This window comes from Peromyscus maniculatus, chromosome 12 (genome assembly GCF_049852395.1).
Source record: "Peromyscus maniculatus bairdii isolate BWxNUB_F1_BW_parent chromosome 12, HU_Pman_BW_mat_3.1, whole genome shotgun sequence".
NCBI lineage: Eukaryota > Metazoa > Chordata > Mammalia > Rodentia > Cricetidae > Peromyscus > Peromyscus maniculatus.
Genome location: NC_134863.1, coordinates 22,134,770 through 22,711,485, shown reverse-complemented (window position 1 = coordinate 22,711,485; position 576,716 = coordinate 22,134,770). Strand labels below are relative to the sequence as shown.

The 576,716-nt window shown below is 46.8% G+C and overlaps 5 protein-coding genes and 1 long non-coding RNA gene across 22 annotated transcripts; 4 read left to right on the top strand and 2 right to left on the bottom strand.

The window, feature by feature from the left end:
* Nucleotides 1-37,531: 37,531 nt before the first annotated feature.
* Nucleotides 37,532-81,760, bottom strand: Bdh1 (3-hydroxybutyrate dehydrogenase 1). 13 transcript variants are annotated; one of them, XM_042259147.2, is made up of 8 exons: nt 81,499-81,760; nt 76,666-76,795; nt 61,531-61,659; nt 51,314-51,386; nt 50,291-50,404; nt 47,952-48,093; nt 41,420-41,572; nt 37,532-39,692 (listed from the first exon to the last, which is right to left on the bottom strand). In XM_042259147.2, exons 3-8 carry the CDS (start codon nt 61,614-61,616, stop codon nt 39,223-39,225), a joined length of 1,038 nt encoding a protein of 345 aa, XP_042115081.2. In that variant the 5' UTR covers nt 61,617-61,659; nt 76,666-76,795; nt 81,499-81,760; the 3' UTR covers nt 37,532-39,222. The 13 variants fall into 13 exon arrangements, with proteins under 13 accessions (XP_042115081.2, XP_076404797.1, XP_076404799.1 ...); XM_076548682.1 differs by having other exon boundaries at nt 50,291-50,401; nt 81,499-81,687; XM_076548684.1 differs by lacking the exon at nt 81,499-81,760 and adding an exon at nt 76,241-76,438 and having other exon boundaries at nt 50,291-50,401; nt 76,666-76,758.
* Nucleotides 81,761-157,348: 75,588 nt separating this feature from the next.
* Nucleotides 157,349-163,047, bottom strand: LOC121821694 (uncharacterized). Its single transcript, XR_013043708.1, has 2 exons — nt 162,084-163,047; nt 157,349-157,935 (listed from the first exon to the last, which is right to left on the bottom strand). It is a non-coding gene; the product is annotated as an uncharacterized LOC121821694 (long non-coding RNA).
* Apod (apolipoprotein D) lies at nt 161,111-179,516 on the top strand. Of its 2 annotated transcripts, none has more exons than XM_076548679.1 (6): nt 161,111-162,291; nt 163,785-164,023; nt 167,251-167,401; nt 174,502-174,623; nt 178,607-178,695; nt 179,060-179,516. In XM_076548679.1, the coding sequence occupies exons 3-6, from the start codon at nt 167,279-167,281 to the stop codon at nt 179,293-179,295; spliced, it is 570 nt and encodes a 189-aa protein (XP_076404794.1). In that variant the 5' UTR covers nt 161,111-162,291; nt 163,785-164,023; nt 167,251-167,278; the 3' UTR covers nt 179,296-179,516. The 2 variants fall into 2 exon arrangements, with proteins under 2 accessions (XP_076404794.1, XP_042115076.2); XM_042259142.2 differs by lacking the exon at nt 161,111-162,291 and adding an exon at nt 162,704-162,860.
* Nucleotides 179,517-198,698: 19,182 nt separating this feature from the next.
* Nucleotides 198,699-228,399, top strand: Ppp1r2 (protein phosphatase 1 regulatory inhibitor subunit 2). The gene is made up of 6 exons (XM_006974486.4): nt 198,699-203,224; nt 213,144-213,251; nt 216,679-216,756; nt 217,327-217,421; nt 224,461-224,631; nt 228,295-228,399. The coding sequence occupies exons 1-6, from the start codon at nt 203,103-203,105 to the stop codon at nt 228,339-228,341; spliced, it is 621 nt and encodes a 206-aa protein (XP_006974548.1). The 5' UTR covers nt 198,699-203,102; the 3' UTR covers nt 228,342-228,399.
* Nucleotides 228,400-279,552: 51,153 nt separating this feature from the next.
* Acap2 (ArfGAP with coiled-coil, ankyrin repeat and PH domains 2) lies at nt 279,553-398,409 on the top strand. Of its 4 annotated transcripts, XM_015993314.3 has the most exons (25): nt 279,564-279,961; nt 324,042-324,099; nt 331,878-331,997; nt 332,753-332,806; nt 346,676-346,734; nt 348,804-348,987; nt 351,995-352,039; nt 355,941-356,036; nt 358,556-358,630; nt 364,012-364,124; nt 369,722-369,742; nt 372,884-372,935; nt 374,861-374,961; nt 376,190-376,295; nt 380,893-381,101; nt 381,437-381,506; nt 382,527-382,618; nt 384,043-384,203; nt 384,618-384,722; nt 385,112-385,204; nt 387,436-387,623; nt 387,915-388,024; nt 390,284-390,394; nt 392,297-392,358; nt 397,764-398,001. In XM_015993314.3, the coding sequence occupies exons 1-25, from the start codon at nt 279,909-279,911 to the stop codon at nt 397,862-397,864; spliced, it is 2,439 nt and encodes an 812-aa protein (XP_015848800.1). In that variant the 5' UTR covers nt 279,564-279,908; the 3' UTR covers nt 397,865-398,001. The 4 variants fall into 4 exon arrangements, with proteins under 4 accessions (XP_006974547.1, XP_015848802.1, XP_015848800.1 ...); XM_015993316.3 differs by lacking the exon at nt 369,722-369,742 and having other exon boundaries at nt 279,559-279,961; nt 397,764-398,409; XM_006974484.4 differs by lacking the exon at nt 384,618-384,722 and having other exon boundaries at nt 397,764-398,409.
* An 8,000-nt stretch (nt 398,410-406,409) lies between these two features.
* Xxylt1 (xyloside xylosyltransferase 1) lies at nt 406,410-553,599 on the top strand. Its single transcript, XM_015993311.3, has 4 exons — nt 406,410-406,990; nt 439,669-439,816; nt 497,108-497,240; nt 551,288-553,599. The coding sequence occupies exons 1-4, from the start codon at nt 406,487-406,489 to the stop codon at nt 551,682-551,684; spliced, it is 1,182 nt and encodes a 393-aa protein (XP_015848797.2). The 5' UTR covers nt 406,410-406,486; the 3' UTR covers nt 551,685-553,599.
* Nucleotides 553,600-576,716: the final 23,117 nt, after the last annotated feature.

Below are 576,716 nucleotides of genomic sequence, written 5' to 3'. Positions count from 1 at the left end.
CTCTCAGTATTAGCGGTTAAGTGACCAGGGCACAAACCCAGCATAACCCTGGACAAATAGGAAGAAAGAAACTCTCACTGTAAGCCATCTTGCCATTCCAATCACATACGGTTTGCTGGCCTCTTCATAAAGATGTCTCAGACCTCAGAACTATCAACCCCCCCTCCTTACCCTTAACACATGCCTCCCCCAGCCTTCCCGACTTCAATACATGTCTTGATTGTCTGCTCTGAAATAAGTAGCTTTGGCTCAAGTCATCTAGACTGGGTCGTGTCTTCCTCCTATCTCCAGAGCCAGCCTGCCAGCAGCATCCTGCTGAATATCACAGGATATCTGCATCCCATGCCTCTTCTTCCACCAGCATCTACTTGAACAACCCAGGTGTTAATATTCTGACCTGCCCCTTGGGGCCACCCTGCGTCCTGACGTAAAAGCCTCATTTTAAGGAAAACTCCACCCTCCACCTCCTCTCTCTCTGCCTCTTTCTTATCTTCTCTTTGTCTCTCTATTATAACAGACCATTCCAAGGATGCAGCGTCTGGATTGTGAATATCCACCCACCGCCATGCCTGCATGGCATGGGTTGCCCGCCAGCCCTCCACTGCATCTGCTTAGCATGCATGCATGTTTCCCTGCATGCGTGGGATACCCTTGGGGTTCCATGCAAGATCTAACACCAGATAGGTCTGTCTACAACTATCCTGGTTCTGTGACCATTTCCCTCATGTCCCAGGCCCCTTCACGATCTGAAGAACCCTTCTCCCCCTGCAACTGTGAGCTGTTCTCCTAGTAAAAACTAAAGCTAGAGCTGGGCAGTGGTGGCGCACGCCTTTAATCCCAGCACTCGGGAGGCAGAGGCAGGTGGATCTCTGTGAGTTCGAGGCCAGCCTGATCTACAGAATGAGTTCCAGGAAAGGCACAAAGCTACACAGAGAAACCCTGTCTCGAAAAAAAAAAGAAAAGAAAAAAAAAGAAAAGAAAGAAAGAAAAAGAAAAACAAAAACAAAAAAACACTAAAGCTAGCTATTTTAGGGTTTCTATTGCTGCGATGAAACACCGTGACCAAAAAGCAAGTTGGGGAGGAAAGGGTTTATTTGGCTTATACTAGCCTATCACCACTGTTCATCACTGAAGAAGTCCGTTCAGGAACTCAAACAGGGCAGGAACCTGGAGGCAGGAGCTGATGCAGAGGCCACGGAGGGGTGCTGCTTACTGACTTGCTCCCCATGGCTTGCTCAGCCTGCTTTCTTAGAACCTAGGACCACCAGCCCAGGGATGGCCCCACCCACCATGGGCTGGGCCCTCCCCCATTGATCACTAATTGAGAAAATGCCTTGCAGCTGCATCTCATGGAGGCATTTCCTCACCGGAGGCTCCTTCCTCTGATGACTCTAGCTTGTGTCCAGTTGGCACACACAACCAGCCGGTGCACCAGCCCTAATGAATTCCTCCAGCACACTTAACCAGAACCTGTCGGTTTCTGCTCTTCATTCATGTCGGTTGTCATTACCTCCCCAGACTACGTGAGTCCTGGGTGGGCAGGCCCTGTCTCGTCTGTGAGTGGTTCAGGGCTCTTGTAATGAAGTACCTGGGAACTAGGTGGCTCCAGACAAGAGACAGTTATTCTCTTACGGTTTTTGAGGCTTGAGGTAAGAAGGCAGAGTGGCTGTAGAGCCTCGCTGTGTCTGAAAGCCTCTAGAGAAGATTTCCTTTCTCAAAGTAGTCCAAGGCCTTGCTTTTTCACATGGCGGTCTCTCTCTCTCTCTCTCTCTCTCTCTCTCTCTCTCTCTCTCTCTCTCTCTCTCCCTCCCTCCCTCCCCCTCTCCCCCTCTCTCCCCCCTTCTTCTCTCCCCCCCACCTCTCTCTGTGTATCTATCTCTCTAGGCCAGGCCTCCATGCATGCTAGGCAGTACTTTTTCACTGAGTTGCATCTCTTCTTGTGCGTGGTCCTGGGAATTGAACTCAGGGCCTCATGCAGAGTAGACAAATGCTCTACTACTGAGCTGCATCCCCAGGCCCCTTCTTCTAAGGAAAAACAATCATACAATAATAGAGCCCCCCCCCCCATTCCAGTGTGACCTCATCTTAACTTGATTTCATTTGCAAAGACCTTACTTCCTACCAAGGAAGAAAATAAAAATGGAGTCGCATAGGGTCAGAGCATCTAAAACGGGGACAAGAGGCCACGGCTGACTCAGGTTTGGGGTGCAACCATACGGGAGCTGACCTTTGAACTGGACTCAATTTCTAGTTCCCTAAAGACTGCGTTCTAACCATCTGCATCAGGAAACCCTTCTCCTAAGCTACCCGGAGACCAAGATTATATTCAGTCCCTTTCTCAAAAGACAGCTCAGATGTAGCCACTGTCAATCAGAACTCCCAAATAACTACCAACCCTTGTGCAATTTTAGAGGGGCTTAAAAATTCCTGCTGCAGTTTTTAGGGATTTTAAAATTTATTTATTCTTCTCCGATTTCATACATACACATGCACTTTAGTCCTTCTCCCCCTCTTTACCCCCCTTCACCCCCCTCCTACCAAACGCCGCCTTCTCCCCAGCAGCTCTCCCTCCTGGTTACGTATTTTTTGGTTTTCTGTACCCGGTTACATTTAATTAGGGTTGCTTCCCTGAGCATGGGTCGGGGGTTATTCACTTGAGCCAGGGCAACTGACCAGTGTCTACACCACTGAGGACTATGACTCCCTCTCTTCCAGAAACCACTGACTACCTGTAGTTCTTCAGGTAGAGATGGGGCCTAAGGAGCCCTTACCCCCACTCATGATGGAGTGCTGATGAGGCCCGCCAGGCAGGATGAAGTGTGCCGATGCCGTCCTTGTGGCTTGCCTCCGGCCCCTCTGAGAAGAGCAGTGTGTGTGTGTGTGTGTGTGTGTGTGTGCGCGCGCGTGTATACAGGAAACTGGAAATCAGCAGCTCTGGGAGTGGCCAGGCCAGTGTGACTCCTCGGCCACTGTAAGGGCCCAGTCACACATGAAGCTTGTGTGAGTCGCATGGTCAACATTCAATTAAGATGGGAACGAATATGCCAAGTGTGGTGATTCATGCTTGTAATCCCAGAATTCAAGAGGCTAAGGCAGGAGGATTGCCAATGGCTGATTCCAGCCAGGGCTATATTGTAATACCCTGTCAAAAAAAAACAAAACAAAATATAAAAACAAAAACTAACAAAGCAAAAACCAAGAGGATGAGTACAAGATAGGAACAATGTTGTTTTGCTTTGTCAAAGGACAAAGAACACAATGTAGCAATCTTAATTGGCTTTATTTTCAATTTTAGAATCTAGCAATATTTTGATTGCATAAAACAAAATCAAGTATTCCAAAATAAGCCAAACTGAGGGAGTTGGCTTTATAGACACAAAATGGCTGAAGAAAACAAAACCAAAATATAGATCGGTCATTTTCCAGGTTGTTTTTTTTTTAATACAGTGAGGACAGGTAGACAGAGAAATATAAAAACAACTGATTTGTGGTAAGTGGCTCTTTAGCGATCCGTGGAAGGACTAAGGTAGAAGAACTTAATTCCTCTGCACTTCCAACTGGCACATTCAGGAAATTGGAGCTCAGTGTGTCCAATCTTGATGTCTCAGGTCAGATAGAAAGCTCAGTGGACTTCATCATGAGTCCATTTTGAGTGTTGGCCTGCTCTGTTGAGGCTGTGCAGGAGACAGTCCAGAGCAACTGCCTCCTATCGTTTAAAACAGCTCTACTGTAATCTAGCCAGGGCTTGAGGACTGTAGTACTGAGGCTGATTCCACAGGGCGATCCCATTAACAAAGCTGAGGTAGTACTGCCTCAGGAGACAGAGGCTGGAGGACTGAATTCAAAGCCAGGCTGGGCTACATAGCCAGATTTGTTTTGAATACGCACACTGGGATGACAGTTTTGAATGATGCTTTTTGAAGCGTACATCAAAGTTGGAAGAGCTGCTTTCAGTCCTGTGGCCTCTTAAGGAGGGCTGGCCTTTAGGGGCGGGACTAAGGCACAAATGGTTCTAAGGCAAAGCAGAGCATCCCGACTCTCACCAGCAGATCTGGGGGGACTCAAATGTAAGGAAGAAGTCTCTCTGGCTGGGATCCGGAGGGCTTCCTGGGGAGAGGAGACACTTTGACCTAGGTCTCGAAGTTCACAGGTGGAAATGCTTTCTGCAAGGAGGGACCAGCTTGAGAAAGGCCGAAGAAATGGCAGGATGGGGTTGGAAAGCAGAAAGGAAGTGGGGAGGTACACGCTCTAAAGGTGACCTGGGAAGATCAACCCGTTCTTGGTAAGGGACCTCCAATGGGAATACACTGATTACATTGGTTGTGGCCCCAGCTTCTGCTCAGCTACCCGATCGCCACATGGCCTCTCCCTGGGCCTCTGGGTCCATTTCCTCATCAATAAAGGGTTTCTCTGAAGACCCCGCTATGACTTGAATATTCCCCAAGTCATGTTGATCAGAGGAGGCCTGAGCTAGGCCATTGCAGTAGCCAGGTGATCCCTGTACCATCTTGGGACTCTCCCCATCACAAGAAGATTCTTAACAGATGTGGCCTCAGGCTCTCCAGTCTCCAAGACTGATGGAAATAAATTCATAAATTACCCAGTAATTTTTATAAATTATCTAAAAAATAATAAACAAGGCTTTGGGTTCTCTGAACCAAGCTGCTTGGTAAGACTTGATCTTCTCTGTTTTACTTAGGGCTGGGGATTGAACCCAGAGCCTAGCATATGCCCAGCAAGTATTCTATCATTGAGCTACTGCCTGAGCCAGAGTTGATCTTAAGAATGTTTTTAAAAATGTTTAAAAGTCAGCTGGGTGGTGGTGGTGGTGGCGGCGGCGGCGGCGGCGGCGGCGGCGGCGGCGGCGGCGGCGGCGGCAGCAGCAGCAGCAGCAGCAGCAGCGGCGCACGCCTTTAGTCCCAGCACTCGGGAGGCAGAGCCAGGTGGATCTCTGTGAGTTTGAGGCCAGCCTGGGCTACAGAGCAAAAGCCAGGACAGGCACCAAAACTACACAGAGAAACTCTCTCAAAACAAAACAAAACAAAAAGTGTTTAAAAGCCACTGATCATCTCAATAAATTATTCCTCTCCAAGAGTGTCTTTGTGTTGCAAGCATGAGAGTCTCTGGTTTGTTTTCCAGATGAAGCATGACTCCTTAGGATCTACCAAGTTGCTGTGCATATTAAGTCTTAATACACCATATTAAGTCTCTTAACCTATGTCCAGTGGAAAAGTCATTTTCATTTCTAGCCTTAGAAGAGAGCACCTGGTGTGGTCTGAAAGAGTCCTGGGAACCACATCAGCAAATCTGACTAGATGTCACCTATAAATACATAGGAATCAATATTAGTTCAATAAATGTTAACTAGCAACATCATGGGACATGACTCCTGCCGCTCTGGCCATGCCCTCCTGGCCTGCTCCACGGCATTTTTGTGAGGATCAAGTGAGAACATACAGTCAAAAAGTCTTTGGCAAACTTTAAAATATGGCAAATGAGTAAATGGTGCTGGGGGAGCAGAGTGTAAGAGGGCAGCTGTGCCGGGTGATTGTGGAGGGGTGCTGCAGGGCGTGAGAGATAACACACACGTCCACCCACCCCAGATAGGAAACCCGTAACAGAACAAAGTACAGATACCACCAGAGTCCACCTTGGTGAACCCATGAGCATTACTGGGGATACTTACAGGAGCAGAAATGACTCATCCCCAAAGGCCATCCCAAGCATGGCTGACAGCTCACAGACACTGGGAACCTGGAGCACACTGCACAGGCTACAGTCAGCTCAGCAGATGGGAGAATGTCCTTTCCAGGTGCCTCGGTTGGTCTACACCTCTTCCAGGCAGCTCTGCGGGTCTTAGTTTCTTCAAGGCAGTGTAGCTGGTCCCTACTTCATCTTTGGAGCTTAGCTTGTCTGAGCTCAGCTTGTCTGAGAGTGACTCTCAGCAGTCTTTACTGTTTACTCTAGGGGAGGGAGGGGCCTAGTGAATCTGGTCAGTTTCAGGAACTTCCTTAAGCTATTATGAGTTGTTCTCTTCCTGTCTTAATGAAACTTTCCTGCAGGATGGAGTGTTTCACTCCCCCCTAGAACATTGTGTTGTTTTACCTCTTTCTAAAATATTTCATCCCAAAATATCCCCCTCTCCTGCTTTTATTTATTTATTTTCCTTTACATCCTGTGTCTCAAGAAGCTTTTCTTCAGGATGGAAGGTTTTAACCCTGGAGGAAACTGCTATACAATGAAGGGCGGTTTGACTATCATCAGGGAGTGGCTTTTCTCTTAAAGCATTTCTTACCTTGGTTGTATGGGGGGGGGGAGGTAGGTTAATAACCAAATAATGAACAAACAAGTATATATGCTGTCCATCTTAGATGTTTCATGTCATCCCAAGCCTGAGCTAACCATGTCAGCCACAAAAGCCATCGAAAGGAAAATTTGTCACGAGACCCAGCAATGGCCTGGTAGAAAGAGTCCTAACCAAGACAGACCCAGAGAAGACAGTCAGAAAGCCTTGTTAGCTTCTAATGTTGGTCAGGTCTCTAAAGTGTCTGTGAGGAAAGAATAGGTTTTTCTAGTTTGGGTTTTCTTCAGGTTACCAGAGTCAAGTTACCATCAGGCCAATGCATAAATGACCAGAAGTCCAGCAAGCATAAATGTCTTCACTGACAGTCCATGCAGCTACTAAATCTTTACCTCCTTAGACCAAACCACAGTCCCTAATGGTTTTGGGGGTCCTATTGTAGGGTAAAAAGTCCAAACTCAATTCCAGAACTTGAAATCCCACCAATCCCCACCCTGGAAATCTCTACCCTGGAAAAGTCCACCCCCCAAAAAACATAAATAAAACATGCCTCTTGCTCAGTTCTCTGCTACTTCTCTCCCAAGCAGAGGCAGCCACCTCCCTGTGTCTTCCCAATAAATCTCTTGTGTGAAGTTTGTTGTGTGGTGTGACTTTGTGGTATTCCTTGGATCCTGACTGCCAGGATACCTTTTCCCTCAGAGCTGTAATGCTTACATCTACTTTGCTGGAGATAACATCTCAAGTGATTCAAACCTGGCTTTCTCACTGAAGGGATTATAACACCAGGAGATGTTTGCTCTGGCTGGACTGCCAGACTGAAATGCCAGACTGAAGCATGCCTTTGCCCAGACACAACCAGGGCTCCTGGGAATCTCCAGGATGGCCTAGAACTAGCAGAGAAGCCGTGAGCTTGGGAGAGGAGGCATCTCAATTTGTATGTCTCTGTCCCAATAGCAAAAGAGCTTGAGATAATCCTTGGAGTTCTTTGTACCTCAGTTTCCCCGCTCCTCCATGAAGGGAAATGAATTAGTATTGCTCCACTGCTCCAGCCATTTTGGAGATTAGGGTGGGGATGACACTTGGGTAAGAGGGATGTGATAGTTTTCGTCACAAACTAGAGTTCCGTAGGAAGGAACCTCAGTTGAGGAGTTGCTTCCATCTTATTGGCCTGTGTGCATGTCTGTGGGGCATTTTCTTCACTAAGGATTGATGTAGCAAGGCTCCACTGACTGTGGACAGTGCCATCCCCGGGCAGGCGGCCCTGGGTTGTGTAAGACAACAAGCTGAGACGGCTGTAGGGTGGAAGCCAGTGGGCAGCAGCCCTCCGTGATTTCTGCTTCAGGAACCTACAGGTTCCTATCCTGACTTCACTCAGTGACGGACTGTGACGTAGACATCTAAGCCTTTCCCATTCCTCACGAAGTTGCTTCTGGTCATGGTGTTTCTCACAGCAGTAGAAAGCAAGGCAAACTAGGAAACAGAGCTGAGAGGACACGGTGGCTCTGTCTAGCAGGTTTGTGTAAGCTAACATGGTCTCTAACGGTGATTCCTTCTTCTGATTACAGAACAAACCTTGAGCTGGGCAGTGGTGGCACACACCTTTAATCCCAGCACTCAAGGAGGCAGAGGCAGGAAGATCTCTGTGAGTTCGAGGCCAGCCTGGTCTACAGAGCAAATTCCAGGAGAGCCAGGACTACACAGAGAAACTCTGTCTCAGAAACAAAACAAAAAGAACAAACCTTGATCACCACTGACTTTAACCTGTGACTCTGAGACTATCCCAACAATGTTCTTCCTGTCTGTCCTGGTGTGGGGCCCTTTGTGAGCTTGTCCTGGTCACTTCAAACCCTCACCCCAATATGGAATGCTCAGGTCCTTAGCTCCTCTAAGAGGCCAGCGAGCGTGTGAATAAAGATTTGTGAGCATGCCTGTGGAGGCTGCGGAGTGAGGCCCGACTCTACACAACCATTGTTCTGATCTTGGCAAGTCTCCTCTCTCTCCATGCCTCCCTTTCCTCCTTCCCAAACATCTATTAAGCATCTTCCATGGGCCACGCAGGCGCCATGCTCAGGTGGGCCTGAGACCACGGCTGCCTGAGTGCTCTCTGCCGTGCCTCTCAAATGTGCCTAACTCCCCAAGAAGGTCATAAAACTCTCGGGGTGTGAGCAAGGATCCAGCAGCACCCCTGGGATAGAAGACACAGTGTCTGGATGTTGGAGAAGGTCACATCACCCAGAGGGCTTTGAGGCTGAGAAGAGGGTCACACCCTACTCTGAGCCCGAACCATCCTTAAAGGGAAGGGCAGCCATGGATTCCCAAGGCTGGCGGAACGTGGAGTCGGGCGGCCCGAGACAACAAAGAAAATAGTTCAGCTGGACTCAGTTCCCTTTATAGTTCCCCCTCACCCTCCAATCCCCCTATTGCCACCTGTAGAATCTACAGGGGAGCTCTGTTGCCTTGGCGACTGGCTAAGCTCACCACTGCCGGGTCTCATGAGCAGCCCAGATCCTGCATCTAATCTTTCTCTGCCTCTGACAGTGTCTGAGCTGGGGCAGACCTCCTCTGCTCTCTCTCGGCCTGTTTCTCAGGCCCTGCCTTATTGATTTGTTGAACCCTACCGATTCACATGCATGCCCTGCTGGATAATCTGTTAAGTTCCATTCTGCGTGTGTCCTATGGAAACTTACACTCGACTCTCCTAGACTCTACTCTCTGGGAGTGGAGGTGATGTCTTACTCCTGAGTCCTACTCAATCACAAACCCCAGCCTAAATGGGTACCCTGCCATCGCCCCTCAGCAAGGATGTAAACCAAATACCTCCTTGGCTTCTCTGACGCTGTTCGGATGGACCAGGGAGCCACCCAAATGCTGTCCCAGTATTCTGTTGATGATGCTTTGGGGTCTGATGGTGTCAATAATGTTTTCTGGACAACAGGTCGTGACCTCCTGAGAGCACTGACCACAGCGAGCAACAGTGAGAGGCACAGTGGCCGGCACTCTGGGGAGAGGCCGTGGGGTGAGGTCTACACCGGCACAGGAGGGAGCTTAGCACGTTCCCCTCCTTCATACCCCGCTTCGCTCCTTTCTCAAACATCGTTTGAGAAAGATCTTCCTTGGACCGTGTATTCCGTTGAGCTTTGGAGTTCAGAAATAATCACTGGGCTGAGAGATTTGTGTTAAAACACCTGCCCTGCAAGAGTAAGATAAGACCCTGAGTTTGGATCCGAGAAGCCATGTAGAAGCCAGGCAGCCACTGCCGCCCACCTGTAACTTGAGCCTTAGGAGGTGGGCACGGCGGACCAACAGGACCAGCTCTGGTTTGAGTGACAGACCCTGCCTTAGTGAATGAGATGAGAGAACAACCAAAGATGATTCCCAACATCAGCCTTGGCCCTCCGCGTTCCGTACACACACACACACGTGTGCCCACACACATGTGAACATGTACACATGCACGTGAAAGTGGAGGAGGGGAAAAGCCAGCGGGGAAGCGGAGCGTGAACCGGAAGCAGTGGTTTCTTCCTGCCTGCCTTCAGCTTCCTTGTCGGTAAAATCGGGGCATTCTAGTCCCAACACTGTGGCTGCTCTGAGGTCGTCTCATCATCTTGGGCCATCTGTCCCCACTGGTTTGGCGTTGGGACAGGCCACAGTCGGCAGGTGACCTGCAGGGAAGGGTTGGTGATAAATGATGAGCTGCACTGAGGGCAGTCTGCACTGGGGCTGCTAGGACTCCAAATGCCCATGCCTTCAGCAACCTTGGCCAGCAAACCACCCCAAAACTGTCAGTTTCTTTCCAGCGTGTCCAAGCGGTCCAAGAGGACCAGATGGAAGACAGATTATGCTCTCTTTCATTTGAGCTGAGCTGGTGTGAAACTGCAGCTTCTCTGATGGGTGGTCCAGCAGTCTGTAGGACCATCTAGTGTCGTCCTTCACTGGACATTAGGACTGTGAGACACATGAGGACACAGGACTGTGTGAGGACAGCTGCCCAGCTCAATCTGGTGCGAGGATTCCTAAGGACCTTGCATTAGGAGACGCTCACGCCTGGCTGGTGACAAATCTCAGGTGTTATTTGAGAATCACACACACACACACACACACACACACACACACACACACACACACTGCTTTCTGCCTCCATCCATCCATCCATCCATCCATCCATCCATCCATCCCTCACTCCCTTTTTTCCTTCCTTGTTACAAGGGATGGAATCTTCCAGCATGTCAGGCAAGGACTCTACCACTGATCTATACCCATCTTTTTTTTTTTTTTTATGATTAACTGCAGACCTTCCATTTTTTCCACTCACACAGCTCCCACCCCGGTCATCCTCCTCTGTTTATCGGCTTGAAACCCAGCAAAGGACACAGAAGATGCCTACGCTATTGGACATATCCAAGATGTCTTCACAATGCAGTGAAGGGTTTCCGGCCTGAGCAAGAACCAGCAGCTTTCAGCCTCTCTCGGAACCATCACAGTTCCCTCCACTCCACTGTGCGGCATCTGTCCTGGTCGATGTTTTCTTTCTCTGCTTAAAATCCCCCCCCCTTCCCCCGCCCCAGTGTTTGGCTCTTTCCTCTACCTACCACTTTTTGCATTCTTTCAAAATTTGGCTTTTCAGGTCCTTGCCTTCCATGTGCAAAATCTGCAGTTGGTCTTGGCCGGTCTAAGCTCCCATGAGCTAGTATTTCTAGTTCCCTGGCCAAGGAAGGCACTTTCCGGGTACAGAGGCTGCCAGAATGCTCACAAAATTGTTCAACTGGAGTATGGCAAGCCAGAGAAGCAGCGCCATGACCAGCACGCCTCCGGGAGGGCTGTGGAGCCACCAGAGTCTTCCGATGAAAACCAGATCTAGAGACTCCCTTCACTAAATGTCACCGCTGCCCACACCCTACTGGCCTTCTCCCGGGGGCTCCCAGGTGAGGGATGGACCATGGAAACAGGCAGGATGGAACTGTCTTTACCCTGGCAACTGGCTACATATCTTCCGTTCAGTGACCACAAGAGGCCACGGGGCTATCTCTGATAGCCTGGTGCTAGTGTGAACAACAGGTTTCGGGCCGTTTGTCTGCTTGCTTTCAGCTTTGAAAGTAGCTCCCATCTTAGCTATTAGGACAGCTTTGGAGTCAGCCCAGAATGACATCAGGCAGTTTCCTCCTGTAGCTGCTGGTTGGACAGAGACTCAGGGTGATATGTTATCCTGAGACATGTGGAAATGTTACAGGAGGCATGGCTGCTGGGGGGTGGGGGTGGGGGCTGCTCACACTGAAAGCCAGGCCTGCCTGCAAGGCAGGAGGGGCGGTTTAGGAGTGATAGGCCCCAGGCCATGACAGACAGCAGATGGGATGAGGCCCGCAGAGACCTGTGTCATTCTGGAGGTGACCTAAGAAGTGCCAAATGCAGACGGAACTGCCAGAGGAGTGCTGGTCTCTCATCTGGTGGGTCTGCAAATGTGTTCCTTTACCATTTTCTCAAAAGAAACCTCTTCTGTTTACTTAGCCGAAATCCAGCCAAGTTTCTGTAAAAAAAAAAAAAAATAAGATGCATTACATCGTTATTGAATTATCAAGCTCTCTCAACATCAACATCAGGACATTATCAAAATACAATCCAGGTGTTCAGCTGAGCGGATCCTCACATGAAGCATTTAAATGAATAAACACATTTCCTCTTCATCTCTGGGATATCAGCTGAGTAGCAAAGCCCAGAATTCCTGGGGGTGAAGTATGAAAGGCCGCACACATACACATCATGCACGCGAAACCTGGCACACAGCAGCATGAAGGAGTACAAGGGGAAGGGGCCGATCCACACTCACCCCTGAGGGCGGTTGACGGGGCTGGGGCTGGTCACTTGGGGCCTGTAGCGTGGGAAGAGAGAATTCAGGGGCCAGAGAGAGAGGGCTTTCGTGAGAACCTATGGGTTCCAGCACCCACAGAAAAGCCAAGTGTGATGGTGCACACCTAAAGTCCAAGCTCTGAGGAGGCGGAAACAAGCTTCCTGGGACTTACTAGCCAGCAGCCTGCCAGCCTAATCGATGACTCCAGGTCCAAGTGAGAGGCACTGTCTCAACAACAATGTGGGAAGCTCCTGAGGTTGACATCTGGTGTGCACATACACAGACACAGACTTCTCTCTCTCTCTCTCTCTCTCTCTCTCTCTCTCTCTCTCTCTCTCTCTCTCTCTCTCATACACAGCAACACACACACACACTCTCTCTCCTCTCTCACATACACAGAAATACACACACACACACTCTCACACACATACACAGAAACACACACACACACACACACACACACACACACACACACACACACACACAGGTTTCAATTCATGCTTTTGGTACAAAGCCCAGGAGCCTTTGGGTGCAGAGACCGTGTCTTTTCATTTTAGATCTGTACTGTTTAACCCAGGGCCTGTGAGGCAGGCAGGTAGTGGTTATAATAACCACGGTTTTGTTGCTATTCTGATCTCTGCTGTGGGGATCCCTGGTGTCACCCACAGACTCCCCAGCATGTGAGACTGTCATAATGAGATTTAAGAAGCTCATAGACATCTTCGACTTGTGGGAAGTGTACCATATCATTGTTCTGGAACTTTTCTTCCTCAGAATTCTATAAGCTGGAATGGCGACTAAGGGACATTATTTCTAATGTTCTAATGATCATGGCTGGCTCAATGAAATACGTATTTCAAAAAGAACTGAAATGAAGTATTCTGATCCATTAAGTATATGGACAGGGTAAAGTGGGCTTTCACAGCCCTGTGTGTTAGTTACTTTTCTTTCGCTGTGATTAAACATCATAACTGAAAGCAACTTATAAGAGAAAACATTTAACTATGCGCATGGCGGCAGGAACATCTGAGAGCTCACATCTGGGTCCACAAGAAAGAGGCAGAAAGCACACTGGGAATAGTGTGGGATTTTGAAACCTCAAAGCCCACCCTGAGTGACACCCCCCAACAAAGCCACACCTCCTAATCCTTCCCAAACAGTTCCACCAATTGGAGATAAACATTCAAATGAGCATATAATGAGCTGGTGTGGGGTACTCTTGTTCAAAATACCACACCCCACGATCCCTATTTCATCCTTCCGCCTTTTTATAACAGACCAAGGGTAGGCCAACTCAACGGGGAAGGAAAGAGTATTCTATGTCAATGAACAAGGGCCTCAGGGAGAGGCCCCTGGGTAAGCTAGCCTTATAACATCCTCTGCCTGCCCACCCCAAACAACTTCTAGCCAGTTTAAAGCAGAATGCGAGGCAGCCAAAGAAGTGCTTGACCTATCTTGAAGGCCAAGAGCTTGAGCACAGCCTAGGAATGGAGCAGTGTTGTGAGAATGCCTGGGGGGCGGGGGGGGGATTGGGTGTGTAGAAGGGGCAGAGGGAGAAAGGGTCAAATCAGAGGGAACTCCAGGCCTTGACTCACATGATCAAAGCTGAAGAGAGCCCAGGGACTCCTCCATTGGCGTAGAAGAGCCAATCACAACCCCTAGCCTTCAATGCTCTGGCTGCTTTAAGAATATAAGTCAGATTGTTGTAAGCTGGTGTTGGGGAAGTGGGTAAGAGTGTTGGCTGTGCAAGCATGGAGATCTGAGTTCGGATCCCCAGCACCCACATAAAAAGCTGGGTGTGACTAGGGCACAACCTTAACTTCCAAGCTGTGGAGGGCAGAGACATGAAGATGGGTCAGCTACTCTAGCTGATGGATGGATGGATGGATGGATGGATGGATGGATGGATGGATGGATGGATGGATGGGTGGATGGGTGGATGGATGGATGGATGGATGGATGGATGGATGGATGGATGGATGGATGAGTGGGTGGATGAGTGGGTGGATGAGTGAGTGGGTGGGTGGGTGGATGGATGGATGGTTGGGTGGATGGGTGGATGGATGAGTGGGTGGGTGGATGGGCAGAAGGACAGATGGATGAATGGATGGATGGATGGATAGGATGGATGGATGGGTGGATGGGTGGGATAAATGGATGGATGGATGGATGGATGGATGGATGGATGGATAGATAGGTGGGTGGGTAGGGTAGATGGATGGATAGGTGAGTGAATGGATGGATGGGTAGACAGTGAATACAAGGTTCAGTGAGATACCTCGTCAACAGAGTCATAGAGCAGGATACCTGAAAGCCTCTGCTGGCCTCCACATGTGCGCCCATGAGCGTACACTACATACATATATACACGGCAAAAATTGTTGTGAACATCCTTCTGGTCTCTGGTGTGTGGATACATTCAGACAAAAATCAGTTGCTACAATAGAAAGCACTCCTCTGCCTGCTCTTCAGGGGCCGTTCTGGATTCGCTCTGTAAGCATTTTTCTCTCCTCCTTTAAAATAGAAGGAATCACTTGGCCACCAATGATTGGTCCCCCAATCCCTCTGTTTTTCTGTGTCTAATGAGGGCTAGTGAGTAACAAAGACCATCCTGGGACAGTTGTTCAGGGGGCGAGGCCACCCTGCTGGGTAGGGAGGGGCCATTGTTCCCTTCCTGCTTCCCATTAGAAAACTAGGAATCGGGCTGGAGAGATGGCTCAAAGGTTAAGAGCACCGACTGCTCTTCCAGAGGTCCTGAGTTCAATTCCCAGCAACCACATGGTGGCTCACAACCATCTGTAATGAGATCTGGCACCCTCCTCTGTATACATAATAAATAAATCTTAAAAAAAAAAAAAGAAAGAAAGAAAGAAAGAAAGAAAGAAAGAAAGAAAGAAAGAAAGAAAGAAAGAAAGAAAGAAAGAAAGAAAACTAGGAATCTTCAAGTTGCCATGCCTCTCACAGGGGGACCAGAGCAGGTCCTGCAGCCTCAGGAGCAGTCTGTGCTCGGCCTATGGCCACTCTCCCTGCACCTTTCATGGGGACGCCTCAGGCAGAATCTTGACTAGATTTCACATGTCGTGAAAAACTCCAGGAGCATGCTCCCATACAGAGAAGCACTAGAACTTCAGGACCCCAGGTTCACCTCTCCCTAACGGGTAGCCTTGCCCCAGTCACAGAACCTACTTCCCATTCTGTAAAATGGGAACAATAAGAGTGCGTTTCCCAATAGGTACCACGAGCATGAGGTGCCTCAGTACAGCAAAGGACATCTTACAGACCCAACCACGGCCACTACTGAGTTAGTACCCCAACATGGGTGTAGGCTCACCACCTCTCCTTCTGCTCAGATTTGGAAGCCCAGGCTGACCAACCAAAGTGAAGTAAAATTTTAGAGATTTATACTTCGATGTAGTTAATGCCCTTGTTAGGTTTGGGGCTGGGGGGCCAACCAGGCTGCACACACCTGCAGCGGCCCCTTTCCTAAAGCTGCTGCAGAGGAAGGGACAGGAAGCGTTTCCCTGGCGCCCCACAGGAGCCTCTATGTGAATCTGGACACTTCTGCAGATCCCCCTGGGGCCTAGACTCCAGGACAGCAACGGACCCCTAATTCTCAGTTTCCCCAAGGAAGTTTGCACACGCCCAGTCCATCAGATTCTAAGACATCAGAAAGCTACCAACGCTGCCACATCCTCTGCCTGGACACTGGGTACACTACCTGTGTCCCTCCTCTCTCATTCCCCCACATCCTCTCAGTCACACTCACCAAGGTTCCTTCTCTTCTCCTGGCAACACAAGACCCCACTCCCCATCCCCCGCCAGCTGGGATTACTAAGTCCCATGACTTAGTAATCACATGACTGAGGAGATCACTGGAGGGTGGGTTCCTATGTCACACTGGCGCCTCCACAGGAGCACTCCACTGAGCACCCACAGAAGAGGGCTCACACTGATGTGAGCTATGGACCACTCATCAACCGTGTGGCATGGAAGCGTCCCCTGTCGCTGTGGCCTATAAGGAAGCACAAACACTCTGCCACATGGGCCTGAGCTTCCCCAGCGTCCCGCGCGCGCCCCCCCCCCCCCCGCCCCCATGCTGTCCGTCTCCGGCATCTCTCTTTTCTTGGAATTAATAGCTTTCTCGATAAATCTTGTATCTCAAAGGACAATCCTCCTCAGTGTCCCCGTCCCCACCCCTTGGACGCTAACCCTTTCAGGCCCCAGGACAATAGCTTGGCACTTAGTTCATTCCATACCTGAGGGACCTTTGGTGAAGCAAGCGTCTTTACCCTCTCAACTGTCTTTGCCAGTCTGAACTATTCCTTCTCTTCGTTTCCTTCTTTCCTTTTCATGTGTGTGGGGTGTGTGTGTGTTGTGCTTGTGTGTGGTGTGTGTGTGGTATGCATGTGGTGTGTGTGTGTGTGTGTGTGTGTGTGTGTGTGGCATGTGTGTAGTGTGTGTGTGTGGTGTGTATGTGGTGTGCCTGTTTATGGTGTGTATGTGGTGTGTGTGTGGTGTGCATGCGTGGTATGTGTGATGTGTGTGTGGTATATGTGATATATGTGTGTGAGGTGTGTGTGATATGTGTATGTGAGGTGTGTTGTGTGTGTGTGGTGTTCATGTGTGTGGTGTGTGTATATGTGTGTGGTATGTGAGTGTGGTGGTAATCTAATTGTACTGAAATATTATTTTGATTGTATGTTAATAAATAAAGTTGTCCGGGGGTCAGAGCTATTAGAGCCATAGCAAGAGTGTGGCGGTGGTGGCACACGCCTTTAATCCCATAAGATCTCTGTGTGTTCAGGGATACAGTCAGCATTGGAGACATACGCCTTTAAGACCTAGGGGGCTGTACATTCAGACAGTGACGAGGCAGTCATGTGTTTGGGTTTACAACCAATGAGAAGGCAGAACAACATACTTTAAAAAAAACGAACCGACAGGAAGTAGGTCTCTTTTCGCGAAGCTGGGACAGCAGGAAGAAGGGTGAGATTTTAGCTCTGAGCTCTGACTTCTCGGCTTTCTCTTTTACATTGTTTCTGTGTTTCTTATTTAATAAGACGGTTGGTTACATCTACATCTGGCGCCCAACGTGGGGCAAGAATCCATTAAAAACTGCTTGGCTTGGCGGCAGGTCCGCTTTCCCGCAAGGGCGGCAGGCGGCCCGCGGCGGTGGCGGTGGCGGCGGCGGCCGGCGGCGATCAGCTTCTTAGTCCGAGCAGCGGCTTCTTAGCCTGGGTCTAGTTCTGCTTGACCTCAGGCTGGACTATCGGTGAGCTGCTTGCTTAAATCCTGCTTGCTTAAAGCCGGTGCTACAAACAACTCAGACCTGCCCTGCCGAACAGGGCTCTGCCTGTAAAGCCAACGCACGTGGTCGGAGCTTAAGGAAGTCAGACCCAAGCCTTGACTCGGCACAAGAGGGAACACGTGGCTGCATTTAAACTTTAGCCAGCTACGCTTTCTTGCTCTCTCTCTCTCTCTCTCTCTCTCTCTCTCTCTCTCTCTCTCTTTCTCTTTGGATTTACACCTGGGACACTAGGTGGCTGCTTTGAAAATCCCCTCGAATTTCTACTGTTCTACACAGATTTGGTAAGTCATAATATATCAGATATTTTAAAGGAAACTATCTAAAAGAGAAATTTTTTCCACATTAAAAAACAAATGGGTTTTATGTGTACATTGGAAGAAAATTGGTTTTTGTTCGAAATTTTAGGCAGTCTAGCAATGGAACAACTATATAATATTAGTATGGGTGGAATTATGCACCTTATCACTATAATAATCCACATTTTAATATTTAAAAAGATAGTCAATTTAAGTGCCAGGATAACAGCTTTAGAAGAACTTGTTAAACCTGTAAAAATTCAGACAGAAGAAATTAACAGTGAAGTTGTTTCAAGTCGGGATCATAAGGTTGCAGAAAGAAAGCCTGTTTTCACACAGTCACCCTTAATTTATCCTGTAACCGTACAGCAGATGCCTGATCAAATGGCTACACAAAATACTTGGGCTCCAATTGAAATGTTGGATTTAAAAAGGTTTAAGGAGGCAATAGTATCTTATGGCATGCATTCCCCATATGTAAAGCAAATGTTAAACACTTGGTCAACATATAATAGGATAGTACCACAGGACTGGCGGGACCTTGCACAAGGTGTTCTGGAACCCAGCCAGAGACTTCAATTTCTGACTTGGTTTAAGGAGGAGGCTAAAAACATAGAAAAACAATGGAGGGATAAAGGAGTACAAGTTTGCCAGGATCAGCTTATGGGCGAAGGCCAATATGCTTCAGCACAAACACAATGTTTATATGATGTCCAAACCCTAATTTTATGTCGAACGGCAGCCTTGAATGCATGGGACAGAGTTGAGGAACCAGGAAAAAAATCTGAGTCATTTACAAAGGTGATGCAAGGCCCAAAAGAGTCTTTTACAGATTTTTTACAAAGACTGGCTTCAGCAGTAAAGAGAATGGTCTCGGATTCAGAAGCCAGTAAGGCAATAATTGAATCTTTGGCCTTTGAGAATGCGAATGCAGCATGCAAAAGAATAATCAGGCCATTAAGGGCAAGATCTGCACCTATGGAAGATTGGATTAGAGAAACAATTAATGTTGAAGCTGATGAGCATGATGATACATGGGTAGGAGAAATAATTTCAAAAGGTTTGAGGAGTGTTAGATGTTTTGGATGTGGAAAGCAAGGACATTTGAAAAGGGACTGTAGACAGGTCATTCCCAGAAACAATGTTTCTTCAAGGAACAATGGCAACAGAATGCCCCTTCCTTCTGGAGTATGCAGAAGGTGTGGTAAGGGAAAACACTGGACCAACGAATGTAGATCAACAAAGGACAGACAGGGTAATCCTTTGCCTCAGTCTTCGGGAAACTCCCAGAGGGGCCTCAGGCAGGCCCCCAGTGCAAATCCAGTTCAAACCTTTCCTGCAGCCATAGAGGAAATGCCTGCTCTGGAGAGCAATTAAATAACCAAATGCCTATTGGAATAAATCATGCTGGTCAGGATGATGAAACAGAGAGAATAGAAAATTCAGGAGAAAACATAAAGAAAATTTTTTGGCAAACTTCTATTAATGAACAAAGACCAAAATTAACAATAAAAATAAATGGTGTTTTGTTGTCTGGTCTGGTAGACACAGGTGCGGACGTTACCATAATTGCACCAGAATTTTGGCATCCAACTTGGCCTCTTCAGGAGGTAAACGTTCAACTGTTAGGAATTGGGACATTATCTCAGGTGAAACAGAGTGCAAGATGGCTCGAATGTATAGGTCCAGAAGGACAGAGAGGAAAATTAAAACCATATGTGGCTAACATAACTATGAACCTGTGGGGTCGAGACTTGTTGCAACAATGGAATACTCAGATTAACATCCCTCCAATCTCAGAAACAAATCATAAACTAGCACATGTTACTGAGAGAAATATTAGAAGATATTGTTCTAATGAGTGGTCACCAGCCATCCATATTATACAAGAACAGGGCACAATAACTGATGATCTTCCAAAGACACCAACAGCTCTACCTTTAAAATGGTTAACAGACAAGCCTGTATGGGTCCAGCAATGGCCTTTAACAACAGAGAAACTCCAGGCTTTAGAAGAGCTGGTAGAAGAACAGTTAAATGCTCAGCATATTGAAGAATCAACCAGCCCTTGGAATTCTCCTGTATTTGTTATTAAAAAGAAATCTGGTAAATGGAGAATGGTAACAGACCTTAGAGCAATTAACAAAGTAATTCAGCCAATGGGTTCTCTACAATCTGGGATGCCTTTGCCTACTCTGTTACCAAAAGGATGGCCTCTCATAGTTATTGATTTAAAAGACTGTTTCTTTTCAATACCCTTACAAGAAAAAGACAGAGAAAGATTTGCTTTTACAGTGCCTACTTATAATAATTCTCAACCGGTTAAAAGATTTCAATGGAGGGTCCTCCCTCAGGGAATGTTGAATAGCCCAACTCTGTGCCAATATTTTGTACAACAGCCATTGGAAGTGATACATAAAAAATTTCCTAAATCTATAATTTATCATTATATGGACGATATTTTACTAGCTGACTCAAATGCAGATACTTTAGAAATAATATTTGAAGAAGTAAAGAAAATTTTGCCTTGCTGGGGATTACAAATTGCTCCTGAAAAGATACAAAGAGGAGATTCTATTAATTATTTAGGATATAAAATAGAGCTACAAAAAATTAGACCCCAAAAGGTGCAAATTCGGAGAGATAGACTACAGACTCTTAATGACTTTCAAAGATTATTTGGAGATATTTCTCATCTACGAACTATTGTTGGGGTAAAAAATGATGAACTGACTAATTTGTTCAGAACCTTAGAAGGTGACAAGGACTTAAATAGTCCAAGAGAATTATCACCTGAAGCTGAGAAAGAATTGGCCTTGGTAGAAAAGAAAGTGCATGAAGGACACGTGGATCGTATTGATCCAAAGCTGGATTGCATTTTGGTTATTTTACCTTCTAGGCGTTCTCCTACTGGAATATTAATGCAGAGGGAAGATATTATATTGGAATGGATATTTTTACCAAATAAACCAAATAAAAAATTAAAAACTTATGTGGAAAAAATCTCTGACTTGATTTACAAAGGAAAACTGAGACTTCGTCAATTAGCAGGCATAGACCCAGCAGAAATTGTCGTACCATTAACTAAGGAGGACATTGAAAAATTATGGACAGAAAGTGAACCTTGGCAAAGAGCTTGCAGTAATTTTTTGGGAGAAATTAACAGCAAATATCCCAAAAGCAATAGAATTGATCTTATAAAGAGAGCTGATTGGATCTTGCCTCGAATTGTACGGCAAAAACCCATATCTGGAGTTCGTACATTTTATACAGATGCCAACAAAGAAGGAAAGGCAGGTTACAAATCAGAAAATTTAAGTAAAGTGGTTCAAAGTCCGTATAATTCAGTTCAAAAATCAGAATTGTATGCTATTCTGTTGGTATTAATGGATTTTTCAGAACCTCTCAACATAGTAACTGACTCTCAGTATGCTGAAAGAGTGGTGTTACATATTGAGACTGCAGAATTTATCCCTGATGCTTCAGAATTAACTTCACTATTTATTCAATTACAAGATACAATCAGGAAAAGGAATCATCCTTTATATATAACTCACATTCGATCCCATACTGGTCTGCCAGGCCCTCTAGCACAAGGCAATGATGAGATTGATAAATTATTGATAGGAAATGTGCTGGAGGCCTCAGAATTTCATAAAAAACATCACGTCAATAGTAAAGGTTTAAAAAAGGATTTTTCCATAACCTGGCAACAAGCCAAAGAAATAGTAAAGAAATGTCCTACTTGTTCCTTCTACAATGAAACGCCATTACCAGCAGGATGTAACCCAAAGGGTACTCAGAGAAATGAAATCTGGCAGATGGATGTGTTTCACTTTGCAGAATTTGGAAAATTGAAATATGTACACCACACTATCGATACTTATTCAGGATTTCAATGGGCAACTGCTTTGAGTTCTGAAAAAGCTGATTCTGTAATCACTTATTTCTAGAAGTTATGGCCATCATGGGTATACCTGCACAAATCAAAACTGACAATGCTCCATCATATGTCTCTGTTAAAATGAAACAGTTTTTTGCTTATTACAATATAAAGCATATTACAGGCATACCACATAATCCTACAGGTCAAGCAGTTATAGAAAGATCAAACAGAACTCTAAAGGATATGCTAAATAAACAGAAATGGGTAACAAAAACCCCCAGAAATAGACTGCATAATGCTCTTCTAACTTTGAATTTTCTGAATGCCAATGAGAAAGGAACAACAGCTGCAGAGAGACATTGGATAATAGAAAAAACTACAGAATTAAATCAGCCTATATACTTTAAGGATGTGCTGACCTCAGAATGGAAACCAGGGTATGTATTACATTGGGGACGTGGTTTTGCTTTTGTTTCTACAGGAGAAGATAAGCTGTGGGTACCATCAAAATTGATAAAGGTTCGATTTGAACAAGAGAGACCTCTTAATTAGAGGAGGTGATAGTTCATCAACCAGCATGAACATCCAATTTAAACTAACTTGTATCAATAAAACATGCCTTTTCATTTAATCAGATAATAACTTGCCAAAAAGGAACATCCCCAAAATTAGTCTTGGGGAAAGGTTTTTGTTTTTATCTTTTAGGAGAATGAAGGTTAAGGAATCTGAAGAACACTGGACAAATGAGACAACTGAAGAAAAGGGACAAATCATCTATCCCAAGAAACAGAGTGAAACGGTGTATGGGTATATATTATCTAAAAAAAAAAAAAAAAAAAAAAAAAAAATTTATGTCTTCCTAAATGTTTGTTTCTGCTTTTCTCTAAAGATTTAACACTATTGGTCTTCTAACAGTCCCAGTTCAATTAAAATTTAAAGCTGACTTTGGAGTTGGAGAATGGCTCTCTCCTTCTTTAAAATCAAGCATGTTGTTAAAAGGTAAATGCAAACTCCCTGTATCATGCCAGAATAAGAGCCATCTTCTGCTATGGTACAGGACAAAAGCCAAATTAATTAAGGGACTATTCTATTACTAATCTCAACTCTTTGATTCTATTCTGATTCTTTAAACTTTTCTTAAAGTACAAATTTTATATCAAAATTTACAAGATTAATATATATATATACATTTTAAACTTTGTTAAGATATGAATGGTCACATAGAGTACTAACTAATTCTAGAAAAAAGGCTAGCTGCATATATATGTTTTTGTGTTCGAGTCTCTTATCAGTTTTCTGCAGGAAATCACGGCCAGGCCTAACATCAACTGAAGTCTCCAGAAAGAAGATGGGGCCCCACAACAACAACAATTCCACGTGGACAATAATAATATCATTAAGCTGACAAACATAATCCACAGATCAGCTTTGAACTACAAGGTGCTCAGAGCAAATTTGAGATGACTAGCTGAGATGATCCAGTCTCAAAGACTACTTGAATAAGGACTTGAGATAAACCCTGAACTTTGGCATTATACACAGACTGAATAATGAAGGATATAGTTACCTCTCCTAGAATTTGACAATTAACCTAAAATTTTTCTTTCAGGATAAAGAAAACTTCGCCCATACCCAGCAGGAAGCAATTTTAAGAATACGACGCCCACATTCCCAAAGAGGTGGTGTGGGGGCGGGTGGTTTTTTGGTCTTTTAATGGGTTTTGGGTCTGGGATAATTTTCAGTATTTAGGGGGGTTGGTTACAAGTTATTGTCAAGGGTTAGGAAAAAGGCTAAGCAAAGGAGATTAGATTTAAGGTTCTTGTTTAAAAAAAAAAAAAGAGAAAGAAAGAAAAGAAAAAGACAATTACTAGTTTTAAATACTTTACATTGGATTGAATTGTTTTATATTGTACACAAATTTGAAATTGATATTGTTAGAAAATGCTATATGTATATTTCTAATTGTATTTATACCATTCATTTAACAATGTAATGCAAATTTTTGATCTTTGAATGTTATTATTATCAACTATTAGGATATAAAGAAATGAAAGCTAGTAGTTAGACATTATCATAGAACTTGTAGTCATATTAGATATGTTTTAAAAATTGAGCAGAGATGTTTTAGACAGGTCATCTTCAAACCCTTCAGAGATCTACAGAATATGGCATTTAAAATGTTTTAATAACTTAGAAAATTTTTCTTTTTTGAGACATGTCGGCTCCTGGCAGTACCAATCTACTTTAGAGAAAATATGGGCATTGAAGAAACTGCATATGGAGTCAACTTTCATTCTGGCAAAAGTTAGCCACTGGACAACAAAGTATCCTCGAATCAACAGGACAAAATGGACAGACAGATCACGAAACAAGGGACTACTGATTCTTGCCAAAACAAGTGTGGTTATGGCTTTATCAAAAGGCATCTTCTGAGGCCAGGACAATATGGCCCCATCCCTGAAGTGGCCTTCGCATCCGGAAAAGGTACGCATCCCTTTTCTTCGAAGGCAGCTTAACAGGCAGAGGGCCGATGGATTCTGTTGTACAATGGAACAGCAGCTGAAAGCTCATGCCTCTCAAAAGTAGACTGGCATTTAATAGAGGGATGTGGAGAAGAAGGGGATGCTGAGATGAAGCCATATATACACAGCCAAGAAGAATGGACAGCTGAATTAAAAAACTGTCAACAATTTCCAGAATTTAAAATCCTGAATCATGACAGGACACTAGTGGAATTCAGGTGTTTCTGGTACGTGGACTGCTCTCACCCAATGTGAGGTTGAACTGTTGACCTTGTGTACATTCTACTTCACAAATGAGTCTGTCAGATACACTAAGCCTATAGGCTGAAGATGATGCCCCAACACTGCGGAGAAACCTCAGGTGACTGCCCAGGCAGCTGGCTGTTTCTGTCAACTCACAAAATTTTTTGGAAGTTGCTTGCATGCACTTCCTGTTTTTATTTTTGTTAGCTAATATTATTCCCTTCTTGGGTCTCTGAGGGAGTTGAAGATTAGTTAGTTATGGTTGAAGATTAGTTAGTTATAGTTGAAAATTAATTAGGATAGAAAGTGTATTAGATACATCTTGGATTTACCAAAATAGGATAGATAATGGAATTATTTTCTCTGATTTGTCAAATACCTGTTTAGGTATTTATTACTTGTATATATTGTATATAGTTATTGTACTTTTATATATAGTTTTTCTTTTGTTAGTTATAACCTTTTGCTTTTTTTCTTTTTATTAAAATAGAAAAGGGGAAATGTGGTGGTAATCTAATTGTACTGAAATATTATTTTGATTGTATGTTAATAAATAAAGTTGTCCGGGGGTCAGAGCTATTAGAGCCATAGCAAGAGTGTGGCGGTGGTGGCACACGCCTTTAATCCCATAAGATCTCTGTGTGTTCAGGGATACAGTCAGCATTGGAGACATATGCCTTTAAGACCTAGGGGGCTGTACATTCAGACAGTGACGAGGCAGTCATGTGTTTGGGTTTACAACCAATGAGAAGGCAGAACAACATACTTTAAAAAAAACGAACCGACAGGAAGTAGGTCTCTTTTCGCGAAGCTGGGACAGCAGGAAGAAGGGTGAGATTTTAGCTCTGAGCTCTGACTTCTCGGCTTTCTCTTTTACATTGTTTCTGTGTTTCTTATTTAATAAGACGGTTGGTTACATCTACATGTGAGTATACATGGAGTGTGTGCTTGGTGTACATGTGTGTGGTATGTATATGTGCCGTGTGGGTGTGAGGTGTGTGCTGTGTGTGTGAGAGATGTGTGTGATGTGTGTGTGTGTGTATGTGTGTGTGAGCCCCCTTCTGTGGGTGCTCCTGTATGTGGAGGCACAAGTGTGACATAGGAAACCATCCTCCGGTGATCTCCAGCCTCAATCATGTGAATTACTAACCTAATGGGACATTCAAGTCAAAGACAAAAAAATCTAAAGTGTCTAGGAGAGGGGTCCAAAGTTAAAATTCACAATCTCTCCCCCAAAACCATCTTCCTCAAATGTCCCCTCTAGATTTGGGGTGATCAGGAGGTGGCACCTCCTTTCCATTTCCAGCCCATCCATAGTCTGAGGCTGGTTGGCCAGACTGGCTCTTCTGCCATGTTGAACTTCTCTTCCTGCAGGCTACAAGCCTCCCCCTGGGGCGGCCAGGCCCCAGTACACTCTCTGTCATCACATCAGCCTGGAGCAAGCAGTCAGGGGTGAAGAGAGGACCCAGAGCCACACCAGCCCACCCCCTCCTCCCCAGCATACTAACAATGTGAAGACCGGGGGACAGAGCTCAGGGGTGTTACTTAATAAGAGTCCCTCCATGGGGAAACGTAAGGAGTAGGCATTGAGAGTTCCTCTAATTCCATCCACGTGGCTGCCCAAGGGACAAACCTCGATCATCTTAGATGTTGTTTCCCCTCATTCTCAAATTCTGCTCATCAATGAGCACTGCCAAGTTCACTTCCTAAATACATTTTGAATCTGCTTTATTGGATCCACTATATGGCTGCTGGTTGTTAGTCTGAGAAAGTATTATTATCTCTCGCTTGGGCTCCTCATTAGCCCTCATCTCCCTGCAGGCTCCAACTCTTCTCACAGTGTTGCTGTTAACAGTTAAAACCTGTGATGTGGGCCCAGGACTCAGCACATGCCTCTCTCCCCAGCACAGTTCCCTTGAAATGCGTGTCAGAAACCACAGCCACTGCCTTCCTCCATTTCTTAGAGGAAATAGCTTCGCCTGCCCCAGAACTCGATCTTGGACTGTTGCATCTCCCCAGAATCCATCTTCCTTCCTTCCCTCTCTCCCCCTCCCCCTCCCCCTCCCTCCCTCCCTCTGTCCCCCTCCCTCTCTCCCTCTCTCCCTCCCTCTCTCCCCCTCCCTCCCCTCCTCCCTCTCTCCCCCTCCCTCCTCCCTCCCTCCTTCTTGACTGCCATTATTCCTCCCTCCCTCCCTCCCTCCCTCCCTCCCTTCCTTCCTTCTCCTCCCTCCCACTTACTCTTGCTCATATTTCATGTTTTAACCTAAACACCAACTTTCCAAGGAGTCCTCTCAGACCCCATCAGTCCCTCTACTAAAGAGTTCAAGAGTTTGTTTTTACATTTTCCTTCATAGTATCTCATAGTATCGACCACAGTTAGTGAGGAGACAGTTGGATCCTTCTTTGACTGGCCCTGGGTTCTGCACCACACTCCAAGCTCAGGGAAGGTGTTTTCCTATTCCTCGGCACCCGGCACACTAACTGGTACACGGTAGTGAACATCTGGTGAATAATTTGTCAATTGAATGAGGGAGAAGAGTATCCAGAGAACAAAATACATTTCCAGCGGATAGTTTGAATGCCAAGTGACCCTTTTCTGGGAAAGCAGAATGGACTGAGGGAGTATGGGCCAGAGCATCAGTGGGTGAGCAGATGAGGGGTGCAGAGAGGGGAGGGTGCGCCTGGGATCGGAGAAGGAGCTAGCAGATCCAGTGGCTGAGTGTGGAAAACACATCGGTAGCATTAGGTGACTAGTGGGTGGAACAGAGAGAGGGTCTCAGATGGGACACACATGCGATCGGAACAACTATAGAGGAGCGGGAAAACGCAGCTCCTGGCATCCACCATACCAGAATTTGCCCACATCTGCCTGAGATGTAGATTCTCTCTGCCTGCTTTATCTATGTGAGTAGATATTTATCATTTTGTGAGATCCAAAATGAGGCTTTAGTTTAGTTTCTGAGGCTTTAGCTTTGGGGAATCTCCATGACATGGAGGTGTCCAGAACTGCCTCTAACTTGTTTCCCAAGCCTGCTGTTCTAACTATTAGTCCTAACACCACCCAATTCTCTCAATAAAATCCTTCCTTCTCTGCTTAAGTCGGCCAGAATTGGTTTCCGCTGTTTATAGCCAAAGGCCAGCTTAATCTGGAGTCAGCACACTCCACATGACCAAGCAGGTGAGTATCAGGCATGTGGGTGCCAGATGTGGGGTGCTGAGCATACAAATACCCAAGGGCGAACGAGACCAGGCTGGACTCCTGGGAATGAAGGTCTCCTTTGACATGAGAAAGGAAGGTGACTGTTTTGGAACTGGAGTTTGCAGATACGTGTGGGTGGAGGCCCCACTAGACGTAAAGCATCCTTTGGTTGGGAATGTGTCATGGAGTCAGAGGCCACCTGATTCACCCCAGCTGAGGGCCTGGGAAAGAGCTGTCACCGGGAAGTCTGAGCAGGTTCATGGCCTCGTGCCTCCGGGTCCTTGTGCTCTTCCTAACGCATTGGCACCCTGGTGATCTGTCTGAGAGCTCTCCCACATCGAGGAGTATACACAAGAGGAAATCACGGGAGTCAGAGTGCGCCCGCCATGCTTCCTGATGCCTCAGTGGGGACGTCAGCGCAGGAAAGACACTCGGGCCATCTTGTCTCCTGTCTTGTGGTCTCTGACACCGATGAGCCACAGGGAAAAACTTGACAGTGTGTTCTCGACCCCCAGAGCTGATCCCTGGGCCTGGGGTGAAGCCCCAGGTTTTCGTCCTTCATCACATCTCACTGAAGAGGAAGAAAGCGAGACTTCAAAAGAAATATTCTCCTAACTGAGGACTCCCGTGCCCTGGCTCCGCCCTCAGCAGAGAGAAGCAGTTACCTGACCAGACATGAATTCAGGCTTCTTGGGTGCCTGCTTCTCTTGAATGTCTGGGCCTCATGGGGGCACAGAGGATATTTCTTTCTCAAGACACAATGTGACTTTTTATATCTGTGCTTTTTTTTTTTTAAATTTTGTTAACTTGACACAAGCTGGAGTCATCTGGAAAGAAACTCAATAGAGAAATTGCCTCAGCCAGACTGGCTTGTGGTCACATGCCTATGGTGCATTTTTTTTTTTAAGTTAATGGTTGATATGGGAGGGCCCAGCCCACTATGGACAGTCCCATCCCTTGGCAATTGGTCCCGGGTGATATAAGAAAGCAGGCTGAGCTGGGTGTATGGTGCACACCTTTAATTCCAGCACTCAGGAGACAGAGGCAGGTGGATCTCTGAGTTTGAGGCCAGCCTGGTCTACAGTGAGAGTTCCAAGACAGCCAGAGCTACATAGTAACACCCTGTCTTGAATAAAAGAAAAGAAAAGGAAAGGAAAAGAAAGGAAAGGAAAGGAAAGGAAAGGAAAGGAAAGAAAAGAAAAGCAGGCTGAGCAAGCCACAAGGAACAAGCCAGTCAACAGTGCTCCTCCACGGCCTCTGATTCAGTTCCAGCCTCCAGCTTCCTGCCTTCAGTTCCTGCCCCGCTTCCTTCAGTGATGGACTGTGATGGGGAGGTGGAAGCAGATGAGCCCTTTTCTTCCCAGGTTACTCTCCGTCATCGGTCATCGTGTTTATTGCACCAACACAAAGCGAACAAACAGGACCAGCACCTTACCAGGGCATTCCTTTCCCGGATCACAAGAGGGCAGCTGCCCGTGGAGAATACTAGAACGAAGGATGGCTATGCCGCTCTTGGCTTGGCCACAGAGGTTGCCATGGCTTTCGCTGGGTATCCGAAGGCAAGGATTCTTGAGTCACTCTCTTCAAAACCTGTGTTCTCACCTGGCTCAAGCCCCTTCACCTTTTTGAGCATGTTCTCTCATCTGTAAAGTGGGGAGAATAATTCCGTGCAGGTCAGCCATGTTGGGCGAGTAGGTGTGGGAGTCGGGGGTGGGGACTTGTTACCCTTGCAAGTGCCTTAAGGGGTTTTCATGGGTGTCAGGACGTGGGAGGCCTGTAAAGGTGATGGGAGAGGATGGCAGAAATGGTCCTAACTCCAGGAGGCGGGAGAGCTCTGAGGAAGGACTTACCCACTGACTGGGGCTGTTACAAGGGAGATGCCTCGCCTTGTGATTCCCTGTCTCCCTCCCTCAGGGGCAGACTGAGGAGAGAAGCCGCCTTAAACCTGACAGAGTTGTGAAGTCATCTGGGCTGGTGGTTTTTAAACAGCTCCTCCTCCTTTTCCTCCCCCCTCCCCCCTCTTCTCCCCCACCCCCCTGCTTCTTTTTAAAGCAGAACCCTTTCTTTAACAAGACCTCAGTCTAAATGAATTCCTTACCAGGTACTTCTGAGCAATTGCAGAAGGGCCACTGATTTATTGTGTGTACCGGCAAACAAAGGTCGAAGAGGAGACAGAAGGGCCAAGACCAAAGTCACACAATCCATCAGTGGTTAAGACAAATGGGACAATGCACTTCAAAGCAGGCCCGGCCCTCCACACCAGGGCACAAAACACTCTGCTCCAGAGACAGGGGTGGTTGCCTCATTTACGGTGCCTTTACACATCCTAAGGACAGGCTCCCTGTGGGGTACAGGTAGGAAATGGGGACAGTTTGTGACATCTCAGCAGGCTTCATTGGAAAAGAGATGTCACGAGGAAATGACTGGGTATTGTCTAGGCAGGAACCCCTCGCTGAAAAACAGAGCAAGTGAAATCAAAGCTCTGGAAGTTCCTCCTGGCTGTGGAGACCTGACGAGGCTCCTCCATGGCTCCCCAGAGCACTGGCAGCCAGATGGTGGCAGCCGCCCAAGGAGAGACTGTCCATCCTCACAGAGGGCTCCAGGTGCTTCCCACCCGTGGGCACAGAGACTTTTGAGGTTTCTGAGTGAGCTTTCTGCCGGGTGCCAGAGCGTTTTTTGCAGTATGCACGAGAGCCGAGATGGACCGAAGTCTTTTTCATCACAGTGCTGGCTAGTTTTCTATCAAAGCGACGCAAGCTAAAGCCATCCAAGTATAGGAAACTTCAGTTAAGAACTGCCTCCATGGCAGAGCCAGGCGGAGCCCTGTGAGTTCAAAGCCAGCCTGGACTACAGAGTGAGTGCCAGGACAGGCTCCAAAGCTACAGAGAAACCCTGCCTCAGAAAAACAAACCAAAAAAAGAAAAAAAAGAAAGAAAGAAAAATGCCTCCATAAAATGGGGCTGTAAGCAAGCCTACAGGGCATTTTCTTAATTAGTGATTGATGTGGGAGGGCCCAGTGGGTGGGGCTATCCCAGGTTGGTGGTCCTGGGTTCTATAAGAAAGCAAGCTGAGCAAGCCATGGGGAGCAAGCCAGTGAGCAGCATCCTTTCACAGCCTCTGTCTGCATCAGTTTCTGCCTCCAGGATGCTGCCCTGTTTGAGTTCCTGTCCTGACTTCCTTCAGTGATGGACTCCAATGTGGAAGTGTAGGCCAAATAAACCCTTTCCTCCCCAGCTTGCTTTTTGGTCATGGTGTTTCATCACAGCAGTAGAAGCCCTAGCTTTTCTGAGGCAGTCACCTCAGCAACCAAGGTCTCACATCAGCCAACGCTGGACAAGCTGAGGACAAGTTTGCCTCCAGTTTGTCTGGCTCCCTGCAACCTGTAGGGTTGACAGGGAGGCTCAAGGGTTGGCAGGCACAGAGGAGCGGGGACAGCCCCTCAGAGCAGGCCTCTGTGGGCTCCCCTGGCTCCTGACCTCAGCTAGTTGCTGTGGAGCCGCTGGGTGGCTGAGCTTCGGCCAGGACAGAGGGCAGGAGGCTGTATCACCCTGGCCCTAAGAGCAAAATACTCTATGCCCCTAATCTCCTTGTCTGTTTTGTTGTTGGTGTTGTTCACCTAGGACGTTTTTTCACCTAGAAAACATGCGGGATTATTTTGGCCAGTCAGTTGTGGTCCTCATAGAGCCCTTAATTTCAAACCCGGGGGGCAGATGACAAGGGACCACCTTCCTTCTGCTCAGAGACGTGAAGGTTTGAGTGAGGATGACTCCCATAGGCGCATAGATTTGAATGCTTGGTGCCTGGTCAGTGGACCTGTTTGGGAAGGATTCGGGGGTGTGGCCTTGTTGGAAGAGGAGTGTCCCAAGAGGTGGGCTCTGACATTTCAAGCACCAGGCCCAGCGTCTCTGCCTGTGGAGGGGTTAAACTCTCCCGCCCTCACAACTGAATTTAGGTTTCAGTTCTCTGAAAAGGGCAAAACATGTCTTTTCCACATAGGGCCATTTATCCACAATGCCCTTGTGTTCAGGGATGAAGCCTGAGCCAGCCTCACAATGTCTCAAGGACAAATCCAGCAGCCCCCTTCTGAGTCCCGTCCAAACTTGACCGAGCTTGTGAAAGTGTGTCCAAAAGTGAAAAGACTGACCCTCAGGCAGCTAAAAGTACACTAATGTAAGTACTGCTTGTTTAACCAATCATATTTAAGACAACCTAAGTGTCCTAAAACTCACCTTAACTGTGCTTAGAAAAAGCCTACAGGAGCTGGAGAGATGGCTCAGCGGTTAAGAGCACTGACTGCTCTTCCAGAGGACCTAGGTTCAATTCCCAGCACCCACAAGGCAGCTCACAACTGTCTCTAACTCCAGTTTTAGGGGACTCTCACACAGACATACACAAAGGTAAGACACCAATGCACATAAAATAAAAATAAATAAATTATTATTATTATTATTTTTAAAAAAGGAGAAGAAGCCTACACGCTCCTCTCAGGGTCGTCACCATTTTGTAGAAGTGAACGACCCCCACATGCATGCTGGACTATTAAATGCTTTTTGTTCTCATGTGCTATTTGAGTCTGGGGTCTTCCTTCAGCATTTCCTTGGACCCTACACCTGATGCCATCAGACCAAAGCTCCCAGCTACTATTCTAGTGCTGTACCTCTCTGCTTCCACCATAATGACCATGGAGGAGCCCTCGACAACTGCGAGAAAGCCTTCAATTGAATGCCTTTTTTTTTTTTTTTTTTTTTTTTTTTTTTTTGTAAGAGTGGCCTTGGTCACGGTGTCTCTTCTCAGCAATAAAACAGTGAGTGAGATAAGAGCCCACACCCTGTCCCTGCCCTGACAAACTCCAGGGGCGCTGAGGGAGTCTCAGAATGGTCTAGAGTATAGGTGCTAAGCTTTTCATGGCTTTTGGGCTGCCGTAGAGCATGAGGTTTCCAGGGCGCAAAGGGGGGAGCAAGGGCTGGGTTTAAATGTCGCCTCCATCCCACCCAAACACACCGCTGGGATCTTTTTTGGTTTGGGTTTGGGTTTTGAGACAGGGTTTCTCTGTGTAGCCCTGGCTGACCTGGAACTCCCTCTGTAGACCAGGCTGGCCTCGAACTCCCGAGTGCTGGGGACTAAAGGCGTGCGCCACCACCGCCCGGCTGCACTGCTCGGTCTCCATGGCAGCAACCATGGCAGCATCTCTTCTTGTCTCCAACCTTCCGTTTTCTAGCTGCGCTTTGGAGTCACCTTGAAGAACTAAGGTCCTGGGCCCACACTACGTACGACTCTAGGTGTTGGCTTATTTCTTTGTGTCTTGTGGTGCTGGGGTGGTTCCCAGGGTCTCCTGTATGCTAGGCAAGTGCTTGACCACTGGGCCACATTGCCCAGCCCTGACTCTGTTATTTTTTTCCCCCGCTTTGTTATTTGAACCAGTTTCCCAGGAGATTCGTATGTAGTTAGTCTTGGAACCAGGGACTGGGTGGCTTTAGAGATCCTACTTCAACTAAACCGTCTTTGGAGAGCTCACCCCACTTCCTCCACCTCTTCCTGGTGTTGCAATTCAAGACTCCCCAGATGTCGGTGCTTCCCTTTTAAAGATGCTGTCTCCCCAAGTTCTAGCCCTTGAGCTGCCAGGCTGGGCCTCTGGAAACCCGGCCTCCCCTGGGGAGCATCTGCAGCTCCGTTTCCCTTCCCCTTCCCAGGTCCTTCCACACACTTGTTTGGCTTGTAGCACCAGGGGTCCTGAGCATCCCATAGTTCTGAAGGTGGTGCAGTCTGTCCGCTCCATCCCCCACCACATCGGCCCATGTGGCTAGGCACGCCTCAGGAATAACATCTCACCCTCCATCGCCTGCGGTCTGCTGACAGGTAGCTCTTAACTCTAGCCCCTTCACCAAGAGGACTGAAGAGATGGGGTGGGGCTTGCTCCTTCACCCCGTCCCGAGAGAGACAATGCCCTCACAGCTCCACACATTTCCTGTTTTCTCACTTAGCCTCATGCTTGCTCTTTGTTTTGCTTTTCTTCCCTGGGTGGGGGTGGGGTCTTGCTTGATAGCCCAGGCTGGCCTTGAACTCCTTCCTGATTACCTTTCTGCTGGGATGGCCGATACACAGCACGGAGCCTGGCTTTCCTTCTTTGTTTTCCTCCTGAGTATGAACGGTCTGACTCAGCTTAGCTTCTGAGATCAGGCGAGATTGGGCACGGTCAGGGTAAGATGGCTGTAGGTCTGTCTTTGTTTCTTCTGGTGGGTCTGGCACCACTTCGGCACCACTTTGGCCAGACACCCTGAACCAAAGCTTTTTGGCAGGACACAGCAAAGGGAGGAAAGAGGCAGCCTTAGAACCAGCCATCCCTTAAGGGCCGGCCCGAGCTGACGCTGAGGAAGGCAGTCCATCTGCTGAACTTCTGAGGAGCCCGGTGCGGATGCTCCAGGAGTTGTAATTAAGCTCACTTCTAATTTGATAAGCGAGACTAGCCTGATGTGGGAGAGAGTAATTAAGTCTCACCGAGAGCAGGACAAAGCATCTCTGGAATTCTCATTCACATTCTCTCTCTCTCTCTCCCCCTCCCTCCATCCTTCTGATGCATGTCCAAGAAAGGGAAGGCAGATGGCCCCGAGCCCCGCCTTAGAATCATTCCGGTCCCCACTCTCTGCCCCCTCACATCGAGGGCATGGTCATTTGAGAATACGCTGGACATGGCAGGTGAATGCGCCACAAGACTGAGAAGGCTGGGCCTCCCTTCCCTTCCTCCTTCTGTGAACTGTGGGCTGGGGAGATGGTTGGATCGAACGCTTCCGCCTGGCCCACCGTTCTGTCACTGAGTTAAGTCTGGCCCGATCTAGAGTCCCAGTGGAGACTAGCAGGGTAGGAAGGAGTCCTGGAGACAGACACTCGAATGCTGGGTTTGCCTTGGCACTTTTTCTAGCTATGACCTCCCATAAATCATATCACCTCCCCCAGGCTCTGGTTTCTTATCTGCGAAATGGGCATAATGTTTCCTCATCATTAGTAACCTGCTTACTGTGGAAGGAGATGAGAGACAACAGTTGTTGAGGGCACGTGCAAGTGAGCAGTTGTGAGCACCTCACCAGAGGTGAAGAGTTGTTGGCCGCCTGAAGGGAACTCAGACAGCCCAGAATGTGTCATCTGGGTACATGAGGGATGGGGTAATCACGGCTGAAATCTCCTGTTCAGATAGCAAGGTGTATGGAAGTCTTGTCAAAAGTGGGACCTGGGCTCTTGAACTTGACTTAGCCACTTCCGAATATCAAGAGGACTGAGATTTAGATTGTTCCGTGGAAGTCTGGGTCAGAGTCAGGTGCCAACGGCGTGAAGTTAGACGGAGGAGGCAGGGTTAACTCAGTGTCGGGATAAATCTTTCTGAACCAAGGAAAGACTTTCCCAGGTCACGAGCCCCCGGCCACCAGCAGAGTTCAAGCTCTGAGGCAGCCTCTTTTAGCCCTTGTCCAAACTATGGTCCCCGGTCCCCAGCCTCGGATACTCACACTGTGCCTCTGAAGCTGTCACTCATGAGTCACCATCCTCAAGTGACTGTGCACACCAGAAAGGCTTTTTTATGCCTGAGGCTGGCTGGGTAATCTCTGCCAGAGTCCCAGAGCCTCCATCTCGCTTTGTTGGAGCTCTTGAAGCAAAACCGATCCTGTCTGTCCAGAGCTCCATGCCCACGCCTCTCAAGTCCCTGGAGGTGTGGGCTCAAGGGTTTCTAGATTCTGTCCTCTGAGATGCCCACTGGGCACAGTATCCGCTCTACAAAGGCACACTGCCTGCAGCAAGGTGGTTGGAGGAGTCACCCCGGGGAGCCACGCTCCGAGTGCCAAGGGAGTGGGGGGGTGGGGGAGCTGGTTTGTGTGGCCGCGCTCTGTGATTACTGTGCATGAGCCTAAAGATTCCTCTCGCGGTTACATAATTGAGGTATTTTTTTCCCCCATCCTTATTTTAGATCCTGGTACCATCTGCCCCGCTCTTCACGCATCGCTGGCTCTGGGCTGGAGGTGAGCTCAGGCTTGGCCGGTCATCTCTGTCCCTCACGTGATGAGGGACTTGGGAAAGCCTGCTACCTTATCTGTAAAATGAGATCTTGACCCCACCCCTGCCTACCTGCCAGGGCAGCTGGGAGGATCAGGTGAGAGGTCGTCTAACTGGCTGGGTAAGTACGTCTGGCGCTGGGCACTGGAGTCCGCTTGTTCACCTGGTTCCCCAGGCTCGCTCACCTGTCCTAGGAGAAGGCTCACAGCTTCGCAAAGCAGGGTGGAAATACAGGAAGTGGACAGACCTCACCACGGGAGGCTCAGGACTTCCTGCCATAGGTGGCGGGGGCACAGCCCTAGCAGCTTGCCACAGGCAGGGCCAGGCTGTCTTGTCACCTGCTCACACGGCCTCTTGTCTTGGCCTTGGGGTGGAATGTTAAGCTCAGCACATGTTGACTTACCAGACAGAAATGTCTTGCAAAATCCTTGTCCACTTCCAGCCGTCGAAGTGCTAGCTGCTGCAGGCCGGGGGTCCCAGCTCAAGTCCTAGGTGCATGCTAAGCCCAACCTGAGTTGCCATTCATACTACTCCCTACACCCCCCCCCCAACTCCTGCCACCCACAGGCTCAAGGGTTTGTTCAAAATGCTTTTCTCCATCTCCACAGTCTATGTGATGGTCGAAGGAATGTATTTGGGGGTTAACTCACAACGGGAATAAAGGAGTTGGTCGTGGAATCCTGGAGGGAAGGGGCACGGTCCAACTCAGTTCTCTCCAGCTCGGCCTTGATCCACACCAGCATCCAAGACCACCAGGTATCGAAGAGAGGGGCGCGCATTCGCGCATGGCGGCCACGCCCAGGGGCGGGTACCTATCAGCGACCTGCAGCCTCACTAGGGGCGGGGCTTCAGGGCGGGGCTCAGACAACCACCCACTACACCCATGGCACTAACTGAGGTTCCAGGGCACAGCCAAAGGTTTTGGCAGCTGGGAGCCAGCACACACTGCTGGACCCTCTCTCCCTGCCTTAAAGGCCGTGGGAGAAGTTGATGAGACAGAGAATGCTCCGCTCCTGGCTACACTGGTCAGCTTGGCGGTTACACAAACACGCCATCCATTGAGGATTAAGCAACAAGATACATGTTCACATAACTCTGGAGCCTGGACGTTCTGTCCCCACCCACTGATGCTGGGTGAGTCACTTTCCCCTTTGGGGCCTCAGTTATGTGACCTATAAAATGGGAACAACCTGTGATCTGCCCACCTCACCTATCTAGTAAAGATCAAAGGTAGCTCCTGTGTCCAAGCAGGCTGCTGGTTCCAACAGGTGAAGGTGAACTGGGAGGTTTGAATCACCACGGAGATTATTTGGAGGAAAGGTACACTGGATTTTTCTTTTCTGAGACAGGGTCTCACTGTGTAATCCAGGCTGGCTTGGAACTCACTACATAGACCAGGCTTATCTTGAACTCATCACAGAGCTCCGCCTGCTTCTGCCTACCAAGTGCTGGGCTTTAAAGAGTGCGCCACCTGCCGGGCGGTGGTGGCGCACGCCTTTAATCCCAGCACTCGGGAGGCAGAGCCAGGTGGATCTCTGTGAGTTCGAGGCCAGCCTGGGCTACCAAGTGAGTTCCAGGAAAGGCGCAAAGCTACACAGAGAAACCCTGTCTCGGAAAAAAAAAAAAAAAAGAGTGTGCCACCATGTCTGGTAGCCTGGGGCTTTTCTGTTACTAGAATAAAGATTAAACTCAGGGCCAGCAAGATATTCAGCATACTCATAAGTAAAATAAAATAAATCCTAACAGCCTGACCAGGAAGTCCTCTTTTGCGGCTTAAGAGTCCGGTGTCGACTCTCTGGCATCCAGTTTAGTGCTGCTCAGGACTCAGTGTGTCACCTCCAATTCCCTTCTAGTTCCCAGTGACGGATGGACGCCCGAGTATAAGTCCAAGCCACTCTCCAAGTGTTACAACCAATCTCTTTATTAAGCACGAAAACAAATTCTCCCAAGATGTAAATATGCCATCTGAAAGGCTCCAGCTGGAGGCAGGTTCTGCAGGACAAAAGCATCTCACTGTTAGGGACCCCCAAGTCATCAGGGGTCCCTCTCTGAGCCCTGAGGCCTTGCCTTCCTCTTCCCTTCCCTCCCTTGCCTTGCCTGAAGACAGAGGCTGGAACAGAGCACCCCGGTTTGAACCCAGAGGGGTCAAAAAGCCCAAAAGGCAGGCTGAATTCGCTCTCCAGTGGGACACAGCTGTTCTAGCCGCCCAGGTTCCCGCACTCCCACTTGGCACTGGGCTCCAGGTTCAGGCCAGACAGCTGCTTAGGAGTGTAGGATCACTGTTTCCCATGGGGCTTTGCTTCTTTCTTTGTTCCCAGGCAGGGTCCAAGTAGGTGGTCAAACCCTGTTGGAAAGAGCTCAAGCTTGTGTGAAGGAAAAATGCCTGTGCAGGCTCTAGCTGAGGAGGCATGGCTCCCTCTAGTGGCAGGTGTAGACTTTGCAACACAAGGCACAAAAGATGGTCTGGATGTGTAAAGCTGGCACTCGAGAGACCCTGCCCAAGGCTTGACGCCACCTGGAACACGCGGTTTGGCTGCAAATACCTAGACCCTGGACAACTGCAGGGACAAGCAGCCTTCAAATTCAGGCCTTCCTTGATTGGTAACACAGACTGCCTAGCAGTGTCTCGGCTTAATTAAAAAGAAGTTCACTGTAGGAAGGAGAGGTGGACCTGAAGTCCTGTGGAGCAGGTGTGTGTGTGTTGGGGGGGGGGGCTGGGGAGGTGACTCGGGGCCCAGCCTTGGCACCACTAATCTGTCTACTGCCCCAAGGATAATAGCACCAAGCCTGTCCAAGGCGAAACCAAACCGCACTCTTTGGCAAAGAGCACCTCCACCCAGATCTAACCCGAGTCTCCAACGAGGGTGGAGAAATCTCAGCTGGCAATCTCTAGAGCCTCACCCTCGGCCAGCTGAGAGTCAGCGGCGGCGGCTGGCCCCCAGTCACACAGTGCCGTGGACGTGCAGAGAACACACAGGCTCACCTGGTGTGACTGTCTCGGAAGACACACTGCTGGTCAGGGGATTCAAGGACTGATGGGTCCCAAGTGTCCTTGGAACCCAACTGTGATGAGTTTTTACAGCCATGCCAGAACACAAGTAAGACACACGCTGGGCACAATGGAAGGGGTGTTTTGTATGCAGATCGCAGGATCTGCAAATGTTTCATGCACACAAGGAAAAAAATAATCTGTTCTTTTTACTCATGAGACTTGCTTAAGGATCAGATGGGATAAATATTTTGAACGGCTGTTTTGGCTTAAAAATGATTTTGGATTCTATTCTAATAATCTGTTTTTAATACAAAGACATTTCCCACAAATCTCTGTATAAAATCAACTTGAGAGAGATAGAAGCACCATGTTGGCCCAGAGGCTTAGGGCCATCCACCTGTGCCCCACATCTGTGAAGGCCCAAGCCATTCACCACGTGAACAAGTAAGGTTAGTGATAAACTAGGTCTTCCTAAGACAGCGGGGAATCCACCCCGGGGTAATCCAAAGGTAACTGTACAAACTCCCTCCCCTCAGCCTTCTCCCTCCCTCCCACCAGATTCCCTGGCAGAGGCCACAGGGACCTCCTTCAGCTCTTCATCGTATGTAGATGGCGTCCGAGATGGCTCCTGGGAAGTGGGTCATGATCTGCATCCGCAGCCACCAGTAGTAGTCCATGGGATGGTAGCGGGTGTAGGGGGTGGCGGCTGTCAGGGCATGTGTGACGGCGTCGATGACAGAGGACGTGTCTGTGGAACCGCTGTTGCAGTAGGTCTCCATCTTGGCGATCTTCTCGTCGAAGTACTTCCTGCCATAGTCTTGGCGGACGACCTCAGGAAGCTCGTCCCACATCTTCTTGGCAATGGCCTGGATGCGCTCGGGGCTGTAGAGGCTGGTGGCGGCGATGAAATTGCCAGGCTCCACCACACTGACCTTCACGCCCAGAGGGTGCATCTCATAGCGTAGGCAGTCGGAGAAAGCCTCGACCCCAAACTTGGTGATGCAGTATGGGGAGCGGGCTGGGTTGGCCATGCGGCCCAGCATGCTGCTGATGTTAACAACACGGCCTGCAGAAGAAGACAGCAAACATCTGCTCAGGTGGCATTGCCCTGTGACATGGTGGCCTGGCAGGGACAGCTTTAGAACCATCCAGAGGCAGGGGGCTTCTTGGACCACCCAGCTAATCAGTATTCCCAAACTTCCTCAAGGACTGTGATGTGTCAGGTTGACTAGGGAAGGGGTGTACCAAGAGGGCGCAGTGGAATAGCCCACACACAGCTAACCTGCCTGGTGATAATACTGTGGGGTGAAAACACACTGGGCGCATGTGAGAAATGGAATGGTGCCGGGCGGTGGTGGCGCACGCCTTTAATCCCAGCACTCGGGAGGCAGAGGCAGGCGGATCTCTGTGAGTTCAAGGCCAGCCTGGCCTACAGAGTGAAATCCAGGACAGGCACCAAAACATCACAGAGAAACCCTGTCTTGAAAATATAAAAAAAAGAAAGAAATGGAATGGCTAGGTCTCTCTGGACCTGTGCGTCCACTCTAAGCAAGGTCTGATGCTGGTCAGGGGAGAAATACAAACAAAAACATCCTTCCCTTCAGGGAGCTTCAAACTCAGCTTCCCCAATTAGATGTGCCAAGAAGCAACGTGGAGAGTCCAGATGAGTACTGGGATAGAGCACAGAAGCCAGAGTGCCCAGGACAAGGCTGGCAAAAGCAAGCCTTGAATACCCCAGAAGAGAGGAGGACCTGTGTTGGCCGGCTTTTCCCAGCACCAGATCCAGAAAGGAGTGGGTTGGGAGGAGCAGGGCCCGGGTTTCCAAAGCTGATTTCAAGGCTGGACATGAAGCGGCATGGCCTGACTCAGGCCTAGAAAGAATGGTGTCTTCAGAAGAATTGTCACAGGCCCAGCCTGGGAATGTAGGGACCCATCACAACTTCTCCCATCCCGGGAGAACTGGGTAGATTCCACTCAACCCAGGCTGACCTGGGTCAGTTGCCTAGGGAGGTGCTCCCAGGAACATACACCCCCTAAGCATGAAGTCACTGAAAGGTTGAAGCCCCTCTTAAAGACTACAGGCTGCACCCCATTCATTCCTATGTTGCCAAGACTTTGGGACAGATCTGAGGATCTGGTACCTTCTGTCACAACGGTTTGCTGTTCCAAGGAGAAGAGTCAGACTGCCTGACTTCATAGATGGCTATTTTATATGCTTTGGGCATTGTGTCTGTTCTTCAAGTTTCTAGGCTTGTTTGAACTGAGTAACACAGTGTCTCATTTTTTAGCTATGGAGCATGCATGCTAACATATGCTTAATATTACACTGTGATATAAGAGCATGTAGACACAGCTGGTGTACGTGTGGTTACTTCTCCAGAATCAGTTCTTAGAGGTTCATAGAGCCTCTATGATCTGTAAGCCCTGAACGCACAGACCACTGAACTACCTTTCTTATATGTGTTTGAGACAGGGTCTCATTATGTATCCCAGGCTGACCTTCACCTCAAGATCTGCCTGCCTCAGTCTCCCGAGTGCTGGGTTTATAGATGTCCACCACCATCCCAGCTCATCTGCTCCACTTCTGAAGGCCACAGACCCCTCCCCTACCTGGCCATGCACTTCTGCCTATCACCATTCCCAAGCCCAGCACCGCTCTGAGACTCAGGAACTCAGCCTCGCTATTATGGACGTTAGCTCTGGCAGGTCTGGTGTTCCCAATCCGAACAAGAATGAAAAGGTTGGGCAGGTACAGTGAGGGGCAGGCCGGGAGAATCGGTCTTCCCAACTCACCTTTGGCTCTTCGGAGAAGTGGGAGGAAGGATTTTGTTGTGCGCACGGTGCCCCAGAGGTTCACTTCGGCCACCTCCTTGTATGTCTCCATGCTGGTGAACTCCACCTCCCCAAATGTTGAGATGCCCGCATTGTTCACCAGGCCCCACATTCCTGGACAAAAGAGGACCCAGCCAGTCACCACGTGTGTTCAAATGCCAACACTAGCCAGCTGCTGTCTACTTGGATCCCTTTCTCCCATGGTCCCCAGCCTCTTGCCCAAGGCTCTCAGGAAACACTTCTAGAGCTGGCCAAGAATGAAAGGGGGGGAGAGAGACCCAGCATCTTGGCTGAACAGAATGTCCCTTTGGTAGAACGTCCCGGCTTCATGGCACTGCTGGCTGAATCAATTCTAGCCCTTCATGACTGAGCCTTGGAGGATCTTCGCCCGTGTCTTGCTTCACCCCAACACTGTACTGGTTGGGTTTTGTCAACTTGACACAACCCTAAACATATCTGGGAAGAGGGAATAGTAACTGAAAAGATGCCTCCATAAGATCGGCTTGTAGGCAGACCTAGAGGGCGTTTTCTTGATTTGGAGGGGCTCAGCCCCCTGCGGGCGATACAATGCCTTGCCAGGTAGTGTGTAAAAAAAGCAAATTGAGCCGGGTGGTGGTGGCGCATGCCTTTAATCCCAGCACTTGGGAGGCAGAGGTAGGCAGATCTCTTTGAGTTCGAGGCCAGCCTGGGCTACAGAGTGAGTTCCAGGAAAGGCGCAAAGCTACACAGAGAAACCCTGTCTCGAAAAACCAAAAAAAAAAAAAAAAGCAAATTGAGCAACCCAGGTAGAGCAAGCTGGTAAGCGGCCCTCCTCCATGGCTTCTGCTTCTGTTCTTGCCTCCGGGCTCCTGCTTTGAGTTCCTGCTCTGACTTCCTTCACAGTGACCAACTGTGATGTGGAAGTTTCTATGCCAAATAAACCCTTTCCCAGTGTGCTTTTGGTCATGGTGTTTACCACAGCAACAGAATAGTAATGAAGCCAGGCACTTCCCTCTCCTCCAAAGGACCACAAGTCTCCACCCTGCACCTATCCATTCAACCAGGCTATTGTTTCTGTCGACCCTCTTGCCAGCAGCCAGGGAAACCTCAGGAATTTTCCAAGCCCAGCTCATAGAAGGACACACAACTTCAAGGTCACCCATGAAGTTATGGGCTCTGCTGCCAAGCCTTGTTCATGGTCGGGCCCCACCCCTCTCCACCTTGGGATTCAACAATTCTCTAGTCTCTCCTGCTCCTGCTCTGAGCCTGCCGCTGTGATGTGCTGGTGGTCACACATTAAGGGACCTTGGCTCAGTAGCCTTTTTGCCAGGGTGTCTCTTCCTGCCCTCTCCTGAGACTGTATTTTGATGCAGCCTCTGAGAAGATGCCTACTCTCACAGCCTGCTGCAGCCGGCTGTTTCGTACGGGACAGCTGGCTTTTGGAGACTCAGACAGACAATGTTGGTTCTGGAATGTTCCTGGAGTTTATTTTGTCGTTAACTATTTTTGCAGCAAGGGAAACCAAAGCCGTCAAGGGAAAAGACAGATTTAAGTCTCATCATTAAGTCGGAGGCAGAGTTGAACCCGAGCCAAGGGAACAGAGCCTGTTTTCCAGGGCTTGTTTGGGGTTCAGTGTTTTGGGGGTGTAAGAAGTGGATGGGTTAGAGCCCCAGCGCAGAGCAGGGTTCTTCCTCTTTGTTGCGGAGATCCTCAGGGTTTGGTCTCCGTATGGCTTAAGCTCCTAGTACTAAAAGCTCTGTGCTCCTTCTCGGGGCTTCAGCAGACATGATGCCTGCACACTGCCTGTGAGAACGAGACTCACTCTCCCAGTGCATCATGGGAATGAGTTTGTGTAAATGACAGAGTAATTGGTCTCCAATTGCTTTCCTTCCGTCTTGCCCAAATTAAAGCTTGGTCAGCTGACCTCTGGTGCCTTCTCCTTCAATTACTGGGAATTAAGGGCATGTATTAAGGAGAGGAAATTGCTGGTTAACTAAGTGTCCAAAGAGCTCTCTCCCGCCCCAGCTGCCTGCTGGGGCTTCTTACCCTCAGCTCTCAGGCTGAAATTGGGACCTTGAGGTAAAACCTACACATCGGAGGCATCCCGGAAACCCTACAGCTCTGAGGTCTGTCTTCTGACTCCCTGAGGCTTCCCTCCTGGAGCCCAACGCCTCTCTAGTGGCCATGGCTAACCCTTAGGCCCAAGCCCGTGCCCCTCTCTACCCACCATGCCAATCCTTCCCTTCCTTTGTAGACCTCTCCCTTGCCCCAGGCAGCCATCCTTCATCTCCGTCTCCATTAGGAACTCAATGCGTGTGCGCTGGCCGATGAATGTCTACAAACACTACATCCCCGCATCCTGGAGAGGCTTCTTTAACCACGCCACCCGATCTTCCTTCCTTCTGCAGCCAGACTTCTGAGAACATCCAACCTCTCCATCCCTTCACGCCACTCTGGACTCCAACCTCCATCTACGGCTCACCATGTTCTCCTTCGGCCTCCAAGAGGCTACCAACTAAGCCCCGCCCCTATCTCTATTCTCTTCTTAGATACCATCTACTAATGGCCCTGGACACCAGCTTTCCCTTGGTGTCAGGGCCACCAAGCACCCCAGCTTTTCTTCTTCCTGCCTCCACCCCTCACAGGCACACCCAGTGTCTCACGCTCAGCCCGACTCTCCTGAATGTTGACACAGTCTCCTCTTCTACTACACATTTGTAGAACTTTCCAGAGGCTTTTCTGATTCCGATGGGACAGTATCACAGGACCTAAAATGTACGCCTGTATGCTCAACCTAAAAGTAAAACAATTATATCTGGCGCTACAGTCCGTTAAAGATGAATTAAACTTGACCGTGAAAGTACCCTGCGGGACGGGCCGGCCAAGTCGGCAAGCAGCAGTCGACCTTGGAGCTCTCCAGAGTCCTCAGCCAGGCAGTGTTCAAAGCCAACTCCAACAGCACCCCCGCCAGCCCAGAAGGCAGCTGCTTCCCTGGAAGGGCCTCAACATTACCTCCATGTCCACACAAGTCCCACGCACCCTTAGGAGGAACGGATCGGATCCACGACTCCTCCTTACGGTCTCTTCCATCTGAGCTGCACGGTCCTAGCTCACCCAGACCACAAGTAACATGCTGAGTCTATTCTGTTAAGAGTTACCATGTTCATCCCCCAACTCCTTCACTTCTTCCCACCCAGTGTGTCACCCAGGGCTGGAAAGATGACCGATGGTCAGAGTGACAGGCACCGGGTCTGGAGGGGCACTTGTTGATGTCACCTCACCCTCAAAACTAAGCCGCACAGCCGACGCTAAGCCAGCCCATAGCTGAGTGAGGCTCACAGAGGCGAAGTCTCTGCTCAGTGTGACCAGGGACGAGGTGAGGGAGACACAGTGTGGACCCAGGACAGAGGACAAGCCTTCACATCTGTGGACCCAGGACCGAGGACAAGCCTTCACGTCTGGCCCCACATAGTTGCTGGTTTCCTTTGCTGTGGCAAGGAGTCAGTTCTGTTTCCTTCTGCATTAACTCAGGTCCTGGTTCGCCTCTCTTCTGTGCCGTCAGTGAAGACCCCGCCTGCCTCCATCTACATCCCCCATCTCTACCCAGGACCCGTAGCCAGGCTAATCGCTCTCCTTCCAGACCCTCCCATTCCTGTGGCTCTCAGATCTGCAATGCAGCACACAAGGCCTTTGCGGACTTCTCCCCGCCCCCACACATCCCACCTCTCTCAGTGTGAGCAGTTCGCTTGCTCCTTTAGAAAGTCTGCCCCTTGCCTGCACAGGGGTGAGGTCTAGACTAGGCAAGGGATGGCTAGAAGTACTTCACCACTTCACAGAAGAGCAAGCTGAGGCTCGTACGGGACCCGTGGCACACTCAAGTCACACTTCTCTGGAGAGGTGAAGACCGGGAGAGTCCAGTCCTCCCCCTCCCAGACCAAGGGATGTGTCCGATGTAACCTATTCCCTGCACACAGCACAAGGCCTTGAGTGGTTTAACTGCTTCTCAGAGGTTTGTTCTGAGGCCACTAGATTGGTGTCCAGTTCCAGGCTCCTCCGGCCAGATCGGAGCCCTCCAGGCACCAAGGATAGTCCCAAACACGCAGCAGGGACTCAGTAAATGCTTACTCATTGATAAGTAATGACTCCGGGGTCAGGCCACACCCACAACCTGTCAACAAGTGTGTGCACGCTTTCCTGGGGTTGGGAGGGCTGGTCACGGCTCCAGATGTCCAGTCCCTCGGAGTCCTACAAAGCAGGGGAGGTGGAGCCAGTGGAAGATGCCTGGACACTATAAGCAGAGAGTCCCCTTCACCTCAGCACCTGAGGTGGCTTCTCAGACTTTGGTGGTGACACTCCCATGGAGCCAGAGTGAAAACCAGCATCAAAATGTGCCCAAGAGAGGAGCACACCTGTCCTTATCCTGTCCAGGTGGGATGTTATACATGACTGCTGAGACGCTCTGGAAGGGCGCCACCTGGAGGTCAGAGCCAGAAGTGGGAGATGTTCCTGATTGACCAGGAAAAGGACCAAAGGACCAGGACTAGAAGGGAGAGCAGAGGGGGTTGGAGGGGGGGGGGTGAGTAACTGCCAGGGAAGAGGTAGATGGGGAGATGGGAAAAAGTGGGGGGAGAGCCGGCATGCAAATGCTACCTCACAAGTTTTATTTTCTGGTTTTTGAACCCGAAAATTCCAACTCATTCCCCCCAAACTGCAGTATGGTTAAAGAGGTAGGTTACAGGGTGGCAGAGCATGGCTGTGGATCCCAATTCCGCCAAGTCGCAAGTCCCACAAGCTGTGATCCCAGGCTGCGTGGGGCTGGAGCCTTCTCACTTCCTAGTCTGTGAAGGCAACGCCCCAGCTGCCCAGGGAGGCCGTGGGGACAAAGGACGACAGGCTATGTGTCTGGTAATCATCCCACTGGGACCCATCCTGCCTTTTCTTAATGGGCCAGGGACACCAACCATCGCTGTTAATTATTAAACAGATGTTCAGTCCACATCTGTTGGGTCCACAACACACAGGCTGCTCCTGGAGAACACCGGGCCCCAGAATGGCCTCTAGGAGGGTGGGGTGGCAGCCCCCAGCTGCTGAGGTGATCCCAGTGACAGGCTCCCTAATGAACAGTCTCTGCCGTAGTTAGCCATGCGGCACAAGCTCTTCTCAGAGATGGCGGCATTTTTCAGCCTGGCAGTTTTGGTCAGCCACACAGCACGGGGCAGGTCACCCAACCCCTGCACTGGACCCCACACCCAGCAGCGGGGAGCTAACGGAGGCAGCCCCCCTTTGCCTGGCCTGCCCAGGGGCTCTAAGACCAACAGCGCAGACTGGCTTTTCCACAGGACCTGCTGTATGGCCCAGCTCCATGCTTCTGAGGTCCGCTTGAATGACACTACCCCCACCCCCCGAGCTGGAGAGCAGACCCCCTCAAACCAAGGTCCTCCACGCAGGCTGACCTGGGAGGGCACGAGATGCTCAGGGAGGCTCTGCAACATCCGATCCTTTGCCCACTGACTCTCCAAACTTTTTACCCCTTCAGCGCTGAGGCGCTCCATCCAGCCTCTGTGACATCTCTCTCCCTCCTCCCTGAGTCCTAGCTGCTTGCACCCCCTCTGGACACTCCCCCAGAGTGCTCCGTGGACACCTCCGTGCCTTCTCGCCCCTCATCTTGCTCTTCTAGCTGGGGACACCAGCTCTGTAGGACAGACACCTCTTGCCTCTTCTTCGTCCCCATGTTCAAGTCAAGTCTGCGAGCTTTCTTCTCTCAGGACCACTAACTAGCAAGCTTCAGCACTGCCGGCGAGCTCCACCGACCACCACGTTCAGGGCTGTGCCACCCACACCCCCCTTTAACCCACTCTCCCCCCACGCTAATGCAGGCTTCCGAGGGACCTCAAGACAGTCCCCGCCCTCTCCAGCACCTTCCACAAAGGCAGCCAATCCCCTGCCTCATTTGCTGCCGCCTCCAGTCTCAACCTTACGATGGGACCATGTGCCACACCCCAGCACACCATGGGGTGCTTCCCATCACTGCTCATGCTCCGCCCTCCTTCTGGCATACCCTCCCCGGCTCTCTTACCACACCACCCATCCCTATCACACCCCCGGCACTGGGCCCAGCCCCCTTTGGCCATGCTGCTCTGCCTCTGTCCATGTCCTGCTCCCTGATGGCGACATCAGTCCACTCACTGAACTGTAAGGTCCTCAGGGACAGAGTGTCCCCCACTCAGCCCCATGCCTGGCCCAGAGTGGGCGTTAAAAGAGCATTAGATGAACCGGCCTGAACTGGTATGTGGATCTGTCACTGCACAGGTTGTAAACTTGCCTCCAGTCGTATTTTAGTGCCCTGTTGCAAAGGTATGTTTAATCGAATCCACTTCCTTAGACTGAGCAGGAGGAAGAGTTTAACCAAAGGGAGAGGAACCTCTTTCCAGGAGGCCAGCAAATGGAGAACAGCGTTGGGCAGGATCCCTAGCACAGCGCCACATCCCAACCCCGAGTCCTACGGCGCCCTTACCCTTCTCAGGGTCCTTCAGGCCGGAGCGGACGGTCTCCACTGCTTTCTCTACCTCCTCACTGATGCAGACATTGAGCTGGATGGTTCTCAGTCGATCACTGTTCAAGCTATCCAGCTCCTTAACCCCAGCATCACCTTTGTCCTGGGGGAGAGAGGGCTGCGGTCACTTCTGGCCTTCCCACCCTGGGCGGGCTCCGTGGGCAGGTGACTTAGGACCCAGCCTAGCGAGGGACTGACTCCAATCCCCTGCAAAGCCTGAGGCTTACACTGACACATGTACGTGAATGTTCACAGTGACGTTATTCAAGATAGCCAAAAGCCAAGCCAATTTTTATAAATATCCTGAATGCATGTTTATTTTTATTTTTATGAAAGTTTTAACAATGCAGTTTGGGGCTGGAAAGATGGCTCAGAAGTTAAGAGTACTTGCTGCTCTTACAGAGGACCTGGGTTCAGTTCCCAGCACCTACACAGTAGTTCACAACCATCTATAACTCCAGTTCCATGGGATCTGACACCCTCTTCTGGCCTCTGGGGGCACCAGGCACACATGTGATATACATACATGCAGGTAAAACACCCATACACATTAAAAAAAACCGTCTAAAGATTTTATATAGTTTATCTAGGGTACAAACGAGCCAAGCACTATAGTATATCCATATCATCAAGTAATAGTCTGCAGAAAAATATGAACTATGACACATGCTACAATATAGATAGCTCTCAAAAACATGCTAAGGCTAGGTGTGTTGGGGCATGCCTTTAACCCCAGGACTTGGAAGGCAGAGACAAATGGATCTTTGTGAGTTCCTGGCCAGCCAGAGCTGCACAGTGAGACTCTTGTCTAAAAACAAACAAAACATTGTGCTATGTGAGAGACGCATAGTAAAAAGACCCAGTAACTTTGGGTCTAATGTGAGAAACTTCCAGAGAAGGCAAGTCTAGGGGGGCTGAAATCAGTGGCTGCCCAGGGCTTGAGGGGTATGGGGCGGGGAGGGGAGGTATAACTGAAAAAGAATCGAAAGGGGGAATATTGAGGCAGGGAAATGTTCTACAAGTGAACTGTGGAGGTTGTATATAACTCTCTGAACTGGGGGACAGTCCCCTCGTTACATCTGGAGTCTCATGTCCTAGTACTTGCCTTCATGTTCCCTAAATGCTGCTTGATGTCCCAAAGCAGCTAGCTACACTTCCAAAACTGCTTGGGTTGTCTGTCAGGTCATCTCTCCCAGTCTCCAAAGAGGACCGCATTCTTTTTTTTTTTTTTTTTTTTTTTGTGATATATATTTTTTATTTTACAATACCATTCAGTTCTACATATCAGCCATGGGTTCCCCTATTCTCCTCCCTCCCACGCCCTCCCCTTACCCCCAGCCCACCCTCCATTCCCACCTCCTCCAGGACAAGTCCTCCCCCGAGGACTGTGATCGACTTGGTAGACTCAGTCCAGGGAGGAGGACCGCATTCTTTAATGTCACCTCCCCTGTCAAGTGAGAGCCAATCTCTTTCTTCTCCACAGTGCCCCCACCTGAACATTCTTGAAAGTGCTAGAGAATGCTTTCATTGTAGTTCTTCGGCTGGTCTGTGCATGGTGTCCTCTTACCACGGGACAGAGAGCTCCCTGGATGTGCTGGCTAGTTGTATGCCAGCTTGACCCAAGCTAGAGTCATCTGAGAGGAGGGAATGCCACCTGAGAAAATGCCTCCAAAAGATCAAGCAAGCCCAGAGGCCATTTTTTAAATTAGTGATAGATGTGGGAAGGCCCAGGCCATTGTGGGTGATATCACTCCTGGGATGGTGGTCCTGGGTTCTATAAGAGAGCAGGCTGAGCAAGCCATGAGGAGCAAGCCAGTAAGCAGCAGCCCTCCATGGCCTCTGCACCAGCTCCTGCCTCCAGGTTCCTGTCCTGTTTGAGTTCCTGCCCTCACTGCCTTCCACAAAGAAGTGTGATATGGAAGTGTGGGGAAAAGAAACCCTTCCTCCCCAGCTCGCTTCTGGTCGTGGCGTTTATCACAGCAATAGTCACCCTAACTAAGATACTGGATCTTATTCCAAGGCATCCAGCAAAGTGGCAGGCCCAACATCATCATTTGACAAGTGAGTAAACGCCAAAGCAATGGATGGATGGACAGATGCATGGGTATATGCATACACCCATGCAAAAAGGTATGTAGAAAAAAAATGAGACTGAAGTGGAAAAGGTGTAGGCTATTTTAGTAACACCTGTTAGAAAAGCATGTGCATACACAGACAGACAGACACACACACACACACACACACACACACACACACACACAGAGTAACTGCTTGGACAATGGTAAATGGCCCAGTCTTACCTTCATTAAGCAGCCAGCAAATACAAGGAAACCTTTTGAGTGTAGATGTTTGGCCAAAGAGAACCCGAATCCCGAGTCACAGCCCGTGATGAGGACAGCTTTGCCGCTAGCCTGCTTTAGAGGATTAGACCTGTGTTAGAACCCAGGACCCTGCGGTAGGGCAGCCAGCCCTCCCCCATCCCTGCGTGCAGTAATATTAGTGCATGCTGGATGGCCGGGCCTCATCCTCCTAGCTGGCTCTCGCTGTCTGGAGAACTACAGGCACCTGGGACTGGGACTCGGAATCAGGAGACCAAGCTCCAGCCTGGACTCTGCCAGCAACAGCACTGCCTGGGGTGACTCCTGCCTTCAGGATCGATAATCACTGTGATGCTCACTGGCTTGTTATCTTCATCGAAGCCGGGCTCACCCAGTGCTTCCTGAGTGCAAGGTACTGGGCATGCACTCTATTCACATCACCCCCCATCCCCAACCATAACCCCATAGATCAGCGGTTCTTAACCTTCCTGACACCTCAACCCTTTAATACAGGTCCTCATGCTGTGCTGACCCCCCAACCATAAAATTACTTTTGTTACCACTTCATAACTGTAGTTTGGCTACTGTTACAAACTGTAATGTAAATATCTGTGTTTTCCCCTGGTCTTAGGCGACCCCCGTGAAAGGATGGTATGACCCCAGTCCCTCCCCAGGGGGTCATGACCCACAGGTTGAGAACTGCTGCCCGATGCAGTGAACGATAGGTCTGTAACACAGACAGTGCTAAGAGACCCCAGAGCCTCACTCTGAACCCCCAGATCTTTGCCTCTCGGCAGACCTCCCACAAGCTCCCTGGCTGGGAGAGGTGGAGTCATCATTACGGCCGCCATATGCATGGGGAGAGGGTCCCCCTACGGATGGAGGGCCTCGGAGAAGGGTTAAGTGACAATGTGGTTCAGAACGTCCTGACCACCGTTCAGAGGGTCTAGTTCAGAGGACTAGGGTCCCCAAAGGGCCCTCCCCGACCCAAGGGCTCCCACTCACCGAATTTGCCTCACTGGCATAAGTCCGGCGGGTGGTTGTGGTGAAGGGGGCTGGGTAAAACCAGAGCGTGTGTCTGTTAAAAAAAAAAAAAACAGAACAGCGAGCCATGAATTCAAGGTACAAGTCCTCTCCAGATCCCACAACACCCCCAGCCACCATCTAGGCTAAGGTAGCACTGATTTTTCTCCCCTCCCCAGGCTCTGGGGACAGCGTGACTGCAGCTTAGAGGCCCCCTTCCCACCAGGAGCCAGGCAGGCGGGCAGGGCACCAGCCTTTACAGCAGCCACCTTGGCTACTGGACAAGAGATGCTTCCCGAGAAGAAAGCTAGCCCGAAGGCTGCTTTTCTTAGGAGGCCATGCCAACACTGCACTGGCCCTTGGCCGACTCCAATAGTACTCATTCTCTGCTTCCCAGGACGGCATGGATGGTGAGCGCTCCAGAGTGATCAGGGTGTGCATATGCTTCCAGAATGCCTTCGGCAGGCTGGTGAGACGCCTTAGGGGGTAAAGGTCATTGCTGCCAACCCGACAGCCTGAGAGTCATCACCAGAGCCCACACGGTGCTGGGAGAGAGGACTGATCGCGGCAAGTCGTCCTCTGACCTCCGTGTGTGTGTGTGTGTGTGTGTGTGTGTGTGTGTGTGTGTGTGTGTGTGTAAAAGTAAAGCCTTCTTTAATTTCATAAGCTCAATGCTGCTTTCCTGACCATTGTTTTTAAACTTTTTATTTGGAGATAATTACAGATATACACACTGTTTAGAAACAGTGCGTAGAGCTGGGCTTGGTGGAGGCAGGCTTGTAATCACAGCTACCTGGGAAGAGAAAGCAGGAGGATCACAGGTTCAAGGCCATCCTGGGCAACTTGGTGAGACCCTGCCTTATCATAAAAGGTAGAAATAGGGCTGTAGATATAGTTCGGTGGCAGAGTGCTTTTCTTTTTCTTTCTTTCTTTAAAGATTTATGTATTTACTATATATACAGTGCTCTGTCTGCCTATATTTCTGCACACCAGAAGAGGGCACCAGATCTCATTACAGATGGTTGTGAGCCACCCTGTGGTTGCTGGGAATTGAACTCAGGACCTCTAGAAGAGCTGCTGATACTCTTAACCTCTGAGCCATCTCTCCAGCCCAGGCAGAGTGCTTTTCTATCACATGCAAAACCCTAGATTTAATCCCCAGTACTAGGGAAAGAGAGGGATGGGGGAGAGGGAGGAGAGAGAAGAAAGGGAGGGGAGAGGAAGAGAGAGGAGAGGGGGAAGGATGGGGAGAGGGAAGAGAAAAGGAAAAAAAATAAGCGGAGAGATGTTGGGTACCCCTTGTCCAGCGTCTACTAATGGTAGCATTTCACAACTGTGCAATGTCACAGCCAGGACACTGACGACGATACAGCGACGATGTGGAACATTCCCATCGCATCTTGCACCTCTCTCTTTACCCTTTCCAGAGCCGCGCCCACCCCACCCCCACCCTCTTCAATCTGTTCTCTATCACAACTATGGCATCAACAACGTTAAGCCAGGCATGGTGGCGTAATCTGTCAGCCTAACACTCAAGGGGGTAGATACGGGAAGACTTCTGGGAGTTCCAGGCCAGCCCAGACCACAAAGCACAATTCTGTCTCAAAAACACAAAACAGTAACCACAAAGAGAACGTGACAAAATGGATCATACAGCACACAGCCTCTGGGTCTGGCTTCCTGCAGTCAGTGTCGCCCTCTGGAAACTCATCCAGATCGTTGGAAACAAGCTTTTCCTTCTGTGTCTGAGTCCCGCTCTCACGTGGGTGATTGCGTAACTATTTGCTGTCTGAAGGTCATCTGGATTGCTTCCTGATTGCATTTTTTTTTTTTTGATGAATAAAGCTGCTATGAAGATTCCTGGGCAGGGTTTTGTATAAAATATTTCTCTTGGATAAACTCCCAGGAGCGGAACCGCTGGGTCATATGGTAGGTGTGTACTTCGTTTGTACAGGAACGGGGAGCTGTTTACAGCTCCAGAGCAGTGGAGCACACTGCATTCCCAGCAGAAATGGATGAGGACCCAGTTTTCCCACAAACTTCCAAGAATTTGATAATATCACTCTTTTTTAAAAATTTTATGCCGGGCGGTGGTGGCGCACGCCTTTAATCCCAGCACTCGGGAGGCAGAGCCAGGCGGATCTCTGTGAGTTCGAGGCCAGCCTGGGCTACCAAGTGAGTTTCAGGAAAGGCGCAAAGCTACACAGAGAAACCCTGTCTCAAAAAAAAAAAAAAAAAAAAATTATTTGTTATTGTTGGCTTTTGAGACAGGGTCTCATGTAGGCCAGGCTAGTACGGAACTTGTAGACTAGACCGATTCAAACTGGCGAGCATCTTCCTGTCTCAGCATCCCAAGTGCTAGGATTACATAGGATATCATGCCTGGCCACTCTTTTTTTTAGCCATGTTCAAAACCATACATGATCATCTCTCTGTGGTTTTAATTTGCATTTCTCTAATAAAAAAATGATGTTGACCATCTCTTCTACGTGTATCTCCTCCCTGTCTCAGGTCAGACAGCTAATAAAAAAAAAACCACAGCATGGGTGACTTACAAACAAGACGGTGGATTGTAAGGGGTGAAAACAGAAGCTCAGGACAAGGTGTTGGCAGACGTAAGAGCCACTTCCTGGATTTTCACTGAGACTTCAGTTGGCAGAAGGGGGTGGGGGGGTCTTAGACCTCTGTCACAAAGGCATTAGCCCACTGATGAAGGCTTCGCTTCTATGACCCAACACCTCCTAAGGCGCGACCTTCTCACACCAGCTGCCATGGTCCCTTTTAACTGTCAACTTGACGGGATTTGGAAACAACCTAGGAGACACAAGCCCTGTCTGTGAGGAATCCCAAAGAGGATTTACTCTGGGTAGGAGAGCTCCCCTCAGAGTGGGCTGCAACTTCCAATGGAGGCCTCATATGCACCAATGTCTGCGGGGCGGGGGGGTGGGGGGGGGGTGGGGTGGGGGGGGTGCCGGCCTGCGCTCTCTTCTCCCCGATGTGTGCACTTGACTGCTCTATCTGACCCCCAGCTTCTTCTGCCTTCCAAAGCAGACTGAAAAACCACTGATGATCAGAGGATCTCCCGGCCTCAGCACTGGTTTGAGACTGCCGGGGCATCTGGCTTAACGGTCTGAGCAGTTACGGGACTCTCGGGCTCTCCGGTGTGTACACAGGCATTGTTGAGACTGGCCGGCATCTGCCATGCAAGCCAATCTACACACCCCTTTCGTATTCCTCTAGAGAAGCAGGTTACACCAGCAGTATGGCAAGCATGACTTCAGCATATGCATTTGCGGGTACGCAAGCGTTCAGACCGTGGTCTGGCATACACATCCTGTGTTTGGTCACATTCTAGGTGGACTCTTCCTTCCTTCACTGCTGAATTTTGAACATAGATGCTCTCGATGCCTTTGCTGCCCACAAAAACACTTCTCTCCCAATCTATACATCCTCCTCTTAGTGTTTGAGACAGTGTCTCACTAGGTAGCCTTACGTGGCTGGGAACTTCCTATGTAAACAAGGCTAGCCTTAAACTCAGAGATCTGCCTGCTTCTTCCTCCCAAGTGGGGATTAAAAGTGAGCACTACCATGCCTGCTCCCCTGTTCTCCTCTTCACAGGGGCTACTTCGAGGGAATGTGTTTCATTTTGATGACGTCTGATCAATCCACTTTTCCTCTTATGGGGCATCTGTGACTCGTTACCTAGACTTAACCTCCTATTTTTTTTTCTAAAAGTTTTCCATTAAAGCTCATGATTCTTTCTGGGTTTATTCTGGCATGAGACAATGTTTAGGTCAAAGGATTTGTTTTGCTTATGACTTTGCAGTGGCCCAGCAGCTCTGTTTGAAATGCTGTCTTCTGAATCACTGTGCCAAAAACCAGCCAAGAAAATCGTGTGGCCAATTTCTGGATGCTCTTATGTGTTTCAATGGCCTATGTGCCCTTACCTTAGTTCTCTTTTTTGAAAAAGAAATTATTATTCTATTTCTTTTGCCTTTCCATGTAAATTTTAGAATAATTTCTATACTACTGGGCTCCACTGTACCCACACATTCATATCCACCTATATCCACATAAACATAGGTATATGCACATATGCACACATACATAACACACACACACACACACACACAAAGCAAACAAGGAAAGTAAATAAAGAACTGTCCTTACATCCCTGGAACAAATACATCTTTTTATATTTTATACTTTAAAAAGATACTGTTGAATTCTACCTGCTAATAACTTAAGAGTATTCATAAAGGATATTGGTCTGGCCAGGCGGTAGTGGCAGATGCCTTTAATCCCAGCACTTGGGAGGCAGAGACAGGCAGATCTCTGAGTTTGAGACCAGCTTGGTCTACAGAGCAAGTTCCAGAACAGCCAGGGCCACACACACACACACACACACACACACACACACACACACACACACACACACACGATATTGGTCTGTAGTCCCTTCTCCCCACTTTCGGTTCTGTCTTTGTCTGGCTTGGAGATTACGCTATTATTAGCTTCATAAAGACACCAGGTAGCTGTTACTGCCCGGTGTCGGGAGACGCTCAGCCCAGCTCCAGGCCTCCACTGCTACTTCCCTGGCTGAGAGACATTGGTGCCTCATTACTGATGGGGATGGATAGAGTCTCCCAGCAACCTCCCATGACTCTTCTCCATCCTCCAAAGCAGACAAGGGTACCTGAGAATGACAGCCCTGGTCTCTACTTGGCTTTCTCTGACTCACTAGGGTCCCCACCTCCCTGACACACCCTGCCTGTGAGGATGAAGTCTAGACTCTGCTGTCTGCTGACCCTTGCTGGCGTACATAGGCTGAGGCCACAGACGTGAGCAGAGCAATCACTGTCTAGCGGCTTTTTGCCTTGCTAGGCTGGTCCTGCAACCGGAGAAAGTGACTTTGGTTGGGATGTTCTGGCTCACTGGTGTTCCCAGGCTGCCAGCTTCGTCAGCTCTAAGTGTGGGATACATAAAACAAGCAGAAACCTCAAGACTGTCATTCCTTTGGCTCGAGGTTCTCGCCTCACCTGCCTTCTCTCCACCCAAACGGTCTAAGATTGCTTTATAGAATATCCAGAGATTTTCACTGTGCTCAGCAGGGGACATGGGTAGGGGGGGAAAAACACATCTCCATCTTTTCAGAAGTGGAAGTTCTGTTTTAAAGTGACTATTGAACCAGCAATGATAAGAAGAGGCCAGCCTGGTCTACAGAGCAAGATCCAGGACATCCAGGGCTGCACAGAGAAACCCTGTCTCAAAAAAAAAAAAAAAAAAGGAGGCCAGTGCAGCAGATAAGCGACTATTTTCTGCATTTGAACTTTGCATATATTACCTATTTAAACTGAAGCAGTAAAATGTATTACCCAGTGGTAGCTTGCTTATCCAAGATGCTTCAGGCCCCAGTACCTAAACCTAGAAAAGGTGTTATTCACCATTCTCAAGGTGGCAGTTCACGAGATAAAAACAAGGTCCACTCGGAAAATCTGCTCTGGTGATGCTCTGTGCTTTATTGAGTTAAGGTCTCATGTACGGATGGTCTCAGGTGAGAACAGCAGGGTCAGTCTAACCAAAGCTAGCTTAAATGATGTCCCCCAAAGAGAAGCACCATGTACCCATGATCCCCAGCGTGACTCTACAAAAACAAACAAAAGAACCAGAAAGGTGCTTCTGGAGGTACTGAACTGTTTATCTTCTTAAGGGTCTTTGGTTCTGCATGACACTTCTAAATATGTGACATTTGATTTTATTTATTTAGTATTAGTGTTAGTAGTGTGTGTGTGTGTGTGCGCGTGCACACGCGCCTGTGTATGTCATGGCACAATCAGTTCTCCCCTCTCTTTACGTGGGTTTCAGGGATCAAACTGAGATCATCAGGCTACCATGGCAAGTACTTTACCCCTGGACCCACCTCACTGGCCCATCCATATGTGACATCTTAAAAAGTAACAGAAAAAGATAAAGGCTTACGTCAGGAATCTGCTGCCAGATTTGTCTGTGACCTCCCGTCCATGCTCACATATATCCAGATGGAAACGTGACCACGGCTGAGAAGTAGGAGACACTGGGCTCCGCCACTCACACCCGACTGTCGGTGGCACGTTTTTACGTGGTTTTCTTTTCCCCACAGCCCCAAGCCCTCTGCACCCAGCCCTGAAAGGTGATTCAATTCACCGCACTACAGAGCGGTGATTCAACCTCTGTCCAGCACGGGACAGCTCCGGCTGGCATGAGTGTCCTGCTGGGCGCTGCCAGGCTCTCAGCCACCTCCCCTCACCACCGCCAGCCACGCCTCTTCTACTCTGACTTCAGTTCTCTCAGGCTTTGCTCCGACCCCCGTGTGGCATCGCTGGCCGAGGGCTGCTTCTCACTGTGGAAGGGCCTTTGCTCATGACCCGTTAAAGCAGAGAATCCCCAGCGTGAGGCAGACGGAAGCACAGCCACTCCATGCCCAGGGCCTGTGGTAGACACTGCTGCTCACCGGAACACCTGCATCCAGAAACTCCGGGCCGCCTAGATGAGACTCTTCAGAGCGGCCAAGGTACCCGTTCTGGCTCTCCCCCTTTCTTACCGGTCAGAGTTCCTAACTACGCTGTTGCTCCTATGGTGAACCAGCCTTGGTAACCAGTAACTCAGCTGTCCTCCGAGGGAGCCGCCAGTCAGTGTAGCGGGCTGAATCTAGTAAGATTAGGTTTAAAATCAAAGGCTACTGGGGCCATTAAGTGGAGTAGATTGTCAGGGGTCCCGGCAGGGGCCATAACCAGCCACTCCTTGGGAAGTTTGCACTTGAATGTGAACTGTGAGATTCTTGCTGAGGCCTAGGACCAATACTGGCTGTGCTGCCTGGGCATCACACTTTAAGAAAGGGACACAGGCCAAGAAAAGACCGCTCAGGAGGGAACCATAGAGATGGAATAAAAGGTGACAAGCAGCCGGGCAGTGGTGGCGCACACCTTTAATCCCAGCACTCGGGAGGCAGAGCCAGGCGGATCTCTGTGAGTTCGAGGCCAGCCTGGGCTACAGAGCAAGATCCAGGATAGGCACCAAAACTAAACTATACAGAGAAATCCTGTCTTGAAAAATCAAAAGTGACAAGCAGATAGGTACTGGATGGCATGGTGTCCCAAGAGAGATGTGACAGTGTGAATACAGAGGTAGACCCAGGAACAAAGGGTGGCATTTACAGGAGAGAGCATTTCCACTCACTATAAAGAAGGTCTGTATATAAAGCTGTCCAAAGACACTAGGCTTGCTGTGGGGGGTGACGACCTTCCCATCAATGGACACATTCAAATGCATCAAGGCTAGAAGGTCACACATCAAGGACACTGGATCACAGGATCACCCTCAGGGATGACTGGAACATGAAACCCTTGGCAACTGAGACTCAAGCAAACTAGTCAGGTCAGTGATTTTTTTCCTACCGACCTTGAGCCTGATTCTTAGCACAGGTTACCCCCTGTCTGTCTCCCTTTGTATCTGCTCTGCCTCTGGGCCTCTACTGATACCCCATGCTGGGGACATGTAATTCATTAATTCATTCTGATTCTGCTCCCCCATCCCCACCATACACACACTGTGCCCTTTGAAATACCAGGTAACTCTTCATTTACCCACATTTCAAAAATGTCCCTGTAGTAGGGAATTTTTCCTCCTCAAATGAACCAGAAGGCAACTAATGCCCCACTTCCCTTTAAAGACAAATCTTTGGTAGAAATAGTTTAATTTCCTTTGGGGTTGTTTTTGATATAAGAAAATTTCAGAAATCTCTAAATGCTGCGTTGGAGACAGGTTTTTCTATTTTTCATTTTATGGGCATGAATGTTTTGTCTGCACATATACATGTGTACCATGTGTGTGCAGTGCCTGCTGAGGCCAGAAGAGGGCGTCAGATCCCCTCCAGCTGGAGCTAGACAGTCATAAGCACCATGTGGCTGCTCTCCCGGGAACATCTGGGTCCTTTGGAAGAGCAGCTAATCCTCTTAATCATTAAGCCAGCTCTCTAGGCCCAGGTTTTTCTATTTTTATGAATCACTTGCTTTAAAAAAAAAGAGGCAGGCAAATGACCGGGCAGTTTCACTCTCCCTCCACAGGGCACTAGTACGGCCTGGAGACTCTGCTGGCCAGTCATTTCTATTGAGTCCAGAGAGAAATGGACCGGAGGGAGGAGCCACAGGACTGAAGGTGCTGGGTCCCTGATGCCTGGAGAATGGGGGTGTCCTGGTCTGCTGGGAACAGGGCATCTAAGAGACAAGAATGTCTAGAAGCCTGTGGTGCAAGCCATTTTCCCTGGTGGCAGGCATGATCTGCTCAGGGAACTCGGCTCTTCCTAAATGTGCAGTGCTTATGCCAGAGAAGAAGGTGAGTTCTCCTTGAGCAAGGGTTGCGCTTACATGCAACAAAGCAGAGGCCACGCAGAGTCTGGACTGCAAACTGGATAAAAGCAGTCATGTAAGACAGGTCATTTGTGCCCGTGCAAACAGTGACCTGGCTCCCGCCAGATTCCCAGGCAACTGCCTGCTGAAGCCATTGGTCACGGAATTTCTGATGTTGTAACATTCAAGGATTTGAACAAATAAGAAGAATGGAGTAAGGGAAAAAAAATGCAGAAAGACACTTCTAAAACCCTTCAGCAGTCAGGATCCATGTCCCCTTCGACTCTGCATGAAGGCGCGTGTTAAGTCCGTCACACACGGGGAGCTGAATGAAGTCCTCTTTGTACCTAAGCCTCTGGCTCTGGACCCCACACACACAGGGTTAAGCAAATGCTGAGAAAATTCTCAAGTCTGTTCTACCTTTTCTTTCTTTCTTTCTTTCTTTCTTTCTTTCTTTCTTTCTTTCTTTCTTTCTTTCTTTCTTTCTTTCTTTCTTTCTCTCTCTCTCTCTCTCTCTCTCTCTCTCTCTTTCTTTCTTTCTTTTTCTTTCTTTCTTAAGGTTTATTTATTTATTTATTTAGTACATATTTATTATGGACACAGTGTTCTGCCTGCAGGCCAGAAGAGGGCACCAGAGCTCATTACAGATGGCTATGACCCACTCACTCCACTGAGTCATCTCTCCAGCCTGACTCAATGCCTGTTCTAAAAAAATGTACTAGCACAGAAGAGACCAAGCGTCTTGCTGTAGGGACTTAGCATTTAACTCGACAATCATTCCACTTCCCTCAAATATAACCAGGGGAAGTTGATCTCGTTTTGTAGCAGCAGAGGCCACGGATTCCCCAGGGAACAGGCAAGATCTGCTGAGCGTGGCCACACACACCTAAACCCAGCACTCACAGGCTACAGTGGGAGGACCCTTGAAGCAAGGAGTTGGAAACCAGCCCGGCCAACCTGGTATGACGGTGCCTCCCAAATACCAAAGATCTGCTCGTTTAGTCTGTGCCTGTTTGATAATCCTTCTACATCACACAAGCAGCTCAGGGATGTCTATTTCCTTAAAGTGTAAATGTAAAAAGACCAAAGAAAAGAGTCACAAGGACACTGGTGGTGTGCTAAGGAGGACACACCTCGATTCTGTACGCTTCCGGCCAAACATACTAATCTGTATTTAACCAAGATACACACACACACACACACACAAACCCAACACTGGGAGAGACATTCTTCAGACGAGCTGGCGAGTGGTCTTCCAGGGTCAAGATGATGACTAAGGTGATGAAGGATTGGGGCTGATGGGACTAAGGAGATACATCCACTAAATGCAATGGTGGTGGCAGGCGCTGATCATGTTCTGTATAAAAGACCCATTCGGTGAAGGCTGGACCAGGTCTGTAGCTTGGTTATCAGCATCATCTCCATGGCAACGCTGATGCTCATCCCTACACTACGACTCTATATGAAGTGAATGGCTAAGGAGGCTGAGTGCAGAGGATCTGGGCGTCCTTTCCTTTTGCAACTTCTATGCAAGTCTAAAAGTATTTCAAACAAAGGGTGTGTGTCTTTATTTCTGCAGCCATTAGGGACCGTGTGGACACCAGGCGAGTGCTCTACCCCCGAGCTACACCCCCCACATGCAAAGTAGGGGGTTACAAAACAGGAAGCTGTTCCTCTATGCCCTGTGAGCCCTGGGAAGGCCCAACTGCCGAGCACTCCACGCTGCCGTCCTGGGGCTGGCAGGTACTGAGGACAGCCAGGAGCCACCTGTGAAAAGTGTGGTCCTCAAGGCCACCTCTTCCTTTTCTTGCTTACCTCGTCCCATTCTCCCGATCACAGACACTTAGAGTTCTTCCTGGGAGCTGTGACAAGGGTCTGGAGAGTCGGGCTGCCAGCATCATGTCAGCAAGCTGTAGGACGAGCTGCTGCTTCCTTCTGGTGGTTCTGAAACACAAAACGCATGCTCAGCCTCTTGCGCTCCGAAGTTTAGTCAGGAATGGCCATTTTCTTCAGGTTATTGAAGTTAATCAACAAGGCTCTGCTCAAGCTAAAGCCTCATGAGAAGGAAAATCGGGAGCCAGGCTGTACCAACAGCTCACAGGACAACCATGGATGAGCGGTCACCTATGTGTGACAGACAACATTGATGTAGACCAGTGACATTCCAGGCAGGCTGTAAAGTCACTCCTGGGGGAACTGACTTGGGGACATGACCAGGGGAAGGGATGGATAACCTTGTGACAAGGTAAGATGGCGTCATCTGTAAACTTCATGCTCAAGAACTGTGCAATTGAGCTTTGTTGTTATTGTTGCTGTTTTTCGAGACAGGATCTCTCTTTGTGTAGTCCTGGCTGTCCTGGAACTCACTCTGTAGAGCAGGCTGTCCTGGAACTCCCAGAAATCCAGCTGCCTCTGACTCCCGAGTGCTGGATTATAGATGTGCACCACCACTGCCCAGAGAGTTTTAATAGTCACACACACACAAAGCACATTTTAAGTGAGCTTATAACTTTGTGTCGGCCCACATTCGTAGCTGTCCTCAGCTGTGTGTGACCTGCAGGCCACAGCTCTGACACAGCCGTTGGGGAGTCCTCTGGGAGAGCAGCAAGTACTCTTAACCACTGAGCCACCCAGCCAGGGCGGGTCTAACTCAGCTAGCCCTGTTCCCTTGTCCAGGTTTCTGAAGCTGGCAAAACATCCATCTGTGGTGATCAGGACACCGGCCTTCACTCACAGTGTGTCCCCATCCTCTGTGGGTGGCTTTTGCACCCCACACCACGAATCACTTGGCTCGGTACTCCACCTCCCTCCACCTCAGCAAACTAGAGGCCCTGGGACTGAATTAAGCAGTAACCCCTAGACCCTAGGGCCTAGAGCATGGAGTCTGGAGCTACAAAATGAGAGGCAAGACTCTTCACCTTAAAACACATACATGGGCTGGAGAGATGGCTCCTTGGTTAACAGCACTGGCTACTCTTCCAGAGGTCCTGAGTTGGATTCCCAGCAACCACCCGTAGTGAGATCTGGTGCCCTCTTCTGGCCTGCAGGCATACATGCAGGCAGAACACTGTATACATAAACAAATCTAAACACACACACACACACACACACACACACACACACCATCCAGGCAGGGTAGTACATGCCTATAATCCTAGCACTTGGGAGGCTGAGGCAGGAGAATTGCAAGTTGGAAGTCAGCCTAGACTATATAGCAAGTTCCCCTCCAGCCTGGGCTATAAGACTGTGGGGCGTTTACCCACCAACCGCACAGCTCCCCAGAGTTTTCTTGAGTGTGAGCAGCAGGAAACATTAGATAGAAGGATTTATTGCAGAGAATCTTGTGGAGATAAACAGATAGAAAATAAAGGATAGCCTCGAGAGGACCTGGAACCTATTCCAATGGGCCCCGACTGTCTCTGGTCCAGGGTTTTTATAGAGATGCCAAGGGGTGGAGCAAAAGACCTCCTCCCCCAGCACAGCCAAGTGCAGGCCATCTCAGACACCTGCACTCAGGCCCGTGGTCCTGATCATCCTCCATGTGGACCTGCTGGGTAAAGCCACGAGGAACCCGAGAACGGGCTCCCACATAAGACTCTGCAATAAACAAACAAACAAACATACATCAACAACTAAACCTGCACACAGAGCAAACAAAAGACCACACATATACCCATTTCAGGTTAAATCAAACTACTGCGTCTAGGTCATATGTCACATGGTGTCACCTGAGGCCTGCCCAGCACCATGATGATTAAATGGCACATACACAAACCAGACCCAGATCAGGCTAGCACAAAGATGGCCGACTAATCAGCCAAAGCGATGCTCCTCACAGGGGCCAGCTGTGGGTATTTAGCTCCTTCAAACTTCAGAAAAGGAAGAGAAGCAGAGGCCTCCTCAGCTTACATTGTTTCCATCAGTAACTGTTGCTCAGCATGTGTGTTAGCGCCCACAGTGACAGCTTCTGGCCAAAGGGCCAGGAGGGGAGGCTGAGAGGACCCACGAGGCTGGAGCCCAGGGGATCTGCTTTTTTCCTGGCCTCTCCTTTGTGCAGCTTGTTAGAATGCCTAGCCACTCCCCCAGCTACATGACCACATGTGTGCTGGCAAGATCTCAGGGCCTTACGTCCTATGTAATCCTATGTAATCCGTGTGCTGCGTGACCACGTCATCTATGCACATGCGTGGCGTAGCTATGCGCATGTATGGGGGGATCTATTAAAGCAGGTTCCGCTTATTCCTTCCCTCTCTTCCTGCACAGTCGTTCCATAGGCCGATGCACATCTTTCCTATTCTCTTCCCCTAATAAACTCTTTAGTGGGTTTTGTTGTACCTCATGGCTTTTCTCAAATGGTAAGCAGCACCACTAATGCATAACATTGCACCACGTAATAACTAACATTGGTACCAAGATGAAGCGGGGCCCTCCCAGCACCCTGCGCCCAGGACCTGTACTGAGGTTTACTCTATCTACGACTGCCCACTTTTCCATTTGCCCAGCCACTGGACTGCTTTGCACAACGCTGGTGGCTTCGATTGGTGATTTTCCCTTTCCGGCCAGCACAAGCAGTCCCCTGGACCCATCCAGTGTCCTTCTGGTGTCCCCAGGATTGTGGAAAGCCCCATTCATGGCCTTCATCAGCTACGGTTGGCCCCCATTGCAGGCTTCAATGTCCAGCCGTTTCCCATGACTGCAGTCTGAGACGTCGTTCTCACTGTCAGGCCCTCATCCTCGGGCTGTCCCCTCAGGCTGTCCCCTCAGGCTCGTACACCCCACCCACATTCTCTCGCTTGATGAAGCATTAAATGACTTGTGCCAATCGCCAATCCTCACTTGATCTCGGGACGCCTGAGATTATAGTCTTGGATCACTTTGTTTTTTTTATTTTTTCTCTCTGCTGTGATCATGGGAAATTAGGCTTCCTCCTCTTAGTCCCAACCCCCCTCTGAGAAATGCCTTTTATATCCCTCAGATAACAATAAAAATTGGCCATCTAATGGCTCCTTGGACCCCGATAAATTATGGGAATTATCTAACTTGTCAGCGAACAGGCAAATGGAAAGAGTTACCTTATATCCAAGGTTTTTTTTTTTTTTTTTAACCTCAGCTCCAACACCTCCCTTCTTGATTCCTTCTCTCCTGCCCACGTGCTCCGATCCTTGCTAATAACCTACTCCCTAAGGAGCGCAGACGAGTTTGGGAGCAGGCTAGGATACATGCGGATGAGGTTCATCAATCTAATGCTGCCCATCCACTTGGGGCTGAGGTGGTTCCCGATCAGGACCCACACTGGGATCATAATACCCCAGGCAGCTCTCTAGCTAGGGATCACTTTATAACCTACCTCCTGGCAGGTCTTCATAAGGCTGCCCTCAAACCAGTAAACTATGAAAAGCTAAAAAAATATAATTCAAGATAAGGAAGAAAATCCATCTCATTTTTTAGAACGGCTTACAAAGGCTCTCTTACAATATATTAGTCCAGATCCTGAGAGCCCAGAGAGCAGACAGCTCCTTATGACCCATTTTGTCTCACAGAGCTTCCCCAACATCAGGGCTAAACTTAAGCATCTGGAGAGAGGACCCCTGACCCCACAGGCAGAAGTCTTAGCTGTGGCATTTAAGGTACCATGGGAGAGATGAGAAAGCCCATTAACAGAACTGCCAAATGCTGGCACACACTATCTGACCAGTTGCCTGAAGGTTTCCAGGTCCCTGTTTTAATGTGGTAGAGAAGGCCACTGGGCTCGTGTGTGCTCTGCCCCACACGGGCCACTTACTGGGCCTTGTCTGAAGTGCCACCAAGAGGGACACTGGTCAGCTGACTGCCCCCATGCACCTCGTGGCATGGGGACATCAAACCAAGACCACCTTCCAGCTGATCTCCGACGCTAAGCGACGGGCGATTGAAGGTGCCATCTCTCACAGGGAACCCAGGGTAGCCATTACAGTATTGGGGTGATCCATTTCCTTCCTTTTGGACAATGGAGCCACTTACTCAGTCCTGAGGGAGTTTTGGGGTCCCACCTCTCCTCGTTTCCTTATTGTTGGGGTAGGGGGACAGCCTTACCTACCTCACCAGACCCCACCACTTAATTGTATTTTCAGGGGTATCCCCCTCACCCACACATTTTAGTTGTGCCAACCTGCCCTGTGCCCCAATGGGAAGAGATTTTCTAGCTAAGGTAGGAGCTTTTATTTTGTTTGCTCCCCACAGTTGCATGACTCCAGACTTGTCAGCTTCAAAACACACTCCTGTCTCTGCTGACCATATCTGCTACATCAGCTTCCCTCTGTGTCTCTGATAACATATTCAAATCTCTAATTACCTACTCAGCTAACTGTTACAGGACCACCATAGAGCCGAAGGCCAAGGACCATCGAGTATACCCAGGCAGTAAGGAGCAGTAACAGTCCAGAGGTATTTACACTCCCAGACTCAAAAGGGTCTGGACTCTGCTAAACTAATAAAGAAAACATGTACCTTGAGGTTTGTCTCAGATAAGGCTTATCTCGGGTGAAAACTAAAAGCATGTTCCAAATTTCTCTCTCTCTCTCTCTCTCTCTCTCTCTCTCTCTCTCTCTCTCTCTCTCTCTCTCTCTCTCTCTCTCACACACACACACACACACACACACACACACACACATACACACACACACTAACCAATAAAATTCTGATAGTAGAGTACTAAACATAATATCATGGCTACCAGCTCAAGAATTACCTTTGGCTGCTTCTTAATATGTTTAAAAATTCTTCCAAGCTCCAGAGCCAGCTTGAATCCACCTGGACAGCACCTTGTCAGACCCAGTCACAGAGCCTGGAGCAGCGGAAGGCGATGGATGATTCCCAAAGCAGTGGGAGCCAAACCACTACCTCAGGATATCTGGCCACCCCAAAATCCCCTTTCCTACCCCCAAAATTTAACTGACACTCACCGAGTCAGCTGGAAGTAGTTTCAGGAGACACGGCACCCCCATTCCCGTTCACCCATCATTTTTATAAAGAACAAAGAGTCTGGAATGTTTGAATTCCTAGTCACTCCCCCAGTTACATGACCGTGTGTGCACTGGCAAGATGCTTAGTCCTCCCAGGGCCTTACGTCCTAAGTAATCCTTCGCTTCGTGATCACGTAATCTATGCACATGCATGACGTAGCTACGTAAACCTGTATGTGCATGTGGGGGGGGGACCTATAAAAGTGGGTTCCATGTATCCCTCCTCCCTCTTCCTGAACGATCATTCCATAGGCCGATGCACATCTTTCCTATTCCCTTCCCCTAATAAACTCTTATAGTGGGTTTTGTTGTACCTCGTGGCTTTTCTCAAATGGTAAACAGCACCACTAATGAATAACATTGCACCATGTAATAAATAACATAACTGGCTATAGCTCGTCACATCTTGTTAATGATAAGATCTCAGCAGGGAGAAATCTCTCTCTAGCACACCCAAATATAACTGACAATCAGACACGAAGCCAGTATATTAGTCAGTTTTCTATGACTACTAATAAGTATCTGATACTGGGTAACTTTATAATGAAAACATGTAAGCCAAGTGGTGGTGGCGCACGCCTTTAATCTCAGCACTCGGGAGGCAGAGGCAGGCAGATCTCTGTGAGTTCGAGGCCAGCCTGGGCTACAGAATGAGTTCCAGGAAAGGTGTAAAGCTACACAGAGAAACTCTGTCTCTAAAACCAAAAAAAAAAAAAAAAAAAAAAAAAAAGAAAAGAAAAAAGAAAACATTATTTTTGGTCTACATTTTATTTCAAAGTTACAGGCACACATCTAGCTACCAACTTCCATCTAGCAGAGTCCCAAGTTGTTATAAGACATGAGACATTGTAAGATCAAAGTCAGTAGAGGAGCTACCTTTCTTTCCTTCCTTCCTTCCTTCCTTCCTTCCTTCCTTCCTTCCTTCCTTCCTTCCTTTCTTCCTTCCTTCCTTCTTTCCTTCCTCCCTCCCTCCCTTCCTTCCTTCCTTCCTTCCTAGACAGGTTCTCACTATGGCGCCTTGACTGGCCTGGAGCTCATGGTGTAGACCAGGCTGGCCTTGAACACATAAAGAGCTCCCTACCTCGATGAATGCTGGGATTAAAGGCATGCCCCACCATACCTGACACACAGACTTTTTATAAAGCCACCAAGATTTAACCAGGGAGCTCCACCCTGATGACATTATCTAATCTGGACCAGCTCCTCTGAAGTCGAAAAATAGTTCACTTAAGAACTGGAAGCCAGGCAGTGGTGGTGCACGCCTTTAATCCCAGCACTTGGGAGGCAGAGCCAGGTGGATCTCTGTGAGTTCGAGGCCAGCCTGGTCTACAGAATGAGATCCAGGATAGGCACCAAAACTTCACAGAGAAACCCTGTCTCAAAAAAAAAAAAAAAAAAAAAAAAGATATGGAGAGACGGTCCAGTGGTTAAGACCACTGGCTGCTCTTTCAGAGGACCCAGATTTGATTCCCAGCACCCACGTGGCACTCACAATCATCTCCAACTCCAGTTTTAAAGGATCCAACAACCCTCTTCTGACCTCTTCGGGCACCAGGCATGCGTGTGGTGCAGAGACATGCGTGCAGGAAAAAACAAAACAAAACAAAACAAACAAACAAAAACCGCCCATACACATAAAGTAAAAAAATAGTTTACTAATTTCCATAGTGAATAAGGACAGCCAGTTAAATTTCTACCCTTTCCAAACTTCACAATTTGAGTTAAGGCTTAAACCGTATCTAGATCGTGGCAGCCTCAGGCCAGTCAGCAAGGCTGTTCAACTTTTAGCTGGTTAAGCATTTAGCTGGTTAAGCATGTGGCTGGTTAAGCTTCAGGCTTTCAAGCAGCAGTTCAGCTGAGATCCATTTGGATGAGGACACAGAGGTTTCCAGTCTAAGGAAACAAGATCAGCTGAGAAACCAGCAAGGTGAGGAAGCTGTGGCTTGTTCTGCTTCTCTGATCCTCCAGCATTCACCCCAATACCTGGCCTCAGATTTGTTCTTATTAATAAGACTCTTTAAGATTCCTGCTACACTATCCTTCTATCTAAATCTCTTATCCCTCACTCCTCAAGAGTATCCTGGGGTAAAATGTGGGAGCCAGTCTCCCATCTGGCCTCCCACATTTAGTAATGAGGAGGAATTAGTCCCCAGGGAGATGTCACTCTCCTGGGGCTGGATGAGCGAAGGTAAGAGAAGTTGTTATAGATCAACCCCACTGCTACATTCTGCCTCATTCAAACCAGCCCCCCCCCACCCATTGTGCTAAGAACAGCAGGGGGCCCTCACCTAAAGGGGAGCACAAACTCAAACTAAACCTCTTTTATCTAAAAGTATCAGTCTCAGGTGTTGTTATGGCAACAGAATTATGCAAAGCCACTCCCCCTTTTTAAGAAGCTCCCAAGCAACACGCAGCATGACCCTGTGGGTCCATTCTCTTTAATGCCCAAGCTGCCCTGATTATTTATTTAATCTCCCTCTATGAGACAAAAATCTCATAAGCTCAGAGGACTTGCCCGTCTTCTTGGCCACTTTCAGGAACCATCAGTGCCCAGGAGAACCAGAGGAGGCAGGCACCAAGCAAGCCTCCAATGAATGAATGGAGATAATTAACCAAGGAGCACCTTGGGGGTAGAAAGGCACCATGTGGCCCATACCGAAGTTCCCATGGCAGGTGCCTGCAGGCGGCCGATGAGCAGAGCCCGACTTGGCCCCCTGTGGAAGACCCAGGCCAGAGCTGGTCTCGTTCTTTACAGGATACCATGTGCTGAACACACACATCTCCACCTCCTCCCACCACAGCTGAAGCCAGGTTGCTGTTCCTGGGTGAATTCAAATGTAGTCTGTAATTAAAGACCTTCACCAGCCCTGGGCTCAATGCCCGGGAAAGAAAATGCCTCTGATATAGTCTCCAAATGGAGGGTTGCTTTCAACTTAGTTTCCTTAGAGTCAGCAAAATGTCAAGTGTTACAGTCAAAATAGTTTAAAGCACATAAAAACCCGGGCCTTTGAGGGGCCCCCAGATGGATCAGGCCCTCTGAGTAGGTGAGACAGTTGATTGGCTTGATCAGTTTGGGAGGCAACTAGGCAGTGGGACCAAGTCCTGTGCTCATTGCATGAGTTGGCTGTTTGAAACCTGGAGCTTATGCAGGGACACTTGGCTCATTCTGGGAGGAAGGGACTGGACCTGCCTGGACTGAGTCTACCAAGTCGATCTCAGTCCTCGGAGGGTGGGGGGGAGGATTTGCCCTGGAGGAGGTGGGAATGGGGGATTAGCTGGGGGTAAGGGGAGGGGTTGGAGGGGGGGGAGAATAGGGGAACCCATGGCTGATATGTAGAACTGAATGGTATTGTAAAATAAAATAAAAATTATTAAAAAACAAACAAACAAAAAAACTCGGGCCTTTGAATTACGCCTGTTTACAACATGGTCTCTCATACACGGAGTGGTAGACATTTACATCTGAAGGCAGGGCCTCATACCAAGCAGGTGCTTTGTGTCCGAGCTAACCCCCCCCCTCCCCCAGCCTGGACCAGGTTTGTGGAGCACAGTGCCATCATGGAATACCTAAGGACTTTCCCCAGTGGCTGTCTTAATGCCTCCGGCTGGATTTCACTCTCTGTAAAAGAACAGGAAGTTCTCTCTCGGATCTGCCTTCAGGCTTGAGAAAACAGAAATGGTTACAGGAAGTAGGTGGTGCCAGAAAAAGGAAGATCTCCTAAGGGCTGGAGGTTCCGCTGGCCTTGAAACTCAGGCGCCACAGTAGAAGGGCACAAGGGTCTGACCCGGAGGGACCAAATCCATAGGATGCTGTCACAAAATAAAGATGCTAGGAAAAAACTTGGGTCTCCTCTCAAGAGCAGCCCCTTGGCGATCAATGCGTAATCTGTGCACAATCCATGGGAAGCCCAAGGTGAACCCCATTTCTCCTCCCATTTCAAAGGAGTCCAGATCAGGAGCCAGGTATGGTAGCACCTTTAATCCCAGCACTCGGGAGACAGAGGCAAGCGGATCTCTGTGAGTTCGAGGCCAGCCTGGTCTACAGAGCAAGTTCCAGACAGCCAAGGCTTCACAAAGAAACCCTGTCTCAAAAAAACAAGAACAAAAACAAAAAAAAAAACAAAAAACAAAACAGAAGAAGAAGAGGAGGAGGAGGGGTACAAATCAGCCTCAAGGGGTGGTGACCTGTGACATGGCCATGAGGAGGGCAGCTAAGCAAGAACAGGTTCTGAAACACATGCATGCAGCCTTGCCGGGCTACTGGGCTAGCCATGTTGCACTGGAAAGCGGGTGTCTCGAAGAGGCCACAACCCACCTGCTTTCCAGCGGGTCAGTAGCTAGGTCTCTCCTCACCCCACCAGGGTAAGTCATCCTCAGAAGAGGAGGGGTATCTGTAGGGCCAGGAACAGTGGAGGCAGACATTCGGCAGGAAAGTACTCAAAGTTCTGGGTAGGATGTGTAGACGGGCCTCCGGCACCCCAACACCGGAGAGGAGAGCCCTGTCCCACAGAGGAGGGCAAGCTGCATCCTCTGCAGGCACCCCGCACGGAAGTACCCAAGACGGCAAACACTGGCAGCCCGTTGCTAAATCTGGCCCCCAAGAGCTTTAACTTGCCTTACATTTTTTGTTATTAGTCGCTTCAGTGCAGTGGTTTGCTGTGTCTTGTTTCATTTTGTTTGGGGTACTGGAGACTGAAGCCAGATCCCCGCACACACTACACACATGCTCTGTCACTGGGCCACAGCCCTCAGCCCAATTTAACATGTTAAAAGTTAACATAATGAGGTAGGGGAGCCATGCTTGGACCCAACAAGAACATTTTGCAAGTTCTATCTTAACACTACCGATGCGCTTTTTTATTTTATTTTATTATTTTTTTTTTCAATTTGCCTGGATAGTACAGGAGTTTGAGTTATAAGATCTGGGACCAGCCGGGCAGTGGTGGCGCATGCCTTTAATCCCAGCACTCGGGAGGCAGAGGCAGGCGAATCTCTATGAGTTCAAGGCCAGTCTGGGCTACAGAGTGAGTTCCAGGAAAGGCGCAAAGCTACACAGAGAAACCCTGTCTCAAAAAACCAAGGGGAAAAAAAAAAAGATCTGGAACCAGAAAGATATAAATATGTTCTGGATATTTTTCTTCTAATTATTTATTAGTTTTGTTTGGTCTGGTCACAGGTAATGAGAGTTTCCCAGAAGTCATGCCAAAGAAGCAGGCAGAGGGAGGCGGATCTCTGTGAGTTCGAGGCCAGCCTGGTCTACAGGGAGAGTTCCAGGACAGCCAGGGTGGTTACACAGAGAAACCCTGTCTGGAAAAACCAAAAAATAAAAAAAGTAAAAACCTTTGTTCAAAAAGACGCCTACCAGTCCTTTGAGAGAGAATCTGGACAGGAACGCCAGAGGGCACACACATTCTCACCATACTTCCGGCACAAACGCAGGCACAACTCATAGCAAATCTCAGTGGAGTCAATAAAGGCAAGGACTTAGCTGCACAGCCCTGTCTGCAGAGACACCTAACGCTGGCACCCCAATCTGCCCAGGAGATGAACTACCGAATGGCGGTCACCGCAGTGTATCTCTTCTGTCAATCCCCTTTTCTCACACTCGCTCCAGCCCACAGGCTTCAGTCTCCACAGCTGGAGCTGCACAGGGAGATGGCCCGTCCCTTGACCCTGATAACTTAGATGGCCCCTAGGAAAGAATGAACTGGAGACATAAGACCTGCTGAGGATAGATAGCCGAAGGAAGGTTCTGCTGAAAGCTATCATTAATTCTTCATCTGCTTTACATTCAGAGAATGCCTTATAATGACAAAGTGACAGATGCCTTCCTTGCTCCATCACCCATTCGTGCTTCCCCAAGAGAAAATGTTACAAGAGATGTCAAAGCCACTATAACGATAATAGCCAGACTAAGAGAATATTCTATGCCCAGGAGAACAAGACTTGCCTGTCAAGGGCAGGACCAACTATTGAGGCTATCCAGGACTCCATTTCCCGTCCGTTATTACCGTATGGTGAGATTTCATAGCTGTGTTATTTATGTACTATCAACACACTAAGGTTTATTTCCAGCTCAGCCTTTGCCCCCAACTCCAGCCTCAGGCATACAACTGTCCCTTTGAAGGTTTTATTGGGTATGCCAAGTTCAACTTGTCCCAAGTGTGCTTATTTCCTGATTTCCTGCACATTCCACAGCGATTTCTCTGTGCCCTTTCCTGCTTCCATTTTTTGCTTTCCTTCTTGGTATCTCACTGCGACCTTCTACACATTATTTTTATTATCTTACCTGCATCTGTGAGTCTTACTCAGCTGTAATCTCTTGGAGTAAGGGGATTCCTAAGCAGTACCCTGCACACCAGAGACTCATAGATCAGTGAATTAAGGTGTTAAGCCAGGCGTGGTGGCCCATGCCTTTAATCCCAGCACAAGGGAGGCGGACTAGTCCTCTTCTCTGATCCGTACCTTTTGGCTTTGTTCTGTGACCCACCTAGTTTAACCAGGGCCGTCTGACTGACCACTGCATTGGAACTGTTCACGGGAGCCTGGTGGGGTCATCGGTGAACACACAATTTTAGCCAATGACTCCCCCTCTCCCTGAACCAATAGCAAATAGTTCAGCTAATCTTCTAATTGCCTATAGCAAAAATCAGTCTCCCAACAGGGACTGTAACCTCAGCTACTCAGGAAGCTGAGGCAGGGGGTCAAAGCCTTCCTGGGCTATATGAAGTCGAAGGTCAGCCGAGGTAACTTAGTGGGACATCATCTCAAAATAACAAAAATCAGGTTGAGGATACAGCTGGGTGGTCAACACCATATCATGCATGAAGCTCTCACTTCAACCCTCCTCACAGGAAAAGCCAGCCAACCAACCACAACCAACCAACCAGCAAAACCTCTCCCTCTCTTTCCCTAGTCTCCCTCTGGACTTCTGTCATTGCAGTGACCCAGTGGGGGTATATTGGAGAGATTTCTGTTCATGACTACTCACAAGCCCTAGCTAACTAACCATAGGTCCCACCTGCACTGTGAGCACCCCACGAACAGGACTCAGGTAGTGAATCGCTGACTTCCAGGTTTCCTCTATAGGATGTGTTGTTTAGAAATCACGAACGACACATGGATGTCTCCATTCAGCTTCCTTGCCTGCTTAGGGTGTGCATGCCTAGTGCTTCAGGACGAATCTGATGTCGAAAGAAAGGCGTCTGCTGCTGCGTCACAAAGGATCCTGGCAAGAGGAAGTCCTCTGCCACTCTTCCAAGTGGGAACCTCTGGTCTAGACAGTGACTCTGCACCTGCTGACTATGGGCCGACTTTGGCTCACTGGCTGGAAAAACATGCGATGGGTGTTATGGCGCCGCCTCCTCCTCCTGGAAGGGGCAGCCACAGGGCTAGGGAAAAGGACGTCGGAGCCCCACCCAGATGCGCGGGCCCACGCAATCTCGGCGCCCTCCAGCATGCAATGGGTACGTTGGAGTCGCGCAGGCGCCTCCTCCTCCACGCCGCACCCGACGTCGCTGTGGACCTCACAGCCAATCCCAGAGCCGCGGTCCCTTCCAGCCGGCAAGAGGGCGGGGACCAAGGGGGCTCGGCCAAAGCCGCGCTCCCATTGGCTGAGGCGGCACCACCTAGACAAAAGCCGCACTGTCCTCCAGACGCTGCGCCGGGGTGGCTTCGGGCCTGGCTCTGCCAGGGCCCCCGCCGCTCTGCCATGCCCAGCAGACCCCCGCGGCGCCGCCACCTTGCCTGGACCTCCTTCTCCCCCTGCACCGGGGCCCATCCGCTCTCTGCTAACACTTGCTCCGCTCGCGCTCAAGCAGCTGGACCCGCGGCCTCACCGCTGTCCAGCATCCTTTCGGAGCGCAGCAGGCTTGGAGGAGGCACTGCCAAAACTCCGAGAACAGAGCCTGGTGGAGGCCACGGGATGACGGGGGGTGGACGTAGGGCAAGGTCGGGAGATGGTTCGGGACCGCGCAGTGCCTACAGCCGAGGCTGGAAGGCTGGATGAGTGGCTTCGATCCAGGCTCGGTCTTAGACTACGCGAAGTGACCTTGGGCCAGTTCCTTCCATTCCTGGGGCCTCGGTTCCCTTCTGTGAAATTGCGCGGGTAGTGAATGATGAGTGCCAAGGGTTTCACCTAGGGGCCACGAGGCCGCGTGATCAACCCTGGGCCTCCCGTTGCGATAATAAAGGACCTTGTTCCTGGAGGCGCGCACGCAGGAAGAGGGAAGCCAGCAGAGGGTGGCGGGTGCAGACCACCGGGGGCCGAGACAGGAAGATCAATCGTTCCATCTCAGATTCCTCTTCGGCCGAAGGGCTGTCTAGAGGACACGATGTCCCTTCCCCACCCGCATTCCAAGGACCCGGCTCAGGGGCCGCGCCGGGCCAACCCAAACCTAGCAAATGGCGCTGGCGTGCAGCACCCCAGTTTCGGCGATGGAGACCCTTCCTCTTACCCCAAAGCGACCCAGCAGGGGGCTCCGCAGCGGGTTGGGCTGGTGGGCTCGTCTCAATCCGGTGCTGTGCAGGTGCTCGGCTTCTGGCTTGGAGTTGGCACCCTGCCCCAGTTTCTCAGGACACTCTCCCGACCCCTAAAAACCGCGGCCTCCTGCTTCTGACACCCGGATGTGCCTTACACACTCCGGTGCGTGCGTTAGAGCTGCGCCGGGCGGGGCCCGACGGCAGACAGCGCGGAGGCGGGGAGAGCTCGGGCGCAGCCTCCTTAGCCCTCCTTAGCCCGGGCTGGCTCTGCTCCAGTCCAGGGTGCCCCTAGTCTCTAGGCACCCCAGAGATAAACGTGCTCTCACCTGTCCATCCCAACCCAAGCCTGGTACAGATCCCTGCAGCCATCTGATTCTTTCCTGGACCCTGGGTGGAGCGGGGAGGCAGAAGGTGCAAGAAGGTTTTCAGCCCCCACCCCACGCCCAAACCAGGGGAGAAAGTGCCGCTCCAGGAAATGAAGAAACCCCCTCAGAGGACAAGACTAGGTCTTTCGTGTGTTTGCTGTCTTTAAAGCTCACCGGAGCTAATGGTTATTTGGTTGACTTTTAAATGCCATTTAACCAAATGACATTGAATTTTTTTCTGCTGTGGTTCCTCAACGTATCGCAGCTTCCCAAGGTTTCACCAATAGGACCCATCTGCGTGTGGTCGGCAGGGATAGATGAACTCTACACACACACACACACACACACACACACACACACACACACACACACACACACACACGACCACGAGACACCCGTTTCCAGGATGAGAAACAAGCCGATGGAGCTATGTTTAGATAAGTTACATAAGGATTGAATACAAAGGGACTAGGAAGGTGAACACCCCAGGGAAGTACCCTGGAGACGGGGGGTGGGGGGGCACGAGGCTTTGAGGAAACCTGCTAGCTCCATCCCTGGATCTTGAGGGCTGGGGCTGTGTTCCATTTTTATGCAACACCCCCCCCACCCCACCCCACACACACCCGCACTCAGAGCACTTGAAGACCGGGAGAATCCTGAAAAAAAAAACAAACAAACCTTGGTTTGCTGTGCCCGTTTCACAGACTCAAACCAGAGTGCTTATTTCAGCGACTCAGAAAGGCGCTCAGTAGATGGTGCAGTAACTCCTAACAGCAAATCCCCATACTATAAATCAGGCGTGGTTGTCCACGCCTTTAATCCCAGCACTCAGGAGAGAGGGGCAGATCCACAGAGTGAGTTACAGGACAGCCAGGGCTACACAGAGAAACGAAACGTAAAAAGAAGAAATAATCATTATAAAGTCCTATAATCATTATAGTATAATGTATCACCAAGTTACACTTTGAGAATTATGTCATGCTGGAAGAGAGTTAATCTTCCCATCTAGGAGAACCGTAGATTCTAACTTGGGGACTTGGGACTCAGAATTATGTATAAAGATTTATAGAAGACTCGATAGTTAGTGACCTCTGTGATGTTACCTCAGACACCCCTAGCAGCTGGCTTCGGAATTTTCCAGTTCAGCTTTGCTGGTGTAACCCCTGAAGCTCCTGCCTCCGCTGTACAGACCTCCTGGCTTCAATGTGTCCCTGTCACGGCACTCTGGGACTCCTGCGGGAACCGAAAGAGCCAACACCTTCTGAGACGTGTCTCTGATCAGTACTACCCCCTTGAGACACAATCTGCCCCTCCTTATCCCCTCAGCAGTACTGAAGTGAGTCTAGTGTACTTCCTGAAATGATAATAATGCCCATGGGGTCAGTGGTAGTGAGCACCGTGACCGACTCAATAGCACATCCTTTCTCACTCCGTCCTCCCCATTTGACTAAACCAGCCTCACCTGTTCCTGGAGATTCATTGTGGAGCTTTGGAATGATCCCCATGGTTGACTTGGTGAGTGTCCTGTTTTGCTGTGGTAACAACATGCAGAGCAATCCTCTTCCCAGAGAGGAACTGCTCTGCCACACATTCTCAGACCACACTCGTGAGTTACAGACCTCAACTACTGGGTTCCAAACCACCGAGAACCCCCAAGATGGTGGTACCCATGGACAGATCACCAGCAAAAGGCTACCTGAGAAGCCTCATCCACCAGGACACCGTCATCTAGTAAGCAGGGCCATCCTGTGCCATCTCTCCTAAGAATTTATAGAAAGGTATGCCTTGAATTCTTGTTAGACTTTATGTGCACAGAGGCCACCTCCATCCCAAGGAAACTGCTTGACACTCAAAGCTGGGATCTAAATTAAACAGGAACACAGTGTGGTTCATCTATCTTGTCTATGAAGTATATTTCCTGTGAGGTTTTCTTCTCCCAACTTTATACACACACACACACACACACACACACACACACACACACACACACACACACACACGACAGGGTCTCATTGTGTGCTCCTGCCTGGCATGGAACAATCTTTGTAGACCAGACTGGCCTTGAACTCACAGAGATCTGTCTGCCTCTGTCTCCCGAGTGCTGGGATGAAAGAAGTGCGCCACCACACCTGGCTCTTCTCCCCCTTTTTAAACATTGTTAAAAAAAAAAAAAAAAAAAAAAAAAAAAAAAGCAAAAACCAAAAAGCCCTCTGTGTAGCAGCAGTAAGCCATGTGATTAGTGAAAACATTCTTTCATCACCCTGTTGACCATATAAAGGAAATTCGCTCCCCAAATAAGCTGTCTGTATACACATCCTCTCCATGCTCTGCTTGGGGTGGGGTTTAGGGGTGGGGGGCCCAGATGAAGAAAACGGTAGCCCCTGGTTCAGGCCTCTTTCAACAGACTGTTCCCAAGCCTGCTAATGAAGAACTGGTTTGTTGGGTTTGAGATTTCACGCCTTCATTTCCCAAATGCCTTGCCCTAGAGGGCATCACTAACAGCTCAGACACAGGTAGGAAATGGTGACTCCCAGGAGAAAGCCGTTGAGTCCGGGAGAGTCAGAAAACACCCAGCGCGGCCCCATCTCAAATCACTCTCTCCCCAGGACAGTTCTGTCTTCCAGTTTGGGAACTGGAGAAAAGGCTTGGCTGTGAGTCTGAACACATGAAACAGAAACTGTGGGAACCAGGTCACTCTAGACAAGACACATGCCAAGATTCCATCTCGGTCCTGCACCTCACTGCCCAGACGCAGGGCCTGCGGCCGGGCTCTTTAGCAGCTGTACATTTCATCTGAACCCCCAGAGGGCGCTGTTGCAAATAACCAACATAGGTTTGGGAGGGGGGAAAAATCTTTGACATTTAGGGGTTATGAGATGTGTAAATGAGCTGAGTCGTCAGGAGTTCATCTCTAAGTCTTCTGAAAGAGGGACAGAGGCATGCAATGGGTGTGGAGTGTGGCGCTCGGGAGAAGTTTCACGGAAGAATAAGCTTCCTGAAAATTTCAGAAAAACTGTGACACCTAAGTCCCCTGCTGAATCGGGATCTCATCATCTGGTACGTCACACTTTGTCCCATGCTGGCCCTTAGTTAATATCCCATGTAGAGACCCACAGAGGTTTCCTAGTGAGAACTTACTCAGGGTCTGAGACTCTGAGCTTGCTTTACCCAGAAGGGCTGCCTAAGGGGATGATTTGACCACAGGCATGGTTACCAGCTGTTTGGAAGGGTCTGCACTTGGCTGTACGGTATGCTCTGATCCAGCAAGGGGGAGGTCTTTTGCCCCCACCCTTGGCATTGTTATAAAAAGCCCTTTTGAAGAGGCAGAAGGGGCCGTCGGGTATTGATCCAGGTACTGGATCCCGAAGCTGTCCTGTGTTTCTGTCTGTCTCCTCTTCGCTATCTTTCTAATATTTTCTTATCCCTCAATCCTCCTCATAGGAACCCTGGAAAAGGTGGGAGCTGGCCTCCCACAATCCCTGCCCTTTGTAGACCTTGCCCGACTCATACTACACCTGGCCCGGTGTGCCCCTGCTCCCTGCTGGTAGTGGAGAGTGCAGCATCTGGTTGGTGTAGACTAAACCCTGTCCTCAACCCCCTCCAAGTCCTGCAGTCTGTGCAAGTCTGTGATGAGATCTGATGGGGCCAGAAAACATCAGTGCCATCTGCTACCCCAGCGCCCCCAGACTTTCTGTTTTGATGCAACTGGGTTTTTCTCTTAAACTGGAGGCCTGGGGAGAAGGCACCAGTGGACAAAAGCCAAAGCCATGGGAACATGAATTCACCACCACCACCACCCCCAACCCACATAAAAAGTCAAATGTGGTTGCACATCTGTAATCCCAGAACTCCTCTATCGAGATGGATGACAGAGCCAGGAGAATTTTCCAGAAGCTCATGGACCAGCTAGGCAGAAATATGCTGCTCAGAAACAGAAACAAAACAGTGACCATGCCTCATGGAGGAGGGCGAGACTCCTGAAAGTTGACCTCTATGTAAGGGTAGAAGTATTCAAATGCCTAGAGAGAGAGAGAGAGAGAGAGAGAGAGAGAGAGAGAGAGAGAGAGAGAGAGAGAGAGAGAGAGAGAGAGACCCTTGGCCGGGCAGTGGTGGCACACACCTTTAATCCTAGCACTCGAGAGGCAGAGCCAGGCAGATCTCTGTGAGTACGAGGTACGAGGCCAGCCTGGTCTACAGGGCGAGATCCAGGACAGACACCAAAACTACACAGAGAAACCCTGTCTCGAGAGACAAAACAAAAAACCAAAACCTTAATCTAAGGAATTTTGTGAGTATCAAGTAGCTTGTTCTACAATTGGCAGTGAAGACAAAAAGCCCGATGAATCTGTTTCTGAATCAAGGTGTGGAATTCAGCAGGTAGTGTGTTGGGGAGCGACTTTGACAGCTGATCCTGATGTGGCTGCTATCAAAGAGAGCTGGGGGGGGGGGGGGGACTTCCCGTCCCAAGGGAGAGCAAACTGTCCCAAGGGAGAGCAAACAGTGTGAGGCTGATGGGTGGAGAGTGGGGGCAGGGAGCAGAGAAGGCAGAATCAAGCAAGGTACACACACACACACATCCACCTCTTTTCTGTCTCAGGTTTGGGCAGCTGGGCTTTTAAAAGGATTTCAGTTGTGGGAACTGAGCCCAGGGCCTTGCGCACATAAGGCAGGTGCCCTCCCACCAAGATACACCCCCAGCCCTCTCCTGTCTCCTGACAGGCGTCTTGTGGAGTGGGGAGGGGGGGGGGGGTGAACAGTCTTCAAATCTAAGCAAGGTTCTTTTGGAGTCATGGAATTTTTTTTTTCTTGAGTGCTAACTCCGGAGCCCAGGCTGGCCTCCAACCAGCGTTCCTTGGTCTTAGTCGTGTGAGTGCTGGGGTTACAGGTGTGTCCCATCGTGCCAGGGCTTTATTGGAATCTTTGAAAAGGCACACGTACAAGCAGATAATACAAACAGTTCCACATCCAGTCCTCTCCCACCACAGCCCAAAAGCAAACGATAACATTCCTTCAGCTCGCAGACACTGAGATCTTAAGCCCTCAGAACGGTGCGGGTTTTGAAAATTCGATAAACCCGTGAGGAGAGCCCGCTTTCAAGACTGCTTAGCATTTTCAATCAACAATAGCACTTAGTGGTTTTTCACCGTCCCAACCACTGTGCCAAGCGCCTCCGGTGCCTCTCACCCCGCCTTGCCACCGTCCTGAAAGCCATCTGGGGTCTTTCCTGTTTTACAGCTGGAAGGAGGATGCTGGGTAGTGAACTCAGGGCCTTGTACATGCTACTACCGACCCCCACCTCAACCCTATAATCCCAATTTATGAGGCATTTGGAGTAGAGACTCCTTCCTCTAGCACGTTCAGGCATGTCTCTGAAGTTGCTTGGTTACGTGGAAGTGCCTTACGGTGATTCTGATAAAGTAGCCAACTTTGGCACTAACTGACCTAACTGACCATATTAACTTTTTTCTTTTGAGACAAGATCTCACTATATAATACAGGCTGCCCTTGAACTCACGATCTTCCTGCTTCCGCCTCTGATTTCAGGAACTCCAGGTGTATACCACTGTACCTGGCCCATAGAAACCTTAAATTATAGTACACAGAACATGGTTCTCAATGCTTAAATCTGATTTAATTTTCTGTACTTCTAAGTCTGTTTTTAAAAAGAATATTGAATAGACTACAGTAAAATTTAAAAGCAAGATACAAATTTATATGTTTAATTAATTTTTTTTTCCTAAATAAGTGCACATTCCTTTCCTTTCTGCGGTTGGCACCAGAGTTAGAACCTGGTTTTTCCATCCATCAAATTGCAAAGCTATGGAGCTTTTCTCTTGGAGCTCTAAGACCTCTTTCTAAAAGCCTGTTTACTTGTCCCAAACCTTGTTCCCCTCCTCTAAGCAGCCCTGAAGGCTCGGGGGTGTTTCTCTTCTTACCTTAGCCAGTGGCCGGGCGGCTGCAGCACTACCAGGACCCGGAGCCCTCTCCAGACAGGGACCAGCTGGATGCCCCAGACTCCTCTAACTTCCCAGCAGGGTCTAATAACTACCCAGGAAAATCTCTTCCAGGCTTAGTGTGTTTCTTTCTGATGCTTTACCTGGGAATGAAAGTTCCCACACAAGTGTGACAGGAAAGCCACCTATTGATAAAATACAGTATTAAGCTTCTGAGTGCCTGCCTGTTTGTCATTGGATGGGCAAAGTTCAGCTTTGGTGCTGTTTGTTTTAAGCTTAAACTGTCTGTGAATTTGACCCTCTGGCAAGCAGAGGATCAAGGGTAGATACTGCCGCTAAGGCATATACTTAAAAAAAATATGGCAAAGGACATCTCTGCTTGGCTCTATCAGAAACTCACCCTTCCAGACAGGCATATGTGGACACAAGTTAGCACAGGAACTAGCCTGAACAGAGTGGAAACCAGCCAGGGTACCCTGAGCATGACCAGGAAACCCAACCCGAGGAAGAGTTTTAAATGTTTCAGGAGCCTTGCACAGCCTGCCTGGAATTCTGAGAATCCCTTGGTTAAACTCAGTGGGAAAGTAAGGTGGATTAAATTAGTGACCCGGGTCGGTCTCTTCAGAAAAGAAGGTTTGGTCACCTCCCCTGGAAAGACCTGAGGCAGCGGACAAGCTTCCTGAGGTCGGAGGGAAGACAGGGCTGGCAGCAGACGATGGTCATTACTGTGACCGGTTGCTAAGTTGTAGCTGTCGTGAGCATTCACTCCTCGTTTCCTCACAACTGTGTTGTGTGTGTATAGAAATGCCTGTGTTCCCTTTCATCCTTTGTCATACTGCAGCATCCATGCGTGGACTTGAGTCAACATGTTCCAAGAGTGCATAGCGCTCTTACGGGGGAACCAGAGTTTCGTTCCCAGCATGCCTGTCTGGTAACTCACAACTGTCTGTAATGCCAGTTTTGGAGGATCTGACGCCCTCTTCCGGCCTCTGAGAGCACTCCCACTCATGTGCCACCCCACCACCCGCCTCTCCCCTACAATTCAAAATAAAAAAAATAGATCCGGGTGTGGGGGTACACACATTTAATCCCAACACTCAGAAGGCAGAGGCAAGTGGATCTCCGTGAGTTCCAGACCAGCCTGGTCTACATAGTGAGACTGCGTCTCAAAAGATCAAAATTTAAATAAATAGGAAGTAAAATCTTAGAAAACTCTGTGTTGATTTTAGTCCCCTGTTAGTTAAGGACTGTTACCAGCTGGCCTCCTCTACAGAGAGGATCTGTTGAGATGTCGCAGACAGGTGATCCAATCCGTAAAATTTCTCCATTGGACTCAGGGTGTAGCTCAGGGGGAGAGGGCTCACCCAGAACATCTGGGGGTGTAGCTCAGAGGGAGAGGGCTCACCCAGAACATCTGGGGGTGTAGCTCAGAGGGAGAGGGCTCACCCAGAACATCTGGGGGTTGAGTTCAATCTCCAGCAATGGAAAAAATAATAATAAAGCTTCTTGCGCCCAGTGAGATGGCTCAGCAGGTAAGGGCGCCTGCCACCAAACATAGCAGACTGAGTTCAGTCCCTGGGATTCACATAGTGAAAGGAGAGACCTGATTCTCGTAAGCTGTTTTGACCTCAGATATGTATATGAGTGCACACACACACACACACACACACACACACACACACACACAAATACATATATAGTAAATGTTTTCAATTTCTCCCCTGTATGGGCCATTTCACATTCAAACCATAATATTGGTGGGGGGGCGGTGGTGGATACATGGGAAGGCCGTTCTTAATACTGCTAGTTTGATGAGTTTTATAGTACCATGTGTGTACACATAGTATATATTTTACATGTTTGGACAGCCCTATGAAAATACCCCCTCGAAGTGATCTGACTCCCCAACTGGACCCTGAGGCAAACGCGAAGCAGATTCTTCTCTGGAACTGTCCCTCCTTTGGAGAGCGGCAGTGAAGGACCTTATCCCGGGGCCTGGAAGAGGGGCCAAAGGTAGGAGAGCTGGGCTCAAGCCAAGCCCGGACGTGGCAGTGCTTACCTTCCACGCCGTCGGTGCCCTGAGGTCACTGACCTCCAGGTTCTCACTGCCGAGGAGGGACAAACACAAGGCCTCGCTGTCCAGCCTGTTCTCTGTGTTCTGACTCCAAAATGTAACTTTCCCTCTCCCCTTTCCGGACACTGCTAAAATTCTAAGCCTGCTTGCCCCAATGCTCTGGATTTTCTCTCCCTCCTTCCCCGTCCGTCCCCCTCCCATTCCTGTCCCTCTCTGTCCTGTCTACCCCCATGAAGCTGTTCACAGGCAGCTCATGTGCATGGTTGAGGCCAGAACAGCTTGTGAGAATCAGTTCTCTCCTTTTGCTACGTGAATCCCAGGGACTGAACTCAGTCTGCTATGTTTGGTGGCAGGCGCCCTTACCTGCTGAGACACATCTCACTGGGCCCAAGAAATGTACTTATTTTTCCATAGCTGGAGATTGAACTCAACCCTCCCACCCTCACCCCTTTCTTTGCCCCTTACTCAGGAGGCCTAACCTCTCTGCCTCTTACCCTGCTGTTTCCACTGTCGAATACCAATAGTGTTGGCCTTGAACTTCTGCTGAGTCCATTTGGAAATTCTTTCATCTGCAAGATCTTTTTTTTTTTTTTAAAGAGATTTATGTATTATGTACACAGTGTTTTGCCTGAAGGCCAGAAGAGGGCACCAGATCTCATTATAGCCAGTTGTGAGCTACCCTGTGGGTGCTGGGAATTGAACTCAGGACCTCTGGAAGAACAGCCAGTGCCCTTAACCACTGAGCCATCCCCGGCCCCTCATCTGCAGGAGAGTCTTGTGTCCTCAGTAGCAGGGCAATGGAGAGGGAGCTATCTTGAGGTTGAGGCCAAGGAGTGCCCGCAGCAGAAAGAGTGGTCGCCTTAGAGCCCAAATGCGGAGGTGACAGGCCACCTAGTGATCTTGAAAAGAAGTTGAGGTGAGTGATAGAGCTTTGTGGTAGAGCACGTGCTTAGCACGCACTTAAAGTTGTTTACGTGTGCATGAGTGTGTGTGTGTGTGTGTGTGTGTGTGTGTGTGTGTGTGTGTGTGTGTATGCCAGAGTACAACCTTAGGTATTGTTCCTCGAGAACGTTCTACCTTGTGTCTCGAGACAGAGTCTCTCACCGACCTGGAACTCACCAGGTGGGCTAGACTGGCTGTCCCGTGATCCCCCAGGTATCCACCTGTCTCTGCCTCCCCATTGCTGAGACGACAGGTGTGCACCGCCCCATTCCGCTTTTTCACATGGTTGCTGGGGTTCTCTCAGGGCATGGAAAGCATGTTACTGACTGATCTGTCTCTGCAGGACCCCCCCCCCCCCACAAAGTTCACATTTACATAAAAGACGGGAGAGGAGCATAATGAGGCCTCAAGCACCTATAACCGAGTCACCAGTCATTAATAATTCGCCACACTTACTTTATACACATTCAGAGCATATGTGTGTGCATGTATGGAGATAGATGCACATTGCTGAATCGGTTGAAGCTAGTTGCAGAAATGACGCATCATTCTCTTCAGATTCCTCTCAGTGAGCATGACTTGCACTCAGTTGGCATGATTCTTCTGTTTCCTCAGTCTAGACTAACGAGTGTATCGCTTTATTAGTTTCGTTTCTGTCATTGACAAAATACCTTACGGAAGCAACTTCAGGCAGGTGGGATCCGCTTTGGCACACAGTTTAGGGGATTTCAGTCCGTCGTGGTGGAGAAGGCCAAGTGGGATCAGCACAGTGGAGTTCATGGAGGTAGGAACATGGCGCCTCCTCCTGTCTTCGTGGGTCAGAAGCAGGGACCTGGGGCTAGAATAGGGTCTGGTGTAACAATGCCTAAGGCTGGCTCCCCAGGAGCTCCCTTCCTCCTGGGCTAGCCCTCAGGAACCAGCACTGCCAGGGATTATAGGGAGGCAGGCAAGGGCCAGGTCACCAGGTGGTGGCTGTTGGGACCATCCTCTTGGGCAGCTCAGAAGGGGGCCTTGGGTAAGAGACAGAGGCAGTCTCTTGAAAAGGCCCCGACTCAGGAGGAGGGTGTCAGCTGTGAGCTGGAAGTGGGCCAGAGCCCAGGCTAGCGGGCAAATTAGGAGGAGAAGCTAGTGGAGACGAGAGAGTCTGAAGAGAAGCTGGGGACCTCTGTCCTGAGTTTTATGTGCCTATGATGGCATCTGTCTCACTATGATGGCAGCTTGACTAGGTGATGGGTGTGTCCTGTTTGTGTGTGTGTGTTTGTTTTGAGACAGGATTTCACATCGCCCGTGCTGGATGTGAACTCACTATGTAGCCCAGGATGACTTTGGACTTCCGTTTTTCCTGATTTTACCCCTCAAATGCTGGATTACGGTGTGCGCCATCATGCTCAGCTAAGTGCGTCCTCAAGATGACAAAACCCCACCAACAATATGTATCTTTGCAGAGGTCGGCCCAGCCAAAGCACCTCTGGGTTACCCCATTTAATATGGTAGCTGGTCACTTCCTGAGTGAAGGTTCTAGGAAGCTCTCCTTGCTTTTTTAAAAAAAATTATTATTACTTATGTACACATGTGTGTATGTCTGTATATGTGCACTTATCTAAGGTTAGGGCCATCCCCGGATGTTGGAGTTACAATTGCTTATAATTCCTGATGTGAGTGCTGGGAATTGAACTCAGGTCCTCGGAAAGAACAAGACAAGTTCTTAACCACTGAGCCATCTCTCCGGCCCCCTCTCCTTGCTCCTTTATCCCTACTGTTTCACCAGGTGCAGCAGTCTGTCTTCAGAGCAGGAGGAATGCGGCTAACCTCTCTCAATGTCTTATTCCCTCTCTCTAGTCTCTTGGTCGGATCTGGGGTGATGAAGGACGCAGAACACAAGCTGAGATCTTAGTAGGTCAGTTAGACAAGAGCCAAGAAAAGTAAGAGGCACTGGGGGTAGTGGGCTAGAAACGGAAGACTACCCGGTTGACTAGCCCAGTCTTCCAGCAGTGGCAGAGCCAGGAGGGCCGTGTGGGAAGATGTAGGCTGGGGTGGTCTCAGACGTTTGCTGACACTCAGGGCATGTCTGGTCATCCCCAGAGGGGTTTCCTGGAATCACTGTCTGTTTGCCTCATGATGGGAGACTGAAGGGCATGAGAAATTTGAAAGCTACACCTGGAAGAAGATCATGTTTTGGCAAGTAGAGGCAGCCTCAGGAGATTGCTGCCCCGAGTACCCACAAAACAGCAAAGCTACACCCATGATCAAGAGGCATCCAGCTGAAAGGCAGAGTCAAGTCATGTCCCAGAGGGTACCAAAGAGAAAGATCACCTCCAGACACTATAGTGATGAGGCCCAAGTTAAGGGAAGAAGTATTAATAAGTCAAAATAACCCTTATTGTAGGTCTTTCATTAATTAGTAACCTAGAATATTTATCATAATTAGCATCAAGCTATTAAAATAATCATGGAGTTCAGTAAGTTGGTTGACTACAAGACAACATTAAAAGCTTATAAAACACAATGGTAAAGAAATCATAATACAACAGTGACAAAAATTATGAAGGATGATGGAAAACATAGGCTTTGCAGATGGCTCTGTCCCCGGCAGCCATGTGCTGTCAGCCATGGTCAACCCCACTGTGTTCCTTCACATTGCAATGTTTTCTTCACGATGTCTGCAGAGTTCCAAAGAGAGCGGAAGGTTTCTGCGCTGAGCTCTGGAGACAAAGGATTTGGTTATAAGAGTTCCTCCTTTCATAGAATTTTTCCAGATTTTTCTGCCAGGGTGGTAACTTCACACACCGTGGGCACTGGTGCCAAGTCCATTTATGGGGAGAAGTAGAAGAATGACAACTTCATCCAGGTCCTGGTGTCTTGGCTATGGAAAATGCTGGACCCAACACAAATGGTTCCTAGTTTTTTCCGTCTACACTGCCAAGCCTGAGTGGTTGAATGGCAAGCCTGGGTCTTTGGGGAAGAAAGGGCAGGAACATTGTGGAAGCCACAAAGCACTTTGGGTCCAGGAACAGAAAGACCAGAAAGAAGGTCACCATTGCTGACCATGGACAGGTCTAATAATTCTGACACGTGTGTGTGTGTGTCAACCAGCAGGCCATTCCTTCAGCAGAGTACCCTCCACCCCATTTGCTCCCAATACCCCATAATATCTGACCTCTCATGGCATTTCTTTAGGGTCTGTATTTCCCTCCAAGTCTATGTGGATTGCAGAGTTAAGTTTATGATTATACATAAAAACTAAATGAAAAAGAAAACATAGAGTTATTATAATGCAAACTATCTTTATTGAGAGACATGATAGATGGATTGAAGAATAAGGTGGTATACAGCCCTAGAAAGGAAGCCAACATTATAAAAGATTTTTTCCCCACCCAATTTATCTACAATTCAGTGCAACTTGGAGAGATAAGGAAGAGAAACTTGACCAGTTGATTCCAAAGGGAAAAAAACAAGCAAAATTAAGCAGGGGTGGAAGAAGAAACAGAGTTTGAGAGCCTAGTGAGGAAATGGTGCACTTCAGGTTCAGTGAGAGACCCTGCCTCAAGGGAATACAGTGGGGAATATTAAAGGAGAAGGATGCCCAACATCCTCCTCTGAGCTCCACTGATACACACTCCCTATACATCCAAGTGTGCACACATGCATACCACTCATACATAACACACACACACACACACACACACACACACACACACACACACACACACACACACACGGAGGCCCCAGGTTTGATCCACAGAACCACACACGTGCACATTTTAAACTTTTATATCAATTCATTGGCTAGGGGAAAACATTTGCAATATGTATAAAAGATAAGGGATAAAAATCCACAGAATTCGAAGTTCCTATATACGAGTGATGAAAAGAAAAGGCATCTTATTGAAAACAGTTGCACATGGGTTAGGGAAATCACAAAAAAGAAAAAAAAATGAGTGGCTAAGAAATATAAGAAAAGTATGCTCAATTACCATGATGAAACATTTTAAAAACACAAACCAACATCTTTTTTCAACCAGATCATTGAAAATTAAAGACCACCGGAGAGAAAACGAAGCGGTGGCGCCCTCCGCTCACACAGGTGGTAAGAGTGAACACTGTAATCACCTTGTAAACTTGGCAGCAAGCACAGTTCTTGTGGGCTCAGCAATTCCATTCTAGGAGTCCAGCCTACAAACATTAACTCTTTAACAATGGTGTGCACAGGTGGCTGTGTGAGGCAACACCATTTAAGAGTAAAAAGCTGAAAGTCACCCAATACTGCAATGCTTAAATTAGGTATAGACCATGCATACCCCTGCCCAACACAGATCCTTTTCTGGGGCCATCATACATGTAGCCCCCAATCCTCTTTGTATGGCTCTTGTCGGAAGCCTGCCTTCCTGGCCCACAGCTGGTGGATTCAGTGTGTCCACTGGTCCCACGGCAGGCCACTCAGAGCCTTTCTAAAAGTTTGCAACTAGAATTGAGATAGAGAGCTGTAGCTAGAGTTTTCCTGCCTTGCCCACATTCAGGACAAATCTTTGTCACCTGCCAGTCCCACAGCCCCTCAGACCCAACCAAGTAAACACAGAGACTTATATTGCTTACAAACTGTATGGCCGTGGCAGGCTTCTTGCTAACTGTTCTTATAGCTTAAATTAACCCATTTCTATAAATCTATACCCTGCCACGTGGCTCGTGGCTTACCGGTGTCTTCACATGCTGCTTATCCTGGTGGTGGCTGGCAGTGACTCCTTCTGCCTTCCTGTTCTCTCAATTCTCCTCTCTGTTAGTCCCGCCTATACTTCCTGCCTAGCCACTGGCCAATCAGTGTTTTATTTATTGACCAATCAGAGCAACACATTTGCCATACAGAACATCCCACAGCAGAGAGCTGTGGTAGTTTGAAAGAAAATGGCCCCGAAAGAGAGCGGCACTATTGGTAGGTGTGACTTTGTTGGAGTAGGTGTAGTCTTATTGGAGGAAATATGTCACTGTGGAGGCAAGCTTTGAGGTCTCATATATGCTCAAGCCATGCCCGGTGTCTGAGACCACTTCCTGTTGCCTGTGAGTCAAGATGGAAGAACTCTCAGCTACCTCTGGAGCACCAAGTCTGCCTGCATGCTGCCTTGCTTCCCGCCAATAATGATAATGGACTAGACCTCTGAACTGTAAGTGAGCAGCCACAGTGATAAATGTTTCCTTTATAAGAGTTGCCAATGGTCATGGTGCCTCTTCACAGCAATAGAAGCCCTAAGACAAGAGCCAATCTAAACATGTGATGTAGGCCCAGAGGCCACGGTTCCTGCCCTGTGGTCCCAACTGACCACAGCTGACCGAGCTGCAGGGAGAGCTCCAGTGGCCGAGGCCGAGAGGCATGGAAGACCTGCAGATAGAGAACGTGGGAATCCCGCCCTGACTCAGTCGTCCCCCCGGGGCCAACCAGCTGCCTTCTCCCTCATCTTTATGCTCAGGTCTCCTTCTTGCCTGAACTTGATCAAGTCGGCATTCGGTCTCAAACAAGTACAGGCTCATAAGACATCCGTTGTGGGGCCCTGGGCAGCCGTTGCCGACTGACGTCAGAAGGGTGTAGGCAAGTCATTGGAGATACGCTTGATGTGGAAACATACCAAGCTACGGAACAGTGGGTGAGGCGTGGCACCGCACTGTGATGATGAACATTGCACTCTTTCATCTTTATGTTTAAAACATTCTCTTTCATTTTGGCAGTGTTGGGGATCAAACCCAGGGCCTCATCTATGCCAGGCAAGTGTTCGCCCACTAATTTAGACCTCTACTTCCAATTTTATTTTCAGTTTGAAGAAAAAAATGGGGGGAGGGGGAGGAGGGATGAGAGGGGGATCTGTGTTTGGTATGTAAAATGAATGAAAAAATTTCTTAAAAAATTTTTTAAAATGGTATAATATCCAAAATTATAAGCTTTTAAACATGAAAAGGATGAGTCATACTAGGTACCAAGCTCCCAGAAGCTAATATTTCTGAATAGGGTGACAGAATATATTATATTATTTATACTTTAGAAAGTATTTTGGGGGCTTGGCCTCAGACATACTAAGCATGTGAATGTGCTGCTGAGATGAACCCCTGGCTCCTCTTCTATTCTTTCAATAAGCTTTTAGTTTGACATAGTTTTATATTTGTAGGAAATTGACAGAGATGGGGGTTGGGGTGTGACTCAGTTGGCATGACGGCCAGCTTCTGTCCCCAAGGCTGCACAAAACCTGGTGTGGTGGCATACCCCTGACACCTGCAGGTGAAGGGGGGAGTATTAGAAGTTCAGGGCTAGCCTTGGCTGCGTAGCAACTTTGAGACCAGCCTGCAATACAAGAGAGCCCCCCTCCCCCTTTTTTTTTTATTGGTTTTTTGAGGCAGGATTTCTCTGGGTAGTTTTGGTTCCTGTCCTGGATCTTGCTCTGTAGACCCAGCTGGCCTCGAACTCACAGAGATCCGACTGTGTTGGGATTAAAGGCATGCGCCACCGCCGCCCAGCCAGGAGACCCTATCCTAACAACCAACCAACCAACCTTAGGAAGGAGGAAAGGAAAGGTGGAGAGAAAAGACAGAAGGTGGCAGAGATGAGTCCCCGTGTGCTCCTTACTCGGCTTCTGCTCATGGTGACATTCTGTATAACCATTCTGTACCTGTCAAAGGCAGGACGCGAACTCTGGCCTGCCACTGGTAACGGAATTCTGGGCACCATTTAGATTCCATCACTTTTTGCTGATAGCCCTGTCCTGTCCCAGGATCCACCACAGGATACCACACTGCCTTTAGTCACCCTGCCTGCCAGAGTCCTCTATCTGGGACAGTTCCTCGGGCTTGCTTTGGTTTTGAAGAATAACATCAAGTATTCTGTGACTGTCCCTCAATTGGCTCTTCTGATGTCCTCAAGACCAAACTGCAACGTCTTCTCCCTCTCCCTCTCCCTCTCCCTCTCCCTCTCCCTCTCCCTCTCCCTCTCCCTCTCCCTCTCCCTCTCCCTCTCCCTCTCCCTCTCCCTCTCCCTCTCCCTCTCCCTCTCCCTCTCCCTCTCCCTCTCCCTCTCTCTCTCTCTCTCTCTCTCTCTCTCTCTCTCTCTCTCTCTCTCTCTCTCTCTCTCTCACCATTTGTTAAGGACGCATCTGCCAGGTGTAGACACTGGGAAGCCCCTCCTCTTTCCTCTCTTCCTCCCTTCTCCCTCCCTTCCTCCCCCCCCCCTTTTTTTTTCAGGGCTGAGGATACAATTCAAGCCCTTGAACATGGGAAAGAACTCTGCTGCCAACCCATACCCCAGCCCAGACGTTCCTGTTTGAAACACTCCTGTTCTGTTCATTGGAAGCAAATCAGTGTCCAGCCGCTTCCAAAGGCGGGGGAGGGGCCTAGGCTCTGCTTCTTGGTGGATTACCTTTTAGTTAAAAATCCCTTTGAGGGCTGGTGAGATGACTTAGTGGGCAAGGATGCTTGCTTCCAAGCCTAGTGACCTGAGTTTGATCCCTGGAACCCATGAAGTGAAAGGGAAAAAACCTTCCAGCTGTCCTCTGACCTCTGTAGTAGAGCTGTGGCGCTCACGCACATGCGCGTGCGTGCACACACACTAAAGTAATTAAAAAGAGATCTGAAGGACTTTTGAAGGCAGGGCTATTGCTCAATACATTTTAAAACCCTAACATTTACATATGCATTCTTTCAACAAATCTGTATTGAGTACCTCGGTGGGGGGTTCTAGCTATTGATCTTAGGTGCTGAAAATAGAAAAAAAAATCATATTTATGAAACACAGACTGTAGCTAGTATTGAATACATAACAGATTGAAAAACAGCCACAGACAAACCAATGCCCTCAAGCCCATAGTTCTAAAGAGCTAAGAAATGGAACCTGAAGTAGAGGTGGGGTGGGCAGAACACAGTCCCGGAGCAGAAGGAGGGCCCGGAGCAGAAGGAGGGCCCGAAGCAGAGAGCAGAGCAATCTGGAGACGTGGCCAGGGCCTCCCCAGTTGGTTTCGGGCTCCTGCCTGAACAGGCAGGCTGGAATTATAGGAAGGGCTTGAGAGCCAACCGGACGGCATCTGAGAAGACAGTCTTAGCAAGCCAGGCACACAGCAGGCACGTTTGTGGATATTTGTTAAATACATCTATGAAATCATGACTACACAGAGTAGATCTGCAGCCCCTGCCCTTCATCACCCTACCATCCTCCATGAGGCAGAGCATGGAGAAGTTTACCACTGGGGGTTAAGACTTCCTTTGGACACTGCTCTGTCCCTGCTGACACCCTCAGGCTCCATTACACTCCCAGCCTGGCGTAGACATTGTGTTAGTTTGAAAGAAAATGGCTTCCCAAGGAAGTGGCCCTATTAGGAGGTGTGGCCTTGTTGGAGGAAGGGTGTCACTGTGGGGGCAGGTTTTAAGAGTTTTTTTTTTTTTTTTTTTTTTTTTTGCTCAAGCTTCTCTCAGTGTGACAGCCAGCTGGCTTCCTGATGCCTCTGAGTCAAGATGTAGGACTCTCAGCTCCACACCAAGTCTGCCTGCTTGCCACCATGTTCCTCGCCATGATGATAATGAGCTGAATGAACCTCTAAACTATAAGCAAGCCCCTTCAATTAACTGTTTTCCTTTATAAGAGTTGCCGTGGTCATGATGTCTCTTCACAGCAATGAAACCCAAACTAAGACAGGTGCACTTTACCCCAAATTTGAATGGAATCTAACAGGGCACAGTTGTCCTGTGAGCAAACCAACTATCTGCTCAGGTCTTAGCCAAAGCCAGAGCTAATGGAAGGGATTTTTCACCCAGGAGCCAACAGGCAGACCTAAGGCAACAGCTTGTGGCCACCCAAGGGACACAATTGATCCTGTGAGTGCTTAGGGTCAAAGCTGGGGCTTTATCAGCTCCAACAGGCTACACTCAACTACCTGCCCCCAGTGAGCCAGTTACAGAGATAAATAACAGTGACAAGCAGCGAAAGATCTCTTCAGAGTGACCACATTGGGAAGAAGGACAATGGAGAGTCAGTGATGCCCTTGTACGAGTCCGCCATCTTTGGGTATTGACTTGAGGTGGAGCTTGAAATAGAGAGCAAGGGATACACATAACTAAGAAGTTCTGAACGAGGTGCGGTCTGTACACATCACCGATCATTGCCGCCGTTCCAAACTGTCTTGTGAGGTGGTCTGACAAGTTGACAGAACAGTGTGAAACCTCTTCCCAGGAAGTATTCGATAGCAACAGAGTGGCTTCACGTCTTGGTGGGGCACAACGACAGTAAACACAACCAAGACACAAAAGAGTGGAGAAAACAGCCAGCAAGGAGAACATGGAAGGCATTTCTAATGCAGTAGTCTCTCAGAAGAAATGAAGTGTGGGGATTTTATTTGGGGGAGGGGCCTCTGCATATTCATGTGAGATGAGACAATGTTGAGAGTACATTCCTGAGCATGGCCAGTTTGTACCCTAAAGTTTTAGCTGAGAACAAAGGGGTTTTAAGGTGTATCAGCTCAGGAAGGTGTCCCTGAAAGTTCCTGTCTTCTTTCGTTACTGTAAGAATGGCCTCCATATTTGAATGCTTAGTCATCAGGGAGTGGCACTGTTTGAAAGGATTAAAAGAGTTAGGAGGCGTGGCCTTGTTGGAGGAAGTGTGTCACTGGGGGCGGGCTCTGGGCTTTCAAAAGCCCGTGCCAGGCCCAGTGTCTCTCTCTGTTCATAGATCAGGATCTAGTTCTCAGCGACTTCTCCAGCATCTGCCTGCATGCCACCATGCTTTCTGCCATGATGATCATGGACTAAACCTCTGAAACTGTAAGCAAGCCCCCAATTAAATGCTTTCTTTTATAAGAGTTGCCTTGGCCATGGTGTCTCTTCACAGCAATAGAAGAGTGTCCAGCATGAGATTTCTATGGAAAATTTTAACTCTTTGAGGACCATTGTTTCTGTAGTCTTATAGCATAAGTAACTGGCTTTAAAATATCTTTTCTCACTTGATGGTAGGACCCTCTTGCTGAAGACGCCACACACTTTGATCACAGAACATGGAGAAATTAAGTTGGCACTAGCCATGAAGCTTCCTCCCTGTTGGCTACATTCATAGTACCGGAAGGTGCCCTGCAAGCTGCTTGGGGTCGGGGAGCCATGAGCAGTATTACAGCTGTGACTACTGTGAGCTACAATAATGATTGGAACGACAAGACTTTCCCATGGATGCAACAGTAGAACTAACATTATCGGGGTCACCAGCTGCCTTCTGATAAGATTCAAGGCCTGCTGCACAGCAGGAAACACACGCTTCATACTGTAAACCTAGCCAAGAACAAGTGATTGGGGAGTTCATAGTCCTCCACCTCAAAGGCAAACCTATTACTGATATTTTGCTGAATGGGCATAGTATCAAAGTGCTGTCTGGATTTTTATCTCTATACCCATAGATTAGTGTAGCTCTCAGACTTCTTCAAAGAAGTTCTTCCACTTGGATGGCAGCTAACACAGAAGCTCTCAGTCGATCAAAGTGTAGGGATAAGAGTCTGTGGAGTATGGCCACACATGGAGCATCTTTACCACATTCCTTCTGTGCAAGGCTCAGGGACCATTTTAGAAGAGGAGGAAGAAAGATCGTAAGAGCCAGAGGACATGAAGTGGGAGGGAGGGGCTGAAGCTGGAGACGTAGAGGAGGGATGGGAGAGGTGAGTATGCTCAAAATACACTGTGTGTATGCATAAAATCCTCAAAGAATAAACAGGAACATCATGTGGAAGCTACCTTCTCTCTGCCGGAGGATGTAGCTCAGTGGGTAGAGTTGGTGCCTAGTATTCACAAACTCCCAAGACCAGCACTGCATAAAACCAGGTGTGGTAGCCGGGTGGTGGTGGTGACGCCTTTAATCCCAGTACTTGGGAGGCAGAGCCAGGCGGATCTCTGTGAGTTCGAGGCCAGCCTGGTCTACAGAGTGAGATCCAGGACAGGCACCAAAACTACACAGGGAAACCCTGTCTTGGAAAACAAACAAAAAAAAAACCAAACAAACGAACAGGTGTGGTGGTACATGCCTGTAATCCCAGCTCAAGGGGTGGAAGCAAGATTAGAAATTCAAGGTCATCCTCAGCTCTATAGTAAGTTTGAGACCAACTTGTGTCACTCCGTGAGACTCTGTCTCACAAACTAATTGAGTAAGTGAAACATCTTCCCTCCCGCTACAACAGTCACGGTACGAGAGGTCCCTGGGGAGAGCCGCTTCGAGAGACTTCCAGGTGCTCAGTCTTTTGAGTTCTTCCCAGTGTTTCTTCTTCCTGAGGTAAACGGGTTAGAAGCCTATGTTCCCTTCTTGCCCTTAGTCCTGAGTGAGACGAGGTATGGAGTGGGAAGAGGGGGGGCTGCGGATCCCTGTCTTCCCGTTCTCTTCCACACTGCTCTGAAGTTCTCTAAGGGAAATGGTTTACCTCCTGCACCTACATCAGACGGACAAGACCCTGAGGATCTCCATCCCCCTCCTTGGGTGCAGGTGACCTGACCTTCTCAGGGTCAAGGAAAACAGCCCCCAGTGGTGTGAGGATTTTACCTTAACTTTTCCCCCTGTGCTTCCAAACTGGTGATAGAGGACAGCATGGCAGGCGTGAGCAATACTGAAGATTGCTTACAGTTATGATTCTCTCTCTCTCTCTCTTTTTTTTTGACCCCAGTCTAGTGCCTCTTCAGGTTCTTAAGATCTGCATACCCAGGGTCTGTTGACAGCAGACTCTAGAAAGGAGCTCAGCATCCCTCCTTCCCAGAAGGTTCCCACGCTCCAGAGAAACTGCAATGAACTAAACTGGCCAGAGGGTGGAGCTCTCCATTAACTGAGAAATAATGAGGTTACATACCGAGCTAATAGCCTAATTAAATATCAGTCAACAGCGTATGCGGAACATTTTAGACACATAATGTATGTTGTTTGGGGGGGGTTGTTCTTTTGGGGGGCCTGCCACCCAGCTCCCAAGTAAATTCACACACGGAGGCTTACTATTACTTATGAATGTCCTTAGCTTGGCTTAGTTTCTTATCATCTTTCCTTATCTTAAATTATCTCGTCTACCTTTTGCCTCTGGACTTTTCCCATTCTCTAACTTCTGTAAATCTTACTCTTACTCCATGGCTTGCTATGTAGCTGGGTAGCTGGCCCCTGATGTCCTCTTCCTTCTCTGGCTCCTAGATTTTTTCCCTCTCTCTCTTCCCAGATTCCTCCCTCTATCTATTCTCTCTGCCTGCCAGCCCTGCCTATCCTTTCTCCTGCCTCGCTATTGGCTGTTCAACTCTTTATTAGACAGATGGTTGTGAGCCACCATGTGGGTGCTGGGAATTGAACTCAGGACCTCTGGAAGAGCAGTTGGTGCTCTTAACCTCTGAGTCATCTCTCCAGCCCTCATATACATTTTTTTAAAAATGGAAGTGTGTACTGCTCTAACAAAGGACCTAAGTCTGGTGCCTGGGGCATCAGATCACCTGGAAATGAGTTACAGATGATGATGAGCTACCATGTGGGTCCAGGGACTGAACCTGGATCCTCTGCAAGAGCAGCAAGTCATCCTAATCAGTGAGTCAGGTCTCCAGTCCCTCCAAGCTAAGTTTTAAAAATCTTTGAATGGTTCGGTTGGTAGAGTGCTTGCCTAGCATGCACAGGGCCCTGAGTTCAACCCCCAGTACCCCATAAAGTAGGCATGTAGTACATGCCTGTAATCCCATTACTCAAGCCCTCAGGGAGGTGGGGCAGGAGGATAAGAAATTCAGCTATGTTCTGAGTTTGAGGCAACCTAAGCTAGAGATCTTGTCAAAAAAGAAAGCAAAAAGAAAGAAAACAGAAGGTCAGGCCTGGAGCTAAGAGGCAAGAGTATGTTCATGTAACTGTCATTAGATAGCAAGGAGAATTGATGGTAAAGAAATGCTTACACACACACACACACACACACACACACACACACACACACACACACACACACACACACACGCGCGCACGTACACACACATACACATATGTACACACATGCACACACACCACAGACAAACATCCACATATGTGTACACCCACACACCACAGGCAAACACACATATGTGTGCACACACATACACATATGTACACACACATACACACATATACACACATACACACAGCCCTTTAAAGTCTTTGAGATACAGGCCAAAAGAATGCTCTGGAAAGGCACAGAAACTTAAAGTTTCAGGTGGGCTGATGACCGCAGGTCTTGTTGGCAGGGCCAGCTGGTAGGAGACTCGGGTCTTTACAGCCCCTTCAGTGAGACGTATCTGCACTTCAACCAAGTCACCTGGTCCCTAGAACCATGCAGTCTGTACCGTTTACCAATGAGCTCTGAGTGCCCTGGAACATTGCTTATGGCACTGTTTGTTTTGAGTTGTCTGGGGGGGGGGTCTCCTATGTAGCCCAGGCTGGCCCTGAACTCTGGGCTCAAGTGATTCTCTGCCTTCCACTTCCAGGTAGCAAGAATTATGGGTATAAACCACCATGCTCAATAGATCATAAATCTCGGTGCAATCGGAAGTCAACTCTGGTCTTCTCTGCACTTCCCAGCTCCTGCCTTACTCTGCACGCTCTTTGGTGGAATCTAGCCCATGCTAGATTTACAGCCAAGGCTTAGTGATCTTAGCTGCCCATTTCTGGGTATCCATGCTCCACCAGCAGAATGTGCTCTTGGCCAAAACTAACCATGGACTTGCCAGCTTATGCTAGGAGCCCTTGGGGAATGCATGACCACCTGCTCTATGTTTCTACCATCTTGGTCTCCAACCGTCCTGCTCTCCTTCTTTGGGGCTCTGCAAATACAAATTCTCTTATTTCATCCAAAATGGAGCTTCACCCAGTCCACAACGATCCATCGCTCACTTGCCAGTCTGTTGGCATGACTTCAAATGCTGATGATATGGCGGAAGGGAACACTCAAAGCCCCTGCTCCCTGCAACCGAAATTCCAGTGAGGGAGACAGAAGTAAACACAATAAACAGAGAAGGTAAGTGCTGCAGCAAATTCTTTACAGTTATCAATTCTGCTGGGCATGGTGGCTCACGCCTTCAATCCCAGCACTCGGGAGGCAGAGACAGGCAGATCTCTGTGAGTTCGAGGCCAGCCTGGGCTACAGAGCGAGTTCCAGGACAGGCTGTAAAGCTACACAGAGAAACCGTGCCTCGAAAAACAAAACAAACAAACAAAAAAACAAAAAAACAAGACATTCTTTAGCAAGAGAATATGAAAGTCCCAATGCAAATGAGGTATAGGTCCTTGGAAAGGGATCGTATAAGTGAATGGAGGAAGCTTCCCTCCATCACCTTCCGGGTAACTCTGCCTCACTCGCTCATAAAGCATCTCATGGAGACAGAACAGCTGGAGGTCAGGATGCATGAGTCAGAGGCCCACAAGAAGCCCCAACGAGGGCAGAGGGAGTGACGGAAGAAAGGAGTCAGAGGTAGACAGGACAAAGTGACTTGGGATGCTGGGATGCGGCTTTACTACTCCCATGTGAGCCGCTGGAGGCTCCTGAGCAGACAGGCGCTGTGATCTGACTTCAGTGGGGGAAGACGCGCTGTTTTGAGAGCAGATGAAGCAAGCCAAAGCTGCAAGCAGCGGGCAGTTAGCAACCAGCTGGAGTGCCTTAGGACACTGATGACGGCGTCATAGCTGTCAATTTTTTTTTTTGGTTTTTCCGAGACAGGGTTTCTCTGTGTAGCTTTGCGCCTTTCCTGGAGCTCACTTGGTAGCCCAGGCTGGCCTCGAACTCACAGAGATCCGCCTGCCTCTGCCTCCCGGGTGCTGGGATTAAAGGCGTGCGCCACCAACGCCCGGCTCATAGCTGTCAATTTTAAGGGCTGTAGTAGAGTTCAGTTTGGACACGTTCATTTGAAATACTAATACATCCACAGGGAGAGAGGTCTAGAGTTCTGTCTGGAAGGGATCTGGTGGGAAGATAGTGTTTTAAAACTGGCTTACATTACCAAGCGAGGGACTAAAGATCTCGGTGAGGTGGAGTCTAGCCTGGCCTACATAGCAAGTTCCAGGCCACCTGAGGCTACTTAGTGAGACTCTATCTCAAAAAACACACAAAAAATTAAAATTAAAATGATCTGTAGGTTACTGGGGGGAGGGTAAATGCAGCAGCACAGACACACCCCATTTCACCTCTCAGTAAAGACACAAGTTGAGATGTCTTAGACGCCTCAGACTTCTGCATCAGATCTTGGTAGGGCTTGAAGACACAGTTCCCCGCCAAAGCTTACACCTGTCGTTGCCTCTTCTGAGCGTACAACCCACCACGGCCAAATCATCTAGTTACCCCTTGACTGCCGGGGGGCCTTGAGTGAGTGTGCCAGCTGCACACACTCAAGAAGATGAATCTGGGCAGAGGTGTGGGTAGAAGCAGACTTGTGGCATTTCTGGAAAAAAAAAAAATTCCAGTGTGCCTAAGACCTAGGGCATGGGTGAGAGGTGGTGTGGTGCTGGCTCTGGATCTCATGGAGCCCCCTCACCTCACGGAGCCCCGTCCCTGTCGGAAGGCCACATCCAGCCAGAGGAGTTACAAATGTGCTTCCAGTAGCCTGGAGCCTGGCCCCAAGGGAGGTCCTAGATATAAGGAAACCTGCATGTTTATGTACTAGTAGTTTCAAATAAATGGAGGAAGGCGCATAGCAATTTGGCTGCAACTCCCCAAATTAAGCCTGGTAGATCCACTTTTAGAAATTCGTCATCTGATTTACTTGTAGAAGTGCCCAGTGCTGGGTGTATAATTATGTTCACTACAACATAGTATTATCAAAAAAAAAAAGGCAGATAATATAAATAGCACCAAATGGCAAACGGGTAATTAACTAAATTATAGTATACTCATGCGGTGAAATATATCTTTGCAGTCATTACGCAGGCTGGTGGGAAGGATCTGTAGTGGACACTTTTAAATAAGACAAGAAAATTAAAGATCTGATATGTGATATGACCAATTGCGTGTCTATATAACCATATGCATCTGTATACATAAGTACTGATGCTCACATTTGCTAAGAATTTTCTAGAAGTGCTCAAAAGAAACCTTTGTGTTATTACTTCTGGTTGATAAGAGGTGACACTGAGGGGCAGTTTTTTTGTTTGTTTTTTACTTTATGCTTCTGTTGGGATTTTGTGGTCAAAGCATTAATCATCCTTATAATTAAAATAACCAAAAAAAAAGTGCTCTAATAACATCCAAGTACATGTACACCTGATAACAACCTACCTCAGGCTGGAGGGATGGCTCAGGGGTTAAGTGCATGTACTGCTCTTCCACAGGAACTAAGTTCGATTCCCAGAACTGACATCAAGGCAGCTCTTACCCAATTATCACTTTGACTCCAGGGGATCCAACACATCTGGCCTCTGTGAGAGCCTTCTTTCGTGTGTGTGCGCACACACACAGTTTAAAGAAATTAATGGAGCTGGAGAGATGGCTCAGTTAGTTAAAAGTACTTACTGTCCCTCCAGAGGACCCGAGTTCAATTCCCAGCACCCACATGTTGGCTCACAAATGTCTCTAACTTCAATTCCAGGGGATCTAACACCCTTTTCTGGCTTCCATGGGTTACCAGGCCCTCACATGGTATACAGACATATAAGCAAAACACCCATGCCCGAAATTTGCAGGCAAATGGATGGAACTAGAAAAAATCATCCTGAGTGAGGTAACCCAAACCCAGAAAGACAGTTATGGTATGTACTCACTCATAGGTGGATTCTAGATATAAAATAAAGAACAATCAGACCACAACCCATAGAACCATAGAGGCTATATATATAGCATGGAGGTCCCTAGGACGACTGTGGCTTATAATAAATTTCAGTTTTACTCAATTATTGAAAAAAAATAGCCAAATGAATGGAAACACATGAACTATGAACCAAAGGCTGAGGGCCCCCAGCTGGATCAGGCCCTCTGAATAGGTGAGACAGTTGATTGGCTTGATCAGTTTGGGAGGCAACTAGGCAGTGGGACCAAGTCCTGTGCCCATTGCATGAGTTGGCTGTTTAAAACCTGGAGCTTATGCAGGGACACTTGGCTTAGTCTGGGAGGAAGGGACTGGACCTCCCTGGACTGAGTCTACCAGGTTGATCACAGTCCTCGGGGGAGGACTTGTCCTGGAGGAGGTGGGAATGGAGGGTAGGCTGGGGGTAAGGGGAGGGGGTGGGAGGGGGGAGAATAGGGGAACCCATGACTGATATGTAGAACTGAATGGCATTGTAAAATAAAATATATATTTAAAAAAAAACCACCCATGCCCATAAAATAAATTTTAAAAAATTAAAAAAAAAAATAGTCGGGTGGTGGTAGTGCATGCCTTTAATCCCAGCACTCAGGAGGCAGAGGCAGGCGGATCTCTGTGAGTTCAAGGCCAGCCTGATCCTATATAATGAGTTCCAGGACAGCCAGGGCTATGCAGACAGGCCCTGTCTCAAAAACAGAAAGAGAAAAAAAACTTCGTTTTGTTTCATTTAAAAAATAAATAAAAGGAACTCAAGATTAAAATATGTCATGTACTGAGGTACAATTTCCTCATGGCTAGTTTGAGGAGGCTCCTAACTGGACAGTGGGGCGTCAGTCCTCCAGACAGCTGGACTCCCACAGGACCGACCCAGGCCTGCGGTCTTTGGGTGGTGGTAGCAGTCCCATGCAGTCCAGGCCCATCCTAGTCTTGTGGATGTAGGCGGTAGATCAGAGGACTTTTCTCTTACCAGGGAAACAACTCAAAGGTCGGGGCTACCCAACCCTGAGTAAATATCAACACCCCCAGTTTCGAGAGCATCCAGAGATGACCTGTGTCCTAGTTTACAGTCTACCACAGCTGGCTCTCGGCTGTCGGTCTGGCAGCTCGCAGACATCGGGGACCAGACGGGGTTAATTTCTGTGTCCCTGGTGCTTGGCACAGCTGCTTGCACATAGGTGATGCTGTGCAAACACTTGTTGGTGTGACTTCAGAGTCTCGTTCCCCGGCCACGGCTCTTGATGGCTTTACTCTTTAGAATTTCGAACACTCCACTTTCTGAAGGTGGTTCACCCTCTCGCAGAACCTGCACTCTGCATCCAGGGAAACCAACCAGAAATAAGAATCTCTTCAGCTGCTTCCTTTTATATATTATTTATTTTTATTCTTGGGTTCTCTCTCTCTCTCTCTCTCTCTCTCTCTCTCTCTCTCTCTCTCTCTCTCTCTCTCTCTCAACGGGGTTTCTCTGTGTAGCCCTAGCTATCTTCAAGCTTACTCTGTAGACCAGGCTGGCCTTGAACTCAGAGATCCACCTGCCTCTGCCTCCCAAGTACTGGGACTAAAGGTGTGCACCACTACTGCCCAGCTGTGTTGCTTTGTTTAAAGTAGGATTTTATTCTAGGAAATTTAGAAAAATCAAGCTTGCTAATAAAAACACGTGTTATGGTTTGATGATCAGCTGTCCCTTACAAGCTCGTGTTTTGAACACTTGGTCTCTGTTTTAGGAGGCTGTGGGAACTTTGGAAGGTGCGTCTAGCTGAAGAGGAATGTCACTGGGGATGGGCCTTTTTTCTTTTTTTCTTTTTTTTCCATTTTTTTGAGACAAGGTTTTTTTGTGTAGCTTTGCACCTTTCCTGGAACTCACTTTGTAGACTAGGCTGGCCTCAAACTCACAGAGATCCGCCTGCCTCTGCCTCCTGAGTGCTGGGATTAAAGGCGTGCGCCACCACTGCTCGGCCTGGGGATGTGTCTTTGAAAGTCACACAGGGTCACCAGTGTGCTCTTCTCTCTGCTTCCTGTCCATCACATTGTGAGCTTCCCTTTAACTCCTTCCTTGCCATGATGGATTGAAGCCTCTGAAACCGTGAGCCAAAATAAACCTTTTCTCCATTCAGTTTTAAATTCTGTATCTTGCCTCAGTGATGCAAAAGCAACTAATTCGGAAAATTTGTATCAGGAGTGAGGATGTGGCTGAGACCAAATCTGACCATGTAGTTCTGAGGCCTTTGGAACTGCTTTGCCAAAAGAAAATGGAGACACAGGTTAGAGAAGGCCTAGAATGTTCTAAGCAGAGCTTACTGGGTAATTCTGGTAGGAGCTTGGAAAAACAGGGTGGCAATTAAAATGTGAACAAGAGGTGTAGGCAGAAGTTTCTGTTCTGCCCATCAATTACCAAATAACTGACACAGAGACTCAATATTAATTACAAATGCTCAGCCAATAGCTCAGGCTTATTACTAGCTAGCTCTTACAACTTAAACCCATTCATATTCATCTATGTGCTACCATGTGGCTCAAGGCCTTACCTGTCCTCCAGCATGTCTTGCTCCCTCTGCGTCTCTTGGCGACTCTACTGACTTCACCCTTCTTCCTCACAGCATTCTCAGTTTGGATGTCCCACCTATACTTCCTGCCTGGCTACCGGCCACTCAGTTCTTAATTAACCAATGACAGTAGTATATATTCACAATGTACAGAAGGATTATACCAGAGCAGGCTGGAGAGATGACTCACCAGTTAGGAGCCTAGGCTGCTCTTCCAGAGGACCAGTTTCCATTCCTAGCCCCCACATGGCAGCTCACAACCATCTGTAACTCCAGTTCCAGGGGATCTGACACCTTCTTCTGACCTCTTCAGGCACCAGGCTTATCATCATGTACAAACATATATGCAGGCACAACACCCACACACGTAAAATAAAATAAAAATAATTTTTAAAGTGTGAACACTAGAAGACAGCTCATGAGGTTTCGTATGGAAACAGGAGTTTCATTGCGAACTGGCCTGGAGGCCATTCATTCATACAACATTATGGCAAAGAATCTGTCTACATTTTGTCTGTGACCTGGAGCATTGTGGGAGGCTGTCTTGATTACTACTCTACTGCTGTGAATAGACACCATGACCAACCAAGGCAACTCTGTGGTAGTATTCTAATTGTACTGAAATGTGATTTTGATCATATGTTAATAAATAAAGTTGCCCGGGGGTCAGAGCTATTAGAGCCATAGAAAAAGCATGGCGGTGGTGGCACACGCCTTTAATCCCATAGATCTCTGTGTGTTCAGGGATACAGCCAGCATTGGAGACATACGCCTTTAAGACCTAGAGGGTTGTACATACAGACAGTGACGAGGCAGTCACGTGTTTGGGTTTACAACCAATGAGAAGGCAGAATGACTTTGAAACGATGGACACACAAGGAAATAGCTCTCTTTCGGGAAGCTGGGACACAGCAGGAGGAAGGGTGAGATTTTAGCTCTGAGCTCTGACCTCTTGGCTTTCTCTTTTACATTGTTTCTGTGTTTCTTATTTAATAAGACAGTTGGTTACATCAACACAACTCTTATACAGAAAACATTTAACTGGGGTCTGGCTTACAGTGTTAGAGGGTGAGTCCATAACCATCATGGCAATGAGAAGACAGGCTTGGTGCTGGAGCAGTGGCTGAGAGCTTTACATCCTGGTCCCCAGGCAACAGGCAGAAAGCAAAAGAGTGGGCCTGGTGAGGGCTGTTGAAACCTCAAAGCCCGCCCCAAATGACACACCTCCACCAACAAGGCCACACCTCCAAATCCTTCCCAAACTGTTCCATTAACTGGGGAGCAAGCATTCAAACATACGAGCCTATGGAAGCCATTTTCGTTCAAATCACCACAGGGCTAAGTTTTAATATAGTAGGTAAGTAATTTGGTGGAGGAAATGTCAAGATCGCAGGGCGTTCAGGCTGTGGCACAGATGCTGTTCATAGCCAGGTTGACCGTAAGAACAAAGGCAGTGGGGGAGGATCTGAAAATGTGAAGTTTGGCTAGAGAAGGTGCAGGCTTAAATCTGTGGAGAGAGAGGGGTTATGATTGTTAAGGAGATTCGTGACATCAAACACAGATGAGCAGGGTCTGGCAAGATGCCTGAGAGGGTAAAAGCGCTTATTGCTCAAGCCTGATGACCTGAGGTCAGTAACCGGATCCCAGAGTGGAAGGAGAAAACTGATGCTGCCAGAATAGCTAACTTCTGACTTCCACACATGAGCCGTGGCATGTGAGCATCTGCGTGCACGCGCACGCACACACACACACACACACACACACACACACACACACACACACGCACACACATATCCACATCCACACACACATAACCACACTTACACACACACACACACATAACCACACACACAAACACATAACCACACACACATACACATAACCACACACATACACAAAACCACACACACATACACACATAACCACACACACACATAACCACACACACAACCACACACACACACATAACCACACACACATACATAAACACATACACACATATGACAGCACACACACACAGCCGCTCAAGGTGATAACGTGGTGATATTTTATTTGTGTACCCCAATACAACTTATCTGGGGATCAGAGGGAAAGCCAGCCACTACATTAAACATAGAGGTCAGGCAGTGGCAGCACATGCCTTTTATCCTAGCATTCAGGAGACAGAGATTCAGCCCGATCTCTATGAGTTCAAGGTCACACTGGGAATAGAGCCAGGTGTGGTGGCACACGCCTTTAATCCCAGTGCTAGTTAACCATAGAGGTCTGGAGGTCTGGACAGGCAGACAGGAAGTGATAGAGCTGGATGGAAAGAAGAAGTGATGAAGCTGGGCAGAGAGAGGAAGTAAGATGGCAGGGCACAGGAAGGTCTATAAGATGTGAGTATATAGGAAGTAGCTCTCTCTAGAGGCTGAGGAGTTGGTAAGGTGAGGTTGGCTTGGCTTGTTCTATTCCTCTGATTTCTCAATTTTCACCTCACTATCTGGCTCTGGGTTTTTGGGTTTTGTTTTTATTAATAAGACTGTATAGCAATCTGTCCTACAGATAACCAAATAAGGACAGAGCCTGGGACTTGTCCAGGTCTTCCCCAAAATGGAAAAGCTGTAACCTTAACCAGCTCCTGACCAGCCCTAGCCAATTAGAGCATACTAATATGATTGCCACTCGAATAAGACAATCACATCTGAGATGACCTCATTGCCCTAGGAACTCCCCTTAGCTGTGCTTAAAAGGAGCCTGCAAGCTTCTCTCAGGGTTGTCACCATTTTGCCTTTGTGTAGGATAGGCAGCCCCAGCATGCTGGCATAATAAACATTCTTGCTGATTGCATACATGGATGGTGGTCTTTTGTGGGACTTCTCCAGTACCCTAACAGTAGATGGTGTCATCCCTGGGCTGGTGGTCCTGGGTTCTATAAGAAAGCAGGCTGAGCAAGCCATGGGGAGCAAGCCAGTGAGCAGCATTCCTCCTTGGCCTCTGCATCAGCTCCTGACTCCAGGTTCCCACCCTGCTTGAGTTCCTGTCCTGATTTCCTTTGATGATGAACGATGTTATGGAAGTGTAAGCCAAACAAACCCTTTGTTCCAAAGTTGTTATGGTCCTGGTGTTTCGTCACAGCAATAGTAATCCTAACTGAGACATGCTCTGCCCTGCACCCCAGGTAACCTTAGGCTCCCCTGCTTCTGAAGGGGTCTGGGCTAAGGGAACTTTATTATAGCTCCCTTTGAAAGTGGCCTGTTTCGGAGCCTTGGATTTATCCCTAATCCTGCTTTCTTGGAAGGCCCGAGAAGCATTTTGGGGATGTAGAACTCTGATGTGTGATCCGTTTTCATTTTGCCGGGTCTGTGCATGAGCTCAATCCAAATAAATAGCCTTCCATATTTGCCAATATTAATAAGCCCCACCTGTGACCATTTCCCCTGCTTAGAAATATGACTGCCACTCTCTCCTAAATGTTCCTGAGGGCCTTCAAAAATCACATGTCCTCTGGGCCCACCTCCCACACATACTTCCTGGTTTCGGCTGGTCCCATATTGAGTATCTACTCTATTGTGCCCAATTTCTCAACCTTTTTATTTCTTCTCTAACAACTGCCAGGGCAATGCAGGCATTTTCATTTCAGGACTAGGCACTGGCTGCCACTTTTGTTAACTAGAAGTTACAGGGGACCCCTGTTTCTAACGAAGCTTCTAAACAGATCTGGCTAAATCAAAACGGAGTGGCCCATGCTAACATGGATACCACCACCCTGAGACTAACTAAGCTTCGAATCCAATCTTCCACACAACCAAGACTGCAGAGATGGCAGCCAGTTTCAGTCACACGATTGCGAATGTTCTTCTGTCTAATTCCTTATGCTAAAGAGGTAACCGGAAACAACCGGACCAGTTTCCTGTGTTGTCTCTGTCCCAGTTTCTTAAACGGAAAGTAGCTTTGAAGTGGCTAGCCTGCAGTTTGGGTTTGGTTTTGGTTTGTTTGTTCTCAGCCTTTCTCTCTGTTAAACCATCCTCTTGGAACTAGAGCCTGCGAGATGGCTCAGTGAGTAATGGTCCGTGCACAAACCTGAGACTCTGAGTTCGAACCCTGAAACCCACATAAAGGTGGAAGGAGAGAACAACCCCAAAGAGGTGTCCTCTAGCTTCCATACGTGTTCTGTGCCACGCATGCGTGTACACACACACACACACACACACACACACACACACACACACACACACACTATTTTCAAAATAAAAAAAATTCTTCTGTTCAGCCCATGCCTTACTCTCTTTTATGGAAGGAGGAGCCACTCCAGGATTGAACAATAAAAGTCAATTACGATCCTAAACCCAGCGGCTGGAGTTGGCTCAACGGTTAAGAGCACTTGTTGCCCTTCCTGAGGGCCTCAGTTTGGTTCTCAGCCCCACAAGATGGCTCAACAATCCACAACTTCAATTCTAGGGGATCCAATGCCTTCTAACTTCCACAGGCACCAGACACACACGTGGTACACCTACAATACATACATAAAATAAGATAAATCTAAAAAAACTTTTTTTTAACTGAAGCAAATGTTAACATTTATTTAGTTCAGTCATTTTTTTATTAAAGTATTTTTTTTCATATAAAAATGTTTTCTAAACTCAGTAGCTGCAATTTTGGCCTTTGATACCATCTCCAGGCTTCTAAATCCCACTACAGAGCTGGCTTCACCTTCCTGAGATCTCTACCGGGGTGCTAGAGTGGTCACCCTGAGGAAGTCCCTCTGAGCCAAGTCTTCACTATCCAGGCCTTCCACGCAGCCTCCTTGATCTAAACCACCAGCTGCATTTGCCAAAGAAGCTCCAGGCTGCATGGTAAGGCAAGGCCTTGTGTTTTCTTTACCACGTGGTCTCCATTTTATTCTCGCTCTTACTTTCCGAGAACTTAACCCATCATCACCCCAGATTTAACAAGCAAGCTTTGTCTCAGGCAGTTGCCTGGGAGATCTGGGTGTGGCTGAGATCCAGTGACAGAGCTGTGTTCCTGACTCTTGCACTGACTGGTGTGTGCTGGGAACAAATCCATCTAGCCTAGAGATGAAAACAGAAAACCAACCTTTGTGGAAAGATACATAGCAAAGGGTTGTGAAAGGTAACAAAAGCTAAACAGACATTTAGTGGGTTCAAAACCAAGCACCCTTTTCCTCCCAAATGACACACATTTTCATTGAAAACAAGTTGGGGACGGAGCTAGGAAACACCTCCAGGCAGCAGAGGAGAATTAAGGGGACTCCAGATACTTATTTGATTTCAAAACCTATGGTCCACTTCTGCTTATCTCACAGTCCATAGTGTTCCAGATTCTGCCAAGAGTGGAGGGCAGGGCAGCTGATAAACCGGTTCTGAACACTGAACCGGCTTTAGAGTTCAGAAGAACCATACTGAAGGAAGAAGAAGCAACCTCAGGCAAAGCGTACTGGCTACCACATCCAGACTTCTCCAAAGTTCCAAATCAATGGCTTTCTTTACTCACAAATTCAGTTCCACACCCTTCTAAAAAGGGTTTGTCACTAAGGAAGAAGGGGCCTTGTCATGGTATAACTGAGTATAAAGGGCTAAAATAAACACAACCAAGAAACAGAGCGAAGAAATGTTTATGACTCGGGCGAGTAATGGACACACTAGAAACAGCTCTATGAGCAGCAGGATCAGAGGGCTTTTGTTGAGGGAACTGTCACATTGTGCCTATAGAAAATTTGGTCACCATATGTAAAGGTGGGCATATCCCTGCACATGCTTTGTTCAAAGTAACACATTACCCCTCCCCACACACAAGAAAAAGAACCAACCAACCAACCAACCAACCAACCAACCAACCAACCAACCAGAAAGAGGGCAATAGGAACTCCTGTGCACAGGGAATCTGGTATAACAAGAAACACAATGTATTCTAGGTCACCTAAAAAGAATGTCACAGTGACCCAGCAGTTTTTGGTTCCTTGAAGGTTTCTCTGGAGGGATTTAAATGGAGGGTAGCCAACTTTGAAGGAATATTGGCAATTTTAAATTCAAAGGGGCAGAAGGCCCCTCCCGACACTGGGAGACCCAGGCAGTTATCCCTAAAAGTGCCCACATAACCGCAGGGACGAAAGCATGCTCCCCATTCCAGGAGGGGAGGAGGCAGATCCTGTGATCACCATGTGTGAAACATTTTTTCAAGTCTTGGTCTTTTCTAGCAAACACTGGATAACTTGAGTTTATGACAAGGGGGTTGAATATCATTATCTCTCCCACCTTATAAGACTTTTATGCAGTTTTAAATATTCTCCTCGCCCAATAAAACTTTTGTTTACACGAAGACCTTGCTGCCTTGTCAGAACTGAAGTGACGAAAGGGGCCCACCTCTTCCTCCTTCCCTTCCATTCCTCTGTGCTGATTCTTTTAAAACTAGTCAACTGAGAAAGACCAACAGTCATTTAAAGTACGGCAACTTGAGTAGGCAAGGTGACTCAGCAGTTAAAGACACTTGCCACCACGCCTGATAGGTACACACACACACACACACACACACACACACACACACACACACACACACACAGACACACACACACACACACACACACACATTAAAATTTTTCTTTTAAGTGTGGCTTAGAGCAGGGGGTGGTATGGAATTTGCCTTCTTGACTAAGGAGAGATGCTCAGGACAGGTGTGTGGTAGGGGTGTCCCTGCATGGAGCCCCAATGTGAAGCTGTGAAGGTGAGACCTGGATTGCCTTGGAGGCCCCAAGATGTTGGAGATGCCAGAGCTGTGGGACACCTGCCGAGGAGAGCTGCTAACAGGAAGGGGAACCAGCCAGGGAGAAAGAAGTGTGTTGCAGTCAACAAAGCTGAATGGAGTTGGAGATCTGAAGAGTGTTTTGTCATCAGATATTGAGATGTAGTTTGGAGTTTGCCCTGTTGCTGGAGGGCTTCTCTCCAGATTCCCCAAGCCCCGCAGTCCCACAATCCACATATAAAATAATCACTCAGACGCTTATATCACTTATAAACTGTATGGCCGTGGTAGGCTTCTTGCTAACTGTTCTTTTATCTTAAATTAACCCATTTCTATAAATCTATACCTTGCCACGTGGCTGGTGGCTTACCAGAGTCTCTACATGCTGTTTGTCCTGGCGGTGGCTGCAGTGTCTCTCCTCAGCCTTCCGCTTCCCAAAATTCTCCTCTCTCCTTTTCCCACCTACTTCCTGCCTGGCAACCTACTTCCTGCCTGGTCACTGGCCATCAGTGTTTTATTTATATATAGAGCAATATCCACAGCACTTCCCCTTTTCTTTTTTTTTTTAAAAGGAAGGTTTTAACTTTAACATGGTAATATTACATATAATAAAACAATTATGGAGCAAGAATTACAGTTACAATATTAAAGAAGATGTCCTATCTATCTTATATTTGTGAGTTTAAAGTTTTATATCTAACTTATCTTTTATCATAACTGAGGAAATTACAACTATCTAGTCTTTAACCACATCAAAGACCTGAGAAGGAACATAATGGTACCTGAGAAATGGTAGATGGATGCAAGCAACTTTCGGGAGTATTGCAAGAGTAGACCAAGACAGCTGGCAGCCAGGACAGTCACCGAATCTATACCTTGCCATGTGGCTGGTGGCTTACCAGCGTCTTCACATGCTGCTTGTCCTGGCGGTGGCTGTAGTGTCTCGCCTCCTTCTTCCTGTTTCCCCAATTCTCCTCTTTGTCCCGCCTATACTTCCTGATGGTCACCGGCCATCAGTGTGTTATTTATAGAGAGTGGTATCCACAGCAGTGAAGTGCATTCAGGTGGATCCTGCCCCACATCAACCGAAGCAGGGATCACTAGGGGCCGGGGACATCCACAACCTCCCCTCAACAGGCAGGCCGTCCAGGTCCCTGAGCTGTGGCAGGGCTAGGCACACACAGGACTCACTCAGCTCTTCAAGAGATTCAAGTGGACGTGATCTAGGCCTGGCCGTCCTGTGGTCGGATCTCAGCCATCTGTGGGGACTGCAACCTCCAGCAGCATGCACTGGGCGCCTCCACTCCACGTAGTTAAAAGGAAGATTTATTTAGTGGATGACTTACAAATGAAAGAATGGATAGGTCGCGGGGGTCTGGGGAAGGCGTATAGCAATCCAGCGGTGTTCTCTGGAGCTCTGCACAATCAATCTCCACCATCCAGGGTCCAGGCGCAGAGAGCGCGCCCCGAGCGAGCGCTTGCCCATCCAGCTCTCAGGTTTCCAGCACCTCCCCTCGCCCCGCCTCGTAGGCGTGACAGTTGCCAGAGTCTCAATGGGGGTTGGAGCTTCCAGATCCAAGCTGGAATGACTACCCACTACATCTCCCCCTTTTTGTCTAAATAAGAAGGTTCTAAACTAATACAAGACTATATACAAAGGAATGGTTATCAAATATTGTCCAGAAATAATGAGGGATAATGACCTAGATAAGATGTAACTACAACCAATGCAAACAATATCAAGCAAGAAACACATTCTAAAATCCAGAGAAGTATAGAGCATAGGTAAACGGCATGTTATAAAGATCATTCAAAGGTGTCCTATCCTAAAGAACCTGAATCTAATACTTAATATGTTCTATCTAAGATATTATATATACTAAGTTGTAACTATAACTGCTAGTCTTCAATCCCATCAAAGACCTGAGAAGGAACATAATGGTACTTGAGAAATGGTAGACGGATGCAAGCAACTTCGGGAGTCTTGCAAGAGTAGACCAAGACAGCTGGCAGCCTGGACAGTCACCTAATGTTTCTCAGCATTGTTGGTGCATTCAAATTGGCTACAGGCCTAGAGTATCTGACAGACCATTTTCAGAAGCAGGATTTCTGAAAGACCATCTTACCCTGTCTTGGCAGAGTACAGTGGTCGCTTTCCTTGTGTCCCGCTTGTCCAGAAAGGACAGCATTGCATTTGTACTGTCAGCCATCAAGGCAAGGGCAGTTCTTTGCCCCGTAGGCCATTTTGTGCCAAAAAGACAAACTTCCAAATGGAAATGTCTTAGAAGCCCAACATTCTCTCGGGATCAATTGGTGCAGCCAGGAGCAATTGTGCCTCACGTCAACAGAATTCTAAGTTATTTAAATGCCATATTCTCTAGGTCTATGAAGTGTTTGAAGATTACCTGTCCATCTGACCTATGTATCTGTAAATCTGGATAACCTAACTAACGTAACTATAGAGATGACAGGCATAGGCGACTATAAATCTATAAATCTTATCTACCGAAATAACCTAAGGACTAAGGCTTCACATAAATAAGGTAAACAGTCTATAAGCAAATGTATGGTGAAGAACGATGACTTCAAAATTGTGACAATACACAAGATATTTATAACAGAGGTAGGAATATATAGTACGATATGCAATATGACAATAATCTTAAATATATATCAATATACCAAATATCCTAACAGAAGTAGAACATATATAAAGTATGACAGATATAAATTTACATTTGTATCAATATAAAAATGTTTCAAATAAGAGTAGAAGTATATGTACATTATAACAAATATAGTTCTGTATTTGTATCAATATACAAATTATCTTAAACAGGAGTATAAAAATAGTTTACATTTGTATCAACATATAAGAATCTGTAAGCCGGGCGGTGGTGGCGCACGCCTTTAATCCCAGCACTCGGGAGGCAGAGGCAGGCGAATCTCTGTGAGTTCGAGGCCAGCCTGGTCTCCAAAGCGAGTTCCAGGAAAGGCGCAAAGCTACACAGAGAAACCCTGTCTCGAAAAACCAAAAAAAAAAAAAAAAAAAAAAAAGAATCTGTAACAGTACAAATTACAGTGCAAATTGTCTAAGGTTGCTATTTTACCAAGTTTGTTTACTAGTATATACAATGATTTACCATCATATCTTATACCTATCCGTTCCATTTCTTCCGCCCCCCCCCTTTTTTTTTTTTTTTTACAATACTGAGTTAATATTTTCTTCCACCCCCAACCCTACAACCGTCATCCATAACCCTGAGAATTATGAAACCTAAGGGAGAAGGGGCGTCGTTTTTTTAGAATTGCTTCCTGCCGTTTAGGGGGTGATGTTATCTCTGTTGGGTACTGTGAGAAAGCTCAGATAGTTAAATCTCAGTTAGACTAACTGTAGGTTCTGCAGCAAGTTTTAGAGTAATGGGTAAGATTGTCTGAAATTCTGGCAAGAAGTGTAGTATGATGATGATTACCATGGCATCATTCTGGATTGGGTAGAGTTGTTGTTGTTGGGGCCCCATCTTCCTTCTTGTGACTTCTGAGATTGCTATTGGGAAAACTTATTTGTTATCAAAAATGGGAGGTTTGGATTTAAAGAGGACATAGCATGTAAGAAAGGATTCTGAGAAATCAAGAGTAAGCATGGAGAGAATTAGAATTAGAAGACAATGGTCCCTTTTATTGGTTTCCTTCTGTCTCACACCAGAGGGCTCTTCTGATGTGGGACTGAAGAATTTCTTAAACTTTTCTTTTAGCAATATGCTTGGGTTTAGAGAAGGAGTGAGCCAATTCCATCTCCAAAGCCAGCTTGGCTATAATTGAATTGGAACCACAACTTTTCTAGATTGATAGAGAGAAAGATGTTAGACAGTGAGATTTTACCATGTGTAGATTGGTACCAATAGATTCTTCCTTTCTGCTGTAAACATCCGGATATCCAAGGCCTTATGAGTTTTGGAAGATGGGTATTTCCATTATCCTGGAAAGACAAAAACAGAACCCTACCCCACCCTTTGATTGTTAAATTTTTCTTACAACTTGTAGAGATGTCACATTGGTGGATGATCTTTTACTTCTCTTCATCAAGGGGTTTTTCCTGTTCGAATCGGATTTTTATTAATTTTGTTGGTATCCATAGCTTTTCTTCTCCTGCAGAAACAAAGGCAAAACCCCTTCCCCAACGTAGAACATATCCAGGTTTCCATTCTGAGGTCAGCACATCCTTGAAATAAACTGGTTGGTTTAGCTCAGGAGTTTTGTCTATCGTCCAATGTCTCTCTGCAGCTGTTGTTCCTTTCTCATTAGCATTGAGAAAATTCAAGGTTAATAAAGCACTATGCAGTCTATTTCTAGGAGTCATTGTTACCTGTTGCTGTTTATTTAGCATATCCTTTAAAGTTCGATTGGATCTCTCTATGACTGCTTGGCCTGTGGGATTGTGTGGTATACCTGTAACATGCTTTATATTATAATAAGCAAAGAACTGTCTCATTTTATTGGAGACATATGCTGGGGCATTGTCTGTCTTAATTTGTACAGGTATTCCCATGATGGCCATAACTTCTAATAGGTGTGTAATCACAGAATCAGCCTTTTCAGAACTCATAGGAGTTGCCCATTGAAATCCTGAATAGGTGTCAATGGTATGATGTACATACTTTAATCTTCCAAATTCTGCAAAATGAAACACATCCATCTGCCAAATTTCATTTCTTTGTATACCTTTTGCATTACTCCCTGCAGGTAATGGAGTTTGGTTATAGATGGAACAAGTAGGACATTTTTTCACAATATCCTTAGCCTGTTGCCAAGTGATGGAGAAATCCTTCTTCAAACCTTTGCTATTTACATGGTGTTTCTTATGACATTCTGAAGCTTCTAGTACATTACCTATTAGTAACTGATCAATCTCATCATTACCTTGTGCTAAAGGTCCTGGTAGACCTGTATGGGATCTGATATGTGTTATATATATAGGATGTTCCCTTTTTCTGATGATTTCCTGCAATTGTATGAATAATGAAGTTAATTCTGTATTATCAGGAATAAATTCAGCAGTTTCAATATGTAAAACAACTCTCTCTGCATATTGAGAGTCAGTGACTATATTGAGGGGTTCTGTGAAGTCCATCAGTACCATAAGAATGGCATACAGTTCTGCCTTTTGTACAGAGCTATATGGACTTTGTACCACTTTACTTAAGTCTCCTGATTTATATCCTGCTTTCCCTGATTTATTTGCATCAGTGTAGAATGTGAGGACTCCAGAAATTGGCTTTTGTCGTACAATGTGAGGAAGGACCCATTCAGTCTTCTTTATGAATTCTATTCTCTTGCTTTTGGGATAGTGGTTGTTAATCTCTCCCAAAAAGTTACTGCAGGCTCTCTGCCAGTATTCATTATCTTTCCATAGTGATGAAATTTCCTCATTAGTTAATGGTACTACAATTTCTGCTGGGTCCATTCCTGTCAACTGACGAAGTCTTAATTTACCCTTTTGAATCAAATCAGAGATCTTTTCTATATAAGTCTTTAATTTCTTATTTGGTTTACGTGGTAGGAATATCCATTCCAATATAATATCTTCCCTCTGCATCAAAATACCTGTTGGGGAATGTCTGGAAGGGAATATGACAAGAATGCATTTAAGTTCTGGATCCACACGATCCACATGTGCTTCTCGAATTGTCTTTTCTACTAGAGCCAATTCCTTCTCAGCTTCGGCTGATAATTCTCTTGGACTATTTAATTCTTTGTCCCCTTCTAGAGTATTAGCCAAATTTTTTAGTCCATCTTTGGGTATTCCCATGATACCCAGTAAGTTGGAAATGCTTCCTAATAACTTTTGAAAATCATTAAGAGTCTTCAATCTATCTCTTCTTAGTTGTACCTTTTGGGGTCTAATTTTTTGTAGCTCTATCTTATATCCTAAGTAATTAATAGAATCTCCTCTTTGTATTTTTTCAGGAGCAATTTGCAGTCCCCAGCGAGGCAAAACTTTTTTTACTTCTTCAAACATGCTTTCTAATGTATCTAACTTTGGATCAGCTAATAGGATATCATCCATATAGTGATAAATTATGGATTGTGGAAACTTTACACGAATTATCTCTAATGGTTTCTGCACAAAGTATTGACACAAAGTAGGGCTGTTTAACATTCCCTGTGGGAGGACCTTCCATTGATATCTCTTGACTGGCTGAGAATTATTATAATTAGGTACTGTGAAGGCAAACTTTTCTCTATCATTTTCCTGTAAGGGTATGGTAAAGAAACAGTCTTTTAAGTCAATAACTATTATAGGCCATTCTTTTGGTAGCATAGAGGGCAAGGGGATCCCAGTCTGTAGGGAGCCCATTGGCTGAATTACTTTATTAATAGCTCTCAGATCTGTCAGCATTCTCCAATTACCAGATTTTTTTTTTAATAACAAATACAGGAGAATTCCAAGGACTGGTAGATTCTTCAATGTGTTGAGCATTTAACTGCTCTTGAACCAGCTGTTCTAAAGCTTGTAGCTTCTCTTTTGTCAAAGGCCATTGTCCAACCCAGACAGGTTTATTAGTTAGCCATTTTAAAGGTAAGGCAGTTGGTACTTCTGAGAGTTCAACAACGGTCGTGCTCTGTTTGTGAACAGCCTGAATGGTTGGTGACTGATTTTTATAGCATGTTATGATATTATTCCTAGAAACATGCATTGGTCTGTATTCCTTTTCTGAAAGTGTAGGAATTTTAATCTGGGTATTCCACTGTTGTAACAGATCTCGGCCCCAAAGATTTACTGCTACATTTGCTACATATGGCTTCAGCCTTCCTCTCTGTCCTTCTGGCCCTATGCATTCAACCCATCTCGAACTCTGTTTTATCTGAGATAGGGTGCCAATCCCTAACAGTTGGACATCTACCTCTTGAAGAGGCCAATTCGGATGCCATGATTTTGGTGTAATTATAGTCATATCTGCACCTGTGTCTACCAGGCCCTCCAGAACCAGGCCATTAATTCGAATTCTAAGCTTTGGTCTTTGTTCATTTATGGAAGTCTGCCAAAATATTTGTTTTACAGTGTTCTTTGTAAACTGTGATCCATCTATCAAAGCTGTTTTATCATCCATTGCAGTATCGGTTTTTACATTAAGCATTGGTTTATTCAGTTGTCCTGGAGAGGAATTTCTTCCACAGTGGCTGGGAATGTTCGTACTACATTTGATTTGGGGGCCTGCAAGAGGCCCCCTGAGGCGTTTCCCGCCAGTAAAGGGTTGCCTCGTATATCTATTTTTGATCTGCACTCATTGGTCCAATGTTGGCCTTTGTCACACCTTCTACATAATCCAGGAGGTGGTTGGGGTCTCCTGTTTAGGCTATTCCTAGAAGGAGTATTACTCCTAGGAGTACCCCACGTACAGTTTTTACTTATATGCCCTGGTGTACCACACTTAAAACATTTGGTAACACGGGGCCTTCTTTCACCTCTGGGATTTGTCTCTCCTATCCAAGCCTCATTACTGTAGTTAAGAGACTGAACACCATTAGTGTACTGAATCCATTCTTCCAAAGGAGCTGATCTGATCTTTAGTGGTGTAAGTATTCTTCTGCATTCTGCATTAGCATTGTCGAATGCCAAGGACTCAGTTAATACTTTTCTTAATTCTTTATCTGATATAGCTTTTGTTATAGCTGTGTTCAGCCTTTGTAAAAAATCAGTGAAAGATTCATGTGGTCCCTGAAATATCTTTGTGTATACCTCAGTTGGTTTTCCAGGTTCTGGAATTTTTTCCCAAGCATTTAGAGCTGCTGTACGGCATAGGGATATTGTATGCTCATCATAAGTGGCTTGTACATTCCTGTCAGCAAAACATCCCTCACCAAGTATTTGATCTTGGGAGATCACAAAACCTCTGAGTTTACCTTGTTGTTCTAAATTTTTTGCCTCTTCTCTCAACCAGCTCTTCCACTGTAGCTGCTGGCTATATTCTAGAACAGCTGAAATTAACTGATGCCAGTCATCTGGGATGATTCTATGTGAGGTAGACCATGAATTTAACATCTGTTTTACGTATGTGGATTGTATCCCATACGTAACTACTGCTTCCTTTATATTTTTAAAGTCCCTTGTTGAAATTGGTTGTAATGTATATGTCATATATGGCTCTGGGTGTGTGTCATCTGCTGGCTTCTCATGGACGATAACAGGATAAGCCATTGTATGAGAGCTGTTTGGAGATGTTACAACCTCTATGGTTTTGACCTTCTGCTTATTAGTTCCCTTGTCATGTTTACTGAGAGTTTCTTCTAGGGCTTGCAAACGAGCACCTAGGGTCTGTTCTAGGGAGTGAACCTCCTCTCGTGCAAGGGACTCCAGATTTCTCATGGAATCATAGACATTTTTATTTTCCTCAGAAGCACATGATTCCATGGACCTTATCTTATCAATTAATGATAATCTTTCTTCCTTATGCAATGTCTGAGTAGCCATAACTTCACTCTGGAGAGTTAGTGTTCTATCCATTAGATATTCATATTTATTATCAATAAAATCAATTTTGGGTACAAGCCTGTTTTGTAAATCCTGATTAGCAGATTCTAGAGAAAGAATCTTTTCCTGTAAGCCTTCATTACTATCTTTTAAAGCAGATTCCAGAAAGAGAATCTTTTTCTGTAAGCCTTCATTGCTATCTTTGAAAGCAGATTCCAGAAAGAGAATCTCTTTCTGTAAGTCTTCCTTGCCATCTCTTAAAGCAGATTCCAGAAAGAGAATCTTCTTCTGTAAGCCCTCACTGCTATCTTTGAAGGCAGATTCCAGAAAGAGACTCTTTCTCTGTAAGCCTTCATTGCTATCTTTGAAAGCAGATTCCAGAAAGAGATTCTTTTTCTGTAAGTCTTCATTGCTATCTTTTAAAGCAGATTCCAGAAAGAGATTCTTTTTCTGTAAGTCTTCATTGCTATCTTTTAAAGCAGATTCCAGAAAGAGAATCCTTTTCTGTAAGCCTTCATTGGTATCTTTGAAAGCAGATTCCAGAAAGAGATTCTTTTTCTGTAAGTCTTCATTGCTATCTTTTAAAGCCTGTATCAGTCCCAATAATGACTCATCTTTGTTCTTATTATTAAAGCAGTGTTTGAACACTGTGTGAATTATTACGATGAATGCCAAAATGGTACAGGCCAAATATGCCTGAGGAAGGTCATATATTTCCAGGAGAATGTCATTCATCATACAGGCAAAAAGGTTTTTAAATTCTTGTGAGGTAATGTTGTCAGCCATATTACAAGAATTACTCAAAATTTGTTAGTCAATTTTAAGATGTAAAATTATCAAGTACTTTTACTTGAAATAAAATGCTGGTTTGCTTATCTTACCTTTCTGTGGTATGGGGGGTGTAGTAGCGCTTTTCAACCAGCAGGCGGTGCTGGTACAGCTCCAAAGCAGGGCCTGCTGGCGACCTTGGCTGGCGGCAGCTGGAGGCAGATGGCGGGATGGCCGGGAGCCGGGTGCGGATACCTCACTCGCAGCGGTTTTTCACTGGTCTCGGGGCTAAGCTAGGGAGCTGAGACCGGACTAGCTGCTCCCCTTTTCGGGAATGGACTGGTTATATGGAACTTTGCAGGCGGGTTTAGGTACCCGCCAGCCGGGGAACAGGCTGAGGGCAGGAGCCGCCCAGACCTTTGGAATTTGACCCACGTGGGCGCCAGATATTGGGGAAAATTATAAAGGCCACTCCACGTAGTTAAAAGGAAGATTTATTTAGTGGATGACTTACAAATGAAAGAATGGATAGGTCGCGGGGGTCTGGGGAAGGCGTATAGCAATCCAGCGGTGTTCTCTGGAGCTCTGCACAATCAATCTCCACCATCCAGGGTCCAGGCGCAGAGAGCGCGCCCCGAGCGAGCGCTTGCCCATCCAGCTCTCAGGTTTCCAGCACCTCCCCTCGCCCCGCCTCGTAGGCGTGACAGTTGCCAGAGTCTCAATGGGGGTTGGAGCTTCCAGATCCAAGCTGGAATGACTACCCACTACATTGCCCAGCTGGTTTTTGGTCTTGCTTTTGTCCAGTATTTCCTCACTATTCTCCCTTTCCTCCATTTTGAAATGGTAATGCATATCCTGTGCCATTATAGGTTGGAATTATGTAATCTGGTTTTTTTATTTTAATTTTATTCAGTTTACAGTTAAGTGCTTGCATGAATCTCAGTAGAGACTTTGAACTTTGGACTTTTAAACATTGTTGAGACTGTGATAGACTATGGAGACTTTTGAAGTTGGACTAAATGCCTTTTGCATTATGTTATGGCTACAAGCCCTGTACTTCCCAATCCTCCTGCCTCTGCCTCTCAAGTGCAGAGACCGCAGGGCCGAACCAAGGTTTTTGACTATTTTTGGTGGGTTTTGAGGAAATGCAAGTCCAACAGCCACACCTGGAAGGAAGACAGAGCCACACCTGGAAGGAAGGCGGAGCCACACCTGGAAGGAAGGTGGAGCCACATCTGGAAGGAAGGCGGAGCCAGGAGAACCGAGTCCTGAGTTTGCTTCTTCCTTCCGGGCCAGGCAGGGCCCTGAGAACAGCCAGAAACTGGGGTCTCAACCCTGCAGAATGATAGACTCACTCTGGCAGGTAGGGCATTTGAATATCTAAGAAGTTTCTGGGCCAGGCAGTGGTAGCACAGGCCTTTAATCCACTCACTCAGGAGGCAGAGGCAGGTGGATCTCGAGGAGTTTGAGGCCAGCCTGGTCTACAGAGAGATCCAGGACAGTGTGGAGAAACCCTGTCTCAGAAAAAAACAAAACAAAACAAAACAACAACAACAACAAAAGAAGTTTCTGGATGAGACTGAGGCTGTTGGCCAGGCCCCACCCTTTAAGATCCCAGGGCCTGGAGAAAAAAAAGCTGCCTTCGGTGTTGGAACTCAACTAGCCCGAAGGCCTGTGTGTAGCTTGATTTTTTCGCCTTGCCCACAGTCAGGACAAATCTCTGTCACCCACCAGTCCCACAGCCGCTCAGACCCAACCAAGTAAACACAGAGACTTATTTTGCTTACAAACTGCATGGCCGTGGCAGGCTTCTTGCTAACTGTGCTTATAGCTTAAATTAGTCCATTTCCATAAATCTATACCTTGCCATGTGGCTGGTGGCCCACCGGCATCTTCACATGCTGCTGGTCATGGCGGCGGCTGCAGTGTCTCTGGTCATGGCGGCGGCTGCAGCGTCTCCTTCTGCCCTTCTGTCCTTTTATTTCTCCTCTCTGTTAGTCCCACCTATCTTTCCTGCCTAGCCACGGCCGATCAGGTTTTATTTATTAACCAATCAGAGCAACTTGACATACAGACCATCCCCCAGCACAGCCAAGTGCAGACCATCTCAAACACCTGCACTCAGGCCCATGGTCCTAATCATCCTCTATACGGACCTGCTGGGTAACGCCACAAAGAACCCAAGAAGGGCTCCCACAGGACATACAGAACATCCCACAGCACCTGTGTCCCTAGAAACAGACTGGGACAAAACCCAGGTGCCCTGTTCTTTCCAGTCAGGAGTGACTCCAACAGCAAAGAGGCTTTGTGGTTTGCTGAAGTAAAACTATGCTAATGACCCTTCACGCCATGACTTCAAATAACCACACTCCTGTGCCATCTGTAAGTACCCTCACTTACTTACCAGGCCAAGGTCACCCGATATGACCAAGAGGAGTGAAACCTGGCTGAGGTTGGAGACTGTGGCATTTTTATTGAGAACAATCAGACTTTTTAATACCTTTATCAGAAACAGTTCATAATGGTAATTGCCAGGATCAATACTGTGGGAGTTGCCAGGATCCAGTGAAGTTTGCAGGGTACACAAGATTATTGTCTAAGACCAATTATTCTGTCAAGTTTCCATGCCCTTACTACTGAGGGAACATACAGAGAGACACAAAGTGACCTGAACGCTTCACTGCCTGAGGGAATGCTTTGGTTTCTCAGGAACTGGAAGGTACATTATGCCCCAGAAGCCATGGACACTAACCTGAAAAACCTATGATGCATGTCTCTCAAGACAGCTAGTCCAGGCCAACCCCATGTTTTCCTGCAAGTCCCCCTTTTTATTTTTTTTGTTTTAAATTTAGGGTATGCAAGTCAATCTTTAAAGCAGACATGGAGCAGCAAATCAGTCTCAAGGCTATAATGTATCCCGGTATATCCATCAAAAAGCTTCCCAATGACATGCCTGTGGATAGTTTAGAAGTCCAATTAGAGACAGAAAATAATGACCAAAAAAAATCTTTGTCAGGTTTTGTGCAGTAATAGAAGAGGGTAATTTATCTAACTTTGAATGATGAACGACTACTATTTAATTATGCAAGACTTGAATATCAATACTCACACTGTCATGTGACCGTCTTTGCCGTGAGGGACAGTATGATTAGCAGTGGAGGCACTCAAGATGTCAGAATCATTGACATAAACAGTTAGCAAAGTGAGGTACGGGTTGGTCAGATACAGGAGCCCACCACGTTGCAGCAGTAACAGATGCATTCTTACGGCCATAGCAAAGCACAATCACACCCTCCCCTGAGATTTCACGCGTCTTTCCCCTAAGTCGCTTCATCTGAGTCATGGTTGGTAGGCAGACTCTGCTCTTCATGGGTCGATGACGACTCTGTTATCCCGTTCTCTTCCTTTTCTTCAGGTGTAGCCTCTGGAGACACTTTGGAAGCCCTTCGTCCACGTTCCACAGGTTGAGTCAGTCTTTCTGGGGTCCACAACGGCTTTTCAGCACCCTGAGGGAAATCACAAACACAGTCTTGGCTCCGGTGAATCCCAGGATCCGGCTCTTCCATTGACCTGACATAAAATCTCTCCAAAGGACCATGACATTGAACTTTTCCAGAGGGGCCTAAAAAACATTCTGCAACAGTGGGGTCATTCTTGCCCAAAATCTGAGAATTTAAAGTATATAGAATAGAAGATAAAATATTGTGAGGAGTAGTCATACTAACTCACAAAAGACTGGCTGAAGGTTATATGGAATGCCTGTGATGTGGATTATATCAGACTGTTGTCAAAATTCCTGAAAAGGCTCAGAAATGTATGTAGGAGCATTGATTTTTTTTTAAAAAAAATATTTTACAAAGGCATAAAATAATAAAAGCCAGTGCTAAGTCATCCAAAGTATTTAATGAAAATTGTATTTTTTTTTCTCACGAGGACCACACATTTAAAGGATTAGTCCAATTTTTATCTTTGTAAACAGATTTTCTAGCATTTTATTATTTTTAGCAGAATATCATCCATATACTGTATTAGTAAAAGCAAGAGGAAATAGCTCTTTAGCTCTTTTTAAAGCACTAGCAACATACTTTTGACACAAAGTTGGACTATTAGTCATTCTTTATCCCTTTTTCCTTGTTGAATGACTGCCAGTAGTTGAGGCATTGTGTGTGTGCCCTTGGAGGGCCACAGCCAGGGTTGAGCCTTGAGCATTATATCAGCACAGAGGCAGATGTAACCACTGATGTCTCTTTTCTTTCGAAAGGGGTGGATAGCAGTCTGGCATGTGGCATTAGCATTCTCATAGGCCAATTGTTTAACCGTAACCATCTCCACCTCCCATCAACCATCAGGCAGTTGACCACCTGCAAATGACAAGGAACAAAATCTTGATATGGCTTGTGGGGCCCCTGTCCAATTTTAGAAAGCTCCTCTGTCTCTTTTCCAGAATCTGATAACTTATGCCATGCCTGTAAAGCCAAAGCATTGATTTGTGCATAAGCCTCAGGAGGATGTATGATTGTTGTTGAACATTACTGTACATGCCTTCTACTGTTAACATTTCAAAAGTTATGGGCACATTATTTTATTGCTTTCAATAGCTTGGTCCTGACAGCTTTCTGAATAATCAGTCTTCCCCAGTAAATATTCACCCCAATAAGACAAGCCTTGGAGAAGATCCTTTAGTCAGAGGGAAGAAAAGTTTCTCCAGAAGTGGAGTCAAGGAGAGACAGCGGGAAGGAGCAGTTGGTCCTGTACTGAGCACAAGCCTGCTGAAGAACCTTAAGTCTCGCTGGGCAGTGGTGGCACACGCCTTTAACTCCAGCGTTCAGGAGGCAGAGGCAGGCGTGAGTTCCAGGCCAGCCTGGTCCTACAGAGTGAGTTAGTTTCACGACGACAACGGTTTCCAAAGCTACAGAAAAGCTCTGTCTCAAAAAAACAAACAAACAAAAAGAATCTTAAGTCTTCAATGAAAGGGGTATATAATTCCTAACTCTTTTGTCCCAGGTTATTAGGATCGGGGGTTCACTCATGGGTGGGGGGAGAATATCCTCTCAGATCTTCTCCGGTCCCCTGGGCTCGATGCACAGCCCACAGCCCCTTGCATCGGAGACCTGTACCCTGACTTAGAAAGAGTTAATTCTCCTATGGGGTGGGGGAGGATGAGAGATAACCTCAGTGAGAGATGAAGTAAAGCGGTGAAAAAAGGTGTCATGCTGTTAGCATTCAGACCCGCCCCTTGGGGACCCACCCAGCATCCTGATGTCATCTTACATAAAGTCCCCTTTAAGAGGAAAAATAAACCCTCCCTTCTTCCTCCTTCCTTCCTCCTTTTTCACACCATGAGGTAATGCACAGCTCCACTTCCCCTCCCTCCCTCCCTCCCTCCCTCCCTCCCTCCCTCCCTCCCTCCCTCCCTCCCTCTCTCTCTCTCTCTCTCTCTCTCTCTCTCTCTCTCTCTCTCTCTCTCTCCTTCTCTCGATTCCCTCCCTATAGCAAGAAATCCAAGGGAGTCTGCTTAAGGGGTATAGAGAGTTTATTCAAACATAAATTGGAGAAAACAACTCACTAAACGGAATAGGCAAATCGTCACAGGGTCCTGGAAGGCTGAGGTCCTGTCCCACGATGCTCCTGCCGCCTGAGTCAACCTGCACCAACCAAGCCCACGAGGGAGAGAGGGGCCGTGTGTGTGTGTGTGTGTGTGTGTGTGTGTGTGTGTGTGTGTGTGTGTGTGTGCCCGTGCCCCTCAGCTTAAGCTAACCCCTCAGCCCCTCGGGACTGGTACTTCAAGGTCATAGGTAGAGCGGGTACCCACTACACTGTCCTCTCCCCCTTTAATAATAAAACTTTCCACATGGATGCCGCGTCTGCATGGCGTCCGTGGGGCACCTTGGATCAAGCTGCCAAGGCCTCTTGAGCTCGGCTTTACAAAACATGCTGTCAGGAACTGCACTTGAAGGGTAGGTTTTTAAGAGCTGAGGAGATTGGAACTGGGGGAGGGGAACATGACAAGGAGGGAAACCCGCAACCTCATCACAGAAAGAGGAGACACTAGATGATATCTCTTCAGGTTCTGATTTTTCTTCTATTCCCAGTGTTAGTTCTGATTTTTCCTGATCACTTTCATTTTTAATTTCGACTGTGCCATTTTTTTTAATCTATTACCGTTTTTATTTCTTCCCAAAGACCAATTGTCCCGTCAAGCTTCCATGTTTCCTTGACTACTAAGGGAACAGACAGAGAAACACCAAGTGGCCTGAACGTTGTACGTTGGTCTTCCAGGAACTGGAGGTGACTTTGTGTCCCAGGAGCCAGGGAGTCTGACCTGCAAAACCTCTGATGCGTGCCTCTCAGGGCAGCTAGGCCAGGCCAAACCCGTGGTTCCCTGGATAGACCCCAAATCTGTCACCATGCCTGCTATGGTCGGAGGCACAGGCTTTTGGATTTTTTCTGCCTCAGCTTCCCACCTCCTCAGCAGGTCTCTGCAGGCAGCAATGGGGGTTCATCAGCACTGAGAATTATACAGAGGTGCCCTGCCCCGGACCAGCTGCCACAGAACCAGGGCCTTACACAGAGGCGACTGTCTGAAGCTGAGCTTCTGGACTAAGCCCTCAGCAAGCATCTTGTGGCCTCTTTTGTCAGCAGCTGGCTGATCCACACCCTCCCCGTCTCTCGGCTTCCTCATCAGTAAACGAGAGGTCTGAATAAGATGAGATGAGGGAAAATGACGACTGACAAGTTGAGTTTTACACTTTTCTTGTCACCTGTACACGAATTATTTCTGTTAGTCCCCGGGAAACAATTTTTACTCAATCCTCATTTTTCTTTTTCTTTCTCTTTCTTTCTTTCTTTCTTTCTTTCTTTCTTTCTTTCTTTCTTTCTTTCTTTCTTTCTTTCTTTCTTTCTTTCTTTCTTTCTTTTTGATTTTTCGAGACAGGGTTTCTCTGTGTAGTTTTGGTGCCTGTCCTGGAACTCACTCTGTAGACCAGGCTGGCCTCGAACTCACAGAGATCCGCCTGGCTCTGCCTCTGAGTACTGGAATTCAAGGCGTGCACCACCACCGCCCGGCTTCAATCTTCATTTTTCACAGGGAAAAAGGAATGGAAAAATCAGTCATTTTAGAGGGTGTGTGTGTGTGTTTGTGTTTGTGTGTGTGTGTGTGTGTGTGTGTGTGTGTGTGTGTGGTTATGTGTGTGTTTATTTCAATGGTCACATAGAGGGATTGGGAGATAATTCAATAAAATGCTTGACTCACAAGCACGAGGTTTTGATCCCCAGAACCCCAGAATCTGTGTAAAAATGTCAGCTCTATGGTACCCTTGAAATTCTAGCACCAGAAAGAGACAGATAGATTCCGGGGCTTGCTGACCAGCCAGCCTAGCATAATTGGTGAGCTGCAGACCAATGAGAGACCCTGTCTCAAAGGAGATGGACAGCATGCCTGAGGATAGCAGAGCTTGCCCTCTGGCCTCCACACATGTGCACCAGCACACACATGAACATGTGCACACACAAACATGCATATACACGAATATATACACATATGCACACACACACACACAAATCTTTTTAATGGTCACTCAGAAACTTCCACAGAAACTATGGCCAGGAACACGGTCTCTTACGTTACTTAGTGTCCCTTATGTAATAGATGAAGTGAAAAATTCCTCCTAAAAGTCAGTGCCTGGTAACTGTCCCCTCGGAAGCTATAATATATGCCATTGTACGAGGCAGAACTAAGTTTCCAACTCTTTACTTTTGTCCTGACTCCCAGGAACCTTGCAGCTAATTACAATCTTACAAAAGACATTTGACGCCAGCAGTGATGGCGCACGCCCTTAGTCCCAACATCAGGAAGCAGAGGTAGGTGGATCTCTTTGAGTTCAAGGCTAGCTCAGTCTACAGAGGAAGTTCTGGGACAACCAGGACTACATTGAGAAACTCTGTCTTGAAAAAACAAAAAGCAAATAAATAAAAAAAGAACTGGGTGGTGGTGATGCACACCTTTGATCCCAGCACTTAGGAGGCAGAGGCTGGTGGATCTCTGTGAGTTTGAGGCCAGCCTGGTCTACAGAGCGAGATCCAGGAAAGGCACAAAGCTACACAGAGAAACCCTGTCTAGAAGGACACCCCTACCCACCCACCCCCACTACCATCGCTTCTCTCCCCCCCCCCCAAAAAAAAAGAATTTCTGGGCTCTTGACAGCATTATCTCTAATCTGTGGCCGCTAAGCTTGTGGAGAGTCCTCTGAACAGAGTGACTGTGCCACCCACACTGAGTGGGACCCCTTTCAGAGGCTAACACCTTAATAAAGACATCAAGGTGGCAGGTGCCAGCTGGGACTGTCCCAGACAAACCCTGCCTGGAATGGAAACAGGTGGCTGAGGCTGCCTCCAAGCAGCGTTTGAGTGGGCCCTGTTGCTGCAGCCGTTTGGAGGGCGCATTAAACGCAGTGACTGCACAGAGCTGGAGCGAGACTGTCATTCCCAGAAAACAGCGGTTGCGAAGAATCTCCACAGTATCTGCAGACCGGGAAAAGGCAGGGGCAAGGCCTCTCCTGTCCTGCATCTGGGACCGCTTCATTTCTCAAAGACCTCATGAGCAGCACTGATGCCATGTCTGGTGGCCAGGTCCCTTATAGAAGGAAGGGTCAAACAACGTCTTAAGAAAGACATTGGGTGGGGGGATCTGGAGAGACAGTTCAGTGGTTAAGAGCACTAGCTATTCTTCCAGAGGTCCTGAGTTCAATTCCCAGCAACCACACGGTGGCTCACAACCATCTGTAATGAGATCTGGCTCCTTCTTCTGGCATGCAGACAGAACACTGTATACTAAATAAATAAATAAAATTTTTTTTTTAAAAAGAAAGGCATTGGTCCATAATCTCAGCACTCAGAGGCTGAGGCAGGGTGTGTGTGTGTGTGTGTGTAGGCATGGTGTGTGTGTGTGTGTGTGTGTGTGTGTGTGTGTAGGCATGGTGTGTGTGTGTGTGTGTGTGTGTGTGTGTGTGTGTATGTGCGTGCATCATTAATTTTAGTCCTGTTGTGCTACATGGCAAGACCCTGCCTCAAAGCGGTGGGAGGTGGCTGAGCTGAGTTCCCAGCACCCGCACTGGGAGGATGGCAGACATCTTTAACCCCAGCTCCACAGGATCCGAGGTGTTCTTCCGGCCACCTCGGGCACTTCAAACTCACGTGTACATACTCAGCACAGACAGATACTTAAAAATTAAATCTTAAAACAAAAACGGTGGTTGTGAGATGGTGTTGCTGAAGATGCCCAGCACGTACAGCTCTGCCCCCAACCTATGGAAGGCAGAATCCACTTTCTCACTTCTCCCTAGCCAGGACCAGCTGAGTCGCCTCGCTCCCACTTCCCAGCAAGACAGATCTCAGAGGACCTCACAGAAGTAGGAAGAGGGGACCACGCTTCTTCCAAGAACCGACACTAGAGGTCGCCCTTCCCCAATATTGACGAAATTCTGCGGCAAGATGTACTCTGTTCAAAAGGCATCCTGGGAGGTGAGCCCTTGGCCCTTCAAAGATGACGGGTGGGAAGTGTCGCTGTGGATCAGATAAGGTGGCAGAGCTGTCCAAGTTCCAAGGACATTCTAAGATTGCTGACGAGAGGCAGCGATGGGCAGGACACAGAGATGGGTCAGTCGTGTCTCTCCTCAACCCCCCTGCCCCTTTCTCCTATACGCCACCTCCGTGGAGAGCATGGGGTGCTGTGGTCTGGGGCAGGGTGGAAAAGACATCCTTTCCATAGTGATGAACTGGGAAGAACAAAGGCAGGCTCTTTAGAGCACCAGTGTGCGCAAAATAGGAAGGCGCTGTGCAGACAGCTGGACCTGCACCCATTTCTCACTAGCCTGACAGTCTCTGCAGAGCAGACAGACGATGTGTTAATGATGCTTAGGGGACTCATGAGAGCCCCAGAGGCTGACGGAACCTGGCTTGTGTGCCAGTTTCTCTCCATTGTGCTGTTCTTGGCTGTACTTTTCTCGTGGAGGCCTGTTTGCCTGTGTAAACACAAGACTGCTTCTAGAAGATAATACTGTAATCTTTAGTTCTCTAGCCAGATGCCATTGTCTGCTGGAAGCCGGTAGGTCTTGTTCTAGCTGAGGGTTACAGGTTAAATGCCCAGTTCAAGTCACTAGGCTTTGTAGAGTAGGAGTCATGCTGTTCACCCTCAGCAGTGTCGCCCAGTTCACATAGGAGAGCTACCAGATTCCCTCAGCAAACCATGCAGGGCTAGAAAAAAAACTGTCACTGAGGGGTAGGGATGCAACTAGACATTGGCCCGGCTGCCGTTTGGGCGGTCAGTGTCCTTTAGAGACTGGTGGATAAAGGTGAGGTCGCTCCCATGACACACTGCTGAGGACTGTTGGGTGGGGTCTTGTGGAAAGTCTCAGGTCATTGTGGGTGTGCCTACCAAAGGGAGTGTGGTACATCAGTCCCTTCTTCTGCTTCCTGGCATATGAAGTGAGCAGTTTCTTTCAGCCACACCACATGCCCAATTGATTACAGATTGATACCTTAAAAAAAAAAAAAAGTGAGCTAAAAGAAGCCTTCCCTCATTTTCAGTTTCAAGCCTGTGGTGGTTTGTAAACGTTCCTTATAGGTTCATATGTTTGTGTGCTCGGTCCTCAGCTAGTGGAACTGTTTGGGGAGGATTAGGAGGCGTGGTCTTATTGGAGGAAGCGTGTCGCTGGGAATGATGGGATTTGGGGTTTCAGAAGCTCATGCCATGCCCAGTCTCTGTCTCTGTCTCTATCTGTCTCTCTCTCTCTCTGTCCACTGCCTGTGGATCAGAATGTAAAGCTCTCAGCTACTGCTCAAACACCATGCCTGTCTGTTTCCTGCCATGATGATCATGCACTAACCCTCTAAAACTGTAAGCAAGCCCCCAATTAAATGCTTTCTTTTGTAAGAGTGGCCATGGTGTCTCCTCACAGTAACGGAACAGTGACTAGGACAGTACCTCGGGTATTTTGTTATAGAAACGGAAACATGACTGGCACAGTCCAACAAAGGGAAGCATTGCTTCTGGTTGTGTGAGCCATCTCCTGGTCCCTTGGGCAGAGTCACCCACTAGCCCTCTTGCCCCTGCCTTTGGGAAGAGAACAGCACCATGTCTGCCTGCATGCTGACATGTCCCACCGTGATGATATCCCCTAAGCCCAGGTAAGAGTATGGTGGATGCTCTAGGAAAAGATCTGCCCATCTTACTATTGAAGAGTGAGCTCTCCACTGAGCTGAGTTTAGCCATGACTTGTTCTCTGGAACACAGGGAGGAGCCTTAGATAGTGCAAGTGGACATTTTGAAACATATTAAAGACATCCGTTTAATTCTTTGAAGGCAACTGATGCAAAGTAGGAGCCTCCCCACCAGGACCGTCTTCCCAGGAGCCCATGGTATCATCATCCTTCCTGGTTCTTACTCAAGAATGATAGCGTTCTTCTAAAGGGAGTGCCCGCCTTCCATAGTGTTCTGTACCTTGGGAGGCTGGAGAGGGGGTATAACAATGTCAGCAAGCTGGCTTTGGGTTCTCCTTGACCTTGAATACAGTCTTTAGTGTCAGGAATAAGACAAAATATTCCTGAGATATCCATGAAGTGTCCTTGCTGGAGGATGTACGCCAGATTCCTTTTATTATCAGAATGTCCCTGAGCCCCAGTCTGCAGCTTAAGGAAGATTCTGACCACACAAACATCACACATTATTTTTGGTCACCCTATTCCTACCTGCTGCTGATTCAGGATCTTGGTGTCCCCACCCGATGTCTCCCCCCACTCTGCTTATTTCTGGGACTCCCCAAAGCTTCGTAGACATGCTCTGTGTCCACTCCCTTGGCCTTCTCTCCATTCTACCACACCAAGGCAGGCCTTCACTGGAGGAAAAGGATACTTAAAATTCTCACTGCAACCTTGGCTTTTCTTTTGCTCTCTACTAGAAGTTTCTCGGGCCTGGGTGAGTTTTCCATTGTCCTCCAGGACCTCTGTTTTCTGGGAGGTTCATTTGATGGTCACATGGTAACTGCTTTGCTCCTGGCTCTTATTTCTTTAAGAGCACCTTGCTTGGGATCACTTCCAGCATCCTGGGACCACTTAGCACCGATCACTGCTACTTTTCAAAAACTCCCTTGCTGTCTTCACAATTATTTTAAAGACATGTATATCAAGCCGAAGGATATGTGACAATTAAGCCTGCAGAGAGAGTTTAGACTTGGTATGGTTGCTGGGAGAAGCACAGCTCACCCCTGTTATTTCCACCCACTGGTCCCAAATAGGATGTGGTATCTCTGGGGTAGGCATGCAGGGATGGAGGTGGTCAGTGTTAACCTAATTTTCCCCCTACACACACACACCTAGGAATCCTTATCTGTTGTCACAGATTGCTCAACCAAGAGACAGCTATCTCTGGTGGTATTTCTCTTCCCCAGAGTGAAAGAGGATGTGTGGGCTGTTCCAGTCGGTGTCTGAGTAGCTCCATTTTTTGGATGTAAGGGGCTTCCCTGGTGGCCTTCTGTTCTTTCTTGCTCTCAGACTGGTCAAGTTGCAAACTTTCATAAGGCCGGATATGGTAGTGCACTGTTGTTGGAGGGCTTCTCTCCAGGTTCCACCAAACCCCACAGTCCCACAATCTACGTATAAAATAATCACTCAGACGCTTAAAATACTTACAAACTGTATGGCCGTGGCAGGCTTCTTGTTAACTGTTCTTATATCTTAAATTAACCCTTTTTTTTTTTTTTGGTTTTTCAAGACAGGGTTTCTCTGTGTAGCTTTTGCGCCTTTCCTGGAGCTCACTTGGTAGCCCAGGCTGGCCTCGAACTCACAGAGATCCGCCTGGCTCTGCCTCCCGAGTGCTGGGATTAAAGGCGTGCGCCACCACCGCCCGGCAAATTAACCCATTTTTATAAATCTATACCTTGCCACGTGGCTGGTGGCTTACATGCTGCTTGTCCTGGCGGTGGCTGCAGTGTCTCCCCCTCCTTCTTCCTGTTTCCCCAATTCTCCTCTCTCTTTGTCCCTCCTATACTTCCTGCCTGGTCACTGGCCATCAGTGTTTTATTTATATAGAGTGATATCCACAGCAGTGCACATCTGTAACCAGTGTTCCTGTGGTGAGATGAGACCACATAGTAAAATGGACCTTATCTTCCTCATCATTCTGATGCAAAGACTGGTCCCAAGTAGCACATTCTAAGCCCTGATGGTGGAGGCAGTGGTCATAGTGACCAGGTAACCATTTAGGAGCTGCCCCTGTGAAGGATTTCCCCATTGTTATCAGTAAACTCTCCCCAGGATCATGGACTACAGTTTTCAGAGGCACCCAGAGAGCCAAGTGACTGATGGGCTCTCGGGCACTCTCAAACCCTGGGTGGGACAGAAGAAAGACATTGGGCACTCAGCACCTACTGTGTGCCCTAGCAGACTTTCTTGAACTGCCAGCCCCCAAATCACGACTTGGAGACTTATTATTAGTTATGAATGCTCAGCCTTAGCTTAGGCTTGTTTCTAGCTAGCTCTTTTTTTTTTAACTTAAATTAACCCATTTCTATTCATCTATGTGCTGCCCCGAGGTTCGTTTACTTCATCTATGTACTGTCCATCCTGCTTTCCTGCTTCCTCTGTGTCTGGCTGGCCCCTGCTGGCAAGTCATCGGCTAGCTGGCTGCCTACCAGCCCTGACTATCTTTCCTCTGTCTAGCTATTGGCCGTTCAGCTTTGTGCCTTAGGCAGGCAAGGTAAAACAGCAACACATCTTTAAATAGTTCAACAAATGAAGCATAAACAAATGCAACACATCTTTACATAGTGAAACAAAGATTCTATTCCACGACGGTGTGCTTGGTGTTTAACTACATTCAACCCTTCTGGAAACACTGAGAAGTAAGCTGATGGTCATGCAGTCCACCACTACAGCCACAGAGGTCTCCAACTAGGCAGCAGTGATAGGTTGGGAAGGCTCTGGCTGGAGTTGTAGCTTGGGCTCTGCCATGTCTAGCCTTATATGATTCAATGCTTTCCAGTCCTCTGAGCCTTGGCTCCTTCATTCCAGGAGTGGGGAGGATGATCAGGACACGTCTTCTTGGCTCCCACGGAAGATCGTATAAAAATCGATCAGAGGCTAGGGAGAGGGCTTAGTCATACAGTACCTGTTGGGCAAGCAAGAGGACCTGAGTCCTAGCACTGAGTGGGAAGACAGGGGTGTCCCTGGAGCTTATCAGCCAGCCAGCCTAGCCGAATAGGAGGACTCCAGGTTCAGTGAGAGGGCCCTTCCAAAAAACCGTGACAGATCAACTGGAAACACCTGATGTCAACATCTGGTCTCCACAGGCAAGCACACACATGTGCACTCATACCAGCACGTGCATGCACACACACAAACACATGTGTATACCACTTATAAGAGAGAGCAAGAGTGCGCCGGGTGGTGGTGGTGGCGGCGGCGGCGGCGGCGGCGCACGCCTTTAATCCCAGCACTCGGGAGGCAGAGCCAGGCGGATCTCTGTGAGTTCGAGGCCAGCCTGGGCTACCAAGTGAGTTCCAGGAAAGGCGCAAAGCTACACAGAGAAACCCTGTCTCGAAAAACCAAAAAAAAAAAAAAAAAAAAAAAAAAAAGAGAGAGAGAGAGAGAGAGAGCAAGAGCAATGGAGAGGGAGGAAGAGAGAGGGGAGAGAGAGGGCGCACATATTCAAATCAGGTGAACATTTTCTCAGTTATGAAGCACTACACAGGTATAAATAATGCCCAGGCTGAAGGAGGAGATCCCTGAAGGGAAGATGCTGTCTTGCCTGTAGTATACAGCCTCTTCATGTCCCACGTCCTGCTTCCTCTCCCAAGTAGCAGGGCAAGCGTCCCATGTGGGGCATTGATAAGTCACTATGGAGGATCAGCATGGACGCCTATTCGTATCCTCTACCCCACCCTTCATTTGCCTTCAGTCTTCACAGTCTCTCAAAGGTAAAGGACACGCCATGTTTCTCTACGGCCTTGGTGCCATTCCATAAGAACATACTGGCGTTTTAGAGACAGAGCCCCCTGGGGAGTCCTCGTTTAAGATGGATAGGGTAACATTAGATGATCACAGGCTTTGCATGAGCCAGATAGCGGAGAAGCAAACATGAGGAGAAGACGCACCCGCTTAGGCATTGCCTGAATAGCTACTGACGCTAGAGCAGCCGTTCTCAACCTTCCCAATGCTGTGACCCTTTGATACAGTTCCTCATGCTGTGGTGGAGGGGAAGTGTGGAGCATGGAGGGAGTGTGAGGGGACTGTGGAGGAGAAGGGGGACCCTCAACTATAACAGGTTCATTTTCTTTCAACCCTGTGGACAAATGTGGAATCAGGGTTGACTGTGCGAGCAGAGAGGATTTCTTAGGGAATCATTTCGCTCAGTGCTTGGTACATATTTGATGTTTCCACAAGTCTCAAAGCTCTTACTTAACAAGGAGAAAACATTCTCTGGAGATACTGCTAACCCGACTCAAAAAATAAATAAATAAAAAAAATAAAAAAAATTAGAAAGCAGCTTAGGAAAGCGGGGTCCTGAGAAGCCGTAACCACGATTCTGCCACGTGGTGGCACCACATACCGCAGGGAGCCCGTGGGTGGAGTAGGCAACCGATGGAGAGCTCTTGCCACAGGAAGTTGGAAGAGCTTTCAGAAGGGCAAGTGAGAACATCCTTGGGACACCTGAAGTAGGGTAGTGTGGTGCCTGGCAAGGAGGTGGGAGCGAGAGCAGCCGATCCAGAGGCGATCATGAGCAGCAGCTCAGCAATTCTTCCAGAGAACTGAACCCAGGTCCTCTGGAGGAGCAGCCAGTGCTCTTAACTGCTGAGCCGTCTCTCCAGGCCCTCTTCTCATGTTCTTAGTAACAGTTTTAAACAGTAATTTTTAATTTGATGAGATAAAACTGATAACTTCTCTTTTATATTTTCTGATTTTTTTTTTTTATGTGTCACAAAGATTTTCTTTTTTTTTTCTTTTTCTTTTTTGGTTTTTTTCGAGACAGGGTTTCTCTGTGTAGCTTTGTGCCTTTCCTGGGACTCACTTGGTAGTCCAGGCTGGCCTCGAACTCACAGAGATTCGCCTGGCTCTGCCTCCTGAGTGCTGGGATTAAAGGCGTGCGCCACCACTGCCCGGCTAAGATTTTCTTAAAGGTATCCTTCTAGACCTTTTAGATCTTGTATTCAGACTTCAAGTGGATTTTTATATGTGGCTTGAGGTTGGGATGAAAGTTCATTATTTGCCGGGTGGATGCTGATAACTTGTTAAGACCGGTAAGAGCTGAGAGTGGGAGCACGGGCTTGCAATCCCAGTACCTAGGGGACCGAGACAGGAGGATTACAAGTTGAATGAAGACCAGCTTGGGGTACATAATCTGATCCTGGTAGGAGGAGGAGGAGGACCATTGGCTATCCTTCCCCCATAGAGTTACCTTAGCACTTTAGTCAAAACTCATCCAGTCACGTACACATGTTTATTTTTCCTCTGATCTACATAGCTATTCTTCATGCTACTAGCATGACTATGGCAGCCTTAAGCGTACCTGGAAGTGAGTATTAACTTTTTATAATTTAAAAAACAAGCCAAAATACAACCTTGCAACCTTTGCATTTTAATTAGTGTTTAGACGATTTATACTTAATATAGTTTTCAATAGAATAAGCCAATACAACAGAACTTTAGAAACTATTTTGTCTAAAAGAGGACGCTAAGAAGTCAGGCATGGGGACACACATGTCATCCCAGCATTCAGTTGACACGTGGGGGATCATGAGCTTAAGGCTAGCCTGTGCTACATAGTAGTGAGTCGCAGGCTGGCTACGCAGTCAGGTCCTGTCTCAAAAACAAATAAATATATAAATAATAAAAAGTGTAGAGATGCAATACAACAAAAAAGTAAGAAGTCAGGAAGAGAGAGCAGAATGGAGAATAGATAAGAAACAAGCGGTTAGAAGATTTAAATAGAAATTAAACCTAGACATACATTTTAAAATATTGTCAGTGGGTAAATAATTGTGGTTGAAAGATTTTTTTTTCTTTAATTACAAATGTTAAAGGTTCAGCTTCCTTGTTTCTGGACTGCAACATCCCTGATGAGAAACCGGTTGTCAACGCTACATTTCCTCTTCTGTATTTTCTGTATTTGCTATGTTTTTTTCCTTTTCTGAACACACGTCTCTATATCTTTAATTTTTATTGGATTATGATGTCCCAAGAAAGTGATTCTTGCTTGTATTAATTCTTCTTCTTCTTCAGGTATTGTTTTTCAGCTTGTTAAATTCTCAGGGGGTTATCTCTTCAAATATTTCTTCTTCCCATTTTATGCCTCATTTTCTTGGGGGACTGGTAACATGCTGAACACCAGTCCTGCCCTAAAGCTCCTGAGGAGGTTTCTGTCTCCCTTCATTCTCTCTGTGCTTTGGTTACGTGACTTCTCTTCATCAACCTCTACACTCGGTGACTGTTCTCTGTGCCCCTGGCTGTCCTGGAACTCACTCTGTAGACCAGACTGGCCTCGAACTTAGAGATCTACCTGTCCCTGCCTCCCAAGTGCTGGGATTAAAGGTGTGTGCCACCACTGCCAGGCATATTCTTATCTGTCTATCTGTCTATCTATCTATCTATCTATCTATCTATCTATCTATCTATCTATCTATCTATCTATCATCTATTATCTTGGTGTTTTGTCTGCATGTATGTCTGTGTGAGGGTGCCGGATTCCCTGGAACTGTAGTTACAGACAGTTGTGAGCTGCCATGTGGGTGCTGGGTATTGAACCTGGGTCCTCTGGAAGAGGAGCCAGTGCTCTTAACTGCTGAGCCATCTCTCCAGTCCAAAATAATTCTGAATTTCTGATATTGTTTTCCATATGAAACATTTCTAATAGAATAACTTCAACAGCGTATTTCTTTGTTTAAATTTTTCTATGCTGTACATTTTTCTAATGTTTGCTTTAAAATAGTAATTATGGTAACATATTAGCTTCCTATAGCCATTACAACAAATCACTAAAAGCTTTAATGGTTTGAAGCAGCATAAAGTCATTATCTTACAGTTCTGGTGATCAGTAATCTGAAATAGGTCTTATGGGGCTAACACTGAAGTGTCTGCAGGGTTAGGGCCCTTTCACTTCGTGGAATAGTTACCAGTGGTCTATAGGAGTTCTCCTCTTCATTTACATATTCCCTTTAATCCGAATTCCATCTCTTGTTCCTGTTTCTTCCCCCTATGTAAGTAATCATTCTAATGTGGTGGTTTTTTTTTTTTTTTGGTTTGTTTTTTTTTTTTTTTTTTTTTTTGGTTTTTCAAGACAGGGTTTCTCTATGTAGCTTTGCACCTTTCCTGGAACTCACTTTGGAGACCAGGCTGGCCTCGAACTCACAGAGATCCGCCTGCCTCTGCCTCCTGAGTGCTGGGATTAAAGCCATGCGCCAACATCGCCTGGCTCTAATGTGTTTTATGTGGTCCTTTTTGTGTTTTTTTTTTTCAAATGTCTTTCGTTGCTTAACATGACACATACTTTAACCATATGAAGAGTATTATGGGTTATATCTCACTCATTTTCCTTCTCCTTTAACTCAGCACTGAGAGCTGAGGTTCAGTTCCCAGCATTCCACAGCTGCCTCTAACTCCAACTCCAGGGCATTGGACACCCTCTTCTGGTCTCCGAGGACACCACCAGCCATGCATATGGAACACATATATACATGCAGGCACTCACCCATACACACAAAATGAAAATAAACAAATCATGCAAAAACCAAAACACATTTGAACTTGGCACTGTGTTTTAAAGGTCCATCCATGCCATTGTTGTTACAACTGACCTCTTGCTTCTGACTGCTACATAGCCCTTCAAGCTGTGTGCCTATTGTAACTCCTCCTTTCTGTCCTCCAGTAACAGATGGCTGAGCACCTCCAACACCAGCAGAAATGCTGCCATGAATTCCCTATGGATGGCCCCCCTGGGGCCTCTGTAAGACGTGCTTTGAGACATACTAGGACCGAAAGCCCTGGATCATATGGTGTACACAATCTCACTAAACCCTTCTTCTCTCCAGAACGGATGCAATGAACTTCCATCGTACCACAGGGCAGGGGGTTTCCTGGGTCCCACAGCCCACATTCAGCATCATTTTGCTTTCTGACGCTGCCTGCCAAACTGGTGAGCTCTTTGCTCTTTTACTGTCCGCTGCTTACTGACGGGTCCGGTCACTTCGCCTTTTATCTGGCTTTTCCCATCTACAATGTCCTCGGTTGAAAACCGTCCCCAGGCCTCCGTTGGATCTTCCCACAGGTATCATTTATCCGTTATCGTCACTGATCACAGTAACCGGCGACTAAGGGTAACTGTCTCCTCCCTGGCCTGCATGGTGCTGTGAGCATGAAGGACCCTGGATTTTAAACAAACACTGCTCTCAGCAAGACTTCTGGTACCGTAGTGTTTGTTTAGTTTTTAATTTCAGTCACAGATAAAACTTGGATATCCCCCTCCTTGGGACCCAGTACTCAAGGTGTGTGGGGCCTGGGGTCCATTCTCCCCTTAAGGTATTTGGAGTCTTCAAAGTTGCTGTCATCCTGTCTTTCTTGGGAAGATAAGATAGATGCAACTCATGAATGGTCTGTGTCAGTGTGGCTGTGACTGTGAACCTGTATGAAATCTGGTCGGACCTGGGAAATCACTGGCCCCAAAGTGGAATCTGGAAAACAAAACCTCATTCAAATACTCTCTCTCTCAGTAACAAACCAAAGACAAACCAAAGGCACAGCTTTCTTCTGTGACCTTTAACCTTTCTATACCACGCTCGAAACTCTCACGCCGGCACCCTTGCTGGGGACCTGCACAAGGTGAGCAGGGTCAGGGATGAGCTGCAGAGCACAAGAGTGAGTTTTTCTAAGGCCAGGCGTGGGATTGCGGTTTGCCTCACGCCTCCCAGTACTTTTCACACCAAATGCCCCAAACTGTCTTTGCAGGCGCGAGTCATCCCTTCCTCCAGGCTTAGGTCAAGTGCGCTTCCATCCTGTGTGTTTCCTGCATTCCGCCTGCCACGGTGCAGTTCGGTCTTCTGAACAGCAGTTTGTTTTTGCTGCACCGTGAGGTCCGTTTGGAAAGGACCCTCCCCTCCCCCCGCCCCACCAGCACCTCAGTTGTACATGTGCGAGAGAAGAGGGGGCTGTCCTGGTTTTAGAGGGAGGGAGGGAGGAAGGAAGGAAGGAAGGAAGGAGGAAGGAGGAAGGAGGAAGGAAGGAAGGAGGAAGGAGGAAGGAGGAAGGAAGGAAGGAAGGAAGGAAGGAAGGAAGGAAGGAAGGAAGGAAGGAAGGAAAGAAGGATGGAGGAAGGAAAGAAGGATGGAGGAAGGAAGGAAGGAAGGAAGGAAAGAAGGAAGTAGAAAGGAAGTAAGGAAGGAAAGAAGGAAGGAGAAAGGAAGGAAGGAGGGAGGGAGGAAGAGAAAAGGGAAGGAGAAAGCAGGAAAAATGAAAAAGAGGAAAGGGAAACAGGACAGCTGTCTGGGATAAAGCACAGTGACCAAAAACAACGTGAGGAGGAAAAGGCTTATTTGGCTTCCACGTCCTGATCACAGTCCCCTGTGGGGGGAAGTCAGGGCAGGAACGTGGGTGGAGGCAGGACCGTGGAGGCAGGAACTCAAGCAGAAACCACGAAGGAGTGCTGCTTATGAGCCTGCTTCCCGTAGTTGCTCAGCCCGCTTCCTTATACCACTCAGGACCACTGCCCAGGGGTGGCACCACCCACAGTGGGCTGGTCCCTTCCACGTTCGTTATTAATCAAGAAAATGTCCCACAGGCTTGGCCATGGGACAACCGGATGGAGGCAATTTCTCCGTTAGTGTTCCCTCTTCCCTAGTGACATTAGCTGTGTCAAGTTGACCAAATGAACCGATACACTGTCCAGCTTTAAAAAAAATTATACAGAACCTAACTATGCAATTGGCCTGAAACTCTCTATGTAGACCAGGCTGGCCTTGAATTCAGAGACCAACCTGCCTCTACCTCCCAAACTCTGAGATTAAAGACGTGTACCACAAGCTGAGTGGCGGCGGCGGCGGCGGCGGCGGTGGAAGTGGCACACGCCTTTAATCCCAGCACTCGGGAGGCAGAGCCAGGTGGATCTTTGTGAGTTCGAGGCCAGCCTGGTCTAAAGAGTGAGATCCAGGACAGTCACCAAAACTACACAGAGAAACCCTGTCTCGAAAACAAAAACAAAAACAAAAACAAAAACAAAAACAAAAAAAGGTGTGCACCACAATGCCTGGCTCCAACCGAAATATTTTAAATGCCACTTATGCCAGAGTCTGAAAATTCAGCCATAAAAATGTCAAAGGCCCTGTGCCCAGTGACCCTGTCATCTCTCCAGCAGACAGGCCAGGCACCAGCTGTAACCCGTGAGCAGAAGGCGGAAGCTCACTGTAAAACAAGCGGTGCTGGAGGGAGCAGAGGCCTGGAGGCCTGGGCTCTGAGCGGGGGTACAGGGCAGGGAGGGAACTGCTGAGGTGTACAATGAAGAAGAATGTTCCAGCAGGGTGGGGATGCTTGGGGGAGGGGTAGTGCTCTAGAGGTGAGGATGCAGGTGGGCAGCGGAAGGCAAAGACCCTGGTGAAAGGGGCTGCTATGACCCTCCCGCAGCCCCAGGGCAGGTTCAGACCTTGACACTGTTGCATACCGCACGCCTGAAGGATGCCGGGAGCAGCCTGTGTGACGTTTACTCACCTCTTTCAAATTCTGCTCTGTGTCATCTTCTCAGGCAGGCCCTGCTCCTTTGGGTGGGATGCTCGCACCCCCTCCCAGGTACTTAATGATGCGTAATCCCCAGCGCGACCGTTTCAAGAGGCAAGGCCTTTAGGAAGTAGCCTGACCGTGGGAAAAGATGGATTGCCTTAGAGAAGAGCTTAAGGAAAGCAGCTAGACCCTCTCCTGCCCTCTGTCCCCTCTGCCAAGTAAGGGCACAGTGGTTGTCCCCCAGGCACCGTTTTGGAAGCAGAGAGCATCCTTGCAATCATACCTGCCAGCACCATGATCTTGGGCTTCTTCGCCTACAGGTCTCAGAGGAATAAATTGCCATTCTTTATCGACTAGCCAGCCTCAGATGTTTTGTTACAGTAGCAAGAGATAGACTAAAACACCTCTCCTGATCACCTGCTAGAAAATTGAAAACTGGGAATGTAGCTCAGTGGTAGCCTGGTATTCATAAACCCCTGGGTTCGAATCCAGGAACAGCAGAAAAAAAAAAAAAAAGGCAAAATTTTAACCCACTTCCAGAGCCAGGCGGATCTCTGTGAGTTCGAGGCCAGCCTGGTCTACCAAGTGAGTTCCAGGAAAGGCGCAAAGCTACACAGAGAAACCCTGTCTCGAAAAACCAAAAAAAAAAAAAAAAAAAAAAGAGAAAAAAAATTTTAACCCACTTCCTTGGCATTTCCCCCCCAGCGTTGCTCACCTTGAACATGAGTTTCTACTATAGCGTTTGGTGATTGAGTGTGGACGAACGGGTACAAGGATGACTTGAAGGGTAGGTGATTAGATGGACAGATGGATGAATGACAGATGAAAAATGACTGTGTGGTAGGCAGATGGAAGGGAGACAGGAAAAGAGGAAGAACGTGGTGGTAAAAATGAGAGCAGAGCACCTAGACAGCAGGTCTGTGGCTGTCGGGGTGTGGGGGCTGCAGCTGTGGCCCCAGGAAGGTGGAAGGGGGTGATAGGTCAGCTCACAGCCATCTGCCTTATTCCTGGAACTGTAGGTAGGTTGGTGCCTTTCCACGAAGGCACTAACATCCATTAAGGGGGCCAGGGAAGGCCATCTCTCTTTCCCTGCACTTCCATTTCCTTCTTAGGAAATGAGAGTGGAAGAAGTCACGTGGGAAATCTAAATGGCCCATCCCGGCAGCCTCCGAGGTCTCCGCAGAGCTGGAGTGATTGCTAGGAGGGAAACTGAAGCATAAAAGCCTTCTCCTGTAAATCCCCTCCAAGTCTCCAAGGATCTAGGTAATCAAGAAAGTTTAAAGTCCACCGTGCACTAAACCTTGAGCTCCAGGCTAAACTGCCCTCAACTCCTGTTGTATGGAGGGGCCAGGTACAGCAGCCAGGCAGGTAGCTCCTGGCCATGACCTGAGCCCACAAGAGAGTCCAGATTACAGGTTTACCTCAGTGCTGGAGATGTGATCTCCAGTGGGTGTTCTGTACTGGGAATGTGGGAAGACTCATCTAGACAGACTTTACTGATGATACTTGGAGTGCTTCCACCCAGGAAAGCCATGGGAGTGAAGAGTCTACCATGCCTCCAGCTGAGAACTTTACTGCATGAACACACACACACACACACACACACACACACACACACACACACACACACAGCTATTTCTCTTTTGTTTGAACCTCTGTTAACTTCTGTTGTCTTCCAATCCCTAACAGGCAACTTCTCTTTTTTTAAATCAGTTAAAGGCCACTAATAGCCAAAATGAATAAATTGGAACATGATCACACCGGAGGCCGTGGCATTTCAGTCTTCACTGACTGTGACCTGATAGAAGAGTCTAGGAATGCCACTGTTAAAGACTGTGCCTTTTGCCTGGGGTCATGTGTGTGAAATCCTTCGTATTTAGAAGCTATGAAATCTTGGGTCCCTAGTCTCCTGCGACCATAAAACCTCTGAGCATGCTTATGCATGGAGGGAGGGGGCCCAGGCAGCCATAATCTTTCAAAATTTCAAACTTGGATTTCTCTTCCTGTGGTTGCCTTACAACCTGTCAGCACAACAGTACGTAGCTAAATGGAATTAAAGAAACCCGAGAAGCTGGGCGTCGGTGGCGCACGCCTTTAATCCCAGCACTCGGGAGACAGAGTCAGGCGGATCTCTGTGAGTTTGAGGCCAGCCTGGTCTACAGAGTGAGTTCCAGGAGAGGCACCAAAACTACACAGAGAAACCCTGTCTTGAAAAACAAACAAACAAAACAAACAAACAACAATAACAAAAAACCTAAGAAGGTGATGGACACAGAGACTAAGAATCAACAATTTATACAGGGCCAGCACCTCTCAGGAGAGGGGCTGAGATGTGTGACTAATGCCAGACCCTAGAATGGGCTTGAAGTCACTGGACCCTTTTATTTTCTCCTCTTCTGAAGGTGGCCACGTTGAATAAATGTCCCCTTTCTGCTTTACCCATCACTTGACTCTTTAATTGACATGGGGATGAGTAGCTGAATCCAGCCTAAGGTGACTACGCCTGACTTTTGCCTTTAAAACTCTGGTAACAGGGCTGGGGAGATGACTCAGTAAGGAAAGTGCTTGCTCTGCAAGCTGAGGACCTGAGTTCAGTCCCCAGGATCCACATGGAAAAGTTGAGCGTGGGGCTGGGGAGATGGCTTAATGGGCCAGAGCTCTTGCTCCCTAGCGCTCATGGGAAAAAGCCAGGCAGTCGTGACTGTGACTGTGATGTAACCCCAGAGCTGTAGGGAGAGAGGGAGGAAATGGTGGAAACAGGAAGGCGGGGCTTCCTGGGCAGTCAGTCCCGCCAAAACCTATGAGCTTCAGGATCATTGAGAGACTTTGTATCAATAAAGGCGGAGTATCACAGAGCAGGACGCCTGACATCCTCCTCTGGCCTCTGCATCTACGTGCGCGTGCACGCACACACACGTGCTCTCATACACATGCTTACACAGCTAAGATGAGTGGCAGGTGTTTGTTTGTAAACCCGACACTGGGGAGGTGGGGACGGACAGATCCGTAGGGTTTGCTGGCCACTCTTGCCTATGCTGTGAGTTCCAGGTCAGTGAGCAGTGAGAAACCCTGTCTCAAAAAAAAAAAAAAAAAAAAAAAAAAAAAAAAGATGAACGGTACCCGAGGAACCCAAGGTTCACCTCTGGCCTCCACACACACATACACTCGCACACTCGCACGCAAGCACGCACGCACGCACGCACATAGAGCAAAACTCTGCCGGGAACACCACCAAGGCCCTCTGGGAAACTCACCCTTTCACTTGACACCTGACTCCTGTCTTAACTGAAGGGTTTCGATGGTGCTCCCTGGGGCTCCCTCTCAGAGAACTCCCTCCTTTCCGTAAGAGCCAGACTGGTGATTTCTATACATTCCCTTTCCACACCAGAACAAAGCATGCCCCGTTCTCACTGAGCGGCTGGCCCTCAGCTCCCTGGGCACAAGCAATCCTCCAGTCTCAGCCTCCTGAGGATATGAGATTACAGGCCTGTGCCCTGGCCCACTTTGCAGAGCCGTGTCTAATTGACTCCCTTCCCCGAGTCCAGATCTCTCAGACTTCTAGCTTCCACCTCCTCTCCCGTCTTCTTTGAAGAGATTCCCCAGGGTGCTCGCCAAAGAGAGGAACATTTCTTTGGAAAACATTACTTCTTAATGGGGCCATTAGATATTCTAATAATTAAGAATGCATGTGGAGAGGAAGGCCCCGCCTGACCAGTACCACTCTCCACCCTACCTCACTAGAACTTTCACATGGCTCCCCTTGTCTGTTCTTTATTATTTTAAGGTGTACATGCATACATGCATGCATGCATGCATGCGTGCGTGTGTTTGTGTGAGCACACGTGTGCTCATTGGAGGCCAGATGTGTCAGATCCCCCTGGAGCCGGAGTTTCAGGTGGGTTGGTCATAAGCTGCTCGGTATGGGTGCTGGTAACTGAACTGGGAGATCCCCAGCAGGAGCAGTGTGTGGCCTTAACCAGTGAGCACAAACCCCATTTGCATTTTAAAATCTGCTTTTTATTTCGGTGTTTATCCACCCGCAGGCTTCTTTTTGGTTTCCATCTGTTCTACCCCTTCGGACTGTGAGCTCCATTCATGGAGAAAACATGCCTACTGTGTTTTCCACGGTGGCCCCGGCGCACAGCAGAGCTCATGCCCCAGAGAGGCATTGTTAAACCGGTCATCGAGTGGGTAGATACAGTAGAATATTCGTGATAAGTGATGTACCATGATGGCCTTGGCTTGCCTTAACTGAAAGACATGGTGCGGCAGGATGAGGCAGGTGATGCTGGATACACAACTGGGTTCTGGGAAGCAGAGCAGAGTGGGAAGAAGCCAAGGGGCGTAAAAAGCATCCTTTATGATAGAAATGATTGCCCACAGCTGGCCGGGGTGGTCTGCATCCAGAGGGGGCAGAGCAGCTTCAGGCCACTGATTCATGCTAACAAACCAGCAGGCTGACGACAATGTCCACCTTGTCCTTGGGGACACCTGACAAAGCCACAAAGCCGGCATCCACTATGGCTTAGAGCATGCATGCATGGATGCGTTGGACCAACTGCAAGGATCACCTCGTCATCTAATCCCTTAGGATGGAAGGAAGCTCCACGAATGTTGTCTGAGTTTTTGCTGGATTCCCAAGATGAATGGTGCCTGGTGCCAAGTAGGTGTTTAATATGACTTTCATGGAATAAATACTGAGGGCTCTTGTCCAAAGTCAGGAAAACCTATATGAGATCATTAGAAGACAGAGTGAAAATGTTTCTTTTGCGCAGTGTCTGGGAAATGAAGTTAGGAGTGATTTTATACATTTAGCACAAAGGAGCTCTGCTGGTTAGTCTTGATTATCAGTTGACTGGACTCAGAATGCCTAGGAGATCAGTAAGCACACCTCTGGTGCCTCTGTGGGGGCATTAGACCATGATGGTTCTAGCCCAGTGAAAGGTTTGATCCACGGATGGAGCCTAAATTTGAATATACTATTAGGAGGGGACAGAACTGTGGGAGGTGGGGCGTGGCTGAAGGAAGTAGGTCTCTAAGAATGCCTCGGAGGACCACATCTTGCCCTGGCTCTTTCCAGTGGTTTCTCTGAATCTGGTCTGTTGTGATATGAGATGCCCCACCACCCCCTCCCAACCATTTCAAACCTCTGAAGCCATGATTGAGACATACCTTTCCACACGGGACAGTTGTTTCTGTAACTTCCTGGGCCATAGCTATGATATGATGAACCCAGGGCTATAAAATGGAACAAAATCAAAACTTATTTCCTTCTCTCATAATATCCCCCCTGGCTATGGAGAGCAGTGTTTTTAGCCATGGAACTTCTAGCTGAGGGAGTAAGAGGAGAGGTCAAGGTTCAAGTTGGAAACCACAAAATGAGATAAATTTTTAGAGGGGCAGGCTCCTGGGACAGCTGGACAGACAAATTACTCCTGGACCAGATGACCACTAGAGCCAGACTGTGTGGTTAGAAGATTCATGTCCTGGAACTCAGTCTCCAGGCTTAGCTAGCTTGGCTGTCCCATGTCTCATGGTGTTTTCTTGAAGGGACATGAAGAAACAGCTGTGGCATTTCTTGCTCATGCTGTTTACCTATCTCTCCATAGTTTTAGGAATAGCTACTGGATTTCTCTAAATTTAGTGGTGAATTTTGGTAAATTTAATACCGTCACTCCATTTGGGACAGTTGCGGGGAGAAGGACACATAGGGAAAGGTTGATTGAAGGGTACAAAGTTGAAGTTAGGAGGAATAGGCTTACACAACCCAGCAGAGAAGTGACGACAATAAGTAATCACGTAATTTATATTTCAAAATTGCCAAAAGGTCACATTTTAAATGTTTTATCCCAAAATTACAATTACATGGGGATAATAGATTTGGTTACTGGCTAATTTAGTTATCTCACATTGTAAACATGTATCAAAATACTATGTTGTACGCTACAAATACATTCGATTATTAGTTAATTTACAATAAACTTCTGAAGACTTGAACTTATCTGATTAGAAGAACCCATTTCAGCATACTCTTTCTTGGCTTCACCCCAATCTCTAACCACATTAAATGGACTAAAGGAAAAGGTTCTTTTTCAAGATATGATTGGATTTTACATGCTTTGGTTCCAGGTCAAAATTGGGTTGGGTAAGGGTTAGGGTTAGGATAGGGTTAAGGCTATGGTTAGGATTAGGTTTAGACTTAGGCTCAGGGTTAGGGTTAGGGGTTAGGGTTTTGGTTAGGATTAGGGGTTAGGGTTAAGTGTTAGGTGTTAGTGTTAGTGTTAGAGTTAGGGATTAGTGTTAGCATTTACGAATAGTGTTAATCTCATCAGACCAATCAGAATACTTGTATCTGATAATTACTTCATTCAATAAAATCATTGGATGTTTTTCAGTTATCCAATGGTCAGCTGGGCTGAGTGCCGGACAAGCCCTTGAGAATACACCATGAAAGAACGCACATTTGAAATTCTTCTTGTATCAAAACAAGCTGTGAAGACAGGATGCAGTTGGAGGTCACTCTCTCTCCTCTGCCTGGACCAGGGTTACTATAGTTCACCAGGAAATTGTCTGGACCCTGAAAAAGCTCCAAATCCTGCCTTGGGGAGCTCATGCTTCTTGGCTTCCTTGCAGCCCCTTTGTGACCAGAAGATGGCTTCACAACCACATGCTGGCCTACACTGCTCCTGTTGTTCCCATCAGAGCACATGGGAGAACCCGTGCTCACCGGTTCCTGGTTCAGGATGAACAGCCTCCTGTGAAGACAGCCCCAGATGCCCGGCCTCCAGGGTGGGGTCCCTCTGCATCCTGAGGTTGAGGACCTGTGGAGACAGCTGCATGCAGAAGCCCCTTCCCCATGCGCTTCCTCATGCACACACTGCCTCTCTGTCTCCCCATGTGTGGTGAGGACACCCATGGAGAAGTGACAACCTGTGAGTCCTGCTGCTTCCCAGGAGTCCCCAGGGCCTGGTAGTGTGGGAGGTAGGGAGGAGCCAGGGGTCTCCTGGCACTGACAGATGCCAGCTGCTGTGTGGGACCCCAGGGGTTTAATGGTGCCCAATGTGGGTGTGACCCTCCCCTAGCTTCCTTTATCATTTCTTCTATTTATTGGGACATACTTGTTAATCAAGGGTTGATTCTGAAAACCGGCAGGTTGGAGGGGGTGTAGGAGAAGTCTCAGGGGAACCTCAGAAAGTCTCAAAATCATTGGCTCATCAGAGAAAGTCACTATCTAAGACTCAGGTTCCAGTTCCATCCCACCATGGCTTTGACACGTACTACCAATGTCGAGACCGTGGCAGCTGCCCAATTAATACCCAGTGAGATGATGGTCTGACCTAAGGCATCGGCACCAGGAAAGAGTGAGTGAATAGAAATTTAGGAGCCTCAATATTTGGAGGTGGATTCTGATGATGTTCTGAGGGTGAAGGAAGATGAACAGAAAGTCAGCATATGGAGGGACAACACCTTCATCACAGGGATGCTTTAAGAAGTAAGTAGCATAGATCCCTGCTAGGTTCTTTTTTTTTTTTTATGATTTATTTATTTATTATCTATACAGTGTTCTGCCTGCACTACAGTCCACAAGAGGGCGCCAGATCTCATTACAGATGGTTGTGAGCCACCATGTGGTTGCTGGGAATTGAACTCAGGACCTCTGGAAGAGCAGCCAGTGCTCTTAACCTCTGAGCCATCTCTCCAGCGCTCCCCCGCCCCACTAGGTTCTTAAACCCCCATCCCCTCTCATTTTCTTTAAAGGCAGGGTAGTTCCGGCTCTACCTGCCCCACCCCATCTTTCTATGACTGTCTTAGGTGTAGTGTGGCCAGGCTCCCCTGGTCCCCATAGAATAGCTGGAAATAAACATGGCCTCTCCAGTACTGCTTAGGGAAAGTCCTGAAAGCCATTATCTCGTGGACAACGTGTTTCTTTCTTCCTCTGACACAAAACTGACAACTCTTTGGGAAATGGAAAAGAGCCTAAATCACAGCTGAGCAGCCGCTATGGGAGAGTGGTGGTCTGCAGAGGCAGCCAGGGCTGTGGCGGCTGAGTCTCCAAGTCCTTGTTGTGGTTCTGACTGTGACATCATGTGAGAGGTCTCTTTTTTTTTTTTCCTAAAACACAGGGAACAAATGGACATCAAATGTCCGCTTCACGAGCAACCTCGTCCCTCCTCAGATACACACAGACTGAGATTTTCCGGGATTGTTCTGAGGTCTGGAGGAGCTGGCAGGAACCAATTGAATGTGGCCTCGTTTCTGATTCTTTGACCTGAACACATCTTCGGTTAGAATTCCTAGCCACTCCCCCAGCTACATGACCGCGTGCGCGCTGGCAAGATGCTTAGCCATCCTAGGGCCTTATGTCCTACGTAATCTGTGTGCTGTGTGATTTTGTAATCTGAGTGCATGTGTGGCGTGGCTAGGTAAGCCCATATGCACATGTGCGGAGGGGGAGGGGGCTATAAAACAGGTTCACTTATTCCTTCCCTCTCTTCCTGCACAGTTGCTCCATAGGCCGATGCACATCTTTCCTATTCCCCTCCCTTAATACACTCTTATAGTGGGTTTTGTCCTACCTCGTGGCTTTTCTCTCCCGGTAAACAGTGCCGCTTAATGAATAACACTGCGCCTCATAATAAATCACATCTTCATGCCCTTGTTTATTCCACAAACACTTACTGAGCTCCTTCACTGTGCAAGTCCCTGTGTTGGAAGTCCCAGGGAGGGAGCAGAAAGGACATCTCAGGGCAACTGAAACCCACTGTGTCTTGTTGGACAAGGCAGCCAACATCTGTGAGCCTCTCCTCTTGGCCACAGCTGCAGTCGTAACCTGCCTACCATCGCCCCCACCAGGTCAACAGAGGTAATGCACGGAAAGTGCATACCTAAGTAGTGTCCAGTGTCCCGCAGGTGGCTGGCCAGTCGGAGACACTGTAACCAGAGTTTTAGGGTAAAAGCCCTGGCTGCTGCAGCTCTAACAGGCTGAAACAGAGAAAATATGACGAGAACAAGAAAGGGGGTTCAGTCAGCGTGCATTTGTAAGAGGAACAGATGAAGGCTTCCCACACTCATCTTCAGGATGCCAATTTGCACGGTAGATTTAAATAGAGGAAGTACTGGGGTAGGGAACCCTAAAAGGTGTGATCCCACTCCTCTTTGTTATGGCTTTGGTGCCGCAAGGTGGTCCCATCTGTCAATTCCTTTATCACACAAAGAGCCCCATCTGGTCAGGAAGTTGGTTTTTATTCTAACACGATCTGATTCCTACAAGATGATCTGCTCCAGGGTGAAGTCTCTCCATCATAGAGGAAGTGGACTGTCCTGCCTGGGAGGCTTTGTTGTTTCTTGGGGATCCAAGGGACACGTCCACGCTTTTGGACAAAGGCGAGTTCTAGATGCCTGCTCAATGCATTTAGAACTCCTCCGGGTGTTTTCTAACTTCACACCTCACTGTCTGACCCTGTGTCCACGTACGGAAATGCCCGAAGGACAGTCATGTAAGTCACCATCTCCACCCCCACCCTCAAGCCTCCTCACCTCCCTCCTCCTTCTCCCCATGCTCATCTCACCATCCCCCTCCCTTCTCAGACTCCTGCTGCCCTTCCTCCTTCTCTGTCTCCTCTCTCTCAAGGTAGGGCACAGCTTCCAGACATCTCAGGCTGTGGCTTACTCCCACCCCTCAGGAGAGATCCCCAAATCCACACATAAACATGAGCATGCCACATCTCTACCCAGATGGTGATAAATTCGAGACCTGAGAAACTGAGTCTCTCCCTCCACGGGCTGGGGCCAGAGTCCACTAGCCAAGGCTCTATCACCTTCCAGCATTGAGAAACTTCCTTTAACTCCTCCACACTCAGAAGGACTTGTGTGAAAAAAAAAAAAAGTTGAGGTTCTAGGGTGTGATGGAGTGAAAAATCATAGATTGTCAGTCAAGTCAACTCTAGGACCCTAAAGATCCTCTGGCAGAGCTCCTACCCTTTCTGTACCAGGGACTTATTTGGCATCGATGATGATGATGATGATGATGATGATGATGATGATGATGATGATGATACAGGATCAAAACTATAGCTCTACCTGTCTTCCAGTGGGGATCATGGGTTTCAGATTATAAATCCAAAATAACAAAACCTTTTGCAGAAATCTCAAGAACATCTCTTAGGTCCTCCTCCCATGTAAGTAAAAGCCAGAACAAGCCTTCTCCCTACTCTTGGACACGTCAGGAACCAGTTGGTTTATTATTTTAGGAAGTTTAGAAAAACAAAACTCATCTTACTGCTTCTACATTGCAAAAGCCTTCACTGGTTTCCACATGGGAAGGTCTGGAGTTACCCGGCTGGCCCTTTGTGTATATTCATGAGGCTGACCTTGCTTCTTGAAGGATTGCAAAACCAGACAAGTGTCATTTCCCATAAGGCATCTGGAAAAGCTCCCAGCCACACTAACTGAACTGAGGATTCAGCCAGCACACCGAGAACGAGCTGCAGGAGTCTCGGCTCTTGGAGCTGATGGAGGGAGGGCAGGGTTGAAGAACCGAATGGACAGGTTCACCTCTGCTGTCATGTAAGTGACCTTCGTCAGGAAATCTGGAACACTCATTTCCCAGTCTGTCCCAGACAACTCAGCCCTTAATGTTTCTTAGGAACTGTGAAGGGCCTGGGTATACAGCTCAGAGGTAGAGCACTTACCTAGCTTGTTGGAAATCCTGGCTTCCATTCAAGAAGGGGTCAGGGAGGTCCAGGGAACAATTGATGTCACCCTTACTCTGCTAAGGAAGGAACAGAAAGTCTGACAGAACTCCATCATGGAGGCAGGGAGCGGGCTCAAGCTCCCACCACTAGCTGAGGAACTGTTGGTATTCGGGAGAGGTCGAGTCAGTTTTCTTTAATGATGTGACCTCTGCTAGGTCGACCACATGCCAGGGCAGGCCCTACTTCCGAGAGTAGTTGGGTGATACAAACTGGACTTGTTGAGGGGAGGGCTCAAAGTTGGGTGGGTGGGATTGTGAGGGTGGAGAAGGTGCATTTGGGAAGAACTGGGGTGATGGGGGTGACTATGAATCAAATGCATTGTAGGACACTCTCAAAGAATTATTAAAATATTTAGAAAAAAAGAAACTGAGCAAACGCATAACCCGAGGGCAATGACTTCCGAGCAGCTGACCTGGCCTCTCTTTCCCTACTGGGGTCACAGAACATGGTTTGATAGAGGAGTTTTAGATTCTCACTTCATGACGTTAGAAAAGTCATGTGAGCGAGCCCCCCCCCCACCTGCTTCTCCATCGTTCACCCCTCTCAAGGGTCAGTAGTCACACCTGCTTTCAGGATGTGACATGCTTAGAGACCACATTCAAAAGGCACTGACCCAGCCCCTGGAATGCAGCGTCCTGTAGTCAAGGGCTATTACTTGAATTAGTTCAAGCCTCATGGGACATGTGTGCGGGCAGGTGGAATCAGCCAAGTGGAGGTGTTCAAAACGGCCATCCATCATGAGGTGCATAGAGAAAACACCGGGCAGAAGCCATGGAGGGAAGGTTTGTTTTCTCTCGTCGTTCTAGAAGCTTCAGTCCATTGAGATGGGAAGGTTTGGTGGAGGAGCTCCGTCTATGGCTCTGAGAACACAGTAGTCAGGGTTCTCTACAGGACCTGACAGAATGAATGAGTTATTAGACTGGATCTTTTCATGGTGGTCTGGGAGTCTGGCAATGGCTGTCCTGGGACAGAAAAGCCAAGAATTCATTAGTTGTTGGGTCCCCGAGACTGGACATCTGGGCAGTCCTAATCTGGTGCTGGAGTCCTGGAGGGCTCCTGGAGAGCTGCTGGTTCCGTTGCAATCCTGAATAAGTTGGATTTAAGACCCATCTCAGCAGGGGGGTGGATGAACTTGCCAGCATGAAGACATGTCCAAAATATCGGGTGGGTCTTCCAGCCTCAAATAATCTGATTTAAAAAAATCCCTCACTGGAGTGCCTGGCAGCTTGGGTCTTGGCTGATTTTAGGTATGGATAAGTTGATAACCAAGGTTAGCCATTACAGGGACCATGAGGCTTTATGTTTTCACATGGGAACAAACCAAGAAGCAGAGAGAGATACAGACTGGGCCCAGTGGCGAATACAGGTGCCCCTTTAGTCTCCTGTAAAACAGGCCCCACCTCCTAAAGGCTCCATGGCCTTCAAATAATATCACAAGCTAGGAATCAAGCATGCAAACCATGAGCCCCTGGGGGACCACTGCAGTTTCTGGGTGTGTCATTTTCCATACATGTTAGTGTATGTTGTTGAATATGTAAATAAATGGATAAAACAATTGGTAGGAAAGCTAGGACCAAAACTCAGGCCTCCGGCCTTTCCAGACAGCTGGATGCGTATTGCTTCTTCATGTGTACCAGATGTTTGTGTCTTAAAGGGAATTAGGAACAGCTTATTCTGGAGCCATTTTGAGTGACCATGGCCCCCAGACCACAGCCTTAGGTCATCGTAAATTCCATGTTCCAATGCGGAAGCAGCTCCAATGATGTTTTTTATAGTGTCACAGGACAAAGAAAGTCATCAATCAAGGCATGTACATGTTTCTTCACTCTTTGTTCTTTACTCTTTTGGGGTCCCTGACACCCAGCTCCCAAATAAATCACACACGGATGCTTATTCTTACTTATGAATGGCCAGCCTTAGCTTGACTTATTTCTAGCCAGCTTTTCTTAACTTAAATTATCCCATCTACCTTTTGCCTGTGGGCTTTTACCTTTCTCTATTTCTGTATATCTTTCTTTCCTTCTTACTCCATTGCTCGCTGTGTAGCTGGGTGGCTGGTCCCTGATGTCCTCCTCTCTTTCTTCTTTTCTTGCTCCTTGATCTCATCTCCCAGATTTCTTCTATATATTCCCTCTGCCTGCCAGCCCCACCTATCCTTTCTCCTGCCTCACTATTGGCCATTCAGCTCTTTATTAGACAATCAGGTGTTTTAGGCAGGCAGAGTAACACAGCTTCACAGAGTTAAACAAATGCAACATAAAAGAATGCAACACATCTTTGCATCATTAAACAAATGTTCCACAGCATAAACAAATGTAACACATCATAAAATAATATTCTACAACAAAGGCAAGTATAAAATACATTGGTGGGTACATACACTGAGATGAGGGGAACTTTTCAATAGGCCCAAGTTGCTATCTGATGATGGGTTGGTGGAAGCTAGTCTGCTGTTAGTAGAACCCAAAAGGTTTCTATTAGTCATAGGACAGTAGTTCAGATACTGAGGTCAGCAGGGAATGGCTGTTCTAAGGGCTAGAACTGGCCCAATGTAAGGTAATAACCTCTGGACCTGCAACTGTCCACCCTCTTCACAGCACTGAGATTCTTTTATATATATACAATTTATTTTTATTTTATGTGCATTGGTGTTTTACTTGTGTGTACATCTGTGAAGGGTGCTGGGTCCCCTGGAACTGAAGTTACAGACAGTTGTGAGCTGCCATGTGGGTGCTGGGAATTGAACCCAGGTCCTCTGGAAGAGCAGTCAGGGCTCTTAACCCCTGAGCCATCTCTCCAGCCCTCAGCACTGAGATTCTAATCATTCTGCAGACACAGCTTCTTTTAAGACCTTTTTTGTTCACACTTGGTATCACTGATGCCAAACTTATCTCAGCTCTTTGCCATAAAGGAAATGACCACAAAAGGTTAGGAGAGGAAAGAGGCATCTGAATAAATCATGAAGTGTATAATGTTATCTAAAGAAAGCATACTACCAAACAAAAGATTGACACCATCAAATGATGCAACATGGATCTGGGAGGCAGAGAACTACGACTTGAATGCACCGAGTCAGGGCAGCCCTGACAGTGAACTACCCTAAGCATGGCAAACACTGGGGCGGATTTTTGTAGGAGATTCACACAGTGGTTATTTTGGAGGCAGATCATTGGCTATGAAGAAATCCTAAATTGTAAACCTGTTTTCATTACTGCATTCACGATTATAATCGATGGAGTAGAGAAACTACCGAACCAGACCTCTGTGCGGGCAGAAAGATTGATTTACTGGGGACCAAACTGCACAGGGCACCTCTTGGGGGAAGGGGTGTTGTGCAGAGAGAAGAGCAAAAAGGCAGAAAACCAAGGAGATTTTATATGACAGTCAGCAGGGTGGGGGTGTGAGTGGACACAGGCTGTCTAGGTTGAACTTGAACTAGGTGCCCTTGCCAGAGGTATTGACATCTTGCGGGGGGGGGGGGGGGGGTTTAAGAAGGGTTCCTGGGTGATAAAGGGGGGTTCCTGGCACACAGAAACCACCTTAGAGGTCTACTTTTTTAGTAACCAGAAATCCTTAGGCTTGATCACCCCATGCCAAGCCTTCAGTGTCCCCGGCCAGAGTCCTTCTGTTTAGGACAATGTCACCAGCTGCCATTTTGGGGGAAGAGGGGCCTTGGACCTGGCAGTAATGAGACCCGAGCCGAGAGATGTTGAAGCAGAGGACACTCACCGGCTTTAACTGTCTGTGAAAGTGTACTGGAACATTCTTCAGTTTAACCACTAGCAGGTATGAGCATCATCTCGCAACTTTCCAACCTCACTTGGAAAAACTTGGCCATTATTTCTTCTTTTTCTTCCTCTCCTCCTCCCCCATCTTCCTCTTCCTTGTAAGACCAGACTATATTTCTCATGCCAATCTTGAACTCTGGGATCCAAGGGATCCTCCTGCCTCAGCTTCCTGAAGAGCTAGGTGTATATCATCATATTTGTCTTGTTCATTTTTTTTTCCCTAAAAACAAGCCCAGCATGTACTGAGAATTACGTCTTTTTAACAAAATCTCAATTGCTTGATTTTTACCAAAAAAGACTCAGGAGCCAGATGCTGGGGTGAAAGCCTGCTAGCTCAGAGAGGCAGAGAAAGCACCCAGCTGACCTTCCTCCTCCTCTGATGTCCCAGAAAAAGACCTTTCTCCTATGCTGTCTCAAAAAAACAAAAACAAAAGAATTCTTCTCAAACTCCTCCCTTCTACTTTCTGTGCGGCTCTCTCTCCATCCTCCTGACTCCCTCTTACCCTCTATGTTTTTTTCTTATTCACTTCCTGTCAACTGGTTGCTTACTCCACCTCTTGACCTATGGTTGACCTTATTTAATCCTGTTTGCAATATTCAAGCAGAAAGCTCTTGGACTAAAGGTGTGTGCTAGGACTGAGCCACACCACAGCTAGAAACAGGTTTTCCCAGTAAATAATGCAATCTCGGGGTTCACAGTGTGATCAAATATCCTGCAACAAAATTTAAGTGTTTTATTACTTATTTTACTGTCTATGCTGTAACACTTAGTATACACTGTGCATATGCCAGGTGCCCCCGTTGGAGGGACGGGACGCACTTTAGGGGCCAGAGGGTGATGCCTGACGCGGTGTGAGGGCACAGTAAGATGTGCTTCGGAAACACAAAGCAGAAAGTGACACTGTGTGGGGCGGGCTGGGATCCAGGAAGACAAAGCAACCTCTCAGACTGGTTTCCACACGAACAGGGCCGCTCTGCCTCCCCTCTAACCGATGAAAGAACGGCCAGTGTAGCCGGACCAACAGGCGGACTCTGGGGCTCGAGAGAACGTCTTACCCACTTTGTTTTGTTTGGTTTTCAAGACAGGGTTTCCCTGTGTAGCTTTGCGCCTTTCCTGGAACTCGTTCTGTAGCCAGTCTGGCCTCGAACTCACAGAGATCCGCCTGCCTCTGCCTCCCGAGTGCTGGGATTAAAGGCGTGGGCCACCGCTGCCCCGCAACTTACCCACTTATTAAGAAATGGAGATATTTTCAGTTGGGAGGCATTCTTTTTGAGAGAGAAGATAGTTCTTTGTTCCTTGCCACAAAGCGTTCACCGAGCACAATTTCATCTTTGTAGCGGAAGCACTCAGGCAGTCACCTGTGAGATGAAAGATTACCCAGCCGGAGAAGTTTTCCTTGGAAACCACAGTCTGTGTCTGTAAAGAAATGTGCTGGGGTGGGAAACCAGCAGGGGAGTGAGGCAGATCCCCATGCTTTAATGTAGAGATGTGCCATGACCTTAACGAAGTGTGTTTCCGAACACCAGGTAGCATGGGTCTGGAGAGTAAGCTTTACACAGAATGGCCTGGAAGAATAAATGATAAGGTAGCAATGCTCAGGTCTGAGCTGTGGGGTTCGGAGGCACTTATGAGGGACTATGAGTTAGACAGATTCCCTGCCTAGGCAGAAAGAGGGCCCTGACTAGGTAATAAAGATGGCCGGATTCTCCCTCAGCCTCCTGACCAGAGACAAAAGCCTGGTGTCTAACATCTCCCATGGCATACTTGCCCAGCCCAAATTGAAGGTGTTGGGGGTTTTAGCCACTGTGAGCCAGATGAAGTCATCTCTAATCCCTAAAACAAACAAACAAACAAACAAACACAAACATAAAAGCCCATTCATTACCAAAGCCAGCACAGAACACAGAACAATGATGATGTTTGTAGCCAAGCTAGCAGAGGTTTGTCCATTCACTGTTCAATGAAATTACTCCCCAAACCAGTTTATTCTGGTTTCCTCTGGGTTTCAAAAGAAAGTGCTCTTCATCTTCGGCTGGGGAGGGACAAGGCTCAGGAAGCCCCCACCCATCCCTGGGGAGCTCTAGGCAGTTAATGGTGGCTGGGGAGAATGAGTAGTGTTCTTCAGTGGTGTAGCCGATGGAAAGTTGCCCTCATTCAAGCGAATAACCTCCCAGCCCTGCTCATGTAGACCGCCCTGATTAAACTCAGTGGAAGAAGAAGGTCAGGAGCAGGAGGGCAGGCAGGAAATAACACTGAAAGCAGGAAGGGACATGAAGGTAAGGAAGGTCTGGTGGGAGTCGGAAGTGGGAAAGGGAGGATAATGCAGGGAGAATATGACCAAAGTACATTACATATTATATATATGGAATTGTGAATGAATATATCTATTGTATATATGGAATTGCGAATGAATATATATGGAATTGCCAATGAATATATATGGAATTGCAAATGAATATATCTATTATATATGGAATTACAAATGAGTATATCTATTATATATATGGAATTGTGAATGAATATATCTATTACATATGAATTGCAAATGAATATATCTATTATATATGGAATTGTGAGTGAATATATATTATATATATGGAATTGTGAATGAATATATATATTATTTATATGGAATTGTGAATGAATGCATTTAAAATTTTTAAATATATATCAAAAAGAATGTGTCTGTTGGCTCTAAAATGTTTAACTATTGGGGGAGAATGGCTCGAGACTGTGTACAGGAGAAAATATTCATTGTGATGACTCAGTTACTTTAGACTAGTACCTTTACCTCCCTTGTTACTGACCCAATGCTCAGGGATAAAGTAGAGAGATACATCGACGATCAACTTACACATTTAGAAAGTTCAGCAGAATTGCTTTGTTGGAAACTTCCAGGTTATCAAAATAAGATTTATGGCTTAGACTGAGCTTCTGCATGAGGCCCGACAAGCTAAACCAAGATGGAGTCGCTTGTGCTCAGGCTCCATGCACCAAGACAAACCAAGCTGCTTATCTGAAGTTCCTAACTTCCCCAGGGGAACCAGAGCCAGGTCAAGAGAGCCTTGGAGAGCGAGAACTAGAGAGAAACAGAATTTTCCCTCCCCACTGCCCCCCACCCCCAAATGGCCAGTTTTAGCTTGAGGAAGTCCCTCAGCTTCAGCTTTCCCAGGGAAAGTGCCGCAGCAGCAGGAGGTTGCAATTCTGCACTGTTAACTGTAGCCTGAAGCATCTCTTGCCTACTCAGGTGAAGCCGCGATCTTATCCCAGAGGAAAGAACTTCAGGATGTCAGTACAAAGCAAAGTCAGAATTTATTAAGCAAGGGGCAGACTTGCAGAGACAGGGTGGGTGGAAAGCAAGACGTGCACCCCGCAGTAGCTACACGTGTGATTTGTAGCTTCTGAAAGTGTATCATCCTAAGGGCGTCACTTATAACTAAGTTTAAGGATCAAGCCAAGTTTTAAAGTTAAGTGAAGAATCATCTGACTTGCTCATTTCTCTTTCTAGAGCATTCCCTTTTGTGAATTTCAAGGTGGTCAATGAGAGCACCTTGTTCAGATTTGTAGATGAGAAAGTGCTAGCAAGACCCAAAGGTCAAAGGTCATGAGGGGAAGACACAGGCCTTGACCTCAAGCATGGCCTATCAGCTGTGTGAATACTTTTTCAAGAGATATTTCTCAGAGAGTGGAGCAGACTTCTTTGCAGGCAGTCTCGCAAGGGTTTGGTCCAGTGTGTTGAAATTTTGTGACTCTCAGCCAGTGAGACCTCAACTGGACTCTTTCTCATGTCTGCTTAATTTCCCCTGTGTGTTTGCCTCAGAAAGTGGCTTTGAAACCGCATCTTTGTGGTATGTTTCTGCTTCTCTCTGCTGTTCTGTGAAGAAAGCTGGCCTCTCTCCCACCCAGCGTCCTGAAACCTTTTCCTATACAGGAGAATTGCAGTGGAAAACCCAGCTGAGGTCTCTGGGCCTGATACAGTTTTGAGTAGAAGGAAGTATTCTTTCTGTGAGGTTGAAGAGAAGCTAATTATGTCAATGACCAGCAATTCCTAAAAAAAAAACAAATAAATAAGATTTCGATGAAAAAGATACAGACTGAGAGGTCAGTGCTTTTCTAGCAAATTAATTCCAACAGAAGCTTCTAGAATATTACCTCTAGCTCTTTTTTTTTTATATCTTTGAATACCCATCAAAGTATAGGGTTAGTATCCATTCAATCAAGTTCCTATGAGCCACTCACTATGTGCTGAGCAGTCATGGGAAGCAGAGCAGAGGCCAGTCAGACATTTGCCTTATACTTGCAGAGCCCATGTATCATCAGAGAAACACGATAAGCAAGAAAAACATGAGCGTGGTTACCGTGTGAGGTGAGGATTTAGTAAGGCCAGCGGCCTGAGTGTGCTGTTTGAAAGATCAGGACGGCATTTCAAAGAAAAGTGGCCTCTGAGCAAGGGCATGGAGGAAGGAAGGGACGGGGACATCGTGGCAGGGGTGTTGCAGCCCTGAGCAAGAAAGAGAATGCCTCATTGTTCCGAGAAAAAACAAAACAAAAAAGACCTCTCAGCCTCTGGTCCGTATTAAGATTCACTGCGGTTCTGGGGCAGTTCCACTGTTTATATAAAGTGTCATGCTATCAGTTTCACTCTTTCGGGGGCAAGTTGGGCTTTTATTTAGGACTCTGAGTCTACTATGGAGGTACTACCTCATCTGTAAGGATGGAGGATGGTCCACCAGCCACAGAAACGAAGAGGTTGTTAGGACGGGAAGCAGGAAGGAAGGGAGGTAGAGTAAGAAGCATGTTCACGTCTGTTCCCATCATAGCCCTGGCTTTCCTCTGCCTGTCTATTCCGGGCTGTTTTCCTCATTTATCTCTCTTTAGTTCAGCGGGTTTCGCCAGCGAAGCCTGCCTTCCTTACCCTACCTGTGATGGAGGAGACTCCATGTGGGGACAGTTCACTCACTGCCCTCTCATTCTGTATCCAGGCAACAGAGGGGCAGCCTTGTGGAGGAGAGAGTGGTGACAGAGGAAGTTGGGCAGGGAACAAGGGCTGCCCAGGACACAGGAGGACATAAAGCACCAATATTCTGCCAGGAAAGAGTTCCCTAGCCATCGTGGACAATATCTGAGTCCTGAGTCTGCCTTGAGCGTCAAGGAAAGGGCCATCCACTTAACACACTAAGCAGCCTGCCCAGAATCACCGGGCCCTCCTCTCTTCCTTCTTCTAGCTGGCTCAGGACTTGAATGTTGCTAAAATTCAAGGCTACTCTGACCAAGTCACTAAAAACTTATTACGAAAGGATAATGCTTCTCTCCTGAAACCTAGAGGTTTCAGTTCTCAGCTGACCAACAGGGGCCTCTCCAACACACACACACACACACACACACACACACACACACACACACAAGAGAGAGGAGGAGAGGAGAGGAGAGGGAGAGGGAGAGGGAGAGGGAAGAGAGGGAGAGGGAGAGGGAGAGGGAGAGGGAGAGAAAGAGAGAGAGAGAGAGAGAGAGAGAGAGAGAGAGAGAGAGAGAGAGCGAGAGAGAGCGCAAATGCAGTAAGGCAGCTTGTTGGAAGACTCAACAGACGGCTTGAATCAGGCAATTAAACTGCCATGGAAAACTCCCCAACGTTCTTTTCTAAACTGGTAACCTGACGCTGGGAGACAGCTTTCCTAGTTACTAAGTGTCCACTAGGTTGAGCCCTGGGCAAGCCCTTGAGAACAGATGCTGGAAACAACACACATTTGAAATTCTTGTATCAAAACAAGCTGTGAGGAGGACAGGATGCAGTTGGAGGTCACTCTCTCTCCTCTGCCTGGACCCGGGTTACCATAGTTCACCAGGAAATTGTTTGGACCCTGAAAAAGCTCCAAATCCTTCCTTGCAGCCCCTTTGTGACCAGAAGATGGCTTCACAACCACATGCTGGGCCACACTGCTCCTGTTGTTCCCATCAGAGCACATGGGAGAACCCGTGCTCACCGGTTCCTGGTTCAGGATGAACAGCCTCCTGTGAAGACAGCCCCAGATGCCCGGCCTCCAGGGTGGGGTCCCTCTGCATCCTGAGGCTGAGGACCTGTGGAGACAGCTGCGTGCAGAAGCCCCTGTCCCATGTGCTTCCTTATGCACACACTGCTTCTCTGTCTCTCCATGTGTGGTGAGGACACCCATGGAGAAGAAGTGATAACCTGTGAGTCCTGCTGCTTCCCAGGAGTCCCCAGGGCCTGGTAGTGTGGAAGGTAGGGAGGAGTCAGGGGTCCCCTGGCACTGACAGATGCCAGCTGCTGTGTGGGACCCCAGGGATGCCCGAAGTGGTATGACCCTCCCATAGCTTCCTGAATCATTTCCGTCTTGCTGGGTCCTGTCTTTTCCGCCAGTAGGAGGAACCATGTCGTGACCACAGGATGCTAACACGGAAGGAGAGTGCAGGTGGGACCAGGTGCAGGAAGAGAGCATTGTGAGGGCCGGTGGCAAGGTGATCACAACGCTTGGCCTGGACCCCTTGTCTTGGTTCACAGCCCTGTGCTCTTTCACGGATGCCACGGGGAAGAGGACGTCTGCGCTTCACTCCTTAGTGGCACAGTTCCCAGATGTGACTAGTAATGACCTCTCAGCACCAGAGATTAGACATGTCCTGCTTAGATGTGACATCATAGGGACCACTATGAGGTCTTAGGTGGTCCGGACAGCGTGTAGGAACCTGTGGACTTGCCCAGTCCCTGAAGCTCTTCCTTCTACTATCCACCCTCACCATCTACAGTAAGATGTGTCTCTAGCACCCTTTGGCTGAAAATTATTATAAAATTATAGATACGCAGGACAGAAAGGTCCTTACAGAGCAGGTAGTCCCCGTCAGTGCTGTGCATTAAACGCAGAGGCCGGGTTGAGTCAGCCTCCATAGCTCTGTCCACAGACCCCTTAGAAGCCTGAAGATCTGAGTACAGAATGTGAATAGTCAGCAGTTAAACTGTGTAATTTAAGCTGGAATGTTCAGCGTGCCTCCTCATTCATTCTCCACCCTGCAGAGGCTTGATTAGAAACTACTGTCCATTCACCAGGTTTCCAAGTCTGTAGCCATCTGGGTGTATCTGGTTTGCGGCAGGCCCTAATGTGACAACCAAAAGACTCCGTTTAAACCATACCCCACTCTCCAGCTCTAAGGCATGCAAGGGAGGTGGATGTGTTGTAACAGGTGTAGAGAGAGGGACTACAGAAGAGACATGGATGCTCTCAATTTTGAGCCCACCAGGTGTAGATTGACACGTCCCTTACATGTCCATTTCTAGTGAAGACCATACTGTCTGTCTCTGCCTCACAATGGAGAAACCGGCACTCACTGCAGTAAGGGTCCACCCTGGGACCTCACGGCAAGCCAACTCTGATCCCCAACCCTGGCCCTGGTACCTGCGTCACATTCCTGGCCAGGACTACATGGGGTGCATTATTCCTGTACTTCAGGAAACGAAATAGTTGATTTTTCATTTACACAAAAATGAAAAATAAATACCAGATGGTTGGAAACAGTGTAAACTCATCTTGCTGGAACTTACAAGGCCATTCGGACCGAAAAGATGTCAAGTTAGAAAATCCACAAAGCAAAAAAGATGTTTTGAATGAAAATGCACTTTGTCTCTCACACACACGCATACACACACACACAGTATCTCATTGTTTCTTCCTCAGGGAGCAGCTGTGAAGGAAATTAAGGAAGCGACAGACACAGCATCCCATCTTTGTGCCTCATACAGAGCTCAGCTTTGAGGCCAGCCTTCCTGAGCTTTGGGGGGTGTGGCATGCATGACCCTCAAAGGGGATGGCCTGATGGGGAGCTTATAAAGTGACTTGGGAGAAGCCAGGCACCAAAACAGGCACCTCACTTGGAGGCTTCTGTGTGGAAACTGTCGTCATCTTAATGAGAAAAGGTAAGTGCGTAGTTGTAACTTTCACTAGGATGAATGAGTTTAAGATAGAGAATGCCTTGACTTCCCATCACCCCCTTTCAGCTCTCCTGGTAAGTATGGACGGAGGGCTTTCACACCAGCTCTGAGGGAGCCATCTTTTCTTCCTCAAGCAAACTTACAAGGTAGGTACTATTGGTACGTTTTCTGGTGACAGGCCGGAGGGTTAGGTAAGCCTGCGCTTGCCCTGATGGCTCCTCCTGTTCCCCACCTTCCCGCTACCCAAAGGAGACCATGGGAAAATTGCCCGTGTGCCAAGACGGCATCGGCAGAATTCCCTAGAGCGATTCAACTGCACCTGATGGTAAGATCAACTGAAAACTGGAACTGATTGTGTGAACAGAGTACGGTACATTTGGACACAAAAACATTTTGTTTAGATACGTGATTTGCTGGGTGTAGTGGGGTAACCTTTAGCCCGCACACGAGGGAAGCAAGCATCACAAACTGTAGGATGGCCTGAGTTACAGAGGACAGCCTGGACTATGTAGAAAAAAAAAAAAAAAGAAAAGAAAAGGGGGGAAAACGCAATTCTTGTTCGATTTGAAGGCTACATGGGTTTGTTTGTTTTTAAGGACTATTTACCCATGGAAATATTTTATTGTAACATGTGAAATCTCAGAATCTATTTCTAGAAGTAAACTCACCAAGACGATCTTCCTGTGATATTAGACAATGGGAAAATATGCACCGTAAACCATGCAACTTTTATCCAGAGCTATACATGCATGCCAATAGCACGCTCTCTCTATCAGTGTTAAGTGAATCCGAACAGAAGGGACATGGAAAATCAGCCTCTCCCTTCTCAAGGGCTTTTGGCTATGGGAAGAAAATTCAAACAACCAGACGGCATCGGCACCTCTGGAAAGCATGTAGTCAACGGGAGTTAGCCTTTTTCTGAATCCTCCCACAGAACTTAAGGGTATGCTTCAGCCCACACGAGAACATCTTGTAACAGGACATTTGTCAGACTTAGACATGGGGCTCACTTGTTATTGCTGCTGCATGGTGACACAGGGCTCCTCGGGTCTCACAGGCAGGCATTCACTGAAAGGCACAAAGTTGGACGCAGAAGGGAACATGACCGAGAGGCTATGAGTGGAGAGCTGGCCCTGTCATTGTCCTGTTCCCTTCCCGGCCTCAGTTTCCTCATCTGCACACCTGGCAGGGGTGGGGTGGGGTGGGCTGGGGTGGGTAGGTATCCTCTAAGGTCCTATCCATTTGGAAACTCAGTAGAGTGTACGTACTATATGCCACATGCAAAGTCCAGTCCTTGGGAAAGCCCATTGACTTAGGCCTCTTGGGTAGAGCTACAAAGATTCCAAGAGCCCCTGAGAAAGGGTGCAAAGTTTTCTGAGTTTAGGTTGGACTTCTACAAACACTCCACCCTCTGAAATGTTAAAACACGGCTGTAGTTTATATAGCAATGGGAAAGGGTGCCTCCAGGACTAAAGATGGTGGTCCCCTCCACAGATCTGCTCAAGAGAACTTCAGCAGCCGCCCCCTCCCCAGCCCGCCCCAGCTGGCAGCTCCCACTCCTTACATAACTGTTCTTTTGAAAACCAGGCAACAAAACCTTCAGAAGAAAAAGCTATTGATTATTAAAGTTATTTGGAGGTTCAGAGACTCGTAATGAAGTGGTTATAATTATTCCTGTTATGACACATCCTTTTCAATGCTTGGATCTGAGAACATTTGGCGTGCATTGACTCAGTCACCTTCATCTCGGAGAGAAAGGCAGCGAGCTGGAAATAGCTCATGTGCAGGGAGAGGCAAGGAGTCACCAAAAGGGTGCAGAGGAAAGAAAAGTCAGGGAAAAGGGGCAGAGAGGAGGCCGAAGTGTCTGTCCATAGCCTGCACTGACGGCCATCACACGCCCTGTCTATCCATGGTCCCTCCCCAGAGTCAGTTGTGACCACCAGCGGACTTCCGTATGGAGCTGACGTTGCTCTCTTCCATATCAGCTGACAGGCCTTCTCTGGTTGAATGCACATCCTCTACAAAAAACACTCTCAGTGGTCAATGAAAACACTTGGGACATAGAATCCTGTTTCTGCCTTTCATAATAACGGTGCTAGTATTTAACTGGGCAAGGCGACACATGTCTTTAATTCCCAGCACTCACAAGGCAGGAAGATCTCTGTGAGTTCAAGACCAGCCAGGTCTACAAAGCAAGTTCCATGACAACCAGGGCTAATAGTGAGATGCTGACTCAAAAATAAATAAGTAAACAATTTTTTTCAAAGCTAATATTTACTGAGCACCTGCTTGGTGTCAGACACTACTATGAATATTCACATTCTCTCTCTCTCTCTCTCTCTCTCTCTCTCTCTCTCTCTCTCTCTCTCTCTCTCCCCAGGGGGTGTGTCTTTTTATGTCATTGGAGCTGGTCTTGGATTGGTGGACTCCACAGTTGTCCCACCCACCCAAGCCTCTCTCGTAGCCCCCTTTCCCACCACACCTGGCTTTATTTTATCCCATTTTATTTTTGCAAAGATTCATGAGCTAGGCATGACTATTAGTCCCACTTGATAAACCAAGAAACAATGGCCTAACTTGCACAGTTACATTCAGTGGGTGGCAGAGGCAGAATTGGAACCCCATCTGAGTAACACTGGGTTCCCCACACGCTGCTCTTGGTCAAGGTTCCTGGGCCAAGCTTGGGTTGATAGGACAGCCCAGCGAAACGTTGGCAAAGATACTGTGTGGGGGTCTGAGGGAGCATTCCCTTATGAATCTCACAGGACACTTTATGTTGTACATGATTTGGATTTGAGCTTGATTTCTTCAAGCTTGGACCTTTCAGGGCACTTCTTTGTCTAGCCCCTGTATACATATTATTTTTGTTCCAGAAACAAATACCTACCGAACCCGACATTTCCAAGATTCTGGGATGGTTCTGAGGCGAATTGGATAGGCGCCCACCCTAGAGAAATATTCAGTGAAGCGTGGGAATGTGTGGGTTCACAGAGGAGGCTAATCCAGCAAGAGATGCTCTAAAAGAGGTGCTCGGTGCTCTGGGGTGATGGACTCACTGTGGCTGGATGGCCAGGCTGGCAGCAGCTGCAGGATGCAGCTCCTCAGTGCTGAGGAGAAAGCCAGCTGAGGGACCAGGCCCGCCCACAAGGACTCTCCATCACTGTGTGTCCTCAGGAGACCCAGACACCTCCAGCTGCATTATTTCTCCCTAGGCCTCTCCTGAAGCCACCCAGACCCAAGATGGTGACCATGCTGTTGCTCCTGGGCACACTGGCAGGCCTCTTCACTGCAGCCGAGGGACAAAGTTTCCATCTTGGGAAATGCCCAACTCCTTCAGTGCAAGAGAATTTTGACGTGCTAAAGGTGTGGTAACTCAAACCTCCCCTTTGTTTTGAGCATGCTGAGAGGTTCATTGTATTCTTTAATCTCCAAAGCAAGTCTTGGGGAAGTGTAGAGGTCTCTGCAGACACAGGCCAGCAGAGTAACAATCCGGGTGAGGCAAGAAGGAAATTCAGTTCAACACGACTTAGTAGCCAGTGTTGATTCAAACTTCAAGAGTCTGACACCAAGCAGTTTATTTTAGTCATATTTAAGTACAGAGCAACTTGGAAACATTTTTTCTTGGTGTAACACAATCCTGTGTGCATAAAGATGCATAACTACATTGAAACGTGCTCAAAGTATATGTCAGGTCTTCTATGAAGATGGGCTCTATACCTAGGCTGCATGTATTATCTTAAGGGACTAGAGGAGGATCTGGTGTAGTCTCCATCATACAGATAGCACAGAAGTCATCTAGTCTATTGGCCACCTCTGGTTCTAGTTATGGAAGCTTGCAGGGTGCCTCTGGTTGTACAGATAGTGCAAAGGTTATCTAGACTACTAATCATCTCTGGTCCTGGTTGAGGGATCTTAGGGGAGTGAGGTATGACTTGGTCCTACAGACAGCACAGGGGTCACCTAGGCTATCAGCCACCTCCATCCCCAGCCTTCTGGGTGGAAAACAGGTTATACGTCTTTTCCTTGAAGAAACAACCCTGGGTGTTTAACATTCTTGGCTTCCCTAATGCTATCTGTAAGCATAAGGACCTTTGTGTTCCCAACAGGCAAGGCACTTACCTTAATTTTGGGGTTTCCCTGAAGCAGTCTCTGAGGCCAGAAAGGGGACAGGGAGAGTCTTTGGTACCTCAGCTTGCCCCCCCAGATGGATGCCAACAGGCCGTAGGAACTCCCATGGCCCTGGCTGGGGAGAGCAGGGGGTGGCAAGCATGAGTTGTCAGTGTATGGGAATTGTCCCCCACCACTGTGGGGAGGTGGGGGTGAGGGTATAATGTGAACAGGGGCACTAACTGTGGCTGTTTCACTACTATGGACCTACAGAAAGAAAAGCTGCGTGTCCTTCTCAAGTGACACAGGTAGTTAGTGCATGCCCACAGGACTCAAAACTAGGCTTCCTGTGGCGTAACTCGAGACAGGACCTAGGAAAGGCCAGAAGTCCCCCAGGGGTCTTTTCTTGTTACCTACAAGACAACTGGCTCCCCATAAACGCTTCTTCTTCCTGGACTGAGGCAGAGGGAGCAGCAGAAAGGGGCAGCTATTAGATGACGGAATTCAGCGGCTCCCACGACGGTGGAAGGCCTGAATTCTAACCGTAAGGCCCTTCTCCTTAAAAGGTTTTGGTTGCTTTTAGGGAGCAGCACACTTGGTTTGAGAAACACTGAAATTATCAGTCACTGGAACTTTGGGGTGAGTGCTGGGAATGTTAGAGGGTGGGCTGGACAGAGCTGGGACGAAAGAGCTTAGGCATTAGAAGGGCGGAATAAGATGGCAGAGAATGCCCACGGTAAGAGAGGAAAAGCCACGCGCTAAGGTCTGCACTGACGTTCTCCATTAAGATTTTAAGGATTCCCTTTAATTGAGTCAACCTGGAAAACCACACACACACACACACACACACACACACACACAAACTTTATGATAATATCCAGGGAATTTGAGTCAAATTTTAGTCTGGGAGTAGAAATTCCAAAATATCCTGGAAATTATAACTGATATCTTCACTTACAGAAGTCCTTTGAGAACTGAAGCGAAATGTTTTTAAAGGATCTTTTAAAAAATGTATGTGTATATGTGTGTGCATCTGTGTGTGAATGTGCATAAGTGTGCAGGTGCCCGTGGAGAGAGAGTTGGATCCCCTGGAGCTGGAGTTACAGGCAGTTGTGAGCTGTCCCATGTGTATGATGGGACTTGAACTCCAGTCCTCTTTAAGAGCAGCAAGTGCTCTTAACTTCAGAGCCATCTCTCCAGCCCCAAAGCAGAATTATTTTAAGGCAACAATTGCATTACGATTGGTTTATATAGCATATTACTGGCGTGTTCAAAAAGGTTTTTATTTCAAGGATTTTTAATATATTCACTGTTATGCAACCATCATTAAATCAATTTTAGAACACTTTCATTATCCTAAGAAGAAAGCCCGACCCCCCTGACAGCCTCTCTAGCTGGATTGCTTAGACTTTTCATCTCCCTGACAAATACCTGAGAGAAACAACTTGAGAGAGGGAAGATCTCTTGTGGCTCCTGGTTTCAGTGTTTTCAGGCTATGGTTCATGTGGCCCACAGGCTTATGGTGAGGCAGAACTTCATCGGATACGTAGTTCAGAAGGCTGCTTAGCTTACGGTGGCCAGTAAGCAGAGAGAGAGAGCAGCCAGACAGCAAACAAGAGCTATCTCTCCCAGGCATGTACTCAGTAACCTGCTTCCCCTAACTAGACCCCTCCCGCTTACCAACTATCAATATTACAAATCGATCAAGGGACTAATCCATTGATTAGGTCAGAGCTCTCAGCATCCAGTCACTTCCTCAAAAGTCCCACCGCTGAGATCTGCTCACATCAGGACCAAAACTCCTACTCTCGAACCTGAGGAGAAGCTTTCCATCCAAACCAGAACAATCCTTTTCTTCCCAACGCTGCCATACCCACACAACCAATACTTTACTTTCTGTCTACGGAATATACAATGCTAGCTTTTTGTGACTGAAGGAGATGTCTTCAAGGTTCACCTGTGTTGCAGCGCGCATCAACACTTCGTTCCTTGTGTTGGCAAATGATGTATGGGGTGATGCTACAGTTTATTTATCCTTATGGCTTGAGTTGTTTTACTTTTTCTGTGATAGAAATGCTGCTGCTGTGGACATTCAGGCTTGGGGACGTTTTTGAAGAGAGGGGCCTATGTTTTCAGTTCTTTGGGGTATATATGAAGTAGAATTGCTGATGTGGTAATCCGTGTTTGGCTTTTTGACAAGCTGTTGGACCGTTTTAGAAGAGTTGCACCATTGTACATCCTCACAAACAGCCTCCAGCACTGATTCCCTTACCTCTTCACCAGCAGCAGTTACCAATGCCTTCTTTTCTTATAGGTGCCGTGGGGGTATTAAGCTGTATCACCTCCGTTTCCTAAGGCCTAATGGTGTTGAGTATCTTTTCATGTACTTATGAGCCATGTGGAAATCTTCCATCCAAATCTTTTGCCCTTAAAAAAAAAAAAAAAAAAAAGCTGGGCATGGTGCACTTGGGAGGCAGAGACAGGCAGATCTCTGAGTTTGAGGCCAGCCTGGTCTACAAAGTGAGTTCTAGGACAGACACGGAGAAACCCTGTCTCGAAACGCGCCCCCCAAAAGTCTTTTAATTCTTGATATCCAAATGCTCTTCCTCTGAGCTGGATGCAAATCTCTTCTGAGATATGTTAAAATTGTTTATCCCATTTGATGGAACATTTCCCTTTATCGATAGGCCCTTTGAAGCATGAGGGTTTTTTTTTTTTTTTAATACTGATAAAGTCCAATTTGTTCATGTTTTTGCTGTTGTTGTTGCTTGTACTTGTGGGGTCAGGCCTACAAACTTAAGTACCTAATTAGTAAGCATCTCATTAGTTCAGTAGGTAGCACTCGGTCCCTAGAGAAGCCTTGCCCAATCCAAGGCTGTAAAGATTTACTCCTGTATGTTCTTCTCAGGGTTTTGTAGTTTAAGCCTTTGATTCATTTTCAGTTACATTGTTGTCATAGAAGTATCCAATTCCATTTGCGAGACTTTTCCAGTATTTGTTAAAAAGACCAATTCTCCATTGATAGTCTTGCTATCCATAGTGAAATACATTGGTGTCATAGAAGTATCCAATTCCATTTGCGTGTCTTTCCAGTCTTTGTTAAAAAGACCAATTCTCCATTGATAGTCTTGCTATCCATAGTGAAATACATTGGTGTCATAGAAGTTTCCAATTCCATTTGCGTGTCTTTCCAGTATTTGTTAAAAAGACCAATTCTCCATTGATAGTCTTGCTATCCATAGTGAAAATCAGTTGACTGTGGAAGTTTTATTTTCAAAACCTCAGTTCTATTCTAGCTATGTCTGCACTTACTCCAATTTTGATTACTACAGATTTGTCATAAGTTTCTAATCAAAATGCAGGAGTCCTTCAACTTTATTCTTCTAACTATTCTTTGCCCCTTGTATTTTCATGAGTTTTATGATCAGCTTGTCCATTTTTGCAGAGAATTTAATTCAATTTAAGAAAATACATAGAGTATTGCCATCTTAACACCCTCTGTTTATGAGCATAAGCTATCTTTCTATTTATGATTTTTTTTGTTTGTTTTTGTTTTTCTAGACAAGATTTTTCTGTGTAGCCCTGGCTATCCTGGAACTCGCTCTGTAGACCAGGCTGGCCTCGAACTCAAAGATCTGCCTGCCTCTGCCTCCCAAGTTCTGGGATTAAAGGTGTGTGCCACCACTGCTGGGCATCTATTTACCTCTTTGTCTTACCAATATTTTGCAGTTTTCAAAATACAAGTTCCTATATTTCTTTAGTTAAATTTATTTCTAAATATTTTCATTCTTTCTATGTTATTATAAATAGAACTTTCTTAATTTCATTGGCAGATTTTTCATCACATGTATAGAAACACTTTTGTATATTGATCTTACATCTTTATTGGTTTGTTTGTTTCGCTGGTTTTTCTGAGGCAAGCTTTCTCTATATCAGTCCTGGCTGTCCTGTAACTTGCTCTGTAGACCAGGCTGGCCTCGAACTCACAGAGATCCACCTGCCTCTGCCTCCGGAGTGCTGGGATTAAAGGCGTGTGCCACCACTGCCTGACAATCTTGCATCTTTTAAATTTGCAGAACTCATTATTTCAATAGTGTGCCTGTGGATTTTTTATTGTTGTTTGTTTGTATTTAAGACTCCTTAGGGAGGCTAGAAATATAGCTCACTTGTACAAAATCAAGTCTGACTACCATTACCAAGTAAATTAAGCTTGGTCACACACATCTCTAGATGAAGGCAAGAGGAACATTCAAAATCACTCAAAAGCAGTTCCCCTGGACTTTGTGTACACAGTAATAGATCATCTACAAATGAAGGTGATTTGGCTTCTTGAGTAGTTAAGGACTGTTAAAGGTATTATAAGATGGAAATGTTTCTGAGGGTGATTATGAAACCTGTCAGCCTTGCTTTTTTGGTACTCCCAGTGAAGGTCAGTAGGGTTGTTTTGTTTTTGTAGGTTTCTGTTGTTGCGGTTTGTGTGTTTGTTTGAGACAGGCTGGCCTTAAACTCTCCATGTATCTGGTGCTGACACTGGATTCCTAATTTCCCACTCAGTGTACCTCCCAGGTTCTGGGATTAGAGGCCTCTGCTAAATTTCAATGTTTTTAACTGACTGTTGGGGCTTGCTAAAGGAGTTCGAAAAGTAGGTCGAAGATGTGGGTGTGCCCTTGTGCAGAGCCACGTGACTGAAGTCACGTGTCATGTGACCGAAGGCTTGTGTCACGTGACTGAAACCATGTCGTCAGTCGTTCTCAGGATGCTTCTGAATGTTCAAAGGTGAATGCATGCTCTACTTGCTCTGTTGAGTGACAGATTTTTAAATTTACAGAACGATCATAATTAATATTTTGACTAGGCAAATATACACAAGCAGTTTGAAATGCTGAATGTGCAAAAGGGAGCTGGGCCCATAGCTCAGTGGTAGCATATCTGTCTAGTATAAAGTCTATGTTCTGTTCCGTCCCCAGAACCACAGAGGGCAGGGGTGGGGAGGACACAACCAACCCAGACCCCAAGGGTCCAAAGGAGCATACGATGACGTTCCCCTTAGTTTCCTCAGTCCCCACCCCCCCAAGGAGCAACTAGTAAAGCCAGCCTATTGTGTACCTTTTTTTAGACAATGTGTACATATACAAGCGAATATGTGTAAGACTCTGGTAGCCAAAATAACAGCTTCCAGAAGTCCATGGCTTGTTTTCTAGCCTGTGAACATCCTACCTCCCATGGGATAAAGGGATTCTACCGAGGTGACCTGAGATGGCCAGACTGGTTATCCAGGTGGACCCAACTTAATCACATAATTTTTTAGAAGCAGAACACCCTTCCTAACTGTGTTAGAGAGGTTTGATGAAGTGAGATCTCGTCAGGGAGGCACAGTGAAGGTCAGCTGAACTTGAATATGGAGGACTTCCAGGTCCAAAAAACAGGCAACCTATATAACATGGAGAAAGCAAAGACGCCCACTCTCTAAGAGCCTCCGGGAGGGGAGGAAGCCCACATCTCAGAGTCTGGCTTACAGAACCACAAGTCAATAAATCTTTGCTGGTTAGAGTTTGTAGCTTGTCACCACCAAAATAGAAACCCCTTACTATAAGCTTTTATTGTTCTACTAAAGGCCGTTTAAATACACCCCACCTCAAACCTGGCTCTTTGATCCTTCTTCTTTAGACACCTGCAAGATAATTGCATATACCTTTTTTAAAGGGGGGTGTTTAAAGTGTCTTCAGATAGATACACCATCTATTATTTCCCCAGCCCCTCACTGGACTGTTTCCTGCCTTTTATTGTGATGGAGATACAACAGATAACCTTATACATACACACTATTTTTTTTTTTTTTTAAGCAGGAGATACAGTCCCAGAAGTTCAATTGCTGGGCTAAAGAGCATGTGCTTTTAGTTTGGCTCAATAGTACCAAGCTGCCCTCTGCAGAGGTTTCAGTAAACCAACACCAAGCGGCCGCTACAGCCAGCATGTCTGATTTACACCCAACTCAAAGATGCCTTGTAGAATTATCAGCTGGTGGAGGTGGAAGGTGTTTTCCAGCCACCAGATAATCCCTTCCTTTCACAGAGGCTGGAATTTCACACAGGCTTTGACCGAAGAGAACTCTGAGGACATAGCTAAATAAAGAGCCCTTGAGGAATAGAATGTGGCATACAACCAGTACCCGCACACCCATTCACTTCTTCTCATTTGAAATACGAGCTTGCCCAGCTGGCTGGGGATGATGCAGCCCCATTTGGCCCGGTTTCCCCTGGAAAGGGCTCTGCTTCTAAGACGACCATGGGAGAGAGCCAGCAGGTCCCCAGAGAGCCCCCGGGGTTTTGCCCTGCTTCTTCTTGTTGTCTGTGCAGTATCTTGGAAGGTGGTATGAAATCGAGAAGATCCCATCGAGCTTTGAGAGAGGGGACTGCAATCAAGCCAACTACTTGCTGATGGAGAATGGCAACATCAAAATGGTAAACCAGGAGAGGAGGTGAGCGAGCGAGGAGTGTCCTCCCGGGACGGCCTTGTTCAGTGCTTAGGGGCAGGGGGGGGGGGGCGGGGGCGCGCTCATCTCCAGACAGGGACCAAGAGAGAAGCCCTTTCTGGCCATTTACTCACCGAGGCCGTCAAGTTTTGTTGAACACTTCTGGGAACGTGCGGCTCATTTTATCGGGTAGCCGTTTATCCCACTTCCAGTCTGCTTCCCCGCTAGGGACCTCCCCACCCTTTTCCCTCGGTTTTCTCTTTTTCCTTCTTTTGAGTCAGGATCTTATGTAGCCCAGGCTGGTCTCCAACTCACTGTGTAGCCGAGGATGTTCTGGAATTTCGGATCCTCCTTGGCGCTGGGATTGCGAGTGTATGCCACCAAGCCTTGTTTGTGCAGTGCTAATGTTACCCCGGGGCCTTTTGTGTGCTGAGAAGCACCCTACCGAAGGAGACGCATCTCCTTTTCTTGCCAAGCCAGCATCAGATACATGTACTCTCCAGCTTATGTCAACAGGATGACTTTTAGAAGTATGGACTTCTATCACTAAGCACACTGGACATTGATATTCAATCTAAAACTCTTCGCTCTGGAGAGCAGACATGAAGAGGCCCAGGATGAGGTCCTTCTTGCTTACCTTCCACCAACAAACGTTACATCACCAACCAATGCATTTAAGGATTTCCTGTGTGCAAGGCACTCCCTCGGCCCCTGAAAATAGATTTATTTAATCCCCATGACATAGCCAAAATAGATACTGTTACAAACCTCATGGATGAGACAATTTAGGTCCAGAGAGGTTAAGCACTTTGTTCAGGGATCATACAACTGACAAATGATGAAGCTTAGGTGTGGACCCAGGAGACGGGACCCAAGAGACCAAGTGTAAAAAAGGCTGGGGGTGAAGGGGTGTTCTTTCTGTTCCTTACAAGATCTGAGGACAGTATTCAACTCCAAGAAAACAACCACCCTCAACCCTCAAGTACCTGGGTCCACAGAGGCTTCCTGTGTCCCCCATACCATCCACTCATTTCCCTGTGGGCCAGAGCCCAGCCAGTGACTCCCACCCTGCGTAAACCAGAGGGAGGAGGGAAGAAAAGAAGGAAGGAAGGAAGGAAGGCAGGCGCTTGAGGGCCCCTGACAGAACTCCAGCTCCTTTTGGAGCCCCAGGGGAGGGCTGCATGAAGGGCTGACGACAGGAATTGCCGGGAATCTCCCGGGAATTTTACAGGCTCTGTATTATTAGTCATCGGCTTCTCCTCACAGTGGAATTCCAGAGAAAAGGTTTATTTGGGCCGTAGTTCAGAAGGTTCCATCTGGAACCAAGGAGCCTTATTCCTTGAGCTTCTGGTGAAGTGGGCACAGCATGATGGGCACATGGGGTAGAAAAAAAACAATTCACCCCAGGAGGGAGGAAAGAGAAACAGGGTCCCACAATCCTCTTTGAAGGCACACCCCCAGTGACGTAAGGAGCTCTTCCCAGTCTCAACTCCACCATAATAGCATCACCCTGGGGACCAAACCTTTACCCGGTCCTTTGGGGGGACATTTATCCAGACCGTAGCAGGCAGGAGAGTTCTAATGACCTCTTTTCTTTATATTTTATTTTAGTTTTTCAAGGCAGGGTTTCTCAGTGTAGCCCTGGCTGTCCTGGAACTCACTCTGTAGACCAGGCTGGCCTCGAACTCAGAGATCCACCTGCCTCTCTGCCTGCTGAGTGCTGAGATAAAAGGTGTGTGCCATCTCCACCTGGCAGTAATGACCTCTTCTGAGTGAAATATCATGTCCCATTAGGTACCAAACCCGTGAAGTCCACACGTAGGGAGCTGGGAGTCTCAGCCTGTGTTCAAGAACTTGGGGCCCAGAAGAGCTGGCCTAGAGCCAGAGGAGTGAAGGGATAAGGCTTTTGCCACTTGGCTGCCCGGTTCTAGATCTTAGGTTAGCTTGTCTGTAGCCAGCAGCAACAGAAGAACCATCCCCGAGGCTGTCTGGGCATCAAAGGAGGTAAGAGGTGTAAAGCTCTTACAGCAGTGCTTGGCATGTGGCAATCATCTGATAAACATGACCTTTTAATGGCTGACCTCCTGCCACTTGAAAACACAGATTGGAGCCAGTGGGACAGGACGGCTCAGCAGGCAAAGGCGCCTGCCACCACGCCGAGTCCCCCACATACCCTCTGACCTCCACACTAGTGTCATGATAGAAGTATGCGCCACAGACATTAAATAAGTGTAACGAAAATAATATTTAAAAGAAAATACAAGTGCATTTTCCCCACGAGCACGTTGCGCCTTTATGACCAGAGACTGGCGTTTGGAGAACTATTCTGGAACAAGACACAAATGGTCGTGGAGAGGAGAAGAGCCTGGTTTGTTGCTAAGTTACCATTTGCAGATGTAAACAAACCGTCTTCTAGGGGAGACAGTAGGGCCTGGTGCCTGGCCCTACATGGTGACAGGCAATGCAGCCAGGAATTAGGAGAGTACCTTTCCCGACCTCCCTTACCTGCAGCTCAGTTTCAGAGCAGCATCCCTGTAAGAGGATTTTTCTGTCCCTCCTGCCAGCTCCCAAATCACGACATGGAGACTTATTATTATGAAAGCTCAGCCGATAGCTTAGGCTTGTTTTTAACTAGCTCTTATATAACTTGAATTAACCCATGTTTTTAGTAATCCACATTCTACCATGTGACTTTTACCTCTCTCCCATTTTGTGTGTCTGACCAGTTCAGCCTCTTGCTGGCTTCTCCGCCCTTCTTCTTCTTCTTCCTGGCATCCTCTGTGCCTAGAAATCCTGCCTAGCTATTGGCTGTTTGGCTTTTCTTTAAACCAGTCTGAGTGATGCATATTCACACTGTGCAAAAAGATTATCCCACAACATGTCCCTCACTGGGAACCATAGCGCTAATCTCCTGACTTCCTCACACATACTTAGCTCTCACAGTTGCCCTGCTTGAGGACTGACAGGCAGGCAGCCCCTTTGCCCTCTCCCGAAGAGGAACAGTCATGTCTAGGCAACCCCCCCCTTCTCTGGCCTCTTCCCCAAGGCTTTGCCCTAGCCTCTGGGTTCATGAGGTCATTGGGAGTTAGTCTGAAATGGGCCAGGACCTTGTGAAGGGTCCGAGTACTTTCCTTGGTTCCGAGACCAGCACATTTAAAATATGCCACTATTTTATATACCACTAAGAAAGAATGGGGACCAATTATAAGATGTGTGTTTTTCCACAATCATGTCTCTGAGAACGGGACTTGTCTCGGGAGCATAATGGCCAGGTCTCCTCCTTGCCTCTGTGACAACCAGCTCTGTTTCAAAATCTCCCATGCTCACTTGGACACTAGCTGAACTGGAGGGGTTTTCAGACCTCAGGCCCCTCAATGGGACAAATCTGTAAGATGTCCCTGCATTTGTCCCCGCAACACAGGGGTGATGGGAAGTGCCTCCAGACCCCTTCCCGCTTTGCATTGTTTTCTGTGATCTAGCTCCTCCTTCCTCCTTTTCTTTTCTTCTTCATCCTCTCCTCTGTAAAGAGATGAGTCTCATAGGGGGTTGTTTCCTCTATTTTCTCATCCCCCTTTATTCCCTCTCTTTGAAGCCTGGGAGCAGGAAGTGCCTGAAAGGCAAATGGCAAACATAAAAAACTAGTGTGGAAATGCAAGAGCCTAGCGTAGACCCCAAACCCCAGGCATTGTCAAAGCAGCTTCTTGTTCACAAATGCCGCCTTCCTCCACTGAATCTCAGACAGTCACAGAAGGAAGAGCAGTGTCCAGAACCAGGTCTCTGCTGACCTTTTAAGACCCTCTCACACCAGACACCACCCAGCTGGCGGCCAGAGCCCTTAGGGCACAAAGCCGCTGGCGGTCAGAGTCCTTAGGGCAAAAAGCTTGACTTTCATTGATTTGGGGTTTTCAATGAGTTGTTTTTCCTTCCTTTCCCGTATCTGTTTTCCTTTCCTTGTTTCTTTTCTCTCTCTTTTTTCTCTCTCGCTGTAGACCAGATGGAACCATGAACCAAGTCGAAGGGGAAGCCAAACACACCAACCTCTCGGAGCCAGCCAAGCTCCTAGTCAAGTTTTTTGAGTGTAAGTATCCACTTCCCTCAGGGAGCATCAGGGACCGGAGATGTGTAGCTAGAAAGCCGGAGCCCTGTGTTCACACGCCTCCGAGTGCTTAATCTCGAGATTAAGAGGTGGCCAGTGACATGGCTCGGTGGATAAAGTGTTTGCCGTATGAGCCTGAGGATCTGAATTTGATCCCTGGAACCCACCTAAAGCTAGAGAGAACTAACTCCACAAGTGTCCTCTGGCCTCTGGAGAAGGGTGGGCTTAATAGCTCTCACACCCCCATGTTTCCCATGTGACGCACCGACTCCGTGGGTCCCCAGAGCCCCGGAGGGGAGGCTTCCCTTGCCCTGGCCCTTCCTCATGCTCCGCCTCTGGTTCTCAGTGACGCCAGCCACACCGTACTGGATCCTGATCACCGATTACGTGAACTACGCTCTGGTCTACTCCTGTACCACCATCATCTGGCTCTTCCACGTGGATTACGTTTGGATCCTGGGAAGAAACCCTTATCTTCCTCCAGAAACAGTAACCTACCTGAAAGATATCCTTATTTCTAACGGAATCGACACCCAAAAGATGACAAGCACTGATCAAACGAACTGCCCTGAATTCCCGTAAAGGGAGGGACAGCCACTCTGGGTTTACTTCTATGCTTTGCGTCCCCGGCTCCACCCCAGCTCCTCACGAAGACAAACCGAGCAACTGTGAGCCAGAGGGAAAGTCTGGCTATAGAAGCCCGTGGAGGGGCCTCAGGGGAAGTTGATCCAAACCCAGCCAGATCCCAAACTGTCACCCCACTGCCGCCGCTGCTAGCCCAGTAATAAACCTTTTGCTGATCAGCTGTGTTCAGAGCGGATTCTGAGTTAGGATTATTGTGGGAGATTCATTAGAAGCAGATGGTGGGAAACCCTTCAGCGGTTATGTTTAGAAAAACAGCTCTGAACTGTCCTAATTTAAAGGATGGCAAAGTCAGAGTCTGCTGACCGATCCAGGGTTCCACTGCACAGCAGATACCCTTCTAGAGGGAATCCTAGGAGGCTTTCATTTCTGTCTGGAGGCTTCCTTGAAGTTAGTTTCTCATCGAGAAGTCTTCAGAGTGGAGCTGAAGAATGAGAGTCCTGGAAGGGTCTATGAGACGAGGAGATTCTGTGAGGGGAAGACAAAGAGATTTTAAAAACGATGCAAAATGTTCTCTTTCATCCCGTTGGTGTTTACTGAGGTCCAGTTGCATTCCAGTCACTGAAAAATCCAGAGTTCCCTGCCCCTCCACCCCAGAAGCTTCAGCCCTGTGAGAGAGACATCAAGATAGAGGGCACCATGGGAAATCTGAGAACATCCCACCCCCTTCAAGACACAGGGTCAAGCTTACACAGTCTGCCTACAAGCCTCGAGGGCATTCCCATGCCCTGGCTCCCCTAGGAAGTCAGGAACCACCTGGTGGTGTGTGTTCTGACCACGTGACTTTTAAAATCAACTGACCTCAGATTTATCACTCTGCAAGTTCACTTGTGTAGAATACATATGGTATGTGTTAATATATACAATTCTCGTTTAATTAAGAAAAAATAAACTCAAAATGTAGCTTCCAATTCACAATTCAAAAAGCCTGAAAACCGCTGAGCAAAAAGATAATAAGGGGTTGAGTGTGGTCAGCTGCTTCCCTCGCACTGCCTGAGGTGTCCTGAGCATGGCACCGCACTGTTCGCCCGAGGCACTTGGCTACTCTAGAATACAGTGATTCCTCGGAGGGCTAAGCTTGCGGTCACCTGCTATTTCGTGATAAAAAACTAAATTATGTAGCCAGTGAGATGGCTCAGCTGGCCAAGGCACCCGCCACCAAGATCACGGACCTGAGTGTGATCCCTGGGACCCCCTTGGTAGGAGGAAAGCGCTAACTCCAGCAAGTTGCTCTCTGACCTCCACACACCCGTTGAGGAATGCACGTGCCTACATACAAACATGCACACACAATAAATAAATGAAAAGTGCCCTGGTAACATCTGCCTGAGTGGGGGAGGAAGGCCAGTAGGAAACACAGAGCAAAATAAAGACGACAGTACTCACTAAGCCCAGCACAGCCATCATTAGCTCTAACCTTCGTCAAGGTATCACCAGTCTCAGTTCAGACACAGTTCAGAGATGATTCTATGACACACTGTCCCTCAACCCTGGAGTGTTTATAAAGCAAACCCCAGTTATCACAGCTCATCACTTGGCCTATAACTACCTAAGTGTACATCTCTGGTGGATATAAGCATGTGTAAAACAAAAATATTGCAAGTTATGGCTTATGTCCTGGAGGTATTCAGAGAATGTAATCTCTACGTAGTTTTAAGAATATTTGACATAATTTAGGTGAAAGGGAAGATGTATGTACAGAAATGTTCATGGTTTTATTTGTGTCAGCCCCAGATGGGAAGCGATGATACTAAGACAGCAAGGGATCCTGGGTTATAGAACAGCTGTTTGATATCAGCCACATGTTCATGAAAATGCGAGAACTACAAAGTCATGTGGGAGTTGCTGCTCTATGTGTGGGGATTTGGGAGGTCCCTGCTGGTGGCCTTGCAGTTCTGCAGGCACAGAGCAAGTAACTACCTCAGTAGCCACACCCAGCCGACCCAAGGGATGTCTACCTGAGCTAGAGGCCACCAGTCTACAGTCTGATCAGCCTAACTAACTGCATGGAAGAGACATGCAGAGATCTGGAGGGAGAGCTCAGTGGTACAGTGTAAGGACCTGGATTCAATTCTCAGCTTCTAAAAATAAATAAGGAAAAACCCGAGAGGTTTGGAATGCTCGAGATCTGTAAGATCTCATAGTTGTCAGTGATGGTTACTGGTGATAGGCAATGGAAGTTATGGGAGTACAGAGCACAGATGCAGGTGTCAGAGCAGACCTTCCGCTCACCCCAGGCTCCTCACAGCAGCTTCAGTTGCCGGTGTTTTTCCATGTCCCAGCTCAATTCCTGTGAAGCTTGGCTGACTTAGTTCCTTAGTTCCTGCCCTTGGATTTCTGCAGGATTAGGTATGTCTGCACACACACACACACACACACACACACACACACACACACACACACACGGTGAGATAGAGCACATACACACACATAGCACACACACACACACACACACACACACACGGCAGGGGTGAGGGGGTAGAGCACATGCACACAGCACACAGACACACACACAGACACAGACACACACACACACACACACACACATACACACACACACACACACTGCCTTACCTTTTATTCTGAGATAATTTGACTTGACTGAGTAAATGTTCCTTGCAACCAAAATAGCCTCAAGACAAAAGAGTTAATAATATAATGTTGCGTGGAAAAAAGAAAGCAGCAGTTTAACTATGTAGTATTTATAGTCACATGAAATAATGGCATTAAATCAAGTACTAAGAGTGAACAAAGAAAATGAAAGCAATTAAGTGTTAGGATGGTAGAATTATGGGTGGTTCTTCTTATTTTTTGTGGCTGCTATTTGTAGCATAAGCTCTAAGATACATACAAACCCTAAGACTTAGTTTTAGTCTAACCTGATCCTCTGGAAAGTATAGTGTCAAAGCCCCAAATGAGCCTCCTCTTCCCAGAACTGCCTCAGACTCGAAGGCCTTCCAGAACTATACTCATGTTCGAAGGTAAGGGCATCATTTGTAAATATAGGGTATGTTATATTTAAAATTTTTCACTTGCTAAAGCAATTACTGTTTACTACCAGTGAGGACCCTTACTCATTTCCAGAAGACATAAAGGGAGATACCAAGTAATTTAGACAGTTTTTATTTCCACTAATTGCCTAAACACTGTTTTCTTTTATGACAGACTTCCTCCCAAAGAAACCATCTTAGCTTGATAATTATGAGTAACTGGAGGCTTCCAGTATTTGTTAAATATGGTCAGTTTTTACTCTAAAATTCAATATTTCGCTGAGTTATGATAGTAAAGTAGACTCAAGAGCTACGTAATGTTTTCCCACAGGAAAGGTGAGGTGAGCTCATTAGAAATGGCCAGGAGCAGGGAGATGGGAAGCCCGGGGTGGGTGGGATGGGGGCTAGCCTTGACTCCTCAGTCCAGCAGATTCGCCAAGGATTTTCCTACAGTATTATGGTATTGGACAATAAGCAAATTGGTGCTGAGAGAATACCTCTAGTTTTGGGGGGGTAAAAAAAATCCCAACATATTTATAAAATGACTGCCTGTAATCCCAGTACTGAGTAGGCCGAGGCAGGTGGATCAGAATATTCAAGGCTAACCTAGGTAGGCTACACAGTGAGACCTTGTCTTGGTAGGCAACATCAAACAACTAAAAGACTAAACTTTTGCATTGCTTTGCATTGTCTTCAAGGCCTTATCCACATATATGGTTTACCAAATCATTGCGCAGTGTGCTGATGTATTTCTTATAGAAGTAAATAACTTTATTCCTGTTATATGTTGTGTTCTATAGATTGCAAACTTTACATTATTCTCTTCCAAGGTTTCCTAGCCTGTTAATAGTAAGTGAAGTATAAAAATGTAAGCCTTCAGCCAACTCTTTTTATTTTTATTTGGTTTTTTTGAAACATGATCTCTCCATGTAGCTTTGGCTGTCCTGGAACTTGCCTTGTAGACCAGGATAGCCCTGAATGTACAGGGATCTGCCTGCCTCCACCATCCAAATACGTGGATTAAAAATGTGTGCCACCACACCTGGCTAAACCAATTTTTTTTAAATGCTTATTTATTTGTGTGTGTGTGTGTGTGTGTGTATGTGTGTGTGTGTGTGTGTGTTGTCTGTGTGTACATGTGTGTGCCTGTGAGTACACATGGGGGCCAGAAGAGGGTATTGGGTGTCCTCTATTATTCACCACTTTATTCCTTTGAGGCAGGGTCTCTCCCTGTGACTGACACTCACAGTTTTTAGCTAGGCTGGCAGTCTGCAGTCATCCTCTTGTCTTTGTCATCCCCAGTACTGGGGTTTCAGTGTGTACATGAAACCGCTAATTGCATGGGTGCCAGGATCTGAACTCAAGTCCTCACGGTTGCACAGGAAAGACTCTTGACAACTGAACAGTCTTCCCCCTTTAAATCCCATCAACCCAACTCTTCGGCATCTTCAATATACCCAAAACCCAGAGATAGCAATGGTTCACCCAGCTCAGAAACCACTGTCAGTAAAGCAAGGTTAAAGGGGGACCTGAACCAGGCGTGGTGGCACACACCTTTAATCTCAAGAGGCAGAGGCCTTCGGATCTCTGTGAGTTCGAGGGCAGCCTAGTCTACAAAGTGAGTTCCAGGACAGCCAGTGCTCCACAGAGAATTGCTATCTCAAAGAAAAAGGCAAGGGGGGTGGGAGGGACTTGAGATAAGAACTGCTAGATGCTAGAGTTCAATGATGTGGTGTAGTCAAAAATGGAAACTTTGCCCGGCCGTGGTGGCGCACACGCCTTTGATCCCAGCACTCGGGAAGCAGAGCCAGGTGGATCTCTGTGAGTTTGAGGCCAGCCTGGTCTACAGAGCGAGATCCAGGAAAGGCACAAAATTACACAGAGAAACCCTGTCTTGAAAAAACAAAACAAAACAACAACAACAACAAAACCAAACCAAAACAAAACAAAAAGAATAGAAACTTTATCCACAAGTATCTTAGGTCAAAAGAAGGGGAACCAGTGAGGTGTTGACCCAACAGTATACCATCAACATTCGTCAAGATGTGCATGCAGTGGGCTTCAAGAAGCATGCTCCTGGGAACATTTCCACAAATACCTAGGGCATCCAGATGCATGCAAACATACCAGGCTCAATGGAGCTAGCTGGGCTAAAAGGAATAATAATAATAATAAAAAAGTCCCATATTATATTCATGTGTGCTTGTCCAGAAAACATAATAAGGATGAAGATTCTCCAAGCAGGCACTATGCATTGATTACACAGCTACCTGTGACCATTCAAAAGAAGTAACCTATTTGTCTAAGTCAGCATGAACTGTCAATTTGGCACAGCCTAGAGTCCTCTGAGAGGAAACTCTCAATTAAGGAACTCCTTAGATCAGATTGGGCTGTGGGTATGTGTGTGTGGTGGGGGGGAGTGTGTCTTGATTATTAATTGGTACAGGAGGACTTGGCGCTCTCGGTGCTCCACAGTTCCCCAGGGAGGCCATCCCAGGCAGTATAAGAGTCCTAGCTAAGTGTGATCCCCGGAATAACCTAGCAGGCCACAACCATCCATGGTCTCTGCTTCAGGTCTGTTTTGAGTTCCTGCCCTGACTTCCTCCATGATGGACTGTGACCTGGAACTGTATGACAAATAAAATCTTTCCTCCCTTGAGATGCTTTGGGTCATAGTGTTTGTCAAAGCAAAAGACTGAAACTAGAACACCACTGATTATCAAATAGCTATTAAATTATGTGTGTGCGTGTATGTGTGCATATGCACACACACACACACACACACACACACACACACGAGAGAGAGAGAGAGAGAGAGAGAGAGACAGAGAGACAGAGAGACAGAGAGACAGAGAGACAGAGAGACAGAGAGAAACAGAGAGACAGAGAGAGAGCATTTTCTATCCTGACTTATACTTCTGTTGTACTGTCTTATGTCCTTTTGGATGTGGGGCATTTCTATAAGGTTCGGTCCAAGCCTGACTCTCGCTATTTTAAAGTTCCCATGAGTAGTTTGTTTTGGTTTGGTTTGATTTGATTTATTTTTGAGACAGGGTCCCACTCTCTAGTCTAGGCTGGTGTAGAACTCATTATGTGACCCATGCTGACTTCAAACTCATGGAAATCCTCCTGTCCTATCCTCCCAAGGGCTGGGGCTGAAGGTGCCACCACACCCTGCTTGTGAGTCTGTTTTTGGACTATATATAAAATATATAATAATAGTTACAGTGTTAATGAGTGGTCTCTTCCAAAACTGTACACTAATGGAAGACCAAAGTGCCCACCCCCCATCAAAAAGAACACACAGAAGGAATGTAAAGACCACATGATTGGATGCTAACTTCTCGCAGTTCCCAGCACTGTGAACTGGTCAGCAGAGAAACATTCCAAACCTCTTACGCAGCCAGCCACCAGCTCCACCTGCTTGCCATCCAAGTCTCCTGCTTCCCACCCCTCCCAGGTCAAAGTCACTGCCAGTGGTCTGAGTCAGCTCCACCTCCACGAGGTGACAGGTGGCCTCAAGCTCCCTGGCCAGCTTGAGCAGAACTGGAAGAAGCAGGTGGCTGGCTACTCCTTTGCCAGGGCGTTATAGCTGTGACTAAGTGGGTGTTTCTTCCTTGCCTGCAGCCGGTGAACAAACCACAGAGTCAGGGAACTTGCCTGCATCCTCTCTCCAAATCGAGGGAGTGGTTGGTAATGCCCGGGACCAACCCATTGCGAGATGCTGTGGGAATCTACCAAACTGAGGCTGACATAATGCATTTTTCTGAGAGGCGTTTTGTCAACAGATGATAATATATGCACTGGAGGTGCCTAGCTGAGTCATTTTTGCACCTACAAATTACTAATAATTACCTTGGTAGGCTGGAAGCTGCGTTGTTGGCATTTTGTTAAGTCTCAGCTTGGATGACAGACACCTCAGGAAGCATCTACCTAAAAGGGGTTGCCCTAGGAACTTTCTAGCACTTCCTCCTTTTGATTTCTTTACCGCTTCTCATAAGCCTTAGTTATCAAATTACTATTCGCTTATATAGTTATTGTTCATGTCTTCTACGGGAACGCAGCTTCCCAAAGCAGCGACCCTACTTTTCTGTACTCTTATAATCTCAGAGCCTTGGACTGAGACACTCGATAAATGTTTATGGGATGAATGAATGAGTGAACAAATGGATGAGTAAATGCAGAGGCTTAAGACATGTCCCATAACCCAGAAAAAAAAATCCATGACAGGAGTGAAAACAGAGCCTACATTTAAAACGGCTACGTCCGTGTGCCTAAGCACATTCGGCTGAGATAGCTTCCCAGTTACTATTTCTGGTTTGTTCTCACCGCCGACCACTGGAAAATCACCAGCTCCCTCCCACTCGCATTCCCTTTCTAACTGGAGAAAGTGAAGCTTAGCCAAAGGCAGTGACTTGAACCAAACTGTGTCGCCCGTCATAGTTTACAACTTGAACTTGGAGCCTGGCTTCTGCTAAAGAAGTGTTTTCCTCGTAGGATGATATGGATTTTCATTTATAAAAAGTAATAGTTCTGGCTAGGCCATGGTGGCACACACCTTTAATCCTAGCACTCAAGAGGCAGAGCCAGATGGATCTCTGTGAGTTCGAGGCCAGCCTGGGCTACAGAGTATGTTCCAGGAAAGGCTCCAAAGCTACATAGAGAAATCCTGTCTCAAAAAAACAAACAAACAAACAAAAAAAGTAGTACTTCTTTTTTTCTTTACCCCACAAACAAAACAATATAATGAAAAGTGATTTGTCTTCATGAGACAAAAACCAACCCTATAGTATAAGGTCAGTGTTATACTTGACAACTCAGGGATCACGACACAGTTTGTTCAAGGAATAACTGCTGAGGAGTGGTTGGTAATGCCCAGGACCAACCCATTGCGAGATGCTGTGGGAATCTACCAAACAGGCTGACAGAATGCATTTTTCTGAGAGGCGTTATGTCAACAGATGATAATATGCCCTGGAAGCATATTATCTCAGGGTCTCTATTGCTGTGATAGATCACCTCGACCAAAAGCAACTTCTGAAACCTGTTTTGAAATCTAAGAGAGAGTCGAGGGAGGTGGCACATGTGTTTAATCCCAGCATTAATCCCAGGGAGGCAGAGGCAGGTGGATCTGAGTTCTAGGCTAGCCTGGTCTACAGAGAGAGTTCCAGGCCAGCCAGAGCTACATAGACATACTTGTATATGAGAAAGGGTGTGGTTCATTGGTGAAAGAAGAAAACTTTTTTTTTTCCTTTCTAACAAATAAAAACCACAAGATATCGTTTTTTTGTCATAATTAATTTCACTGCCTTCTGAGAGGGAAATTGGTGATGGATCATGGCCTCATTCTATGAGATGAATGAGTCATCACAAACAGGGCTGTCTCAGAGACCTGTCCCAGACCTCCAACAAGCCTTTTCATCATCTCCTATCATTCATTTGCTGTAGCTGAAGCCACTATCTCAGCATGTTAAAGACAGTAAATCCCCAGGGTGAGTGCTACTGCTCAGTCTAATCCCAGCACTCAGAGGCTGAGTGGAGGGAATGGGGAATTCTGGGCTGTTCAGGAAGACCTCATCTCAAAACAACCAAACCAAACCAAACCAAACAAAAATACCAACCAAACAAAAACCTAAAACAAGACACAGACTCAACCACTAGGAGGCACCCTAAGAGGTGTGTCAACACAACAATGGCATTACCAAAGCGTTAAAAGCCAAACAGAAGAAATCACAGAGGAAATCAATTAAAATGAAGAATGATGATCATGTAGGAATAACAACAACAACAAAGCAAAGGAAACTAACACAACTTTCTAAACACAGAATCTATAGTACAGTCCAGAAAACACTGCATTAAATTTCTCAGTTCAACACAATCAAATGTGAGGGTTTCTGCCTAAGGAACGATGGTTTTTAGTTTTCTGCTCTGAGAATCGGTTTGACTCACGTTGTCCACAAACCCTGATGCCCATGTTAAGTTGGCAGGAAGGCAGGTAGTTCTTGTTTTTAGAATTATGATGTCCAAAAATAAATCCACGTGTGTGCGGTCAATGCCAAGTTATTTACCTAAATTAGCTAGGGATGTAGCTCGGTGGCAGAGTGCTTTTGTAGCACACACAAGGCCCTAGGTTGGGTCTCCAGCTCTGGGAGGGAACGTCACTTTGGGCCGGGGATATAAATTGATGGTAGAGGACTTACTTGCCCACAGTGTGTGAGGCCTGGGTTCCTTTACCTCAAATGACTTATCTCCTTGATTTTTTTGAATAATAATAGATGTTTTAATACAAATTTGATCTATATGCTAAATGCTTTTTTTCCCAGTAAAGGTAGAGTTTCTTGAGTGTCTTGGATTTTGGAGATGTATTCAGATATCATGCTAATATTTTTAATTTGGGGACTTTGGGGAGAAAAAATAAAATTTATTTCAGTATCTCATTTCTAAATAAAATAATTTTATTTCCAATTTTGTTATTAATTGTTTTTGACAATTTCACAATGCACCATGCACATAATACTTTTTTTTTTTTTTTTTTTTTTTTTTTGGTTTTTCAAGACAGGGTTTCTCTGTGTAGTTTTGGTACCTGTCCTGGATCTCCCTCTGTAGCCCAGGCTGGCCTCAGACTCACAGAGCTCCACCTGGCTCTGCTTCCCAAGTGCTGGGATTAAAGGCGGGTGCCACGGCCGCCCGGCCACACATAATACATTCTATTCACTATCGCTGTCTTCCATTTCCCTATTAACCCTGTCTACCCCCTCCCTCTCTTCTCTACAAATCCCTTTCTTACACACACATTTAGGTAGCAGTTATGTCACCCATGTTATACAAGAGCAGTAAGTCTCCCCACACGCCACTGGGTTTACAAGCTCCCCGGGCATGGGTTGTTAAACAGGCTTACAGTACCCAGGAGGCCGGCTTCAAACTCAATCAAAGGATGATTGGCTGTCCCTCAACCGTCATGGCTGTATTGTACAGGCAGGCACAACTTCCTCTCCAGACTGGTTGTGTAGTTTGTAGGGTTCACAGTTGGGTAAAACCATCCTTGTCTTTACACCCCCCGCCCCCCACCCCCCACCCCCAGTAGCCTTCACAGCACCTTCAAGTATTCTGAAAGCTAATCAGCAAGGAAGAAGTTTCCAGTTCACTCAGTATGCTTTCTCTTTACCTTGAAACAGAGGTGTGTGGTATCTTCAGGAACAGGGTCTTACCCTCTAGTTCTGGTAGGTAAGCAAGAGGACCAACAAGAGTCTGGATTGTTTTGAGGACCCCTGGAGCCTCCTGGGCCAACTCCTACGGAGGTAGCCCATTCCTGTGACTAGACTTAATTCAGTAGCCTATTGCTTCTAGAAGAGGCATTGTCTAGCCATGGAGAGTAACTCCCTTCAATCTTTCTTTTGTGGGTTTTGTTTCTTTGTTTGCTTTGTTTTGTTTTTTCACGACAGGGTTTCTCTGTGTAACAGTCCTGGCTGTCCTGGAACTCGCTTTATAGACCAGGCTGGCCTCGAACTCACAGAAATCCACCTGCCTGTGCCTCCCATTAAATTAAAGGCATGCACCACTATTACCAGGCATCACTTTTGTGTTTTTTATTTGGGCTACAAGATAGTAGATTTCTATATAACTTTTCATATACCCTTTATTTCTGGTTAATCTTCCACCCCTCTTATTCCTACTTCCTTGATTTTTTAAAAAAGATTTATTTATTTATTTATTACTTAATTGTGTGTATGTATGAGTGACTTCTGTGCTGGTGTCTGTGGAGGCCAGCAAGGGGCATCCAAGTCCCTGGAACTGGAGTTACAGCCCATTGCGAGTTGCCCAACATGGGTGCTGGGAATCAAACTCTGGTCCTTTGCAAGAACAGCAAACGCGTTTACTGCTGAGTCTCTGCAGCTTCCTCTCAGTTCTTAACTGCAGACACGGCGGCCTGTCTCTCTTGCTCCATAATATTAAGGCAGGGATTCTGAGACATCTTCGCATTTCTTGCTTCTGGTTCAAAGGAATGGAGTCAACACACAGTTAGATGTGGAACCTCTCCTAAAAGTCATCATTTTACCAGGTGTGGTGGTGCATGCCATTAACCCCAGCATCTGGTAAGCAGAGGCAGAAAGAGCTCTGTGAGTTCAAGGCCAGCCTGGTCTTTATAGTGAATTTCAGGTCAGAGCTGCATGGTAAGACTCTGTCTCAAAAAAAAAAAAAATTCTTTTTTTAAAATGTCCTTTTCTTTGTTGTTGTTGTTGTTTTTAATCTTTTTTTGGACTTTAAAGTAAGGACTTTAAAAAAATATTGTGATCTAAAGCATTTTGTGTCATAGGTCTATTTCAAATGAACTCAGATTTGTAGCATTTTATGAATGGTAGAATTGTTTCATTCTAGTAGCTATTATTTTTCTGTTCTTTATTACTAATCAAATTTCAGGCCAGGTGTGCTGGCACACAGCTATAATCCTGGGGAGGCAGAGTCAAGGAAACTGAGTTTGAGGCTAATCCAGGCTATATAGTGAAACCTGGGTCCAAGAAACAAACTTAGAACCACAAAACCACATGCTGGAATATAATTAAGCCAGTGGTGGCACATACCTTTAATCCCAGCACTCAGGAGGCAGAGGCCGGTGGATCTGTGAGTGCGAGGCTAGCCTTGTCTACAGAGTAAGTTCCAGGACAGCCAGAGCTACACAAAGAAAAAAAAAGTATAATAATTAGTGTTTTTAGCCTTGCGGTGGTGGCACATGCCTTTAATCTCAGCACTTGGGAGGCAGAGCCAGGAGGATCTCTGTGAGTTGGAGACCAGCCTGGTCTACAGAGCAAGATCCAGAACAGGCACCAAACTACACAGAGAACCCTGTGTTGAAAAACAAAAAAAAAAAAACAAAAAAACAAAACAAAACAAAAAAAAAACTGTAAATGCTATAAAATGTAATACTAATTTGTACCAGGTATTATGGAGAACTGAAAATTATTTCAGTCATTTTCAGCTGAGAACCACCCACAGCAATACTTCTCAGTCTCCACTTGACGTTAATATTTCATCCATAGCAACACTCTCTGCTGCCAGCTAAGTGTTCCTTTTCTACCTCAGCATCCAGCGTGGACAACTGTAAACATGCATTATTCTTTTTTTTTTTTTTTCCAGACAGGATTTCTCTGTGTAGCTTTGCGCCTTTCCTGGAACTCACTCTGTAGACCAGGCTGGCCTCGAACTCACAGAGGTCCGCCTGGCTCTGCCTCCCGAGTGCTGGGATTAAAGGCGTGCGCCACCACCGCCCGACGCATTGTTCTTTTTAAAGAGACAGGCGTGCAAAATGTTCATGTCTAATGTCTGTGGAGATTCAGCAATTTTGTCCAGAAAGCAAAATACAAATGCCCCAAATTAATAAAGAAAAAGGGGGGAAAGGAAGAGCTGGAAGGAGGAATGAAAGAGGAAGGGAGGGAGAGAGGGATTGAGTGAAGGAGAGAGAGAGGAAGAGAAAGCTTGAATACCTCGTAGATGCTAAAACAGCAGAGTTTCTGATATACTGCTTTTAGTAGAACTGATCTGGACCTGGCTGGATTTGTTCATTATCTAAAGGAAAAGGCAAACAAGAAAACCAGTGTTGGAGAATATTCTTTTAAGGTGTGTTACTTTTGTTTATATTGCATTTGTTTATCTCTGTGAAGCTATGTTACTCTGCCTGTGTTTAAAAAGCACCTAATGATCTAATAAAGAACTGAACAGCCAATGATGAGGCTGGAGAAAGGATAGGTAGGGCTGGTAGGCAGAAAGAATTAATAGAATGAGAGATACTGGGGGAGAGAGAAGTAGCCTGAGAAGGAGGAGGACATCAGGGGCCAGCCACCCAGCTATACAATAAACCATGGAGTAAGAAATAATGAAAGGCACACAGAAATAAAGAAGGGTAAAAGCCCAAAGGCAAAAGCTGGATGGGATAATTTAAAGTTAAGTAAAGCTGGCTAGCAACAAGCCAAGCTAAGGCTGGGCGTTTATAAGTAAGAATAAGCCTCTGTGTGTGATTTGTTTGGGAGCTGGGTGGCAGGCCCCCCCAAAAGAGAAAAAAACAACAACAACAAACCAACCATTACAATTTAGGATTTGGAAATCACATATGATTAGAAGGCTGTAATCAGGGCAGAACAGGGCATGTGGGATGAGGTGGGCAAGGCTTCATCCAGAAATAGATCCCAAAGTGTATTTAGAAGAGCAGGGAAAAGATTGCCTCAGGAAAGGACTCAAGTATGTGGGAGACAAAGGAAAAGCAGGTGGCCAAGGGTCAGATTGTGAACAGACAGACAGGTGGATGGATAGGTAGGTAGACAGACAGACAGATAGACAGACAGACAGATAGATAAATGATAGATAGGTAGGTGATAGGTAGGTAGGTAGATAAACAGATAGATAGGTGATAGATAATTGATAGATAGATAGATAGATAGATAGATAGATAGATAGATAGATAGATAGATAGATAGATAGATGATAGGTAGGCAGGTTGATAGATAGAGATGGATGGATGGATAAATAGGCAGACAGATATGCTGGGGGATGTCTTTCTGTAAGCTGTGAATATATGTTGTTCCCATTGGTTAATAAATAAGCTGCTTTGGCCTATGGCAAGGCAGCTTAGAGCCAGACAGGAAATCCAAGTAGAGAGACAGGAAGGAGAAAGGTGGAGTCTGGGGAGATGCCAGCACCGCCGGAGAAGCAAGATGTGAAAGTACCAGTAAGCCACGGCCACGTGACAACATATAGATTAGTAGAAATGGGTTGAGTTAAGTTATAAGAGCTAGCTAGCAAGAAGCCTGACCCATAGGCCATACAGTTTGTAAGTAATATAAGCCTCTGTGTGTTTACTTTGGTCCAAGCGGCTGCAGGACGTGATTGGGAGAGATTGGTCCTGACCGTGGGGCTGGGCAGGACCAGAGAAACTTCCGGCTACACAGACAGAATCACCACAGAGCACATCGAGGAGCTCAGGTTTCAGTCTGAAGGTAGAGAGTGGTTAAGGATTTAAATCTTGGGGGAAAAAAAAACTCACTAGGATTTAAAAACCTGAAATACTAATTTATGAATTCACATTGAAAAATTAAAAAAAAAAATCTATTGCTCCTCAGCAAGTTAAGAGTCTATGCCGGGCAGTGGTGGCGCACGCCTTTAATCCCAGCACTTGGGAGGCAGAGGCAGGCGGATTTCTGTGAGTTCGAGGCCAGCCTGGGCTACAGAGTGAGTTCCAGGAAAGGCGCAAAGCTACACAGAGAAACCTTGTCTCGAAAAACCAAAAAAAAAAAAAAAAAAAAAAAAAAAAAAGCGTCTAGTGTCCTGTGGGAAGCAAACACTTGCCCTCGGGGGTGGATGCTTTGAAGAGGAAAGGCTGTTTGGTGTTCAGCAGACCAAGAAGCCACCTCATTCGTCACACATTGAGGAGCCACTCACCACTTGACCAGACATCTCGCCCCCCCCCCACCTCCCCGGAGAAGACAGTTCTGAGCTGATAATATTGAGCAAATGCAGCAGAAATGGATGCAGAAGGGACTGGAAATGATGGGACGTAAGGCTGGGAGGACTCGAGAGGAGGCCAGGACACTGATGTGTTACAGTGTGGAGCGGAAAAAGCAAAGCTGGATCTAGGAGATTTTCAGGAGACAGAGCTATGTGAATTTAGTGATGGGGATCAGGAGTCTAAAATGACCACTTGGGCACTCAAGAATGAGATTCCAAGGAATGCAGGCATTTGGGTGGGGAGGTGGCTAGCTTAGGACCCGGCTCTGGACATAGTTTATTGTTGTTGAACCGAAGGGGCCACCATCTCAGTCACCACTAATTCAGTTGCACGTGTGGCTCTAGATGACATGGCTCCTCAATATACCTGGTGGTTCCCATTTGCCTGCTCTCCACATCCTGTCCAACTGTGAGGGGATGAACAGTGTCCTCCTAAAAGATATATTCCAGCCCTCATCCCCAGCGCCTGTGAATGTGACCTTCCTGGGGTCTTGGTACACTGAAGCAGGTTGAGATGAGGCTATTAGAACAGGCCCTAATTCAGTCTTACTGACGTCCTCACAAAAGGGGAAACACCACATGAAGGCAGAAACACAGGGAGAATTTTACACAACGATAAAGGCAGAGATTACAACAAGGCATGCACCAGTCCAGATGTGACAGGGATCTGTGGTCACCACCAGGAGAAGCTGGGAAGAAACATCAAAGAACTATACCCAGCCAGTCATGGTGACACTCATCAGCACTTGAGGCAGGAAGATTTCCAAAGGTTCAAGGCCAACCTGATCTATATAGTGAGTTCCAGACCAGCTAGGGCTATACAGTAAGACCCTTTTTCAAAAAACAAAAACAAAATAATAATAATAATAAACCATCCAGGAGTGTGGCCCACCTACACTATTGTGGAACAACTGTGATGGGAGCCGGCTGGCAGGACAGAATATTCTGCCTACACTACTGGATTAAAAGCATGGACCTCAGAACATGCATACAGTGTGTGTGTGTGTGTGTGTGTGTGTGTGTGTGTGTGTGTGTGTGTGTGCGCGCGCGCGCGCGCGTGCGTGTGTGTCTGTCTGTCTGTCTGTCTGCCTGTCTGTGTCTGAGTGTGAATGGACATATGCATGTAGGTGCCAGAGGAGGCTAGAAGATGGCATCAGATCCTCTGGAGCTGGAGTTACATGCTATTGCCAGCCACCTGATGAGGGGCTGGGAACTGGATTCTGGTCCTCTGGAAGAACAGCAAGTGCTCTTAGCAACTGAGCCATCTCTCCAGCCCTGGAATTCACTCTTTTGCTGCCTTCTAAATGTTCTCCATCATTCAACCACCCCAGGGTCTCCCAGCAAATCCCCCAAATAAAAGACTAATACTTGGTAGAGGCCTACGTGAATCACACAACCCCATATTTATACAATGGCTACTCTCTGATTGGTTGGTGCCAGCCCATACCACACTTATTACCATATATTCTGCACAGTGTCCCCGTAGAAATAGTCTGGTGTCGAGGAATAGAGCCAGAATGTGTGGCAGAAAGGGCAGAGGAACATGGAGATGCCTGGGGATGATGGTAGAGACAGAGGCTGCAGTCCAAGGTGGGCTGGGGGTGACAGGATGGGACGTCCAGTAAGTGAATCCTGCTTTAGGAGTGAAAGGACTTGTCTACCACCCCACCTGACTCCTAAGAGCTAGCCAGGCTGGCCTAACCGCTCCCCAAGGCAGTTGTCTTAGGAAGTGCTTGGCTGGGTCCCAGAGCCTGGAAAGGTTGAAAAAAGTTCAGTGAATGCAGTGGGGAGCCAGAAACACTTGTGGTTACACTCTGCTTCAAGCTCTCACAGCAGTGATTTAACTGAATTATATTCTAATTCATCAAGAAATGTAATTTCACACTTAAGGATGCTAACTCAATGCTCGGTTCTTCTGAACCATGGCCAATGGAATTGCCACTAACCAGCACAGCTGAACCATGTGTCAAGAATTCAGAACAGAGGCTAAGGACATGTCAGCGAAGTGTCTTCTACATGAGTATGAGGACCTGAGTTTGGATCCCCAGTATCCACATAATTCTTTAACCTAGCACTCCCGTAGTGAGCAAAGACAGGCAGATTCCAGGAGCTCATTGGCCAGCCAGCCTAGCACAATCAATGAGCTCCAGGATCAGTGAGTGGCCATGTCCTAGTTAGGGTTACTACTAGTAACTATTAGTTAGGGTTACTATTGCTATGATGAAACACCATGACCAAAAAACAACTTGGGGAGGAAAAGGTTTATTTAGCTCACATATCCCAAGTCACACAGTCTACTGAGGGAAGCCAAGGCAGGAACCATGGATGCAGAGTCATGGAATGGTGCTGCTTACTGTCTTGTTCCTCCTGGCTTGCTCAACCTGCTTTCTTATAGAACCCAGGACCACCAGCCCAGGGTGGCACCACCCATGATGGGCTGAGCCCTCCCAGGTCAATCATTAATTAAGAAAATGCCCTACAGGCTTGCCTACAAATCTGATCTTATGGAGGAATTTTCTCGATTGAGATTCCCTCCTCTTGGGGGACTTCAGACAGGACAGACCTTGTCTCCAAAGATAAGGTAGAAAGTGATTGAGGAAGACAACTAGTGTCAGCCTCTAACCTCCACAGGCATCATACGTATGTGTACTTACATGTTCATACCTATTGACATGAGCATGAACATATACCATATACCTACACACACATGCACACAAAAAGTTTGCCAGAGTATTAGGGGTGTGACAGGCTTTCACAAGATTAAGGCAAAATTAATGTTGACTATGGGTCTATCTTGGACAGAATTAGGCTCTCAAGTAGGGGATCTGTTGATGACAGATAGCTAGGAGGAATAATCTGATTGCCTCTGAGACGGTAGTACAGGTGCCATGTTATTTCACATGGGTTTCTTTGTCAGGGAAGGTGCTGGATATTAAACCCGGAGCCTTGTGCATGCTGAGCATGCATTCTACTACCAGGAATCACCCTCAGTCTCCTGTGGCCTCAGTTTTCATTCAAGATCCCGGGAAACTTCCAAATATGAGAGACAGAAAGGTCAGTTTTTCTGTGCCCTGGAATGTTCTGGAGATATGAGAAAGATGTATTGGAAGCCATTATGGAGAGGAGCTGTTGAGATCATTCATTCATTTATTCCCCCAATTCCCCTAATACTTATTGAGAACCTCAGTGGCGGACATCACGTTCATGAAGCTCATGAGAGAGATGGACGCCAACAGAACAACGCTAACAAGAAAGATGGAGAAATGCAGACAGTTCCTGGGCGTCTCATGGAGGCAGAACCAACCTGGCTCCAGTGGAGTCGGAAGGAAGTGATCCTTGAATGGGGTAACCCTAGAGTGGGAGCTGGAGACACTATTTCATATAGACTAACAAGTGTGCTCCTTCCCCGAGGAGGTGATGGACAGGGGGCTTCCGTTCTCTTCCTTCTAGGTTTGGAACCCTCTCTATAAGGGCGCATTTGACAGACAGCACAGATCACTCACTTTTGTGTGCCTCTCCTACCTTGGTTTACTACATTTAGAAGTGTCTTTTCTCATGTCAGCTGGGTGGGGGTTTTGTTCTGTGCTCTTTGCTTTGAGAAGTGGGGTCTTACTATGTAAGTCAGGCTGGCCTCGCACTCCCTGGATTAAGCGGGCCTAATACCTCGGTTTCCCTCCTGTTTAGTCCTGCAAGCGCACACTGTCACATCTGGCTCAGTCAAGTGCTATTGAGATTGTTACGTGCTCTATACTGGATTCAAGACCTTCTGTGTTTTGGGGTACACTGGCACCTTTTGAAGGAGAGCACAACCAATGCACAGAACATAGGGAAAGGAAGTGTGCATTAAAAGAAAGGAGTCTGGGATGGTTAAAAACAAACGAGAAAGAGGGAAAAAAAACCAGGAAGTTGGGTGGGTCGGGAGTTGGGGGTGGATCTGGTAGGAGTGGGGTGGGGGGAGAGGGAGGGATGAATATGCTCAAAATACATTGCATAACATTCTCAAAAATTAATAAAACTATTGTTTTAGAGAAGAAGAAAGGAGCCTGGAGAAATGCATGAGGCCGGGTTGGGAGGGCCCATGGAGTTTTGACTTTAGCCCATGTGATAAGCAGCCGTTAAGAAGCTTAGTCCTTGAGCAAACAGAGGAGAGAGGCGCTGGTCGTCCTGACCTTTAACACGTGTATGGGGAAGCAGTTAACTTATAAAAATCCTTTTGTAACCCAGTTTCTTGAAAAAATACAAGAGTAGCATAGAAACAAATGAACCAAGAGGCGGAGCGTCCGGACCTCACAAATGATCAAATAAAAGAATAAAATTACATATTTGAGAAATTTCAAAGCAGGACAAATGCACGCAGCGTGGCTTTCCTTCTATAAACAATGACCACGTGGGCTTCAAAGCATTTAATGACCTCCCTGAATTATTGAGGCCCACATCACATGGATTCTGGGGGTTGCTGTTGTTAATTTTATTGTGTGTGCACACGTGTGCTCTCGTGCACACATCCGTGTGTGTCATAGCACGTATGTGGAGGTCGGAGAAGAGCTTGTGGGAGTCAGTTCTCTCCTTCCACCGTGTGGGTCTCCGGAGTCAACTCAGGCTTGGTGGCAGATGCCTTAACTCACTGGGCCCCTCACCCAGTCCTGTGACTTTCATGAGGAGGTGGGAAGGGTGCCGGGGATGGAACCCAGGGCCTGGTCTGTGTTCAGAACCAGCCCTCCCCCCCACCCCCAGAAACACCCCAGCCTCTGTGTTTGGAGTCATAGTCTACTCCTTATCCCATCATGAGTTTCTAGAATGATAAAATGCAACTGGATCTGGCCAAATTGACGCAAAGAAACTTTGCTTACTTTTTCCAGGAATTTACAAATCAAACCAGTGAACAAGTATGGAACATTTTCAATTACAGAAAAACAAAATCAAGCCAAAAAAAACCAAAAAACAAAAAAAAAAAAACCAAAACAAAACAAAAAACCCCAAAAAACCAGACCAGAGTGATTTCCAGCCAGCACAAGATAAATTCAGTGTTACCAAAACACAGATTCCCATCTCTTGCTAACCACTCCCCAAATCGCACTCCCCAAATCGCCGTGGCTTATTCTTCCTCTTTCCAGTTTTGCTCTCACGGGCCTTGAAGAAGACTGCTTGTCCCGATTCTGGGGACTTGGCTCCTTTTTGAAGGGTCAGGAAGCACCTAGAGATTCCTGAAAGCTGTGTCCTGAAAAGGCCATGTGCTGTGTCCCGGCCACTCCCAAGCTTCTGCAGCGTTCTGTCTTTGAAGGACAGCAAGCAGGGTCTCACAGAAGCACATCAAAGCTATTTTTCAGGCAGAGAGTAATTAATCTTTGTTCTTGGCACCCTTTGGGACTCTGTCTCCCTTTCTAATACTTTTTGTATTTTGATCAGATAATGTTGCCTCTGCAAAAGCTGTGATCTTCTTGCCCAGGGAGGAATTACCTAAAGAGAAAAAGGACACTGTGCTATTCCTGACAAAGAGCCACTACTGATTCAGTAAGTCATAACCTCTGGTATTTTTCAGAGGCTGGGGTGGAGCACTCTTGTGGACCTGAGGTTGATGGCTTAGGCTGTCAGGATGGAACCAGCAGCGACTGGAGCCACTTCCAGCTTTGGAGTTTAGGATTCTGCTCTCAGTGGGAACTCCAGTGCTGTTGACCTTAGCAGTCCATTCCAAGACAGAAAGCCGACCGACTCAGCCACATGCTAAGGGTATTAAAGTTAGAGTTCTTCCCCTCCCATGAACCTGCCTCCGGTCAAGCAACCACCATAAAATCTTCAAACAAGAGCAAAAATGAAGGGCAGACGATCCTGTCCAATGTTTATTTTTTAAATTACATTTCATTTAGTGTGCGTGTGCGTGTGTGTGTGTGTGTGTGTGTGTGTGTGTGTGTGTAGGTCAGAGGACAACTTGTAAGAGTTGTGTCTCTCCTTACCATGTAGGTCCTTGGGGATCAAGCTCAGGTCAGGTTTGGCAGCAGGCACCTTACCGCTGAACTGGCCCTAATTTTTTCTAAAATGGTGTTTGTGATTTGCCTTGAGCTTAAAACAGAAAGAGAATCCAAACTGGGAGATTCCATCTTGTGGCCATCAGGCAGGAGATGAAGCACAGCTACTATCAAATGAGGCACTTGTGCTGTTTGGTCCAGGTGACCTCCAGGAGCCACCTTCACAGGAGGGGCAGGGAGGGAGATCTTCTGGCTACACTGAGGAATAAGCTGAGTCAACTGAAGAACCAAAGCACCCCCATTTCAAGCAAGCCCCTCACCCCAGCCTGAAACAGGCCTGAGTTTCAAGATTCTCAGAGCTGCTGACATAAGTCCCAGGACAAAGTCAGGAGGCTTGAAGAGCCATCTGGTAGCAACTGACTAACCGTAGAATGCCCCAATGCCGGAGATGGTCGAAGTACAAAGTCAGGATGTTTGAAGGACTATCTGGTAACCATTGATTAACTATAGAATGCCCCAATGCCAGAGGTAATCTATGAAGTTTGACAAACAACTGGTTAAAACTACAAAGTAAGATAACACGGAAATTCTGAAAAGCCCCTGAAACTTGAGCCAATCAGAATTGTACCTGTACTTGCACCCCTAAATGACGTAACCTTGTGATTTTTGCCTTTAAAAATTGAGCTCGCAGAGGGGCGGGCACCTCCTCCAGCCTCCGCTGTATCGGGGTGCTTGACTGAGGTCCCTGCCGCGGCTTGAATTGAAATAAACCTCGCTTTTGCATTTTGGTGAGTTCGTGTCTCTGGTGGTCTCTTCGGGAGTCTTGTGCCCAGGGCACAACATCAACCATTCCAAAATACGAAGAAAATATACATGGGTGCTCATCATCTTGTAGCCGAGTTTCCATGCTGTTTTCCGGTTAAGAAACTTGCATCTGTATTCACTTTTAGTGGAATCAAGCATAGAACAGAATAAAGCAAAAGTCTAACTCTGATGAGGGGAGGATTTTCCAAGGCTCCACAGAGAACTCGCCTTCCAGTCCAGTGGCTTTTAGCTTACTGTAATAAAATGCATTATGTCTAGCTGTGGTAGCCCTGTTCATGAAAGGGCTTCCTTTCTCCAAGCCAGGCAATGCTTAATTATGAGCCCGGTCAGTTCAGTTTGGTCAAGCAGGAACAAAGCGAATGACCCAATAATTATGAACGTGAAGAAGTTTCCTGTCTTCTCTCGAAAACAAGATCATCAGTGCTGACCTAGGCTCTGACAGGACAGGAGGGGCCACGAAAGTGCTAGAAGGGGAAGACACAGTATGCTGCTTTCCGGGCTGGAAACACTCTTGGCCCTCCTTGGTTTAGACCCGGCTGACAGGCTCTAACATGAGATCTACTGGGCGATCTCAGTCTAGGAGGGAGGAGGGAAGCAGGAAGCATTGGACTGGGAACAGAGGTGGGCCCCAAGCCAAGGACTGCCGCCGTAGCTTTGCCTCAGAAACCCCGGGACACACTCAGCTCTGTGACCAGCAAAGCCACTTCCCTCCTAACCTTCCTGCACACTTCCTTTCCATTATCTCCATCTGCATCCCTTCCTTTACTGAGGCCTTCCCCTGGCAGGAACTCAGCCGGGGCCAGCCTGGAAAATCTGAACCGTCTCAGGAAACCTGGCGCTGTTGTCAGGAACCGAGTCCGAGAGACAGACAGCAAGCTGCGTATTGTCTCCCGGACGCCAAAGCCGGTCTCATTCTGCCATTATTACTTAAAGGAGAACCCCGCCTCTCCCTCCCCAGCAGACAGAAGTTTCAGGAATCTCCTCTGTCTAGGCTTCCTGAGTCAGAGTTGGGGGCAGGGAGGGAGTTGTGGCTTCTCCAGTGGCTGGATAACCATGTCATGGTATGGGCATCCCCGTGACAAAGTCCCTACAAGACACCTCGTGGTCTCTTAAGGTCCCATGGGGCGGGGTGACCCTGATGAGGTGGCCCTTCCATGTGCCTGGGTCTGCTCTGGCCTGTCACAGGTCAAGGTCTGCTCAGCAGAGAGCAGTGAAAAACAGCTGGATGGTGATGGAGGTGGAGAGTGGAGGAGGTGGGACGCGATGTGTCACACCTGAGAAGCTCTTAGTAACAGCTGTGTACCGGGGGTCCTGAATTCCCAAACTAAGTGCAGGAGACTGGGGTCCCTCTGAGGGCACTGAGAGTTCGAATCCGGGGCAAGGGGCTCCTCTGACTTCTGGCACCCTGCTGCTCCTTGTCTTGTAGAGGCAGCAAGCACTCCAGGCTTCCATTACCCTTCTTACGTTCTTCCTGTCCTACAGACAGGCTGTGTGGAAGCGGCAGTGTTTATGTCTTCTCTCTGTCCATCAGCTTCTCCAACGGTAGAGAGAGGTCAGGTCATTCCAACGTAGGCTTTCTATGATGCCTTAAAAGTGACTATTCTGTGGTTTCATAATAGGTCTCTGAGGACCATTCCAATACTGATATTCCATGATTTTGTAACAGGGAGCTGAAATATTATGAAGGACTAGGTGTGGTGGCACAGGTCTTTAGCACTCAGGAGACAGAGGCAGGTGGATCTCTATAGGTTCGAGACCTGCCTGGTCTACATAGAAAGACCCTGTCTCATTAAAAAAGAAAGAAAGAAAGAAAGAAAAGTATTACAAAGGTTAAACATAAATGGGAGCCAAATCGTTCACAGTCAGCTAACGACTCTTATCTTTGGGGAGTGAGTCACCGTTGAGTCTCAGTTTTCTGGCAACAAACAGAAATAGCAACAAGGCCTCATACGGCGATGGCGATGGGAGAGAGTGCCTGACCGCCCTGCAAATCTGTACAGCAGCCAGACGCAAAACAGACGCTTTGCTGAAGATTTACACACTTGCAGCGCGCTGGCCACTGAGCCCGGCGAGCACCGAGGAGCGGCGGGGCGGGGCGGGGCGGAATGGGGCGGGGCTGGAGGGCTGGCTTTGTCCTCGCCCCGCCCCGCCCTAGATATCGCGAGAGGGCCGGCCGAGCTGGGCTTGGGCGTCCGCGTCGCTCCCGCGCTGGGGCCACTCGTCCGGCCTCCTCCGCGGGCCGCGGTCTGCTGTGCCGGCGGCTGAGGGCCGCCCGCCGCGCGGCGTCGGCTGTGGCGTTTGCGGGCATTGTGTCGTGACGGTGACGCCCGGTAGTGGTTTCCGCGACAGCGGGTGCGGCTGCTTTAGCCCGGCCTGGGCTCCGCGGCCGCCTGGAGGGTCTCTGCAGCGCCCACCCCTTCTCCTCCAGGACCCCACGCCAGCAGCGACCCTGAGCCAACAGCCGGAGCGACCGGCAATGGCGGCCTCGACGGCCTCGCACCGGCCCATCAAGGGAATCCTGAAGAACAAGACCTCTGCGGCTTCCCCGGTGGTGGCCTCGGCCGAACAGCCCCGCCGGACCGTCGAAGAGGAGCTGAGGTGAGAGAGAGCCGGGGAGGCCGGCGGACGGGCGGGCGGGCGGCTGCCGGGAGCCGGCCTCGGCCCTGCTCCTCCGACCGCGGGGTCGGGGCAGGGTCGGGGGGTGGGTGGGGCGGGAGCCGGCAGAGGCTCGGGCGGCGGAGGTGGCGTCTGTCGTGTTTTTATTTGTTAAGTGCAGGTGCGCGTTGTAAACCTGGCTTTTGAACTTGGTGGCCCTGGGGACACTAAAGAAGCAAATTGAAGTTTCAAAGCGTTAGCTCTTAAGCTTTTATGATTCGGTACCCTAAGCCCGAGGTAGCTAAAATTCTGCGGCCGAAGAGTTACTTTCTTGACCCTCAATTTCAGTCTAGGGAGGCTAATGAGATCAAAACAAAATTAAAAAAAAAAAAAAAAGACAACATAAACACAAACCCCACTAAGCATCTATCTTCCCGCATTCGACTTGCCAGTTCCTGGTTTATAATCTCCGCACTAAGTGAAACCAAAAATTTAAAAGTCACTGATGTAGATTTAATGGAAAGTTATTACTGCGAAGTATTTTTGTACCTGAAGTTAGAGTTTTGGTGCTTTCTAGCTTTGGGTCCAGTCCGGCGTATCTAAACTCTGAACTGTTTCAGAGAGAAGCCAGGTAGGATGTTGACGGGAGAGCATTGTGTGTAATAGTAAATACCTGGAAACCACCCAAGGTCCATTAGTGAGAACTGGTGAAATATTAATTATGGTACATTTGTATAATGGATCAATATACCAGCCTGAGAAGAGGTGTTTTGGCTACAGAGGAAACTACCCAGGGTTCAGTGCTCAATGAAAATACTGTTACAGTACAGTGTCTAGGTATAAGGATACCTCTGGGTCAGACAGTAAGGGGGCTTGGATAGTATGAGTTACTAAAAATGTAAGTAAGAACTCTTGCATTCGGAAATAAAGCTTTAGAAAAGTTACTGAAATTTGTAGTAGTAGCGTCCTAAAATGAGGGTGCTGATGAAATCTTAAGACTATTAGAACTAGGGCATTCCTATAATAAGGATCTAATTTAGAATCCTAAGAGTGACTAGCTGGGAACAGATTTAGGGAAGTTCTGTTTCGGATTGTGGCCTGCAGAAACTAGAAAGGGCCTCGGCCTTGCCCCGCAACGCCCCCACCTCCGTTCTTCTGGTTTGACTCTTAGCTTTCTTTCACGTGCAACTCCCAACCTCTGCTTGGAGTGGTTGTAGGTCATTGGAGAAACAGAATGCCCGAAACATAGCAATAGCAAGAAGATCAAGATGTTTAAAAATAGCTACAGAAGGCACTTCCACAGCTTGAATATTAAACAGGAGGGATGGGGTTCTCCTTGACTTTCATATTATCCAGGTGAGCTTTTTTCCAACTACCACGTATCTTTTTTTTCTGCCCGCTTGACTTCCATGCATTCTTAAATGTGATGTACTGTAATCTAGAGCACCGTGCTATAGGTTAGCCTCCCCTGACTCCCATGGTTGCCCGGGATGGATTTACATTCAGATACCCCCCCCCCCCATTCCACTAAATGAGGCTGATTCCATTAGATAAATTGCTTCTTCTGAAAGAGTTCCTGGCAAGGCAGGTCCACTTAAAAGCTAGTTTATAAGCTAGTTGATTGCCTTGACTGTAGTTGTAGCCGTATCTTCAGCAGGCGCTACCAAACTCTAATTCACTGAAGTTTATGATACATAGTTCCAGCTGGTAAAAGATAAGCCTTTTAATAATCACTGTTGGAAGATTATAAAGCAAAAAAAAATTCATAGAACTGTGTTGTCATAATTCACGTAAGCAATAGTAATAGTGTCTCTTAACAGAAATAATAGTGTAATTTGAAACAAACTTTTTATGTTTATGCTTAATTTAATTAAAATCAATACCCCCAGTCTGATATTTAAAAAGAATTAAAACAAGTGGCTCTTGCAATTGTGATATACTTAGAATCCAGAAACATAAAGGTAGCATATCAGTCTAATTGGAAATGTTAGAGCAGTGTATAACACAGATGGCCATCATATTAATGTGGAAACAGCCAGAGATCTAAGTTGATTGCTGTTACTCTAGTAATTTTAATTGTCCCACAGATGCTAAGCATTGTTGCAAGCATTGAGTCTTTGATCCTAAGGAAAATAAGGGATTATGTTCTCTCAAGCCTCTGGTCATAAATTGTCATCATCTGATCATTGCTTAACCTTGTTTTGTGTGTTTCTACTTAAAGACACCTTATTTAATATGTAGTGTTTATTAGCTTTGAATTCATGGCCAGTAGCACTCAAGCCCAGATGAAGTTTATCCATTGTAAGTGACAGCATGGCCTTCTTGGACTTAGGGACACTGGGCAACACTTCACATTCAGGAGCCACTCACCAGCAGAAACAGTGAAGTTCATAGTACTAGGTAGACCACAAAATGCATACTTGTGGCTAGGATGTAGCTCAGTGGTAGAGTGTGCCTCACATATGCAAGACTCTAGGTTTGATCCCCAACATGGAAAGAGAAGGGAAAAGAAGATACACACTTGTATGAAGTATGAGCAAAGCATGTGATGTACATGTATCCAAAGGTCAGTGAAACCCATCCTTTTGTACAGGGAGTTCAGAAATGTATGTTAGTAATTAGAAAAAGCAAAGAGCACTTAAGAATGAGAGCTGAGAGCAGCAAGCAAAGCCTTTCCATATTTGGCCACAGCTGGCAACATGTTCTGTGGACAGTTCAATTTTTTCCTCTTCTGCCGATGTCTGTGAGCATCCGGGAAACCACCTTCAGTATTGTTCAGATTATATAGAGAGGGGTTCCAGTAAGGAAATTCCCAGTTAGAGAGCCTGCAAGTAAGAGGGAAGCCTGCCTTTTGACATGCATGTATCATGTAAAATGTAATTGCTTCATCAGTATCCCTCTCACCTGCCCCCAGTTACTGAACGATATTATTTTATATAGCAGCTAATTACTGAGAGCATAATTCATACTCACATGCATACTATTATAATTCTTAAAGTGAATATAGGGATTGAGGAAGATGGCTTAGTGGGTAAAGCATTTGCTGTGCCAGTGTGAGGACTGACTTTGAATCCCCAGTACCCATGTAAGAGCAGACAGGAGAGCATGCCATCTGTAATTCCGGTGCTTGTGTAGAGAGATGGGGAGCAGAGGAAGGAGAACCCTGGGGTCCCTAGAAGCTTGAGCTTCAGCCAGCCTGGCATACTCTGGGAAAAAAGGGTGCCATCTCAAACAAGGAAGGCCAGGACTGACACCCTGGTTGTCCTCTGACCTTCACACACACACCACCCGTACTCAGCAAGTACAAAGTTTTGTTAAAAGGACAATATATAAGTAAAGTGAGGTTTGTAAATTTTACATTGGGATTTCAGAAATTTGGTAAATTCAACTTTTAAAATAGTCTTTAGTATTTTGATTGTTTTTTTTTTTTTCAGTTCTTTTCAAGACTGATCAAATCATTATTTGGAAATTTGTTTGTTTTTAAATGATTTATTGCATTGTTTTTAAAATAAGATCTCACTATATAAACCCTTGGAATTGCAGTTCTCCTGCCTTAACCCCCAGAGATATAGGATAACAGGTACACACCAACATATCTGACAGGTGTTTTTATTTTCTAGTTCTAATTGAATTAATAACTTATTTCCTGTGAGTGGTGACATTTGTCAAGTATTAGTTAATTAAAAATGGATACACTCCACAGTTCCACATATTTAGGCAAGTTAAGTACAAGCACATTGCAACCTGGTACCACACTGCTCAACTGTTTCGAAAGCCGCTGTCCTCTCCTATGATTGTGGAGTTCCCATAGTTGTTTCAGGATAGTTCGAATGTAGTGCACATTTTACAAAGGCCTAACCTAACATCTAGAGCAAATGTATGCAGTTCATTGAAAACATTGCCCCACTGAGTCTAAGAAACTTTCACCAGAAAAAGAAAAAAAATCCCTGTGATTATAAGATGCTATTCATTGTAAGGTGTATTTTTCAGATATGAGTGAAAGTGTTTGTTTACAGTTATTAAAAGTGTGTTAAATGTTACTATATCCTGTCTTAGGGAGAAATTGTAGTTTTATGCCTAATCTGAATCCTGTCTGCTACTATTCATGGATTTTATTAGTTCTGACTATCAATGAATTATACATTTTTATCTGTACATTAGTATAAGTCTTAGATTAGTTAAAATACTGAGCCCAGGACCTTAGTCCTGTCTTGTTATAGAAATGTAGAATCTGATTTTTATGCCTTTTGGGTTCTTTTACATAGTCTGCTTCAGAGTTTTGCTAGCCAGCTCAATCCAGACTCTATTGTAGATCTGGTAAATTCAACTTGTCAAAATAATGCTTGAGGGAGGGATAATGACCAACACACATAATCTCAGTACTTGGTGGGGGCCATGAGGAATGAGAGTTCAGGGTCATCCTTAGCTACATATCCATTCAAGGCCAGTCTAGGCTATGTGAACCCCCTACTCCCCAAGGTACTGGAATTCCATTGCTATAATTTAAGATACAATTATGTTCTGACATTGTCTTTCTGTCTATTCAGGTATATGGAGTGTTAAAAGTCAAAGCTAATTAAAATTAAAAGGTTGTTTCCTAAAAGTTACCTTTTATTTGCTTCTGCTTGCTTTATTGTTAAGTCCTAGTATAATTTCAGTTATGATAACAGGCTTCAAAATCTTAAATCTTTTCTAAAAATACCACCAACAAAATCAAACAAACAAAAACCTGTTTATTAAAATTTGAAATTGAAGTTTAATACTGGGAAGCAAAACTGGCTTGCCACTCTGAGCAGAGCCAAAAGTATCCAAGAAGCGAGCAGAAACAACAAGTAGTTGTGGGAGGCCTTTGAGATGGCAACATTGGAACTAACAAAGGAAACAAGTGGCTTGAAGAACAGGACAAGATTTCAACAGTCTGCAAACTGGTCACCCAAGGGGAAGGGCACGGAAACCAGCAAGCTTAGCTACCACAGCAGATCTGCCATGTCCTGGTACCCCGGTTTTATCTGGAATTTCTGACAGAAAGTGTCCTATAGTTGAGATGATATTTTAACTGAATCCAGGTTTGTTCCTTGGTTTTTATATTCTGCCACTAACATTAATTCCACTGAAACCTTAGTAATGCTAATTTTCATGCCCATTGTCTCTATTGACAGTTTCTTCATTTGCTTTCTACCTAAGAATTCTTAGCAATTTTGAGCTTGTTTTACAGTCTTAATTTTAGTGCGCCCACCCCTCCTTTAATTTCAAGATAGGCTTTCTTGGATTTGAATTTGAGCATTTCTAAAGATTTTTTTTCCTCCTAATTTTGTACTGAGGAAATGAAGTTTAGTACAGCCTTAAATATATAAGACTTTCAATTCCATTTACAAGAGAACATGATAAATGGAGACAGACAAGAAAAAGTTGGGATTCAGACTTGTTATAAATGTAGGTCAGGTAAATTCAACTTTCATGTGTCATGTGCTTTTGTTAATCTGAAGAACTCGGAGTTGCTGTACAAAGGATGTAAACAATTCATACAAGTAAAGTAAGCATTTGTGTTAGATAATAAGTGATAAGTACAAAACAGCTTTTAAACACTACTTTTTTTGTTTGTTTCGGTTTTTCGAGACAGGGTTTCTCTAGTTTTGGTGCCTGTCCTGGAACTCACTCTGTAGACCAGGCTGGCCTCAAATTCACAGAGATCTGCCTGACTCTGCCTCCCGAGTGCAGGGATTAAAGGGGTGCTCCATCACTGCCTGGCTAAACACTACTTTATACTCAGTAAGTTAGAAAAGTACAAATACCCAGTCTTAGAAATATTTTGGTAATGATTGGTGACATTATAAATGGTCGGGGTTTTTTTATTTGTTGGTTGGTTTTGGGGTTTTTTTTGGCAGCGGGGTGGAGTGGGGGGCGGGGAGGATTGTTTTGTTTTGTTTTGAGACAGGGTTTCTCTGTGTAGCTTTGGCTCTCCTGGAACTCTCTTTTTAAACCAGGTTGGCCTTAAACTCAGATCCACCTGCCACTGCCTCCCAAGTGCTGGGATTAAAAGGCATATGCTGCCACCACCTGACATAAGTGATCTTAAAAAAAAAATTTTTTTTTTAAACTTTTTAGATGCCAAATACCTAGAATTGTGACTATTTAGAAGGCTGACATAGGAGGGTCACTTGAATCTGTCAGTTTAAGACTAATGTGAATAGCACAGTAAGAACCCATCTAAAAGCCAGGGTGGTGGTGGCACACGTATTTAATCCCAGCACTCGAAGGCGGATCTCTGTGAGTTCGAGGCCAGCCTGGGCTACAGAGCAAGATCCAGGACAGGCTCCAAAGCTTGTCTACAAAAACAAAAACAAAACAAACAAACAAAAAGAACCCATCTAAAGAGAAAAAGACTATTTTAGCAAATTATCCTAAAATCATCAGCAAGTAGAATGTATGAAAATATATGTTTTTGTCTGTTGTAAATAAGAAAGTGTTAGATTACGTCTAAATACCTAACAGCTAGCTTGCATCAAATATTACTCAGTTATTAAAGGCAAAAAAAAGCTTATTATTATAACACTATATATAGTTTAAATATATTAGTATATATGTGTTTTAAAATATATATTATACTAATTTGTATTTATATATTATTTAATATATAGAATGAGAAGAAAATGCAAAAATCCAAATTATTAATGGCTTAGGGTACTGAGATTATACTTACTAATTTTATTCTAAAACTTAAGAAATGTAATTTCCTCTTATATTCTATATTTTTCTTTATATCATCCTACAAAACAAATTTACAGGGTGTTGGTATCTCTTCCCTCAGATTAGATACACCCTTTAAATGCCAAATATCCATCTAAATTGTATCTTTCTTTAAAAAAAAATGTGTGAGAGTATTTGTGTGTGAGAGAGAGTGTGTGTGTGAGAGAGAGAGTGCATACCCACGCTTGAGCATGCATGTGCAAATATCACAGTTTCCAGGAGCTCATTCTTGCCTTCCACCTTTCTGAAGTACACGGTCAGTTACTCTTGCTTCTACAGGCTCATTTAGGAGATTCTCCTGTCTGCATCTCTTGTCTTAACGTAATGCTGGGATTACAGATACCTGCCTCTGTCTCTTTACATAGGTTCCGGCATTGAATTCATGTAGCTAGGCTCAAGAGGGCTAGTGTTTTTACCTACTGAACCATTTCCTTGCCTCCTCCTTTCTCTTTCTACCCATGTGGGATGACGTTACATTTAGTTCAGCATTGTTAATGTCATTTAGGAATACCTTGCTTTGTTTTGAGATTAGAAAGCACCCAGCTAAATTGTTAATGTTTTTTTAAAAATACTTTTTAAATATATTTAATCATAATTCACATCCAGAAAACTGTATTAAATGTAAACTTAGATAGAGCTTAAGAAAGTACTGTACAGCCGGGCGGTGGTGGCGCACGCCTTTAATCCCAGCACTTGGGAGGCAGAGACAGGTGGATCTTTGTGAGTTCGAGGCCAGCCTGGTCTACAGAGTGAGATCCAGGAAAGGCGCAAAGCTACACAGAGAAACCCTGTCTCGAAAAAACAAAACAAACAAAAAAAGAAAGAAAGTACTGTACATACCAGCAGTAATCACCACGCAAGCTTTTGATCCCAGCGCTCAGGAGTCAGAAGCAGGCAGATCTTGTGAGTTTGAGGCCAGCCTGGTCCACAGAGCTAGTTCCAGGACAGCTCCCATGAAAAGGACACAGTATAGTGTGTGTCTATTTTCATGGTGTTGAGGTGGAAGTGGGATGGATTCCTTGAGCTTGCTCTTCAAGCGTAAATCAATTATTTTTCATTATTAGTAATCAGAAGCTACTCAATTGTTTTTTGTCTTAAATTTTTATAATTAAATTTATATTAGATTTATTTTTGTTTTTCAAGTGTATGGGTGTTTTGTCTGAATATTTATCTGTGCCACGTGTATGCCTGATGTCTTTGGAGGTCAGAAGAGGGGTTGAATCCCCTGAAACTGAAGTTACAGTTGAGCTACCATGCTAGGAATAGAACCTGGACCCTCTGGAAGAGCAGAAAGTCATCTCTCCAGTCCCTCTGTGTAGCAGGCTTTGTTGGACTGCCAACCACCTCCCAAATAAGACACGGAGACTTATTATCAATTATGAATGCTCAGCCTTATCTTAGGCTTGTTCCACTAGTTCTTTTAACTTAATTTAACCTGTTTTTCTTCATCTACATTTTGCCTCAGGGTTGTTTTTTTTTTTTTTTTTTTTTTTTTTTTTTTTTTTTTTTTAACCTTTCCTTCTGTATGTCCTACTTTTTTCTTGCTTCCTCTGAGACTGGCTAACTGGCCCGGGGCATCTCTTTTTCTCCCTCCTCCTCTCTCTCCTGAGCCTAGATTCCTCTTTCTACTTATTCTCTCTGCCCTCCAGCCCTGCCTATCCCTCTACTGCCTAGCCATTGGCTGTACAGCTTTTTATTAGACTGATGAGGTGCCTTAGGCAGGCAAGGTAAAACAAGTACAATACATCTTTACATAATTATCAAATACAGCATAAACAAATTTAACACACCTGTACATAGTTAAAGTAACATTCCACAACTCTGTCTTAATTCTTTAAAAGTATGTTTCTTTTCACTGTGAGCTTCCTTGGAATGTGTCCATGGACAGACTGGATTATTTGCTTCCTAAGTAAATAATATTTAATGATTTTTAAACAAATTTGTAGGTGGTAGATCTATTTAGCAAAATAAAATTTCTGGAAATGCAGGTTTACCTAGAAATAGAAAGCCAGCGTAATTGCTTCCAAAGTATTTGTTCTTGAACTGGAGATGGCTCAGGGTGAAAGCAGTGGCCATGGAACCCTGACAGCCTGAGTTTCCCAAGTTTCGCCCCTTAAGCCCACATAAAAGATGGAAGGAGTGGAATGGCTTCTTCAGCTTGTCCTCTGACCCCTCACTTTGCCCCCCCCCCCCCCCCCCGTTACATATGCACACAGTAATAATGATACAGTTCTTTTTGTTGTTGTTTTCAAGACAGGGTTTCTCTGTATAGCTCTCGCTGTCCTGGAAATCACTCTGTAGACCAGGCTGGTCTCGAACTCAGAAGATCCTCCTGCCTCTGCCTCCCGAGTGCTGGGATTAAACACGTGTGCCAGATACTCAGCTCCAGCCAAATATTTTTGAAAATTGAGTCCTGTTATAGGACAAGAGTGGATGAAACTGAGCACGAACACAATTGACACTTCCTTTCTAAACTCATTCTCTACTATCTTGTTTTTAGAATTCTCAACCAAAGATTTTAGATTTTAAAATCATAAACATTATTTTTATTTTCTGTGTGTGTTTGCTTCCATGTATGTGTACTGTATGCATTCCCTTGGAGGTTTTCTTTGTTAAAAATTTTAGCCAGGGAGTAGTGCATGCCTTTAATCTCTGCACTTGGGAGGCAGTGGCAGGTAGATCTCTGTGAGTTGGAGGCCAGCCTGGTCTACAGAGTGAGATCCAGGACAGGCACCAAAGCTACACAGAGAAACCCTGTCTTGAAAAACAACAACAACAAAAAAAAAAAAAAAGAAAAAGAAAAAGAAAAAAATTTTATAGCAGGGTATGGTGTCATAAGTCTCTTATTCCAGCAAAGGCAGACAGCTGTCTGTGAGTTGAAGGCCAAACGGCTATACATAGCAAGTTCCAGGTTAGCCACTCCTACATAATGAGACCTTGTATCCAAACGCACATACACTCATGTGTATATATGTGTGGTGTATGTATATAAGCACTTAACTACTCAGATAGGACAGTGAGGAGGCTTTTATTTCAGTTGTTACTTTTTATTTCTGTAGGCCAGTTAAAGACTAAGTATGCCATAGTATAATAGTATTTGGAGTGCCTGATATAAATTATGAAACTTTATTTTTAATATGGACACTAAATGCTTCTTTTTCCTTTTTAATTTCAGTAAAAAGTCCCAGAAGTGGGATGAAATGAACATCCTGGCAACATATCATCCAGCTGACAAAGACTATGGTTTGATGAAAATAGATGAGCCAAACACTCCTTACCACAAGTAATGTGACATAGATATCCTTTCTTTCCTGCTTGTTTCGTTTGCCTTGATACAATTTCTAAATAACAGAAACTGTAAATCTGTTTTAGTTGTTGCCAGAGTGCTAGCTAATGGTCTGCCTGAATACATTTTTGTTAATAATGTGTAACTGCACACTGTTGTTGTAGTAATGAATATTATTGCACCTGGATGGTGGTTGGATGCTAACACACACACATTAGTGAGTGTTGTCTTCTCTTTTCATTACTGTTACTTATGTGGCCCTGGAGCTGGAGAGGTGGTGTGAGCGACTTGATATGAGTACTGAGACTTAATCTCAGGTCCTGGTGAGCAGCAAATGCTTTTGACTGCTGACCCATCTCTCCCTCCAGCACCAAAGTTTGTCCTCTTTGAAAGGAAGATGAGATTGGAGGGTTTTTTGCTCCCCAAGTAGAAATCAGAGGTTTTCTTTGCAAACAAGGGAAAACTACATGGAAGACAGATAGTTTTGTATAAGTCTCAGAATTTTTATTTTTTATTTATTTTGAGATATGATCATACATTATATTTCAGGCTGGCCTGGAATTTACCATATATCTAAAGCTGACATTGAAGTCAGAGTAGTCCTCCTGCATCAGCCTCTTGAATGCTGAGATTACAGGGGGTGAACCACCAGGTCCAGTTAGAATTTTAAAATATAATTGTAAAGTGATATTGTATAGCAGTATCCAAAAAGAGACAAAAATAATGCAATAATAAGCATTATGAGGCAATACAGATTCTAAATAAGTAGGACATTTAATTAAGATTATGGCTTAATCTGTATTGTAAAATAAAGATTTCCAGGAATAAAATATTTTATCAAAGTAAAACCACATAAATCTCTAAGTTGTGTGCTTTTATTCTAACTGTATTGATAGAGTTTCATGTAACCTAGGCTAGCTTTGAACTTGCTATGTAGCCGAGGAAGATTTTGATTTTCTAGTTCTCCTGCCTGTATCCATAGTAGTGGAATTACAGGACTATGCCCAGTTTATGTGTTACCACGGATTAAACTCAGGGCTTTGTGAACGTCAGATAAGAGTTACATCAACAACAACAAAAAATGTTATCTTTTAAATCAACAGGACTCAGGGAGATAGTGTGAAGCTAACAAAAACAGTACGAATACACATAAACATGTTAAAGTCTGTGACAGAAAGAAACAGTGAAACAGAAGATACAGATAATAAAACTAAATAGTAATGAGATTTGAGGAAAGGAGAATGTGGAAGTTTGTGCCCCTTCTCCGCTTAATTACAGGGTATACTTTAAATTATATCTCAAACCCTTTATCAAACCAGACTCCAAAGTCGGGATTTTCTTCCTTCTCAATCAAGCTAGTAGCCACCCCTCACTTTTGTTAATAGAGGATAATTGTCCTAAACTCAGATCAGACATAACTTGGGGGTGTGGGGATAGGGGAGTTGTTTTTTGTTTTTGTTTCCTGTTTCTGGGTAACATTTAAAATGTGATAAATGTGAATGGTAGACGTTTGATGTTGCATTTCATTTTGTTTGTCCTCCCCCATATATCCTTTTGTCGAGCTGCAGAAAGGTAGCTCGGTCACTAACAGGCTTGGTGTTCATCGAGTGCTTAGTTAGCTTTATCAGTTCAGCACTCCGTGTTACCGCTACTTCCATGAGATTGGTTGGGTTGTTTTTTTTGTTTGTTTGTTTGTTTTTTTGTTTTGTTTTGTTTTTTTGGTTTTTCGAGACAGGGTTTCTCTGTGTAGCTTTGCTCCTTTCCTGGAACTCACTTGGTAGACCAGGCTGGCCTCGAACTCACAGAGATCCGCCTGCCTCTGCCTCCCGAGTGCTGGGATTAAAGGCGTACGCCACCAACGCCTGGCTGAGATTGGTTTTTATCTTAGATATGCACAATTCATTTGTAACCTAGAATTTTCTGTTGAACATTGCTATATGTCAACAAAGTATATTTCTTTATCCTACTCTACTTAAATCCTAAATGTTCATGGGTTTATTTTACGTTTCCTTAGATAAATATATAAACCAGCAGGTTTTTATTAATTAGACCTTTAGGGTCTGTGTAAGTTTGCTTTCTCGTTGCTGTGACCAAGTACCTGGCAGAAAAAACTTGAGAGGAAGGATTTCCATATCTCTTGATTCATGGTTTCAAAGAGTCATAGTGTCTGTCCATGGTTGCTTGACCCCATGCACTCTGGCTAGAACATCACAGAGGGAATGTGTGGTAGAGAATTTTAAAAACATTACTGTGTTTTTTGAGAATTCCATATAATGTATTTCGATCATATTCTTTACCCCCCCTTAATTTCTTCCAGATCCTCCCACTTCCCTACTCACCAACTTCATGTTCTTTCTTTAAAAAAAAAAAAAAAAAAAGAACAATGACATCCAGTGACCTTTTTCCTCAACTAGGTCCTACCTCCTACCTTGTACAAATTTCTAATAATGCCATCCTGAATCTTTCAAGGGATTAATCTGTCATTTGATCAGAGCCTTCATGATCTGATATTCTCTGGGAATATAATCACAAACATACCTAGAGCTGTCCTTTACTAATTCCCTGGGCATTTTGTTTTGTTTTTCTCCCTTAGATTCGTTCATATATCAGCTATTCAGTGAGACAGTTGAAGGAATAGGAACAAGCGACAGATGAGCCCACTAAAAATCTCAGAGTAGAAGCTTGTGTGCACTGGGCACTCGTGATTCTGTCACACTGTACAAGAGGGATTAATCCTGCTCTGGAAGCTCTTTGGGAGGTTTTCCACAAAGGAGAGGCCACTTGGCTCTGTTTCTATGCATTTCTTAATCCAGTGAAGTAGGCAGTCAGAATTAACCACCAACAGGATCTGTTTATTTTTCCTAGTCTTACATCTGTGTAGACCATTTCTTCCTTAATGGTGAGATATAAACACAAATTCTAAAATGAGCTCAGCATTTTCAGTGCCTAATGGTAATTCCAGTAATCACAAGTTTAAGACCAGCTGGGCTACACAGCAAGAATGTTCCCTCTCAAAATGCTAAAACCAACAAATGGGTTATTTTGCATTATTTGTCCATTGGCCTCATTGGATAGAAAAATTGACATTTTTTTTTTAGGGTGTTTTTCCCCCCAGATAATTTGAGTCTTCAGTATTTTATGGTTGCTTTGTTCTTTTCTTGTTAAGCTTACTTGATCATTTTTTATTCCTGAGGATTGAACTAGGGCCTTATACCTGTCTGGCAAAGACTACCACTGAGTTATATTCCCAGCCCAGTGCTGTCTCTAACTACATTTATTGAGTAGAAACTATTTTAAAGGTAACAACAAACTTCTAAGCAAGTTATTTTAATTAAATAAAATTGTGTTTTCAAGCTATACAATTTTATTTCATGTATCAGTTTTAATAATGTGCTTATTAATAGAAACATGCTTGTCATCCTAGTATGATAGGTGATGATGAAGATGCCTTTAGCGATTCGGAAGGCAACGAAGTTATGACTCCAGATATCTTAGCTAAGAAGTAAGTACTAAAGCATTTCCTAGAGGGAGTTTTAATTGTGCTAAGTCAAAGACATTTGTTGTGTCCTGCTTGTACATTTGTAAATGAAAGGTTAAGCTTACCTATGTTTGGGGGTTTACTTGACATTGAACCCAGGGCTAAGTGTTAAATACTTGCGGAGTAAGATTCCTGGCCCCTAACTAGATTTTTATAGCAATTATTACAGTCTTGTTTCTTAATTAATATCAATCTAAGCAGGAGGTGGCAAGGTTAGAATGCCTGAACCAGGGGATACTTCCATCTGTTTTTCTCTTGTGGTGATGTTTTTAAACACCCTGACACCCACATGGTAAAGATGTGAGAAAGGCAAAAAAAGTCCCTGTTGTGCACTGATCTCTAACAGCCACTCTGCTGTCCTTGTTGCTTTCCCGTCTCTACATCCATCCTACAACCTCTTGTTTTCTTCATCACTTACAGCTAGAATATTTGTTGACTATTTTGGGTTAATTTCGTGACTCAAGTTGAATGAGACGTTTAAATAGTACAAGAACGTCACAGTTACTAATTTCTTCTCTTCATAATATTGTGTAGATTAGCTGCTGCTGAAGGCTCGGAGCCAAAGTATCGGACTCGGGAACAGGATAGCAGTGGAGAGGAAGATAATGACCTCTCCCCTGAAGAGCGAGGTAGGTTATTCCTTCAGCTGCCTTCAGCATGGTGCTAATAATTTTATTTATTTATTTATCTTTTTATTTTATTTTGTTTTTTGAGACACAGTTTCTCAGTGTAGCCTTGACTGTCCTGGAACTCACTCTGTAGACCAGGCTGGCTTCAAATTCACAGAGATCCACCTGCCTCTGCCTCCTGAGTGCTGGGATTAAAGGTGTGTGCCACCACTGCTCAGCAAAGCTATTAAGTTTTGTTAAAATAAACCTGTTTGAAAGATTGGAAGATTACTTTCATATTTGGGAAGTGGTGGGCAGGGAATAGAAAGCAATAGAAAAAGAATCTGTAATTCAGATTCTACATATGTGAGTTTTTCATATAATAGTTTTCCCCCCTGATTAGAAGAAGTTGGAAGAAATACTACAATTTTTCAAATACTTGCAAATATTCTTTTCTTTGTATTTTTTTAGTGCCCGATAAAAAGAAGGTATTTACTAACTACTTATGAAACTAATGCTTTTAGCGTCATTGAGTATTTGAATGATCTTCAGGTGGATAGATTGCCTTGTTGTGTGTGCCTTTTCTGTTTTAAGATAGTAATGCAGGGCTGGGGATATAGTTCATTTGGGAGAGTGCTTAACTAGCGTGCACAGAGTCCTGAGTTTGAGCCCCGGCATCAAATAAACTGTGTTGTCTGTAATCACAATACTAGAGAGGTAAAGGCAGGAAGATCAAAATAAATAAATAAATAAATAAATAAATAAATAAATAAATAAATAAATAAATAAATAAATAAATACAGTGAAATTGATGCAGAAAACCAAGATGATAAACTATAGAATGAAAATCTGTATAGGTCTCGTGAAGCACAGAGTAGTGATGTCTTAGAAGAGAAGCTGGAGAAGCCCCCATTGCAGAATGGAAGAGGTTCTTGTGCTCCAGACAGAACATGCCTAGTTAAGGCATTACTGCCTTTGTGTGTTTCTGTTTGCATGGAACACTGGTCCGATAAGAATATGTTTTATCTTGCTGTTTTTTTATACTTTTTGAGCCATGTGAATGCATCATCCTTTCAAGATAAAATTGGCCTGGAGAGATGGCTCAGTGTTAAGAGTGTATACTGCTTTTCCAGGGGACCCGAGTTCAGATATCAGCACCCATGTCAGATGGGTTACAACTGCTGTTAACTGCAGCCTTGGGCACACAAATCCAATTTAAAAAATAATTTTTTTTAGTTTTTCAAGACAGGATTTCTCTGTATAACTCTGGCTGTCCTGGAACTCACTCTGTAGACCAGGCTGGCCTCAGACTCAGAGATCCTCCTGCCTGTTAACTAGGATTAAAGGTGTGTGCCACCAACACCTAGCTAAAATATAAATATTTAAAATAATATAAAATACCTAGTTGGCCATTGGTGCCTGCAGGTTCAACACCTGCAGATTTAACCAACGATGATTCAGAAACATTTGAGGGAAGAAAAATGAGCCCATATTGAACAAGGATAGACATGTCTTTCTTGTCATTATTCCCTAACAATATAGCACAGCAACTGTTTACATAGCATTTAACCTAGAATGACTGAACATAGAAAGTATGTGTGAAGGTTATATGCAAATATTATACCATTGTACAGGAAGCATTTGAACATCCATAGATTCTGGTGTCCTTCGGTGTCCAGGATCCAATCCTTCAGGTACTGAGGAACAACTTACACCCATTCTTTCTTTTTGGGGGGGTTGCGGGGCTTCAAGACAGGATTTTTCACCCTGACTGTCCTGGACCTCACTCTGTAGACCAGGCTGGTCTGGCGTGCCACCATCGCCCTGTGTGTCCTGTTCTCTTTGAAAAGAAAATAATCAAAGCTGGAGCTGTGGTTCGCTGGTCGAGCTCTTGGGTAACACCAGTGACGCCTGTTTGGTGGACTCTCAGCGTTAACGCGGATCTGACAGTCAACAGCACCATGGGCCCTTGAAGAGATTTCAAACAAAAATTCTTTCTGGGTTTTTCCATATTATTCTCCCAAAACTTTTATCTATTAAGCATGGGGGTTCTATTAACCTACATTATCAGTCTCATTAAGAGTAATTATCCAGGCCGGGCGTGGTGGCGCACGCCTTTAATCCCAGCACTCGGGAGGCAGAGGCAGGCGGATCTTTGTGAGTTCGAGGCCAGCCTGGGCTACCAAGTGAGCTCCAGGAAAGGCGCAAAGCTACACAGAGAAACCCTGTCTCGAAAAAACCAAAAAAAAAAAAAAAAAAAAAAAAAAAAAAAAAAAAAAAGAAAAAGAAAAAGAGTAATTATCCATCAGTTTGTAATTCCATGAGTCAACCTGCAGGGGGTACCATTTGACCTATTGATATAATTTTATTAAGTGATTTCCTACTGGTGGAATTACTAAATTATAGATGTTTTTCACTGTTAATAATTACATGTCTGAAAAATACTTTGAATTTATAGATCTTTTTGTTTGTTTTTTGAGACAAGGTCTTACCCAGTAGCGTAGTCTGGCCTTGAACTTACAGTAATCCTCTGCCTGGGCCTCTCCAGTACTGGGCTTGTAGCTGACAATAAACACTACTTTTTACACACATATTTGCTATTTTATGTGTATGTGTGGGCACTTGAGCCAGCACATGAGAATGTCAGAAGACAGCTCTCCATCCTGTGGGATCTGGGGCTTGAATTCAGGTCATTAGACTTGGCAGCAAGCACCTTCACCTGCTGAGCCATTTAACCAGCCCAGATATCTTTTTTATTGTTGTTTTGTTTTGTTTTGAAGACAGGATCTCACTAGGTAGCCCTGGCTGTCCTGGAACTCGCTCTTTAGACCAGGCTGGCCTCAAACTCACAGAGATCTGCCTGCCTCTGTCTCCTGAGTGCTGGGATCAAAGTGCACCACTACACTTGACTAGCCCCAGATATTCTTAAGATAAATAAATCTAATGTATAACACAGTAATTCAGATTATTAGCTGTGGAGTCTGAGAAATACAATTTTATGCTCCAAGTCTGATACTTGTTTAAGTTGCCTAATTTCCCAGAGCCTCTAGTTCTTATTTCCTAAATTGGGAAATATTTAAAAAAAATTTTTTTTTAGTTGTGTGTTTGGCAGTATATGCCTATGGTACTAGAGACTCAAGAGGCTAGGGCATGATGATCTATTGAGCCCTTAAGTTCAGGACCAACTTGGGAAATTTAGTAAGACAACCCCCTTCCCCATCTCAAACAAACAAACTTTAAGTTGTTGGTGATTCTTAAATGAAATGAAGTATTTAATGGACTTAACACTGGTCGTTTTATATTCTAGTCAGTAAATAATAACTCTTAATAACGTGAAATACACAAGATAGTCATAAAAGTAGATATAAAAACATAATAGCCTTGTTGAGTTCATATAGTTCATAAGACCTAAATGTGCTTTTATTTTTTGCATTATATTGCTTTGCCTTGTAGAACTGCAAAACTAATATTAATAATCAAATGAGAATTAAGGGATTCAGTCCCCAGTACTGCATAAACTGGCCATGGTGGCATAGGCCTGTAATGCCCAGCTGTAGGGAGGTAGAGGAAAGAGGATCAGAAGCTCAAGGTCATCTTTGCTTCCTCATGTATTTGAGGCCAGCCTGTCAAATAAAGAAAAAAAAAAAATAAAGGATTGAGATCACTTATGTTAGCTTTCTGTGAAGTGAGATTTTATAGATTGTGTGTGCATATGGGTGTCTGGGGAGAATGTCACTCTTCAGGAGCTGACCACCTTATTTTTTGAGAGGATTTCTTACTGGGACTGGGACTCACTAATTAGGCTGAGCCATATGACCAGATTCTGCCTATCATAGCCACCCAGAACTAGGATTACGAATGTGCAACACCATGCCTAGTTTATTTGGGTGCTGGGGATCAACTCCTGCTTCTTTGGTGAACATTTTACCTATTCACGTGACTTCTCAGTTCCTATTTTACAGAGGCTTTTGTTTGTTTTTAATGTGTTTTGCCTATATTTGTGTATGTGCACCATGTAGAAGGCATTGGATCCACTGGAAATGGATTACAGACAGTTGTGAACCACCGTGTGGGCTCTGCAAGAATAGTAAAAACCAAGATATCCCTCCAGCCCTGTACAGATTTTTAAATTATATAACTCAGAATAACAAATTTATTTGACTGTATACAGTTCACAAATAAAAATACTACAATATCAACGCCTAGGAATAGCAACCTAGGAATTAAACCTATAAGCATTATGGAAGCTGAGAGTGGTGGTGAACCTTTAATTCACAGTACTAGGGATAGTCCCAACACTTGGGAGGCAGAAGCAGACTGATCACTATAAGTTCAAGGCCATGCTGGTCCAAATAGAGTTCTAGGCCTGCCAGGGCCACATAATGAGAGACTTTGTCTCAAAAAAACCAGGCCAAGCAAAATAGCACTATGAAACGTTCTCTTACTGGTCACTCGCTGTTAAGACTGTTTGTCTGATATACTTGAGCCCAGAAGTCAATCCCCAGTACTACTGCAGAGGTGGGGGAGGACAATTTTATTTTTAGTGTGAATATGAAAAACTAGGCTACTCATATTCTCTGGATGGTCTGAGAACCATTTCAGGCATTTAAACGTATTACCAGTGCCTACTTAGTATATATGTACATAAAATTACAGAAGTAAAAATATCACAACACATTACTTGCCTTTAATGTTTGATGATCATTATAACTTACATATTTCATCTTTTTAAATATTTTGTGTCTTATAAAGAGTAATGCATTTGTAAAACAGATTTATATTGAGAAAATAATAGAATACACAAAAAACTATATAAATTATATCATAAACAAGTTGACAAAATAGTGAGAAATCAGAAGCCTTTGGCTTAGAGTAGATAATTATATCTCACTACCTTGAAACTAAATTTTTCCAAAGTTGAAATGATCACTGAGTCTGTCCTGGATAAACTTGGATATATGATCATGTTAACAACACAGGAAGTGCAGAAGCAAACTTCCTTAAATGGGATTCAGTTTTGCAAAAGTATATTTTAAAGTCTAGCTAAAAAATGTTAGTAATCTCTGGGTGTCTTGCTTTGTTTTAGTGTGGTCTGAGGATTAAATTAATGAATACTAGGCAAGAAACCTTGCCACCTCTGTCTCCTATTTTGAATGATAAAATTGGAGGTAATTTTCTTTTAAAATTTCTGAGTATGAGCCGGGCGGTGGTGGCTCACACCTTTAATCCCAGCATTCAGGAGGAAGAGGCAGGTGGATCTTTGTAAGTTCGAGGCCAGCCTGGGCTACAGAGCAAGATCCAAGAAAGGCGCAAAGCTACACAGAGAAACCCTGTCTCGAAAACAAAAAAATAAAAAAAATAAATAAAATTTTTGAGTATGTATTACTTTGATGAGTAAAGATGTGGGTGAGTATTAGCTTTGTCTTCACATCATCTGGATACTTAAAGATGTCTAACTGTTCTGGTAAATAAATGCCTGCGTACCTAACCTAGCCACTTAGAAAGCAGAGATAGGACCAATGGGCCTGTGGTTTCCAGATCAATCTGAGCAATGTGGAGATGACCCCCATCTCAAAAGTGGTTTGTTGGTTTGGGGTTTTTTTGGGGTGGTGGTGGTGGTGGTGGTGGTGGTGGTGGTGGTGGTTGTCTTTGAGATACGGTTTCTTTGTGTAGCCCTGGCTGTCCTGAAACTATTCACTCTGTAGATCAAACTAGCCTTGAACTCAGATCTGTCTGCCTCTGCCTCCCGAGTCCTGGGATTAAAGGTGTTATGCCACCACCAACTGGCTCAGAAGTATTTTATAAATAGAGAAAAAGAAATAATGATCTGACAAGATCTTGGTAATAACACTTGGGAGGAATTGGATCATAAGAATTTTGAATATTCTTATTCTGGTGATAGCTGTGCCATTTTGAGATTAAAATCATTGTTAAAGCAAGGATGATGCAATTTTAAGTATTTTCATTAACAGCTTTATTAATTCATTTTAAAGTTACTTTTATGTGTATGAGTATTTGCCTGCATTTTATGTGTACTACATGTGTGTCTGGTGCCCAAAGAGGCCAGGAGAGGGCACTGGCTCCCCTGGAACTGTGAAGTTACTGATGGTGTGAGCGCACATGGTGGGTACTGGGGACTGAACCTGTCCTCTGTAAGAGGGAGCAAATGCTTCTGACCCTGGAGTCATCTCTCCAGCCCCTTGAGCTATTTTTTATATTTGTGTTTCAGTGTATATGTATGCATGTGCGTGCTATAAGATGTTTGACTTTTTATATGGGTGCTTTAGTTCAAATCTTATTTCTTTCTTTTCTTCATGAACAGTTCAGTGAAATTCTGTTAGTAAAATGTGGCAGTTGAGTTGAATTGCCACTAATTATGTTTCCAAAGTCATAGGAGTTTTTTTAAACAGATAAGGACTATAAAAGGATTTTTTGCTTAGTGAAAGTAGAAGTCATAATCAGGTGTGGTGTGTGCCTATTTTATTTGTATTGGTTTGTTTACACATTTTGCTGCTTCTGTGCTCAAGTGTGTGCTTGCTCAAGTGGAGGGCAAAGGACAACCTGCAGGAGATGGTCTTTCCCTTTGCCATGTGGACCAGATGTGCTGCTGTCTTTCCAGCCCTGGTGCAGGCCTATAATAATAGCATTTGGGAGGCCACGAAGAATTAGGAGATGTAGGGCATCCTGGGCTACATAGAGAAACCTTGGGGTTTGTGCATTCTTTGTACTTAGGATTATAGTTTACCTTTTGCCTCCCATTCACCTATTGCTACATAATTTTCTTATGTCTTTAAATTTTCTTCACAGAATTTCTAATGACTTTTCCATTCCTATTCATCAATTGAGGTGTATATTTGAATCATAAAGTAAATATTTTAGATTTTGTGGGCTGTATAGTCTTATTACAAACTATCTAACTCTGCCATTGAGCACACAATTTAAGTGAATATAACTTAAGTTATATTGGGTCTTGCAATAAGACCCATTGACACAATAGGCCTGGACCAGTCCCAAAGTCAAGACCTTCTAAGCTCACAGTGCACTTTTAAATCTTTTCTAGAAAAGAAACGACAGTTTGAAATGAAAAGAAAGCTTCACTACAACGAAGGACTGAATATTAAATTAGCTAGACAGTTAATTTCAAAAGACCTGCATGATGATGAGGACGAAGATGAAGAAATGTCAGAGACTGCAGATGGAGACAGCATGACTATTGAAGAGCCAAATCAAGGTCAGACGCCTTAAAAGTGTCACTCTCGCTGGAACTGTGCTTTTCTGGGCCTAAGAGAGTGGGCTTCCTTTGTCGAAACTTCTGGAAAATTCTTCAGAACGTTTTGCTGATTTACTTTATTGTGTCAGTGTCAGTGTTTCTACAATTTCAATCCTTGGACCAATTTCAAAATAAATTTTATGCATAAAATTAATTTGATAAAACCATATATTATATTTTTTTCTTATTTACTTGGCTTTAAGTAAGGATATTTTGCTTGACTGAAGTCATGTTTAGTTCAACAAGAAAAAATCTCAATTAAAGCTTAAAACTTCTTACCTGTTTTTGTTGTTTCACAGTGTTGAAAATTGAATCCAGAGTCTCAAACATACTTTTAGAACTCATTTAAAGAAAGCAGTTTTTGTTTTGTTTTGTTTTCTGTTGAGTGCTGTTAATGGGTGTTTTATGTGGGTTTTGGAGTTTTGCTTTGGGTGAGATGGTCTTGTCCTGTGACACAGGCTGGCCTTGAAATCACAGCAGTCTTCCGGTCTCAGTCCCCAAGTCCTGGATGACAAACACTAACCCCCATGCCTTGCTCAGAAACCCTGTTTTGATAGAAAAGATTGTTTTGACATTCCTCCAGGTATAAAAAGTGTGTCATCTTTGCAGTGTTGGTATTGATTTACGACATTGACTAGGTTTTATGTTTATCTGTTTTGTTTTGTTTTTTTTTTTTAATTTCCTTTTTTCCCCTTAAGTTTAAATTGAGATAGAGCCAAGAGCTGTGAAGCCCACAAGAACTCCACTCCATCTCCCTTGGCCCCTAAGCACTGGGTCCAGGTGTCCACCATCACATCCAACTTTTCCTTTTTTCTCTTTTTCTTAAGTCTTAGACTACTTTCTGCAGCCTAGCAATTAACAGTCATAGGAAATATATTTTATTTCATTTGTCTTTGAGGTATAGGATGAAACCCAGGGTCTTGTATATATCTACCGCTGAAGTATCCCCAGGCCCTAGTTGTCATCAGTTATGATTCTGTTTGACAAAGGTGAGTCAGGTATGGTAGTGCACCTGTGTCATCCAGCACTACTGCTGGCTCCAGGATTGCTGAGAGGTCAGGCCAGCCTGGGTTATTGAGCATGGCTGGTCTCAGAAGTGCAGTGACCATTCTACCCATTTACTGAAGCTGTGTGTGTATTCACTTCCTTTTCTTCATGCTGAGAAAGAAGCTGGTGAGGTTTTGTGGCAAACTAGGAGTAATTCTGTGATAAGAGATGGTAAGTCATGTCTGGTTATAGTGTCAGCATTACAGTATTTAACTTGAACAAACTTTATCCTAGTAACTGTTACATTTTTCTATTATCAATTTTTAATTGATTAAACATTAGGGGCTGGGGTGTACTTCAGTGGTAGAGCACTCACAAACTTTATATGATGTTTCCTAATTGCCATGAAGTCTTTGTTTCCTGCCCGTTCCATCAACTACTCTGGTAACTTCTCATCAGCTTCATTCAGACATTCACTTTTGCTGTCAGCTCTCAGTGTGTGGTAACAAGTTAGGAATGCTCCTCCTTTGCTGCTGAAATCCTCTACCCAACTCAACACAATAAAGACAAGTCAGTCTCTCTCTCTCTCCTCCCTCCTTCCCTTCCCCCTCTCTCCATAGCTTTTTTTTCTTCAGAAATATTTTTAATTTATTCTTTGAGAATTTTACATGTATTTTGGTCACATCAGCTCCCCAAGTCTTCTAACTCCTCCCAGACTACCTCCAGCCACATCCCCTCCCAACTTCATGTCCTCTCAACCCACTGAACCCAGTTAGTGTTGCCTCCATGTGCATAAGTGTAGGGTCATCTCTTGGAACATGGACATGTGAGAGCCCACATCTCTGAAGAAAGCTGACTCCCCCAGCAGCCATCAACTGCCAGTTACTCCTCTGTTGGGGTGGGGGGTCTTGTGACCCTCCTGCATCCACACTGGAATGTTGACTGGCTTGATGTTGTGCAGGCATCCGCAGCTGCTCGGTGCCTGAGTCTGATGGCCCTGTAGAGTCCAGAAGAGACTATTCACAGCAGTCCTCCCCAGCCTTTAGTTCTGGCCAGTCGTCTTCTGTGTTCCCTGAGCCTTGAGGAGGCAACAAGATGTCCCTTTTAGGGCCAAGCACTCCGTGGTCACTTACTCTCTGTACTTGAACAGTTGTGAGTCTCTGTATTAAGCACTCTCTCCTACATAAGGAGGCTTCTCTGATGAGGGTTGAGGGCTGCACTAACCTGTCTAATGGCTCTTGAGAATTAACTGCTCTTGTTTATCTCTGCTTAGAAGACACTAAACTTCATAGACTATATATGTAGATTATTTTCCCAGGAAAGTATACCAGAATATAAAATTTTGTGTTGGTTCCTGAGTTTTCTGAAGTAGTAACTAAAGTACCCCCTCATAGGAATGTAACTTCATGGCATCGTAGAAGTACACAAGGATGGGGAAAACTGTGGAGTAAGGTTCAGTGAGACAAGGTTCTTCTCTTCTCCTCTTTGGCTCTTAACACTTCTTTTTCTTTTTTTTTTTCTTTTTTAAAGATTTATTTATTTATTTTATATATAGGAGAGGGCACCAGATCTCATTACAGATGGTTGTGAGCCATGTGGTTGCTGGGAATTGAACTCAGGACCTCTGGAAGAGCAGTCAGTGCTCTTAACCTCTGAGCCATCTCTCCAGCCCCCTCTTAACACTTCTTAACCAACCGTTAGAGCCTCCATGTTCTGTGAAACGTACTCTATTTTAAATGTGGGCAGTTGCCTTCATCTTCTGCTCCCTTCTTCTTTTCCCTCTTCTTCCTTTTTTCTTTATCCCTCCATTTATTTCTGTTTCCATAAAGAGAGAACTGTGTAGACTCTGAAGTTACTATTTTATAGTTATCAGGTTATGTGAATTTTTTTAGTATCAGGTAGTTAGTTGGAGCTATAAAACTTAACTTTCTTCCTACGATTACATACCAGTATCTATTCTGAAGCCTATTTGTCCTGCCTCCACATATATTCCTACTTTTATAATATTTAATGGTATGTTTAGATTCTTCCAAATCAGTCTCATTTAGCCTACATGAAACACACCTTACTGAGCTGTTAAAGTTTTTATATTTGCGCCAGGCGGCGGTGGTGGTGCTGCACGCCTTTAATCCCAGCACTCGGGAGGCAGAGCCAGGCGGATCTCTGTGAGATCCAGGACAGGAACCAAAACTACACGGAGAAACCCTGTCTCGAACAACAAAAATAAAAATAAATTTTTTATACTTGTTTATTACCCATGCCAGAGGAAGAGTTTCAAATTGGGTAGTTAATATCAGAATTTGTCATAGTTTTTCTTTGCTTTGATTAAAAACCTGAGGAAACAACCTAAGAGGATTTCAGGGAGGGGCTCACAGTCTGAGTTTTCAGTGCATGTGACCAGACTGTCCCCATGGGCCTCTGGTGAGGCAGAGCACATCACAGTGACCAGGAGCAAGGCGGGCCAGGGCACAGTGTAACTACTGGGATAATGTCCTGCTCCTCTAGCTTAAGCTCGGCCTCTTTTCTAGTACCTCTCAAAGTAGACTCGATCCTTCAGCACATGAGCCTGTAGACAGTTCATATTCAAACCGTAATAGCAAATTATACTGATTTTTTTTTCTCCTTTTATCTTTGCAGGATCTACCACAAGTGACCATCTGCAAAACAAATCACAAAGTTCATAAAAGAAATGTGTTCAGCAACGCAGTCAGTCGTTTGTCCAATACAAACCTTGTTACTATACCACATTGCTTCTTGTTCTCTACAATTCGTGACTTATGTACCAAAATACACACCAGTTACACATTGCCAAGAATTAAGTGATAACCATAGAGACTGATTAGATGGAAAATGCCTAATTAATGGATATATTCTTGTGCCTCATACTTCACCAGAAATACAGTGTAATGTCATTAGTCCAAAACTGCTTTACTTTTGTAAGAACACTGGTTAATTTGTATATGATATTATATAGCTTTTTATGCTTTAGAGATTAAATAATGTCACTGGGGGAAACTAATTTATTTTTGTCACTTCTAGATGAAGGTACCTCTTATAAAATGTTTGAAGGTTAGTTTGATGTTTTTTTCTTCTTTCAATCAAAAGCCTATTGGAACAGTGGGATATATTGGTAGATAAATATTTAGGCAGAAAGATATTTTTTGACATTTATCTTTAGCATGTTTTGGCTAGTTGAGAAGGAGTCTTAAGAGTTACTGTTCATTTTCTGATTGAGACCTTTAAAATTCCTGTTGATTTTCTTTGTTCTCAAAAGGAATGAACTTCTTTTCATCCAAACTGGTTTCCCCCACTCCCAACCTCACTCAAATAAATGACCAGGTTCAAGTTGCACTGACATCTGCTCTGCTTGTTTGGGTGCGCTGGGCAGACTTCAGATGAGGTTTTTATACCGTGTGCTATCCTAGCCGTCCCTTTATTTATGGACCTGTCTTACCCTGCTCTTGTTCCCTGCGCCCTTCTGCCTGTGCACAGACAGTTGTAAAGATTGTATTCTGGGGTGGCAAAGGCTGTTGGGCGTGAGAAACTCTTCTCTCACAGCCTTGTGAGAAGGCTGCGGTGACGAAGTCTCCCTTTGACCCCTGCTAGTTCTAAACATGAAGGAATAGGTGAAGTAGCCATGCCACAGCAGGAAGGACAGCTAAGCAGCCTGGTCTCTCTGTACCTCTCTGACAGCTTGGTCAGGAAATTGCTAATATTAGTTCATTTGACTTTAGACCTTAGAAAACAATTAACTGAGGCTCTTTTGCACGATGAAAGAATTATATGTAATCAGAATTTGATTGTTCCTGAATGTACAGACAGAATTATGCCTGAACATTTTTAAATTTAAAGGTTCTGAGGAGTCCCTGCTTCAAGGGACTACGATAATGCACACTGACAGATGAACTTGGTTCCTCTAACATGGTAGAAATTATTTGGATTTTTTTCCCCTGAAAGGAAAAGTGTAGTTCCTGTGTGTCTTGGTTTAGTGATGATTTCATTTGTAGTCATTTATTTGTATCGCAAGTTTTTGGTAGCACCAAATGAATCTGTTGTATGACAGACTTTTAAAATAACTTCTGTATATTATATATATGAAATGGCTTTTATTGAACAGCTATCTTCCACTTTAAATTTATGGAACTATCATGATGTCAAAATAAAAAAGTGGGAAGAGTCTTTGCTGTTAGAAGAATATGCTTATTTGGAATGTCTTTTTTCTTTTTTTAATGGGATCGAACGAGAGTAGCTCTGAAATGTTAGTACAGTATTCTGACCTAACATTTTAGCTAGTGAACTACTGATGTACACACTAAGAAATGTATACCTCTTCTTTGTAAATTAAGCCTGTTTGTGGGGTGTGGAAATTCAGTCTGTATATATGTATGTGAATATGTTCATGTTCCCAGACCTCTGCTTTTAGTTTGATCTTTTTGTGTTCCTTTCAACTTGTTATTTGTGTGTGTGTGTGTGTGGTGGGTGGTGGGTGGGGGTGTGTCTGCAATGTAAGTCTGTGCACCACTTGCATGCAGTGCCTCTGGGAGCCAAAGGAAGGGGTCTGTCAGATCCCCTGTCACTGGAGTTACAGTTATGGGTGCAGGGAATTGAACCTGGGTCCTCTGGAAGAGCAGCCAGTGCTCTTGATTGCTGAGCCATCCCTCCAGCCTCTCCCTCTTATTGTGTACTTAGAAAGTATCCACCTACTATTTATATCTGTAGAAATGGCCTATTGCACAGTGAAGAAAAGGTGAGAAGGCTTAAACATCTGATTCTTGTTTTCTATAAACTTTCTTAACTTAAAGTCAGATTTCTGGTTTCACAAAGATAATTACTCAGAGGAGTGTGATGATAGGCCTAATATAATAGCATGTCTGTAGGACTTTAGGTGGTCAGATGCAACTAAATAAAACAATGTTTCTCCGGGGACTTAGAGAGATGGGTCACTCAGAGCGCCTGCTATGCGGGCATGAGGACCTGAGTTTGATTTCCCAGCACCCAGAAAGCTGCGTATGGTCGTCCATGTCTAATTCCTTCATCCCTGGAGCATGCTGTCCAGCCAGCCTACCTGAATAAGAGAGCTCCAGGTTCAGTGAGAGACCCTGTCTCAGAAGATAGGATGGAGGGTGATTGAAGGGACACCTAGAATCCATCTGTGGCCTCCGTGAGCATGAACACAAGAGCATGAAGACACACACCACAGAATACTTTGGTCAGATCATTAGTTCTAGTTGACACTGTGCTGGACTGCTGAAAACATGAGTTTTCATAGGCTAAAGATAGTGCTGAAGGGGATGAGTATCCACCTAGTGTGTTTAAAGTTCTGGGTTTGATTCCCCATCACCAGTGCAGTGGGGGGAGGGGCTGGCCTGTAAGATAGCTTTAGCGGGTCAAAAAGCTTTCACATAAGCCATATAACCTGAGTTTTATCCCCAGAACCATGGGTGGAGGAGAGAACCAACTCCCAAAAATTGTCCTCTGACTTCTACACATGTGCCCATGTGCCATGGCATGCAGCCTGCTTGCTGGGTCACAAGAGTGCACATACATGTACTCACTTGCTACTGGGTGTGTAGTTTTGTAAATTTTTTTAAACTTCATTTTTACTTCCTCTGCTTAACACTTTTTTTTAATCACCTCAGTGTAATTGTTAACCATCACAATATCAGTTGGGACAATAGTTTAAAACATGAGCCATATTAGTGTAAATGGATTGTTAATTTAAGAGTAACTCTTCAGTTGAAGGTATAGCAAAATGCTATTTCCCCCTAAACTTTCATTTTTAAATATTTCCTCTTTGTTGGAATGTACTATACATATTTTAATGACAATAATATGAGATTGGCCTGTGTGTAGATTTTGTTTGTTTTTGATACAGGGTTTCTCTGTGTAGCCCTGGGTGTCCTGGAACTTACTCTGTAGACCAAGCCGGCCTCTAATTCTCAGATCTGCCTGCCCAGTGCTGGCATTAAAAGCGTGCACCACCACCACCACCACCACCACCACCACCACCACCGCGCCCACCCGGACTAGATTTTTTTTTCTTTTTAGCCAGCTATCTTGATATCATAGTCCGTTAACCAAGTTTAGTAGATACGAGGGCAGCTCTTGGGTAGTGGTGTAGTTGAGTTTGTTCAGTTGTAAAAATGATACCAGGAGTTGGATATGGCGTTCCTCCCAGCTACTTGGGAGATTGAGGTGGAGGATCACAAGTTCAAGCCTAACCTGGGCAACACAGACTATGTCTCATGAAGAAAAAAAAAAGTTTGAATTTTTTTAAGAACTACCAATTATATGAGAACCTGTTTACTCTTGCCCACCATTGCATTAGGCTCCTTATTTCTTTTCTTTTTTTGGTTTTTCACAATAGGGTTTTTCTGTGTAGCCCTGGCTATCCTCGAACTCACAGAGATCTGCCTGCCTCTGCCTCCTGAGTGCTGGGATTAAAGGCATGTGCCACCACCGCCTGGCTAGGCCCCTTATTTCCAATCCTCAAAACCACAGGACGCAGGCATTCTACCCTTTGCAAGTGAGAAAAATGTTCTCATTAAACTATTCAGTTTCTGACTCTTGTCCCTGCAAAATGGCAGGTTTCAAATCCAGAGCTAACCAAATTTTATGATCTCTGGGATTGCACCTTACCGATAACCTTAGGTCATTGGTGCCAGCTGTCTCCTTTGGGAGGATTGTTTCTCAAGTAGTTTTGAGTGTCTGTTTTTGTTTGGGTCCGTGAGTCTAGATGCTTGTTCGCTTGGGCATGTGTGCATGTGGAGACCAGAGGTCAGTTATGAGAGCCATTCTTCAGGAGCCATCCAGGTTACTGAACTGGATCTCACAGAGAAGGTGTCTTGGCCAGTGAGTCCCAGGGGATTTGCAGGCTCTCTGTTAGTGCTGGCCTTTAATAGTGTATGCCTAGCACACTCGCTCTCTCCGATTCCCTCCCTCCCTTCCTAATATGGGTTCTATAGCTCAAACTCAGGTTCTTGTGATTGCAAGTTAAGTATTTTACCTACTGAGCTATCTCCCTGATTGTTTTTTAAATCTGAAAAACAGAAAATTTCTTTAGTAGGTGTATATCTAGGAATATTTAGGACAGTTGGAAGCATGTATGCATGATGGCTGACATGCCTGAAATGCACTTACTGTTGTTGTAGTCCACATACTTCTTAACCATCCTGGTTCGGATCACTCAGAACCATGGCTTCTTTTTCCATAGAACCAGTATTTTAAATTCAGGTGTCATGTTGGCTTACAAAATTTAACATACAGGGCTGGAGAGATAGCTCAGAGGGTAAAAGCACTGGCTGTTTTTCCAGGGGTCCTCAGTTCAATTTCCAGCAACCACATGGTGGCTCACAACCATCTGTAATGAGATTTGGTGCCCTCTTCTGGCTTGCAGGGATACGTGGAGACAACACTGTACACATAATAAATCTTTTTTAAAAATTAATGTAGCGCTTTTCAAGTGTATTTTACAAAAGCCATACCCTACCATGTCTATCAGGTAACATCCCAAGCAAAGGGCTGGGCTCTGCTGGCTTCATAGAAGATGAAAGTGAACTTCAGAGGAAGGGTGGTTTGCTTCCATGTAGTTTGCCAAATGTAAGACTTTAATTTTCTGTAACTTAGGCAAGAAGAAACTGTAAAGTGAGTTTCTAGGAAGGAAGGGTGGTCACTGGCTGGTTATAGCCATTGTAGTTTATGCTGGGGGACTATGTGCTACTCGCTGGGAAATCGTAAAATGTCCAGGTTCTCGGTGGGTGATGTTCCTAAGCCTGGCTAGTTGGACTTTTAGCTCCCATATTTTAAAATTGTGTTTGACTCATCTTGGTTTTTATTTGAGGCATTATTGGGGGAGGTAATGATGAGACTAGGTAAGTGAGGGTGGATTTGGCAGCTGTTCAGTCATGATTTTGTCACAGCTGCCCAACCTGAGATTATTTTCAGTGTGAGTCTGCCAAGCATTTCAGTTGTTAGCAATGGGAGTTATTGAAATTAGAAAGAGAACTTCTGTAAATTATTATTCCCCTATTTAAATCTTTCTGGATTGATGACAGTGTTGACTAGAAATAGATTGTGCACACTGATTTCTTTTTTTGTATCTTTATGTCACTTGACCTCACCTTTAAGGAAAAACAAAAATCAAAAGCTTTGCGGTATGTTTTGTTTAAATAAAATAGTTCAATGAGAAGTGTGTTACTAGGAAAGAACTAACAAACATGAACGCGTAGTTGCCTTCATTACACTCTGAAGTATTCCTTGCATAAGCAATTGCATAAAAGATTCTCGTGTCTCTCTGTAGAAGGGACACTGAGTTGAAAGCTGAGCACTTTTCCTTTTGCGGTGCACCGTGTCAAGCTAAGTGGAGAACTAAGGGTTTAAGAGTCGCCTTAAAGGTTCTCAAGCTTACGTGTGCATCCCTAGCAAAGGGGCCCTGCCTTGAGCACAAGGGGGTGTGAGCATTCGCTCACTCTTGCAGCCCTCTGAGGCTGCTTTTCCGACTTGGTGGTCATTGTTTGGGGTTTTCTGTTGTTGTTTTGTTAAGACAGTCTCTTAGCCTTAGCTGCCCTAGAGCCTGCTATATAGACCAAGTTGGTCTCACTCATTGAGATCCCCCTGCCTCTGCCTTCTGAGTGCTAGGATTAAAGGCCTGTGCTGCCACACTCCAGCAAGGTGGGTATTTTATAATTAGCAAGGCTGCTACTTAGCAGATTTTCGTGCAGATTTCCTTAAAACTAAATTAAGATATCTTTAGTCACCTACCACAAAATTGTTACTAAGCAAAAGAGAATATTACCATAAAAATCAAAAATTGCAAGTCATTTGTTAGTACCACTGCCTTATATAAAATGTTAGATCTCAGCAGTTAAGGTACATTTTGGATTGTTGCCCATACATTTTCTGTCTCTCTAATCTCTAGGTTGGGTTATTGAGGGCCAGGAGGCTAAGAAGGGGGGGAGGGTGTCTTGGTCAGGGCCACAACATGGAAGTCCATTCTAGTTTAGAACAAACTTCTCTAAGATAATTTGGAGAAACAAGTACCATTCCCCAATGAAATGACTATTTTTCCTGGCAAATTGTAATGTCTAATCAAGTATCAGAAGTTGCCATCCTGCTTTTTCTTTTTTTCTTTTTCTTTTTTCCCTTTTCTTCCCTTCCTGAGACACAGGATTTCTCTGTGTAGCTCTGGCTGTCCAGGAACTCGCTCTGTAGACCAGGCTGTCCTCGAACTCAGAGATCTGCCTGCCTCTGGATTAAAGGTGTGCACTACTACACTGGCTTGTTATCCTACTTTTAATCTAAAAGTATCCAGGGGTGGTGGGGGTGACAGGTGACTGAATTGCAGCGTGAATGGATCTAAAGAAGTACTACAGGTTTTTATTTTTAGTTCTGCGTCTGTGTATGTGCCAGTGAGTACAAGTAGGTGCTCTTGGAGGACGAAGGAGTCTCCTGGAGCTGGAGTGAACAGGCAGTTGTGAGCAGCCCGCAGGTGCTGGGAACTGAACTGGGGTCCTCTACAAGGACAATACAAGCTCCTAACCTCTGAGCTGTGTGTCCAACCTCATTTTTATTCTAAACTTAGAGCTAAACCAGAGTTACGTAGAAGTTTATGTTTTGAAATAGGGCACAGGCATAAAGCTCTGAGGAGAAAGGATTTTAGTTTGGTTTTTCCCTTTTGCTACATTTATTTGGAGGCAGATATCCAGTGCATTGTGAAGATCAGGGAACAATTTGGTTCTCTCCATCATGTGGGCCCTGGGTATCAAACTCAGGTAAGCAGGATTTGGTGGCATACGCTTTACCTGCTGGGTCATTGCACCCAGCCCCCGTTGTGTTCATTTTTGAACAGTCTCACTGTATATAAGTCAGGCTGGCCTCAGACTCACTGTCCTACCTTAGCACCCTAAGATAATAGGGTGTGCATACCGTGGTTTAAAAAAAAAAAAGTTGGTTCTTAGAAAAACATATACACATACATACATAAACATGTAATTACTGTGAGCAAAGGCAAAGTACTACATAAAGTATACTATATAATACATATATATAGTATGTATTCTATAAAAGGCTATATAGAATGGAGAGCTAGGGTATCTGTTGCTTCCATAAGTCATCTACTCCCATCACTGGCACCATGTGTCAAAATGAGCTTTCAGATTATTGACTGCCTTGTCCTTCTGTACCATTGTCCCAAAATTAGTAACTTGGCACTACAATTAATATTCTCAGTCTTGACTCATTTTTCCCTCAAATATGCAAGTGAAATTCATGAGTAAGCCTTAGTAATTCTACTGCCATCATATATCCAGGTTTCTCCTCCCATCTGCTGTGGAGTTCTCAGTCAAGCTGCTGTCATACTTGTCTCCATTCCCATGATAACTTTCTGATTACCCCACTTTCTATTCCTCTAGTCCACAGAGCAGGTATTGCCAAACTTAATCCCTTCATAACTGGTGGAGACTTAAGATTTCACCCCCTCTTATGTGTTCAAGACTCCTGTCCTACTTAGTAATGATTTCAGCTTTTGTCTTTAGTTTCTCTACTTCCCCAAGCGTTCCCTATTTCAGGACCTTTTAAGGTCCCTTGCCTGAAATAGTCTCTATTTCCCCCTAATACTTTGCTTCCTGAGGATTAAATATAACTTTCCCAGAGGGGGACATGCCCTATTACCCACCTCCCACCTAGAAATATCTTTCCTACTGATCTGCTTGGTTGTTGCCTGCCTTCCTTACCAGGTAGAAAGTCCCCCAAAGGCAAGGATTTGATTCCTTTACTTTATTCTTTACTATCCACCGGGTGGTGGCGCACGCCTTTAATCCCAGCACTCGGGAGGCAGAGGCAGGCAGATCTCTGTGAGTTCGAGGCCAGCCTGGTCTCCAAAGCGAGTTCCAGGAAAGGCGCAAAGCTACACAGAGAAACCCTGTCTCAAAAAACCCAAAAAAAGTCAGTCTTTACTGTCCAGGCTGTGTATGACTCAGCTCAGTTAAGTGTCTTGTTCACACAGGACAAGTTAAATGTCGAATGCATGAGATGATACTTGTTTGTGGCTTACATTTCCCTTCCAGTTGCCCTTTCGTTGTTTGATTTTGGAAATGACTGATCAGATTCCCTGACCCTTTACAGGCGGCAACTCGGGTAAAGGGATTACCCTGCTGGTTGCTGGCAGAAGAGACTGGAATCCAGGCACCCAGACTCAAGAGATTGAGCCACTGCGGCCCTGTCTACGCTTGTTGGTTCTAGTTTATTCAGAGGGGAGAAGTAGCAATAATTGCATGACCCTGAAATTCTAGTACTCTAGAAGTAGAAGATCAGAAGTTCAAGGCCAACCTGGATGGCATCACACAGCCCTATTTCAGTAAGAATTGACTCATTCAAGCTAATTCCACCCAGGTAAAATTTCTCAGAACAACTGAGACCTAGAACTAAAACTGGATTGTCAGACATGAGAGAGAATGGCGTTTCTCAGGATTTGCAAGCCAAGGACTGCAGACAACGGCTTTTCTTGTTGACTCTGGTTTATTCTGAGGAGCACTATTTTCTATATGAGATGCAGACTTGATCTCAAGAGCCCGTTGAGATTTCTCAGATGCAAGCGCTGAGGATAGTCACTGGTTTCTATCTGTGGGCTATGTGAATATTTTTCTTGGTGCCATGAGGCTTTTCTTCTGTTTCTTTTGTTTCTGGCTCTTAAAATTGCCACCCTCACACGTGTGTGAAAGATTGTTAGGCACAAGTGACATCCCTTGAATTTTGTTCAGTCTACCTGTCTTTGGAAGGCCCTTAGCACTTTGTAAAATGTGTGTGTGTTGTGTGTATGAGTTTGTGTGTGTCGTACGTGCTTGTAGCTGCACATGCACACATATGCACATGCTTGTGGAGACCAGAGATCTGTGCCAGATGTCTTCCTCAGTTGCTCTCTACCTTTTTATTTTATTTTTAGTCCAGGTCTCTCACTGAGCCTGGCACTTACAGTTCAGCTCAGCTGACCCCCACCATAGTACTGTTGGTACAGCTGCCCAGCTTTTACATGGGTACTGGGGAAATTCTCAGGACTATATAGTCCCAATAGAGCATTCTGGGAAAAACAAAATTAGGCAAGCAGTTCAAGGTTGGTGGTCCCAAGGATTCAGGGAAGGATGAGTTAGTGGTATGTAGAGGATTTCTAGGGCCATGAGATCATGCCGTGTGATTCCGTGGTTGTAGATACATGTTGTTTTGTGTTCCTCCGAAGACCAAGAGACAGCCAATTGTAAACTATGGATTTTGGTGCAGGATTTTGGTAGTAGGCTCAGGTAGTTATTTGTTGGGGGTACAGAGAATGGAAATTGTTTTTTCTATTCAAGTTTGCTGTGGGGCTAACGTCTATTCAAATCATAAGTGCCCCCCCCCCATACTCACTGGTACTCTGGACCACAGAGCTAGAAACAGGTCTTTTCTAAAAGATGCTAGGGGCTGTAGGATGCTCGTTTCTTAGTGTGCGCTGGGATGCCTCTGTCTTTCATGGCATGGTAGCTCATTTCTTTTCAGTGCTGAATATTTCACTGGATGATGGACCATAGTTTATTAATTTATCTGCTAATGGCATCTTGGCTGCTTCCAGGTTTAGATGCTTAGGAATGAAGCTGCTCATAAGCATCTCTGTACAGCATCGTGTGGAGTGTAGGTTTTGACTCCTTTGGGTCAGCGCCAGGGGGCACAGTTACTGGATCTCCCCACCAGCCTGGCATTGGGCATTGCAGTGGCTCCACGTCCTTGCCAGCTTTGGTGTTGGCAGTGTTCTGGATTTTGACTGCTCTGTGGATGTGTAGTGATGTTTCTCAGTTTGTGTTTCTGTGATGACATCCTATGGACCATCTTGTTACATTGTGTTTTTAAGCATGAAGATGTTTAAAAGCATCATCCATATAGGAATTGTTGGTGAGATGAGTGTCTTCATGTTTTTGGCCAATCTTTAAAATCAGAATTTCTTGTTGGTAAGTTTTAAGAATTCTTTATAGATTTTGAGTAACTTGTTTTCCAGATAGGTGTTTTTCTAGATGTATTCTTCTAGTCCACAGTTTGTCTTTAATTCCTCTTGACTGAACTTTGAGAACCATTAGCACAAACACTGACTTTCTCTTTCACCCAGTACCTGAACATAGATAGCATCACATGTATTAATGACTCTGCAGAAACAGTAAAGACAGGAGGTAACAAGTGTTGTGGTGATGTGAAGAAAGGGGACCGTGTACACACTGTTGGTGGGAATGCAAATTAGCATAGCCATTATGGAAAACACTTTCTTTCAAAATTTAAAAAGTAGAACTGCCATGTAATTCAATGGTTCTGTATATCCAAAGGGAATGGGATCAGTATGGTGAAAAAAAAAATGTGCCTCTGGGCCATCGAAATGGCTCAGTAGGTAAAGGGGCTTGCAGCCAGGCCTAACATCCTAGGTTTGAGCCCCAAGACCCATATGATGGAAGGAGAGGACCAACTCCCCCACCTTGTCCTCTGACCTCCACTGGTTCAAGTGGAGGTGGATGCCTATACATACACAAAAGAATAAATGTAAATTAAAAATTAAAAGAGAACCTGCCTTCTGGTGTTCATGATAGCATTTTTCACAATAGTCAAGATATGGATTCAACCCACGGGTCCATGTACAGAAGAATAGATAAAGTGGTGTGTGTATAAAATGGAATACTATTCATTCAGCCTTTTAAAAGAGATCTAGAACTGAGAGTGTAGCTGGAAGTAAAGTATGGGGTCCTGAGTTCTGTCTCCACTACTGGGGTTGGTGGGGGCAACACCATGAATTAACCTGAAGTGTGCTAAGTGAAATAAGCCAAGGCAGACAAATAGTAAGTGATCTCATGTCTATAAAAATGTCAAACAGAGAGTAGGTAGAACGGTGGTTACAAGAACCTGGCATATCAAAGAATACAATGGAATCTTCATCTCCTTCCTTTCCCTCTTTAAAGGTTTTTTGGTACTTTTTTTTTTTTTAAGATCCATATATACAGTGTTCTGCATGTATGTATGCCTGCAGGCCAAAAGAGGGCACCAGCTCTCATTATAGATGGTTGTGAGCCACCATGTGGGTGGGTGCTGGGAATTGAACTCAAGACCTCTGGAAGAGCAGGCAGCGTTCTTAACCCCTGAGCCATCTCTCCAGCCCTTTTTGGTACTTTTATTCTACATATGTGCATAGGTGTACACCACAGCACATGTGTGGAGGTCAGAGGACAACTTAGGGCCATTAGTTCTCTCTATCCATTGTATGGGTCCTTGGGGCTTGAACTCAGGTCATCAGGCTCAGTCACAAGCACCACTACCTGCTAAGCACCTTGTCACCTCCACCCCACCCCCATTTGGAACAGGTTCTGGCTGTTTCCCAGGGTTCCTGGAACAGCAGTTGCATCCCATTCCACCTGGCTTTCATACAGATTTTAATTAGATGGAGGAATATGTTCAGGGGGTCTATTGTACAACATGGCTAACATTTAATAATATTTTGTGTGCTTGAAATTGCCAAGAGATTTTAGGAGTGTTCTCAGTGCACACACAGACACACACACAAAAGATACATGTAGTAATGGCTATATTAATCAGCTTGATTTCACTCCACACTGTATACATATATAAAAATCATGTATATCATAATCATAAATATATATGGTTTTGTTAACTTAACATTTTACTCATTCTTTTAGATTGTCTTCTGGATTTGTTATATAAAAGCAAAGGAATAATAAAAAACACATTGACTTTGCAATTACTTTAAGTAAGATCCTTTGGCATCACTTGGAAGGCAGAGCCAGGCGACTCTCTGTGAGTTTGAGGTCAGCCTGGTCTACAGAGCGAGATCCAGGACAGGCACCAAAACTACACAGAGATACCCTGTCTCGAAAAACCAAAACCAAACAAACAAAGATCCTTTGGTGGGTTTCCAGCCAGAGGATGTACTTAGGCCAGTGCAAGATGTAAATTGGGAACATAGCTCAGACATCAGAGGCTTTCCTGAGGATTGGGTGAAGCAGCTTAACTGCCATAACAGTAGGGCCACTGCAAGTCCTCAGCACACTTCGGATGGCCCAGGCTGGCTGTGACCTTGCTGAGGATGACTTCATTGGCATCGAAGGTAAAAAAAAAGCCAAATTGCAGGGCAAGAGGAAGCGTATAGAATGTGAATACAAAGACTGCAAGGGTGGACAGCTTTTCAAGAAATGCAGTTATAAAAGCCAAGATGGGAACAGTAGATGGGGGGGGGGGGTTTGTACATTTTTAATTATATTTTAGAATACCCTTGGGAAGTGGCTCCTCTACTTTTGTGTGTAGTTATAAAATAGTGTTTAAATATTAATCACCAACAAGAAGCATTTGAAAGGAGACCTATGGAAGTGCCTAATCAATAATCCAGGCCTCCCATCCTCTGAAGTAGCTACTTAGTGAACATCTCATTGAGGCATCGATCGTTTATGCATATTCTTTCATCTAAATGCAGTACCCAAAACATTGTTTTCTATAGAGCGGGCTTATGAGATTTAATATTTTCCATTATTTCCATGTTATTTACCTTCAAAAGATCATCTATTTTTAAACCTTTAATTAGTCTCCAGGCAGATGGCACAATGGCTAAGAAATCTCTCTCAGTCACAGGCTTTGGTGTGTATTATGTTCTTTATTCACACATCTTCACAAGTTCCTGCATTCTAATTTTAGTTGCAGTACAAATTAAAATGTCTACTGTCGTCAAAAAAAAAAAAAAAGCTATTTAGAAAAACATTCAAAATTACCCCCCTTTTTGTTGTTAAGTTTTGGACAGTAAGATGGCAAGGCTCACAGAAAGTGGGTATCCCAGGGCTGCCTCATGGAACATTTGAGCACAGAACTAGACAGCTCAGGCCTAATTTTGGAACACAGCAGTCAAAGCAAACTCGTTCAGAGGCTGTCTGAGAAAAAGCAGGTCTCCAGTTCACATTCTTCTGTTTACCAGTGTGTCCAAAACTCCAGCTTTCCACACCAAACGGTGCCGCCATCCTGTAGAAGAGCGAGGCCCTGACTCCCTGCTGGCATGCTTCGTAACAAGTCCTTGGTGCTCTCCCTTGACCCCACTACCTACTACCCCTGATAAACTGCCAGTCCCTCAAAATCTCACCCCAGAGCCCAGCAAAATGCCCCTGAAGTAAAGATGCCTGCTGCCAAGCTAGCGGCCCTCTCACCTCCACATGCGCACTGTGGCACGTGTACACACACACACCCTTTTTATTTTAGAGTCTCCCGAATCTCCTTGTATGGCTTCTCTGTAGCTCCCCTCCCTCTGAGTGGTCCACCTTCCATTACTCTATCCCTCCATCTCTCCTCTGCTAATCTTTACCATTTATTCCTGGATGGTAATGACCCTGTTAGAGCAGATACGATCCTACAGTCAAACATTCCCAGGTTCAAAGCTCCTGGCTCCCTTAGCCAGCAGGGTACAATAGAAGTCCCTTATGCCCTGGCTCTGGTCCATCTTTCTAGTCCCTTTTTTCTCCTCTCTGTGTGTCCTCTGAGTTATAGAAAGCTCAGCTGTTCTTCTTTTCTCTAGCATAGCCCAAGCCTTCTGTGTCTGAACATCAACCCTCCAACATTCTGGTCTTGTAAGTCAGATTCCACCTCCTACATTCAGCCTTTCCATATGTGAATCTTGGTTCCTTTGAGTTCCTGCTACATTATGCTTATTTCTCCCATTTCATGTCGTTCTGTGCTTTTTGTGTTCCTGCTGTCTCTTTGCTGAGTCTGTCTTATACTCTTAACACATGGAAAGGTAGACAGGCAGTTTTGATATTCTCAAGTTGAGGTATATTCATGATTAAAGCATTAATATGTGGTTCTGATCTATAAATGATGGAGCCTTGTTAGCAGTTTACAACTGCATGTAGAGGGTCAAGAAAAAATTTGCCAAGATTCTTGTGCCTTAGACCTATTTCTGGACTACATGTAAGAAGACATTCTACGAGGCCAGCCTGGTCTACAAAGCGAGTTCCAGGAAAGGTACCAAGCTACATAGAGAAACACTCGCAGAAAAACCATAAAAAAAAAAAAAAAAAAGACATTCTAGGGGCTGGAAAGATGGCCCAGTGGTTAAGGGCACTGGCTGCTCTTACAAAGCACCCAGGGTGCAGAGTACCAAGTACCCATATATCAGTTCACAACCATCTGTAACTCCAGTTCCAGGAGATCTGATAGCCCTCTTCTGGCCTCTGTGGGCACTAGACACACACATGGTGCACAGACATGCATTCAGGCAAAAATACCCATACACATAAAATATTTGGGGGGAAAAAAAGAAGACAACATTGTTCTTCGTTCTCTAGTCTCTAGATCTGGGCTCCAGGCAAAATTGCTGGATTGCCAAGCTATGCAAAGCTGCCTCAGATCCACCAGAAGCACCCATTCAGTTCTATTCCAGCTGAGTGTCTCCTCCTTGGGCAAGGCCTTACAGTATTCAGAGGAGGACAGGGCCAAGTGATACCTGGCTCTTTGCTCCAGGAAGACTGGAGTAGGTTTGGCTTGAAGAACTGACTGCTTCCAAATGCTGGTCAGCAAACACACAATGGTATTTTCTGTTGCTCAGTGACATGTGGGCCCATGGAGATGAAAATGTTCATTTCAGTAGACGTGTGGACTTTTCAGAAAGAAAGGTGTCAGAACACTGTATCTTCACTCAAAATAGCTTTCTGGAGGCACTGAGTGCCTGGATTTAGAAAGGTTAAAAATAAAAAAACAAAACATTTATACATCTTTTCAAACAGTAGTTAAAACAGACTACGCTTTGGGGCTCCGCACAGTAGCTCAGGCCTATAATCTCAGAACTGGGGAGGCAAGAGGATTGCTTACAAGATCCAGGCCAGCCAGAGCTACAGAGTGAGACCCTGCCAAAGAGAGAGAGACCCTGCTTGTCACTAGGACTTTGCACACTGTTCGACATAGTTTCTTTGTAACTCAGAACATCAGTGTGTTGGGTCCTCCATTTGCATGAATTTCTGGGGATTTTTCACCTCCCTTTCTCAAGTGATTGATTGATTGATATTGGAAGGCTTATTTAGCAGTATTTTGTTATCCACATGCATCTTGAGCTGGTTCTGAAGAGAATTTGGTTTTGGCTGGTATTCAATTCAAAGAGAAAAGGCTTGGATGTGGGACACATGCCTTTAATCCCATCACCCAGGAAGCAGAGGCAGGCAGATCTCCAAGTTCAAGGCCAGCCTGGTCTACAGAGTGAGTTCTAGGACAACCAGGGCTATACAGAGAAACGTGTGTCAAAAAAGCCCAAAGAAAACAAACTAACAAAAAAATTCTAAGAGAAGAAATAAGAAAGAAAGGTGAGAAGAGAGTCCGGGCTTTAGAAAGGGTTTGCCTGCTCTGCTTCCTGCTCTTTTTGAACAATTTTATTATTTATTTTATGTGCATTGGTGTTTTGTCTGCATGCATGTCTACAGTTGTGAGCTGCCATGTGGATGCCGGGAATTGAACCCAGGTCCTCTGGAAGAGCAGCCAGTGCTCTTAATCACTGAGCCATCTCCCTAACCCTGATTCTTGCTCTTACACATTAATTTCCTTATATATTCAAATAGCAGCAATAATGCTCTGCTAGCTGGTGTGAGAGAGAAGACATCAGCAAACAGGGAATGGAGTGGATTGCAGGGATGGACACACTCGTGGAGACGGTGGTGACAGAAATGGCCCGCCATGTTACCACATGAGACAGTCTCCAGTGCTGAAACCCTCTTCCATGAAAACACAGTAAAAGTGAAATGTGCATAGGCCCTTTCGAGGGAGCCAGTAGGCATGGGACCCCTTCACTTCTTACCCAAACTCCATGAATTAAGAGTGAAGGGAGAGAAACTTCATCCCTAGGGAAGAGAGGAGGGTCAGTTTGCTCACTTTCCACGTGAGCACCCTGGTGTCTGAAACTCTGGGGAGGCTTTGTTTACTATTTGAATTCCACGACACGACGTAAAACTATTCGTTAGCCTTTTGGTTTAAAGAGCATTGCTCTGAGCCAGGCATGGTGGCACACACCTTTAATCCCAGTACTCCAGAGGGAGAGGCAGGTGAAGGTCTTAGGTCTGAGGCCAGCCTGGGCTACATAGTGAATTCCAGGCCAGCCTGGGCTACATAGTACAAACCGAGGAGGCCTGGAGAGATGTTGCAGTGGTCCTAAGAGCACTTACTCTGCAGAGGGCCTCGGCTCAGTTCCCATCACCCACATGCAGCTCACAAGTGTCCGTAAGTCCAGTTCCAGGGGATCTGATGCTCTCTTCAGACTTCCGTGGGCACCAGGCCCACACTTGGTGCACAGACATACATCCTAGCAAAACACTCTTATACATGAAGTAAATATAAACAAATAAGGGCCCCGAGTGATGGCTCAGTTGGTAAGAGCACCGGCTGCCCTTCCAGGGGATCTGCGTTCAGTTCTGAGCACCCACATGGCAGCTGAAAGAGATAAATAAAAACATTGCTCTTTTCTTTATATTGCTATATAAATTTTACATTTAGAAATGAATTGCATGCTCTGAAATAAGCCCACATTAATGAATTCAGTTCACTGAACATCTCAGTTACTAATAGTAAATGGCTAACACTGAGCACTTTTGTTCCAGAATTTGTCCTAAAGGAGATCTCTCTCTCTCTCTCTCTCTCTCTCTCTCTCTCTCTCTCTCTCTCTCTCTCTCTCTCTCTCTCTCTCTCTCTCTCTCTCTCCCACACACACTCATATATACTCCAAAATAACCGGAATAGAATAGGTTCTATTACCACCACTATTTTACAAACAGGGAAGCTGAACATGTGTAAATAACCTGTCGAGGCCACGCACGGTGAGTAGCAGATCCACTGCTCCAACCCAGAGAGTGGGGTCTGTGATCTTGGCACAGATGGACCATATTACTGCCCAAGTCATCACCGTTACAGCCGCCCATTCTCCATGGCTGCCTGTGTTTGTTCCCACTGTGTTCTCACAGAGAGCACACTCCACCCCTCTGCTTGATGTGCCCACCAGCAGCATCTGCCGGTGCTGCTCCCACCAGGCTTTCTTCTCTCACTTCCTCTCCTCCTCCTCCTCGGCAGTAGAAACACCCGTCTGGGCTGCCCTTTCCTCCAGTTACTGTCTAATCTGCTCCCTCGTTCTATTCACTGTTACCTCCTTGGTCGCTTAATCTCCTGCCTCCTGCTTTGTTTCCCTATGTAGCACATCATCATCATCATCATCGTCATCATCATCATTATTATTTTGAGGGAGGGCTTCATGTAGCCTCACTTGGCCTTGAACTCATCCTGTAGCCAAGGCTGAGCTTGAACTTACGGATCCGTGTCCAGTTTCTGCAGCGCTCTACCAGCCAAGCTGTATCCTATTCTTGAAATGACTTTATTATTAGTTTTTGCCACTTTCTGCGAGGAGGCAAGCCAGGCAGGTGTGTGTGTGTGTGTGTGGAGGGGGTATTTTCCTCATGTGACTAGAGCTAGGCAGCTCGCAGATGTCAATCAGATGAATAAATTTTGCTTTTTTTATTTAGGAATCCAGAAGTAGACAAAACAGTGTTGTATACTTTTTATAGTTGAGCTAGTCTCTGAAAGATGAAATCAATACCTCAAATGTATTGACTAATAGATGGTTGGGACTAAAAAGGAAGTGCAAACCCCTCCCCCTCCCCCCCAGGCCTGGCCTGGTTTGCCTGATGTCATCTGTTTATTTCTTCTTTGCCTTTGGGGCGGTTACAGACTCTCTCCGAAACTGCCCTCTGCTTCAGTCTAGCAGCCAAGCCACAGCGACGATGGATCTTAGAGTTTGGAATGTTTAGATTAGTGTGGCTCTAACTTTTGTTGTTTCACAGCCCAACATGTTCTTATCTATGGCTAAAACCTCGAAATATTTACAAACCCGTCATTTTCTCATTCCCTATGTGGCTAGAATATTTAGCTAGACCCAGATGTTTGCTTCATCTGAATGAATTCATTTTTCAATACGGGATGGAGTTCTGAACGAGTTCATCTTTCTGGGCCTTGGCTTCCTGATTTTTGAGGATACTAATAGTCACCACTTTAGAAGACCGTTCTGATGGGTGAATGAAATTGTGGGAAGCACCTGATACATAAGACGCAACACAGTGGCTCTGAGCTGTCTCTCTCCACAGGTCACCCTAACCATTAACTTCATCAACATCTCTGTTGCCAATAACCATGATGGTAAATTCATACTCTAGCACTCTCGGGGCACGCACCCAAGACCTCATGCATTACTCATTCAGGGTCAACAGCATTTTTTGTCATCACCTGGTCAAGGCCTTGACCCACTCCCACTTGGGGGTACCCTTATCTCTAAACTGATCTCCCCATGAATACGGCTTATCCCCCACAAAGGAGCAATAGTAGACCCCTTAAAACTTAAGTCAGGGAGCTGTGGTCTCAGGTACTGTTAGGCCAAGATGCTGAAGTGGGAAAATCTCAAGTTTGAGGCTAGCCTGGGCTACATAGTTTTTAGCTCAGAAACAAAGATCATTCCTCCTAGTTACAGGCAAAAGACTCAAACCCGGATCCCAAAGGTGCCCATGCCCTCATCTCTGGAAGCTATAAATGTATTCTTATCAGTGTATACTAGATGTCACTTGACCGCTGAGCGTTATCCCGGCCTCTGAGAGTATAACCTCATATAACCGAAGCACTTTACAGATGTGAATGAGAGTCTGGGGGTGGGGAGACTATTCCAGTTCATTCAAGAGGTTCTTCTAAGTGGACGAGCCTTCCTGACTGGTTAGGAGGAACCGTGACTGAGCTCCACTGTGACTACCTCTAAAGATGGAGGGAGGGGACCCCTGGAAACTGAAAAAGCAAGGAGGCAGATCTTCCCCTTGGAGTCCAGAAGAAACACGGCCCTGTCAATGTGCTGATTTTATCTCCGTTAACTTCTGACCTCTAGAACTGGAGAATAAGTCTGTGCTGTTTTAATTCACTAAATCTGTGCTAACAGCAGGAACAAAAAAACTAATGTCCCAGTCTCCTCCAGAGCCCTCCGGTGGCTTGCCGGATCACACCGGCTTTTAAAACTGTGACCTACAGTGCCCCAAGTCCCTGGCTTCATTTTCAGCGTGTTTCCTCTGCTCCAGCCACACTGGCCCCTGGCTGCTTTCCGCACTCTTAGTAGCTTCCACTCAGGCTCTGTGCACTGGCTTCCTCTTCCTGGACTGATTCAGCCCTGGGAATCCCAATGCTTCCCTCGATTCCTGCTGGAATGTCACTTCTATGAGCCTGGTCCCTGCCTTACAATACAAAATAGCCACTTGTGCCTTGTTCTGTGACGTGTCCTGCTCACGGCCCCCCTTGTGACTGCGCCATCATTTAGTTCTCTCTGCCTGCCCCCCCCCCCTTACAATCTCCAAGCTTTTGGAAGCAGAGATCCTGTTTCCTATGCTACTCTATCGCCTTGCATCCTAAGTGCTCAGTAAATAATTTATTAAGGAGACTGAATGGGTGGATGAGAAAGAGAGACGGGAAGAAAGGGAAGAGCATTGTGGGAACACGGGACAGCTTGAGGGAGGGGTGAGAGACCCAGGAGGAAGACCAAAAAAGCCCAAGTGGGACTTAGCTGAGTGAAATGAAGACAGTAACTCACCACAGACGGAGGGAACTGTGTGTGTGAGGCCATTTAAGTGTCCAGAAGGCTGGAGTACACGGGCCAGTATGATGAGGCTGCGACACTATTTTTAAAAGCTGGAGTATGGATGGAAGAGTGACTTCCTGGCCACCAGGGCAGGCTGTGGATCTGGACCGCTGCTTGGGCTCAACCCTGTCTCTGCCCCTCCCATGCTGTGGTCCTTACCTGCCATCTCCGTCAGGTGGGGATGCTAGTGACCCTGAATGAGTAATGCATGAGGTCTTGGGTGCGTGCCCCGAGAGTGCTAGAGTATGAATTTACCATCATGGTTATTGGCAACAGAGATGTTGATGAAGTTAATGGTTAGGGTGACCTGATAGGACCTAAGGGGTTGATTTTGTTTCTTGTTTGTTTTGTTTTGTTTCTCGAGACGGGGTTGCTTTGTGTAGCCCTGGCTGTCCTGAAACAAGGTAGCCCAGGCTGGCCTCGAACTCACAAAGATCTGCCTGCCTCTGCCTCCTGAGTGCTGGGATTAAAGGCGTGCGCCGCCGCCGCCGCCGCCGCCGCCGCCGCCGCCGCCGCCGCCACCACCACCGCCTCTGGTGGTTTTGTTTCTGGTGTGTATGTATCTGTGTGTCTGTATGTGTGTGTGTGTGTGTGTGTGTGTGTGTGTGTGTGTGTGTGTGTGTGTGGTTTTTGTTTGTTTGTTGTTGTCTTAAGTCAGGGTCCTACTACACAGCCCAGGCTGACTTCACACTCATAATCCTGCCTCCAGATCCAAAGTGCTGAGACTCCAGTTTTAAAGGCTTACTAGAGCTTCAGAGTGGAGAATGACAAGGAAGGGAAATAATTGGCGTCTGAAAAGAGCTTTGCAAGGACTGTGAGTTCATCTTTGAATAAAGGATGATTAGTTCCATTTTCAGAAAGTTTCCCTTCATAGCTGGAGGTCTGATGGTGCCGTGTGAAAGAGGACAGCGACCCTTTATGATGTGAATGGTACTTGAAAACCACAGGTTGTGACTCAGTGATGGGCCACAGACCAACTCGATGGGTCAAAACCAGCTTGGCAAGAGCAGTAACAGAAAACAGAGCATGGGGTTTGGAAAGAACGTCCTGTGTCTGGCATCTCTGTCCATCTGCATGCCTGCATTTCTCCTTATATATGCATATATTGCACCTGCTCTCATGGGTCACCAGGATGTGCATTTCTGGCCAGAAGCCGAGGTTTCACAAGTGTCAGAAACACATCTTGGGGGAACCTGTTCTGCTTCTTGTCCTGCAAGCTGGCTGCGTCACCAGAGTCTTTTCCGGGATCTCTGACATTCTTGCCATTCTGTGAAATGACGATGGAGCTGTAGGAAATCTTCCCTACTTGGGCGTTGGGCCAGATGTCTTGCCAGGGCCACGGTGAGTCAAGAGACAGAGACCGATGGCTCCTCGAGGGTTGGCCGTGGGGACGCACCGGCAGAGCACAAGCCTCACAGCACAGGCAGCTGAGGGAGGCAGCTCCAGATTCCAAAGTACTCTGTGTTTCCAGAGCAGGGAGTAGGAGGAAGGATGGGGAGGTGTGAATGGCTTATCTCCATAGTTCCACCCACCCCACCGCCTCGGAGAGTCACGTGGTTGACAAGCTGCCCACCACTCGCTGGCAATGCCCCTCCCTGTCTACCTGGCCCCCTTCAGCTGCCAATCATGGAATCACCTGGGACGCAAAACCTGGGAAGGAGTTGCAAGGTCCCTCAGAAAGGGGAGTTCCCCACGTACTGTAGTCACCTCTGCGGAACTTCCCTTCCCGACCCCAGCATGGAGGGAGGGGGGACTCGGCCTAGTCCTTTGCAGCTTAGTCCCAGTGCCCCACACACCTGTTTATTTAGGATAACACGCCACCGGCACTCGCCTATTTATTTCACTCTGATACATCTTCTAGTTCCCTGAGAAAGGCAAGAGAGCCAAGCCTCGGGATTATGAAGGACCAGAGCCGTTGGTAGCTGGGACCAGAGGAGCCTGCAAATTTGTTATTTGAATCTAGTATTCTCCTTGTTGTGTCTGGTCAAATACCTGCCAGAAACGATTTAAGAGAGGAGGGGTTGATTTTAGCTCATCACTTAAAGTGATGCTGTGTGTGCATCCTGGGTGGGAAAGACGTGACAGAGTGCACAGAGGCGGGAACTCGCTGCAGAGCAGGAGCCCAAAGAGCACTCTGGAACCAGGGCTGGGTCATAACCTTCAAAGCCTACCCTTAGTGCCCTGCTTCCGACAGCCAGGCTTCACCTCTTACAGGTTCCACGGCCTCCCAAAACACAGCCACCAGATAGGGACCAAGTTTTCAAAACATAAGCCTGTAGGGGACATTCCAGGTTGAAGTGATGTGACCACAGGCAACTGGGAGGCATGGAGGTGGCTAGGGTGACTCCTGTACCTCTGGTCATGTTTTCCCTGACAGTTTATCCTGTGTGCTCACTGTTTTCACTAACTGGAAACATCTCCCTTCCCATTGCATCCCAGAGCCCACACATCTGCTCTTCCAGATGTGCAGTTTGGGGCTCAAAGTATTTTGGCAAGTATGCATTTTGGTAATGTCAGCATTTGAAATGTCAGCATTAGACTGTTTTTAACCGAGTACGGGTTCCTGCTTCAGTGTCAAGGCATACACCCCTACCCCCAACACACACCAAAAACAAAGCAGTCAACATAAAGAAAATAGAGTGTGGGGTCTGGAGACGTAGCTCAGTGCGATAGCATTTGCTCAGCAGACATAAAAAGCCTTGCATCCCATCCCCAGCCCCACAAAGGAAAGAAAGTAAATAATTAAATAAATGAATGCATTTGGTGTTGACTCAAAAGAAATACCCAAACATCCCCGTGACCATGCTACAAGGTCTTGTACAAACATGCCCAAGGCCACAGATTCAGCATAAACACTGGGTTTCTGCGGAATTGCAGGCTAGCTGAAGAAGAGTTACTCCAGAAAGTGTTTTCTTCCTTCCTGACAGACAGCTAGGATGTTGACTCAGTTAAGTTGAGTTGAATCATTGCACACATTGTCTTCTCTTTGTCCAAAATGAAAGTGGAAAACAAGCCAAGGGTCTTGATATAACTTTTAACCATTTCTCCGCATCATTGTTTTAAATACTTATTATATTTGATTTTTAATTTTTTTAAATTTGTTTTATCTATTTTTTTGTTTTCTGTTTGAGACAGGGTCTTTCTATGTAGCCCTGGCTATCCTAGAACTCACTATGTAGACCAGGCTGGTCCTGAATTCACACAGATCCATCTGCCTTTGTCTCCTGAGTGAGACACCATACTGAGCCCTATTAACTTTTTTAAAGACTTACTTATTTTAGTTTATGTGTATGAGTGTATAAAAGAATGTCTTTGAAGCTGGGTATGAGGATACACACTTGTAACCTCAGACAGGAGGACCTAGAGATTAGTTCTAGTCTCAAAAAGAAAGAAAGAAAGAGAGAGAGAGAGAGAGAGAGAGAGAGAGAGAGAGAGAGAGAGAGAGGAAGGAATAAAGGAAGGAAGAAAAGAAAGAAAGAAAAGAGAAAGAAAGAAAGAAAGAAAGAAAGAAAGAAAGAAAGAAAGAAAGAAAGAAAGAAAGAAAGAAAGAAAGAAAGAAAGAAAGAAGCCGGGCAGTGGTGATGCACACCTTTAACCCCAGCACTCAGGAGGCAGAGGCAGGCAGATCTCTGAGTTCGAGGCCAGCCTCGTTTACAGAGTGAGTTCCAGGACAGCCAGGGCTACACAGAGAAACCCTATCTTAAAACAAAAACAAACACAAACAAAAAGATTCAGCCACACAGGCACAAATCATAAAGGAAAAAGATATTTTCGTACATCCAAATGAATTACTTCTGGTTACCAAAAGGCAACCAGCTGGAAGAAGATACTTGTGCCATATGTAATTGACAGGAGGTCAACACCTGGGACTTGGAATGGAGCTTAATGGTCGAGCACTTGCCCAGCACATGGGAAGCCCCTAGTCAATCACTGCCATTTCAAAATGACAACAAAACCAAAACAATAGAAAAGGGCTGATATCAAGGACACAGAAGTGTTCTACAAATGGAGAAAAAACCCACAACTGTACCAGGTGTGGTGGTGCACACCTTTGACCCCAGCACTTGGAGGCAGAGCTACGTGGATCTCTGAGTTCAAGACCAGTCTGGTCTACATGGTGAGTTCCAAACTATCCAGGGATACCTACTCTGTTTCAAACAAAACAAAATTTCTAATTTAAGGGGCTGGAGAGGTGGGTCAGCAGTTAAGAGCCTATGGTGTTCTTACAGAGGACCTGGGTTTGGTTGTAAGTACCCACATGGCTGCTCACAACCATCTGTAATTCCAGCTCTAGGGAATCCATCACCCTCTTTTGGCCTCCAAGGGCACCAGACGCGCACATGGTGCACAGGAATACATGCATGCAAAACACTCATACACATAACATACATATACATGTATATATACACATATATATACATACGCAAACACACACATATATGCCCTTTGCTAGTTTTTCTTTTCTTCTTCTCCTCCTCCTCCTCCTCTTCTTCTTTTGATATACAGAGAGAGCACTTCCCTAGCACACATGAAGCCATGGGTTTGATCCCCAGCACCATATAACTGGAGCATGGTAGCATACACCAGTAATTCTAGCACTCCAGAGGTAGAGGCATGGGGACCAGAAGCTTAAGGTCATCCTCAGATATGTAGCAAGTTTGAGGCCAGCCTGAGATTCATAAAGACCCTGTCTGGAAGAAAAGAAGAAAGAAAGAGAGAAAGAAGGGAGGGAGGGAGGGAAGGAGGGAGAGGGAGAGAGAGAGAGAGAGAGAGAGAGAGAGAGAGAGAGAGAGAGAGAGAGAGAGAGCAAACAACTCAAGCCTGAGACCTGAGTGTGGGTCCCCAGCTCACATAAAAAGCAGAACATGGTGGCATGCACCTGTATCCCGGAGTGGGGAGGGCAGAGACAGAAGGCTCCACAGGACTCCAGAACCAGCAGCCTAGCCTCAGGAGTGCCAGGTCCCAGTAAGTGGCCCTGTCTTTAAAAAGTCAATGTAGATGGCTCCTGAGGAAGAATGTCTGAGGTTGGTCTGAGGTTGACCTCTGGTCTCTATGTGCATATGTAACACACACACACACACACACACACACACACACACACACACACACACACACCTGAAAGACAGAAATAGCTATTTCACAGAAGCAACACAAATAACCAACAAGCATTTGGAAAGGTTTTCAATCTCATTGATATTTAAGGAACATACATTCTAAAATCAGTATCTGTGATATATGTTATAAAATGTAAACTCAACACTATGCTTCTTATACACAAGATGGGTGAGAGTTAAGACATCTGACAGCACCAAGCATTAGTGAGCATCTGGAGTGACATAAATTCACAAAGTGTGGATTGAGTGCAGGCTGCTTGCACACTCAGCAAGCAGACAAGCTGCCTTCCTGAGGACATGACCCAGAGATGCTCTTGTAAATGCGCTCAGGAGACGTGGGCCAGAATGCTGACAGTAGAATCGTTTCTGAAGGGAAAACTAAAAATAAAATACATTCAAATAGCAGTGAAGAGTAATGGGAAGAACTCATCTAGGAGTCAATCTCACAAACACGATTTTGACTACAAAGCAGAAAGTTATAGGAGACTGCACGAAGCCCCGGGTCCCTCCTACAAAGTGGAGAAATGGGCAGAAACAAAGGATACACAGATATCTTTTATGCACACGTAAAAGTAAAAACAGGGGCTGGAGGTGTAGCTCAGTGGAGTGTGGGGGTAAGTGAGGGGAGAGGAGAGAAGAAGGAGGAGGAAGAAAAGAGAGAGAAGGAAGGCATCTTCATTGCTTTTCTGTTGCTGTAATGAGACATTATGAACAAGGAAACATAAAAAATAAAGTGTTTGTTTAGGGCCTACAGTGTCAGAGGGTGAGTCCATGACCATCACAGCGGGAGCATGGTGGCAGGCAGGCCAACCTGGTGCTGGAGTAGAAGCTGAGAGCTCGCATCTTGATCTGCAAACATGAGGCAGATAGAAAGACACTGGGCCTGGCCTGGGCTTCGGAAACCTCAAAGCCAGCCCCCAGTGACACCTCCTTCAACAAGGCCACACCTTACTGGGGGATCTCTTTCTGTATGTTGTGAATATGTGTTGCTCTGATTGGTTGACAAAGCTGTTCGACCAATGGTGAGGCAGAATAAGGTTAGACGGGACATTCCAACTGGAGAGAGAGGGGAAGAGGAAAGGAGAGGTGGAGGAGACGCTGCGGGCCGCCACCAGGCGAAGCAAGATGTGAAAGTAAAGTACCAGTAAGCCACGAAGCCACGTGGCAACTTATAGATCAATAGAAATGGGTTAAGTTATAAGAGCTAGCTAGTGAGAAGCTCGAGCCATAGGCCATTCAGGGTGTAAACAGTATAAACCTCTGTGTGTTTACTTGGGACTAAGCAGCTTTGGGACGTGAGTGGGAGAGATGTATCCTGACCATGGACCAGGCAGGACACAGGAAAACTTCTGACTACAATACCTCCTAATCCTTCCCAAACAGTTCCACCAACTGGGGACCAACTATTCAAACCTATGAGCCTATGGGGGCCAATTGAAGTTACAACCCATGAGAGGGCTCAGCAGAAGATGCTTGTCATCCAGCTTGATGGCCAACGTGGTCGAAGGAAAGAACCAACCTCTACAACCTGCCCTCTGGGATTGCAGATGCCAACCATGCCACGACTCCCCCAATGAATAACACGCAATTTTTAAAAATCAAAGAGAAAGGAAGGATGAAGAGAAGACAGTAGTTAGCTCCCAGGGCTTGGTGAGGAGAGGGGATTAAGGAGGAAGTCGTGGAGAGGTTCAACATGTGAGAAGGTTCTACTGTGCAAGCTGGGGGGTGGGGACAAGGCATGCACTACATCACTCCTACACACACACACACACACACACACACACACACACACACAAGCGCTGGGGAGGGACACAGTACATGTGGGAACCGCTAGACCAGTGGTTCTCAATCTTTCTAATGCTGCAACTCTTTAATACAGTTTCTCCCTCATGTTGTGACCGCCCCCCCAACCATAAAAGTATTTCATTACTACTTCACAACTGTAGTTTTGCTCTTGTTCTAAGCCCTAATGTAGCTGGGTGGGAGTGAGGAGCCTGCCTGACTCCATTTTGAAGGCAGGAGCAATTATGCTGTATTTTTAAAAATAAGTTTCTATTTACTGTGAGTAATAGAAAGAGTTGAGTTGCTCTCTGTTTCCTGGAACCTGACCTTCTCCAACCCATGACCTTGATTTGTTTTTGAGAATACCCATACCCTCCCTGACCCCCAACCCCTCCCTAATCACATGGTGGGTGACCACATGATGTCTTTTTTTATATTTCTTTATTGCCCCATTACCTCCCTTCTGTAAAACTACTCATGATTTTACTCCTTAAAAAGGGCCCAAGAGGTGGATTCGGGGCTGCTCTCTTTAACCTGACTTAGGAGGTAGTAGCTGGTCAGCTCTTGGGTGCACCCGAATAAAAATCAAGCTTGCTTCAAAATTGGCTCAAACTGTGGTAGTGGTCTTATTCTTATCCTTGGGATTAACAGTAGTACCACATGGCTTTAATCCCAGCACTCAGGAGACAGAGGCAGGAGGAGCTCTGTGAGTTTGAGGCCAGCCTGGTCTACAGAGTGAGTTCCAGGACAGCCAAGGCTATACAAAGAAACCCTGTCTTAAAAAACCAAAATAAACAAACAAATAAATAAATACCCCCCCAAAACAACAAAATTAATTGTAGTGTAAATATCTGATATGCAAGATATCTGATATGAGACCCCTGTGAAAGGGTCATTCAACCCCTCAAAGGGGCCATGGCCCACAGGTTGAGAGCCGCTGCTCAAAAGGCTAAAAAGGAATGGCAAGAAATCCTAATACATCTATGGCAACCCTAATACATCTATGGCATCTACTTGCAATCAGGCTCTGTCTACACACAGGGCACAAGGACCAGTGTCAGCATCTGCCCTTGAAATTCACAGTTAAGGAGAACAGTGTGGTCAGCGTCTCGGAAGCCTACCCAGGGACATTAGGAGGGCAGATCGGATGCCCGACCCCAGAAGGAAGGCCTCCTGGAGGAGATCCTGAAGTGGTCTGAGGATGAGCAGGGGACATTCTGCTGCAGAGCTGTGTTATGGGAAGCAAACCTGGGCCTCAGACATGGCAGGCGACCACTGCTTGCCAAGTTACACCCTGCAGCCCAGAGGTCAGCTTTTAGAGAGAGAATTTAGGTTGAATGAGGTCACAGGGCGGTGTCCTAATCCTAAATGACTGGTGTCCTTATAAGAGGAGGAAGGGCTGTGCCACAGAGGCATGCGTACAGGAAGGATCACTTGCGGATCCAGCAGAGGCCATTGCAAGCCAAAGGGAGAGGCTCAGGAGAAATCAAGGTTGCCCAAACCTTGATTTTGAACTTCTGTCCTGCAGAATTGGGCAATAATTTCTGTTGTTGAAGCCACGCCATCTGTGTTACTGCCAGCCAATGAACGCCCTTTGAATGCCCTGAATATTCGAGGAGTCCTTCAGGTCACCTCGCCCAGTTTCCTTGACCCTACCAAGCCAGAAGATGGCTATCACTCTCCTTCTCACCCTCTCAGACACAGGGAGAAGCGTTTTCCCTAGATACGTACTTGAGTCATAGACAAGAGCAGCGGCAGCAGCAGCAGCAGCAGCAGCAGCGACAGGATCCCCCTGGGGACAGGATGGGCAGCAGCGGGAGCTGCGTGTCGGTTCCCGAGGCTGTGGCAGTGCTGGCCGGGTTGTGGCATCTGGAGCAGGTGGCAGAGGCACAGCATCCTCAGGAAGAGCTCTGGTCTGTAGTTACAGGCTGTCACTGCCTCCCAGGACCTCAGACCCAGATCTCTACCCTCTGATGATCGTTTGGAGAGCTTTAAACATGTACGTTAATTACATGTTTTACATAAATTAAAATGTACCCTATTTGAAGTTCGAAGTCCGATGGGTTTTGACAAATGTCCACACCTGTATATTTACCACCACAGCCAAGATATAGAACATCTGCATCATCCAAAAATTCCCCTTGTACCCTCTTATAGTCAGTCTTTGCCCACTCTCCCTCTAGACAACCTCTGACATGTTTTTAGTTGCTATAGATTAGTTTTGTGTTTTCTAGAATTTCATAGAAGTTGATCCTCAAGTATGCACTCTTGCTTCTGGCTTCAGCATAACATTTTTGTAATTCATCCATCTTTTTTTTTTTTTTTTTTGGTTTTTCGAGACAGGGTTTCTCTGTGTAGCTTTGCGCCTTTCCTGGAGCTCACTTGGTAGCCCAGGCTGGCCTCGAACTCACAGAGATCCGCCTGACTCTGCCTCCCAAGTGCTGGGATTAAAGGCGTGCGCCACCAACGCCCGGCTGTAATTCATCCATCTTATCCCACTTGATGGCTGAATAACATCCCACTGTGTAGATGTACCACAATTCGTTTATCCCTTTGTGGATGGGGATTTATCTTTCAGCTTTTGTTGTGGTTGTTTGGTACGTCTGCAGGCCACGGCCGCAGAGGGGTGAGGTCTGTTGGTTGGAAGTGGTGGTACAAGAATAAAAGTGGGGTAGTGGGAGAGACAGACCAGACATAACTTCTGTGCACTCTGCCAGGAAAACAGCGGGGAGATAGATACCAAGGTGAGCTCCGGAGTGATGGAGAGATCAACCTTTAAGACAGTTTTTAGTAGCCGAGCAGCAGCTAAGCTGGAGAGTGTGAGCTCAACCCAAGACGATGTTCCTGAAGTTGGAAGGCAGGTGTCAACAAAGAAGAAGCTATCAGGATCTGAAGACCGGTTAGATGGGGCAGTTATGGGTGAGGGAGACTTCTAGAAGAGCAGCTAGAGAGCAGACAGCAGCCAGATCGAGAGAGGAGGAAGTGGACTGACAGTTGTTTCTGGTGTCACAAAAGCAAACAAAGAAGGAAATTGGGGGGTGGGGGGAGACCTTGGAAACTGGGTGCTTTGGAGCTGTGGAGCTGCATTTGAGCAGAGAGGGAATTTCCTTCCGATGTACTGCCAGGAAGGTGTTTTGAGAGGAAGTAGGAACAGACATGTTTGCTCAGTGTGGGCCCCACAGTGAGAGATCCAGAGTCAGTCAGTGTTCAGCCTGGGCCCTGTTACCCTGGGCCTGCTTTCCCACCTCAGTCTCTTGGCTTCCATGCCTTAAACACTGGATGTTTCTTTCAGTTCTGACCTCTAGTTAGCGAGCACCTAGTACGATTAGGCTTCTACCAGGTCCTAAAAGGACCTGTAGCCAGCCCTTGGGTTTCAACTTGGAGGCTGTTCATTCCAGTCTGCTCTGAGTCTCATGCCTAGGCTTTGGCCCTGGAAACTCTGATTCAGTAGGTGAGGCTCTCACATCTGTACGAACACAAAGGAGCAGTGGGTCCATTAAACAATACAGACAGTTCTGTTACACAGTCACAAATGGCAGATGAACAACACATTGTTTCTTCCTTCTTACTTAGTTGTCTCTCTCTTCCTGGCAGACTGGCATCATTAGCTGAGCTCATAATCTGGTGGGTAAACACATACGAGCGCCTGAGTAATGACAGGGATTTGGATGAGGAGGACATCTCTGGGGAGGACTGTCCCTGATTATTCTGTTCTTTCAGTGTTTACTCTGCCCCTAGTAAGTGAAACCCAAGGGCTGGCAATATTCAAGAACTCAATGTAAAAATAGTGTAATGGTGCCGGGTGGTGGTGGCTCACGCCTTTAATCCCAGCACTCGGGAGGCAGAGGCAGGTGGATCTCTGTGAGTTCGAGGCCAGCTGGTTTGCTTTCTTAGATACCCCATGACCACCTTCCCAAGCACGGCCCCTCCCACAGTGGGCTGGGCCTTCACATCAATCAAGAAAACGACCCACAGATTTGTCCTCAGGCAATCTGAGGGAGAATTCTACTTTTTAAACTTACTTTTATTTTATATTCATTGGTGTGCTCCCTGCATGTATGTCTGTGTGAGGGTGTCAGGTCCCCTAGAACTGGAGTTACAGACAGTTGTGAACCGCCATGTGGTTGCTGGGAATTGAACTCAGGACCTCTGGAAGAGCAGAGTGCTCTTAACCTCTGAGCCATCTCTCCAGCCCCATGGAGCTATTTTCTTAACGGAGGTTCTTCTTCCCAGATGACTCTAGTTTGTGCCTAGTTGACAAAACAAATAAACAAACAACAACAAAACCAGCCCGGACACTAGGTAAGTTCTTTACATTGCGGTGCATCTCCAGCCCTTAGTTGTTTTTTTTTTTTGAAACGGGGTCTCATTATAGGGCTCTGGCTGGCTTGGATTCCCTATCTAAGCCAGTTAGCCTTGCTTTCTCAGTCTCCTCGCTTCCGACCTCTCAGTACTGGAATTACTGGCATGGGCCACCACACCCAGCCTTGACTAAGTTGATGGCTAATACTGCCCCCAGAGAAATTCAGAATTTAGGCCAAGAGATAAAACCTGTTTCCTCCGGTTGGCTGGGTAATCTTGGGGATGGCTCTGGCAGAGTCAGACGAACTGTGCAGATGAAGCAAGCGACGGCGGCGACGATGTAGGAAAGGCAGCCAGAAGGGAACACCTAGCCTGGCTTTACAAGTCTTGTTACCCGATCCTCGGGGTCCATGGAAAACCTGCCTTCCCTGTTCTGGATGCTACCCCACCTATCATGCACCTTTTGTTTGGGGGTAACTCATAATGAAACAAACCTTTTCAGGACAGATGAAACCCCTTTATTGGGGATAACTCACAAGAAAACAAAAGTCTTTCCGATGCAGATGCATGATTTAATCTCTCACGTCTTCAAATAAAAATGGCCCGCTGAAGTGCAAGTTGGAAGATGCAGGGCACGAGGGGAGAGTGGACAGCTATTCTCAGAAGAGAATGGAGGGTGTGGCGTTCTGAGTTAGGAGCGGCAGGAAGATCTGCGCTTTCCTCCTAGACAGCTGGGCAACAAGTACGGAAGACGGGAACGTAAATAGGCACGTGGGCTGGGGAGCCACAGAATGCTCCTCACGATGAGTCACGGGTGTCTACAGACCATGAGAGGAGTGAGCCACAGTTCACCGGAGGCTCGAGGAGAATGACAAGTCTGGAGAAAAGCGACTTCCCGGGTGCACCACGGATCTGGCCACAGATCAGAGATACAGCCAGAGCAGCCAGCATCCTGTTCCCAGCGGTGAAAGCAGTGACGGACGGCCGCAGCTCCCACAGCCTAGCGACCCTGCCTGTCTACTCTCTTAAAATACAGCGGAAGAACTGCAGAAATAGCCGGGGTGTGCAGCTCGGTGGTGGAGAGCTCGCCTGGCTCATGCAACACATGAACATCCCGCCCCCCAAACCCCAGCCCCTTCCAGTTTGGTTTCGTTTTCACTGAGTAGAAATGGGCAAAGTTGAAGGAAAATGGACTGAGGCAGAGTTGGGTGTGGGAAATGACCCAGGAAATGAGGCGGAGTGGAGGAAAACAAATCTGGAGGGGCTGAAAGAGAGCACTGGTCGGGGAGGGACGGGGGCGGGGTGGGAAGGGCACCGACTGGGGGAAGAACTTGACACACACGAGGTTGAGCTTCCGCATGGAATGCTTTAGACGCAGCAAGGCATTTAATGGGGACATTTAAGGCCCGTCTGAAGTGCATATTTGGGGACAGGAAGACCTTCTCTTTCTCACCTGCTCATCCAAACCAGAAACGCGGCTTCTTTTTTTTGGCTCCTCCCTTGGACTCAGCATTAGACCCTTCTGATGGTCCTTCCCAATGGCTCTTGATTATCGCTGTATTGGTTGAAAATTGTTTACCTACCACATTTCATCTCTGCCCTGGGAACCCTGTCCCCTCAGCCCACTCGCCTTCAAGCTGGGATCAGACTGAGTGACTCTGCTTGTCTCTTGAGTGGCTTTTACCCAGAAGCAAGGCTCCTGTTTCCCTCTCCAGCTTCCTGTCTTCTTCCCCAAAGGCGAGCACTCTATTTATAGCTCCCGAAGACCATGTGCACCCTCTGCTTCTGAGCTTTAGTCACATAATTCCTGTGACTGAAAGTCCCTGAGGGACCCGCCTTGTCTTCCGCCATTCTTGCTTTTACAGGATTCTTTATATCAGCAGATAAGTGAGCACCCCCATTCCTTTCCCCAGGAGACGTCAGCGTTAATAAAGAAGTAGTCCTGTGTATGATCTGAGCGGAGAACTCACCAAGGCCTGTAAGCTCTGGGGGAAGAAGACTTTATTTCACACAGAAAACCCAGAACTTGAGGCTGGAGAGATGGCTCAGCAGTTAAAAGCATTTGTGGCTCTTCCAGAGGATCGGAGTTCAGTTCCCAGCACCCACATCAGGTGGCCCTCAACCATCTGTCACTCCAGCTCCGGGGGATCCCATGCTTCTGGCTCCCACAGGCACCTGTACTCACGTGCTCATAGTCATGTCCAGGCACACATACCTACACAGACTTTAAAATAGTAAAAAATAAAATTAATTGTAGCTAGAGTTTTCTGGCTTTGCCCACAGTCAGGACAAATCTTTGTCACCCGCCAGTCCCACAGCCGCTCAGACCCAACCAAATAAACACAGAGACTTATATTGCATACAACTGTATGGCCCTGACAGGCTTCTTGCTAACTGTTCTTACAGCTTAAATTAGTCCATTTCCATAAATCTATACCTTGCCACATGGCTGGTGGCTTACCGGCGTCTTCACATGCTGCTGGTCATGGCGGCGGCTGCAGTGTCTCTCTGCCTCAGCCTTCCGCTTCCCAGAATTCTCCTCTCCTTGTCCCACCTACTTCCTGCCTGGCCACTGGCCAATCAGTGTTTTATTTATTGACCAATCAGAGCAATTTGACATACAGACCATCCCACAGCACTTCCCCTTTCTTTTTTTTAAAAGGAAGGTTTTAACTTTTACACATCTCCAAAGTCAGCTTGGTATATTTGGGAATTTGGGCGTAGCTTCTCTTACTACTTCCTGCTGGAGGGGGGCGCTGTATCTTATGGGGACACAAAGAAAATTTTAGGATCATGGAGTAGTCCATGAGACCGTATCGTCTGAGCCAGTTGCCTTGAAACGATTCTGGATGTTGGATCATCTGGGCCATGGTGTCATCAGAGACCTTTCAGGTGGTCTTGGCTGGTCAAACCTGATGTATCTTAATCTGGAACAAATCCATAGCCTCTGGCTTTCTGTGGAAACAAAAGCAGAGCCTCCTTTCCAAAGCAACATATCCTTACATCCAAATTTTGAAGTTAAGGTACCTTTAAAATACACATTTTGGCATAACTCAACAGCTTTTGCAATCAAATGTTTTTCTTCAGTTACGAATATGAAAGAGAACATAATCCAGATTCTCTGTGTGGTAGCCATCTTTATGTGGCTTATGTTTTATATTACCTTGAGCCTATTGCTTTAAACTGCAGCCTTCTAAGCCTGAAACGGCGCTGCGGCTGCTAGCTCCGCCCACTTCAGCTTCCCAACATGGCGGTGGTACCTTTTCCACCAGCTTTGGGAGCCATCCTGGGTCTATGCTTTTATCCAAGCAGTGTGTAGCCCAGAAACCTCTTTTTGTTTTGTACTAGCAAAGGCTAAATCCACCATGCAGCTTAATGTGCCACTTGCAGAGGCCTCATTCCCGCCATACTGCAGATCAAGCTCACACGCTAGGAACCCGCCAGTAGCTCAAACTGGCAGCTGCTGCTCATTTGAGAGAGACAATTAGGAAGCTGTTTTTAGCTCCGTTTTAGAATCTTTTCTCAGGTTTTAGGTGGAAACTCTTGCCCCACGTTGGGCGCCATTTGTAGCTAGAGTTTTCTGGCTTTGCCCACAGTCAGGACAAATCTTTGTCACCCGCCAGTCCCACAGCCGCTCAGACCCAACCAAATAAACACAGAGACTTATATTGCATACAACTGTATGGCCGTGACAGGCTTCTTGCTAACTGTTCTTACAGCTTAAATTAGTCCATTTCCATAAATCTATACCTTGCCACATGGCTGGTGGCTTACCGGCGTCTTCACATGCTGCTGGTCATGGCGGCGGCTGCAGTGTCTCTCTGCCTCAGCCTTCCGCTTCCCAGAATTCTCCTCTCCTTGTCCCACCTACTTCCTGCCTGGCCACTGGCCAATCAGTGTTTTATTTATTGACCAATCAGAGCAATTTGACATACAGACCATCCCACAGCAATTAATTCTTTAAAAATCCCCAGAGTGCTGTGCAGTGGTGGTGCACACCTTTAATCCTAGCACTTGGGAGGCAGAGGCAGGTGGATCTCTGTGAGTTCGAGGCCAGCCTGGTCTACAGAGAGAGTTCCAGGACAGCTAGGGCTACACAGAGAAACCCTGTCTCAAAAAACAAAAACAAACGGACACAAACAAACAAAAACCAAAATATCTCCAGAATTTAAGATTAAGTCGGATCCGAGAACACACCTAAGTATGTTATGAAAGGAAAGAAAGAAGGCAGAGATGCCCAAGTTACCTTGGCTGATGGCAGGAGCTGAGGTGGAGCACTGTGAGTCAGGGGCCGAAGTCCTGACCACGGGTGTTTACTAGCTGTTTTACAGATACAGCTGTCAACATTCTCTCAGAGAAACTACCCTGTTCACCTCTCACCTTCAGCCCTAAGCCCTACCCCTATACGAAGGGTTAGTTACATGATCCCATTCTCTCTTGGCTTGCCAGGGACCGGCAACCCTTTGTAGCCTGGTGCTGAAAGGTGAGCCACCCTGCTGGGATTTTTCTCTGGAGATCTGGACATTCAGCAGCAGACTGGAGTGCTGAACACCGCCGGGAGCAAGGGTTGAGAGGCCGTACCAGGAACCAAAACACCTAGAAGTTGCTAAGTGGCCCTGGGACTTATTTTTGTGGCCTGGGCAATGTCTTCTAATAGTTTAAAAGGGCTGTCAACATTTGAAAATGGGGAGTTTTTACATTAAAACCTAGATATTTGGTATCTCATATAAAAGCTGAAGGTCTGATATATTAAACACTGATGCCAGGTGGTGGTATGCACCTTTAATCCCATCACTTGGGAGGCAGAGGCAGGTGGATCTTTGTGTGTTCGAGGCCAGCCTGGTCTACAGAGCTGGTCAGAGATACACAAAGAAACTCTGTTTCAGAAAACCAAAACCAACCCATGAAACAAACAAACAACAACAACAAACCACTGACCAGAGCTGACCATACACAGGGCACATTCTTTCTGTAAACGTCAGCGTCTGCCATCCTGAACTGCTTATATGAAGCCAACTCCATCCATTCACATTACCTGCTGGGTGCCTGTCTGATATCCAGTCTGTGGAGACAGCCAGTAGCAATGATGTATTATATAAAATATAAGTTCAAGGTAAGTACTACCTAAAGAACAGAAAGGAAGGGCCTGTAGAAATGGTTCAGTAGTTAAGGACCCTTGTTGCTCTTGAAGAGGACCAGGTGTCTGTTCTGAGCACCCACATGGGAGCCCAACCATCTGTCACTCGAGTTTCAGAGAATCTGATGCCCTTTTCTGGCCTCCAGTGGTAGCAGATATGGATGTGGTACACATATATACATGCAGGCAAACATGCATACAACACATAACAGAGAGAGAGAGAAAGAGGAGAGAGGGAGGGAGGGAGGGAGGGAGGGAGGGAGGGAGGGAGAGGAAGAGAGAGAGAGAGAGAGAGAGAGAGAGAGAGAGAGAGAGAGAGAGAGAGAGAGAGAGATTGATTCTTATTGGTCTTAATAAAAACCCAGAGCCAGATATCAGGGTAAATGCTGAAAGATCAGTAAAGGAGCCAGCCTCTAGAGAGACTTTCTTACCTCTACCCAATCCTCAGCCTTAAAGGGACTGAGCTCCTTTCTCCCCCCCCACCTTCTTCTCCCCTCCCCCAGCCCTGCTTTATATTTCTTTCTCCACCCAGCCATATCACTTCCTGTCTCAACCTTCCTAGTGCTGGGATTAAAGGCTTGTGTGCCTCCCAAGTACTGGGAGCAAAGACATGAGATCCCAAGTGCTGGGATTAAAGGTGTGTGCCCCCACTGCCTGGCTTCTATGGCTAACTAGTGGCTGGCTTTGCCCTCTGCTCATCAGGCAGGCTTTATTTGTTAGAGCATACACAAAATATCACCACATTCCCCTTTTTGTTTAAAATAAAAAAAGGTTATAACTAACATTAAAAAAAACTTTTATACAATAAGTACAATAACTATATATAATATATAGTCAACAATTACATTGACAATGCCCAGTCCATTAACATTTGACAAATACAGAGAAAATAATTATGTATCCTATCTTGGTGAGTCCAAAAGGTTGTGCCTAATTCACTTTCTATTCTAACTTGTATTACCAAAACTTTTTTTATTGTCTTTCAACCTTATACACTTTACACCTCTTTAGTGAGTTTCTTTTCTGGATCTGGACAAGAATTTATAACTATAAAGTCTTCAACTCCATCAGAGACCTGAGAAGGAAATAATAATACCAGAGTAAGCAGGAAATGCAAGCAAGCAACTTCCAAAAATTGTGAGAAATGACAGAAACAGCTGGCTGCCTGGACAGTCAGTCACCCAAGGTTCCTCTGCAATGTTAAGGCATCCATCTTCGACCTTTAGGCCTAGCTTATCTGACAGACTTTTCTGTGAAGCAGGATTTTCTGAAGGGCTGTCATACCTTGTCTTGGCAAGCATCAGCAGTCTTTTCTTTTGTGTCTGGCTTGCCCATCTTGGACAGCATACTGTCAGTAGTCAAGACAAGGGCACTTTCTTGCCCAGTGGCTAACTTTTGCTACAAAGAGAGAAAACTCCCCAAGGAGTTTTCTGCAATGCCCATCATCTTCTTTGAAGTAGATTGGTACACCAGAAGCAGACATGTCTCATTGTTATTAAAAAAAAAAAAAAAAGAAGTCATATTTTGTATATCTCTGAAGTGTTTGAAAATGACCTGTCTACCTAAAATAGATCTCAGTTTGACCTTGAAACATACCTAACCTGACAAGTTCCATTGTAATAGGTGACTAACTACCAACCTGCATTTGTTTATTATCCTAAATAGTTGGTAATAACAACTTTCAAGGACTAGAAATCTGGATTACATTGTTAAATGAGTTGTATAGGTACAACACCTTGAACAAGTTTAAAAGTGTATATACAGTATGTTCTAATAAAATCAATATCAAATTTGTATCAATATACAAAATTTGTATACAATATACAAAAATCCAAGCCAATGTAAAATATTTAAAACTAGTAGTTGCTTTTTTGGTTTAAAAGTAGATTCAATCATCTACTTTTTTATCTTATCATATCTATATCTTCCCTTTTTCTTTTCAGAGTAAATTCAATAATCTACCCTTTATTTGTCATTTCTATATCTTTTTTTGAGAGTAGATTCAATAATCTACCTTTTTGTTCTATTATATCTGTATCCCCCTTTTTTCTTTTCTTTTTTTTTCAAACAAGAACCCTGAATATAATCTCCTTTGTTCAGCTTTTTTCCTGACCATTACCAATACAACTTGTAACCAACCACCCTAAACAATGACAAATATCCATAACCCATTGAATGACCAAAAACCATCCACCCTACCTCTTGGGATTGTGCGTGTCATGTTCTTAAATTTACTTCCTGCTATCTGGGGGTGATAGCATCTTCAGGAGATTCTGAAAAGAAAAGTTTGGGTTAATTGTCAAGTCTTGGGGAAGGTAGCTGAATTATATGTTGTCCAGTCTCTGCATAATGGGAAAGTGCAGGGCTTGTCTTCAAGTCTTGGTTGAGTAGTCTGTGAGGCTGGACCATCTCAGCTATCCATCTCAAAATTGTCCTGAGCAGTTGGTAGTCCAAAGCCAATCTTTGAGTGGTGTTTGTCAACTTAGTGGCTTTATCATAGTCCATGTGGATTCGTTGTTGTGGGGTCCCATCATCTTTTTGGTGAGTTCAGAGATCATGTTAGGCCAGATTATTCCTTTTCTTGGTAATTTTTCCTAGGTAGTTCTCCTCTCTTCTTTGGATGCTTATTTGTCTGAAGGTCTTTAAATTCTTCAAGATGGTTGAAAATATTTTTCTGAAAAGATAAAAACAAAACCCTTCCCCAGCCCTAACTTTGGGGAGTTTCCCTTTTGGCAAGCTATGTCTGATCAAATGAAAAGCATTTGTTAGTTTTATGGGTTAGTTTAGATTGAATGGCCACACTCTTTGATGAACTATCATCTCTTCTAATCAAAAAGGTCTTTCTTGTTCAAATCTACTCTTTATAGTATTTGCTTTATGGTTTCTTCTGAATTTTTTGTTCTCTCTTCTATAGCTCTTCTATCTTCCAGAGCAGTATGGTTTCTTACAATAGGCATTAGGTTTTTTAATTGCTCTGGGAAAGAGTTTCCTCCACAATGACAAGAAATGACTGAACCAAATTTGACATGGGGTCCTGAGAGAGGCCCCCAAATGCGTTTTGTGATGGCAAAGGGCTACCTTGTCTGTCTGTCCCTTGTTGATCTATATTCATTAGTCCAATACCTGCCTTTGCCACACCTTCTGCATAATCCAGAAGTGAGGGCTGTTCTGTTAGGATTATTTTTAGCAAAAACATTGTTTCTAGGAATACCCTGTTTACAGTCCCTTTTTAGGTGACCTTGTTTACTGCAATTGAAACACTTGACATTTCCATTTTCCTTCAAACCTCTGGGGACTACCTCTCTTATCTAAGCAACATCATGGTTATGAGATTCAATATTGATTGTATCTCTGATCCATTCCTTCAAGAGTACTGATCTTGCCTTAATGGCCCAATTACCCTTTTGCATTTTACATTAGCATTTTCAAAAGCCAGAGGTTCAATTATTATTTGTCTAGCTTCTGAATTTTGTATCATTCAATTTAATGCTGAATTCCATCTTTGTAAGAAATCAGTGAAGGTTTCTTTTGGGCCCTGTATAACTTTAGTAAATGACTCAATTTTCTTTCCTACTTCTTCAGTTCTGTCCCAAGCATTCAAGGCTGCTGCATGGCATAAAGCCAGGGTGTGGTCATCATATAAAGATTGCCTTTCTACATTATCATAATGTTCCTCTCCAAGATGTTGGTCTTGGGAGATTTCCATGCCTATAGCCCTACTTCGTTGTTCAATGGTCTTAGCCTGATCTTTACACTAGTTCCTCCATTGTAATTGGGGACCAGCCTCCAAAACTGCTGTAACCAAAGCTCTCCAAACAAGTTGACCCACGAGTTTAAGATCTGCTTCACCAACAGTGAGTGCATACCATATGAGACTATCCCTTCCTTGAATCTCCTCAAATCTAACATTTGCACAGGAGTCCATTCATCTCTTACACAGTCCGGGGGATATGGATCATTTGGCAGTTCCTGTAAGGTTACTGGATAAATTAAGGTTGGCTGTTTGAAAACCTTACGCTGTTCCTCTCTAACCTTATAATGCAATGCTGAGATTGGTTCTCCTTTAAATTCCTCTGTCTGGGTCTGAGTATCTCTATGATCTGTTTTAACAAGTTTTTTTCTAAATCTTTTATCTTGGCACTCATACTGACCAACAAATAATATTTATAATTGACATTACATAAATCCCATCTAAATTAATTATTCCCTCATTTAATTTCTCCAATTTCAAACCATCCAGCATATTATCATACATAACTCCTCCCATTGTAATAACGTTTCCCATTTTTTAATGTGGGAAAAAAAACTCTGTCTTTCTTCCAACGGAAGAATGGATGAAAAAAATGTGGTACATATACACAATGGGGTACTACTCAGCAGAGAAAAACAATGAAAGCATGAAATTTGCAGGCAAATGGATGGAACTAGAAAAAATCATCCTGAGTGAGGTAACCCAAACCCAGAAAGACAGTCATGGTATGTACTCACTCATTGGTGGATTCTAGATATAAAATAAAGAACAATCAGACCACAACCCATAGAACCATAGAGGCTATATATATATAGCATGGAGGTCCCTAGGACGACTGTGGCATATAATAAATTTCAGTTTTACTCAATTATTAAAAAAAAAATAGCCAAATGAATGGAAACACATGAACTATGAACCAAAGGCTGAGGGGCTCCCAGCTGGATCAGGCCCTCTGAATAGGTGAGACAGTTGATTGGCTTGATCAGTTTGGGAGGCATCTAGGCAGTGGGACCAAGTCCTGTGCTCATTGCATGAGTTGGCTGTCTGAAACCTGGAACTTATGCAGGGACACTTGGCTTAGTCTGGGAGGAAGGGACTGGACCTCCCTGGACTGAGTCTACCAAGTTGATCACAGTCCTCGGGGGAGGACTTGTCCTGGAGGAGGTGGGAATGGAGGGTGGGCTGGGGGTAAGGGGAGGGCGTGGGAGGGGGGAGAATAGGGGAACCCATGGCTGATATGTAGAACTGAATGATATTGTAAAATAAAAAATATATATCACAAAAAAAAGTTGTTTTAGTAAAATATCTTAAAAAAACAATTAAAATGGTTGAAGGATTTATGAAAAAAAAAAAAAACTAATTCCCCCTTTTTAAGACTCCCAACTGACTCACCAAATCTGCTGACGATGACGATTCAGATGACGGTGAAGTGAGGCAGCTACCTAGCGTGGCAGCAGGCCGAGGAGGGGGTCCAGGGAAAGCCACAACCTGCCAGGAGAGGGAAGAAGCCAGAAGAGCCAGCTGTCTGCACAGGGGAACGGGCAAAAGCAGCTTAACTCCTGTGGCTTTTGGAGCCCCAAAGCCTGTGTAGCCTGCTGCAGAGAGGCTACAACAGAAAAAAAAAAAAACAAAATCCCAGATTCCCTCAGAGGGCTGGGGGAAGGAAAGAAAACTCTAGCTGGCCGCATGTAGCTCCAGGCTGAGCCAGTGGCTACAAAGTCACAGGCAAGCAGCTTGTCCGTGAATTTGTGCTCCACGTTGGGCGCCAGATGTAGCACAAATTCTTATTCGTCTTAGTATTAAAAACCCAGAGCCAGATATCAGGGTAAATGCTGAAAGATCAGTAAAGGAGCCAGCCTCTAGAGAGACTTTCTTAACCTCTACCCAATCCTCAACCTGAAAGGGGCTGAGTTCCTTTTTCTCTCTCCTCACCCCCACCTTATCTTCCTTTCTCCACCCAGCCATATTATTTCCTGTCTCAACCTTCCTAGTGCTGGGATTAAAGGCTTGTGTGTCTCCCAAGTACTGAGAGCAAAGACATGAGATCCCAAGTGCTGGGATTAAAGGTGTGTGCCCCCACTGCCTGGCCTCTATGGCTAACTAGTGACTGGCTTTGCCCTCTGATCATCAGGCAGGCTTTATTTGTTAGAGCATACACAAAATATCACCACAGAAAGAGAGGTGGGGTGTGGAGAGAGAGGATACAGATCCTTGGAAAGAGAAAAATAGTCCCCAGACGTACCTGGAGTCTTGTGCTTCCCAGTTCCAGTATCTGACCACAATCCCCTCCATCGTACCCCATCTTCTTTACATAAATAACAATGCAACCAGCTAAGCAAAGGGAGTGAGTCACTAGGGAACTGGAGGCTGACAGCAATGAGGAACGCAAGATGGGGTTATGTTTGGATGACACAGTCTCCAATGGGAAATTCTTGCATGAAGAGGGGATGTAAACTGTAAGTTAACAAGTGTCAGACTCTTGCTGCCAACACATCTGGAACCAGGAACACACCAGGAAAGAGTAAACAACCTCTCCTCAAGCAGGTTCACAGTAAAAAGTTCCTTCAAAGGAAACCAGGGGCATTCTGGGAAAGGAAAGCTACAGTGTTCAGGGTTCTAGAGGGTTGGCAGAGAAAAAGACTGAGGCAGTCTAGATGAATACATTTGGGAAAGGTTTAACGTTTGACTATTTACATCCTTTTATTATTATTGTTTTTGTTATTATCATATTGATTTTTGGGGGAGGGGTACAGGACCTCATAATACAACCCAGGCTATCCTGGGACTCTCTCTGCAGCCCAGGTTGGCCTCAAACTCATGATCCGCCTGCTTCAGGATCCCATGTTCTTGGGTTACAATCATGTACCATCATATTCACCAACTTAAATTTTGGTATCTTGTGGACTGGGCCAGGTGACTAACTTTAATGGTGTCTTAGAAAGAAGAGGGAAAAAACTCCTAAGGAGATGAAATTTGAGCCATGTGCTTTTATTGGTGGTCGTGGTGGTGACGGGTGTGTGAATGCTAGGCAGGTGTCGTACTGCTCTGTCCTCCCCTCTGATACTGCAGAAGCAGTCACAGTGCTAAGCAAATTCTCCAGGGAAGGGCGGGCAGCCTGTAGTTAAGAGTTTGGCATCATGGAGCTTGTGCTTGGTCTGAGTCACCTGGAATGTTATTTTTATATCTCGGGTGTTGGGGAATATTATCTTAAGGTGTGTTACTTTTGTTTATGTTGCATTTGTTTAACTCTGTGCAGCTGTGATACGTTGCCTGTCTAAAATATCTGATGGTCTGATAAAGAACTGAATGACCAATAGCCAGGCAGGAGAAAGGATAGGCAGGGCTGGCAGGCAGAGAGAAGATATAGGGGGATAACTCGGGGACGAAGGAGCAAGAAGAGAAGGAGGAGGACATGAGGGGCCAGCCACCCGGCTACACAGCAAGCCACCCAGTAAGAAACAAAGAAAGATGTACAGGAATAGAGAGAGATAAAAGCCCAGAGGTGAAAGATAAATGGGATAATTTAAAGTTAAGGAAAGCTGGCTAGAAACAAGCCAAGTTAAGGCTGGGCATTCATAAGTAAGAATTCATCTCCATGTGTATTTATTTGGGAGCTGGGTGGCAAGCCCCCCAAAAGACAAAAACAAAGAACACCACTTGGGGGCCTCACTTTCCATTATTATGAGGATAATAATATTGAGTTTCTTTTAATCTCAGCTCTACTGCTCCTACCTTACCCCATTTTTAACGTCTCTTAATTTGGGACATTTCTTACTGTTGATACCTCAAAATGCTGGCATGATCATAGTGCAAAGAAAAAAAAATTGTGACAGTGTTCTCAATAACTGGGCATATGCAAATTTAACCTTGTACAGAAAAAGATGTTCATTTGCTAATTAGCTGAATTATTTGCATTTGTGGTATTGTGCAGTTGAAATCTCTCTCTCTCTCCAACATACAAAAGTAGTGAGTTTCATTGTGACATTTTCATACATGTATCATTTGTTCTTATTCACCTAAACACCACACCTGTTGCCATTCTTCATTCCCCCAATTCTTGACTCCGCTCTGCTCCCAGTTCCTCCTGCTTTCATGTTACATGTTGTCCTAGTTTGGATCTCTGTTGCTGTGATAAACATATGACCAAAAAGCAACTTAGAAAAGGGTTTATTTGGCTTACAGGTACAGGACCACCTGCCTAAGGGTGGCACTGCCCACAATGGGCTGGGTCCTACCACTTCAATATTTAATCAAGAAAATGTCCCACAGATTTGCCTACAGGTCAATCTGACGTAGGTGATTCTTCAATTCACATTCCATCTTTCCAAATGACTCTAGCTTATGTTAACTTGACAAAAAATTTAACCATCACAATTGGCCTCTTGTCAGCTTGACACATAAACACATCACTATGAAACTGTAACCTTTCTTTTCTTGTTTATTCCCAAGATGTCTTTTTTTTTTTTTTGGTTTTTTTGAGACAGGGTTTCTCTGTTCCTGGAACTCACTCTGTAGCCCAGGCTGTCCTCGAACTCACAGAGATCCACCTGGCTCTGCTTCCTGAGTGCTAGGATTAAAGGTGTGTGTCACCACCTCCTGGCCCAAGATGTCATATTAATATTGATATCGTATTAATACAATATAAACACAGTATAACTTTAAAAGTCCCACCATCTTTAAAATAATTCAAACGCTTTAAAAATTTAAAGTCTCTCAACTTTGGTCTTTTGCAAAATAAAAAATAACTTACTTCCACTTTCTTAGTCTAAGTGAGGAGAACAAAGGCACAATTACAATTAAATACAAACAAAACCCAAGTAAAACAACATAAACAGCGAAGTGTCTGATGTCTGGAACTCATCCAAGATCTTCTGGGCTTCAGCGGACTGACTCGGGCAGCTCTGCCTCTCTAACTTTGCCAGCCACAGCACTTGTGGTTTGTCCCGTAAGGTTAGGCTTACTCCACTGCACACTTGTGGATGTCCTTGGTGATCACCCCACCATCCTGACATCTCCAAATCTCTGAGCATCTCCACTACAGCTAAGGTTACACCTCGACCACCGGCCTCCTGGCCTCAGTGCCAAGCTTCAGCTGCTCTCTACCCACCCTTCAATACTGCGGATCTTATGTCTCCAAAATCAGTACCACATAGGAGACCCTTACCTATTATCAAGTTCACCTGCCAGCGTGAGATACTATTATCAAGTTCGGCTGCAAGCGTGAGGTGCCTTGCATCTACCTTGCCTCCTCTGGATCACAGCTGCTGTATGCTGACCCTGAGGAAATACTTCCCAGAAGAAATACTTCCCAGAAGATTTTCGCCTCGGGATGCTAGTTCCTTATTAGGCACAGCTGATTTTTCAGCTCCCCTTAACCAGCATCAGTTGTCCCAGCAGTGCTGGTCTCTTGTAATCACAGCTGATCAGAAACCACAGATTCTTAATTACAATGTATCATATAAACAGTCCTGCTAGGCTCTCTATTTCCCTCTGAAACTCACAGCTCACCTGCATTTTTCTCAACACTACTTATCTTTCAAGGTCCCATAGAATGGCTCATTAAGCTTTGAGCGCTAATGGCTTTTCCATTCCAAAGTTCCATACACTTCCACAATCCTCAGCAAAACAATACGGCCGTGGCTGTCACAGGAAGAGCCCACTCTCTGGAACCCATTTCTGCCCAGCTTGCATTCTGTGCTTGTGATAGAACACCATGACCAAGAGCAACTTAGAGAGGAAAGGGGCCATGCGGCTTACAGGTTGAACCCCACTCCCCCCCCCTCCCCCACCCCTGTTAAAGGAAGCCAAGGCAAGAACCTGGAGGCAGGAACCGAAGCAGAGAGAAGAGAGAACCTTGGCTCACTGGCTTGCCGTCCAGGGCTTGCTCAGCTGGCTTTCTTACACAACCCAGGACCACCTGCTTAGGGGTGGCACCACCCACAGTGGGCTGGACACTCCCACATCAATCATTGGTCAAGAAGATGCCTCACAGACTCACCCATAGGGCAATCTGAAGGAGGCAACTCAACCGACAGCCCCTCTTTCCAGATGCCATTAGCTCGGTTTCAGGAAGCACACACACACACACACACACACACACACACTATATATATATATATAATCTCCAGAAATGACAAGTCTTGACTCACCCCCAGCAGGACTATAGGATTTCAGGTGGTTACACAAAAGTCAGCATTCCTCCAGTACTTGTGAAACAGGTTCCCATCTGTCCACCGTAAGGAATCATTTCCCTCACCTCTGGCAAATAGGGACATGTAGTTCCCCATTGACATACCTGTGGCAGCTGTCAGCATATCAAAGTCCATGCTAGCTTCCAGGCTCCCCCAGCTCCCGTTTACAAGTACCCGTTCTGCATTTCACCACCTGGATGCATTCGTCCAGGTTCCTCTCACCTCCACACCTACCCTAAACTCCCAGGCCTGTTGCAGAAACCTTCGAGGTTTCCGCTTCCTCTGCCATTCTCCCCTCTCTTGCAGATAGCCCTGGCCATGTCCACTCTGCTGCTTTCTCTCTGCTCCGGACTCTTCCAGATGCCTCTGGATATTTTCCCCCTAATCATAGAGTCGCCATTTTTGTGGTTTCTCTACTGTGCCCCCTTCATATACAATATCTAGGAACAGTTACATGAACATATAAAAATTTAAATGTAGATTCTGCCTACGAAAGAAAATACTGTATTTGTCCTTATGAATCTGACTGTTTCATATACCCTGAGTAAGTCTCTGCAGAGTAGGATGTCGAGTCCTTTGGGCATAAGCCAAGGATGTTACAGCTGGGCATATGGTAGATTTATTTTGAGCTTTTTGAGAATTCTCCACACTGATTCCCAGAGTGGCTTGCACAGGTTTGCAAACTCCCCAACGTGAGTCAGAGTTCTCCTTTCTCCATATCCTTCCCTACACTCGTTGTTATTTTGTTGATCTTAGCCATTCCGACTGGGGTAAGATCAAATCTCAAAGTTTATTTTGATTTGCATTTCCCTGATTGCTAAGGCTGATGAATATTTTTTTTTTTGGAATATTTCTTAACCATTTTTATTTCTTCCTTTGAGAATTCTCTGTTCAGAACCATAGTCTACTTTTTTTAAATTGGGGTGTTTGTTTTCTTAATTCTTTGTTTTTTGAGTCCTTCATATGGTCTGGATATTAATCCTCTGTCAGATGCATAGCTGACAGATGGCAAAGATTTGCTCCTATTTGTGGGTTTCCTCGCTACTTGATTTTTTTCCTTAGCTGTGCAAACTTTTTTTTTTTTTTTAGTTTAGTGAAGTCTCCCTCGTCTACACCTATATCATGTAGGCACTGCCTATGTTTTCCTGTAATGGTTTCAGGTTTCACATTGAGGTCCTTGATTCATTTAGAGTTAGTTATTGTATAAGGTGATAGATACAGTCTAGCTTCAGTTTTAATATAGTGATCTCAGGTCCCATCCATTGACAGGCAAATATCATCATTTCCTCCTTACCCTCTATTCATCTGTTCACAGACCTCGAGGCTGGTTCCCTTATCTTGGCTGCATGAAGCAGTGCCTCAGGAAACATGGGTGTGCAGGTCCCTCTGTGGTGTGCTCACGTAGACTCTTTCGTATGTATGCCTTGGAGTGGTATAGGTATATCATATCATTTTATGGTCATATGACAGCTCTAACTTAGTATTTGAGGACCCCCATAATGACTTCTATGGTGAATGCACCAAGTTTACATTCCCACCAGTGGTGTATGAGGCTTCTTCTCTTTCCAGACCCTTAGTAGCATTTGTTCAGTTGGTTTTTCCTTCCTTCCTTCCTTCCTTCCTTCCTTCCTTCCTTCCTTCCTTCCTTCCTTCCTTCCTTCCTTCCTTCCTTTCTTTCTTTCTTTCTTTCTTTCTCTCTCTCTTTCTCCCTCCCTCCTTCCCTCCTTTCTTTCTTTCTTTTTTTTTTTTTTGAGACAGGGTTTCTCTGTGTAGCCTTGGCTGTCCTGGAACTCACTCTGTAGACCAGCCTGGCCTCCATCTCACAAAGATCAGTCTGCCGAGTGCTGGGATTTAAGCTGTGAGCCACCACACCTAGTGTGGTTGGTTTTGTTGATCACCATTCTGACTCCAGTGAAAAGTAATCTCTGTAGCTAGAGTTTTCCTGCCTTGCCCACAGTCAGGACAAATCTCTGTCACCCGCCAGTCCCACAGCCGCTCAGACCCAACCAAGCAAACACAGAGACTTATATTGCTTACAAACTGTATGGCCGTGGCAGGCCTCCTGTTAACTGTTCCTATATCTTAAAGTAACGCATTTCTACAAATCTATACCCTGCCACGCGGCTCGTGGCTTACCAGCATCTTCACATGCTGCTTGTCCTGGCAGTGGCTGGCCGTGTCTCCTTCTGCCTTCCTGTTCTTTTATTTCTCCTCTCTGTTAGTCCCGCCTATACTTCCTGCCTAGCCACGACCAATCAGGTTTTATTTATTGACCAATCAGAGCAACTTGACATACAGACCATCCCCCAGCACAGCCAAGTGCAGACCATATCAGACACCTGCACTCAGGCCCATGGTCCTAATCATCCTCTATGCAAACCTGCTGAGTAACGCCACAAGGAACCCAAGAACGGGCTCCCACAGGACATACATTAACATCCCACAGCAAATCTCAGTGCAGTTTTGATTCGCATTTGCTTGATGACTAAAGCTACTGAGCACTTTTTTTTTCCATTTTATTTCTCCCTTTGAGGAATGTCTATTTGATCCATTATCCTGTGTATTAATAGAACTTAAAAAAATTGTGTTTAATTTTTGGAGGTTTTTTCCCCCTTTAATTAAAATTTACATTTCTTTTTTTTAAAGTGTGTGTGTGTGTGTGTGTGTGTGTGTGTGTGTGTGTGTGTGTTGGGGCTAAAGAGATGGTTCAATGCTTAAGAGCACTTGTTTTTTCAGAGGACCTACATCAAGTTGCCCACAACTGCCTGTAACTCCAGCTTTGGTGAATCTGACACTCTTATTTGGCCATTGAGGATACCAGAACACAGGTGGTATACACTTACAAGACAAGCACACATACATTAAAAAGGAAATACAAATTAGTGTGTGTGTGTGTGTGTGTGTGTGTGTGTGTGTGTGTAATGCACAAGAGTGTGAATAGGGACATGAACTTTGGACAGCATGTGTGCAGGTCAGAGCACACACAGCCTTGGTAACTGGTGCTTTCTTTCCACTATGGGATCCAGGATTCTGTTCAGGTTTAGTGGCAAGAGCCTTTTCCTGTTGAGCCATTCTGCTGACCCTTGAGGTCCCCCCTTATTGTTATAGATTCTAGATATTAATGCTATCATGTATAATTGACAAAAGTATTTCCCATTCTATAAGCTGTCTCTTTGCTGATTTTTTTTTAATTTTTAAAAATAAAAAAATGCCATGTAGAAGCTTTCTGGGGTATGTGTGTGGTACATGCACGTGTCTGTGCTCATGTGTGTGTTCATGCCTGTGTGCTAGAGGTAAATGTTGGATGTCTTCCCATCTGCTCCTCATCGTATATTTGGAGATAAGTTATCACCGAGCCTGGAGCTCCCCAGTTCAGCCTTTCTCCACTCACCAGCCCTAGGATGACAGCACACGCCACCATATTCAGCTTTTCACATGGGTGTTGGGGATCCAAACACAGGTCCTTGTAATTGTGTGTTAAGCAGCTTATGGATATCGCTCCAGACCTACTGTCATTATTTTATATGTAGATGTCCAGGTTCCTCAGCATCGCTTGTTGAAGAGGCTGTGATCATTTTATCCCAGTATGTTTTTGACATCTCTGTCAAAGATTTGGGAGTGTAGGTGTGTGGTTTTCAATCTGGGTCTCGGTGCTGTTCCATTGCTCTGTCTGTCTTGTTTTGTGCCAGTATCACAGGGTTTTTGTTACTATGTCTATGTTTTTTTTGAGACAGGATGTTACTATGTAGCCCAGGCTAGCCTCATACTTCAGATCTTGTGCAGCTGAATTTTAATTTGACCCTCCAAATACCACTTTTAAGGGTCTTGCAACAGGATGATGAAACATTGACACGGTAACTTACTGTATTTGCCATAAATCATCAATGCAATCAAATGTAGCATAAATGGCTAATTCTCAGTAAAATTACAATTCCCGAAAAGATTAGTCTGACCAGTTGATATATTTGAGGGCACTGAAGTTTAACAATCAGTAATTTATAGCTATCAACAGGACTATGTAGATCAAGGAGACCTCTGCCGATCATAGAGATATATAATTCAATTAAAAAAAGAAATAAAACTTCTAATGAAAGAAGAAACATATACAATGCTTGTGTGTTCATTGAAAAGTTTCAGAATTATGCTGGTACTTTCTAAGTGTGGGAAGAGATCAAGGTGTAACTGGAGGTTATGAAAGCTAGCACAACATCACTTTCTAACACAGGCAAATGGTCAAAGGTTATATAGACTTCAGATAGCAAAAGTGAGTCGGCTGAGGCTTGACCTTTGACTGACCTGTAAAGAAGACAGTAATGCAATTATGACAGCCAACAGTTACTGGATTACTGTGTGACACCGTGTCAACTGGACAGTTCTTATCAGATCAGCGCTGGCTGTGTAACGTGGGAAAGCTAGGAGATAAGTCTAGAAGTTGCCTCCAGGTGTTCATAGCCACTGGGTTAAAACATCCAACCTATGCATTTTTACAGATACACCTACACTTTTAAGGGTGATTTGAATATAGTTTAGACATTGTACTTCCAGGAAACGGTCCCTGATGATATGAAAAAGTGTAATATGGAAAGATGCAAGGCGCAATTTCCAAATTATTTAGCGGTGGACCAAAAAAGCGAAAGGTTATCAAAGGTGCCCGCCCTCACGCCTCTCCTGGCCTCAGTTTCTCTAAAATGAAAGGCTTAGTCTAGTCTCTTCCTTGTTATAATCTCTGCTCCCAGACCTCTACAGATTGCTGCCAAAGCTGCGTTAAAGAGTACATCTTCCTTTTAGACCCGAGGGAGGGGTGGGGGGCGGCGGCGGCAGCGGCGGCGGTGGTGGAGGGGGCGGGGGAGAGAGCTAGGCAGGCCACGTGACTTCCTTCCTTCCCAGGGCGCCTGCGTGGCCGGCCTCCTAGCAACCCGTGCATCCCGCCTAACGACACCCGCGCGCCGCGGTTGGCTGTCGCGGCGGCCGTGCACCTCCCGCGGGCGGTGCTGCCGGAAGCCCCTCCCGTGGCCGCGGCTCGGTGGCTGGCTGGCCGCGGCTGTCACTCCGGGGCGTTTTCCCCGGCCGGCTCTCAGCTGGGGCGGAGGAAGAGGCGGCCTGGGCCTGCCGAGCCGTTGCAGTCTCCGCGGCTGCTATGCCCAGGGTGCGCGGCGCCCTCCGCAGCTCCGCGCAGCGCTAGAGGCGGCCGAGCGCTCGCCGACGCCGCCCGGATCCCCGGTGCCTCCGCTCTCCCGCTCCCGCAGCTCCCGCGGCTCCTCCGGCGTCGCCTGCGAGGCCAGGCAGAGGCAAGATGAAGATGACGGTGGATTTCGAGGAGTGTCTGAAGGACTCGCCCCGCTTCAGGTAACCCGCCGTGTCGCCCGGTGCCTCCCGGAGCCGCCTGTCCCGGCGGCGGGGCGTGAGAGCGGGTCTTGGGGAGCGGCCGCTGACCCCGGGATCGCTCGTCCACCCGGGGAGCATTTGCTGGCTGGACCCGCTGTCTGCGGGAGCACCGACTGACCCCGGGAGCACCCACCAGCCCCCCGGCAGCACCCACCGCCCCCGGGTGCATCGTCGGCTCCCGGGTACACCCGCAGATCCGGGGTGCACCGCCGACCCCGGGAACACCAGCCGGCTCCGGGAGCATCGCGGGCCCTCAGTCCGCGCCTTCCCACGGGCCGGGCTGCAGCCTCTCGCCCGCAGTCCGAGGCGTGGCCGAGAGGGGACGTCGCCTCTTCAGCCTTGGCTCGCCGCCGCCTCTCCCGGAGCCCGGGCACCGCCGCATCGCGACCGTCGCGTCCCTCTCTGGCGCTCTTCCTCTCCCCTTCCTTCCGCCGCGCGTCGGCGCCCACCTCCCCACCCCCTCTGCGCGCCAGCTTTCTGGGCATCCTTGCGGGTCACTTAGTTCCTCTTCCCGCTTCTCGGCGGCCCTCGGCCCGGGAGGAGGGGGCAGGGGCCCCCAGGGAAGCGTTGGCGGCGGGTTCGACGGAGGGGCTGGGGAGGGGGGCTTTGAACCACCTATTCTAGCCACCCTTGACCGCCGCGGTCTGCTCTGCTTTCCGTGGAAGCTTTTGGAAGAGGTGCGGGGCCGAGGGGCTAGGCAAGCCAGCATTTCTGTTTTGAGAACGGAAGTAGGAGGGCCCCGAAGATTGCATTTATGTTTCTCTTCCCGCGGCCTGGAGGGCCCTGGATCACAGTCGGATGCTCCCAGTGGATCTGTCACAAAACTGATGTGGTGGCATTTGGATTCACATGGGCTGGCCTGCCTTCCACGTGAGAGGCGGCAGTACTGGGGGGGGGGGGGGTCCAGAATCTGTGCTCTTTCCTTTTGGAGCGTTATAGGAAACTCTGGGTTTGGAGAATGGAGCTGTGCTTTACTGTGAATTGGAGAGGGCTGCCCTTAGGCCTAAATGAGACCTTAAAACTTCGGTTACATTTTTTGAAAGCTTCCTCTGAGCATTGATGTGTGTGTGTGTGTGTGTGTGTGTGTGTGTGTGTGTGTGTGTGTGTGTGTGTGTGTGTGTGTGTGCGCCCACCGAGCTCCCTGCCAAGCGTGCATTGTAAATTCTTGCACCCTCCGGGAACTAACTGTTCTGAGCCTTCTGACTGTTAATTTGGCATCCCATTCTCTCCGAGAAGAGGAAGGAGAAGTGTAGAATGAGGGAACTTAGGGGAAATTTAAGGACACGTTGTCTTTGTGCTTTTCTAGGTGTAAATTTTATTTGAAGCTAGTGCTTGTAAACAAACACAGCCCCGCGCTGGATTTTGTTGATGTTGTTACCATTAGATTTGGACAGTTTTATGTTCTGGTTGACTTGAAGGACCCTGGTGACCCAAATAGATTGTATAAGGGCAGCCTTGGTGGTTAGCTTTCCTGGCTGGGCAGCAAATGAAGTAATTTTAAAATAATACCTTGGAAAGTTTTGCTTATTGTGAAATTTTTGCTTAGGTGATTCAGGTGTGTGTGTGTGTGTGTGTGTGTGTGTGTGTGTGTGTGTGTGTGTGTGTGTGTTTGTGTGTGTGTGTGTGTGTGAAGGCCAGAGACAGTCATTGGGTGTCTTCCTCAGTGGCTTCCCACCTTGTCTTTTGAGACAGTCTGGTACTGAACCGCAGGCCTGCTGATTCGGCTAGACTGGCTGGCCAGCAGTCCCTAGGGATTCTCCCAGCTCTGCCTCCCTGGCGCTCGGATTATAGGTATGGCGGTACACCGTTTTGTTTGTTTTTCTTTAAACATATGTTTTGGGGAATCAAACTCAGTTCCTTAGGCTTGTGTGGCAACCACTTTCTCCACTGAGCCTTCTCCTCAGCGGTCAGCTGTTCATCTTCACAGGAAGTAACCACAGTATTTTTCTTTTTAGAGAATGTAGCTTTGTGTTTCCCTGGTTTCAGAGAAATTTGATTTGGAAAAAAAAAAACCAGGCAAGTTGAGGGAAGTACTTTGGGTAGGCTTCTAGCCTTTGATGTTGGCCACATGTCATGTGACACTTTCTATTTTTAAGGTAACCATTGAATATAAAAGAAGAATTAGAGATACCAGGTTGTTATGGTGTGATATGGTGAACTTTTTTCTTCACCTTGATTGTAATGTTTGCCCTATTTTATGTAGATGGAGATTTCTAAGATTCCTAGCCTCTGGCATTCCAGTTGTTGTCAGCTGCAAACTGGGAAGAGATACAAGGTTCCAAGAGCTCCAGCATCTTGTATTCATTTTGGGGCCCAGATTAGATTTCCAACAGAGAACAATGCCAAGAAGTCGACAGCCCGTTGTCCACATCATAACTGTAGTTTTTCTGTGACTCTGCCGTGGTGTAGATTTGTATCTACATTAGGATATTTCATTAATATTCACATCATGTATGTATTGGATAAAGTTGATTTAAGAGTATATGTGAATTTGGAATGCTATATTGGAACTCATATCAAAACAGAGCATCTGTGAGCTGTGGGAATGGGTCTATATGTCCATCTACTTAGGAAGGTGAGGCAGGAGGATTGTGAATTGGAGGTTAGTCTGGACAGCAAAAGCCCTGTTACCTGGGCTGAGGAGACGGCTCAGTGGGCAGAGCACTGACTGTGATCCTGGGCTGAGGAGATAAAGCACTGACTGTGTGATCATTGGGGATTGTAGTGTGGCTCCACAGCACACTTTAAATGCTGGGCTGGCAATCTCAGTGCTTTGGAGGCAGAGATGGATCCTCTGGAAGAAGTTGGCTAGCTGGATTAACCATCAGGTTAGCTAGACAACTGAATCTGAGAGCTCTGGCATCAACGGAGAGACCCTCCCTGAGAATAAAGTAGAGAATGAGGGAGGAGCATCAACTTCTGGCCTTTATGTGTACATACACATATGTGCATGTGTGCTTGGACACACATACACCAACCCATGTAAATGTGCATACACACATGCACGCCACTCACATATACACTTGCAGACAAAACTCTCTTATTCGCTACTACCAAGGAAATCAGGAGACATTGTGAGGGCTGATCTCTGACTTTAATTATTTGAAAACATTCCCCCCTCCCCCCCTTACTCACATTGGGGCTGGAGAGACAGCTCAACTGTTAAGAGCACTGGCTGCTCTCCAATGGACCTGGGTTTGATTCCTATCACCTACATGTTGGTTCAGAACTGTCTGTAACTCTGGTTCCAGGGATCCAGTGCCCTGTTCTGGTCCTGAGGCATACATGTGGTACACAGAAATACATGCAGGTAAAATACCCATACACATAAAATAAAAATAAAAAAGAATTAAGGGCAGGTGGTGGCAGTGCATGCCTTTAATCTCTTAGCACTTAGGAGGCAGAGGCAGGTGGATCTCTGAGTTTGAGACCAGTCTGATCTACAGAGTGAGTTCCAGGACAGCCAAGAATACACAGACAAACCCTGTCTCGAACAAACAAAACAAAACAAAACAAAAAAATCAGAACAGAAGTTGTGGAGTCTCATATTAAATTTTATACTTTCAGTATTGAATGTATTTTATGTACTTATCTACCACCCAAACCAAAAGCTTATGTTCCAAAATGTAAATTTTAACTGTATAGAAGTTCATTGAGTTTTGTAGACTTCGGGTCCTCTTATTTGGTGTGTGATGCTTTTTATTTATTTGCAGGTTTTTAAATAATAAAATTTATAAAATAAAAATTCTTTCACAAAATGTATCTTTTTGTTTTGTTTTGTTTGTTTGTTTTTCGAGACAGGGTTTCTCTGTGTAGCCCCGGCTGTCCTGGAACTCGATCTGTAGACCAGGCTGGCCTCGAACTCACAGAGATCCACCTCCCTTTGCCTTCCACTGCTCAGTTCACAAAATGGATCTTTTGGCTTTTAAATACGGCCTTTTTGTGTAACTGCCGTGGATGCTACAGACTTGATGCAAAAGTCAGATCTTGTTGAAGAAAAGATGTGCCGCTACTCAAGGTTAAAACATTCATTTTCCTGTTAAGTTGCTGAGGAAATAGGAAGGGTTCTGTTGAGGTAGGGAGAAAAGATGCTGTTGTGACTTTGGATAGTCTGAATACACTCGGTGCTTTCTCTTGCATTCCAGTGCTGGGTATTTTGATTTTTTGCTTAGTAGTTTGGAGGGCACACTTCATTGTATAATTTTGGGTTCTATTTTTAGCTTTTAAAATACCAGTCTAAAAGCTTAAAGGTCAAAATCTTGCTATAAAAATCTGCAAGAATGTAAATGTATCTAAGTGTATCTTTTTTTTTTCAAGAGGGAATATCTGAGAGGCAGAGACATTTTAATTAATATTTACTGAAGTTTGAATTTGTGCCCGAAATTATAAGTAGTTTCTTGTTTGAATTTTCAGAACTCGTAATCCAAATTGTTTCTAGGCTCGGCATGTTGGTGGCACCACTATAATTCCAGTACTCGGTGCCAGAGGCATAAAGAGTGTGAGTTTGAGACTAGCTAGGACTATGTAGTGAGACTTAAAAAAAAAACATCTTTATTTTATGTGTATGGGTGTTTTGTCTGTATGTGTGTCTGTGTGTCACATGTACTCTGTGCTGTCAGAAGAGGGCATTAGATCCCCTGGAACTGTGAGCTGCCATGTGGGTGCTGGGAATCGAACCTGGGTCCTCTGGAAGAGCAGCCAGTGCTCTTAACTGCTGAGCCATCTCTTCCATTCCTCCCAGATGTATTTTGAACATACTTTGGTTCACTTAAGAAGTGAAAACGTTTTTGAGGTAAAAATTGAGAGGCCAAGAATATTGGTGTGGCAGGAGGATCTCAGATTGCAGACCAGCTTGGGCCATACAGTAAGACAAAAGAAGCAACATCAGGATTAATTAACAATTTCCTGTTATGAAATATTTATTATTATCCACTTTATGCATAAGGGTGTTTTCCTGCATGCATGTCTGTGCACCACATGCATGCATGATGCCTGTGGAGGCCAGAAGAAAGTGTTGCATCACCTGCAGCTGGAGTTATACACAGATTTTAGCCACCACACTGGTTGCTGGGAAGAGTGCTCTGGAAGAGCAGTCAGTGCTTTTAACCAACTCTGAACCATTTCTTAAGCTCCTGTGAAGTAATTTTTTCCTCTGAGTAGTGTTCCTATACAAACATAATTACTTCAGTAAGCTTTTAACGTTAGTCTTTGTGTGATCTTTTAGTCTTTTACAGTATCTGTTATGCACCCTCCTGAAGGTTTTTGTTTAGAGATTATAGTTCTGATTTGATTCTTGTTCAGTAAACTAGAATAAAATCTTTTTTGTTTTGTTTTGTTTTGTTTTTTTGAGACAGGGTTTCTCTGTGTAGTCCTGGCTGTCCTGGAACTCACTCTGTAGATTAGGCTGTAAATCTGGTGACAGAGATCCACCTGCCTTTGTCTCCCAAGTACTGGGATTAAAGGTTTGTGCCACCACCACCTGACATAGAACAAATCTTTTAACAGGGTGTTTTGGATGAAGTTTTAATGGGTGAAACACGCAACAAAACAAGGCTGCATACACCTTAGTGCCGTTTGCCGTTAACCTGGTCTTAATCCTGGCTGATTTGCTATTTTATATCCAGTTTTTATAACAGGCAGACTCCTTGACAACCGGTGCCTTATACAGTAGAAATAGAGTGGACAGAAGGATAATGGGAAATGTGCTTTTTAATCTCAGACGTGGTAGAATGAAATTAACACTTTATATACCAAAGCCGTGAACCCTGATGCTCCATATTGCAGTTACTAATTTTTTTCACTCAATTTAATCAACTTAAGTTGACATAAATACATGCAAATTTTTTGGATATACCAGACATCATTCTAGATCCTTTCATAGCTAAAATATTTCATGCAGTAGAATTATTACTATTATTTTTTTTTCAGGCAGAGTCTCACTATGTAGCCCAGACTGAAATTCTCCTGCCTCTATCTCCCATGTGTTGGGATTGTATGTGTGTATTACCCTACCTGACTAAAATTAGGAATCATCTTCATTACAAAAATTAAAAAAAAAAAACACTAGACTTTAATGTTAAAATGTATTAAATATTGAATATTTTGACTTTGCTAATGATGTGGACTTTTAAAATGATGGCTCTGTATGCTAATAAAAATAATTTTAAAAATTGATCCAAGGATTCGGTTATCTGGATGAATCTTGGTCTGGAAAATACTAAATGGGCCAGCGTGATATCCTAGCAGTAAAGGTGTGCGAGTCTGATGACCTGAGCTGGATCCTTGGAACCCATGTAAAGGTGGGAGGAGAGCTGTCTTCTGACTTCCACATGTGTGCCATGGGCACAACCGCCCCCAGTGTGTAAACACAACAGTAAGAACCATAAAATAGAAAATACTAAATGGAAAATTCTAGAAAATATGGACTAGGGCATTTATGCTGTATTTTAAGTTTTTTTGTGTGTTTGTGTGCTGTATGTGTTCATAAAGATATGTGCATATGTGTATGCATTCAAGGCCATGGTGTTGGAACCTTATTAGTTTTTATTAGTATATATTAATTATATGTAATAATGGCTTGTTTCATTACTATCATACATGTACAGTTATCTTGGCCCGTCATCTGTTTTTACCCTTCCGTATCCCCCTTCACTCCTGCTGATCCCCTTTCTTTTCACAGCCGGCTCCTCTCTACCTTCACGTCTTCTTCTGGTGACCCTTAGGGTTGGCCACAGGCACACAGCACCGTAGCCTAGGTTCCACTGCTGAAGAAAGCGTCTCTCCTCCCCCAGCAACCATTAACTGTAACTCAGGGAGTGGTGGGGCCTCGGGAACCCCTCTGTTCTCCGTGACAGTCCCCCTCTTGGGCACATCTTGTGCAGGTCGTCACAGCTGCCCTGCGTTCGCGAGTGGAACACCACACCATGTCCAGAACACCACACCATGTCCAGAAGCCAGCATTCCGTGTTACTCTCTCCTTCCACTGGCTCTGACATTTTTTCTGCTGCTTCCTTGAGCCTTAGTGCGGATGATACAGATGTCTCATTTCTGCAACAGTTACTTGAATTTTCGTCTCTTTGACCAATTATGAATCTCGCCAGTTACCACTGACCTCTGCAAAACCAGACACTTCTTTGAGCAAAGCTGACCGTAGCATTATCTGTAGGCGGCAACATAGTTATTTTGATTGGCAACTTGATGGCCACATTGTGTCCATTTAGCAGACAACAGCAGTAGCTCCTCTCTCAGGGCCCCTGGCATCCCCAGCCACAGGCTTTCCACAGTACCAGATAGACCAGATCTGAGTTCCCTCTTGTTTCCTGGGCTTCAAGTCCGATCAGAAAATGGTAGGTTGCTCCAGGACAGACGCGCTCTTACTGCACACTGGGAGCAGCTTGCTGGCTGGTTTGTGGATTAGTAGACTGTTGAGGACAATCCTCCCTCAGCTTTCTTCTTGCTGGCCAGCACTCTCCAGTCCAGTCAGAGCTTGATTTCTGTTTTGTGACAGGGGTGTGTTCCACCTTATTTATTTATTTTTTTGAGGTGAATCTCTCACTGAACCTGGAGCTCGTGGATTTGGTTAAATTGGCTGGCTGGCTAATGAGGCCCAGGCATTTGCCTGTCTTGGGTTATACGTGCTTGTTGGCACACCCACTTTTCACTTTAGCAGTGGAGATCTGAACTCAGGTCAGCAGGCTTATGCAGCAGGCAGTTTACCAACTGAGCCAGGCCCCCAGGCCTGACAATTCATGTTTTAAAACTTGCCCTTCCAAGCAGTGTGGTGAGAGACCACTCATTGTCCTCCTCCATCCCTTGGGATGTGAGTGCTTCCTTTGCCGGGATATGCTCACCAGGTATGCTACCCACCCATCCGTCACTTACCTGTCTTAGTTATCGGATGGATGGGCGGTATTGGAGTGCTTGTGTTCAGCGCTCGTTATTTTATGTAAAGTGGGCTGGAAGGGCAGAGTCGTGGTGCTGGTGAAGCCAGACATGCCAAAAGGAAGCGGTAAAGTGCTTCGTTTATGTGAAAAGGCAAACGTCCTCCCCGAGGAAAGGAAAAACCGTCGTCCTTGTGCCGAGCTCGCAGTATTACTGTGTGAGTGTGATCTGGCCTCCAGCGTCAACTGTGTGTTGAATGTTTGGTCCCCAGCCAGCAGCGTTGTTTTGGAGGTTATGAAACTTTGGGAATTGGGGCTGGCTGGAAGAAGTAGGTTCCTCAGGTTGTCCTTATGAAAGACCCGGTCACGGTTCCTCCTCCTGGCTTTGCTTCCCATCAACCTACCACAAGGTGAAGCGCTTCCGCTGTGTCTATCACTGTGACAGTAGCATTATCACGGGCATGGGGCTGAGCCACCGTGGATGGACCCTTTGAAACCACGGGCACAAATAAACCCCTCCTCTCTTCCATTGCTTATATAAGAGATTTTAGTCACAGCGATGCGAACCTGACTGATGCAGAATATTGGTACCAGAGAAATAGGGTCGTTGCAGTGACTGCCTCCTGATGTGGTCCAGAAGCCTTTGGGAGCTGGTCCGAGGAGCAGTGTGGAAAAGTTTGGTGAAGTGGGCAAGAGGGGCGTGGGGTGCTGTAAACGGGTGAGTGGGGGGTTGTGCTGAGAGCCAGATCAGAAGGCTGAGAAGAACTGGTTTGTGGATTAGCAGACTGGTTCACTACGGAGTAGACTGTTGAGGGCAATTCTTCCTCAGCTTTCTTCTTGCTGGCCAGCACTCTCCAGTCCAGTCAGAGCTTGATTTCTGTTTTGTGACAGGGTGTGTCACAAAACCCACAGACACAGAAGCCAGGCTCACCAGGCTCCAGGTTGAAGGCAAGGTTCTTTGGGGACTTGGCACGAAGGCCATGGAGGACCCAGTCTGCATTTTGTTCATGGCCGGAGAATATGCGAGGCTGAACTAAAGGCGATGGACTAGTTGATATGGCAGAGCGGATTCTTCAGGCAGGTTAGCGTTCAGCCGTGGCGTAGTTGATGCTGGCTGCTTTTATCCAGGCTAAACTTGATTTACTCACTGTCAAGTGCTTCCTTTAAGGGACAAGGCAGTGAGGGTTGAGAAGGAAGAGCAGAACAGAAAGACTTAAGACACGTGCGGTGTGGTTGGAAGGTTGCTGTGAACACGGTGCTGGGAAGGATGGTTCCTGAAGAGGTTAGGACAGCTGCGAAGCCACCAACCACTCTACACTGGGCTACAGAAAAGAAGCCCCGAGGGCTTCCCGGGAATTGGCTAGGACTTCAACCATGGCAGGCTCTAGGGCGGAAACAATTAACTCATTAAGAACCGTCCACTTGGGATGAGAGCCTTGCCCAGGCACATGGCCTGCAAAGTGCAGCCTAGGGAAGTGTTTTCCTGGGTCTCATTTCACTGTTCTCTGCTGCCCAGGAACTCAGAGGCCAGCGCAGCCAGCGTCCAAGGAGGTACCACTCTAGCTGGTCGTTATCCACGTCATCCTGGTTGGAGGGTCATGGCGACTTCCAACCAGATTTCAGAGGGAAGGCTGGGAGGCCGGGTAGACAATGTGTGGCAGGGTGGGAGTCCACGCAGGCAGATTGTGTGGAGTTGTGAGGGTAAACCCCAAGCTGCAGTGTAGACTCCAGGATGCTGGAGCTAGCAGCATTCTGCACATGTTCTTTTGAGTAATGTGGAACTATTATGACGCTCGGAGGTAAGTGAAGTTAGTTCATTTTACATGAGATGGTCACGAACTCTTGGAAGTCAGGGGCAAAATATTATGCCTGAGCGGGAAATGCCCTCTGGAAGCTTATGTGTTGCATGCTTGGACCCTAGCTGGTGGCAATAAGTTGGGAGGTTGTAGCAACTTTGTGAAGTGGAACCTAGGTAGAGGAAGTATGGGTGTAACTTGGAAGGTTATACCTAGACCCCAGTTCCTTCCTCTTTGCTCTGCTTCCTGCCGCTGAGATGAGCTGATGTGGTGGGCGGAGCTGAAATAAACCCCTCCTCCTTTCGGTGGTTTCACTTAGCTCTTTGATAACAGTACCAAGAGCCATATGAATGAGTCTTCCAGCTCTAACTTACTTTACTCCTGTGAAGTGCTTCGTTAAGTGACAAGGCAGTGGGAACTGCCTGAAACTGTCTGGACTGTAGGCACGGGACTGTGCCCAGCTTACAGAATGCTTCTTAAAATATTTAAAATACCTTTACTCTGAAACTGTGAAGGTAAAAACTCTGTGTGTGTGTGTGTGTGTGTGTGTGTGTGTGTGTGTGTGTTAGTCAGTTCTCTCCTCTCTGTGGGTTCCAGGGATTACATGTTGTTGGTTGTTTTTCATTCTTTGTTCATTGCTCCTTGACTGGCCCCTAGCATCCTCCTCTCCTTGTTCTCTGGCTCCTTCCTCCTCCTCCCAGATTTCTTCTCCCATTTATTTGCTCTGCTCTCCAGCCCCACCTGTCCTTTCTCCTGCCTCACTATTGGCTGTTCAGCTCTTTATTAGATCATCAGGTGTTTTAGACAGGCAAAGTAACACAGCTTCGGAGAGTTAAACACATGCAACATAAAAGAATGCAACACAGCTTTGCATCATTAAAACAAATGTTCCACAGCATAAACAAATGTAACACATCTTAAAATAATATTCTACAACAATTGCACTCACATTTTTAGGTTTAGTGGCAAGCTGCTAATTTACTTGATGAGAAATCTTGCTGGCACTTACTTTGGTTTGTGTTAAGAGTCTCCCTCTGTAGTTCATGCTGGCCAATAGTAATTCTCCTGCCTCAGCCTTTAGTGCTGGGATTACAGATGTGAGCTACCATACCTGGCTAGAAAAAGAATTTTTTGTGAGTTTTGCTTTCACATCTCACCCAGCAGAGGTTCCAGACATTGGGCTGGTGAGGTGGTTGAGCAGGTAAAGGCACTTTCCACCATGCCTCACAACCCGAGTTTGATTTCTGAGAACTGGCTCTCCTGACTTGTCCTTTGCCCTCCATATGAGTACATACACATAAATAAATACACGTAATAAAATTAAAGTTATAGGCATTAACTAGGTGCAGCAAACACCTAGTTCCAATGGGAGGAGGCTTGTGGATGGAACTTGAACAGAGAATGTTTTCTGATGGGTTGCAGAGAGCCAGGCAGACAGTGTTTATTTAACATAGGACCTCAGTGGTAATCCCCGGAAGTGAGTGACACCGAACCATTTGACTGCAATAAGAGACAGGCACACAGATTTAGGTATGTGTTAGGGCTGAAAACGGTAAAAATCACCAGAGAGGCTGCATCTGTTGATGAAGAAACTGTGGACACATTTTCAGTCACGTGGAAGATGCTGGATTAAGGTCCCATCAAAAGCAAGTCTTCAGTGGCGGAGCTAGGCTGCTCGGGAAGAAACGCAATAGACGCCAGTGTCGAGGAGCCTAAATTCTTGGCATTCATTCCTCATATTCATACAGCACTGTTGTGCCGGTCATCTTTGCCGCCCTGGCATGCAGACATTGAAGACCCTCCACCCCACAGGAAGCAGCAGGACTACAGTAGGCACTTTGAGAGAGCACATTCATATAACTTTGAGTGTGTGTGTGTGTGTGTGTGTGTGTGTGTACACCCTGTGCTTGCTTGGTGTCCAACGAAACTGCAGAGGACACCAGATCATCTGGAACTGGAGTTACAGGTGGTTGTGAGCTGCCAAATGGGTCTGCTGCAAGATCAGCAAGTGCTTTTAACTGCCGAACCTTTTCTCTAGCTCCCATATGACTTTTATTATCATGTAGTGTTATGATCATTCTATTTTATTTATTTTTTTTAAGAAAGATTTATTTATTATGTATACAGTATTTGTGTGCATGCATGCCTGCACACCAGAAGAGGGCATCGGATCTCATTACGGATGGTTGTAAGCTGCCATGTGGGTGCTGGGTATTGAACTCAGGCCCTCTGGAAGAGCAGCCAGTGCTCTTAACCTCTGAGCCATCTCTCCAGCCCTCATTCTATTTTATTATTGTTATGCTTCTGTGTCTAATTCATAAATTAGACATGCACGTAGGTGTGCATCGTGGGAAACAATAGAGGACTTGACGAGTTGGGTGCTAGCGGCAATTTTAGAGATCCACTGGGGATTTTGTTTCTCTTTTTCTTTCTTCCTTTCTGTACTGGAGGTTGGATCTAGGACCTCACACAGGCTAGCAAGTGCTTTGCTATTGAGCCATACCCTCAGCTCCAGCACCCAGCTGTACTATCCACTTGGATAACGGAACATAGTAGATTGATAAAATTGCAGGAGAGCAGTAAAGGTCTTTTTAAAAAGGATTATGTAAGCTGGGCACAGCTCCCAGTGCCTATAGGAACAGTTACCAGGAAGGCTGGGCAGGAGGAGCTGTCTGGAATGACGTCACAGGGAAGGAGGCGTGACTGGCAGGCGTACATGTTTGTTTAATGTGTTAAATAAAGGCAGCTGCTGCTGAGAGCACTAGGAGGAGTAATAATGGAATTTAATTGTGTATTTTACAAATTTTGATCAGAGAATATACCCATTTATTTACTCATAGGAAACTAAACTCGACAGGACTCACCGTTTTGGTTTTTGTGGCATTAGCCAGAAGTAGGTGTAAGTAAACAAAACTTTTCCTGTTGACATTTTTTCCTTTTAAAAATGGTTTTTAAATTACAGGTGTTTTGAGTTTACTTTAATTTAGCTTTCTGTTCCATGAGAAACTTTAATAGTGAGCTGAAAATCCATCCCTTTGGGTTTTTCTTTAAAGTGTTTATAATGCAAGGAGACTATGTTTTAGAGGTTGTTTCACGGAGGTGTTGTGTGTGTGTGAGAAAAACACCAGACCTTCCTGCCCTGCTTCTTTGCGTCAGCGTCTTGCTGTGGCCGTGATGAGGTCATGTACCACCATGCCCGGCAAAACCAAACCAAACCAAACAAACAAACCCAAAACGACTTTCTTTGGCAGCACTCTGTAAATGCAACACATCCTTAGCCCTTCTCCCTCCACTTTTTGGAGATAGGGTCTCCCCATGGGGCCCAGGACAACCTTGAACTCAAAATCTTCCTGCCTTTCCCCATCCCCTAACACTGGGATTCTAGGCATTCTTGATGCCATTTTCTTTTTCTTTAAAAAAGGAGTTAGAGTAGTCTAGGCATGGTGGTACATGTGGTAAATCCTAGCACTCAGAAGACAGAGGCAGGTGGATGTCTATGAGTTTGAGGCCAGTCTGGTTCACATAGTGAGTGCCAGGCTAGCCAGGGCTCCATAGTGAGACCCTGTCCCAAACAAGAAACAAAACAAAGCAACAACAAAAGGAAGGAAATAGTAGAAAAGGTTATTAAATATCAGTTAGCTCTCTTTCCCACTTTCCCACTATTACATCTACTGATATTTCTAAATTGTAGCTGTGTTCACAATGTCTGAGCTTAGATAATATGGTGGTTATCACTATTTTTCAATGCTAAAGTATTTTGTTTGGCTAATTAATAAAAATTTCCCTTATATTATTCATTATATATAATATTGTCTAAAATTGACAAATAATAATTGTATGTGTCTTGAGGACACAGTGTACACACACTTATATAAACACACTAAAATTTAATGATCAGATCAGCGTGATTGGCATACCTGGCACCTCAGACATCATTTCTTTGTGTTGGGAACAGTTAAAATCTTCCCTAGTAGGTATTTGAGACATTGTTTCATGTTGTTCACTCCAGTTGTCCTAAAGTGCAGAAGGACATTCCCCGTTACTGGTTAGCTATCCTTTCTCCATCTTGATACATTGTTGCGTTTTAGTAACTGTTTAGGAAATCCAATAGCTTTGAGCTATTGTCCCTGAGCCGCCTGGCAGAATAAATATTTAGAGAAAAAATGTCCATGGACCCATGCTTGTAATCTCTGACCTTGAGAGGGTGAGGCAGGGGCGTTATCTTAAGTTTGAGGTCAACTTTGGCTATATAGCGAGTTCCAGGCCAGCCTGGGCTATCTAGTAAGACCCTGTCTCAAAAGAGCTAACTCACCTCTCCCCCAAACACCCCCAACAACCTCACAAACACTAAAGAAATTTTGGCTTGTAAGTGACTTTTGAAGATTGGCTGGTCTCAGTAACACACGTTTATAATCATAGCACTGGGGAGGTGGAGGCAAGATCAGGATTAAAGTCTATCCTGAGCTACAGGGTAAGTTCCTGCTCACCTCATGCCTGCCCTAGTTTGCTGTTCCGGAGGTGCCGCATTATGCAGTCCCACATCAGTGTGGTAGCGCTGTTGCAAGGAACTGTTGTGAGGCACACTGTTGATTTGGAGAGGCAACATCTTAAAGATTAGTACATACTTGAAATTGCCATCTGGTGAGCTGATGCGCTGTTTAACAAATCAACTGAAAGTGTGTCAAAACAACTCTTATTTTGCTTATGATTCAGGAGTCAGAAGTTTTGGAAAGAGCCTGGCTGGAGGGTTCATCTCTGACTCATCCCTAGCATCCTCTGAGATGGCCGAGGCTGGAAGACGCACTTTAGCATGGCTCCTTCATTTCGTGTGGCTGATGTCCTGGCATTCATGGATCTCTCTGTCCTTTCCACACGACATTTCCTTTGTCTCTTTCCATGTACCTTGGGCTTCTTACTGCGTGCTATTGCTAGTGTAGTTGTATGTTCAAAGTAGTTTACCTCTAAGGGGTAAGACAGTTAAGCGGTGGAGAGTTTTGCCTGGACTAGCCATGTTAATGTTATCACATTCTCCTAAGGTGCCACCCAGCTCAAGGGGGCAGAGAACTGTAGTCACTTTGTGTATGTGTATGTGTGATGTTGGGGACTGAACCTCTGGTCTCATGCATGCCAGGCAAGTGTTTCGCCAGCAGGTTCTGTCTCCAGGCTTCTGTTTCTACTTTTATTTTGAAATAGAGTCTCGTTTGCCCAGACTGGTCTTGAATTTACTCTGTAGCTCAGCAGGTCTTGATCTGTCTCCTGAGTAGCTGGGATTACAGACATGTGCCACCAGGCCCTGCTGGACTCTCCATCTTAACTGGGGGTGGCAAAGTCATGTTGCAGGTGATTGATACTGTTTTCTTGTTGCCACAGCAGAATACCTCAAAAAGTAACTGAAGGACAGAAAGAAGAGGGCTTTATTTCCTCTCACGGTTTGAGAGGACACGGTCTGTCACAGGGGAAAGCTTGGCCGGGGTGCTGGGTGGCTGGTCACATTGCATCTGCAGTCAGGAATCAGAGAGACCAGTGCTGGAATGTCATTGCTCCTTTCCAGCCTCAAGCCACGGTGAGGAAAATTAAAGTGCAGCGAGGTTGCATAAAGCAGGACAGTTAGTTTTGCCGCTTGATATCTCCTTCATGTTTCAGCGTAGCATGTGGCCCTCACTAGAAGGAATTACCATGCCTTTGGACTTGGCTTGCAGCCTCTGCAATGTGAGCCAAACACCTAAAAAACTAAAAAATGAAACTTACCCACACTAAAGGAAGGGGCTTTGCCCATCAAGTTGATGACTTTAAGAGTTCCCAGTATTGACGGGCAGTGGTGGTGCACGCCTTTTATCAAAGCAGCACTCGGGAGGCAGAGGCAGATGGACTTCTGTGGGTTTAAGATCAGACTGGTCTACATAGTGAATTCCGGGACAGCCAGGGCTGTGGAGAGAGACTCTGTTTCAAACCCCGCCCCCTTCCACCTCCCAACAAAATAAAACCAAAACAATAGAGTTCCTGGTACCGCAAAAGGTATCGGGAAACGATTCTCACACGGGAGGAGAGAGTGTGGTTTGACAGAACGTTTTTGAAGGACATACCAGTAAAATACCTCATAATTTAATAAAAAATTATTATTGTTATTTGGAGTATGTGTGTGTGTGTGTGTGTGTGTGTGTGTGTGTGTGTGCACGCACCTGTGGGCACCTGTGCATACACGATGTGTGTGAGCCCTTGTGCCATGTTGTACATTAAGGAGTCAGAGGATGGCGTGTGGGTTTTGGAGGTTGAACTCAGGTCGCCGGGCTTGCATGGTGAAGCACCTTCACCTGCTGAATCATTTTGCTGACTCACAATTTAAAGAACATATATTTGGGGCCTGGAAAGATGGCTTACTGGGTAAAGGTGATTTCCATCAAGCCTGACAAACTTGACGTGATCCCTGGGACCCACGTGGTGGAACGAGAGAGCTACCTCCCATGTAGGCTGCCCTTTGAACATACACAGACATGTACAAATGAATACAGAGGACATACTTGGATTGGTAGTTTTATATTGGGACTACCTTACGAGTAAGAATAGGTGTGGCATGTACAGTTAGTGCAGACAAGGATATTTATGAGAGCATTATTAATCAGGACGGAGGAAAGATAATGCCAGGTCATGTAGAACGTTGGCAAAGCAGAATAGTATTTAGCTGTGAAGGTGGACTAGTGCAGGGCCCCCGACTTGATCCAGTACTGCAGAAAGGAAAAGCAGCAGCAGCAGAAGAGATGGCTGACATGCGTGAAGTTGTCCACGTAGACTAGACCCCTCCTAAAGGCACGTGTTTATTCCTCACACGCTACTGAGGTGTCTGACAGACAGCCTAGTTTACAGACGTGAGACAAAGGACAGATGTGACACACGGGTTTTAATTAAGTGGTAGAGAGTGATTTTGATTTCAGTTTGGCCCTGATTCTGAGTAGAGTCTTACATCAAGACTTGGCCCCTCTGGCCCCTCTGCCTGATGGACATGCAGGGGTCACACAGGACTCCTTTGCAGACTAGCCCGTGCTCAGCTTAATGCCCTTCTGTCCCTATTTTGAAATTCTGAATAATTTTTAATTATTTAATTTTTGTATTATTTCTTGAAAATTATGTCACCCATAATTTTTACCCATGAGCTTAGCTTTAACATTTTAAAAAGTTAAAAAAGAAAACTTATAATCTATGAACACTATATAGAATTTCAGTGTCTGTAAAGCTACATACTTTCTATAGCTACCCTACCCCTGCCTTCTCCTCCTCTCTCTGCCTCCCATCACCATAAGGTTGAGTGCAGTTAGCTCTCTGTATCTGTGGGTTCTATATGTGTCTGTCTGTCTATCTGTTCATCCGTCTATCTATCTATCTATCTATCTATCTATCTATCTATCTATCTATCTATCTATCTATCTATCTCCACAGAGTGAAGATATCTAGAAGAGAGAAAATTGTGTCTGAAATGAGCATTTTTCTTGTCATTGTCCCTAAATAATACATATGACAACTATTTACATATTAAATATTGTAAAACGTGTATCAGGGCCTTGACCATTTACAAAATTGGGAATCCGCATAGCCAGGATGCCTTATGTTTGCTATTTGGTGCTTTGCATTAACCTTACCAGTTTTTGCTCTAAACCATTCATTGTCACAGTGTTTTTCATGAAAGCGTGAGAAGGTGGATTCTATGGAGGATGCACATAATATACGTGAAAAAAAGTAGATTAAATAATAGAATGCATGATATGACGCTTGTAGGTTCAAACATATAACAAAAATCGGAGGGAGAGAGGAATGAGAAAGGCTGATCAGGGGCCACTGTGTCACGGTGAGGGGTGACGTTATTGCGCTGTTGCACAGTAGAGTGACTGAGGACAGTGATGTACTGTTTCAAAAAGTCAGGAAGCATTTTGAATGTTTTCAGGATGGAGAAGGGGCAGATGTGTGAGTTGGATCTGTTTAACCTGATGGAAGCATTGAACTGCAGGCGTGGATCAGAAGAGAACTTGGCACCTCTTTTGTACAGCGCTGCTCCTAGTTTATGGTTTTCTAGCCCCCGCTTTCCAAACTTGGATCCTCATATCAGATCAAGTCGTAGCAGAATCGTCATTCTTGTCGCTTTTCCCGGCTCCAGCATTGGCCTTTGTACTGCCCCCACTCCCAATTCTGTTCTTTCCTTTCCTTTCACTGTTTTCTTGAGGTCTTTTTCTCTCCTTCAGACATGTCTTGCAGGTGTGTTTGGGCTCATTTTTATTGGCATGAACGTAGGAATCATAAGTACTGCTGATTGTCTTGCTGCCACCAAATAGGTTCTGAATCCCAATCCACAGATGCCACCTGGTGTGTGTTGCACAGTTTGGCTAACTTAAATGTTTGTCTCCGTACTGTTGCTGGTGGAGGACACTGGTGACAGTGTGTTCCCTCTGATGTCGCCACTTGGTCACGGACTTCCGGTCTGGTGATCACTGTGTTGTCTGTCGGTGATGGCTGTGAGTTCTGTGTGTCATGTAGCTTTGTGGTAGACTCCTGCCAGCACACAGGAGCCTCTGGTACTCTAGGTACTCTGGTACCCCGCACACCCCAGCCCCAAAGAAAAGACCATTAACATGCATGGAATAAAAAGATACAACCTTGAACAAAATGAGTTGTACAAGTACATTCTGAAACAATATAGGGAAGTTAATCATGAAATGAGTATGAGACAGTAAATTATTTTTTAATATTGTATTTGTTTTACTGGTTAGTTTTTTTTATCAACTTCATATAAACTATAGCTTCATCTGGAAGAAGGAACCTCAATTGACAAATTGCCTCCATCAGATTGGCCTGTGGGCATGCCTGGCATTTTCTTGATGGATGATTGATGTGGGAGGGCCCAGTAGTCCACTGTGGGTGCTGCCACTCAGGGGGCAGGTAGGTAGGTGGTCCTGGGTTGTGTAAGAAAGCAGGCTGAGAAAGCCATGGGAAGCAAGCCATTGAGCATCCTATCTCTGTTTTCTTTGTATCAGTTCCTTGGCTTCCCTGGGTGATGGATGGTACCTGTGAGCCTGGTAAATCCTTACCTCCCCAAGCTGCTTTTGGTGGAGGTGTTTAGCATCACAACAGAGAAGCCAACTACGTGTTTGGGAATAGGGAGGAGATTCTGCTACAGTTTGTTAGAGCTGAAAAGTGATACAAGGACCATATGAAACAAGTATAACAAAGTTCAGATAATTGTGGCAATTAGGTAAGTACAATGTTTTTGTGTCCTTGACTCGTTTTGTAAGGTTACAAAAGACATAACTCTGACACTTCATATTTGATAACAAAAGTTCAACCAGAATGTTGAATTGTATGTGAAGATTTCCCCAAATATTTATTACTTTTTCCAGAGGAATTGTGTGTGTGTGTGTGTGTGTGTGTGTGTGTGTGTGTGTGTGTGTGTGTAGGTTGTCAAGTTGTATATTCTAAAAGTACTTATTCCTAAATATTTGTTATACAAAGAATTCTCAGCAAAAACTATTTGTTTCTGAATCTTTTGAAAAGAAGCCCAACGTCCAAAGTTTTGGAGTAGTTATGCTCTTATAGTATTTATTAAACTCCCCTCAAAACCCATACCCTTTTAAGTATGGCAGAAATCTAGCTATTACAATAGAAAAGTTCTATATGAGTTACAAACCCATTTAGATCAAAATGTCACTCAGAACTGTAGAATGCCATTGTAGAGACCTCTTGCTTGTCAATCAGCCATTGTTTGCAGTGTGTAATCTTTCTGTGATTAGAGCGCAGATGCCTCGGTGCCGCCGCCTTGCTATGATCCCAGCAGATGTAAACAATGGCTTCTCTTTTGATTGGGATCCAGCAGCTGTACTCTGATCATAGGGGCTGGAAATGGTTATTGAAGTAAAACGTGACAGTATTGTAATGGTTTATTTGATCCTAAGAAACATAACACATACTTGGTATCTACCCAGGAACACCCCCCACCCAGTATTAAGAATGTCCTGGTATTCGTTCTTTTATTCATCCATCCATCCATCCATCCATCCATCCATCCATCCATTTATTTATTGTTTTTGAGAAAGGCCTCTGTAGTCCATGATGGCTCAGGACATGAGATCCTCCCGTCTCTGTGTCCTGTGTGCTGGGATTAACCGGCATGTGCCATCACACTTGTCTCTTATTTTTGTTTAATGGGTCACTTGAGAAGTCATCCAGGCAGTCAGATAGGCAGTTCTGAGTCAGTGTGTTTGTCAGAGTCATATGGGAATCTTTTTCCAGAACACTTTGGGTCGATTCAGAGCTACTGAATCAGAGTTTTGGGGTGAACAAGGCTCGGCACAGATAGCACGGAAAAGCTTTGTGGGTCATTCCGATGTCAGCCCCCAAACACTTTGCTCTGTCCATTAACCTAATATTTACAGGAAAAGCATACTTTTCTACCTGCCGTTTATACTCTTTTTCTTATTTTGCCACTGTAGAACAAATATTTTCATTTCTTTTTTGGGGGGTGGGGGTTGAGACAGGGTCTCTCTGTGTAGCTATGGCTGTCCTGGAACTCTCTCTGTAGACCAGGCTACAGATGCTAGGCAGCTCTCTTGTAGCATTGACAGTGATTTGTTGGGTTTCCTCCTTGTTGGGTCCTAGATAGGTGAGTATTGCACAGCTTTGAAGTTTGTCCTATGATTCAGCTCATTTACATGGGGACGCTTTGACGCTTTAGGGTCATGAATTATTTATATGCATTGTTTATTTTTCAAGACAGGGTTTCTCTGTGTTACATACAGCCTTGGCTGTCCTGTAACTTGCTCTATAGACCAGACTGGCCTTGAACTCACAGAAATCCACCTGCCTCTACCTCCTGAGTGCTGGGATTAAAGGCGTCATGAATTATTAATGTTGGCTGTCACTACAGATTCTGTAGGTACTAACAATGTAATAATGTGATGTTATTTTATACCCATATTTATATTTGATATAAATATATATGATATGATATTATGTTTATATTCATAATACAAAGAATTTTATGCCTTCAAATTTGGCATGATATTAGAGTGTTCCTACAAGTTGTAACTTGAGAAAGTTTAGTCATGAAGGAAAAGATTTTGTTGATAGTTCTGTATCCATTTAAAAATGGCATTTATAGTTTAAAAATTAGCAAGCAAGAAAGTAATACCTGGTGCAGATGTGACTTTCCGGGCGAATTCTAGCCAAACATGTAATGACACAGTGATGTCAGTTCTACACAATTCAGAAAGCAGATAAGCCGGGAACCCCTCCCGACTCTTTCTGTAACGGCTGCAACATTCACAGTTACAAGACAGAAAACGACAGTCCTCACAGCTTTGGAAATCACAACTGAAAACATGTAAAAAGGTAGACTGTCCAGTGGGGTTGGCTACAGGAGTGTGAGTTGAGTATGAAGTTCACAGCCCGTTGGTGTGACTGGCCATGTTCGCCAAGAACAGAGTCAGATGATCGTTTCATACGCTCAGGAAAGTGCCTTTGACAGAACCCACTGCTCCCGATGGAGAAGCTCAGGCGGAAGTTTCTAGTACATTAGGAGTAGAAGAAATCTCTAGCCTGATAGAGCGCATCGATGGCAGCCGTACAGCGAGCCGACACCCCCTGGGCAGAATCGAAATGCTTTATCCCTTAGCGAGGAACGAGGTTGGTGTGTGTTCCACTGAATTCAGCATGCTAGAGGTTCTAGCTGGTGCAGGGGGCTGGGAGGAAGAAGAGGGAGGAAGCAGGAGTTGTTGTTAGCAGGTGACATGATCTTATATGTGATAAATTTGATAGAATCTACCAAAAACTGACGACAAACTGAGTTTGTAATAACTAAATTTATGTGTACTGGTATTGAATAGTTAGAAATTGAAATGTAAAAATCTCTTCTTGTGTTTCTCAGCTTTTCGTCACTGTAACAAAATCCCTGAGAAAGACAAGGGGAGACATTCAATTTGGCTTATGGTTTCAGAGGCTCCAGTCTGTGTTGTTCCTGAGTCACAATGAGGTGTAGCATCACATCGGGGCATGAGGAAGGGCAGAGCTGCTCACCTCCTGGTGACTGGGATGTGTGTCCTTGGGGACACGTGCTCTCTGAGCTGCTTCTGTGGTCTAGTCCACACTTCAGGAATGCCATCAGGTTATGAATCTGCCAGTGGATCAATCCAGTCTTGATGAAGTCACATCCGCAAAGCACTGGGGTCCAGCTTTTTTCTTAGGACATTTTGGGTGGAAATTTAAAACGACATTGCAAGCATGAGGTACAAATAGGTAAGACTTGCAAACCCCAGTTAGAAGCATTGCTGAGAAAATTCAGGAGAGATGCACCATGATTGTAAGGGAAAGATGAAATTTTGTTAATGTATCTGTTTTTAAAATTTATTGGTTGGAGAGATGGCTCAGTGGTTAAGAGCACTGGCTGCTCTTCCAGAGGACCTGGGTTCAATTCCCATGACCCACATGATAGGTCACAACTGTCTGTAACTTCAGTTCCAGGGGATTTGACATCCTCACACAGACGTACATGCAGGTAAAACAGCAATGGACATAAAATTAAGGAAACAAAAACAAACTCAGGAAACTCATCAACACCCCCCACAAAGCAGAAACCAAAACCTGAATACATAAGCAAAAGACCAATAAGACAAAAAAAAAAAAAAAAAAAAAAAAGCCCAAAGAGAGCAATATGAGACACGAAGTCTACAAAAATATGATTGAGTTCATTTAGCCAGGTGGTGGTGGCATGCGCCTTTAATTCCATCATTTGGGAGGCAGAGGCAGGTGGAGCTCCAAGTTCAAGGCCAGCCTGGTCTACAGAGTGAGTTCCAGGTCAGCCAGGGCTACACAGAAAAAAAAAAAAAACCTGTCTGTCTGTCTGTCTCTCTCTCTGTGTATCCATGTCAATGTATATGCTGTGTGTGTGTGTGTGTGTGTGTGTGTGTGTGTGTGTGTGTATGCGGTGCCTGTGGAGGCCAGAAGAGGGCATCGAATCCTCTGGAGCTGGAGTTACAGGCAGTTGTGAGCAGCCCAGTGTGGGTGCTGGGAACCAAACTTGGGTCTTCTGGAAGTGCAGAGAGTAATCTCCAGCCCCCAGTGTATCTATTTTCTGAGACTGGGGTATAACTCAGTGCATGAGGCTTGGTCTACAGAATTGAAAAACATATCAGACTTTCCCAAATTGTTGTGTGTATTTCATGTACTCCAACTAAAAATAGTAACTAATGAGTAGGTTCTGAAATTCACCTAGAATAGACAAAAAACTTTGGAAAAAAAGGAACAAAAGAGTGTTTTCTGATTCTAAGACAGTGTAATGCTGTGACAGGGCAGGGGTCAGTGGAGCTGACTGGAGAACAAAACAGTTCAAACTGTCTGTAGAAATGTGACAACTAGTTCTGAGCAAAAATCTTAACTTTGAAAAGTACAGTGAAGATAATGAGAACACTGGGATGTTAGATGTTTGCAAATCATAAATGAAATCAAGAACTTCCAGAATGTATAAAGACTTCTCAAGATTTAAGAATAAGAAAACAATACAATTAAAAACTGAGCAGAAGTTTGGAACAGGACACTTCACTGAAGTTGTAAGAACAGCAGATATGCCTGTGGAAACCGTCGATCAACTTTACTAGCCATCACGGATGTACAGATTAAAACCACCCTAAGAGGAATGACCAAAAATGAAACCAGCCTCCTGTGGCAGGCACGGGGGATACCTAGAACTCAGGGATGCTGTTAGTGGGTGTGGACAGTAGCAAAACCACTTGGGAAAAGCAGTTGACAGTGTCTTGAGAACTTAGAGCCAGACCTGAGGATTTAGCTTTGGTGGAATGGTTGCCCAGCCAGTGGGGGGCCTGCGTTAGAACCCCAGCACGGTCCCACTCAGAGATCTCCACTTAAATATTGCATCCCCTCTCTTCCTAGCTGTTTACCCATGAGAAGAGAAATTATAGATGGATGGTGGGGAGATGGCTTAGTTGGAAAGATGTCTGCCATGGAAGCCTGAGGGCTGGAGTTTGGAGTCCCTGTATCCACACAGAAAGCTGGGTCTAGTAGTGTGAGCCTGCAGTCCCGGTGGGCGGAAACCGGCAGCTCTCTGGAGCTAACCAGCTAGCCCGACTAGTGGATTGGTGAGCCCCAGGTTTAGTGAGAGACTCTGTCTCAAGATAAGGTAGGAGTGGCAGAGGGAGATGCCTGACATACCCATGAAGAAGTACACCTCCCCCAGAATCATATAGCCTGCAGGGATTTTTGTGGGAATGCTCCTAGCAGATTTTTTTTTTTTTTAAATAATAGCTAAAAACTCGAAAGAATGCATGTCTCTGTTGTGTGGTGGATGTATAAACAAATGACTATCTCCAAAATGGAATATGTCACTCAACAATGACAGGACATTGTACTGTCTACACAGTGGATGGATGAATCACAGGATAAATGTGCAGAATGAAAGAACCCCAGCCACAAAGAATGCGTATTACTTTACTTCTTGAGCATTGTGGAAACTTAGATTTGTGTGTCCTGGGCAGGGATGGGAGGCAAAGGTCGCAAAAGGCTTCAGGAGACGTTTGGAGTGTTCTAGTAAGTTCGTGACTCAATTTTGTGGACGTGTGGATGTATCTATGTTTAAAAGCTTACCCAACTGTATACTTTAAACATGTTCAGTTTATGTCAGTTATACCTCAATAAAGCTATTTATTAAAAAGGTTTAAAAACCTTGAAGAACGGTAGACTCTGGCTGCCGTGGCCCTCAGTGGCGAGTGTCTGGTCTGCTTTTCTCTTGCTGGAGGGTATTGGTTGCTTTCAATGGGATGTTTCTTAGCATCCTCGGATGGGACAGTTCCATGGCACAAGCCAGCCTAGGGCAGCTGGTTCGCATCTTCCATAGGAGGCGCTCACCTGGACCCGCAGTTCAGACAGCTCAGCCACTTGTGTCTGGAACCCTCTTTCTGCTGCGTGGACCACTCCAGTCAGATGGTAGTCTAGCTTTCCCATGTAGAAACAACCAACCCACAGAGTGATCTCTGGAGGATGGCTGTCAGCCTGTGAGGTCGTGAAGGGAAGGAACCTGTCCGTGTGCTTTAATTCGGGAATGGTTCTGAAAGTTCTGTGTAAAGAGACGGCCTCACCCCAACTTCCAGCTCATCTTTGAACTTTCCAAACCTGCCCTGTTCTCATCCTTGCTAAAGAACGGTCTGAGGTGAGAGAGAGGTCTGCTGTGTCCTGCTCTGCTAGTTTCATACCAACTGGATGCCAGCTGGAGTCCTTTTAGAAGACGGAACCTCAGCTGAGAAAACGCCATTGCTGCCGGACTGGCCTGGGGGCAAGCCTCTTGACTGATGGTTGATGGTGGAGGGCCCAGCCCACTGTGGGCGGCGCCACCCCTGGGCTGGTGGTCTTGAGTGCTGTAAGAAAGCAGACCGAGCAAGCCATGAGGACCGAGCCACTAAGCAGCATCCTCCATGGCCTCTGCATCAGCTCCTGCCTCCTGGTTCCTGCTCCAGCCTCCCTGGTTGATTGTCTCCTGGCTGTAAGTGAAAGGAGCCCTTCCCTCTAACTGCTCTGTCATGGTGTTCTATCCCAGCAACGGAAACCCTAAGACAGCCGGGAAGCCCCGATCTGCCTCTAGTCCTCAGATCTGCATCTCCTTTGGGGTGATGGCCGTGGTTGGTAGAGATTTCCTTGGAGCCTCAGCTACGGCTGTGGCAGACATTCAGTAAGGTGTAACGTTAATGTGTGGATAGGCCCTTCCCGCCCGAGGTGAAGATTTGTGCTGTATTTGGATCATTACAGTTGTGAGAGCCGCACTTTGGTCTTTTATTTACTACAGTATGGACACGGAATCCTTCCTGACGTGCAGGATTGTAGCCAGTTCCTAGTCTCTAGGAGGCGGCTTCCTGGTCCTGTCACTTTGGTTTTTATTACTCTTTGTCCCCACCCCTCTTTTTAAGTCAGTGCTGTCCGGTTCACCTTAGGGTTCTGTCTTTTCTAAACTTGCAGAGAACTTGAGTCTTAGTAACAACTGTTCTTTATCATCAGAACTTGATTGCTTTCGCCTTCTCCTCCTCTGCTCTGCTCTCTTCTCCCCCCTCCCCCTCCCCTCCCCCCACCTTTCACAATTCCTTAAGTACTTGAGAGGGACTACTTTGTTTTTTTAAATGGAAGAGTTAAAATGCTTATTTTTAGGATGCCTCATAGCTCAGCGATTTTAGGATTCTCAAAACTCCTCTGAGAGAAGCAGGATAGATAACATTTGTAAATGCAGAGGATAAGTAAGTCAGATGTGAAGTGGATGGACCAGAGTGACAGATTCACGACGGAGTCAGAACACAGGCTGTATCAATCCCACTCTGTGTCTGGGCACTGAGCCTTAAGATCTGCTTTTCTACCAAGGAATACCATTGACTTATTACTGGGATTATACTGGCAGATAATGCAGGAGTGAAGATTGTATTAAATCCTGTATTAGATACTTATATTCTTTATATTATGAAGGAGGGAGTTCTCAGTAATACATTCATTAGAAATGACCATATGCCATATTGTCAGTAAACTTATAGGAACCCCAGGCTAACATGTTTCCAATTGTGTGTGTGTATGTGTGTGTGTGTGTGTGCTGTTTTTGAGGGGGACAGGACCTCTCTCTGTAGTCCCGACTGACCTGCAGCTTACTGTGTAGCCCAGGCTGCCCTCAAACTCGCCGAGTTCCAGCAGCCTCTGCCTTCAGAGTGACAGAATTAAAGGCGTGCACCATCACACCCACTGTGCGTGTGCATTTTTAAAGAACACAGGACGCAGAAATGTATCAGTGTATCTTGAACACTGATGTTTTGAAAGGGAGTTGGGAGTGGTTGGTTGTTAAGCTTCTTCACGCCTCACAGTGTGAACAGCCTTCATGTTGTAGTTGCAGAGAAGCCGGTATGGCGGGAGCCAGCTGAGTTAACAATTGCAGGTATTATTTTGATCCCGAGTCCCTGAAAGAGTATCCAAATGCCTTAAAAAGGAGAAGTGCCATAGATTAGCATCGTAACAGAAAAGTCTTCCCAGATGGCTCATCACTGAATACATTTTCATATTGTGATTTCTTCCAGATTTTGGGAGACTCCTTTTAAAGAAGGTTATATTTTTGATATACGATACCTCTTTTTTGAAATACAAGTTTTGGGAAGATGTGCATGTTGACTTGTAAGATAGATTTAGAGTTTGGGAGTTGGGTCAGCAGTCTGTTTTAAGATCGGATGGTGAGAGGAGTGAGATCATTTCCTTTTCACACCTGTCTACAGCTCTCCTCTCCTGGGCTGGTGGCTGTGTAAATAAATCAGTTGCCTGTTGTGCAGACATGGGTTCTGTGTTCTTGGGACATTTATCTTATGGAGTATAGTCAGACAGAGGTGGGTGTATATTCTGACCCTATTCCTGGGTACCTCTTTCAATTTGTGATATTGAGGTCTGATTAAGTATAAGACAAAATGAAGTAATAAAAAAGATCTTTGAGTATGTGTGGGTATAAAATAACATTAGTAAGTTTCCTGTATGTCAGGAGGAAGGAAAATGTAGGGGGAAATCCCACTTAATTAATAACAAAAGATGACAAATAAGCAGAGGCAAAATTAGCATGCAATATTAGCATGCAATATTCCAAAACAGCTAAAAGTTAACTTGTCACAAGGTAGAACATGATCAGGGAATCATACCTGTTTGTGTAAACTCACCACTGTGGAAGTATAAATCCTTCCTGGATTAATTTGTAATAAGTGTAATACCAGTGTTCTAGAGTTTAGATGGAAAACTAAATATGTGAGCAAAAAGTCCTAAAAATTAACACCAGTGAACACAATGTCCCTAAGCAGATTTAAAATGTGTTGTTAAAATAATAGCAGTTAGCAGTGTCCTTAACCAGATTTTAAATGTGGTGTTAAAATAATAGCAGTTAGCAGTGTCCTTAATCAGATTTAAAAAGGGATCAAATTGAATGTGGTGTTAAAGTACAGAACTTGATCACAGAACAGATGAAAGAATTAAAAAACAATCCAGACTAGACAAAATGTCTATAAACTTAGAGAATGTTGAAAATAAATGAAAAGGAAAGGTTGTTACTTGGTAAATATGTGAGAGGCGACTGAGTGGGCTTCATGCATTATTCCAGAATGGGTGTTCGATGGAGTAATGAGTTCTGTGTTGAAATTGAATCTGTGAATAAACTGTATGTCAGAACGCTGTGTCCTTAGAATCAGGATAGTTTTCTAAAGCATGGTACCAAAGGCAAAGCCTTGAAATAGATTTGGCTATATCAAAATATTATCCATTTCCTTAGCAAATGGACTGTGGGAATTTGGAAAATGTGAAAGATTTAAAATTTCCGTATTTTAAAAGTATTTTAAAAAAGTCTTGAAAACTAGGCATAGTGGCTCACACCTTTAATCTTAGCAGAAGGAAGGCAGGCAGATCTATGAGTTCAAGGTCACCCTGGCCTACACAGTGAGGCCCAGGACAGCCAAGAGCTACATAATGATACCCTGTCTCAAAAAACAAAAACAAATACAACAACAACAAAAAGTTGTGTAATTCCAGTTAAATGTCTAAATCTACCAAGACAGAAAACCTGAGGGTGCCTAGGTCTTAGGGAAGCAGGAGCTGAGGGGAAGAAATCCCTGATGGATCTGGGGGTCTTTTTAGGGTTATGAGAATGTTCTAAAATTAGATGGTGGTGGATGATCAACTCTGTGCGTATACTCAAAGTTATTGAATTGTACGTTTTAAATGAGTGTGGAATTTGAATTGTATCTCAATAAAGCATTTAAGTTTTCTTAATTGGAAAAATATCACAGATTATGGACTAATATCATACACAGTTGAAATGTCTGTGACTAGTGAACTAAGGAATGCTTTACTTTTTGTATTAAGTAAACATGCAAATAAAGTCAACATTGAGATGCCATTATTCAAAGTCTTGCATTTGACAGGTGTTGAGAAACTTCTGGGTGTGTGATGGTTTATGATCCCAGCTCTTGTTCCCAGCTAACCAGGAGGTGGAGGTGGGAAGTTTTAGCCTGAACAGGGTAGGGGAGATGGTTTCAAAAGAGTAGGGCTGAGATGTAGGTCGTTGGTAGGTAGAGCACTTCCCCAGCACTGAATAGAAAACGGCGAATCCTGCTTGGGTGGTGGCGCACACCTTTAATCCCAGCACTTGGGAGGCAGAGGCAGGTGGATCTCTGTGAGTTTGAGGCCAGCCTGGTCCCCAGAGTGAGTTCCAGGACAGCAAGGACTACACAGAGAAACCCTGTCTTGGAAAACCAACCAACCAACCAACCAAAAAAAGCCCATCCTGAGTGTCAAAAGTTGGAGACCTTAGCACAGGAGCAAGCCTGTTCTTACGCAGGTGACAGTGTGAATTGACTCATCTGTGTGGAGAAGCTGGAAGGGGGCGGGGCGGCCTGTCACCATGTGAAAAACCCTCGCAGCATCCGCACCCACGACACAGCAGCTCTACAGCAAGAATGTCCTCAAGGGTGTTTCCCTTCGATCTGCTCAGAGTTCCTCCAACTTAGTGTTCAATTTCTGTAGGCCTGAACATCCCAGTGAAGCCTTGGTTCTCAGTACAAACTGCTTTATAGGAATTGGTTTCTTTTTGGCTCTGAGGATCAAATAATCAGAAAGTGCTGTTGAGGTGTAGCCCAGCCGTGGCTGCTTTGCCCCTTTAAGAAGTTGTCTGAAACAGGTGGGTTGAATGCAGTTGTTAGGGAACAGAACACTGAGGCATCATTTCTCATCAGTTCAGCATCTGACACGTCCTCTGAGGACAATGTTAGGTGGAGTTTTGAAAGAAAAAGAAAAGAAAATTGCTCGAAATTGTAATTCTTGCTTTTTGAAGAAAATTTAACCCACTAATCCATCAAGCTAGGATTTAGCCCTCTAGTGTCGAGCAGGGCTCTGCTCCTGTTCTTATGTAAGCTTTTATCTAATAAGAACTATGGAAAGGGAACTTAACATCGCACTAAAGGGACCAATTGAAGTAAAAACCTGGATAACGTGGGCGCAGATGAGAGAGCCCCCGTGCTGTGTGGATAGTGGGGACCCACGGTAAGGAGTATTTAGCAGGGCAAAGGTAGTTGGGAATTACCAAGGTGTAGGCTTCTAGTCTAGAGAACGGTAAGTTCAGAGTTGGCCAAATGTAGGGAGAGTGTAGATGGAGGCGCAGTCGTGAGGACCAGCTCATGGGCTTTTTGAGTCCTGTTGAAGACTGACCTGAAGAGAGCGGAAACCCAAGAAATGGTAAATCTTGGGCAGTCAGGGCTTTCTTTTTTTGGAGACAGTCTCACTGTGTAGCCCAGAATAGTCTTGAATTCATGGTTTTCCCTCCTCTGCCCCTCAGCTGGGGTTACAGGTGTAATCTTATTTGTGCTTTTAAAGAACATGTTGACTGCGGTTGGCCAAGTGGCCTAGGGGACCAATGTACTTGTGGCTGTGCCGATGGCCCACAGGGTGGGAGGAGAGTCAGTGACTCTGTCTTCCTCTGACCTCCGGATGTGCACCATGGTGTGTACACACACATAAATACATGTAAAAAAAAGGGCAAACAAACATGTTGATTGTAGTGTGCTGGCAAAATTAACGGTTTGGGGCCAGGAGAGCCTTTAAAGGCAGTTGCTGAAGGTCAGTGCAGGAAATGGTGGTTAGCACCCGGGAGAAGTAGGCAGGAAGTAGAGAAGAAGACGTGATGTTGTCGTGCATGGGCATCAACACCATGGAGGAGTTCAGGGCTGTCCAGATTTGTGTCTTGAGCATCTGTATGAGAAGACAAGAGAGCAGGTTTGGAAGATGGTGTGTTGGCTGTAAGTTCCGATGCTCTGGGAGGGGGATTTTAGTTCTGCTTTTCTTGCAGGTGAGGAGAATTCCCTTTCACATTTAAAGATTTGCTTTTGCACTTCAGATGGTTTAAGGTTTTTAGCGCCTGCTAAGTCTTTCCTGGAAGAACTGCTCTTTCGTTGGCGATGATTTGTCTTCCACTGTTAAAATAGTGAGAGCTGACGAACTTGATATGTGTTCTTTTAGTTGATCTGTTTTTGTAGTGGTTAGGAATCTCTTCTCTGTTTTCTTTTCCTTTGGGGGCTGGCTTCAAGCTCAGTTGTACCACACTCTCTGCTCTCCTGTCCCCGCCTGCTGAGCCGGGGACTGCAGTCCTGCGCCGCTATACTCCACTCTGGAAGTCTTTTGGGAGGACGGTCCTAACTGCAGAATCTCTTCTCCTGGGGCCATGTAGACTATTCCCTTTTTCTCAGGGAATCGTGGCGTCACTCTCACAGTGTGATAGGCTACAACACGTGCTAACACGACAGGTGTAGAGTGGTATTTTAGGGTTTTAAAATTTGGTTTCTTAACGGACAGTAAGGTAGAACATCTTCCCGTGTTATTGTCACCTCCTTGTTCCTCCCTCTTCTAAGTTGTCTGTTTGGTGGTGGCCTGCTGCGCCTCTCTTGACTTGCTTGTCCTTTTCCCTGTGACTTGTGGACGCATTGTTCAAACGTAATGCTTTGTCAAAGAAAATCTCTCCTCGGGACTGGAGAGATGGCTCAGCCATTAACAGCACTGACTGCTCTTCCAGAGGACCCGGGTTCAATTCCCAGCACCTACATGGCAACTAACAACTGTCTGTAACTCCAAGATCTGATACTCTTACATAGACATACATGCAGGCAAAACACCAATGCTAATAAAATAAAAATAAAATAAATTTAAAAAAGTCTCTCCTCCAAATCTATGTTTTGTATTCATTTTTTCTTTTTTTTTTTGGAGCTGAGGATCGAACCCAGGGCAAGTGCTCTACCACTGAGCTAAATCCCCAACTCTGTATTCATTTTTTATAGTGTCTTTTAACCATAGGATTTCATTTTTCATGGCTTGGAAAAATTAAAATTCTACTGCTTCATAGAAGACATAATTTTTGCATGCCTTATTTTTATAAACAAGTTTTCCTTTCATATATAGAAAACTGTCAAGTGAGTAGTATTAAATGAAGTTCTACGTTTGGAAACATTTAACAATTATAAATGTTGGTGACACAGACATCAGCCGATGGTTCATCTGATGCTCCTTACTCTTGTAAGCAGGGTCTACCTTTGCTGACCGAAGGCAGTGTTTACTTTTTAAATAATGAACTCAATTTCTTTTTGCTAGTTTTTTTTGGTTCACTGAAAAATCAAGCAAAAAGTGCAGGAAATTCCTATATACCCTCTGCTCCAAAAAAACACACCCTGTGCAGAGGCTACATTTGTTAAAATCGATGAACACTTCAATTTCACCCAAAGTACATACTTCAAATCAGCTTCACTAATAGAGTTTAGGCAATTTTATAATGGCTTGCATCTACCACTGTAGAATCATACAGAATATGATTTGATATCTATATCTGTCTGTCTATCTATCTATCTATCTATCTATCTATCTATCTATCTATCTATCTATCTATCTATCTGTCGAGAGAGTTTTGCCATTTTTACTAAGTGAAAAATCCTATTTATACCTCTGCTTTATCTTCTTCCCCAACCCCTGCTTACAGCTGGTCCTTCCACTGTGTCCATCGTTTTACTTTTGTTTTTTGTTTCTGTGTTTTGTTTTTGAGACAGGATTTCCTCTGTGAAACAGTCCTGGCTGTCCTGGAACTCGCTTTGGAGACCAGGCTGGCCTTGAACTCACAGAGATCCCCCTGCCTCTGCCTCCCGTGTGCTGGGATTAAAGGTGTGCGCCACCACCGCCCGGCTTCATAATTTTACCTTTTAAAGGAAACGTTGTTTAGAATCTGAAGTATGCACCCTGCCCTCTTTCAGTTACTAAGGGGCACCACACGTTTGTCTGTGTCTTTTGGGTGATGGTATTGGGGTGTGAACGGAGGGCCTTGCGTGTGCGAGGCAGGGACTCCGAACTCTGTCCTTAGCCCTCTCTTTACTTCGTGTCTTGATAGAGGGTCTCACTGAGTTACTCATTCTGGTCTTGAACTTGCTTTGTAGCCCAAGCAGAATCTGAACTTATGCTCTCGACCTCTGAACTGCTTGAGTAGCTGAGCCACTGCCTGGGTATTCCACACTTTCCCATCCACCTAGTAAAAGACGTGACGGCCGCTTCACTGTTGGGCACTTTGAACAAAGCTGCTAGAGCATCCATATATAGGCCTTTGATGGGGTGGACACGAGCCTTTAGCTCCATGGAGCATGGTCCCAGGGTTGGGTGAGTGTGCTTGATCTCATTAGGAACTGCTAACTGGATTTCCAGGTCTGTCTCCTGTGTTGCCCCAAGCCCTCGCCAGCCTCCGATGCTGCAGAGTTCGGTTTTGATCTCTCTCTGTAAGCATGTTGGAGCGTCTTGTTGGAGTCTCCTGGCTGTTGTTTATCACACACTTGCCGTCTTAGTATCCTCCTCCATGAGCTGCCCCCTCAGGTCTTTTGCTCATTTAAAATTGGACCTATTTTCTCCTTACTGACTTTTAACTGCTTTTTATATTTTGGTTAACATTTCTTTATTAGTCTTTTTCTTTCTTTTCTGCACTAAGGATCGATTGCACACGGCCTTGAGCATGCTAGGCAGTTACTTTACCACTGAACTATATCCCTAGATCAAACAGTCCTTTTCCAAATAAGTTCTTTGTAAATATTTTTTCTCTGACTATGGTTTGTCTTCCTGTTCTCTTGAGAAATATTTACTTTTAAATGAATGACAGGCGTGTTTATTTGTGATCATAGTTTCTAATGAATTGATGAATGTTTTTACATAAGAAATCAAGACTGTGTCTGGACATGATAGTTCACAGCTGCCTGTAAATGTAGTATTTACTATGCAGAAGCAATGATTGCTGCTTTGAAGCAGGCCTGGGCTGTAGGTAAGACCTTGACTCCAGGAAAGTTATTCACCCACTTACCCATCCGTCTCTCTCCATCTTCTTCAGTACGTGGTTTGACCAGTAAGATTTAAACCAGCCAAGAGTCTGTAAAACTTAAGTAGTAGTTCAGATTTTCCTCTGTGAATTATGTTAAACACAAAATATTTAATCTTATGGGTCACAGAAATTCTTGATGTTTCAGCAACACAGTTAATGTGATTGCATGAGGTTGAGAAAAAAAAATTGTGTGTCCGGTCCAGGCTGGCCTCAAACTCCCAATCCTCCAGCCTCAGCCTCCCAAGTGCTGAGATTATACTCATGTGCCACTACACCTGGCTTATTGTCATTTAGTTTCAGGGGCTGCCATAATCTAATTACTATATTTTCTTGGAAACTTTAAAAATACTTAAATCTCACCTTAGAGGTACATTTTTGTACTTCTAAGTGGGCCATCAAATATCAGGCCCACAGTGTTTTCCATTTTGAAAGCTGTTTTGTAATCATTTTAAAACCCACCATGGCTGGAAGTGGCGCACATCTTTAATCCCAGGACCCTGGAGGAGAGGCAGGCGGATCTCTGTGAGTTCTAGGCCAGCCTGGTCTACATAGTTCTGAGATAGCTAGGGCTACACAGAGAAACCCCATCTCAACAAACAAACAAACAACAACAGCAACCACAAAACCTTCAGGTTAACTTGTTCCTCCTGTGACTGTGTGGTTTGTGCATATCTGCTTGGCGGCCCCGGCTCCGTGCGGTTTGTGCACATCTGCTTGGCGGCCCCGGCTCCGTGCGGTTTGTGCACATCTGCGCGGCGGCCCTGGCTCCCTTCACTCTGCTGTGCTGTTTTCTCTTCTGCACCACACAGTGGCTTTTCTTTCTCTGTCAGTTACCTTCACATTCCCCCCTTAACTTTTCCTTTCCCCAGCTTTAGAAAAAATTTTTTTTAAATTTATTTTTGTTTTTGTTTTACGTGCATTGGTGTTTCACTTGCATGTATGTCTGTGTGAGGGTGTCAGAAGGCCTGGAACTGGACAGTTGTGAGCTGCCATGTGGGTGCTGGGAACCGAACCTGGGTCCTCTGGAAGAACAGCCAGTGCTCCTAACCACTGGCCATCTCTCCAGCCCTCCTTCCCCCAGCTTTTAATACCTTACCTTTTTAATGGAGTTTTGCTGTGTAGCTCAGGCTGCCTGGCACCCTGACCCTTCTCTCTCACCGTCCTCATGTTAGGGCTGCAGGCCTGTCCACCAGGCCCTTCTCAAAATTCTGATTTTTAACATCGAAGTGCCCCGGAGGTTAGCCCTCTTTTCGTGATGTGTCGTCTCAAGTCTGTAGGTACTGTCTTTGCGTCTATAATTCTTTTTAAAAATATAATTATTTTTATTTTACGTGCATTGGTGTTTTGTCTGCTTGTGTGTCTGTGTGAGGGTGTCAGAAGGCCTGGAACTGGAGTTACAGACAGTTGTGAGCTGCCATGTGGGTGTTGGGAACCGAACCTGGGTCCTCTGGAGGAGCTGCCAGTGCTCCTAACCACTGAGCCATCTCTCCAGCCCCGTATAATTCTTAACTCACATCTCCATCTTAAACATCTTACCTAAGCTCTGGACTCTGTTTTATCTACCTGTTTGGTCTCACCACTTATATACCGAGGAAGTAATTGGGGATAAATCTAAAACTGAGTTCTAGATCTTCTCTCTGAACTGGTACCACTCAGTTTCCTGGTTTCGTTTGCTTGTAACTCTATCCTTTCTGTTTCTTTAATCAAAGCCTTGTCTCACCCTTGATTATACATTACCCATGCACTTGTGTACACATGCATATACTTGTATGTTACACCCAACTCATCAGGAAATCCTCCTGGCTGAGCTTTCAGGCGATGCCCAGAATCTGGGGAGTTTCATCATGGTGGGTGTTGGTTTGATCAGCCTCTTCTCTGAAGGCTGTGAGTGCTGCAACTTCCAGCTAGGCTTTTGGCTTCCTATTCTGTTTCTTCACACTCTTCTACCCAACAGCCCCACTGAGTCTTGTTGCCTCTTCCCGTTCAGACTGCTGTTGGCCATCAGTCATGCGCATTCCTCTCTCTGGCCTGCAAGGCTCTCAGTGTGACGGGGTTCCCCATTAGCCCTGTGTTCCTTGTTTCTTTCTGTTCCAGCCTCATTGCCTTCCTGCTCTTCCTTAGACACACCAGGGCTGTTGCATTGGTTGGTTTTCTAACAGCCCTTCTTGATGGCTACTACCTCACCCCAGGCCTTTGATCGAGTGCCACTAGATTACTCTGTTTAAAACTGGAGCCCAGGCTGCTTCTTCCACTCTGTGTGCCCCAGTTGATTATCATGCTCGTGGTTTCCTGCCTGAGTTCCCTTAGGATGGTATAGTACGGCAGGGGTCACTGCTGACTTACTGATCCCACTGTAACAAGTGGGCGCTTTCCTTTGCCACCTTCTCCGTGGCATGACATTAACTCCCATGGTGATTAACCTGGCATCGCTCCTGCTGGAATTCACTAACTCCCTGAACAAGAAAGACAGGCTGTTAGGGGAGGAGGAAAACATGCAGATACCTTCCTGAACTAGTATTTGGTTTTATGAGGAGGAAAAAGAAGGTAATCTCATACCTGATTAAAATGTTTCTAGTATTTCTTTAGGTTGGTGCCCTACCAATAATGGATATTTGCCATTGTGCATGATAAACATCACTGGACATAGCTGCCGTCTGCCACGAAGGGGACGTGCCAGGTGTGGCTGTAGAAGTCCCATGCCCGTCCTGGAGAGGAGTGGAGGCCTGGGGACAAAAGCCCCTGTGTCCAGTTCTCCTTCCAGCCCCGTCTGGCTGTGCAGAGTAGAGTAGTCTAGATAATAAACACAAGCTCAGCCTTTATTTTTTTATTTGATTTCTTTTTAATTTCGAGTTGGGATTTATGGAGTGGTTGATGTTTGTGTAATGACCTGCAGATGTGGTCCTACTTACCTGCCAACTGCTTGTGTCTCACTCTGTGTGTTGGCTTGCTTGCGGTTTGGATTGTATTCCTCCCCATCCCCTGTGGTTTTCTGTGGATGATATTGACAGGGGAGGACTTGAGAGGTAAAGAACTATGCTTCATAAATTACAACTGCTTTCTTTTGAAAAATCATTTTTTATTTTGGGGAAGTGACAGGGCATTTTGTAATCTGCATGAAGTACATGATTTCTCCTCCTAAAATGTTGTTGATCAAACAACTTTGAAAAATTCCACCGTTTTTGTATTCCTGTGTTACATGATGTACACAGGGGATCCTCTGAGGGAGAATGATTGTTAATACAGAAAAGACTTTGTAATTTATAAGTTGTTTATTTCATTCATTCATTCATCCATCCATCCATTTGTCTGTTCATAACTAATTCTGTTGAAAGCACAAGCAAGAGCTTGAAGGAAATTTTGCTTGGGAAAAAAAAAAGTCAATTTAGGTTTTGGGTTTGTTTTGAATACTGTTGTAGCAGAACGTTAGATCTTAAAGTAATACAGCAGGTATTATAATACCCAGGCCGATCTTCACCTTTTATGGGTGATGGAATGGAGGCCCAAGAGCTTCACATATTTTATAAGTATTCATATTGGTCGACAGAGTGAAAAGTTGCTTCTCACTTTTAGCTCATTTTCTGTTTGTTTCTCTCCCTCTCTCCCTCTCTCCCTCTCTCCCTCTCTCCCTCTCTCCCTCTCTCCCTCTCTCCCTCTCTCCCTCTCTCCCTCTCTCCCTCTCTCCCTCCCTCCCCCTCTCTCTCTCTCTCTCTCTCTCTCTCTCTCTCTCTCTCTCTCTCTCTCTCTCTCTCTCTTCTCATTTTAGAGTTTCTCACGGAGCCTGCAGGTTTGGTTGGTTCAGTTTGAGGGAATAGGAGTAGTTACAGTCCTAAGATAATGAGGGAAGGCAGACCTTTTAATTCCATTCACTGGGACTTAAAAAAGGTTTCAGAGCAACTTCTATTATTTTGTAGTGTCTAGGGATCAGACTTGTGTGTAGAGCCTTGGCTTGCTTTCGTTCTGACCTCAGTATGTGTTTTCCTATGTTTGCATAGGCTCTGAGGGTTTCTGAATGTCATGCCAGCATGTCATGGTCTTCTGTCTGAGGCTGAAACTGGAAGAGGTTGGGAGACCTTGGCTGTGCACTCAACACTGTCATGAAGATGTTATCACCAGCTGCTCATTTCTGAGGCTGTGCTAAAGTTTTCACAGTCTTCAAAATTGGCCACATGTTCTACATTAGACCTTGTTATCTGTAGTTTGTAGATGAAATGGAAGCATAAATTTAAATTTGTTCATAGAGTTAGTAAGACACAAGTCTGGGTTTATGAAAACTCCGTTCCCCTGCCTCTCAATATAACACCTCACAGAGATCCGGCAGGACGGATCTGGAACTTTATTAGGTACGTAGTGATCATTCATGATATGAATGATTTAATGAGATTTTTCTTTTTTACAGATGGTTGTGAGCCACTATGTTGTTGTTGGGAATCGAACTCAGGACCTCTGGAAGAGCAGCAAATGCTCTTAACCACTGAGCCATCTCCCCAGCGAGAGATTTCTTTTTAAGAAACAGCTTTCCAGCCTTTTTGCTCACTGTCACGGGGAGCTGTGTCTTGCTGTGAGGACTTTGTGTTACTCATTTTGCCATTAGCCAGAGGGCTGCCTTTGGATCAGTGAGCTGTCCTTGATCTGGCCATTGTTCTTTCTTTGCAAAGAATAGTCCAGTATTGCTCAAGCTGGAAAAAGCTGTGGAGCTCAAAGAGGAAGTTGGCTAGGGATGATATTTAACCATGACACACAGCAGTTCTTTTGAGTATAAATGCTTAGTCTGTATATATGTAATTTATTGGAATAGAGCTACTCTATCAAACAAGAACTACAATGTTAGTTTCAAAATCTGTACATTATATGCATGCACATACACATACATGTGCTACTGTTTTTTTATGTGTGGCGTTGGGATCCCATTCAGGGCCTCGCCCATGATTGTGAAGTACCTTATTAATGAGCTGCATTCCAGCCCTGTGCAGTGTTTTGAGTATTTATCATTACTTTATGTTTGATAACTCCTTAGCAAGTAGTCAAGGCTTGGAGTCTTCCATCTGCCTTTAATTGCTGAAGGACATTTGTGTGCTTATTAGTGATCTTGAATATCTTGTTCCTGCATTTTTTTCATTGCATAATTGTGTGACCTAGTTTGACTAATCCATTGAAAGAATATTGCCAAAGTTGAAGTGGAGGGTGGTGTTATTGCTTTGTCTTAAAAAATAGCTTTGTAAAAAAACAAAAACAAAAAACTGTGTTTACTTTTTGTTTAGCCTTCTGTGTTTGGGATGGAAATCCAGGGTCCTGTCTTGCACTTCCTAGCAAACAACACTCGACCCCAGAGCCACAGACCAAGATTGATTGTTTTAAAAAGTGTGAGCATGTGTGTGGGAGCATGTGCATGTGTATGTAGGAGTGTGTGTGTTTGTTCATGTGTGTAGGAGCATAGGCATACACTCGAATTTGTGTGTGTGTGTGTGTGTGTGTAGGCTGGAGGACAGTGTTGGGTATCACCCTCAGAAAAGCTGTTCGCCTCTTTGGAGATAGGCTTTCTCTCTGGCTGGCCAGTGAGTTCCCACACCCGCCTGGCATTTTTTGTTTGTTTGTTTGTTTTTTGTTTTTTTGAGACAGGGTTTCTCTGTGTAGTGTTGGAGCATGTCCTGGATCTTGCTCTGTAGACCAGGCTAGCCTTGAACTCACAGAGATCTGCCTGGCTCTGCCTCCCGAGTTCTGGGATTAAAGGTGTGCGCCACAACCGCCTCTGCCTGGCATTTTTATGTAGGCTTTGGGGATCAAACTCAGGTGTTTATGCTTACAAAGCAACTGCTTTATCAATAAGCTGTCCCCACACACCCCCTATGGAAGAAATGGAGCCTGTTGTTTTGGCCTTTTTAATGACTGGCACTTAAAAAGATGTAATGCTTAGAATGATAAGGCCATATAGATTTGCTTATTATTTTATCAAGTACGTGATTCAGAATGGTTCTTTCACACTAGTGAATAGAAGCAAAAGGAATCAGAGCTCACCTGAGAGCACAGGGTGAGGTGAAGAGAAGCTGCCAGTGTTTGTCACACTGTGACTGATGACAGGGACAGTCTCTTACAGCCCCCTCCCACTCCTTCCCTTCCCTCCTAGATAGATGATAGAATATTTTCTTTAATTTTATCAAATAGAAATAGACTAGATATTGTAACTGTAATTCTTGCTTGGTAATTGTTTTGTTTTATATAATTTTACTATGTTAAAGATTATTGAATCTACATTTAAAGGGCAACAACTTGTTTGAAGTGTTTTACATTGCTATGGATTTTAGTTTATTGATACAAGTTTAAAGTTAATTTTGTTATACTATATATACATTTCTACTCTTGTTTAAGGTATGTTTATGCAACTAATTTAACATTGTAATGTATAATTAAGAAATACAGATTAATAGTCATCTATGATAATCAAACTTATAGTCATGTTAGTTAAGTTTTCTAGGTATACATAGATATGTTTCAATTAGGTAGGTAATCTTCAAACACTTTAAAGACCTACAGAATATGGCATTTAAAATGTTTTAAAAACTTAGACTTTCTGGACAATGAGGCATGTCTGCTCCTGGCAGCACCAATTTACTTCAAAGAGGAAGATGGGCATTGAAGACATTCCATATGGAGTTTTCTTCTTGGCAGAATAGCCATTTGGGCAAGAAACTGTTCTTGCCTGGACTGCTTGACAGTATGTTGTATAAATTGGACATACAGAACCCACAGGAAAATGACCACTAAACTTTGCCTAAACAGGGTGAGATGGTCCTTCAGGTTTCTGCTTCACAGAAGATGCTGCCAGACATTCTGCAGGACACAGAGGAAAGCGACTGATGAACTTTGCCAATAGGCAAAATAATCCTTAAAATTTCCTGCTTCAAAAAAAGTCTGCCAGAGACTTTAGGCCTGTAGGCTGAAGATAGATGCCCCAGTGTTGCAGAGGAACTTTGGGTGACTGTCCAGGCAGCCAGATGTCTTTTGTCATTTCTAGATTTTTGGAAGTTGCTTACAATGCACTTCCTGTTTACTTAGGTAATATTATATCCTTCAGGGTCTTTGATGGAGTTGAAGACTAGATAGTTATAGTTTTCCTTAGTTATGATAAAAGGTAAATTAAATATAAAACTTTAGACTCACAAATATAAGATAGATGATAGAATATTTTCTTTAATTTTATCAAATAGAAATAGACTAGATATTGTAACTGTAATTCTTGCTTGGTAATTGTTTTGTTTTATATAATTTTACTATGTTAAAATTAAGCCCTTCCTTTTGGATTAAACAGAAAAGGGGAAGTGCTGTGGGATGTCTTTCTGGACACTGTGAATATATATTACTCTCATTGGTTGATAAATAAAGCTGTTTGGCCAATGGTGAGGCAGAATAAGTTTAGGCAGTACATCCAAACTGAAGATGGAGATGAGGAAGGATGGAGTCAGGAGAGATGCCAGCTTGCTGCCCAAGAAGCAACAAGATGTCAGCAGACTGGTAATGCCATAGCCGTGTGGTAACATATAGATTAATAGAAATGGGCTAATTTAAGATGAAAGAGCTAGTTAGCAAGAAGCCTGAGCCAAAGGCCATACAGATTGTAATTAATATAAATAAGCCTCTGTGTGTTTACTTGGGACCGAGTGGCTGCGGGACCGGGCAGGACACAGAAAACTTCTGACTACACCCCTCTTCACATATTTATTTAGTATATTTTATTTTAATGGTCTTGTTCTCTTACCCAGCTGATATGGACTCCTGGGCTCTATTTTCTGTCTCACTCTCAGTAGCTGGGACTACAGAACATTCTACCAGCACCCGCCTTAACACTTACTGTGCATTTTATAGATAAATGTGTAGGATTACACAGTGAAGTGAGATTGAATAATATATAAAATCTTATCAATCTGTAAGTATATATTTAGTAAGGACCAGTGATTTAATCAAATCTAACGTTGCTCATTTTAACAAATAATAATGTGAACATTGAGTTAAGGTCAAGGTTAAGATGTAGTGAAGCTCCTGAAAATCAGTTAATGTGCTTGCTCCTGGGATCAGCAGATCTGAGTGGCTGCTCTGCCGGGGGCGGCTCCAGAGAGAAGTGGATAGTGGCAGAGGTGTGCACTGCGTGCTTCAGGGGCTCGGGGACGTTTGTCATGCACCAGAGTGAGAGTCAAGTCCCAAAGGAAGCCACTTGAGGAGTTTTGTTGTCTGAATATAATGCCCCATTTTTGAAAATGCTGAGCCAGGGGCTGGAGAGAGGGCTCAGAGGTTAAGAGCACTGGCTGTTCTTCCAGAGGTCCTGAGTTCAATTCCCAGCACCCACATGGTGGCTCAGAATCATCTGTAGTGAGATCTGGCTCCCTCTTCTGGCCTGCGGGGATACATGCATACAGAACATTGTAGTATACATAATAAAAAAATAAATCTTAAAAAAAAAAAAGAAAAGAAAAGAAAATGCTGAACTAATCCAGGGTTATACCTAGAATGCAAAACCCTCTTTACAATTCCTGTTCTCCAATCCTGGTTCTTCTGCATTATAGTTCAGATTGGTAAATCTGCTTACAGATAATTTTTTATGTGTCTCAACAGTTTTTTGGGGGGAATTACATTATCCTAATTCTGTAACTTTCTTCTGCCTCCGTGAAATAATTTAATCTCATGTACATATTTCCCTTTCAGTAAGATGAACTTCGTTTATTTTGAGGTGAGGGTGTTGCCCACGCTGTCTTAGAACTCCTAGGCTCAAGCTGTCCTCCCACCTCAGCTTCCTGAGTCCTGGGATTCCCGGCATGCATTGCAGCCTCATCTAGGAACTTGCTACCTTACTTAAAAAGAAGACACCATTATTTATCTAGATTTTCCTGATTATTGGGCATCTTAGTTTTCAGTCAATTACAACATTCTTATAGAGATATATTTATTTGCTCTCAGGTGTGAAGTGAGTTTAAATGATGTATAGGTGAAGGAGGAGGATTATATTTTCCAGGCTGACGGAACAATGTGTAGTTTGAACACTTGAAGATAGTGGCCAGCTTGTCGGCCAGGAAGAAGTATTCTGGTTTCTGTGCTGTGGGTATGCCGCCTCCTGTGTTCTTGAAGCATATGCAAGAAGATCTCATTTATAATGGCACATGCTTGCTGAATAACTTGCAGTTTTTTTTTTTTAATTTTGGAGATTTAAAAGCTTTAAAATTGTATGTCCTTAGATGGAGCTGATAAGGTATTTGTTCAAAGGTCACCCAGGGTAGCTATGGAAATAGGAAATAGGGATTAATATCCTGGCTGATTTTGTTTAGTTCATTGCTTGAGAATAGGAAGGTAGTCTCCCATTACTATCCAGTTAAAACAAATTTTGGTTAGTTCCTAAAATAACTGTTGGAGAATGGCTAGGACATCACGTGGATCCATGAGATGGCCTGGGGCTATGGTTGGAGCTCTGTGGAAGAATGTCTGCTTGGCAGGCCTGAGGGCCTGGGCTCCATTGCAGGCACACACACAGAGAGCATGTGGGACTTATGTTCTATTACACACCACTTTTAGTGTAAACTCTTACCCTTACAGCATTTTAATGGCAGCTGTCTAACTTCAAACATTTCCAGTTTTGGAGTGTGGCTTGTGGTGGTCTCAGTCGCTCTCTCTCTGTCATCGAAAGCAGCTGCCTTTCTCTTTACTTTCTTCTTTTTGTACGACCTGACCTCGGCTGAGTTTTCTGTATTAAGACCACACTGACAGAGGAAAATTGACGTTATGAGTTATTTCTCACAGTAGAAGCCTCTGTGATTGGTAGTGCTTGCTCTTTGGTTTCACGTACTTCGCTGTCTACAAGTCAGAGTCAGTTGAAGTTCAACTGTTAAAATGTTTTGCTCTTTTTTTGCAAGTAGGCTTTTGGATGATTTTATTTGATTAGTGTCCTTTCTGTGTTTTCTGTTATCTTGCTTACGTTCTCTTAGTTCATTTTTAAAAACACACAAAACCATTCAGATTACTGTTATTAATTTGAATCATATTAGTGATTAAAAGTGAACTGGCCTGGGGATGGCAAGATGGCTTGGCGTGAAGACCACTTGCTCCTCTTCTGGAGGACCCAGGTTCGGTTCCCCACACGGCATCAGAAACCTCAACTGTCTTAACTCCAGCTTCTGGGGATCTGATAACCTCTGGCCTGTTTGGGCACTTGTGTATTTGTGCGCATACCACACCAGACACCTGTAACTACATGTAATTGAAAATAAATGTTAAAATACGTTAGCCTATTGTATTCTCCTATTGGTTTAAACTATTATCGGTGCCATTGCATGATCATCACATTTACATAAAGGATAATTTTTAACTATTCATATCTATGTCTTCACTTAGAATGAAAAGTTATTTTTCAAGAGTAAAGTATGCCTTTAAAGAAATAAACTAACCTACTTTATATTTAATTCTCCTAGGGCTGCCTTGGAAGAAGTAGAGGGAGATGTGGCAGAGCTGGAACTAAAACTCGATAAGGTAAGCTTTGAAACATATAATTCTTATTTTCCATAATGAACGTTTAGTGCCCACAGTAGGAGTTGGCTTAGTCGGGGTCTTAGTGTGAGCAGGTGCTCTCACCCCATTTGACACCCGAGGGGATGAAGCCAGGGACGTACAGTAGCTTGCTTGTTCAGATAACTGTCAGAACAAGGGCTTGTGTCCACATCAGACTCCAGAAGTCACAGAGCCTCCTTTACATTGTTGGAAGTCTGTTTCTGTCCTCTCCATCAAAAGACCTCATGTATCATTTTTGATACTTAATGGATTTTATGGATAACCTGATGATCCTTGTCGTAAGTTTTGGTGTGCTCGGTTCAAATACAAATACAATTTAAAGTGTTCATTCCATTTTTAACCTAATTCTAGAATGCTTAAAATACTTAATGGTTATATAGTTATATTTTAATGTAAGAGTAAACCTAGGCTGATTCCCATCTTCTCTGTTGTTACTGACAATGGTTTTTGGATGTGTATCCATGAAGTATTATCTGCTTCGTACCAGGCAGAAGCGTTCCAGTGAGAAATACATGGCCTTTGACCCATCTGTTCAGACTTTCCTTCATAACTGCTGTTCGGTGACATCTCTCCAGGTTCCTAGATACAGGCGTATGCATAGGTTATATACCTATCCCGACAATGATTTCCTATTGTACAGTTAAACTGTATTGCTGTGAAAAGCAGTCTTTTCAGACCTTATGGTACATAGGCATCACCTAGGCATCTTTTGTTTGGGTGGTGCAGATCCTGATTCAGTCAATCTTAAACCAAAGAACCTTCGAATCTTAAATGATCAAAACACTGGAATTCGAGAGTCTTTTTTAACCAAAGGGGACTCAGAGAGTGTGGAAATGTAGCAGTGTTTAAAATGTTGCTCCCTGCCCCTTGACTTTCTTCTCAATGAGCCATAGTTATTTTCTGTTTCTCTTGGTTAAGATCTTGACTCATGAAATAAGTATACCTGTCCAGATTCTTAAGCTGTTGTGTTCTTGGGGCTCTGGGTGTTACAGAGTAGATCACGAGGCACAAGGGACGGTGATTTTGGAAGAAGAACTTACAGAGGTGGTGTTCTGTTCACAGATTTCACAACATTGTGCAGGAAAAGTTCTGCTTATGGCAGCGTTGTAAATCATACCAGTGACAAACTGAACTTGCTCCATGGCTCCCTAGTTCATGTTTATTTTGCATATATTGTATCCTACAGTAGTCGAGTTCTGTCTTGTGAATAGTGCTCCAGAGTGGCGGTGTTCATGGTCCAGTTACCCGTTCTGCATGGTGTTCTGGTGTGGGCAGCATCACAGTGCCTCACAGTTGCCGTCCAGATCTGCTCTTCATGTCTACCGCATCTTTTCTTTGGTGTGCTTGGTCCCTGTTGGTGACGTAGACCCCTTTAAACCTCAGCTCAGTTTCCACTGAACTTTGTTTTATTTCTCTTGCATTGCATCATTTCTTGAATGCACTTTCACTTAAACTACTACAGTGTTATAATTTTTATTTTGTAGCAGAGCCTTGAGCTTGCACAGAGTCTGGAGATGCCTAGTTTTGCACGTGGCTCTATCATGTAAGTTACATAGTTTTGGGCAAACTCCTCAGCTTTCTAGGCCTTGGTTTCTTATTTTTCAAACCAGGGAGTGTAAGAGTATTTGTCTCTCCCACAGGTATTGTAAGAATGATATGAGCTAGTTTATCATAGGTAAAGTGCTTAGCCTGGTTCGTGGGCATGCCTGGTGCATGCTGTTTCTTTTTATTTTCTTTCTTGAGTGTGTGGATGTTTTAACAGCATGTTTGTCTGTGTGCCATTTGTGTGCCTAGTGCCCATGGAGTATCCCCTGGACCTGGAGTGACAGCTGCCATGTGGGTGCTGGGAATTGAACTCGGGTCCTCTGGAAGAGCAGCCAGTGCTCTTACCTGCTGTGCCATCCCTCCAGCCCCAACGTGGTGAATTCTAAGTAAACAATGATAGCCACAGCAGACAGCTCCCGGGCGATGTGGGCAGTCTTAACAGCAAACAAACAAAAGACACTCTTCTGGCCTGGCCCTGACTGGGCGCCCACCCCTGTGTTTACCCATTTCTGATCTTCAGTACTGTGCTGCAAAGTTGGATTTATCCTCAGTTAAACATGGGAGAGTGAGAGGAGAGAGAGATTACTTACTCACTAGGCAATGAGTTGTTTGTGCTTCTATCAACTGGCAAATGCCTATGGCACGGTAATCCTTTAGCGAAAACTTGTTGGATGAATGAGTTAGGCTCCCAGCCTGACATTTTAGACCAAGTTGATATTTATGCTTAGGTAAAAACTCTTCTTAGCTTTTCATTACTTAATTATATTTTTATCCATCACTGCCATTTAATAGGCAAATCTCTGCCCTTTCTTTCAACATCACCAAGTCAGCCTTCATCCTGGGCAGCTACAGTGTGGTTCTGGCTGCCAGCGTCCATTCTCCTGTGATGGTGACTTTGTGCTGATTCTGTCACATATGTCTGTGGCCATAGTCTCTGTCTCGGCTGCAGAGTGGTGATAACCCACCGTCTGATGTCTCCATCTCGTTAGTTCTCAGCCTCAGTACCACTCTGTCTTAGGCCCCTGTGCCTCTGGTCTTCTATCCTGCTTTTTTTCCCCCCCAAGACAGGGTTTCTCTGTGTAGCCCTGGCTGCCCTGGAACTCACTCTGTAGATCAGGATGGCCTCAAACTCAGAGAGATCTAGCTGCCTCTGCCTCTGCCTCCCAAGTGCTAGGATTAAAGACATGAGCCAAAATTGCCCAGCTGGCGTAGATTCTTTTAATAAAATGAAATTAATATATTTTTTAAAAAGAGAACTCTTAAGAACCAAATGAGAATGTTAAAGTTGGCATTTTCTACAAGTGTGTAAACCCTAAAATAACTCACTAGTACCTACAGAGTTCACTAGTCCTTACAGAATACAGTTCAAACAGTTGTTGACATTTCAATAGATTCCTAAGAAAATGGTTAAAAGAACCATTGGTACAGCCACATCCGAAACAAAATTTATTACTAATTTTTGACTACAAAAAGGCAACCAACTTCTATATAAAACTATAAACAGCAGCGAAATATAAACATGTCACATAAACATTTGACCCAGCAGCCTTTAATATTAATTAAAAGTCGATGAAAAGTATTTAGTTCAGTACACCCCCCTCCCCCCCAAAAAAACCACAGCTGTCTTTTCCCTGGAATCATTAAGACCAGCACTGCTGTTTATACACCTACAGGATTTTTGGTGATTTAAGTAAATGCATTGCACCTTCTGTGTGAGTGAATTGTATGGTGTGGAGCATCCCCAAAACTTGTGGGTCTATAAACTGCAGGCGCGTCTGCCCACACATTTCTGTTTCTTTTTTTTTTTTAAATAAAGATTTATTTATTTATTATGTATACAGTGTTCTGCCTGCATGTATCCCTGCCCTCCAGAAGAGGGCACCAGATCTCAGTACGGATGGTGGATGATTGTGAGTCACCATGTGGTTTCTGGGAATTAAACTCAGGACCACTGGAAGAGCAGCCAGTGCCCTTAACCACTGAGCCATCTCTCCAGCGCCCACATTTCTGTTTCTTATCCTAATTTTGATCTTAAATACAAACCAATTTTGGAATCAGTAAGATTTTTGACATAGAAAATCTTTGGATTTTTGCATCTGGAAACCCCTTGTGTCTGAGACTGAGAGCCCTGTCTCGTCCCCTCCTTCCCCTCCCTCTGGTCCACCCCACCGACACCTGCCGGTGGGGAATGGTAACACCGCACAAGTGAAGACTTGCAGAACTCAGTCCTACCCACCAGCATCCTGGTCCCTCTAACCAGCCCTGCGGTACCAGTGGCCTACAGCCCTAACCCACCAGCATCCTGGTCCCTCTAACCAGCCCTACGGTACAAGTGACCTACAGCCTGTGAGGTGGGTTCAGGGCTGATCGCAATGAGGAGGAAGAGCCATTCCAGCAAAGCAACTGCCATCTGTTCTCAGAAACAGTGAAAAACTGCGGTGTAGAAAAGAAATCAGCGAACCAAACATAAAACCAACAGCATCCTGCGTCTCCAACCTTGGGCAGTGTTCTTGGTTGTTACCCAGCGTTTTCTGCTTCTATACGAAGTACTTTTCTCTGGTTATCAAAACGCTGTTCTGACTGTTAAGTCATAAACATTGAGAAGATTAGGAAACACCTTGTTCAGTCACCCTGTGACGCACTCACATGCCTGGGAAGCGCAGAGGAATTAGGGATGAGACAGGTTGCTTGCTGTGGGCTGGACACAGGAGTTTTCAGGTAAAAGCCATCAGGAAGAGGAGCAAGAGGGCTATTAATGCTGGGCCCTGGGAGGCCCTGGAAGGTCCTGGGCCTGTTTGGTGAGAACTTAGTACGGAATTGCCCTGGGAAGTTTTAAGAACACCTGACCCGAACACTGCCGTAGGTGCGGCCAGCACAGCACTCCTTCTTAAGTTGCCACGGAGGCGGCCACAGGTGTTCCCTGACCACAGTCTCTACAGCCTCAGTGTCCTGCTCCCTGCACAGTGTCCCTGACCCGTCACAGCCACAGGTGATTGTCGCCAGCTGCTGCTCTGCTTCTGGGGCCATTGCTGCTTCCAGCAGCTGTTCGGCTCTCTCTGGATGGCACCGTTGGTCTGTGTCTCCTGTCATGGTCTGCGAGGTGAGATTCGTGTTTGAAGGCTCTGTCACAGATGTGGTATGCAAACGGTCTTTCATCGCGGTGAACCCTTTTGGGTTCCTCTGAGTCAGGGACACAGATGAATGACTTTCTATTCACCTCACAGCTATATGGCTTAGTCCCTGTGTAGACGTTTTGATGTTCTTTTAGGTGGGCCTGGGTAGCGGAACCTTTTGTATACATTTCACAAACAAATGGCCGATCCACCGAATGGAATTTGCAGACTTCTCCGTCTGCCTTTGTTAGGAAAAGTCGTACCATGTGCCTGGCAGGCAGTTTGCTCCCGATGGGGACCATACATCCCATACCCCGGAGAAGTCACTGGCAGCTGCTGTCTAGCCTGGAGTCTGACTGTCTTTTCACCTCACTCACCTCATCAGTAAATGCTAAGGCTCGAGGGGACCCCAGATCTTTGGATTCTCCTCACTGCTTTTTTTTTTTGTCTTCATCCTAGACATAACACACTTCTGAGGACGGAGTTCATCCAAAAACTGGGTACCAAGAATCTGACCCAGTGACATTATCAACATCCTCCTTTTTGTGGAAATCTGTGCTGTGTACTTGTATTTCAGGACCTCTTCAAATATATCAGAATAAAGGCAATCTATAGCTAACTGAAGAGTTGCTACCCCAGAAACAGAAGTTTATGATCATCGTCCTTAGATATATGCTTTTAGACATACTGATGAAAAACTCCACCAACAATTCAGGCTATTGTGTGTGTGTGTGTGTGTGTGTGTGTGTGTGTGTGTGTGTGTGTGTGTGTGTGTGTGTGTGTGTGTGTGTCTGTTTTCCCAGATAGGGTCACACTATGTAGCCCTGGCTCTCTTGGAACTCACTCTGTAGACCAGGTTGGTCTCGAACTCACTGAGATTCACCTGCCTCTGTCTCCTGAGTGCTGGGTTTAAAGGCATATGCCCCCACTGATCTGCATCAGGCTATTTCATTAATACCTTGAACATAAAGTTCTTCAGATCAGAATAACTGTGATTCAGATACCGGATATTTCTTATAAATGGAATCGTGAGTCATTTAGCCGCCTAAGACTGGCTGCTTTCACTTAAAGTAATGTATGTTGCCAGGCGGTGCACACCTTTAATCCCAGCACTGGGGAGGCAGAGGAAGGTGGATCTTAGAGTTTGAGGCCAGCCTGCTCTACAGAGCGAGTTCCAGGACCAGGACAGCTAGGGCTACACAAAGAAACCCTGTCTCAAAACATCTCCCCACCCCCCAAATGTATGTTTATACTTTTTGATTTTTGAGGCAGCATGTCATTTTGTTGTCTAGGCTGGTTTTGAACTCCCATTGTAATGATTCTCCTGCCTCAGCCTCTGGGGGCTAGTGCTGTAGGCACCATCGTGCCTGGTGGACTTCCCCTTTTCTGAAGCTTAATGATGTCGTCTGCCCCATACCTGGCCTCTAAAGGAAGTGTAGTCTGTTTGGGAAGGCTACTGATTCTTGATTGCCAGCTGCCGTATGTTCCCTGCAGATCGCAGGCCTCCTGTGGCCTCCGCTGTGGCCTCCGCTGTGGCCCTGCGTGGCCGGCTGCTGAGACTGACACATGCCCTTCATTCTGCTTGGTGCGAATGTGTCTCTTTCTTCCTCCTAATCTAGAAACAACCTGTCCCTTTGCAGTAATAAAAGGGTCTCTTTCTGTGCGAACCCTCCACGCCTGGCTCCTCTCCCTTCTTTGCTTCTCTTTGTTTCTTATAAAGCGAAACAGAGGCAAGCAGCAGTCAGGAAGCTTGCTGACAGGGAGGCCGCTCTGCTGAGTAGTTTAAGGCTAAGGTCACCTAGACCCACTGAGATGGCATTAGGATTTGAATTTAAATGGATTGAGCTGAAGATCCTGTTTTAATCATGCTATACTATTAATTACCCTTTCCTTTTATCTTAATTAATTTTGATATTTAATTTGTTGAGTAACATTACCTGCACGGAACAAAATTCAAAGACTAAAGAAGTGTCCTGAGTGAAAGTTGCTTACCGTCTGATCCCTGTGCTAGAGGAATACTCTGACCTAGTTCCTTACGAGTTCTTACAGATACCTTCTAAGCATGCAAAAGAATATACATGTATTTTATTGAAACGTTAGTACTTTTGAAAATCTTATTTTTTTCTTAATCTGTTTTGGATGCTATTAATTTATCGCCTTTTGTAGGACTGTCTTTGTTTGTGGTGCCAGGGGTTGAATTTGAGCCTGTGGCATGCGAGGCGACCTCTACAGCTAAGCTGCACTCCTAACGCTGGCCTTTTCTGTGTTTTTATTATATTGTGGGCACCTATCACACTCATATGTCACGTGGATGAGTTACAATGGAGACATAATGAGGGAGGGAGGGAGGGAGCAGGGAGAGGCTGGTGCAGACTCAGTCTTGAGGCTGTGATCAATGCCTACCTAACACAAGCATTGGAGGAGGAATACTACTTTTTCTAGTAGTTTCCAGTAGAGGCTGATTAATCCTTTCATACATCGGCTCTGATGGGGTGATACTGAGCAGTGTGACTGACTAACTTACAGTACCGGTTTATGTACCTTTACTCCAGTGTACCACAGATAGACACTTTAGTTACATCGTCATCACACGGCTGCCCGCTTACCCTTCTCTTTCTTCTAGGGCATTCTGTGTGTGTGTGTGCGTGTGTGCGCGTACGTGCGTGCGCACGCACTAGGAACTGAACTCAGGGCTTTTCACCTGTGAGGCAAGTGCTCTACCACTGAGCTCCATCCCCCAGCCCTCTTCTAGGAGGATTTAATAAATACTATGGGCTTAAATATTACGGATTTGAATTTGACTTGATAAGAAGAGATGGCATGTTGTTATCACATGGTATCTGGGGCCTAAAAGGTTGATCTTTTTTTTTATTTTTTATTTATTTATTTATTTTTTTGGTACAACTCTTCGTGTGAATTGACCATCTGAGGCAAAGGAAAATTCTTTCAACACTTCCTAGTTCTTGGTGAAGTGGGATTTCTAGTGAGTAGGCTAACTCACGTAGTAAGTGCTAGCACTTGGTTGACTAAGGCACGTCTGCAGTCATTTTCCCTCCTGACTCTGTCTCTCTTCCTTTGCAGCTCGTGAAGCTTTGTATCGCAATGATCGATACCGGCAAAGCCTTTTGTGTGGCAAATAAACAGTTCATGAATGGGATCCGAGACCTGGCACAGTATTCTAGTAATGACGCGGTGGTTGAGGTTGGTATCACTAAAATCACAGGTACACTGATGGGTGTGACAGAACGTTGTATGATTGTGCATCCACCTACCTACTGATGGTTCTAGTGAACTTGACCAGAGCAGGGCTGCCATTCCTTGGAGCCATGCTCCCCAATTCTGTTTTTTGAGGTAGTTGTATATTACAGTTTGATTTGTTGTGTGCATATGGAGCATCACTGCCCTAACCTTGCTTCACAGGATTCAGGTTTGCATTCAGATAGGCGAGCTGACGCAGCCAGTGGTCAGGAGCAGAGACCAGCAGTTGATAGTGTGGTGAGTGGAACATTAGTCTCCTCAGAACAGGACCGAGCTGTGCGCTTGGAGCTGTGGTTTCTGCCCGGCCTACGGTCCCGACTTAGCTTGTATTTCTCACTGTACTCTAGTGCTGCTGATGCTTCTTTCATGATGAAAACTAAATTGTGAAGAAACAGGTATTTTTGGATATTTGGATAGTTGCTTACAGGGGTGCACTATTGATGCTTTCAGACATGTTGTAGATGGGGCAGTACCAATTCTTTGATTTTTCTTGGCCTTAACATGTTCCCACAGGTAGACTTGTGGTAGACATGACCTCTGCAGACCATGTCAGTGAGCCATTGAGATTGTCCTTGGAAGTAAATGTTATTGTTTACAGGATAATTCAATTCTTCTGTCAGAAATGCCAAGAAATATTTTTATGACTAATTTTAGTAGCTCTTAAGTGACTTGATTTCCCTTTGGTTTCTTCCTTACAGACAAGTTTGACCAAGTTTTCTGACAGTCTTCAAGAAATGATAAATTTTCACACAGTAAGTATCATTACGTAGATGATGCCGTGACTGTGGGCACTCTTGAGTGGCAGTCTTTATGAGATGACTAATTTGATGACTTGATTGGGCTTTATACTGGGGTAGAAATAAAAACACTGTATGTGTCTGTGGTGGGGAGGACAGAGTGAATTCGCTTTCTTCATTTTCAATTCTAGTAATGTGAGTTTAGTGAGCATTGCTTGTATGAGCCATGGTTGTTTGCTGGAGCATGTGCAGTTTGCCAATGGCTATACCACTGGAGGAGAAAAATGATGCTCTCCCGTCATAAACTTCATCTCAGAAAAGAATACCCATTAAAGTTGTTATTTCTCCACTTTGAGTTCTCTGTAGTTTTTTTTTTTGGAGGGGGGTTGGGTTAATCTTATTGTGGCTGAAGTTATAGATCAGTGGGGTTTTTTTTTTTTTTTTAGTTGTAGCTAGCCATTTCAAAAATTGGCACATGCATCTCTCTGCCTTAAAAAAAAGATGTTTTATTTCTATTTGTATTTTATGTGAATGAGTGTTTTGCCTACATGTATGTGCATGCCTGGTACCTGCAGAGGTCAGAAGAAGGCATCAGACACCCTGGAACTGGAGCTACAGATGGTTGTGAACCACTGTGTGGGTGCTGGGGATCAAACTGAGTCCTTCGAGAGGCAGCCAGTGCTCTAACCACTGAGCCGTCTCATCGCCCCTGACCCCATCCTGACATAGTAGTCCAGTTCCATAATCTGATTTCTGCAGGCCTAGGAGGTAGTTTGGCTTTAGCGCCTCTCTGGTATCACGGAAGTAGTTGCTTGTTGTGGTGTGGTCTCCAGTGTGCTGTTGTGTGTAGTATACAGTGTGCTGTTGTGTGTGGTCTCCAGTGTGCTATTGTGTGTTGTCTCCAGTGTGTTCAGTGTGCTGTGGTCTCCAGTGTGCTGTTGTGTGTTGTCTCCAGTGTGCTGTTGTGTGTTGTCTCCAGTGTGCTGTTGTATGTGGTCTCCAGTGTGCTGTTGTGTGTTGTCTCCAGTGTGCTGTGGTCTCCAGTGTGCTATTGTGTGTTGTCTCCAGTGTGTTCAGTGTGCTGTGGTCTCCAGTGTGCTGTTGTGTGTTGTCTCCAGTGTGCTGTTGTGTGTGGTATACAGTGTGTTGTTGTGTGTGGTCTCCGTGTGCTGTTGTGTGTGGTATACAGTGTGCTGTTGTGTGTGGTATACAGTGTGTTGTTGTGTGTGGTCTCCAGTGTGCTGTTGTGTGTGGTCTCCAGTGTGCTGTTGTGTGTAGTATACAGTGTGCTGTTGTGTGTGGTCTCTCGTGTGCTGTTGTGTGTTGTCTCCAGTGTGCTGTTGTGTGTTGTTTCCAGTGTGCTGTTGTGTGTGGTCTCCAGTGTGCTGTTGTGTGTTGTCTCCAGTGTGCTGTTGTGTGTGGTCTCCAGTGTGCTGTTGTGTGTGGTCTCCAGTGTGCTGTTGTGTGTAGTATACAGTGTGCTGTTGTGTGTGGTCTCCAGTGTGCTGTTGTGTGTTGTCTCCAGTGTGCTGTTGTGTGTTGTCTCCAGTGTGCTGTTGTGTGTTGTCTCCAGTGTGCTGTTGTATGTGGTCTCCAGTGTGCTCGGTGTGCTGTGGTATCCAGTGTGCTGTTGTGTGTTGTCTCCAGTGTGCTGTTGTGTGTTGTCTCCAGTGTGCTGTTGTGTGTGGTCTCCAGTGTGCTGTTGTGTGTGGTCTCCAGTGTGCTGTTGTGTGTAGTATACAGTGTGCTGTTGTGTGTGGTCTCTAGTGTGCTGTTGTGTGTTGTCTCCAGTGTGCTGTTGTGTGTTGTCTCCAGTGTGCTGTTGTGTGTGGTCTCCAGTGTGCTGTTGTGTGTGGTCTCCAGTGTGCTGTTGTGTGTAGTATACAGTGTGCTGTTGTGTGTGGTCTCCAGTGTGCTGTTGTGTGTTGTCTCCAGTGTGCTGTTGTGTGTTGTCTCCAGTGTGCTGTTGTGTGTTGTCTCCAGTGTGCTGTTGTATGTGGTCTCCAGTGTGCTCGGTGTGCTGTGGTATCCAGTGTGCTGTTGTGTGTTGTCTCCAGTGTGCTGTTGTGTGTTGTCTCCAGTGTGCTGTTGTGTGTGGTCTCCAGTGTGCTGTTGTGTGTGGTCTCCAGTGTGCTGTTGTGTGTAGTATACAGTGTGCTGTTGTGTGTGGTCTCTAGTGTGCTGTTGTGTGTTGTCTCCAGTGTGCTGTTGTGTGTTGTTTCCAGTGTGCTGTTGTGTGTGGTCTCCAGTGTGCTGTTGTGTGTTGTATACAGTGTGCTGTTGTGTGTGGTCTCCAGTGTGCTGTTGTGTGTTGTCTCCAGTGTGCTGTTGTGTGTTGTCTCCAGTGTGCTGTTGTATGTGGTCTCCAGTGTGCTCGGTGTGCTGTGGTATCCAGTGTGCTGTTGTGTGTTGTCTCCAGTGTGCTGTTGTGTGTTGTATACAGTGTGCTGTTGTGTGTGGTCTCCAGTGTGCTGTTGTGTGTTGTATACAGTGTGCTGTTGTGTGTGGTCTCCAGTGTGCTGTTGTGTGTGGTCTCCAGTGTGCTGTTGTGTGTTGTATACAGTGTGCTGTTGTGTGTGGTCTCTAGTGTGCTGTTGTGTGTTGTCTCCAGTGTGCTGTTGTGTGTGGTCTCCAGTGTGCTCGGTGTGCTGTGGTCTCCCGTCTCACGGAAGAACGTTGTTTCTTGTCTTACGTTGCAGAAGCTTAGAGCATGCATATCTATATAGATGTATCTTTTCACCTGTATATCTTTTTGGTATGAAATAGTCACTTGGAGTTGAAGTTTTTGTCACCATTGATTTATTTAATATCTTTTTGAGACAAAAAGATTCAGGTTGAAGGAGATAATTTTGAACTACTGTATTCGTCTTCTGGGTATAATTAATGAAAAGTTGTTCAGTGTGGTGCAGATAGACCTGCTTAGCAGGTCGTATGAAATGAATTATGAAATGCAATAGTGCATGCCATACACCCAGAAGGTGGTAATAGTGTTTGTATGTATGTGCATACAATTCTATGTTGAGATGTTTTAAATAAATTATATTGAAATATAAAAAATTATTTAGTAAAGAAAACAAAATATTAGTTTACTTTAGTCAGTCAAGTGTTGTTTGCATGTATGATTAGAAAGTGGAATTTTCAAAGAAGATTTTGAGATATAAACTCTACTCCTCCTAAGAAGATTTAATATATGTATTTAGTTTCATTTGCTTATGTAACTTTTTCAATAACTGAAAACAAGAAAGAACAAGATTTTATGAGGGAATGCTTGGGTTAGCTCTCATCCCAAGCCAGGTGAAAATACCGAGAAGTAACAGCTGACGTAAAGATCCATTTCCTCCAATAGAATTAATTATCCAGCACGGGTAATGTTGCCGGGGAGTCAGCTGTGTGCGCTGCCACTGCTAGAGAAAGTGGGAGAAATAACAACAAGCGGTGGTCGTGAGCTGTGACTAAAGAAATTCAAAATGGAAACATGGAGGGATGAAGGAATATAGCTTTGCAAAGGAAAACTTCCTCTCTTAACTCTGTTAGCAGAGGAAGTCATAACAACATCAAAATAGAGCTCACAGCCGGAAACCCCAACTCTATCAAGTGGTTTTCAGCTCTTAAGGTTTTTACAAAACATAACCATCGATGTCTTGTGTGGCTGACAGTGTCTGAGGGCATTTGACCAGCACTCCCCATACTGGGCTCCCTAGAAATACACACTCTTGCTTCTGGGGTGGGATGGGAAGTGGCAGCTAGCTTCTGCTCTTGGTTCTGCTGTTGGCTTGTCTGTGGCTAGAGGAGTCGACATGTCTGGTATGAAGACTGGCTGGCATTGGCTCGGTGTCTACACCTCTTCTTTAAAAAAAAAAGATTTATTTATTCATTTTATGTATATGAGTGCTCTGTCTTCATGTAAATCAGAAGAAGGAATCTGATCTCATTATAGATGGTTGTGAGCCACAATGTGGTTGCTGGGAATTGAACTCAGGACCTCTGGAAGAGCAGCCAATGCTCTTAACCGCTGAGCCATCTCTCCAGCCTCCACCTCTTATTTCTTAAAACCAAGGTCTAGAAGTCACATTGCTTCCCCTTCTGCTGCAATCTTCTGATCAAAGCAAGATTCACAGTCAGGCCAAGTTCAAGATAAGAGAATAAAGTCTAACTCTTGGTTGTACAGTGACATGCTTCTGCAGGCATGGGCATGGGAGAATTGTTGGTAGCTTCTGTCTATAAAACTGTCTATCACAGTTTTAAACATCTAATGTGTGACATTTGTATGTATGTAGTAAATTGGTCTTCATTTATTGATTACATCTATATCAAAATTCTTTTTTTTTTTTTTTTTTGGTTTTTCAAGACAGGGTTTCTCTGTAACAAGCGCTGGCTGCTAGAGCTTGCTCTGTAGACCAGGCTGGCCTTGAACTCACAGAGATCTGCCTGCCTCCCAAGTGCTGGGATTAAAGGCGTGCGCCACCAGCAGCTGGAGCTAGCTTCTTGGGTAAGGATGAGAGTTCACGTCTCCTTCCCCCTTGTAGTGCTGGGACCCCATGTGGCTTGGACCTGTGCTGACCTTGTGCATGCTGCCACAGTCTCTGTGGGTTTATGTGTCCATCAGAGATCCTGATTCCTAAATAGTGGTCCCCGGCCCAGCCACATCAGTAGCACTAGCATCACCTGTGAACTTGTTGGTCCTTCAAAGCCTCGGCCCCAACTCTAGATCTGTGTCATCAGAGAAGCCAGCAGTCAGTTAGAAAGTCACTCTTGAAGCCCACTATGGCTCACAGGCCAAATCTAGTTCCTTGCTTTTATTTTTTTTTATTGATTTTTCAGGTCAAGTTTTATTGGAACACAGCTTTATTCATTTTTTTTTTGAGTTTTACATTTATGGCAGGGTTGAATAATTGTGATAGTCAGTGCATATCTCAGGATTAAAACACTCATGTAGAGCCCTTTATAGAGGAAGTGTGCCTTGTGAACCTGTGGCTTGTGAACCTCTTAATTTTTGTCTAATTCTGGGGCTCTGAAACCCATCAAAGAGGCTGCTTTCTGCATTAGTGGGCATCATCTAGTAATTTAGCTGCCTTGGTAAACTCTTGTCAGTGAAGTCAGGTATGAGCCAGGCTGCAAACCAGCCTAATTAAGGTCCGAATCTCTGGTAGTAAGGACTAGGAATCCAGAAGTGTGTGGCTGGTTTGTCTGTCTGTCTGTCTGTCTGTCTGTCTGTCTGTCTGTCTTTCTTTCTTTCCTGTTTTTCTGTAAAGCACCCCTGGTTGTTCTAATCTTCAGTTCAGTGTGGCCATAGAAACTGGCTACCTGGAGATTTTAGTAAATGTAGATTTTGGTCCTTTCTCTTCACCGTTCCCTATCATATCCTTCCCCCTTCTCTCCCCCTACCTTCCTCTTCCCTTTCCTTTTTCCTTTTCCCTTCCTTCCAGACAGGGTCTCAGATAGTCCAGGCTAGCTCAGTGCTCACTGTATATGGAGGCTGCCTTCCACTTGTGAGCTTTCTGATCCTGCCTTCTGCTCACTGCTGGCTTTTAGGTCCTGCTCCTACATGATGGGCAGTGATTCCATTTCTGAGAAGTCTGAGTTGGTGTTGCACTCTCAGCCAGGTCAGGCTGGCCTAGAACTCATGGCCTTTCTGTGTCAGCCTCTCAAATGCTGGAATTTCAGGTGTGTGCCGTCATGCCTAGCCCTCAAATGTTAACCATTTGATTGTAATGCATAACCCAGTAGAGAACCATTGCCTGAAGACAGAGGAAAGGTCTATAGACACAGCTTAGCATGGGCAGAAGATGTAGAAAAAATGAAACAAATACAAGTGTTTGTTACCTGCTGGAAATTGTAATAGTGAATTTTTGTTGTTAATCGAATGGATTTTGAGTCAGCTAGGAGATACTCTGCTGGGCAGTCTGTAAAGACATTTTAGATTTAGCCAAGGAAGGAAGGCACATCCGAGTGCGGGGCTCCTACCCCACGGGCTGAGTGAGGTTCTGGACTAAATAAAGAGACAAAAGCAGATGGCGCACTAGCATTCATCTTTCTCTGCTTTCTGACACAATTGCACCTCACACCCCTGCCACCAGGGGGAGCCACTCATTGCCATATCCTGCTTCCCACCACGAGCAGAGAATAAACCCTTCCTCCCCCAAGTCACCTTAGTCACAGTGATGAGAAGAGTCACTAAGACAGAAAACTAGAAGTGGGACTGGTAGCTGGAGGGTTTTCTGTGTCCCACCAGGTCCATAGTCCCTCAGACCCAAGTAAACACACAGAGGCTTATATTAATTAAAACTGCTCAGCCGTTAGCTCAGGCTTACTACTGACTAGCGCTTACACTTAAACTCAGCCCATGTCTGTTAATCTATAGGTCACCACGTGTTCCATGGCTTTGCCTGTGTGCTGTTACATGCTGCTCCCTGGACAGAGGGCTGGTGTCTCCTGACTTAGCCTTCCTCTTCCCAGAATTCTCCTTGTCTGCTTATCCTGCCTATACTTCCTGCCTGGCTACTGGCCAATCAGCTTTTTATTAAACCAGTGTACAAAAGCATTATTCCACAGCAGGGACTGTTGCAGTGAGGAACCTGATCATGTGATCGGTAGGCTTTAGGACTGGTTTGCAGGAGGGATAGGGGAACACTTAGAACTTGAGGCTAGAGAAGCCACACAAAGCAGAACGTACTGGACCATTGAGAATACTGATCTCAGTGTGGACATTAAAGGCCGTCATAAGATTTCAGAGGGAATCAAGGACTCTTGGGGATTGAGCTAGAAGCCATTCCTATTGTATTCTGGAAAGCCACCTGATTGTCCTGTGCCCATGTCCCGAGACCGAGAGTGAGACCGACTTAAAGAGCAGTGGCCTGACGGGGTTGGAGGAGGACATTTCAAGACAGCGCAGCATCCAGGCTGGGTCATGGCTCCCACTCACTAGTTCACGTTGACGGTGAGATGGAAAGGTATGAAAAACGTGGAGTTTGCTGAGAAGTGTAGCAGATTTAAAGTCCTGGATGAGCAGAGTGTGGAGAAAGCCCTGTGATTGTTACAGAGATTGGCGCAGTTAAGGGGTGTCCTGACACTTTGTACTGGGACAGTAGGTGAAGACCCCACCATTAAAGGCTCCACACAGCCTGTGGAAAGGAGAAAGACAGCTGAGAGCACCCTCGAAGGGCTTCCCTGCTTGAAAACCACCTTCAAGGGAAGTGTCTTGTTTCCCTAAGCTCGGCCACCAAGGTAGCAGAGGTCCAGCTGTGGCAGAGGGTCAGACCACATCTTGAGCTGGAAGCAGAGCTTGCCAGCATTGCCCACACGGTGCTGATTTTGTTGGCACATAAAATCCAAGAATATGGGGTCATAGAGTCTTATGAGGTTCCAGAAAAGCGCTGAGGCAAGGTTGGGTTCCGTGCAAGGAGGTCCTTTCATGGGTGAAATCTAAATTAAAGTGGAGCCCCAGGATGTTGGGGATGCCAGGATCTTGGTACATCAGTAGGAAAGAGTTGCAGGGACCAAGTGGAGCCTACCCAAGAGAACTGGGGGAGCAGGGCTGCCCAAGGCCACTAGACCCCCAAAGATGCCAAGAGCCCTTAATATTGTACATGTAGCTGCAGGATTTTATGTTTCCCCAACTGGATTTTGGTCTGATTTTTCCTTGCTAGGTCCCTATTTCTCCATTTTAGAGCGAGAATACTTTGTCTCATTACATATTGGAAGTAGTTAACTTGTTTATTCATTTTATAATGTCTCAGAGTTAAGACATGCGTTGAGTCCTACGAGAGAAAGTAGGCTTTTGAATAGTGAGTGTTGGAACTGGGAAGTCTGAGGGGACTTGGGAAGTTAGATGAATGCAATTTGTACTGAGATGGCCATGAGCCTTAGGAAGCTGGGGTGGAATGTTTTGGTTAAAAGTGACATGTTTGGTTGTCAAGTCACTCCTCATGATCAGCGTGACCAGATCTAGCGTCATGTTGGAGGGACTCCTTTGGGCATGTCTGTAAGAGTGGTTTAACCAAGGATTGAAGATCCGCCTTGAATGTAGGTGGCCCCATCCCTTGCCCTGGGGTCCAGGAGTAACACAAACGGAAGAGGAGAAACAGAGCTGAGCACCACACTTCAGTCTTTTTCTGCTCCCTGACTGGAGACACAGTGTAACAAACTGTCTCGTGTTCCTGCTGTCACGGCTGTGTCTTAGGACCTTGCCTTTCCTGCTGTGGTGGAGAGGAAATAAATTCTTCTCTCTTTCAGTTGGTTTTATCAGTTATTTCCTCACAACAGTAACAGTACCACAGAACAAGGAACATAACCACTGAGGATCGCAGAAAGAGTCTTCTTGGTTTATTTTAGCTCTTTTCATTACAGGCCTAGTGGGGTCTCACAAAAGATTCGGTGACCCTACAGGGTCAAGAGCCACTACCCTGACGCTTCCTATCGATTCTGCAAAGGACAATAGTGACTTTGTAGTCATCAGGCAGGAGTGGTGTGGTCCCCGGACAATACAAATAAAAAAGACTTTCGAACACTTCGTCTCAGAGTCGGTGATTCCTGTGTGAGTGGCGGGAACGGGAAGCAGGCCTCACGCTGCCTCTGTGGATTTGTAGCCTGTTTCTCTTCTCCTGAAGACTCTCTGAAGTGACTTGGCTACCGTCTGTATGTGCTTCTCAGCGTTCATCTTTTCTTGAGCACAGCAGAGAGAATGTTGTTCTAGCAGGGCCCAGGCACGAATGTGAAATAGCTTGAGCGTGAGCACTGATTTTCAAGTCCTGTATTAGTTTCTGTAGTTTAATGAGATACCGTGACATTTTGTTGGTTATTTGTTGTACACGGTTACTCACAACAATAGTGTGAAATTTCTAGAAATGGAAGTGAGCCTTAGCTTTCTCTTGGTGACTCTTGTAAGTTTAGCATCTGCAAAGAAATGTCTACCTTAGCAAGGTGTAGATTAGTGACCAGGAATTGAGATGAGACTCCAGTTGACTAATTGAGGTGGTTCTTTTGTTTTTCAAGACAGGATTTCTCTGTGTAGTTTTGGTGCCTGTCCTGGAACTCGCTTTGTAGACCAGGCTGGCCTCGAACTCACAGAGATCCACCTGACTCTGCCTCCTGAGTGCTGGGATAAAAGGCGTGCGCCACCACCGCCTGGCTTTCAAGGCGGTTCTGTACACAGCTCAGCGCCAGCAAAGTTCGTCGTTAGGTATGTCTTGACATCAGCAAATAGGAAACAGCTTTGATTCGGTTGCCCATGCATTAGCAGCCTGGTCCTCACTGTAAAGGATGAAATACAGATGTGTAGGCCAGCCAGGTGTGATGGCATATGCCTGTATACCAGCACGTGATGGTGCATGTCTGTGAGGGGAGGCTGAGTCAGGAAGACTGTGTGCTTGAAGGCAGCCTGGGCAACAGACAGAATGGATTTCCAGTCACCCCAAATTACACAGTGAGGTCTTGTTTCAGAAAGATGCAAACAAGTGAGATTAATGAGTTTCTTAAAATACTTTTCCTCCTATTCAAACACATATAAATTTTTATTTTGGGAATGCAGTGTTTTGGAGGATATGGATGATATGTTATAATTTCGAAGTACGTTTTTCCCCTTTGGAATGCCTTTTACAGCTTTGCTGTGGAATAGTATACACATTGCATCATTATAAATTCTGGTAAGCTTTGACACATTTTGTGCCCCCGAGTTTCCTTTTGCTTGTCTGTAATTCCTTCTCTCTTCGTCCAGGCTCCTCATTCCTGGTCAGTCACCGATCTGTAGTCTGTCATAATTGACTAATTTGTTTTCTGCTGTTCTAGTAACTTTCTTAGTTATTTTGAGACTCAGTCATACTGTGTGTGTAATAGTTGGTTTCTTGTTTTTGCTCAGTAACATTGCGTCATGTGAGTAAATCACCATTTGTATACCGACTCATTTCATGACGATGTTATCTACTGCTGTATTGCATGCAATTAACCTCAAACTTAGAGCTTTAGATAACAAACCTCTATTCCTTCATAGTTTTCTGAGTTAGGAGTTTGGGAGAGGTTCACCTGGGTGCCTCTGGCTCAGTGTCTTTCAGGAGACGCTGGCCAAGTATTGGGGCTGCGACCTTAGTCATTTGAAGTTCTCACATGGACTGGTGGGTCCAATGCTAAGGTGTTTTAATCATAAACTTTTTAACCAGAGGCTCCAGTTTTTCACCAAGGACCTTCTTTTCAGGGCTGCAGGAGTGTCCTTATGACATGGAGTCTGTTATTCTCCAAATGGGACTCAAGAACAAGGGCAAAGGAAACATGAGTACCTTTTATTACCTAGTCCCGTATTGCGCTTCTTTCATTACTGTTTGGAAGAAGCAAGAGACAGACATCTTGCACTAAAGGAGAGAAGAACTAGGGTCCGCTTTTGAAGCAAGGATCACCAGTGAATTTGTGGATATTCCAGGTGAACTAGTGTGCCCTTTAAACATAGCTAGCTGGGTGGCCCAGAGGGGTAGTGTTACAATCCAGTTGGAGGCCAGCCTGGCCATCAGATCTATCTCAGGAAAGAAAAAAAATGTGCCCCATGTGGTAGCACACACCTCTAATCCCAGCTCTTGGGAGCCAGTGTTGGAGGCCAACCTGGAATATATAATGAGTTCCAGGACAGCCAGAGCTGCATAGTGATCCTGTCTCGAAAGAAAAAAAAAAAATCTTAAAAAAAATTGTGATCTTATTTCAAGTGTATCACAATGGGCCATTGTATCACTTTTTAGTTTGGGCTATTACGTATACAATTGCTTGTTACATACCTATCTACCTACCTAAACACATACATATGTGTATATCTATGTCTGTAGATAAACATACATTGTGTGTACGTAAATGTCTAGGGATGGCTGAATGGAGGAAAGGAAAAGGAACATGGCTGCTCCTAGGTATGGTGGAGGAGTAGGGTCAGCATAGATCCGTCAGAGCATAGCCAGAGGCAGGGGCGTCAGAGGGTCCAGAGGGGTTGTGACTCTGAGCCAGGGGAGGAGAGGGGGAAGGGGAAGGGAGAGGAGAGACGGAACCCAGGTGCAGCAGCCAGGGGGCACAAGAGGAGTAGATAAAAAGGACCAGCTGACCAGATGGTGGATTATGTGCGGAAGGGCAGCCAGGGCTGGGCTGGAGAAGTTTAGGGTAGGGGGCGGGGTGTGCCAGCCAGGAGGGTCCTGTCACAGGTAGAGACTGAGGGATGCAGAGAGAACCTGGAGGCCAGCTCTGCTTTGATACGTGAAATAGGCACCTTGGCCATTTGTCCCAGCTTTGAAAGCTGACAATGATGTTTCTAGGATGGCGTTATGTGACTTTTTACTACATGCGAAGGAATTGGGTGCTAAGAGAGAAAAAACACAGAAAAGTAATTTCATTTATGAACGTTCATTTTACATATTAAAATTTCTTTTACATATTACATTCACAAAAGCAAGCAAAGCCTTCAAACTTTGGAGGCAGTTTTCCAGAGTTGGTTGCACCTGTCTCCCGCCGCAGCGTGAGAGCCGCAATGGTGTCACGCACCCCTCTGTCAGTGTGTTTATTCTGTTGGATTGCTGGGTATTGCTTCTTGGCCGTCTGCCTAAGATCAGGTATAAATGTGGTGGTTTCAAGTTGCTTTTCCTTAATTTCTTTTTGCTGAAAAGTCCTCTTTTGTACTTTAAAGAAATCTCCTGTGCTTTGCCATTTTTAAATTTACATGTATGAAAACTGATGTCCTGTGGCATCTGGCTTTAGAGGGTTTGACAGTGTGTATGTTTGTGTCTGGGCACTGCAGTCTGTCACACATACACCCCAGCACACCCTTACGTTGCCCTTCCTCACTTCCTGTTAACGTCCATTTCTTTTCCCTTCTCTACTAGGACTTGCTGCTTTCTGTTCCTACAGCTTTGCGTTTTCCTAAATGCCGTCTAAGTTGCAGCTTGTGAGGGGTTGTGATAGGACTTACTTACCTAGCCAGGTGCACTGAGATTCATCTGTTTGTATGCATTTCAAGATGGCCCCTGTATGACTGTCTTGACGTCTTTCCATTTCATGGTGAAGGGCATTTAAGGTGTTCCCGTTTTCGGCAGTTGTGAGTGCAGCTGCTGTAGAAATTTACCGTAGCTGTTGATGTGAGCCTATGTCTTTCCCTTGGGTAGATGGGAAGGAGAGGGACTGCTCGGCGCCATCCAGGCCCAGCTTGACCTTGCAGGATATGGAGGTTTTAATTACAGATTTTTTTTCCCTAAGTCTGCTAATTATTGATTACTGTTTAGTGAGCTTTGGTAGATTCTGTGTTTCAGAAAAAAAAAAAAAGTGCCCCTTTTTCTATTGTGTTACTAGGTTTATAAATGGTCCCCAACCACACACATTATCTTCTTAGTGTCTTCCTGTGCTGAGTCCATACCCTGTCTCCTAAAATCCAAAACTTGTGCCTTTTTATTTCCCTTCTCATTGCTTTGGCTGTGAGATGTGTTCGTACAAGTATTCACCCTTCAGAGCAGAGGAGAAACAGAGATGTAGTGAGCCTACCAGAGCATAGTGGACGAGGCCTCTGTCTAAGAGACCACAGTGGGCTGTTGAACGCATCTCTGGAGCGGCCACCTTGCAGTGTCCATCATACGGTCCCTTCCCTGTGAAGGAGGGCAGTCCCGATCGGCTGCTGTCTCATTCCCAGCAGAGCCTGGGTTTACAGGGCAGCAGCTCCTACTTGGATCTTGTAATTGACTGCATCCAGTCACTCTGACATCCCACCTGCGGTTACACATGCTTTCTCTTTAGGGATGCTTTCTTGAGCAGTCTTGTGGAAATTCCCGCCCCCCCCCCCCCAGTGGGGGCCCCGGTTCCCTTTCTGTTTTCTTGACGTGGCCTTTGCTGTGCACTTAGTTTCATAGTCACAGCCTTGCGTTGGATTCATTGATTGTTCTTTGTCAGTTTTCTTTTTAGCTCCATTTTGATTTCTGTTGTTTTCTTTCTTTTGCTCACATTGAGCTTTATAAGATACAGGTGAAAAAAAAAAACCACATTTGTGGAAGGAAATTGGGCAGACATAGCAAAATTTTAGATTAGAATGATTCACAAGATTTTTTTTGTTGCTGTTTGTGTATTATTTTCCCCCCTGTTCATCTCACTCCGTTTCAAGCTCTGAGATTGAAGTAATTCTGAAAATTATGAAAGTACTTGGAATTTCTTTTTCTTTTCCCCCCATTATTGGCTTTCTTTTCTTTTTCTAACTTTATTTTATGTGCATTGGTGTGAAGGTGTCAGATTCCCTGCAACTGGAGTTACAGACAGTTGTGAGCTGCCATGTGGGTGCTGAGGATTGAACCCGGGTCTTCCTCTGGAAGAACAGCTAGTGCTCTTAACTGCTGAATACTAGTCCCCAGTACTTGGAATTTCTATAGTGAGACCTACCAGTGTTAGGTACAGGGCATCATAACACTGGACAGAATAACTGCGCTGAGACCGAGATTTTGTCTTCTAGTCACAGCTGTCACCGACCCACAAGCCTGTGTAATGCTCACTGGAATTCATACTTCCATTGTCTGTGTTCCCAAGTCTTCCCCAGTGAAGAGCTCGGGTGTCACCAGAGCTCAGCCTGGTTTCGGCTGGGGTGGAGAAAGAGAAATTGTCGTACTGTTGGGTTGTCTTCCAAATTTGAAGTAGAATTAAGGAAACTGTTTTATTTTGGTTTGTTTTTCCCACTAAATTTCTTTTCTGTAGTGAAGAGAAGCAAGTTTTGTTGTTGTTGTTGTTGTTGTTTTGAGACTGGTAGAATCTGGCTTAAAATTAGTTTCAATTTCTTCCATCACTTTCTTTCATAGTCTTCACTAAGGAATAAGGTGTTACTGGAAGTGGTAAGGAGCTTTGATGTTTATGTTTCTGGTTCCTTTCTAATATTGAATGCTATATTTTATCTTCTAGATCCTGTTCGACCAAACGCAGAGATCAATTAAGGCACAGCTTCAGAACTTCGTTAAAGAGTAAGTCAGCTATGGTTCAGAGGGCAGCCAATGCTTGCTGGGGGTGGGTGGGGGTGGTGGTCTGGGGCATGGCTAACGATGCTAAAAGAGAAGGAGATTTTAGGTCGCAAATTTCTGAAGAGACTGGCTTGTTTGCTTTGGGAGACGTGCTTCATTTCTTTTGAGTTTGTGAGGGAATCAGATTCACTTTCCATGTATATTTAAATAGCTCTTCTGGTTAGAGTCCAGAAAGTTTTCTAAACATAGATAAAAATGTAATTTAAAAGCTCCAAGGGTGGTTGACATACTTACTGTATTTGAGGGTAGTTGTCTCATCTCAATGTGGTATTTTCTTTGAAGAGAAGATAATAGATGAGGAAGATCCACAGAAGTGGTACATTGTTATATATTAGAAGAGAGTCATCATGTTTACATAGGAAATAAAATTGAAGTAGAAGTTAAAAAAGTCCAAACTTTTCAAGTGAAGGAAAACGTGTTTTTCACGTTCGTAATTAGTTTTTGACTAGGATTTCCAGCAGAGAGTTTATAAATGTCAGTTAATTGGTTCAATATTTAAAGATATGTAAGGGACATTATACTATACGAATAGTGTCAAATATTGTCTACTGCTCTTTTGAGTAGTTTCGGGCTTGGGTTTTTAGACAGTGCTGTGGGTGGAGTCCCTGCCTTGCATTAGGCCAGCTCTGCGCCTCAGCTCCAGCCCCAGCCTAGGTTAGGATTATCCCACAAAGATGCCTCACAGCTCAGGGCTTTTTCTTTTTATTTAATGTGTACTGGTGTTTTGTGTGTATGTCTGTGTGAGGGTGTCAGATCCCATGGAACTGGAGTTACAGACAGGTGTGAGCTGCCATGTGGGTGCTGGGAATTGAACCTGGGTCCTCTGGAAGAGCAACCAGTGCTCTTAACCGCTAAGCTGCCTCTCCAGCCCCCACAGTTCTGTTTTTCTAATTTTTTCAGAATGCTTTAACATTCAGAAAGTCTTCTTAGATACATAAAAACCTGTGGGGTGTTTTCAATCCATTATATAGTCTTTCTTAGACATATTTTATTATAATTAAAAGTCATTTGTCTTCAGCTTACTTTGTCACACTGTAGTAGTAGTGGAGCAGAGGGGTATTGTGTATCTACCTGAGGCCACTGCACCTTTTCAGACCGTTACATGGCATGTCGAGAGCCTTTACTGGGAATTGAACCCGGCTGGCTCTTTACAAATTGGTCTACATGTGTGTTTAAAGAGTTTATTTTTATGCTTTATGTGTTTTACTAAATGTGTTAATTGTTTCTTCTGCTTCCATTTTTTTGGGGGGCCATTTTGGGGCAGAATCTTGCTCTGTAGCCCAGGCTGGCCTGGGGCCTACAGCCCTCCTTCTATAGCCTTCCGAGAGCTGTGATAGCGGGTACGTTGCCCCGAGGTGGGCTTATGAATGTTGTTTCTTAAAAGCAAAAGTACGTCTTAAAATACTTCTCAGATTCTTAGGATTTATCTGGAAGGTAAATGAATTTTAATCTTTGGGAAAGTCCATTCAAATCTGCATTCCTGCGCACATTCTCCATAGTAAGTCTTACACTGTTGTTTAGAAAACAGTATCATGGTTAAACCATGTGCATGCTTTGAATTTATCTTTAGAAAAATTGACTTTCTGTTCTGTTGCATTAATTCTTATCATTATTTCCGTTTGGAATCCTATAGATGAAAATAATGAAATACTAGCTTACTTTATGAGAATCTCTGTACACAGAATGATGAGTACCTGTAAGCCAAGAATTAGAAATCTACAATGGTCCAAATCTGAAACTTTTGGAGCTCTCAGCTGTGAGTGTTTGATTAAGGTGCAGACTGGAAGTCTGTATAAATATCCCGGAGTCATGGAAGCCCCAGATCTGAACGTCCTTTGTCCAGGCATCTCAGGTCAATGACAACCTGGAGCTGGGGAAGGCTGCGTGCTTCAGTTGGATGAGCTCATGACTGCCAGCGTCTGAGGAAACATAAGCCAAGGAACCGCAGTGTTACAGTCGAAGGTTTATTTTGCCAGAGTTTTGAAGAAAGTTTTGTTTTTTTTTTTTTTTAGAGATCTTAGAAAATTCAAAGATGCCAAGAAACAATTTGAAAAAGTCAGCGAAGAAAAGGAAAACGCACTAGTGAAAAACGCCCAAGTTCAAAGGAACAAGCAGCATGAAGTGGAAGAGGCCACAAACATCCTCACGGCCACGAGGAAGTGCTTCCGGCACATAGCCCTGGACTACGTCCTTCAGGTACGGCCTCGACTCGTGTCTTCCTGAGCGGTTCCCGAGGAGCAGGGCCTTTGAATGATTGTGCTTGGAAGAATAAAGAACGCTTTTCCTTTGAACTTACAATTAAAACATTTAAAATGTTTGTAATTTACTGTTTTTTTGAGGTCGCTTAGCCTCAAACTCACTGTGTAGCCTGGGCTGGCCTCTACTTGATGTCTTCCTGCCTCAGTTTTTAGAGTGCTGGGCTATAGTGGGAAACATGACATTTTATGGAAAACTTTCACCTGTCTTCATATGTGCACACACAGGTATGTAGATATAGATCTTTTGGTTCTGGTTTCTTTCTCTTTTTTTCCTTAGTTGCAATATCCTATACATATTTTATTCTGTAGCATTTCTATTTCAGTATAATTGATATTTGACTACCAGGCATACATTGTTAAGTTTTTACGGGCAACACTGGAAATGTGTATCTGTTTTTTCACTTTTTCAAAACTTTTGTTAGTGCTTCTAAACATAACCCCCAAACAGTAACTTCTCAGGAAACCCACTGTGAGAAAGGCTTTTCTGGGTGAAGCGCCTGCTTCCCCTTGCCTCAGCAGCCCACGTGTGAACCGTATGTTCTTAGTGGCTCCAGCTTCACGAACTGCCGAAGGTTTCTGGAGTTCACTGGCTGCTTTGGAAGATGAAACCCCAGGACCCTTGGGGAGAAAGGCTGTAACAGGGGTTCCACCCGGCACCACCACGAGAGACTGGAAATGTGTATTTATTCATCTTTTTGTATGTATACATTTTGTGAGTGTGCATCTTTGCACACACGTGTGTGCACTTTTAGAGGCCACATGACCACTGCAGATGTCATCCTCCGGAATACTGCCCACCTCCTTTTAGACGGGTCTCTCATTGGCCTGGAGCTCACCAATTAGGCTAGCCTGGCTGTCCAATGAGCACCCTCGATCCTTTTTATCTGTCCATCTTTGGGATTACAAATATTCATTACTGTGCCTGGCATTTTCCACCCTTTCCTCTGAGACAAGGTTTCTCTGTGTAATAGAAGGTTTCTCTGTAGCAGCCCTGGCTATCTTGGATCTCACTCTGTAGACCAGGCTGGCCCGGAACTCACAGAGATCCGCCTGCCTCTGCCTCCTGAGTGCTGGGATTAAAGGCGTGCACCACCACCACCCAGCTCTGTTATTTTCAAACTTAAACATAATAATTGTGTATTTCCTTTGAGTTTGTCTGACAGTACTAAATTAGTCTCCCTGCTCACTCCCTTCTAACTATGAGTATATTTAATTTTTTCTCATGAGAATTCTTGGATCATTTTATTTTGTGGCCAAAGTAGCTGTTTTAGAGAATAATAGGTAACAAATACCCAAAGTGTAAAGTACTTTAGCTCCTGTAAGTATTTGAATTTACCTTTTTCCTTGAGCTTGATTTTTTTTTTTTTTTTCCCAAATAGAGAGGGAAAAACAGTAGCAAAGCAGAAGGCCGAGTCTGAACAGGGACTCCCCTCAGCCTGCGCTCAGCATCTGGGGGTCAGTCTTCTCAGAGCTGAGCAGACTGTGAAACAGACACGCAGAAGAAACCAGTGAGAGGGAAGAAAGTTAGATTGAGGGTCATTTTTGGTCTGTTTTTGTTTTTCAGACTGTGTTTTACAATTCCCTTGTTACATAGACCAAGAGTTCAGTGAAGAAAACATTTGGAAGATGTTCTGTTCTCTTCTGGCGACGTTAACAAAGAGTGAAGGGCCTCTTTGGATCAATGTTTTAGTTAAATAAGCTGGTTTTTTAAACAACGGCAAAACTATTTGTTAGGAATTTCTAGAATTGCAAAAGATCCTGTTAAAGCCTCCCTCCGACCCCCACTATTTAGCCAAGGATAACTTTGAACTCACAATCCTCCTGCCTCTATTCCTGGGGGGGTTATAGACATGCCCCCTGATCCCTGGCTTGGGAAATCCTGGGGATTTGATCCAGGGCTTTGCTCTTGGAGGCAAGTACTCTGCCCAGTGAACTTCAACTCTACCCTGGAAAAATCTCGTAATTTGCTGGCATTTCAATAAGTTGATAATAATTAAAGTACTTAAATCCATTACTTTCCATATATTTATGGAGTGCTTACTGTATTCTCTTTGAGGATTAGAACTGAGAGGAAGGTCCTAATCTCATGGAGCTTATCCCTTAGCTGGGGAAAAGACATAGTAAGAAAACACAGAGTAAGCACTGGGGAGGGCAGAGGCAGGAGGATCTCTGTGAGTTCGAGGCTAGCCTAGTCTACACCGTGAGTTCCAGGACAGCCAGAGCTACATGGTGAAACTCTGTCTAAAAAATACAAAAACAAAACAAAAGTAGTTAAATTTTGTTATCTGTAAGTAGGACTGATGTACTGGATAGCGAGTCCAGTACTGAGTTAGACCTGTGTAAGAAGACTGTGTAGTTGAAGCCCCGGTTAGTAAGAAATAGTCATAAGTCACGAGGGCAGAGCATCCTGCCGTGGAGGCAGAACAGCCGGGACCAAGGCATCTGGGGGACAGCGATGGGCCTGGCAGGGTCTCAGCACAGTGGCCTTTGTCGACACGGTAGGAGGTCGCAGGATGTAATATTTAGATTAGGACATCACTGTGGCACCTGTGTGGGGAAGAGATTACATGGGGTCAAGAAGGGAAAAAGGGGAAGTCCAGAAAAGATAGAGAGTGGTCAATGGTGATAATTGGCACCGAGGCTGTGGGTGAACCTTGATCTTCAAGTAGATGAGGAGGGTGGAGGAAGATGGACATGTCATATGCTCAAATATTAAAAGGTTCCATAACAATGATACTGTAATTTGAAGAACCGGTGTTTCCACTGAGCTCAAATGTGGCTGAGTATTCGTTGGTATGCTTGTCAAAAGATGTTAACGATGGAAAACACAAGCTTTGCTTTCCTTTTGTTCTGGGATCGATCGGACAAGCATGTTTGGAGTCTTGTATTCTGGGTTAGTGTTTAAAGTAATTCATGGGTGATTAATCAAGTTTATCTTCCCTCAGATTAATGTGCTTCAATCAAAGAGGAGATCAGAAATCCTGAAATCAGTAAGATCTTAATGACCCACTGTTATTGTGAAACACTGAGACTGTCTGTGTTTGGGACCCCCCCCCTGCTGTGATGCTCTGTCTAGGCTCTTGGCTCCCTTTGCTCCCCCCCCCTCCCGTTTCTAGTTCCTGTGTCGTCTGCTTCAAGGTACAACTGTTCATGAGTCTGTGTTACTGACATACGGCCTGCTCCACAGAGACAGACTCACCATTGGCTCTCTACTCTGTTATTCTCATGTCATCTTTTATGTAGTCTAGATACCTAATAACTTCTGGGAAGTAGATGGAAGTGGTGGCTGGAACCCGTGAGAATATTTCAGGATTGTTTTGAAACTTATCAGATATGATTGTCACCTTGAATTTTCTTTTACTTGTATTTGCTTTTATTTTTTATTTTTTTGTTCCTTTGTTTTCTTTTTGTTTTTTCAAGACAGGGTTTCTTTGTGTTGTCCTGATGGTCTTGAAACTTGCTCTGTAGACCAGGTTGGCCTCAAACTCACAGAGATCTGCCTGTCTCTGCCTCCCCAGTGCTGGAATCAAAGGCATGTGCCACACTGCCAGGCTGAATTTGCTGTATGCTGTATTTGCTTTAGAAAGTTTCTTTTTAACAGTATTTTTTAAATCTCTTTATTTTATGTGTGTGTGTGTGTGTGTTTTGTACACATGTATTTGTCCTACATTCATGCTGGTGCCATCAGAGATCAGATCAGAAGAGATCAGATCCCTTGGAACTGGAGTTACAGACAGTTGTGAGCTGCCATGTGGGTGCTGGGAATTGAACTCAGGACCTCTGGAAGAACAGCCAGTGCTCTTAACCTCTGAGCCATCTCTCCAGCCCTTGCTTTTAGACACTGTCTACACAATATCTTTCAAAATCACACACTTCTCTATGGTTGTGTGTGGTGTTTAGGTATTTCAAATGTTTGAGCGTGAGGACTTGTACAGTCCTGTGGTTTGGAGAGTTCCCAGACTGACGGCGGGGCTCTTTGCTGTCTGTTCTTCATGTATAGTCACACTGCTTCTGTCTTTGGAGCTTTTGGATGCTGATGGCTGTGAGGTTTTACTTGCTGTTTGACAAGGGACTGAGGAGGCATGCTGTGCATTGTGTGTGAGAACCTTCAGAGTCATTTCTCAGTTTATTTGCAGAAGTTTGGTTCCCAGTTGGTGTTGTTAGACCCTTGTCTCCACCTTGCTCTTCCCTAAAGCTTTGTTTGACTTGAGTGGTAGCTTAGCAGGTAACTGTTGTACTTGGTTCCATACAAGGTGGCTCCCCTCCCCACCCCAGGGTTTCCAGATGGCCAGTCATGGGGACACAGTCCTGTCCTCTCATGGCTTCCGTGGGAAGGCTGGAAATAAAGGGCTGGTTGATAAATACGGTGGGCTTGGCAGCCCTGTGGTCTCTGTTGTACTTACCTGTGTCCTTGTAATGAGGACCAGTCAATGAGTAAATGATAGGGGCGGGGGGCTGTGTTCAGTAAAACTTTATGGATGAACACAGAAGTTTGAATTTCATATAATTTTCACATCACTTTCTTGTGTTTTAAAATTTTTCTCTTTCAGCCATTTAAAAGGTTAAAAATGATTCTTGGCTCATGAGCCATCTAAAAACAGAGGTATAATTTGCAGGTCCAAACTAGCCAGCCTTGAATATACTATGGATTGTCATCCTTAATGGATATTTAAATAATTTTTCATGCTTTTGACATTACAAACATTTAATTGTAGTGATCATCCTAATAAATAATCTGATTACTGCTTTATTTACATTTATAAACAAAGGATTACTTAAATAAAGAGATGCATTTATGTGTTTACTTATTTAAGTGTGTGTGTGTCCATGGTGGATGTGCGGAGGGTCAAGGGACACCTTTGGAAACAGATTCTCCTTTTCTACCATGGGGTGTCGGGTCAGTGGCCATCTTCCCTGAGCCGCCTTGCCATCCCCAGTTCAAGTTCTCAAATCTGGGAAAGGCTTTAAAAAACTCTACAAATGTCAAGGCTTCTGAGCTGTTTTCGCTGATGTGGTGAAAGCAGTCATTTCTCTACCGATGTTTACCAGCCGTGGGCATTGTAGTCCTGCCTCCTTCCTTTCCAGTGGTGTGGGAGACAGAGCACCAGAGTTCCAGGCTGAATTTTGCGTTTCCAGAGTTTGGTCACCTTTTCCCATGTATTTTCCTGGCTACTTACGAGACATATGTGTGTCCTTTTCTCCTATTCTCTCGAATACTTCATTTTTTGTACTTATTTGTGCCATCTTTTATGGATTCACATCACTCATCACTGTGTTTTCCTGTTTTGTTTGTTTGTTTATTTAGTTTTTGGAGACAGGATTTCTCTGTGTAGCTTTGATGTCTGTCCTGGATCTCGCTTTGTAGCCCAGGCTGGCCTCAAACTCACAGAGATCCACCTGGCTCTGCCTCCTGAGTTCTGGGATTAAAGGTGTGCATCACCACCACTGGCCTCATTTATTTATTTTTTTAATATGCTTAGTATTTATTTGGATGTATACGTATATTACATTTTTAAAAATTCTTTTAACTTTTATTGATTCTTTGTGGATCTTACATCATGCACAGTCCCACCCATCTCCCAGTCTCCCACATTCGCCCTCTGCCTCCACAACCTCTCCCCCCAAAAAAACCCAAAATTTAAAGGAAAAATCAAAAAATCAAAACAAACAAACAAACAAAACAAGCAGTTGAAGAGTCTTGTCGAGGAAGCTGTAGTGTGGCCTGGTGTATTTTACATTTTTGTATAATCTTATTAATCCCTCTTTATAATTCAGTGGTTTGAAAAATATTTTCACACAGTTGTATAATCATTACCATTATCTAACACTCTAGTAATTCTTATATGTGAGTTTTTATCGTTAATCTTTGAATTTTATTTAACTAGTTTTTATTTTGAAAACAAAATTTTCTGTAGAGGATTCTTGAGTAACAACACTCTTACGACCTACTTTAGTTTTCAGAATATTAAACAGATATGTGTTCTTGCTAAAAAATAAAGCAGGTCTCAGGAGATCCTTTGTGTACATTTAATTATATATAATTCCTTCCCATGTAAAAACTTAACTAATAAAAATAGGGGTATTTTTTCTTTTGTGGATTAATAAAATACAGAAAAACCTGGGGACCCCCCACCCCATATTTAATGTCAGTTTTGGATCTGTGGGATGATATAAAGAAATTCCCACTGAGGTGGTTCAGCAGATGTAGACATTTGCTGCTGAGTCTGATGATCCGAGTTCAGTGCCAGACTGAGAATTGTTTCCTTTGACCTCCACACTCCCCAGGCATATGTGAAAACGCACACACACACGCACGCACGCACGCACACACGCACGCACGCACGCACGCACGCACGCACCACTCAAAGTTAAATAAATAAGTAATAAATAAATAGCTTTCTAAAGACAGAGGAGTCAGTGTCAGCCCCACTTATATGTATTTTTTGGACAAGTGAGAGTCTTTGCATCTTACTGGGACCTGGTGACCCTGGTGACCCTGGTGACCCTGGTGGGTTAGAGTGTTTGCTACTGTTTATATTTCTTGTCTTTTCATGTCTTTTTTGCTTAGGGAGTTTACTTGAAGGACCACATAGACATCTCAGAATGTACTTAAGGATTTCTAGTAAGACAGTGAAACTATTGAGAATATTATTTAGCTCACCCATGTGAGTTACAGTGTAGCGGCTGTAACTACAGCTGTTAAAACGTCAAACACTGGGTGTTTCTCTTAGAAAAATGTTATTCTCTTTGTATTTGCAAGTATTCATGAAGTTCTCAAGGAAAAAAACTACTCCGTTTTAAGTAGATGTGGTGCTTTGGGTTCTCGTGGAGTGATCGTCAAGCTTTCAGAAGCTTCTAGCAGTGCCTCTGAATCCCTTCTCTCCCCTCCAGATGCTGTCCTTCATGTATGCACATCTGGCCTTCTTCCATCAAGGGTATGACCTGTTCAGTGAGCTTGGGCCCTACATGAAAGACCTTGGAGCACAGGTAAGCTCTCGAACTGGATTTCTCCGTTCTGTACCGTGTGTCGACATTTGTGTTTCTAAAGATATTTAGCATATTGGGAAACTGGGTTCTCATTTACTTAAGGAGTTTGACACTATAGCACATTTACATGTGGGTTAAATACTGAGCAAGAAGTGGTCTTGAAGGGGCATTGCCTGTGTTAATTTTGAACCTGAGGGTGCTGCCTCTGAGACTTAAAATAACACTGCTCTCGGGTGTGGCGCACGGCTGTGACCCCAGCACTTGGGAGGCTGAGGCAGGCCGAGATACAGCCTTGCTGTTTTGTAGTGCAAATAGCAGAATTTAATCCTTTACTTTTTAAATTTGAATAATTGAGTCACTGACCTAATTTGCTTTTAATTAACACATTGCTCTTTTTTATTTTCAAAAAATTATATTGGCTACTTGGGTAATGAAAGTCTTAGAATCCCACGACCATTTATTATTATTTCACAGAGCTGTGTTAAATATGTTTGGAACCTTTTTTCCCCCCTTGGTGGCACTGTGGCTCAAACCTAGGGCCTTGTACATGCTCGGTGTGTGCCTTACCACTGACTGGGCCCAAGTCACTTCAGAGGGTGTTTTTTTTTGTTGTTTTTTTTTTTTTTTTTTTGGTTTTTTGAGACAGGGTTTCTCTGTGTAGCTTTGCGCCTTTCCTGGAGCTCACTTGGTAGCCCAGGCTGGCCTCGAACTCACAGAGATCCGCCTGGCTCTGCCTCCCGAGTGCTGGGATTAAAGGCGTGCGCCACCACCACCCGGCTCAGATGGTGTTTTTTATTGAGTGATGAGCCTTCTTCCTCTTGATTTAATAGTATTACTCTGTAGGTTTTTCTTTCCCAGGGTACTTTCTGAGGTGAGGGATTAAGAAAAATTGAATTTAGGGAAATGGGAGAAAGGTAAGAGTGGAAGGGGAATACCATTCAGTGATCAAAGTGTGTGTGGGAGCGGAGGAGGGAGAGAGGATGGTATTGTGTCCAGAGCATATGCCATGAATTACGTGCATTCTGTTTTTTTGTCTCTTGCACTGGACTGCTGTTCATCTTCCTGACAAATGCACTGTGTATATGTCATTTGAGGCTGGGTTTGTTCGCAATCCAGCCTGAGGGTCCTAGGCCTTCTGTAAAAGAACCTTATTTCTTCTGTGTAAAGTCAGATGCACAGGTTCATGGCCATTTGTGTACGGAGTTAGCCTCATGGCTAAGAGTGACTTATCGGCCTTCGCCACCATTCTCTAACTCCAGCAAACGGAAGGGAGGAAAGGGAAAAGAAAAACACGTTGTCTGCCTAAGGACGTTTCCTAGAAATTGTGTATGTCCATTCTGCGTACATCTAGTGACCTGTGCTCAGTCACTCACCGCAAGGAAACCTGGGAAACACAGCTTTGTTGCCAGAAAAATGACCTGGCAGAATTAGGTGTGGGGTGGTTCCCATTGTTAGGGGAGAGGAGGAAATAGATCCGGGGAACATTTGAGCTTTTATAGTACAGGAGAGGGTCAACATGATGTACAAGCATGTAGCGAAGTCATTGGTCCAGGCCTGGTGGGAGGGTCATACTTTCCTGTGTTCTGGCATTCTTCACATCCCATTGCCTTGCATTAGACCTCGTTTATAAGTATCATGTGAATTGAGTTGTAGTTAGCTAGTAGAAATGATTATTTGTTTTTAGGTACTTATTACTTTCAGTTTTGGGTCCTTCCCCTTCTAAACCAAGGGATTTTTGCAGGCCTTGAAAAACTTGTATTAAGCCACATTTTCCGTAGTGGTCTGTTTAGATGTGGCCAATGATGATAATCTTGTAGTAGCTGAGTAAGTAGGAGATAACAGTTGGAAGTATAGGATTAATATTCCTTTATTATTTTAATTTAACCTTTCAGAGTCAGGCCTTTACAGTGTGTACCAGTCTGGTCTTAACTCCTGGGCTCAAGCAAGCTTACCACTGCATCTCCTCCCACTCCCCCGACCCCCTAGCTGTCTTTGATTTATTTGGCCAGTTACAGATGAGTTTATAACATAAGGAAGACAAGTCGAAAACATGGTGTGTGGCGAGAGATGGGACGTATCTGTTGATGTGAGCTTGTGACCTTTGCCCTACCTAGTTCAGCTGCATCACCTTTTGCTAGTGTTGGAATAAAAACAAATTGTGTTTTTGTGCGGTGCTTTGTTTTGTTTTTATCTTGTCTGCAGCTCCAACATCTTCTAAGTGGGTCAGCAGACACTTTAGGTCAGAGTCATCGTCCTTAAGGATGGGCACACCACTGCAGTGCTCAAGACAAGGCTCCAGCTCGGAAGCCTCCCTAATTAGGATAGGAGCTTTCCCAAAGAGGATTTAATACGAGGGAAATGGGAACTTCTACTTGAATGTGTAGTCAAAAATGCCTTTTTGGGTTAACTTTAATCGGGTGATTTATATTTATCTGCAAAATGACTCGGAATATGGTTTTAAGAAAGGCCTTTGTTTCTCTGAATGTTAAGTCTGTCATTTTCTTCCTTCCTTCCTTTAGTTGGATCGACTGGTTGTGGATGCAGCAAAGGAGAAAAGAGAGATGGAGCAGAAACACTCTACTATCCAGCAGAAGGTACAGGCAGACCAGACTGACTTCCATTCCCGGGAATGGTAGTGTTCGCAGCCACCATGGTTACACAGACCCCTCCAGTTGCTCGTCACAGTAAATCCTCCTTCCTGTGCAAAGTCAAGTGTTGTAGATGTTAATGTGTGCATCTCATGATCTTTCCAGATCAAAACGTTGCAGACTGTGTTCTTGAACCATTTTATAAGTACTTCTAATCTGTCAAGAGCTTGACTAAAGTTACCCTTTGTTGCGATTTTGAATATTATTCGTGGTTTCATTTAAGATACAGACAACCACCTGCCAAAGTGTGTGCTAGAGAGAGGGGGGGGGCGAGGAGGGAAGGGGGCATGTGTGTGTGCTCATCTGTACACATATGTGCATGTGCGGGGGAGGGAGAGGGAGAGAGAATGTGTGTGCTCTCTCCCTCTCCCCCCTCCATGTCTGTCTCTCTCTGTCTCTGACTCTTTGTCTCTCTTGGTTCTAATTTCCCAGCTGCACCTACTCCAGGGCAGCTCAGCACATCCCTTTGGACCCTCACTGCTTGTTCAGTTACCTAGGCCTAGCTAAACTACTTTTGACCGATGTTTTTAAAAATGAGAATTCAATAGTAAATTTGTATTTATTTCTTCATACAAAAGTTGATTGTGTTGTATCTGAAGCATACCTAATAGGACTTTATCTGTGACAGTCTGATGGATTTGTTTAGTGACCCAAGCATAAAAGGCAAATCAGGGATTGAATAGTTACATAAAGTTGTGACAAAGTTCCGTCTGCATGCTCTAAGAAACCTGTTCTCTTGATAATAAGCAATTGGGTCATCCTTGATTCTAGATTACTTAGATTAGATCAAACATAGAAGATGTGAATGGAAAAAAAATGAAGCAAAGTCAGTAGCAAGTATAAGAAAAATTATTAATGGATTATTCATGCTCAAAGGAAAATAACAATTAGAAAAGCAAAGACTTTTCTCGTAGGCCATCTTTAAATCAGCTACTTTCAGTTATCAGAGGATAAGGCTAACTCCGTATTTCCTTTTGTTTAAAGACGTGATCTCTGTGTACTGTCCAGCCTAGCCTCAGGCCTTCCCTCTCTGCCTCCTGTGGCTGCGGTTCCAGGTGTGCGCCGCCATCCCAGCTTCAGCTGAACTGACAGTTAATGTCGCTCTCTTCTGCCGCTCTCTCTTCCCAGAGTCTTGCTGTGTAGTTCAGGCTGGCCTTGAGCTCATGATCCGTCCACCTCAGCCTCCTGAGTACTGGGATCACGGGTGTGCACTACTGTGCCTGCTCGTCTTTGTGTCTGTGGTAGACAACGTGGCATTCTGATGAGGAGCTTGTTTTAATGGTGCTACTGTCAAATGATTGCTAAAAGGGGAATCAATCTTTTTTTGTAAAATGACAAATTATGTTTAGAAATATATGATTATTGATTAAATTGGATATATATATCTTAATATCTTTATCATATACATAGTTCAGTATTATACTGAAGGCCTCAAATTGGTAACTTATCAAATCTGAGACTGTTTGACTTTCAACAATACACAACTGTTTTCCTTTAAGAAAATAATGCTGTTTTTACTCATTGTGAATCCTTTCTCTGCCCCTAAATGCTGACACAGGCTGCATTACAGGTAATAAATGAATAAATGAATGAATGAATGAATGAATAAATAAATAAATAAATAAATAAATAAATAAATAAATATCAAATCGACTAAAATGTAAGGGAAAGCATTTCTGATCTACTTTTTAAGGTGTTTTAACGATGGCATTGATCAGTAGCGATTGTTAGATAGCGATGCTGTGGGTGCCCCGGATGTCCTGCCCATGCCTTTGTGTGTCTTTGATAGATGTGCGCACGAATGGAGTAGAGCTGCTGTACCCGGCAGTGTCATGTGCTCACAGTGGCGAGGATGCTGGCGGGCAGTGCTGAGGTTCCCTCTGCCCTCACTGCACTGTGGAGCTGGATATCACGTGGTGGTTTTCATTTATGCATCGTTAGTGACTGGTGACCTGCACCTTTCGGTCATTTGTGGCCCCTGTTTGTGAATGTCTGTTCTTTTTTCTTCCTTTTCACTGCCGGCCTTCCTAACTGACGGCCAAGTTCTTCTTGTATTCTAGAACCATGTGTTTTAGGTTCTCATGGTGGTCAGCCTTGGGTCTGGTGCTTCTGTCCCATGCTCAGCAGTTCCTATCTCAAGATCATGAATACCTCTCCCACGTAGGCTTGCTTTTCCTGTTTACATCTTTGCTTGGTTTGTTTGTTTCTGTAATGGTGCTGGGGATTGAGCCTCCGGCCTCCTGTAGGATTGGCTGGTAGGTGCTTTGCCCCTGAGCTGTGTGCTCCTCCGCCCTGGCGTTCAGCTCATTAATCCACGTGTACCTGGGTTCTTGGGAGAGTGGGTAGAGAGCTGCTTCCTCCCGTGGATAGAGCGTTGCTCGTGGTGAGTTGATGACCCTCTTCCTCCAGTGCTCAGTGCGGCAGCCTGTGTCACCCCATCCCTCTTCTGTCCGAGGTGCTTTCTGGGCTGTCTGTCCCATCCCCTGGTCATTTTGTCTTAATTGTCACACACATTGTTGTCTCAGCTGTTACAGCTTTATAGTAACTCTTCATGTCTGAGAAAGCAAAGTGCCCATCCCCTGTCTGTGCAGACTGAGGTTTGTATGCATGGAAACCCCAGAGCTTTTGGGGGACCGGTAAGATGAGTGCTTGCCACACAAACCTGGTAGTCTGGTTCAGTCTCTGGAACGGAGTTGTCCTCCGCCCTCCATGAGTGCTGTGACATTTGTTAGTCGTCCCCGCCCCCCAGTAACACACAGCAGTAGTTCATTCTTTTTAAAAAAAAAAAAGGCTTTTGGGATTTTAATTGAGGTTATGTTGGATCTGTGAGATAGGTGTGCTTATTTTATAATGATGTCTACATCACAGTCTTATTCTACCTTCTGTTTAAATTTTCTTTAGTGATTTGCATAAGGTTCTGATTTCCTTACATACCTCTGGTTAAACTTATTCCCAGACAGTTACATTACAAATGTTCCCGTAACTGCTACCTTTAGAAAGCCACTGTTCGTCTCTGTTATATTCGGGTGAGATTGATTGCCCTGTATTGATTTTATACCCAGCCATCTTACTAATGCTGTTCTGTATTGATTTTATACCCAGCCATCTTACTAATGCTGTTCTGTATTGATTTTATACCCAGCCATCTTACTAATGCTGTTCTGTATTGATTTTATACCTAGCCATCTCACTGATGCTCTTGGTACTGGTTTCTCTCTGAATTCTTCTGAGTGTTCTGTGTGCAGTATCCTCTCCCTAAGTAACGACAGGACAGTGTGCTGCTTTCTTTCTTCCCTTCACCTTTTCCGTGCGCTGGTTGACTAGGACCTTTGTGATGGATAGTCTTGAACGGTAGTGGTGATATGGTCCCTCTGCTCTCACTTGTGGGTTCAGTGGGGGAGGCTTTCATCCGCTCCTTTCACTCAGTCTTCTTAGTGGAGCCTTCTGTTTCCTGGGCCCCTCAGGAAAGCGCAGGTTCTCCTGAGAGGCTGAGGTCTTGTTCTGTTGACCTCTGTCTTCCAGTTTTCCTTTTTCCCAGTTGCCTTTGAGTGTTCCTTCCTAACTGTCAGATCATGAATGTGTTTGCAGAGGTTCCAGCAGCAATATCGCATCCGCTACTCCTAGCTCCTTACATATGAAACCTACTGCAGTGTGTCACATCTGAGTACTTTATTAAGGGACATTGATAATAGAAGACTCAAAAAGTAGTTGGGAATACACATTTACAGTGCGTTGCACATCCCAGGAGGTTTTGTTTTATGTTTTAGATTATTACTGCTTTGGTGTTGGGAGTCTAACTTGGCCTTGCCCGACTTGGACAAGCACACTGCCACTGAGCTGTACTCCTGGCCCCATTATTTATGTTCTGAGCATTGTAGTGATTGCTAAGAGCCTCCAGATGCTACAAACAAAACATTTAGTCCTCCCGAGAAACTAAAAGGAAAACCACCATGTGGACAGCTGTACCACCCTCCTGTACCTCAAGGATATAAGGGAAGCACATCGCAGAGACACCTTCACACTTGAGTTAATTGCTGCTGTTGACAGTGGCCAAGATGTGGAGCCACCCAGGTGTCTTCACCAAGCATATGGCTAAAGAAAATGTCACATGTGTGTGCACGTGTGCACACACAGTTTCATTTAGCCTTAAAGAAGAATTAAAACTTTTCATTTTCAGGAAGATGGATAGAAGTCGAAACAGAATAGGCAAGTATCAGAAAGATAAACAAATTTTTTCTTGTATGTGGAATCTAGCCTGATATATTAATACTAAGTCCATGAAATCTACAGATATGAATATGTCATAATTAAACCTATTCTATGCTGATTTAAAATGTAAATGTAAAAACAAAATCTAAAAGCACATGAACCCTGTAAAGACGTTATGAAAGTCAGGGCTGGGAAGACGGCCCATTTGGTAAAGTGCGTGCTGTGTGAGCCTGAGGACCTGTGGTCAGATCCTAGTAACCCTGTAAAAAGCTGGGGTGGGGTGGTGACCCACACTGTAGTACTAGTACTAGAGAACTGGAGTGAGTCTTGCTGAATTAGTGAGCTCCAGGTTCAAAAAGTGAGGTAGAATGCAACAGGAAGATACTGCATGTTGACCCCAGCTTCACACGCATACACATGCATGGGGGAACTTATACACATGTGTAAAATACACGTATGTTGCAAAAGTCAAGCCTATTACTGACTTAATGCACTCTGCTGTGTATGATGGCTGGGGTATATGTGCTTGGGGCAGAGTACTTGTCAGTTGTACTGAGTTCACTTTCAACACCATACATGCAAGAACACATGCATGCACATATGTGCACATGCACATATACAGAGTTAATGTGAATTTTAAAAAATAGATGTACACATAGTTTTAATGAAGGGACTAGTGTTTTCTCTTTTTTCCAAAGAAGAAGTATGTAGAAATATAATGATTCATTTGTAGATTTATGCTTTTTATGCTTAAAATTTGAAAGATACCAAAATTTTTAAAAACTCTTAATTCAACCTATTTCCTTTTCATGTTTTAGCATATTCATGTTAGAAAGCCTTGGGACGATTCTTACTTGCTTCCCCTCAAGGCTGGTTTCTCCCAGCTAAGTGTCATCCACTCTCTGCAGAAGAGTTCTCACGATGGGTAGAGGTCTGGCTTCTGGGGCCGGAGAGCCCAAGTTCGGTTCCCAGCACTCTGAACTGCTAAGACGTTCAAGGCTTATGTCCCGTCCCCTGTTCTTACGTAAGGCTTATGCAAGCATTGTAAAGCTCTTTTCCCTGGATACGTTTCTTTCTCTGGGAACGCAGTTGTCTGAACTCATGTGTGTCTTGTTTAGGACTTCTCCAGTGATGATTCCAAGCTAGAGTATAATGTAGACGCAGCGAATGGCATTGTCATGGAAGGGTATCTCTTCAAGCGGGCCAGCAATGCCTTCAAAACGTGGAACAGGTAACGGACTTCAAACGTTAGTCTTGATTTTAATGTGTTTGCCATTTTCTGCCTCTCCTTGTAATTGGCAACTCTTTTCCCCCAGAACTATCTAAATTCTACAAATTCCTTATTAACTTTCTTTAATACAGTCCACTGAATCCTAAGAGTCAGGTGAAAAGTGAAAACACAGATTTTTTAATTTGAGACTTAAGGCTTAAAGGAGAAAACTAGAATTTTTTAATGCTTGGTCTATAATGACTAAATTCTCATTATATATATATATAATATTATATATATAATATATATTTTTTAAATTAAGAATTTACTTGTAACTGGGTGGTGGCAGCCCATGCCTTTAATCCCAGCACTCAGGAGGCAGAGGCAGGTAGATCTCTGAGTTCAAGGCTACCCTGGTCTACAGAACAAGTTCCAGGACAGCCAGGACTATACAGAGAAACCCTGTCTCAAATACCCCCTCCCAAAGTAAGAATTTACCTGTGGGTCTTAGGCCCAAGTGGTCCTGATCTTTTGTCCTTAGTAATAACACTTAAGTAAGATATGGGAAGTCATGGTAGCCGTTATTTCTTTATTATAACTGTAATGGCTAGCAAAAAAAAAATTGAATTTTTTCTGAATTAAGTTTTTAATGTCTTCAAATGGAATTATACCCAGCTGTCGTGGGGAACACCTATAATCTTACCAAGAGGCAAAGGCAGGAGGATTTTGAGTTCCTGGCCAGCTTGGGTTGCATAGTATGACATTATATCAAAAATTACAAAACAAAAAAGAAAATTTGAAATATTTTACTGTATTAATATGATAAGTGAAATAATTTCACACCTAATAGCATTGATAGGTTGCTTGCCTCAGGGTCATCCTTCTGAATGTAGTGATTGATCTTTTACTCAAGGATGCCTTTTTTCCTTCTTGCTTAAGTCAAAAAAGAACAATTTTATATTAATTGAGGAGTAGTGTTTATGTTCTGGGTAAATGACTTGCTGTTGCAGGCTTGGCTGGAAGGTCTGCTGTATTAGGAACAGGTTGTGCCTTCACCCAGTGACGGAGAAGGTTGCTCCTTAAGATGAGTATGACTAAAATAAGTAGGGTCTCCTCAGTAAGTTCATGAGGTGTACATTTTGTTCATTTAAATGGGAACCTCAATGCTGTATTGAGACGGGTTCTGATGACACTCACTTAGATTTCTTGGTATTGAAGTTCAAAAACATTCAGTGACATTTTTAAATGTCAGTGGTTTATTGAGCATTTCTCTAGTGTTTGATGTTGTAGAAAATCTAAATGGTACATGGTTTTATTTGAAAAAAAATTTCTTCATCTGAGAGTGAATAAATGGGAAAGAATTAAGATATTTAATATTAAGCCTTTGAATATGTAGAACTTTAAAATAAGACATGGGTGCTGGAGGACCAGCTATAGTGATCTGGGTATCCATAATGCTTCTAGTTATTATACAGTGAAAGTGAGAAATTGAAGTTGTTTCGTGAGCTGAAATGTAAAACGTTAGTCCTTTTATGTCCTTGGCAAATTCTGTAGCTAGTGTGGGAAACTAGAAACAACCAGTACATAGTAATTTTATAAGATTATTCAGCCAATGTGGGTTTATAGTGTAATGTTAGAGTTGAAATTTAACCTTCAGATCCACACCTCCTTAAAGCTTAAAAAAAGAAAGCCAAAACACAATAAATCCCTAGAAACATAACCATTATGTTAACAAGAAGAGAAATGGATTTCCTTGGACCACTTCGTGAGAAGTATGATCTCAGACCTCAGGCGAAGCACAGTCAGTCTCAGTGGGGAGTTCCATTGCTGTTCAGAGCAGTAGAATAAAATCAATCAAATGTGGACCTTTTCATTTAATATTATTCATCCTATAAATCACATTAACTGGCATTGATACTAAAACAAAAACTAGATCAAGTATGGAGCAGCTGTAGATCCCCAATGTGGATGTGCTAGGTGTGCAGGATGAGAAGGTATACAGGATGAGAAGGGATGCAGGATGCAAGGTGTGAGGGATGAGAAGGGATGCAGGATGAGAAGGTGTGTAGGATGAGAAGGTATGCAGGATGAGAAGGTATGCAGGATGAGAAGGTGTGCAGGATGAGAAGGGATGCAGGATGAGAAGGTGTGTAGGATGAGAAGGTGTGCAGGATGAGAAGGTGTGTAGGATGAGAAGGTATGCAGGATGAGAAGGTGTGAGGGATGAGAAGGTGTGTAGGATGAGAAGGGATGCAGGATGAGAAGGTATGCAGGATGAGAAGGTGTGCAGGATGAGAAGGGATGCAGGATGAGAAGGTGTGTAGGATGAGAAGGTGTGCGGGATGAGAAGGTGTGCGGGATGAGAAGGTGTGCAGGATGAGAAGGTGTGTAGGATGAGAAGAAGGTGTGCAGGATGAGAAGGGATGCAGGATGAGAAGGTGTGCAGGATGAGAAGGTGTGCAGGATGAGAAGGTGTGAGGGATGAGAAGGTGTGAGGGATGAGAAGGTGTGCAGGATGAGAAGGTGTGCAGGATGAGAAGGGATGCAGGATGAGAAGGTGTGCAGGATAAGAAGCTGTGTAGGATGAGAAGGGATGCAGGATGAGAAGGGATGCAGGATAAGAAGCTGTGTAGGATGAGAAGGGATGCAGGATGAGAAGGTGTGCAGGATGAGAAAGTGTGTCCTCAGGGATGAAGCTGCTGTGGAAAGGGCTGCCCGTGGCCGTTGGAATCAGCAAGGCCATGGAGATTTAGCGAGATGACTGGCGTGAAGAGGGATTTATCTTTCTCATGGTTTTGTAGTCTGGAAGTCACAGACTGGATGGGTCTGTGGAAGGAGCTTGTGTTGAGGAGCTGTGTTCCAGCAGCGGAGCTGTGGCTGAGATCTTGAGACAGGAAGCCAAGTGACCAATTCCTGACAGCACCCGTACTTCAGGAGACCATCACTGATCCCTTGCACAGGCAGTGTTCTCAGTGATGTGGTCACCCAGCACAAGGCCCGGGACAAGGCCCCCACCTCCTATGGATTCCACCATCCTAGGGGTACCACACTGAGCCAGATCTAGTGCAAAACCTTTGGAGGCGGGGGCAGATCATATGCAAAATGAAGCAGAAGGGAATTATATGAACAGGAGAAGAAAGAGCAGTAATGAGGATTATCAAATTTCTAATCTCAGGAAATGCAAATAATTTTCTTTCATCCATGTTTGGTTTAGTGTTTTCCATCTAATTTATTCTAATACATTCTGCTTCTCTGAGTAAGACTATATATTCCTTAATATTAAAAACTTCTCAGAGGCTGGGCGGTGGTGGTGTACACCTTCAATCCCAGCACTCAGGAGGCAGACACAGGCAGATCTCTGTGAGTTCGAGGCCAGCCTGGTCTAAAGAGTTCCAGGATAGCCAGGGCTACACAGAGAAACCTTGTCTCAAAAAACCAAAACCAAAACAAAAAGAATCTACCTCTTCAGATATTAAACTTTTCTACTCACTGCTTAAGTATTTTGTAAAAAATATTGTGTGATTAGTTTCAAGGAAAGTTTCCCTTTCTTCAGCTACCATAGGCACCAATCATACAATGACACATTTGCTCTTACCTATAATTTTATGAAATTATGCCATATTTTCAGTATCAGCTATCAAAGATCTTCATCCTGAGGGATATGTGATTGTGATGAGGAATTTCCCAAATGTTAAAAAATCTCCCTCATGTTTCATAAATTACAATTCTACTTTAAAAGCAGTGTCCAGTCTTATATAATATAATGTAGCATGATAATTATGTTTTGTGTAGGAGAGCAGATGGCAGAAAAACGAAAAGTTCATGTCCTGTATACATTGCCAATCATGTTCCTGCTAGATCCTAGATTTCCTGTCTGTGACATCTGAACATGTAAATTTATTATACCTTAGGTGATCTCACACCTAAGGACTCACCCAACTGAGAATTACCAGTTTTGGGAAAAAACAACTCTGTACTTAACATGGGTTTTTTTTTTTTTTTCCGTTTGTTTTTTTAACTTGTAATTGCTCTTTAAGCAATGCAATGATACTATTTACACAATATTTACTTCATAATAGCAGTTCTAAGTAAATCTAGGGCTGACTGAGCTTAATTAATTCAAGGCCCAGGTGAGAAAAATCACCTGAGCCCAGAAGAGGGCAGCATGACAAGTCTTTTTCTGTCTTACGTGCACGCACACACATGCACACACGCACACGCATGCATGCACACTCATACACATGCACACACGCATGCACACTCTGTCACACATACACGCACACTGTCTGTCTGTCTGTCTGTCTGTCTCTCTCTCTCTCTCACACACACACACACACACACACACACACACACACACACGTACACACACACTCACTCTTTCCCCCTCCCTTTCCTTCTCTCTCTCCCCTCCCTCTCCCCTTCTCATCTGTCTCCTTCACACACTCATACTCTCACATATTATGATTCTATGCAAATGCTGCATTTATCTCAGAGAACTTGAGTATCTACAGATTTGGATATGTGTGACTGGGTCCTAGAACCAAGCACTACACGGACACCAAGGGCTGTTTTGTTTTTCTGGGGGTGCATGTAAGGTCTGCCACAATGCACTTTCTTATTAAGTTATTTTCTTGGTATGGCAGTTTCAATTCAGACTTTAAACACTGGAACCTATGTTTCTGTTTTGTGTCTCACAGTGAATTTGGAAAGGAGGAATAACAAGGAAAATATTTATTAACATAATTCAGCACTAAATTGGAAAGGCCAGTAAAGAAGCAGACTCCTTTGTTGGACCAGAAAATATAACCCAGTGCATAAAATGGATTATACAAAAATTTAAAACCAAATGTTGTATATACTGTTGGTACTGGTAGTACAGATACAATATTTTTATTGGCTTTTTTGTCTTAAAGTAAGAAGTTTATACGTAGACTAAAAATGAGTCTGCTGGGTAGAGTGTGCATACCTGTGGTCCCAGAACCTGGGAGGTGGAGGCAGGAGGATTATGGGTGCAAGGTCAGCCTGGGCTTCACAGCCAAGCCATTTTTGTACCTTCTTACTCCCCTGGAAACAAGAAGAGCCGTATTTTTATGTGGCCTTCGAGTCTGTTATCATTTGGTGAAGACAGGCGTGGGCAGGTGGGAGGTTTATCAGTCACCATTTTATAATGTTTGAAATTCTTAATTAGTAACTCCCCTTTCTTTCCAAGAAATTTTTATTTGCTTAAGGCTTCTGTAGGTCAACATGTGGTGATGTTCCTCTTACCTTCCAAGCACAGCTTATTAAAGTGTGGCTTGATACTACCTGTATTTTCTAGTTGTGACCATAGAGGCAGATAGGCAGAATAGATGTATAAGGTAATAGTAATATAGTAATTCAAATATTTTCAAAGTAGTTCAGTTTCTTAAAGAGTTGAAATTCTACAAAATGCATATATTCTAATACATGAATAAAGCACACGAATACTTTGCGTTGTTAGTTGTTAGCGTAAGCTTGTTTCTTTCATTTTTGTCTCATTTTTGTACCGTGCTGGTCCTTTGCTTATTTGCGCAGTTACGTTTTCTTCCTTTACACCTTTCCCTTTTGTTTTAACCCTGCCCCATTTTTTCACATGACAGGAAAAAGCCCGATCATATCAGGTACCAATTAGCTTCCTGCCCTCCCTTCTCTTATCCGATTTCCTCTGTAGCACGAGAAAGCCTGATTAACCCATGCTCATTTGGATTACTTGCAATGGACAAAAAAAAATCTCTTTATGCTCTAAATTGGAAAGAAAACATAAGTGTTTATTTGAGGAAGAGAATTGTACCTTTTGACTGCTCCTGTCCTCAGTTGATCTGAACTGGAAAGGACAGTGGATGTGCTCACAGTAGGTGCAGCCTGAGTGGTGGGAATGCCCGTGGCTCGTGTCTTTTGACACAAGGTGGAGCAGCGGCTGGGCTGAGTCCTTTGGCAGCAGCTCATGTGTTGAGGGAGTCCATCATCAGGTCGTAGGTTCTCCTTACCACTTTATTCCCGGAGAAGCAACAAACTGAGTTGGAAATGAACCAGTGCCTGAGGCCTTTCAATTGTATTAAATGTGTATCTATCTAGCACCTAAATATGAACTTGTAACTTAATCTAGTTTTAGTTATAAAGCTTCTTCAGATTTGGAACTGTGACTTTTACCAATATTTTTGATATTAAGATCAAGCATGGTAAACTATGTTTGGTTTTTATAAATTTATTTTTCCATTTGACCTAACTTTTGTCATCTGGAAGTGCTCCTTGGTATGTAATAGTACTTATTTTTTAAAAAATAAATGAAATATGTTGGTCTAAATTACACTAAATTCGTTTGAGACAGATACAAAATGTGTCTTACTTCTCTTATACATAAGAAATTAAAAGCTGTCTTCTACTTTGTGCTCTATTTTTTAGTCTTGTAGACTATGACTGTGTTAGCACAGTGCTGTCCAAACCTTGTCTCTTGGCTCTAGTTACATTTTGTAGTACTTTAGAATTTTCTGTACCAAGTGCTCCAAATACTAAGTAGTCGTGTGTGTGTATATAATTCATGCACGAGCTGTTCATCACACTTTCCCTTTCTTGGAGAGAGAACTCAGTCAGTAAAGTGCGTGCCTTGCACATAGGAGGACTCAAGTTTGATCTCTTATTACCCACAGACAAATGCAGGTGTGGTGGTGTGTGCTTAGAATCCCAGCACTGAAGAGGGAGAGAGAGGTAGATCCCTAGGGCTCGATGGCCAGCTGGTCCAGCCCAGTTTGTGACTATCAGAGATCTTGTCTCAAAGGAGTTGGGCAGTGCCCTAAGTACGATCCCCAAGGCTGTCCCTGGACCCCATGTGCATATGCATCTGTGGGCGTGCACACCGAGCACATGCATGCACACCGAGCACATGCATGCACACCAAGCACATGCACCCCCCCCCCCACACACACACGTATATGTTTAGTTACCGTGAGACACCTGGCTGAAGTTCTGGTTGATGTTAGATGTGTTTCTGATCGTAGCAGAAGGAAGATCGTATCAGACAAACACATCTTTGTAATTCATTTTTCCCTGCCTCTGATGGATTATGCTTCCTGTAAGGAAGTAGTAAATGAAGAGAGATTTGTACTGTCTTTTCTAGTATTTTACACAACCTGGTGATGTAAGAATGTCATCCAGAAGCAGATAAATCTCAGGGAAACTGAGCTTCACAACTAGATATGCTCGATAAGGTTAATAGCTGGAGGGAGCAGTCTCCAATGGAACAGAAGCATTTATCTAGTGTATTAGTAGTAGTGTTTCTAGGGAACACTGCCCTAAGATGGTCAGGTTAAAAAAAAATTTTTGAGGACCTCAAGCATGAAAAGTTTGCATTTTTATATGGATGTCTTCCTATTATTTAATAAAACTGTAGTTTTTCTCAAACTGTGTAAGATAACTACTATGATATCCAGCCCATACATTTTTATTAATATAGTTCACCCTCCACAAATGAATTTTAAAAACAACATTTTAATCGGATCCAGAGATTGTCTCCATTGCATGTCATCCCATGCGGCAGGGTGCACCATTTGGTCTGTGTAAGAGTTTCCTCTAACATTTCTAACCGGCTGTCTGTCCCCAAACAAGAGCCTTGGACGTTCTTCCTTTTCTGGTCTGTTGATTTGCATTCAGTGGCACCCCACTTTATTTTATTTAGATGCTTATTTAACAAACTCTCTCTCAATGAAAAAGGTGATGCTTTTTAAGTGGCAAGAAAACCCACCCACCCAGTAAAAGGCCTAAAACCCCAAAGGTGTCTTCGGGGCTCTTTCTCAGCTTTGGAGAAATAACTAAAAATTTAAAAATAGAAATTCAAAACACCTAAATATAATTTCTGGTCATTTGTATTACTGTCAATGAAAAGGTAGAATCTCTATCTGCTAATAGATTAATAACTAATGTTTATATTAAAAAATCATCTCATATAAAACTAATTTAAAAATAACAGCTCAAATACTGTTCACTTTTCATGCTTGGTGAGAAGTTTTGCTTCCTTTATGAATGGCTTTTGATTGTGATTTTTTGTATGTCTTTAGTTTTTTTTATTATTTTAATAAATTAGAATTAGTGCATATGGCCTAGGTTGCCTAGCCATTTTTCTAAAGAGATTGTGAGCAAATTGTTTTCCTAGTAACTTAACAGTAATGAGGCAAGCCATTTAAACAGTTGAGGGGTCATGTATGGTAATAACATTATTTGACTAAGAAGTAAGAATTCTTACTTATATGAAATAAGGTATGATCATCTCCTCTTCGATACACTTCTAATGATTAGTCTCTGTTTTGTTGATCAGATCAAACATTTGCTGAATAGAATTAGCTTCTGAAGGGTTGAAAATAAAGCACCTTTTATCATAGTTTTACTTATATAAACAAACATTTTGTTTGTAGTGTAAGTTTTCTTTATCATAAAAGCAAATATTTGAGGGAAAAGATACTATTTTGAGCACCTCAAAAAAAAAATAACTTAAGTTTGTACTTTTAAAATATTATGGTTTTAGCAGGAAAAAATAAAAGCTTTTGTTAAGATATAAAGTTATGACGTAGAATGAACCTAAATACAGCAAATTTATCTCACTACCCTGTGATTTCTAAGATGCTTATTCTTAGTTTTCAGTAGTTATCTCATATGCCTCAGTTTACGAAAGCAAAGTGGTGCACTTCTCTAAAGACTGTCACCCTCAACAGGTGTCCACTTTCACTTCCCACTGCCCAAGAGCCATCTTTAATCTGTCTGTCTTTATCTAGACGCTGGTTCTCCATACAGAACAACCAGTTGGTTTACCAGAAAAAGTTCAAGGTACGTACTTTGTTAAGCAATACAGTGAAAACTGGTTTCAGTTCTTTATCTCTTTGACTCAGTGAATACTGAAATCCATAAATGTCCGGACATATATAAAATTCTGCAATTACTGTCTATTGGTTTTATGTGTGAGTATGCGTAATGAGTGGGGTGGAAGCTATTAGCCCTGATCCTTAAAAGCAGAGTGATTTGATTGTGAATTCCTTTTAAAAAGACTTATTTTCACTTGTGTGTGCGTGGATGTCTGAGTGCAAGTTTGTGCATGAGACTGCAAGTATCCCCAGAGGCACCAGATTATCTAAGGCAGGGTCTCCCTGTGCAGCCCTGGCTGGCCTGAAATGCACTGTGTAGACCAGGCGGGCCTCCAACTCTCAAAGAGATCCATCTGCCTCTGCCTCCTGAGTGCTGGGATTCAAGGCGCGTGCCACCATGCCCTGAATTATTTCTATTATTTTTAATTATGAGTATGTATGTATCTCTGTACATGTGAGCAGCTGCTCACAGAGACCAGTGGTGTTTGATCTCCCTGGAGAGGGAGTTACAGGTGGTTGTGGGCCAGCTGATGTGGGTGCTGGGAACCCAGTTCTGTCCTCTGGGAGCAGAAAGTACCCTTAATGACTGAGACATTTCTTTTGTCCTCCAGTCACGAATTCTTCTAAACTGCTCGCTCTTTTTGCTTCTTAGAATGTGTGTGGGTATTTTGCCTGTACGAATGTCTCTGTACCATGTATACAGTGCCCACAAAGGCCAGAAAAGGCCTCAAATCCCCTGGAACTGGAGTCACAGATGCTAGGAACCAAACCTGGAAGAGCAGCCAGTGCTCCTAACTCCAGAGACATCTCTCCCCCCCACCCCCGCCTTTTTTAAATAAGGATTTTATTGTTAGTCTTAGTTATGATGTGTCTGTATGTCTCGAGTGTGATTTGGACACTTGAGTGCAATGCCTGTGGAGGTCAGAAGAGGGCATCAGATCCCCTGAATTGGCGTTAAGAGGCAGCTCTGAGCTGCCTGACCCAGACACCTGCCCTGTGCTGGAGCAGCACACGCCTACCCACTGAGCCATCTCTCCAGCTCCAGCTGAAATTTTAATCCCTAGCTTTGAGATGTTTTGTGAACCAAGATTTTACCTTCATTTTATGAAGTCCTTTTGTTAGTTATGTGGCAGGAGCAACCCTGACATCCCATAGTGATATTTTGGGGTTGCAGACAGTTTGTCTTTTAGAACACAGTATCTTCGGACCAATGGTGACATACAGAAAGCTTTAGAATGGCATGTCTGAATGTACGCTCTTAGTAATGTAGATGGGAGCTCTGTGCTTTTACTGCTGTGCTTGTGTGTCTGTTTTCTTGCCTTATTTCAAAGTGAGGGGGTTTATGCATCGGAACGGAGTGCTTGGGTGGCCTGTGAGAATGGCAGACGCTGGAAAGAGAACCATTTGTTAATTGACAGTGTGCTTTTCACTTAGCCTTGGAGTGATAGTCTCTCAACCATAACCGTCAGATACCCACTTGGCCTGTGAGATGGCTGCACTAATTACAGGTTCTTGGGAACTTTGGAGTTAATCCATTGGTGCTTTTTTCTGATTTTTCCTCTCGCATTTTAATTAGGAAATGATAAAATCTTTTTCTTGGAAGAATTTTAAGAAGAATCTTTCAGTTCCTTGTTTCTCATTGGGATATTTAAAATATGATCATTACTTTGGGAAGAAAGTAGCTTTTCTGTGTGTGAGTGGGACCCCAAAGAGTAATGGACGTCAGTCATCAGTGGGGTGGAAGAGGTCCAACAAGGAGATGTTTTTGTTTTTGTTTTTGTTTTTTTGAGTGTTTATTAAGTGCCAGTTGTGGGCCAGTCCTCTCTCGACGCTTGCACTGGTTGTTGTGGTGGTGGCAGGCGGACTCACTGAGCTTACCTCCCGCTGCAGGACAGCCCCACTGTGGTGGTGGAGGACCTCAGGCTCTGCACCGTGAAGCATTGCGAGGACATAGAGCGGCGCTTCTGCTTCGAGGTCGTCTCTCCAACCAAGTAAGGCGCCTGCGAGATTCGAGAAGTGGCTCAGAGATTGTTCCAGATTTGAGAACTCTGATGACTGTCAGTGTAACAGAAGAATTAGTGCTTTAAAAATGAATTCCAGGAGCGATTACAGATGTTATATCCAAGTGTCTATGTAACTTCTCTCCGTGTATCATGTTCTTTAACGTCTTAGAGATGACTTATTCATTTACTTAGTGGGGCTGTGAGCATGTTAGGTGTACACGTCTACTGAGCTCTGTCCTTCCTCTAAACATATGTATGTGCCCCTTATGGAAACATATGGAAACGTGGTACACTTTTTTGTTTGTATCTTGGTGATAGCGAGAATTGAACTCAGGACCTTGAACTTGTCATCCTCCTGTCTCAACCTCTTGAGTAGCTGAGATTACAAGCCTGTGGCGCCAAACCTAGTCCATGTGCAAATTTTTTAGGTATTACGATGAATTGAAAGTGTATGACTTTCAATTTCAATTTGTACCCCACTTAAAAAAAAAAGCAACGTTCTGTTTACATGGTGAGGGAAAAGGAGGGAGGAAGGGAGACAGAGGAATATGAGAGAACACGAACACGCACACACACACACACACACACGCACGCACGCACGCACGCACGCACAGTTTTCCCTCTTTGAGAGGATGTCCGTATGTAGTCTAATCTGACCCACATTGCTCTAATAGCTCAGGCCTGGGACTCAACATTCCCGGCTTCCGTGGTGGGACGGCAGGTGTGTACCACCGTATGTGGCTCATTTATAGTTTTAAGTTTTGGGATAAGTGGTTTGTTTCTAAGAGACAATTTTTTTTTTTTCCGTTTGTACCTTGATTTTGTCACAATCCTACTTTGTCCTAAAGATGGATGAATGTTGAAATCTTCTTTCAACTAAATTTTTTTTTTTTTGCTAAAAATTAGTACTGGGCAGCTAGAGAGATGGCTCACGGGTTAAGAGTACCAGCTGATCTTCCAAAAGACCAGGGTGCACTTTCTAGAACACAGATTGACTCACAGCTGGCTGTGACTGGAGGCCCTGTGGGTCTCACACGCTTTTCTGGCCTTCGAGGATGTCACACACACGGTACACAGACTTATATTCAGGCAAAACACTAATACACATTAATTTTTTTTTTTAATGCACTGAACAGCATAGTGAGACGGAATGAAGTGTGTGGATTTTTCTCCCTTCTGATTTGTTGTCTGACAAAGTGATGCTATTTCCTCGTAGAAGTTGTATGCTCCAGGCCGATTCGGAAAAGCTTCGCCAGGCCTGGATTAAGGCAGTTCAGACCAGCATTGCCACCGCCTACAGAGAGAAGGGCGATGAGGCCGAGGTCAGTAGAGGTGCTGTCCGAACCCTGGGCTGTGCTGTTTAACGCTTTTAAACTTCGCCTGTAACAAGGTGGCGCATCCTTTTTATGGAACATGAGTTCATGTAGTTGAAGTGTTTTAAAATTGTTGGCTCATGTTCCTTTTGTATGTCCTTCATAACCGCCCCCCCTCTCCTACCCACCTTTCCCCTTTCTGTGGCCTCTCTTTTATTCTTCTTTTCTTGACAGATCTAAGACAGGTTGGCTCAGGACTCATGATGTAGCTGGCAGTGACCTTGAACTTGTGATCCTCCTGTTTCTACCTCCTGAGAGCTGGGGTTATAGGCATTTGCTACCACACGTGATTTTAGGCTGTGCTTGGGCTCAAGGTCAGGGCTTTGTGCATGGTTATACGAGCACTCTTCAAACTGAGCTGTATCTCCAGCTCTTACCTATTCTTTTCTTTCAGTATCCAAATATATCTTTAATATTTGAATGTATATCCCAGATTGAAATAAAGTGTTCCCATGTTACTGGGTTTCTCCTAAATATTTTGATGTTTTTCATTAATAATAAAATTCTGTGAGTTTAAAATTTTATTTAGTTTTAAATTAGCACTAAGTAAAATGCAAAGAAGGAAAAACCCATGCTGTCTCTTAGCTGAAAGCTTCCCAAAGAATCAAGTTCTTTGGAGAGGCCATGGATGAAGCCTTGAGAAAGGAAGCTGTTCTTGGGTCTTTGGATGTAGGCTGAGGCATAGACTCGGTGGTAGACAGCTAACAGGGATGGTTCCTAAGCTGTATTTCAAAGGTTATCGTGAGCAGCCTGGGGCTCCCAGGAGTAGACGAGACTAGAGGCTTCCTAAGCAGGCACTGAGGGAACTCCTTATTCTAAGCAGCTGGTCTCAGAGAAGAGATTTCTTCAGTCTAGGGTTTACCTGGACATTGTTGCATACAGACGATGAGAACATTGGCTAAGGGCATGGTGGTGAAGAGAGCCCTCAGTATTGTCTGTTACCTGAATCATCTCTCCGTCATTCTGAACGTGCCGTGTAGTATAGTCACTAACCTGGGATTGTCTTACACGGTCATATTGTAATGTTCCTTTCTTTCTCTTGACCCATCTCTTTCTCCATCCTCAATCAAGAGCTTGAGGATCTGTGGTGGTATTCTAATTGTACTGAAATGTGATTTTGAGTGTATGTTAATAAATAAAGTTGAGAGCTATTAGAGCCATAGACAGAGTGTGGCGGTGGTGGCGCACGCTTTTAATCCCATAGATCTCTGTGTGTTCAGGGATACAGCCAGCATTGGAGACATATGCCTTTAAGATCTGGGGGGGCTGTACATACAGACAGTGACGAGGCAGTCACATGTTTGGGTTTACAACCAATGAGAAGGCAGAATGACTATGAAACGACTTACACACAGGGAAATAGCTCTCCTTTCGGGAAGCTGGGACCACCGCAGGAGGAAGGGTGAGATTTTAGCTCTGAGCTCTGAGCTCTTGGCTTTCTCTTTTACATTGGTTCTGTGTTTCTTATTTAATAAGATGGTTGGTTACATCTACAAGGATCTCCTTCAGTGTTTTCCAGAAAGCGTGGCATTTGTGATCCCATGCTCTCCTGAACAGTGCTTTATGTTGTCTTTACATTTGTTTGGTAGTTTGGCTAGGTATAGAAGTTGTAGGTTGGAAACAGTTACCCTTAAGAAACAACATTCCGGCGGGTTAGTGGTGGCGCACGCCTTTAATCCCAGCACTTGGGAGACAGAGGTAGCCGGATCTCTGTGAGTTCGAGGCCTGCCTGGTCTATAGAGAGAGTTTCAGAGCCAGGAGTACACAGAGAAACCCTTTCTTGGGGAGGGGGTGAGGAGAAACAGCATTACATTGTTTCTTCTGCTCTTTTGTTTTTTAGTTTCAGAATTAATTTTTTTAAATTACTGATTTTTCCTATTTCTTCACTCCAGTTCTCTTTCTGAATTTCTGAATTAACATTCTTTTCTCTTTTTGAATATTGTTAATCAGCTAACATCTATTTAATTTTCAAGACTTCCTTTTTGTTCATTGACTGTTTATGAATCTGTTATTTTGTCCTGACACAATACTAGAACTGTAATTATTAACTTTCACTTCTTAAAAAAAATTCTCATTGTCTAAGTTCCATCCCTAAACAATTAAGTTGTGTTGAAAACCAGGCATATTTATTTTGTTTTTTAGAAACTTTTTTATTCTTTAGAAGTTTGTATACTATAGCAATGTATCTTGATCACATCCACCCACCAGTGCTTCCCTCTAGTCCTCCGTAGAGACCCCCACTTACCTTTCTCTCCCCCTTTGATTTTGTTGTTAACAATTCTCTGAGCTCATTTGGTGCTGCCCATATATCCATGGGTGTGGCTAATGTGTGGCTACCTCCTGAGGCATGAGTGACGTAACAAGAGCCACATCCCCCATCTCCCCTTAGTGGCTATCATGGCCAGGAGCTCCTCTGGTAGGGGTGGGGCCTCATGCCCTCATCCATCATCCATGTGAGAATTTAGATCGGCTTGACTTTGTACAGGTCTTCTGCAGGTAACTATGGTTGCCATGACTTGATGCAATCAGCAACCATGCCATGTCCAGATAGGAGCACCTCACAGTTCTCCTCCCTGTCTGCCACTCTTATGTTATCTCTGCCCTCTCTTCTTCCTGAGCCTTGGATGCTGAGAGGTTTAAACATGAGCCATCCACAGTTGAGCACTCAGAGTTATTTATATTCAGCACTCTGCTCAGTTGTGAGTCTCTGCATTAACCACTACCCTCTGCAAAAAGAAACTTACCTGACCAAATTGAGAGTAACACCAAAGCATTAGTAGCAGCGTAAACATTTAGAGAACAGTTTGACAGTATGACCATTTAGCAGAACAGTAAGGCTAGGTTCCCGCTAAGGCCTATGATCTCCCCGGTCATAGGCTTTTGTCCAGGTGTACAGTACCTGGCATGCAATCCCTCTCGTGAAACAGGCCTCAGAGTCACACGGAAAGCAGTTGGTCGATCTGTAACCATTGTGCCGTTTTGTACCAGTGGGCACATCTTTCCAGCAAGTCGGTGTCGTTAGCATGCAGGTTCCAGTGCTGGGTAAGGCTGTGGATGTCTCTTCCCTCCCCAGCAGCTTCTGGCACTGTGGAAGGCAGCCAGCAAGGGGAGAGTTTCCCGGTCAGTTTGAGGTTGGTCTCTGTGTCTCACGTCCAATGTGAGTGGTGTCTCCAGCAGTAGGGTATTTACCATCTAGGTACTGTGGGCAAGTGAGCAGTGGCCACAGCCTGTGACATTCGGGGTGCCTCTGGGCCTCCCTGACCAAGAACTCTTAGGGAAGGATCCTGAGTCATAAATAAAAAAAAAAATTATTTTTCCTTACATAATCCTGTAGACAGCTAGATTAAGAATTGTTTTATAAGTTTTTCTTGGCTCTTTTATAATGTATCAATGATTGTAAGTTAAGACTACACACTGAACACCTAGTTAAGATTTTGTTGAATATAAGATTCTGGTAAGTTTGGACTGTGTTGAGCAACAGCCACAGTCAGGAATTTTGTTTCGTTTTGTTTTGTTTTGTTTTTCGAGACAAGGTTTCTCTGTGTAGCTTTGGAGCCTGTCCTGGAACTCTGTAGACCAGGCTGGCCTCAAACTCACAGAGATTCACCTGGCTCTGCCTCCCGAGTGCTGGGACTAAAGGCGTGCGCCACCACGGCCCAGCCTAGGGCTGGGATCTTTAAGCCGATACTGGCCTTATTCTCTGAAGACACTGGGAACTCCAAGTGCTGAGCTTGCCTTGTTTGCTCAGCCCTTCCTAATTCTGTGTGTTTCCAGAAAAGACAAAAGTCAAATTCTATTCCCAGTGCTTCTGGGCTAGCACACTGCCTTGTACAGAGTAGAGAGCTTTTGACCCCGGAAGACTTTAGACTATACCTTTAATTACTTAAAAAAGAGCCACATCTTTGAATTTGGTTGATTATTGCTGCATGTAAGCCAACGCTTATTAAATACTCTATTATTGGTGTGACTGTGCACTTAAAAAATTAGCTTTTTGCATATCATGTTTTGTTTTTGGTTCACTACGAAGATGATATATTTTCTACCATTTCACTATATCATAGTTATGAACTGTAGTAATTAAAATAACTTGCTTCTGGTTAACACCTTTGGTGAATGTGGCACCAAATACTTTATTTTTGTTTGCTTTCTTCTTTGAAAAGAGCCTTCCTGTGTAGCTTAGGCTCTCTCTGAGCTTCTGGATACTCCTGCCTCAGCCTCCCAAGTGCTGGATTTTTATTACTGAGTTTTAATAATATTATGTCTCCCACTCTGTCTTTACCTTTCTCTGTGTCCTCATCTCCTGTTCTTTATATGTTCAGTGTCAGTAATCACATAATTGTTAATGTGTACATTTCCCCTTCATTGATGACGCCTATTCATAAGAGCCCCAGTCTTTCTATTCTCCAGTGCCTAGAGTAATGCCTATCCAAATAGATGTTTAATGTATGAGCTAGAAGCTTTTGCTTGTAGTATATAACATGTAGCATGTTCTCACAGTCCTTTACAAAACACATTAAAATTACCAAATGATTCTTAATTCTTTTAGAAGCTGGATAAAAAGTCATCTCCATCAACAGGAAGCCTAGATTCTGGAAATGAGTCAAAAGAGAAGTTACTGAAAGGAGAAAGCGCACTGCAGCGTGTCCAGTGTATCCCTGGCAACAGCAGCTGTTGTGACTGTGGTCTGGCAGACCCACGGTGGGCCAGCATCAACTTGGGCATTACCTTGTGTATTGAGTGCTCTGGGATTCATCGGTAGGTATGCTCACCCAGAGCGGGAGAGTTCCTCTGGGTTAAATACATGTTGTAAATTACTGTGTTTTCTTGTTAGTGGGTCTTTCCAGTTCCCTGATTTAATTAACAGTTTACATTTGCACATTTTATAAAGTGGATAATTTTAGTTAGTAAAGTGCTTTGAGAACTTTGGTTCATCATTCATTATTAACCAGAGGATCCATCCATATTTATATGGGGGAGCCATTTGTGTGTGTGTGTGTGTGTGTGTGTGTGTGTGTGTGTGTGTGTAAATATGCAAATAGTGACTCGATAACTTTTTATTAAAAATAATGCAATCTTTTTTCCCTATGTAGGAGTCTTGGGGTTCATTTTTCGAAAGTACGATCTTTAACTTTAGACACTTGGGAGCCTGAGCTTTTAAAGGTGAGATAAATTTTTACATGAAAATATTTCACAGGTGATTGTAGATCTCCGCTAGCTGGGATGAACTAGCACAGTGAGGAAGTAAAGACAGAGTAGAGAAGTAGATGGACCAGGAGAAAGAAAGTCTAAAAAGGTTTACAGCATTTGACAAGGAGTTAGTGGTGTCTGGTGATAGAACTCAGGTACAGGGTGAGTCCATAAATGATTTCAATGAACTCTTATGTTTGATAGATTTTAATCTTTCTATAAAGTGGGAATGAGGGCACTTTAGAAAGATGTCTAATTTTAATTTTTGTCCTTGCATTGGCCAGTGCTTGCTACACCTTACTATATGGGATACTTTATTGTGAAACTTCTTGCCCAACCACAGGCCTAGGCGCAGTCAGTGGTTATGATAAATAGATAGACACGTGATAAATATGACTTTTGTTTAGAGGTTTATTATTATTTTTAATTATGTGCATGTGTCTGAGCCTGTGTGTGGATGTGTACACCAAGTGCAGGTCCTTGCAGCCACTGTGAGTTCTGAGACCTGAGCTCAGGTCCTCTGCAAGAGCAGTGTAAGCCCTTTAACCACTGAGCCATCTGTCCAGTCCTGTTCTTAAATATAGCTATGTATGTCATAGATCTGGGTGGGTGGGTGGGTGGATGGATGGGTGGGTGGGTGGGTGGATGGATGGATGGGTGGATGGATGGATGGGTGGGTGGATGGGTGGATGGATGAATAGATGGGTGGATGGATGGAAGGATGCATAGATGGATGGATGGATAGAAGGGTAGATGGGTCGATGGTTTCTGTTAGGTACCTGTTATAGGAGTGATAATGTTCTGATAACGAATAGCGAATGGGTAATAATCTCATTCGTTGGCCCATTTTAACTTTACATTTCTTTGTGGAATGAACAATTACAATATATAAAGAGGAATTAGTTAATTGTACCCACTTAAGGACTTTTTAAGTTTAGCTTAATATTAGGACTTTTAATTTATAGCTTGCTTTTTTGTCTTCCTGTGAAATAGCTTATGTGTGAATTGGGAAATGATGTTATAAATCGTGTTTATGAAGCTAAACTGGACAAAATGGGAATAAAGAAACCACAGCCAGGACAAAGGTACAGTTGTGTCAATGTGCTTCTCTCTTCCCTAACCAGAAGTACAACCACAGTTGACATAAAACATTGTGATGGAGTGTGTGGAAGTCACATTATTCCTTCTGTTTAGTCTTTCTTCAGTGTGTTCATCAGACCTCTGTTGTAGCTGTACTCATTAGACCTTTGCACCCCACTGAGCAGTCAATCACCTGTAGTCTTTAAATGACAAGGAACTGTTTAAAAGAAAATCTCTCCATAGAAATGCAAAGGCCTTTTGCCATTAAAGTGGTCCAAAGTTCTGTTAGTGGGGGGCATTGAAGAGGAAGCGTGGTTCAGTCCCAAGCATTAGTTCAGTTCCTTAGCACCTGTGTTATAAGCAGGGCATGGCAGTGCGTGCTTGTAATCCCAGTGCTGGGGAGGCAGAGGTGGGGCACCCCTCGGGCTTGCTGGCCAGCTAATCTCAAGGGACTAGTAAATTCCAGGTTCAACAAAAGACTATGCCTCCAAAAATGAGATAGACAGTGATTGAAGAAGACACCTAATGTTGACCTCTGGGGTCCACGTGCCTGTGTGTGTACACCAGCACACACACATGTGCATACACAAACATGTACATGTTACCCCCCCCCCCCCCATAATCTGTTCGAATGTCTCAAAGATCAGGTTTTTCCTATCTACTCTGAATCATTTTTCATGCTCTGACTTAGTTCAGCAAATGTTGACCACATGCTTGGGTGGCACTGTGAGGGCTTTGGAATCAAAGACGAGAAAGGCAGTTTGGTTGTGAAATCGGAAAGAAAAATTATAGAACAGGCATATTTCATGGTTATATATTAAGCTAACAAGAGAAATGACATTTTCCACTATAAGTCTGGGATGCTGTATTGTTTTATTATAGTTATTAAATTATGACCACCAGTAGTAATTATTCAGGATATGACAGCATCTCCAGTAAAAAGGAATTAATGTTAATTTCTATGTATTTTTTTTATCTTTCTTGGTAATGTTTTAATGTAGAACACAAGGGAGCATGTATACAAATACATGCACACAGAAATTAAGAGGACCACAGAGTGCTGTGTAGCTGTGAGTTTTCAGTGAGCCGTTTATTCCGTCTGACTGTGAAAATAGCTTCTTATTTAGAAGGAAAACATGTTGTAGAATGTTCTATGTTACCTGTTCCAGAGTCACTTAAGAAGCTTTTAGAAGAGGGTGTCAGAGTCCCGGGAGCTGTAGTCACAGGTGGTTGGGGGTGAGTGGGAACCAAACTCAGGTCCCGTTGGGGCAAGCAGCAGGCACCCTTAACTGCCCAGCCATTTCTCCAGCGTTCCCCGCCACCCCATTTACTTTCAAGTGCCATTAGATTCCGTGTCTAGTGGCATTCACTCAGTGTTAGCCGTGCTAAGGGGCTAAATAAAACATCATGGCATTTTTCTGTTTACCAGACAGGAGAAAGAGGCATACATCAGAGCAAAATATGTGGAGAGGAAATTTGTGGATAAATACTCCATGGCATCATCACCTTCTGAGCAGGAGAAAAGGGTTATCTCCAAAAGCTGCGAGGAGCAGAGGCTGAGCCAAGTCAGAGCATCTGTCCACACCGCAGGTATTTATTTACCTTGGATCTTTTCTTAAGCAGAAGTCACTTTTTAAATCTCACAGTTACGGCCATTGTAGGGTTTTTTTGTTTGTTTGTTTGTTTTTTTGTTTTGTTTTTGTTTTTGTTTTTAAATGCTAGAAGCCTGTACACATTCTAAGAGGAAACTGGACCTCTGTGTCTTTAAGACAGTTCAACTGAGATGGCCCCGTGGTTCCCACTCCTAGGTACGGTCTGTACTCTGCGGAGCACAACTGAACAGCGAGGGGAGATGGGATTGTCAGTTGATGATGCTGGAGGCCCCGAGTATCTGACTCACTCCCCGATTTCCTTCCTATGTTCTCCCCACACTTCCCCAGTAACGCTGTTTCCTGCCCCCTTCTCACGGCCTGCTTTGTGCTTTGCTAACTTGCATGTCCCCAGTGGCTGCTGTAAATAGCGACGAGGCCAGGCGGGAGTCTCTGTTCTGTCCTGATGAGCTAGACTCACTCTTCTCCTACTTTGATACTTCTTCAAAACTGCGTAGTAGTAAGTACTGTTGTGGAGCATTCCAAGTCTGTGCCAGTGGTCATTGTGCGGTGTGGCCATTTCTCTAGATGTCGCCCATTGTCTCAGGATCACACATCACCACAGTCATACAGTAAATTAAGCTCCTCACTACTCCCAGCATTCGTGGGGTAATGAGATGTGTTAGAACTCTGAAAACCCCTTTATTTTCAGGCTTTGTGATTGATTTATGTTCCCATAAACTAAATTGCAAAAGGATTAAAATTGCAGTAAGTTTATTATGCTGGTGGTGGCCAAGTTCATGTTTTTTCCGTGTACCAGCTCATTTTACGGTCTTGTTGGTTGTGGGAGACTGCTTTCTAAGTGATGTGAACTTTAATCACTAGCTCTTTTTTAATCCCTTAACACAGTCAAAAGTAACGACAGTGGGATCCAGCAAGGCTCTGATGATGGACGGGAGTCTCTACCTTCCACCGTGTCAGCCAATAGCTTGTATGAGCCTGGTGAGTTTCGATGAAAGTCGGTGTTGATTGGTGCGGTTTGTTGGACCATGCACGTAGCAGATGTCAGTTCTCTTGTGGGTGTGTTTGCATGTGTGTGCTCCCATGAGGGCCGGAGGTTGATGTCTGGTGCTCTCCCTCAGCACTCTCCACTTCCTGGTGGGGATGGGAGGAAGTGTAACTGATGTGTCAGTGTGTGATGTGTGTGCACGTGCTGTGTGCCCATGGAGTGTTGATGTTCCCATTCCTTTGCCTCTATAACTGACCTCTCCTGTCCCATCACAGTCTCAGCCCCTAAACACCACTCTGCTTCCTGTCGCGATAGCAGAAGGGGGCAGTTTTCTAGTTTAGAGAAAGCAGATCATACAGTATGTTCTCTTTTGGGGTTTTTTGGTTCAGCATACTTATCCCAAAAATAGCTACGCCATTATTCTTATCAATTGCTCATTTCTTTTGTATTTCTATTGTGTTCCCCCCAAACTTTTACTAGAAGATTTAAATTTACCTAAAATGAGAATTTTTGAAATATTAACGACATTAGGATCAACCTAAGGATGAAACTCAATGGAAGTAGTTAAATGTGTAGAAATGTCAAAACACAGACTACTGCATTTTCTGCAGCATTGCTAAGTAGAAGAGACAATGTATCTGGGATTAAATTTTACAGCAGGAATTATGAGTTTCCCAGATACACGAAAATGTGCCTACCGGTGAGTTGGTGCCGCAGGGGAAGGCGTGCCTGCCAGGCCTTTCAGCCCGAGTTGAAGCCAGAGGCCCACTTGGTGGGAGCAGGGAACTGACTCCCAAGTTATCTGATGACCGCCACACTCACACCAACCCACCCCCAAAATACAGAACTTTAATGGAATGAAAGTTCTCATAGGTGTTCAGTTTCAAATCTAATCAGTCGTGACTTTAAATTGAGCAGTTTTCTGCTGAGAGTTTTTTCCCTTGTCCCAGACCACCCTTGGATTTTCTGGCATTTGCCTTTTCTCTCTCATGTAGGTATTTCCATATGAACAATTAGGAACTAAGATTTCCTTATAGCAGAGAACATGGAATGTTTGCCTTTCCAAGTCTGGGTTATCTTATTTAATATGTTGTCTAATTCCATTTGTTCTTCCACTTTAGTTTTGGGGACAGCGTCTCTCATTGGATGTGGCGCTCAGTGATTTGGCAGTGAGCTCCAGGGATCTGTCTGTCCTTGCCCCCAAGCACTGCTACTACAGCTCTCAGCCTCTGTGCTGGCTTTTCACCTGGTTCTGGGGACCTGGACTCAGGTCCTTTTCCTTCTCTGGTGAACATTTCACCCAATGGCCATCTTTCCCCTGCTCTAAATGTCAATTCTTGATTAGATCATTTCTTAAGTAGGTGGTTAATCTTTTTAGAAGATACTAAGGGAAAAGCAGTATTGTTTACGGAGAAAGCTATTGTTTCTCTTTATTTTTGGATTCTTTCCCCAGTCGGACATTCATCCAAACTTCATGGTGTGTGCTAGGGATTGTAATCTGCACTGCTAATCCTGTCCCATTCTCCTGGGCTGTACCAGCATCTCCCTCCCTTTTGGATTCTTCTCATCATAATTCCTTTATGCCTACTTCCGTGATTTCAGTGTGTTTAGTCTTGCAGAATTCTCTGGCAAATAAGCATTCTTTAAAAGCATTTGAGTTAGTTATAGTGTAAATTGTGATGATTACATCATCCTAGGAACTAAGTGAGTTTGAACTACTAGTAAATTCTTTAGGAGTCCAGGCTTTTTGGAAGATAGTCAATTTTACCAGTAACTAACATATTCCCTGGATACTGGCAAGGCCACAAAAGCCTAGAATACCATTTGATGTTATTCCATGAGAAGATTGAATGTTTGGAAAATGAATAGTCTGTAAGAAATAGTAATAGCTTAAGAAATAAATGTGAACATCTCATATGCTCCTTGGGGTAGATGAATGATTTCTTATGTCACAATGTTTTCCATTGTGAGTTTAAGAGTTCACTTTCAAAAGTGAAGTAATTGTAGACACTATGAAGGTGTCCTAGCCACTTCTCTGTCCTGAGGTTATCTGTCGTAACTTTAAATTTACAGCGTACTGGCCTTTAATTGTCTTCACTTGGCTGTTCCTGCTGTTCATCCAATAGAACTCTTTCTTCCTGCAAATTCTTTCTGTCTTGCTAAACAGTTTGCCTCCTGTGCTAAGAGCACATTCTTACTAATGTGTTTGTGCTTTGCTTTCCAGAAGGAGAAAGGCAAGAGTCTTCTGTGTTTCTGGACTCGAAACATCTTAATCCAGGACTTCAGCTTTATAGGGCTTCATATGAGAAAAACCTTCCCAAAATGGCTGAGGCTCTGGCTCATGGTGCAGATGTGAACTGGGCTAATTCAGATGAGGACCAAGCGACAGCACTCATCCAGGCTGTTCTGGGGGTATGAATTAATGCATTCAAACTGAACTAGGGGTGTGAATTAATGCATTCAAAAGAGGGGTTAGAAAGTAAAAATTTCTGCGTATCACTTGGTGGTTTCTGATTTTGGGGAGGTGCAGCTGGAAGAGAATCTGATAATGTAAGGGGAGTAGTGTGTTTTGATGGACTTCAGACTGTAAACAATTCTGTGTTAATTAGTTCTTGGAAAAACAAATCTACCTTATTTCTCTGCGGCTCCATACAGATGTGCTCTTTCTCATCCGCATTTGTATATTGTCCTCTTCTCTTTAAGGGCTCTTTGGTGACGTGTGAGTTCCTCTTACAGAATGGTGCTAATGTGAACCAAAGAGACGTCCAAGGGCGGGGCCCGCTGCACCATGCCACTGTCTTAGGACACACAGGGTAAGTAATCGTGCTTAAATATGTAGGTAGCTTTTATCTGAAAAATTACTTTGAAATAATGTTATTTTTTCAGGTGAAGGATATTATGTAGAATTTGTATTAGAGGGCAAAAGTGAAAGATTCTCATTCAGAAGAAAAGCCACAATCAGTGTTCCAGCTGGCTTTCTGTTGTTGGGATAAACAGCATGACCAAAAAGAACTTGGGCGAGAAAAGGGTTTATCTGGCTTACACTTCATGTCACAGTTCATCCTGAGGGAAATCAGAGAAGGGACTTGAATCTGGAGGCAGGAACCGTAGCAGAGACCACAGAGGAACATTGCTCACTGGCTTGCTCCACTTGCTTAAAAAAAATTATGTAAAAAATGTTTATTTTTTAAATTGTGTGTGCGTACATCTGTGTGTGGGTACATGCGTGAGTGCAGTGTCTGAGGAGGTCAATGGTGCCCGGTACCCTTGGAGCTGGAGTTACAGGTGGATGTAATCTGCCTGATGTGGGTGCTGAGAATCGAACTCAGGTCCTGTTCAGGAACAGTGTGTGCTCTTAATTGACAAGCTCTATCGTCAGCCCTCAGCTTGCTTTCTTACACAGTCCAGGCCTACCTACCTATGGAGAGCGTCATCCACAGTGGGCTGGGTCCGTCCACATCCATAGGCAGTCAAGCAGGTCACCGCAGACTGCCTGTGGGCCATCTGACGGGGACCTTTTCAACCAAGATTCCCTCCTTCCACGAGACTAGTTTGTGTCAGTGGACAATAAAAACTAACTAGTATAACTAGTGTACAGATATAAACTAACCCGCATAGCTAGTGTACAGATATGAACTAACCAGCACAACTAGTGTACAGATATGAACTAACCAGCACAACTAGTGTACAGATATGAACTAACCAGCATAACTAGTGTACTGATATAAACTAACCCGCATAGCTAGTGTACTGATATAAACTAACCAGCATAGCTAGTGTACAGATATGAACTAGCTGGTATAACTGGTGTATAGATACAAACTAACCAGCATAGCTAGTGTATCGATATAAACTAACCCGCATAGCTAGTGTACAGATATGAACTAACCAGCATAACTAGTGTACAGATATAAACTAACCAGCATAGCTAGTGTACAGATATAAACTAACCAGCATAACTAGTGTACAGATATAAACTAACCAGCATAGCTAGTGTGCAGATATAAACTAACCAGCATAACTAGTGTACAGATATGAAATATAATGCTCACTTTAATCTTGGCATGTCATTATTGACCAGTTTACTTCCTGCCTCTGTTACTGAAGTTGTGGTATTTTGTCTGTTTCCAGCTGAAGTTCATGTTGTTCATACGCATGTATACATACATTATCTGCACACACTGTCTTGGGAGAACTTCTAACTTTGAGGTTTCTGGGTTTTACTTAAGGTACTTAGTTCAGGCATTAACTAAGTTCTTACTTTGGGTAACTGACGTTGAGGCTGTAAGCAACATACTCAGAACAGTAATGCCATGGAAGGGGACTTCCTGCTAGAAAGTGTTAATGAAGTAAGACGTTGGCTTTCTTCAGACGGTTGGAGTCGTTTCAAATAAGATGTCTCCGAGTTTCTAGTTATTCCTGGAGAAGCAAGAAGCTGACTTTGAGCATATTTTAATTGCATCTTTAATTTCATTAGCACTTATTTTTCTTTATTAGAAGAAATTCAGTTTAGTTACTTAATTATGAAAGCTTTTCTACGTTAAAACGCGGTAGTGTTTGCTTCATCTTTTATATTTGCCTGAATTGTAATAGCTTTTCTCATTTATTTCGTGGACTCCATTTACTCAGTCTTTCTCGTGCTGTTAAAAGTGTGAATTTCTTGAAGTTAAGAATGTGGGGGTGGGGTTACTGCCTGCTTTCTTCTGGTGTGTCATGGTCATCATGGTGTGTACATTGTCTTCGCTTCCTCCATTCCTAGCTAGCGTGGTAGTTCCCCTGTTGTCGGCATCTGTGTATGACTTTGATGATATTTGTTGAAGATAGCGACTGTGATTATATGTCCCACTTTGTTATATAGCACCAGATTATCTAAGATAATGAAAATTATTTGGGACTTGTAAAGATCTCAGTCAGCCTCTATTATTGAAGTCTATTTGTTGAATACTGTAGATGTATTAAGAATTTTCTAATAAAACGTTATTTAAGTTAGGTAGAACTTTTTATTTTGAAGGTGAATATATATGGATGTTTTTCATCTTGGCACTGTCTGAGAAATGCTGTACCCTTAACAGGCAGGTATGTTTATTCCTGAAGCGAGGTGCCAATCAACACGCCACTGATGAGGAGGGGAAGGACCCCTTGAGTATTGCTGTGGAAGCAGCCAATGCCGACATAGTGACCTTGTAAGTGTCTCCTTTGCACTTATTTCCCGTACTACATGTTGTTTGTATAGGTAGCCCTGGCTGTCCTGGAGCTCGCCATGTAGACCAGGCTGGCCTTGAACTCACAGAGCTCTTACTCCCTCTGCCTCCCAAATGCCAGGATTAAAGGCGTGCGCCATCATGCCCAGCTCTGCGGGAGATTTAAAGTCAGTGTTTTGTCTGTGCAGTTCCTTTAGGGACACTGGATGTGGTGAGCGTTTTGAAATGCACAGGTTCATTTGTTGCTCACAGTAACTCTACGAGGACACTATTCTCTATTATCCCCATTTTATAGCTAAGGAAGCCAAACCTCAGGTAATTTGAAAAATGAATAAATGTTAGAGCTAGGACTTGACATCGAGAATTTTTGCTCTAATGCCTGGACTCTTGAGAAACAGAAGCCATGGCTCCCCCAATGCTCTTGCCCTTTAGCACAGTCCCGGGTTGGGATGGGTGGAGCAATGGGTAGTTTATTCTACTACTTTGAGGAGTAGAGGCTTATCATTAAGCTGGAGGGACAGAAGTCTTAATTAAACAAATATTCCTATGGACACTTGATTATTTTGAACACAAAACAGATGTTTTTGAATGTTTGACATATGTTTCCTGTAACCTATTAAAGAATCTGTGGTTTTCAGTTGATTTGCATGGTAGGTCAAAGTAGTGTGCCCACTTTGAAATGTGATATTGTCAACTAGACTTCATTTCATGAAGCTAACGGAGGCAGGCCTTAAATCATGTGACTATTCCATTCTGGGCTAATGGAAGCTGAGACTTGGTGATCCCTCTCCTCTTGAGTAGAAACATGCCTGTTCATGATGCTCTCAGTTCAAAGAAACCTTGTGGCTTCTTTGAGCCCCTCAGCTTCCAGTGAGAATTTTCGGCTGGTCATGCTGCAGCTCTCCCAGCCTCTAACCAATAAAGACACAGGCCATGGAGGAGTTATTGTCACTGTGAAGGCCTCCATCAACTAGCAATCAAGAAAATGCCCTACAAACATGCCCACAGGTCTATCTGATCCAGACAATCCCCAATTTGAGACTTTCCCAGATGATCAAGTTGACCACTGAAGCCAACTGGGAGAGCGCCCTTTCAGAGCATCCACATAGCAAGGGGATGCTTGGGAGCCAGCCTTAGTTCACAGGGTGCCTAGGGAGCAGACGGGAAAGGTCAGTGGCGGATGCTGCCGCTGCCTGATGGAGCGCTCGGAAGAGTGAGCAGCGAGCTCTGGGAAGCTGCAGACGGTGCGGTGGCCTCGGACAAGCAGCACCACAGAGAGGACTCTCAGTGTTGCTTGGTTTTTGTCTTCAGAAAAAGAAGAAATACTTGTTTGCTCAATCCAGTGTTACCTGTCTTCCATTGCCAGGATAAGTAGCCCCCAAAGAATACTCACACTGTATGAGCAGTACGGTAACCTTGGGGACATTTTGGTACTTACTGCCGTGCTTATATATCAAAGCGTATTTCCGTTATTTAGAAGGAACACATTGCTTATAGTTGGGAACTGTCTCGCTCAAGGTAAGCTAGTGAACTATGACAGGCTATTGCTTCCATACCACAGAAGCATTCATTTCATCCAGTTGCTATAGCAGTGAGGCGTCCTCTGAAGCCTGTAGGAGGCAGGCTGTTGGAGGTACAGGCACCTGCTTTAATAGGAAGCCCTGTACTGTCTTTGCTCATGAGAGTGACTCAAGAAGGGATACGGTTATTTTTGTACTGCAGATCGCTGGTCTGATAAAGTGAGTTGGTTTTACTGGACAGATGCTGGTAAGGGAACAATTCTGTAACTCTACCAGCGCATGTACTACCTGTCTATGGAACGAACGCATTTGTTTATAAGTCCTTGTGTTACTTCCTCTAAGAGCTCTTCTTCTTCAATTTTAGGTTACGTTTAGCAAGAATGAATGAAGAAATGCGGGAATCAGAAGGACTTTATGGACAGCCAGGTCAATATTCTACTAATAATCATACTGAAATGCAGTATAAAAAATGCATTCAGGAATTTATCAGTTTACAATTGGAAGATTCCTAGTTCCTTAGCTAACTAATGTGATGTGATAGAGATTTTATGATGTACTTGTAAATTGTGAATTGTTAGCTGCTGTACTGTACCTACTGAATTCTTGGGTGGCTAATCCTGGACCTTTGCACACTCGGACATGTTCCTGTTTCAGTTCACTTTCCTCACTGTGCTAGTCAGCTCTGGCTGCTGACGTCCTTCTCGGCTGTACAGACGTCTTCCATCTGCACCATATGCATTCCAGCTCCGTGAGCACACGCTGGGCAGACTGTGCTGCCGCAGCAGAGAAGCAGTTTCTAAAAGAATTCTTGGGTTTATTTTATTTATTTTATTTTTTCCAGACAGGGTTTCTCTGTGTAGCCTTGGCTGTCCTGGAACTCACTCTGTAGACCAGGCCGGCCCTGAACCCAGAGATCCACCTGCCTCTGCTTTCCGAGTGCTGGGATTAAAGGCGTGCGCCACCACCGCCTGGCTTCAAAAAGAATTCTTGTTAGCTGTCCAGTGAATATAACAAAATGGGTTTCTTTTTGTTATTCAGGGAATTTATATACATTGTGTTCAGGGAAAAAAAATTATGTGTTTTGTATATAAAAAGTTAGTGTGGAAAATACCATGAAAAAGTTTATTGATGAGTTTTATATTCTAACCTAAGAATGAGTTAAAGATTTAAAGTAAAACTTTGCCAGTAAGTTAAAGTCCACAGTGGGTGTAGAATTAGTTGCAAAGGCTGACGTTTATCTGTAGCTCTGCCCCAGGCATTTGTACACTATTTGCTGGGGTAAATAGATGTATTTAGAACAATGTTTGTGAACCTGATGGTGAAGAAGACTTACTAAAAACCTCTTTCCATGTTGACTTCAGTCTTTATCTCGAGTAGTTTTCACTGGTGAGTCATGGTGTGAAGAAAGGACAGAAAGGTGGATCAGATTCTTCTGTGTGATGGATACAGCTTCATGAAAGGAGAGTGCATTCTGGTTCATAAATTTGAGTATAGGAATTACTGATTCATCTGCATATCACTAAACATTTCAGGAACTCATGACTGAAGTACTTACAGACATTCACTTTGCAATGAGCGTATTTGGTTTTATAAAAATTGAATTTATATTATTATTTTTAAAGTGGCCTGGTAAAATCCTCTCTCCTTCCTTGAACTATATTTTGAATTTCTGTACTTTATGTTAATAACTTCAGCCACATACTTGATTTTGGCTATAAGTATATCAGTGTGAGGCCATTATTTTCTCAGAGGACTTACTTACTGTTTATTTTTGGCCTGATGTAATAGGGAAGAAAAAAGGACCTGGATCAGATGCACACTTCTAATCTAGGGTGTTTCGCTTTAATCCTATGGATCACTATGAGTCAGGATGTTCTAAGATGTCAGTGTGCTAATTATGGGTGAGACTCAGCGCTAAGTCTGGATTTCACCCATTTGTTTCAATGGAATGTTAGATCTTAAATGAGTTCTAATTTTGTAACAGATATCTTTAAATGATAGTATTACTAGGCCATTTCTGAGGCCTTTGTGTTTAAGCACTTTAAATAAAAGTTTATCAAAGACACTGAGCTGACATTTGTGAGGTAACAGTGAACTGCAAGATTGTAAGTTAAGGTACATTTGTATTTCCCCGAAATTGTAAAGGTCAGTGTTGAGCCGGCTGCATCTTCTTTAAGATGCTTGCTGTGGTGTCCGCCTGGATGGTGAGTCAGAGGTCAGAGGTCAGAGGTCAGCGGTCCACTTGCTCTGCAGGTGGAAATTTGCAAGGGCGGGACCTTTCTCTTTGCTCCATTCCAGTCCTACCCAGATGGCTTGAGTTTCTTCTTTCACTGTTGTCTTTGTGCAGGTTTATATGTAAATAGAGGAACTTCTAGGTATCAAGAGGAATATCATTTTTTCTCAGTTTCAATGAAAATAGGAAAACAGGTTTCACTTTAAAACTTTTTTTTTTAATTCGCAAATTTTAATTTAGAAGTTAAAAATTAGAATTCTGCCAGCCATGCCAGATTAAAAGTAAGATTGAAAAAACTGTTTGAGAAACATCTTGAAAAGAATTGGATTTTAGACTCGGTGTCAGGGTCCCAAGTTTGACAGTGACTATTTTGTTTGCGGGTTGTGGTGTGTTGGCCCAGCAGCTGCTCTCTGGTGTCGTCCCCGTTCCCCCCCCCCCCCCCCCCAGTCCTGGCAGAGCAGGTCTGCTGGCCCAGGCAACAGCAGCAGCCCTCCCTTTTCCCTCTGCATCTCACTCATTTCCCTGCAGACCGTGCCTGTTCGCTGGCTGGCATCCTAGCAACAGGAAGGAAGCAGCGGCAGAGCGGAGTGGTTGGTGTGTAGGCACACAGCCTGTCAGTCTTTCGATAGTGACAGGTCTGCCAGTTAAAGGACCCAGTAAAACACTTGGCGATCATGGACTCATTTGTAGGAAACCCTGTTTCTAAACTTGTGTCTGTAGTCCTATTTTTCTTGCAAGGAGTATTAAGAGCATACAGCTTCTGAAAGGAAGGTGGGTTCTCTTTTAGCAGCCTTTCAGAGCTCTTAGGTGGCCTGGCTGGGTGAGGGTTAGCACACTTTGCTCTCAGTGGTGAGAAATCAGTTATGTGTTTTCCGGTTCTGGCGCTGGGTCTCATGAAGGCTGACAGATTCTCAGCCAGTGGGCAGTCAGTGCATTAGGGAGCCACTTCTGGTCATGTGAGTGTATGGCTTCTGGGACCCCTCCAGTCATTTGTAGAAGGAAATGTTCCCAACCAGAAGGGGCAGGATGATGCCTACGGTCCTTTGAGAGCGTCCGTTTCAGCAGTGAGTTCACTGAACTCTTTCAGGCATGCTAACTGCTGTTGTGGTAAATATTCTGAATACCAAAAACTAAAGTGAGTTTTAAACTGCCAGTGGAAACACAGCAGTCTATATTTAAAAAATTCAGAATTGTTCAGGCACATAAAAAACTCGAACTTTCTGAATGAGGAAAAGTATGATTAAGTGATTTAAAGAATATGCTTAGCTGTTTTTTGTAGTAAGCTGTTCAGCGTATTAATAGGAAGATGTATCCTGGAACCTGGTTTATGTGTTCTAGTTCAGAGAAGTTAGACTTGCCTTGGGAAAAATTTCAAGTGATTAAAATCTCCTCAAAGTTTAGGTAATGAAGTTCACTCTGTGTCAACGGCTTTAAGTAAGTCGCTGTTGTTGCTTTGGACAGCACATTTTGAGGTCTAAGGAAGGCAGCATATTAGTAGTGCATTATTAATTTTAAAAAATTGAACTTAATGAGTTTTGTGTGTGAAGCTAGAAACTTCCTTTTGTATTGTACGGACTCTTAAATGTTTGCGGTCGGTGAAACCAATGATTACTACAGCACCAACACTCTGCTTCGAGAACACATTAATTCAGTGGGTGAAAGGTCTTTGAATTCGTTTTGCATGGTACAATGGTACTGAAAATGTACTTGTGTAATATGTACTAGGCGATTTAAAATCAAACACTAGAAAACCATAAAGAAAAACAGCTTGTTATACAGAATATGCATTGCTGAATGTAGAAGCCATATCTCGCCATTGTACTTCTGTACACTTGAGAACACTCATCTGGTGCTATCTGTGAATGACTTGGCGTTAGCGTCTGCTAGACCCTTCTCCTGTTTCTTCCTGAATATATAATGTGTGCCTTTTATGTTACTTCTGGTGTTGGATGGTAAAATCAATGTAGTATTTTTGTATTATAATCTGCACTTTACACTTTCTTGGAAAGTAAAATTCTAGACTATCTGAATAGTATTTTAAAAATATTTGTAATGTTTACAATAAATATTTTACATATTTTAATTCAACATCTAAAAAGAGAACAAATTAAACTATTTTGTATGGTTTGTTAATTGTTATTTAATGTTGCGCTCTTCTCTGTTTCTTTGATGTCCTGTAGGATGGCCAAGCACAGGGGTAGTTGTAGTGTGTCATGCTGTAATCGGACGGTCTGCCCAGTTCCAGCAGACCAGCCTTCCGTTTGCTTCCGCTCTAACCTCCAGCCAGCCTGTTCAAATTCTCTTCTCTCTGTATTTTCCCCTCTTAAAGTAGATTGAGTAGGGTTAACTGAGTATTTAATGTCATGATTCAATTCCCCAGATTTTAATAAATTGCTTTTTACATAGACTGTCAAAAGTACTAAATATTAAGAGTACTATAATCTTTTTATTAAATTTCTTATGATTTTAGGTCTTTTTACTAGATTTTTATCTGGCCCCCTCAGTATTTTTCTAATTCTCTAGCTTTAGGTATGACATCTGTGTCCTCTACAACCTTGCTTTGTAAGACTTGAGGAGTTTACTGTACTGTTAACAATACTGTAATAATGAGATTGTTGTAAGATGGGATGCAAGGGGTCTCAGAGGAAATAATGATAAAACCATGTGGTGACAAGAATCATATAAAACAGTATTTTATGCTCAAGTGAGAATAGAATTGTGCCAGGAGCCTCTACTAACATAGTGTTGGCAGGAGTAAGTCATCCTGAAAATGAGATTTCTCCCTTCGAGGGATAAATATGTACGTGTGTGTATATAGTTCCTCGGTAAGGAAAGTTGTGCCCACCTTGCTGTAAAGTCCTTCTCTATAATCTGCGTCTCTGTAACCGAGTGTTGAGTGTACACACATGTTAATTCCTCCAATTGTGAATAGATTCTTGGGTATCCTTTCCCGTTTTGCATAGTGTTCTTGCTCTTAAGTCTACTGACAGTGTGGAGCTCTGGTCTTGTAGTCACTTTCTGGCCTTTTGACTTAGTTTAGTGAGCAGTGGATCAGATACCAATGTTCTAAACCTTAAAGTATATGTGAACTCCTTTGTACAAACAGCAGTTTCAGTGGAAAGCACTTGAAGATGGTGTAGGAAGCTCTTCCTGGCTGTTGACCAGCTTGTCTCCTTAGTAACCTGCATCCACCAGAACCTTAACTAGCATTTGGCTTTAGGCATTCCTTTTCACTTTTACCCACCTGAGTATTTTCTTATCAAATGTGCTGTGTGCTTCATCTCGAGTAACCTCTCCTGCCGTGTGCTAATGGATGTTTCTTCACATTGCTTTCACTGCTCGCCTCTCGCTCCTCCCTAACTCTGAGCTCCCCCCACGGCGCGTCTGGGCTGCTTCTCTCAGGTATAGCTTCCCTTTCTTACGTACTTTTCTGGCGTTGTTTTTAGTTGGCCTTTTCCCTTCCAAAAATGCTCTTGGAACAAACCTTTATTGTAATGTAATGTAATAAATCCTAAAATAGTATGAATAAAAACGGATGTTGTTTTATTTACCTTAGCTGTGTAAATTCTAAAAGTGTCTTTATTTTACTTTTGTGCAGGTGATGAAACTTACCAGGACATCTTTCGTGATTTTTCTCAAATGGCATCAAATAATCCAGAGAAACTCAATCGTTTCCAGCAAGATTCACAGAAGTTCTGAGCCTTTTAAGAGGGGAAACTATGAAATTTGGTGAATTCCTAATGTGTACAACCAAAATCTCACCCCCCCCCTTTTTTTTTTACTGCTTTAATTCTGCTTGATTTTGGTGGACATTGAATTGTTTGGAAAAAATGGTACCCATTCATTGGTATTTTTGAAAATGAAAACAGATCTTTCATAATTGGGAAAGGGAGAAATCCACTATAGTTCTTCTTTTATTTAAGAAGAAAAAAGCCTATTAATGGGTTGTGCTTTTATATAAAGTTGTATCCAGAGCTGGACCATCCTCTCTTAAGTTCTGAGATGCTACACTGTTAGGCCCCTGCACCCTTTGCCATGGGTGGTACACGGTTCCCCCAGGAACATTGAGTCACTATGCCTGCGTCAGGTGGGAACCAGTTTTCTTACCTGTATCAAGGATGTTTCTTTCCTATAGCTTCCCTGATAGATGCATGTGTGTTTTCTGGTAGCTTCGCTGTGGTACCCACGGTATGTGATGTAATTGCGAGGACTAGTGAGGGTGTTCCTCATTTGCTCGGACAGGCCATCGCACTTGCGGACTTGACAGACATGGCTGCTGCACAGTGGACCACACATTAGTCTTTAGACTCATTTCATCTTACGGTGCAGAGGAGCGCTTCCTTTTTCTTCTGTCAATCTCCACAAGACTCCCAGCTTGCTTTTTATTGTTGGATTGGTTTCCTAAAACCTTGACAGATCATCAGTGCAATAAAACGATTTCAGAGGTTGACTATTACAAAATTGGGCTTTCATCAAAACAGGGTGATTTCAAAGATAATGTAGGGCATTTTTATATTTGGAATTTATCCATTTATATATATATATATATATATAAAATTTATATATATATAAAATTTACTGTTACTCCTGGTGGAAGATGTAAGGAAAAAAAAGCTAATTTTTTTCTGTTTATATTAAAATTTACCAGCAATAAATTCCTTTTATTTTTTTCTACATTTATCTTATTTACTATACAACAGTATACATTCTTTTAAATTGTATCCTGTATATAGCTTTAGAATTAAGTAAAATATGTCATTGACCTTTGAGTTCCAAAATTATGAATATGTGATACAGTTTGGTGAGATTCCATCTCTGATTGACATGTCTTGTCAGAGTATGGAATGAATAAGTAATTACCTTATGGGTCATTTCCAGTACTGTTGATGACGTTCAGTCTTTTAGAAATTATTTGTAAGATACTCAGCTTCACAGAAACATTTTTAAATGTATATAAAATTATAGTTAATTAAATAAAAATTTTTAACATTTTCCCCACAGTATGTAGAGCCTTACTTTGATTGAATATAAAATCAGAATCTAAGCAGAAATCATATGGAAATAAATTCACAGCACAGATAAAGGCCCTGTCGTTCAGTCAGATTGCAAGCATGCAAAGCTTAGTAAGTCCCCACACATTAGGGATACAGAGCTATTGTGATTTGTTTCCAGGGAAGTGCAAACTTCCACAGGATGAGAGGAATTTTGTCTCTCCTGTCTCACCTCAAGCTTGCAGACCATCTGGCCTTGTAGGTATTTTGTTAAAGACAGAAGTCTAACTTTAACTGGCGTGTGTTGTAAAATTTATTGTCCTAAAACATGTTGAGGGAGGACCAGGCTACAGAAGGGCAGAAAGTCCGCCATGTTTCCCTCTGCTGGGCTCATTCTCGGTGACTGCTGGAGCGCCCCCCCCCCCTTGTCTGGAGGTGCTGACGGGCTTCCCTGCGGTCCAGCTGCCAGGAGACTGTCCCCCGGGCCTGCCTGCCTCCCCACCTCGTGTCAGAAGTTCTTGGTGTGGTGGTCAGTAGTGTCTGCTGCCCTTTAATGGCTAGTGTTTTTGAAATAAGCCTTAAAGATTCAGTGTATTTGAAATGCCTTAAAGGTTATTGTGGTTCTGAGTATCGTTAGAAAAAGCTACACCTTTTCGTATTGCATGGAGGCTGGCAATGCAAGAATATATTTCTACAGCTTAATTTCCTCAACGTGCTGAGAAATTGAATAGCAGAAAGGAATGGAATAGAGCAAGGCTTTAAATTCATAGTTACAAAGTAGCTTGGCTTTTAGATGAGTTTTGCTATAATAGCTTATGTGGCCTGTTGTGACGCCTTCTGTGCATTAGGAGAGAGGAGTATACGCAATGCCAGTTGCACACTCAGGCTGCTCTTTCTGATTGCTCTGTTTTCTCTCCAGGACAGACATGCTGAAAATAGTGTGATTCTTTATTATTAGTCTGTTCACTCTTTTTCATGCTCTCAGTAATGTCAAAATTGTATTACTGCCAAGAGAAGAATAGGGGTGCTATGAAGATTCAGAAAATGCAGGCGTAACATGGGCATAGATAAAGGTGATTGAGTAGCCGTTCACCAGGCCTCATTGCAACACTTACATGTTTAAGATTTCCAAGATTTCCAATTTATTTTTATTCATTTTTAAAAGTTTCCAGCATTCCAGTGTGCTTGACTAATTGATGCTGGTGTTTGCTGTAGTGGAGTGAACTTTGGTGTTACTGCCCCCAAAGTAATCCAGCTTGCAACTTGTACTTTAGAACGTCATAGGTGCATTTTTGGGGAAAAAAATTATACATTCACATTTTAGAGAATTTAAGTTTGTGATCATGTTAGCAGTATTTAAAAATAAAAATTCCTGCATATTAGATATGATCATAAACCAAGTTGTTTTATTTAAAACTAAACTCGCTACCCACTTGGAATAATTGAACATTCCTAGACCACTCATTCTCAAATTTTTTTGTGTGGTTGCATTTTGACCATGGCTAGAATTTTTTAAAATGAAATCTTATGTCCATAATAACTTCAGTTTATATCCTTCTTGGATCCAGGGCTCCTCACAAGTGAAAGGATGAAACAAAGGGAAACTCTAAAAGCTCCCCTCGTGTGTGTTTCATGACTTAGAGTGTTCTTCACACTACCTTTCCTCACCTGCTGCTTACAGGACTCCTAGATCCTAACCACGAGCATCAGCCTCGTCCGTCCGTGTCTCCATCCGAGCCCACTCCTCTCGTTTTACAGAGAGCGTCACTTCCTTTGCTAGTTGGAGGCCGAGCTGACCCAGGTCTGCCATAGCTTCGAAGCACTTGTATCATGGAAGGATTTGAAATCGCCGTAATGTAAAGCAGCAGCTTTCCCTGTGTTTGATAAGAAACTCCAAATACTCTGGAGAACCTCATGATGAAGTTTGAGGGACTAGATTGGGATTTGAAAGCATCAAATTGTAGAAAAGTCTCCAGATTTTACAATAGCAAACATTAATAAAAGCAAAGTATTATAAAGTTAAACTCACCATTTATTAACTTTTTGATGTTTTCAAATGAAACATAACCATGGAAGGGACTTGGATTCAGTTTGGCTGAGTCCTAACACCTAGAAGGATGATTTTTGTGGGCGTCTTTTCCTGTTTACATAGAGGGGGATCATGTGGACAAAGAGAGATGGAATGAAATACAAATTTTCTTTGCATTGCTGTTCTCACTATCTTATTTTCTAGATTTTTCTCATTCTCCAGTTTTATTTTGGGTTATTAATTTTTAACAGGGAAAGCTTGCTGCAGTATCAAGGTTGTTAGCACCATTTAATACGAAGGCTAAAGGTTAACTTTTGGAAATGACCAGCTCCTTTTTAAATATCTGTTTACGTGCGCTTTGTGATATTTCTGGATCATTCCGGTCATAAAGACTGATCACGTGTACTATTTCTTGCTACCTGTGAAAAGGGTTTTAAGAATGTATAACCAACACTCCATTAGTTTTTATTAGTGTGTAGAAGATTTGTATCTAATTCATGAATGTAGTTTTACTGTAGTTTGTCATTGTAAATGGAGCAAAGTACATTATCTTTATAGTTCTTCTAAAATGTACATTATGTAAGAATTGTAAATATACTTGATTACTTTGTATGCTGAAAATTTACAATAATAAGTCAATAAAAATATCTCACTTCTGGCACAGTTACTTGTATAAATGCCCAGACTTCTTTTGAACTATGTGGTATCCAGGCTAACATCTGTTCTAGTTAAGGTCCAATCTGCTTCTCTGACCTTTCTAAATAATGGTGGTCCATGTTGATGCTGTTCACTGATTACTTCCATTCAGAAATCCGTTTTGATCCTTTAAATATTTCCTTCTCTCTAATTCCAAAGATGCTGCAGCCCCGCTTCATGAGCTAAAGACCACAGAGACTTTTTTGGGCTCTTCCCTGCATCTCCCCATTATAATTGACATGTTTGTTGGGAGTTCCTAATCTTGTTTCCTTTCTGCAAACAACACCCTGCTCCTGTGTGAATGGGACCGAGGGAAGGAGAGCTGAAATGGGGAACTAGATGTGAAGCTCGGCATTGCTTCTCCTTTGACATTTCGTCCAGAGCAGATGCAGACTCTTGAGTGATCTGCCGTCTGAGCCCGTGTCTCATTTTCAGAGCAGTCTAAAGAGAACCCACAGCAAGTGGTTTAAATGAAGGCAAACAGCCTGTGTCTTTCCTTAATTGCAAAAAACAGTATGTCTTTACTGTCCAAATAAAGGGTGAGCAACTGGAAGGGCTGGGTGCTTCTCATCTCAGCACGTTGGGAGTCAGAAGGAGGCAGCGGAGTTGGAGGTAGCATGAGCCTGGCTCCACACAAGCAAACAGTCCGTAACGTCACTCAGATAACAAGACTAAAGTGAAAGAAACGTCATCTACAATTCTGTCACCTTCCCGTGCTGTCCAAAGCGTAATCCACTTTATTTCGTGTGCTTATGTGTTTGTGGGTGTGTGTATGTGCAGGTGCAAGGGGACACATGCATGTGGAGAACAGTGTCCTCGGGCGTCATTCCTCTCAGGCACAGTTCACCCTGTTTATTTGAGGACAGGTCTCGTTGACCTGGGGCTTGTCAGTTAGGCTAGGCCAGATGGCCAGCCCCAAGGGTCTTACCTCTGCCTCCCCAGTGGCAGTGCTGGGATTTCAGGCATGTGCTACCAGACCTGACTTTTTTGACCTGGGTCCTGGTGACCAAACTCAGATCCTCCTGTGCTTGTGTGGCAGCCACTGTATTGTTTAAGCTGTTCCCCAAGTCTGCACGAGTCCCTGTTAATCAAAACCAGACAGCAGCAAGTTCAGTTCTCAGTCGGAGTGCCCCATCTGGAGAGCTCAGGAGCCACAGGTGCCTAGTGACTGCTGCTCTGGACAGGTGGGTTGTGTTATTATATTACATAGATTAAGTTCTTTTTGACTGCTGCTGGGAGGAAGCTGCCACCGTGGTATAGAAGCCCTTCTAGACTTCTGTGTCTTTGTGCACTCGTACGGCTGACAGCATTGCCCTGTGATCTTCTTTGATTCAGATGAGGGGTATCTAAAAACCTTGGTGGGAATTTTCAGAGGTGCCGACGTCATTTCAGTAGTCATGGGCTCGTGGCAGCATTGCTTTTGATTTCATCTCCCACCGACATTTCTCCTTTCTGGATTTTTTTTTTTTCTTTCTGAACCAAATTCAAAACATTTCACCAGCAGATCATTCAGTGTGAGTCTCTGAAGGGGTCTTGGGTAACAATGTATTCCCTCCCTAAATTGCACAGAACTGCCATTTTTCCAGGTGTCTCAAATATGGTTTTCCCAGGTCAGTCCACAAATGTTCACACAATGCAGTTGGCTAAATGTCTCTTAAATTTATAGGTGTTTCTCTACATTAGAAAAATTATCCACATGCAGTTGCTGAATACACCAGTTGTTTGTGTGTTTACTTTTGTTTTTGAAACAGCCTCGAACTTGCTCGACAGACTAGGCTGGCCTTGAAATCAGAGATCTATCCACCTACCTCTGAATATATATCACCTTTAATGACCGCACTATATTACTTGCCTAAGCATTTCATTGACGATTACTCAGTTCCCATCTTTTAATATCATAAATCTAGCTCTTAGAGCTAAATATTCCATCCTGAGGAGGTAGGACCTCAGTCACACAGAACCACAACCATACCAGGCAGCCTGAAGCCTACTCGCTAGCTCTGAACTCACAGGCACTCTGCTGCCTCAGCTTTCCAAGTTGCTGGGATTACAGGCTACCCCTCCACCCCCTGACCTCTTATGGCTAAATATTTTAGTATGTTGTTATTTCCTTAGGATAAATTTCTAGAAGTGAAATGCTGGTCTGACGGGTAAGGATTTTTAAGGCTTGTTCAGTATATTGGATATTTGTTCAGTAGTGGAAATATTTCTATCAAAAAAATAGTATCTAGTGTTCTTTTGAGTCTATTCAGAAAGAAAGATGGTCTAGGTAGTGTACAGGTGGCTGTATAGAATCACTGAGGATGGTTCAAGTCCGTACACTAGATGAAGGTGTTTAGAGACTATAACCCGTGGTCTGAAGTAGATATGGAATGTGCTCTACAGGAAAGACCAGCTGTTTAGTATCTGGTGAGAGATGTGTTTTGGCCAAAGTCAAACTTAATTCTAGAGCTACTGTACATAACAGGAATTTTGTCCACATGGGTATATTACGATACGCCCAAGCACTGGGAAAAGGCAGTATTTTTCAGCAGCTGGCAGGATTTTTTACCTGCCGTTTTCCTGGCTAGAAGGTGTGCTGTATAAGGGGAGGGCCTTGCTTTCTTCAGCGCTGTATCCTGGGTGCGCTTGTGCTCAGGGTCAGCAAGTATGCTAGGTCAGCTTAATAACTCGGTGGCTGCCACGAATCCACTGTTGTGGTTTTTGTCAGCAGTATACTTCAGGGAAGCACAACTTCCAATTTTCCTAGTGGGCATAGAACAAGGCACGATGGGCTACCACTTGCGGAGGAGATATTGTGGCATGTTACGATCTTTTTAGGGTTAAATTCCTCAAATGAAAACGGCTGGTTTGGCGAGTTGAGGTTCATTCAGTATAGCAGACATCAGGCCGTGGAGATTTTGTTCAGAGTATTTGAGTATTTACTGACTTCTTAGGTAAAATTTAAGTTGCTTTATTTCTTTTGCATGAATTAAAGGACTCGATGTCTAAAAGCATTAGTTGAAAAAAATGTAGACTAACTGTCAGAAGGAAAGACTCTGCATTGATGGTATGGGTGGGGACGAAAAAGCACAAACTGCACAATTATGTTATTTAGACATGCAATACTAGAGATTTGGGGTAGTATGTATAAATACCCCAGAAAGTTATGGTTACTAAATTTTTTTATGTCTGTTGGATATTTACACTTATTTTGATACATTTAATGTCTCTGGAATATCATTTATTCCGTGTGAGGCACTTTCAAAAATTTATTGTCTTTCATGTCTGTGGTGGTAGTAATATAAAGCTCTTCACTTTATATCCCAGCATAATCGTTCTCAGAGCAACCAAGTAACTTCTGGGTGTGTAATAGTTTGCAGTGGTACAGCTGGCCTGGACTTCCCATCTCATGTCTCCCAACCCTGGAGACTTTGGAAAACACAGTGCAGAGCTTGATTTATGCTCTGGGAATCCCATGTTTTTGTCACTTGTAAATACCTGTATATCATGGAGTTGTGAGCATCAGATGACTACCAACTGGTCATTTTGCCATCTGGGGTCCCTCGGGCCTATTTCAGATGGTGGGTGCTTTTCAGCTCCAATGGAAGAGGGCGGAGGTGGAAATGACTGATGCTGGCACAGGTGAGGGCCATCCACACGGCCTCATGAGCAGCATGGCCTAAGTGTGGATTTTTCGTGCATTCTCACCTCAGCCTCTTTCCAGCATGCAGAAGTTTACTTCAGAACTATTAGTGTATCGTCAAGTCTTAGAAATTCATTTGAAGCGAATGAATTTTTGTCCTTCTGGTATTGCCTGACTGATTAGGGTTAAAATGGCTACAGGCTAGTTAGGCTACTTCAGTATGCCGCAGTTAAAAAGTTTTCAAAAAACTTTCTGGGACATAACAGGCTTTCTGCTGAGTGTTTGAAGCCTATTAAACAATATCGATGCTCCTCGGGGGCTCTCTGAAGGGACTCTGATGATTGGACAGTGAGGTCCCTCTGCTGGCCACCCATATTCTCTGGGTTATCCCAGAGGTGCGAAGTGGGATGGCGAGGACATTTTCATTAGGGGTGTTGTAAGCCTCTGTGGGAAACAGGAAAGAACTTTCTGGTTTAAATGATTTGGCTGCAACTAGTTTCTTAAAAGGCGGAGGAGGCAGCGAAAGCTTCTAAAAAACAATAAGAGAAAACGTGGAGAGAGCAAAGTTAGCGCTTTTGAGTTCAGCATTTACTTACATAAATCCTACGTTGGGGGTGTTTGTTATTTCAAGACCCAGCCTAGCAGGTAGATCTTTCCCTCCCTAGCCCCCTGAGCCCAGCAGGTAGGGCTAGTCCCCCAGGCCGACCGTAGCTGGCCGATCCCGTCCAGCCTCCAACCTTCAGCCTGCCCGGTCTCAAGCCTGGCAGCCAAAATAGGAAGGGGGCCATCTCGATCCGAATCCCTCGGAACCTAGGACCTAGAGGGGCCGGCGGCGGCCCCGCCTTTCAGGCAACCCAGGCTCGGGATTGGCTGCGGGCAGCGCGGCCCCGCCCCCACCATGGCCGCCGCGGGCTGCCGGGCTCGGGGCCCCGGAGCGCCGGGCTGAGCGGTCCCCGCTGCTGGGCCGCCGGCTCGGGCGCATGGGCCTCCTCCGCGGCGCGTGCGCTCGGGCCATGGCGCGCCTGGGCGCCGTGCGCTCCCACTACTGCGCGCTGCTGCTGGCCGCGGCGCTGGCGGTGTGCGCCTTCTACTACCTGGGCTCGGGCCGGGAGACCTTCTCCAGCGCCACCAAGAGGCTGAAGGAGGCCCGCGCCGGGGCCGCCGCGCCTACGCCGCCGGGCGGGCCGCTCGAGCCGGCCCGGGGCTCGGCGGCGCCGGCCTCGGGCGCCAAGGCCAAGAGCCTGGAGGGCGGCGGCGCGGCGGCGCCGGTGGACTACCACCTGCTGATGATGTTCACCAAGGCGGAGCACAACGCGGCGCTGCAGGCCAAGGCCCGAGTGGCGCTGCGCTCGCTGCTGCGCCTCGCCAAGTTCGAGGCGCACGAGGTGCTCAACCTCCACTTCGTGAGCGAGGAGGCCAGCCGCGAGGTGGCCAAGGCCCTGCTGCGGGAGCTCCTGCCGCCCGCCGCCGGCTTCAAGTGCAAGGTGAGCGGTGGGTGGTGGCCCCGTGTGTGTACTCTGAGCAGTCTTGGGCTCCAGCGAGCGCTGTCCGCTTCCTGCGCCGGCGGTCGGTCCGAGTCCCTCCACCCTGCTGCCCTGCACATGCATGCCCAGCATGCTGGACATCGGGCCTGGGGGCGTGTCCTAGAGCCAGACGGGCTCAGCCCAAGCAGACGTGGACCTGTAGTGTTAGCCAGTCCGCCTCCTGCTTCATTCAGCACCGCTTCATTCACTGGAGAACCAGCCTGCCCCGTTTTGCTAGCTTCACAGCGGTCAGAAGTGCCCTAACAGTCTACATTCCTTTCAGTATTCTTTGGCTTCTGAGGATGGAATTGTTCATTTTGAAGACACCAGTAGTCATCATCCTGAGCTAAGAGTGCTGGACGGGGTTCTTGGGGAAGCCTCTAGAAGTATCGAGGTTAGACTGGAATTTCTCAGTAATATTCAGGGTATTGCAGTCGTTTCGGTTCTTGGTGGAAACCCTCTCGTGTCCTCTCTGTGTCCTTTTCCTTCCTGCCCTTAAGGACACGAACCAGTTAGATAAGCTGCAGGTTCCTCCTCAAGAGGAAGAGAAAGCGCTAAGAGATGCTGATATGGGCCGACCAGCCTGCCTTCCCTGCAGCTGATTTATCACCCGCCTTTGCTTGTTCAGGATTGGGCTCTTGACCTAGTGCGCCCGTTACCCTCATTCATCGACTTTACTTGCCCTGTTTTGACCCAGAGGTTGTGCAGAGGGGGTCCAGAGTCTGACTAGTGGGTAAGGGAGTAGGTGATCTTAAAGGATGGAGCCTGATGTTGGTAGAAGGGCACTGAGGCAAAAACAGCATGCCCTGTTGTGTCTGTGCCCAGCTGGGTGACAATCGGGAGCCGCTGGCAGAACCATGCTGGCTTCAGGGGTGGGTCCATGGCATTTTGGTGTTGACTACGGTGCCATGTTCCCGTTGCTTGGTGAGGCTCTGTTGTCAGCCTGGTTTTCTTTGACTTCACCTCTCTTTCCCAGAAATGTGCCTATGTCCTCATTTATTTTATTTTTGGAGACATTATTTTGTTATGCAGACCAGGCTAGGAGCTGAACTCACAGTCTCCTGAGTGCTGGATTACAGGTGTGCATAGCCCTGGCTGGTCACCTCATGTCCTAACTGTATTGATATTTTTTTAAAAAGATTTATTTATTATGTATACAGTGTTCTGTCTGCACATATCCCCCACAGGGCAGAAGAGGACACCAGATCTCATTACAGATGTTTGTGAGCCACCATGTGGTTGCTGGGAATTGAACTCAGGACCTTTGGAAGAGCAAGCAGTGATCTTAACCTGTGAGCCATCTCTCCAGCTCCCCCCCCCCCTTTTTTTAAGGATCTCACTGGTAGTCCAAACTGACCTGGCTGGCCTCAAACTTGTCTCGATACTCCTGAGTGCTACGCTATTTGTGTGTCACCACACCTGGGTTCCTGACTCCCTTGACGTGGCCTTACACAGCTATCCTTTCTGCCCAGAATGTCCCTTCTTCCCTCTTGGGGAAACTTCCATGCCTGATCCTTCATATCTTCCGTTTCTGCTTCTCCTCGGAGCATTGAAGATGTGTTTTCTGCACTAGACAGATGTGTCCATCAGGATAACTGCTGTGGTCAGGAAAGGGTACCTGGGCTGGATTTCATCCTGTGGGAGGTCTGGGAGCTTCTGGCTGGAGGGGCCCTTGCTTCCCATTTTGACCAGGCGTTCCAGAACCCGTCCTGCCTTACTTACCTGGACTTTCCAGAGCTAACTCAGCATGTCCCTGTCTGATCCTCAGGACTCTGACATGGGAGAAACTTTACTATTTCAGAGAAAAGGCCATAGGGCCCGTCTAGGCATCTCTTGGATTTTGCCAGGTCACCTTGAAGACCAGCACAGTTATGGCCACCTGCTGGGGTAGCAGCTTGGGTCTCTACATTTCCAGATCTGTTCCCTCCCTTCATCCCAGCTGTAGCCTGCTGTGGTCACACACGACTGCCTTCCGGCCTGCGAGCCTAAGCTCACGTCATTCCCAGTGTTGGGGTGCTTTCTCCATTCCGAGTCTTGCCCCTCTTCCAACACCATCAGCTCCTTGGAGGTCTGCAGAGGATGTCTTCACCCTTTCCCTTCTGGTCCTTTCCTGCTGGGCTGTGCCATGTCATGTCACTGTCCCATCACAGGCCCTGCCACACAGGTGGCCTCAAGATCAGGATCCGGCCCTGGAGTCCATATTTCCTGCTCTGGGGGGTGTTTCTTTGCTCTGTGGGGCCCATTGGACAGCCACGAGGCCTCGTGCAAAGCTCGTGGGCTGCTGCAGATGACCTGAAGGGACTGCCACCTTCCCCGTTGAGGTATGAAAGTGTGGGCCAGTGGTTCTAACCCAGTAGTTCTCAACTTGTGGGTCGTGACCCCTTTGAGGGTTCCAACAACCCTTTCACAGGGGTCGCCTAAGACTTGGAAAACATAGATATTTACATTATGATTCATAACAACAAAATTACAGTTATGAAGTAGCAACGAAAATAATTTTATAGGGGGGGAGTCACCACAACCTGAACTGTATTAAAGGGTTGCGGCATTAGGAAGGTTGAGAACCACTGTTCTAAACACAGCAGTAGGCAGGTAAAGGTTTATCAATCTCGGGGTCCCATTGCTCCCATTGCTCACGAGTTCGTATTTTGTGATCCTGTCTCTGTGATAAAAAGTCCCTCTCCCCAAATGCAGGCTTGCTTCACTACCTGTGATCTAATTCTTCCTAGGTTTGGATGCTCCTCACACCACAAGCCATTCATTCCTGCCTGCTCCTCTGCCTGCAGTGTGCTCCAGCTCTGTCCTTCAGGTCTGGAGTGGTAGGCTGGTGCTCTAACGCTGAGCCCTACCCCTAGCCCTGTCCATGAACTTCTTAAGAATGCAGGCCCTGATGTCTCTTAGAAGCCATGTCCCTAGCCTCTCACCATGCTCTCTGTATGTGATTACTTCTTATACAGGGGATTATTTCTTTCAGCATGGATTAGGGGGAAGAAAATCAGAACTTCTCAAACAGGTCATGTGAGCTGGAAGGGATCTTCAGGAACAGGGAAGGAGAAGTAAGAAACTGGCCAAGGCTGCTGGGCAGTGACTGGCCTTGAGGTGGTCCTGAGGGGGCAGAGCATTGGGGCTACTGTTTCTCCCCTTTAAAGGTCACCTTTCTCTTGTAAGACAAGGGTCAGAGGACAGCTTACTCCAGGGGATATTGTGTTGGAACCAGAGGGAGTGGATCCTTGGCACACAGCCTTCCAGAAACAGCCTGGGGCTTGTCCCAGAGAGGACCCTGGGACTCCGTCATGTCCACGAGATATCCTCAAAGCTATAGTGAGCTGGCAAAGGGCTTGTGTCCATGCTCAGAGTTGCCTTCCCAGGCCACCTTCAAGTGATAAACACCGGAAATAGATAGAGAAAATTATTAGTAACTCGGGCTATGTTTTGGTTAATTAAATAGATATTAGGTAAAAATTCACTTAATTTACACAAAATGAGAAAAAATCTCATTTTGACTATCATAGAAAAAAATTTTTAAGAATTTGTTAGCTTTTTATGTTCTTCCTGTGGAAGTATTTGTAACTAAACATCTAGACCTGCCGTGTCCCAGGTACCACCAGTGTAGGAGCTGCTTGGATGGTCCATCTTCTTACTCCTCAAGAGTCACATGTGTTCACTAAAAATCCAGACTGTCCTGGGTGGTGCCTAGAGTGTGCGTTTAGATGGAGAGGTGCAGGCATTCCTGGGGTGAGCCTGATGCTCTCCTGCTGACCTCTCAGAGTCAGCCCAAGCTCCCTGGCCTCCGCGGCCCGCCCCGGGGAGCAGTGCTCCTGTTGACTGACAGCTCTCCCTTCCGGCCCCGCCGCCTCGCCAGTGCGGGGAGTGGTCCTGACGTCACCGTGCCCCTTTACCATATTCCTGTTGAAGCTTCCCGTGCCCCTGGCACATCCAGCATCCTGGACCCCTGGCAGCGGGCCTTGGTTTCTTCCTCCAGCTTATCATCCTAGAGCCTGAAAAGGGGGTGTCCCTGTCTGTGGACCTACTTCTGAGCCCCTTTGTCCCCCTGTCAAATGGAGTCCCTTATTTGTAGAACTTAGGTCAAGACCCTTGCCCCCCTCTCCCCCTTTCTGTATGGGCTCTGTAGCCCATGATGGCCTGGAACTCAAAACCCTGCTGCTTTAGTCTCCTGGTGCTGGGGTTCTAAGTGTGCGCCATCACAGCTGGGTAAGACCAAGCTCTCCCATCAGCTTTCCTTGCTGTATCGGATTCGACAGGGCACACCAGGAAGGTCTGTCAGGAAGCCGGCTTAACCGCACTCGGGCTGGCTTCTCATTTAAGTAGTCTGGAGGGAGGCATTTCTGGCTGGCCTGAGAGCCTCAGCAGATATGAGGTTCCTTCTGGATCACTCTCTCGCCCTCCCCAGGGTAAGCCCCGTGTTCATGCTGCAGGATGGCCGCTGAAGCTTGAACTAGCAAATCTCTGTTGCTTTGTGTTTAGCCCAGTGTTTCTGTGGCTTTGCTCTTGGATCCAGCCTTCTAGTGTGGCCCTCCTCTGCTGTCCTCTTGGAAAAATCAGCACGGTGAACAGACCTGGAAGGCAGCCCCACCCCTGCAGAGTGTGGACCCTCTGGTGCACCGCTCCTTGTAGTCTCCTCCTGCGAGTCGCCAGGCCGTCTGCGCCAGCGTCACCGTGCCTGTTCTGAGCCCCGTTCCAAAGCATCCCTGTCTTTCCTGTCACCGGTGTGTGTCTTTTGTGGCCCATACTTATTTGTCTGACCATCGATTTGGCAGATGTAGAACACTCTGGGCTAGGCACTCTGGCTGGGTCCCTATGAACCAGAACAGCCCCCTCCCCCTCCCTCCACCCCCCAGTTCTCACTCTGGAGTCTTGGAAATGTGCGTGGGATGGACTTTAAACAAATAACCAGGTAAGAGAGAAAGTTTCATGGAGAAAAGCAAAGCAGGACAAGGAGCCAGAATGGGTTCAGGTGTCCAGGGTGGGGACTTGGCTGTCGTGTGGAGATGGCGAGGGAAGGCTCTCTGGTGAGGAGATGTGGAAGCAGAGACAGAAGGGGAGAGGACTGGGAGAGGGTGCTGAGGTGCCAGTGTGCCCGGATGTCTGAGAAAGTAACTGACCCATGGACTTGTTTGTAGCCTTTCTCTCCTGCTAGAATATCCCTAGAAGGCAGGGATGGCCTTACCCTTTTCATCTGTCAGGTTTGGGGAACTCACAAATGACACCCCCATTCCTGAGTCAGAAATGGCCAATGCCCCTTAGCTGGCAACATGAGAGACAGGAGAGCCACTACCCTCCCTGCTTGGATGGGCAGGCAGAGGGGAGGCAGGCCAGGGCAATTGTTTCTTCCAGTCGTCCATGAGCCAAGCATCATCGCTCATCTGCAGTAGGAGCCTGTGGGCCTGATGGAGGAAAGGGGTGTGAGGGGAGCAAGAGGTCCTGTGGTGGCTTCTGCGCCTGAACAGCGAGCTGCAGCCATGCCAGGGCTTTCTTCTCTGTCACCTGTATGGTCTCAGCCCAGTTCCTGGAGTATCCCAGCCTTCTGCCAAGAGGACCAAATCCAAGACATCCTGAAGAGATTGCAGGGATCTCTCTTCAGAGCTCAGCATGTCCTGGGCAGGTGCTCAAGCGTCACTAGGAATGACCAGGGAAATGTGTGGGTGGACTCAGGTATTCCCGGGGCTGTGTTTATAGTCAAAGCAGAACTGCGTGACTCAGGCTGAGGATGGAGGAGCACTTGCCTAGGCGAGGGCCCAGCTCCAGTCCCCAGCACTGAAACAAGCAACCCCCTCAAACTAGAGTGGCTTGAAAGGAGCTCTTGCTTGGACTTGAGAGAAGCCTGAGCATGATGGCCCTGGAGTTGGCAGTCTCTTTGATAAAGCTAATAGCAGACAGGTGACATTGAGGCTGCAGCTGCTGCTTGGGCTTGTCACAGCGGCAGGCACTTCACAGTTAGGACAGTCTGGGAAACAAGTCGGAGAAGTGTGTCCTGAAGTGAGCAGCCCTGAGGCCAGCTGGCATTTAGAGAACGGTCACTTTTTCTCAGATGACTTAGTGGGGACGCTCTTGTGAAAGTACCCAGAGTAGTGTGTGTGCCAAAGTGTGTCTCTCATGGTAGATATTATTATCGTGGAGCTGTAGGGAGGATTTTGTGTAGTGTTGCATCAAGTGTGTGATGGTTAACATTGATGCCAACTTAGGGTTTAGAATCACCATGGAAACACACATCTGGATATGTCTATTAGAGCGTCACAAAAGGTTTACCTGAGCCTGTAAGTCCCACCTTCTCATGAGCTGCCGCCCTGGATTGGATACAAAGAGGAGAGTGAGCTGAGCAGTATGTGTACCTCTCCGCTTCCTGACTGCGGAGGTCATGGGACCAGCTGCCTCCATGCCTCCCCGCCATGCCATGAGCAGAAGTAAACCTGTCCTTCCTTACATCGGTTTTTTCCAAGTATTTGTGATAGCATAAACTAACAAATGCAAAGTGCAATAAACTCCAGATGATTTTCAAGTTGTACCGAAATCCTAAGGCAAAGCTCATACAGATGATGTAATAAATGTGATTTGTAAATTCCGTGCGAGCCATGTACAGATGCAGATGTCCTGGCTTGGATTCTCTGTTAAGCCATTTTCTGAAAGGAGACAGACAGACAGACAGACAGACACACACACACACACACACACACACACACACACACACACACACACACACACACACACGGCCTGGCATAGGCTTTTGAAACCTCAGAGCCCACCCCTAGTGACACATTTCTTCCAGCAAGGCCACGCCTACTCCCAAAGGCCACGCCTCCTAACCCTAACCCTTCTCAAACAGTCCCCCAGCTGGTGACTAAGCATTCAAATATGTGAGCCTATGAGGGCCATTCTCATTCAAACCAGCACAGCTAAATAAGGGATACTGTAGATACATCATCTTAAAGCTAAGCAATTCAACGACCTAATTCCGTACATTTTCATCATCTCAGAAAGAAACCCAGTGCTCATTACCGGTCCCTCCCCTTTCTCCTTCCCTCTTCAGTCTCCAGGAGGGAGTGCTGGTCTGCTGCACTTCCTTATTCGGGCCAGCAGGAGGCTCAGCAGGTGGAAGGCTTGCTGTGCAAACCTGACAGCCTGAGTTTCCTTCCCAGAACCCAGGTAAAGTGTGGAGAGAACCACTTTAGAGACTTGTTCTCTGACCTCCACATGCGCTCCATAGCACCCACGCCCACGCCCACATCCATCACACTCTCCCCTAATCTTCAGAAAGTTAATTATGTACACATCCATGGGTCTGTGTGTGGCTGTGGAGGCCAGAGGGGTTGCGTCTCCCTAGGCTGGAGTTGCAGGTGCTTGTGAGCTGCTCACTGCGCTACTCAGGGCGGGCGGTGGACGGCACAGTCTGGCCCTCTGCCAGGAGTAAGCAGTCCGTGCTCTTAACCACTGGACAGTCTCTCCAGCCCCTAAAGTTATACAAGTTAAACATTCCCAACTTGAATGTTTATTGGAAATGGACTATATAAAATTATTTCCATGTATGGATTGGGGGAGGTTGGCTTTCATGCACCATAACGTTCTTCAGGTCCACAGTGGGACACACCGGTTCTTTGTCCCTTTTGTAATTAGGTAATATTCCATGGTATGGATAATTCCATATTACGTGGTTATCAGTTGATAATGGTTTTAGGTTTCCACTTTGGGCCGTTAGGAATAGGCCTGATGTGAATGTTTTGGGGTAGACATGTTTTAGGTCTCTTGGCTATAACCCAGGAGTAGACTGGCAGGTCTTCAGAACTGCCCCAGGCAGTGTGTGGGGCCTGTTCTCCACACTCTCACATGAACTTGTTTGTGGTTCTGATCTTAGTCACTTGCTGGGTTTGATTTGTTTTTTGCCTTACATTTTCCTAGTGACTAATAGGAGACGATCATGTGCTGATAAGGGCAGTTGTAGAAATGTGTGTGGCAGCGTTACACACTCACTGTGCTAGTTAGTGTTTCCATTAAATACCCGAGGCGGGGAGAGGAAGAAGGGGAGGAGGGAAGCTTCGCTTTGGCTCATGGTCCCAGGGATTTCAGTCCGTGGTTGCTTGCCCTATTGCTGTGGGTCTATGAAGAGATGGAGCTTCGTAGTGTAGAGGTGTGGTGGGGGATGGCTAGGGAGGGAAGGGGCATACAGGGAGAGGAAGAGGGGAAGAGGAAGAAGAGACCGAGACCGAGAGGGGAGACGGTTCAAGGGCACATCCCCAGGGACCTGCTTCTTCCAGCTAGGCCCCACGTCCTACTTTCCCACACCTACCAATAAGACCATCAGTTTATGGATTGTCCATTGGTTAGGTCAGAACCCAAGTGATTGACACACTCGAAGCTGTACCACCTATGAATATTCCATTGTAGGAGGATTTCTTCTTTTCTTTTTCCTTTCTTTCTCCCTCTCCCTCCTCTTCCCCCTGCTCCTTTCTCATGTAGCCCAGGCTGACCTCAAACTCGCTATGTAGTCAGGATGGCCTTGAGCTGATTCTCCTGCCTCTGCCTCCTGAGTGCTGTGTAGCCATTTGTTTGACTGTTGATTGTAATATAAAACTCGGGGACAGATACAAGATAAGAACCTGAGACAATCACCATGTCTGACACACCCGCCAGAAGGAGCCGGAGCAGCCTTCCGGCCCCGCCTCCCCTTCCCTGGGGCCACTATTTCTCCAGTCTGGGGAAACTGATCCATCCTGACCAGCTAAATGCAAACCCTGTCCCTGGAACCGGCACCTGACTAATTGGACAGTGGGCCACAACATAGCTAAGATTCCTGCCACAGTACTGGAATTATATAGACATGGTACTCCCCTGCCCCCTGCCCCCAGCACTTAGAGAAGGCATTTCATATCCAAACCCCCAGCATTCCATTCCTCGTCCCCCAAAGGCTCATTTCTGGCTCACACTGCACATGACTCCATTACCAGGAGTCTCCATAGGCTCGACAGTTCCAGTATTGCTAAAGAAAAATAAAGTTAGTTTCAAAGTCTCCGAGCTTCAAGGCAAACTCTTAGCTCTGAGCCCCTGTAAAGTTTAAAAGCAAGTTACATACTTCCAATACTCAGTGGAGTAGGGCAAACATTTCCACTCTTGAAGGGAGAGCAGGGATGGGACCCCGTGACCCCAAGCCTGCAGGGCAGCATTTCAGGCATGAAGGAGCATTGAAGTACCTGTGAAGTTCTTTTCCCAGCAACCCCCCAGGCCATGGGACATTGCTCCTGGCCTGCCTGTGCTGGCTGTGGCCAGGGGCGTGTTCCCAGTGGCCCACTGCTTCATATGCCCCCTGCTCTAGTCCCCGCCACCCCCCTATAATGACACCAGGTTATGGTCAGGGCCCTGAGATGTGATCACTTGTGTGGGACCAGCTTGCAAACATTTATTTACCGCAGGGACTCTTGAGGAACGAGGGATAAAAGACTTAGATAGAAATAGAGGGGAGAGAAACAGAAAATACAGGATAGCCTCGGGAGGGCCTGGGTCCTTATCCACCCGCCCAGAACTTTATTCCAAAGGTTTGTTTTTTTTTTTTTTTTTTTTTTTTTTTTTTTGGTTTTTCGAGACAGGGTTTCTCTGTGTAGCTTTGCGCCTTTCCTGGAACTCACTTTGGAGACCAGGCTGGCCTCGAACTCACAAAGATCCGCCTGGCTCTGCCTCCCGAGTGCTGGGATTAAAGGCGTGCGCCACCAACGCCCGGCGGTTTGTTTTTTTTTTTATGACAATGCCAGGGGGAGGAGCAAAGTGTACATCTTCCAAGTGTCGACCCCTCCAAGTGCCGGCACTCAGGCCCGTGGTCCAGTCATCCTCTCCATGCAGACCTGCTGGGTAAAGCCACGAGGGAACCCAAATGGGCTCTGACAGTCTTTCCCTAAAGTCCTGCCTCAGAACACGGCTTTGGGGATTGAGCCTTCGACCAGTGAGGTTTAGGGGGCATTTCATATCCAAACCTTGGCTATCCAGATGTATTTTACAAATATAACAACCTCTCAACTACTTTAGCTCTCCCCTTCCTACCTGTAACATCTTTAGAAACCTGGACCATTTAAAGAACATGGTTGCTGGACCTCGCAGTCCTGCGTTACAGCTTCCGTGTGTGCTGCCTCTGGTCTCTTAGATGCTGTATCTACCCGAGGCTAGCAGTCTGCGCCAGGGTCAGTACTGGGGAGCTGTATGCCTTGGGTGGCCCACATCCTTGTCTCCTGCTCGAGATGTGCACTGGAAGGCCGTTGGAGGACTTCGGAGTCTACAGTTTTCTTGGGAGTCTGCGTGAGGAGCCCAGCACAAGCTTCCGAAAGCCTGGGCAGTAGAGGGCCACTGTGTCTAGTTTGCCACTGGAGGGCGCTGCGGTACCGTGTTGGTGCGCTCTGTGTCAGCCTTTGGGTCTCCATGGAGTGGCTTTCACCAGCCCCGCCCCTGGCCTCTAGGCTGGGGGACTAAAGAAGGCCTTTCTGTCCAGTGTAAACGGTTGAGGAGGTTGTTTGAAGGTGCTTAGTGGGCCTCCAGGGCAGCTGGGTCTGGCACCCAGGTAGAGGGAGTGCAGATAGGAAGGTCATGCTCTCCTCGGTCCCGGCTCCGGGGCCAAGCACGGTGCTGCCCAGGTGGCCTTGTTGTGCTCCCATGGGGCGTCCCTGGCCTTGTAGTGCTCCCATGGAGCGTCCCTGGCCTTGTAGTGCTCCCATGGGGCGTCCCCGTTCATTGTTACCCAGGGCTGGATCTGCTTCAGATGTGGGAACTGTGTCTGTGGAGACAGGTGCTGGGCCTGCCTGTAGCCAGAGCATTGGCTGTCAGTGTGTTGGGAATTCCCTGTCTCGGGTTCACCCCAATCCTCCCAGCCCTCCTAACGGAGGGCCCTGGCCGTCGGTGCTGACCCACAGGCCTCCTGCATCCTCATCCTACCTGGGACATCACGGGAATGGGGGTGGGGGTGGGGTGGGGGGACGACACTGTTTCCCACACTTGCTCACTGCACTTCCTGCCTCTAACAGTCTGTCCTGGGTCCTCCAGGGAAATGCTCCAGGGCAAGAGTGTGTACAGGCTCAGAGCCTAGGACTTGGGTTCAAGTCCAGCGTGTGACATTTAAGAGCAGCTGCCCTGGATGTAACACTTCTGAGCCTCCCTCCACTCTTGATTGACTCTCTCAGGAGAAAGCGGAGACAGCACACAGGACCTTCCTGGCATTCAGCGAGGGGATGGCAAATTGGTGGCTGTACTTCTGGCTCCTGGGTAGGTGTGTGGAGAGCAGGGGACTTCCCAGCATTCTAGAAGACATCTCCACTTGGAGGGTGAAGCAGCGAGCTGGCAATAACAGCATGCGCCCAGGTTTACTTCAAGGGGTCCTTGTATTCTTTTGCGTCCCCCACAGTTCCCTAAAGGACAGTGTTTCTTCCTGTTCTGTGTCCCGCCCTCACCCCAGTGCAGTGCTTGTCCTGGAGCAGGAGCTGGGTGCTTTGCTGGGTACTCTTGTTGTATCCATGCCCTCTCCTGTTAGCACTACCCAGGCCTGTGGGTGCTTGGCCTGTGTGATCAGAGAAATGGGGGAGGGGAGGAGGAGGGCACAGACTGTATCCCTGTCATGGACGTAGACATACCTTTGCCTGTGGAAGGACGAGGCTCCCATCCCCTCATCCACCTGGCTGTGGGCACAGGCTCTGCAAGTGTCTGCCCGCCATTGTTCCGGAGTCGGAGTGGTAGAGCTGGAGTGTGTGCACTTGCTGTCTTGAAGGCCGTGTGGCTGGACCTGCTGCACCTGTGAATGTTTAGCTTCTAGGAGGCTCCAGCCAAACCTGTTCCTAGTAAACTAGGTGCTAGGTGATGTTTGCTTTTCCTCTTCCCAATGTCTTGGGTTGTTTTCTTGGTCTGAGTGCTCACACCAGTTATTCATGATACTCTGGAGCATTGGCTAAGTGTAAGCTGTCAGTGGTTTAGAAGGTCATGCATGGCACCAGGAAGACTGGCATTCCCCCATACGTACCCACATACTTTCAGGCATGTTCACAGTCCCAGCTCCTGCCCATCTCAGGTGGCCTTAGGCTTCACACTTTGTGGCTCTTTCAATACTGGGTGCATGAGACAAGGTACCAGATTATCATGGTGGGGTGTGTGTGTGTGTGTGTGTGTGTGTGTGTGTGTGTGTGTGTGTGTGTGTGTGTGTGTGTTGGGGGAGTAACAGCTGAGACCTGCCTGAATGGTCAGCTTCCTGGGGTCCTGGCAAGGATGCAATTCTAGCAGGGATTCACTGGTTGGTACACAGGACACCTGCGCAGGATCAGGCTTTGGTGTCCGAGGCCACCTCTTGTCTGAGGGAGCAGAAGAGAAAGCAGGGATTCCCAGAGTGACTGGGGCTGCCTGTGAGGATGCAGAGGCTGCCTGAGGGAGCAAGGGCCTTTGAGGATGCCATTCATGGTAAATTAGCAAGACACTTGTTCTTCTTGGAGAAAAGTGGGGGAGGCAGGCCGCTAACTCCTCTGCCTGGCAGAGGGGATAGGGAAGGGGAAGGCCAGCCTGGTTGAGGGAGTGTTTGCTGTCTGAGTTGGCAGAATCGCCCAGCAGGAGGGTGCCAGAACAAGGAGAGACAGCCGCATGGACTGTACCCAAGGGTGCCTGGCTTGCATGCAGGTCTGCCTGTGAACTTCTGGAGTGATCACTTCACACCCCTGCAGCTTGGCTCAGGGGCCTCCTCTCCTGGGATCTGTCCAACCCTTTGCTGTCTGTAGTCCTGTCCTCCCCAGGAGGCTGCCTTTTTATTGTGTTATTAGTGTGGGGTCTCACCCACCTCTGACACCCCATACCCATTAGTCCCTTCTCTAACCCCTGGGTACCGAGCCTGGCCTCTTTGCCAACTGCTAGAGGGCGGGGCTGGCTCTTGCATCTGTCTCCATGGAGATGTGAAGACAGGCCTGGTGCAGCATGAGCCTCAGTGCGGGCTGAATGGGCTGCAGAAGTAGATGCAGGCAGGTGGGCAGGGAGGGTGAGCACTGTGAGGTAGCCACAGGAAGTGAAGGGGCTGCTGGGTAGTGGCACACCTCAGACATCCTGTGAGCGCTGTTCCTAGGCATGTGGGATCATGCTGATCAGAGAGGGAGAGACATCAGCTCTCCCATAGGGATTGTCCCACCTGAGATCAACCAGGACGGTGACCGTGTGCTTCAGAGACTTCTTTTTAGGTTTTTGGACCCCACTGCGCCTCCTGTGTCCTTATGAAGAAATCCTGATGCTGTTGGGAGGGAGCTAGGGAGGCTCCTGACCTGCCCAGAGCTCTGCTGGCATCAATGCTTTGGCAGGCCTTCAGCTCCTGCCTTTGACCCAGACACTGGTGGGCAGAGTCTGCCCAGGAACTGCTTACCCTGGGTTCCAGGTCTTTCTCTTCCGGGTTTCATGAATAGGCTTCCCAGTGTGTCTGAGCTTTAGTTCCTCACCTGCCAGTGATGGATTAGTTACTTTTCCATCATAGTAACAAGTACCCCAGATACTCAGTCTATAAAGAGAGGGTTGTTTGCTTGTTTGTTTGTACAGGGAATTGAACCTCGGGCCTCTTGCATCCTAGGCAAGTGCTCTACCATGAGGCTCTATGCCCAGCCCAGCAAGGATTATTTTAGATGACAGGTTTAGCCCTTCTGTCCATGATCACACACAACCAGTTTTTATAGCTCTCCGGTGGGGTGGCAGGTGGCATCAGCAGGGACACAGTGTAGAACCTGGTTCGTTTGGTTGGGAATTGAAAGAAAGGAAGAGGAAAGGACTGGGGGTCCCAGTGCTCCCTTCAAGGACTTAAGAACTCCCACTGTGGGCTTGGAGATGACACATTTGGGAAAATGTTTGCAGGGCAAGCCTGGAGACTTGCACTCACGTAAGAACCAAGGTGTGGTTATTTGACCTTTAACCTTATTCTCGGGAGGCAGGGACAGGAGTATCCCCCAGGCGTGCCTCGACTGCCTGTACACTCATGTGCACACACACAGAACTCCCACTGAGTCTCAGCTCTTCAGAGTTCTAGCATTTTCCCCTTGTGCCACAGGCTGAGCAGCAGGTTGGTCACATGGGCCTCTGGGAGTCCTTTATGCAGATGGTGGTGGAAAGATGGGGACCTTCCAGCCCTGAGTCAGTGTGCAGCTGTCTTACTGGTGGGTCTCAAATGGGCACTAGGAAGTTGCAAGCGCACGTTCTTCTAGAATTTGTTCTGAAAGGAGGCTAGGAGGTGAGGGGAAGAGGCTGTTGTTCAGCTCTTCCGGGAGGGCTCCTGGAACGACCCGCAGAGTCGTCATTGCTGGGAGATTTTGGTGGATTTCCTGGTCTCAGTCCTGAGGAGATGAGGGGTATGGAATCTCCTCAGCTCTCTCTGGGGCTTGTCACCTCTACAAGAATCACAGCAGTCCCACACTGGAATGAGCCCCTGAGGAGCAGGCATCATGCTGGAGCCCACCTTGGGCTTGCTCTCGGTCCACAGAATGCTTGTCTTAGTGTAGAGGTGTTCTCTCTTCAAGAGAAGTGGTCCAGGTGAAGCCCTGGCCCAAGGCAGACTGAGGGCTTGCTCAGAGCCTCCCCCCCCCCCCCCCCCCCCGCCCCCGGCAGTGAGCAGCGGAGCCGGCCCCTGACTTTCTGACACTTGGGCATTTTTATCCTTCCTGAATGGCTGGCTGTTGATCTGAGTGGTTCGTGCTTATCCTTCTGAAGCAGGGGATGCTCTGTGAGATGTGGGGCTCCAGTGGAATGGTGACTGGGGTGCCCTTTCGTATTGCTCACAGGCTTGTACCTGAGACATCGTCCCCTCACTAGCTATCCAGAGTTAGCAGGTAATGTTTGTGTTCCCAGAGCCAGGACTGGACCAGCCCTCATTCCTGCCCCAGCCTGTGGAGCCAGCGGAGCCCCCTCAGTATGTCCTGTGTGCCTGTGCTGTCTGGGGCGCTGCCTCCTGCATCTCCTTGACAGCAGGTCACTGGGGTCTGGGTTGGAGGAAGTCTAGTACCTTCAAGTTACCTATGAGGAAGGAACCAGGAAAGGCCAAGTGGCCTGCGTGAGGTCACTTTTCTATTGCTGTGATAAAAATGCCATGACCAGGTTAACTTAGAAGAGAAAGCATTTGCTGTCTCAGAGGGTCAGACCCTGACGGCAGGGCAAAGGCATGGCTGCAGGGACCGCCACAGCTCCCATCTGGATCAGCAGATAGAAGTGGGGGAGAAGGAGCGCCAGATCGCTTGGGGAGTCACATGGGCCTTTTGAAACCTCAAAGCATGTTCCCACCGGCACAACCCCAACAAGGCTGCCCCTCCTGATCCTTCCCACACAGTTCCACCAGCTGGGGACCAACCGTTCAGACATGAGCCTGTGCGGTCCATTGTCTTCAAGTCCCCCAAATCACGCAGCTGGACAAGGGGGTCTGGGGCTCCATGGACTCCCTGTCTCCCTGCCCACCTTCTCTTTGGTTTGCTGCTGAGCCAGCTCTGGGTGGTGCTTAGCTCTGCATCTTCAGCTTCTGTCCCTGGTGCGATGCGTTTGTTTAGTCTCACTCACCCGCGGCCGTTCTGCAGTCACTTGTGTTTGTGACCTGTGCCTCTAGAGTGGCAGCCTGCCTCAGATACAGGTTCGGCCGTTCTGAAGGGTGCCACTGCCCACTTCCCACTCTGGCCTCTGTGGGACCTGAGCCTGGGGTGGGACAGCCGTGTGGAGTGGGAACCCACTGCCGCCTCCTGCCTGGTCCTGCATGGCACCTGCAGCCCTGTTGATCTGATCCGTGACACCCAGAAGCTCTTCTAGATGCTCCCTTCTCTGATGGTGTGGTGGTTAGCTTTCCTGTCAACACAGTCTAGAACTGCCTGGGAAGGAGTCGCAGGGAGGGATTGCCTAGATTGGCTTGGCCGCTGGGTGTGACTGGGGGGTTGTCTTGATTACAGTAACTGATGGGAAGCACCAACCCACTCTGGGTGGCACTGGTGCCTAGGTTTGGGTCCTGGGCTGTATTAAAATGGAGAAGGAGGGCTGTAGAGATGGCTTCGCAGTTTAGAGCACTTGTCGCTCTTCCAGAGGACCCAGGTTCAGTTCCCAGCACCCACATCAGGATCACCTGTAATTCTAGCTCTGATACCCTCTTCTGGCCTCCATGAGCACTTGCATGCACAGCATTCACACACACAGAAATACATACATGTACAGATTTTAAAAATAGCGTAATCATGGATGTGTTCGTCTCTCTGCTCTTGACCAGAGGAGACATGACTAGCTGTGTGACATTCCTGTCACTGTGACTTCTCTGCTGCGAAGGACTGTGACCTGGAACTGTGAGCTAAAGCAAACACCTTTCTCCTCTGAGTTGGAGTTGGTATTTTATCCAAGCAACAGAAACAAACTGGTACAGAAACTGGTGCTGAGGTGTGATGAGCCCGGCCATGTGGTGGTAAACTTGAACTGTGTGTGTGTGTGTGGGCGGGGAGGGGTGATGCAGAGACATTTGGTACACTGGGCTAGGAAAGCCGCTGGAAGTGAGAAGCAGGGCTTAATGAGCCACTCTGGTGGGCACTTGGAAGGCTGCTGAGAGACAGGGACAGAGGAGGTCCAGCTCCTGAGGCTTCCAAGAGGAGCAGGACTCTGTTGGGAACAGGGGCAGGGGCCATTTGTTTATTTCGGCCAGGAACCTAGCTTCATTTTGCTCACGTCCTGGGACTCTGAGGGAGGTTAAGTTTGAAGATAACGGACTGACTGGTTTGGCAGGATGGTGTTTAGGCTGTCTCTCATGAAGGAGCCGCCAGCCATGGAGGGCTCAGCACCCGTGGCGGAAGCTCCCCACACTGCTGTGGATAGAAGAGTCACACACCAGGTCACCCCGGCTGCGTACAGCTGGGGCCACACGGCAGCATACAGCTGTGGCCGCCGAGGCTAGCCCACCTCTCCAGCTGGTAGCAGAACTTGGCAATGTCCTAAGTGTCATTCACATGGTACTGGTTTTGAGTACCTGAAAAACAGAAGGTTGAGGGGTCGTGGAGAGCAGGGAAGACTAGGAACCAAGCGGCAGGTTCAGTGTGCCTGAGGGGCGGCCCTCAGAGGCCACTTCGTGAGGCTGGGAAGATGAAGCCTTAGCTCTCGTGGAGCCCCCAGGATATGGCGATTCCGGTACTGTGGGACATCTGCTAAGGAGAGCTGCAGCCTGGAGTGGCACCAACTGAGCCTGGGGACTGTGTGCTGGTGGCGGAGCTGGAGGGGGGGAGCGAGCCCTCTGGGGGAACCAGTTATGTTTACAGGCCCCGACGCTGGACTGGGGACGGCAGGGTTTCCTATTTGCACTGAAGTTCCTGTCACTTTGATTTCCCCGGGTGATGGAGCAGAACCCGGGACTGTAGCAAAAACAAACCCTTTCTCTCCCAAGTTGTTTTTTGTCGGGGTGTTTCATCACAGCAGCGGAAACGGAAGCAGGGCTCTCCAGTTCAGACACCGCCCGCCCGCCCTCCTGCATGCCTGTTCCTCTAGAGGTCGTTCTGATGCCGATGCTGCCTCTGCTCTGTCTGTCTGACTGCCACACTAGTGAGAAGCAGAGGTGGGGCGACCTGGGGGGAGGAATCACCTTGGTTTCTCTCCCCCTCCTATGTGGACTCCTGTAGGAGTGGTATGTACTTGCTGAGGACTCTGGTGTTGGCACACATGGACTTGGTTCAGCTTCTGACTGTCCCTCATCCCTCCTGGAGGCAATAAATAGTTATTCTCCTTCTATGAATGGCTTCCTTGGCTACACAAGGGACACAATGATTGAGTAAACAAATGTGTGAAAAGGACCTGTCTTGCCCAGCACTCAGTAGGTGTTTGCCGGGGCCCATAGGCAAGGCTGTCCTGTCTCCTGAGAGGTCTCTGGTCTGCGTCCTGTTCTGGGGGAGCTCTGCTCGTCCCTGGCATGTGCCATCCCATGGCTTTGCTCTTCACATTGCTCGTTGCTTTTCCTCATGGGTTGAGATCTTACAGTAGGTCCCAGACCTAAGCCTGGCTGTGTGGTTTGCCTGCATGGATGCCCGGTCCCCTGTCACGTGCATAGCAGCCCCATGCCACGTCCTTTAGACGTCAGCTTGAGGCTGTGTGATGTGGCTCCAGAGCACTGGAGAAGTTATGGGAGGCAGTGTTCCTTGTTGTAAGGTATACCTAACAAATGGCGGTGTGCAGTGGGGCTTTGCTGTCACTGCTGCCGTGTGTGCCATGGCCAGAGCCCTGGGTCCCTGTCATCTACTAGGGCATGCTGGTGGGGTGCTTGTTGAGAGTTCATGGGGAGTCCTCTGGGTAACACACTGTACAGCCTGGTTACTGTCCACCCCGTGGCCCATCTCTGATGGTGCTTCCTGGATAGAGCTTGTCTTTGGACTCTGGGACGTCCTGGAGAATACTGTCTTCCTCCACCTGTCACAACTGAAAACTCAGCCTGGCTGGGACCTTTGGGCCTCAGCAAAGTATGAATAGTGAAGCGTGAACCTAATTAGTCTTATTAAATAAAAACCCGGAGTCACATATCGAGGGTGCAAGCAGAGCAGCAGCCATCAGAAACTTTTTACCTCTACAAATCCTTAGACTGAATGGGGTGCTGAGATCCTGTCTCAACCCCCCTAGTGTGGGACTAAAGGCCTGCACCACCACCTCCTGGCTCTGTTTCTCTTTTAGACTGATCAATCACGTGTAGCCCAGGGTGACCTTGAACTCCTGATCTTCCTGCTTTCTCCTCCCAAGTACTGGGATTAAAGATGTGTGTCACCACTGCCTGGTCTCTGTGGTTAACTCTATGGTGGCTAGCTCTACCTTCTGATCTTCAGGCAAGCTTTATTTGTTAGATTGCAAACAAAATGTACAACAGGATAGCCAAAAGGTGAGTTAAATTTGGTGAGCAGTCATTGCCAAGGACCTAAAGATATTTGTAGGTTGGTTCTATCTACTCTTTTGTCCTCCAGGCTCACGGAGAATCTTGACTTTGACCAGAAGTACCATCAGTGGAAGTCATTCACTCTCAGGGCTCTCAGAGCTGGAAGACATCTAAGAACAAATGCAAAACAAAATGGTTTCTTTTGTCGAAGTTGGAAGCTCTGCCTTGAGTGTTGGGAAGGGAATCGGAAGTTACTGTTTAACCTCCTGGTTTCTACAGCGGTTGGCATCTAGTCCTCTTGTGTGACACGTGCAGCATCTGGACCTGATTTATGAAACTCCTGAGGGATTTGTTAGAGCCCGGAACTATGAGAGAACAGCTCACTGGCCCATGAGAACGTTCTGCTCTGAGGGCTTGGCCTCAGACCCCAGGGTGAGAGAGGGTTGTGAGAATCCATGAGAAGGTGCAGAGAGAGGGCAGTGGACCCTGGAGAGCCTTCTTGACCTGCCCCGCAGAGGGTATGAAGCTGGACGTCCTGTTCTTGTAGACCATCTTCATTCTCCCAGGTGCCCCTCAGCCCTATCCCTTGCTGGTGTAATTTGGATGTGGTGGGGGACTTTAATCTCAGCTTGTTTCACTTCCGGGACCTGTATGCTATGGTGTAGGCTATGGTGTTTCTGATCATGTTGTCTTGTTTCATCCTTATTGTTCATGGAGTATGTTGTCATCTTTATTTTATAAGCTGTTCTGTGAGTTTCTGACTTTTTGAGACAGTATATCAAGATATATTAGGCTTTAAATGAGGACATCTCCCATAGGCCCAATACATATAGGCGTTCACAGCTCACAGTTTGGTCATTGACCCATCACTGAGGATAGAAGCTCCATCCAGGCGGAGTTCAGTTGTGATGTGGGGGAAATGATGCTCTCAAACATGTTTCCAGATGCTGACATGTCCTGCCATTCCGAAGAAAAACACAGCCATAGGTAAATCCCACCTCTTCCAGCCTCTCCTTGAGGGTCTCCCATCCCAGATGAGAAGTTGGGTGCTTTGTAGAATTTACTTTTACTTTCATTTTCATCTCACATATATGTATACATGATATATACTTATTATGTGTGCTGGTCAGGTTTTTTTTTTTTTTTGTCAACTTGACACAAGTTAGTTATTTGGGAAAAAGGAATTTCAGTAGAGATAATGCCTATCCTATTGGTCTGTAGGCGAGTCAGTGGGGGCATTTTCTTGATTAAATTGATGTGGAAGTGTAGCTGGAAGTTTTCTTGTGTCCCACCTGGGCCCTGTGGTTGGGACAAATCTCTCCCACCTACGACTCGCAGCCGCTTGGACCCAAATAGACACACACAGGCTCATATTAATTTTAACTGCTTAGCCATTAGCTCAGTCTTATTATTGACTAGCCCTTACACTTAAACTCAGCCCATTTCTGTTAATCTATTTGTCGCCACATGTTCTGTGGCTTTACCTTGTGCCATTACATGCTGCTCCCTAGACAGCAGGCTGGAGTCTTCTGGCCCAGACTTCTTCCCAGAATTCTCCTTGTCTGCTTATCCCACCTATATTTCCTGCCTGGCTACTGGCCAATTAGCATTTTCTTTATCAACCAATCAGAGCAACACATTCACAGCATACAGAGTGATATCATCCATCACTTCCCCTTTTCTTCCTATTTAAAAGGAAGGTTTTAACGTCAACATAGTAAAATTACATATAATAGAACAGTGATCAAGCAAGAGTTACAGTTACAATCTAGTCTATTTGTATTTTGTAAAATTAAAGAAAATACTCTATCCTATATTTGTAAGTCTAAAGTTTCATATCTAAGTTATCTTTTATCATAACTAAGGAAAATTATAACTATCTAGTCTTCAACTACATCAAGGACCTCAGAAGGATATAATATTATCTAAGTAAACAGGAAGAGCATTGTGAGCAACTTCCAAAAATCTATAATGACAGAGACACTGACGGCCTGGACAGTCACCCAAAGCTCTTCTGCAATGTTGGGGCATCCATCTTCAGCCCACAGGCCTAGAGTCTCTCAGTCACTTCTCTCTGTGTCCTATAGAATGTCGGGCAGTTTCCTCTGCAAAGCAGGAACCTGAAGGACCATTTTGCCTTGCAAAGTTCAGTGGTCACCTTCCTATGGGTCCTACATGTCTAGTTTATACAACAACTCGGGGGCACTTTTTTGCCCAGTGGCTAACTTTTGCCACAAAAAAAGCAAACTCTATAATGAGTTTCTTCAATGCCCATTATCTTCTCTGAAGTAAATTGGTGCTGCCAGGAGCAGACATGTCTCAATGTCCAGAAAGTCAAAGTTCTTAAAACATTTTAAATGGCATATTCTGTAGGTCTTTGAAGTGTTTGAAGATTACCCACCTAATTGAATTATATCTATGTATACCTAGAAAACTTAACATGACTGTAAGTTTGACTATCATAGAAGACTAATTATTAATATGTATTTCTTAATTATTCATTACAATTTCAAATGAGCAGTACAAACATAATACCTTAAGCAAGAGTAAAAATACATATAGTATAACAAAATTAACTTTAAATTTGCATCAGTAAATTAAAATCTATACCACTGTAAAACGTTTTAAGCAAGTTGCTCTTTAAAATTGGTTCAACAATCCACTCTTTTATCCTATCATATCTATCCTATATTTCCATATCATATCCCCCTTTCTTCTTTTAGAATGTTATTGACTATGACCAATAACAATTTGTGGGCTGGAGCAATGGCTCAGAGGTTAAGAGCACTGGCTGTTTTTCCAGTCCTGAGTTCAATTCCCAGCAACCACATGGTGACTCACAACCATCTGTAATGGGATCTGGTGCCCTCTTCTGGCATGCAGGCAGAACACTGTATACATAATAAATAAATCTTAAAAAAAAAAAAAAAAAAAAAAAAACTGAAAAAAACCAATTTGTAACCAACAACCTAAACAAAGACAAGCATCCATAATCCATTTTTTTGGAATGTGGGCATAGTTTTCTAGGCTAATAGAGGGCGCTGGATTCCTATGGGGGTCCTGAGAAAACTAAGAATTATGGTCAAGTCTTTTTTTTTTTTTTTTTTTTTTTTTTTTTTGGTTTTTCGAGACAGGGTTTCTCTGTGTAGCTTTGTGCCTTTTCCTGGAACTCACAGGGTAGTCCAGGCTGGCCTTGAACTCACAGAGATCCGCCTGCCTCTGCCTCCCGAGTGCTGGGATTAAAGGCGTGTGCCACCACTGCCCGGCTATGGTCAAGTCTTGACTGGAGTAGTCTGAACCAGTTGCCTTGAAACCGTTCTGGATGTTGGATCATCTGGGCCATGGTGTCATCGGAGACCTTTCAGGGTGTTTTGGCTAGTCAAACCATATTAGTCTGGAAGCAATCCACAGGTTCTCATCTTCTGTGGAAACAAAAGCAGAACCTCTTTTCCAAAGCAACATGTCCTTAGACATAGATTTTGAAATCAAGATATCTTTAAAATATACATATTGATTTAATTCAGCAGCTTTTACAATCAAATGTCTTTCTGCAGTTAAAAATCCCAAAGACAACACAATCCAGATCCTCTGTGTATTATCCATCTTTTTAACGTGGCTTATTTTTATTCTACCTTTACTATCTCTTTAAAGACTTTATTTTTTTTAATTATTTCTTTATATAACTGTCTATATTCATTTTCTTCTCTCTCCCAAGCCTATGTACATTTTTACACACACTGCAAACCATTTAAAGTCTTGTTCCATCTGAATCTGCCTTATTGTGAATCTATTGCTTTAAATTGCAGCATTACTAGGACTGAAATGGCAGCTTTGGCTGCTGGCTTCACCCACCTCAGCTTCCCGACATGGTGGTGATACATTTACTGCCAGCTCTGGGAACCAGGCTCACCACCAACTCTGGGAAGCAGTGGGTCTATGCTTCCATCTAGCAGCGTGTAGCCCAGAAACCTTTTTTTTTTTTTTTTTCTGTACTAGCAAAAGCTAAATCTGTCACTGATGCAATGCACTGTGTGGCTTGGAGACGCCACTGTATACTGCGGTGGAAATCTGCCATGCTTCACTCAAGCCCACACACCATTGTGAACCTGTCATACTGTCTGAATCCAGAGGGTTGAGGTGGTAGTGTTACATTGTTGGCCTCCCCTTTAAGGTGTGAGCTGTAAACCCTCCCCTTTAAGATGTGAGCTGTGAACCCTCCCCTTTAAGATGTGAGCTGTGAACCCTCCCTTTTAAGGTGTGAGCTGTGAACCCTCCCCTTTAAGGTGTGAGCTGTGAGCCCTCCCCTTTGAGGTGTGAGCTGTGAACCCTCCCCTTTAAGGTGTGAGCTATGAACCCTCCCCTTTAAGGTGTGAGCTGTGAACCCTCCCCTTTAAGGTGTGAGCTGTGAACCCTCCCCTTTAAGGTGTGAGCTGTGAACCCTCCCCTTTGAGGTGTGAGCTATGAACCCTCCCCTTTGAGGCGTGAGCTGTGAACCCTCCCCTTTGAGGCGTGAGCTGTGAACCCTCCCCTTTGAGGTGTGAGCTGTGAACCCTCCCCTTTGAGGCGTGAGCTGTGAACCCTCCCCTTTGAGGTGTGAGCTGTGAACCCTCCCCTTTCAGGTGTGAGCTGTGAACCCTCCCCTTTGAGGTGTGAGCTGTGAACCCTCCCCTTTGAGGTGTGAGCTGTGAACCCTCCCCTTTGAGGTGTGAGCTGTGAACCCTCCCCTTTGAGGTGTGAGCTGTGAACCCTCCCCTTTCAGGTGTGAGCTGTGAACCCTCCCCTTTGAGGTGTGAGCTGTGAACCCTCCCCTTTGAGGTGTGAGCTGTGAACCCTCCCCTTTGAGGTGTGAGCTGTGAACCCTCCCCTTTGAGGTGTGAGCTGTGAACCCTCCCCTTTGAGGTGTGAGCTGTGAACCCTCCCCTTTAAGGTGTGAGCTGTGAACCCTCCCCTTTGAGGTGTGAGCTGTGAACCCTCCCCTTTGAGGTGTGAGCTGTGAACCCTCCCCTTTAAGATGGGAGCTGTGAACCCTCCCCTTTCAGGTGTGAGCTGTGAACCCTTTTGCTTTGTGTCTCCATAGCTTGTAAATTTATGATCTCACCCAGTTACTGGCTCATCCTTGTCACATAGGATGTCCTAGAGTGAATACATGGTGTGAAACTTCTTGCCTCCCTGAAAAAAATATAAAACTCAGATATTTTCCTTTTTTAGAGAATTTTCCTGAAGACTCTTCTCCTGGTCTGCCTGTGCCATCCTGCCCAACACGACTGTCACGTGATTGCCATCCCTCTTAATCAAGTTCCCTTTTAGATTTTAAGGGAGAACCTTCCTTTCCTTTAAGGTCCCATCATATCGTCTCTGATCGAATGGACTGCCTTTTTTTTTTTTTTTTTTTTTAAAATACTCTCCCATCTGAAGGCCTGATGATGGCTTCTCTGATCACAAGGCTCTCTCCTGGTGAAGCTCATATCTGAAGAGTAACTTCATGCCAGCTCCCTTCCTGAACCGACCACCGAAGTCTGACCACACCAACAATGGCTGGTGTGACACACCGTGTCCATGTCACCCCCTTTGATCTTGTCGTTACATTAGCCACAGGCTGCTAGGAAGGAGCCTTCAGAGACCAGCCGGCCTGGGTGGGGACCTGGCTTGACAGAGGCAGTGATCTAGGGCTCCCCACGACTGCCGTCTCCTCCCTGAACCACAGAGCACCTGTGCTCAGCTAACTGGACTGCTTTCCCAAAGCCTGAGGGATGTGCTCAGAGGCCAGCGGCATTGGCGAAGGCAGATTTATAGTGACAGAGGAAAGCTTGGGGTTGCAGCCAGCCCTGGAGACAAGGGGATGGATTCTGCTCTTCTTGATCGGTGTGCAACCGCATCCATTTTTCTGCTCTCAACAACGTAACAGCCAGTATTGACTGGGGGCTTTGTGTGCCAGGCACTGACAAGGAGCCTGGTTTCTCGGTGAAGGGAAGAAGTAGACAGACAGACAGACAGACAGACAGAGTGTCCTGACCTAGTGGAGCTTACAGTCTGTGGAGAACGAAGATTTAAAGTGACTAAAGCTGTCCACACTGTTACCTGAGAGAAGTGGCGTAGGGTTAGGTTTCATTTCACGACTGTTCGACAGAAAGCAGATGAATGAGCTGTCCAGTATGCAGGCAGGTCAGGAGTGGGCAGGCAGAGGAGCCCCACTGAGAGGTGGTATTGGGCAGAGGGCAGGATCTGAGCTTGCAGCTAGGTGCAGGGTGCTGGCACTGGTCAGCAGCCTATACCCGCTCCTCACATGCAATGGTTTCTGGGCCTCCTTGGCACCGTGGCCATTGGCTCTGGATGCTTTAGTGTTTGACGGTTACCTCCCTGCAGCATGATTTCTAGAGTTGCGTTTGTCTGTGTGTGGCACCAGGCAGAGAGGCTCCGCTGCCACCTTCCTTCTCAAGGTGACTGGGGTCTCTGTACCAGGATCATGTGGGGTGGTATATAAGTGAATTCCCCAGCCTCATCCCAGATCCTGATTCGACTCTCTGGGGTCAGTGCACATGGTTTCTAAGCTAGCCAGGCCCCTGGTGAGAGCCCGTGCCCACTGAAGCTGAAGACTCTTCAGGGCAGCACTCGGAGCTGTCAGCTTCGTTGGAGACATATGGTTCCCTGGTGGTGGTTTGACTTTCAGTTACCCATCATCCCCAAGACCCATCTCTTTTTGGGTTATAGTTCTCCTTGCCCTTGTCAAAAAGGGGGGGAGGTTCTGAGTGTGGGGATAAAACCTGCTAAAAGGTTGGTTCTCTCCCAGGACTTCCTGGGAATGGCCGATGGTGCAGAAGTACGAGGAGAAACGGGTGCGGGGGCAGACAGGTGTGTGTCCTGACTGGACCACACCGTGAGGGCCGGGACAGGGCTCGCACTCTTGAACTGCGAGGGAGGGAAGCAGGCCCTGAGAACAGCTCTTTGAGGTGCCTTTAGAAATTAGATGAGTGGGCTCTGATTCTCTCCAGCCGCCTGCACCTCTGTCAGGCCGAGTTACGTTCATGGAGGAAATCTTGCAGAAGTGGTAAAAGTCACATGGGGGTTCGGGTGTGTGTGTGTGTGTGTGTGTGTGTGTGTGTGTGTGTCACGGTGTGCTTCATTTCTTTTCTCGTAAAATCTATTCACTGTTACCTTCTCCATTTACAGCTAACAAAGGCAGGCCTTGGTTCTCTCCTCCCAGGGGCCTTTGTGTCCAAAGTTAAAGTTATTGGAGAGGGCCGCATATAGCTGTGCGTGACGGACGGTGTTGGGGGACTCGTTAGAGAGTAAAGACGGGGAGGTCAGGGATCTGCTCTCTCCAGCTGTCACTCACACAGCCATCGCTCCCTGGTCCAGGCAGACACACCTCTGATAGGATTTTAGAAATAACTTCTAAGAACCAGGCCCAGTCACCCTGAAGCAGCTCACAGGTCGGATATAAGATTTACCAGACAGCATCCTGACCAGTAGGCGGGACTAGAACAGAGCTGCCATTTTCTTGGGTTTTCCGGGAGCACGTCCTGCGTGGCCGCTGTTGTGTCTTGGGGTGTCAGGGTGTCTCTCCTGTCTGGACTCAGGATTTCTGCCCGTTCCTTTGCTCATTCTTCCTCACAATGTCAGCAGATTCTCAGCATTTACCGAGCCCCTGTGTACGTGATGTGCTTTGCTGACCGGAGCAGGGAACAGCAGACTGACCGACAGGGTCCCCTTCACAGTCCCTGTAGCCTGGCCGGGAGCGGCGGGGTGGGAATAAATGACTGAACATGTAAAAAATGGACGTGTCAGGTGGCGATAGGTGTTCTGGAGAAAACGAGGCTGCTAGTTCTGTGGCCGGAGCAGATTGTGTGCATGTGATGCGAAAATGTGTGTGGTGCATCTGTGTTATTGGGGTGCGGGCTCTTAGCTACATTTTGTGGTGAAGAAGAGATCTCAGCATCATATACTTTGATACCTAAATGAAAAGATCCGAAGGAGGTGGCCTGCAGAGACTCTGAGGTATGCAGGTGCTTGCTCTGTCTGTGGGACTGGAGGAGTTGGTTAGCACATTTTTCTTCCCACGTAGAAATAAGCCAATCAATGAGGTCTGTTTTTTCTTCAGAAAATCATTTTTCCTCCAGCTCTTGTTGGAATCGACTACTGAGCTCTCGAAGATTAGTCATGCATTTGGGGAACTGGCTAGCCCTGGGTGGTGGGTATTGTGGGGACACCAGCCTGTGTTGGGGCCCCCTTCCCCTACCCACAACCCTCAGGGGGAGTCATTCTGTTGTGCTATTCCCCCATTTGTTCTGAAGAGTGTCCCGGAGGATAATGGGGGACCTGCCCTCCCCATCCCATCTCCCGTCTCCCCCCCCCCGCCCCCCCCCCGCCCCCAACATAACCATCTTCACCAGAAACAGTTGTGACTACTTGCGGGTGACCCTCAAAACCAGGCCTTATAAGAGGAGGGAGTGGGGAGGGCCACTGGACTCTTGCCAAGACTCAGCCACTCACTGGCATCCCCCGCCCCCCCAGCTGTAGGTAATTCTGCCCCCGTTGCTCATGGTTTGGGGAAGTGTTAGTCCATTTAGTGTGGAAGGCTGGCTGAAAGGGGGCTCCATTCACGCAGCTGTGGGAAGTCTTCGCACTAGCTCTGGGAGACGCGGCTGCTTTGGGGTCACCCATGCTCCTTTAGGTAGCTGCTCACCGTGTCCTGTCAGGAGGCACAGTGAATGCCTGGTTCAGCAAGCTGGGCTTGGGCGGATCTTCACTTTGGTCTATTGTGGGTGCCCTGCTTGGGGTGAGTAGGCGTTCACATCTCTTCAGGAAAGGTTAACGGTCAGAGGGAAAGCAGCTTCTCTTTGGGAATGTGTCCAGTGCCTGTCACCAGGAAAGACCTACCTGTCTGCTTCATGTCATCCCAGGTGGCCTTCTGGGAAAGGGAAGGCTGTCAGCAGGGACTGGCCGGGAGAAAGATTATTTCCCGCTGTGGAGTCCGTATCCCATAGTGGCTTTTCCTGATCCATTAAGACTCCTTTAGGACAGTGTTTAATGTACCTGGGGTGGGGTTGATTCTCTCTGTCTCTCTGTCTCTGTCTCTCTGTCTCTCTCTGTCTCTCTCTGTCTCTCTCTGTCTCTCTGTCTCTCTCTCTCTCTCTCTCTCTCTCTCTCTCTCTCTCTCTCTCTCTCTCGTGTGTGTGTGTGTGTGTGTGTGTGTGTGTGTGTGAGAGAGAGAGAGAGAGAGAGAGAGAGACAGACAGACAGACAGACAGACAGACATGGGCATATGCACACGTGTGTGTGGGTGTGTGGAAGCCTAGGGTTGGTGTCAGGTATCCCCGTCAGTCAGCTCACCTTACTTTTAGACAGGGTTTCTCACTGAACCTAGACTCACTGATTTGACTGAACTGATGGTCCCAGGGAGCCCCCTTTGTTCAGCAGTACAGCCTGGGCTGGGCCTGGCCCAGGGAAGCTCAGTGGGTAGGCTGAGCATACAGGATGGGATCTGTCACTTCTTCAGCCTGTCTAGGACACTGAAGGGCCGGGTAGCTGCGGTTCCTGCCTACGGTGTCTTGGGTCTGGTATCTGGAGATTCCTGCATGAAAAAGCATTCTAGCTGTGCTGAAAGCGGCGGTGACGTCATCTGTGCTTACCAAGCACCGCTTTGGGCCTTATCAGAGGCCGGGGGAGCGTCTGCCAGGACTCCCGTTCTCTGGACATGTTAGCGTGGTGGAGTATTTTGCCGGGGTAGTCAAGCGCCTAGAGCATTCTGCCATTGACTCTAGGACTGTGATTTACTAGTGATGCCTCCGTCTCTTGAGTCTCTGGAAGAACTGACTCCACATCACCGGAGAGATTCCAGACCAGATTGGGGCCTGTGACGTGGTAATGTTGTGGGATTGTGTTGCCTAGTTTTGTCAACTTAACACAAACCTAGACATACCGGGGAAGAAGGAATCTCCACTGAGGAGTGCCTCCATCCTGTGGACCGGTGGGCATGTCTGCGGGAGAATTTTCATGATTGCTAGTTGATAGGGAGGGCCTGGCCCACTGTGAAATGTGCATGTGAGTCTGGGCTGTGAGAGATGTAGCTGAGCAGCCCAAGGCTAGCAAGCCAGAACGGAGCTTTCGTCTGTGGCTGCTGTTTCAAGCTCCTGTCCTGAGTTCCTGCCCGGCATCTATCCTTGATGGTGGGCTGTGACCTGTAAGATGAAATGAACCCTTTCCTCCCCGAGTCACTTTGGTCACGTGCTCCTCACTGCTACAAGGTGCAGACTAGGGCAGTGTTGTTTGCTTGTCCCCGTGGGTGGCCAGTTCTGGTGATGGCAGAGTCTAGCTGCTGCTGCAGCATCCTCCCCATGCTGGATATGAACCCTCTGGACAGTGGCGACATGCCCGTCATTCCCGCGGGGGATGGTTGCTGTCTCTGCACCAGGCTCGGTTGTGGTATCATTGCTCTTCCCCTAGTTTGTGGATAACCTCCTCCCATGCTGCCTCTGGCTGACTGGCCCTGCCATCTGCCCGCTCTTCTGGCAGCCTCAGGGTTTCCTGGAAACCACGTCTTCCTGTGCCCAGGGCCGGCTCATTACCTACCTCCTGGGCTCGAGCCGAGTCTGGCTCCCAGTGGGTTTGTCAGTCAATAAATGAGTTTTCCTCATTTGAGCTAAGGGCTTGGGATGCTTTAGGTCCTCGGGGAGTGTTTCCAGGAGCTGTGGCCCGGCTCCTCTGGCCCTCTGTGCCAGTGAGAGTGTCTGCTCCTGCCTGGCACAGGATCAGCTGTGGCGGCTGTGCTGGCTTTCAAGGCTGGAAGTGATAAGAATGTGATTTTCTTATGTGGTAGAGTGAGGCCAGACACCCCCTGCCCCGGAACACCATCCTTTCTGAGTCCTTTTCCTAGAGCCCCTACGGTCACAGTGTTTTCTTTATACATACTTCATTCTGAACAACAAGCTCTTGGAGGACTCTTAGTCTAAGAATTCTTTGTCTTTACTGAATTTAGATTTGTGTCTCTTAACGTAATTCATTAAAGATAAAAGGAGGCAAAGGGACTTAACACAGATTAGTCATTATTCCCGGTAGGTAGATGGACGACTGAGTAGTTATTGTTGTGAGATATTGTTAGGAACAAACCCTTGAAGTATCACCGAGAAGAGGAAATTAGTGAGTGGCCACGGTGTCTGATACGGCTGGCTAGAAAGCCGCCTGCCTGGCTGCTGTGCGTGTGGTAAGTCGTGGGCAGGGCCACTTCCAGCAGCTTCTTCAGGAGCTCAGACTGGGCTCCGTCCTGCACACCAGAAGTGGTACACTCTGGGGACTCGGTCAGTGTCCCCGCATTGCTGTTGAGTCATGTGATGGACTTGAGGGAGAAGCTTTTAGGCTGAGTGTGGGTAATGTTCTGTAATTAATAGGGTTTGAAGTTTTCAAATGTGTGTATGTAAATAAAGTGACACAAGTTGCCAGTGGTGACCCGACGTTTGTCGTCTGCCGCCTCCCTGTGAACCACAGGCTTGCACTGGCAGAAGCCGCGTTCTGACCCTCGCTGGCTGACCCACCGCCTTCAGTAGCCAGCACGTGACACCCCCGGTCCCCTAGGCTCTGTGGCAGTTTTTCCTTAGCGCTTGAGGTGGGGCTTTGCAGCCCTCAGCCGGGCACTGGGGCCTGCACTGGACCGACCGGGTGCTCCATGGTGTCCAGGCTGATGCTGTCTGAGGAGGACTGGGCGTTTTGATTCACAGTTGGTGTCTGTGGCTAGCTTCCTGCTGTATGAGTATATCCATGGAATATATTCATTTTCCTTTAAGTAGATTTATTATCTGAAATATTCATTGGAGCGGGCTAAGCAGTCCAGCTCTTGGAACAAATGTACTGCGTCCAGCGTGTCCTTATAAATCTATTAATGCCGATGGGATACAGTCGTTGCCTTGGAAGCTTCAGTGATAGGAGGCTGGTGGGGGGTAAATGGGCTGCGACAGTTCTTTGCCTCTCTGCACTTGGCTGTGGCTGAGGCAGGCCCTGCCCACATCCCGTGTATATTCCCCTAACACACACACACACACACACACACACACACACACACACACACACACACACCCCACAGGCCTGTTCCCGTTCCTTTTCCTCTTTGGTGAATGTGGAGCTGTCTGCTTCTTGAGAGTCCTCTTTCAGCATCTTGCCTGACTCAGCCCCCAGTGATGACTTGGAGGTGTAGGGAGGGTATGCTGGGAAAGCTGCCCATGACTGATGGATAACTGATCTGTGGGGAGAGATTCAGGGGACTGGGCACAGGCTGAGGCAGGCTGCGAGGCTGAGAGGGGAGAGCAGCTGAGCAGCCCTGAGTGGGGAGCTTGTCCCCAGGAACCCTAGTGGTCACCACAAGGGTAAATGTTGCCATCCTGTGTCACCCACGAAGAGCCTGAGGCTCTTGCCCCAGTGTGGTTCCTTCAGGGGGCAAGCCTGTGTCAGCGGCCTGGCCTGAATGTGGCCAGCTGTTAGAGGGCAAGAAACGCTCAGAGCCAGTGAAGCCCCATGTGAAATGGGGTGCAGGAGGAGCCTGGAGCATCATGGGAGGTGAGAAAGCTGGGAGGAGACTGGGAGACGGAGTGCCACACACGGGGTGGGGGTGGGGGCGGAAGAGCAATGGAGGTTTATAAGGACACAGGACATACAGGGGCGGCTGTGAGGGTGGTGGATCAGTTTTGCTCAGTTGTGAGGGGTGGGGGTGGGGGGGCGGCAGCGCTAAGAGCTGCCGCTGTTGCAGGCCTTGCTGGGGATTTGGACCCGAGGCAAGGGAACTTTGGAGGTTTTGAAGCTAAGAAGAGAGATACAAATCTGTGTAACTGGAAAATGACGGAGGTGCAACAGGGGATGTTCTGAGGGGATGAAGTCAACCATGCAGGGAAGCCACAGGGCAGCAGCGCCAGAGGCTACAGGGAGGTGTGGGAGAGAGATGTAATATGGGATTAGAGTTGAGAAATAGCAAGAGCTGGCCTAGCTGAGAGACCAGAGAAAAAGAATGGCCGGAAAAGGAATGAAGGCAAACATCACCTTGGAAGGAAAACATCAAGAAATCTTAACAAAGCTTTTACAGTCAGCTGCAGGATTTAAAGTTGAACGGATCCGACTTTAGGGAGCAAAAAGATGTGATGAACTAAATTGGGTTTCTTGCTGGTCTGAGACAGGGTCCTGTTCTGTAGCACAGGCTGGCCTTGAACTTGGAGTAATCCTTCTGCCTCAGCCTCTTGAGTGCTAGAACTCTTAGGAGTGAGCTGTCATCCTGGCTGAACTAAGCTCAGTCGTGTTTTAAAAGTTGAAAGAGACTGAGCACAGAAGTAAACCTGAACGGAAGGAATACAGTTTAGAGGGAGTAAGAAATCTTAGAATTCTAGACAAAAGCAGAACCACTGGGGGGGGACCAGCGATGCAGGGCTGGGCACATGACCAGAGGCTCCGAAAGCTGGGCAGAGCCTTGGGCAGTGGGGACGGGAAATAGGCATGGAGTCAGCGCTTTGAGAGTGTCTCAGTGCCCTCTCCTGACCTGTCTCCTGATGGCGTGGCCGCTATCCACACCCGGGAGCTGGGCCCCGCCCGCCCTCCCCTGTACAGTTCCTGACCTGTCCCTGTCCTGTCCTCGACAGTGTCCCTGTCATAGCCAGCCCCTGAGCTGCCTGGACCCCCTCGTCATTGCCCTCCCCCACCCCCTTAGCTCCTCAGAGATCTTGGCTCCACCCTGTGTCTGCCTCCTGGGCTCAGGTGTGTTCTGATGTCTAGAACTCAGCCGATTGGCTAACTCTTGGGGTTTTCCTGCTCCCCGCTCCAGGTCATCTTCCATGATGTTGCTGTGCTGACAGACAAGCTCTTCCCCATCGTGGAGGCCATGCAGAAGCACTTCAGTGCTGGCTCGGGGACCTACTACAGCGACTCCATCTTCTTCCTCTCAGTTGCCATGCACCAGATCATGCCCAAAGGTAACCTGACTGCCGGGCACTGGCCCTGGGGTGGCAGACTCTGTATGCACTTCTGGGCTCAGTATGGCTGGTGCCCTGTTTGTGAGGAAGGCAGCGGCTCAGGGCCCTCCTTAGAGCCAGGTGCAGCTCTGTCCACTTGCTAGATCTCCTAGTCCTGTGGATGACACATAAACCCAGACGCTGTCGTCTACCCACAGCTCATGCAGTCACTCAGGTGGACCTGTGATTGACACATAAATTCAGACACTGTCGTTTACCTACAGTTCATACAGTCACTCAAGTGGTCCTGTGATTGACACATAAACCCAGACACTGTCGTCCACCTACAGCTCATACAGTCACTCAAGTGGCAGAGCTAGAGTTTGAAGTCATTCCATCTGATTTCGAGTCCTGCCTCTCCAGATAGCTTTGTCCCTTCCGGTGACCCATGTGAGAGCTCTCTGGGAATGCCCGGGGCAGGTGTAGCTCCTGTTCCCTTAGAGTCCAAGACTGGGTGCTGGCCGCTGCTCTGCCGCCAGCCGTGGACATGACTTTGGCTAAGGCACTTGGTGTTGCTAGGTCTGTTTCCCCACCTGTGACATGAGGGCCTGAACCGGTCAGGGCGCTGCTTCAGCCTACCCTCTCAGATGCCGGGCCTGTAGGGACGCTCCACTGTGGGTCATTCTCTCCCCATCCCACGTCTCTTGACGTGACCCTGGTCCACTCCGAGAAGCTGTCCATCACTAGACCACCGTCTGCCGTGTGCTAGACTTTGGAGTAAGCGTCTGTCTGATCACAGGGTTCTGTGGCTGGGCAGGTGTGCAGCAGGCACCTCAATGGGCCGGAAGTGCCTGGCCAGTGTGCCGTCCTGCAGCTGTGACTGGCTGTGACAACAGAGGACGTCAGGTTAGGAGGAAGCATGCTCTCCTTGCTGAGTCCCCTTCCTCTGTCCACCAGCAGGTCCCTGCGCTCTAGGTCATTTTGTGTTTCGGGGTACCCAGTGTTGGGGAAAATGCAGCTCCTTTGGTTTTCAGGGAAGGGAAGGTGCCTGTTGCCCCAGCTCCCCAGCTACGTGGGAAGGCAGGCGGGCAGTGAACCCCAGAGGATGCTGCTAGTGTCCCTTCCCCTGGCTTTTCAAAGGAGACAGGCAGAGGAGTGCTAAGCCCCGCCCCCAGCTCTGCCGAGGGTCATGTCTACTGCAGAAAGCTGTGGCCGGGGCTTTGCTAGAAACCTGGTGTGGGATGTAGGCCATCTGAGCTCTTCATGGCAGCTCAGGACCTTCAGGCACCTGCAGGAAGTGGAAGGAGCTCTTTGAGCCCAAATTTCTTTAGCCAAATGTTAGCGCGAATCTTTCAGAGATTTCTTCTTGCATATGCCCAAGATCTCCTTTTAGGAAGAGTCACTGGGTGTGACTAAGTCTCTGGTCAGAAAGCCAGTGAGCAGTGCTGAGACTCCTGCGGTGTCTGGGTCGTGTTCTGCCAGGAAGTTGGCTGCTGCAAGAAATGGGGCCATGTTGCCACGGTCTGGGCCAGCTGAGCAGGTTGTCTGGAGTCCCTGTGATGTCTGAAGGGGTGCTGTTTTCAGACGTCGCGAACGCTGTCCTAGGTCGGTTCTTTATTGCTGTTCTTTGTGTTTCTGTGTTCATCATAGACTTTACTGCTGTGCCCTGGCTCATGGCTTTGTTCCTGTGTGACTGCTGTGTTCTGCCATTGTGGTTGTTTAGTTTATTTCTGGGGAAAGTGAGAAGGGGTGTGTGGGGCCTGGGAGGCAGGGGTTAGCCTGTGCTCCCAGAGCCATGTGTTCGGACTTGGTGATTGGAGTTCCCAAGATGCTAGCTAAGTCTCTATGAACTGTCCGCCTACCTGTTGGTTTGTAGCGTAAAGGTCCCCCGCATACCTAGAGAACTGAAAAATATGTGCATTTTCCCCTTGGGCTGGCCTAACGAGGTCCTCGTGTGTACTAGGCAAGTGCTCTACCACTTGCGTTACACCTTTCTCTTCTCTTCCAATTGGAAAGTAAGATTCATTTATAAAATAGCTGAGAAGGATAAGAAAATAGAAAAAGGTTTGTTTTTATACCACATGGTATCAGCATGGCTAATTCCTGCTATTTTCTAATATTTCCCTGAGACAGCATTTTAAAGATTTGGGCGAGATTTGTGGTTAGATTGGGGGTTAGATTTGTGTTCAGGGCCTCTGAGCCTTCTGGATGCGTCCAGATGGAAACGGAGCTTTAGTTCAGCTAGAGCACAAGCAGGCGATGGATGGGTCAGCAAAGCCGTCGGTGGTCACCTCCCCAGGCCGTGTGTAATTCCAGTCTTTGCAGGCTTCCTTCGGTGGCTCTGTAACCAGCTGAGGCTTGGTCCACTGTGTACTTCCCTGTCCTGCTGGCCCACCGCTTACTGCTGGCTTTTTCATAGTAGAAATCAGACCGTGGCAGACGTCCACATGCAGAAGGTGATCTTCTCTCCTTAGGACTGTTTCCACAAGGCTGATGTCTAAGCCAAAGGCGATCCTTCCAAAGGTGGGTGTGTCAGTCCCCAGGTGTGTCAGCCCCCAGTGCCCCAGGTGTGCGGCTCGGCAGCTGTGCGGACTCCAGTCAGCCGTCTCCCACTTGACGGAAGAAACCTCCAGCCTGTGTTCTACCTCGTCGACCTGCACAATCCCAGGAAGCTCCTGGGTCCTGCCCTCACCCCCTCCTCCGCGGTCACCCTCCAGAACAGCCTGGCAGGGAGAGGGATGGGGAGGCAGGCCCAGGTTCCATGCATAACTGTCCCCTGGAAGCAGTGTCAGGAAAACCACATCTGCAGAGAGGTGCCCCAGGAAAAAAGGGAGGTTAGGCCAGGTGTGGCAGGCTGGCTTTGATTTTTCTCAGCCCTTGGTTTTCTTTTGCTTGCTCACGGGCTCACATGTGGCTAGCTGGCCCGTCCTGCTGCTCACACTTGCTGTCCCTCCGTGGACCTGTGGCCACTCTCCGCTCCTCGCTCATCCTCAGGGCTTTGCTCTCTTTCTGCCCATGGTGTTACTTTTGTCACCGTTGAAAGCATCTTATGCAATAACAGATAAAATCTGTGCCTAGCTGGAGCTGCAGGGAGCGAAGGGACAGCCCCTGTGGGCTCACTAGTGTCCCTGTCCCATGTGACCCGGCTCCAGGGAGCCATCGGCTTGGCATAGTGACGTACCAGGGAAAGCAGCTCTTGCAGGCTGAGCTCGGATGTGTGATTTGTGGACTAGCAAGGTTCCCCTGGTCAGGGCAGGCGGATACCTGACAGTGAGAGCCTCTGTATGATCCCCAGGAACCCTTCCTGGTCTAACATGTCCCCTTGGGAGGCACTCCTGTCCTGGGGCAGCCACTGTCACTTGCCTTTACCAAGGGGGTGCTGCTGCTTGGTCGCCGAGGCCCAGCCACTCTGCTGGGTCAGGGAGTCTTGCCAGACGGCTGCCTGGGCTCAGGTTGAGCGGGGCAAGTGGCGTGGTGTAGCAGCCGGGGCGGATGGCACGAAGATCTGCCCGTTCTGGGGGTTTCAGAAGAGAATGAGTGAGGCATTCTGCAGGAAGGCTTCGTGGAGGAGGTGGCACTTGAGGCGAACCTTGTAGGGTGTTTTTTTTACCTCATGGTAGTGATAGTGGGTTGGGAAGGCTAGGGGTTGTTTGGGAAATGTGCGTACTGTCCATGTCGAAGAAAGCGTCAGGCTGCCTGCTGGACAGTAGCGAGGTTGGGGAGGAGACCTGGGAGGGAGGGTGGTGAAGGACGGGCTGGCTGTGAGGGGCCTTGGCCCTGGGTGAGGGAGAGAGCCTTTACAGCGTTCTTGATAAGGAGGGTTCCAAATGGCTTTGTGCATCAGGAAAGCTGACCCTTCCTCAAGGTACAGGTGGTGGCATCTAGTTACACACCTTTCTGTGTGTCTGTGGCTGGGCACTGTGGGACCTGGCGAGACCCAGTGGGGCCTGTCTGGCCTCAGCAGCCGACCTGCTAGAGAGTGTATACACATGGGTGCATGGCTTCTTTATGAGCACCTGTGTATGCATGGAGAAGGAGGCAAGCAGCCCTGAACCCTGACAGCCCCAGTATGTAGTCTCTGTTGCCACAGATCCCAGGCTTGGAGCGCTTTTGCACTGTCTGCCTTGGGAACGTTTATACACTTTTTTTCCCAGACAAGGTCTTATTCTCTATAGACAAAGCTGGCCTTGAACTCAGAGAGATCTGATTGCCTCTGCCTCCTGAGTGCTGGGATTAAAGGCATGTGCCAATGCTTCCAGCCTCACTTGTAGTTTTTAAGTGCTCTGTATTAGTCAGGGTCTCTAGAGGAACAGAACTTATAGAATGAAAATATATATAATATATAATTAATAATATGGGATTTATCAGAATGATTTACAGGCTGAGGTCCAGCTAGTACAACAATGGCTGTCTACCAATGGAAGGTTCCAGAACCCAATAGTTGTCTAGTTCATGAGGCTGGATGGCCCAGCTGGTCTTCAGTGTACACTGGAATCCTGAAGAAGTAGGCTCTAATGCCAGTGAGGGAATGGACTTGCCAGCAAGAGTGACAGGAAGCAGGCAAAGAGAGAGCGAGCTTCCCTCTTCCTGTCCTTTATACAGGCTGACAGCAGAAGTGTGGCCCTCTAAAGGGGGTCTCCCGACTTCAGAGATCTGGGATTGTTGTGCCCAGATCTCAGGGACCCCAAAAGACACCACAGAGACTGAATCCCATATGTAAAAGCAAAGAGCCTTTATTTCAAGCTCAGAGCTTGGACTCTGTCAGATGCAGCCGTGAGAGCAGAGAGCCCCAAGCTGAGGCAGGGTGGGGTTTTGATCATAGCAGAGGTTGGGGTGAGGGGATTTCCAGGGTTCAGGACGCTGATTGGCTGACATGTTTGGAGTGTCAGGTATTTCCCCTTAGATGCAGGCCCTTCTGGGTGGGGTCAGCTCATGGCTTTTCCTGGATCCTGGTGTTGCCTGCTAGTGAGCCTGGTGCAGTGTCCCTTAGAGTCATCGGGGTGTGATCTCTGGGCCTTTCTGCTCCTGGGGGTGCCTGACACGGATCCCCATTAGCCACTCCAGATTTTCTGTTCCCTCCTTGTGACCCCTCTCTCCCCCGGTCCCTCTCTGCCTCTGTCCCTGGTCTCCTGATCCATTTTGCCTCATTGGGAGTGTGTTAAACTGCTCTCCCCCAGGTAGTGAGCTGTGCTGGGCCTCTTGGCAGTAACCTATGTGGAATATAGTTTGCTCTATTTTCTTTTCTTTTTGGATCTCTCTCTCTCCCTCCCTCTCTCTCTCTCTCCCCCCCCCCTCCCCGTCCAAATGGAAGCTCCACCGGGAACAACCCAGATATAGAGTAGGCATCCAGTAGGTATTTGCCAACTAAGTTATAAAATAAATAAACTTCCATTAGGTGTACATTGTGAATTACTTGGTTGTGGCACCAACGCATTGCCTTGACTGTCTTCTGAGCCCTTGTAGATTCATCTGGATATGCTGGCAGCCAATGCAGATTCTGGGCGGCTCTTGCAGGTGGGGAACAGCCAGAGTTTGAATTTCTCAGAAAACCATTCCATGAGACCCCACTAGAGGACATACCCTAGACTCTGGGTTCTGGTGGAGCTGGGGAGCCCCCGACTGCCAGTGTTAAGCATGGCGTGAGGGAGGACATTCTCATATGGAAGACAGCAAAGGAAAAAACAGACACTGGGCACTAGCCTAAATGAAAACACGTGTGTCCTGAACAAAGGTTGTGAACATGTGTCCACTGATTCCAGGGAAGGCTGTTTCTGGCAGCTGCTCTGGAGCAAATTAGGGCATTTGGTGCCACTTACTCTGATGGGGGACAGCTGAGCAGATTTTTCATAAATACTAAAAATAGTAATGTGGTTCAGACCTCTTCTTATTAATTTAAGGCTGGAAGCTGATTCTCAGCTGATGGAAACCGTGGCCATGTTGGCTGAATAGTGGCATCTTGCCTTTAGTTACTCCATAGGCTTCTATGTTTGAATTTTTCAAGGTTCCAGCTGGCTTGTATTAGTGCCTCGAGGTTAACCAGCTGGTGTTGTGTGCAAGGTACTGAGGCCAGTGTTGGCTGCCCTTGGGGTGGGGAAGGGGAGAACCCAAGTGAGGGGTGGTTACAGCAAGCGCTCACAGGAACTGCCTCTGCCTTGTCTGCACTTTGGAGGAAGCTAGGGACGAATTGACCAGACACTGTCAGTTCAGTCAGTAGTCTGAGGGAGAGCTTTGAGGGGGGGTGGGTGGGGAGGGGCAGGTGTCAGGCTTTGAAGGCTGGGGTCAAGGCTGAGAGATGGTAGAGCAGGCCTTTGAAGGCATGGTGCTGGATGGGCAGCCTGGGCTTCAGCCCAGATGGCATCTGGTGCCTCTTCAAATTGTAAGAAACATCAAAAAATAATCTTTTCTAGTACATACTATAAAACTTGTGTTTAGGACAAGGAGTTAAGATATTTTTATCTCCCCCACCTTATAAGATTTGCAGATGTGTTTATCCTCCCCACCCAGGAATTCAGTGGTCCAGGGCATCCCCTTTCCCATCCCACTTCATGTCTGACATGCCGGTTCTTCTTAGACCACCCAACTGATTGTGAGGTCAGACCCAGCCAATGTGGAAGAGGTGGCCACCCCCTTCCTTGGAATGCAAACCACTTGGTTTGTAAAATCATGTCCTGCCTCCATGTGCTTGCTCTTCAGGCACACCATCCTAAAGAAGAGTGGAGTCTGTGTGTCCAGACGCTTCAGTTGGGGTGGTGATCTTTCTCTGTGATCCCAAACTTACTTCTGACAAGACAGTGTTGTGTAGCAGGAATCTTAAAAGTTCTTATTAATAAAATCAAACCCGAGGCCAGTTATTGGGGTCAATGCTGGTAGATCAGAGAGACAGAACAAGCCACAGCTATCTCACCTTGCCAATTCCTCAGCTGGTCCTGTTTCCTCAGACTGGAAGCTTCTGTGTCCTCATCCCAATGGCTCTCAGCTGAACTGTGTTGCTCCAAAGCCTGAATGCTTAACCAGCCACATGCTTAACCAGCCAAATGCTTAACCAGCCAAAATCTTCTAGTTTCTAGTCCTCATGCCTTATATATCTTTGTTTTCTACCACCACTCCCTGGGATTAAAGGCTGGCTTTCTGGGATTAAAGGCGTGTGTCACCAAGCTTGGCTATTTCCAATGTGGCCTTGAACTCACAGAGATCCAGAGGGATTTCTATCTCTGGAATGCTAGGATTAAAGGCGTGTGCTATCACTGCCTAACTAGTGGCTTGTCTGTTCTCTGACCCCAGGTAAGTTTATTAAGGTACACAATATTTTGGGGAACACAATACCACCACAGTGTTGAGCTCCAATCTGCCCAGTGTGGTCACCACATACCACTGGAATTGTTTGCTCTATATTTTCTCTTTGTCTCTGTACAGTTTGGATGTCTGGGTCTCTAAAGAGAATGTAGGCAGAGTTTTCTGTGTCCTGGCAGCTGTTTCCAAATAACCGCACAGTAATTTACTAATTATAAATGCTTGGCTGATAGCTTCTGCTTGTTACTAACTAGCTCTTACAACTTAAACTAACCCATTTTTTTTTTTATCTATCTTCTGCCATGTGGTGGTACCTTCTATCAGCACAGCATGTCCATCTCTTCCTTGCCCTGTGTCTCCTGGTGACTCCTCAGACTCTGCCTTTCTTCCTCCCAGTATTTTCTCTGCCCTGAAAATCCTGCCTACCTATCGGCCAATCAGCTTTTTATTAACAATGAGAGCAATACATTTTTACAGTGTACCCGAAGGCCACAGCATTTCTCCCTTTTTGTCTAAATAAAAAAGGAAGGTTTTAACTTTAACATAGTAAAATTATATACTACAAAACCAATTATCAAGTAAGAATTACAGTTACAGTATCTAGTCTGCAGGAGGCCATGGGAGTATACAGCAGGTGACAACTAGTATTTAACTGATCGACCCACCAGACCCACCTGATGGGGAGCCCCACCTGGCAAGGCCATGGAGTCACTGACTATAAATGACTGGTTGTTTCTGTCTGTAAATTTTCCCATGTGCCACTTCATTTTTCCCCCTAATAACAGCTATGGGTATTTTCTCTACTGCTTGTGTGTTTATCACAAGAATATATTCCATCTTTGGGCACACATACTTCTGTGGATGGTCAGGAAGATGATTTCTGCTTAAGCTGTATAATTCTAATAATATTAGAATATTTTTCATAATTGTTACAGGAAAGTAATAGTATTTTCAGTCACAAAGACAGCTAATTTTAGACTTCAGAACATATTCAAAGCAAACGTTGCCCCTGGAGACGATTACAGAAGGATAAATTCCCAGGTGTTGTTTATCACTGATTCAAGGTCAGGCTTGATGAACTCTGGTAGACATAACTCCCTGCAGTAGTTGACTTTTTGCATATAGTCCCAGCCTCAGTTTATGTTACAGGCTCAAAGTTCAGCCAACTGTTTACTTTCTGTCTGGGAACCCTCACCAACTTAGAGCTATGTGCACAGCCAAGTGTTACTCACTGACCAGTCAATGTGACCTACCTAGCCTGAGAGAAACTGTGACTTATGTGTTATGAGAATGGGTCAGACCCTAAAAATGTAACATGTAATTTGTTCAAAGTTGGGCAGAGAGAAGAAGAGGTGTGGGAGTGTGTGTGTGTGTGTGTGTGTGTGTCTGTGTGTGTGTGTGTGTGTGTGTGTGTGTGTGTGTGCGCGTGCGCATGAGAGCTGCTGTGAAAAGAGCTGTACCGTGTGAGTGTATATTAGAGTGTGTGTGAGTGTGCAGAAGGAGTAATGTGAGAGTGAATGGATGAGTAAAGAGTGAATAAATGATGTAATAACATGTGAAGGAATGTAGCAGAGCAGAGAGAAGAGATGTGTCTAGAAGAGAAGTGGAGCTATGTAAAAAAGCAATGTATCTGATGTATCTGCAAAGAGGTATGTAGTTGTGTGGAGAATATGTGTGGAATGTAACTTGATGGTGTGGAGAATGTAACAAGGTGGAATGTATCTAGGAGAGAGATTTTCAGAGAATGAGACTTTTTAAGATGAAGTAAAAGAGAAAGTTAGTATCAGAAAGTGTGTATGTTTCCTTATTTACCCCTCAGATAGAAAAAGTGTAGCCCTTGACCCATCTGTGGATTTTTTTACATACCCTGGAGGTGGCCTTGGAGCAGGCTCTACAAAGGCCATCAATACCAGTCCATTTGTATTTGGCAAATTTAGAGAAAATACTCTATTATTTATCTTGTCTTTGTGAGTCTAAAGTTTTATACCTAATTTATCTTTTTATCATAACTAAGGAAAACTTTAAGTTTAATTATTTAGTCTTTAATTCCCTCAAAGACCCCAGAAGGGTGAAATGTTACCTAATGACAGGGACATCTGGCTGCCTGGACAGTCACCCAAGGTTCTTCTGTAATGTTGGGACATCCAACTTTGGCCTACTATATCAGACAGATGTTTTTTAAGAAACAGAATTTTTGAAGGACTGTCCTACCTTGTCTTGGCAAAGTTTGGCAGTCACTTTCCTTCGCATCCTGATGGTCCAGTTTGGACAGTATAGTGTCAGCAATTGAAGCAAGGGCAGTTTCTTTGCCCAGATGACTGGCTTTTGCCATAAACATAGCAAACTCCATATGGAGTTTCTTCGATGCCCATCATCTTCTTTGAAGTGAATTGGTGCTGCCAGGAGCAGACATGTCTCACTGTCAAGAAAAGTCTCAGGTTATTAAACATATTAAATGCCATATTCTGCAGGTCTTTGAAGTGTTTGAAGACCATCTTTCTATCTAAATATATCTGTGTATGATCTTGAAAAACATATCTAACATGACTGTAAGTTTGATTGTTATAAAAAGTTTGACTATTATAGATGACGATTAACTATTTCTTAATTATACGTTATATTTTTAAATGAGCTGTATAAGCACAGTACCCCAAACAAGGGTAGAAACATACATGCAGTATAACAAAATTAACTTTAAATTTGTATCAATAAACCAAAATCTATACCAATGTAAAATATTTTGAGGTTAATAGTTGTTTTTTGGATTAAAGTAGATCAATAATCTCCCCCCCCCCACACACACACACACTTCCTATATCAGGAGAGTGTTGTACAGTGTGGACCCTCAGCTCCTCTTGTCTGGCCCATTTGTCCTTCAGTCTTGTTTCTTCCTGCCCCTCCCACATTCATCGTGGTCTCTATCCTTTTAGGGTAGCTTCTTAAGACATAGTAACCTGTACACTTTGCTGTCCCACTTTCCAGGCTGGCTCATCCTTTTCTTTTGGCCTGGTCCCCTCCTGTCTGCCACGCCCACCTCTTGACCATGTCTCTGCCTGCCTGCCTGCCTAGTACCTTCCGGGAGAGAGCCCCTGGGAGGCATGTTAGCCCTGAGAGGTAAAGAAAATGTCTTTGCTACGGCACTGAGTTGGGGAGTTAGGCATAAAACTGATGGTAAGTGAGGGCACAGTGAAGCCACCAAACTGGACCGCTCCCTGGGTGGGAAGAGTAGTTTGTTGGGGACCAAACTGCCCAGGCTGTTCTCTCTCAGGGGATGGGGCAGAGAAAAGCAAAATGGCAGAAAGGCGAGCAGATTTTATACGGCAGTCAGCAGTGGGAGTGTGAGCTGATGTGGGCTCTTGGGATTGACCAGGAACTAGAGGCTCTTGTCCGAGGCAGTTGACCTCTGCAGGTGAATTAAGAGAGGTCCAGATAGCCAGAAACCCGCCCTTAGGCTTCTTCGGTTTATGCCCAGCCAGAGTCCTTCCTGTTTAGGACATTGTCACCAGCACTGCCATTTGGGGGGCCACTTTGGACATAAACATGGGGTCTGGACAACAATTTTTAGTGGTGGCCTTCCTCAGGTGCCGTGCATTGTTTTCTGAGACAAGCTCTCACTAGGCCCTGAGGTTTACTATTTAGACCAGACTTAGCTGGCCAGTGAGAGTCTCCTGTCTTTGCCTCTGCAGTGCTGGAGTTACAACTCTGCCACTGTGTCTGACTTTTTAATTAATCAGCTCATTAATTCAAAATTTTATGTGTATGATTCTTTGCCAGCATGTATGTCTGTGTACCACATTCATGCTGAGGAGGCCAGAATGAGGTTTCAGATCCCCTGGAACTGGAGGTACAGACAGCTGTGAGCTGCCATGTGGGTTTGGGGAATTGAACCACAAGCCTCTGGAAGAGCAGCCAGTGCTCTTAACCACCAAGTCCTCTCAGTAACCCCATGCCTGGCTTTTTTTTTTTTTTTTTAAGGTGTTGATAACCCTTTATTTTTTACCATGTTGTGCATTTTTTACATTTATGAATAGCACATGCATGTGGGCACATGCATGCCACTGTGCTTGTATGGAGGCTAAATGGACAATTTGTAAATCAGTTTTCTCCTTTTTATCATATGGATCCCGGAGATCAAAGTCAGGTCCACCAGCTGGGTGGCAAGCGCCATTACCTGCTGAGCCACCCTACCAGTCCATTATGCACATTTTCTTACTATTTTAAGAGAAAGTCTGTGTAGCCCTGGCTGGCCTGGAACTCGAAAGGTCCACCAGCCTCAGCCTAGGATTAAAGGTGTACATTACCACAGCAAGTCTATTTTGCACTTAAAAGTCTAAAGACTAGATGTTTTCAGTAACGTTCAGTTTCCCCAGCATATGCACAGTGCAGTACAGTAAAGAAACTGCACAAACCTAACAGACTTATAAATAGCAACGTTCTGGTCTAGAACCACTGCCATCTCTCTTAACCCAGGGGTCAGATATATATATATATGAATGATATTACTGCCATGTTTTGTCGGGATATTAACAATTTCACTTCCTAAGTGGTTTTAAGAGTTTTTTTCCTATGAATTTTAACACAACTTTAAACCATGTCCTTTCACTAACTCTTCTTTGTCGCACACCGGCAGCCTCTTTACCATATAGGAAGACTAGGTACTGTGTATTTGGACTTGTCTATCTTCTGTATACACGATATATCACAAAATAAGACGCACAAATAAGAGGGACAATGGCTAATCTTGCATTACCAAACTTACATTAGTATTAGGCTATGGTGATATTTTATTTGTATTCAAATGTTATTTGTATGTTAATAAATAAAGTTGCCGGAGGGTCAGAGCTATTAGCAAGCCATAGGAAAAGGGCAGTGGTGGCATATGCTTGTAATCCCAGCACTTGGTAGGCAGAGCTAGGTAAGTCTCTGTGTGTTCAGGGATACAGCCAGTATTGGATACACATGCCTTTAATCTAAATACCAATCAATAGAAAACCTGGAGGTCTATACAGACAGGCCGTGACGAGGTGGTCATGTGGTTGGGTTTACAACCAATGAGAAGGCAGAACAGAAACACTATAAAAAGACAGACACACAGGAAGTATCTCTGGTTCAGAGAGGTAGGACCACTGCAGAAGGAAGGGTAAGGTTTTAGCTCTTAGCTCTGACCTCTTGACTTTCTTCTTTGCATTGGTTCTGTGTTTCTTATTTAATAAGACGGTTGGTTACATCTACAAATGGCGCCCAATGTGTTGGGAAGAGTTTCCACCTAAAACCTGAGAAAAAATTCTAAAACGGAGCTAAAAACAGCTTCCTAATTATCTCTCTCAAATGAGTGGCAGCTTGCCGGTTTGAGCTACTGGTGTGTTCCTAGCATGTACGCTCGATCTGCCGTATGGCGGGAATGAGGCCTCTGCAAGTGGTACATTAAGCTGCGTGGTGGATTTAGCCTTTGCTAGAACAAAACAAAAAAAGAGGTTTCTGGGTTATACGCTGCTTGGATAAAAGCATAGACCCACAATAGCTCCCAGAGCTGGCGGTAAAGGCACCACAGCCTTGTTGGGAAGCTGAGGTGGGTGGAGCCAGCAGCCATAGTGCCATTTCAGCTTACAAATGCTGCAGTTTAAAGCAATAGATTCACAATAAGACAGATTCAGCTGGGAAAAACTCTAAACAGTTTACAATGTGTGTAAAAATGTACATAGGCTTGGAAGAGAGAGGAAAAGGAACATAGACAGTTATATAAAGAAATAGAAAGTTTTAAAAAAATAAAGTCTTTAAAGAGAAAGTAAAAGTAATATAAAAAATAAGACATGTAAAGATGAATATTACACAGAGAATCTGGATTGTGTTGTCTTTGGGATTTTTAACTGCAGAAAAACATTTGATCGTAAAAGATGTTGAGTTAAACCAATATGTATATATTAAAGATACCTTGACTTTAAAATTTGGATGTAAGGATGTGTTGCTTTGGAAAAGAGACTGCTTTTGTTCCTACAGAAAGCCAGAGGCTATGGATTTGTTCCAGATTAAGATACATCAGGTTTGACCAACCAAGACCCCCTGAAAGGTCTCCAGTGACACCATGGCCCAGATGATCCAACATCCAGAATCGTTTCAAGGAAACTGGCTCAGATGATACAGCCTCATGGACTATTCCATAACCCTAAAATTTTCTTTGTATCCCCATAAGGTATAGCTCCCCTCCAGCAGGAAGTAGTAAGAAAAGCTACACCCAAATTCCCACATTATATGTAATTTTACTTTGTTAAGGTTAAAACCTTCCTCTTTAAAAAAAAAAAAAAAGAAAAGGGAAGTGCTGTGGGATGGTCTGTATGTCAAATTGCTCTGATTGGTCAATAAATAAAACACTCATTGGCCTGTGGCTAAGCAGGAAGTATAGGCAGGACTAACAGAGAGGAGAAAAGAAAGAACAGGAAGGCAGAAAGAGTCACTGCCTGGAACCGCCATCCTGACAAGCAGCATGAAAAGATGCCGGTAAGCCACGAGCCACATGGAAAGGTATAGATTTATAGAAATGGATTAATTTAAGCTATAAGAACAGTTAGCAAGAAGCCTGCCGCGGCCACACAGTTTGTAAGCAATATAAGTCTCTGTGTTTACTTAGTTGGGTCTGAGCGGCTGTGGGACTGGCGGGTGAGAGAGATTTGTCCTGACTGTGGGCCAGGCAGGAAAACTCGAGCTACCTAAGGCCCTTCGTACGCTTTCTTTCTTCCTTCCTCCCAAACCACCACAAGTCTGTGTTACTCAGAGCTGGTTTTATCATTCCATTTCCAAAAGACAGTATTTCACCACAAGTTTAAATGAGAATTTACAACATGTATTATTTACTACATCTACCTTTAACATACTTTGTGCACTTCTAAACACCTAGAAGGACTAGATGTTTCAGATGAGGACATAAATTTGTCCCCTAGATACACAGTAGTGTTGAAACCACACACATGTAACAATGGTTAGATCTCAAAGTGTCTTCTGCTGAGAGCATTCTGGTCTCCGACCTTCTTCTTCTCCAGCCCCTCCCCTGTATCACGTGACACAGGCACCCGTCACTTGCATACTTTCACAACTCTCTTCAGAAGACAACCTTGCTGTGAACTTTAACAGAGTACACAGGATGTGTAGTTCACTAACTCTACTTCTGTCATACGTTGGCAACCTCCTCAACATCTAGAGACTAGAGATCATGAAATGAGGACTCCTTTGTCCAGTCTGTACACTGTATACAGAACAGCAACGTTAAGTGACATGTATCTAACACATGGGGTGACTGACGGGTAAGCTAAAGATGTCTAGCACACTAAGGGAATCTTTGCAGTTTCTTCCTCCCACCTCCTCAATCCACTGAACAAGTGCAGCGGGTGCACTGTTCTCAGAGATGGGATAACTGTTCTGTTCTAAACATAGTGTCTCCAGTTTTTCAAAACTGTTTACACAAAATATTATTCTACTACTTCTACTTTGAAATGTATCGAGCCCTTTTAAACATCTAGAAAGACTAGGGATTTCATTAAGGCCTTATCTGCTGTTCACACTGCACTGGTAAACAACTGTATGCAAATCCATGGTTATTACCTGAGCTGTCTTCTAAACACAACCCTCTGGGCTTTGACCCCTTCCTTCCTCCTCTCTGCCTTCAAACCAGTAGACGAATACAGGCACATGTAATGCTTAGAAAAGCTGAACAAACTCATATCCCCAAGTCATCTACCGAACAATCTTTCCTATAAACCAGTAGACGAATATAGACATATGTAATGCTTAGAAAAGCTGAACAAATTCATATCCTCAAGTCATCTACAGAACAATCTTTCCTATAAATTTTAACAGTGTACACAATGTGCTAATTTTACTTTGACATAGATTGGCAACTTTTTTAACATCTAGAGACCAGAAGCTGAAGATTTCCGACAGATTTGTCCATTATTTACAGTATACACCCAGCAAAACAAAATGCAAATCTACAGAAATGGCGTCTGGACAGTCCCACCCCTATAAACACACTAGCACATGACTGCGCTGCCTCCCAGCACCTCCTCCAAACCACTGAGCAAGGACAGACAGTACTGCTCACAGAGGGGTTCAGATTCTACTCCCAAAAGGCAGCGTTTCCTGAATTTTAGCAAAATGATAATTACAAAGTGGTATTTTCTACCTCTCCATTTAACATACGTTGGGCACTTCTAAACATCTAGATAGACCAGATGTTTCAAGTAAGGACTGTTGTCCCTATGTACACAGCAGTCCAGTAAATGACACACATGTAATAAAATTTTTTAACACAAAAAGAATTTTAACACAAAAAGTACTGTGGGAGCCCGTTCTCGGGTTTCTCGTGGCTTTACCCAGCAGGTCCAAATAGAGGATGATCAGGACCACAGGCCTGAGTGCAGGTGTCTGAGATGGTCTGCACTTGGCTGTGCTGGGGGAGGAGGTCTTTTGCTCCATCCCTTGGCGTCTCTATAAAAACCCTGAGCCAGAGACAGTCGGGACCCGTTGGAATAGGTTCCAGGCCCTCTCGAGGCTATCTTTTATTTTCTATCTGTTTGTCTCCGCAAGATTCTCCGCTATAAATCCTTCTATCTAATATTTCCTGCTGCTCGCACTCAAGAAAACTCTGGGGAGCTGTGGGGTTGGTGGGTAAACGCCCCACAAAGTACAAAATGTATTGTTCTACTACCTCTACTTTGTCATGCCCTGGCAGCCTTTTTACCATCTAGAGCACCTAGCTGGTGTAAGTTAGGACTCCTATGTCCTTTACATGTACTGTGTACACAGCAAAGCCAAACAGAATGGGACAGTGGTTTCTTTTCCACCCATGGAGCACAATGGAGCTTGAGTTCTGTGTGCCCTTCTTCTGGGAACCAGGGCCCAAACACAGTGTGGTCAACTCAGGAGGGGTGTGGCTATTCCTCCCCAGATAATATTTCAAATGAATCCTAATGAAAACATATTTACATAATGTGTTGTTTCACTGCTTATAAAATATGCCAGGCACTTTAGAGCATCTAGAAAGATATTTCCAAAAATTACTTGACATTGTCAAACATACACACACACACACACACACACACACACACACACACACACACACACAAACAAACAACAGGGTGGGGAATGAATAAAATGAATACACAATACAATAGTTAGAACACCAAAAAAAAAAAAGTCTTCACAGGACCAATCTGGCTCCGGACCTCTTCTTTCTCCGGCTGGGTCTTCTAAATACTGAACACACAAGGACAAGTGTTGCTCCTGGGTCTTTCTAGAGGTGGCCTAAATAATTCATTTCAAAGTCACTTCTAGAAGAACCATCTACGATGTTTTCAAAGACGACTGGGTACACACGTGATTTCCTACCTCTACTTTACCCTGCATTGGCAGTCTCTACAGTTAGATGTCCAGATTTAGCCAAAGGTCTCTCTAAAAGGGTCAGGGATAAGGTTGAGAGCAGCTTTTTCATATTATGTACAAGGCCTTCTACAGTGGCAGGTAAATGTTTGCCAGCATTTCCGACTGACTACATGCGATGTCATGTCCCAACTTCTCTGGGTGGGTATCCGTTTCTTGAAACCCCCAGAGATCACTAAGGAGCCGGTTTCCGATGCAAGCACATAAAGGTCCTTTTATTCAGGTTCAACCTGGGCCACTGCAGGCAGATGGAAGGAAATGTGGCGGCCATGAGCCCAGGTGTAGAGGGTTTTTATAGGGAAAAACCACAAGCCAGGAACTGGCAACTTGGGATTGGGTAGAAGGGACATGGGGCAAGGTGATTTTTTGAAACTATTGGTCTAGACTTTGGGTGTGAAACCACATTTGAAACCATTGGGTTAGACTTTTGGCGGGGAACCACAACCCACTGAACAGGATTATCTGGATATCTCCAAGGGCCATAAACCACAGACAGGATGTCTACAGGAGGATACTGCTCTGTATCTGTTCCAGTTGTCATGGCACATTCCTGAGGTCCTTCCTGGAACTGAGTACAGCAGGTGGTCTGAGATGGTGGCCCTGCCCTAAGGTAGAGCCTGTGAAGTTAAGTCTAGGTCTTCACAGAGGACCATGTGATCGATCGATCGTTTTTCCGGCCGCTATGCAGGGCTCTGCTCACCGTCCTCCAGGACCGTAGAGGCCTCTGTTCATCCAGGGCGGGGAGGAGGGGGGGGTCAACAGGACGGTCCTCTACTGACGACGATGACCCAGTATTCCTGCGCAGACTCGCTGCCTCAGGCTGCAGAGGCCCCGAAGGGCCAAGCTTGGCCTTTGGTGGCCGCCATTCTTTCCACCAGGCCTGGTCGGGTCAAGGAGGCCGTGAGCTGCTGTGAGGGCTCAGGTTCCTGGGGTCCGCGGAATGGAGACCGAAGAACTGTTCTGTTCCCAGTCCCCCGGGGGCCCGGAGGAAGGAGGCTGCACTCCCTAGCTCGACATGCTCTCTGCCAGCATGCCTGGCTTTAAAGAAAATGTTTTCATACAATGTATTTTAATCATACTTACCTCCCACTCCCCCAGTAACTCTTCCCAGATCCTCTCCCATCCACCCACCCATGCCCAGACTTGGTGTCTTTTTGTTTTTAAGTAGCCCCTTGAGTCCAGTCTGTGCCTCTTGTATTAGTCATGGGTGGGTAGCATACCCTTAACGAAGACCCTCTCGCCCTCCTCCCAGAAGCCGCTGAGTGCCATTGCTCCTCAGTTAGGAGTAGAGTCTGTGACCTCCTCCCAGCTCCAGGCTAGAATGGTGACCGGCTTGATTTTGTCAGGTCTTGTCTCGGCAGCCAGAGTTGCTGTGTGTTCACCAGTGTGGTGGTTCTCTCTTGTCCAAAGGACTATTTTGCTGTGGTCCTCTCTGTCCTCAGCCTTTCTCAGTTTCCACGGTGTTCCTGAGCATTGGGGAGGGGGTTGATGCAGATGTCTCCTTTGTGGCCGAGTACTCCAGTCACTGATTCTAAGGGTGAACTTAGGCATTAACTACCATCCACCACACAGAGAGACTTCCCATATGAGATCTGAGAACTTCTCTAACCAATGGGGTTGAAAGATAGGAATTTAGAGGGCAATTTGATACTGTGTCGGAGTAACAGAGTAATAGTAGTAGCTCATATCTGGGCTCTGTGAGCTCCCAGCCATGGATTCTTGACCCGATTTGCCATGCCAGGTATGTGTTTCCTCCTGTGGAAAGTGCATAAAGTCAATCAGAAAGCACGGATACTCCCGTAACGCCCCTGCCATGGTCGGACCTGTGGATATCTTGCCAGTCATTCCTGCAGTTCACAGGGTTCACTTTTTCCTCTCACAGCCTTCATGGCACCTTCAGGTACCGTGAAAGATGCATTCCCTGCTTTTCACATGGGTTCTGGACATCAGCTTTGGGTTCTTGTACTTGTACAGCAAGCTCTTTACTGAACGAGCTGCCCTATCCCCTGACTCATTGGTTTATTTTTGAGGCAGGGTGGTGTTGTGGAATGATCTTTTTGTGCATTGTGAAGATATGTTACTCTGATTGGTTTAATAAAAAGCTGAACGGCCAATAGCGAGGCAAGATTTCCAGGCAGCGAGGATGGTGGGAAGAAGAAGAGGGAGATGCCAGGAGATGCAGAGCAAGCAGGATGGGCACTGCAGAGATGAGATAATAAAGCCATGAGGCAGAAAGTAAATAGTAGAAATGGGTCGATTTAACTTATAAGATCTAGTTAGAAACAAGCCTAAGCTGTCAGCCAAGCTTTCATAATTAATAATAAGTCTCCACGTCATTTTTTGTGAGCTGGTGGCCCAAAAAGAAAAGTCCATCTACAGGTTATCTTAGGGTTTCTATTGCTGTGAAGAGACACCATGACCATAACAACTCTTATAGAGGAAAACATTTAATGGGGTGGCTTACAGTTCAGAGGTTTAGTCCATCATCATCATGGTGGGACATGGCGGTGTGCAGGTAGACATGGTGCTGGAGTTGAGAGTCCTGGGATTCCAAGCAGCACAGGCACTTCACAGACACAGCAGTAACCTTACTGTGAGCAGTCACTCAGATTAGCAAGCACAAAGGCTTTGGGGCACACTCTGTCTCTCTCTTTCTGTGTCTCTCTGTCTGTCTCTCTGTGTGTTTCTCTGTCTCTGTCTCTGTTGCTGTCTCTGTCTGTCTCTGTCTCTCTCTGAGATACAGTGGCATATAGACCTCATAAACCAGTTCAGAAAGGGCCATTACGAGTTTCCCATTCCTGAGTATTACTAATGCTTTCATTGTTAGTGAACATTCTTGACTCGGGAAAGGGCATGGGCTCAGGCCTAAGAGGAGCTAGTTTGAGGCTGGTCAACCTCTTGAACCTGAGGGCTTGCAGGGCAGTCTTTGGGAGCACACCAGCATTGCTGGTGGGAGGAGATGTGAGGGTAAATTCTACCAAGACTTTACCAGGGTGGCCAAAGGACTTATTGGTAATTATTCATTTTAATCTTATGTGAGGTACACAGCCATGAAGACTGTTTTGAGGACTTTGTGTAAAATCCCCACTCTCTCTCCAGCAGTAGTGAGAAGCCCGAGGCAGCGGCTCCTTGTTTGGTCTGTACTCCTCCTCCTGTCCTCCCACGCGGCCTCTCTTTGGCCTGGGCTGCATCCCTGTGTGCTGTTGACTCCCTGGGCCGGTCTGAGCACTCCGCCCTCGGCCCTTCGTTGTTCACAGAATCATTTCAGGCCCTGGTGATGCGTGCGGCAGGTAGAATTCATTTCCCAGCAGCCAGTCTGGGTCAGCTGGTTTTGATAGAGGTTTCTTCTTTCTCTGTACTTGGCAAAGTGCTGACCAGTGTTTACTTCCTAACTTGAGATTGTGTTTTTAGCTTGCCATCTGAGGCCTCTGTAGATTTGTCTGTATTTTCTGTAACGAGCAATGGTCTTAGTGTGGAGGGGTGGGGACATTTTGCTCCTTGTGATGAAAGATTCAATGTGGGTGCAGTGACCTTGTGAACATGGAACTTTGCTTTGGTGACAGGGACGTTTGTGTTTAAAGGTTCTGTTTTGTGTTGTTCAGTGACTGGGAACAGAGGAGCCACGCAGACGGGGTTTAAATGCAGCCTTGTTATTTAGCAGCTCAAAATAGTAGTTTCCGTTTGGGAAGACGGAGTGTGTACGCGTGCGTGCGTGCGTGCGTGCGTGCGTGCGTGTGTGTGTGTTTGTGCGTGTGCGTGTGTTTGTGTCTCCATCTGTCTGTCCTTCTGTCTGTGAGTGTATGTGTGTCTGTGTGTGCGTATTTATCTGTCTTGTCTGTGAGTCTGTCTGTGAGTATGTGTGTCTGTCTGTCTGTGCGTATTTATGTGTCTCGTCCGTGAATGTATGTGTGTGTCTGTCTGTGAGTGTATGTGCATGTCTGTCTGTGCATATTTGTGTGTCTTGTTTGTGAGTGTGTGTGCGTGTGCCTGTCTGTGAGTGGGCCTGTGTGCAGTTTAGATGATGTCTGACATGTAAGTGTTTGATACTGTACGTGTTTGCTGGTATTGCTCTTGCTAGTGTGGTTCAGTTGGAGCTTTGCTACATCCAGTGTCCTTACTCCCAGACACTTAACTCTTTATACCTAGTACCCTTCCCTGCCTGAGTATAGATGGCCCACAATGGCTTCTTGTGCCCTTGGCCTGTCTAACCTGGTCAACTTGCTCCTGTTCAGCTTTGAACTTCAGGGAGGAGAATGGCAGGAACTCGATCTGCATGACCATTGTGCGCTACTTAGCTTTTTATGAATGGCTTGTACAAATTAGTGCCTCCTGAATCTGCCTGCCTACCTTCCCAAACATTTTTCTGGGATGTTTCCATCAACAATCACTCAGGAAATGCAGACAGAATTGGGTAAACCTGGTGCACACTATGGTCCCAAACTCCAGCTGAGTAGTTATTGGATTATCTTCTGTTGTGAACTGGTCATCCTTCTGCTAGTTGATTTTATGGATCAGGAAAGTAGAGCTGGAAGCCTCCGATTAGTCTGTAATAGCTTCTCTGTCCATTCTGTGTAGAAAACTGGGTGGATCCAGCGTGGAGTACCCTCTCAGCTTTGTTACTGTAGGGCCAGTGGGGGAGGTCTCTGGGTTTGTTCTTGGTTTTGTTTCATTTGTTATTAACACATGGTAACTGTACTTATTTATGGGATAAATGTGTTGATCTGGTCCATGGCTATTATGTAGTGATCACAGCAGTCATTAGCATACCCATCATTTCCTACAACTATCATTTCTTTCTAGTAAAGGATTAAAAATCTTCTAGGTTTTATAGAATACTAAAGAACTGCTGTGGTTAGAATGTGATTGGTCTGTCTCTGTCTTAGTCAATGTTCTAGTACTATGAAGAGACACCGTGACTATGGCAACTCTTTGCATTGAGAAAGCATTTAACTGGGGCAGGAAGCATGGCGCTTGCAGGCAGACATGGTTCTAGAGAAGGAGCTGAGAGCTCTACATCTGGATCTACAGGTAGCAGGGAAAGAAGCCGCTGGGCCTGGCTTAGGCTTTTAAAAACCTTAAAGCCTTTTCCCAGTGATACACTTCCAAAGAGGCCACACCTTCGAATCCTTCCAAATAGTGACACTCCCTGAGCATTCAAATCTATGAACCTATGGGGTCCATTCTTATTCAAACCATCATACTTCCTAAACTAATACAGGAGTTTATTACCCAGAGTCTTATGCTAATGATAGTCTAAGGGCAGAAACTCAATCCAGCTATAGTGTTTAGAGGTTTGGGGTATTTGAAAATGATCAAATTAGGTCGTTATTGTGGCACTCACTTCCAGGACTTCCTCAGTACTAGTGATTTAGTAAGGACAGGGAGAGAGACCGCAGGTGAGATTCTGTACATGTACCTGCCATGATTTAGTAAGGACAGGGAGAGAGACCACAGGTGAGATTCTGTACATGTACCTGCCATGATGTAGTAAGGACAGGGAGAGAGACCGCAGTGAGATTCTGTACATGATAGGAGGAGGGGATTGGGTCGAGAGGGAAGGAAGGCGAGAGCTGGGAGGTGAGAGCTGGGAGGTGGGCTGGAGTTGTTCACAAGCATCTCTAATACGCTGTTTCAATAATCAGCCTGTAAAACTGTGAGTCAAATGAACTGATTTATTCAGTACAGTTAGTCTCCTTATGGTATTTTATTATAGTAATGAAAAGCTGACTCATGCAGGAGGGGAAAGATATCTATGATGAAAAGATTATAAAATAATAATGCATATATAAATAAATGGTAATATCCCATGTTCATGGATTGGAGGAATTGCTATTATTAAAATGCCTATACTATTCAAAGTAATTAAAAATTATAGTGCCACACACATCAGAATACCATCTCTAAACAAAGGCTTGGTCTGGTCCTTGCATGATGAAAGCCTTTTTGTCAGGAGGCAAGGTGGTGGGAGATAGAGAACTGCATTAAGAACTTTCAAATGTTTTTAAACTGGTGCCTGCTGATGAGAAGCTGGCAGACTATCATCCTGTAGACTCATCTTCCCAGGAAGTTGACTCAGAAGTGGTTCTGTAGAATAGGTGAGGGTTGAACACAGGCTGGTGGTGATGCCTTCTCACAGGTTTGGGGCTGGTGTTCATGTGAGGCACAGCTCATCGGACTCACTCTGTGACGAGAGGCCTTTCAGTTCTGCCTGTCTCAGAAATGCAGTGACTAGATGACTGTTGTCAGAGATCATTATTCCCTCAGGCTATCCTTAGTACTCACTAGTTTGCCTCATGTAGGTCCTGACACAGTATGCCGTGGATAGGCTATGCGGCTGGAAAAACACAAGGGTCAGGAGGACTTGCATAAGCTGAAGGATACCAGTGACATTTTTTCCCACAGAAACAAACGTAATCCTAAAATTTGTGTGGAACCTCAGAAGACTTACAAATAATCAAATTAATCTTGAGTAAAAAGCCCTAAAAACAAACCAACCACAGTGCAGGAGGCATCGTACTACCCAAACATCCTACAAATCGTTAGTAACCTGAAAGGATTGGGACTGACCTAGGAACAGACACACAGACCAATGGGATGGAGAGAGGTCTGTTTTCGGTGAAGACAGTCTGCTGGACAAATAGTGGTACACGACTGCTTACACTCATACTGAGGACAGCCTAGACCCACTCCCATCGCCTGTACAGATCAACCCAGACTTCAGTGTAAGACCCCAGACTGTGAAACTGTGCCGGAATCCAGGTTTATTTTTCTGCAGCCTCTTGGTTTGGGCTGGAGGAGTGTGAGCCTTTTTGGAGAGAGCCATAAGCCATGTCCCTGCTGATAAGGGTAAGCAGGCTGAGGACTACACTTGGTGAGTGGAGGGGATGGCCTTGACCAATGGCTTCCCTGAGTATCAAGGAGTTGTGTTGCGGTGCGCTGCTGTGTAGTGGCCGTCTCCTGCTGCACAAGTGTGACTCGTGACAGTGCATCTTTGCTGTAAATAAGTATCTGTGGTGGTTTGGATGAAAATGGCCCCCAAAGGGAGTGGCACTCTTAGGAGGTGTGGCCTTGTGGGAGGAAGTGTGTCACTGTGGGAGCGGGCTTTGAGGTCTCCTCTGCTCAAGCTATGCCCAGTGTCATAGTTCATTTCCTGTTACTGTGATTCAAGATGTAGAATCTCAGCTCCTTCTCCAGCACCATGTCTGCCTGTGTGCTGCCATGTCCCACCATGATGATAATGGACTAAACCTCTGAACTGTAAGCCACCCCAATGAAATGTTTTCCTTTCTATGAGGTGCTGTGGTCATGGTGTCTCTCACAGCAACTGAAACCCTAAGTAAGATAGTATACCAACAGAAAATGGAAACTAGCTGCTCTCGTTTCAAGTTAAAAGCTAACTGGGCTGTGAACGCAGATCGCCAGTTCCATGCCAAGATGTCCGAGAAATAATTGCCATGTTGCATGATTTCTTTAGTCAGAGGTGGTTATATTGTGAGATGATTGGCCAGCTCTGGCCTTAAAGAGGACATACCAGGCCTCACACCAAAGATTTTCCATCTGCTAACTCTCTATCCTCAGTTATGCTACTTCTTTTCAAAAAAAATTCCATGAAGTGACAGTTAATGACTTGTTTAGCTGGCAATTATAGACTGTTTAGTCTGTCTCACCCAATATTCCTCATTACTTTGGCATTTTAGTTTCTGCAAAGCACTTTTTAATAATCCTCATTTTCTTGTCTGATATGTCTGTTTAATTTAAAATTTTTGAATACGGTTCGGCCCTACATCTTAATGTAATGGTAAACTTATACAAAAATTCCAAGCATATCGTCTACGTCGAGTCATAGATTGAAGGCAAAGGCCTCATCCGTCCTCCTGTTTCCATGGCGCCTGCTTCCTGCTGTGGTCTCTGTCTGCCCTGCTCTGTTGTGCTCACTAAAAGCTGCTGAGGGAAGAGCCCTCAGAGGGATCTCTGTGTGTTAGGATTGTTGATCCAGGGCAGTACTGTGGATGGAGAGGAAGCTGGGGGCCTTGGGAGCTTAGGCATGGGGCCACTGAGTGGCCTGTGGCTGTGGAGTACTCGCTCTGTGGTACTCTGTGGTACTCTGCACCTGAGGGATTGCCAGTTTCTGGAGCTATCTGTCTGGTGAGGTACTCACTAGCCTCAGGCAGTGGTTTATTTTCAGTTAATCAAAAGCAAAGCAAAAAAACCTGTTTCCCATCACACCACACGCCGGATTTGAAGTGCTGAGACCACGTGTGACTAGTGGTCACTATGTTGGATGGCGCAGGTGTAGGGCAAACCATCACTGCACACTGCTGTTGGAAGGCACTGCTCGGCAGGCCGGGGAGGCTTCCTGGATGGTGTCAGAGCGGCCACTCAGGACCTCTCGTGCACTTCTACACGCACCATTTTACAGTCAATGGGATTCGGCTTCCTGAGGAAGGGGGGAAGGCAAACAGGCTGTAGCCCTGGACAGCCGTGAGGAAATGGCAGTGACAGGCAAGGACACCGAGACAGATTCTAGACACATTCTAGAATAGCCCAGCAAGGAAGAAAACATTCTGTAGCGTGGAGGTCGTGCCAGGCATGCTGATGAGTTTTGTCAACTTGACACAGACCGTTTGGGAAGAAGGATTGCATTTGAGAAAGTGCCTCCATCATATTGGCCAGTGGACAAGTCCACGGCATTTTCTTGATTGAAGGTTGATGTGGGAGGGACCAGCCCCCTGAGGGCAGTGCCACCTGTCCCTGGCAGGAGGTGCTGGGTTGTATAAGAAAGCAACTGAACAAGCCATGGAGAGCAAGCCTAAGCTGTGGTCCTCCATGGTCTCTGCTTCAGCTCCTGTTGATGGTGCGAGCTGAACGGAGCCCCTTCCTTCCAGAGTTGCTCTTGTTCGTGGTGTTTATCCTAGGACGAGTAAAACAAACTAGGGACCCCAGGCCCAGTCTCCTAGGAGCTCTCTGGATACCTTCTGAGCATCAGGACTGAGTCTGGACCCTGGTGGGTATGGTTGTCAGAGAGGTAGAGCGAGCTGTGTGGGGAGGACAGCATCCTAGTGCAGATTACCCAGGATGCACAGCTGCTCTGGAGAACTCTGGGGGTGAATTGGAAAGGTTGGTAGGAGGAGGGCCATTCAGGAGTCGAGGGACCAACACACAAAAGCTTTTATAAATCCCTTTTATTACCACACAAAATGGCCTTTCTCAGGGATCTGGACCTTTTTAAGAAAAAAGGAACAAATAGGAAAAAGATGGATGTTCATGTTTAAAAGCTAAAAGAGGCTCTATTCTGTGGAAGAAATTCGGCCATGTCTCAGTGGGATTCCTAACAAGAAGGATTCCAGCTGCCTAAGACCCAACCAGGGGAGGAATCCATAATGAAAGCACCCCAGGAGATGTCACCCAGGGCCATCTTTACAGAAAACTCGAGGGCGTGAGTGTCTCGGTAACAATGGAGACAGGACAGTGAGGAGCACAGTAGTAATAATGGCTGAGGGGGTGTCTGCTAAGGCCCAAGCACTGCTTCAGTGGTTTTAGATAAACTCAGTGAACATTCATGAGAAATATCACCAACTTTATTACTGGAGAGTTCCCCACCAAACATGGAACCAATCATCATAGCAGCTGCTATAGTTTTTATTTAAAAACAATTTTCGGGTTGGGAAATGGCCCAGCTGGTAAGGACTTGGTGCCCAAGCATGAAGATCAGTCCTTAGTGTCCATGTTAAAAACAGCAGTGGGCTGTGGGTCCTCCCATCCTGCAGTAGGAGGCGCCCTGGGCTTGCTGGCCAGTCTTGCTAAAAGGAGACCTGTTTTCAGCGAGAGACCCTGCCTTAAAGAATAAGGTAGGGTGCAGCCAAGAAAGACACCTGACATCGGCCTCTGGCTTCCACATGCACATGTATGCATGGACACAAAAGGGTTCCAGAAGAACTGGCACATAGTTATGTTTTTAAAAAGTGCATTTATTGAAGTACAGTTTATACCATAACATTTGCCATTTGGAAATGTACAACTCAAGGACTTTAGATAAAATTTACAAAATTATACAACTGAATCACAAACCAGTTTGAGACCCTATCCATTATGCCAAAAAGTCCCCTCTGGCTTCTCTGTGGTTGATCCCAGCTCCCACTTCAGCTGACTTGTTTCCCACACATCCTGACCTGTTTTCCTGGCTCTATAAATTTGCTTTTGTTGGAAATTTCATGTAAATGGGCCCATATAATCTTTTCATGTAGATTATCACCATATATATATGTGTATATATATATATATATATATATATATATATATTTTGAGATTCACTCATGGTGCAGCTGTATTGGTGGTTCATTTCTTTCAGGCTGTCGCGTAGTACTCCACTGTGTGGCGTCCCACTTTTAGCTCATGTATTCATGTCAAGTGGACACTCTATGGCCATTTTGAATACTGCTATTATGAATATTCATTTGTGTATCTGCATGATTCCAGTTTCATTTCATTTTTCTAGAGAAGAAAATGGTTGTACGGGGAACTGATGTTTAACTGTGTGTGTGTGTGTGTGTGTGTGTGTGTGTGTGTGTGTGTGTGTGGTGTATGTGCCCATTCATTTTGAAACTCTGTACCGGGGACTGGAGAGACGGCCCAGCAGTTCAGAGTGTTTATTGCTCTTGCAGAGGACCCAAGCTTGGCTTTCAGCACCCACGTGACTGCTTTCCACCACTGTAACTCCAGTTCTAGGGGACTCAATGCCCTCTTCTGGCTCCTGCAGGCTTACACACGTGTGGTGCACATATAGTCACATCTACATACAAATAAATAAATAAATACTGGACATAAGGTCTTTCTCATCTGTGATTTCCAAGTATTTTTCACCAATTTATAGTTTCTCTTTACTTCGTAATGATTTGTTTTGAAAGGCAGTTTCTTTAAACAAAGTCGAGTTTATAAACTATTACCTTTTATAAATAGAACCTTTGTGTTATTATCTAAGAATGCTTTGCCTCTGGCCATGGTCAACAGATTTTCTTCTACTTCCCGTTTTTAGAGTTTTTATACTTTCAACTGCTGCCTGCCTGGGTCTGTAATCCATGTTGAGTTCATGTTTGTGCGTGATATGAAGCCGAAGTGGAAATATCCCGCTTTCTTACTTGTATATAACTGGCCGGGTTTTATGATGAATTGTGGATGAGCGATACGAAGTGTGTTGACTATGGGAATGAAAGGCTGTCTGTGTTCCCAGGTCTGTCCCATTGCTTTACAGGCCTGTCATTGTGTCACCGACACACTGTCTAGATTGCTGTGGCTGTGGATGTTTTCTAATTTTCTCTTTTTCAGAGCTGTGGTGATTGTTCTGTGTCTTTTTCATTTCCAGATGCATTTTAGAACCAACTTTGCGTTTTCTAATAAAAAGGCTGCTGGGGTTTTGGTAGGAATGCATCAGTTTCTGGCTATGAGCTAAATTCTGCCAGTGCTAGGGACAGCTGGGTTAGAAAGACAGGTGGGACCTTCATGTGCAATGAAGGCGGACTTCCCCCAGGTACTAGAGCAGATGGTGGGAGATTGCAGCTAGGTGCAGAGCAACCAGGGATTGCTGCAGGAGCTGCAGGATGTGTATGGTGGGCAGAGGAGGTGTTAGGGAGAGGAGGTGACTTTGAAGGTGGGGCTGATGGGCCAGGAGGCAGTGGGAGAAGATGCACAGCCTGGAACTAAGGGACTGTGAGTGCTTTGGGGTTGGAGGGAATGTGCCGTGTCCCAGGAACTGAGGCCTGAGCGGTATGACCAGAGCACAGGGGCCCGCAGTCTACGACTGCAGGGGCAGGTGCCAGGGGCTGTGTAGGGGTGTGTAGGGGTGTGTAGGGGTGTGTAGTGGGCTATGCAGAGCCTGGAGAGCCAGGCTAACAACGGAACAGTGGAGTTTGGACCAAGGGTGTGACATGGTTTGTATTTCTAACAGGACTTGGTGCTTTTCAGACATCCTTGTGTTGGGTGGAACTGCAAGAATGTTCTGGCTGTGAAGATCCCCAGGGCTTATGTCAAAGCTCAGTAAGTTTTATTTGAGGGATGGAGGGCGGGGTGCTTGAAGAAGGGAATTGTCAGTAGCCTGAGAGCAGCTTTTGGTAACTTTAAATTCTGAAGAACTTGGCAGATGACAGCTGAGGTAGCAGGGAAGAGTAGCGCAGACCTGTGAATCCTCACACTTGGGAGGGGGCTGAGATTGGGGTCTGAGTACAAGGATCGCTCAGAGCAGGAAAATGGGGAGAAAGGGCTCCTGGGCCTGGAGCAGGAGTTGTCCAGGTGAGTGAGGAAATGAAAAAAGAGGATGCTTTCCCGTTGCCTCCCTCAGTGTCTGCAGATTGCTCTGGCCCAGCTCCTGTCACCTCAGAGCAGGCTTCAGCTCCAGGGACATCGGAGCACAATGTCACCATAAATGACCTCATTACCATGGTCACTCAGACTTCAAGGAGGGAAAAGCAGATCTCAAGCTTCATAGCTGTGTTCTGCAAGCAGGACCCAGAAATCCTAGTGGCTTGTCTTCTCCTCTGGCCATTGTGTCCTCGTGATGTTGGCTTAGACCATGTCCTTGCATTATCTGTCTCTTCCCATTGCACCACAGATACGTGGAGTGTTACCTTCCACTAATCAGATCATCACGGGGAAATAGTCCCCAACTGGGCTGTTTTTTCCATTCTTTAGTCTTCTGAGTTCAGAGACGGGGCATTCGAAACCCCGACCCCTCCTGTTTCCAGAAGAGCCCCTTCTCCACAGGACCCATGTACACCCTCTGCCTGCCCCCCCACAGTGCTGGAGGTGGAAGCCGGCACCTCACAGGGGCTCGGCAGAGGCTCTGGCACTGGGCTTGCACCCCACCCGTTGTTTACTCTTCGAGACAAGTTCTGAGTTACCCGGGCCGGCTTTAAAGTCACTCTGTGGCCCATGCAGGCCTTGGACTTGTGACCTTACTGTGTCCGTCTCCAGAGTAGCCAGGGTTACGGCCTGCCCCACCAGGCACAGCTTCCTGCTCTTCTCTTCCTTTTCCCAGCTGTCTTTTTTCACATCAGTAGATGTAAGGTCATTTGAGGTGCTGTAGCTGCTCTATAAAAGGTAGCTGCTCCCGAGAGTTTCCTGGCCTTCTCATGTGTACCATTAAAACATAGAGCTGTGAGAGGAAACACCCTCCACTCAGGAATACCATGCTGACCGTTCTGGAAGGATTTAACACAGGGATCAAGTGAGAAACCGTTCTCTTTAGCATAGATCATGTTGTTGATGAAGAGGAGAATGCTTTGACTTAAAGAGAAACTTCATATTTCCTTTAAAAGTGCTTGCTTCAGGATGCTCTCCCAAATCACACTGCCCACAGTAGATTCCAGCACTGGAAGTGTATGTGTGTGCTGCGTGGGTTGGGAGGGTTCTGTTGTCTGTCGGTGAGTCCTCAAGAGAGAGCGGCCTTGTCACTGAAAAAGGCCTAAACTAGAGAAACTTACAGGTCTCTTAGAGGGGTGTGTGTGTGTGTGTGTGTGTGTGTGTGTGTGTGTGACTTTTGAACCATTTTCAGGATTTTCTTGAACCTTCAGGACCAGGAGTCTGTATAGTAAGTTGACCTGAATTCTGGTGACGGCCACGAGGGAGGATTGAGTTCGGCTCCTCACATGTTAAGTGTGCCTCCATTTGCCCAGCCCTCGGTGTACTTTTTCTGGTCTTTCTGAGTTACAAATTCAAAGAGGAGTCAGCTGAGCTGCAGAAGACTCATTGTGCCAAAGGCTGTTGTTCCTTATTCCATTCTTAAAGTTTGGGAAGGTGAGATCTGAAAAGGGGCGTGATGTGCAATAGAAGGTGGAGGCACTTACCATGCTAACTGTTGTTCCTTGGAACTGAACGGACACACCCTATTTGTGTTGGGTGTGCATGCATGCATGTGTGTGTGTGTGCATACGTGCTTGCGTGTGCGCATAGCAGGACATGTGCACATGCATACACATACAGAGACCAGAGGAAGATATTGGGTAGAAAGTGACATCCTCGCCGGGCGGTGGTGGCGCACGCCTTTAATCCCAGCACTCGGGAGGCAGAGCCAGGCGGATCTCTGTGAGTTCGAGGCCAGCCTGGGCTACCAAGTGAGTTCCAGGAAAGGTGCAAAGCTACACAGAGAAACCCTGTCTTGAAAAACCAAAAGAGAGAGAGAGAGAGAGAGAGAGAGAGAGAGAGAGAGAGAGAGAGAGAGAGAGAGAGAGAGAGAGAGAAAGTGACATCCTCTTAAAGGACCCATGCCGAGCTCTGCGAGGGAGGACTTGGCATAGGGCTCCACTTCAGATGGTTGTCTTTGCTCCTGGTGGACCTCAGAGGATGAAGCTGCAGACCCCTTGGCCTCACGGAACTGGGAAGTGCTGCACACGCTGGCCTGGTGGACATTTGTTGTTGTTTGTGTTGGGTGCATTGTGTTTTCCTTCTCCTCCTTTCTAGATTATAGATCCAGCCTGTTTGTAAATAGAAAATTCTTTTGATTACAGGTGTGAGATGGTGTTCTGCTCCCAAATCTAGATGTCTCACAGATAGCCCAGGGCCACAGTCAGGGGAGGTCTCAGGCTTTCTCAATTGTTCTAGCCACTTGATCCTCATATTGGTTCCTGTCTGGTCTTGGGATCTGCAGAGGATAGGGTCTAAACTGATCACTGGTTACTCTCTTCTGGTTCTAGAAAGAGTAATAATTGGGTTTTAGGTCCCTTGACAATGATACGTTCTTACTGTTTACAGATAACAGGCTGGGACCACTGAGCTCTCCAGGTTCTGGAAAAGATCCCACTTATTTGAATTCCTAGAACTGGAGCCTTTGTGCAGTGGCCACAATAGATGGAAGCCAGCATCTTGGGGTGTCCAAGAGTTAGGGCCAGCTCGGGGGGAGGGGAGCCCACGACTTTAGGGCTGTTCCACAGAGAGTAGAACCGAGTACTGAGTTTCGAGTTCCCAAACCTGAAGGGAAGCTTCAGCACTAACTGGCTATGTGAACTCCATCATTTATTTGTCCTGCCTGAGTTCTGGTTTCTTTGTTGTCAAATGAGGATAATACGTACTTTACAAAAACATTCTAAGAACTTCACTGGGTTTTATAGAGAGTAAATGAAAATATGGTATGCATATATATAGCGATATTATATATGTCAACATAATTACTTTTTTCTGCTTTCTGCACAGAGTTTGAAATCTCTGTTCTTGAAAGGCACTTGGCACATCGGTTGGTTTGCAGTAAATACTGTCTTTCTGGTCCAAGGCATTGTCTTTCCCGTTCTAGCCTGGAAGTTTTATTTTTGACCTTTTATGGAGAGGGAGTTGTCATTAAAAATAGTTGTTGTTGTCTAAAAAATATGTGTAACATAAAGGGATGAGAAATGTAAGGTCTTTCATTGTTCTTTTGTTTATATTTCCTTCCTGTCCTGGTGACTTGGGGGATTGCTGGCTTCACAGTCCTGATGGGCAAAGCAGACCTTGGCTTCTTGCTGAGTTCCAGAGCTGGAACCAAGGCATCCCTGCCTGCAGGACTAATGGCAGGTAGGGTGATGGAGCACCCTGTACTCACCTACTCGCTGGCTTTGTAGCTTTTAGGCTTGTCCGCTGCATTGATGAACTGATTTGCCCCATTATTTGTCATTCGGTTTCTTTAGAGACTGACCGGAGACTTAGACCCTTCAGAATGGAAGTGCTGCAGGCCAGCACCTTGTCAGGGAGTAAGTTGCCACTGGTGTGTAGCAGGACCAGCGTCATGACAGGTGACACCGTCTGAGCAGTTGTTAGTTGCTGGCCATTGTTCTGTTCTCTGTGCCCCTGTTCCTTGTGAGCACAGCTACCGGTTAGGGTAGGAGGCAGGGGCGCAGTTTCCATCTCGGGGAACCTCGGGGTTGAGCAGCCTGCCCTCTGCACTTGGCTGACGCATCCTTGGAAGGGTGATGATTGGGTACCAGGGACACTGATTAGTTAGCTAATAACTAATGAACGTGCCTGACACACGTTGGGTTTCTTTCTGCCTCTGGTCTGGAATTGCACTGGAGAGGTGGAATAGCTTTTGAAATGGAATGAAAGTGTATTTGTCACAGCACTGTATGGAGCTCTGTGGGAACAAACCCTAAAGTCCTTGAGGACCTAACCGCAGCCAAGTGCCTGTGAGTTAGATGCCTTCTGCACAGTCCCCTCCAGCTGCCATGTATGGTACAGTCGCCAGAGGGAATCAGACCCGTGGTGCCTACCACTGGGCCCCAGCCTCCTTCCTGAGGAGTGAGGGCAGTCCAGCCTACCTCTCAAGGTTGTCATGGTCACCAAGTGAGCTTATATTTAGAGAAAGCTTAAGACAGTGTTCACCAATACACTCTCATGATTTATTTCATCATCTATTTTTCCTCTCAGTCCTGAGATGTTCACTAGAATAGCAAGCACAAAGTTGACATAACCAACCAGCAAGCAAAGACTGGGGCAGGGGAGGACAGACAGAAGTTAGGAATTTAGGCCTCACGGAAAAAGACAGAAGGTCCCCGCAGTTGTGAAGGATGCTCTTTGGTCATGTTGTTATCACTCAGTAGCCATCATTAGCACACAAAGGGAACAGTGAGTCCTCAGGAGGGGAAGCTTCCCGAAATGTATTGACTTCTGGAATAAAATGTGCCCTGGACCCAAAGCCCCAGCCCACAGACGGTGTGCCATACACCGGGCGCCATACCCAGGGTGCACCTCTGTTAGCTTCTTTCTCTCGTGAACCCCATAGTTCACCCTTGAGATTTTTGTCTGAGCTGTCTTGATTGACATGACTTGGCATTTGATGTCTTTGTGTGGGGCTGCCTTCATGTTCAGGTAGCAATAGCGTACCACTTCTTTTTTATAGCTGAAGATTGCAGATGCCTTTGGCTTTGAAACCTGTCAGAGCCAAGTCCTGTGACAGGCTAGGATTGTTGCGCTTTCCCCTCAAGAGTGCATCTGGGACAGTCGCCTAGCTAGGGAGAAGCTGGGGTGCCTGTCTAATCGACCTTTGGAGTGGGAAGGGCGCTCGCTGTTGGGCTCCTGAGCCTGGTCCTGCTTGTGGTGGTGCTTGCAGTGGGTACTGGTGATGGTGGCTGGTGCTCTGGCCAGACAGGACCACTTCGCAGAGGCTGACCCTTCCTTAGCTGGTTGCTTGCTTATCCCAGGGCTGCAGAACCAGGAAGAAGGTCCAGCTGCCGTAGAAAAAAAGAAACAGGAGATTGTTCAAAGGGGTTGATGAAATGAGAAAGGCAGCAGGAAATGGTTCTGGAAGAGGGATGGGGGAGGCTGCAACCATGGAAATGTCCTGAGGACCGTGCTGCTGAAAGACAGTTCATTCCCCCAAACCTCTGTGACAGTTCTCTTCCTGGCCTTCCGGAAGCCAGGCCATGGTCTGCTGTTACTGAGGGACTGTGGGTGACCTCCCGCCCTGGCTTCCTAAAGGTTCAAGAGTTAGAAAGGAAGCTGTGTGGATCAAAGCTCAAGTAACCCAGGAGGGCTGCGCAGCACCTCGGCTCCCTCCTGGGCTCCACTGCCTGGGGCTGCTCCAGCTTCTCCATCCCTCTTTGCCACCCCCCCACCCCCGCCCCCACCTAACTCCACCCTGCCCAGCTGGAGCCTGCTGTGTGCTGGAGACAGGGAGAGGAAGGGGAAGTGAAAGCCCCCACAAGCCACCCCAGTACCGAGTGCAGATGCGGGGCTCTTTAAACAAAAGCCACACCTAGGAAATCATTTGGTAATTGTGGCTTGCTTTCAAATTTGTGCCACATCTTGATGTGAAATTTAGAAGAATCACCATTTTTGCTTCCCTCAAGGGAAGGATGAAACTGCTTAGTGGGTATAGATTAGGCTCTTTCTGTTTCCCAGGTTTTCCTGTTGTGGTGGATTGTGAGTTCATAACCTAGCAACGTGCCTCCTGCTTTTTGTTTCCATTCCTGACCTCCTCCAGCTACTCACTGTCCATCTGGTACCCCTGTACACAGGCACCCACAGTGCTCTCCTGACCGCGGTGGGACTAGGGTTGAGTTTCAGGAGTCCGCGCCTGAACCAGTCAGGTGCTTTGCTGCCAGGGCTGACTACTACAGTTTTCGTAGAGGGAAGGGAGCTGCCGAGTTGAGTTAGAGAACTTTAGAGGTAGGAAAGCACAATCCAGTCATCCGTTCCCGACTCTCTGATCCCAGAGAGTGGGTTGTTCATTATCCTTAAAGGCAGGTTGCTGCTGCCACCGGAAGCAGTGTCTTCCGTCTCTGGATGTGTTTTGACTTTTAAAAGTTCCTTATAAAATTGTCTAAAGCCTGCTTTTGCATTCAGATGCTTATACCAAGTCCTGACCCCAGCAAAGAAGCCTAGGTACTTTGTTCCTGAGATTCAAAGGCAGCATCCAGTGGGGAGGTACATTTTCCTTGTGTATTCTCTACTGGGAATCCCTCCAGGCTGTTCACTATCGGGAAGCCTGTATTCCGCCGCCCTGTTCTCCTCAGTTGTAAGGGCCAGGTCTGGCCACAGCATGGAGGGGACACTGAGAATACAGTAGCATTTCCCCCCTGTGACCACATCTCCCTCAGCCGATGTAGTGCAGAGTCTACATGATGGCTCCTCCCTGCTGGAGACACAGTGCTTGCCTGGCATGGCCCCTTTGTCATGGCCACTCTGCGCAGCAGGGTGGGCTCTCTTCAAATGTGGGGTTGAATGTTAAGGCCATGTAGTGGGCTTTCTGGGAAAGTAGGGTGGTCTTCCCAAACTGGCCTGAAAATAAGAAAAAGGGAAGGAAGGGGGAGGCTAGCCTAGGATGATTTTATGAGTGGAGGTTGAGGCTGGGTTGAGGGTCCTGCAGCCCCTGCAAAAGCTGGGGTTGAGAGGTTGGAGCCTGCTGCTTTCACCAAAGAAGGGACAGTCTAGATTTTCTGCTCAGGTCTCCTGGATGTAGGGCCAAGAGGAAGAGGCAGGGGAGAGCTCAGAGCTGTAAGCAGTCAAGTGTCGATGAACGGAGTCCCTGGTAACACTGACCGTTCATTTATTTTCTTTTAACGTGAAATTCATGTATTCTTTTTTTTTTTTAAGATTTTATTTATTTATTATGTATACAGAAGAGGGCGCCAGATCTCATTACAGATGGTTGTGAGCCACCATGTGGTTGCTGGGAATTGAACTCAGGACCTCTGGGAGAGCAGTCAGTGCTCTTAACCTCTGAGCCATCTCTCCAGCCCCAAAATTCATGTATTCTTAAGTGTGTGGTTCAATTGCTTTTGACCTGTATTAGGTTTATGTATTTACATTTTTCTGTAGCTGGTTCTGGTTAAGATATGCATCCTCCCATCTCCTTTACTTTGGAGCCTGCCGCAGAGGTGGCTGTCTTCATCTTGGATTTGTGTACTGATAAGCACAGTGCCACCGCAGTGGTCCTTGCTCACTCCCATCAGCATCACCAGGTTTGGTCTGGTCCTGAGACCTGCCTCTCCAGGCCTGTCAGAAACATACTCCTTGACTCTTGCTATGTACCTCTCTGGTTTGGGACCACAGTGAGTCTTTGGGGAGAGGGAGGGGAGCATTTCCCTTTCTTCTGTCAGGTCCTTGATGAAAATGGTTAGTAAATGCTGAAGAGGGTTCTAAAGTCACATTGGTTTTAAATAGTTGGACCATTCCTCACCTCAGATCCTAGGTGCATGTGCTCTGTGAGGTAAGATGTGTTGCTATGGGAATTGCGCCATTTTTAAACATAGCTAAGATTGTCATTCTGGAGTTTTGGCTGGCCTGGAACTCACTCTGTAGCCTGAATTGGCCTCAGGCTTGCAGCAATTCTCCTGCCTCAGCCTCCCAAATGCTAGGATTACCGTACAGGGAAGACCCACCACTCCAGGTGGGAGTAGCGACCTCCATGTCCATTTATTGAAAATATACTATTATCAGGCCAGCCTGATCTTCTGCAGCACAGGGGAGCGTGGCTGTGCTGAGATGCAAATCAGTGTCAAACTGCTGGAGCTCTGCAGCTTATCCCCGGAACCCGAGAACTGCAGATGTAGAGGGGGCTTCACGTCCGAGATGAATTAATGAAAGAACGCTGCCGTGTCCGGGAGACAGTGTCTCCTGACCGCCCAGGTGAATCACAGACGTAGGACTTAGGAGCAGGAACAGCTTCTTGTCTGGTCCTGTGCCGCTTATTCTCAGATTGAAGGGGTAGAAGGGGCATGCATCTGTCAGAGTTGCCAGAGGGGAGTTAACCTTTGACATAGCCCCCTTCTAACCGGGATTATGGACATACCCCAGGGTAGGCAATGGCGCCTCTTCTCCCTTACAGGTCATTACTGGAGAGGGCTCTTGTTAAAATGATGCCATCTTTTAGGCATGTGGGCAGTAAAGGATTTTCTTGACTTTTAGCTGCTACCCATACGCTAATGATTTCTACATTGGGAAGGCTGGGCTATGCTGCAGTGAACTGACAAATGAATTCTGAAGTCTCAGTGCCTGTGTGTGTGTACGTGTGGGCATTTTTTTCCAACAAATTTCACTCTGGTGCAGTGACTTTCTACGCACCTTTCCAAACCAGGATCCAGACCATACCTCCTAAAACATGTGGCTCACTGCCAGCCTGCTCAAGGTACACCCGCTGCTTCTGCTCACAGCCCAGTAGTGGGCACTAGTCCCGTGGCTGCCTGATTGAAAGCAGAACAGGAGAGTGTGGTCTGGGTGACCACCCAGTCTACCTGAGACCTGCTGGTTAAAAAGCCCTAACTTCACCCTAACTGTCGCCAGGAATTTCCATCTGAATATCCCGTTAGTGTGTCAAAGCTGGCGTGTGCTGTACACACAGCTTGTCTTCTCTCCCAGGCCTGCCCTTTCCTCAACTTGGGAAGTGGGTTTTCTTGAACCAGAAACAAAGGAATAGTCTGTGACTTCCCTTCTGCCCAAAGATTTTCACTGGTTCTTTCCCCTCAATCTCTTGGTGGCCCCTGCTCTCTGTTTTTATCTATGGGGTAGTGCCCCACCATGCATGAGTTCTCAGGACTCAGACTGCATATTGTTTCCCGCGTGCATTTCCCTATATGCTCACTCTGCAGGATTCCATGTTCTGCCTCCATGGCCCCTGAAGACATAGCCTGATTTCCCTGGAATTATTTTTAAATGTGTTACAGAACAGTTTATTTATTATTGTGTTTGTGTGCATGCATGCACACTGAGCCATCTGGCCTGCTCTAGAACTGTTTTCATACTTAACCTCATGACATGCTGTGCTTCTTAATTGGGGTGGCTCCTTACTAAGGGGGGCAGTCTTAATGTGTCTTACTTTTCAAAAATAATAGTTGTTGAATGTACCAAGCTCCATGCCAGGTAATATATTGCTGGATCATGGGATATAATCTGAGAAATACATAATCGGATAATCTTGTCATGCAAGCATGGAATGTATGTTCACAACCTCAGCCTTCTCAGACTTAGGCTACATAGATCAGACAGTGAACTAGGCTACAAACCAAGATAACAAGGTGTAGTACTGAATGCTTTAGGCCATATTTGCATATCCAGACATGGAATAAAAATACCAGGAGATAGGACATTTTCAGCTCCACTGTAACTGTTGGGGCCGACAGAGCGTAGAGTCTCATGGAAGAGGGTTTCTGTAAGTAACAACAAAGCAGTGTGTCATTGCCCGTTGAGAAAAGCCCCCAAACAAGGAGAGCGTGTGGTGTGAGAGGACTGGGGATTTCTCCCTCTGACCTTCTTGGGGGGTGCTGTTGAAGGTTTGGGGGTCTCTAGAGGAAGATAGGGATGGGAGTTGGAAGGTTTCCTGAGAGCCAGTGACAAGGCTAGCATGAGGCAGCCTATGTGCGGTAGACAGATGGGGCGATCTAATGTCTTCACTTCAGAAGGACCGCCACAGAAGCGTCTGCTCAGTCTAGTGCCCAGCATACCACTCTGCTCCTGACAGAATGGAGGACTAGAGGCCATGCTCAGCAGTGGTCCTGCTAACAGTCAGCCCAGCCTTGTGACCTGGGAAGACCCCAGTGGTGGGTGATAGCCTTTCACTTCTCCTTCAGGGGAGGAACTCTGCCTTTGTGAACAGCAGGAGTGACTTCCAGGCTTTCTGAGCAGGCGATGGTTTACCCCAAGAGTTGCCTTCAAATGGCGTTCTCCTGGAGCACATTCTCACTGCCAGTCACTGAGTTTGTGGGGAGAGGGGGAGGAAGGGACTTGGAGGGGGGGGCTCACAGACATGGGAGGACATTGAGGAGGAATGTGGCTCAGCTGTAAAAGGATGTTTAAGTCATTGAGAAAATAGGAATCACTGAAGCAATATCATTCCCCATGAGTGTGGGGGTACATAGTGCTGTCAGGACAGTATCTGAGGTCAAGTGCCCTGAGATCGGCCATCTTCCTGGTGCCGTATTGGCTGGAGGCCATTAGGATCAGACAGGGCCTCTCAAGTCACCGATGAGGAAGTAAACTCAGGAGTCATATTGGGTCAGACCGTGGGTGGCCGAGGCTCTAAGCCAGGGCCAGCTCTGAGTCTCAGCACAAAACTGACAGTTGCTCCCCTCTCTACCACCACCAAGAGTGCTGCCCTGAGCCAAGGGCCGTGGCCAGCTACCCACAGCCTTCCCTGCCCCCCTTACCTTCCCATCTAAGACCAGGCAAGAATAGATTAGGCCCCAGAGAGGGCAACCATGGTGGCGTGGAGGGCATTGGTTCTCCTCTTGTTTCAGAGAACAGTTCCCAGCAGCACACACACAGAGGTAGCCATATGATCACCAGTATCTCTGGCTTACTGGAGAGAGCACCACACCTGTGCCATGGTGGTAGTATGGCCCAGCCTCATGTGGGCCAGTGCTCTGCTGTGAAATACTGGTACCTCCATGATGGGCAATCTGAAAACAGGGAAGTTTCTGTACAGGGACCTTGGGTAGGTTTATTGGTGCCTAGGGAGGAGACTAGGTGGCCCTGGGTGTAGGTGCAAAGGTTTGTCCCTGTCCTCTGCCCAGATATCCCAAGGACCTTGTGCTCGTCTGTTCTGCACTGTGGCGTTAAGTTACAACCTTATCCTGACAACTTCAGACCTCCTTTTCTGCCTAGAGAACTTTGACAATATGTAGGCTGATGCCGTTGACCTTACGGCCTGTGGCTTTGTTGGCCTCCTGAGAAGGTGTTACACTAGGATCCTCATAACTGGTAGCGTGTGCTTCATTCATGGAAAGATGTTGGTTTCCAAGCTGGTGTTGGGTGTAGTTGGTGGTTGTTTTACTCTTTGTTCTTCGGGGGCCCACCACCCGGCTCCCAGATAAATCACACGGAGTCTTATTCTTTCTTAGGAATGCTCAGCCTTAGCTTGGCTCGTTTGTTGCCAGCTTTTCTTAAATGATCCTGTCTACCTTTTGTTTCTGGGCTTTTACCTTTCTATATACCTTTCTTTACCTCTTACTCCGTGGCTGGCTGGCTGGCTGGGTGGCTGGGTGGCTGGTTGCTGGAGTCCTCTATCCATCTCCTTTCGTTCCTCCCTTCCTCTCTTTTTCTCCTTGTATTTATTCTCTCTACCCTCCAGCCCCGCCCATCCTTTCTCCTGCCGTGCTATTGGCTGTTCAGCTCTTTATTAGACCATCAGGTGTTTTAGACAGGCACAGTAACACAGCTTCACAGAGTGAAACAAATGCAACATAAAAGAATGGAACACATCTTTGCATCATTGAACAAATGTTCCGCAGCATAAATAAATGTAGCACATCTCTAACTAATCTTCCACAACAGTTGGGAGCTGAATGGTGCTCTCCAAATTCCAATGCTGAAGCCTGAACCATCAGTGTGATGATATTTGGGAGGCCACTTGGGGTAGGACGTGGCCCTGTGGAGTCACAGTCCTTGTGGAGGAGGAGACACTGGGGTGCTCACTCTTTCTGCAGAAGCACAGAGGAAAGGTCACCATCTCCAAACCAGGGAGAGCAATCCCCGGGCACTAGCCCCGGGAACCGTGATCTTGGCCTGACAGTGCAGAACTGTGCTAATATAAGGGACCGTTGACTGGGCCACTGCGCTAGGGTTTGTAGTAGAGGCCAAGCCGACTGGGTTGCCTTCCATCACTGCTCAGGCTCTGTCTGGTCCTCTCTAGGCCTCAACACAAACCTTCTCAGCTTATTCTTCTATCGTTACCAGTTCATAATTCCCACTTGGGTAGAACCTTGTGTCTCTTCGCTCCTAACAGTCGAGTGCAGGATGTTTTATGTATCTTCCCCAGACTGGGCAAGTTCCCCATCCTTCCTCTCCTCCACATGTCCGCTCTTTTCTCTTTTCATCAGCCGGCTGAGAGGCTGCCTAGGGTTCTCGTCATCACTTGTCCGCTGTCACCGCTCGAGATGGCTATTTATCCTGGTCCCAGCTGGACACGAGCGTGTGGGTGGGATGGGGGTGGAGAACGGGCTCCAGTGGACTTTGTCTCCCCTCATTATGCCTGCTTCGCCTGAATAGGCAGCTGTTCTCAGCTCAGTTGGTGAGAGTGTTGATAACACAAAGTGGAGCCAGGCTAGGAACAGAACCCCATTGTGACGGCAGGGTCTGCAAGAGCCAGATCAGGGAGGGAGAGAGAATGGTGTTCCTTAAGCCTTCTGGTGACTCCTGTCCTTGAGAAGGAGCATCTGCACCCTCTGTTCTTAGACTCTTGCCCCAGAAGTTGGGTCATAGACCTAAAATTCGGGGAGACGCAGCTCTCTGGATTTGGGTGCTCTATCCCATCCTTCACATCGCTCATCTTAGGGACATAGTTTGGAGGGCCCAGGGTGCTGCTGGGAGATGAACAGGTTTTCCAAATAGGTGTTGGTGAGCCCAAGGGTTGTCTCATTCCTCCTCTCTGCCACCTCTCAGCACCATCCCTGGATGAAGTGCCACCAGTTCCCTGGGGCATCAGCTCTTTCCTGCTGTCTGCAGTGGGCCAAATAATGTCCAGGACAGAGGAGGGCATATACATTCGCGATCCGACTGAAAGAGTGCAGGGTTCCCATGGTCACCAGGGAAAGCATTCTGTGTCCCAGGTCCATGAGGCATGTTGCTTGCTGTAGCCGTTGGTGCACTCAGAGGGTCTAGCTCCGAACACCAACCCCCCAGATCCATAGAGAACGGGGATTCTCCCTCTCTCAGCGGCACCAGCTGTCAGCCTCCTGAGGAGTAGATTCCTCCTGAGCAGACTGATTTCTAGCCACTTCTCCTTTCTGTTCCCATTATTGCTTTGCAAACCCCCCAGGAGGTACAGAAGGGACGGGGGGGGGGGGGGCGGTCCTCGGTTTTTCCTAATGGGTAAAAAGTTACGGTTCATTGTGAGCAGTGTGTTTACACAGTCCTTGTTCACATCACAGGAATGTAGTGTACCCATCTGACTGGATGAGCTAGGAAAGAGATTTTCAAATAGAAAACAAAACTCGCATTGGCCTTGACCAGAAAAGACAGCTCCGTTTTCTTTTGCTGTGTGTCCGGTGTTTCTTGTGTTTACAGGGTTATGCCCGGCCTTGCCGTTGGAGTCCTTTGGGAAAGGTCAGTTCTCCCTTCACTGGCGTTGCCAAACTCTGCACCTGCGTATTTGCCATGCAGGACGCCAGCAGTGCCGCAGAGAGCTCTTGGAGACTGTAGAGAGGCACTTCAGCTCTTCACAACTGTGTGTGTGTGTGTGTGTGTGTGTGTGTGTGTGCGCGCGCACGCATTAGTGTGTGAGTTTGTTGCTTGTATGGAGGCCAGAAGGTATCTTTTTTTCTTACCTAACTTTTTGAGAGAAGGTCTCATGAACTTGGAACTCAGTGTGTAGCTCAGTTTGTAGCTGGCTGTCCCCTAGGATCAGCCTAGCCCCGCCCTCAGTGCTGGTTTTACATGTATGCACAGTCACACCTGACTTCTCTTCAGGCGTACTGAGGATCTGGGGGTTGAAACTCAGGTCTTCATGTGTCACTCACAATATACCCACTGGGCCATCTTCACAACTCTGGAATATTCTCAAAGTGAATTGCCCTGTCCTGTGTTCAGGAACCAGGCCCTACATGCAGACCTGTGGGAATCTTCCTCCTTTGGTGTGGAGAGAAGCAGAGAGGTGCGTCCTGGCCACGTCAGAGTGCTATAGACTTAGAAACACCACACCAGGGGCCTCCACACCGACTGCCAAGAATAGGTTAAATGTTGTTTGTTTCCATAGGAATGCCGGAGTTTTTCCTTCAGAAAGGCATGCAGGAAACTAAACCACAAGAAAGGCCAAGTGGAATTTCTTAATCCACCCAAAACAATGAAATGTGAAGTGTGGGTTTATGGTTGGAAAGTGACCGGATAAAAATAGCATGGACTAACTCCACAAATCTCCCTCTTTGAGCTCCCGGAGCACGGTGTGTGTGGACTGTGGGAAGCGCCTCATGCTTGGCTGGCAGCCTGCTCTCCTTTGGGGAGCCTGGCATTGCATAGCATCTCCTGCCCAGGCATGGTTTCTCTCAGTGCTCGGCTCTAACAAGCTTGCCAGTGTCTACAGAGCCTGCTTTAGATGTTGGGTCTGTGTTTAGACGGTGACAACATGAGCAATCACCTTCCATCCTCCTTGTCTGGAGTGCGGTTGACATGGCATTGATGTCTGGTGGAGGAGGGGCCTCCCTGGACACAGAGATTGGATGAGCTTTCTGGTCATGGTCTTGCACCCTCACCTGCCTCTGAGGTTGCTCCCTCAGTGTTAGGCGCCTGTTGGAGCTCTGGGGACACAAACCCACACTTGGGAGAAAGACTTGTTCCAGCAGATGTGGCTTTTGTCACAATCTGAGACCAAACATGCTGCTGCCATTGCCTTAAACTTAAAGATGTGCCTGTCAGGGGTTTGGGGTGAGCACACATCCCAGTTAAATCAGCTCCAGGAGAGAAAAGCAGGTGAGAGACACTCCCACCTGGTGTGGGCATTTGGAAGCACAGTCAACAGCCTGTGTGAAGCGGGAGGGAGGCGGCAGTTTCTACGTGGTCTTGGCTTAGGAAAATGAATCCTAAAGAAAGCCAAGGTCTCGTCCAAACCTTAAATCTGATAAACCTGGCCTAAAACAGGTATTTCTCTGAGGTAGTTAATTAAGGTCTTTTAAAATATTTTAATTTGAAGGCAACACACACCATTTTGAGAAGATGAAACATATTTACAAAATAACTAGACATTTCCACAGTAACATTTTAGCATATTTTCAGCTAGCTTCATTTGCGTGTATAATATGTGAATCTATACATTGCACATATATTTACATACAACATCATATAATTTTAGGGGTTGATTTATTTGTGATTACAGAAAATGAGTATGTATGGTAGAAAACTTGGGAAAGTGTAGTAAACTCTAAATAGTCTGGAACTCGGTTACGGCCGAGGGTAGTTGCTGCAGTGAACCGCATGCTCTCTGTCCCTGAGTTGAGCCACCCCTGTCACTGGTTTATGACAAGTAGGATGCAGTGGAAGCGGTCCTCCGTAATGCCTGGGTCTCTTGGAACACTTGTCCTTGATGAAGCCCCTCTTGGAACCCAGCAGCCATACCAGATGCAGCCGGAACCCTGGGGGCAGCAGTGGGGCTCACAGTCACAACTGAGCCCTGCACCAGCTGCTGGCAACATGCTTGGTCACCGTGGACACCTGGCCTGGCCACCTCGTGGATGACTGCAGCCCTGCTGCTTGGTCACCGTGGACACCTGGCCTGGCCACCTCGTGGATGGCTGCAGCCCTGCTGCTTGGTCACCGTGGACACCTGGCCTGGCCACCTCATGGATGACTGCAGCCCTGCTGCTTGGTCACCGTGGACACCTGGCCTGGCCACCTCATGGATGGCTGCAGCCCTGCTGTCGTTTGTCCACTGAGACTCCATGAGAGCATCCACACAGCTAAGCCTCGTTGACCTGCGGGATAATTGCTCTCCGAAGTCATTGCTGTTTCCAGTTGGTGCTTTGCTGCACAGCAGTGATACCTGGCAAAGCGTGGGGCAGATTTAGAAGTAATCCCAGGTGAACAGAATGCTCAAGGCAAAAAGATCTCTGACTTTAGAGCCAGCTGGGCTCTGCTCTGTGTCTGTAGGCTGGGTTTTGGCTGCTGTGAGCTGTAGTTTTCAAACGTTTGTAAAATGGAAAAGAGGGCATTGGAAAACATTCCAGTATGGCACACAGTTGGTACTAAGTAAATGTTAGCTGTCGCTTGCTGATATGAAATGGCCATGAAGAATGGTGAGCAGAGCACAGCCTGTCCCCTCAGTCATAAAGCGGATGCAGGCTGATCCTGGCCATCATTATCCTCCCTCACGCTGTCACACAGCCCAGTACCAGGATCGGCCACATCCCATGCTTGCTGGGTGGTAGTGAGCGGAACCATTGCTCTTCCGGCCAGGACAAGATGGAAAGAACAGCAGAGACTATGTGATGAAAATCCTGTGTTTGCATTTTTGAGGTTAGGCAGAATGCCATTCATTCCTGAGCCTTGCACTTCTCACAGTGCTTGGCACACTGTGTGACTTTGTGGCCTTGGCTGGCCGTCAGTGAGGTCAGTACAGTGCAGTATATCTGTTCTGCCCAATGTTGTATCTGTGCTGTTTTGAGTTTGCCTCACGTCCCCCAGGTTCATAGTTCACTAAATAAAGCGAAACTCATTGTATAGCATCTTTTAAGAGCCAAGCATGGGGAAGAAAATTTGGTCTTGTGATTTCTAAAAGTGCACCCCCCCCTCCCGACACACCTTGCCCCCACTGACACTGACTGGCATGAGAATGGACCGTAGCCATAAGCCTGGTGCTGCTGGAGATTTTCCAAGAGGGTCTCTAGCTCTCATAGTCCAGTGATGGTCCAAGTGCCTGGGACCATCGCCCTAAGGCTCCTTGTCCTGTTCCCCTGTATCAGGAAGCATCAAAACCCTCCTACCAGGAAGCTTGTGTTTGCTACAACTGCTCTAAATAAGGAACCCTCAAAAGCTAGCTCTTCCTTGCTGTAGAATGCCAGCCACGAAGGACCGGAGGGGCAGAATGCTGTCATGCATCTGTAGAGTTGTGATGTGTGCAGACTGTAGCAGGAATCTTAAAGGTTCTCATTAATAAAATCAAACCTGAGCCAGGTATTGGGGTGAACTGGAAGATCAGAGAGCCAGAACAAGCCACAGCTATCTCACCTCGCCACGCCAGTTCCTCAGCTGATCCTGTTTCCTCAGACTGGAAGCCTCTGAGTTCTCATCCCAATGGCTCTCAGCTGAACTGTGCTGCTCGAAAGCCTGAAGCTTAACCAGCTAAAAGCTTAACCAGGCCAAATGCTTAACCAGCCAAATGCTCCTAGTTTCTGGTCCTCAAGCCTTATATACCTTTCTGCTTTCTACCAGCACTCCCTGGGATTAAAGGCTCGCTTTCTGGGATTAAAGGCATGAGTTACCATGCTTGGCTGTATCCTTGAACAGATGGATTTCTGCCTCTGGAATGCTAGGATTAAAGGCGTGTGCTGAGCCGGGCGGTGGTGGCGCATGCCTTTAATCCCAGCACTCGGGAGGCAGAGCCAGGCGGATCTCTGTGAGTTCGAGGCCAGCCTGGGCTACCAAGTGAGTTCCAGGAAAGGCGCAAAGCTACACAGAGAAACCCTGTCTCAAAAAAAAAAAAAAAAAAGGCGTGTGCTACCACTGCCTATCCTAAGTATCTAGTGGGTTTTCTGTTCTCTGACCCCAGATAAGTTTATTAGGGTACACGATATTTTGGGGAACACAATACCACCACAGTAGACAAACATCGTCAGTGGGTAAGACCTGGCCTCTGTAGAGTAGCCATGTGTATAGACAGACATCGTGGTGTAAGACCAAAGAGGTAGAGACCTTGTCAAGGAAGGGCATTGTCACAGTCTCAAAGTGTTTCCCTACAAAACACGCATCTACAAAGACAGGAGAAGGCACATTGCAGGAATTAGAGATGACATCATCAATGATGGGACGAACAGACAAAACAGGGCACAGTCACACGGACCCAACAAAAGTACAAACTCTGGCCCTGATCACAAGGAAACATCCCCAACCCAAACCCAGGGACCGTTTATGAAACCATGCTCGATGCTCCTTAAATTGTCCCAGGTGATGGAAGACAAGGAAGAGGCCAGGGAAAGAGGGAGCCGTGGCAGCTGTGTGCAGGCAGTCCCGGACCAGGAATTTCATTTTTGTTTTTTGACAACTGACAAGTGTTGACTGCGGATTTGATGGTACCAAGCTGTTGACATTAACCCTCTGGGTTCAGCTGGTCCCTATTCCGGGTGTCTTTTTCCTATGGCGTTTGTGCTGAAATTCTCAAGAGTTCAAAACCTTTTTATTTCTTCTCTAGTCTCTTGTTTTCAATTGTGGTATGTCAGTTTGGCATTGTACATTAAGTCCCTCATTAGTATTAAAGCAAGTAACTTAAATTTTAATTAAAATAAAACAAAAACCAAATTAATTAAATTATGCTAAAGTTGAATTAAACCAGGGAATGAATGAGTTCATGCTTAAGTACAGTTTGATAGACTCTTCAGTTATGGATGTTGCTGTGGGAAGTTATGAAGGGGTTTCTTGGTGGGAATCCATGGGGCTCCTGCTTCAGAGGGGAGCAGCTGTCACTGAGTGAAAATTGGGATCTGGCTCCTGGCACAGAGCCAGGCTCTGCCTGTTTCACTTTCTGCACCATTTTTGTGGGACTCAGAGAAGTTGTGCAGAAAATTGGGGGGGGGGGGCAGTGGGACTTCCCATTATGCTGAGAGCAGGAAACTGCAAAATGGGGGGTAAGCCCTGCTGTGGGGTGTGTATGCTGTAACCCAGCCCCTAAGTGCTTCATCATTTTATAGATGCTCGTAGCCATTGCTTTAAAGTATAGTATAAGATATAAACGTAGTATCTATTACTGTTATAGCATGACATTTGGGCAAGAGACTCAAAGCCTGAAGAGCCATTCACTGGTCAGTTTTCTGCCTGTCATGGGTGATTAGGTGTTGCTAAGGAAAACATGAGAACTGATGTTTCTTCTGCTTCAGAAGACGAGGGAGGGAATAGGCTCCAGCAGCAGCCAGGGACTGCCCGAAACAGCCCCTCTCTTCATTAGTGAGAAAGTGGCTGGTGTTGGTCCAGTCCTGCTTACCTGTGGACATACCTCAGTGGTATCCATGCTCTCCTGGCTGCAGGAGCTACCGCTGTTCTTGGCCTTGAGGCTGACAGCAGTGACGGACTTCAAGGCAGTGGAGAAGGGTGAATCCTGTCGTCGAAGGCACACAGGCAGCTCACCACAGGAGAGAGCAGCAGACTGGTTGTTCTCACTGGGGAGGACCGCTGTCCCAACTCAAGGTTCCAGAGGAACAGGCAGCAGGGGTGCCAAAGCGTAGGAGGCAAACTGTGTCTTTCCCAGGCGTCACGTGAGGGGCCTGTGGGTGAGCATCCATGTCCAGCACACACTTAAGCAGTGTGCGGAGTGTGGCTTTCCAAAGGAACGAGGTGGTGCTGTGCAAGACGTCCACCGTTAGGAGCTGCCTGGCTCCTCTGTGTGGAATCCCGTAGGATTCCAGAAACAGCTCTGGGTTTGTGATCCTGCTGTGAAGGCCCCGAGATCTGGCTCTCTCTGGCTTGGTCACCTGGTGAACATCTGTTTCTGGCTCTAAGAGACACAAGTACAGGAAAGGTCGGGGATGGAGTAGGAAGGGAGAGGGAGGAGAGCAGGATGGGATCTGAGAAGGAACTCAGCGGAAGGCCCTCCCCTGAAGGGATCTGGTAGGAAGGAGGTGTTGCCAATATTGACCGTGCAGCCTTGAAGCCTCCTCTCTGGCTTTTCTCACCTGTACAGTGGGGAGCAGTGGGAGCCACTCACTTCTCTTTATTTCATTTACAGTGGAATCCCATTTATTATTTGGCTGCAGCACTGTGCTAGCAAATGTATTTCATAGGCTTCCCTGAAGTTAGATATGGTCATAGGGGTCCATTTTGTCCGTTAAGGTGTAGAAAGAAACAAGATTTCTTTCTTTCTTTTTTTTTTTTTTTTAAAGATTTATCTATTTTTTATGTATACAGAAGAGGGCACCAGATCTCATTACAGATGGTTGTGAGCCACCATGTGGTTGCTGGGAATTGAACTCAGGACCTCTGGAAGAGCAGTCGGTGCTCTTAACCTCTGAGCCATCTCTCCAGCCCTGAAACAAGATTTCTTAAAGAGGGTGTTTATAGGGTCTTCCTCATCTAGGGAACAGAGCAGGAGCTGACCTTTCTGTTTTCCCTCTCTGTTGCGGTCAAGCTGGCTGGAGCCGGGGTAGCTCTCGGGTACCATGAGGTGACATGTAGGATGGAAACTGCCCCTGGGACAGTAGACTGGGAGACAGAAGGACCCTGGGCCCTTGACAGTCCCTGGAGCAGCCATGCCATGCCCAGTGGCTCAGCTGTGGTCTTCCGTTGTTCGAACACGGTTACTCTGTGTGCTGCTCTGTTGATGTGTGTCTGAGCTCATCCTGTTGGTGCCCCGGATCCAGGTTTGGTGTAAGGATTAAACTGGCTAAAGCATGGTGGAGTTTTAGGAGCTGGGATCGCACTTTGAGAATTGCAGCTCACTACAAAGGTCCTGAATTAGTCTTGTTTTTGTCATGTGAGTAACGGAAGGGCCAGGGCTGTGGTAGACAGACCCTGACGGACCAGCTGGGCACAGGCAGGAGAGAGTCAGCTGCCCTGTGGGATGGAGAGCTGCAGATGGTGGGGCGAGACTTTTGCTGGCTTCCTGCTTTTAAACTAAATCTTTGCTGTGGTGAAGTTCCCACTGCCGGCTGCCCAGTGCCAGCAGTAGTGGAGGAGGTGGTCGGAGAAGGAAAGAGAGAAAGCCCAGAAGGTTAGAAACAAGGGTCCCAGGACTCCACCGAGAACCTCAGCCCGGGAGTTTGGAAAGCCTAACAGGGCTGGTTTGGGCAAACCAACAGCAACTGAACCGTTCTGTCAGAAAACATTTGTTAAGTCAGTCCAAAGAGAGCTGGATTCTACAGCTCCTGTCTCCAGAGGGTCCATGAAAAACCCCTGTTGGCAGTAAAGAGAAATACCAGGCATCAGTCCATCAATTTAACAACTCCGGTGGACAAAGGGAAATATGCTCTTGCCCCAAAACAGGAGAGCTCAAGCCTTTGGACACACACACATGAGTGTACACACACACAATCATTCCCATTCCCATTCTCTCTCTCTCTCTCTCTCTCTCTCTCTCTCTCTCTCTCTCTCTCTCTCTCTCTTCTCTCTCCTCTCTCCTCTCTCCTCTCTCCTCTCTCCTCTCTTCTCTCTCTCTCTCTCTCTCTTCTCTCTCCAGAAAGATACATATGGAAAGGCTCACAGGTACCGTGGGGGCCTCCATGCTACAGAAATGGCAGTTTTCCAGGTCACAGAATATGTGTGTGAGCTATAATTTCATGTGGGCAATAGAGGTGAGAAGTTTGAGAGCAGATGTTGTATCTGCCATTGTTTGACCCCGTTCAAAGCAAATTCTGTGCTATACTCTACCTAGTTAGAGCTGAGCGGGTGGAAGGAGACCGGTGGTGTCCTCCTGCAGGACCCAAACCCGTGTCTTCCCACAGCCATTCTCTGGCTACACAGCAGGGGCTGAGAGCTGGAAACATGCCCTGGCCGAGCCACAGCCAGCACCCAGCTTCCCATGCCTCACTCCCGAGGGCTAGAAGAAAGAGTTTGCTGTGGAGCTAATATATCAAGTTGACTGTGGACATTAATTTCAACTCCCAAGCCTTTACCAGGGTTGCTCACGGGGTGCATAAATCATCCTGAGGTGCTCCTCCCTGGGAGGTGCAGGCAGCTGTTAACGTGGAAATCATAGATTCAGGTACAGAAGGCTGGGCCTTCCACAGCCCAGAGCCTGTGTTACTGAGAGTTGGCCGTTCCCTGGCATCCAGGGGTGTCTGGCAAGCTGGATGGGGTGGGGTGGGGTGGGGTAGAGGGGGTGAAGACTTTGGAGCCCAGTGTGTTTCCCAAGCTGACTACCGGACTTCCCCCCCCCCACACACACACAGCTTCCTTTGTCAAGTAGAAATAATAATGTCAATCTCAGCCTGCCTTTGCACCATCCTGTAAGTGCAATCGATTTGCACACGTTGCCTTTTACTATGGAAGATTTCCAACTTGGCTGCCATTAAACCCCCCTTTCCGAGAGTTTCTCCAGTGGTCTTTGCTCAGCGAAGGGAAATCCCCACAGCCTTCAGACTCCTCAGAGATGAGGGTCAGATCGCGTCGGAGGTGGGGAACCCTCCTCTGTAGAGGTCATGGGAGGTGTCCCCTGCTTCCTCTCCTCAGTTGGAAGCTTTGTTTTGTTTAAACAATAGGCTCTAAATAGAGGCCTGAGTGTGACCGTCAGCCAGCCAGGGGAGGCCCCTGGGCAGTTGCTGCCTTGCCGGGCTGGCTGAGGTAAATTGCCACGCCTCCCTGAGCCTGTGCTTCACCTTTGGAAGTGGGAGGTACTTCTCCCTTAGTAAATCAGCAAAAGTAGAGACCCCAGCACGGCCGGCACTGGAACCTTCTCCTGCTTCTAGAGAGGAAGTGTGTGTCTGACCAATGCCCAAGGTCCTGGACTGGCATATTCAATGGTGTTTCTTTAGAGCAACTATTCCCATGGCGAGCCAGCTGGGCAGCATCTGGGGCTTCTGTTGCAGAGAGAATCATGAAGGGTGTTTTGAGAGTCAAGGCCAGAGCCAGTTGGGAAGGACCCAAGTTTCCTGCTGGATGTGAAAACCAGCAGAGGCAGCGCTACCCACCCATTAAGCCCCCTCAGGGACACATCCATCTCATGCTTGGACAGCGCCCCCAAAGGAGAAGCCAGGCTGGTAAGAAGCAGGACTGTGCCCCTCAGTCTCCCAAGCGTCCCCTCTAGGTTCATGACCTCTCGTGGGTGGGGGACATCTCTGTCCCTTCAGTTGCTCTCTGGCTCCTGCAGGCCAGAGGCTCTGCCCACAGCAGCTAAAAAGCAGCAGGTGTGAGAATCCAGGGGGCACATTGCAGCAGAGTTTCAGGCCAGGGAAAACGAGCTGCTCTCCAGGGGTCTGCTTCCAGAGCCATCAGACCCTAGGGTCACACAGCTGGACAGCATTTCCCTCCTGCAGACCCGCAGTGGCCACTGGGAAGCCAGCTAGGGCTATGATCAGTGAGCTCTCCCACATGCTATAAATGCTTATATCTGGTCAGCAGAAGCAGATTCCGAACAGAGGGGAAGGTGTTTGTTGGCCTGTTAACCTGCTCTTCTGGGAAGGTCTTTCTCTCCTCTTGTGGTATTTCCCACCATGGAGGCTGTGCCTACCTACACCCCTCTCCTCATCCCTTCCTGACCCTGTGTGCTGCCTAGTGTGTGTGTGTGTGTGTGTGTGCGCGCGCGCTAACGTGTGTCTGCCAGGGATTGTTTCCGAGGACAGAGAAGGGAGGGCAGAGGAGAGGAGTGAGCTCTCTTTCTCTCTTTTTTTCCTCCTGGGGCTTTTTTCTCTTGTTTGTTTTGGGGTGTCATTAAGTATTCAGTCTGGCTTGTAATTCCATCCGCAGTCAGATGCCATGCTTGTGGCTGGCTTAATTGGAAGCTGATGATGACTTGCTCCGAGCTCATTTCCACAGGGGATTGTTGAGTTGGGACTGTCCCAGCCAGTCTGGATGTCATGACTGAGGCCTTCTGTGGCATAGTCCCACCTTGCCTGGCTTGGCCTTGAACCCTAGCAGCAGGCATTGGCTTGCAAAGCCCAGAGACAGTCAGAATCTCTGGAGAAGGACTCTAGGACCAGCTGTGATGGTAGTGGTGGGGTCACAGAGGTCTAGAAAGGCACATTGGTAGCCAGAGTGCTCCATCTGTCCTTTTCCAAGCTTAGGAGAGCCAGGTTCTAGTTAGAGCTATCTCTTTGGCCTGAGACTAGTCAGGACAGTGAAGATGAGCAGGTATATCCCTGTGAGCATGGAGCCCACACCGGAGAGCGCCACACCCCACCAGATTCTTCCCCTCTTCCCACTGTGACTTGACATCCTTCAGTGCTTACCAGACTCTCACCCACCATAAAGACCACTGTCTGACACCCTGACTGCACCCCACAGTGGGCATGCCTGATAGTCCTCCATGCTCTGTCTTCCCCCAGGAGGCCGGTCAGCCAGTGGCCGACCATGGAGCTGCCATGGAGAATAGTCAGTACAGGTGTGCTCCTCAGATGCTGGGCCACCGAGAACTTTGCTCTCCCCCCAAAAGGAGGCAATGCCACAGGTGCACATCAGTGCCTGAGTTTTTACTAATGTGGCTCCCATGGGCAGGTCTGTGAGCATGGGGTCTGCCCGGAAGGCTCAGCTCACTGGATGCAGAAACAGATACTTTTCCAGTATAAGTACATGTCACTACAGCAGGGGCCTGTGGGTGGGTGTGGTCAGCAAGTGACTTTCTACCGGCTGTGCCGGGGTCACACACCTGGCAATGAGATGGTGTCTCCATGGGCATCCTTGGGTCTAGAATGTTCAGTGTGGCTTCTGCCTCCCTTTGAGTTTATCACAACTCAGGTATATTCCTAAGGATGTAAAGACTGCTGGTTTCTCAGATGCCAAGAGGATATGGCGGCTGTGGAGACTTTCCCTGAAAGCTGGCTGGAGCCGTGTTGGAGTATGAGGGTCTCATTTCTGTTCATCTTCAGATTTACATGATTATGGCTAATGGGCATACTCCATGATACATTGTTTTGCTCTCTAGGATTTTGTGGCCCACATTAGGAAAGGATGGATGAGATTAGATAACCAGAGACTGTCAGTGAGGGAGGTAGGGATTTGAGTTCTGGGATCAACTTTGCTTCTTAGCTTGAGTGTCTTGACATATCCCTTGTCTTGATGGCCCTCACTTTTCTGAGCTGTAAAATGGGTAGGTTGACCTCAGTTATTACCAGGCTTTGTAGTAGGACTTGCTTGTCAGACTTTCCTTTGGGAACCTCCAGCTCCCAAATAATGACATGGAGACTTTTTATGAATTACCAAAGCTTGGCCTTACCTTGGGCTTGTTCACAACCAGCTCTTATAACTTAACTAACCTGTTCATATTAATCTACATTCTGCCACGTGGCTCATTGCCTTTCGTCCATGACGTAGGTCTCCTCCTCCACATCTTACTGATGAAATCCTAGATTCATCCGGAGTTCCTCTCTCTCCCTGCAAGACCCGCCTATTCTCTCCTGCCTAGCTATTGGCCATTTAGCTCTTCATTAAACCAATCAGAAGGCGCCTTGGCAAAGACAACTTCACAGTGTACAAAAAGATTATCCCACGAGGCTTCCTCTCCAGGGCTGTCATCTCAGATTATCTGTCCTCCTTTTTGTCGTCTTCTCACGGTATTTGGACGGGACGTCCCACCAGCTCTTCTCTCCAAAGGTCCTATCTCGTGCACCACAGCTTTCATTTAGTCTTTGATTTGGGGACTGTTGTAGAATATTATTTCAAGGTGTGTTACTTTTGTTCATGTTACATTTGTTTAACTCTGTGAAGCTGTGTTACTGTGCCTGTCTAAAACACCTGATGGTCTAATAAAGAGCTGAACATCCAAGAACGAGGCAGGAGAAAGGATAGGCTGGGCTGGCAGGCAGAGAGAATAAATAGAAGGAGAAGAAAAAGAGAGGAAGTGAGGAGCGAAAAGAGAGGAGAGGAAGAGTCCAGGGGTCAGCCACACAGCAAGCCACAGAGTAAGAAGTAAGGAAAGGTATATAGAAAGGTAAAAGCCCAGAGGCAAAAGATAGACGGAATAATTTAAGAAAAGCTGGCAAGAAACAAGCCAAGCTAAGGTGAGCATTCATAACTAAGAATAAGACTCCATGTGATTTATTTGGGAGCTGGGTGGCAGCCCCCCAAAGAGTAAAACAAACAACAACAGGGGCCATCATCTCAGTTAGCCCTGAGTTTTATGTGGTCTGCCCCCCCCCCACACACACACACACCCCACCATATCTCCCTGAGGTTGTCACTGAGGCTGTCCCCACATAGAAACCTCCCCTTGTCATAGGCCTTCTGTGTTTCCTATGCGACTTCCCAGATGGAGTTCCCACAGAGAGACGGTTGTGCCGAGACCGGAGTCTGGGGAGCAGGTCTGAGGAGCTGCAGCGGTCTTCCTAAGCACCAGCCTCTCTTCAGCAGTGACACTGGCATCTTGTGTCCTCACTTTATAAAAGAAAGGCCTTTGGTCGGTGCCCATGTGACGGTGCAGGCTGCCCAGAGCTGTGGACTCCCTGAACAGATGGGGGTGTCCTTTGCCCAGCCTGGGTCTGGCATTCTGCCCCCAGGTGAAGGATGGCTCCATGGTGAGCTGCACCCGCTCTCCGTGCAGGGCTGACGTGGGGAACACTGTCTCTCTGAGAGGTGTTTTACAAATGAGTTATAATCCGTGCTCCAGCATCTCAGATTTCTGTGTTGTGGGGCTACATTGGACCCCTCCTAGCCATTCCCTAAGAGCAGGGAAAGTGCTCAGGTTATAGAAGGGCTCTTTAAGACAGGAACTCTACCAGCGAGGGAGAAAGGGCTCTTGAGGAAGTCTCTCCAGTGGTCCTTTAGTAATGTAAGTACTAAAATTGGACCATTGCCGAGATAGTACAACCTCTGAGTAAAGAAGCATCATCCCAGGTCTGCTGTGCCCCCTCCTAGTGCACACCGTCCTCTAGGGATGTGCACACCATCCTCTAGGGATGTGCACACCGTCCTCTAGGGATGTGCTTCTAGGAGGAGGCAGTGATGGATGGATGGCTGGAGATGTTGGCCGTGCGGGATAGATGAGGCCACGATTGCCCGCCAGGACCTGCCCAGAGCTGCTGCAGAACACGAAGACTGTCATGCCCGGACATCCAGAGGATGAACACAGCAAGGGATGGGCTTTCCTGTGCACTGATGCTAATGGCTTCTGTCTCAGAAGTGTTTCGAGTACAGTGAAGTTACTGTAATGGCTTTGTTTTCTTCCTTTGGGGGGAAAACTATACTAGTTCTTCTAAAACTGGGACTTCTACCCATTAGTGGTTGACAGAAATCTCTGGGGAAGTGAAGCTGAGACCTTCCTTACCTTCACAGCCCTGTCAGCCTCTCTGGCCAAGCCCTAGTCCCCGCCCCATCATTCACAGGGGACCTGACTTGACTGCTGGAGATGCTAGTGTGTCTGTCTGTCTCCCCAGGTCTCTGCTTTCCTGTATGTAAGGGCTGCTTGAGATCTGGGTGCGAATGCTCATGCCACAGGCAGTGGACAAAAAGAGAAACGGCTGGAGAAAACGTGTGTGGTCTGGGGTGTCTCTAAGTCCAGACAGCCGACCACTGGTAGCTCCACGTCAGAACCTGGGGGCTGTGACTTTCACCCTAAGACATTGTTTCCTGGCAAACATTGCCTGTCATCCGTGTCCTTCCCCTGTGTCCTTGGGCTGCCTTGTAGAGCAGCAGGACCCCTGTGGCCTGGGTCTCCTCTCCACCCCTTGGCTTAGGGCCGTGTCCCAAGGCCAGCAGACTCACTGCTAAGGCTTCTAGACACAGACTCCCGGGTCATTAGCAGTCAGCTCTGACTTCTGGGCTTTGGTTTTGTCATTGTGGACACTGGAGTGTCTTCACACTTCTTATGGGGGTCGCAGTGTGGTGCTGGCAGCCTTGGGGTCCTTATTTGCCTGGGCAGACCTTCCTTCCCCAGCCCTCTGCCGCAGAGGGCAGAACAGCCTGCTCTCGGGCTTTGCTCTGTCCTGAGTAGCTGGATTCTCGTCTGTTGTAGCTTTGACTCTTCTCTTGTAGGGAAGTCACATAGAATGTCAATTAGGGCTTTGTTTCTGCATCACAAAGGAAATTAGAACAAGTAACAAATGAACCCTTTTTTCTCACATCGGAAGTTGTGATTTCTCCATAAACCAACTTGGAGAATGGCCAATGCTTCCCCGAACACCTCTGAGTGTTGGTCCACTGCCGATCCTGCTCCACTCATAGAGGCCAAAGTACCTAGGGGGTGGGGTGGTCTGTGTCCTCAGAGAGCTGTGACGCCCTGCAGCTGAGCAGGCAAGGAAAGGTGGCTGAGGGCAAGGGGAGGCGCCCAGAGCTCTACGGTGGGCATGGACCTCACTTCACCCACCCATTCCTGCCCACGCTCAGGACCTAGCCCAGGTCTCTCTCTCCCGGGAAGTCTCACAGAAGTTTGCAGCACACTGTATCCAGGCCTGAGATGGTAGTATCTTTTATCCCTCTTGTGTGGCAGCCTTTGACACTTGTGCCCCCAAGTGAAATCACCTGGATGCCGTAGCTTTACACAGGGTGTCCATGGTGCATGCCATCCGGGACAGACGCTTTGGGAGTGAAACACACCTAGTCAGCAGGCTGGATGGGCAGATGGGCCCTTGGACTTGAACAGAATGGATGCTGCCTTAGAGAGGGCTTCTGGTCGCTGAAAGTGACTTTGAACCATCCAACAACTACAACAACAAGCCGGTGGCCTTCTGGGTTCTCTTCTTCACTCTGCTAGGTGCCAAGTCTCCCAGGATGTGGGCCTGTGTCTGTCATTTTTTATTTTGTGAGGGTCATTATGCATCCCAAACTGCCTCAGATCCCAGTCCCCTGCCAGCCTCCCAAGTGAGTAGCTGGATTGCAGAGGTATGGTAGCATACCTAGTCTCACTGCCCTCTTTTGAAATTACTCCTCCAGAGATCCTGCGGATCATCCAGCTGGACCTTGACCTGAAGTATAAGACCAACATCCGAGAGCTGTTCGAGGAGTTTGACAACTTCCTGCCGGGGGCTGTTATCGGCATAGCCAGAGAGATGCAGCCTGTGTACAGGTAGGTGCTGGCTGCTGGAGGCTGCAGCCGGAGGACCCCTCCATCCTGCCCTCTCTCTTCCCGCTCATGGCTGCTTGGGTGCGGCAGCACATGGTCTTTCTGTACTTGGAAGCGTGTTTGCACATCTGGCCGACAGGTGATGGCACTGATGAGGAGGGGGTCTGCCCTGGGGCTGGAGAGGCTGCCTTCTTAAGAGTGGGGAATTCTGGGACTTTTCCTTCTAAAGGCCAGTTTTCAGGTTGTTGACTCTGGTTAAGCTCACAGGGTTAGAAGCCTAGACTTTCTCTCACAGTGGTGTCAGGATTTCCCCTCCAGCCTGGAGAGCTGGGTGTTCACTGACCTCATGTCACAGCGGCTCTGTCACACCTAAGGAGAGTGGGTGGACAGTGCAGAGGGAGCAGCAGCAGCAGCTCGGGACACAGATGGGTATGTGCTGATCAGGGTAAACAGGCACTTTCTGTCAGCATCACAGAGAAGTTCCTGTAACTGAAGCCGGGAGACATGCTCAGGAGTGTTCTCTGCACCGCTTCAATGTTCTTGACAGCAAAATGGCTAAATAAAATGTATCCACTCAATTGAGTACCATGTAGCAGTAAAACACACACACACACACACACACACACACACAGTAGCTGGAGATGGAGATAGGCAGAACAAAATGGCACGCTCCTGAGGCAAACACGGGTGCTGAAAATCACAGGAGGAACCAAGGAGATGCTCTCCAAAGCCAGCACCGGTCTTGGGGGCGGGGGGGCGGGAGGGGGGTGCTTTATGCCTCCCCTGCCCCACCTCTGCAGTGGTTATGCACGTATTGCACATACGTTACGTTCAAAGAGGGAGAAAGAGGTAAGACGAGCAGAAGTAGGTTTGGATCCGAAGCTAGTTTCACAGCTGAGCCTTTGGTGTTCCATGTTGTTGACTCACCCTCCCCACCCCCACCTCTGACTGATTGATCGGCAGCCTCCCTCAAAGCCAGCTCTGGTCAGGTTTGCTCCGGAAGACCTGGAATTCTTCCTCCCGGGGCTCCTGGGGCCCTTTGTTCCGGGCGCCTTCATGCTGGCTCAAATGCCGGGAGCTAGAAGTCCTTAGAGAGTGGCTGGCCCTGGCATCTAGTGACTCAGCGTGAGTTTTCCCCCACAGAAGGAGGGCAGAGACAGGCTGGGGTTAGTGGTGGCTCTTTGGAGTCTCAGATCACATAACAGGAAATTCCTGCCAGGGCCTCAAATGAGCTGAGAACTCCTGGGGCTTTGTGGGCTGGTTCCCTTACATAATGCTGACTCAGGCTCCCCAGAGGAATACCTGCCATGTTGCCTACAGAAGGCTGCCCCCGAGACAGGCAACAGTCCTGAGACCTTGGCACCCCTTTAAAGGGGGGAGCAGAGGACTTCCTCTTCCTCCAGCTTTGGTGCTCATGGGCCCTGCACCCTGCCGACCTCAGCCACTGTGTGCACTGAGCCCCTCCTGCAGAGACCCAGGCCCTAGGACGTTTAGACTGCCTGGTTACAGACTGTTACATCAGCAACACCCGCAAGACAAGGTCGGCTCTTCTCTTTATAATACAGTAAAACCTCATCACACTTGTTACAGATCATCTTGGCCAGTTTGTTTTCTGCAAAACTAGGGTTTTATAACGGAGGACTTAAATCACTTTAATTATCTGGCCTTCCCAAAAGAAACACCTGAAAGGCGGTAGATTCCAATGAAGTTTCCCTTACTTTCATTTTGTGCAGTGAGAACCATGAGAACCGGCTACTGGCAGAGTCTTAAGAATGCCACTCAGTCAACAGACATTGACCCTTGGCCGTATACCATCCCTAAAGGTCCCTAAGAACACAAATGAGTGTCCGCACTCCTCTGTCCAAGGTCACCTGTTACAGTGTATGCGCTTAGTGTTTGCTGGGCCTCAGGACGGTTTGGCTGGTGGCAGACATGAGTACGGCTTATGTGTATGTGTGTCTATGCACATGGCCTTTATCCGTATGGAAACTGGAGAGCCCAGGGACCTGAAAGATCACTGAGAGTTGTCCCCTGCTTTGGAGGATTCACCGGCTGGGGATCAGGAAGGGAGATGGGGGTCGGGTGGTGGGCGGGAAAGGTGGGGTGAAGAGAAGAGTCTAGTTAATGGTCCCTTCTTCTGCGTGGACACTGGGCCCTGCTCCTTAGAGTGACATGGGGGACCCACAGCCCAGGCATCAGTCCTGTCTACTGCCTGCAGAGTCCCTCCCCAAATGGCCCGACGTGACGTGGACAAGTTACTTGTTGTGAGCGGATCTGAAACGGGAAACAAAATGCTGCAGCTCTGAGTGCCCCGTGACTGGTTAAGCAAGTGCACTTGGTTCTGGAAATTCACTGAGAGGAATAGGCTCCAGTCGCCCAACTGTGGGAGTTTTATAGTCACTTGTCCCGCAGTTACTACACTTCAAAGGACACACAGCAAGTCATTTTGATGGTGGCTTCCCCTCTATTGTGAGTCGTGAAATGTCTCGGGCTTCCAGGAGGGTGGGGAGAAGTGTTTCCCACTATGCATTTGACAAATGGCTTTTTACATTTTCCCCCTACAAACACATCAAACCAACTGCTTTCTGGACAGGGAAAGGCTGGAGTCTGGATAGAGGATGCTTTCGAGTCATCTGAGAATCAAGGTCATCTTGGGTAGAAGGCTGCCCTTCCCTCCTCTGACCTTTCTGTGCTGCTTTGTCTGAACTGGCCCCGATGAGCTTCTCTGTGGCGCTCTGTGTGACTGGGGTGAATGGTCAAAGGGAAAGAGACCCTGAGGCCTGCTCCCCAAACCCACACCTCAAGTTTAGAGACATGGATGTGTGGGGTGGCTTCCTGTGAATACATTAGACATGCAAGAAGCACTTGGGCCTTCTTTATGTGCATCCTGCAGAATTTAGTGTGACGTCACAGGAACAGCTGATGCAGCTTATGTAAAGGCATCAAGATGGACTCAGAAGCTAGTTAGCTGAGGGGGTGCTGCCAGTCACAGGATCCTGTTTTTCCTGTGTGTGTGTGCGTGTGTGCGTGTGTGTGCGCGCGCGCGTGCACCTGCATGGCGAAAAGTTGTCTGTCATCCGTCTGCCCTGGAGCTGGCTGCCTGAGGAGCCTCTGAATGGCAGATTTGTTGGTAGGGACCAGCTTCTGGTGCATCCACCAGCCCCGCAGGCCACTGTGTCCTGGAACAAGCCCAGGCTCCCCACGAGGCTGTGGCCAGAGCAGCAGGGGGCCCTGTCAGTTCATGCCCCGGAGCCAGGAGTTGGCTTTCCTGTCAATGTTGCAGTATCCCTTCTTCAGCCTCTTGGACCACACGCTGCTCATCGGGGACCTGTGCCAGCCTGCCTCCTTCCAGATGCGAGGATGGGCAGGTCCATCTAGCTTCTCTGCTCTTCCTTCATCCTTCCCTGAAACTGGTACAGGACTCTCAGGGGCGTGCTGGGTAGGAAGGGAGGAGGACGTGGACAGATCCCCACTGCTGCTGCTCTGCAGTCATGTGATCTTGAAATTAGGTAGTGCCTCTGAGGTCAGTCTCTTTAGCCAGAGTGGAGAGTAGAGGTCTGTTCCCAGCAGAGCTGATGGGCATCCGTTAGATGATGATTTATGGTTCCTGGCAGACCCGTGCCACCCCGAGTCCTAGCTCAGCCGCTGAGGAATGCTGTGGTGCAGGGGGGTCCCTTAGCCCCCAAGCCGTGTTCCCCTGTACGTGAAGTTGGGGCTAAGGTGATGTGAGTAGTGCCCCGCCTCTGTGTTTGAGGAAGTTCTTACCTGCCATACGAGCCTGCTTGCCTCTCATTTGGGGCAATTATAAATTCTAGCTTCCTTGTCACTAAGATTGTATGGATTCTGTGTTCTCCCTTCCCCTCCTCCCCCAAAGAAGTCACTCTCATCAGTTCGGCATCTGTGCCCACACCAGACTGTCCTCTTACTGCACACTTTAAACAGGGGACGGGGGTCTCTGCAGAGCAGAAGCTGACCGACCCTGTTACAGGAACAAGACTCATCTACAGTGACTGGAAACTTTTAACATCCCAAGAGGGTACTGGAGACCCAGGGGGTAACAGAGAAGGAGGTGTCCTGTGGAGTCTCTGTGGAGGGAGCCGGGATAGGCGAGTACTCCAGCAGGCCCAGCCCCTGCCCCACACACCAGCCTGCCATCTGCTGCCTGCCTGCCTGCGCGTTTACCACTGCCCTGTGGTGGACGGGCTGGCTGCTCTGCTTGTTTCCAGAGCTCAGACCAGGCCTCTTGCCCTTGGTCCGTCTCCGGCCCGTGGGGATGTTAGTTTCCGGTTTGAGCCCCATGTGTCTTTTCTCCTGGACTAAAGATGTGGAGTAGGTGTTAGTGTGGTGTGGTGGCGCATATCTATAATCTCAGTACTTGGAAGGCTAAGGCAGGAGGATTATGAACCCAGTTCTGTGGCTACAAAGCAAATTTGAGGTCAACTTGGGATGTGTAGACAGACCCTAGTGAAGCCAACCAAACAACAGACAAGCAAAAGGTAATTATTAAAAAGAAATAAAATACATTTTCATTGCTTACACAAGGATTATGTTGTCTTTAATCTGTAAGTTTTATTGTGTAAGTGAACTTTCTGCTATTTTTATTTTTGGTTTTTTTGAGGCAGGGTCTTGAGAAAATGCAGGCTAGCCTCAAAATTGCAATCCTCCTGCTTCAACCTCTCCAGTGCTGCCATTGCAGATTTATACAGCCAAGCCCAACAACCCCTGCTTACATTCTTGTGAGTTTGGTTTGTGTCCACATAACAACATGCCGTGAACGCCCTGTTCTTAACTCGGCCTTCGTTTGTTAAATGTTGCTAGTTTCCCACTGTTTATTCTGATGAACTTTTAACACATACAGACACGGACTCCATTCTAGTGCTCTGACTAGTCCACAGTTCTTACTGTGGAGTCCCAGGCGTGATGAACAGCAGGTGACCCCTTCCTGATTATTTTGAATAAGCCCCAGGCATCATTCTGTGGACTCTGAAAGAGTCATTTCAGCTGCCTTTTGTAAGGCTCACTTGCTGGCACTGGCTTCGAGCTGAGCAGTTACATGAACTCTCTGCTGTCTGCCTTCCAGTTCCTCAGCTGACAGGAGACATCTCACCTGCTGGCATTTGCTGTGTCTCTCCACATTGTCTTGTGTCAGGATGCTCACGTGACTGGTGCTTCTGGAAGGCTTCCTGGCTGACATACAGGCACGTGGCCCTTCTTCCTCAGAACCATCCCTTAGCATTCGTAAAATAGGACGTGAAGATAGAAGGTCAGTTCTCGGTCCCTGACACTGGCAGATGAACTTCCGGGCCCCTGTCCTTGTGTTTGTCTTTAAGAAAGAAACGGAGATTGAGCCAACTAGTTTCCATTACATAAAGTTTATAGTGGAACCCAGCCTCAGGTATCTCACTATAGCCTTGAAAAATGGATGGAAACAAGTTCCAGCACGATGCCAGAACCATCTTTAGAGATGCACCTTGGATGAACCACAAAGACGTTCTGCGTAGGGACTATAAACTTGGCTAAGGGGCCCTCAGTTTTATATTCTGCCTCCAAAATGCAAAGAACCGGGTAAGCTTTCTTCTGAAAGGTCTCTCTTGTCTCTCTGGTGGTCACGTCTGCTGGAAATGCACTTGCAGGCTTGGGCTCTGAGCCCACACGGGAAACTTACTAGGCATTTCTGGAAGGTCTGGCTATGCAGAGAACCTGGACCTGTCCTCCAGAGGCTTGTAGCCTAGCAGAAGAGACCTTCTCCAGGTGGACTCTGGGAAATGCTACAGCCGTACATAGCAGAAGGGCTGTCCTTTTGTGGCCTGTTTGCCTTTGCCAAATCTCTCTCTGAATGAACCGTATTAGCAACCTAGGCAGTATAAAAGATTGGGGTGTGTGCATGTGTGCCGTGGACAGCACCGTTGGGTCACAGTGGCCTGTGTGTAACAGGGACCTGTGGCAAACAGCGTGTGGAAAGGGCTAAATGTGATGGGCTGTGGCTCCATGGCCACCTCAGACACAGGCTTCAGTTCCGTGACTTCATTTCTCCCGGTGACAAAGTGGCGTGGATATGCAGTTCCCAGCCCCTGTACCTCCAGGCTAGCCGCAGACTTGGTTATTACGAAGACGTCAAGTGTTCAGACTGAGCTTGGTTTTGAATTGAGCGCCTTGTAACTCCTTTATACAAGCCTTTTACTATTGATTACGGAGAGTCCCTGGACTCCTTCCTCTGTTTGAGAATGGCTGAGTTCACCGCACCCCCAGCCCATCTAGGAGCTGAATATGTGAATGTGTTCGTTATTAGGGGACCCGGCCCTCCCAGCTGCCCCCATTCTTGGAACTTTTGTATCACTGTGTGTGAGAGAAGGAGCTAATGCCGGAGCTAGAGTTGCTTACATACGATGAATGGCGTGCGTGCGTGCGTGCGTGCGTGCGTGCGTGCGTGCGTGCGTGCGTGCGTGCGTGCGTGCGTGCGTGCGTGCGTGCGTGCGTGCGTGCGTGCGTGCGTGCGTGCGTGCGTGCGTGCGTGCGTGCTGGGTCTCTGGCTGTGCAGATGAGCTCTCATTCTGAGGCTGGCCCATCTGATGGACTTTCGCAAGTGGGAAGTCACAGACGCGCATGGGACCTCCTTAACGCCATCACTGTGGAGTAAGGTGCCGTGCATGTGGCTGCTTCTCTGCCTCCACTTGATTCCCCTTGGCCCTGTAAAAATATTACTGCCCCCTTAATAAAATGAAGCCCAGTGTCTGCGGGGAAACCCTCTCTCTGCTGCCAGAACCACCCTATCTACACCGGCCCAATGCTTGTGAACTTGGAACTATAAAAAAGGCAATATGACCCCAGCCCTCTACTCAGGCTGTCTGAACAAGATTTTTGTGCTCATAATAGTGTAATTGCAGTTCATTTTAGAGAGCTGGAAGATGCTGTTGAAGCAAGATGGAGATATAAACATTAGTCCTCCTATTTAGAAGGAGTAACCAGAGTGGAGGAGGGAACCCCCCCCCCCATGTCTTTGAACTGCTTCTTCTGTCAGGATGTGAGTAGGGTTTGGGAGGACTAGAGTATGACCCTGTCTACAGCCGCCTCTCCAGATAGTCCTCATGTTTTTTTCACTGTTGTCCAAGAGTGAGCATCATACAGTGATCAAGCAATGCACTTTTTCATACAGGGAGAAGTGCAGTCCTTGGCCTGTTTGGTCCACAGGAGACAGAAATGGCTGGGAACAGCTGTCTGATCCGCCTTTGCTAGCCAGAAGCCAGGGAGCTCTGGGAAGCCAGGGCTCATGGACTGCATGGGGCTAGCTGTGGAGTGCAGGTGCCTCCCGACCATCTGTGCAGACCGCGCTGGAAATCCCCAGGCCCCGGGCAGTCCCACACCGAAGATCAGATGGGGTGGACTATTGGTTGTTGTTGGTGGTGGTGGTTTTGTTTTTAAGTTATAAAATGAGAGGACATCTGATTAATTCCCAGGATAAAAAAAGGGGGGGGGATGGTAATTTGGTGAATATAACTTACTGTAATAGGCAGAAGGGGCGTTCTGTGACTCAGAACTCAGGATACAGCCTGGAACAGTGTAGTTTCAGGAAAATACCTCCAGGAGGTAATACAAGTTTTTGAAGATAAAACAACAAAACAAAACAGAAGAATGGAGAGGGAAAGAGAGAGGTTGATTGAAAGTCCTCCTCTGACGCTGGCTGAGTGGTGTGTCTGAAGGTTGGGCTGGGCGTGGTTTTGGAGTGGGTTTGGCGGTGTTTTTCACATGAGTACTGGGCCAGTGTTGTCGCATCTGATTTTCCTTTTAAAGCGACTGGAGTCTTGGTTGGGAATGTTTAAATATTAACAATTAAGCAAGCACTCTACCAGCCAAACGGCGCCCTGCTGTGCCAGATGGAGCCCAGCCGCTGCCAGGTGGATCTGATGGGAAGCTCGCTCTTGCTGCCACCCTTGGCCGGGGCTCCGGAGGGCCTCAGGTAGCCAGTCTCAGATGCTGGTGCTGATGGTTTCTGGGTCCACTCTGTTTGGGCTCTTCAAATGTTTTCTCCCATTCCTTCAAATAGTTGTTGATTTTTATTGATAATTTTTAAAATTCCATAAAAATTTCTTCTAAGTAACCTCAGACCTAGCTAATAACAAGCACCAGACCAAGCAAAATTCCTTTCCAGGAATGTAGTTCTGGAAGAAAATCGAGAGTGAATCAACAGACTCTGCATATAGTGGAGCTTGCCTATGTTAGCCTTAATCTGTATATGAGCATCTTCCCGTTGAGGTCTGAAGATGTTCTGGGGAAGGAAGGGAGGAGAGGAACCCGTAAGAAGGTAGAGGAGAGAAAGCTGGGGTGATGGCAGCAGTTATATGTTCTGCTTCTCATCACCCTCTCATCCACGGCTACAAAGAAGTCTGTGCAGACTTGGCCCATGGATGCCCGTCATACATATGGACATGGGCCCAATTTCACTGCCTGCTCAGCTTCGATAGTGAGATTGGCCTAGGTCCCTGGCCCCTGTGCCTAAGGCCGAGGTAGTGGGCATCGCTGGGTTCTTCTCTGTATTTCCTGAATGAGGAAAGTGTAGATTGGAGAGGCCTTGCAGCCTCGTATCCAGCTCCCTGCATCCTGGGGCACTGAGTCCTCTCTTTGGAATTTGTAGCATGTATCTGCATGTAAGGATAGTACAGTCTTTCATTAGAACATTTAAAAGCATTCTAGCCCCTGCCCTGGTGTTTGACCTCATGTAATGACCTCACACCTCTGTCTTTGGTCATTTGGGAGAGCCAGATTTCTGTTTCAGCCTTCTCATGTCTCTGCAGCAAAACAGTTATGGTTACTTTTCCTCTATGGTGATGCTGTGATCAGTGTGGGATTGAATGTGGGATTGAAGAGTGTTGTATGCAGCTGGTCTCACTGATTCGTGGGAGTTTTGAACATCAAGATATCTTAGTGGTGAGGGTTTGAATATGAACTGTATCCAGGTAGGCCATATATGGCATCTACCAGAGGGCACTGGTATGTGTGCATCATGGCTTAGATTACAACATCTCTTACCACTACGGATTCACTATAATACTTCTGCTTGCAGCCTATCTACCCATCCATCCATTAATCTGTCTGTCCTTCCACTCATCTGCCTGTCCTCCCATCTTCATCCCTCTGAGATGATGGGATTTATTGTGGGTACAAACCCCTTTGAGTCTTCCTTCCTCTTCACTGCTCAGGAACCCCCTTTAGTCTGAGTTCTAGAACCTGCCTCTTCACTGCTCAGGAACCCCCTTTAGTCTGAGTTCTAGACCCTGCCTCTTCACCGCTCTGGAACCTCCTTTGAGTCTGAGTTCTAGGCCCTGCCTCTTCACCACTCTGGAACCTCCTTTGAGCCTGAGTTCTAGACCCTGCCTCTTCACCACTCTGGAACCTCCTTTGAGCCTGAGTTCTAGACCCTGCCTCTTCACCACTCTGGAACCTCCTTTGAGTCTGAGTTCTAGAACTTGCCTCTTTACCGCTCAGGAACCTCATTTTAGTCTTAAGTTCTAGAACCTGCCTCTTCACTACTCTGGAACCTCCTTTGAGTCTGATGAGTCTGAGTTCTAGAACCTGCCTCTTCACTGCTCAGGAACACCCTTTAGTCTGAGTTCTAGAACCTGCTTCTTCCCTGCTCAGGAATACCCTTTAGTCTGAGTTCTAGAACCCGCCTCTTCATTGTTCTGGAACCCCCTTTTACTCTGAGTTCTAGAACCTGCCTCTTCACCACTCAGGAACCCCATTTGGCTCTTTTCTGCAAAAGTGGAACATCTCTGTGATCTCAGCCTCCTGGTATGGAAGCTTGGAGTATGTGCTGGAAATTAGCATGGATTTTCCTGTGGAGGGGGGGGGGGGTGCCCACATGTCAATCTCTAGAGATGGCAAGCGCTGGTGCTCTGCCTTCCTGCCTCTTTCCTGTCACCGAGCTAGCTGATGCTCCTCCCTGCTAAGCGAAGGCGTTGGAGGAGGAGGAGGAGGAGGAGGAGGAGGAGGAGGAGGAGGAGGAGGAGGAGGAGGAGGAGGAGGAGGAGGCGGCAGGAAGTAGATTTGGGTAAGTGACTCAAGGAATTTCCTTCCTGTTCAGCTTCCTTTCTTTTTTCATAGATATCATTGTTTTTTGAGAGGTGGTAGTCCAGGCTGATCAGGAACTCATTCTGTAGCCCTGGGTGGCCTCAAACTTGCAGCAATTCTCCTGTCTCAGCCTCCCAAGTGCTAGGATTACAGGTGTGAGTACCATGCCCAGCTGCTTCTCTCCATAGAATTACCGTCTCAGGAATGGGAATGGGATACCCGAGGGTATCTTATCTCATGTGAGCATCTCCCCTACAGCATCCATGATTTATCTGGCCTCTGCTTAATCACATCCTGCTATGGGGGACCTGATAACTTCTAAAGCAGTCATTATTTTATTGCTGGACAAGCTCATGGGAATGCATTTCTTTTTTTTTAATATTTTATTTAATGTACATTGGTGTTTTATCTGCATATATGTCTATGTGTCAGTTCTTGGAATTATAGATAGTTGTGAGCTGCCATGTGGGTGCTGAGAGTTGAACCCAGGTCCTCTGGAAGAGCAACCAGTGCCCTTAACCACTGAGCCATCTCTCTAGCCCCCAGAATTCATTTCTGTATGTTAAATCTGAAAGTCTGCTTCCCCGTGTCTGCTACTCATTGTCTCAACTTGTGGTCTCTGAGGTCACAGGAATCATGTCTGCACTCCTCCTTGAGATGCTCTTGCTTTCTCTGGGTTATCCTTTGCCAGGGCTGGTAGTCTTCTTCCCACATGCACTCCTTCAGTGCCAGGTCTCGGGAGCACTGGCCAGTTGGAAATATGGATGGACGGCCTTCTGCCATGGCACTATGTCCCAGAAACAAGAAAGCCCTCTCTGAAGCAAGCCTATGCATATACACATTTCTTTTTTTTAACCTGGGTAGCAGGGTCTGAGTTTGTGTCTTCCCTGAGTCCCATCCTGGCATCCCGGAGGCTGACATGGTCAGTTCCTGATACACGAATGCATGAGTATGTTCCCGGCAGCACTCATCTCCACCAGCCTGTGCTTGAGCCCTACTCTGGATTTGTTGAGGCTTGCCAAGACATGGCCTACCCATAGCACAGCCCCCTGTGTCCATTCCTCACTTGTATTCTCGACTCTCTTTGAAGGATAAAATAGAATCAGATTTTCTGTGGGTCTGTTATTCCTTTGGTTGGCCATCCCCACAGAACCATGCAGCATATCCTGTCACCGTTCCTAAGCCATTGACCCCAACATGCTGCCTTCTCTCCCTGCTGCCTGTGCAGGATGGATACCGTCCAAGTTTCCTGCCAGGTATGAGCCGTACATTTGATTGCTGTGAGTTCCAGGAGCTCTGCCCGCCAGAGCTTCCTGACGGCTGGAACTCAAGGCTGTGGGACACTTGGTATACCTTCCAAGGGTTTTCAGCGGCTGCTCTGAGACCACCTGAGTGACGCGGTTGTCATTTAACTTGAATTTTATATTGGAATAGAAGTGAACTAAAACGCTGGATACCTGTGGTGTGCGTCTAGACTAACCTACAGAGGTCTTGAAAACCTTGGGCTTGGACCACAGAGTTCTAGTGTGGCTTTGTTCTGCAGGGGCCTTGGAGAGCCTGGCCTGCTGGGAGGTTCTGGAAGTCGGGGGTCTCAGCATTCGTAGGGGAAGAGCCCAGCTGCCATGTTGGAAACTGGGTTACTCCTCCTCTTTTCTCCGACTTCTGCCGAGGGAGGGCATGATCTGAGTCCAGTGGGGAAGTCGGGGCAGAAGCTGGAGTCGCCTGCCTGGGCTTGAACTGCAGCCCTGCCCTCACCTACCTGTGTGACTTCGCCCTAGCTCTTTACCCCAAGTGTGCCCTGGATGTTGTCTGTGTGCCATATGTTTCTCAAGGGGATGCTGGGCTGCAAGAGTTAAATGAACTAATATTTGTCACATAAAAGAATGCCGGGCATGAATGTTGGACAAGTACTAGAAAAGTAAGGGTGCTGGGCCTAAGAGCCTTTTAAACAGCAGACATCTGCCTGTGACTGTTGTCTATAGCAGAGATACTTAAACATGGAATGCTTCTGATTCTAGAGACAGAACAACTGATTTCCATGGTACAGATGTGTTCCACTATTAGATGTTGTCACTTAAACTCTCTCTCCTGAAGGACTTTTGGTCACATGTTTGCCTACCACACTTTTGATCACCTTACTGTAGAAAAAAAGAGCCCTCCATGGCCCTCTTCCCTCCACAGGGCTGGCCAAGCCTTCTTGCAGATGTCAGCTGCTCTAACTCTATGCCATTCAGGAAAATTAATTTTCCTCTTTTTGTCCCAGCAGCCATCTGCCAGCTCAGCAGGAAGGGCCCCCAACTTCCGCTGCCTTCCTCATATTGCTCCTCTGTGATCTGCCTGATTCTACCAGGGCCCGGGGGTGGTGCCCACTGTCACCTGACTGCCTCTTCCACCCCGGCAGCGCTCTGGGATGACTGATTCTAAAATTAATCCCGCTAGAACTCAAGAACATTCAGTCTGCAGAATGTAGCTGCTTCTATATTCATTAACCAGAAAACCCAGCTTTGACTAGAAGAGGATTGTGCATGTGACCAAATACTGAGAGAAGCAACCCAGAGGAGGAAATGCTTGTTTCCACTCATGGCTTCAGTCCATCCCAGCAGGGATGAGTTAGTCTGTAACTGGCCAAAAAGTGGAGGGGAGGATGCTGGCGCTGGGAGGGCCCCAGCCTATGGGATGGTGCCACCCACATCAGAGGCACCACCTCATCTTAGTCCCCTCCGAACCCTCACAGACACATCCAGGGTGGTATCAGTCACGAGCCTCTAAGTAAGGAGAGAATGAAAACGTGGCACCCCCTGACTTTCAGCTCTTACCTTGAGAAGGCTCGGCAACATCATCTTCCCAGTGAAGGCTGATGTGTTAGTGTCCCCAAAGGCCTTCTGTTCCCCTAGTTCAGCCTAGATTAGTGGTGAGCAGAGTCTACTTTGTAGCAGTGCTAACTTATACTTGGTGACTGCATCACACAGGACAGTCACTGTCCCAAGCACTTGGGTGTTTAGTTCCCGGACTCCGTGAACTAAATTCACGTGTTCCTATTCCGCTGTATAGACGAGGAAGCAGAGGTACAGAAAACTGTCCATGTGTCCACCCTGGGTTGAAACTGGACTTCTAAGCTGGAGCCCTGCTCTTGACCTGCTCTGGAGCCCTGGTCCCCTGAGTGTAACAGGTTCACAGTGGTCGCATTGAGTCCTTACTTCCTTACAAGTGAAGCCCTCACAGCCCAGGGCTCCTCCAAGCCTCACAGCTTCCAGCAAAATCTTCTGGCCCTGCTTGATTCTGACCCCCTCTCTGAACATCTCTTTTCATTTCAGTCTCTGTCTGCTGAGGCCCATGGAGGATGGACAAGATAGTGTGCCCATTTTACAGAATTTGTGCAGAGTCATAAGTCTATGAAAAGGGGGGCGGGCAAGCATCAAGCACCAGGCACAGCATACTTCCTTTCCCCTCTGATGTCATGTTAACATCTTTTGTGGTAGAAATCGTTTGGGTGTGTCGGGGTCACTGATAACACTCAGTGTGGAGGTCTCTGAGAGAGGAGATGCCCATTTCTCACCAGCATGACTGACATGTGACTGGGGGGAGGGGGCGGGCAGAGTGTGAAAATGACCTGGGTGGGGCTTCCTGGGAGAATCTTGTCATGTGTGGAGCGGAGCTTGAAGAGATGCATGCTCCTGCTGCAGCGGATCCCAGAGCCCTTCTTTGTGGCTGCTGATCTGTGCGTTTTGCTGCAGTTGAGAAATAGCTATGCTATCAATAGCCAAATGCTGCGTGTCCGCTTAGCTCAGGACAGCTGGCTGCAAAGCCAAGGCTGCCCAGGCCTGTGCGGTGTTGATGAGGATGGGGGCCAGGATTGACGAAACCGCTAACCACCTTGCAGATGCTAGGGCAGAACCTTTTGGCGGACACAGAAGACTGTCTGGAAGTGGGGGCAGGGCTAAGAGATCTTCTCAGCCTGTTTTGTTCAGTTCTGGGGTGACAGTCGTGTCAGGGTCAGAGCTTTGGTATTAGATGCCTGTAGTACAGTCAGAGGTTCCCAGTGATGGAGAGGAAACAGCCTACGGAAAAGGGAGCCTTTCCTCTGTCTGAGCTCAGGCTGCAGGAAAGGAGCCAAGTGGCACATGTTGAGAGAGGTCCCCACAGTTGAGAGAGGTCCCCACATGTTGAGAGAGGTCCCCACAGTTGAGAGAGGTCCCCACAGTTGAGAGAGGTCCCCACATGTTGAGAGAGGTCCCCACAGTTGAGAGAGGTCCCCACAGTTGAGAGAGGTCCCCACAGTTGAGAGAGGTCCCCACATGTTGAGAGAGGTCCCCACAGTTGAGAGAGGTCCCCACAGTTGAGAGAGGTCCCCACAGTTGAGAGAGGTCCCCACAGTTGAGAGAGGTCCCCACAGTTGAGAGAGGTCCCCACAGTTGAGAGAGGTCCCCACAGTTGAGAGAGGTCCCCACAGTTGAGAGAGGTCCCCACAGTTAAGAGAGGTCCCCACAGTTGAGAGAGGTCCCCACAGTTGAGAGAGGTCCCCACAGTTAAGAGAGGTCCCCACATGTTGAGAGAGCTCCCCACATGTTGAGAGAGGTCCCCACAGTTGAGAGAGGTCCCCACATGTGGCCACTTGGAGAACTCATGGGCCTTGGTTGTGGTGTTGAATGTGTAGGCTCTGAGCCGAGCAAACCTTGGCAACTCTGCCACATCGGGCTGTGCCGTGCCTCATCCTTCGCAGCTCAGAGGTCAGAGCCACACCTGGTACAGCGTGAAGGCCCCTGTACTCTGGTTTCAGCTTGCTCTGTCCACCTTCTCTTCCCATATTGCCCTCTCTCCACAGCCTGAAATGGTGTTCACTGAGAGCTGTGATGACGTGAGTGTATCTGTTCACGTTTTCAGAGGTGCAAGTGTTCATCTAATGCCTTCGGGTGGCCTGTGGGACCACAGCAGCTTCCTACCTCCAGGGACTCCTAGCCAGGCGTGTCCTTTACCAGCTCCAGATTATGAGCACCTCCCCCAGCTGCAGTCCATTCTTCCCCGTGCTCAGTTCCCAGAGCGCTTTGCCCGTGACTCTGAAGAAGCATCCGTTTGCTCTGCCTGCTGTCTCCACGGCTCGGTCGTAAAGTTCTTGAGAGCTATCGCTGTCCACTCTTAATTCATCTCTGTCTCCCATCGCGCCACCATCCCGGTCACTTGTGGATGACAGCAGGCTGCCCGGCCCTGCCTTTGATGGAGCTGTCGTCACCTGAGACAGCCACAGAGTGGTCTCTGCAGGTGCATTTTACACAGGTGAATTGTATGTCAATAAAACTGTAACAGCACCCCAAACCGTAGCAGTGAGGACAGGGGAAGGTGTGTTCTGCAGTCTGGGGTTCAGTGCCTATCCCAGCCATCTAGGCTTTTCCGGGAAAGAGATGTCCTTTGAGCCACCCCTCTCCACCTGGACTCACAGCCTTTCTTACACACTGTTTTTTTTCCAGGGGTGAATGAACGTAAATGCCAAGAGAGCTATATAAAGCCATCTTTTAAAGATGAATTTTTATGGTTCAGCTGCCTTTTTACTTCCCAAGAAAACCGAAGTGACTGCTGGCATTTGGCTTCCCACTGGGATGCCGCGCTAGCCCTTCGGTAGTGGTACATTCATTTATAAAGTCAGTCAGTCAGTCAGTCAGTCAGTGTTTCACCCCAGCATTTATGATGTGTCAGCGTTCTGACTCTGAAGAGGGGTAGATGTCTCTACTGCCAAGAAGTGTAGTTCAGGGGAGGAACAAACCGGGTCAGAGGGAGCAGGCCAGTGGCTGTGACGGAGGTCTCCAAACACATCGGAAAGACCTTGCACTCAGCCACGGTGATAGAGAGAACCAGGAACGTGACTTACTAGACGGCAGGTAAGAGTTGGTCAGGAAGACAGGGAATATTGGGTCAAGGGGACTGTGTGGACTTCCGGGACTGTGCGAGTGTAGGCCAGGTATCAGGTGTGCAGTCTGAGGTCTGGCTGGAGAAGACAGGGGGCTTTAACCAGACAGAGGCATTTGGCCGTTACCCTGTAATGCCTGAGGAGGCCATCTTCATTATAGGAAGGTTGGTGGTGGTAAGATGGAAATTGGATTGAAAGCGGGTGAAATTGTGCCTGGGTGGACCCGGACAAGATTTAAGGGAGCTGGGTAGGAGGAGGATGCCGTGGAACTGAGGACATGCTTTGCCCTAAACTTTGTAGTGGATGATGATGATACCTGCTTTTGGCATAAGAGGCCCTGAGGACAAGACAGGTGCTTGCCTACATGAGCAGACCTAGACCATATACTGGAAAGTAGCGGGAGTGTGCCCCAGGCAGCGTGTCTGTATGCTGCCCCCTCCCCAGGACCATCACAGGTTGTGGGGTGTCATGGTCCATGACCACACCAGGCTGTCTCAGGACGGACTCCGGGAAGAGAAAGCCTTGTTGGTGTTGAAGCTTCTAATGGTGCTGGCAGTCCATCATGCCACACCATGGAAGGTAACACATTTCCACAGTGACCTCTTTCCTTGGATCCATTTCAGACATTTCAGAATTCACCCGTTAGCTAATTTCAGAGCTTCCATTTCAACTTTGCTCTGCCACCCTCTCCATGTCTCCTCTTCCAGGTCTGATCTCTGAATGCTCAGATTTCCTGGGGGGCTGTGTTAGAGAAGGCTTTTTCTGAGGCAAAGATCTACTGGGACCACCTATCCCAGTTCCCTGGGGTGCCACCCCCCAGGCCTCCCATGCTGCAGAACCCCCCAGGGAGAACAGTTGGTCAGGTGGCCTCGGGTCCCATTGTAGCAGTGGAGCCAGAACCTGTGAAGACAAAAGAACCGTTTCTCTCTGCTTCCCTGGGAGGAGAGTGTTGGGCCTTCTGCTTTCTAATGTCATATTGCCTCATGCAGAGCCAGGCCAGCCAGGAACTGTCTCACACCCTATTATTGCAGTGATAGCTAAGAGGCAGCCAAGCAGGAGGCTGGGCTTCCATTTGCCAGTTCGGGCTGATGGGTGTGGGGCTTGGAAGGCCCGTTTTCTTCAGGGAAGGGTGCTGGGATAGAGGAAAAGAGGAAGAACCTTCCAGGGCTGCTTTTCTGTGTCTCCTTTGCTTAAGAAGGCATTCTGTCTGTCCCTGCCTGCTTTCTTGCCCTGATGGGCCTTTGCCAAGACCGTCATATAATCAAGGAATGTCAAACTGAAAGGTACAGTCCAGCTCCTGGTCCTGGAGAGCAGAAATCCATCTTCCAACACCTCCTGTCTCGAGCTTGGGGTGAGGCTCAGTACACTGCCTCCCCAAGCATTTCAAGTGGCCTCCTGACTGTATGTGTGTGTGTGTGTGTGTGTGTGTGTGTGTGTGTGTGTGTGTGTGTGTGTGTGTGAGAGAGAGAGAGAGAGAGAGAGAGAGAGAGAGAGAGAGAGAGAGAGAGAGAGAGTGAGTTTGTCACTACCAATGTTTCTCATTTGCGGACTGCAAAGCAGCTGTTCCTAGATAAAGTTTTCTGGTCCTTCCTCATTTATAAAGGAATGTCATAACGCTACCAGAGCTTGTTTACATCATAATTTTAATTTATATGTTTCTGTTTGTTTTATTATATCTTAGGCCCCATTGTAAAGTTTTTAAAGTGGCATAGAGATACAGGTATATTTAACATTTGCAGGTGCATTAAATTTAAAAATAGCAAGAAAGGAATATGTCTTAATTGCTTCCACTGAGAATTAAGCTTAGCATTTAGTGTCTTGAGAAGCCAAGAAAAAAGCTTAAACCATGAAGTGTGTTTTATAGCATAAGCCTGTCCATGTGACATGCCCCTGAACTCAGCAACTACAGTAGACGGTCCTGGAAGAGCTCGGGGACCCCTAAGGACTGCTCCCCTTAGGACCTGCGAGTCCTCACACAAACAGCTTAAAAGAGGGAGCAGTGTGAACAGCAGGCAAGTGACCGTGGTGGTGGTGGTGGTGGTGGTGGTGGTGGTGGTGGTGGTGGTGGTGGTGGTGGTGGTGGTGGTGGTGGTGGTGGTGGTGTAGGGGCCTCTGTGCTCTACCTCATGTCCCTCTGAGGACAGTTCTCGGAGGGATGGGTACAGGGCTAGAGCTGCCTTACTAAGTACATGTACCTGGAGCATACCCCTATAGTGGCATGTCCTCCTTCTGGAACCTTTCTTCTATTTTCTAGGAATGTCCCACAGCTAGGGTACCCACACCTAAGCGTCCATCTCAGATTCCATGCACTCAGATTCCACAGTCCCACAGCACTGTGATCAGGAACGGGCAGAAACCAAACAGCAGAGCATCCCCACGCCCCAGGGCCGGCCAGGACTCTGGTGTCAGCATCCTAGGAACAGTGTGTTAGAAGGGCCCCCTTTCCTTCTAGCCAGCTTAGTCTGCTCTGCCTCAAAGGCTGGATCTGGCTCTCAAAAGCTACCTGGGCTTCTCAGACCCTGGCTCCCTTGGTCTAGGCAGCCACTTTCTAGGTCTGCTTTCCTCCACGCTGTGACAACATTACCCAGCAGAAACACTCCGGGCAAGAGGGTTTATTCGGGCTCACAGTGTTGGGGGACTTCAGTCCATTCCAGGGGGAAGGTAAGGTGGCTGAGGCAGCTTCTGTGGTGACAGGAGTGTTAGATGAAAGCTGTGTATGACGAGATGGATGGGAAGCAGAGAGAACTGCCTGAAATGGGGCGGGGATGCCTTCAACAGCCTAGCCCTAGTGCCCGACAGCTGTCGGCTGGTCCCTACCGGTAATGGTCCCACAGTCTTCAAAACTAGGGGTCGAACCCTCAACCCACGAGCCTGCAGAGGACATAATGGGACATAATGAGGTCTGTCCCATTCGGGGTACAGGTGCCAGGGGAAGGCCGTCAATCGTTTGGCAAGAGTGCTCCAGTGAGTCCCTTAGCCTTTGGCGACAGCAGCCACACCTTTCTGTTCCCATATCCACACAGGAGGCCGCTCTTCTGCTCTCCGGTCACTTCTTAGGAGAAGGGTCTGTGGTGTAATTGGCCCTCTCTCTCCATCTGCAAGCAAGGTCTGTGGTCTAGACCTACACTTCTCAGAGTGAGTTCCAAAGAGCCCCAATTCCCAATTGCAGATCATGCCTCTGGGGAAAAAAAGGATTTCGTGATCAAGCAATCCTGGGAAGCTTGGATTATGTACACAGTTGCCCCCACACCCATACACACAGGAATGCTAAAATCCACGGGTGGCCAAGTCCCTTATGTAAAGTGGCATCGCTTTCCTTATAACCTACCCACTCCCCACCCCACCCACACATGAGGTCACTGAAGGTAGGTATAATATTCAGCATGGGGCAGTGCTGTGTCTGTAATGGGTAGGTTGCACTGTGTAAAGACAAGGAAAAAAACCCATGTGTCAATACAGTACAGGTTTGGGTTGTTTGTTTTTTCCTCTTCTATTTTTCAATTTGCATTCAAATTAACCAATGGACATTGAACCTGTGAACGTGGAGGAGTCCCCCAGAGGTTCAGATATGTGAACACTTGATCCTCAGTTGGTAGCACTGTGTGGTGAGGGTGCAGCCTCCTGGAGGAAGTGCATCCCTGGGGTGGGTTTTGAGAGTCCATACTGGTCACCTTCTGGTCTTCTCTGCTTAAAGCCTGCGGTTGGAGGTGGGACTGATCTCTAGCTTTCGGCTTCTGCTGCCATGCTCATCAGTGGTTCAGCGTTGCCCACAGCTGCGGTGGACTCCTTGCCCTTTGGAACCCGAAGCCAAAATAAATAAACTCTTTTTGTTTTTGTTTTTCAAGACAGAGTTTCTCTGTGAAACAGCCTTGACTGTCCTGGAATCCTCTCTGTTTAGACCAGGCTGTCTTGAACTCAGAGATCCACCTGTCTCTGCCTCCTGAGGCTGGGATTAAAGGTGTGCACCACCACTGCCTGGCTCAAAACAAACTCTTTTATATGTGTTTTATCACAGTAACAGAAAAGTAACTGATGAATTGTTCATTAGATCCAGGTCACTTCTGTCCTAGACACTTGTTTTTCTAAGGCTGTAGGATCTGTGAAATCCCAGGGCCCCAGGCTTTTGAAGGACACTGTGCTCTGTGTGCTGTTGGTTACGTTCAGGCCAGGAACCAGCACCTAAAGCCTTACTCTCTGGCAGTGGGCATGCCAGGGTCCAGGAAGGCAGGCTGTGGGTTCCTTGCAGTGGGTTCTGGGGGTGTTTTAAGATACAGTTGAGGCCCTGCCTCGGAATCTACTATCGTGCTTAATTGGTCTTAGAACTATCAGCTCGCCAAGCCATCTGTCACAGGAAACCTGAGCAGCGCTGCAAGTCCATTAATAATTCAACTGGCGAGTGTCCTCAGACACAGCCCTTCCAGCCTCTGAGCGAGTTACAGCCCTTCCAGCCTCTGAACTCGCTCATCGTCATCTGCCTCCAGAAATGTCCCTGTGAGAGTTCTCTGTTACACAGAGATGCTAATGATTCACACAGTAGTGCTTCTTGCTCTCCCAGAATCCCCTAAACCTCAGCAGTTGGAAGAGGAATGATTGATCTAGTCTAATCCCAGTCTAATTACATCATGCACCTTGGTGGTGGTGGGTTTGGAGAGCAGGCCAGTCAGTGACCTGTTAGTGTTTGAAGATGTGATCTCTTAGCTTCCTGTATCTGCCACCAACAGAAGGTTGTCCTGGGGGGTGGATGCTGATGGCATGCTTCAGGCAAGCCCTTTGTTCTGGAGAGTAAGGTCTCATCCACTGTGAAGAGTGGGGACCCTCTCTATTCTTTCCTTGCCTTCAGATTTCAGAAGAAGGGGCTCTTGAAGTTTGAGTCTTGCCTAAAAATATTGGTGGAATTAGTTCAAACTGCCTGGATCTGGTTCTCATTCCCATTTAGTAGACTAGTGGGCTGTCACCTCTGAATGAGAACATGGGCATCATCTGTTGATGAGAACATGGTCTATTTCACTGGACCAAAGTGAGAAGAGTCAAGGTCACCTCAGTGGTCTTTTGCAGAGCTAGGGAGATGCCCAGGCTCCTGACTCACAGCCCCAGTTTCTTGTGTCCGAATACCTGAATTCAATGTCCTTGGCACAGTGGTGGTGCTCTTATTTCCCTAGCCCTGGGATGCCAGGGGGAGCATGTTGATAGGCAGGCAGGCAGGTTTTCTGCATGCTAACAGTAGTTAACAATGTAAAATGACAACTTTCCTTCCTCACAGCTTTTCCCTGCTATTTTGTGATGTTTGGCAGCTGCCTCTTCAAATTCTCCAGCTCTTACTATGGAATTGAGCCTGGTCCTTAGGGAAGGGTTGTGGAAACCAAGCCTTCTCATCTTAGGAGATACAATGTTCTGTAGAGCCTGGGAGGAAGGGGCAGAGCTTCCCTTCACCCATCTGCATTTTCGCCTCCATCCCTTGGGCTTCTTTAGACACATGAAATAGAACGAGTTTCTGTGTCCGTCCCCGCCTCATGTTGAAATCCTAACTCTGGAGATGATGGTCTGAGGAGGCAGGGTCTTTGGGGGATCATTGGGCCATGAGGGTGGAATCCTTGTAAGGGAGATTTGCACTTAGAAAAGAGACCCAGAGCTCCCTCACCTGCCTTGCTCTGAGGACATAGAACAGTTGCCTGTGAACTAGCAAGGAGCCCTCACCAGACACGGAGGCCACCAGTGCCCTGATCTGGGACTTGCCAGCCTCCAGGACTGGACAACACCTTCGATTATCACTCTCTATTCATTGACTGCATTCAAGCCTAGAGAGGGGTAACCACCTGCACAGCGTCAGAGGGCCGGTTGACAGCAGACTGTCATGGAGCATCTCTCTTCTCCCCACTGATCTGACTCTCAGCTACAGGCCCTCACTGTTTCTGTTTGGTGTGTTCTGTGGGACAAGATGAATTCTGAGCTGCAAGCCTGAGAGGTGAAGGAGTTCAGAGGAAGCTTCGCTTTGGAATCTAAGGAGCTCTGCAGGGTTAATGGGACTTGACAGTGGGGTGTGGGGACAGATGGGATGGGAAAGCGAGCAGACTGCTCAGGGTGGCTGCCTCCTAACAGTCTGGAGGTGTGAAAGCCAACATGCTCTGCCGAGGCACATGGTGGAGTCAGAGTCGGTCAGGATTGTGGCATGTTCTCCACCACCCTGGATGCAGAGATTTAGGCCTCTCTGGTTCTGATTAGGCAGAACTTGTCCCAGCCTTTAGGCCTTTCTTTGAATTTTGAGCTTGGGTGGTAGGTACTTGGCTATTGTTCTGTCCCTAAGGCTTAGGCAGATGTAGCCCACAGGGCCAGGTGGTACTGTAAAGGGAAGGCCACATCCTCTGGTAAAGAAGACACATGGGACCAGTTCAGGACCCAGCAGTGGAGACCCTCAGTGGCTCGGTAAAGCTTCTTGTGTAAAGCAGTCTGGAGGTCCAGGTAGGAGGGGCCAGTGAGATGGCTCAGGGGGCAAAGGTACCCACTGCCAAGCCTGACGGACAGCTTGAGCTCAATTCCTGGACCACATGGTAGAAGGATAAAACTGGCTCTTGCAAATTGTTCTTTGACCTCTAGACACATGCTGTGACACAGCTTCACCCACACGCCAAATGAATGAATGAACGAATGAATGAATGAATAAATGAATGAACGAATGAACTAACAAGTAAATACGGAAGCACGGGTGGCCTGAGCCGGGAGTGGGCTCTAGGCATTTAGACCCCAAAGGAGCATCTCAAAGCTAAGGCAGCAACAGTGGACACAGCTCACAGGCCCTAAACCTGTAGCCTAGCTTCCTGCACCTGCCAGAAACCTCGCAGAGTGGGAGCAAGCAGAGCCTGACTGTGTGCATCCGGGAAGGGAGTCCTGGGACTCTTAGCTCTGTGGAGCTTAGCTGGGGCAGCATGTGGGAGCTGTGCCAGTCCAGGCCTTAACCCTCCATGGTCTAGCACAGCCACTGTCCAGAGCTGGCCTCATCCTGCCCTCAGCGCCCAGAGCCTAGACAAGGGGATCTGAGCATAACCTGAGGGAGCCTGACGGGAGAACACTGCAGTAGGTACTGAGGGATTGCTCTCACAGGGACTGGGCCCAGTGAGGCAGGTGTCTGGAGCATGTGTAGCATTATCAGGTGCTCCCTATGTGCCAGGTGCCATGCTCAGCACGTCATGTGCAGTGTCACGTGATCTTCACCGTTAGTCTAGGTTTGGTGTTTATATTGCCCCATTTTCCTGATGAGAAAATAAAGACGGACTGTTCATACACACACCTAAAGCCCCGCCCAAGTACCTGATGAGGTAGAGCCAGGACTCCAAGCAGGGCCAAGACTCCTAACCAGGCTTTTCTCTGGCTGGTTAGAGGCCCTGGAGCAGCAGAGGGGCAGGTGTTGGGAGAAAAATCCCCTAGGAAGATGGGACTGACCTTTGCTGGACAGGGCTCTGTCCTCCTATGAGCAGATCATCCCGTCCTTGGGGCCTTGCTGTTTGCCTTAGAAATCTAAACTTTTCAGAAAGGGAGAGAGGCTGACCATGTGAGTGTTGACTGGAACATGAGCCCAGAGAAGCTGCCAGTGCCCAGTCACCCCGCAGGAATCCTCAACTGCCCAGCAGGACCTTCCCTCCCTGAGGTTCCGAGGTCCAGGGACAAAGCCTGCTGCCACAGTTGTCCCTAAGCGGCCAGCTGGCAGCCGATGGCCCCTCTCGTCCCTTCCTCCTTCAGCGGGAACCCCTGCCTTGCCGCTGTAACTGCAGAGCCAGCTCCCCGGTATTGTTCTTGGATGCCTCCCTGTGATCCTAGGGCCTTTGGGGAAAGAACAAACAGCTAGGAAAACACGGGATCGTTGAAACATGTTTGTGAAGTCTGTGCTGCGGGGAACAAAAGAGGCATTCTGAGACTCAGCACTGTTCCGGCCAGGGAGGGCAAAGCAGCCTTTGAGGTCTGCTCTGGACTCTGCTCCATGGGGTCCAACTGAAATGCAGCTAGGGACGCACGCTGCCTGTGTCCCCAGTGCCGGGCGCCTCCCCGCTGGAGGGGCTGGAGCTGGGTTAGACCCTAATCCTTCAAACCTCCCGCACTTTGTAGCTCACTCCTTTTCTGGTCAGTAGACAGCAGCCGGTGCCATTGCCCGGCCGGCCGGCTGCCTGAGTCGAGACACCCGGCTCTTACGAGACACCTTTGATTGTCTGTGCTGAGCAGAAGTGAGGAGGTCATACTTAAGAGAGAAATTATGATTCTCCTGGTGACGGGGTGGTTCTCCGTGCTGGATCGTGTCTCCATTTGATCAAAACAAATCTGAGGCTGCAAGCTGGGAACTGGCGTGCGGCTGCCAGCAGAGCCGTGAAGAAGTGCAGCACCCCTCAGATGCCGCTGAACTGAGGGGACCGAGACTAGAAACCTCACCCCCATCTCTTTGGGACCCGCCAGGGACCCGCTGTTGTCTGTGTCCATGAAAGCTTTCTCTAGGAACGTCTCCAGGCCCAGCCTCTTGAATCCTGAGGGCAGAGGTTTAAGTCCGCGGTTCCTGGCTTTCCTTTCTCCCTGGAGGCCTAGGCCAGTCTGTAAAGGTGCTAGCCTGCCCAGTAGTGGGTGCCAGCCCGCAGCCCCCCCATTGATCATGAGGAAGCTGTGTTCCGCTTGTCTTCTGGAGGACAGCATGCTTGCACCTGGTCGTCTTCCCTGCCCCAGTCAAGGCTGTGCAGGCTCAGTGATGTCGCAATGGTATGGCCTGGAGCCTAAAGCATTAATATTTCTCCAGGAAGGGCTGTGTGCCAGAGAAGGGTGGGAAGGAGCCCAGGAGGGATGCAGTTGTGCCCACCCATGTCCTGTGACAGCAGTGGGGGGGGGCAGTCGCCTTTCTTTAGAGGATGACATTTCCCCTTGAGGTTTCAGGCTGCCTCTACCTCCATCCCACGCTATCCCATGTCTCCTGCACACGCTTGGAGGTAACACCAGTGTTCCTTGGGGCGTTTGCCTGTATCCTGTCCAAACTGCTGTTTCTGAGGATCAGCAGCTGCCCTGGCACCAGGAGATGCAGGAGGTGGTGCCCAGCAGCTGCCCACAGGAAAGTGGGGCTGTTGAGCTAAGATGAGAAAGTCGGGGTAGCATCTCTGTGTCCAGTGGGAGAGAGATCGCACATTTTCCGAGTGATCATGGTGCAGGCTGGAGCAGAGTGGATACCTGAGGAGGGCAATTCAGCAGCAGCAGAAGGAACTCTCTGGAAGGCATAGTTCTCAGAAAATAGATGTGTTGTCCAGAGGGAACTACTCCCACAGAAATTCCCCCGTGTTACTCTTAGAAAACTGCGACACAGGGCCGAGAGAGCGTCTCCCCGAGCACTGTGGCCCAGGGTGGCCATCTTTATGTGCTGAGGCCTCTAATTAGAACCCTTCCCTATGGCCTGTAACAATGAGAACTGAGCCCAGCCAGAATCTCAGAGAGGAAGAAGGCAGCCTCCCACCCCCCTCCCGTTTCTGCTGCTGTGGACCTCAGCGTTTCTCCACGTGCAGAGGGTGCTGATGTAGGAGCCCAGCCCATCGAAGTTGCTGTTGGAGGGGAACTGCTGACTGAGCACATCTGGTCTGCCAGGGCTGTGGCTGTTCCTTCCAGATGGTCATGAGAGAGGAGAGAAGGTAGTGTGGATGACATCTCCTGTCCAGATTCAAGAGAACCTTGCAGACAGTGGGAACAGTTGGCAGAGAGCAACTGCCTTTGTGAATGCAGTGAAGGGGGTGGGCGAGGGGATGCCTTAGTTCCATGTCACCTGTAACCCTCTTCTCCTCTTCCCTTCCACATAACTCACTGTAATAACTCAGAATCCTCTACACATTGATTTTTGCTTATAAAATCCATCTACAGTTGTAGTCATTTAGATACACACAACATACATGTGCAAGCTCCCTTAAATAACACAGCTGGAGGCCCATTCATCACCCTCCCTGGGTGTTGCTTTTCTGGCTCATCAATATTTCATAAAACATCTCTGGAGTTAGCTGGTACACCTCGTATTTCATTCTTATTTATTCTGCAGTATGGTAGCCTATATTTTATTCAGCCATTCTTATTTCCGTGAGCATTCACTTTGCCTCCGGTTTTTTATTTAATTTATAAATAATGTCATTATTTATAAATGTGTTTGTGTGTCTTTGCGAATTACTGTTTTTATTTCCCTGGAGCAAATTCCAAAGAGTAGGGATATTGAGCTTACGTGTAAGTATATTTATAATTTTGATAGATAGTTCCAGATTGTTCGTCCCATAGACCACATTAGTTTTCATTTCCATTTTCATTTCCAGTCTATGCAGCCACCTCTTTCCTGCCCACTCTAGCTCAGCTGTCATGTTCTGCTTAGTGCTGGCCTGACGTGTGGGCAGTGGTACCTCATTGCTCTGTGGATTTCCACATCTTTTACTCAGTGAGTCTCAGCATCCTTTCTTAAGACAGTCAGCAGTTTGAACTGTTTTTCCACGAATTGCCTGTCATGTTCTTTCTGTTCCTCTCCCAGTGTTCCTGAAGTGAGAAACCGTGGGGCCATGGGTGTGTACAGATGTGTTACCTCCACTGCCTTTAGCTGGATGTAGTGGCTACAGCTCTCAAAACTGCCCCTTCTCCTTCCCTTCAGCAGTTTTTAGAGGCCACAAAAAACAGGGAGTCATACCATGTCCTTCTAAAGGGAAAGACAGTGGAAAATTAAGTTAGGAACAGATGCAAGCCGATAGGTGGGCCTGCTGTTAGTTCCTGCCATTTCTGTTTTCTGTGGCCTCGGACACGTTCCACTACCGCATGCTGCTGTGAAGTAAGGAGACACTTGGCCAAGCCGTAGTGTCGCATGCTTTTAATCCAAGATCCACACTTGGAAAGCAGAGGCAGGTGGATCTCTGTGAGTTCAAGGCCAGCCTAGTCTACAGATAGAGTTCTAGGACAGGCTCCAAAGCAACACAGAGAAACCCTGTCTCACAAAAAAAAAAAAAAAAAGAAAGAAAGAAAAAAAAAGAAAAGAAACAGACACTTGATGTTGTAACTGATTTGCATGGAGTTTACAAGCTTGCTATTCAAGGTATGGGCTGGAGAGCAGAAACAGACTCTCAACCCTCCCCAGAACTGCTGATTCAGAGCCTACAGTTTAGTGGGCCCCAAGGTGATTAGTGAGCACAGACCTGATGGACTATATCACCCTCTCCCTTGAGTGGCAGGGATACACGAGTTTAAGAAAAGTCACTATACCCAAATCCAGTTGCTTTCCCTGGGGCTGAGGCATGTAGTCCTACCAAGTGCAGACTAATGAGTGACCCGCCCCGGGGTAACCACTGCCGTACGTTGCAGTCCTGGGTGTTGGGCCACCCTGACACTCAGTCCCCTGCACTCTTCTGTGTGACCCAGGTCATTGCCAACACTGTTAACCTGTCCTCGATCTTTCTAGATGCTGGAAGCAGCTTTGACATCACTAGTTTTCCCATTGAACTCGTCCTATCAGATCTGCCTTCCCTCTGACCAAATACTATTGCTCACCCTCTAGGTAAACGAGTCCTGCCCTGGCATTGATCTGGTTGACCTATACAGACGGTATCCCTCCTCAACCTTGAGCTTGATTGTCTTAGCTCTCAGATGAGAATCTACAGGGCCATCTTCCAAAAAAGTATGTGAGGAAGCTACAATTTTACTCTTGACAAATGAATCTTCTGCTTCCCCTTTAAATAGCAATGTTCCCAAACATCTTTGTACCATGGCTACCATGGCCTTTGAGAAGTCTGTCTTACCTGGCATGGTTTATCATCCAGGGACCACTGTAGGAAAGAGAAAAGGCCCAGGTATGTTAAAGGGGAGTTTAATCCTGGGAGTTGGGTGTTTACCATATTGTCTGCAGGGTTAACCAAGGACTCCTGGCTGGTCGTCTGGATGACTTCCACACTGTACAGAAGCAGCCTCACAGCTGGAGGGTGGCCTCTAAATTGAGGTTGAGGCTTTTAGATAAGAGGCCACTGTGACCACCCTACTTTTCTAATAGCCAAGGAGCTACAGCATGAACTCTAGGTTCAGGGAGGCCATGACTGGTCCTGACCAGCATGTCTTGACAGACAGAAGCTGCATTCCCACCTCGTATGCCACATCTGATTTCTGACTAGAACTTGGCCCACAGCCAGAGCTGCAGCTGCCCAGAAGTCCAGACAGTGAACATATCCCCATTCAAGGTTTTCACTAGGATGATGAAAGAAGAAAGAAGCTAATCACACACCTCAGCTGAGTAGAATTTTGACAGTTAGAAATGGATGCAGCCTCCCTTCAGCCCAAGGAGGTTACCGTAGACTCCAAGGGAAGCCCTGGTCTCTTCCCAGAACTGGCTTCTTCGTCTTCTGCAGGCATCAGCCCCACTGTACCAGCAAGGGGACCACACTGCCCCTCCTGTCTGCTTCCTAAGATCTCACAGTGCTGCTGCCTTCCTGGGGGACTTCAGAAGCAGCCCCTGCTTTCACTCGGTTCATCTTGACTGTGCAGTGACAGACCCGGCAGAGGGTCTACACTGCTGTAGTATAGCGCCTGTACAAAGTGTGTGTGTGTGTGTGTGTGTGTGTGTGTGTGTTTATGTACACACACACACACACACACACACACACACACACCTTTATCGTGTAGAGTGACAACCTGGCAGAGGTTCTGTACTGCTCTGGCTTAAGGGCCTGTGCCAATTGTTTGAGCTCACTGAGACTTGGTCCAGCTCTGGTCTTCAGTATTGAGCATGTGAAGTCCTCCCAGCATGGTAATTAACAGGAAGTAAGTGTTCACTGCCTTGGACATGGTTGCATACTACAAGGGCTTTGGGGGACAAATGCATTTCAAGTGCTGGAGAATTAATGATGATGTGAGTCTTGTGGGACCCCAGGAAAGAGTTTCAGCTAGTCAGCAGTCTGGGTAGGGAAAAGGAGAGCCTGGGGAGAGTTGGTTTTGAAATAGGGAAGGAGGTAGAAGTCAGTGGAGACCCTGTGCCTTGGGCGGTCCACTGCTGATTGCCCCCCCATCAGAGTCCCCTCCTTGTCCTCAGACCCTGGTCAGAGCTGCAGAACAGATGCCCCAGAGGATGTGTTTATGTCAGGAGGACGTGGAAGGAACTTGAGTATGTGAGGAAACTTGGCAGTCTCTCCCGGCTCTCCAGGTAGTGGGCATCCTTCAGACCTCAGGCCCTCCACTGTGGGTACACAAATGTGGCTCCGGTTTTAGGGACCACCATTCTGACCAGCTAGATCCTGGAGCCCACTGGCAGAGAGAGAAGGTGGCAGGCACTCTATGCAGCTGTCCTTGAGAGGCGTGGGCTGGATAGCGTTCCAGAGTAAGCTGCCACCATGGCGGCGGCGGTGGCGCAGAATGCAGAGATAGTTCGCCAGCAGATTTTTATCTCACTCCGTTAGTTGAATCTTGGAGTGCTCATGGAATTTCACTCCCTCGGGTCTGGCACTCAAGGCCTCGTGGCCTGGCATACACTCGGCACTCTGGAGCCAGGTTGGACAAACGCTCACTGCTCCCGAAGGCTGTGCCCAGTGTCCACTGAGCTGTCTGTGTGTGTTATTCTCACCCCTGAGGTTTCTTCCTGGCTGATCGCTGTCCTTCACAGCCAGCTCAGAGAGCCAGGACTGCCTGGCTGATCACGTCCTGTCTGAGTGCACTGGCCGTCTTTGCATCCCTTCCTGTAGTCAGACCCCTTCTACCTTTTCAATGAGTCTTGGGACTATAGTGCGGATTTCCCTCCCAGGCGATCTCTAGGTCTGTATATTGAGTTAAACGACTGAAAAGTGAAGCAGAAGGCTAATAAAAGATAAGTGTGTGTATGTGTGTGTTTAGTCCCAAACCAGAAGAAAGAGGAGTTTTACAAATGGAGCCATCACAGTAGTGTGGATAAAACCATGAGTACTGGGTCCACACAGCCTTGCCTTGGGTCTTCGCTCCACTACCATGTAACTCTAAGATTTTAGCAGGCCATCTAACTTCTTTGTGCCTCAGTTTCCACATCTGTTAGGAAGGAATAAGGATGGTACCATCTCATAGAGCTATAGTAAAAATTAGACTATTTAAAACATGTAAAATCCTCTGAACAGATCCTGGCACATAGCAAGTGTAAACGCCCCTCAGCACACCAGCCATTCCAGGAAGGATTGCATAGCCTTCCTGCATACTCGTCAGAGGTGGAGCCAGAAGTTGGGGTTGTCAGAGCCCTGACTGCAAATTCACCACCGTTTAAATCCTGTGTGTCTATCAGGCCGGGTTTTCTTGAAAGGCTTCCATCCTTACTATGGAAAGAGAGACATCTCAGAAAGCTTCATCTACCAAGAACCAGCTCTAGCCAGGCCCCATGTGCTGTAGCCCAGCAGCTCCCAGATGTTCCCATCTTATAGGAAGCAGGCTCAAAGCGGAGTCTCGGAGGAGCTGCAACTGTAGAATGGGGCTTTCTGTGGTTTAAACCATCCAGCAGGTGACCCTTGGTTCCTGCAGCCCTGGGGAATGAATACACATCCCCCTGCTCCAGCGTGGAGAGCCTCTTGACGGTGCTGGGGCCTGCTCCTTTAAACCAGGAATGGAGATCTGCAACACAGCAGATCCAGCAGAGCATGACTTAGGGGAGGAGCCGGACAGGGACGACTTCTAATCCTGGGTCTGCACATTTTTAGTTAAGACTTCGCTGTCTGATCAGTATTTTGGAAATGATACTTTGGTGCTGTGGTGAAGTCTACCCACAGATGAGCCTCGTCACCGTGCTAGGCTTGCAGCCTCACAGCCACACTGTTGTTACTAAGGAATGCTTCACCACCAGTGTGGTAGAGAAGGCAGTCCTTGGATCGCTCTCCTAGAGTGAAATACAGAGTTTTAGCCATCCATGCCTACGTGTGTGCATGCGTGTGCGTGCGTGAACACACTAGAGTGCACATGGGCATTCATCAGAGACACATGTAGGAGAGAGAAACAGGGGGAATGAGATTGAGTTTCACTTTGAATGTGTTTTGCAAACAGGAGACAGATTTCTTTTTTTAAACAAAAATATTTTTACTAAGTTGTAAATAAGGGGAAAAAAGAGATTTAGCAGTTAATGGGATGTTCTTGAGAAAGGCATCAGTGGTACCTGGTTCCAAACACTCGGGTGTATCTGGTTCTGTGTTTTCGTAGATGTAGTTCTTTGCTTTGCAGTTACTGTCTCTGCAGAGCTGTTTTCAATACATGATTATATTTAGTGAAGGAAGACGAATAGACACGAGCGGCCTGTGCACTGGACTTGTATCTGTGGCCCTCCGGGGCTGCCTCTCCGAGTCACCGAGATCTCTTGACTGTGGTGTCCGGTCTATGGAGTGAGGAATGAGACTCCGCGTGGCAAGTCGTGTGCAGAGCACCCTTAGAAATATCTTCCTTGGGTAGGGCTGTTTTCAACTTGTGTTGAAGCTGGTGTGATTCAACAGTGTGAAGGCGTATGGCATTAGTTGTATTTGCTGCACGTAGGGCCTTTCCCCAGCTCTGGCTACCACCCACTGGAGAAGGGGGCCCCACTGTGGGAACTGAAACAGGTGGTTTTTCCATGCCAGGGCTTAAATTTCCCCATTTAAGTAATGAGGTGGTGCCGGGTGGTGGTGGCTCATGCCTTTAATCCCAGCACTCGGGAGGCAGAGGCAGGTGGATCTCTGTGAGTTCGAGGCCAGCCTGGGCTACCAAGTGAGTTCCAGGACAGGCGCAAAGCTACACAGAGAAACTCTGTCTTGAAAAAAAAAAAAGAAAGAAAGAAATGAGGTGGTGTCCTCACCATGCCTGCCTCATGAAGACGTGAGACTGTGAAGGTAGCTGAACAGTGGGGGAACAAATGAGTCTTCGATTAGCAGAACTAGCTGTCCTGCTGTAGCTCCCTAGACCACACTCTGGTGCTCCCTGATCTTCCGGGGCTGAGCACCCAGCTCTGCACGGCAGCCCTGCAGTACCACTCACTGCCAGCAGGGGTCTCACCTGGGTTGCTCTGGGTTGTAAACAGGAGAGCCTGCTGTGGTCTCCTCCCCCACCGTAGCCTGATTGGCTGAGCCCTGTAAACGTTCAGCCCAATCAGACTTGGATAACACTTTGAGTCACAGCGAACTGGAGGTGATTAGTCCCATGGGAGAGGTGGAGGGAAGGAGTGCACAGTAAATCACGCTCTCCCTCTATGCAGAGCATTAGTGGATAACATATGGAGGTCTTTTTGGTCTCCACAAAAGCCTTATTCCTTTTTGGAATTATCAGTGATTAAAGTAACTGTTGGTTATTTTCTGTCACGTTATTAATAATGACAAGTTGGATACTGGAACTTGTGTTTAGGTTAAAGCCTTCTTCCTTCCCCACAAGAATCAATACCTGTGTGGTTCAAATCAACAGCTAAATGCTGCATATATACCAGGGAAATGTTGCCTGGCATTAATCAGAAGCCTCGCAGTGAAATGTAAACACTGCCTCTAAAGGGGAAGCTTCAAGCTGACTCCGATGTGGCGCTGCTGCCGTAAGGGAGGAGGAAGCAGCAGGTCCTTGAGTGCAGATGGCAAGTGTCACAGAGTGAGGAAAGGTAAGCCCTGTGACGCTGGAGACAACTGTAGTGGTATCCGGTCTACACAGTGTGTGCTCCTCCTGCTCACCCCAACCGAAGCCGGTCTCCAGCTGACTGCTGTGTGGAGTCTGGCTTCTGGAACAGTCCAGTGCTTCCCCGTGTATCAGCCTAGCAGACAGGCCCTGCAGAAGTAGCCTTGCTGCCCAGAGGACGGTGTCGGAACCGAATTGTCTATGTACTGCTTCTTTTTACATAGAGAATGTACTGACCCACGCCTCGTCGTTAACCTTTGAAGCTGTTGTTAAAGGATCTCCTGCTGTTATGTCACCCGTCACTCGGCATCCAGTGTGCCCAGACATCGATTTGCTGGTGACTGGGCTTCTCCACTGTGGACTCCGTGTGACACATTGCTGTGGAGCTTAGTGTGTCCTGTCATTTACTCCCTTCCTCTGCTTCTGTGTCTAAAGTTCCATTTCTGTCTCACGGCCCACGGTCTCTCATCACATCTCCATCCCTCCCACACACACCATGAAACAAACACCGTGAAGGTCCCTCAGGTTGTCCCGGTGGCACTGTGCTCCCAGAGTGGCCTGTTGCTCAGTAAGTCCCACGGTCCTAGGCGCCTCTATTCCATTCACCATGAGTCCCCCTCTGACTGTGACTCCAGCTGTCTGTGGCCGAGCTTCGCTGTCACCTTGGTTAGATTAAGATGCACTGCCCTATAAAGGCATTTTCGGGAGGGCTGAGGGGAGATGACCCCCCTTGAATGTGGGCAGTGCCGTTCTGTGGGTCTGATTGAATAGAAAGAGGGAACAAGAAGAAAGGAAGTCAAGTGCCGGCGTTGCCTTTCTCTGCTTTCTAAGCTGCTGGGATCTGAGAAGGCGCTGGGCTCCTTCTGCACAGCTGAGAACACTGGACCATCGTTCCTTCCCCGTCATTGTGTGCTAGACCTTCGGACCGTGAGCCAGACCAGCCCTCCTTCCTTAAGAAGTGCCTTGTCAGTTTTTCAGTCATAGCACTGAGAAAAAGGACTGATCAGTATATACATATAATGTGATAGTGTATGGAATAAAAAGTAAATCCCAGTGGAGATAAACCTCATAGGACAATTAGTCTACATTCAAATAAAAGACTTGATCAGTGAAGTTTAGAACATGGTCACGTGGTTGAGTGAGAACCGTAGGTGCTATGGACGCATGGTAGGCCTGCCCACCCTCGGAATCGAGATAGTCTAGGAACAGCTCCTGTCTTCTTTTAGTAGTCTGGGGGACAGTTTTAGTCTGTTGTCTGGGGACACCATTTGTGTTGGTCACTTGACAGAATGTCACTCTTTTCTTCCCCTCCCCCCCCCAGCTCTCTCTTGCTGCCTGTCCTGATGGATTTTAAAGGTGGCACAGAATGCAGCCTCTTCCTCTTGAGTCAAGGTGGAGGCAGGAGCATATAATCAATAATTCTTAAAAGGCAAAAATCACTCCTGTTGTTGTTTTCAGTTGAGTTCCTGTCTTGCCTTACTTAGGCTCCTTCTGGGCCCTGAGCACAGAGGACTTGAGCCTGTGCAGCTTTGGAAGGATCCAGAAACTAAACACTGGCCAATGGGGTACAGTGTTTCTGCACCTCGTTTACTCCCCAATAAAACCATTTGATGTGGAAACTAAGCCCAGCCCAGTGTCCCCAAATCCCAGTCTGACAGCCTTGCCATGTAGGACATCCCATCTCTCTCGTCTACCCACCGTCCATGGCACTGCCGTGCGCCAGCCTCCCATCAGCAGACCTGGGAGGATGGTGGACCATCTCTGTTCTGCAGACGCTTACAAATCAGACAAATAGGAAAGTGTTCCTTCTCGCCCAGTCTAGGGTCATGTTCAGAAAGAAGGGAGGAGCATGGTTAGGCTGTGGAGAAAAGGAAACCCTGTCCACTGCTGGTGGGGTGTACCCTGGTAGGGTTGGTATGGAAAGCAGGACGCAGTCTCCAAAGAAATTGAAATACAACTACCAGGTGACCCCGAAGTGCTCCTGGGTGTGTGCACTCGAAGGAAAGGAGGTCTGTGTTGTAAAGAAACCCACAGTCCATGTTCACTGCAGCACTCTCCTGTAGCTGGAGTTTTTCTGGTCCTGCCTGGCTCACAGTCAGGACAAATCTTTGTCACCTGCCAGTCCCACAGCCGCTCAGACCCAACCAAGTAAACACAGAGACTTATATTGCTTACAAACTGTATGGCCATGGCAGGCTTCTTGTTATCTACTTCTTCTATCTTAAATTAACCCATTTCTATTAATCTATACTTTGCCACATGGCTCATGGCTTACCGGTACCTTACATCTCCCTTGTCATGGCGGCAGCTGGCAGTGTCTCTCTGCCTCAGCCTTCCACTTTCCAGAATTCTCTTCTCTGTTTGTCCTGCCTATACTTCCTGCCTGGCTACTGGCCAATCAGTGTTTTATTTATTAACCAATCAGAGCAACACATTTGACATACAGAACATCCCACAGCCCTGTCCCCTGTGGCCAGATGTGGAAACAGCTGGAGTGTCCAGAGATGGATGTGTAGCTACAGAAAGTGTGATAAATGTCCAGTGGAATATCTTCAACCTTTAGAAAAGAGGGCATTCTGCTGTTTACCACAACATGAGTGAATGGAAGGCCCTTATGCTAAGTGATAGAATCCAGGCACAGAGAGAAAGCTCAATCTCACTTATATGTGGAATCTCAAAAGCAAAAGCTGAGTTTGACACACAGAGATGGTGAATGGTGGAGGTAAGGTGACAGATGTGGGCCGTGTACATCAGAGGGTAAGTAAAAGTAGAAGATAGAGAGGATAGGGAAGTCTAGAGGTCTAAAATACACCATGAGGACCAAAGTTAATAATGCCATGCCATGGGCTGGAGAGATGGCTCAGCCATTAAAGGCTAGGCTCACAACCAAAATAATGCCATGCCATATTAAGGGTTTTTGCTAAAAGAGTATAGCTTAGATATTCTTCACACACGCACATGCACATGCATAAAATAAAAAATGAACAAATAACTGTGAGATGAGGAACATTAATTTGTGTGACTATGATAATCATCTACATATATATATATATATATCACTGTATTCATTAAACACATACAATTTTTTAAAAATCAATTCTTTGCTAGCTGTTGGGGGAAAATCAGACATGCTGGACATACATTCTGATGTATCCCAATTTCATATATTTATCTTAGTAAAGGGCCAGATGTTCTCATTTCTATTCAGGAAACATGCTAATCAGAGATACATTCCTAACCACCATACTTTACTCAGATTGCACTGAAATGTATAGTATACAAGAGTGTCTCTGGGACTAATTAATGTTTTTAAATATTTACTTAAAGCACATAGAAATTGTATACATTTCTAGAAAAAAAAAAAAAAACAACCTGTGGGATGGGCAGGTTTTGTAGCAGGAGATGTTTTGCTGGTTTCCTGTGACTGTACCCTGAGGTGCTCATCAATTTGTTTTCCCATGTGATCTGGGAGGTTAATGAAGGCAGCCATGGGGCCCATTGTTATTTCTGGAGTGTGAATTGATTGGGCAGAGGAGGAACAGTGTGGTGGTGTGTGGCCAGGCCTGTGTGGCTCTGGCCATGGCCCAGCAGACTTTGCTTCACCGCCACCATGTACCGTGTGGTGGTACCAAAGCTAGGGTGCTCCTGGGATTGTTCGAGACTCTTCACGGACTCTGGCCGAAGTCCTGGCTGTAGACCTTGCTTGGGAAAGGCAAGTTTACCCCTCCCTGTTTGCTGGTGAAAGTGTATCTGTGGACGGATTCCCTGCTCTGTGCTATGCCCTGGGCTAGGCAGCAGTGATTCAGGTGTGAAAAGACATCAGCTCTGTCCCCAGAGATCTGACAACTTAATAGGGCAGAGAGGCATTTGGGATCCTTGGAAACACCACAAAGGGCTTGGCCTCTGAACTGTGGGTTAGGAAAAAGTAGTGTGGACAGGGAGGGAGGTGGGCCTTGGTGAGAATGGCGGATGCAGTCATCAGGAACTTCAGTGTGGATGGAGCATGAGCAGGAGTTTCAGGGAGCAGAGAAGCTGGAGGCGGACAGGGCATGGCCAGGTGACCAGGCTTCTCATGTCTTGGGCTAAGAGGCTGGGATCAGGTCTTCAGAAAGTGAGGGGCATGCTTCACTGTGACACCAGGGTAGAAGCACAGCGAACAGCTGTCTCTTGGCCAGATCCCACGGTCTGGTTTGCTCGGCCATTGAAACATGGCGCCGTAACTACTTCCATTCCTCAGGAGGAGACACTGTTGGAGACAAGACCCCCCATGCCGGGTGTGGAGACAGGAGATCCAGGGTAAATAGAACCCAGCCCTGGCTATGTGGCCATCAGAGCTCTACAGACTAGGGCAAGGACAGTGTGGCCACTCATTGCCAAGAGCACTGGCCTGCAGCGTGGCCTGGTGGGAGAGCAGTGGGGGAGGGGCAGTTCTTTCACTGGCACCGTCTGAGACCCTCCCAGACCTTCGTTTCTGTATCTGAGAGTCTGTTTTCCTTTGCTTTGAGACCAGAAGACCCCTCCTTTTTATGCCCAGCAAGAAATAAATCTCCATATTTATCAAAGCTACACTTAAAAGCAACTCTTTCTGAAGACCTTTCCACCGAGGAAGATTTCACATGCAGTCATGGCACTGGGTTCCGCCTCACCTGGCTGTGGCTTGGCTGGGTGGCTTGGGAAAGGGGCCAGCAGTGTGTTTCACTTCAGCAGAAGGGCTGCGCCTGGACCGAGCCCAGAGCCCAGCTGCTCTCGTGTTGGACGGCAGCTGACAGTCTCTGTGACGAGACACCCCTGCGTCTCTGTGATGAGCTGCCTGGGTGATGAAGGACACAGGGAGCGTGGCCAGCTGTTGCCCAGATCGAGCCCCTACACCTGCCGCAGGACCCCTTCCTGCATGTGAAGCTGTGCCGAATGACGGGTTTTCTCTCAGTTTGTTATTTCAGTCTCTTGAGGAGGGTGAAGAAGAGGAAAAAACAACCGTTTCCACAGACAGCATGTTTGAGGACTTGTCTCTACCCCACGTGTTCTTGCCCTTCCGCAGAACATTCCATACTAATTACACAAGCTGCTGCTGCTGCTGCCCCAGTTTCCTGTCGGTGTCCACGGCTCTGGAAAACAGGTCTGTGGAGACTGACGACCATCCAATGCCTGCAGTGGACTGTGGTAGAGCTAAAGGGGATTGACTTCAGGTGAGGGCAGTGTGTCCCCACACACCAGGCTCAGGCATGCTGAAGGAACATAAGGCCTCACAGTGGCTTGTAGAGCTCAGGCTGAGGACAGAGGGGCCTGTAGGAACCCGTGTGGTACTAGGAACACCAGATAAGAGAACAGCTCCCCATCCTCCTGATTCTGTGCTGAGGGTGGAAGTCAGTCACAGGGGACTGTGTGACAGGAGGGGTCTAGAGATCCAGTTCTACGTCTCCATCCAGTGACTTGTTTTCCTCTGCCAGATTTTTGAGACAGAGTCTCTCTACACAGCCCTGGCTGTCCTAGAACTCATTACATAGACCAGACTGGCCTCCAACTCAGAGATCCACCTGCCTCTATCTCCTAAGTGCTTGGATTAAAAGCGCGCACCACCACACCCAACTTCCTCTGCCATATTTTTAAATGCTAAAATATATGTAACGTAAAATTTTGCTATTTGGAACAGCTTTAAGTACACGGCATTAATTCTGCTCAAATGTTGTCCCCCCCCCACACACACACACACACTGTTTCCAAGCCAGTTGTATCACTCCAGACAGAAACCTTACCCTCTGTGCCAGCTGCCCTCCGTCCTCGGCCCCTGGCTGGCTCTGCTCTGCTTCTGTCTGCTGCCTCAGCCCGGTTTAGATGTTCCACACACGGAGGTATACATCTGTCTCCTCTGCTGCCTTTAGAAGCCCCTGACCCACTGTCCCCGCCTCCCATCCTGAGTCTGGGCCTTTGGTCCCATGTGTCCCATGTGTCCCGCCCATCACCGATGTCCCCTCAGGGCCATTTGTGAGCCCCTCCAGCGGGTCATTCTGTCTGGAGTGTTTGGGGCAGGGCTCTTATCTGTTCTTGACTTCCCCATATGTGATTGGTGTGTGCAGGAGCCAATCAGAGGTAGCCATGCTGCCTCAGAATAGAAGCTGAGGGCTGTGGTTTGTCGTTGTCTTTGATGGCCAGCCCCTGTCCGTACTTTGAGAGAAGAGAGGGGAGGTCTTAACCATTACTAGCTGCCTCAGCTTCCTCATCTAGAAAATGGGTTTGATAATATCCTCCTTCCAAGCTTGCCCAGACTGGGCTCAAGTATGTGCTTATGTACAGGTTTTGTCATAATTATTATCATATTTGTGACCTATGTCACCAAGTTTCGTAAGGATTCAATGAAATAACACATAAATTGTTCATGAAGTAGCTGGCGGGTACTAATTATTTAGTAAGTGCCAGCCACCTGTGTGCATGCATATGCATTACATAAAAACCAGCATGAGGGGCTGGAGAGATGCTCAGTGGTTAAGAGTACTAGCTGCCCTTCCAGATAACATGGTTTTAATTGCCAGCACCCACATGGCGGCTTGTAACAGCCTCTAACTGCAGTTCCAGGGCATCCGGTGGCCTCTCCAGGCCTCCACAGGCACCAGGCACACAGATCAGAGCATGCACACAGGCAAAGCACCTGTACACATCAATAAAAGTCACTCTGTAAAGCATCAACCAGCGAGGCACTTAAACTGGATACTGTTGCTGTCTCCAGTTCAAAGGGAATGCTGGTCCAGTAGCAAACTGCCCCCACCCCAAGCGGGGCCCACCGGCATTTCCTGTTTCCTTTCAAAGCAACAGAAATGGGTGCCCCAGGTGGTGGGAGACTGGGTGACTGCCAAGCTCCTCCTGGGGCCTATGGCAAAGTCAGAGTCAGAAGCGCCGCCGAGTGTGAGGATGGTGTCAGCGTGGGGAGCCCAGCCTTGGCGTTTTTACTCCTTTCTTCTTTAGAGGTTTGGAAACAAGTTCTCATGTGACAGGAGTCTTTCTAACCTCCAGCAGAATATGTCCCACCCCGTTCCATCTGAGTTCAGATGACTTGTGTGGGGCCCGACAATGTCAGAGTCTCTTTTTTTAAACCCATGAAAGAAAACGGATCCTCTATGAAAACCAAGCCTTACCAAACTTGTGCTAATTTCAGCCAGAAGAAACAGCGCAGATGGTAAATAGCTGGAGAAGTGTTACCAAGGGGAAGCTGGAGGCGGGGCTTCCTCTGGGAAGAGAAATGCTGACTCAGACTGCGGGGAAGTTGGACTCCAGAGGAAGTGTGTGTTTATCTGTTACATGTGAATGTGCATGTACACTCGTGTGTCATAGGTGCACACATACCTGTATGCATGTATGTATTGCAGGCAAGTATGTCTGCACTGGAACAGAATGTGGTTTCTAGGAAACATGTAATGCCTCCCCACTCAGAGCTGAACAGTGTTTCCTCTAGTCCCATGTATGCCCTGCTCACTATGGTCTGGATGACCCAGTCTCCTTTGGGTGGTCCCCGAGTCGGCACATTCTTCCTGAAGGTATGTTAGAAGAGCTTGAGTTTCGGGCTGTAGCTGGAGGGGTTGCGTGTGTTTCTGCTTAGTGTAGGAGAGGCTCAGGTGGGAAGTGTCCGCTGCGCCTAGAGCGAGCACTGCTAGATGTCACGCACTGGGTTGCACCCTCTCGGGCCCCTGGCCTTTCTCTGGCAGCAAGCAAGGCCTTCTCTGCAGCTGCTTGAGCTCCTGGACCCTAGGAAAGGTGCAGGGGAGGAGCTTGTCCAAGTGTTCTTTTCCTGTCAAAGCTGAGTAATTGGCTTCCAATGGCTTGTTTCTGTCAGGCTGTGCACTGTTAGGGTACTGGAGAAGTCCCACAGAAGACCACCATCCACATATGCAGTCAGCAGGAGTGTTTATTGTTCCAGCATGCTGGGGCCTCCATCCTACACAAAGGCAAAATGGCAATGACCCCAAGAGAAGCTTGCAAGGTCCTTTTTTTTTTTCTTTCTTTCTTTCTTTTTTTTTTTTTTTTTTTGATTTTTCGAGACAGGGTTTCTCTGTGTAGTTTTGCACCTTTCCTGGATCTCACTCTGTAGACCAGGCTGGCCTCGAACTCACAGAGATCCACCTGCCTCTGCCTCCTGAGTGCTGGGATTAAAGGTGCACGCCACCACCACCTGGCTTGCAGGCTCCTTTTAAGCACAGCTAAGGGGAGTTCCTAGGGCAGTGAGGTCATCTCAGATATGATTGGCTTAAGCAAGTGACAGTCATATTAGAACATCCTAATTGGCTAGGGCTAGTCAGGGGCTGGTTAAGGCTACAGCTTCTCCATTTTTGGCAGGCCTGGGCGAGTCCCAGGCTTTGTCCTTATTTGGTTATCACCTTGAGCTGCTGTGGAGGCTGGCTGGCCTCGTACACACTGACTATGGGGCTGGCTCAGGCCAGGTACGTGTTATCTCCCTCGTCCCTGCTGTCAGGGGCGTTGAAGATTGATTGTCCTTTGTTTGTGGCTTCCTCAGAAACTGCTTGCTCAGTCTCAGGAAACTGAAATTGAGGCCTGATCTCTGACAGAAAACTGAGCAACCTGTTATGGCATCTGCTCAGTCCTCTCACAAATCAGACTCAGTGGGCACCCAGTGTCTCTTCAGTGAAGGCTGCCACACCCGGGTGCCGCAGCCTCTGCTTTTCCCCAAGAGTTGGCAGTGGTCTAGTACATGCTTCAGCACGTTGGTAACAAGGGCACTTGATTTACCCACCCCCGACCACACATATGCTCCGAATCCAAGGGCCAGGCCTCAGGCCTTTCCCACCCTGACCACGCCCCTGAGCACTGTGTTCCACCCAGTGTTGGTCAGTGAAGGAAGGAAGGAAACCATCTTCCATCCCCAGCTGGGTACCAAGTAGTCATGAGATGCTTCATCGACTTTCCCAGGCTTCGAAGGCCTCACAATCCCTCCTCTACTGGGGAGCAACCTGAAGCTCAAGGAAGTGAGGGTGCACTTGTAGGTGCCCCTGGGTGTCAGGCCCTGTGTCCCCCCACAGCCCTCACAACCCTTCGGAGATAGAACGTTTAGTTCTCCCGGAGCTGGGGCAGGGCACGCTTTCTCCAGTTCCGAGTCCTCCCTCTCTGCTCCTTTCACTATGCAGAAGTGTGGTCATGTGACACTCTGTCAGCACTGCAGATCACATCTGCATTTTAGCCTATTCCCCAGACACACATTTCATAGGCACAATGAAATTAGAGTGGTTCCTATGTGAGAGGACCCGAGAGGGAGGGGGACCCGGGGAGGGGCCCGAGCACACATTGCTGTGCCGCAGGAACGAGCTGAGGCCTCCGGGAGTGGGGGGAAGAAGGAACATTATGTCAGAATGGCCTCCCAGGTTGCTGAGGGCCCCTACCCTGCAGGCTCGGTGTTTCCTGGGTAGAACAGATGGCAGGGCTGTGGAAGGACGGCCTGAAGATAGGAGGAATTGACCTCTGCGGGGACCATAAACCCCCAGATCCGGACACCAGGATCCCCAGGGAGAGGAGAGTCGTGGTGAGCGGGGAGCTGTCTCAGTGAAACCTCTGTCCTTCTGTAGAGGTCTGTGAACATGGCACTGAGGGCTAGGCTCACAGAGATGTTCCAAGATCCCACAGGCGCCCACCTGTGTACAAGATGGGGGCCAAGTCGGCCTCCTTCCTGTCAGCCCGTGGTCTGAGCAAGAGAGGCAAGGAGGCCTGGCGTGGCCATGCTGAGTCCTGTGCATGAAGTAAGCATCTGTTGGTCTTGGGCAAGGGCCAGGGATCTCTGGGAGGTTAGTAAGAGGCCAGGGAGGAGAGTGTAGAGGACATTGCCTGGCTCGGGGCCATAGCTGTGGATTTCAGCAGTGCGGACAGTCAGGGCCCGCCGTGGTGTGGGGCCCCGTGGGGCCTGGCCTGGCTGCGCTGGGCATGTTGGCTTGCTTTCTTCTCTGCTTCTTTCCCAAGGTGTGTCCACAGATGTCTTCATGCTTTTCCCTCTGGTGGAGACCTCAGAGAAGGAGCAGCTAGTGATGAGAACCCTGCCCTTCTAGTGGGCACCCTCCCCAGCAAGATGGCTCTGTAAATTCTGTGGAGTTCCTGAGGGGAGCAGCCACGACGCTGCTCTGGCCTCGGGCTTGTGGTCATAGGTGTCACCACAGGATGGCTAGATGCAGACGCAGTCCCAGCTGATGTGGATGTGAGCAGATTACGGTACTTCCCCCTTGGTTATCAGTTCTGCAGCCTAAACTACCATAGGGAAGAAGAGAAGGGGCAGCTGGGCCCCAGGGGAGAGGTCTCCCCAGCAGAGAGTTCCAAAAGAAGGAGGGGCACGTTCAGCAGAACATGGTGTTTTTGAAGAGTTCTCTTCCTTGGGCAGTGGCATGAGCTAGTATCTAATTGTAATGCCAGCTTTGATCTGGGTTTTCTAATTCCATACTTGACATTCTCTCACATCGCCGTCGTCTGTTCTGGGTGAGACCAGGCCGCATCCCTTGCTCTCCCACGCACTGTACCATAGTCACTGGCACCTGGGAGGAGGCTAGGTGACTCTTCTCTGCCTCTCCGAGGGGCGCCCCAGACACAGCAGGGATGCAGGAGGCTCTTCTGGAAAACCGGAAGTCAGGCAGAACACAGCTGATGAGGAGCCCAGGAACATGCTGCAGTTTGAAGAGAAAAACATCTCCCTAGAGAGTCGACATTAGGGGAATGGACAAGGAGAGTCTCCGAGGCTGTGGGCGTGGGTGAAGGTGAGGCTGGCCAAGGTCAGGAAAAGGAACTTGCATGTTGGCCTTGGGCCATCCTGGAAGAAGGGCCTTACAGGCCAGCGTCGCCAGCTGCCCCCATCTCCCAAGCCTGGTCCTGAGATTGGAGGACGTGTGTAGATGGCAGGAGGGCACATGGGCTGCCACTGAGATGACCCCAATGATGGGTGTCACACCATGAAGACCATAACACACTTGAGTTGGAAAAGCCAGAGAGATTCTTCTTATACAGACTTGAGTACGTGGATGATCCTGACATCCAAGGAACTGGTCAGGAAAGGGGCTCAGGTTCAGGCCTTATAGAGATCTTAGGGAGGAGGGGACTGAGTTCCTCGGCTGTGACTAGGCCATGATGTTGGGAATGGGTACCTTCAGGGAAGACTCCACTACCACAAGGTCCCTTGTTTTTAAGCCAAAATGAATGAGGAAGGAGGTTCCAGGTGATAGAGAATACTTCCTCCCTGCTCGTTCCTCCTGTCCCAGCACATCACATCAGACACCTTCTCATGAGACCACCTGGAAGAGAAGGAAGGAAGGAGGCAGAAAACTAAGAAAACACACACACACACACACACACACACACACACACACACACACACACACACACACACTGAGCGCTGTACCTATGGACACTAGGAAAGAAAAGTAAGGATTCGGCAGAAGTGTGTCCTTTCAGTGACCACCTCGTGCACTACCCCTGGACAGCAGGTGGTGACGTGCTCCTCATAGAGACCACCCACACCCCAGTACTGGACATGTCAGGGCCTTTGCTGACAGTGGTAATGAGGTTTGAAACTAAAGCAAGTAGCCAAAACCCACAGAACCCAGCATCCCGGGGACACATCCAAGGAGAGAAAGATGATTGCGGGGTTCCGTGACCACAACATCCCCTGGAAATGCTACAAGCTTCCTGGCTCAGAAATCCCAGTCTTGGCATGTCACCAAGGCTTTCAGAACATGGTCCTCCAGCTAATGAGTCCATTGAACTGTTTGGGAATTGAGACCCCAGGACAGGCAGTGATTTGGCCAGGGTCACCAAATGTGTGATGGGTATGAGAGCCCACACCTGCTCAGACAGCAGCAGACGGCCTGTGGGCTTGGCAGCCACCCTGCTCAGTGAACTTGACATACGCCTGTGCTCCTGTGATCTCATCGGACATGGAGAGCACTGTACCTGCATTACCTCATGACGTGCTCTCAACACCCTTGTGTGTAGTCAAGAAGCCAGCGGCGAGGAGAATGAAGTGTCTTTTCCAGAGTGATAAGCAGAGGACCATGATTTGAAGGAAGTCCAGGCTGAGACCAGCTGCCCTACAGCCTTGCATTCCTGACCTCTTCATGCACTGGGCATGGAAGGGGGCAGTATCCCCTCACTCTGCTCCATACCCATGAGCATGTTGCTTCTAGGAATCGATTTCCTAGGAGCTCCCACCCAGGACCATAGCAGAGTAAGAGGGCGCAGCAAGTGTCAGCATAGAATTTGTAAAGATTTCAAGTTGCCACGTTACTTATTTTATGGTCATTAAAAAAAAAAGCAATGTTGATACTACTCTTATAATCTCCATCTCTAGAAAAACAGTTTAAATTTTAAAAGGGCCAGTCCCACGGCACAGCTGGTAACGTGTAGACCACACAGACCTGACCAGGGCCAGTCCCACGGCACAGCTGGTAACGTGTAGACCACACAGACTTGACCAGGACCAGTCCCACGGCACAGCTGGTAACGTGTAGACCACACACACCTGACAGCCTGACTTCCATCCTGGAGCAACATGGAGGTGGACGGAGAGAACAAACTCCACAGAGCTGACCTCTGACCTCTATACATCCCCCCCAACACACACACACACACACACACACACATATATAGACACATGGGTTTGTGGACACACACGGACACATACACACACACACACACACACACACACACACACACACACACACACACACACAATTTTTTAGTTAAAAAAGGATCCAGGAGGCTGGAGAGATGGCTCAGTGGTCAAGAGCGCTGGCTGCTCCTCCAGAGGACCTGGGTTCAATTCCCAGCACCCGCATGGTACCTCACAATCATTTGTAACTCCAGTTCCAGGGGATCTAACATCCTCTTCTGGCCTCAGTGGCCACTGCACACACATGGCATGCAGACATACATGCAAGTAAAACAGCACACACATAAAAATAAATGAATCTTAAAAAGATTCAACAAACAAACCCAACCAGACAGAAACCAACTTCTTCTCTTCTGAGTAGACCCTGGACCCTGCAGCAGCAGCAGCAGCCGTCCTGGGGGCTTGTCAGAGATGCCGCTTCTGAGTGGGAACCTTCATATTAACGGGGTCCCGGGTGAGCCCATGTGCACACAGGACGTCTGAGAAGGGCTACTCTGTGACATGCTTCTGAAAGCAGGCTCTGGGTCTGACATGTGTCTGACATGTGAGGTCCTGTGTGTATGTGTGTGTGCGTGTGCGTGTGCGTGTGTGTGTGTGTGCTGCCACTGTCTGATACCTTGATCATAACCCACGCACAGATGCGCAGTCAGTGAGCGGGGCGGGTCTCCTTCGATGGAAGGGAAGGTGCCCTCCTTCTCCTGGTTTGCTGAGGCCTTGCTCCCACGCCCTGGCTTCTGAGTGAGACAAGCCCCTGCACCTCCGCCTTTTGAATGAACTCCCCTTTCAGTGAAGGGCACTGGTGTGGCTGTGGAGTTTAACTAGGGACACAAGGTCAAATTCCACACATAGCCCTGCATATTCCTACCACACACCCCCGCATTCTGCTCACTGTCCTGGAAAACACCCCATCATGTGTCCCTGGCCCTTTCTCCTGTGACCTCCAGTGCCGCAGGGCTGTTGGAAGCAGTGAGCCAGCCAATTCCAGAGGTGACACTGGCTGAGTCTCCACCCTGATGAGCATCCCTCCCCTTGCGTAAATTCAGGGCAAGGACAGGATTGGGACTTTAAGCTGGGGCCACTGCCCACCCAAGGCCAAGCGGTTGGGGGTCCTTGAAAGCTAGTCCCTCTTTCTCCGTCTTAGATAAGGCCCTGGTGCTCCCCTCTTCTTGACAAATTCCTGAGCCTGCCCCCCCCCATCTCTCCTTCAGTTTTTCTCACTAGAAGTGGGAGACAAAGGCTCTCTCCCCACTTAGTCATTTAAATACTAACGTGAATACAGTTAAAGGCTTAAACAGGGCCTGGTACATAGAAAGTGCTCACTAAACGTTACCGTCAGCATCCTTTTCCCAGTGTTCTCTCTTCGGTCTGACTTGCACTGGGTGTGCCTGCCTGTCCTCCCTGTAACCTCTGTGACAAGGTGCCAGCTGCCTTCCCTGTGCTCCATTCCACATGCCCTGCTCCGTAGTCTCCCTTACTCCTCCCAGAGGGCACTGTCCCCTCCTGGGCACTGTCAAGTTCTTGCCATCTGCACCTTTCAACACTGAAGGGGTGCCGGGGGCCGGCTTCGACTGGAGAGGAGCCAGGAGAGACTGCTGATCCAGGGAATGTGAACAGGTAGTTCCAGAGAGCCCTGGAGGCTAAGTGTGACATCCTGATGTCGTCGTCACCACAGAGGGACCAGTTTCAGTGGCCGGAGCCGAGTGCCACTAGAGGCAAGGTTTCGGGAGGACCTCGTGCCTGCCTCAGATGGCCAGGGGGAGGAAGGAGCAGAGGGTGGGTGCCCTAGTGGCAGAACAGAAAGGAAGATGGTGAGTCGTGGTGATGAGCAGTGAGGTGCCAGACTGCAGTGTGGGGCTCTGGATGGTAGAGGCCGCTGAGGAAGGACCAGGGAGAGCAGCAGCAAGCTTGGTAGAGACTTGGGGTGAGTGCTGAGGTACTTGGTGTGATTCTATTCTGATCAGCGTGTTTGAATGCCAGGCAGAGTGGGCAGTTAGCGCACACACACACGGGCACCCCTCATCTCCTGACACACAGTACTCTGTGTGTGCCACCTCAGGACTCTGCCAGCTGGAAGGCTGTCACTGCTGTGTACACTACTTTTATCATCACTGGGACAAAATACTCCACAGAAGCAGCTCATACTAGGACCGGCCTTTGGCTCACGGTGTAGTGATGGGGAAAACATGGCGGCATGTATGGCGTGTAGAATCATCTCCTGCCTGGGGTGGCCCCTGTCTGAGGCAGCAGGAGGATGAGGTATGCTCACATCTCAACAGACCAGAAACCAAAGATCCGGGCCAAAAATTGGTCAGGCTCTACCCCTAAGGCCTACCGCAAGGGGCCCATTTCCTCTCTCCAGGCCTTACACCTTAAAGTTTCCACAGCCTCACAGGACAGTACCAGCAGCTGGGGACCAGGGGTTCAAGCACATGAGACTTTTAGGGACATTTCAGATTCAAAGAATAACAGGCCCCGAGACCTTACATCTCTACAGGTGTGAGCAAAAATAACCCTCTTTTTGAGTATGAAGATGAGAGCTGATGTTAATGGAGTGAGTGTGAAGGGCCTCACGTGGGGAGGTAAAACCTCAAGAAAGACTGACCGCATAAGGAGAGGAGGTGGGAGGAAGGCCGGCCAGGGACACCTGGACTGGATACCTGGATCGCAGGCCTGTGTGGGCACAGTGGGGCCTGCAGATCCAGCTACACGGTCTGCAGCAGAGAGGGGGGCCCAAGGCCCGCATTAGTATCAGCTGCTCGGGGTTCAGGTAGAGGACAGGTGGCTGGGGTTCTCCTGGGCCAGGCACTTCTTCCATCCACCAAATGTCTGGGCTCTGCAGAAGTCGGGGTGCCGCCTTTAACCCACGTGTCCGGCCATCCGCTGGGCTTCCCTCTATCTCTGTTCCTCCTCTCCTTCCGTTCCCGCACCTCCCAGCCTGCACCTGGCCTAGCTCCTTGTAGTACCTGGCTTGCTCCTCCCCTTTTCCAGGTCCTCCCCATGCAGCTCCCCCAGAATCTAGCCCATCTGTGCACTGTAGTTGTTTGTGGGACGGGGTGATGGCCGTCTCCCAATCCTGCCCGCTGTTTTCCCGGCTCCAGGACAGGGTGGGAGAAAGGCCTGTGGCTGAGATGATGCCCAGGCAGGTAGGCACAGTCTGAAGCACCTGCTCCCGGGTGGCGTGACATGAAGCCCCAGCTTGTTAGGGGCTCCACACCTCCTGAGGGATGGTCAGAGCTGCAGGACCTGGCTGGGAGGGGGGACCTCAGACTGACGATGCCGTTCTTCAGGGCTCTGAGGTGTGTGGAGGGCTGTCTCGTGGCATATCAAGCCTTGCTATCAAGGCTGCCCATCCTCCAGGATTCCAGCACCTGTTTCTGTAGCCCATGGAGACTGACTGGTCATAGTCTATGCAGCTGAGGGAACCAGACAGCATTGGAGGTCACCTTTAGCATGCCAGACTCTGGCACAGGAAGCCATGTTGAAACAGAAACCTCCAGATGGCTAGCTGGGTGGACAAGGGCTGGTTGCTGAGGTGCCACACCCTAGGCAAGCTGGGCAGGCAGGGAGGGGCGTTTACGGAGTCAGCCCTCCTGGGTTGAACACGTACAGCGGCGGACAGGGCCACTCCTCCTGGGCACAGTGGTAAGCACTGTCTGTGTTTGCCTTCTGCTCCCGGAACCCACTGGAGGTCCCATGAGAGTGTTATCCTCACCCCGTCCCCAAGCCAAGACCTAAGAAGCTCAGTGGCCCACACAGTTGGCTTTGAGTCCAGGCCTCAGAAGTCAGGACTGCAGGGCCCTCCTTTAAGCCAGGAGCGGTTATTTTCTGTCTGTTGGATACCTGTACCTGGGGCTGGGGTGTCCTGTTCACTTCCCGTGGGTTCAGTAGATGCTCATTAAGCGATGACAAGCTGCTGCCTTCAGCTCGGGTGTCCTGTGTTGTCCAGTGTGTCGCAGTGAGAACGGGGGCTTTGGGCATCTCCCTGCCGGCTGACACCGGCTGCTGCTTATCTCCTCCTGTGAGGCTTGGGCCCCAGACCCTGACTAGGGGCAGCAAGGGAATAAGAAAGGACAGACAGACAGACAGGAAGGCTGGGATCTGGTGGGGGTGGGGGGGGTGCGTGCACTCGGGTGGAGCCACAGCTTCTGCAGCCGGCAACCTGGAACCTCAGTGTGTTTATTAGGCACAGCACAGGTGGAGGGGTGGGCTAGTTTGAGAGGGACTCTGTAAACATCCGGAGGAGGAAGAAGCTGTAGTTGCTAGTCTTCGCACACATGGTCACCCCTTGGCACTGGGTCTCCCTCCCAAGGACAGCTCTGCCTCCGCCCTCAAGCTCCAGCCAGGCTCGGCTCTGCCACTGTGGGGCTGAAGCGTGGGACTCTTCAGCGTGGTGTCCGTCAACAGTTCACATGCACTCGGGACTTCCCTACTCGGGGCTCCGTCCACTCCCCACAGGCTCACGACACTCATATTTCTGGACTTCCGTTCTTCGCTGTCCAGTCGCTGGCAACAGCCTCCTCCTGTCTCTCTCCAGGTCAGGGCTCCCCGGCCCGTCCTGACACATTTTCTCAGCCCATTAGGAGCAGCAAAGTTAAGGACTTGGTAGTTCTAGAACCCCATCCCTCCATGTTTTGAGCCTATGGATGGTGACATTAATAGTGAGATGAAGATGAGCCATGATGGTTTCCCCATCTTCATTTCTACAGAATTACGGGTGGAATTGTGCATTGCTGCATGCCACCTTACATCACAGATGTAATGGTAAAGGAGTCATTGGGGAGGATGACTGCTGAAAGAAGAATGGGGACTAGAGGTCTCCACACACAGGGAATCACCCCCTGCAGGTGGAGGTCAGTGTCGGGCTGAAGACACCATCAGAAGCCAGGGCAGCATGAAGCAGGTTCTTCCTCACCGCGTGCAGAGGCGGCCAGCTCTCCACCACCATCTTGTACATCTAGCCCTCCAGTCACGGCAGGCTGAGTTTTGGTTAAATGGGCTGCCTGACTTTGCTGCTTTCTCTTAGGACCTAGTCAGCTGATGACCTCAGAGCTCAGGGACGTGGAGGGAAAAGCGAAGGCCCGCTTTGCAGGTGGTGGCAGATGTGGCTCTCTACAAAGCTTGGCTCTTGTAACAACACCACCCCGGTGCCCTGCATGACCCTCCCTCCCAAGCTGAAGGCCTCAGTGAGGCAGAATTCAGAACCACACCAATCCCTAGGCTGGCTGTGGTCTGCTCTGCTCCCTGGTCTGCGGGTGGTGGTGGTCCTGATCCATTTAATGAGGTGTGTATTGCTGCTTCCTCAGCAGTTCTTGCTGCCTTCTCCCCAAGACCTCCTTCCAGGCCCTCCCTCCCTTGTGAGATTCTCTTTGGTCCTATTACAAATAGCTCAGCGACCCTGGAAACTTTTCTTGTCCTCCTAGGCTGGGCCAGGGGCACAGAGGTACCATGAGTCTACAGAACATGCTGGCCAGAGAGGCTGGGTGGAGGCTATTCCTCCCAGAAAGCAGGCAGGAGAGGGCCAGGACTTAAGAGCACCAGAAGAGGAGGGCCTCAAGGAGAGCTCTGCTTTGTGTCTCCTACAGGGTCCGCTGGGGCTCTGTTCTGCTGGAGTCCCCTCCTCTCCTGTCTGCCAGCCTGGTTCCACCCCTGAGGACTGGCCCACCCAAGCCCAGGGGCCCTTAGCCTGAGAAGCCGAGGGCTCTGCCTAGCCCATGCTGTCTCCCATGGTGGGGATATGGAGTTTGCCAACTCAATTCCTGGCGTGCAGACGGAGCTAGTGTTTATAGCCAAAGCCACATTTCTAACAAGGGCCTCTAAACAGGGTCGGCCATGTGCTGCTCAGCTGCTTCCTCTCCTGCCATGCCCCATGTAAGGTCTTGGCTTTGGATACCCAGCCCCTTCCAGGAATGTACCATCCAGAGGAAAGAGCTTGAAGGGGCTTCATTTGTGTTTTTCCAACAGGCCTCACTGACTTCTGGAAGGACTCATTATTTACAGTGGACCATCTGTGCAAGGCTTATTTCCCAGTTGAAAACTATTTCCAAAGAGAAGGGAAAAGCTTCTCCATGCTGTTATGGCACCCGGGTGATCATGGGGAGTGGAACAAGACCACACAGGGAAGAGTGGATGGGTGTGAGAATGGACGGTCTATCCAAGAAACTTCTGGAAGATCAGGACTCAGAACTACATACCTGCATTCATACAGGAGACCCGTGGACATAGCTAGCCAGCCCCAGGCCCCTGTGAGGAAAGGGCAGGATGTATACTGACCTGATTCAGAATAGTTCTTAGGTCTGGTCCCCAGGCCCTTGGCCTTGAGTCTGTCGGCCAAGTTCAGAAATGAGTTTGGAACATTAGCCTGTGGAATCTGAGGCAGGCAGAGATAAAGGGACCACAGAGATCAGAAACCCTGCCTAGCTGACCAAAGACCACAGTGTCCTGGGAGAATGTGAGAGGGCCGTGCAGTCTACCCCCCACCCCACCTTTGTGGCAGCTGAGGAGAGCTGGCGTCACCAGCTCCTGTGTATGCGCCCACCCGCCACATCCCTGTCCGTCAACCCAAGCCTGTGCCGGAGAAGACAGCCGATCCATGTCTTCTGGATTCTGGGTTCATCTGGGATAGCGGGAGCACTTTGACAAGGCACACAGGTCATTCTGTGCTTAGGGGGGCATCAGTTCCTTTGCAGGCGGCTGCTGCTTCAGCAGACACAGTGGGAACTTGTTATTTCCAGTTTCCTGACCCTTTTGCCCATGCTACATCAAAATGTGCTGATCCCCATCCTGCCTCTTGGTTACAGAATGCCTCTGCCTTCCGCCTGGTGCAGTCCTGGCCATGGCGTTCCTCAGGAGCCACCTGGGTTATAGTTGCCACCTGGAGATGTTCTGTCTCCTCTCCCAAGCCTAGCAAGGCAGGGGCCAGGCTACCTTTGGCTACTCTTGATACAGAGAGGGAAGATCTGGGGACACCCCCCCCCAAGCGAGAGTATCCCCCATCCCCAGCTGTGAACTTGTGAAGGGCAAAACCCTTTCAATGCATCCGAGCCCTTGTCCATGGTGGGTGTCATGTGTAGTGACTCGGTCAGTAGCCTTACCTTGGCCTGCTCCCCGCTGCCAACACCAAAGGCCCTGTCATCTGGGAAACCTACATGAGGTAGAAGTGCTCAAGGACCCTGTCCCTCCAGCCAGCCCCTGATCTCTTCCGGGTCTCCTGCAAGGGAGGGAGGCAGGCAAGCAGGCAAGCAGTGGCCAGGATGGAGCAGAGACAGCTCTCTCTTCCCTCCTTCCTGGCTCTCTTCCTCCTTCTCTTCCTCCTTGCTAAATGCCCCCGACCCCACCAATGGCAGAGGAACCCGGTACATGGATGGTGCAGCATCTCCTCCCGCTGGGTCTCTCCTCTGCCTGGTAACACTGTGCTGACCCAGGTCTCTGGTAGAATTGTAGCTAGCTTGTAACCTGACCCTGAAACTAACCACTTGGGGGTAGGGTAAAATGATGGAGTGTTGTCACGCTGGTGGTCCCATCATGGCAGGCTCTGTGGCTGAGGACCTCAGCATCTCAGCTCCTCCGAAGCTTATCTTTGCCAAGGTTGTTATCAGCAGGCAGGCGCCAGGTCAGAGCCAGATCCCCACTCCTCTCACAGCCCGTTCCTGACCAGACGCTAACAATGGGCCTGTGTGCCCCACTGCTTGGTGTCCCAAGGGCATGCTGTTCCCTTACCGAGATCAAACTGTCGGCTGCCTTTCTGACATGTGAGACCACAAAGAAGGCTTGTCTGTCCCCTTACGGGGGTCATGGGTTGAACCAGAGAATGGGCCTGCTGCAGGTCTTGAATGCTGCGGCTATGGTTTGCTTTTGACAACAACTTGCACGTCCTATCCTGTGAACAGTGGGATGCATTTCCTGGCTGGTGTGGCCGTGATGCATTCCCCACCCTGGTGACCCAGGCTCACCCTGCCCGTCCCAGGCGCTGCTGCTGGGCCTTGTCTGTGAGTACAGGTTTGGGGACATCATTCCCACTGTCCCTGTAGCACACAAGATCTTAGAAAGGCTAGGAAGCAGAGTGCCCAGTGCTCGAAACATGTCAATCACAGGAAGATTGCTAGATGTTTCCTCCCACCTCCAGATGGAAATATTTGAATAAAAGGTTGAGAAGGGTCATTTTTCTGAATCTGCTAGGGAAAGACCAAAATCGAGGTAGCATCTCCTCCAAGTGCCATAGTCCCACATGGCTCCATACAGCTGCTCTCCACCATGACTTACTTGTGAGTGAGTGTATGCCTAGATATCGTCTCTGGATCCCAGTCTCTACTCAGCCCCTCAGAAATGCTAGGCTGAGGGTCATGAATGAAGCTTGTTCTAAAGCAGAAAGCATGTTTGGTTCAGTCTGAGTTTGACTGTCGTATGACTTCACCAGCCATCGTTCAGAACCTCTTCCCCCTGTGTCTTCTCTTCAGGGCCATAATGACAGGGTGGGGAGTTCTACCCCACTGCTGTCCTCTGAACCATGTGAACTTGGAGCCAAGGCCTGGCCTAGCTGAGGGAGGAGTAATCCCATTCAGCATGTCACCCAGTACCTGCCATCTCTACAGATCCTAACACGATGGTAGTGACAGTGATGACCTCATCAGCCTGGTCACCCTGAGGTGACAGAGGATGAGAAGACTTAGAGTGTGTGGAGGTGGGGCTGGATTCAGGCTCTCGCTGGGCTGCCTGCTGGCGATGTGATGCAGAGTCTGAACCTCAGGATGCCTCTACTTTTGTCTCTGTGAAATGGAAGGAGAAGAGATCACGGGGAAGGCCCAGGAAGCAGTCTGGCAAGCTCATTCACCCCAAACGGGGATAATGATGGTTTCTTTCTCCCCTGCACAGGCACACATTCTGGCAGTTCCGCCATGAGAACCCCAGGACCAGAGTTGGGGACCCTCCCCCGGAGGGCCTCCCTGGCTTCAACAGTGGAGTGATGCTGCTGAACCTGGAGGCTATGCGCCAGTCCCCGCTCTACAGCCATCTGCTGGAGCCCGCGTGGGTCCAGCAGCTTGCAGACAAGTACCGCTTCCGGGGCCACCTTGGGGACCAGGACTTCTTCACCATGATTGGCATGGAGCACCCCGAGCTCTTCCACGTGCTGGACTGCACCTGGAACCGACAGCTGTGCACCTGGTGGAGGGACCATGGCTACAGCGATGTCTTCCAGGCATACTTCCACTGTGAGGGCCACGTCAAGATCTACCATGGGAACTGCAACACCCCTATCCCGGAGGACTAGGCACGGGCTCACCCACTCTGCCCTTTGGGGTCCAGGTGCTGCAGGCCTCCCAGCTGGCCAGGCCCTGTCCAGTGGCCATCCAAAGAAACTTCGCTGAGCACTGCTGGAGCTCAGGCTGTCTCCCTCCGGGCATCGTGAAGGACAGACACAGATACCTTCCATAGGTGGTTGACGATACGGAAGGACAAGATCCCTCGTCCACATGGAATCAAAACCCCTTGGAAACAACCACATAAGTGTTGAGATTGACAGGCTGCTGTTTGGTGAGAAGGAACAGTGCTCCTCTAGTTCCCGGCGAGCACTGCATGAGTGAGTCAGGGTTTTAACAAGCAGCCCAGAGTGTAAGCCTCCGAAGGAATGCCACAGTCCACATCCTTTCCCAGGAGGCTTTGTACCTCCTCTCCAGATGTTCACGCTGCTTGGTGCAGCCTTCAAGAGCAGCATCTCTTTCGGTAAGGCCTCTTGGGCCAGCGAGGAGGCGCATAATGATCCCCTTAGTGTGGCCTTCACAGCTCTTCTTTCCCATTCTCCCTTGTCCATCATCCACCTGCCCCCGGTGACCTGACTGTACGAAGGGATCAAATCCACCATCAACGAACAGAGATTGGCTCTGCTGAGGCGTGCACTAGAATTGTCCAGACTAGGGAGATGACTCCAGAGAGCAGCCTAACGGTTCACTGATGCAACTAGGTGGACTTGGAAAGGGGTGGCCTGGGGTCTCGCTGTGGTCTCTGGCGTGGAAAACAAACCCATACTTACCTATGGCACCTACCCCTTCACAGAAGAGTGCACCATTTCTCTCCTTGGGCTTGGGATGGGCTCTGTAACTCAGCTGCCCACGCGAAGCCACCACAGGCCATGCCCGTACAGTCCAGCTCATGTCCTCAAGCAAGAAATGTTAGATCCTCATTATATTTTCTTTCACAAGTGAGAACAGCTAATAAATAGTCTTTGAGAACACTTGGTTCATGTTGGTTGTTCTCTGACCAGAGTCTCCAGAGGCCTGGGGCTCTGAATGAAGACAGGACTCACTATCAACCAGAGCGCCTAAAAGGACCCACGAAGGCCTGCCGAGTGGCAGTGGTGGTGGTGCCGTGTTCGGTTCTAAGTACAGAGCCGTTTCGTTCTGGCTATTGCTAGATCCGTCTGCTGCTGGGGAGGGAACAGCCTCCCCAACCCCCCGCCCGCTTAGCCCAGACCCCACAGCTGCATCCGTGCCTGGCGAGGCGGCACACGCTCCCTCACGAGCCCTCTGCTGGGGCCCAGTTCATCTGTTCTCCGGGCTACTTGATTTCCTATTTATAGCCTCTGGTTATTAGATGCCTGCTGTGTGCCAGGCATCGTCTTGAGGATTTATGTGTGCTCTGGATAATCATGAAAATTTCACAAGTTCATTCCAGTTCTAAAACTTACATATGAAAACATATGGACAGCCCTATGCTGTGGTGGTTGCTGCAGCTCCTTATTGTACAAAGTGTTGGAAACAGCCTAAAATGCTGACAAGGGAAGTAGATAAATAATGCATATGGCAACCATATAATGGGATATATTAAAAATCATTATAAGGAATATTTAATGTACCAGAAAATACTTAACGCTAGTGAGTCAAGAATACAAAATATAAGGTTGTATGTATGTCCTTTTGTTTTTTAAATCACACATGTGTGTGTATCTATATGTATTTGTGTACAAACAGGTACATACATGAAGTATGTATGAATGGAAAGAGGGAGATTGAAGAACAAGCCTATTCTGTATTTTGTTAGTTCAACTCCTCAAAGACCATACTTCAAACACATTAACAGAACAGTTATCTCTATGCGGGGAAGAAGTGGATTAAAAGCCAGGGAGTTTTTTTAACTCACAATAACAGCAGAATTTTTCATCAATCATTAAAGTGTTTCTAAAGCTACAAGTGTCTTCCGTTATTGCAAGAAAAACAGTAAGCCAGGTACTCTGAGCATAACAGCATCACCCACTTACACTGTGTGTGTGTGTGTGTGTGTGTGTGTGTGTGTGTGTGTGACTGGAGCAGCACAAAGGACAGCTTTGTGGAGTCCGTTCCCTCCTTCCACATTTACACACTGTCTTAGGTTTCCATTGCTGTGCAGAGACACCGTGACCATAGCAACTCTTATAAAGAAAAACATTTAACTGGGGCTGGCTTACAGTTTCAGAGGTTCAGTCCACTATCATCATGGTGGGGAGCACGGTGGTGTGCAGACAGACATGATGCTGCCTACATCTTGATCAGAAGGCAACAGGATATTGACAGAGACACTAGGGGTATCCAAAGCATAGAAGACCTCAAAGCCCACCCCCACAGTGACACACTTCCGCCAACAAGGCCACACCTCCTAATAGTGCCACTCCCTATGAGATGATGGGGACTGGTTACACTCAAACTACTGCAATTACCCATTACACCAGCCCCCCATTTACTCTTGAGGTCCCCCTCAGGAGGTCCCCCTCCCCTGCCAGCAGTGGCTGTGGCCTAAATGCCTCTGGTGGATGTAGGGCCATAGACAATAGGAAACCCAGCCAGACGGGCGAAAGCCACTGTGGCTTCTTGGCTTGCCACAAGTGGTTCTGACAGGTTGGAGAGTCAGCTCTGCATGGGGTCCTATTGGGACTCGTGCTGTGCATACATAACTAAAAGGCTGTGCTTCATTTATTGCATAGAACCTTCATTGTCTAGTACATATCTGTACATGTAAGTAAAATGGAGGTCCAGATGGCGTTTCTGAATATATAAACTTTTATCTTTATTAATGTTCATTTCCATATTTTTCATGCTTATTTTATAAAATGCAAAATAAATGCTATACATTTAAACATTTTAATCACACTCATTTATTTAACGTGCGTGTGTATATTCACAGTCATACACATACACTATTGTACTGTGCATGGGGCGGTCAGAGGAATTACGGGAGTTAGTTCCCACCTTCTACCCAGTGCATTCCAAAGATGAAACCCTGGTGGGTAGGCTTGGCGGCAGGTGCCATCACCCGCTGAACCACCTCACCAGTCCGGTGTACGTTTTAAACCATTCTCCTCTACCATAAGTGTCATCCTGTTACACAGATCATGGCTGGTCATGATTGGCGTCCCCAAAGAACAGCCAAGGCTGAGTGGGGTCTGGTCCTCACCTCTCCCGTGGCTGCCTCCCTTCTCTACAGAAAAGTAATCTAATAATAGCAGCACTAGCCTTGCTCCCATTTCCCACATGATAGTAGGTAGACTTTGTGCATACACAAAGCCCACGCTCCACACGGGCCGATAGCCTTTGGAAAGCTTGCAGGCTTATGGATGCGATTCACTCTTGTATGTGTGTAAAGTCAGCATCCCCCACAACAGTGCATCAGCAAGCCACAGAAGAGTGGTTGGTTCAGTGGTACCCAACCCGGGGTGCACCAGGGGTCAGTGGGTACTTGCTCAAACCTCCTCCGTTTCAACAATAGCTAGTTGGGAAGTCTGACTCTGGATCTAGAGGTGGGCAGGGTGGTACAGTGGAGAGAACGCCACCTGGCTGCCTGAATCTACAGCTGCCCTCACTACCTGGGCCACCTTGAATAAATAAGGTCACCCCACCCCTGTTTCTAAACCCACGGGCTAGAGATCTGGCGAAGAGTGTTTGCAGGAAGAAAGATGTATCAGGTGCAAGGAAAGGCTGGTAGTTATTAAATATTCTTTTAAAAATAATAAACTGCAGCAGTTGAGTTGATTACATGTGCTGCAGGTGGCCAGCTTGCTTGCAGGGGTCCACCTTTGAGTTATTCGAATCACGCTACACACACCTACGAGGTAACTTGTTGGGCAATATTCGGATAACTCTCAACCCTGGCCTCAGTTTCTTCCTGCATAAAAATGAAGGGTATCTAAGGAGCACCTCTGTCCCCAGCCACATGTGGAGTCGCGGTGTTTAACACCATCCCGCGGGGTCACACGTGCAGTGCAGACCTTCCCCACCCACTCCCCGTTCATCACACAGACAACAGGAACTCACGTGGATGGATGATGTACTCCTTCATCCCTGCTGTGGGCAGGCAGGGTGGAGTACAGGCAAACCACGGAAGACTGTTTGCAATCACAAAAGAATTACCTGTCCTTCAGGGGCCCAATACACACACACACACACACACACACACACACACACACACACACACACACCCGCTTCACTCTCCGGACAGCTGGGCCAACTAAGATTTTGTCCTAACTTTGGGCTCCTGTGTCCATCTACCAATGGGCCTCCCAGGCACCGCTTCTTTACAGGCAGATGGTCCTTCCGTGGGTCACAGGTCAGGAAGCACAGAGGCTTAGGAGTCGAGGAGGAGCTGCCCACATGAAGCAGACCCAGCCGCTCCTGGGGAGTGTGCCCGGGGCTTATGCAGAGGAGGATGCTGTGAGACCCAGCTGCTCCTGGGGAGTGTGCCCGGGGCTTATGCAGAGGAGGATGCTGGGATGGGGCCTGCGGCTCAGATCCCAGAGCATCTCTACCCTGTCCTGAGGGGACAGTGCCACTACACAGCCACCTTCTAGAGGCCCGGCTGGCCTTGAATGTATGTGAAAGAGGACTCCCTCCCTCCAAGACCAGGCGCTCCTCTCAGCCTCCCTCCTGAAGTGGAGGGTTTGCCCCAGGCCTGTAGATGTAACTAACCGTCTTATTAAATAAGAAACACAGAAACAATGTAAAAGAGAAAGCCGAGAGGTCAGAGCTCAGAGCTAAAATCTCACCCTTCCGCCTGCGGTGTCCCAGCTTCCCGAAAGAGAGCTACTTCCTGTCTGTACGTCTTTTTTATAGTATTATTGTTCTGCCTTCTCATTGGTTGTAAACCCAAACACGTGACTGCCTCGTCACCGTCTGAATGTACAGCCCCCTAGGTCTTAAAGGCATATGTCTCCAATGCTGGCTGTATCCCTGAACACACAGAGATCTATGGGATTAAAGGCGTGTGCCACCACCGCCACACTCTGTCTATGGCTCTAATAGCTCTGACCCCCGGGAGACTTTATTTATTAACATACAATCAAAATCACATTTCAGTACAATTAGATTACCACCACACAGGCCTGCCCTGGGCCCCACGTGTCTGGGCTGGCGACAGGGCAGCGGCCTATGTCAGGCCATGGTGATAGTAGGCAGGGGACCTGTCTGGGACCCGGGGGGAAGCAAGTTACCAACACTTCAGTTCATGCCCGGACCCATTCCTGCACCCTGGGGGGATCAGTCTTCTTCCTCTTTAAGCAATGTAACCTACTCCCACCCCCCAACAGACAGTTATTCCAAAGTGTGTCCCCTGTATCTCTATTTTCACTATGTGGCAGTCTTACTTGGTGTCTATGGCCTGAATTGAAATAACTCACACTTCCTTCCTTCATTCACCACAGCCTGTTGGGTGAGACTGTTACTGGAGAGACGAGAGACAAATGTCTACCCACCCCAAATAGGGAGCCAGTGACAGGCGAAGGTGACAAGTCCACCCAAGTCCAGCTTGGTGAACCGGTAGGATTAATGGTTGTTTATAGGAGTATGGGTGAGGGGTTAGCTACCAGAAGCAGGTACAACCCAAAGGCAGCTGGATCCCTCCAAAGCCCACCCCAGCCTGGGTAAGGATGTCCCAACTGCTACAACCCCAGGAGTTCTGCGCCACTTGCAGACAGATGGGAGAGAGACTCTCCTCCAGGCAGCTGAGCTGGTCAGCCCAGGGGAGGGATGACTCGTCGCCGCCACAGCACGTGACTTACGTGACCCTGGAAGGTCTCAACTCTCCCAGCTTGTAAGGTTTGTTTATGTCTCCGATCTCCAGAGCTTCCCTTCTCCCTCCAGGAGGGAACACTTCAACTCAGAAGGAACCTTTTAATAAGGAGGCTGTGCTGCTGGCTGGTTGTATGTGTCAACTGGACACAAGCTAGAGTCATCAGAGAGGAAGGAGCCTCAGTTGAGGAAATGTCGCCACGAGATCCAGCTGTAAGGCATTTTCTCAATTAGTGATCAATGGGGGACGGCCCAGCCCATGGTGGGTGGTGCCATTCCTGGGCTGCTGGTCCTGGGATCTATAAGAAGGTGAGCTGAGCAAGTCATTGGAAGAAAGCAGCACCCCTCCATGACCTCTGCATCAGCTCCTGCCTCCGGATCCTGCCCTGTTTTGAGTTCCTGTCCTGACTTCCTTCAGTGATGAACAGCAATGCTGAAGTGTAAGCCAAATAAACCCTTTCCTCCCCAACTTGCTTTGTGGTCATGGTGTTTCCTCACAGCAATAGAAACCCTAACTAAGATAGAGATGGCCACACTGCCTTTTTAATTGCCCCCCCCCCCAGAGCCACGTGAAGACCTTCTGCATGCTACCAGCCTCTTCCACACTTCTCCTCACTCCCCACATTGCTTACCCTGAGGAATTCCCATGTCGTCTCCACCTGCACACTCCTCTAGTCATCTGTATCAGCATCCCTGTCCTTGTTCCTTGTGGGCCAGGTGACCTGTTCTTTGTGTTGTAGACCCAGGGGTCAAACCAGGACCGTGAGGTAGGTAGATACTTCCAATTTCTTAAAATTTGTGTGTGTGTGTGTGTGTGTGTGTGTGTGTGTGTGTGTGTGTGTGTGTGTACACGCACATGCAGGTACTGATGGATCCACTAGAGTTACAGGTGGTTGTGAGCTACCCAACATGGAGGCCAGGAACGGCTGTGAGTCCTCTGAAAGAGCAGCTAGTGCTCTTAACTGCTGAGCCATCTTCCCGTGACCAACACGTCCATTATGACCCAGTGGCAATGGAAGCCTTGCCACCCTCTCCAGCAGAAGCCTCACGGTTGTTGGTTGCTTTTGCTCTTTTGGGGGGAGCCCGCCTCCCAGCTCCCAAATAGATCACACACTGAGGCTTAGTCTTACTTATAAATGCCTGGCCTTAACTTGGCTTAGTTTCTTGTCAGCTTTCCTTAACTTTAAATTATCCCACTACCTTTTGCTTCTGGGCTTTTCCTGTTCTCATCTGTAAATCTTACTCTTACTCCATGGCTGGCTGGGTGGCTGGGTGGCTGGGTGGCTGGCCCCTGGGGTCCTTGTCCTCCTCCTCCTCTGGCTCCTTGATCCCTCCTCCCAGGTTTCTCCTTCTATATATTCTCTCTGCCCTCCAGCCCCACCTGTCCTTTCTCCTGCCTCACTATTGGCTGTTCAGCTCTTTATAAGACCATCAGGTATTTTAGACAGGCACAGTCACACAGCTTCACAGAGTTAAACAAATGCAACATAAGCAGAAGTAACACACCTTAAAAGAATATTCTACTACACCTCACTCTCCCTACCTCTATGTGTTTACATGTGTCTCTGTGCATAGACACGTGTAGGTCATCAACATACTGCAGTCTTCCAAAACTCCTGACTAACCTCAGCCAGCCCAGGCAAGAACGGATTTACAAGGGGCACAAAGCTGAAGACCGAGTCCATACGAGGTGACTGGAATGTCTGTGTTTGCAGAACATGGGTGCCCTGGGGAGGTGGTTAATCCTCTTTTGTTCAGGCAACAGACAGTGACAGCCGGGTTGACAATCTCCCAAGGCTAAGTGCCCACAGGCTTAGGGAAAGCAAAGGACTCGGTCATGGTCACAGGCAGGCAGCTTGGTGGCAAACTTGGAGCCATCACATCCTGGCTAACCTTTAAGGAGACTCAGCCTCACCACCAGGAAGCCGTGACAGCTTGTCGCTCCAGCCTTCCCTCTTCCTGAGCCTCAGTGTGGCTCTCCTCTCCTACCTTTCTTCCCTGCCCAGGATCCCTCTGGGGCTGCAGCACCCTACCATCCCATGCTTTGAAATGTCCCAGGTGGTGATCTCAGTCTCCGGGCACCCAAAGCACCTTGTGTCACAGCCTCCCCCGCTCCTTGTCCCACACAGTGTGTGGGTATACTTTCACAGAGAGAGCTAGCTTCTGACCTGTCTCCATGGTCCATGAAAGCCCATTAAGGAATGGAAGCCTTGGTCTGTGTGCTCCCCTGGATGTGCCCAGGGCGTCACATGGCTCTCCTCCCCTGCCTCCTTTATATTTCTTCCTGCTGCTCTTCCATGGAGCCCCAGCTGGAACTGGAGGAAGGCTTATTGTTGAACTTTTTATTGATTCTTTGTGATTCTTTTATTGATTCACATCATGCACCCCAATCCCACTCATCTCCCCATCCCTTCATATCTACCCTCTGCTCTTGCATCCTCCCCCAAAAAATAAAATTAAATTAAATTTAAAAAAAATCTCATCATGGAAGGTGTAGTGTGTCACAGTGAGTCACACAATAAACCCTTTAGTCCATACATCTTTACTTGCAAATGTTCATTGTAATGAGTCATCGGTCTGCTTTGTGGCTTCTGGCTTCTGCTACACTATCAATACTGGATCCTCACTGGGACTGGAGGAAGGTTTATTTGGACCCCAATTTGTATTAGATGTCCCTTGTTCGTCATCTGTCATATGTGCCTTCTTGCATGAGTCCTATGGGTTTTATAAGAAAAAGTAGCTACATATATGGGTGATGGTAAAGCACGTCCTGAGGGCTGGAAACGAGGCTAGCAGCATCCTGTGGTCCTGGGTATGGCCTATAGGAGGTATGGGGCCTGAATGGGAGGTAAAGAAGAAATGAATAGGGCTTGTCTAAACTGGAGTCCTAACCAGGTGTAAGCCCTAAAAAGCCACTGGAGGAGTCAGAAGAGACATGTGGTAAGGTGGAGCTCGTAGGGGGGTGATCTGCGGAACCGTTACCCTTTTTCAAAAACACAAACTGATCAGCCTTACTCTTGGATGCTCTCCTCACACGAGCACGGCTGCCGTCTAACATTGTACAGAACCCTGGAACTCCTTGTGCCCCTCAACTACTGTACCTGCCTTCTCCTGGGCACCTTGAAGGCAGGAATAGTGTGTCAGGACCACACTGCCTGGCATGCTGTGGGAGCGCATTAAACGTTTAACCATAGGAATAAGCAGAAACAATACCACATTCTCAGGAGGAAAAATGGCAGCCATGGATTTGGGGAACATGAGTAATGAGTAGGTTTAGGCCCAGGAGCACCTGCCTCATAGGGTCCCAGTGGGGAGCAGACGAGAAAGAGGTAGGGGTGTCTGAGCAACCAGGCAGGTTTGGGGGCCATGAGTGGGAGCCCAGGGACCAACACCATGGCAGGAAAGCTCCGTGCCCCATTACTGAACATCTATATTCCTATTTGTCCTGTCATCAAGCTTAATGATTTTTCAGGAACTTGGCAGCCTTCGTGATTGACTTGTTCCTAAGATTACTATGTGTTATGTTCACTTATGCTGCAGAATATTATTACTTTAACTATGTGAAGGTGTGTTACATTTGTTTCTGCTGCCTTTGTTAACAATGTAAAGATGTGTTACATTTGTTTGTGCTTCATTGGTTTAACAATGTAAAACTGTGTTGCTGTTTCACCTTGCCTGCCTAAGGCACCTGATTGGTTTAATAAAAAGCTGAACAGCCAATAGCTAGGTAGAAGAGGGATAGACGGGGCTGGTGGGCAAAGAGAATAAGTAGGAGGAGAAATCTAGGCAAAAGAGAGAGAGAGAAGAGAAGAGAATGAGGAGAAAAAGAGGGACAGGCCCGGGGCCAGAAGCCAGGCAGCAGCCAGCCAGACATAAGAAGTTGGGGGGGGGGGATAGGAAAGAAAGAAAGAAGGGAGGGAGGGAGGGAGGGAGGGAGGGAGGGAGGGAGGGAGGGAGGGAGGAAAGAAAGAAGGGAGGGAGGGAGGGAGGGAGGGAGGGAGGGAGGAAGGAAAGAAAGAAAGAAAGAAAGAAAGAAAGAAAGAAAGAAAGAAAGAAAGAAAGAAAGAAAGAAAGAAAGAAAGAAAGAAAGAAAGAAAGGTAAAAATCCCCTGAGGCAAAACATAAAGAGAAACAGATTAAAACAAGAGATAAGATAAGGCTGAGCATTCATAACTAATAAGAACTGTCCATGTCATAATTTGGGAGCTGGTTAGTGGCCCAAAAGACAAAAATTACTACATACTTCTCCTGACCCCATGGGTCACAAAATTTCACAATTCACAAACAAGCTCTGGAGGGGGGAGGGGACCTTCACTTCCACAGCCTCATTTTGCCTCACAGCAGTGCCCCTCAGGAAAGAGAAAGGAGAGGAGCTATTATCATCTTGAGCAAGGATAACAGAACTAATGTCACCATTGTGCATGTAGGGGAAACTGAGGCCCATCAAAGTGAAGTTACTTGCCAAAGCTCACCCTACTTGCACATCGTATGTAGAACTGGCATTAGGACTTCTGAGTCCCAGCTGTCCTGTCACTCTAAGAGCAGGCTCCCGTGGCATCTATGTATGAAGATGCCATGGTAAAGCCTAAGGCTTTGCACGTTAATCTAAAATAGCTACAAATGCGTAAAATGTTCTTTTGGTTAAATCCAAATAAAACTACCAAACATTGCCAGGCATGGAAGCATGTGCCTTTAATCCCAGCACTCAGGAGGCAGAAGCTGCCAGATCTCTGTGAGTTTGAGGCCAATCTGGTCTACACAGCAAGTTCCAGGCCATCAATGATTACATAGTGAGACGCTGTCTCAAAAACAAAACTAAACAGAAAACCAAACATGGCTGTGGGTGCTGCTCTGTCTCCAGCAACCACATCCATGATGGATGCCTTCTGCATGAAGGTAGATATGATCCTTGGTCAGCAAATGTACCCTCTCATGGGAAGAGACAACAAAGAAGGAAGTAGGTGACTGAGCTTAGGAAGTGGTGGGGGACACAAGATGCTATTTGACAGACAGTACTGGAAAGGTTTAGATGATCAGGGCTGGCCCCTGAAGGACTGAACATGAGCAGGAGTCAGCTCTGGAGGGTCTGTGGGGTACAGGCAGAAGGGACGGCAAAAGTGAAGGAACCAGGGAGGGGAAACACTGTTGGGGTGATCAGAAGATCAGTGTGTCAGGTGCAGGGAGAAGGGTGGGGTGGGAGGGTGCCTCACAGAGATGCTGGGTCCTGGAGGAAGGAAGGAGCTGCTTGTTATGTAGGGGAGATATCGGAATTTTCCCAGGAGCCTGCCCTGAGAAAATCCTTCCCAGGGTCCTGGGGAAGACGCTACATCCTTCATGGTGTTATCTGAGGGAGAAGAATCTATGTGCACCATGCTCTTTTGTCCATTACTTTATTTCTCTAAGACAAAATTCTATCTACACAACTTCAGCTCTGTCCTGACACTCAGTTCCTCTCTGTCCCTCCTTCTTCTGTCCTTTCATAGCCCTAGTGATAACTAAGCTCTTATGGTCCTCTCATAACCCTAGTGATAACTAAGCTCTTATGCTCTCCACCTTCATCTTCATCCTCTGTTCCTTCATCCTCCATCTTTCCTTCCTCTTCTCCTCTCTTGACCTGATTCAAATCCACCTACAGTCTGCAAAACTTTTCCTTGCTCCTTACTCTCAGCCCAAGCCAGTCTGCCTTACCATGTACAGAAACTCTGCCTCTTCTCTTCTCCTCCAGCCATGCGACTCTGCCTCACCAGGAATTCTGCCTCCCCTTCACTCCCACCTGGATATGCAAAAAAATCCTTTGTTCTGAGTCAAATGCTCTGGAATGCCATTTGGCCAGTCTGAGGACGGAAAGTCTGAGCTTCATTTGCATAAGAAACAAAGCCATACATCTACAGTCTGCCTATCTCCTAGGCTCTGTTGGGATGTTACCTAGTAGATCAGCAGTAGGTCTGAGAAGCTTATACTGTATGCCCTATGGCCTATTAGTGTATGAGCACACAAGAAATTCAAGCAAGAAACAGCTGAATATTAAAGGCTGAATAACACCAAATATTCCTTGATAAATGGCTCGCCTCTAGAAAAGATTCCTTGATCTTTCTAGGTATAGCTTTATTATATACAGTTGAGTCTCTAATATATTCTTGCGGCTTGCAGCAGGAAGATATGAGGGTGTTATCAGGAAGACTGGGACAGGTATATTACAGTTCAGGTCAAGGTTCTAGGGGCTTGGGTCACAGACTCAGATGATGGGGAGAGAAAGGCGGGATGTGTTTTGGAGGGGAGCATCAGGCCTTTGAGGATCAGAGCTGTAGGCAGGGTTGGGATGTGCAGTATGCTGGCTAGATGCATGTCAACTTGACACAAACTACAGTCATTTGAGAGGAGGAAACATTGATTGAGAAAATGCCTGAGGAAGATCAGGCTGTGGGCCAGTCTATAGAGCATGTTCTTAATTAGTGATTGATGGGGGAGGAGGGCCCAATCCATTGTGAGAGGGGCCATCCCTGGCTGGTAGTCCTGCATTCTATAAGAAAACAGGCTGAGCAAGCCATGGGGAGCAAGCCAGTAGGCAGCACCCCTCCATGGCCTCTGCATCAGCTCCTGCCTCCAGGTTCCTGCCCTGTTTCAGTTCCTGTCCTGACTTCCATCAGTGATGGATTGTCACCTGAAATAAACCCTTTCCTCCTCAAGTTGTCTTGGTCATGGTGTTTCATCACAACAGTAGAATCCTAACTAGGACAGGCACAAAGAGGAAGCTCTTCCAGGCTGTGTCATATGCTTTCAGCTTGACTTTATCAAGACAGAAAAGAGTTGAAAAAAAAAAAAAAAAAAAAAAGGAATGTTGAGGGGAGGGGAACAAATGAAGTATTCCATTTTGGTTTGGTCTAGCTGCCTGTTTGAAACAGTTTCTCACTACACAGCTGTCTTAGTTAGGGTTTTCATTGCTGTGAAGAGACACCATGACCACAGCAACTCTTATAAACGAAAATATCTAATTGGGGTGGCTGGCTTACAGTTTCAGATGTTCAGTCCATTATCATCATGGTGGTGAGTGTGACTGTGTAGGCCATAGTGCTGGAGCTGACAGCCCTTACGTGTTGACTCAGAGGCAATAGGAAGTCGACTGATGGTCACACTGGGCATGGCTTGAGCAAAAGAGACCTCAAAGCCCGCCCCCACGATGACACACCTTCTCCAACAAGGCCACACCTCCTAATAGTGCCACTCCCTTTGGGGGCCATTTTCTTTCAAACCACTATAGTAGCCCAGGCTGGCTTCAAAGTTGTGATCCTTCTGCCTCAGTCTCTCAGGTGCTGGGATTATAGACATGTGTGACTATGCCTAGTGAGAGTCCTGTTACTGACAGGGCGTTGGTTACAACTCCCTAGCAAGCTGCCAGTTCTGGGGAGGGTTCAGAAGATGGGTCAGTTCTGGGGGTCAGTTGTATGGTTTCAGAAGCTAAGTGAGGACACATTGCTTCCTCTTTACCCTTTGGAAATCACCCCCAAACTGTGGAGAACCAAGAGATGAAGTAAAACTCAAGCCTGATAAAGTGAAAAGATGTCTATAGCTCTAAACCGTGCTACACGGAGATAAGAAGTGGGCCGGAGAGTGATGAGTGATTTATCTGAGAAGAGAATACTCCTCTATCTATATGCTCGAGAGGCCGAGGCGTGGACAGCAAGGAGCTGGGTTACCTGGGGGAACAGGAGTGGGAGGCACTAGATGCGAAGGGAGGGAGGGAGGGAGGCCAGGAGTGTGGCAGCTGGTAACAGGGACAAGGAGTGTCCATGTGTCTGGAAAGTCAGCCCCACCCAGGTTCCCATTAATGTTCTCCCAGTCATGCAGGGGACGGGGACTTTAGTCACTGAATAAAACGAACCTGGAAGGTCGGGGCACAGGACAGCAATAGTGAAGCCGAGCTGAGCAAGAAGCTGGGCAGAGTATGTCCCGAAGGCCAGGGCTGTCCCACCTGCCCTGCCCAGCCAGGCTTTTATCCCGACAGACATTTCGAGGCACCCTTCTATTTTCTGTAGAAACTGAACTGCCCAGGAAAAAGCTGTAACTATTGACATTTGGGGTCTAAATGGAAATTCCAGTGGACCATCTGACCATCCTTCAAAGAAGCCCCCGAGCCCCCTGATCTCACTTGTGCCAACCAAGTTTCCTGTTGGCATTTGGCCATAATGGGCTGGCCAAGCTTCATCGGACATTCAAGGGAAGCCTTCAACACAAAAGATGAGACCCCGTCAGAGGATAACTCACTCAACTGGAATACACAAAGGAAAAGAAAATGTCCAATGAACTGCATCCTCAAAAAGCTTAGAAAGCTGCATCCATGAAGAGCAAATGAATCCTATAAAGAACAGTCGGAACCATCATATGACCTTGGGAATTAGAAATGACGCTCAGATGGGAAATTCACAGATGATGAGAAGGATCAGGTGATAAATTTAAGGAAACCCCCAAGAAAGCATCAGAGGGAAGCAAAGGTAGAAAACTGGACAAGAAAGACAGCGGTGGTTCTAGAAAGAGAAACAAGAGGAAATAGGGAAGCTGTTGCCAAAAAAATGATGAGGAGTCGTTCGCAGGGCTAGCGGGCATCGCTGCCTCGTCCAATGAAGGATGACATGAAGTCAACATGAGCTGTCAGACTATCAGGGAATATTGAAAACGTCCAGTCAAGTGTGAGGATAGACCAGAGACGTCTTCAGAGACAACAAGATCAGGATACTGGCTTCCCACTAGCTATCTTGGGGAACCTTCTGGAGGAAAACTGCTCCCAGGAGGAAGGAAAATAAAGAGTGCACAGGGGCCGGGAGGTAGGCGGGAGGTAGGCAGGAGGTAGCCGGGGAGGTAGGCGGGAGGTAGGCGGGAGGTAGGCGGGAGGTAGGCGGGAGGTAGGCGGCCACTCTGAAGCCCCAGCTGCATCCAGGAAAGCAGCACGGCCGGAAGCTGAGGACGGGAGTCCTGGAGGAGACAGAAGTGGTAAGATCAGTGATGAGCTCTACCATGCAATACCCTGTAGTAACAGCCTTAAGTGCATAGAATGGCCTAGCTAGATGGTAAAGAAAGCTAAGCAGATTAAAATCATCAACTCCAGGGAAATCAAAAAAAAAAAAAAAATACATTCACTTGGCCTATGAGTGAAAGATATTAACATAATCATTTCAATAAAATACTCAATAAATAATAAGATAGAGAATTTTTAAACTAATGGCTTAGTGGAGGCCTTTGCTGCCAAGGCTGATGACCCGTGTTCTATCCTCAGAACCTACATGGAGGAAGTAGAGAGCCAACATCGGCATGTTGTCCTCTGTTCTCTGCATGTATACTGTGGCATACATGCACAAACACACACACACACACACACACGAATAAACAAGAAAAATAGCATAAAATATTTTGTCGTTGTTTAATTATACATTTGTATAATTAGTGAGCAATTAATAGGTAATATATGAACTAAGTCATCAAGGGGCTGGAGAAAAGGCTCAGCAGTTAAGAGCATGTCCTACTCTTGCGGAGGACCTGAATTCTGTTCCCAGCATTCCTAGCAGATGATGGCAACTGCCTGGAACTCCAGCTCCAGGGGAGCTGACACCCTCTTCTGGCCTCAGTAAGCCCTGCAGTCATGTGCTCAAGCTGGCGCTCTCTCCCTCTCCCCCTCTCCCTCTTTCCTTCTCCCTCTCTCTCTTTCTCCTTCTGCCTCTGCCTCTCTCCTTGACTTAAATAAAACTATTTACATTAAACGTTTAGACAAAAAGAAGTCACTGGTATCTAAAGGTTCAGGACTGGGTAGCATTCCTAAGCAGAGTGCAAAGAGTGAGAAGCAGAGCCAGCGGGCGACCCAGCAGACCCCGGGGCGGGTCCCCAACACTTAGATGCTGATCTGAAGATGAGCGGCAGAACAGGCTGCTGCAGGGGTGTGAGAGCAAAAGACACAACCCAGGCTAAGACTTTCTCCGGAAGCAGGAAGCTCCCAGAAGAAGGCTCTCACACCTGCTAACATAAACTGCACCATCAGTAGCCTTGGGGCAGTGTCCTTGGCCCTTAACATCTGTCAGCTGGAGTACCCTCAATAATATCCCTCAGATGGGCTTACAATGTAGGGTTTCGGCCCAGCCAATGTGCCTCTTACAAAAACATCTGCTTTGGAAATCCCCGCTTTAAAAAACCAAACCAAACAAAAGCCCTCCCCTGCATCTGCAGCATGGGCCTCTATTCTTGGCTGAGCTGATTCAACATACCCGAACTGCAATTCTTTGTTTCCAGGATAAATGCTGCTTCCTCTGACCTCGGTGCCAACCTTCTTCAGTTAACAGAGGGAAACAAGAGTGGGGGGGTGGGGGGCAGAGGAGCCAGGAGGATCGTGGTTCAGGCAGGAAGGAGGGCTTGGCTAATACCTTGGACCCTGCAAAGATGACTAAGATTGAAATGATTTGGGGGCCGTGAATGCAATGGAATTTTAATCTGTATCCTTTACACATAGCTTGCCAGCCGGGCCTTTCCCCTCAGAATGGATTTACAGTGGGTGACTGTCATTGTATCACTTGTGACCTTTCAACCCCCCCCCCCCCCCCCGCCCCCGTGGAGAAGAACCTTCTGGTGTGTGCCCTTCTCGGGGCCAACTGGGTATTCCTTAGGAATTTTGTCATCCCTTTAATAAACACCACCACTATTAAAAATTAAATTGCATACATCTTTAATTAAATAAAGTCTCTTTACATATTTTATATGTGTGATGCTGAGGCTTGACTCCGGGACCTCATTCATGTTAGGCCAATTTTCTACACTGAGCTACCTCCTTAGGCCTTGCCCCCAACTTACCTTTAAAACAAAGATAATATTTGAAACATAACTATTTTTAGTTGTTTTCTGCAGTTTGTGATTACCCATGCTCTTGAGGTTATATTTATATCTGTGTGGTGGTGGTACAGGTGGTCTGTTGGGGCCAGGTGTTTCCAGGTTCTTGGTGTCTTGTTCAAAGAATTGAACACACACACACACACACACACACACACACACACACACACACACACACGGTAAACAGTAAGCAGAATTTTTTTTTTCAGAAGCAATGCGAAAGTATAGGCCACATACCCCAAGAGAGAGCTGAGTCTGAGTGAACACTCAGTAGCACCCGGTTACCATTTGGGGTTTTCTTTTACTGATCCAAGAGAAGGAAGAGTTGGTTGCTAAGGGACAAGGGACAGACGGGTTTCCTGTTTTGATTGACATGCTTGAGTGATGTAAGCCTTTGTTTACTGTGAATGTCCCTTCCCATAATGCATCTGATTTTAATCATTTGCACACCTAATTATGCATACGGTGATAAATGGATTTTCATCTAAAAGTTCATGTTGAGAACACAGTTTGCTTTCAGTTCACTGCCGCTAGTCCCCAGATATTACAGATCACAAAGCAGGAGTGGATATGAATGCTGGGAAACTCATTCCCAGCTTGAGGGGTCTGATGGCTTGTTTGGAGAGGGTTATGGATGCAGCTTGTCCAAGGTCGCTAAGTGCTTTGCTGGGAATACAGCAGGGTATTGCTCAAGTCAAGTGGAGTCTGGGTTGCACCTGCCTACCTCAGTGGGAACACTGTATCTACCTCAGTGGGAACACTGTATCTACCTCAGTGGGAACACTGTATCTACCTCAGTGGGAACACTGTATCTACCTCAGTGGGAACACTGTATCAGAGTATATTAGACGATCCACACCCGTGACAGCAGTTGGGTAACTTGAAATTTGGGGACTATTTATACCACAGAAACTGACAAGTGCCACAAGCCAGGGCTTTATATTTCAGAGAGCTGGTGATTTGGTCTGTACTAGCAACCCACTGCTCATACAAGTCTTCTGCATGTTTCTCTTCCATGGATGGATGGATGGATGGATGGATGGATGGATGGATGGATGGGTGGGTGGGTGGGTGGGTGGGTGGGTGGGTGGATGGATGGATGGATGGATGGATGGATGGATGGATGGATGGGTGGATGGGTGGATGGGTGGATGGGTGGGTAGATGGATGGATGGAGAATGGATGATGGATGATGGATGATTGCATGGTGACTTCACTTTCTGATAGGACCTGGAGCCTAATGGCCAAGTTCCCAGGCTAGGAACCTGCAGAGTGTGGGCATAGCAGGATTCTAGCCTTACCTAGACCTAAGGTTGGCTGAGAGGCCAGTCGATGTGCTGACTCTTGTCTGAGCATGGAAAGGAGGCAGCTTGCTTTGAGGAGCTGCTCATCTCCTTCCTCCATGCTTTTAGAACAATAAAACATTTCCTACAGAAGGCGGGATACCTTCTCTATGTCTGCAGGCAGAGTAGGCTGTGAGCAGTCAGGACTGTACCCCCACAATCCTCATACTCTCAGAGCTTTGCAGGCAGCCAGGCTGAGGGAGGAAGCCTGCACAGCTCAGGCCAGGAGCTTGTTAACACGAGGTGCACATGGTGCCAGCCGACAGGGCACCATTAGCTCCTCAGCATCTGCCTCTGCTGCAGCAGCAGCTGCTGGGAAGCCCCTAGCACCCGTTTCCAAGCCTCGTGAAGTGGAGAAGGGTTCTAACCTCAGCTCAGCTTTTAGTACTCTGTATGCCTTGGTGAATATTATTTCACCGTTCTGAACTTCAATTTCATGTCTATAAGGTAATGGGATGAAGTAGAGGTTATTTTATGGGGGGAAGTGGAATTTTATGGTCAAAAAGGTTTCCTGGAAGAATGTTTAAGAGCTGTGCTCACACTGGATCCCTTTCTTGGACATTCTCAGTGCTCCATAGCGCATTAAAGGACCCGATCAGTCCTGTGGAAAAGATCCATAGTTCTTCTTCTTCTTCTTTTTAACCTAGCACACTCAAAATCCCGTTGACCACAGAACTTTTTAGGAGAGCTGTTCCCCAGAAACAGGGCCCCCACCAGCTTAGGCATCCACTCTGATTTTTATGAGCTACAAGGGTATCCCAAGTATACAATGTCAGAGACACAGTCACCCCCGGGAGTTCAATGGTTGGAGAGCCCTCCAGCGTGATCCTGGGATGTGGTGGGACATGGCTAATCCCAAGAGGACCACTCATCTGCTGTGGGCTACCAAGAGCTACAAGGAGGTAAAGCCTTGCTCTGGACAGTCTCCTGATGCCTAGGCCAGTGCCCCGAAAGGGCTGAGATCAAAGGCCTGACATCTAGTAGCACTATGAGATGGAGCTAAATGCCCATCATGGCCTCTGATCTGAGGCCTTCGTGTGCAATGGGGTCCTAGCTGGAGTCATCTGCAGGGGTGTGGAAACAGATCATTTGACCTCAGACTCTAGGGTTACTAGTTCTGTGGTCCCCAGTGGGCCTGAAAATGTGCCTAACAAGTCCCTAGGTAACACTGCTGACCTAGGACCTCGCTAGGTGGTAAAATGTGTGTTGAGGTCACAAGTGATCAGAGGTCAGCACCATCCAGAGGGAGGCCAGACCTGCCGGCTTATCAAAGCCGCAGCAGTCAGGGATGAACTAACCTGCAGCTCCATCAGTGTGGAGGAACATCTCACCATCTCTCACGTGAGCCTGTATCAGGTGGGACCTTTCAGTTTTGAGTGTGAGTATGAATGACTCAGTCCCCAGCCCTGTTCCTGTTTGTAGGAGCAGCTTTCCGGGACCCCCACTGTGTACAGATAAGTGAGACTAGGTGGGGGTGGGGGGATTCCTTACTCTAGACAGCAGTCACTGTGGGTAAAGACAGATCCTCCTGGGACAGGGGCAGGAGGAGGGAGGACACAGGAAGAGGCTGAAGACACTAAGTGCTTCATATTTGAGAGTGAGGAGAGAGTAGACATTGCCCCCGTCCCTTGAGAGGCTCGGGGGACCAAAGAGACCCCTCGGGAGATTTCTTGTATCATTTCCTTGCGCCCAACCTGCCCAGGAAGTGAGGTCTGCAGGGTCTTAGGGAGCTGTGTTTCTCTCTAGGCCCTGGAATTCCAGGAAGAGGAAGCGTCCTATAGCGGGGTAGAGCCTGCTTGTTGAGGACAGGAAGTCAAGGTAAGGGACCACAAAGATGGACACAGGATCATAGAGCCTAGGTTCTTCCTAGTCCAACTTTTTTACCTTGCCAACAGAAAACAGAAAGGAGAGACACACTCAAGGTGCCCTGGAGCCTGAGGCTCCTGGCTAGCAGGTGGAGGTTTCCTCTGTCGGAGCAGGGTACCCCCATATCTCTCTGTCTCTCACAGACATTCCCTGCCTCTTACCATGGCAGGGAGGGATGGCAGGCCTCTAGGATACTGAGGAAGCGAGCCTCTTAATGATATTTTCCTCAAGCCACCCTGTTCCTTCCTCTCCACCTGTGTCCGCCGCCATGACATGGTCCCTAGTTTATGTTCCCCGGCATGATATCTGTAGTTTCCCAGCATGTTCCCATGCATCGGAAAGATTACACACTTGCCAAGCGATCCAAGGCTTCTGAGAGAATGAGGAGAGCCGGAAGCTTGCAGGTCTAGTGCTTCCGACCAGAATGCGAGCGTGGGCTGTTTCTCTCCACCATGGAGGATGGGCTGAGGGGTAGAAGAGGACGCGGGGGGGGGGGGGGGGAGGACAAGAATGGCTCCGGAAACTTCTACAGCCAGCATCCAGAACCGGCCAGCGGGTGAGTGGGCACACCTTGGAGTTCTTCATCTGGGTCTGGGCTGACTGGCCGTGCTGAGGGGAGCTGGGAGAGATGAGGAGCCCACGACAGCCCGGGAGCTCAAGGAGGTCTCTGAGGCTCTGCTGATTCCAAAGAGCAGAGCCAGGGACACCCCTCTTCACCCTGTTCACCCCCATAGGAGAACCCGGAGACACCCCTCGGAAGTAGCCGAGACATCACTGGCAAAACCCCCCACTGTAACCCTGAGGGCAGAGATCCCCAGGGGTCCCGATACTCCCTATGAGGCTTCTGCAAGCCCAGGACTTGTGCTCTCAGGGGCGTTTTGGGGGGAGGCTCCTTCCTCACATGCTTCCTCTGTAGAAATGGCCGACATCTCAGAGTCTTCATCCAGGTGGAGCATGTCATGCAAGAATTTCACCTAGATGGTAGATGTCCTCAGGACCAGGGCAAGCGGCAGCTGGCGTGAGGTGGCCTCTCTCTCTGTGGTGTTGGGTTTAATAACGGCAGGCAGGTGGCCAAAGCTCTCTCACACAAAGGTGCCCTTTGTCTTGCAAATCACTCTTAATTCGTAGGGGAGGGTATTTGAGTTGGTGTGGAGAGTCGGTTTCCCAGCAACTTCTTTCCTGCTGGCCTTAGCATCCGTTGATGGGCTGATCCCCACCCGTGGTTGCCATGTGTTGGAGTGCTAGGTCTCTGGGTCCTTCCGGGCTATCAGCTGGTAATTTCCTGGCAAGAGGAGGCTTCCTTCCCCCAACCTTTCCTTCTCAGACCCACAGCCCCGACCTCGCTGCATTGCTGATTAATTACCCAGGAGTGACCCTTATAGACGCTGTACCTGCCCCCGGACAGACTCGTTGGTTTGGGTGGAGCTTGGGTCTAGACACAGAGGTGTGTTTAAAGCTCCTGGTTCTGTCGTGTCGACATTGTGCTGATCTCGGAGCCATCACTCAGCTGAGGCTGCAGACCGGAAGCCTTCCGGAGTCTCTAAAGGGCTCCCGGATGCAGAGGTGCTAGGCATTCAGGCCGGCAGAGCCGGGGCGGGGAGGCAGTGCAGGGAGAATACGGTTGCTGTCGTTTTTTTTTCCTGAAACACTGGGAGGGAGAAATCTGAGATATCAAGTTCATGTTCAAAAGCACTTAGATGCTGGAGTCATGGGAGCTGTCTTTGAGGAAGTTGTGGGCTGAAGTTAATAAAAAAAAGTAATAAATGATCTTTTTCATGTGTGTGGTGTGGCTCACTGTTCCGGGCGGTTCTCTTCCCTCTCAACCGCATTTAGAAACATTGGAAAGGCAGAGAAGGGATGGGAAGTCAGCAAAGAGGCCAGGGCCACACACCCCCCCACTGCCTCTGACTTGTCCCCTGTGGCTACACAGCCAGCATCCTGCTACCCCTGCACAGAGCCTCGTTTAAGACTCAAGCGGGGAGAACACTCATGTTGACTTATGATTCTCATTTGTTTTAGGATTACCGTTGCGGCTGGCTTTATTCTTGTTTGAATAACACAAATACACATTTGTCAAGAACAGTGGGCAGGCAGAAAGCTCAAGGGGCCTTGGGTTCTGGCCGGGGTGTAGGAGTGGGAATTGGGTTAGGAAAGTGTAAGCAGAGTGTGTGGGCCGTGGGACAAGCGTGTCGAGTACATGCCAGCTTCAGTGTGCCAGACTACAACAGCCAGTGCCATTCAGAAATCTGGGAGTGACGGGCCTGGCCAGGTACCTGTTCTTCCTGAGAAGGGAGCGGGAGGGCCTTTTATGGACACCCAGGGCACCCCCACTGAAGGGTTGCAGCCACAGTCAGCGGCTAGCCTAGGAGTTGCTGCAAGGGCCTCTCCCTATAGGCCAGCTCACTCTTGGGAATAGCCCAAGCTGCTAAATCTTTGGTAGGAGCTGTCTCCTCCTGCATCCCTTCAGATCTGCTATCCAAGGCAGGCCTTGCAGAGACCATCACCTAAGTTAGTGCTTAGTTAGTTAAGTTAATTTGTTTTGTTTTCCGAGACAGGGTTTCTTTGGGTAACAGCCCTGGCTGTCCTGGAACTCACTCTGTAGCCCAGGCTGGCCTCGAACTCACAGAGATCCACCTGCCTCTGCCTCCTGAGTGCTGGGATTAAAGGCATATGCCATCACTGCCTGGCTGAAGAACATCTTTGGATGAAGCAGGATCAGGTTGACACCTTGAAAAGTCAGTTGGGACCTTCAGGGCCCAAGAACAGCACTGTCCTCCAAGAAGTGACCTCCTAAGGGGACCCCTTGCCAACAGGATAACAGAAGGGGGACAGAGTTCCCAGCTCTGGTATGGAAGCACTTTCTTTCTTTCTTTCTTTTTTTTTTAAAGATTTATTTATTCATTATGCATACAGAAGAGGGCGCCAGATCTCATTACAGATGGTTGTGAGCCACCATGTGGGTGCTGGGAATTGAACTCAGGACCTCTGGAAGAACAGTCAGTGCTCTTAACCTCTGAGCTATCTCTCCAGCCCCTTGGAAGCACTTTCTTATTGGGGGGTTTATTAAGGCAACTCCACATAGTTAAAAAGGATGTTTATTTGGGGGTAACTTACAGCCGGTAAAGGGTTTGGTTACAAGATCCGGGAGAGGCAGAGTGCAGTCCAGCAGTGTTCTCTGGAGAACTCTACTTGGTCTATCATCCAACATTCAGGATCAAAAGGAACCAAGAGACCTGGCACATCCGGATCTGGGGTCTTAAGGGCTCCTGTCTTGGCCCCGCCCCAGGGACAGGCCGTAGGTAGGCATGGCGGTTACCAGAAGCTTCACTAAGGGCAGTACTTCCAGGTCAAAGCTGGAACAACTACCCGCTACACCTTCTCCATTTTAGGACAAAGCCTGTCACGGTCTGTTCCTCCCCTGGCTGTAACTGCAGTCAAGATGCCTCTCTGCCTGCCTGGTTGTCTTCCTTTCCTGCCAAGCCTGTAGCTCTGGACTCACCCATGGCTGGTTCAGGGTTCTGTCTGTTGCCATCTTTCCCTGTGGTCTCCTCTTTGGACCCGATCACAAACAAGGGTCTGAAGGCTGGTGAGCATGAGACCAGCCTTGCCACCGCCCATTGCTGTAAGGACCCTGAGGAGCTGCGGCTCAGAAGGAAGGATGCGGATCTCGAGCTGTAGTGCTCAGTGACCCTGGGCAGATCATTTCCCTGTCTCTGGGCATCCAATACCCCATTTGTTGGAAAAGGCAAGGGTTGCCTCTGTTCCTCATGATGTGCTACATCCGGCCTTTGAATCCCATGCAGCTCCGTTGAGTGAGTGTGGGGGATGAGAATAGCCATCTTAGCCCTAAAGGAGAATCCTCAACTCTTTCCTCATTCGCTACTGGGACCCTGCGAATCTGGGGCAATGAGATTTCCTCCTACGTAGCAGGGAGCCAAGAATTCATTTTAATTCCCCTCCACCTCCATCATAAAAAATGAAATTGCTGCCTAACCCGAGGGAGTGTTGTGAGGCTTAATGGAATAATGCTAGCCGAATAGTCAGGCTGTGGAACCACTCCCCGGAATGCCTGCCTGGGCTTCTGGGTGGGGTGGGAACTGAGGGCTGTCCTGGGATCCTCCCTCCATCCTCTCAGTCGGGACTTCCCTGCCAAGGATCCTGGCCCGCAGCCTTCCCCACCCTCCCTTCATCTCATCCTGCTGTATGTGCAGAGCCTAGATCCTGGCAGGTCTCTTCTGTGTTGTCCACCCCAGTTGGATACCCTCTGCAGACCAAGGCTTCCCCTGGAAGGACCTTCCCAAGCTCCCCTCTTTCTCGGTAATGTTTCCCCATGTCCTACAGAATGCCACAGCAGAAACTCAGCCCAGAGGAAACCGATCCCTGTGGTGGAGGAGAACTCACTGTATTTACAGCAAATGGGTTTAGCATGCTTTCAATAAGCACGGCTGTGGGGCTCAGCTCTGGAGGGAAACAGGGTGCCCCAGCCAATGCTGCTGTAGCAGAGCCTCAGCCGGAGGGGGTGCAGGTACAGCTGTGTGCAGTCCAGAGGCAACCAGTCACCAGTCACAGGCTCTGAGTCCTGCCTTCCGGTCTGGGCAGTTTGTGCAGACCTGGGGTTGTTCTGCAGAGGTAGTGAAAAGGAACACAAGAACAGGTGTGTGGTACTCAACTAGCACAACCCACCTTGGTGCAGGGAGGAGGGGCTTGGACCTGCCTCAGCTGAGTGTACCAGGCTCTGCTGACTCCCCATGGGAGAGACCTTGCCTTGGAGGAGGTGGGAAGGGGAGGTGGGTTGGGGAGGAAGGCTGGGGGGTGGGAGGAGGGAGGAGGGGGGGATCTGGGATTGATATGTAAAATGAATAGAATATTTAATAAAATAAAAAATATAAAAATCAAAGTAAAAAAAAAAGTTGGGTTGTAAGTATTAGAGAAATCCCAAGGAACAGGTGTTTTTGAACAGAGCACAAGACTCTTTATTCCTGAAACTACCAGAAGACAGACCAAGTCTGCAGCTTTACCGGTCAGGGACACATAGTTGCCATTTGCCTTCTTTCTTTTCTAAATATGATGTCATCCCCAAGATGACGTCATGATCAAAACGGCTACTCCACTTCAGCCATTACAGCCTCATTCCAACTATCAGTAAGAATCAAAGGAAAGCGAAAGATACATCAATTCCCTTTTAGAAAATGTCCCCGGCAG

Coding starts and splice junctions, on each gene's coding strand:
- Bdh1 (XM_042259145.2), bottom strand. Junction 50,405..51,313: donor ATGCCAGTGAGGCAAATTCG/GTGAGTGGGAGC, acceptor AATCCTCTAAAG/CAGGCTAGCGGCAAAGCTGT. Junction 39,693..41,419: donor ACTTCTCCGAAGAGCCAAAG/GTGAGTTGGGAA, acceptor CTTCTTCTGCAG/GCCGTGTTGTTAACATCAGC.
- Apod (XM_076548679.1), top strand. CDS start 167,279: ATGGTGACCATGCTGTTGCTCCTGGGCACACTGGCAGGCCTCTTCACT. Junction 167,402..174,501: donor AGAATTTTGACGTGCTAAAG/GTGTGGTAACTC, acceptor TTGTCTGTGCAG/TATCTTGGAAGGTGGTATGA. Junction 174,624..178,606: donor ATGGTAAACCAGGAGAGGAG/GTGAGCGAGCGA, acceptor CTCTCGCTGTAG/ACCAGATGGAACCATGAACC.
- Ppp1r2 (XM_006974486.4), top strand. CDS start 203,103: ATGGCGGCCTCGACGGCCTCGCACCGGCCCATCAAGGGAATCCTGAAG. Junction 213,252..216,678: donor CCAAACACTCCTTACCACAA/GTAATGTGACAT, acceptor TTGTCATCCTAG/TATGATAGGTGATGATGAAG. Junction 217,422..224,460: donor CCTCTCCCCTGAAGAGCGAG/GTAGGTTATTCC, acceptor AATCTTTTCTAG/AAAAGAAACGACAGTTTGAA.
- Acap2 (XM_015993314.3), top strand. CDS start 279,909: ATGAAGATGACGGTGGATTTCGAGGAGTGTCTGAAGGACTCGCCCCGC. Junction 372,936..374,860: donor TTTACCAGAAAAAGTTCAAG/GTACGTACTTTG, acceptor CTCCCGCTGCAG/GACAGCCCCACTGTGGTGGT. Junction 384,723..385,111: donor TTCTTCAAAACTGCGTAGTA/GTAAGTACTGTT, acceptor CCCTTAACACAG/TCAAAAGTAACGACAGTGGG.
- Xxylt1 (XM_015993311.3), top strand. CDS start 406,487: ATGGGCCTCCTCCGCGGCGCGTGCGCTCGGGCCATGGCGCGCCTGGGC. Junction 406,991..439,668: donor CCGCCGGCTTCAAGTGCAAG/GTGAGCGGTGGG, acceptor TCCCCGCTCCAG/GTCATCTTCCATGATGTTGC. Junction 439,817..497,107: donor GCACCAGATCATGCCCAAAG/GTAACCTGACTG, acceptor TTACTCCTCCAG/AGATCCTGCGGATCATCCAG.